The 432,329-nt window shown below is 49.8% G+C and overlaps 6 protein-coding genes and 1 pseudogene across 21 annotated transcripts; 4 read left to right on the top strand and 3 right to left on the bottom strand.

The window, feature by feature from the left end:
• The first annotated feature begins 12,565 nt into the window (after positions 1-12,565).
• On the top strand, positions 12,566-24,096 carry LOC140916834 (uncharacterized). The gene is made up of 10 exons (XM_073358720.1): positions 12,566-12,736; positions 12,874-14,001; positions 18,414-18,624; positions 18,801-18,932; positions 19,364-19,519; positions 19,883-19,987; positions 21,454-21,557; positions 22,734-22,806; positions 23,108-23,176; positions 23,837-24,096. The coding sequence occupies exons 1-10, from the start codon at positions 12,566-12,568 to the stop codon at positions 23,890-23,892; spliced, it is 2,205 nt and encodes a 734-aa protein (XP_073214821.1). The 3' UTR covers positions 23,893-24,096.
• Positions 24,097-31,338: 7,242 nt separating this feature from the next.
• Positions 31,339-49,180, top strand: SLC7A3 (solute carrier family 7 member 3). 3 transcript variants are annotated; one of them, XM_073358622.1, is made up of 12 exons: positions 31,339-31,413; positions 39,441-39,849; positions 40,470-40,628; positions 40,816-40,996; positions 41,432-41,544; positions 43,066-43,288; positions 44,799-44,938; positions 45,032-45,134; positions 46,097-46,308; positions 47,370-47,536; positions 47,868-47,976; positions 48,548-49,180. In XM_073358622.1, exons 2-12 carry the CDS (start codon positions 39,480-39,482, stop codon positions 48,679-48,681), a joined length of 1,911 nt encoding a protein of 636 aa, XP_073214723.1. In that variant the 5' UTR covers positions 31,339-31,413; positions 39,441-39,479; the 3' UTR covers positions 48,682-49,180. The 3 variants fall into 3 exon arrangements, with proteins under 3 accessions (XP_073214723.1, XP_073214725.1, XP_073214724.1); XM_073358624.1 differs by lacking the exon at positions 31,339-31,413 and adding an exon at positions 31,490-31,511; XM_073358623.1 differs by lacking the exon at positions 31,339-31,413 and adding an exon at positions 34,914-38,721.
• A 13,871-nt stretch (positions 49,181-63,051) lies between these two features.
• LOC140916833 (serine protease 23-like) lies at positions 63,052-63,875 on the top strand (annotated as a pseudogene).
• Positions 63,876-66,541: 2,666 nt separating this feature from the next.
• Positions 66,542-73,697, bottom strand: LOC140916783 (nuclear cap-binding protein subunit 2). The gene is made up of 4 exons (XM_073358620.1): positions 73,546-73,697; positions 70,617-70,798; positions 67,964-68,102; positions 66,542-67,272 (listed from the first exon to the last, which is right to left on the bottom strand). The coding sequence occupies exons 1-4, from the start codon at positions 73,630-73,632 to the stop codon at positions 67,174-67,176; spliced, it is 507 nt and encodes a 168-aa protein (XP_073214721.1). The 5' UTR covers positions 73,633-73,697; the 3' UTR covers positions 66,542-67,173.
• Positions 73,698-75,557: 1,860 nt separating this feature from the next.
• On the top strand, positions 75,558-223,424 carry TEX11 (testis expressed 11). Of its 3 annotated transcripts, XM_073358618.1 has the most exons (30): positions 75,558-75,793; positions 77,345-77,400; positions 79,165-79,286; positions 82,304-82,388; positions 93,491-93,570; positions 103,646-103,726; positions 103,825-103,944; positions 105,710-105,790; positions 109,358-109,443; positions 114,585-114,642; positions 115,484-115,579; positions 123,453-123,534; positions 132,954-133,032; positions 134,651-134,802; positions 150,850-150,935; positions 151,897-152,034; positions 157,548-157,650; positions 160,372-160,496; positions 166,387-166,472; positions 167,211-167,264; positions 168,077-168,117; positions 179,174-179,260; positions 181,579-181,649; positions 193,575-193,691; positions 195,039-195,111; positions 202,509-202,658; positions 203,761-203,869; positions 211,047-211,167; positions 217,354-217,518; positions 223,027-223,424. In XM_073358618.1, exons 2-30 carry the CDS (start codon positions 77,367-77,369, stop codon positions 223,102-223,104), a joined length of 2,760 nt encoding a protein of 919 aa, XP_073214719.1. In that variant the 5' UTR covers positions 75,558-75,793; positions 77,345-77,366; the 3' UTR covers positions 223,105-223,424. The 3 variants fall into 3 exon arrangements, with proteins under 3 accessions (XP_073214719.1, XP_073214718.1, XP_073214720.1); XM_073358617.1 differs by lacking the exon at positions 75,558-75,793 and having other exon boundaries at positions 76,453-77,400; XM_073358619.1 differs by lacking the exons at positions 75,558-75,793; positions 151,897-152,034 and having other exon boundaries at positions 76,453-77,400.
• Positions 223,425-229,246: 5,822 nt separating this feature from the next.
• Positions 229,247-409,241, bottom strand: DLG3 (discs large MAGUK scaffold protein 3). Of its 11 annotated transcripts, none has more exons than XM_073358605.1 (24): positions 408,852-409,241; positions 405,631-405,762; positions 386,489-386,637; positions 380,037-380,195; positions 330,381-330,434; positions 308,937-308,987; positions 302,302-302,426; positions 300,033-300,202; positions 299,442-299,578; positions 296,793-296,937; positions 296,331-296,490; positions 287,857-288,013; positions 284,136-284,238; positions 262,915-263,029; positions 250,509-250,685; positions 248,946-249,021; positions 248,091-248,190; positions 242,834-242,875; positions 241,263-241,313; positions 240,084-240,185; positions 239,698-239,870; positions 239,010-239,119; positions 234,182-234,273; positions 229,247-231,988 (listed from the first exon to the last, which is right to left on the bottom strand). In XM_073358605.1, the coding sequence occupies exons 1-24, from the start codon at positions 408,865-408,867 to the stop codon at positions 231,882-231,884; spliced, it is 2,703 nt and encodes a 900-aa protein (XP_073214706.1). In that variant the 5' UTR covers positions 408,868-409,241; the 3' UTR covers positions 229,247-231,881. The 11 variants fall into 11 exon arrangements, with proteins under 11 accessions (XP_073214706.1, XP_073214708.1, XP_073214707.1 ...); XM_073358607.1 differs by lacking the exon at positions 248,091-248,190 and adding an exon at positions 244,463-244,508; XM_073358606.1 differs by lacking the exon at positions 242,834-242,875.
• Positions 409,242-413,786: 4,545 nt separating this feature from the next.
• Positions 413,787-432,080, bottom strand: GDPD2 (glycerophosphodiester phosphodiesterase domain containing 2). Of its 2 annotated transcripts, none has more exons than XM_073358604.1 (16): positions 431,839-432,080; positions 428,873-429,027; positions 427,234-427,337; positions 426,963-427,056; positions 423,665-423,724; positions 422,186-422,284; positions 421,542-421,635; positions 420,556-420,701; positions 419,658-419,740; positions 418,821-418,971; positions 417,965-418,177; positions 416,842-416,993; positions 416,240-416,387; positions 416,000-416,082; positions 415,370-415,398; positions 413,787-414,888 (listed from the first exon to the last, which is right to left on the bottom strand). In XM_073358604.1, exons 2-16 carry the CDS (start codon positions 428,978-428,980, stop codon positions 414,836-414,838), a joined length of 1,617 nt encoding a protein of 538 aa, XP_073214705.1. In that variant the 5' UTR covers positions 428,981-429,027; positions 431,839-432,080; the 3' UTR covers positions 413,787-414,835. The 2 variants fall into 2 exon arrangements, with proteins under 2 accessions (XP_073214705.1, XP_073214704.1); XM_073358603.1 differs by having other exon boundaries at positions 417,965-418,180; positions 431,839-432,078.
• Positions 432,081-432,329: the final 249 nt, after the last annotated feature.

The following is a 432,329-nucleotide window of genomic DNA, read 5'->3' as shown; positions in this document are numbered from 1 at the left end:
ACGCGCTATCTCAGAGTGGACTGGAACAGTTTATTAACAAGTAAGCTTCATGTCCTGGGCTTGCCCTGTATTTGATATGCTGGTTAATGGCCCTGGGAACAGGGACGGGGAGGAGGGCTGTCCCAGTGTCAGTTCTGGAGTCTTGATCCACTTCCGCCCCCCCACGCACCCACCTACCTCAAGTCTCGCCCTTCAGCCGCCGTCGCTCCGACCCGGATGGTCAAGTGGCAGCTCTGAAGGGCAGCCCTTTGTAAAGGGAGCACTGATGGTGCAACACAGGGCTCCCTTTTGTTATACCAGTAAAATAAAAAACCAGCAGGGTCTTATTGAAGGGGAAAAGGCAAAATGCCACAGTTATTGTGAATACAGAAAGAATCATAGTAAGCAGATATAGCTATAACATTCCATTCAATTTCATATTCATTCACACACACACACGTTCTGCAAGGTTGTAATCATAGTTACCAGCCTTAGAGTTGCTCGTGCCAAGCCACTGGCCAGGTGGCCTGGACGTGAGGAGGGAGCAGGGCCTTGTCAGATGCTCCTGGAAGTTGGTTTGCAGAATGAGACCCCAAAGTTCTCACTTTCTAGAGCCTATTTTTACTTCCTATGCCAGTCTATGGGAATTGCTTCATCATGCTGTTGCTGAATCAATAAGCAGATGGCACATTCCTGACGGCTCTGTGCTGCCAGATGTTATCTTGTTCTTTGGTTTTCCCATTCTTGAGGCTGTTGGGTGGATTCCAGTCTGCCCTCCGGGGGTCCTCTGGTTGTTTCCACTTGACGCCTTCTTCAGCCCAATGGACACTGGATTCTTAGGCTGGCACCTCCCTGATCATTCAGTTATTATCCACACCAAGCATCCATCCACATACATCCTCTATCTGTATTTTAATCACAATTGTTAACAAAGCGAGATGAATACAACAAAAGGGCGGGGAGTCTCTGTGTGTTGTTTCTGTTGTTACAGAGTATTGCTTTTTGTCTCTGTGAGTAGTAGTTGTTACAAAGAATTGCTTTGAGAACAGACTCTCTTAGAATGTACTGACACAATTAGCAGCTTGCAAGTTTCACACAGAGGGAGAGAGACTGTACCAAAAACCAAGAGACCTCTTAATTAGTAATATCCTGGAATTTAAACTATGGGGAATCAAACTCATTTGTGATTTTTAATACAGAAGTTCTTTAATATGATCCAACATCTTCTCCTATGGGGGCTCAGGGCAATGCATCTGCAGCACTGTTGTCCTGAGGGAGAGATTGTTTAGATACTTTTCTGCACTTCAGTGTGGCACTGAAGTGTGTAAAATCCTGGGCCTGCCATCTTCCTCTTGTGCTAGTCTGGTATCATGAGGCTGCAGAGCTGACAATCATTGCTGTTGTCACGAGCAATTCTGTCCTCCTAGAGCTGATTGTCTGGCAGTGGATGTATTGGGAGTGGGGAGATGAGTTATGCACCTGCCCCTCTGTCCTTAGCAGAGCTGATTAGGTGCATTGTCCATGTGTATAGAATCTGACTCTGGCAACATGTGTAAGTGCTGCAGCTTCTCTCTTCCTCTGCCCCGAATGGGAGTGGAGTGGACCCTTCACTCTACGTGGCTCTGAGGTCCATAAAGGTGTTTTCCTTTATTCTCTTAAGATGGTGCTCCAGCTGGTGCATGTGTGCTAACCTCCGTTCCTCCCTGTTCCCTTGCAGAATCGCTGGACACCCGCTGGCACAGAACGAGCGCTGCTTACACATGTTCCTGCAAGAGGAAACTATAGATAGGAATTACGTCCCAGGGAAAGTCCGTCAGTAGGAGATCCTCATGCTCTGTCTTCCTCCATTCCACCCACACCTTCTGCAGAAATGACATTTATTTTTACACTAAATCGGTCTCTCCTGAACCAGCTTTTCCTCTCTGAACCTCCCCGTTTGTCCAGCATTTTTCTTTTTTGTATCTGGCAGCAGTGTTGCGTTCAGATGAGCTTTGATATCTGCCAAAGGGTGTGAAGATTTAAGCCATGAATCTGCTGTTGTGCACCCAGTGGCAGGAGTGAGTAGGTGTGAGGGTGGGGCACGAACTGTCTTGGGGCATTATTACAATGTGACTAGGCTGCCTCTTCCCTGTGGAAAAGGGGTATAAGATGTCCTTCCAGCCTCGTCCTTCACCCCCCGTCCATGCGGCCTCAAGCATTGTAAAGAACACCAGAGCAGAACAGTGATTGTCATATAGGTCAGTGACTGCAGCAAGTTTTAGGATGTTGGTAGGGTTTAACCAAAAACTGAGCAAGCAGGTGCCAGGTTAGGATGTCCAGTCTCTTCCTTATCCCCACAATAAATCCCCTTCTACCCTGCATGAAACCTTCATCCTGTGCTGTCTGCAAGTGCTGAGACCCAAGATTCCTCTCTGACCCTGCTCCAGATCTCCTGCATTACAGGCCTGCTCAGCATAGCCGTGTTTACCCCCTCTCCTCTCTAACATGCTGCTGGCAGCTTTGGGGGTGTTTGTACTGTCAGTGCGTTCTCTAGGTGCTCCAAGAGTGCAGCCTGGTGGTGGTGTGAGGGTGGGTGGAATTGGGCCTGGGCTGCCCAGGTAGCAGGGCACGGACAGCCTGATGAGTCCAGAAAATGCCACAGCTTGCTCTTGACTGGTACGGCGCAGAGGGTGTCAATAGAGTTGCACTGGCCTTGTCTCTCCAAAGACCTGGCTCCCATCCCTGGACCTAGAGGGAAAGGTCCTGCCCACCACTGAGAAGAGAGAATGGGAGCGGGGAATAGGGCACAGTTACTCCAGACTGTGTAGTGCTGAGTGGCTGCCATTTCGCTCCCGTGCAGAAGCATTCCAGTCACCTGAATCTGGAGGCAGGAGATTTGTGACCAGTAACCTGCACTGGAAGCGTGCCTTTAGAATGGCAGCACAAGTATCGGCCATCCTCAGCCCTTCCTTTTCATGCCTCCCTTGCCCCCCATGGTGGCCTTGCAGGCCAGGAATGCTTTTGTATGGGGGAGAAAAGACATGGGAACTAGTCAAGTAGCTGCTCTTTAAAAGCACTTTCCTTTGGTGAGAGGGTGCAATGGGCTGTGAACTGCTGATGCACCACAAATACACATTCCCTTGGAGTAACTGTAAAAGATGAAGTTGAGCTTTTTGCTCAGGGGTTCCCCAAAAGTCAGGCCCAGGATCACCATTTGCTTTGTAGTGTCACTAAGAACTTAGCAGAGGAGGTAAACTCTGGGGAGAGTGCGCTATGTCAAGAAGCACTGAGTGTCTTGGTTCTAGAGGGAGGCATTTCCTAAGTTCTCGGAGTTGTTTCTGTGCAGTGACCTGATCTCTTTCTGTCTTCACAAAGAAATGGGATGACTAGGTCCCCCACTGTATCCACAAAGATTCCTGCCAAACTTATCCACAAGGGCGTCCGCTATTCCTCGTGTTTGTGAATTTTTTTCTAGTGAGGAACTTGTCTCGGGGTGGAATGGGTAAAGCTGGAAAAACCCAAATGAAGAGTGAGTCACTGAAGCAGCCCGGAGAGAGCTGCTCCTAGGAGTGACACAAATTGAGGAGTGGCTGATGCAAAATGTACATGAAATATAATCCTGGCACTGGATTCAGAGCCAGCTTGAAAGGTGGATCTTTGACTTGTAATGCAAACAAGGAGAGGGTTCCAGAAGGAGATTGTGGAGTCTCTAGGTCTGCTCCTTTCCTCTCTGAACTCTGCAAAGAAGCACTCGGCACTGACCAGTTACTCTGCTTTTTGGATTGAAGTGGCATATAGGTCCTGCCTTGCTTACTTTTTGTTGTTTGAAGCAATCTGCTGCCTCTTTGATCTATATTAGTCACTTTTTAAAAACTCCCTTCATGCACAAGTGCTGAGCAATTGAAGGCTGTTTCTGCTGTGTATATATCTTGATGTGGGGCTTTAATTCACAAACTGTCTTCATTCTGCTGTCTGATAATGTAATGTCCAAGTTCTGTTCATATTAAACCACTGTGAAGCCAATACGTCTGCATGTTGTGACCCGTGGAAAAAATGGGGGGGTTCTTCTAAATCTGTTACGCGATGCTTGTGAAAATGGAAACTAATAGCACTAGTTGGAGCCCCAGTCATAGTTACGGCAGGCTCGGTGAGCTGTAGGTCCCCCAGGTGTCTAGCCAGCATGCCTCAGTCACAAGCTCCACTGTGCTCCAGTTGGGTGAATATCCGCTGTTATGCTGAACTGGACAGTATATTTGCAGTTGCTGCTAAGGAATTGGTTGGAAACTAGAAGTCCTCACGTGAAACTTCTGTCCATAACAATGAACTGAGCATAAGTCTCTAGAGGCAAAAAGATCTTGTACTAACCTGAGTCATCCTGTTTACTAATCGGTTTAATTTGATACTGATGTTGATTGTGCTTGTATTGGTCAATGACTTGTCTAGGTTGCATGCAGGATGAGGTAGACGTAGGTGTACTTACCAGATCACAAAGAAGGAACCCTAGGTTCCTATAGTTCTTTCTCAGCCTTCTGGAAGGATGACCATTTCTCCATAAGTGTATCCAGAAATGTGATGCTTCTGCAAATGGATATATTCTGGCCTTTGCAGGCAGACAAGCGACTGGTTCTTCCTAGTGCTAGACCCAAATGTTCAAAATCATGGCTTTTTTTTTTTTTTTAGGCTTGACTCATAAGGTTCTTTCCTTTTTGATTTTTAGGGTGCCCTTGGCACATATATTCAAGGTTTCCTCTGCAATTGTGAGGATGAGAACCCTCAATTTTTCTTTAAATGAAAGCTGAGTTGGCACACTGTGACTTATTCTAACTGTAAGTTTGTAGGGATATGATCAATTCAGACATGCCCTATTTTGTGTAAGAACCAGAGAAATAAAATTGCTTCCATAACTGAACAATGAAACAGCAGTTTAGAAATCCCTGTGTCATCACTGCAACTGAGGGTGAATCTACTTGTATGGATTTTAATTTTCAAAGACGAGAAGAAAAGTAAAGAGTATACATGGGGATAAACCAGATGCATTTTAAAATTTTCTCTTCTAATCTAACCTTACAATTGAGAAGGACACTTGAGTACTATATGAGTAAGAGTAGACCCCTGAGGACTTATCTACACTGGGAAACATGAGCGGGGGTTTAGCAAAGGGTGTATGTACTAACTTTGACCCAATTAGGACCGTTTCACTAGAAGGGTAGCATTGCGATTCCCTTTGCTGTAATGGAGCAGGTGGAAGTAAGCACTGGGGAAGCCTAGCAAACATTTTGTCCTGTTTGAGGGCAGGAAAGGATGTGTAATGTGCACTTGCAGGGAAAAGGTGGAGGATAGGTGGGGAGGAATAGCTAGTTTTCTAGCGTAGGTGAGCGTAAATGGTTAAACTCTAATCTCTTAATAAACTAAATTACAACAGCTTTAAAAATCAGCTCCCTGGGGCTCCCTTTCAGCGAGGAACACCTGTCAGGGGCCTCAGACAGACAAAAGGACAGCGAGTGAGCTGGTGGCACTATCTATAGCTAAGATTGCCCGACACTGAAGATCAGTTACAGCTTTGCCCAGCTTTTCCGTTCAACATGGAATTTTCTATGCTAGGTGGCTGCCTCAGGGCAAATTTTCTTTGGAAAGCTTCAGCAAAAATGATTCAGCCGTTTCTGAGAATGAGATGGGGGGAAATATACTGTTTTGCCCACTTTTTTTTAAACAGCCATTTACCTAAGAAACTCTGGTGCCTCTATGTTTTGTAGGAGGGTCTTGAAATTTGGCAGAAGGGGTGCCATGGTATGTGTGCCTTGTGCTGTTCCTGAGGAAAAACTACCCAAACTTGACCAAATTATCAGCACTGGTGGAGGGGGATCTGCTTTGCACGCAGAGACTTGTTATAAGTGTGTAAAGCTCTTTGTTTTTTGTTTTTACCAAAATATTCCTGGATTTTACAAAAGCTACTCTGTACTGATTTTTTAATATGAGAATTTCAGACCACTCAAGTATAAAAATAGTGATAGTTAGGAAAATCAGATAATTACATTCATTAATAAATGAGTCTGTCTTTTAAAGCAAGGGAATATAGTGGAAGATACACACACGCAAGCAAGCAAGCATGCATCTGTGTAGGTACTGATAATGTACAGTTCATGAAATAAACCACTGCCTTAAACTGCTTTTACTTCAGTACTCTTCCTTTTCTCTGTTGCTTTTTCTATCTTCTTATCCCCTGATATTTACCTAGAACACTGTGATGTTATTTTTGTGCACAGATTTTCACCTGTTTTTTGGTAACAAACACCAATAAGTTCCCAGGAAATGTTAAAATAAAAAAAACAGAATCTTAGGGATCAGATGAGGAGCTCATTGGAGAGGTCTGGGACTGGCTGGGCAAGAATATTGGAAGTGAATGAGGAGTCGGGGGCCAGGACAGGAGCTTGGGACTGGCTAGGCAAAGATATTGAGGTCTCTAGTAGATGGGAGGGGACTGAAATTGGATAAAGGCAGGGGGAAGATTGAACCAGGGAGACTAGGAAGAGAAGACTTGGGGAAAGATAGGGTGGAGGGGATGGGCGGAGGTCCTATTGGAAAACCCAGGAAGTGGGCGGGCACAAGTCCACCCACTGCTAAAGCCCTCTCCCCCAGCCTAATGGGACCAGGAACCAACTGATTATGGGGAACAACTAATGAAAAACAGGGATCAGAGTGAAGGTCAGAGGTTCAAAATAAGGATACCGGATGGGGACACTGAGCAGAGAATGCCAGCTGTGGGGACCAGGGCCAGAAGAGTCTGTAAACACTAGACCACATACTCTTCCAGAACCTTGAGCCTGAATATTTCTCTGCTGTCAGCAAATATCTGTGGAAACTCCATGGCAAAGTGTCTCATCCCCCTCCAGTGCTGGTCTACCAAGAGGATGACAACCTATACCTGCTGTCAGTTACTCTGTTAGCTCAAGTAGCAAACGTCTGTGTGGTGGATCTAAAGGTTCCAACCCTGCTGATCACCCTTCCATGTGATGGAATTTGGTTGTTTTAAACCGCAGAAATTACATTTAAGATAAAAGAGAAAACAGGTTAAGGTTTCGCTGTCAACCACTTGACAGGAAACACCAGGATTACGCTGGTTTATGATCACACTGCTTTTTCCACAAGACCCTGCTTCACTTAGTGCACAGGCTGGGCCTGCTCTGGGTCTGAATCAGTGTAGTGAAGGTAGGACCCTGCCTCATTAGTTGCAGAAATTTGAAGGTGTGTAGCGAATGAGGAAGAGAAAGGATAGTCTCATGGTTGAGGCAACTGAATGCTGCCTGGGATACCTGGACTTTAATCCTGCCTCTGCCATAGAATGCTTGTGCGTGATGCTGGGTAAATCACTTAACCAAATTGTCACAGGTGGTCACTAACTGGGAGTTCCTCAATTTCATGGTGCCCAGCCTGCTAGCTTGGGCCAGATTTGGTGACGTGCTAAGCACTTTCAGCTGCAAAGAAGCAAGTCACCTGCCTTTTGGCGGAGGACGGCACCCCTCTCATAGATCCGGAGGAGATGCGTGGAAGGGACAGAGCCTTCTACGCTGGCCTCTTCTCCCTGGATCCAATGGACGCCAATGCTTGCAGAGTGCTCTGGAATGAACTCCCAACGGTCAACGCGGGCAACCAGGACCAGCTGGAGCTGCCTCTCACTCTGGCTGAGTTCTCAGAAGCCCTCCATCTCATAGAATCATAGAATATCAGGGTTGGAAGGGACCTCAGGAGGTCATCTAGTCCAATCCCCTGCTCAAAGCAGGACCGATCCCCAATTAAATCATCCCAGCCAGGGCTTTGTCAAGCCTGATCGTAAAAACTTCTAAGGAAGGAGATTCCACCACCTCCCTAGGTAACGCATTCCAGTGCTTCACCACCCTCCTAGTGAAAAAGTTTTTCCTAATATCCAACCTAAATCTCCCCCACTGCAACTTGAGACCATTACTCCTTGTTCTGTCATCTGCTACCACTGAGAACAGTCTAAAGCCATCCTCTTTAGAACCCCCTTTCAGGTAGTTGAAAACAACTATCAAATCCCCCCTCGTTCTCCTCTTCCATAGACTAAACATCCGCAGTTCCCTCAGCCTCTCTTCATAACTCATGTGTTCCAGTCCCCTAATCATTTTTGTTGCCCTCCTCTGGACGTTTTCCAATTTTCCACATCCTTCTTGTAGTGTGGGGCCCAAAACTGGACACAGTACTCCAGATGAGGCCTCAACACAATGTCGAATAGAGGAGAACGATCACGTCCCTCGATCTGCTGGCAATGCCCCTACTTATACATCCCAAAATGCCATTGGCCTTCTTGGCAACAAGGGCACACTGTTGATGCATATCCAGCTTCTCGTCCACTGTAACCCCTAGGTCCTTTTCTGCAGAACTGCTGCCGAGCCATTCGGTCCCTAATCTGTAGCGGTGCACTGGATTCTTCCTTGCTAAGTGCAGGACTCTGCACTTGTCCTTGTTGAACCTCATCAGATTTCTTTTGGCCCAATCCTCCAATTTGTCTATGTCCCTCTGTATCCTATCCCTACCCTCCAGCGTATCTACCTCTCCTCCCTCCCAGTTTAGTGTCATCTGCAAACTTGCTGAGGGTGCAATCCACACCATCCTCCAGATCATTTATGAAGGTATTGAACAAAACCGGCCCCAGGACCGACCCTTGGGGCACTCCACTTGATACCGGCTGCCAACTAGACATGGAGCCATTGATCACTACCTGTTGAGCCCGACAATCTAGCCAGCTTTCTGTCCACCTTATAGTCCATTAATCCAGCCCATACTTCTTTAACTTGCTGGCAAGAATACTACTAATGCCTACTAATAAATCTCTAGGCATGGACGGGCTGACTGTGGAGTTCTACTGCATGTTCGGGGACATCCTCAGCCCGGATCTTGTCACTGTCTGGGCTGAGTCCTTGGGGAGCAGGGGCCTCCCTTTGTCATGTAGGCGGACGCTGTGCTTGCCTTGCTTCCGAAGAAGGGGGACCTCCGTGACCTTCATAGAATCATAGAATATCAGGGTTGGAAGGGACCTCATGAGGTCATCTAGTCCAACCCCCTGCTCAAAGCAGGACCAATCCCCAATTAAATCATCCCAGCCAGGGCTTTGTCAAGCCTGTCCTTAAAAATTTCTAAGGAAGGAGATTCTACCACCTCCCTAGGTAACGCATTCCAGTGTTTCACCACTCTCTTAGTGAAAAAGTTTTTCCTAATATCCAACCTAAACCTCCCCCACTGCAACTTGAGACCATTACTCCTTGTTCTGTCATCTGCTACCACTGAGAACAGTCTAAAGCCATCCTCTTTAGAACCCCCTTTCAGGTAGTTGAAAACAACTATCAAATCCCCCCTCGTTCTCCTCTTCCATAGACTAAACATCCGCAGTTCCCTCAGCCTCTCTTCATAACTCATGTGTTCCAGTCCCCTAATCATTTTTGTTGCCCTCCTCTGGACGTTTTCCAATTTTCCACATCCTTCTTGTAGTGTGGGGCCCAAAACTGGACACAGTACTCCAGATGAGGCCTCAACACAATGTCGAATAGAGGAGAATGATCACATCCCTCGATCTGCTGGCAATGCCCCTACTTATACATCCCAAAATGCCATTGGCCTTCTTGGCAACAAGGGCACACTGTTGATGCATATCCAGCTTCTCGTCCACTGTAACCCCTAGGTCCTTTTCTGCAGAACTGCTGCCGAGCCATTCGGTCCCTAATCTGTAGCGGTGCACTGGATTCTTCCTTGCTAAGTGCAGGACTCTGCACTTGTCCTTGTTGAACCTCATCAGATTTCTTTTGGCCCAATCCTCCAATTTGTCTATGTCCCTCTGTATCCTATCCCTACCCTCCAGCGTATCTACCTCTCCTCCCTCCCAGTTTAGTGTCATCTGCAAACTTGCTGAGGGTGCAATCCACACCATCCTCCAGATCATTTATGAAGATATTGAACAAAACCGGCCCCAGGACCAACCCCTGGGGCACTCCACTTGACACCGGCTGCCAACTAGACATGGAGCCATTGATCACTACCCGTTGAGCCCGACAATCTAGCCAGCTTTCTACCCACCTTATAGTGCATTCATCCAGCCCATACTTCTTTAACTTGCTGACAAGAATACTGTGGGAGACAGTGTCAAAAGCTTTGCTAAAGTCAAGGAACAATACATCCACTGCTTTTCCTTCATCCACAGAACCTGTAAACTCATCATAAAAGGCGATTAGATTAGTCAGGCATGACCTTCCCTTGGTGAATCCATGCTGACTGTTCCTGATCACTTTCCTCTCATGTAAGTGCTTCAGGATTGATTCTTTGAGGACCTGCTCTATGATTTTTCCGGGGACTGAGGTGAGGCTGACTGGCCTGTAGTTCCCAGGATCCTCCTTCTTCCCTTTTTTAAAGATTGGCACTACATTAGCATTTTTCCAGTCGTCCAGGACTTCCCCCGTTCGCCACGAGTTTTCAGAGATAATGGCCAGTGGCTCTGCAATCACAGCCACCAATTCCTTTAGCACTCTCGGATACAACTCGTCCGGCCCCATGGACTTGTGCATGTCCAGCTTTTCTAAATAGTCCCTAACCACCTCTTTCTCCACAGAGGGCTGGCCATCTACTCTCCATGCTGTGATGCCCAGCGCAGCAGTCTGGGAGCTGACCTTGTTCGTGAAGACAGAGGCAAAAAAAGCATTGAGTACATTAGCTTTTTCCACATCCTCTGTCACTAGGTTGCCTCCATCATTCATTAAGGGGCCCACACTTTCCTTGGCTTTCTTCTTGTTGCCAACATACCTGAAGAAACCATTCTTGTTACTCTTGACATCTCTCGCTAGCTGCAGCTCCAGGTGCGATTTGGCCCTCCTGATTTCATTCCTACATGCCCAAGCAATATTTTTATACTCTTCCCTTGTTATATGTCCAACCTTCCACTTCTTGTAAGCTTTTTTTTTATGTTTAAGATCCGCTAGGATTTCACCGTTAAGCCAAGCTGGTCGCCTGCCATATTTACTATTCTTTCAACACATCGGGCCTCCCCCTCCTTGTACCTTGAGCTGGCTGCATGCTATGCAGCCGGTTCGTTTCCGAACCGCGTCAAGAGACCATCTATGTGTGCCCATGCTGCACATGCCTCATTACCCCACCCTTGGGTTCTGCCCAGATACCAAGGGGCAGGACCTTTTACCAGCAGTGGAGGGTGGGGAACCCCAGTGGGCCAGTTTAAATTCCAGTTTAGTCCCGCGGCTTGCCGGGAATATCAGCTGGTGGCTCCTTCATGGAGCCGTGAGCACGGGCATGTACTTGGTGCGGTTCACCTCTGTCCCGAAAACCTGTCCCTTCCGTGGCGTGAGGGAGACCCTTGCACATGCCGTCCCTCAGTGTGCCAGCCCCCAGTCCCTCATCCAGCTCCTCCAGAGCCTTTTATTCAGGGTCTGCCTGCGTTTTTCCCTGCGCCTGTTTATCTACGCACACCCGAGCCTAGGCCCCACGAAGTCGCAGGACCACCTCGTCAACCTCCTCCTAGCCATGGCCAAGGTGGCCATTCGCAACACCAGGGAGAGGAGGTTGGCTGGGGGGGGCTTTGCGACCGTGGGGCCTGTTTTCGTTCGTTTATCCGTTCACGTATCCTCTGGGCAGCGTCTGGCGGCCCTCTCGACGCCTTCACAGAGCAGCGGGCGCTGTCCAGGGGTCTCTGCTGGGCATCCCCTTCTGGGTCCCTCACCTTGGCCCTTTGACCCTCACGCCCGTTCCCGTTATTGCCTTGGGGGTGTCCCGCCCAGGGATTCCAGTTTACCAGCTAGACTTTCCGATCATTAGTTTAATCACCAGCCCTTTCTGACCGTACTCACCCTGCCTCTGCTTGTAAAGAAAATGCTGACCCCTGCCCAGGGCCACTAACACCCCCCGCCGAGCTCCGCCTGGGAACACCCCGCCCCCGCCGAGCTCCGCCTGGGAACACCCCCCCACACCCCCACCCCCACCGCCGGGTTCCGCCTGGGAACACCCCCCCCACCCCCATCCCCACCCCCCCTCCCGCCGAGCTCCGCCTGGAAACACCCCCCCCCACCCCCATCCCCACCCCCCCCCGCCGCCGAGCTCCGCCTGGGAACACCCCCCCCACCCCCATCCCCACCCCCCCCCCGCCGCCGAGCTCCGCCTGGGAACACCCCCCCCACCCCCACCCCCCGCCGAGCTCCGCCTGGGAACACCCCCCCCACCCCCATCCCCACCCCCCCTCCCGCCGAGCTCCGCCTGGAAACACCCCCCCCCCATCCCCATCCCCATCCCCACCCCCCCCCCGCCGCCGAGCTCCGCCTGGAAACACCCCCATCCCCACCCCCCCCGCCGCCGCCGAGCTCCGCCTGCGAACACCCCCCCCCACCCCCATCCCCATCCCCCCCCCCCCACCCCCATCCCCATCCCCCCCCCCCCCGCCGCCGAGCTCCGCCTGGGAACAGCCCCCCCCCCAGCACCGCCTGGGAACACACCTCCGCCCCGCCAGGGGGAACTAGAGGCCCGGGCCACCCGTGACGGCGGCCACTCCCATTGGCCAAGGGCCTTCCCCTCGCGCAGCGATCCCCCTTCCCATTGGTGAGCAATGGGCACGTGCCCAGAGGCGCTGCGCGGCGACTGGCTGAGGGAAGGGAGGGCGCTGATTGGTGGCGAGGCGCCCAATAGCCGTGAGAAGCGGCGTATGAACGCGGGGCGGGCGGAGGCCCCCAGCTCCCCGGGGCGCCGCTCGCAGCTGGGCGCGTCGCGCGTGTCCGCGGCATGACGGAGCCGCCCCCCCCGCCCGGGGCCGCGCACGCGTGGGGGAGCCCCGCGGAGGGGCCCCCGGGGGGCGGGGGCGGGCGCGGGGCGGCGGCCGGGGCGGGGGGGCCGCGGCGCCTGAGCCCGCTGTGGGAGGCGGCGGCGGCGGCGGAGCTCGCCGGGCTCGCGGGGGCGGCGGGCGGCGGGCAGCGGGCGGCGGCTTCCCCCGAGACCCCGCTCTTCCGCAGCTTCTTCGCGGCCGAGTGCCTGGCCATCGCGCGGCAGCTGGCGCGGCCGGGCCCCGAGCTCTCCGGCATCGCGGCCGAGCCCCTGCCCCTGGAGGCGCCCTGGTCCCCGCTGGGGGAGCGGCGGGCGGGCCGCGAGCCCGGGGCGGCCGGCGGCCGGAGCCCGGGGGCGGCCCTGCCCGCCGGGCCCGGGAAGGGCGCGGGGGATGCGGGGCGGAGGGGGCTGCCCGGTCTGCGGGCTCTGAGCGCCGAGCTCCGGGGGCCGGCTCGGGCCGGCGCTCCCCTCGGGCAGGCGACCTTCGAGATCTCCGCGGCGCGCCCGCCTGGGTCGGCCGTGAGCTTGGCTGCGGAAAGGGAGCTACTGGCCGAGCTGTCCAGCCTCAAGGACTCGGCGGTCGATGATCTGGAGCGGAGCCGGGCTGCTTATAGAACCCACGAGCTGGACCTCGCCTCCAACGAAAGCGCGGTCTCTGTCGGCTCCGGCTCCTTTGCGACCTCCACGCCGCTGATGGGACCGGCAAAGTTTCACTTTGTGACAGGTAGTCCCCTAGGAGATGACTTGGAAGAGAGGGACCCAAACCCCTCTAGGCGTTCGATGCCCAGAGCGCTAGCCTGCCCAGGTCAGGCTGGCTGGAAATCTGCAGCACCCAAGGTGACCCGGAGCCCCATGCCCAAGTGCGGGAACCTACCTGAAGAGTCCTGTGGCAAGGTCACTCTCAAACCACCTCAGAGGAGTACTGCATTGCCTGTGTCTTCTAGAAGCTGTACCAGTGCTGAAGGCCAAGCTGCTGTCAAATCACTGCCCCTGGCCTTTACCACCCCAAGAACAAGCAGGAGTCGGGCCCTCGCTTCCTTTGAATCTCGGAGAGCTTCTCGAGAGCTGCTGAGAGCAGGCCTGCCTCCAAGGAGCAGAGGCATCTCCTTGGAGGGGAAAGCAACAAGACTGTCTCTAGGTAACTCCCGACCCAGCATGCAGAAAGCAGCTGCCACTGGAAAAACAAGCCAGGGGTCCAACGTGGAGACCCAGCCTGCTGCCCAAGTAAGTGTGTGTGGGGGGGTGTGCTCCAGCTTCCTGCTGCCTAGTAATGCCAAGTGCCTCTTCCAACTGCCCCTTACTTCAGTATCCCATAGGAGCAGCGTGAGGGAGGGCCCAGGAGCCATTTCAGATTTTTGGGGGGTCAACTTCAAACATGATTCCAAGGGTTACTTAGGCACCTGGGAACTCTAGGGTGTTTTTTTTTGTGCAGGTAATTTAGAAATTAGCTGATAGGAGCACTGTATCTAATTCCTATGTTTGTTTATATACTAGACCCACTCAGCTCCAATACTAACTTGTTCTCACATCTTCTGTCAAGTCACTTAAGGGACACTGGTTAGGTTTAACATTTTAATGTATGTTCTTTGTTACTAACTCTTAAATACAACCATTGCAGAAAAATCTAGATGACTTTCTATCACTTTTTTGCAGTTCATCAAGCTTGGAATAGATCATTTAACTTTGGAAACATCCTACTGGAGCAAAGCCCCCTGAATTTCTACTGCACCTGCCTAGGGCTGTTGGGGTGTTACCTCACTACAAATAATAGACTAGAAACTGACCTTAAACAGGAGGGAAAGTGACACTTTCAAGTCACTTTCACAGTGTTGCTAATCCCAAATGGTCAAAAGTCATGAATCAGGCTCACCAAAAATCACGAGATTGGCTTTAAAATCATGAGATTATGTAAAAATAACAGATTTGGGGTTCTTTTTATTTGCTTTATGCTTTTTGAGCCTTTAGGGTGCACTTGGAGTCACAATTATCATGAGACTCATGACAAAATCATGAGCCTTGGTAACACAGCTTTTATTTCTGTTTAAAGGCTCGTTACTTTCCAGAAGGCTCTGAAACACAGCACCACAGTGACTGAGTTGCAGTTCTCACAGGAGACTATTTAAATCCAAACACTAAGAAAATTCTATATTTTAAAGTTGAGGAAAAAAATTGAGACTTCTGAGGTCTATCAGGGCCACTGCAGGCAGGAAAGGGAAATAAACAGGCACAGGAGCTCTGGGCAGCTCTTCCTCTTGAAAGAACATTGGAGGGTCAAATCTTCTAGTCCGTAATCCAGTAAAACTTCTGTTTCCATCAGTGCCTCCATTCATAGATATAAACGTCACAGTGACCATGTGATAATATGTGCGATCAATAACTATACACTTCACACTTAAATATCTGAGCCATCTTATCCAGATTTCAGAGTAGCAGCCGTGTTAGTCTGTATTCGCAAAAAGAAAAGGAGTACTTATGGCACCTTAGAGACTAATAAATTTATTTGAGCATAAGCTTTCGTGAGCTACAGCTCACTTCATCGGATGCATCTGATGAAGAGAGCTGTAGCTCACGAAAGCTTATGCTCAAATAAATTTGTTAATCTTATCCAGAGTTACACAGCTTAGATGCTCAGGGACTGGATTTTCTGGCATATTTTGAACAGTGCTGAGCACACAGATGGTGTCCAGTGAATAATACAAATCATGACAATAATGGTCAACTTTATGAACTCTGTGGATGCAGTTTCTGTTCTTTGTTGTGGAATTGGCCTGGATACAGCTGAAACCCTAAGAATTTGACGATACTTTCTCATTCCTTCCTTTTCTGAAACTCAGAACAAAAAATGACAAAACAAAATGGTTTTCAGTTAAAATGTAAAATTGCACAGCAGCCATTGCTCTACAAGCCAGCATGGGACAGAACCTGCCCCCCCCCTCCCTTGGGAGTTAAATGAGCTCCTCTCATCTGACTCTTTCTCCAGCCTTCCTAACATCTGTGCTGATTTTCATGCTGTCAACCATGACCTCCATCCCAACCTCCTGAGACCATTTGCTGGAGTCTCAGAGAACTGGCCACCTTGGTTTTGCTCCCATCTATCAGAGTCCTCTTCTCTCCTCTTCCCCTCCCACCCCCAAAAGCATACAGAAGAGAAAGTAGCTGGTCTACTGGATAGGGAGCTAGCTCTGAAAAACTTGGGTTCTACTTACCCCATGGACTTCCTGTCTGACCCCAGGCCAGTGCTTTAAGGACAGAATTTCTAAGACTTTTAGGCACCCAAAGATGCTGCTAGGCATCTAGTGGGGTTACAAAGAACCAGAACTTCTAAGTGCATTTGAAAAATCTTGCTAGGTGCCTAAATACCTTTGAAAATCTGGCCTTTAGTTTGTGTGTGCCTTAGTGCCCCACCTGTACAATGGGGATAACAGCACTGCTCGACTTCACTGAGGGGCTGGGAGGAGAAATAGGTTAGACCTTGTGAGGCGCAGTCTTAAGGGCTTGTCTACACTTACATTTTATAGCACTCTAACTTGCTGGCTATGGGTGTGAAAAATCACCCCCCTGAGTGCAGCAAGTCTGAGCGCTTTAAAGCGCTAGTGTAGAGCGCTGGGAGCTTGGAGCCAATCACCTCGAGGTGGATCACCAGGAGAGGGTTCCCGTGGCAGAGCTTTGAAGTTTCCAGTGTAGACATTCCCTTAGATACTATGCTGATGAGGCCACATAAGTACCGCAGGAAGAGTGGGCACTCCTCTATACACTGCTAGCCCTGCCCTGGGTCTGACCCCTTCTTTTCACCTGCACCCCCAAACCTCCCCCTTTTCTGAATGTCACCTGGGCTCAGTGCTTTGCTGTATTTTTTCTGAATTCTCCCCCCACCCCTTGTTCTCTCTAAAACAACCTCTCCCCCTCCGTGGAGGGATTCCTCTTTTACATCTAAACATCCATACCCTTCATTTAATCACCAGCCCTTTCTGATCTTAATCACCCTGTCTCTGTTTGTAAACACAATAGTGACTCGCTGCCCCAGGGGCACCTCTCCTCTGCAGAACTCACATTTCACACCAAGGCTGTGTTTACACTGTCACTTTCAGCCCTAAAACTCATTCAGGGACAAAAGTTTTAGCGCTGAAAAGCGTCAGTATAGACCACGCTTTGTCCCAGTGATAAAGCGACCGCCCCTCGTTCGGGGTAGCTGTCGTTTATTGCCAGGAGAGCTCAGCTCGTGTCCTGTCCGTCTCTCCTCTTCTTCTTCTCCCCCCCCCCCCCATAAAGCGTGATTACGCTGCCCCCGTCACAGCGCAGCTGCAGCAGCATGGCTGTGCTGTAACATGGTCAGTGTAAACTACAGCACAGGATTCGGGTATGTCAAGAGCTCAGTCTGGGAGCTTGCAGATCCCCTGTATGAAACCCAGAGCGGGGGCTCCTGCCCCCCCAATTGACACCCTTGGGAGGAACATGCCCATGTTTCTGGGAGAATAACTGAACTGAGGATGAAGTGAGCTGTAGCTCATGAAAGCTCATGCTCAAATAAATTGGTTAGTCTCTAAGGTGCCACAAGTACTCCTTTTCTTTTTGAACTGAGGAAAGAGAGTTAAGTCAGGAGCTGGGGAGAAGACACTGAGTCAGGGAGGCTGTGCCTCTCTTGCTCCACCCACAGGTGGATCCACTGGGGGTAGGGAGAATGCGGGTTGCCCAACCAGTCCATGGAGGAGCTGGATGTCTACCATTGTGCTTCAGAGCATGTCTGCCTGGGGTGGGGAAGGAGCTACTCCATAATTCCTCACGAGGGGGGCTCACACTTTCTGAAGCACGTGGTACGGGATACTGTCAGATGGGATGCTAGATCTTGGTCTGTCTACACAGCAAAAGTTGTGCATGGCCAGCCTACCTGAGCTGGATTGAATCTAGGTAGCATGGGCAATGACAGGGTGACCTGGTTACCCAAGGGATGGGTGGCTGACCTTCTACTGTTGTGGGGGACACTTGAAGGCAAAGCAGCCCTGCCCTGGTGGCTCGGGGAGGATGAATGTGAAGTTAGAGGTGGGGGACTTTGGCTTATGTTGACCCTTAGAACACCCTGGTTTGGATCTGTGAACTGGAGTACCTTGTGGTGGAGCTAGGAGTTGGTGAGACAGTTGGTTTGAGGAAAGCCGGTACACGTGGGTGGATACTAAGACTGGGGCTATGGACCTCTCAAAAGCTGGCCTAGGCTTAAACCCAAGATATGTGGGGGGTGACTCCACTGTGGAAGCTCCCCATGCAGGGGGAGCCTTGGCAGTCGCACAAGGAGTAGCAGGGGGAGCAGAGGGCTTGGGACTGGCCATCCGCAGGTTCCTGGTGCTTCTCTGGAGACCTGGTTTATTGCTGTTATGATGCTATGAAATGCCATTTCAGAAGGGCTGCTCCTTTTCCAGCGGGGGGTGGGAGTGAGCCATGGACTCCAGGCCAGAGGGTGTTCAGGAGGCAGAAGAGTCCACCAGAGCAACCCCTGGGCTGGCTGCCTTTCCGGAGGTGGGATTGGACAGGCTCGGGGTCTGAGCCTGCATATGAATGGTAGCAGGGGAGGGGGAAGGAGAGGCCTGCCCTGCCTTCCTGCTTGCCACCAGGGTCTAATCCAAGGCTCATCTGTCTGGCTCTAGCTCCCTGCCAGCGGCACTGTGAAGCGGAGTGCTACAAAGCTACCTTGCAGTGACAAGTGCCCCTCATCCCTCCGGCCTCCTGCCAAACTCCCAGGACTCAGTAGTGGCAGCAGACCCTTGCTCATGGGATCCCGGGTTTCTCTGGTTCCAGGGATCCTCTGCATGAGCAAAGAGGCTGGAGCTCCTGGAACCAAACTCCCAACTCACCAAGGTGAGCAGACTCAATGAAAGGAGGCCAGTAGTGTTGGGGAGAGGCTGGGAAGGAGGCTCTGACCTGATGGCGAGGCCAGCTGCTGTCTGTGGCAGTGCCCTGGCTGGACTTTTCAGCTTCCCTGGCTGCCCTCTGGGGCTGTGAAATCCTTGTTCTCCTTTTCTTCTCATCTCCAGGTACCAGGATAAGACTAATGAAGCCCAGACCCAGCAGCGTGGAGCACACCAATGGGACCCTGCAGCCAGCATGCTCTCTTCCCACTGGGTATCCAGGAGCCAGATCCAGCCCCCAGGACAAAGAGACTGAAAGTAACTGCCTGTAATCCTGCTGGGTGCAGAGCAGGGAGCAGCGTTGTGGGGGAGATGGGGGAGCGCCCTCAATGCTCATCGGGAGAGCCGCATGGGCTGGGAACGGAAGGTGCCTGCTCACTTGTCTTGGGATTCCTGTGCTGGATCCTAGCTCCAGCTCTGTGGTGGTCTGTGAGCTGCCGTGGTCTTCCCGGCCTTGCTTTCTCTGCGCCTTGAGCTCACTGTGTAGTGAGAGTGCTGCGTTCTGGGCGGGGAGGCCGTGGGGTTCCTGAGGTGGGGTCGGAGGCTAGGGGGCAGAGGGTGAGGAGCATGGCTAAGCACTGAGGCTGCATACGCGCATGCTCCAGTCCCTGGCGTCGCTACTCTGGGGCCAGCCCCTCCGCAGCTGGGCTAGATCTCCTCCAGGCTAACACTCCTCACCTCCTCAGCAGGTGTCGCCAAACTTGGCTGCAACAAGCTGCCTGTTCGAAGGGCTGCCACTGCTGCGATTCCTGCCAGGGCTCCACACTCCCGGCTGAGACCAACAGGGAGGTCAACAGCCTCCCCCAAAAGGCTCCCTTCCCCCAAGCGAGCTCGCCTAGGTAAAGGTAGGTCTGGGCAGGGAAGGGACTCTCAGTCCTGGTGCCTCCCTGCTGCAGGCAGGGCTGGTAGACAGAGGGGGTCAGGGCAGCACCGAGAGCCGCAGGGGTAGGTCAGATTATCCATCTCCTCCCCTGTCTCCAGAGAATCGGGCTGATTCCCGGGGCGGGGGGTGGATGCTGGCTCCGCAAAGGGCTGCCCAGAGTGAAGCAGAAGTGCTCCTTTGAGCCTCCTTCCCCAGGGCCCTGCTGGGCTCTCCCAGCCTGGAGCTCCAGTCGAAGGCTTCATCATGGAGTGTCCTGGTTAGGACAGATCCCACTGTCTTGACGCTACCTGGGCAGAGGCTGACACCCTTCACCTTCGCTTTCTAGACACTAACTCAGCAGCAGCTGCACAAGCCCTGGAGCCCAGTGGAGGAGAAGGGCTCTCTGTAGACACTGAGGACAAACCTGTGGGGCAAAACTTACCCAGTGCAGGTGAGTGAGCAGTTCAGTGGTTTTGGGATGCTGTGAGACGTGGTTAGCAGTCCGGGGGCTGGGTTCTTGGCAAAGGGAGCAGGAACTCCTGTCTGAGTGGTTCCTTCACCAGGTCTGCTTCTGGCGCTAAGGCACACCTTATCCTTCCACTGGAATTAGGGAGCCTTTCAGGGATGGGGGGCCTGAAATGATTAGACAGTACACAAACCTGGCATCTATCATCCACCCCACCCCTTCAGCGCTGCTGCTCTGGGCCAGCCACTGGCTGCTTAAGGCTCCTACCCATGTTTGTGGCTCCTGAGATTCTCTGATTTGCTGGCCAGGGCTAAAGGGGAGCTGGCAAATGACAGTGTGTTTGGGGCCCATCTCCACATCCTCCGTGGGCTCCTGGCAGGAGAGTCCATGCTGAGCTCTGCTCCTGAAGGGGAGGAAAGACAGCAAATCTCTGCCAGTAAACAATGAGAAACTTAGTTCCCTGAAAAAAGAAAAGGAGGACTTGTGGCACCTTAGAGACTAACAAATTTATTTGAGGATAAGCTTTTGTGAGCTACAGCTCACTTCAGCTTTTTTCCACTGAATGCATCCGATGAAGTGAGCTGTAGCTCACGAAAGCTTATGCTCAAATAAATTGGTTAGTCTCTAAGGTGCCACAAGTCCTCCTTTTCTTTTTGCGGATACAGACTAACACGGCTGCTACTCTGAAACCTGTTAGTTCCCTGACTAAGCCAGCGGACTCTTCCACGCCTTTGGGGCCGGAGCCTGTATCGCCCTTTGTGCAGCTGAGATTGGCAGGGTTGGAACTGCCAGATCTTGTCTCCAGATTGCTCTGGGGCAGGAGGCAGGGCCTTCCCCAAAGGCTGCAGCTCTGGAGTGATCCCACCCTCCTATGCAATGCCCCATCCTCCAGGGGCCATGCTCTGGGTGGCAGGCCCTTTCCAACAGCCCTTCAGGATAATTCTCTGCTCTGCCAAAGAACTGCACTGATGCTTGGGGCATTGCTCTGCTGTTCCCATCCCTTGGTAGAATTGGACTAGCCTTGGTGAAGGCATTTGGGGCATCTGAACAGTAACCAGTATAAAGATTTTCAGAGTAACAGCCGTGTTAGTCTGTATTCGCAAAAAGAAAAGGAGGACTTGTGGCACCTTGGAGACTAACACATTTATTTGAGCATGAGCTTTCGTCCTCGGATGCCCATGGGCAATTTGAGGGGAAGTTTTAAGTGGTGCAGGTGCAACTTCTTTCCAGCGGAGGGCAGCAGCATCCCAAGAAAATGCCCCGTGCTGGAACAAAGACTTGTCCTGTGCGGTGAGTGGCAGTTGTTCACACTGCAGCACGGGTGGGCAGGGCGAGCCTGGGACCCGCCCCGATCCAGGTGCTTGGAGCAAGGCTTGTGCGGGTGGGGAGGGAGGACAGGAGAGCAGATGGGCGTGGTTAGTTCTGCACCATGTCTGAGTCTCTCTTTGCAGGTGGAATGGCCCAGCCTCAGGCAGGTGGGAATTCCCTAGCTCCTCTCAGTAGTTTCCTCCCTGACTCTGCCCTGGAGAGTGGAGGTGCAGCGCCCTCTATGCAGGTAACAACCAGCCGTCTTCTGGCGTTACTCAGCACAGCTCTCAGAAGGCGTCTGGGGTGTGGCGCAGCAGGGCCAGAGGAATGGTGGGATGAAGGAGGTGCTCTGTGGGACTGGGATGGGCCCTGGGATACCTGAGCCTTTAAAACACGGGCCCTTTAGGGCAGGGGCTCTTGTGACTTTCGGCCAGGCTGGGGCTGAATGCAGAGCAGCTCCCAAAGCTGCACCCAGGTACCAGTGAGGTGAGACTTGGAGAGGAAGGAAGAGCTTCAGAGCATTCTCCTCTCCTTGAACTCCCACCCTTAGTCGTCAGCAGCCTTGGAACCCCCAGATTCCTACCGCTGCTAGACGCCCAGATCCCACAATGGCAAAAACCACCCACATCTATGTGACTAGGCAGGACTCCATGTTCCGGCCAATGGACACAAACTGGCCACGGCGATGTGTGTGTCCTGGAGGCTCGACTGCTGCCACTCTGAAAATTGAGGGCTGAAGCCACTCACTAGCTGGTCCAAGGTGCACCAGGGGCCAGGCAGTTCTGATCTCCATGAACACATCGTCCCAGTGCTGCTCTCAGCAGTGGCTCCCTACTCCATAGAGCCCTGGAGCTGCACTCGTCCTGCTAACGAAAGCCCTGCCTGGGAGTCTCCCCAGTGGGAGATGCTGGTGGCCACAGGGGACAGAAATGTCATAGGAACTGGGCACAGGCCATGGAGCTCTGCTGCAAGGGGGAGGAGCCCTGACTCCGTGCAGGACCATTGCTTTGACTTGGCTCTGCCCAGACATGTTGCCCTGTTCACATGCCCCAGACAGACTACAAGCCAAGCAGATGGGAACAATGTTCTTCTAAACGCTTGGGAGGTGCCCGACGCTGTGGTGATGGGGCCATGTCCGCTCTCTGCCCTCTCCCCTCTCCCCTATGCAATGCCATGTCCACCTCTGGTGCTCAAAGCTCCCACTTCCCAAGGAATTACTTCCATTGGGCATGTGCCAGCTACAGACTGTCATGGTGCCATGGGCTGTTCTGGTCCCTTCCTGGGTGGGGCTGGACACCAGGGTCCCCCTATGAAACTCTGCTCCAGACCCCTGCAGCATCAAAGTGCACTAGGCAAGGGGCAGCAGAACGGCTTGTATCTCGCTGGCTTCCCTGGTTGGTGGTGAACAGCCTTTCTCTGTCAGCTTCCAGGTCAGCTGCTCTCCCAGGAGCTGCAGAGAGTAAGGAGTGAGCTGCAAAGAGTGAAGAATGAGCTTGGTACGTGGGGCGGAAACCCCTCCCCCTCCTAGACTGGGCCATGCTAACGTGTACATGGGAGCTGGAGTGCTGCTGCTGAAGCATGGCCCCTGTGTGGGGTGGGGGTGCCCCCCTCCAGTTCCTGGGAGCCCCGGGAACCATGCTGCAGTTGGGCACTGAGCCATTGTCTCTATCCCGTGCAGTGGAAACAACCACAAGAATCCTGCCCTCGGGCTCCCTTCCCCTCTGCCCACAAGCATCCCCATTGGGCGCTCTGCCAGGGGCTGGCTGGGCACATGCTGAACTCTCCCCTGTTCCTCAGCTGCAAGAGATGCCCAATGTGAAGCCTATCGAAGGACGATCTCCTCCCTGGAGGCTCAGCTGAGGGCAGGTAGGTGATCCCCTCCTCTGACAGTGGCCATGCCCCTGGAAATCCCTCTTGCCAACCTTCCCAAAGCCCCCTCCTTGCATGAGGAAAGGTGGCACTATGATCCCAGCACATGGGGAGAGTTAGTCCCGCAGCTTCACCCCTCGCCTAGCAGCTAGAGCACTGTGTGTGGGGTCACCCCACAAGCCCACTGTGGACCAGAGCCAGTGAGTGCACCCCCTGCCCTCGGGGCAGACAGACCATGCACTCCCTTACAGTGCCCAGGATGAGGTGCTGTCCTTAGCCCAATGCCTCCTGCCCCTGCAGAGAGTTGGCTCAGGAGCTGGGAGCATCTTGTCTTGTACCAGCCTCCCTGGGCTGGGGTCCTGTGCCTTTCCCTCACGGGTAGGCCAGGCTGTGCTGGAGTCTCCATACCCTTCCTGCTGTGCCCTTCCTGTAGGCAACGGGAGCGCCACTGTGCAGACTAGGCCAGGAGTTAAGGTTTTGTGCTACCGGGCAGCTGGCTTGCTTGTCTGGCACGGTGCCAGCAGTTCTCCATGCCCCCCGGCCCTGCTTGTGGCTACCTCAGACCCAGGCATGTGCTAAAGTGACTGGAGTGAGTAGCAGTGACTCACTCTGTCTCTCTTGTCTCATGATGCCCTTGTTTGTTCCCCCCTCCCCCAGGCTCCCTCTCAGAGGGCTGGGGAGAGAAACAGGCCTGTGCCTTGGAAGGCGAGTGACAGTGAAGCATGGAGGGTCTGTGTCTGCCTGTTACAAGAACCCGTCTAGCAGGCTCCTCGCAGGGGTGCGCTGCTCTGGAGAGCCTGAAGGAAAACCCTGCAGCCCAGTGCTGGGAGCGAGCGGTGACTGTTCTCACGGACACCTGTGGGGGGGATGGGGACTCTTAATTGTGGCTTTTGTTTTTTAAAAGTAAATAAAGTTCTCTTCCTTCCCCTTGGTGCTGCAGAGCCCTCCTGCTGCTCCCTGTGGCATGTTAACCCCCCTGGCCGGGGGGGCTGCAGCCTTGCAGGGCCTTGTGCTCCTGGCAGGACTGGCTGGAAAGAGCCCCCCAGGTTTGGTTGTAGCCAGTACCTAACACAGGAAGTACTGCTCTGGACGTGGCCCCATTGTAAACTGGGTCCTGTTGTCTTGTCCTGAGGCAGCCTGGGGTGTCTGTGGTACATGGGGTCCCATAGAGCACCTGCCCTGGGCACAGCTCCCTTGTCACAGCTTCCCTGCGAGGTCCTTACAGGTGTGGTGTGAGGTACTCTGCTGTGGGGCTGGTACCCACGGACCTTTGGGCTGCGGGTCCCTCTGTGGCCCTCACTCACGTCACAGCGTCTGTCAGCTGAGCAGGGAGTGAGGACAGACTGCCTCTAGCAGTGCTAGCTGCTTGGGCTTCAAGGAATTCTCCTCTGCACTCTTGAGGGTGCCTGTCTCTCCCAGCCCTGGGTCTGACCCATTCAGCTGGCACCCTGCGGGTGGGCAGGGGAGAGAGGCCATAGACCCCTCACTTCCTCCCTGTTAGAGGAAATGTCCCAGGGTGGTGGCCGGCATGGGGTCATCACAGCATCTTCTAAGCCTCCTGCAGCTGAACTGGGGGTGGGTGAAGCTTCTGCCCCTAGCTGGTTCCAGCCTTGAGCAAGGAGAAGTCAAAGTCCCGTCTGCTAGCACTGTGCCTGTGGAGGGAGAGGCAGCATGGGGGGGCAAGGGGAGATGTCTTCTCTGCCTGGGCTTCTTCTGGCGTCCCACTCGGAGACACGAGATAAAGGAGTGGGAGGCCTATGTGTTCCTCTCTGAACTCCCTCCTCCAGTGGGGCATGCCTAGGCCTCTTGGTAGAGGGATTACTAATCCCTTCCAAGGGGCAGGCAAACAGCCAGCATGTCTCATGCAGCATTAGCCTCCAGCCTAGGAAGGTCTCTGCAAGCTGTATAGCTGGGATCGCTGCCCTGGAGCAGAGGAGGTGCCTGGCCTGCAGCCCCAGTCACTGTTACCTTCCTTCAGAGCTTTGCTTAGATTTCTGTCCGTGCGGCTGCTGCCACTCGTGCCCAGTCCTGGTTGCTGGCAGAGGCTGGGCCTAGAAGGGAGCCAGCTAGTTCTGGTTAAAGCCAGAGAGGGCAGTGTGATGCTGCCTGGCAAAGAAAGCCTTCTGTGAAACTGGCCAGGAAGGTGAGAGCACTTCTGTCACTCATCCAGTGTCTCTGGGGGCTGGCTTGACTCCTCCCTGCACTAGATTTCCAGGAACATGTCCCCCCCAGTCAGCTCTTCGTGCTGTACTTGTGCCCTTTCCTGTGTGACCACAGCAGGGGACTGCTCACGGGGGGTGAGTGGAAAGGCCCTGGGGGGGCTGGGGCTCTGCTGCTCCCACCCCCCCCACCACCACCAGGTGGGCTCTGAGATCGTGGCACAGCAGCACTTTGTGCTAGTCGCCTTCCAGCCAGAACACGCACCCTGAGCCTCGCTCTGGGGCTTGAAGGGCTTCAGACCCGGCTGCCTCTGACCTGCTGTGCTCAGCTGCCCTGGGCGTGAGGCTGGAGGAAGCCAGGGCAGCTTCTCCTGTGTGGAAGGTTGTCCTGGTGAGCCTGGCCAGGGGTGGGCAGATCAGTCAGATGTGTGGCCTCAGCTAGGCCTCGTCTACAGGCTGGGGCACGGCCACTGCTCTATCCAGCCGGGCCCGGTTCTTAGCTCCCTAGGCTTGGGCAGTAGAGCACATCCAGCTGGCGCATGGCTGGGTGCTGCAGAAACACCAGAGGCTTGGACTGGCCGCCTCAGGCCTGCTGGGTGGCCCTGCTTCCCAGCCGTGTTGTCAAATCCTGCTGGTGCTTTCTCCTAGCTTCTCCTTCGTCCACCCACAGCGTTCCTCGGACGTGACTTCTCTCCAGGGCACTGCAGCTGGTCAGACTCGCCCACTGCTGCACTGAGTCCCTCTTCTCCCCCTGCGCTGGCTCCAAATGCCTCACTCCACAAGCCAGGACCTGTGCCTGCTCAGCGGGGCCATCTTCTGGGGCTGCCTCAGAACCTCCTGCCAGGCAGCCCTGAGCCTGTTCCCTGCCTGCCCTGTTCTCTGCTCTAGAGCTGGGAGAATGTCTGAGGAATGGGAAATTTGCACAAAGGGGCATTATGCAGGGCCCTGAGCTTATTCGGCAAATAGATTAGGACAAAATAAAGTGACTTTGGAACGACTGAAACAACCCGCCCCCATCTCAGGATTTGATTTTTCACTTCAGTGTCTATGGAACCCACACAGTCATCTTCAGTATGAAACAAGGCCAGGTATTTTTGTTCAGTAGGGGGCTGAACCGGTCACTTACTGACCAGCTCTTTGTTCCCTCCAGCTGCTGCATCAGTGCCCAGAACTCGCCCTCCTGGCGTGCAAGAGGGAACTGAAAGCAGCGGAGGTGCCTTTGCCCCTCCTGTGGCACCCTGCTCCAGCTGCCCGTAAGAGAAGCAGGCCCAGGGCCCAGACTCTTGTGAGTAAAGCCCCCAGGCGCAGGTCAGCTGGCTGAGAGCAGCCTGGACTGCGCCGAGTTGCTGCTGATGGCCGTCAGCTCCCATGCTCTGCTCTCTGCTGTGGAAACAAAAAAAGGAAGGGCCAGTTGCTGCCCCAAAGAGCACAAGCAGCCAGATGACAAGGGAATGAGCCGCTGGAGCCTGGCCATGCCTCCTAGATACCTGATGCTCCCACTGGCTCCTTGACCCACTTGTTGGCTAGCTGCCTTCTTGCAGGCCTCGGGAGGGTGTGAATGCCGAGGGTGCCTGCCAGGCTGGGCCCGTGTTGCGAGGGCGGCCTGGAAGCAAAGGCAGAGGTGCTCGTGGGAGCAGCGCCCGGCTAGAAGAGCGAGGCTGGGAACATAGGCAGGGCAGGGCATGCAGCCATGTGAGCAGGAGCTGCAGTTGTTGGGAAGGGAGGGCCTGGCAGGCTCCGGACTAACCCATTACCATATGTTCTGAATCTAGCACCTTGGGGCTGAACTTCTGCAGCTTCCGGTCAGCCCGCTGGGGAGGTCTGCTGCAGTCATTCTCAGTCTGCTGCTCCGCTACCATGAAGGCGTGGCAGGCGAGGGAGGGAGCTGGCTGGGCAGTTCTGTCACCTGAGCTAAGGGGGGTTGGAGGGGTTGCCCTGAGCCAAGGGAAAGGTGCTGAGGGCTGTACATGCTCCCATGGCTGCTCAGCATGCAGAATAAAGGAGTGGGAAGCTGGGTCGAAGGGGAAGTGGGTCCTTGCCCCTCGTGGGAGGTTAAAGTGGGGGAAGAGTCTGGGAATTACTGCCCACTGTTGTTAGAGGAGCAATGCCATAAGATGCTTTCCGTTTGCTGGCAGGTAAACCTGCCCCCCTCCAGCCCATGATCCCTGCCAGAGGTGCCCTGCTGAAGGACAAGGAACTTGTGCTCTGGCTACTGGCAGGGCCCTGCCTGAGGGGACCTGAGCACCAGCTCGCACCAAGGGGCGGAGACTGGAATGTTTCTCAGGCCTGGCATGGGCACGTTGCCCCAGATGTATTTCTGAGCTGAGCAGTGCTGCCTCGTCCCGCGGGCATTGCTTGAGAGAGTGCTTTTCGTTAGCTACAGTAATAAAGGGGCCTCCCTACCCGCCAGCCTCAGAGGACACAGGCTGCCAAGGGCGTTAGCATAGGTGCAGCAGGAGTGTTAGAGGCCCCCCTTGCTGAGATCCAGGCAGCTGAGGTGTTTCCGGGCTCTTGAGCATGTGAACACATGGTGCTGAGGCAGCGGGGCGGGGCTTGCAATAAGCTGTAGTTGTGGTTTTTCCCAGCCTGGGCAGGTTTCCTTCCTTCTGAGCAGCAGGGAGTGAGTCTGGGACACTTCCTTCTGAGCAGCAGGGAGTGACTCTGGGACAGCGTCTGCTTGTCCCTCTGTATCTCAGCCAATGCAGGAGGAAGTGGCTGTTTCTGTCCCTCTGGTGATGGAGCCCGGAGCCCAGCAGCAACCCACCTCCAGCTGTGTGGGAAGAGGTCTGCAGTTAAGGGTGGGTCACTTTTGCTTCCCTTCCCTGTGACTCAGCTCTGCCCTGGGATAGAGCAGAGGGTTCTCAGCAGGTTTTACTGTCTCTGCTTCCTGGAGCTGGCTCCTGAGCGATGGAAAGTGGCTGGGCCCCTGGCCAGAAGGGTGTGATTGGGGCTGGCCTGGAGGCCTATGTTGTGTGCACATGCTGTTCAAACAGCAGTTGAGTTGGGGTAGCAGTGGTGGGAACCCGAAAGCCTGTGTGTGCCTGCACTAGAAACACGGTAGTCTAGACACTTACACAGCAATGGAAGGGGTTCTTCCATCACTGTCGTGCAGTAGTTCTCAAACTTCAGTGCACTGCGACCTCCTTCTGACAACAAAAATTACTACAAGACCCTAGGAGTGGGAACCAAAGCCTGCCCTGTTGCCCAGGGTTGGGAGGGTGAGGGGCAAAGGCTAAGTCCACGGGCTTCAGCCCCAAGTTGGGGGCCTGTAATGTGAGCCCTGCCCCTCGGGGCTGAAATGAAAGCCTGAGCCCTGCCTCCCAAGGCATTAGGGCTCAGGCTTTGGCTTCAGCCCCAGGCTCCAGCAAGTCTTAGGCCAGCCCCATTAAAATGGGGTCACGACCCACACTTTGAGAACCGCTGCTTGTAGTGAATCCACTTCCCTGGAGCCAGGTGAGTGAGGAACTCTGGAGCAGGCTGACAGCAGCTTGACTCCAGCACATGGGATATCGCAGTCCTGGGCGAGATAGTTTGAGTGAGCCGACTGCGCGCCCAGCGAAAGGGCGGCTCACTGCCTCCTGCTGCACTTTACATCTGAGCTGCAGGAGTAGAAGGAGATGATGACACCAGGGGACAGCTTGCATCAGTGGCAACACACAGCATTTTGGGAGGTGTAGTTCTGAGCTGATCTATGCTGGTCTGACAGAACGAGGAGCCATGGTCTCAAGTTGCAGTGGGGGAGATTTAGGTTGGATATTAGGAAAAAAATTTTCACTAGGAGGGTGGTGAACCCTGGAATGGGCTCCCTAGGGAGGTGGTGGAATCTCCTTCCTTAGAGGTTTTTAAGGCCCGGCTTGACAAAGCCCTGGCTGGGATGATTTAGTTGGTGTTGGTCCTGCTTTGAGCAGGGGGTTGGACTAGATGACCTCTTGAGGTCCCTTCCAACCCTGATATTCTATGTCTCAAGGCTTTTGTTTAACAGGCAGCAGGTTTAAAACAAACCTTGGGAAGTACTTCTTCCCTCAAAGCACAGTCAGTCTCTGGAACTCATTGCCAGAGGACGTGGTGAAGGCTAAGACTGTAATGGGGTTCAGAAAAGAACTAGATAAGCTCATGGAGGACAGGTCCATTGAGGGCTAATAGCCAGGGGTCAGGGATGCAATCCCATGGTCTGTGTGTGCCTAGCCTCTGACTGCCAGAAGCTGGGTTTGGACGACATGGGATGGATCGTGTGATAACTGCCCTGTTCTGATCATTCCCTCTGAAGTGCCTGGCACTGGCCACTGTTGGATGAGAAGACACGGGGCTAGATGGACCATGGGTCTGACCCAGTCTGGGGGTAAAGATGTGCAGCTCTAGTGCTCTCGCTGCTCTAAGGGGCTCACAGGGCCAAACTGCACTGGAGGGGCAGAGGTGAGGCACGGGGGAGTCCTACAGTGCGCAGCCAGAGCCCCGGTGTGAGTGCAGGGGCAGTGTTGGTTGGAAGGTTACATCGAAACATTCGTATGCACTGTAAGAGCATAGATATGAGAAAATGCTTGTACTTGAAAAAGCATCCTAGGTTTCAGAGGAGCAGCCGTGTTAGTCTGGATCCGCAAAAAGAACAGGAGGACTTGTGGCACCTTAGAGACTAACCCATTTATCTGAGCATGAGCTTTCGTGAGCTCCAGCATCCGATGAAGTGAGCTGTCGCTCACGAAAGCTCATGCTCAAATAAATGGGTTAGTCTCTACGGTGCCACAAGTCCTCCTGTTCTTTTTTTCATCCTAGGTTTGAAAAGTGAATGAAGACTGGCTTCCTCACACCGCTCTTGGCTATGACAGTGTTGGCACATTCATTTCAGTGATGTTGGCTGACCTAATGATTTCAAATGATGATTTATAAATCATCACGGTCCCACGCTGATGTTTATTGGTGTTTAATATGTGGGCCGAGAGTTAGCGCCAAATCGCCTTGCCGATGAAAACGTACAGCCCACCTTTGCCCTCACGGTCTCACTCGTCAGCCCTGCGCCATGCCCTACCCCATCCTGCACGGGCCCCCCTTCCTGCGCCCTGCCCGGTCCGATCCCTGCGTGGCCCCCCTTCCTGTGCCCTGTCTAGTCCCTGCACGGGGCCCCGCTCCCTGCCCGGTCCAGTCCCTGCGCGGGGTCCTCCTTCCTGCGCCCTGCCCGGTCCGATCCCTGCGTGGCCCCCCTTCCTGTGCCCTGCCCTGCCCCATCCTGTGCAGGCCCCCCTTCCTGAGCCCTGTCCAGTCCCTGCGTGGGGCCCCTCTCCCTGTGCCCTGCCCGGTCCGGTCCCTGTGCGGCCCCCCTTCCTGCACCCTATCCAGTCCCTGCGCGGGGGCCCTGCTCCATGCGCCCTGCCCGGTCCGATCCCTGCGCGGGGCCCTGCACCCTGCCCGGTCCGGTCCCTGCGCAGGGTCCCCCTTCCTGCGCCCTGCCCGGTCCGATCCCTGCGTGGCCCCCCTTCCTGTGCCCTGTCTAGTCCCTGCACGGGGCCCCGCTCCCTGCCCGGTCCAGTCCCTGCGCGGGGTCCTCCTTCCTGCGCCCTGCCCGGTCCGATCCCTGCGTGGCCCCCCTTCCTGTGCCCTGCCCTGCCCCATCCTGTGCAGGCCCCCCTTCCTGAGCCCTGTCCAGTCCCTGCGTGGGGCCCCTCTCCCTGTGCCCTGCCCGGTCCGGTCCCTGTGCGGCCCCCCTTCCTGCACCCTATCCAGTCCCTGCGCGGGGGCCCTGCTCCATGCGCCCTGCCCGGTCCGATCCCTGCGCGGGGCCCTGCACCCTGCCCGGTCCGGTCCCTGCGCAGGGTCCCCCTTCCTGCGCCCTGCCCGGTCCGGTCCCTGCGCGGGGTCCCCCTTCCTGCGCCCTGCCCGGTCCGGTCCCTGCGCGGGGTCCCCCTTCCTGCGCCCTGCCCGGTCCCTGCGCTGCGCCGAGCCGAGCCGGGCGGGGCGAGGGCGGGGCCGACAAGGGGGCGGGGCTTTCTGGCCCCGCCCCCTTCCTGCCCCTGGTGAAAAGCGGCCGCTTCCCGCGCGCTCGCCGTTCATTAGCTGCGGAGCGGCCGGGGCGGGACGCGCCTGGTGAGTGGGGCCGGGCCGGCGTGGATCGCGCAAGCGGGGCTCGCGGTTACATCAGCCGGGCCGGGCCGGGCCGCGCCGCGCCGCACGCGGGGCACCGGGTGTGGGGCGAGCTTCGGAGAGAACGGGGGAGGCGGGGGGGCAACGGGGGGCGGCGAGGGGCGGGCGGGCGGGGGCAGCGGGGGGAGGCGAGGCGCGGGGGGCCGCGCGTCCGGTCCCCGCCCCGGTTCCGGAGCCGGGAGGTGCCGGGCTCGGGAGCTGGCGGGAGGCTCCGCGCCCCGGGGATCTGGGCCCTTCGCGCGGAAACTTCTTCGGGCGGGTCCGCGGGCGGCGCCCCGCCCCCCTGCCCGCGCTCGGCGTCTGGGCCGCCCCCCCTGCCCCCCCCCCCGGGCGGCCGCGCCCCCCCCGCCCCCCCCCCCGGGCGGCCGCGCCCCCCCCGCCCCCCCCCCCGGGCGGCCGCGCCCCCCCCGCCCCCCCCCCCGGGCGGCCGCGCCCCCCCCGCCCCCCCCCCCCCCGGGCGGCCGCGCCCCCCCTGCCCCCCGCCCCCCCCGCCCCCCCCCGGGCGGCCGCGCCCCCCCCGCCCCCGGGCCCTCGGGGAGCCGTGCGCGTCGCCCGGGGCCGCAGAGCTGCGGCGGCGGCGCCCCTGGAGGCCGGCCTCGGTTTGCAAGAGGCCGCTTAGGAAGCAGTCGCGGAGTCGCTGCGAGCTGACCTGTCTCGCCCGGCCCCGTCTGTCCTGCTGGGTGTCTTATTACACCCCGAAGTGTAGCCGCAAGGCTTCTGCCCCGCTTGGTTTAGGGTCTCGCCCTAGGGGAGGCTGAGAAAGGGCCCGTCTTCCAGTAGCAGCAGCACACACTTCCAGCACACAGCAGTAGCACACACTTCTGTGTGTGTGTCGGGTTTTGTGCCCCGGTGGTTCCTAAGTGAGGTGTAACTTGGGGTACGCGAGACCAAGCCCACTCCTGAAAGGGGCGCAGCAGCCTGGGAAGGCTGAGAGCCATGGTAGCTTCTCCCTCTTCATGGAAAAAAGAAACAGCCACGCTTCAAATCTCTTGCTCTGTCTTGACGCATTCTGAGGCATAAGAAATTCTAGCTTCATCTGACTCCTGCCGTGCTGGGGTCTCGCGCTGTTCCCCCAGTCACGCTCCAGCAGGGCTGGTGTTGCCAGACAGCATCACAATTCAGAAGGAGGCAGAACTGAGTCGTGGGCATTGGACTGGGGAGCTGTGCTCATTTATTATGTGATTTATTGCTGTGTTACCAGGGAAAAACTAGACCAGTATGAAAATCCCCGATAGCTACAAGCATATGAGGATAGTGGCTTGTGCGGGTCCTGCTGCAACTGGGGACAACGCAGTGAAACGGCTGGGTGTGAGTGAAACCTGGCCTCCTTCCTCACCCTCCAGTGTCGGCTGCCTGGCCTTGTTCCCTCTGTCCGATATGCCTCTGTACAGAGTAGCAGTCGTAGCCTGGGACACTGCTCCAGGCTGGCCATTCCTGCCTGACTGTTCGTCCGTGAATCACTCTGTGGAGTGCTTGTGGCACCTTAGAGACTAACCAATTTATTTGAGCGTAAGCTGTTGAGTGCGTCACTCACGCCCTAACCTCGGCTTTGGGTTGAGCTCACAGTGGTGGTTGCGTTCAGCAAGACTTCCACATAGGCAGTTCTGTCACGAGCGATGACAAGGTGGCACCCCAGGCAGTCGTGGGTGTCGAGCAAACACTGAAAACTTCCAGGGGGCCTTCGGAGTCAGTACAGTGTCTGCCATGTCCGTTTCCCTCGGCTGGCTTTCTGGCATTCCAGTACCAAACCTGCATGGCAATGAGGACCAGGAATGCTTCTCTGGAGGAGAGCGGCTGGCAACGGAGCACATGAGCATGGCTCTGGCTCCTGTCAGTTGCTGCTGGACGTGCTCGCTCGCTCCAGGCTGCCCCTTTCAGAATGCGACCTAGGCTAGGCTGAGTAGGACTTCAGAGGAGACCGTCCGCTCCTGATTGGTTTGGTTGTGGAACCTGAGGGCACTGAGGCAGTGGGAGGAGCAAACTGGGTTATCTTCTTTCCTCCCACCTCCCACAGAAAGGAAATGATTCGTTTTCTGTAGACAAGAAGGAGACTTGGAAGGATCAGCTGAAATATGCTGAAGTGATAGCACTTGATTTGTAGCCTTCTCAGATTGGCAACATTGCATGGGATGCTTTCAGTCTGTGCCACTAGCCCCTTTGCGGGGCGAGGGAGCTGGGTGCCCATGGGAATTGCCCCCACACACCACAGGTGTTGTGTAAATAACAGCTTTAGGAACAGCTCCATGCCAGGTGCTCTTTACAGTTGAGCGCTTTGGGGCCAGTAGCTTGAGTAAATCAAATTCTGTCTCTAAAATATGCTTCCGTTACTGCTGCACTTTCTCTGCATTCTGGTTTATCTGGAGGCTCGTGGTGAATGGCACAATTAACGGGAGCACCTCTCCCTTTTTCCCAGACTCTTGCCTGCCTTGATTCTCTCCCCTCCTTCTGTTTCAGTCTGGCTCTTCAGAGCCTGGAGATGGCGGCTCACACGTGCTGTGCAGCACTTACCACCAGGGAGTGCTCTCACTCCTCAGCGCAGTCGGTGTTCCCGTCTTGCACTCGGATTTAGCATTGACGCTGCTGACTTGCCTCTCAGAACACACCTAGGCATACCCAGGCTTCTGATGCTCTCCCAGCTGCTCTCTCCTACAAGTGCTGGCACCCTGAACACTGGTGCAGTGCTTCTCCACTGCCTAGCCCCGAGGAGAAAACTTGGGGTCCCAGTTGGCAGGCAGCTCTTTCTCCTGGGGGTTTAATAGCTCTTTAAAGCCCACCTGTCTTTATTCAGACAGATGTTGCCCAGCTTTGGCAGACTAGCTAGAAACATGTGTGCTGTGGCCAAGTGAGTTTTGCTAGAGGAAGGTTGTGTGTCCCTTGAAATGCTGCTGATTTACTGTGTTAGGCGGGAGTCTGCCTGGTGTGTTTTGTATATTCTTATAAAGCTTCCTGTTCTAACCCGCTAAGGTCTCCTAAGCACTTAGCCTTACTGTTGCGATGTTGTCGTTGCGTAGTTCCTGTAGGCAGCATGAGGGTGGAGAATGGTTTTCTGTGTGGTTTAATTCTACGTGGCCGTTGTCCCCCCCCAAACAGGTGGTACTGGGGTCCTGTGCAGTACCTGGCAGGTCTGTGCAGTCTTTAACCTGACTGCAGCTGGTAGGCGCCACCTGGTAACAGCCCATTTGTTTCTTGGGCAGTGAATTTTGGAAGGCTGGAGCTGAGGTTTGTTTCGTGTCTGACTCAGATGGCTGTTTGAGAAACGTGGATGGCAGCTCATGGATGCTGAAAATAGATAAACCCAGAATGACAGGTTTCAGAGTAACAGCTGTGTTAGTCTGTATTCACAAAAAGAAAAGGAGTACTTGTGGCACCTTAGAGACTAACCCATTTATTTGAACAAAGCTTCTCACGAAAGCTTATGCTCAAATAAATGGGTTAGTCTCTAAGGTGTCACAAGTACTCCTTTTTTTATAAACCCAGAAGTTTATGTAAAATAATACAAACCAAAGTACTGGGTATTTAAATAGGGCTAATGCGTCCTGGTTTGGTGGAGGCCAGGGCGACCACATGTCCCGATTTTATTGCAGCAGTCCTGATATTCACGGCTTTCTTATAAAGGTGCCTATTACCCCTCATCCCCGTCCTGATTTTTCACTCTTTCTGTCTGGTCCCCCCAGTGGCAGCTAACAGCTGGTGTGCCTGGGATTGCAGTCTGAACTGAACTTCGTTGTGATGGCCGAGGCCACCATCTTTTGTTCTTCCGTCCCATCTCCGCTTTACGCGTTCGTTATTGATCGCCGGTGTCATGCTCATAGCCTGGCTTGCTGGGATATGCTTCTGAATGGCTAAGGGCAAAGCTTTTCAACGGCCACGATGGAGTTGAGAATTCCTCCCTTGCAATGGCTCTGATTGCGGCGTTTTACTGTTATAGCTCATATCTGCGTTCACTGCTGTACTAGGACATGAAGTGTCCAGAGTTTTATCAATGGCCTATCCGTGTTTCTTTTGTTATGAGTGTAATACCTCCTGCTTCAGAGCTTCAGCCCATCTCTGTTAGGGATTGGGAGACCTTCACAGAGAACAGGTTATACTGCATTTCCCTACCGCAGGGTTTCTTACACCTTCCTTCCTCTGAAATATCTGGTATTGGTGACTGGAAACTGGCTACTAGAGTAGATGGACCTTGGGTCTGATCCACTCTGGCAGTTCCTATCTTTGCAGTTTTCAGACTTCACCGTCCAAGCTTGAGTTCCCTGAAGCATGTAACGAGCTGTGCTTGGAGGTGCAGGAGCTAGCTAGCCGCATGCAGTTGGACAAAAAGGGATGCATGTAGGCCAGGCCTGAGGTTTGAGTTCAGCTCGGTTTGTTAGCTCCTGTAAGGTGGGTGGTGGTCAGTTTAAAATCTAGAAAAGACTCTTCAGCTGGATGGCTCAGATGCTTGCAGTTGTTCGTCACTTTCACAGCAATAGAATCACCACTGGGTAGAGGCCAAACATGGACAGTTCAGTTCCAATAGCGATTGCTGCCAGAATTGGATCATGATAAAGCAGCTGGTTATAGTGGAAATGATTTTGTAATTATAATTCCGGTGGTCACTATCAGCAATACTGTAATTCCTCATCAGCATTACTTAAACTGACAGTCTGGAAATTGCTGGGGATCCTATCTGTGTGCCTGCATATTCCAGCGATACCGCCCAAGAAGCAAGTGATCCTACACTCCAAGGGCTGCAGTGCTCAGGTGGACGAACAAGCCTGGCTGTCCCCGAACCTTAGCAGGACAGCTCTCTTCATACTCTTGGAGTTCTGTGGAGAGGAATTGCTATGATTTGGTTTGTGCTCTTTTAGAGAGAGCAATCTGTCATCCTGTGTGACAGCTGAGTTAAAGGCAACTGGGTCTGTTCTCCAAGGCAGAATGGATCAAGAGTCATGGGAAGCTAGGTTTAAAAAACCAATGCAAGCTCTGAGTGTGCTGGTTCATTTAGGAATTAGGTGCAGCCGCACCTAAGGTGTGGTGACCGTCTTCCGGCAGATTGTTAGTCTCTGCTGTAACTCTGGCTACATCTACGCTCCAGGGCTGACCGTGTAAAGTAAGGACTTGTGGTGGAGATGCTCTAAGCCACTGGGCGAGAGCTCTCCCATCAGTTAAATAACTCCCGCCTCTGTGGGAAGCAGCGGCTAGGGTGGCAGGAGAAGCTCTCCCGCTGACAAAGCACTGTCTACACGGCTGCTTACATTGGTGTAATTTATGTCATGCAGGAGGTGGATTTTGTATACCCCTGAGCGATGTAAGTTATATCGAAGTAACCTGTAGCATAGACAAGATCTCCCTTTACCGGGCTGGCCTTGCAGGTTGTGGCGACATGGTTTGGAAAAGCAAGTCTCTCCTGCTCTGTTCATGTTTCTGTTAGAGAGAGTTGTACTGTCCTGGCTTGCTCTGCTGTCGCTAATGTCTGAATCCAGTGTAAATCCCTTGCTTTGGAGTTTTACTCTTCCATTAAGTATTTGCCTGGTACCTGGTGTTGAAACTTGGCATGTAAGAAAGAGCTCATGTTACCACATTCTGAAGATTAGTTTGGCCAGTTCTTGAATTGTGCAAGGGAAAAATCTGGCTCTACACTTCGTTGCATTTCAGATATCTCATTTTAAAACGGTGCCTTTGTCAGTGACTTGTGGAATGCTGCTGGGCTTTGGGGTTTGGGGAAAATGCTTTGGAGTTTGAACAGCCAAAATGTTAGCATTTGAAAACTGCTCTGCCTTGTTGAATTTCAGATGGTTAGTGAAGGTCCAGCAAATGGACTCTGTCGCAATGGGCTTGTTGTAAGGACTGAGAGGGGCACCATTCTGGTCTTTTGGGCACTGTGTGTACGACGTTCTTTCCAAAAGGAAATGAAATATGAAAACTCTGCTCCATAAAATTAATTTCCCAGTGGCTGAAGCAAGGCATTTCCAGACTTTCACATGTCAACTGTAAATGTGCCCGGCCAATGACATTAACTCCAGCATGATGTTAGAAATGCCATAAAGACCGTGCAGAGTATACCAAAAGTAAATTCAAAGTCCCTTTTTCCTGCTGGGTTCCGTCAACGCTGTGGCTCTCCTGCCCCGTGTAACCCATCTCCATCACTCTGGAGTCTCCTGGGGCTTGGGGCCAGCCACCAAGATGGGGCATCAGGTGAGCAGGGATTTCAGCGGATTGTGTGGATGTGCAGAGTTCTCCTGCCCTTCTGTGAGGCTGTGTGATTATGAAGCCCTTGGAGATCCTTGGATGAAGGGCATGTTCTTACTTGAGGGTCCAATATAAGGTCATGAGAAGTTTTCCAGACCTGCACCCTATACTGTAGGGCCTTTTCCCAACCCTGTCCCTATTCCCGGGCTCCTGCACCAGCTCCTCTGGTTGTTGGTATCATCAGCATAGTGCTTGCTGGGAATCTCTGCAGCGCTGACCTTGACTTGGTATGAGAGGCTGGTCTGGGGTGCAGGTGCTGTGCTGAGATGGGCTGAGAGTCTGGCCAGGCACCATGGAGAGGAGCTTAGTGTAAATGCCAAGGGGAAAGTTGCCTCAGCCCAGTTTACCCGATTACCTGTTTCACTGGCAGAACGTTCTGCTCTGTGCTGGCCTCTGCCATCCACACCCACAGACGGCGCCCTAAGAGTATTCGAACAGTCACAGTTGGGCCAGGGGATGTCTGAGCTGCCAAGCGGAGTGGGAGTACGCACCAGACAGCTAACAGGTCATGAGACCCTCCTTTAGATATTGATGGGTGTGGAGTGTTCAGTGCTTGCATGGGGAGTCTCCGGTTTCTACAAACAATTGCTGGGCCTGTCCTTTGTTTGTGCCTCCTACCATGGAAAAGCAAATAAGGCAGAAGTTGATTCAGCGGGGGCTGGGCTGCAGACAACGCTGGCAAACAATCCTTGGCCAGTGATGGTGAATAGGCACCAAGCAGGGTAACGGGTGATGGGCACCATGAAAGGAGGGCTGATGCTCATCAGTGTGGTAGACCAGGTCGCGCCCTGTGCTAGCGGGGTCAGTTGACAGGCGTTGGTGGGGCCTAGGACTGTTCCCTGGGGTTCTTTGAACCCAAAGCTCTTGGTAACTTTTGCTCTGTGCGAGGTGGCGTCAGGAAATAAATCAGGGGAGACACGGCCGGCCGACCGATAGATGGCGGCACAAACAGGACAACACAAGAGTGCTTTCACTTAAAGCTAAACTGTACTTAGTCTCAAGCACTTACACACACGTCCGCAAGAGGTTAGTAAAACACCCCCAACCCTCAATAATTACCGAAGCTGAGTGTGTCTCTCAAGTGGCACAGCGGCAGCCCGTCTGCCGCTGGGAAACACAAGTTGCATCCAGAGAGAGAGAGTCCAGTCCTGAAGAGTCCCCCTACCTCAAACTTTTCCCCCTTATTTATACATGAGTAATAGAATGACATGTCCCTTAAAGAAAACTTGTTAAGCAAGCAGTTCCAATGGGCAAGCAAGAGGCTCCTTCTGATTACCGATTAACCAGGTGTGGGTTTTTCCAGAGTTTGCAGCCTTGAGGCCCCAATAGACATTCCTGGGGCACATCCTGCTCTTCTAAGATGCATGCATCAGCAACTTCAACACAGTCCTTATCAGGAAGGATGCGGGGTCAAGCTGCCCTTTCTGTGGCACCCAAAAACCCCCCTCCCCTCCTGCCTTGGTTAAGCTAAGCCTGCTGACTTGACTGCTTTTAGCAATAAGCCATAGTGATTTCAGGCACTTTACTGGTTTGCCAAAGTCTCCCCGTACAGTTTGTCTTCACCAGGGATGCAGCAGTGAGGTCACTGCGAAATTCCAGCTAGCCTTGCCTCAGGGTTGCCGGAGCACTGCAGTAGGGACGGCTCCGGGTGGCTCCGGGCTCTTGAGATCTCTGCCGTCTAGTCTTGCTGACACTCTTGTTACCTTTAACGTTCCTTGTGGTAATGGAGTGACCTTTTCTTTCAGGGGTTTTGAGTAGTCAGACGCCTCCTGGGAGTGGCTACAATGTTTGAGGAAACAGTGACTAGCTTTGGCAAGAAGCTGATCCGCCGCCGAATCGTGGATCTCAGCGTGGAGGACTCCCGGCTGGCCCGCTGCCTCTCCACCCTGGACCTTATCGCCTTGGGGGTCGGCAGCACGCTGGGGGCAGGCGTGTACGTGCTAGCTGGGGAAGTCGCCAAGGAAAAAGCCGGCCCCTCAATTGTTGTCTGTTTCCTGGTTGCTGCACTCTCCTCTGTGCTGGCTGGGCTTTGCTATGCGGAGTTTGGGGCCCGGGTTCCCAAAACTGGCTCTGCCTATCTCTACAGCTACGTCACCGTGGGAGAGATCTGGGCCTTCACAACTGGTTGGAACCTGATCCTGTCCTACGTGATAGGTACGAAATGGTGGCCAAGCTGCTCAGGCTTGCTGAAGAGGAGGAACTTGGGGTGAACGGGGGCAGACTCTCCCTGAACACTCCAGCGGGTGGAGGGCAGGGGAGAACTTCCTGAGTTTGCTGATCACAGGGAGGTGTCACTGCTGGGATGGAGGGTCTGGCCAAGCCCTCCCGGGATGGGGGCTCTCTGAGGCCGTGCACATGGTGGCTGTGCTTATTGGACATCTGGAGCACGGGGGTCTTGGGACAGAGTTCAGGGTTCATCTGCCAGGCCAGACAGTGCTGGGAGCCCCTCTCTGGTGACCCCAGCCTAGGCCATGCTTGGTGTTGCCAAGGCCCAAAGAGCAGTGCAATGAGCCAAAGGCTTAGGGGTGGTGCGGTGAGGAATGGCAATCCCAGAGGAGGCCCCACGAGCTCTTACCTTCAGGCACAGCAGTGCTGGGGTGATGGTGCTCGAGGGCTCTCGTGACAAAGGCATGTATCCTCCCGGTGCTCGGTGGTAGAGCTGGGCTCCCTGTGCTGCGGGGTGGGGGGGTCTCCACAGCTCTGACATCCACTTGGAAGGAGGTGGGGGGCAGAGGCTTCTCTGGTTAACGTGCAACTTTGCTCTTGGTTGCTAGGGACGGCGAGTGTTGCCCGGGCCTGGAGTTCTTCCTTTGACAATATCATTGGCAACCACATCTCAGTCTTCTTTAGGAACAGCACCTCCCTGCACGTGCCGGGTGTGCTAGCCGAGTACCCAGATTTCTTCGCACTACTCCTGATCCTGCTGCTCACAGGTGAGAGGTGCCAGAGCTCTGTAAAGATACATGAGCTTTGTGGCATGGGCAGGCGAGTTTGGGAAGGCCATGGCTGGTGCTAGCCCCAGGGGAGTGTTTGAGGGGAGGGTGTGGCCCAGGGGCATTGATCGTGGGGAGAGTGTAGCTGGTGCTGCCCCTCCTATCCCCTCTTGTGTTCCTTCCCCAGGTTTGCTGGCATTTGGCGTGAGCGAATCTGCCTTAGTGAATAAAATCTTCACTGCGGTGAACCTGCTGGTTCTCTGCTTTGTCATCATCTCTGGTTTTGTGAAAGGAAGCGTCAAGAATTGGCAGCTGTCTGAAGAAGACTATTACAACCACTCAGCCATGGCCACCAGCCAGGACGTTAGGTAGGTGGAACATCCCACTCCCCAAATTCTGCCCTCTAGCGGGAGCCCAGCTTTTTGCCCACAGTTGGTACCTACCTAGGGAGCTGCGCTGTCCATGCCCGCTCTGGCTGCTGCTTGGTGTTCCCCTAGCTAGTCAGGTTCCAAAGGGCTGTGCCCTATCCTGGATTTGTCCTTGGCAGGGAGTGTGCCATGCAGCTTCCCCTGCAGTTGACAGTTGCACTGTCTGGTTTGTGCCTGTCGCAGGCTGTTAAGCTGCATATTGATGGTGACTGTAGACACCTGCTCCCATGGCTGGGATGCCTTACACAGGATGCAGTGTGAGAAACCTGCATGTAGCATTTGCTCAGGGCCTTTTCAGCTCTGTCTCCAGCAGGCAGAGGAGGTAGATGTCAACGGAGACTCCTCCAGAACAATGACCAGTCTTTCCTCTTTCAGCATTGGCTCCCTGGGATCAGGGGGTTTCGTTCCTTTTGGATTTCAAGGGATCCTCGCTGGAGCTGCAACATGCTTCTATGCCTTTGTGGGATTTGACTGTATCGCTACAACAGGTAAAGCAGCTACTTATGCATTATCTTCCGGGAGTTTGGGATGTGGTATTTCCCCACATTCTCCCCGTGAGTCACCATCTTTCGTGCAGTGATCTCTGGTTGCAGAATTTCCAATTTGTGGGTGTGGGCGGGCAGCTGCACTTGCCAAGCCAAAGGATCAGCTCTCTGAGATCCCTGCATGGCCCAGCGTGGAGTGTTGTAGGCCTTTGGGTGCTGCCAAGAGCAGAGACTTCACTTCCTGATCTGGGAAATGCTCAGATTTATGAGCCTTTCTGCAAACATGGGGACTTAGCCGTGGTAATTGGCACTGTGGGTACAATGAGATTTCACCAGCCTGCACCTAGAAAACTGGTTCTTGTAAACAATCTGCACCATTTAATGACAAGACACCCAGCAGGCAGATGGAGTCTTTTCCCTGAAGTGTCGTCTGCTTTCTGGTGCACAACCTGGAGTCTGCTCTCCCTGCCATGTGTGCGGGCTCCTGGGAATGCTACTAGGAGTGGCAGGCCCATGGAGGCGAGCGTATGGACTGTGGCTGGGATGTCTGGTGTTGATGGCCCAACCCACAGTAACTTACTCTAAATCCCCGAGTTCATTGAGAACGTGCCCTTTGCCGAGAGAGAGCCTCGGCTTCCTCCCGTCACGGCCAGGAAATGCTGTGAGCAGGCTTCCCAGTGAGATTCACTGCGTGGCCCCAGGCCCCAAGCCGGCAGGATCTCAATGCAGCCCTCGCCATGTCTGCACCCAACCGAACCGAGACCGCGGCAGTGTCAGGAGCAGGGTGTTCTCATGCCCCAGGAGTCCCTGTCCTACTGTGCCTGTTCACCCCTTTTTGAGCACTCTGCAGCGTTGTCTGGCCTGGCAGATGGGGCTTGGAAAACGTACCGGACGTCCCTCGTCAGAGCCCTAAACCTACTAGCTGTAGCGGAGGCTCCATGGTGACATCCCTGGGCAGTCGCCTTGTGATAATCCCTGCCCTGACTGGTTCTTCTGTGAGAAGGGGAGAGTGCTGGGATTTCTACTAGGGTGTTGTACCTTTGGCCTGCTTGGATGCTCCCTCTTCCATGTCGGCTTGTGGCTGGTGGTGCGTTTCATTTCAGGGTCCTGCCCCATGGAATAACCCCAATGCCTGCCTCTGCTGCTGCTTCGCACACTCGCAGCAGCTCTGTGAAATCAGCCTGATGACTGGCAGCGTTGGGGTTCTGCCCAGGTTCTGGAGCTGACCCAGCTTGCTGATTTCACTGTGTAGCCAAGCTCAGGGCAGCAGCCGCACTGGAGGCCCTGGAGCTATGGGCAGGCTCAGGCAGACAGCACCACGCTAGGGCACACTGGGAAGGCTCTCCAGCTTCCTGGGCTTTCAGAGCAAAGCGAAACTTCTTCTGAAGCTGACTTCATCTCCGCTCGTCTGCGGCAATGGGGTTTCTGAGGCCCATTTACCACATTCCAGTGGCACAGCACGTGTGGATGTGTAGGGGAGGGAAGATGTTTGTGTTCCAGGTCTCATCTCTGCTCCTCTTTCAGGGGAGGAGGCCAAGAATCCTCAGCGTTCTATCCCCATTGGCATCATTGTGTCTCTCCTGATCTGCTTTGTGGCATATTTTGGAGTTTCTGCTGCCCTGACCCTCATGGTGCCCTACTACCTGCTGAACAAGGAGAGTCCCCTACCCGAGGCCTTCAAAGGTGTGGGCTGGGAGCCTGCCCGTTACGTTGTAGCCGTTGGATCTCTCTGTGCACTCTCAACCAGGTAAGGAACTCGGGACTTCGTCCAGCACCCTGCTCCAGTAACAGCTTCCCCAAATCTTGTTCTGGCTCTGGAAATGATGAAGATGGTGTCTGGCTAACGGTGTTTAAGTGCGGGAGGCTAGATGGCCAGGGGAGAGGTTCATTTCCTTCCACAACGTGGCAGTAATTGTTTATGGCTTGTAGCTTTTAAACCAATTGTAGCTTTAAACCAGTATAAGCAGCAGTCACAAAATGTACTGGTATTCTAGTGTATATGGGTGAAAAGCAAAACCTTGCGCAGCCCCGGACAGGAACGTTCCCTCCCAGACAGCTCGCCCTTGTGGGCCCAGTACGCGCCTATGCCCTCATTGAGGAGCCAAGCACCCCAGGAACCGGTCACGAGTGACCTGGGAAGAAACCAGTGACAGGCACTTGATGCCGTTTGCACTGACTCCATGCAGCCAATGGCCAGAAGAATGAGAAACTCATGTGGTGGGAACTCACAGCAACAGAATTCAAGCGATGTAAAGCAGAGGCCTTTGTCTGACATCTGTGTACTTGCTCTGAGATAGCCCAAGCCCACCAGAAATGCATAATTTGTGCCTCTTCTACAGCTTCAGATCCTAGCAAATGAGAATCGCTGGGTCTGAGCCATTTGTTTATCTGAATAGTATGGAAGCCCCAAAACCTGTTGTCTGCCTGCTACCACAGCACGTGGATATAAACCAGGCGTCCATGCAATGCAGGCTGTTTCTCGGGGTGGGTGGTACTTGTCAGCCCATCTGCTCTTCAGGAAAAGCCCCAAGGAACTCCCTCCTGTGGCCAGTTCCTCACACACCCCTCTTCATTTGCGACATTGTTTTAAGTTGTCATGGTTCTGATGTGCTGAGAGCTGTGCTTAAAAGTTCCATTCACATGGCTCATGGTAAGAACTTGTTCTTATCAGTGCAACAAAATAAATTGAAACAAAAGCACTAAGTTCTGGCCATGGCTTCTGGGGCTGCTCCTGCTCCATGTCACATCTGTGTGGTTCTGGTTAACTGGCCTTGTCTACATGCCCGAACTGTACTGGCTGAGCTGGGTTGGCTTAGGAACAGATTTAGTTCAACTGTGCGACCCGTTGTGGGGAAGCGCTTGCTCTGCTTTGAGTGCCATGTGTCGATCTGGCCTCATTCAGTGAGGAATCTAGTGGGGAGCATGAGACCACAGAACCCTGCCCCACTGCTGACTGTCAAACATGGTCGTCCGTGTTCTCTTCTCCTCCTCCTCCTCCTCCCCCCCCCGTGTGTGTTTATCACCAGCCATCAGCAGGGCATCCGCTACGTTTCTCCACTGAATTTACGCCAACTCCAAGAGTCAGATCAGAATGTACCAGCTGTGATCTAAAGGGACCAGACAAGAGATGAAGAGTCCTTCTGGCTAATCTCACTACCCAGTGCTTTTGAAAAGGCCACAGTGACTGGCATGGTGGCAAGAGGTCTGGATCGAAGCGGCAAATACTGAATGTGTTGGTGTAATCTTTCTCCCTGCAGTTTGTTGGGCTCCATGTTCCCCATGCCCAGAGTGATCTATGCCATGGCAGAGGACGGACTGCTTTTCAAGTTCCTCTCCAGAGTGAACACACGGACAAAGACTCCCCTGGTGGCCACTGTTGTGTCTGGCATCGTTGCTGGTAAGCAGATGCTTGCTTGTGCTTGGCCGCTCGTGTGACCTGTTGGAGAGCGAGCCCAGGGCTTGTGCTCACACTGTCCCTGTTACGTTGCAGCTCTGATGGCGCTCATGTTTGAGCTGAAGGACCTGGTGGACCTCATGTCGATCGGCACTCTGCTGGCGTACTCTCTGGTTTCTGTTTGCGTGCTGATTCTCAGGTGGGTGTCTGCCTACAGCTGGCCCCTTGGAGCATGAGCTGCCTTCTGAACAGGGCCGCTTGGTTCACATGCTGGAGAGCGTGTGCTGCAGCCAGAGCTTCCTGCCCCCAAAGCCCCCTGCCCAGAAAAGCCATTTCTTGCCTCTTGGAGAGAAGCTGCCCCAGGGAGCCAGCAGCTATCCCCATGGGGATATATGGCAGGAGCTGGTTCTGAGACAGGCATAGGTCTGGCCCTAGCCAGGCTGTGGAGGTTGTCCTTCCTTCCCCCATTTGGATGCTCGGTGTGTGTTTGGGGGCGGGCCAGGAGGGGAGGGCTCCAGGCGTTTTGTGCTCTAGAAGCCCCACAAGGAGGGGCAGGGGAACCTTGGCTGACATCACAGGCCACTCATGCACCCTGAGCTTTGCGGCCTGTGAATATAGCTCTCCTGCACACTCGCCCTCTGACCTTCCCTGTTGACTCCTCACTCGGGACTCAATGGAGCAGAGCCTGAGCAGTCACCAGGCTGCCGGGGTGCTGGAACAGTGTGTGTTGTGGGGGTGCTGAGAGCCATTGACCCAAACTGTAAATCCTGGATATGATGGAAACCACTTCACGCCAGGGGATGTGCAGCCCCCCCAGCACCCCTAGTTCCAGCATCTGTGCCAGGCTGGCCAGGCTCCGAGCCTTGTGAAAGCTACCCCAGTTGGTGGTAATGGTAAATCACATCCAGAAGCATCTGAACGCTGTGGTATGTAGTCCCTGTGTGGGCCCGGACACCACAAGCCTGATGAAGGCGCCAGGCTGCATTGGGCCAGCTGGTCACTGTTGGCAGCGGACTTGGCTGCAGCCTGCACATTGACAGTCTTGGCCTGGATGCAGCTTTTCAGAATCTAGTGCCCTGGCAGGGAAGCACCAGAATCTGCTACGGCTCTGGAGGCAGCTTGACAGCTGTTGGGTCACCACTGACTTGGGGTTTGGTTCAGGTATCAGCTGGATCAGCTGAGCTCTCCAAAGGGACTGGAGATGGTGGAGCCGAATGGAAACGAGGAGGAGAAAGCGATCATGAACCCCTCCGCCAGTGACTCCCAGGCTGCACTGCAGGAGGGGTTCACCTGCAGGTGCCTCTTCAACCCCCGCAGCAAAACTCCAACCAGCTTGTCAGGGAAAATTGTCTACGTCAGCACTGCGGCCCTTGGTAAGTGCGCCAGGACGCGCCTGGCCTCGGCCGGGTAGGAGTACAGGAAGTGACAGCGATTGATTTAATTGGGTCTCAGACAAAATCCAGGCCTGCGATGTGTGCAAAGGCAGGAAATGAGCAGGGTTGTTGCCAAAGCCACACAGGAGCATCCTGTCATGCACGTGCTCTGGCTTTCCAGTGTGGCCCCGGAGCTCAGCACAGGATGAGCACACAACCACTGCACGTGTCTGCAGAACTCCCAGGGTGTCACTGCCATGACGGGCTGCTGGGTTGCTGTAGGGTCCCCAAGATGTGATGGGGGGCCTGCTGAGTCCATGGGTGGGGTAGAGTGACTGGGCCAGGGCGTGTGCCCCCTGCTGGGCTCGGGGGCAGCTAGCCTGGAGTGCTGATTGGAATGGTGGTGCCTGGGGAAAGCTCACAGGCAGACCTGCTCGACAGCCGTCAGCGTGGAGCTAGAGGTGTCTGTGTTAGGCTGGGACTGCTCAGGCATATCCTACGTGGAGCGCATGGGGGAAGGATTGGGGAGCTGAGAAACCCTGCAGGTCTCCCCCGACTGCCAGGAACTAATGGGACACACTAAAGGTTCAGTGCACCTGGGTGTGCTGCGTTACCCCCTTAATGAAGGCGTGTCACTAACTCTGTTGCTGGACTAGAGAAGCTGGCCCTCAGCGCTCCCGTCTAAGCAGGAGTCTCCTATAGGAGTAGCACAAATGCCGGACTCCACATCCCATCCACGAAATGGGGAGATGGGACAGTGACCGTCGCCCGGGGCGGAGGGCTAGTGTTTGCAGAGTGCTATGCAAGTGCTTATTGATTGCCCCGGGGCTTCTGGGTGCATTTATTTGGAAGGAAACTGTCTCCAGTCACGTGGAGCTGGGTAAGAGAAGAGGCCAGGCTCTTCAGCTGGTCTCTAGGGATCTGCAGGCAGCCTAGAGAATAAAACCTGGCCGGCAGCTATGACCACACTGGTGCCTGCTGGCTGTGGCTGGAATCAGAGCAGGGAGTGTGGCAGTAGCCATTTTGCTTGGACAGCACAACATCCCTCTCCTTTCTTGCAGCTCTGTGCATCACCATCCTGTGCCTGCTCCTGGCCCAGGGGATGGACGACCTTTTGGAGGGCAGTGTGGGCTGGATCCTAGGCTGCATGGTCCTTCTGGTGCTTATTCTGCTCTCCACCGTCATTGTCTGGAGGCAGCCGCAGAGCAACACCCGGCTGACTTTCAAAGTAAGAGTAACAGCCAGGAGCTAGATTCCCACCACTGCCGGTTCCATGGCAACCTCTGCTGGGGGCAGAGGGATTCGCTGCTGGCAGCTTGGCCGAGGGTGCAGCCAGGGCCATCTGGCCTGGAGACAGCCTGTCAGAGAGCTGCCTGGGGTCCTGGAGATTTTGCTGCCAGATAATTGGACAAAAGAATGAATGTTCCCAGCGTCTCAGTCCCCAGGTTGCGACAGACTCTGGGTGGCCCCCCTTGGCTGGAAGCACGGGGAGGGGAGGGCAGTCTGCCTGCTGTGCTCCTCTCCACAGCAGCAGTGTCTCAGCCTCTCTTGTCTCACAGGTGCCTTTCCTGCCGCTGCTTCCGCTCTTCAGCATCTTCGTTAACGTTTACCTCATGATGCAGCTGAGTGCCGGAACCTGGGCCCGGTTTGCTGTGTGGATGGTCATAGGTAAGCGAACACACCGCTCCGGGCATCGTGGCCTGGCCCAGAGGCAGGGACTCTCGCTCTTCACCTCCCCTCCTCATGAAAAGCCCCATAAGAGGGACCTTACAAGGGCTGGACTCCCCAGTATTCACCTGGTGATGGGCTTGGGCCTGGCAGAGGAGCTCCATCCCTGCCTGACGGGGGCCCAGTTGCCCTGTTCCACCCTGATTTTCACACCTTGCTGTGGAGATGTCTAGAAGCAGCAGGGTGCCGCAGTGTCCTACCACTGTGTGAGAGATGCTGAGAGCTGAGCCCTCTGGAGTCAACAGCTGGCAACGGGTGACGTTAATCTGCCTGCTGTGGCCACTCTTTGTCTAGAGCCCACCAGAAATGGGGTTTGGACCTTGCCTGCATCTCACTAGAGCACTAGGACAGGCCTGTTCCTCCTAGGGAGAGGGAGGCAGCGCTTGGGGGAGGAAGCGAGAGGCCCTTAGCCTGTCTGGGCTCTGGGGAAGGTGTGCCAGGGCTGGGTGGCAGGTTCCTGTGGCTCTTGGGCTGCCTGGGGACTGATTCCAATGCTGAAATTCCCTTGCAGGCTTTGCTATCTATTTCGGCTATGGAATTCGGAACAGCATAGGAGGGAAGAATGAAAATAAATCCCATTCCACAGCGGGCAAGTCTGTGCACTTCTCCAGGATAGGTCCCAGCCCTGAAGCTGCTACAGTCTGAGACTGAGGATGTTCAGAGCATTCTCATGTGCAACCTGGACTCCCTGAAGGCCCTTGTCCTCCTGGCCCCTCCTTTCTATGGAGCAGAATGGCAAACTGAGCAAGAATGCAAAGCCCTGGTCAGACGGATTCTGAAATGAGGTCATGTGGCAAAGCCCAGTTGGGTCCTCTGTTTACCCTAATGAACTGGATGTTAAAATCCCAAACCAACCTGAGGTTTGGGACGGGGCCAGTCGTCTGCCAACCTCCCTTCCCCTGGATGGTTGTTACATTTGACGCTGTTGTGTGTCAGGAATGCTGCTTTCTTTGGCTGACAGGAGGCCCCCGTGTAAATAGTGCAGCTATATTTATTCTGTCCGGCCATGTGGCTGGGGGCTGCCTTTCTCTCCTGTCTGTTTATGTAAATCGAGTGCAGTGTTCCATGGTTCCTAACTCGCTCCTTGTATAGAGTCGTTTTTAAATGTTGGCTTTTGTACTATTAAACTCCAGGGTTTTTTAAATATCCAGCTCCTTCGATCCTCCGGTGGCTTGTTTCGATGCTTGTTTTATTTCCCCGTCCACATGTGCCTGTGGCAGCTGGAAAGTGGCTGCTCCGAAGCAGTGCAGTGGAATGCCTGGGGAAGGTGCACGCAGCAAACTGGACAGGGCTCTTTCCCAGAAGAGGAAGAGGCTCTTTCTGGGGAGGGTTTGGTGTTAGGGGGAGACAGAGGCCTGGGTAATTACGCAGACACTAGAGGCTTTGTTACCAAGGCATGTGTCTCTGAGGAGCCCTGTTCCGTTATTTTAATTAAGTGCATCCAACAGTAGCATTTCCTCTGGCACTGTCTCAACCTCCTTTAATGGCGCTTTTACCTCTGCTGGTCTGCAGATCTCCCAGGGTTTAAGTGCTGCAGCCAGTGATGTTTTCCTGGCGCTCTTAGGCCTTGTCTATACTAGAAGAGGGGCTTAGCTATACTATACTTACCAGCAAACCCTCCCAGAGGGGAGACCGTAGTGATCCTGTCAGACCAGCAGCGGCACTGTTGCCAGTGACACTTAGACCAGTTCTGCAAGGGAAATAAGTGGGACAGAACCTCGCTTCTCTGTACAACTGCATCCACACCAGGGACTGTGCTACCTGTTCTGCGTGGGGGGGTTTCACATGGCTCACAGACCTAGCAATGATGACAGAACGTAAGTGGAGACCAGGGCTTTATGAAGAAGGATTTGGGTTACATAGCACTGGGGGGCCCCAGTCGTGGTCCAGGACCCCGTTGTGCTCTGCGCTTGCCAAGGTGGGCCTGGACTGACCTTCCGCTCACAGGGAGTTTCATGGAAGATCTGCCTTTCTCTGGCCATCCTTCACCTGCCCCAGAACTGCACCCAGAGCTCCGGGTGCAGTGTCTGTAGGAGGCAGTGGGACGGTGGCTGGCCACCGAGGAGTTGGTGGTGGCAGTGCCCAGTAGCTCCTCAGCAGCGGCTAGCCGCACTTAGGGCGGTTGTAGCATAATGAGCCAGCCTGTCTGGAAGTGCCCACAGCTCCCACTGCAGGGCAGATGAGGTAGAGAATCCTGGGCTCCCAAAGGTGCTCAGCACCTGGACAATTGTATATCCAGGCAGACCTCTTGGCTCTGGCTGGCTTGTTAATCCTTAGAATGGCATCCAGTTGCCAGGCATGTTATGCTGAGCACTTAGTCACTGCAGATCTCAAAGCTGAGGGAGATTAGGGCCTTGTGCTGGGAGCCATCTGATCTGGACTCCTAATCCCAGCTCTGCCACAGATGTGGGGCAAATCTCTTCCTGTGTTTGTGGCTGTTTCCCTGTCTGCAAGATGAAACTAATCCTGTCTGTGCGCGTGAGGCTCAGACACTGCAGTGCTGTGGGAGACCGAGAGCCCCGTAGATACGATGGGGAAGGAGCATTATTCTAACTTTACAGGTGGGGAAATTCAGGGGCCTGAAGCTAAGGCAGAGAGTCCAGCTGGCTCCAGGGGAGCAAGGCATTGCTTAGGTGCTGGCCTGGAGGGACCAATGCCAAATCTCTCATGTCAATGGCAGAGCTGGGAGTGGAGTCCAGGTTTCCAGACTCCCACTCCTGAGCCCTCTCTGCTGGGCCATGCTCCTTCCCAGCTGCAATGGAGGCTGGACCTTCGGTGGAGCAGGTATTGAGGAGCATGTCTCTGGGCTGTCCAGCCCACCCCGTTGCGAGCTGCAGGGGCTGGTCCTCGTCAGCTTGGGAGAATGCCCAGGCAGGTGGCAGTGTTTTGGGGCTAGGGGGTGCAGAGGGGAGCTGGCTGCTCTGAGAGGGCTGGTGCTGGCTCCAAAGTCCTTGTCAAGGGCAGTGGAGGCTAGATATTGTGTATTCAATGTCTCCCTTCCCTCCCATGGAGAGAAGCCAGCAGCCCAGACTCCTTCCTTCAGAGGGTGGGGGAATGTGTAGGAACCCGAGGGCCTGGCTCCTGAGGGGACTGGGACGGGCCATGCAGTGCCCTGGGGGCTCCCGCTGGCAGGTATAAGAGTGTCTGACAGGAACCAAGGTGGGGCCCTGCTGCTGCCGCCTGGGTTTTCAAACTGCTCCCATCTCTTGTGCAAGTCGTTCATTAAAATGAAGTGCAGCTGACGTCTGAAATGGCCTCTTCCCTTCTCCCCTGCTGGGCTCAGCAAGTCTGTCCCCAAAGCCTCCAGCTCCTGCTGCCTGGCATTTCCTCGTCTGCCTTCTGCTCTGGGTGGGCTGGGCCGGTGTGGAGAGCCCTGCCCTTGGGTCCCTCCGCGTCCCTGTGATGGGGCTTCAAGCCTCAGCCCCTCAGAGCCCTCTGTGCCGGGGAGCCCTGCCTGGCCCACGGCAGGTTCAGCTCCTCTGGACAGACCTAGCACTGGGCCTCTTCATCCCCGTCCCCAGCCTCCTCCCCTACAGGCCCAAACCCATCAGCGGGACTGGCTGACAGGGCACAGGTGGGGCTGGGCCCGAATCCTTCAAAGGGTCAGCTGCCCCTGACAGCAGGATTCCCACTTAAATCCCTGCATGCGGGGTTTCTTGCCCTGGGGTAGTGGTGGAGCTTCCCGTGTTCTGACAGCACAGGCTCTGAGCCTGCCCAGCCTTTGGTGACTGAGTCTTGGGCCTCCGGGCTCTGCATAGTCTGTGCCGTCACAACTCTGCCAGCGTGCCCCCGGCTGCCCCCGGTTTGAGTAGCTTGGCTTAGAATCACAGACTATCAGGGTTAGAAGGGACCTCAGGAGGTCATCCAGTCCCACCCCCTGCTCAAAGCAGGACCCATCCCCAATTAAATCATCCCAGCCAAGGCTTTGTCAAGCTGGACCTTAAAAACGTCTACGGAAGGAGATTCCACCACCTCCCTAGGTAACGCATTCCAGTGCTTCACCACCCTCCTAGTGAAAAAGTTTTTCCTAATATCCAACCTAAACCTCCCCCACTGCAACTTGAGACCATTACTCCTTGTTCTGTCATCTGCTACCATTGAGAACAGTCTAGAGCCATCCTCTTTGGAACCCCCTTTCAGGTAGTTGAAAGCAGCTATCAAATCCCCCCTCATTCTTCTCTTCTGCAGACTAAACAATCCCAGTTCCCTCAGCCTCTCCTCATAAGTCATGTGTTCCAGTCCCCTAATCATTTTTGTTGCCCTTCGCTGGACTCTCTCCAATTTATCCACATCCTTCTTGTAGTGTGGGGCCCAAAACTGGACACAGTACTCCAGATGAGGCCTCACCAATGTCGAATAGAGGGGGAAGATCACGTCCCTCGATCTGCTGGCAATGCCCCTACTTATACATCCCAAAATGCCATTGGCCTTCTTGGCAACAAGGGCACACTGATGACTCATATCCAGCTTCTCGTCCACTGTCACCCCTAGGTCCTTTTCTGCAGAACTGCTGCCTAGCCATTCGGTCCCTAGTCTGTAGCGGTGCATGGGATTCTTCCGTCCTAAGTGCAGGACCCTGCACTTATCCTTATTGAACCTCATCAGATTTCTTTTGGCCCAATCCTCCAATTTGTCTAAGTCCCTCTGTATCCTATCCCTGCCTTCCAGCGTATCTACCACTCCTCCTAGTTTAGTATCATCTGCAAATTTGCTGAGAGTGCAATCCACACCATCCTCCAGATCATTTATGAAGATATTGAACAAAACCGGCCCCAGGACCGACCCCTGGTCGGCCCAGCCTTGGCAGGGTCTCACTCCCTGTCTCTGGAGGGAGAGTTCTGGTAGCTTCAGTGCAACTCACTGGATGTGTTTGGGACTCTGCTCCACTCTAATCTGTAACGCGTTCACTATTAGCATGTACCCTGGCCAGGCCATATCCCCAGAGAGACCAGAGCGCCTTTTGGTCTGCGTGCGTAGGCAGTAAAGCTGAACTCTGGTCTGTAGGGGAATTGGTGTGGTTAGTATCTGCCATGGAGTGTGAACTGCGGGAAGTGCTCAGCTGAAGGTGACATAGGCTTGGTTAAGAAAGCAGTTATGTCTTTAGGCAGGTGCTTGTGACCCTCAAAACAGGTAAGGCGCAGTCAGACACGGGGGCTGGTCCTGTCCAACAAACAAAGTTTCTTATCCCAATGCAGAACAAACACACTTTATATTTGCCCAGCAACTCAGGATACTCAGTGGCAGGAACAGAGCTCGTTTGAGGGCTACCAGCTTCTAACTCAGCTCTTGCAAGGAGGCAAGTCTTGCATCTGTCCCCTTTTGGCCCCCAAAACATGGCAGTGTTCTGGCCTTGTAGCACAGTGCAGAGAATTCTGTTTTGCAGTTTTTCTGCTTCCTGTCCTGGTTGCAACCAGGAAGTGTAAATGTGAAAAATAACAGAATTATTGAGTGCCTAAAACTATTTCAGAGTTCTGTGCAAGGACAGGTTTGAGTTGGTGCTGGGGCCTCTCTCCAAACAGCCCCTGAGGTCAGAGCAGCAAGGGGGAGACTGGTTTAAAAAAAGTTTTCTTAGTGATTTTTGCTATCAGATGGAGAACTGATTGCTCACCTTTACAGCTCTGGAATCAGGCAGTTGCCACCTGCTGGATAACAGTGTCAATTCGAAGAACTGGAATTGACCATGCTTTACTCAGCTTGGTACAGAAGGGGCTGGAGGGAGTGGACAGGAATGTGCCTGGAATGTTCTGTTGGTGCCTTCCTTACAAGCACCTCTTTTCCCTGATCATCCCTGCTGGTGCTGTGCTAGACAACACTGGGCTGAAGACGCTGGTGGCAGTCAGCGACATGTCTGCATTCAAGCTCCCACTGTTGCTAAACCTATAGGAACTCTCAGGGACAGAAGCCTAGGTGCAGCTTGAACTCCCAGATTTCTCCTGTGGGTGGGAGTGAGGGGTGTCCCTCTGCTTCAGCCTTCCCCAGAAAGGAGAATGCCTAGTCCTGGGATGGTCTTGGAGCAGAGGCAGGTATAGTCCTGAGGCTGCCAGGGCAGGATGCGCAGGCGCTAGCTGTTTCCTAGAGTTTGCAGGTTCCCCTGGGGCAGTGTGGCAGGGATGAACGTTGATCCTTGACATGGCAGCAACCAGCCTGTTCTCCTGACCCAATGAATCATAGAGTCCTAGAATATCAGGCTTGGAAGGGACCTCAGGAGGTCATCTAGTCCAACCCCCTGCTCAAAGCAGGACCAATCCCCAACTAAATCATCCCAGCCAGGGCTTTGTCAAGCCTGACCTTAAAAACTTCTAAGGAAGGAGATTCCACCACCTCCCTAGGTAACGCATTCCAGTGTTTCACCACCCTCCTAGTGAAAAGTTTTTCCTAATATCCAACCTAAACCTCCCCCACTGCAACTTGAGACCATTACTCCTTGTTCTGTCATCAGCTACCACTGAGAACAGTCTAGATCCAGCCTTTTTGGAACCCCCTTTCAGATAGTTGAAAGCAGCTATCAAATCCCCCCTCATTCTTCTCTTCTGCAGACTAAACAATCCCTGTTCCCTCAGCCTCTCCTCATAAATCATGTGTTCCAGTCCCCTAATCATTTTTGTTGCCCTCCGCTGGACGCTTTCCAATTTTTCCACATCCTTCTTGTAGTGTGGGGCCCAAAACTGGACACAGTACTCCAGATGAGGCCTCGCCAATGTCGACCAGGGGGGAACGATCACATCCCTCGATCTGCTGGCAATGCCCCTACTTATACATCCCAAAATGCCATTGGCCTTCTTGGCAACAAGGGCACACTGCTGACTCATATCCAGCTTCTCGTCCACTGTCACCCCTAGGTCCTTTTCTGCAGAACTGCTGCCGAGCCATTCGGTCCCTGGTCTGTAGCTGTGCATTGGATTCTTCCATCCTAAGTGCAGGACTCTGCACTTGTCCTTGTTGAACCTCATCAGATTTCTTTTGGCCCAATCCTCTAATTTGTCTAGGGCCCTCTGTATCCTATCCCTACCCTCCAGCGTATTTACCTCTTCTCCCAGTTTAGTGTCATCTGCAAATTTGCTGAGGGTGCAATCCACACCATCCTCCAGATCGTGAATGAAGATATTGAACAAAACCAGTCTGAGGACCGACCCTTGGGGCACTCCACTTGATACCGACTGCCAACTAGACATGGAGCCATTGATCACTACCCACTGAGCCTGACAATCTAGCCAGTTTTCTACCCACCTTATGGTCCATTCATCCAGCCCATACTTCTTTAACTTCCTGGCAAGAATACTGTGGGAGACCGTGTCAAAAGCTTTGCTAAAGTCAAGGAACAACACATCCACTGCTTTCCCCTCATCCACAGAGCCAGTTATTTTGTCATAGAAGGCAATTAGATTAGTCAGGCATGACTTGCCCTTGGTGAATCCATGCTGACTGTTCCTGATCACTTTCCTTTCCTCGAAGTGCTTCAGAATTGATTACTTGAGGACCTGCTCCATGATTTTTCCACGGTTTGAGGTGAGGCTGATTGGCCTGTAGTTCCCAGGATCCTCCTTCTTCCCTTTTTTAAATATGGGCACTACATTAGCCTTTTTCCAGTCATCCGGGACCTCCCCCGATCGCCATGAGTTTTCAAAGATAATGGCCAATGGCTCTGCAATCCCATCCGTCAACTCCTTTAGCACTCTCGGATGCAACTCGTCCGGCCCCATGGGCTAGTGCTCGTCCAGCTTTTCTACATAGTCCCGAACCACTTCTTTCTCCATAGAGAGCTGGTCACCTCCTCCCCAGGCTGTGCTGCCCAGTGCAGTAGTCTGGGAGCTGACCTAGTTAGTGAAGACAGAGGCAAAAAAAGCATTGAGTACATTAGCTTTTTCCACATCCTCTGTCACTAGGTTGCCTCCCTCATTCAGTAAGGGACCCACACTTTCCTTGACTTCCTTCTTGTTGCTAACATACCTGAAGAAACCCTTCTTGTTACTCTTAACATCTCTTGCTAGCTGCAACTCCAGGTGTGATTTGGCCTTCCTGATTTCACTCCTGCATGCCCGAGCAATATTTTTATACTCTTCCCTGGTCATTTGTCCAATCTTCCACTTCTTGTAAGCTTCTTTTTTGTGTTGAAGATCAGCAAGGATTTCACTGTTAAGCCAAAGTTGGTCGCCTGCCATGTTTACTATTCTTTCGACACATCGGGATGATTTGTCCCTGTAACCCCAATAAGGATTCTTTAAAATACAGTCAGCTCTCCTGGACTCCTTTCCTCCTCATGTTATTCTCCCAGGGGATCCTGCCCATCAGTTCCTGGAGGGAGTCAGTCTGCTTTTCTGAAGTCCAAGGTCCATATTCTGCTGCTCTCCTCCTTTCTTCCCTGTGTCATGATCCTGAATTCGACCATCTCATGGTCACTGCCTCCCAGGATGAACTTCACCTGCTTCCTCTTCTCCACATTAAGGCAGAAGCAGCAGGGTGAGTCACAGCAGGAGCCTGGGGATTGAGGGAGCTGGGCAATCCCATCTCCCCAAGACATAGAAGCGAATGCTTTGTAACCATGGCAGATCATGATCTTCCTTACTGACAGGAGAGCAGCTGCTCTCTGTACTCTCCAGAGATAGGAGCAGACAGCAGGGCCGTGTTCAATGGGAAAGCAGCCTGGCCTGCGACTCTGCATTTAGTGCGAATCTCTAGCCCTGGAAAAGACACTGACAAAGCCATGCCAGCCCCTGCAGGGTGGGCAGGAGCCCTACCGGACACAACGGTGGCTGCCTGCTCCACCGGCAATGCAAGGTGATGGTTATGTAAGTAAAATGGCGGCCTGGGCCCAGGTACCTTCAGAGAACCGCCAGCCCCACTCGGGGGAGAGAGAGGGTATTGTGATTTGCTGGACGCTCCATAGCAGCAAGACTTAGTAAACCCCAGGACTGCTGGGCTTTTCGTTGAACAGCTGGATACTCATGCAAAAGACAGGCAGAAATCTAAGCAGTCATAGGAGTGGGCTGTGAGCTGTGGAGAGTGGTGATCACAGGCCTGTCTTGCCCAAGCTACTCTGACCCTATAGCTCAAGCAACTGTTAAGTGTCCTTTGTCCATTTCTATTAAATACCTTCATAAATTATTTGGATAATTGCCCAGAGCTGGCGTGGGCAAACTTTTTGGCCTGAGGGCCACATCTGGGAATAGAGATTGTCTAGTGGCCCATATGAAGAGAGATTAATAAAACTGGGACTTTTCAGCTTGGAAAAGAGACAGCTAAGGGGAGATAGGATTGAGGTCTATAAAATCATGACTGGTGTGGAGAAAGTAGATAAGGAAGTGTTTACTACTTTTCATAACACAAGAACTAGGGGTCACCAAATGAAATTAATGGGCAGCAGATTTAAAACAAAAGGAAATATTTCTTCACACAACTCAGTCAACCTGTGGAACTCCATCCCGGAGGATGTTGTGAAGGTCAAGACCATAACAGGGTTCAAAAATGAACTAGATAAATTCATGGAGAATAGGTCCATCAATGACTATTAGCCAGGATGGGCAGGGATGGTGTCCCTAGCCTCTGTTTTCCAGAAGCTGGGAATGGATCACTTGATGATGACCTGTTCCGTTCACTCCCTCTGGGGCACCAGGCACTGGCCACTGTTGGTAGACAGGACACGGGGCTGGATGGACCATGACCCAGTCTGGCCGTTCTTATGAATGCTCACAAAATTGGGGTTGGTGTGCAGGAGGGGGTGAGGGCTCTGGTTGGGGGTGCAGGCTCTGGAGTGGGGCTGGCAATGAGGAATTTGGGGTGCAGGCAGGTGCCCTGGACTGGGATCGAGGGGTTTGGAGAGCAGGAGGGGGATCAGGGCAGGGGGCTGGGGCGTGAGGAGAGGCTCAGGGGTGTAGGCTCCAAGCAGCGCTTACCTCAAGTGGCTCCCAGAATCAGTGGTATGTCCCTTCTCCAGCACCTACGTGAGGGCGCAGCCAGGCGGCTCTGCACACTGCCCCATCCCCAGGCACCGCCCCTGTAGCTCCCATTGGAGTGCGTAGGAGCTGGAGTGGGGCCATTCAGCTGCTTCCGGGAGCTGCGTGGTGCGGCCCTGACCCAGTGCCCCGACTGGAGCACTAGAGCGGGTGTGGTGGTGCAGTATCGGAGCAGGGCAAGTCCCAGACCCTGCTCCCCAGTAGGAGCTGGCTGGCCAGCTTAAAACGGCTCACGGGCCATAGTTTGCCCATCCCTGGCCCAGAGAGTACCTCTGTCAAGTTTGCTGATGATACCAAGCTGGGAAAGGTTGTAACTGCTTTGGAGGACAGGATTAGAATTCAAAATGGTTTTGACAAACTAGAGAAATTTCTGAATTAAATAAGATGAAATTTAATAAGGACAAATGCAAAGTACTGCACTTAGGAAGGAATAATCAATTGCCCAAATACAAAATGGGGATTCCCTGGGGAGGAGTATTGCAGAAAAGGCTATGGGTGTTTATAGTGGATCACAAAGTAAATGAGTCAACCCTATACTGTTGCATGAAAAGCAAATATCATTCTGGGATGTATTAGTAGGAATGTTGCAATCAAGACAAGCACTAAAGAAGTAATTCTTCCCACTCTGCTGCTGACTGGCTGTATGGCCTTTTGCTACAGTAACAGTCTTTGCTGAAAGAAAAGGAGTTCTTGTGGCACCTTAGAGACTAACAAATTTATTAGAGCATAAGCTTTCGTGAGCTACAGCTCACTTCATTGGATGCATTCGGTGGAAAATACAGTGGGGAGATTTATATACACAGAACATGAGACCCCTCCAATCCCTTCCCCTTCTCTTTGTCTCCATTAACCAGATGGGGATATAATGTTTACCTGGATAGCACCAAGAATGTGCAAGAGGCTTTCCAGACAAATCAACACACAGTTCCTGCCCTGAGGAGCTTATGCTGTAAAATACTCAGCACTGTGACTATCCAACAAACCCTTACCTCAGAGCATGCTGGGAGAATTGCTGTTATAACTGTAAGCCCCTTTAATTTACTGCCAAGTGTAGGTTAGAGACTAGAAGCTTGATCTGCTTTGAATTTTGCTTCTCAAATGATGGATCCAGATGGTGCCTTGTCTGTTTGGACAGAACCTCTCTTAGATTTTGGAGAAAGCTGATTATAACTTACATTCTGTGTTGTGGTTATTCTTGTACCAGTCTAAGAAGCATTAATTACTGCATGAGACTGATACTGTATGACAAATTACATGTACATTAATCTATTTTGGGGGATTTATCTTTCCAGCTAAAATGGGCTTCAGAACTTGATTTTGACTGTCTGTTTTATAGTGCTTTGCCTGTACCCTGAGATGGAAAGCACTAGATCTCAGAACCCTTCACAGTCCCCCGGTAGGCAAGTGTCATGATTCCCCTTCTGCAAGCTGGGAAGCGGCAGGGAGACAGAGTGGAAATTTCTTGCCTGAGGTCACCCAGTGAGTCTGTGTCAGGGGGAATTTTACCCCACATCTTCCGATTCTCAGTCCTGTGCTTTAGCCACTAGACAATACTTCCCTTCATGCTTCCTTAGTGGTAACACCTGACAGTTACATGTCTTCATCTTGACAGCTTTCTCCAGGTTTGAAACCTAAGAGGAAGTCCCATTGCTCTGCAGTTTGCTGTGCTGTGGAAGGGATGTGAAAGGCAGCCTGAACTCTGCTCTTTCTTATCCCCTTTTAGCTCTATTCTGGGCTTGAGGAGCTGTCAGGGATGACACCTGCCCCTTCTCAGCAGGCCCCTAGGGCAGTGTCTGTTCTTCACAAGGGCCATATTAACTTCAATGTGCAGCTCAAAACATCAAAAAGGGGAAATGAATAATGGAGTCATTATAAGGCGCCTTCCCCTTTCGTTCTGTTGCTTGCCTGAGCCCAAGCATGTTGCAGGCATGAGAGAGATGCTTTTGTTTCCTGGGTGTGCCCCTCTCATTCCTTTTTACTAGAGCCTTGCCAGGTTGCCTAAGGACCTGTGCATGCATGTGTGTGTGAGCTGGGTCTCCTGAGTTTGGAAGAGGCCTGACTTATGGGGGGAGGAAAGCGCCTGGGAGGGTTACCTGTTGCTGGGTAAGGAGAAGCATGGTTATCAGATTACTAGGGTAGGTGTGTGCGTCCCTCTTAAGTAAGATGGTGTGTGGTGGTGGCGGGAGCCGGATAAGAGGAAAGTGGCAAATGCAGCATTAAGGACTCCAACACAATGGGCAGTGAGAGAGTTTGAACAAAGCCCTTGAAGAGAAGTGTCTATGGCCAAGTACCAGCCCTGGAGAGCAGAGAGCCTTGTATGGAACGCTAGTGTGTCTAGCATGTACCATCAGAGGCCCCATCTCCCCAAGGGCTCTTCCTGTTCTGCCACCAGGTGGCAGTTTCAGCTTTCAGATAAATTGCTGAAAGGGAATCTGTTCCGTAAGTTTCAGAGTAGTAGCCATATTAGTCTGTATCTGCAAAAAGAAAAGGTGTACTTGTGGCACTTAGCGACTAACAAATAAGTGTGTTTGTGGTTTTCTCTCTAATCCCTCCCTCCAGCTATGATGCCAGTTGGGTAGGCTGGGGCAACAGGAGTGTGGCAGATGGAGCCTCTGGAATGCCCCTGGTGCATGGTCCCTCCAGAATTAAAGAAATTTTCCAATTTCTTTAACTTTCTTGATCACACAGAAGCTGCCAGTAAACACCAAGCCAAGTGAGGAAGGTTCACTCGTATCCTGGAGAGTCTCAAACAGGCTGCAGCCATGGAACATTTTGCTCACAACTTGAGCCTGGGTTTGTTCATAGCAGGGCCTTCTAGGGTAACAATAAATAAATAAAATGGACTTTTGACTGCCTTTCAACTACTTTTTTGCACAGCCCACAAAGTGGTTTGATATGGTTGGCAACCAGAAAATGTTCAGACCTAGAAGTACTGGCTGGCGGGTCAAGCTGAGATGCATTTGCACAGTGACAGGAACAGTAGGCTCAAGGCTGAGGTGCATTACTAGAGCTGTGTGTGTGTGGGAAACCCAAGGCTGGCATAGCTGTGGGGGCTGCAGGTCAGAATTGAAGCCCTTGGTGTGCAGAAAGCCTGCACAGTGCCTGCTGCTCTGCCTGGCTCCAGCCAGTGCTCTCCTCTAATTTTTATACAAAATTAACTTCCACATTTTTTTAACAGAAGGAAATATTCTGACAAGACCTGGCTGTGGGTACAGGGGCTTTCCAGGTGGCCCTGTTGGGGTTGGGTTTAAGCAGCTTCCTTAACACAGGAGCTGTTGGCTGAGGGACACTGCAGGTGTCTGTGGAGGGGATTCCCTTCTCTCTGTGTATATTTAGAGCAGGAAAGCTGTGAAACGCTGTGTGTATTTAGACTGCCTGTGCAAATTTGTTTTGAAGTTACAGAATCAGCCTCCTAGGGGAGACAATTGTATTGACTACTGCCCCTGCTGGTAGCCCCAGTGGCTTATTCCTGGGTAGAGCAGTTATATGGTTAATCCACTGAAAATACAGACTAACACGGCTGTTACTCTGAAACCTGAAAATAGGTGGGAGGAGTAAATTCCTTGTCCTCTGGGAAGGTGGCAGTTCCCTGTTGGAATGTGAGGAGTTGCTGTCAGCTGTCCTTGGAGGTGCAAATCCTGGAATGCAGAAAATCATCCAACAGGCAGCTAGAGCTATTGAAGTGAACGAGGAAACCTCATCTGCCTGTGGCCTATACACATCTGCAATGGTCTGTGCTGCAGGGCCTGCTGGCAGTGGAGAACTGGGAGCTCAGGCTGCTAAAGGCAAAGGCTTGATTGGGTTGATAGTCACTAAGCACCAGGCAGGTTCTGACCCGCCCCACATACTGTTCTTTGTTCAATATCTTCATAAATGATCTGGAGGATGGTGTGGATTGCACTCTCAGCAAATTTGCGGATGATACTAAACTGGGAGGAGTGGTAGATACGCTGGAGGGGAGGGATAGGATACGGAGGGACCTAGACAAATTGGAGGATTGGGCCAAAAGAAATCTGATGAGGTTCAATAAGGATAAGTGCAGGGTCCTGCACTTAGGACGGAAGAACCCAATGCACAGCTACAGACTAGGGACCGAATGGCTAGGCAGCAGTTCTGCGGAAAAGGACCTAGGGGTGACAGTGGACGAGAAGCTGGGTATGAGCCAGCAGTGTGCCCTTGTTGCCAAGAAGGCCAATGGCATTTTGGGATGTATAAGTAGGGGCATAGCGAGCAGATCGAGGGACGTGATTGTCCCCCTCTATTCGACATTGGTGAGGCCTCATCTGGAGTACTGTGTCCAGTTTTGGGCCCCACACTACAAGAAGGATGTGGATAAATTGGAGAGAGTCCAGCGAGGGGCAAGAAAAATGATTAGGGGTCTGGAACACATGACTTATGAGGAGAGGCTGAGGGAACTGGGATTGTTTAGTCTGCAGAAGAGAAGATTTGATAGCTGCTTTCAACTACCTGAGAGGTGGTTCCAGAGAGGATGGTTCTAGACTATTCTCAGTGGTGGAAGAGGACAGGACAAGGAGTAATGGTCTCAAGTTGCAGGGGGGGAGGTTTAGGTTGGATATTAGGAAAAACTTTTTCACTAGGAGGGTGGTGAAACACTGGAATGCATTGCCTAGGGAGGTGGTGGAATCTCCTTCCTTAGAAGTTTTTAAGGTCAGGCTTGACAAAGCCCTGGCTGGGATGATTTAATTGGGTATGGGTCCTGCTTTTGAGCAGGGGGTTGGACTAGATGACCTCCTGAGGTCTCTTCCAACCCTGATATTCTACGATTCTACTGCATGTATGTGGCAAGCTCCTGGCATTGGGGGCCAGCCCTTTGGGCCCCACTGGGAGGAGTCTGTCATATGGATTAATTTTCTCCTTGTCGTGCCTTTGCAGGTTCTGCACAATGATTTGCCTGCAGGTGGTTGCTGCCCTATTTTTCTTGCCAGCCCTTCTTCCCAGCACTGCCTCAGGTGACCCGATCCCTGCTCTCATTCCTTAGTCCACACTGCTGCTACCCAAGCCACAGTTCCGGTTCAGCCAGTCCTGGAACTGACAATGCACTGCGATGAGGCGTGTGGCCAGCGAGAGGCGAGCCTGGTCCCCCAGGATTTCCAGGACCACCTGTCCTCTGAGACTGTGTATGCCAGAGGTATCCTCACACTTACTACAGTGGAGCTGGGCCCATTTGTGGGCAGCACGGAGAGGCAGAGGCACAGATGGGTGATTTTCTCTCAGCGGGCACCGTTTTCTGCTGAACTTCCTCTTCTCTGCTGCAGTCAAAATCTCCACAGGGTGCACTGGTGTGTGGTGTCTGAGCACCACGTGCTCACCGCTGCCCACTGCAGCCATGATGGCAAAGACTATATCAAGGGCGCCACGAAAATCAAGATGGGCTTCTTAACACGGGCCCAGAACACTGGGAGTGAGACTGAGCTAGGGAAGCTGGTGAAGTGCACACAGGCGCCCAAGGGCTGGATCTGGGGCTCTGATTCCATCAACACAGGGATTATGCCCTGCTGGAGCTGTGCAGACCCCATCCGTGCCCCTACATGATGCTGATGGGGCAGTGGAGGACATGGCTGGGAAGAGGATCCATTTCTCTGGGTTTGACAGTGACTGGCCTGGCGAGCTGGTTTACCAGTTCTGTGGTGTGGAGGATGAGACAGCCCACCTCAACTACCAGCACTGTGATGCCAGGCCTGGTGCCTCTGGGGTCTACGGCAAGATGTGGGACCCCAAGCAGCACAAGTGGGAGAGGAAGGTCATTGGGATCTTCTCAGGTCACAAGTGGCTGGGGAGCAGCATGGCTGTAATGTGGCTGTTCGCTTCACAGCCCCCAAGTTTGCTTAGATTTGTTACTGGATCAAAGGAGATTATACCAACTGTTAGAACGAGTGAGCTGGGGCCTTACCCACCATCCACCCCAGAGACCATGTTTGCGGGCTTCCTGCCACTGAGCCTGCCCTGTCCTTGGGGTCTGCACAGGCGTGTGAAGAGGGTCAGGGACCCACTGCTGAATGGGGATGAGCCTGTGCTGTTTCCTAGCAAGGCAGCTACACTGCCAAGCCTCATCCTACTTGTGTCTCAGGAAGTCTGTAAGTCCCTTGGGATCAACTGGGGAAAGGCACCCCATGGCAGGATCACAGTCACAACTTTCCCCCTCTCCTCCAGCCCCAGGCAACATTCACTTAAGGGCAATTACAATCAAGCTTTTCCTTCCCATGCAGCTCAGCGTGGACAAAGGTGCACTTCTTTCTCTGCTTTCCCTGGGGCTGGTGGGTGTGAGGAGCCTGTGGCAATGTGCACACAAAGGCTGGGCTCTCTTTGTTCCCATGTCATTCAGTCCATGGTGCTTGGCCAGGTCCTAGTTCCACTGCATGAGCAGAGGAAGATGCACAGTCCCCGTTTCGAAAAGGGCTGGTGGGTAGTTTGAGACCCTGTGGCGGAAGTTAGTGTGATCTGTGTCCCCCAGCATCTTGGTTCTGCAAAAGCAGTCTGGCCCTTGGTCACTGAAAAGAGATCTCCTGCTTTCAATGTGTTACTTCTCAAGACTGGGAGGAGCAGTCTCTGTGTTTGCTTCTGAGCTGCATGGAATTTCTATTGGGTCCTAGTGAAAATTTCTGTTGGTGTGCTGCTGAAAGGGGCCTGAATGGCAGTCCTGGAGACTGACTCTTCTATGCACAGCAAGGAGCTCAGCTGGGGTGGGAATGAGGCCAGTCTCCATGGCTCATCCAGTCATTGCCCTCTGATGACACTATCAGTGAGGCCAGTTCTAATTGGTGTAGGATGGTGTGATGTAAACACCTGTTCACTAAGAACTGGACTGAGACCCACCTCCCCTCCACTCCCACCATCTTTTCCCCAGAGTAGAGCTCCCAAGTCTTTATCTACTGGTAGTGGCCCTTACTGTTAATGTAATGTTTGTGATGGATCCCTCTAGGCTAATATATATCTAAATAAGTGAGAGTACGGATTTCTCCTTTGCATCATGCATGAAATGGGAAGGGAACTCATCTGTCTGGACTAGCAACCTTCCAGAGGTGCTGTTCCTACAGAGCAGGAACCGTCAGAAACTTCACTGCACGGTATGGTGCTGCTTCCTGAGATTATGCCACCTGAGGAGTCTGTCCTGGATGTTCAGGGACTCTGCTAATGAAGGCGCAGGGCTGCTGTGCTATAGGGGGAGCCCTGAGACACTCCCTGTCCTGACAACAGTGGGGAAGGGGGCTTGGGCGTAGCACCACTCGTGTTTATGGCGCTTTACAGAGAAACAAAGACAGTGTCTGCTCCCAGTAGCTTATAATCGAGGAACACTGATGCTTCCAACACCTGCTCAGGCTGCTGTAGATTTCCAGCTGCTCTCTCCTATCACATAGAAGGGACCTCATGGGTCACAGCCACTCCTCCATGGGTGAGTGGCATCGGGTTAGAGAAGGGTTATTCCCTGTTGTACGTTTGATCCTGTGAAGTTCTACTCCTTGTCCTGGGAGACACTCCTACAGCCTGACAGCTGTGAGAGAGATTCTCCCTGACACTCTGCTTCTGTTTTCCTATAAGTGGCTGTGCCTCCCTAAACACTTCTTGGGTGATTATCCCTTAGTCATCAAGGCTGTTGGGTAACTCAGTGTAACCACAGCTTAGTTTGGATGCCTGGTCATGTCCTGCCACTGAATGGACAGAGGCAGCCCCTGCTTCCTCTGAAGCTCAGAGGCCATGAGCTGCTCTAAAAATATGTGATCTAATGCAAAAGAAGAATGCTCAAATAAATTGGTTAGTCTCTAAGGTGCCACAAGTACTCCTTTTCTTTTTGTGAATACAGACTAACACGGCTGTTACTCTGAAACCTGCAAAAGAAGAGACCATTGTGACACCTCATTATGCAGGGACAAGCAATTGGTGCTTACATGACCTCAAACCAACTCACAGTCAAGGCTTGACTTACGTAGAGTCACCGAGCAGAACTTGTTGTCGACAGCACTTACTGAGTTTCACCTTTGCGGTTCCTTGCTCCTGAGGGCTCCTCAGACCCCAGTCACAAGTTAGAGCAACCTTGGCCATGCTCCTTCACAGGTCTCAAACTTGAGGAGCTACGGGAACTCTTCACTAGGGTGATTCTCCTGTAGCCAGCTAAACTGGCTTTTAGCACAGCAGTAGGCTTGCAGCTCCTGCTTCTTGATCTGGCCTCAAGTGCACTCTGGGCATTCACGATGATTCATATACTCTGTTACAAGACTTGGCACTGACTGCGATGGTAGGAAATGGGGAGACTTCCCAGCATTCGCTGATGTGGGGAACTGTGGGCTGAGAGTTCATCTTATTACAAGCAGGTGACTAAGTTTACCAATGCTTTTCATCTGGTGACAAACCAGCTACTAGCACAGAGTGCAATGGGAAGACAAGTGAGGCCAGCATCAAAGGGAAGACCCAAACAACAGCATGCAAGACTCATCTCCCCCACTGTGGTCAGATGAGAGCAGCTCTGACCTGCCAACAGGAGGTGTCCACCAGAAACCCTGCCACATACCCAATGGCAATGAAGCACAAACTGCAGTAGGTACAGGACTCAACATTTATTTAAAAAACCCAAAGACACAAACAAAACCATGGTGTAATAGTGAGGCTCTGCAACAGCCAGGTAACACCACAGGTACAGCAAGGACTAAGACACTGCAGGACTGACTAAGCTAAGGGCCAGGAGTGCAGACAAGCACTCGCAAGTGACCAGTAAGATCTTGCTTTGCTTCTCTAACTTATACCAGCAACAATGCTTTAGAGCACCAGACAAGATTGTAAATTACATATTTTAAACTCCTGCCCCTACCGCAGAGCTGCACAGGCAGCCAGGAGGGCTTTGATGGCTGTTGTATTTCTCAGAAATCTGTGCTTTAAAGCAACCTCAGCTGTAATGACAACTGGAGGCAGAAGTCTGAGCGTGACATGCTGCACTTACTCTTAGTGAGAAATCCTGTAGAGTTGGCCGCTCTATTTTCTTGCTGCCCTGTATCAGGGCAGAACAGCCATTCCAGCCCAGAAGATATAAGGAATGAACAAATGTCAAACAGCCAGTCTAAGGGGGATTGCCTTTTGCTGAAACTTGGCTTCCACTCCACATCCCCATCCAAAGGGCCAGGACAGGACTAGCTGCGGAGAGACACAGCCCCTCTATGTGCTAGGACAGATTAGGCAATTAGTAGATTATAGTCTGGTGATTGGTTTTCTGCATCTGAATGATCTTGCCAAAGCCACCTCTTCCCACATCATAGTCTGTCCGGTACTCATCTCGCACCTGAGGCAAAGCAACAACACAGAAATTAGCATTCTGCACCTGCCTAGACACAGACATTCTAAGAATCAGCATCCTCTTCCCACTCCATTGGTGGTGGGTTACAAGCCCTTGCAACTCCCTGAAATATCTTGCCAAGGAACCATTATCAAGGTGACTAATGAGAAGATCTCACATTTCTAACGGTGGGATCATCTTTAGCCATAACAAAGCAACAGGGAAGGGCAAAACACTGCTTGATTTTGCTTTGCAGTTCACCTTTATGAATCACCAAGGCTTGAGCCCAAAGCTGGAAACCTGGGCAGAAATGTGGGAAGGAATCTTACCTTTTGATTGGTGGGTACTGTTTGATGATTAGACAAGCCTTACAACCATGCCATCCCCATTATTATCCTGTTTCTCACTCCCCACCTTGAGTCCTGCACCCTTTTGAGAAGACTAGGTTGAGGAGAGAGCAACGTTTCCTTTGGGCCATAGGAAGCTTGGGATCCAAACTTGCAAGTGACATTAAGCACCACGCGCCAACTCTAGTGCTACTATATAATCAGCTCTTCGAACGACTTTGGATTAACTTCAGTTCGTTACTGGGTCCGCCACGCACGTCCGCCTTCGTACTGGATCAGGCAAAGGTAGCAACCCCCAGCCCCAGCCCCAAGGAAGCCAGGCTCAGTGCTGATGCTAGTACTCCCTTTACCTGTCCTCCAGTCTTTCCTCTCCCAAATTGTCGTCCCTCCTTAAACCCTGCATCCCAGTCAGTCCTGATGATCCGGTCATCCAGCCGAGTGCCATTGATAAACCTCATTGCATGCTCAGCATCTGCTCTTGTGTAATATCTGGAATTTGTTATAAGGAAGACTCCAAGTGTTGTTAAGCTGGTGAACCCCAGCTGCTCATGAGCAAAGAGGAGGAGAATGGTATTCACAGCACGGTGGAGTCTGGCCTCCCAAGCCAATAGACACCAGTATTCTTGACAGAGCCAACGGCTCTATTTACAGCCATCTGATTCTAGCTCCCTCCTTGCACAGCAACATGCTGCACCTTTGTACGGTAGTACCAATGCAGAGAAGGAAGTAGCGGGGCATCTCTCACATCAGAAAGAGATGAAGCAAGCAGGACAAGCCTGCCATCAGGTTGCTAAGTGCATTTGTTTTGGGGTCAGGATCTTCTGAATGGTTTTGAGGATTCGAACCTGCACTGGTCCTGTTTCCAGCCTTGCTTATGTAACAGTTTAACAATCCTCTTTATTCTACACTAGAGTCTACAGGGTGAATGGAAAGGGGAGAGGCCTAACCCAAGAGGCTCTGCAAGGATAGCTGCCTGTTAGACTGGGCCAGGAAAGTAGCCTGTGCCTAAGGAGAGCCAGGATCATAAATTCTTCATTAAAGGGCGATTGCCAACAGCTTGTCTTGGCTGGCCCCTCTTTGACAATCTCTGCTGCGATTGCTGCTGCTGCTGCTGCTAAAGAAACTGGGGTTGTAAAACTGATAGTTTATACATCCATGTTTTATTGGTTAAAATCAAGGTAAAGTACAAAAAACCCACACGAGGCTACTGTACTAGCCCAAGGGTCGGCAACCAATGGCATGCGTGCCAAAGACAGCACACAAGCCTATTTTTAATGGCATGCTGCTGCCTGCTGGGTCCCAGCCGCCCGCCCCGCTCAGCCCGCTGCCAAACCCAGGCTGGGACCCTGGCAGGCAGCAGAGTGCCATTAAAAATCCTGCCCGCCCTGGCCCGCTCTTCTCCGCCCTCGCCCCCAGCAGGGGAAGGGTGAAGAAGCTTGGTCCTGCCGGCTGCTGCTGCAGGGCAGGCGAGCTCCCTACCTCTTCCCCCAGCATGCTGGGTTCCCGCCCCTCCTCCTCTCCCTGGATCAGCTGATGGCCCTTGCAAGGGAGGGGGAGAAGTGGAGCCGGGGAGGAGATGGAGAAGAGGTGGGGACGGGGTCTCGGAGAAGGGAGGTGGAATCAGGGCATATCCCCTCCAGCCCCCAGCAGTGAGCCGCTCTGGGCAGGGGGCTGGGAGCACCCCCACACTCACCCTCTGCCCTGACCCCTGCACCCCCCCCCATTCCCAGCCCTCTGCCCTGACCCCTGAACAACCCGAGCCCTGACTCTTGCACCCCCACATTCCCACCCTGAGCACCAAACGGGAGCTCCTGCACCCCTCACACCAAATGGGAGCTGCCCACGTAAGCACTCCACCCCCAAACCTCCTGCCCCAACCCTGAGCCCCCTCCCTCATTCTAGCTCCCGGCCAGATCCTGCACCCTAACCCCCAGCCTGCTCCTTCACCCCCAGCCCTGTGCTCAGTGCACTCCCACCCTTAGCTCAGTGCAGAGAGAGAGGAAGATAATGGGCTAGAACCAGGGAGAAGGCAGGTACCCACTCTATATGCACAGGGCTGGGATGCCAGACTGGTAGCAGGCTGAGAGTGGCTGGCAGCTGGGACCCTGGCTGGCAGGAGCCAGCGGATAGAACCCCAGACAGGCAGTGGGCTGAGTGGCAGCAGGCTGAGTCGCTCAGCCCACTGCCAGTCTGGGGTTCTGGCTGCTGGCTCCTTGCCAGCCGGGGTCCCGGCCGCAGGCCCTGCTCAGCCTGCTGCCAGCCTAGGTGAATGGAACCCCAGGCCGGCAGCGCAAGATCAGCATTTTAATTTAAAATGAAGCTTCTTAAACATTTTGAAAACCTTGTTTACTTTACATACAACAATAGTTTAGTTATATAATACACAGACTTACAGAGACCTTCTAGAAAACATTAAAATGTATCACTGGCACGCGAAACCTTACATTAAAGTGAATAAATGAAGACTCGGCACACCACTTCTGAAAGGTTGCTGACCCCTGTACTAGCCCATTCATCTATAGAAAGAATGGGCTGAGGAAGGTACAGCTAGATGGTCTTAACACCTGGTGAAATTCTCTGGCCTCTGCTATTCAGGAGATCGGATTAGATAAGCACAATGATCCCTTCTGGCCTTAAAATCCATTAAATCAATTTAAGAGATGGAAATAAAGGGACCAAATGGTGTGGAATCCCTGTGACACACACAAAAAATACAAGAGGCTGTCCCATTGTTTTAATTTTCATTGCAAGCACCACAGCAATGTCTATGACTGAGGCAGCGTGGGAGAGAGAAAGTAGACCCTGTAAAGGGAAGGAAACTGGTACTGTGATGTTGAGAGTTCACAACTTTCATGCTTGCCAAACATATCACGCTGCATACCCAGCTCCTCCAGAAAGGCCAGGAACACTCTGTAACATGTTCAAGAGAGATGATAGGATGACGTGATTCAATCAAAGAGCACTGGGAGAAAAACCATTGCAACAGTAAATGACAAAGGATACTCCACAAAGCAGAAGCCACAAGGGGTTTTCTTGACCTTGTCCAGCCCCATGACAATCCTCTTGACATCTCCGCATTTGGAGAAGAGCTCCTGGATCTGCTCCTCAGTGGTGTAAAAGGACAGGTTGCCCACATACAGTGTGGACGAGAACTTCAGGGCCTTCTCCTGTAGGTACCGGCTACCCTGAGAGCACAACAAAGAATAAGTGCAGCCTGAGTGACCTGCTCTTCAGTGGGTGCTTGACCCACAGAGGCTGTGTGACCATTACACGTGCCCATTTGGGGACCCCCACCTTCAACTCCAGCTACTCCTACTCAGAGTTCTGGAGTGCCTGGGTTCAAGATGGCAAAATTGGCAATCACTGAATCAGGCGCAGGAATGTCCGGGCTGCGCCCCACGCACAGCTCCCTGTCCCAGAGACCCCTGCCTCCCTGAAACACCTCCCGCCCCCCGTGCTGTACTTGCCCTGGGCTCCCCGCAGGCTCTGTCCCTGTCCCCCCGCGCTGTGCACCCCCCACCCCTCCCTCAGGCTCTGTCCCTGACCCCCCGCGCTGTGCACCCCCCGCCCCTCCCGCAGGCTCTGCCCCTGCCCCCCCCCCACGCTGTTCACACCCCGCCCCTCCCGGCGCTGTGCACCCCCCGCCCCTCCCGCAGGCTCTGCCCCTGTCCCCCCGCGCTGTGCACCCCCGCCCCTCCCTCAGGCTCTGTCCCTGACCCCCCGCGCTGTGCACCCCCCGCCCCTCCCGCAGGCTCTGCCCCTGCCCCCCCCCCACGCTGTTCACACCCCGCCCCTCCCGGCGCTGTGCACCCCCCGCCCCTCCCGCAGGCTCTGCCCCTGCCCCCCCCCCAGCGCTGTTCACACCCCGCCCCTCCCGGCGCTGTGCACCCCCGCCCCTCCCTCAGGCTCTGTCTCTGTCCCCCCCGCGCTGTGCACCCCCCACCCCTCCCGCAGGCTCTGCCCCTGCCCCCCCCCAGTGCTGTTCACACCCCGCCCCTCCCTCAGGCTCTGTCCCTGTCCCCCCGCGCTGTGCACCCCCGCCCCTCCCTCAGGCTCTGTCCCTGACCCCCCGCGCTGTGCACCCCCCGCCCCTCCCGCAGGCTCTGCCCCTGCCCCCCCCCACGCTGTTCACACCCCGCCCCTCCCGGCGCTGTGCACCCCCGCCCCTCCCTCAGGCTCTGTCCCTGTCCCCCCCGCGCTGTGCACCCCCACGCCTCCCTCAGGCTCTGTCCCTGACCCCCCCCCCCGGCGCTGTGCACCCCCGCCCCTCCCTCAGGCTCTGTCCCTGTCCCCCCCGCGCTGTGCACCCCCACGCCTCCCTCAGGCTCTGTCCCTGACCCCCCCCCCCGGCGCTGTGCACCCCCGCCCCTCCCTCAGGCTCTGTCCCTGTCCCCCCCGCGCTGTGCACCCCCACGCCTCCCTCAGGCTCTGTCCCTGACCCCCCCCCGGCGCTGTGCACCCCCGCCCCTCCCTCAGGCTCTGCCCCCCCCCCCGCGCTGTGCACCCCCCGCCCGTCCCTCAGGCTCTGCCCCCCCCCCGCGCTGTGCACCCCCCGCCCGTCCCTCAGGCTCTGTCCCTGACCCCCCCCGGCGCCGTGCACCCCCGCCCCTCCCTCAGGCTCTGTCCCTGCCCCCCCCCCGTGCTGTGCACCCCCCGCCCCTCCCTCAGGCTCTGCCCCCCCCCCCGGCGCTGTGCACCCCCCGCCCCTCCCTCAGGCTCTGTCCCTGACCCCCCCCGGCGCCGTGCACCCCCGCCCCTCCCTCAGGCTCTGTCCCTGCCCCCCCCCGTGCTGTGCACCCCCCGCCCCTCCCTCAGGCTCTGCCCCCCCCCCGGCGCTGTGCACCCCCCGCCCCTCCCTCAGGCTCTGCCCCCCCCGGCGCTGTGCACCCCCCGCCCCTCCCTCAGGCTCTGCCCCCCCCCGGCGCTGTGCACCCCCCGCCCCTCCCTCAGGCTCTGCCCCCCCCCGGCGCCGTGCACCCCCGCCCCTCCCTCAGGCTCTGTCCCTGCCCCCCCCCGTGCTGTGCACCCCCCGCCCCTCCCTCAGGCTCTGCCCCCCCCCGGCGCTGTGCACCCCCCGCCCCTCCCTCAGGCTCTGCCCCCCCCGGCGCTGTGCACCCCCCGCCCCTCCCTCAGGCTCTGCCCCCCCCGCGCTGTGCACCCCCCGCCCCTCCCTCAGGCTCTGCGCCCCCCCCCGGCGCTGTGCACCCCCCGCCCCTCCCTCAGGCTCTGCCCCCCCCCGGCGCTGTGCACCCCCCGCCCCTCCCTCAGGCTCTGCCCCCCCCCGGCGCTGTGCACCCCCCGCCCCTCCCTCAGGCTCTGCCCCCCCCGCGCTGTGCACCCCCCGCCCCTCCCTCAGGCTCTGCGCCCCCCCCCGGCGCTGTGCACCCCCCGCCCCTCCCTCAGGCTCTGCCCCCCCCCCCGGCGCTGTGCACCCCCCGCCCCTCCCTCAGGCTCTGTCCCTGACCCCCCCCGGCGCTGTGCACCCCCGCCCCTCCCGCAGGCTCTGCCCCCCCCGGCGCTGTGCACCCCCCGCCCCTCCCTCAGGCTCTGCCCCCCCCCGGCGCTGTGCACCCCCCGCCCCTCCCTCAGGCTCTGCCCCCCCCGGCGCTGTGCACCCCCCGCCCCTCCCTCAGGCTCTGCCCCCCCCGCGCTGTGCACCCCCCGCCCCTCCCTCAGGCTCTGCCCCCCCCCGGCGCTGTGCACCCCCCGCCCCTCCCTCAGGCTCTGCCCCCCCCGGCGCTGTGCACCCCCCGCCCCTCCCTCAGGCTCTGCCCCCCCCGGCGCTGTGCACCCCCCGCCCCTCCCTCAGGCTCTGCCCCCCCCGGCGCTGTGCACCCCCCCGCAGGCTCCCTCCCCGCGCCCCTCACTGGGCTCCCCAGTCCCTGTCCCGCCCTGAGGCCGGGCACCGATCGCCTCCGGCCGGCCGGCGCACCCGGAAGTGCTGGTCCCGGTACTGGCTGATCTCGCAGTAGGAGTCGCTGTTGAGGCCGCTCAGCGTGGCGCTCAGCACCCCCGACATCCCGGCCCCGGCTCCCCGGAACCTTCCAGAACCAGCGCGGCTCCGACTGCGGGAGGGGGAAGGGCCGAGAACCCCCATTGGCTTAGCGCCTGCCACTCATCGCGAGGAGGTCGGGCCGACAACCTCATTGGAGAGAGACACGGGGGCGGCCGTCCATCATGCCCTGCAAAGCCAATCAGAGCGCTCGGCTCGGCAGCTCCCGCCAATAAAGGAGAGGCGGGCCTAGCGCCCCGCCCCCGCTGGGAGCTGTAGTGTCCGGGGCCGGCCGCGCGCCAGGCGGGGAACTACAGCTCCCAGCATTCCGCACGCGGCCGGCCGGCCGGGCGGGAAACGGCGCCTGGCCGCGGCGGCGCGAGGCGAGTGTGGCCGCCTCGGCCTGCCCGCGAGGCGCCTGGGCCGCGAGCGGCGACGGAGCCCGGGGGAGGCGCTGCCGCGGGGGCCGCTGCGTTAGGCCCGCAGCGCGGGGCTCTGGGCTGCTCGCCGTCAGGGAGCGCTGCCCGTAGGGCCCGCCGCCGGGCTGGGTGCTGGGGGCAGTGGGGAGAAGCGCCGTGCCCCTGGGCGGGGGGGCACAGCGAGGGGCGGCCTCGAGCAGGGCCGTGCCCGTGGGCGGGGGTGGGGGGGGCAGAGCGAGGGGCGGCCACGAGCAGGGCCGTGCCCCTGGGCGGGGGGGCACAGCGAGGGGCGGCCTCGAGCAGGGCCGTGCCCATGGGCGGGGGTGGGGGGGGCAGAGCGAGGGGCGGCCACGAGCAGGGCCGTGGGCGGGGGTGGGGGGGGCAGAGCGGTGGGCGGGGGTGGGGGGGGCAGAGCGAGGGGCGGCCACGAGCAGGGCCGTGCCCGTGGGCGGGGGTGGGGGGGGCAGAGCGAGGGGCGGCCACGAGCAGGGCCGTGCCCGTGGGCGGGGGTGGGGGGGGCAGAGCGAGGGGCGGCCACGAGCAGGGCCGTGGGGGGGCAGAGCGAGGGGCGGCCACGAGCAGGGCCGTGGGCGGGGGTGGGGGGGGCAGAGCGAGGGGCGGCCACGAGCAGGGCCGTGGGCGGGGGTGGGGGGGGCAGAGCGAGGGGCGGCCACGAGCAGGGCCGTGGGGGGGGCAGAGCGAGGGGCGGCCACGAGCAGGGCCGTGCCCGTGGGCGGGGGTGGGGGTGGGGCAGAGCGAGGGGCGGCCTCGAGCAGGGCCGTGCCCGTGGGCTGGGGGGAGTGGGGCAGAGCGAGGGGCGGCCACGAGCAGGGCCGTGCCCCGGGGTGGGGGTGGGGCAGAGCGAGGGGTGGCCACGAGCAGGGCCGTGCCCCTGGGCTGGGGGGAGTGGGGCAGAGCGTGGGGTGGCCACGAGCAGGGCTGTGCCCCTGGCCGGGGGGGAGTGGGGCAGAGCGAGGGGCGGCCACGAGCAGGGCCGTGCCCCTGGGCTGGGGGGAGTGGGGCAGAGCGAGGGGCGGCCACGAGCAGGGCTGTGCCCTGGGGTGGGGGTGGGGCAGAGCGAGGGGCGGCCTCGAGCAGGGCCGTGCCCGTGGGCGGGGGTGGGGGGGGCAGAGCGAGGGGCGGCCACGAGCATGGCCGTGCCCCGGGGTGGGGGTGGGGCAGAGCGAGGGGCGGCCTCCAGCAGGGCCGTGGGCGGGGGTGGGGGGGGCAGAGCGAGGGGCGGCCACGAGCATGGCCGTGCCCCTGGCCGGGGGGGAGTGGGGCAGAGCGAGGGGCGGCCACGAGCAGGGCCGTGCCCCTGGGCGGGGGTGGGGGTGGGGCAGAGCGAGGGGCGGCCTCGAGCAGGGCCGTGCCCCGGGGTGGGGGTGGGGCAGAGCGAGGGGCGGCCTCGAGCAGGGCCGTGCCCGTGGGTGGTTGGGGCAGAGCAAGGGGCGGCCACGAGCAGGGCCGTGCCCCTGGCCGGGGGGGGAGCAGAGCGAGGGGCGGCCACAAGAAGCACCACACATCCAGGTACGGGGGGGACCACAACAGGAGATGCATCGTGCCCCTGGGCAGGGTGTCAAGGGACAGAGCTGAGTGGAGGGAGAGGCCAGGAGAAGCACCAGGGTGTGTTCCCAGGATGCTCTTTGTTTTCCCTTGGTGTTGTATGTCAGACATGCTGGCGGCAGGGGGGCAGTCTCGCTGTCCATGATCAGCCCAGCTGTGTGCCAGGACAGTCGCCTTCCCCCTGGGCTGGGACAAGCACTGTGGTACAATAAATGCATTAATGTGATCCCTACCACCCCATTGTTCCCTGGCCTGGCTGAAGAGCTGCTGGCTAGACCCATCTCCAGATTCCCTTTGGCTCTGTTTAAAGAAAGAGTGCACAATGGTCCATAAGCTACTTAAGTGTCCCTCTAAATGCAAGAACTAAGAATTACACAGAGCTTTGATTACTTGTGTAATATTTCATCTGTGGTCTGTGCATACCTGTCAACCTTGTGAGTCCCAGATGTTACTCCTGGGGGGAATTCTGTGCCAAACAACAACAGAAATTTTGTGAACACAATATTTTCAAATTCTGCATATTTTATTTGTTAAAATAACACAATGTAATCACATCAGTTTCAATTATTTTTGGTGATAAATTTCAAAGTACCTGTCAACAAGTATGTCTGTAACAATACAGACAACAAAAAAGATTCAGGAAATGTTTTTTGACAAATGGATTCTTTATTAGGCATATTAATACAGAACTCTGAGTAAATAAATCATTTAAACTACAATATAGAGCCATATTTCCCGCACCACTCAGCAGCAGTGCAAAGGTTTGGGGGAGTCAGGAGTAACAAAGGAGCTGAGAGAGAGAGAAGTAATTGCTGGGAAGGAGCCTGGGTGTGAACTTGTAGGGCTGTTGGGTATGGGTGGGAAAAGTATGGAAGATTTGGTGGCGGGGCTGGGAGGGATTGTTAGGGATCTTCCCCCATGCAGACCCTGGCTGACCCCTAGCCTCTCCCATTAAATCAGGCACATCTGTCCCTGCACCCCCATGTGTCCTTGCACCACCTGTCGATGTGTCCTTCCAGCCCCACTCAGACACCAATTCCCCCCATCCCCATGTGGCCCTGCACCTCCACTCCCACTCAGCCTCTCTCCCGGGCTGTCCTCCCCACTAGCCCTTATGAGACCCTGTTTATGACGCCCCCCACCCCTGGCAGGCCCATCCTGTTTGTCTCCCCATATTCCCCAGTATCTTGACCTGGCCTGACAGGCATTGTGAAGAAGGCAGGTTCTTTCTCTTCCCTAGCTGGTTGGGAGCTGCTGCTCTGTTCTGGTGCCATAGCACCCTCTGTTGGGCAAAAAGCAGAACTGCAGGAACTTTTCGGCAGAAGCTTTTTTCTGTGCAAAAAATTAAAAATATGGGTGGCTCATTTAATTATGCATGTACAGTGGCGTAGAATTCCCGCAAGAGTAAGATATGAGACAAGAATTAAAAATGGGAGAGTCAAAAATAGCCAATCAGAAATGTGGCAGAGCATTTAACATAAATCACAATTTCTGTAACTTTGTTCCTGAATTAGAATTTTTGCAGTAAATCACTTGTGGTAATGGAAGTGAGGAAATAGCAAGTAGATGTTTGGGTAATGGTAAAAATGTGTCTAAAGGGATGCTGCGTCTATTGAAGTCAATGGTAAAATACCCTTGACTTCAGTGGGAGTGAGATCAGGCTTATAATAAGGAATAGATGAGAGGTATAGGCCTGTGTAGTAGAAAAGTTGCATATATGGCTTTTAAAATAATTTTGTGTGTGTATGTTAAAGGACTTGATTCAACGCTTTAGAAATGAAGGGGGAATCTCACTTACTGGAAATTAAAGGTACAAATCAATAATCTTTGAAAAACTAAACTTTTAGTCCATAATTGTGTAAATAATTCAGTGCTACACATACATATTTTGTGTATCATGAGGGAAGCCATAGGGAATAAGAGCCTCATTCCCAGGTTTTTCTAATTATAGTCAGGAAAATCTGACTCTTCCTGGTGATAAGCTTTGTCTTGGAGCCTGAATGTCAGGGAAGGCTTGATTAGTAAGAGCTAGATGCACTGTGGAAGGACGGTTTTCTTAGGCAGCTAGGGAGAATAACATTTCTGGCCCTGAATAAATGCTTGAGATTAGTTTAGTGTGGGCTGTAAAGGTTTTGTCTAGCCCCATGCCCAGTAAAGTGAGCACACAAGTACAGAGGAGAAACAGGGAAGGAAATATCAAGCATGCTGTCCAATTTGCAGTCCATAATAGCCACTTGATGACTGTCTTCAGCCGAAGAAAAACAAATCACATTATATAACTTGCAAACAAAGAATGTGTGATTAGGCTTGATGTGCTAGAAGAACTGTTCACAGTCAAAGAAATTTTGGAGGCAGGCTGGAGTTTTATTAGAAAAAATATAATAAATATATATAGTCAGCTTTCTGTGAAACCCCACAAAATGGCCTTGCATGGTGCTGAAGAAGCCCTCCCCTTTCAGTTAGGACATTTCAACAAAACTTGTTTTGCTTTTTCCAGAAGTTGTTTTTGGTGACTTTATAGGTTAAATTTATTATCTATTATAATATATTTTTTATTTATTATTATTATTTATTAGTATTTAGTTGGGTAAAAACAAATATCTGTAGTGAATAAAAAATGTTCCTGCCCTGCATCTGACTGAAGGTTGTTCTCAGCAAGGCAGAGGTATCTTATTTTCCTTGTACTGTGCTTAGCTAATCAGTGCTCGAAAAGCAACTGGCTAGTGGGTAAAATAACACTTGAATAATTACAGAACTAGAGACAAGGGAGACATTGAGAGGTTTTTGTTTCTCAAACCTGTACATGGAGAAGTTTTTACATTATGATGAACACCACATATTGAAAAGGGAGTGAGGGCCTTCCATTGATTGGAAACCCAGTAAAGTGATCTAATTCTCTCTATATTCAGTGACTGGTTAATACAGCAGCTAATTGAGTTTGTCAGTTTTCCTTTTAAACCAGGGGAGGAATTTAGAGACCCAGAATAGCAGTTTTATTTGTTTTTTTTTTTAAATCATATGCTTCATAACAGATTATATGGGAGTTTCAGGATTCTAGGTTCAGTCTATCATAAGAATTGTGACATTCCTTTCAGCCTTCTTAATAAAAGCACTGGCTTTAACTCACTCACAGTAAAGTTACTGAATGCAGGTTTCGTGCAACATTGTACTGTTAGAGAGTGCCAAAGGGTAAAAGTCGTTTAGAATGGAAACAAAAGACATTGTCAGGAAAGAGATATTTTTTTAGCAAATTAAATGTTGGGCCAAAAGTTGCTCTCGTTGCCTGGATTCAACTCCATGTAAGTCAACAGATTTAATTGATGCAGCTCACCAGAATTTAGCCTCATTGCTTACGTAAAAACTTCCTTTAGGTTTCAGAATTATTTCTTATGAGCTGTTTTATTTATCTTCCCTCAGGCTCTGCCTTCGCTGTGTGTTTATTTAGTAGACAGAAGGATATGGAGAAAATGTAAACTGATGTTTTCTCTTGTTCAGACATTCACAAATGATGTGCTGCTCTTAATCTTTGTGTGAAGTTCACTGCATTGCTGTCTTTTGTTTGTCTTTCTTTCAGTGCTGATTCAAGAGCTGGTGAAAAAAGACACCTCATCAAATGTAACTGAGATCATTGACAAACTGTTCAGTGAGATAGAATGTGTGGATAACGAGGCTGGGAATGAGATTCATGAGGTTCAGGTAGAAGGCTGGAAATAATTGCTGAGAACACTGGGTGTTTAAAAACAATCTAATCTTGTGGCTGAGGTAAAGGTGAACAGCTCTGTGTTGGCAAAAAGAAAAGGAGGACTTGTGGCACCTTAGAGACTAACCAATTTATTAGAGCATAAGCTTTCGTGAGCTACAGCTCACTTCTTCAGATGCATATCGTGGCATCTGAAGAAGTGAGCTGTAGCTCACGAAAGCTTATGCTCTAATAAATTGGTTAGTCTCTAAGGTGCCACAAGTCCTCCTTTTCTTTTTGCGAATACAGACTAACACGGCTGTTACTCTGAGCTCTGTGTTGGCCATGTAACACAATTTGAATGCCTATTGGCCAGTGCAGATAATGAGTACAGCTGGTTCTGACACTTCCTTAGAATATGTTCTATTCACATTTTTATAAAAGTATGGAGCATACAGTATAACATTTCTTTTTTATATCTCCTTCAGCACATTTGAAGAAAGTCAAGATATTTCTGACACATTAATATAAAACATGAGGCATATTAAAGTAATAACTTCTTAAATAAAGGAGTACTTGTGGCACCTTAGAGACTAACTAATTTATTTGAGCATGAGCTTTCGTGAGCTACAGCTCACTTCTTAAATGTTCTGTAACAAAATATCCAGGGGCCATATTAGCAACTGGCAGGAGATGTTTATTATATAGTATGGTAGGGTTCCAGCAACTCCTCAGACCAGATTAATTTCCTTTCATTTGGAAAGAGAATGCCATATACTTAGTTCTAACATTACTGACATATAACATTCCTTCGTAAATTTTCTTTATACTGAGCGGGCTGCAAACTGCACTGAGCATTATATTTTTGTTCTTGGGCAAGCTTATGCTTTTTTGTGTGTATTAAATAATAGAGACAAATCCCTTACCAAACTGTATGAGAGTAGACACAATGGATTGTAATTGCTTTTTAAAGAGATGAGTCTATTGTGTTAATGAGTATTTCAAGAGTGTTTAAAGTATGGATTATGTAAATGTGTTTTGAGGACTTTAAAAATGTATTGACAGGGCCTACTACAATAGGGTATCATGTAAATATGTGAGTTTGGCCTAGCCCTCCCTGCCGATTTTCCCCCCTCTGCACCTTTTAGCCCGAGTGAACAGCAGAGAGCACAAATGTGTTTCCGACTGAGGGCAGAGTAAGGCTAGCTTCAGCAGATACTACTGAGCTTGTTCAGAATCATGCATGCTCAATATATGGTACCAGGTCCATTTAAAACAAGTGACTTTTTGCTTGTTTTGGGGCAGTTGGGTTGGCATTTTTATGCAGTCACGCCCCACAGGTTTTTCTGCTTGTCTTGTGACTGCTTCTGCTTTTTTTTCTTTTTTTTAACTATGCTCCCCCCCTCCGTGGATGTTTTTTGACACAAACTCTGCCCAGCATCATGGCATCCTGACACAAACCCTGCCCAGCATAATGACGCAACCCCCACCATCCACTTATATTTTTTGGCTTGTTTTTGGGTGGTATTCTGGCGAGTGCTTTGTGTATACAGGCATGGCTGTGCTTGTGTGCAGCTTACAAGGAACATTGTTGACGTGTGAATGAGATATTATGAAAGTCCTGAGCGCATAACAACTGGGGCCTGTTACAGTGGAAATCTTTTGGAGGTTCAGCACCTTAGATCAGTAGTATATACATAAGGGGACATGCAAGGGTCTTGACTGTTTCCAGCCTCAGCCCTGTTCCCCTTCTGAAAATGCTACTTTTGCCTTTTCAGTTTGGACTCACTCTTATGAGAGCTACCTATTGTTAATTAAACATTTACTTTAGAAATTTGATGTGAAACCAAATATTTCCTACTATTGATTTGTATTGATTCATAGATGAATAACTTTTAAGGCTAGAAGGAACCATTCTGACCATTTACTCTGACCTCCTGCACAACAAATTGCATCCTGTGATTTCTGTATCAAGCTCATAACTTCTGGCTGAGCTAGAGAGTATATCTTTTAGAAAGACATCACTCTTGATTTTAAAGACATCAAGTGATGGAAAATATACCATGTCCCTTGGTATGTTGTTCCAATGGCTAATTACCCTTACTTAAAAATATGTGCCATATTTCCAGTCTGAATTTGTATAGGTTCAACTTCCAGCTGTTGGATCTTTTGCTAGAGTAAAGAGCCCCTACTGTCAGAAGTCTTCTCCCTGTGTCAGAATTTATTCACCATAATCAAGTCACCTCTTAACTTTCTTTTTGATCAACTAAGTAGATTGAGCTACTTAGGTCTGTCACTGTGAGAAGATTTTTAGACCTGAAGCCATTCTTACAGCTTTTTTCTGAACCTGTTCCAATTTTTCAACATCTGTTGGGAACTTTGCATGTTTTGAATATCCTTATTAGACTTTGAAAGACATTAATAAGTCAGTTGTATCTTAATGGCAATGAATATGCTATTGCACAAGGTTTGTGTGTGTGAGATCATTTCATCCCAGATGGATGGAGTAAACCGAATCAAATGTTGACAAGTTCAGGAATGGGCTTGTTGTAAATGAGTGTAAGGATAATTGAGTAAAGTTATAGATGAAGTGGATCTGTTCAGGAAGATGCTTTAATGACACAAAACAAAGGATTTAAAATGTTTCTGAAATCTTGCATTTCACATACAGAATTCCCTACTGTGCACAATTTCAAATTATGGCTGAAGACACTGATGGCCAATGTGGGTATGTGTTGATGGGTGCTATTGTCATCAGTCTAATTAGATATTTTCAATTTTCAGAGTAGCATCCGTGTTAGTCTGTATCCACAAAAAGAAAAGGAGGACTTTTGGCACCTTAGAGACTAACAAATTTATTTGAGCATAAGCTTTCGTGAGCTACAGCTTTTCAATTGCAAGTCATGTCATTCTTTGATTTACACAGACATATAGATATTTACCTATATATGGTTCTGTTACATCAAGAAGTTCAAATATGATCCAAATCAAGACAAAAAGGCAAATTCTAATGAAATTTTTTCTATCCTCCTAGATTGAAGAAAGTGCAATAAGCCTATGGAATTGGGCTGTGACTAACCGAGTAGATTCAGTCATCAATGATGAGCAAAGAGCGAAATGTATGTATGTGTTTTGTGTCCTAGATTAAAGTTCTTTTATATTGTAAAAGAAAAGCTCTTATGGTACTATTATTTTATTTAACATTTGTGTGTAGTGCCATAGGGTTGTGTGTATCTTTGCAGATAAAATGAAGGCAGAGAGTACTTTGCAGCTGCTTTGTGTAACCAACTAAGGAAGGATCACTCGAGAGCAAGGATGATCCTCTGGTGACACAGTCAGTGTAGGAGCTGTGATTTTGCTCCCCTTTCCTGCTGCCTGTTGCAGTGAAAAGGGCTAAGACCGGAGGAAAGGAGCTATGTCTGGACTCATCTGCGCTTCACTAATCCTTGGCTATGTTTTCAGTCCATACATTTTTGGAAATAAACTGAACTGATATAAGTGTCTGGGCTGTGCGGGGCTGCACTGATAGAAGATGATATAGACCTCTTGAGCTCTGTGCAGCTCAAATGCTTGTATCTTTCACCAACAGAATTTGGTTTAATAAAAGATATTACCTCACCCATATTGTATCTCTAATAAACCAGTTTAGTTAAATTGGTACAAAACTGTGTGTAGACAAACCCTAAGGATTCTGCAGACCTAAGGTTGATCTAACCTGGTGCAAGGCAAGTGGCCCTGCACAATGGGAGCATCATGATTGGTGGAGTGCAAAAGTGAGCTTTAAAGCCACCTTTGTATCTGCACCTTGACCTGCTCTCTCTGCAAATCTGCAGGACCCCAGTATCTGGTCCATAGTTTTTGCTGTAAGGGGCTCACAGTCTAAGTTATGACAGGTTTCAGAGTAACAGCCGTGTTAGTCTGTATTCACAAAAAGAAAAGGAGTACTTGTGGCACCTTAGAGACTAACCAATTTATTAGAGCATAAGCTTTCGTGAGCTACAGCTCACTTCCTCAGATGCATATCGTGGAAACTGCAGCAGGCTTTATATATACACAGAGAATATGAAACAATACCTCCTCCCACCCCACTGTCCTGCTGGTAATAGCTTATCTAAAGTGATCATCAGGTGGGCCATTTCCAGCACAAATCCAGGTTTTCTCACCCTCCACCCCCCCACACAAATTCACTCTCCTGCTGGTGATAGCCCATCCAAAGAATCACCTGATCAACATCCTCTACAGCAAACAGGGAAAGATTAAGAATGAGCTCTCAAAAATGGATACTCTCATAAAAAAACAACCTTCCACACAAGCTTCCTCGTGGCTGGATTTTACTAAAACTAGACAAGCCATTTACAACGCACACTTTGCTTCTCTACAAAAGAAAAAGGACACTAAACTTTCTAAACTACTACATGCTACAAGGGGCCACAGCAATGGTTCCCTCAACCCACCTAGCAATATTGTTAACCTATCCAACTATACTCTCAGCCCAGCAGAAGCAGCTGTTCTATCTCGGGGCCTCTCCTTCTGCCCCTCCACCCCCACGAACATGATACAGTTCTGTGGTGACCTAGAATCCTATTTTTGACGTCTCCGACTCAAGGAATATTTCCAAAATACCTCTGAACAGCATACTAATCCACAGAGGTCTCCCTACCAACACTACAGAAAGAGGGATTCTAGATGGACTCCTCCTGAAGGTCGAAACAGCAGACTGGACTTCTACATAGAGTGCTTCCGCCGACGTGCACGGGCTGAAATTGTGGAAAAGCAGCATCACTTGCCCCATAACCTCAGCCATGCGGAACGCAATGCCATCCACAGCCTCAGAAACAACTCTGACATCATAATCAAAAAGGCTGACAAAGGAGGTGCTGTCGTCATCATGAATAGGTCGGAATATGAACAAGAGGCTGCTCGGCAGCTCTCCAATACGAGTTTCTACAAGCCATTATCCTTGCAACAAAGCCCGTTGCCAATTGTGCCCACATATCTATTCAGGGGACACCATCACAGGGCCTAATAACATCAGCCACACTATCAGAGGCTCGTTCACCTGCACATCCACCAATGTGATATATGCCATCATGTGCCAGCAATGCCCCTCTGCCATATACATTGGTCAAACTGGACAGTCTCTACGTAAAAGAATAAATGGACACAAATCAGATGTCAAGAATTATAACATTCATAAACCAGTCGGAGAACACTTCAATCTCTCTGGTCACGCAATCACAGACATGAAGGTCGCTATCTTAAAACAAAAAAACTTCAAATCCAGACTCCAGTGAGAAACTGCTGAATTGGAATTCATTTGCAAATTGGATACTATTAATTTAGGCTTAAATAGAGACTGGGAGTGGCTAAGTCATTATGCAAGGTAGCCTGTTTCCTCTTGTTTTTTCCTACCCCCCCCCCCCAGATGTTCTGGTTTAACTTGGATTTTAACTTGAAGAGTGGTCAGTTTGGATGAGCTATTACCAGCAGGAGAGTGAGTTTGTGTGTGTATGGGGGTGGGGGGGGATGTGAGAAAACCTGGATTTGTGCAGGAAATAGCCCAACTTGATTGTCATGCACATTGTGTAAAGAGTTGTCACTTTGGATGGGCTATCACCAGCAGGAGAGTGAATTTGTGTGGGGGGGTGGAGGGTGAGAAAACCTGGATTTGTGCTGGAAATGGCCCACCTGATGATCACTTTAGATAAGCTATTACCAGCAGGACAGTGGGGTGGGAGGAGGTATTGTTTCATATTCTCTGTGTATATATAAAGCCTGCTGCAGTTTCCACGATATGCATCTGAGGAAGTGAGCTGTAGCTCACGAAAGCTTATGCTCTAATAAATTGGTTAGTCTCTAAGTCTAAGTTATATACATAATGCAGGGAGAGATGATATTAGGCAAAGGGGAAGGAGGGAGGCTTACTAGTTCTAGGGCACAATCTCATCAGCTCTCATATCATAGTTAAAGGTGACCTGCAAAGGATATTTAAAAAAATTGGGGTTGTGTTCTTTTTTTACTTTCTGATGTATGAAGAAGAACTGGAAGATTTGTTCTGTTAGCTTTTAACTTTTGAAATATAAAGAACATCAATCTTGTCTCTCTTGGTTTTGCCAGAGGATATTTTGGTGTTCTTTGAATGATTGCACAAATGTATTCATTTTTGGTGTTTGTGCGCTCAGCACACAGCCTTCAGAAACTTTTTTGCTCAGCAATACCCATTGGGCAGCTCAAACTCAGTTCCTTCTTACTGCCCACAAAGGTCGTTGAAACTCTATTCTATATCAAAACAATTCTTCTCTTAGCCTTTTTGTACCATAGTGTCTGTGTATATATAGATAGTCTAGTTTTAAGTGTTGTTAGGATAGTTAGTAAATTTTAGTTCTGTTTGGGGGGGAAAATGACTTTTTTTTGGACTTGTTTCCCCATTTGTGGTTTTTCTATTTCTAGCATGGAGGTGCAGTATGCCCTGATTACTGGGTTTCCAGGTGTGTGCTTCTTCCTTCAGGCCTGTGCCAGTGAGCAACCCACACAATAGCTGCTTGAAGTGCTTGGGAGAGGCACACATAAACTACCGATTCCAGATTTGCAGAGAGTTCAAGCCTAGCATAAAGAGGCTAGGCTGAAATTCTTGCTGATGGGGTGGCGCTTAGGCCACTGTCAGAGTTGTGCTGGTCTGACTTGGTGCTGAGTGCTGCGGCTTTAGTAAGAAGCTCACTTCCAGCATTAGCAGAATCCTGGTATCATTCTCCCTCGCCTGTACTGAGGAAAAAGTACAAGGCTTCCAGACAGGCATCTGCCAAGAGAAGATCTCCACCAGCTTAGGCTGCTAAGAAATTTGAGAAGGAGTCGAGTAGAGTGCACCTGAGATCTAAGCACTCTTCCTCCAAATCTGCTTAAATCATCACAGTTGGCCTCAGTGCTGCAAGGGGCACTGTTGAGCCTGGTGTTGGAAGAGGCAACGTCAACTTCTTTGGCACTGCAACAAGAGATCAGTTCAGTGCTGACTACTTTGGAGGCGTCTGTGGTGGCAAGAAACCTGCCTTGTCTTTCACTGCTGGCATCTTCATCCTTGCAAGAGTCTGTCTTTCACTGCTGCTAGTGATTCCACCTTGGGTGCCATCCAAGGGAAAGCCTGCTGTGATGGCTTCACTCTGCCCATTGTCTGTCTCCTGGTACTGGTCCCAGGCACCAACTGGATCAGCTCCACCATAGTTAGAGGAAGGGAATCTTCCTTGCTGGACTCGAAGGTGGGGGTCATATGTATCTCAACCCTGAAGCAGGAACCAATGGTCTCCACACAGTTCCTCTCTTCCCATTTACCACTTTGACTCTTCAATGGCACCTCCCATGGGAATGTGGCCAGGTCAGTGGCCATTTTGGAACACTTGGGGTTTTCCCCGAAGTCCAGATCATCTCCACATCTTGCATACTCAGTGCCCATGTCTAGAAGGACTGACTCTATGCACCGAATGGCTCCATCCCCAGAGTCTGGTATCGGGGATCAAGAGGAGGTTTCAGAGCCAGAACAATAGCCAGAGGAGGAGATTCTACCTCCTCTCCAGATGATGAGGCCATACTGTCTGGCAAAACTTCACCTCCTTCTGATGATTTTAAAGTTTATCAGGAGTCGCTAAAGAGAGTGGATGCAGATTTTAGTTTACAGGTCAGAGGTCAGTGAATCTTCACATCACCTGGTTGATGCTTTATCATTGGTGGGTCCCTCCAGGATAGCTCTGTCTATTCATGAGGCAATACTAGAGATTATAAAGGCTCTATGGCAGATTCCATCTTCACTGCCTCCCACCGCAGAAAGGGCAGAAAGAAAATATTAAGTGCCCTTCCAAGGTTTTGAGTACCCTATACTGGGCTTATTAGTCCTGACAGCAGCTAATGAGAGAGAGCATTAAGGGAACTAGCCTGCCACCCCCAAATCTAAGAATGCTAAAAAGATGGACTTATTAAGCAAAAATATATATTCAGCGGGGTTTGCAGCTGCGTGTTGCTAACCAACAGGTGCTGCTGGGGCGGTACGATTTTTAATTTGTAGGTCTCCATGGAAAAGTTCAGAGAATTGCTTCTGGAGAACACTAGACAGGAGTTCTCTTCCCTAGTCAGTAGGGGCAGACTAGTCACGAGGACATCACTGTAGGCAGGACTAGATTCAGCATCTAGAACCATGGCTTTGGCAGTGGCCATGCATAGATCATCCTGGCTGCAGTCTTCTGGTCTTCCCCTGAAGTACAGAGCACTATCCAGGACTTGCCATTCAAGGACCTGATGGACAGCAAGCTCCATGGACATAAGGACTCTAGAGCCACCCTGAAGTCCATAGGTTTGTACATGTCTGCTCTGGCCAGGAAGCAGTATCGGCCACAGCAGCTGCACCTATTTTCTGCTCTTCCTCTTTGGGGAAACCTATCAAAAAAGAGATCAAGATGTTATGGGCATAGGCCTTTCCTTCCTGCTGCTTTAGCTCTGGCTCTGGGCAAGGAACTGCAAAACAGCCATTTTGATGGGCCAGTCAGGGTCAGCCTATCAGTCTCTGTGTCTTCAGTCCTGAACCTCCTCACCATTGCAAACTGTCTGTCCCTCTCCCACAGTGCTTGGTTTAGGATTACTTTGGATCAGACGGTCTGGAGCAGGTAGAAATGGGACATATTCTCCAGTTTGCTTGTACTCGTCTGTCCCACCACAACTCCCCTTCCCTCTTCCGGGACCATTCTCATGAGAAACTCCTTGTCCAGGAAGTTCAGTCACTCCTTTGGTAGCCATAGAGGAGGTTCCATGTGATCTCAGAAGGAATATTTCCTAATTCCAAGGGCATAGGGTTGGCAGGTGAGGTGGGGAGTCTATGACTAATTTAAGATGTGTGTCAACTAATCAAATTCTTTAAAAGTATAAATTTTTGCATTGACACCCTAGCTTCTGTTATCCCTTCCCAGGATGCTGCCCTTAACATAAAAGATGCCTACTTCCATGTGGCAATGAATTAAGCTTACAGGAAGTATCTCAGTTTTCTGATAAATCAAAATAATTACCAGTTTAATGTACTACGTTTTGGCCTGTCAGCAGCTTTCAGGGTCTTTACAAAGGTCACAACAGTAGTACCTGCATTCCTTTGAAGATCAGGAGTGCAGGTTTATCTCTTCCTAGATGACTGGCTTGTCAAGGGCTGGTCCAAACAGCAAAGGCAGAGCAGTGTTCCTCTAATCCAATCAACACTCAATGCTCTGGGAGACAGAAAAATCTCTTCTCTCCCTGGTCCACAGGATAGAGTTTATAGAGTCTGTACTGGACTCAACTCAAGCCAAGGCCTTTTTTCTGGACTGCAGGTTCCAGGCAGTTTGATCAATTGATCATAGGTTTGAAAGCTTACCCCATCACAACGGCACAAAACTGTTTGAGGCTTCTGACTCACTTGGCATCATGCATCTATGTGGTTCAATAGGTCAGACCGACTCAGAACTCTAAAGGACTGACTGGCATCAGTCTACTTGCCAAGCTGCCATCAACTGGACTCTGGGGTAAGAGTGCACTCCCATGTCTTCATGTCCCTAGGTTGGAGGACAGTTCCAGCCAATGTATGTGTAGGCATTCCATTTGCCCGCTCACAACCAACTTTCACACTAGTGACAGATGCTTCAGGCCTGGGATGGGAGCCCACCTCAGTTCTCTACGGATGCAGTGTCTGTGATCCTCAGAGGACTTAGCTTTATACATCAATATCAGGGAACTCAGTGCTGTCAGATTGGCTTGCCTGGTATTAGTCGCAGATCAGGAGAGTCAGCTTGTTAGTCCTGGAGAACACGGTGGCAGTGTTTTATCTCAACAAGCAGGAGGGAGCCCTCTCTTTTCCACTCTGTCAAGAAGCAACTCTACTCTGGAGGCTCTGTATTGCCAACTCAGTAGATCTAGAAGCATCTTACCTACTGGGCATGCAGAACAAACTAGCAGACTACCTGAGCAGATTTGCAAGTCACCATGAGTGGTTTCTTCACCCAGATGTGGCCAGACGCATCTTACCGCTGTGGGGTTTTCCATAAGTAGATCTATTTGCGACAAAGTCCAAGAGAACGTATCAGCAGTTCTGCTCCATATGTGGTCATAGCCTGGGTTCCATGACAGATGCTGTTTTGCTGACGTGGTCAGGCACGCTCCTCTATGCTTTTCTACCATTCACAGAGTATTGCTAAAGATCAGACAGGACCTGGCCAGAGTCAAACTTACTGCCCCAGCATGGGCCTGTCAGCACTAGTCTTCTGGTGTTGTCAGTGAAATGTCCAATTTCTCCTGCTCTAAGCTTGGACCTAATCTCCCAGGATCATGGTTGCCTTCTTTACTGAGCCTACAATCCCTTCGCTTAACTGCGTGGATGGTCCATGCTATACAGTAGAGAACACAGCACAGCATGAGGAGGAGCTGACCAGGCCTCTGTGAAGAAAAACGTGGTTCGGGACTATTTAGAAAAGCTGGATGAGCACAAGTCCATGGGGCTGGATGCGCTGCATCCGAGAGTGCTAAAGGAGTTGGCAGATGTGATTGCAGAGCCATTGGCCATTATCTTTGAAAACTCATGGTGATCGGGGGAGGTCCTGGACGACTGGAAAAAGGCTAATGTAGTGCCCATCTTTAAAAAAGGGAAGAAGGAGGATCCTGGGAACTACAGGCCAGTCAGCCTCACCTCAGTCCCTGGAAAAATCACGGAGCAGGTCCTCAAGGAATCAATTCTGAAGCACTTCGAGGAGAGGAAAGTGATCAGGAACAGTCAGCATGGATTCACCAAGGGCAAGTCATGCCTGATTAATCTAATTGCCTTCTATGACGAGATAACTGGCTCTGTGTATGAGGGGAAAGCAGTGGACGTGTTATTCCTTGACTTCAGCAAAGCTTTTGACACGGTCTCCCACAGTATTCTTGCCAGTAAGTTAAAGAAGTATGGGCTGGATGAATGGACTATAAGGTGGATAGAAAGCTGGCTAGATTGTCGGGCTCAACGGGTAGTGATCAATGGTTCCATGTCTAGTTGGCAGCTGGTATCAAGTGGAATGCCCCAAGGGTCGGACCTTTGTTCAATATCTTCATTAATGATCTGGAGGATGATGTGGATTGCACCCTCAGCAAGTTTGCAGATGACACTAAACTGGGAGGAGTGGTAGATACTTTGGAGGGTAGGGATAGGATACAGAGGGCCCTAGACAAATTAGAGGATTGGGCCAAAAGAAATCTGATGAAGTTCAACAAGGACAAGTGCAGAGTCCTGCACTTAGGACGGAAGAATCCCATGCACCGCTACAGACTAGGGACCGAATGGCTCGGCAGCAGTTCTGCAGAAAAGGACCTAGGGGTTACAGTGGACGAGAAGCTGGATATGCGTCAACAGTGTGCCCTTGTTGCCAAGAAGGCCAATGGCATTTTGGGATGTATAAGTAGGGGCATTGCCAGCAGATCGAGGGACGTGATCGTTCCCCCCTGGTTGACATTGGTGAGGCCTCATCTGGAGTACTGTGTCCAGTTTTGGGCCCCACACTACAGGAAGGATGTGGAAAAATTGGAAAGAGTCCAGCGGAGGGCAACAAAAATGATGAGGGGACTGGAACGCATGACTTATGAGGAGAGGCTGGGGGAACAGGGATTGTTTAGTCTGCGGAAGAGAAGAATGAGGGGGGATTTGAAAGCTGCTTTCAACTACCTGAAAGGGGGTTCCAAAGAGGCTGGATCTAGACTGTTCTCAGTGGTAGCAGATGATGGAACAAGGAGTAATGGTCTCAAGTTGCAATGGGGGAGGTTTAGGTTGGATATTAGGAACAACTTTTTCACTAGGAGGGTGGTGAAACACTGGAATGCGTTGCCTAGGGAGGTGGTGGAATCTCCTTCCTTAGAAGTTTTTAAGGTCAGGCTTGACAAAGCCCTGGCTGGGATGATTTAGCTGGGGATTGGTCCTGCTTTGAGCAGAGAGTTGGACTAGATGACCTCCTGAGGTCCCTTCCAACCCTGATATTCTATGATTCTGTGAGCAGGGTTGCTCAAAAGGTATTCAAGAGATCTTGCTAAATAGTAGAAAGCCTTCTACAAGAATGACTGATCTTTCTAAATGGAGGTGTTTCTCCATCTGGTCTCACCAATATGGGGTATCACTGTCTGGTTCTTCAGGTCAGCATATTCAGGACTACTTGTTATACCTGAAACACCAAGGTTTGGCAGTTAGTTCCATTAAGATACATCTGGCTGCTATTTCAGCATTCCATCCTCAGGTGGGCTATTGGTCTATTTTCTCCAATAACATGTCCGTATGATTTTTAAAGGGCTTAATCAAATTATACCCTCAAGTGCAAGACTCCATTTCACCATGGGAACTAAACCTAGTATTGTCAAGACTTATGATCCATCTCTTGAATCATTGGCTACTGCTCTCAGCTGTTTCTGTCAATGAAGGTGGCTTTTCTAGTGGCCATTACCTCAGCCTGAAGAGTAGTGGAACTGCGGGCATGAGTGTGACGGGATCTCCATATACAACACTTTTTAAGGACAAGGTTTGCCTGTGCCCTTATCTGAAGTTCCTCCCAAAGGTGGTTTCCTCTTTCCACATCAATTAGCCAATTTATTTGCCTGTTCTTTGACCAAAACAACACATGAGCAGGGAGGAAGAGTATTTGCATATCTTGGATGTCAGAAGGGTCTTGACATTTTACCCAGATAGAACCAGACATTTTTCAAAATTTTCTCAACTGTTCATATCAGTGGCTGACAGAGTAAGGGGTCAATCATTCTTCACCCAGAGAATTTCTTCCTGGATCACATCTTGCATATACATGTGCTGTTATTTGGCAAATGTCGCTCTACCTGTTAGTTACAGCTATGTGACAAGGTCAAAATCAACTTTGGTGGCCTTTCTGGCACAAGATCCAGTTGCAGATATTTGTAAACCAAAAACAGTAATCTGGTCCTCAGTCCACATGTTTGCCTCCCATTATGCTGTAGCTTAAGACTGCAGAGACGATGCTAGAGTGGGTTGAGTTGTTCTCTATCTTTATTGAAATATACTCTGATCCTGCCTCCTGTTCTATGGCTTGTGAGTCACCAAGAGTGGAATACACATATGCAATCAGTTTAAGAAAAAATGGTAACAAGTTCTATATCAGTTATTCTTTGAGATGTCCATTCCATGACCCGCCCTCCTATGCCTCTACATCAGAGTTACGGCAAAAAGGAACTGAGGGAGGCCATGGGTGGCTATGCCCTTTATACCTGCACGCAGTGGCATGTGTCAGCAGGGGATCTCGAGCCGCCCAACAGGCATTGCTGAGGGCAGATGTTTCTGACTGGGCACTCAGACTCCAAGAATGGAATGGACGTGTGCAACACATCTCAAAGAGCAACAGTTATGGAGCAGGTTAGTACTGTTTCTCAGGACACATGAGCACTCCCAGTGTAATAGAAATATTAGGGTATTGCATCTTTATCTAAGACTTCCTTCCAAATGTTCACTAGACATATTTGATAAATAGATATTAACAAAAGCAAGCAAAAAATGCAGTTTTAAACAATGGCTAAAATTCACTTCCTCTCTTGCCTGCTGCACCTTTTAATCTTCTGTCTCTTGTGATGTTGTATCATATATTCTCATGTCACCCTTGAGTCTTCCAGCATACATAAGATCTGAATTTCTACTGTAAAAAAACAAGCAGAAAACCTTTCAGGCTTTGGGTACAGGTTCAATTATATTTTTTGTAAATCACCTTTACGCATGGTCAGGTCTGGGAGCACCCATGGAGTCGGGGCCTATGGGAACATGGTTAAGTCCCACATGGTAGAAACATATACTACCCATCATACTTTACAGTGGAGTAAGGTTTCCAAGCTGGCTGCAGTCTCTTGGGCGCTTTCCCATTGGTGTGGTGCTTGGGTATGATGTGGAGCTCGAGCTTCTAGTCTGCAGCGGATCTGCTCTATGAGATTTGCAGTTATAAAAACATCAGTTGTAAGCTATTATGCTGAATTCCATTTTACTCTGGTTATACGGGACAGACAGCACACAACAGTGTTCTGGTTGTTAGGTTAATGGGAATTTACATTACCTAAAAAATGATTGTTTCTGATTGCATCAGTTGGTGAAGAAGTAGCTTCTCCATAGTCTGATTTTAGAGTTGGAGTTCATAAGGGCTTGAAAGAACAGGGGAAGTGGCCCATCCTTATGTATGCATGCATTGTTTTCTTGCAGTGCGCCATGTTTCTTGCAGGCTAGTGTGCCTGTGTGAAGGCAGCGATCCTCCAGAGGAGATGGTGCGAAGGCAGATTTTGGTAAGTCTAGCTAAATGGTGAGAATGCAAGTGCAGTATGGTGGGTTCCAAGGGAAATCTTGGAAAGGTACTTTCAAATGATAGAGTAATTCAGGAAAGTGAGTGAAATTATATTTCTGAGGGATGTATCTTCTAAAATTGGACCTGTGTTATCACAATGATACCTGGTTGAGCCATTATAGTTAGGGGTTTCTCAGCCATACCATTATGAGCCTTGACTTCCATTGACATCTGTTAGTCTTTATGGTGCAACTGGATTCCTTGTTGACTTCCATAGTAAACCAGCATAACACCCCTTAGTCCATGGTGAGAACATGAGTTGCTGAGGTCTCCCACGTGGAAATTAACGGCACTAGCTCTGCCTTACCCAGCCAATAAAATATTGTGAAAGAAGTAAATTACTGCTTCAGTACTTTATGCAAAAGAATACATCCTGTCGTGATAACTGGGCCTACAAATTTACCCTAATTATGAGCTCAACTGTAAAAAGTGAGTGCAAGTTCATAAAATGCCACAGTAACCTGTAACAACAACTGTTGATGGGAAAAGGTGCAAAAGCGAGACAGACTGAATTAGGCCAAGCAAAAATGCCTACTGATATAACTCAAGGAGTGTGTTAAGATCATGCTTGGTAAACAAGAAAAGTGTGGAACCGGAAATCAGTGAACAAAAATTGGTGTGTCAGACACTAGGCCTGGTTGGTGGACAAAACGATGAGAAAATGGGCTGCTCGTCCATTCACACTCCCCTTTTGGGGTCCTCAAAAGAGACTTTTTGGGGAAAAGAGGGCTACCATAATGCTGGCTGACGGAAAGACTAGAGAGAGGAAGGAGCAGTCTTCACAATGATGGCTGTTGCCCCCCACTGTCTCTTGGGACCCAGTACCTTCTTCATCCTAATCCTGATGGATGTCCTGATCAGGCCAGAGAGAGGGACCCAGATGATACTAACACCTCCACTGGCTCTAGCTAACTCTCAGATACCATCTGGGAGGTGAGACTGTCACATACACCCCTTGTGTGATCTTTTCCTTCCCCACCTTATTTCTTCTCTCACCTATTCCTCTCCTGTTTCCTTCTATCTAATAAGAGTCTGGCTTAGCCAGCCAAGACTGTATTTTGCAACACTGATGTAAGGCTGTGACCAAAAAGAAGAGGTAGCTAAATGGAATGCCCTAACCGCCTGGTTCTGGTGTACAAGTTTGCAAGGTCTTGGAGTGGCTGATAGGAATGGTGGTATGCCTGTGTTTTTCGAACAATGAGGTTGCAAGTGAAAGTCAACACCAAAGACATAAACTACATTTTTATCTTTGCTGTTCTCCCCTTTTGTGTGTTTGTCTTCTTTTATTTTCTTAGGAAACAGAATCAAACTTTAACATGGCCAATAACAACAGCTCCAGCCCATCTGAACGAACATCTTCTTTTCCCTGAAAACGACAGTTATTACCATCTTTATATCAGGGATCGGCAACCTTTGGCACGTAGCCCACCGGGGTAAGCCCCCTGGTGGGCTGGGCTGGTTTGTTTACCTGCTGCATCTGCAGGTTCAGCCTATTGCAGCTCCCAATGGCTGTGGTTCGCTGCTCCAGGCCAATGGGGGCTGTGGGAAGTGGTGCGGGCTGAGGGACATGCTGGCCGCCACTTCCTGCAGCCCCCATTGGCCTGGAGCTGCGAACTGCAGCCAGTGGGAGCTGCAATCGGCCAAACCTGTGGACGTGGCAGGTGCCAAAGGTTGCCGATCCCTGCTTTATATCCTCTAAGACAGTGGTTTTCAAACCATGGGTCACGACCCATAACTGGGTCATGGAATCAAAGGAACTGGGTCACAGCGACTCTGGTCAGCATTGCCGACTGGGCCATTAAAAGTCCTGTCGGCGGTGCTGCCCGGCTATGGCAGGCTAGTCTCTACCTGTTCTGACACCCCGGAAGTGGCCAGCAGCAGGTCTGGCTCCTAGGCGGCGGGGGGACATGGAACTCTGCCCTTGCCCTGAGCACCGGCCAATGGGAGCTGGGGGGGGGGGGGGGATAGGCAGTGCCTGTGGGCGAGAGCCACTTGCGTGCATCTGCCTAGGAGCTGGACCTGCTGCTGACTGCCTCCAGGGCACAGCGCAGTCTACGGTGCCAGGACAGGACTGAAGCCTGCCTCTGCACCCCCGTGCCCCAACCCCAGCCCCCTGCCATAGTCCTGAGACCCCCTCCTACACCTCAAACCCCTCATCCTGGCCCCAACCCAGAGCCTGCACCCCCAGCCCAGAGCCCTGACCCCCTCATTCCCAGCCCACCCCACAGCCCTCACCCCCACATCCAAAACCTCTGCCCCAGCCCTGAGCCCCCCCACACCTCCAAACCCCTCATCCCCAGCTCTGTTGGGTCTTGGGCATCAATAGTTTTCTTCAACTGGGTTGCCAGAAAAAAAGTTTGAAAATCACTTCTCTAAGAGACTGTCATATAAAGCATATAAAGGGGTTTTTCCTTCTAAGAAGTCTCTCCAGTTAAAGGGAAAAGGAACAAGCGTTGTTGAAGTTAAAGCCTTATTTAATACTTTACAATTTAAATGCTTTAGGTATTTTTCCTTCTTGTGGGTATAAAGGGTAAAAGGATTTTTAATGGTGTGTTTGCCATGGTACTAAGCAGGCTGAGGTATAGGGGTGCCATTTCATATTTTGTTAGGGAATGCAACTTTAACCGGGAATCCAGGGGCTACTTAGGCACCTGAAAACTCTAGGGTTTTTTGCAGATAATAATTTAGAAATTAGCTGTTAAGGCACTGTATCTAATTCCTATATAAAAAAAAGAGGATTAAATAAATATTAGGCCCACTCAGCTCTAATACTAAGATGTTCTCACATCTTTTAAGTCTGTTAAGTCACTTGAGGGACACTGGTTAGGTTTAAAATTGTAATGTATATTCTTTGTTACTAACTCTTGAATACAACAATTGAAACAACTGTAGAAAAATCTAGATTACTTTTTATCACTTTTTTGCAGTTCATCAGTCTTGGAATAGATCGTTTAACTTTGGAAACATCCAACTAGGGCAAAGCCCTCAGAATTTATACTGCACCTGCCTGGGGTTGTTGGGGTGTTACCTCACTACAAATAATAGACTAGAAACTGGAGGGAAACAGGAGGGAAAGTGACAATTTCAAGTCACTTTCATTTTCACAGTGTTGCCAATACCAAATGTTCAAAAATCATGAATCAGGATCACCAAAAATCACGAGATTGGCTTTAAACTCATGAGATTATGTAAAAATAACAGATTTGGTGTTCTTTCTATTTGCCTTCTGCTTTTTGAGCCTTTAGGGTGCACTGGGGTTACATTTTGAAGCTTTCTCCACAGCCACAAGGGCTAGAAACTTCATTTTTTTAAAAAAATTGTCAAAGTTTGACTCAGACTCACAATTTATCAGACCACTCTGTTTTATTAGCACAGCTGCTCTGCTAATACATTTAGAAGTGAGCCCCCCGAGTGGGGCTTGTGTCTTTTAATTTATACAGTTTTTTGGAGAACAAGTTACAGAGAAGTTACAGACAAAAGAAGAAAAAGATTTTAGTCACCACCCTTCGAGATCTCTGAGACCAGTCACGTATCTTCAATTACCTGCCACCCTTAACAATCTCCTTTAACAGCTTCCAGTTAACTTAACTAATTGCCCTTCACACCTTCCATTCTGATGCCTGCTTCTTAGACTTGCTGGCTCTATCTTAATTGCTTCTCCATTCAAAAGCTAACTGTCCCTACGTGTGCTCCCTCAGATACTTTGTAACATATTTTGGCATGCGCTCTCATATACAATGTATCCAGCATGTCCCCTTATACAATGTTATACTTCCACAGAACGAAGGCTGAAATCATCACATATCTCCTTGACTCCAGGAGCCGGAGCTTTAAGGAAAACAATTATCATGAGACTCATGACAAAAGCATGAGCCTTGGTAACACTGCTTTCCCTTCTGTTTAAAGGCTCGTTACTTTCCAGAAGGCTCTGAAACACAACACGACAGCGACTGAGTTGCAGTTCTCACAGGAGACTAAATCCAAACACTAAGAAAATTCTATATTTTAAAGTTGAGACAAAAATTGAGACTTCTGAGGTATATCAGGGCCACTGCAGGCAGGAAAGGGAAATAAACAGGCACAGGTGCTCTGAGCAGCTCTTCCTCTTGAATGAAAGTTGGAGGGTCAAATCTTCTAGTCCGTAATCCAGTAAAACTTCTGTTGCCTCCACTCATAGATATTAAAATGTGCTTAGAATCATAGAATAGAATCATAGAATATCAGGGTTAGAAGGGACCTCAGGAGGTCATCTAGTCCAACCCCCTGCTCAAAAGCAGGACCAATCCCCAATTAAATAATCCCAGCCAGGGCTTTGTCAAGTCTGGCCTTAAAAACTTCTAAGGAAGGAGATTCCACCACCTCCCTAGGCAACGCATTCCAGTGTTTCACCACCCTCCTAGTGAAAAAGTTTTTCCTAATATCCAACCTAAACCTCCCCCACTGCAACTTGAGACCATTACTCCTTGTCCTGTCCTCTTCCACCACTGAGAATAGTCTAGAACCATCCTCTCTGGAACCCCCTTTCAGGTAGTTGAAAGCAGCTATCAAATCCCCCCTCATTCTTCTCTTCTGCAGACTAAACAATCCCAGTTCCCTCAGCCTCTCCTCATAAGTCATGTGTTCCAGTCCCCTAATCATTTTTGTTGCCCTTCGCTGGACTCTCTCCAATTTATCCACATCCTTCTTGTAGTGTGGGGCCCAAAACTGGACACAGTACTCCAGATGAGGCCTCACCAATGTCGAATAGAGGGGGACGATCACGTCCCTCGATCTGCTCGCTATGCCCCTACTTATACATCCCAAAATGCCATTGGCCTTCTTGGCAACAAGGGCACACTGCTGACTCATATCCAGCTTCTCGTCCACTGTCACCCCTAGGTCCTTTTCCGCAGAACTGCTGCCTAGCCATTCGGTCCCTAGTCTGTAGCTGTGCATTGGGTTCTTCCGTCCTAAGTGCAGGACCCTGCACTTATCCTTATTGAACCTCATCAGATTTCTTTTGGCCCAATTCTCCAATTTGTCTAGGTCCCTCTGTATCTTATCCCTGCCCTCCAGCGTATCTACCACTCCTTCCAGTTTAGTATCATCCGCAAGTTTTCTGAGAGTGCAATCCACACCATCCTCCAGATCATTTATGAAGATATTGAACAAAACCGGCCCCAGGACTGACCCCTGGGGCACTCCACTTGACACCGGCTGCCAACTAGACATGGATCCATTGATCACTACCTGTTGAGCCCGACAATCTAGCCAACTTTCTACCCACCTTATAGTGCATTCATCCAGCCCATACTTCTTTAACTTGCTGACAAGAATACTGTGGGAGACCGTGTCAAAAGCTTTGCTAAAGTCAAGAAACAATACATCCACTGCTTTCCCTTCATCCACAGAACCAGTAATCTCATCATAGAAGGCGATTAGATTAGTCAGGCATGACCTTCCCTTGGTGAATCCATGCTGACTGTTCCTGATCACTTTCCTCTCCTCTAAGTGCTTCAGGATTGAATCTTTGAGGACCTGCTCCATGATTTTTCCGGGGACTGAAGTGAGGCTGACTGGCCTGTAGTTCCCAGGATCCTCCTTCTTCCCTTTTTTAAAGATTGCCACTAGATTAGCCTTTTTCCAGTCATCCGGGACTTCCCCCGTTCACCACGAGTTTTCAAAGATAATGGCCAATGGCTCTGCAATCACAGCCGCCAGTTCCTTTAGCACTCTCAGATGAACTCATCCGGCCCCATGGACTTGTGCACGTCCAGCTTTTCTAAATAGTCCCTAACCACCTCTTTCTCCACAGAGGGCTGGCCATCTGTTCCCCATGTTGTGCTGCCCAGTGCAGTAGTCTGGGAGCTGACCTAGTTAGTGAAGACAGAGGCAAAAAAAGCATTGAGTACATTAGCTTTTTCCATATCCTCTGTCACTAGGTTGCCTCCCTCATTCATTAAGGGGCGCACACTTTCCTTGGCTTTCTTCTTGTTGCCAATATGCCTGAAGAAACCCTTCTTGTTACTCTTAACATCTCTCGCTAGCTGCAGCTCCAGGTGCGATTTGTCCCTCCTGATTTCATTCCTACATGCCCGAGCAATATTTTTATACTCTTCCCTGGTCATATGTCCAACCTTCCACTTCTTGTAAGCTTCTTTTTTATGTTTAAGATCTGCTAGGATTTCACCGTTAAGCCAAGCTGGTCGCCTGCCATATTTACTATTCTTTCGACACATCGGGGTGGTTTGTCCCTGTAACCTCAACAGGGATTCCTTGAAATACAGCCAGCTCTCCTGGACTCTTTTCCCCTTCATGTTAGTCCCCCAGGGGATCCTACCCATCCGTTCCCTGAGGGAGTCGAAATCTGCTTTCCTGAAGTCCAGGGTCCATATCCTGCTGCTTACCTTTCTTCCCTGTGTCAGGGTCCTGAACTCAACCAACTCATGGTCACTGCCTCCCAGATTCCCATCCACTTTTGCTTCCCCTACTAATTCTTAATAACTATACACTTCATACTTAAATATCTGAGCCATCTTATCCAGGGCTACACATTTTATACACACTGGCTCTCAGGGACTATATTTTCTGGCATATTCTGAACAGTGCTGGGCACACAGATGGTGCCCAGTGAATAATACAAATCATGACAATAGTCATTGACTTTATGGACTCTGTGGGTGTAATTTCTGTTCTTTGTTCTGGAATTGGCCTGGATATAGCTGAAACCCTAAAAATTTGAGGCATAAACACATCTGATACTTATGACACTTTCTGATTCTTTCCGTTTCTCAAACCTAGATCAAAAAATGACAAAACAAAATGGTTTTCAGTTAAAATGTAAAATTGCATAGCAGCCATTGCTCTACAACCCAGCATGGGGCAGAACCTGCCACCCCTTTGGAGTTAAGCAGTTTCCTCTCATCTGATTCTCATTCTCCATCCTTTCTGACCTTTGTGCTGATTTTCATGCTGTCAACCATGACCTCCATCCCAATCTCCTGGGACCGTTTGCTGGAGTCTCAGAGAACTGGCCACCTTGGTTTTGCTCCCATCTATCAGGTTCCTCTCTTTTTGCAGCATGCAGCAGAGAGAGCAGCTGGTCTACTGGATAGGGAACTGGTCCTGAAAGACCTGAGTTCTACTCCTCCCCATGGACTTTCTGTATGACCTCAGGCCGGTGCCTTAGGGACAGAGTTTCAAAGGTTTTTAGGCACCCAAAGATGCTGCTAGGTATCTAGTGGAGTTTACAAAGCACGTAACTTTCTAGGTGCTTTTGAAAATCTCACTAGGTGCCTAAATACTTTTGAAAATCTGGCCTTTAGTTTGTGTGTGCCTCAGTGCCCCACCTGTAGAATGATGATAACAGCACTGCTCTACCTCACCGAGGGGCTGTGAGGAGAAATAGGTTAGACCTTGTGAGGCGCTCAGATACTATGGTGCTGGGGCCGCATAAGTACCCACAGGTAGAGTGGGAACTTCTCTGTACCACTTCTATCCCTTCCCTGGGTTTTTGCCCCTTCTTTTCACCTACACCTCCAAACCTCCCCCTTTTCTGAATGTAACCTTGGCTCAGAGGGCTTGGCTGTATTTTTTCTGAGTCCCCTGCTTTGGCTCTAAAACACGCACCCCCACCCTGGGATTCCTGTTTTACAGGCTAGATTTTCAGATCTTTAATCACCAGCCCTTTCTTGCCTTAATCACCCTGCCTCTGTTTGTAAAGAAAATACTGACTCCCTGCCCCAGGGACATCTCTCCTCTGCAGAACGTACATTTCACACTAATGTTGTGCTGTAGTTAAGAGCTCCACCTGGGAGCTCACACACCTCCTGTAGGAAACTCGGGATGGGGGGCTCTCCTCCTGCTCTCCCCTGCCCCCCAGTTGGCACCCCTGCTGAGGTATCTGTATACCTGTGATGGTTCTTGGGATACCCAGGACTGTGGGTCACCTTGTTACCCCCTGCCTCCAGCAACAGTGAGTCTTTCTTGTGTTAGCTGGGTGTGTCAGCTCCCTGACACTGCTAGGCTTTCAGTCACTTAAGTACTATCCTCCGGAGCCACATGTGGCTCTTCAGAAGTTAAAATGTGGCTTCTTGTCTAGGCACTGACTCCTGGGCTGGAGCTACAGGCGCCAACTTTCCAATGGGCTCGGGGGTGCTCACTGCTCAACCCCTGGCTCTGCCACAGGCCCTGCCCCAACTCCACCCCTTCCCACCCCCTCCCCTGAGCCTGCCATGCCTTGGCTCCTTCCCCTCCCCCCCCAGAGCCTCCTGCACGCCACGAAACAGCTGATCGGGAGGTGCAGGGAGGGAGGGAGGGAGGGGGAGGCACTGATTGGCAGGGCTGCTGGTGGGCGGGAGGTGCTGGGAGCGGGGTGGGGAGCTGATGTGGGTGGGGCTGCTGACATATTACTGCGGCTCTTTGGTAATGTACATTGGTAAATTCTGGCTCCTTCTCAGGCTCAGGTTGGCTACCACTGCTCTGGGCTATGCTAGCCCTAACTTCACCTTGCAGGTTAACAGTGAGTACACCCCAGTCCCTCTGACATTGCTACTCCCAAAAATTCCAGATCCTTGCCTCCAAGAAGTAGGTACTTCAGTTTGCCAGTTTTATCTTTAATCACTGCTTCTGTAACCGCACAGCACTTGTGAGCACTTACAATAAAACAAAATAAGATTTATTTAAGACAGTATAAGAATTTAACTAGGAACGAGAGTGTGGTAGAAAAGTAGATTTCCCTCCAAAATTCAGTCTGTGGCAGAGCTGGCTGGTTTCTCAAGAACGAGGATCCAAATGTTCATGAAAGCAGCCCTGCTCTATAAGGGGTTTTTCTCAGCGAATGGATACAGAGTCCTCTCCCTCCCATATGTTATACTGAAAACAGCCTTTTGTTTCTATTTATAGATTGAGCAACCCACAGTCTTGGTTAAAGTTTTATTTTTTTTTAACTCTTTAAGTGGTTTCAGTTGTTGTTTGTTACCTCTGATGGTTTCCCATTCACAGTCTTAGTACTGCACAAGGCTAAACAATTGAACCTTAAATTGCATCACTGGCCAAACAGGGAGTGGTGACAACTTCTCTTTGCTCGAATGGGCTATCACCAAGACACATTATCTCCTGGTGTTTGTACTCCAGGTCCATAAAGCAAACTTTCAAAATAAATACATTATTCCTTAAATATTACCCATATATGCATCTCACAATAATTATGAATCTTGACAAGTTACGAGCGTTCTGTAGATACCTTATATGTTACTATTTATGGATAAATATCTCTTAAGACATGTTTGGCATAGTGAGTTTGTCAGCTCTGAGATGAGAGATGTTTGCAAAGAACAGGGGACCCTTTTGAGACATTACCCAGGGTATGATCTGGACTGATGGATAGCTGTGTCCCCTCAATTCTGCAGCCTTTTACCCTGCTTCGCTGTGAAAATAACCAGTCCAAGTCTGCTCTCACGCAGCCTCCAGCATGTAAATCACTCCCTGCTATATTCCATGAGTACTATAGAATTACACTACAAGGCAACACCAGCAAACTTTCAGTTCCAGATTTCCTCCAGAAACGTGTGTCTTGTATTGCCCAGCACCCTCCTGGATGATAGGAGCTCATATCAGGTCTGTCATTTATTAATAGAAAATGATATGCACAGGTCTTGTTATCCCAAATGGAGTTTCCCAAACATTTCAATCTTATACTGGTTTAGATAAAATAACGACAACAAAAATTAACTATAGAAAGATAGATTTTAAGTGACTTCAAGTAATGAGGGATATAAGTCAGAATTGGTTACAAGGAAATAAAAGGTAAAATGCAACTAACACCTAATTTAACAAGCTAAGTGAATACAAAGCAAAGGTGAATCTCACCACATGTTCCAACAGTCTTACTGGCTGAAAGTCTTTCAGTCAGGATCTTTCCCCCAGTGCAATTCTGCTTCCTTTGTTCTTCAGAGGTTGACGATGCCGAGGATAAAGAACAAGTGAGAAATGATTTGGGTTGAATTTTCACAAAACATGTTCCTTTTCTGCTTCAGATGACCATGAAGACTGGAAAAGGGTGGGTGGATGTTGGAAAAGCCGCCCTTGGTGATGGATTTCTTGTGATTGCCATAAATGTAAGTTTCTGGCTAGGTACAGTCTCCTGCAGACACTCTTACTAGCAAGTGCTACAATTGAGTAACAGCTTTCTGGGTGCTTATGTTTTCTTTTCCAGAGTCTAGAAAAACTATATGCCCAATTAATGAAGAGGAGCAGTGGTGAGGCAGATATTCAGGTGCACAAAGCTGATGTAGAGAAGGACCTGTTCAAAGTACTGTCTTATCAGGCTGAATCAGTACGTGTCCTGGCCGGTTTCCCTTTGTAGGTCACTGGGGCATATGGAATGTATGAATGATCATACTGGAACTTTGACTCAGTTGTTAGAAGTGTGAGTTCCTGTCATTAAACTGGAAAGATAAGTTTCCTAGATCTGCTGTAAGGTCTCAGATTTGACCCCTCAGTGTTGCAGTAATTTAAGCATTCTTAATATACCTATTTTTTCGACATGTAACTCCACTAATTTATCATAATCCTGCAAAGTTGTTTAGTTCATTTCATGAAGACTTGGAGTATGTCTACACAGCAACTAGACACCTGCAGTTGGCCTGTGCCGGCTGACTTGGCGGGGGCTGTGGGGCTGTTTCATTGCTGTGTAGATGCCTGGCTTGAACTACAGCCTGGGTTCTACGACCCTGCGAGATGGGAGTGTCCTAGAACTCAGGCTCCAGCTCGAGCCCAGAAGTCTACACAGCAATAAAACAGCCCCCGCAGCGCAAGCACCACTAGCCTGAGTCGGCTGGTATAGGCCAGCCATGGTTTTGTTTTTTTTTTGCTGTGTAGACATACCTTTTGTGATTTAGCTCGCAGGAGTGTTTATAAAATGGACAGCTATCTTTTCGAGGCCTGAGTCACCTCCTACAAAGGTCTGTGCTTCACTGGCTGAAGAAGCAAGATATCTGATATTGGGGTTGAGCCAGGGTCTCCACATCCACAGCAGTGCAACATATATTTAGTGAGATACGTAAATTCAAAACCACACATCTCTGTACCAATATTCTGTCACTAAAGTAATCAAATAATACTTAAGTGCAACATTGCATCTAGATCACAAATAGCCAAGATCTAAGAGGTGTTAAAAAGCTGCACACAGGAAGCTACTTGCAGTGCATAATAACAACTTTATTGCATGTGCCACTAGATGGTAATCTTTAGCTATGCTAACTATGCACACACGCATATATAAACTATTTTTTATGTACAGTGTTTTTTATATATAAGTAGGGAGGTCATCGTTGCCAACTCATGATTTTAAGATGAGTCTCACGATATTTGGTGATTTTTCTTAAAGCTCCAACCTCTGCAAATCATGTGAATAGGCGAGAATCTCAGTTTTCTTAAAAATAATTTTAATAAAAGTAAATTTGTAGTCCTTAAGAAGAAAAGTTTGAAAATGACGCAAGTGTACCCTTCTAAAGCACCAAAAAGAAATAAAAAAGATAAAAAAACTCATGATTTGTAAGCCACCCATGATTTTTGAATAGTTGGGGTTGGCAAAACTAAAAAGTGGTACAGAAATTGGGGTACAAATAGGAGAAGGCCTCAATCCCAAAGTTGCACAGGGAGCCAGTGGAGGGGCCAATGTGTCTGGAGATCAGATTTGCTGAACTGTGTTCCCAAACTTTTTACTATGGTGACTCACCAACTGCATTTTATTGGAGTTTTTTTGTGTGTGACCCTCTCAGGGACTGTATTCATGGAAGAGGCCCAAAAATCATAAGCCAGCATCCTTCTCTTCATCGCCCCACTGAGGGGCATTGACTACATGCAGTAGGATCCTCTGCCTTGTATCTTCATGGCAATTTTAGCATTGGAAGGAAATGATCACATGATTCTACATGTTCACGCACTATAACCTCAGAATTTCACAGTGTGTCTTGCTGTTTTTGTTATCTCTCCACTTACAGTATAGTGAGTTGCACTGTATTGTGAGCCGAGAGGGTATTTAAAGACAAATTGTTTTTATTCTAACAATTTATTGGCATGTTCTGTTGCTTTCTTAGGCAGTTGTTCAAGGGTATTTTCAGAAAGCAGTGACATGTTTGCAACGCTGCAAAGATATGTTGACAAGGCTGCCAAAACAGGTCAGTGAAATCAGTTCTTTTGTGTCCTTCCAAAAGTTTAATATTAACAAGAAAGAAAGCAGCTTTTCAAGGAGCTACTGATGTCTCAGAAAATTCTGAAAAATACTTATTAAGACAATTCTCTGTACATCTATTCTGTGTCTTTCCTTTGCTTGTTCTTTTGTACTAAGGACATTTGTTTCTTCAAAGTTCACCTGCTCTTGCTGCTTCCTGCAGTTCCCGTTGGCCGGGAATGGTGAACTGAGGCCACTGGGAACTGCGGGTGGCTGTCCCTGCGGACGGTCAATGTAAACAAACTATCTCGCGGCCCGCCACCAGATTACCCTGACGGGCCGCATGCAGCCTGCGGGTCACAGGTTGCCCACCACTACTCTACAGTGTAAGTAATAAAATCTAAAGGGTTCAGAGTAACAGCCATGTTAGTCTGTATTCGCAAAAAGAAAAGGAGGACTTGTGGCACCTTAGAGACTAACCAATTTATTTGAGCATAAGCTTTCGTGAGCTACAGCTCACTTCATCGGATGTGTCCGATGAAGTGAGCTGTAGCTCACGAAAGCTTATGCTCAAATAAGTTGATTAGTCTCTAAAATCTAAAGGGATGGATGAAGGCTGAAATATGACTTTTGAAAGTGAAATGTGGTACTGTGCATGTTGTGGTTGAATGGGATTTAACTGGTTTCTGTGAAAATCTCTGCATATCCTTAAGAGTATCTGAGTGTAACTGATTTGAGGAGTTTTGCTTTCATTCTAGTTGCATGGACAAAGCTGCAATCATTGGATGAGTCATTAAAGTGACTCACTGGGGTATTTGTATTGCTCCTTTTCATTTCATTTTAAATGTTACATGAAACTCCTCCATTAAGTAATGTTAAACTTGATGGCTTAGGACAGCGGCTCTCAACCTTTCCTGGGAAGGTCTCTAGGTAATGTTTTAAGAGGGAGTTCGGTCAGAGGATGGGTCTTCACCGACTCTGATAATTGAATCTTGAATGTCACTGGATTGATCTGCTTGAGAATCTTGGATGGGCTTAGGTATTGGTGATCCAGCTTAGCTGATGCTCAGGTTGATTTGAGATTCTGAGTTGATAACCAGACCTTGCTGGTTGATAACCGGATCAGATGACCAATGCTAAAGTTAGGTGCAGCCTGGTGACCCCAATCAGCTTAATGCTTGTAGACCACATCTGCTTGCAGAAGTTCACGCTGTAAAGTGCGTGCTGACTGCTGGCTAGTTGGTTCTGTTAAGACAGGTGTGGGTCAAGAAGCCATCCTCTTTTCTTAGCAGCATTACAATAAGCTATTGGCAGTCTTGATGCCTAGCTAGATAAATGCATCCAGCCCAGTTGGGGATTCTGTCTGTGCCACTCCTCCTTGAGTCTATCCCAGCTGGAAGGGACAGCACTGAGCTGCCTTGTTCCAGTTTGTGTCTGTTACCAGGTGCTGAAAATCTGCAGCGTAGTGAGCAACCAGCTGGCATCCTTGCTTCAATACCTGGTGCATGGCTTCTGCTGTATGTTACCATTTGGGTTGTTGAAGGTCATTGAAGTGGCTTGGACAAATTCCTTGAACTGACTCAAGAGGGGACTAGATTTCTCAAGCAGTGGAGAATCCCAGGTCAATGCTTCCCCAGTCTGCAGACTAATGACGAGTCCCACTATGGTTTGGTAGGCAGGAAATGACTGTTGGCACAGCAGGAACAGGAACTGGCGCTGGTTTAAGAACCCACAGTATTTTCCACAGTCCCTATCAAGCTTGTCAGACAGTTGGGATCTTGGGTACTCAGGGAGCCTGAGTCACTGATGACGTGGCTTGTGCCTGAAGGGCATGGACCTGGCTTTAATAGATTCTTCAGGGTGCTCGCTAACTCTGCCAAAGAGGCATCAACTTTAGTGTGGTCCATTGTGCAGCTAAATTACATCTTGTCTTTTTGGGCTGCTCAAACTTTCACGGACCAGGGTGTGGGCAGTTATGCCTAGTGATTGGAGCAGTGGCGGTCAGACCTAGTGGTTGGAATCAGTGTCAGAGGCCAGGGGCATTGCTGAGGATCAGAGATGGAGCTAGGAACCAGGGGTCAGGGCCAGAGCTGGGAACTGAGCAGGGGTGGAGCAAGGCTGGGAAGAAGGCATATAGGATCACAGCTGCAGGCGTAAGTGTTGAGCCGCCAGCAACTTGTTGCTGCTGCTGAGCTTAAATGCAGACCTGTAGCGATCTTGAAGCCAGTTGGGTGGGCTGGGCTGGCCAGTCAGGTGATTCTGCTGCCAAACTGGCTAGCCCCAGGTAGAGCCCTGCAAATCTGCAGATATCCGCTTCATATCCACAGACCGTTTTTGCGGATAGTGGATCGGCTGCAGATACAACTGGGCAGGGTTCTAGTCATTGGTGGCGCCTGGCTCGCGGTGTCCAGCTCGGGCAGCCTGGGGGGCGCAGCATGCTCAGGACTGGCAGCCAGTGGCTGGGCAGCAGATCAGAGTTGGGGCTGTCCAGCACCCGCTCGTCGTGCTACTTCCTGTCCAGCAGCTTGGGCCCCTCAGGCAGTGCCAGCGTCCCCATCATGGCCTGGCGCGGCAACATTGGCCACGCTCCCAGTCCCAGGCCCGGCCCACCGGCTCCTCGGCAGCAGGGCCTGTCCCCGGCCCTGGGGATTGGAGTGGGCGGGGCCCTGGCGCCCCATCCCTCCAACGCACTGCGATGCAACACGCACTGATCTGCCATGTGCCATCGCTTGCGAGCCCCCTGGGAACAGCATGCGATGCAACGCTCCTTCCTCCCAGCAACCCCTTCTGCAGTGCCTCTTCTCCTCGAGACCCGCCCCCACCTTGCCCCTTACCCCCAGTCCCCATCCTCGTGCTGCCTCTTCCCTGTCAGACCCCGCTCCTCCACTCCCTCTTTCCCTCCTCCCCCTGTTGCTAGCCCTGTGAGATGGCTTGTTGCTATGGATGTGGGTGCGGCTGTGGATACAGGTAGAAGACGGCTAGTGGATTGGATTGTGGGTTGATCCTGGCAGATTCAGATTGGGTGTGGATCCACGTTTTTGTATCTGCGCAGGGCTCTAGTCCGAGGCTTAACTGAGGTAACTCAGGTTCCTAACACTTACTCACAGAGGAGCTGATGAAGCAGCAGTATTCTGAAATATCAAACATTGGAAGAACCTTTTCGCCCAAACTGTACAGTGCAATAGTTCCTGCTTTTGTGATGGGTTTTTATTCTCTCCCAAGTGTTTAGCTCTCTGGTGTTTCCTATTCTAATTTCTTGTGTTTTTTAGTTGTCCCTGTTCAAGTACTCTTGTTGTATTTATTGATGGAAGTGGGCTGCAACATGTACTCAATCAGTTCTACTGTTATGTGTGACCTTGAGGGATTTATTTATTAATGCTGCTTTAGTTTCCCATAGAACAACAATACAACAATTTTAGTCAGATTCCTTTTCCTCCTATAAAATCAGCTCTGATAGTGGTGGGTGTAGCTTTGATATAAAAAGTATTTTAAGTGTGCCTGAGACTCAACTGCCTTAGATTTCAGAAAGTCATTACAAGAACCTAACAGGAGAAGCACTTTTTTTTAATTGCAGACCTGTTATCTATCAATCCTCTGCTATAACTTTGGAGTGGAAACCTATGAACAGAAGGGGTATGAACAGAGCTCCTTCTGGCTCAGGTAATGTAAAAAGGAAAACAAAATGCAAAGTATTTTTTTCTGAGAAAATAGCAAATGCGGTTGAAGGAATAGGAAAAAGCAATTTTTAGTTTTTGGATTTCATTGAAAAAATGCAAAATTTTGTTTAAAAAAAAATTCTTTGTGGAACATTTTTTTTTGGAAAAAGCAGTTTCCTGATGGGGAAAAAGTTGTTTGAAAATTTTCATATAGCTCTAGTATTAAATGAATCAATCTGTAACCCTTTTGCCAGTCAGAGTTGGCAGGAACAAGGGCCGGGTTCAGTATCTAACGGTTCCTTTTCAATAATACAACACAAAACCGTCTTGAGTCCCCACCCAGTGACCTGCGACAATTACACACCACCCCATGGGCACCACTAAGAGGCCGTATTTCCCTTCTCACAAACACAGAGTCTGAGTTAGCAAAAAACAAAACAAAACTTTTTAGTAAAAGGAGGGAAGTAACTTAGCATTAATTTGGGAAAACACTGCAAACAAGGTTCATAAACATAAACTATGAGCGAAAGACCCACCCCGCAAGTAAGTTGGGCAGTGTCCTTTTCCCCTCGGGTTCTTAAGTGGAGCAACCCAAAAGTCTGTTTAACATGCCTGACCCTTCTCTGCACCCCACTCACAGTTGCTGTTCTTGGTCAGTGCAGCCCCAGAGTTCAGCGGTGCATCTGCAGAGATCACCTCCCACACTGGAGGGGTGGAGGGGGTGGTAAGGAGGCACATTACATGCGCCGCTGCTCGGGCACTCAGTCGCCACACCTCTCCCTGCCAGCCACCCCACTGGCCACTTGCCACGCCTCTCCACCAGCCACCCTGCTGGCCGCTCCTCTCCACCAGCCGCCTTGCTGGCTGCTCACTGTACCTCTCTGCCAGCCACCCTGCTGGACACTCACCAAGATGTCTCAGGGTCCACCACTTAACACAGCTCTCAGTGATTTCAGTTGTTAGTGGGGGAGCCCCACTGCTGGTGCACACTGGGCAGTCTCTTACATCAGAGACACTGTCCCAAAGCAGGTCTAATTCTTAGACCTAGGTATCATGATTTCAGCTCTGCAGCATATAACAAGACTGTCGGTTGAGTCTAAATTGGTGTTTTTATTACACAGTTGAGAGAGGAAGGGTCAAATGGTGTCTAGGAGCCTTAAGCAGGGCCCACACCACCAGGTGCAAGTACCTGTCCCCACCCCTTCTCAACTCACTGGGTTTTGGAACCCATGTTCCCTGCCTACCAAGTGCTGTTTCGTTGAAGGTGAGTCCCTCCAGCAGGGTATGCCAGGTACAGTTCTGCTGCCCTCGATTCACACAACAAGGGTAACAACCCTTTATTACTCCTGCCCCAATAACAAGGAGACTGGGGATCCAACACCAGCCAAAAGTGATCATTTGGGCAAGCAATCACATCATACTGAGCACTAGGCAGAGTAGGTGTGCCCATGCAAACGAGATCAGCTCCTGAAGTCCTCTTCCACAGCTCATCACAGATGTCAGGAGAGAGCTCATTCAGACTCTGCTTACAAATCTAAAGCTCTACTTGGCTGAGCAAAGCTAGGCCTACACTCAGCTCAGTGGCATTTCTCTGTTTACAGGCACATCCTTTCATGTCAACCTCAGTGTTATCTCAACATCAGGAATCCCTTTCACATGGATTTTCATGTTCTGACATGAGGTCCCTTCTTTGCATGTAGAAATATTCATGGCTCTCCTTAATTCTATCCATACCACTTATTCTCCCAAGGAGGCTGTGCTCTAGGGGGATTGTTCCCAGCTATTTCCCCTTTCATAATGCCATAGTGATGGTTGCACCTTAAGAGATGTGGAAAGTGTAGAAAAATGCAGAAAAATAATTCATGTCAGCATTACATGCGTTTGCTAAAAGTAGTCTTTGAATTGCTCATAAAAGAGTTACATACCAAAAGCCATAATTATACTGTTGATGAAAGTTTGTTTCATGTATTAGTTCTCCCTACTTTAGTGTTCTCAGCCACATTCATTGGGCTACAAGGGCTCAGGCAATTCCACAACTGGCTGGGTGCCTTTACTACTCATTCACTGTTACATGTGACCTTGACAGATTTATTAGGTTTCCAATGTTGACATCTTGGAGAGACTCCACAAAACAGCAACACAAATGATTAAGAAGCTGGAGAAATTGGATTATGAGGAAAGATAAAATGAATTGTCTGCCTATTTGGGCTAAATGACAGCATGCTAAGTATCTACATATAGGGTGTAAATTCCAATGTGGGAAAGGAATTGTAAGGGGTGGTAAGGTGGGGACCAAGAAAGCAGTGCAATAAAATTAAGAAAGGAACATTTAGGCTATCAGGAAAAATTATCTTGTGCCAGACTCAGAAAATTAGAATAGATTTTAAAAAAAATTATTCAGAAGAAATCAATTTGACAATGCCTCCTTTAATCTCAAACAATTAATGATCATAGATATTGAGTCAAGGAAGTCTTGAAGTAGTGTTTAGGGTTCATTAAAACTGATATTTTGGAGAACATCTCTTTATTTTGTTCTCTTTACTTAGAAGATGGAATACTAAGTGCTCACAAACACCAGTGAGAAAATCTTTGGAGTACAGAACTAACCATTGCAAAGCACAAACATTTGCCTGGATAGAATGTTATAGCACCATCTAGTGGGATTAATGTTATCTCATACTGAGAAAGTATCAGATCTGGGAATAAATTCCTGTAGACAGAGGCAGATTAAGGTTTTGTGGGGCCTTGGGCCAGAGCATGTGGGGGCCCTCCTCTGCACACTTTCTGCCTGTGGCCCTGCCCAGGGTCCCACACCATTCTGTCCCTTTCCCCCATTCCACCCACAGTCCTTCCCTATTCCACCCGCTCACTGCAGCCCCCCTTTGCTCCTTTCTCCCCCCCACCCCTGTGGCCCCAAGACCAGAGAAGCTCTGTCCCCCGTGGAGGGCGCTGGGGCCGCAGCGGGGAGTGAGAGCTCTCCCAGCCCTGAGGCCGCAGCAGGGAGCCAGACCTCCTCCAGTCCCAGGGCGGCAGCTGCCATCCGGGGTCTTGCCGCTGGGGCTTCCTGTGCCACTTGGGGCTTCAAACGGGGAGTGGGGCCGGGGCGCTGGGGTTTCCCCCGCCCCACCCCACCTCCCAGCACTGCTGCCAGGGAGCAGAGTGGGGTTAGGCGTGGGGGCTTCCCCTGTCTGCTCGGTGCTGCTGCCAGGGAGCAGAGCAGGGTCGGGGTGTGGGGGCTTGCCCTGCCCTGCCCGGTGCTCCTGCTGGGGAGAGGGGTCAGGGCTCGGAGACTCGGCCCTGCCCCGGTGCGTGTCCGCTGGGGGCAGGGCACCCTATTCTGAGGCCCCCCCAGTTGGCTGGGGCCCATTGGCTAATCCATCACTGCCCACAGATGTAATTTGTTTTTGCATCCCTAAAGTTTTTGCACTCATGTCCCATTTGTTACCTAGCTTCAGTTTTATGGAATTACCCACAGGCATTCACCTCAGAGGCCTTTTATACTGTGATTTAGTGTTTAGAACAAGGACTGGGAATCAAGACTCCTAGGTTCTGTTTCTGGATCTGCTACTGATTTGACATGACCTTGAAAGCAGGTCACTTACCTTCTATGTGGTTTAGGGCTTGTCTACACTTGAAACACTACAGTGGCACCGCGGCAGTGGTGCAACTGCACCGCTGTAAGCTCTTCAGTATAGACACTACCTGTGCTGTTGGGAGGGGTTCTCCCATCTTCATAGGCAATCCAACTCCCCAACAGGTGGTAGCTAAGTTGACAGAAGAATTCTTCCATTCGCCTAGCGCTGTCTACACTGGGTGTTAAGTCAGTTTAACTTAACTGCTCTGGGGTGTGGATTTTTCACACCCGTGAGTGATGTAGCTGGGTTGACTTAACTTTTTAGTGTAGACCAGGCCTAAATTTCCTCATCTGTATAGTGGGAATGACATTTCTGTTATTCTGAGAGGTATTGGTGACTGCTTGGGTCACACTCCTCTTTGAGCTTAGGGTGAGAATGCACCCTGTAGTTAACATGAGTATCAGAATGTGTTAAACAGAAGCACCTCACCTAAGACAAAATGGGGTTGTGAACCCATCCAGGAGTTTAGATTGAGTGGGCAGAGTGGTTTTGCTGAACAATGTGTGTGTATGAGAGGGAAGGCAGAGCACACACAAACTGAGAACACACAACACAGAGAGAGAGGCAGAGACAAAAAGCAAGAAAGCCAAGCAGCAGTCTGTGAGCACAGCATGACCTGAGAAAAGTCAGTGAGAGCTTTTCAGACTGTTGGCTAAAAAGACTTTGGGGTACAAGCTAAGAAATTGATTCTTTTGTTCTTGGTTTCTCCTGTGTTTGGAGAAGCAGGACTTTGTACATTCCTTGTAAATAAACAAGATTGCATCAAATAAAATATCGGACTCCATCAATTTCTACTTCCAACTGGAACATCTCCAGGGCCCAGAAATTTGACTAGCCACTCAGTTCAAAAAGGGGCAGCACTACGTATCTACCTCAAAGTGGGGTTATGAAGCTTAATTAACTTACTTGAAAACAGCAGAAAGAACTTAGTTTAATTCAGATTTGGGGATTTAGAAGGCAAATTAAATCCTGTCTGTTCTTAGATAATGGTGAAGATTATGTATGATTGTGTGCTCTGTCTTGTTGTTGTTGTCTTGTCCTATGATAATCATATCAGGCTGTGAAGTTCAAGAATGAATTCAGTTACTCTTACAGCGTCCTTTGTAAGGACACCTTGAGCCAAAGTGCTAAATCCGAAGAGTATCACTTTCTTTACCATATGACATTCAAAAGTGTTAGCAGGTGTTAGAGCCTGCTTCTGACACAGCTTGCACAGTTGACATATCTTGGTCCTATCTCTATTGATTTTTATTCCTGTGATGTGCCCTGTCTGCAGTCTCATGGATATTATTAAAGGATATTATTTTCTGATGCTTTTATATCAATCAGAGGATCTTTTATCTTGTGACCATTTATTTTAGCTAATATTTTCCTCTGTGCTCTATGTGGCCCTAATAATCAATGAAATGGAAAAGGTAAGTATGAGTTCACTGCGTAGTCCAGAAAGCTGACTGAGTTCTTCTTACATCTCTTAGCCCATACAATTCTTATCTTTTCTTTTAAACTGTAGCCAGAGCTATGATATTGGGAAAATGGATAAGAAGTATTCTCCTGGGGAAGAAATGCAGGTAAGAAATAAACATACAGAAACTTCTGAATTACACACAGTCTAATAGCAGGATGTCATTAGTGCCAGTCCTGCTCTGCAACCCCCAGTGCCTCTCTTTGCCAGTCTTGGACTTCCCCTCATAGCTCTGCCAGTGGTTATCCATCCTGATCTTTAGCACTTCCTGCTATTTTAGTCCCACAGAATGGTAGTGTAGTGTAAATAATTCTCCACTAGGTACTAGGCTGAGTCTGAGACCGAGTCATTGCTATGTGTGTCCTTAGTCATATTTGAACCTAGATTTTCATAAAGACGTAAAGCTTGTGCATTAATACTTTGCTCCAGCTAGTGTATTTGGAGAAGAATTACGTTATAACCCATAGGCTCTGTCTTGACTGGGGAAAGTGGTCAATTTAGGTTAGGTTTAGTGAATGTGGTGTTACTTGATCTTTTCCCTAGTTTAAATGAACTTTGAACTTGACCAGCTAAATTAAGCTAAAGATTATCCTGCATCTACAGAAGGGAAAAGGTCAAGTTTAGGTCAGGCTTAGCTAGCACGTTTACTAAAAGCCTGACCTAAACTTAACCAGTTTACCATGTCAAGACAAATCTTCAGAAGGGATAAGAATACAATTGTTATATGATGCTAGTGCCTAGCAGTCCCAATCAAGGAGCAACACATTGTGCTTGGCACTGTACCTCTAGTAACAGAGAAGACAGTCCCTGGCCCAGTGTGCTTCAGTGAATATTATCCACAGCTTATATTTCCATCTCCTTTATTTCCACTCTTTTGTGCAATATTTAAGTGTTGTTTTTGGTTATTTCATTTGAGTTTAATTATTCACTTTGTCTTTTCTTTCTAGGCTAAAGTGCTGCGGTTATTAGCCACTGTCTATTTGGAGTGGGATTGCGAACAGTATCAAGACAAGGCTCTCAGGGCTATAAGCCTGGCTAACGAGGTTGTAACTTATTGTGATGTCTAAGCAGGCTGGATTGATTTAATACACAAATTTTAATAATGATTTAAATTGGCAAGCAGGAAACCTTGATTTAAATAATTGATTTTAATCTTGTTTTGCATTTGTGTTTTTAGTTATTTTCCTAAAGAAAGGTTGGTTATCATTGGTTGGTAACCATTAAAACATATTGATTTGGAACTAAATATGGCATTTACACTAAATTTTGGTTCTTCTTTTTGCTACCATATATTTGTTTAAACAGTTATATAGCTTAATTTCCATTTATTCAGATTCTCAATTTTTTCATTTTTGTTTTGCACCATTTACTATTTTCTAACATTTCTTATTTACTAGGTTATTATTAATTTTTACTTATGATTTGTGTCAGGCTCTGTTTGGATGGACATTCAGATTACCTTAAATGTGCTGGACACATAGGAAAAAAAGTTTATCAAAACATATTTTGAGATTGAAACTGTTTTATTAAACTGTAGTTAGTGAAGTGAACGGATTGTTTCTAGTCACCATGTTCTTCAAGATTTTAGAATTAATAGATCTCATCCTCTCACACCCAGTGTTTATTCTTAGATTATAAGAGGAAAACAAGCTTTCCTGCTTTTTCAGCTCCCACTGGTTTCTTCAATTTAATGACTAGATCATTCAAAGTTAACTGGTTAAATAAACTCAAGTGAAGAAAATAGTCTCTCTGAACCCGCAGGAAAAGATACTGCTGTCAAAAAACGGTTTCGCAAACTCTGGCTCTAGGTGCTTACCAGTGACTTCCATCAGTTCAGTCGTTCGCCTTTCTTCAAAACTGATAGCAAATATATCCTGCTTAATAGTGTTTTTTATTTAAATTTAAATTATCTTAATAGATGTTAGTAAGTTTTGGTCTTAACATAGGTTGTCATAATTTAAAATTTACTTTTAAATAGGTTTATTTTTAAAAACACACTTGTATTTAATTTAATATTTTTTATTAAAATAAATTGATTTTTTTAAATATTTAAACAAAAACATTGATTTTTGTCTACCTCAGGTCTAAACCATCACCAAAGTCATTTCCAATACATTTGGCTTATACTCACAACACTGTGGGATAAATTCACCCATGGTGTCAAGTATCGGTGGTAGCCGTGTTAGCACTGTATCCACAAAAACAACAAGGAGTCCGGTGGCACCTTAAAGACTAACAGATTTATTTGGGCATAAACTTTCGTGGGTTAAAAATCCACTTCTTCAGATGCATGGAGTGAAAATTACAGATGCAGGCATTATTATACTGACACATGAAGAGAAGGGAGTTACCTCACAAGTGGAGAACCAGTGCTGACAGGGCCAATTCTATCAGAGTGGATGTAGTCCACTCCCAATCATTGATGAGGAGGTGTCAATTCCAGGAGAGGCAAAGCTGCTTTTGTAGTGAGCCAGCCACTCCCAGTCCCTATTCAAGACCAAATTAAAGGTGTTAAATTTGTAAATGAATTTTAATTTTGCAGTTTCTCTTTGAAATCTGTTTCTGAAGCTTTTTTGTTCAAGTATGGCTACTTTTAAATCTGAAGTCAATGGAGCGCCATCAGAGATAACTTTGGCTCGCTCTATACATTTTGTGTTTTTTCTGATTCATTTGCCATGTTCACAAACTGGTGTAGTGCTGGTAGCTTTCATTAAGAAGAAGCCCTGCTGAATGTGCAGATCATGCATCTGTCTTTCTGCTATGTATTTCCATCAGTAGTAGATGCCTGTTGATAATAATGGTCAGACCATTTTTTTGGCATGGACGCATAAAATCTGCACATACAGAATAGAGTTCAGTGGTGTCCAGCTGAGATGTAGAACACCTGGTTTTTCAAATGACAGACTGGAAGACTATTGCCCTTGGGTCACAGTGTGTGACCATGATAAAATAGTGCTCCTGTAGAATTCTCTTTCCCATATGAACATGCCAAATTAATTTCATTCCTCCTTCCCTTTGGGTTAGCCTGTGCAAATGACGTTTCAGTAGAATTAATCTTTGGCTGGACATCTTTACATTTCCATTTCTTTGGCTTAAAAATGAATTGTAAATTCAAAATTTTGATTAAGATTTTAATGATTTTAAGTAAAAGCTAAAATCCAACTTTACCTGCAGCAAATGCTGTCGAGGCTTTCAGTCAAGTGATATAGTGTGGCTTAGAGGCAATGGAGAATGTATCTTAGGATATCCCCCCATCACCGTAGTATCTGAAGGCCTTACAATCTGTGTGGTAGACAAGTACTATTTATCCTCATTTTACAGATGGGGAACTAGGGCACAAAGAGAGGCAAAATGGCTTGTCCCAAGTAACCTAGCAAGTCTGTAGAGGAGCAAGGACCTGAAACCAGGTCTCACAAGTCTAAGGGCATGGCTACACTTGCAAGTTAGAGCGCATTAAAGCAGCCCCGTGCACTCTAACTCACGACGTGTCCACACTGGCAAGGCACGTGGAGCGCTCTGACTCCGCGGCTAGAGTGCTCCTGGTACTGCACCTCGGCGAGTGGAATAACGTTTGATGCGCCCCCGCTGGAGCGCCAGTGTGGACGCCCCGGTCTGTTAATGCGCTCTGATCGGCCTCCAGAAGTGTCCTACAAAGAGCTGGACGCGGTACTTGGGGGTGACCCCACCTCCACTCTGAGTACTACGATGGACACTTCAGAGCCCAGTTCAATAAGGCAGGAGGAGGAGGAGGAAAGCAGGAGCGAGGGTGCTGAGGAGGAGGAAGACACCCTGGAATCCCTAGATGCATACAGCCAGGAGCTGTTCTCAAGCCAAGAGGAAGGTAGCCAGTTGTGCGGCTGGTGCTTGGGGAAGAACAAACACCAGAGGATGTGCCCGGTAAGTGGCTTTTATTTTGGGAAGGAAGTCATTTGGTGCGGGCTCTTGGGGCAAGGAGGGTTAGGGCTGCATGCATGCCTAGATGCTTAATAGGGCATTGATGTGCTCTCTCACATCATGGTAATCAGCCTCAGTGATCTCTTCAAAGGTCTCATCCACAACTTGGGCAATGTGCTTGTGCAGGTTTCTCGGGAGAGCCACTGTGGTTCTTGTCCCAGTCAGGCTAACATGTCCGTGCCACTGTGCCGTGAGAGGCGGGGGGACCATTTCTGCACACAGACAAGCTGCATATGGGTCAGGGCGGAAGCTGCATTGCAGTAGAAGACCCTCCCTTGCTTCCTAGGTCACCCTCAGCAGTGAGATATCTTCCAGGACGAACTCCTGTGGAAAATGTGGGGACAGTGTTCAGTATAGGGGCTCCCTGCAGCTTTTGGCTCTCCCCAAGGCACAGAAACCCAGAGGACAGTACAGCCGTGAAACAGTCAGTCACGCTTGTGCTTACTCACTATTTTGGGGCTCCCGTGGGTTATATGCGCTCGCTTTGGGACAGGCAAATTATGCTATTGTGTAGACTGTGCTTGCCCTTAAGTAGGGGGGAATCATTGCTCTGTCTGGTGTGAACAATGCTGCCTCTGTTAAATGTTACATTTTGCCTTTATAGATGCAACCTTGAGATCTCAGCCGTCCGAGTTATCACCGTCCGAAAGACTCCAAAAAATTAGGAAGAGGCCACATAGAAGCAAAGAGGACATACTGCATGAAGTAATGCAGCAGCCCCTTAACGAGAATCTAAAAGCGCAGGAGTGGAGGAAGAGTGAAAGGAGGATCCGCCAGCAGAATGAGGAGCGCTGGCACAAAAGCGCGGAGCTCTGGCAGCAAAGCACGGATCGGCTGATAAGCATCATGGAGCGCAAAGCGGACTCGATGCAGGTGCTCATAGCACTGCAGACAGAGCAGATCCGCGCCTGCCCCCCTGCTGTAGCCCTTGTCCCAAAACTCTTTCCCTTGTGCCCCCATGTCACCACCAACCTGCTTTCCCCAACATCTGGTTTCTTATTGCCACCAGCTGCTTCCAACACCTGTAGCTTCACCACCCAACCCTGCAAACTACAAACCTTACCCACTGCACTCAACCCCCATCACCATGCAGTATAGCCACCCTGAAGTGCAGCACTCATTGCACAGCACTCCAGACAGGAAGGCTGAGTATGATAACAGGACATACGCAAATGTGTGATTGTACTGTTCACCACCCCACCTCCTTGCCCTTTCTTTTTCCCAAGCCGTTGTGTTTCTTTTCAATAAATGAGTTTTCTTTTCAATAAATGGATTTTTTGGCTTTGAAAACATTCTTTATTATTGCATAAAGTAAATGATACCTTAGCCCAGGAAAGCAAAAGGCACTGCAAGTCAGTGTAGCAAACACAGATTTCTATTATCATTGGAACCACTGCACTTCACTCCTGTGCAAGGCACCGAACATTACCGGTGGCTTTCAGCCTCAGGTTGCTCCCTCATGGCATCCCTAATCCTTGCAGGCCTGCACTGGGCCCCTCTAATAACCCTGCTCTCTTGCTGTTCAAATTCAGCCTCCAGGTGTTGAACCTCTGAGTTCCATGCCTGAGTGAATCTTTCACCCTTCCCTTCACAAATGTTATGGAGAGTAAAGCACGTGGCTATAACTGTGGGGATGTTGTCATCGGCCAGGTCCAGCTTCCCATACAGAGAGTGCCAGCGGCCCTTTAAACGGCCAAAAGCACACTCCACAGTCATTCTGCACCAGCTCAGCCTGTTGTTGAACTGCTGCTGGCTGCTGTCAAGGTTCCCTGTGTAGGGTTTCATGAGCCATGGCATTAAAGGGTAAGCGGGGTCTCCAAGAATCACAATCAGCATTTCGACTTCCCCTACGATGATCTTCTGGTCTGGGAAAAACATCCCGGCTTGCAGCTTCCTGAACAGGCCAGTGTTCCGAAAGATGTGTGAGTCATGCACCTTTCCGGGCCAGCCTGTGTTAATGTCAGTGAAATGCCCACAGTGATCCACAAGCGCCTGGAGAACCATAGAGAAATACCCCTTCCGATTAATGTACTCAGAGGCTAGGTGGGCTGGTGCCGGAATTGGAATATGTGTGCCATCTATCGCCCCTCTGCAGTTAGGGAAACCCGTTTGTGCAAAGCCAGCCACAGTGTCATGCACGTTACCCAGAGTGACAGTTCTTCTGAGCAGGACGCGATTAATGGCCCTGCACATTGGGACAGGACCCAGGATGCCCTGCGCCCCCCGTTCCCACAAGCTACAGTGCCAGAATGGGAAGAGGTGCTCTGTGGGATAGCTGCCCATAATGCACTGCTCCCAGTGCCGCTGCAAGTGCTGCAAATGTGGCCACACCAGTGCACTTGCAGCTGTCAGTGTGGACAGACTGCAGCACTTTCCCTGCTGCCCTCTCTGAAGGCTGGTTTAACTCAAAGCGCTCTACGTCTGCAAGTGTAGCCATGCCCTTACACTATTGTCTAACCACTATATCATCCTTCCTCTCCTGAGAAGTACATGGAAGGTGTCGAAGACTAGGAGGGAAAGTTTGTACTAGATTCTGAAATGCACAGCAATCCAGCGAGGACTGGAGGGAACTGTTTCCACTTTTCCCATGTGTTATAATATTAAGGGAACTTATAATTCTTTTTGCTTTGTTATAAAAATCACACAGATAAACGCTGCAAATAGACATCATCACAAAATGTGCTCGGTTTAGTTTTATTGCATATACTTCACAGAATTTTGCACAATGTTGTATGAGTTAAACCACAAAAGTGGCTAAACAACAAAGTAAATGAAACAGTGAGAGGCAAAAAGGCATCCTTTAAAAAATGGAAGTTAAATTCTAGTGAGGAAAATAGAAAGGAGCATAAACACTGGCAAATGAAGTGTAAAAATACAATTAGGAAGGCCAAAAAAGAATTTGAGGGCCTTTTTTTCTGGACTCCAGGTTTCAGGCAGTTTGTTCAAGTGTCAAAGATTTGAAGGTTCACCCGATCATGGCATGAAACAGTTTAAGTCTTCTGGCTCACATGGCCTCTTGCACCTATGTGGTTCAATAGACCAGACTGTGACTCAGAACTCTGCAGGTCTGGCTGGCATCAGTTTACTTGCCAAGCCGCCCTCAATTGGACTTTGTGGTAAGAATGTCCTCTCATGTCATCACCTACCTAGGTTGGTGGACAGATCCAGACAGTGTATGTGTAGGCATTCCATTTGCCCATTCACAACCAATTCTAACCCTAACCCTAACCCTAGTGCATTCCATTTGCCCATTCACAACCAATTCTAACCCTAACCCTAATCCTAGTGACAGATGCTTCAGCCCTGGGATGGGGAGCCCATCTTGGATGTCAGAAGGGACTTGGCATTTTACCCAGATAGAACCAGACATGTTTGGAAATTTTCCCAGCTGTTCATAGCAGTGACTGACAGATTAAGAGGGCAGTCATTGACCCAGAGAATTTCTTCCTGGATTGTATCTTGTATACAAATGTTATGATTTGACTAATATTGCTCTGCCTGTCAGTCACAGCTCATTTAACAAGATCAAAATCAACCTTGGTAGTCTTTCTGGAACAAGTTCTAATTGCAGACATTTGTAAACCAAAAACAACCTGGTCCTCAGTCTACACGTTTGCCTCCCACTATGCTGTGGCTCAAGATGGCAGAGATAATGCTAGAGTGGGTTGAGTTGTTCTCCAACCTTTATTGAAATAGACTCTGAGTCCACCTCCTATTCTCTGTCTTGTGAGTCACTAAGAGTGGAATGCACATGTGCAATCAATCAAATAAGAAAAAATGGTTACTAACCTGTTCTGTGTTAGTTCTTTGAGATTTGTTGCATATATCCATTCTATGACATGCCTTCCTATGCTTCTCCATCGGAGTTACGGTAAGAAGGAAGAGAAAGAGGCTAGCGAGAACTCTGCTTTTCATACGTGCATGCAGTGGTGCGCACCAGTGGGGGAGCCCTAGCTGCCCAATGGGCACTGCTGAGGGAAAAAGTTTCCAGTGACAATGTGGTGGACGTGCAGACACCAAGAGTGGAATGGACACGTGAAACATGTCTTGAAGAACAATTACACAATAGGTTAGTTACGTTTTTCTCAGGTGCACTTTCTGTTGATAATCAAGTGTGGGAAAGAGGTCATGGCATGCAAACCCATAAGCATTTGAAGTATTAGTCTATTCAGGTTTTTATTTTCCTGCCACCACAGTAGTTTCTAAGCACTGAAGTGCACAGTCTCCTAAACTGCCTGGAATCCTACCTGTTATTAATTCTACATTAATCCAGTCAATTCAAGCCCTTGTAGGGGAGGAATGAATTCTGCCAGAATGTAAACATTCAGAACACTCTCAGCCTTTGTTCTGAAATGTCTATAGATGGATCCAGCAAGATCAGGTTACTGCATTTCACTCTTGAGACCTACTCAGAACCTCTTGGCAACATAAAAATTAAGAAAGAAAAATGAAAATTTAGACACTGAGTGTGTCAGAAATTTGCATCTCCTCCCAGAAGGAAAGATTGCCAGTTACGTAGCCATTGCTTGGGACATTTAAAACTAGATTGGAGAATACTGTGGAGACTATGGGCACGTCTTCACTGGCAACGTGCAGCGCTTTAACGTGGCTTATGGAGTCTCAGCACAACGACTACAGAAAGTCTAAGAAAACCACCTCCAGGAGGGGCGCAGCTCCCAGCGCTGGTGCACTGTCTACACTGGCACTTCACAGCGCTGAAACTTGCAGCGCTCGGGGGGGCTGAGTTCACACCCCTGAGCGAGAAAGTTGCAGCGCTGTAAAGTGCCAGTGTAGACAAGCCCTGTGTTGTTGGGGGAAAAGCCTGTCCTGGCTAGAATTTCCTGACATTCTTTCATGTTTGTGAATGTGCTGGACTCTTGATAGGATTCAGCTGAAATTGTTTCCTGAGTTTCAAAAAATAATCTGGCTGTTCATATAATGTCATTGTTTTTCAATATGCAGGAGAATATGCATCCAGCTGGGTTTTTCTTGAAAATTAAAATCCTTCTGAAAAGTGGAGCATCTGATGAAGACGTCAGGACAGGTATCACAGCTCCTTATGTAATGTGGTTCAGAATAATGTCATTGTATTCCAGGCCCAAGAAGTAAGAATGAATGATGTGGGAGAGAGTTGAAATTAATCTCTTATCTGTTGTAGAAGGGGACTTATTTGCTGAATGTCACAGCCTGGTTTTGGGATGTATGTGGTGTGGAAATCTGTCTAAAATTATTATAGCAATCTTTGGGAATACAAATGCTATTGAGGGCCTGGTGTAACTTTGAGTAAAAGGAAAAAGTTTCTTTTGCTGCTGAGTGAGTTACATTCATTTGCTGGGAGAGGACTTGTTAGTACTAAGGTAGTGAAAAGACAGCTGTGTAAAAATGTTGGTGGTTTTAGACTTTGGGCTGTATTCACTTAGGGTGAAATTAAATTCTGTGCAGAAGGCCAGCACAGTTACTCCTCTGCTTGTGGGGTAAGATACTACTTCACATGAGTAAGGATACAGAGTCTGGCTGAGTATAAGTAGAGTGGTCAAGATAGCGATTGGCCATGTGTTGATAAAATAAAGTTCTCCTTCGAGTAGTGTCCCTATGAGTACTCCACTGTAGCTGTGTCCCTGTGCTGCTGATTGGGTGAACTTCGGTAGCAGTGTCTGTTGGGCTCACACAGGTGGTACCTCTCCTCATGCTGTGCCGGGAGGCTAGTCAGTGCGCTTGGGCTAACTGTCCTCAGTTCTTTCTCTACCGCCCCAGCTAGAGATGGAGCCATTAACTGTCCATTAGCACGTTTCAGAGTAACAGCCGTGTTAGTCTGTATTCACAAAAAGAAAAGGAGTACTTGTGGCACCTTAGAGACTAACCAATTTATTTGAGCATGAGCTTTCGTGAGCTACAGCTCACTTTATCGGATGCATACCGTGGAAACTGCAGCAGACATTATATACACACAGAGATCATGAAACAATACCTCCTCCCACCCCACTGTCCTGCTGGTAATAGCTTATCTAAAGTGATCATCAAGTTGGGCCATTTCCAGCACAAATCCAGGTTTTCTCACCCTCCACCTCCCCCCCCCAAACTCACTCTCCTGCTGGTAATAGCCCATCCAAAGTGACAACTCTCTTCACAATGTGCATGATAATCAAGGTGGGCCATTTCCTGCACAAATCCAGGTTCTCTCATCCCCTCACCCCCCTCCAAAAACCACACACACAAACTCACTATCCTGCTGGTAATAGCTCATCCAAAGTGACCACTCTCCCTACAATGTGCATGATAATCAAGGTGGGCCATTTCCAGCACAAATCCAGTTTTTCTCACCCCTCCCCCCCCATACACACACAACCTCACTCTCCTGCTGGTAATAGCTCATCCAAAGTGACCACTCTCCCTACAATGTGCATGGTAATCAAGGTGGGCCATGTCCAGCACAAATCCAGGCTTTCTCACCCCCCCCTCTTTTCTTTTCCGGACACACACACACACACACAAACTCACTCTCCTGCTGGCGATAGCTCATCCAAACTGACCACTCTCCAAGTTTAAATCCAAGATTAACCAGAACGTCTGGAGGGGGTGGGGGGGTGGTAGGAAAAAACAAGGGGAAATAGGCTACCTTGCATAATGACTTAGCCACTCCCAGTCTCTATTTAAGCCTAAATTAATAGTATCCAATTTGCAAATGAATTCCAATTCAGCAGTTTCTCGCTGGAGTCCGGATTTGAAGTTTTTTTGTTTTAAGATAGTGACCTTCATGTCTGTGATTGCGTGACCAGAGAGATTGAAGTGTTCTCCGACTGGTTTATGAATGTTATAATTCTTGACATCTGATTTGTGTCCATTTATTCTTTTACGTAGAGACTGTCCAGTTTGACCAATGTACATGGCAGAGGGGCATTGCTGGCACATGATGGTATATATCACATTGGTGGATGTGCAGGTGAACGAGCCTCTGATAGTGTGGCTGATGTTATTAGGCCCTGTGATGGTGTCCCCTGAATAGATATGTGGGCACAGTTGGCAACGGTCTTTGTTGCAAGGATAAGTTCCTGGGTTAGTGGTTCTGTTGTGTGGTATGTGGTTGTTGGTGAGTATTTGCTTCAGGTTGCGGGGCTGTCTGTAGGCAAGGACTGGCCTGTCTCCCAAGATTTGTGAGAGTGTTGGGTCATCCTTTAGGATAGGTTGTAGATCCTTAATAATGCGTTGGAGGGGTTTTAGTTGGGGGCTGAAGGTGACGGCTAGTGGCGTTCTGTTATTTTCTTTGTTAGGCTTGTCCTGTAGTAGGTGACTTCTGGGAACTCTTCTGGCTCTATCAATCTGTTCCTTAACTCTTCTTTCAGTTGTTAATTTTTAGCTTCTAAAAGTTCTTTAGCCTTCCCTTATCTTTATTTTGGCCCTGCCAGAAGAAAAGAAGAAAAAAGAAAAGAAAAAGGACTTTGTTTTTCCAGCGTCCCTGGTGGGAATGGGGGACCCCGCTGGACAAGGTTATGCTTGGCTCTCGGGGCTTCAAGAAGTGTTATACTTGAGCAAGGTTGCAAGGTTTCAGAGTAACAGCCGTGTTAGTCTGTATTTGCAAAAAGAAAAGGAGTAGTTGTGGCACCTTAGAGACTAACCAACCTACTTGAGCTAAGCTTTTGTGAGGTGTCCGATGAGGTGAGCGTGGCTCATGAAAGCTTGTGCTCAAGAAGGTTGGTTAGTCTCTAAGGTGCCACAAGTCCTCCTTTTCTTTTTGCGAATACTCGAGCAAGGCAATCCCAGTCACGGACAAGCACTCTCAATACATTCGCTGCCTTGGCGGGGGCCACATTCAGCAAAAGTGTTCCCTCTGCCAACAACTTCGACTGAAATCCCGCAAAGACCAAGAGCTTCACCAGAAGATCATCTTCATGGAGGAGGATCTCCGACCACAGCCCCAAGTCAGGCGTGAGTCTTCCTCCCAGCCTTCGACTTCAAAGCATAGTGGGTCGAGAAAGTGGTCTGGGAACTCCTCTCAAAAGCTAAAAAAGAGAGTGAGAAGTCTCCTCAGCGAGCCATGGGATAACTGAAACTGATCACCATCTTGCTCAGTATCCTTGGCACTGCAGGCACTGAGGTCGTCAGGCACCCATACCTCATGGCGACCATTGGCACCCAGAGCCGCTGATAGGCCCACGTAAACTTTGGTCATGGGCACCGAATCTCTGGTATGGAAGGATAAGGGAAAATGCCCTAAACTGCTCCCAGAATGTGAACCGTCATTGGTACCACCGGTGGCACTGACCCAGCTGGCACCAGACAGATCGGCATGGGCAAGGTCTCCATCCCCTCTGGCACCGCCACCGATTCTGGGATGCTTGGTGCCAACAGAACTCCAGCAGACCGGGGACCTGGTTATATTGGAAGTTCAGAACTCGCCGCCCCTCGGTACTGAGATGATGGCACTGAGCCATGGTCACTCAAGAGGTATTTCCCTACAATCCTGGTACGCACCACCATGGTCAAGCAAAGGATCTGACAGTGAATCAGATGGACTTCTGAGTACTCCTCCGAGGCTCCATATGGGACCCAATACCAACAGAGTCCAGGAATGTACCACCAGATGGCACTGCTGACATCCTGGTATGGTCACCCATGGTCACCTCCACCACGCCCTATGCCACCACAGTGGCCCTACAGGGACCACTGGACAGCTCATCACCAGCCTTCCTCCAGGACACCACGTGTCATCAGAGAACCTCACAGACAGGCTCCCTCAGCTATAGAATCGTGAGCCTCAGTATCCTTAGAGGTTGTGGAGCTGGAGATGGATGCTGAGGAGGAGATCGCACCCAATGCCATATCCTCCTCTTCACTAGATAAGGCGGTCATGCCATCACAACCCCCCATAGCAGATGATTTTCACCTATTCCAGGAGCTGGCAAAGAGAGTAACCTCCTCCTTCATATACCATTGGAGGAGGTTAAGGATACGCACCACCAACTTATTGATATCCTCCACGTCTCATCCACCTCCAAAGTCATCCTCCCAATTATGAGGCCATCCTAGACCCTGCTAAGGCTCTGTGGGAACTCCAGGCCTCGATGGTCCTGACTTGCAAGCAAGTGGACAAAAAATACTGTGTCCTCACAAAGGAATCAGAGTTCCTATTTGCCCACCCACCCTTAGATGCTGTGAATTCTCGTGGTTGTCAGCACCACTTTAGAATGATGCCCTATGACAGAGGTTGGTCACATCTTGATCTCTTTGGTAGTAAAATGTACTCCTCAGCCACCTTTCGGTTCCGAATTGCAAACTACCAGGCACTTCTGGCAAATAATGATTACACAAATTACAGGACTTTATTGATAAAAGTGCCAGAGAGCTCCTAGGATTCCTTCAAGGCTATCATCCAGGAAGGCCAACTGGTGGCAAAAACAACTCAACAGTCGACTCTCAACGCTGCCGACATGGCTGCCAGGACTGTCTCCACTCCGGTGGTGATGAGGTGCGTGTCATGGCTTCACCTCTTGGGTTTCCTGAAGGAGGTGCAGACAATGGTGGAAGACCTCCCCTTTGAAGGGATGAAACTCTTTGCCAAGAAGACCGATGCCTCCCTCCACTCCCTGAAGGGTTCCAGGGCCACTCTCAGATCACTGGGAATTTATACACTGGGGCAAAAGAGACGATTCAGCTCACAATACCAACACAGACAGTATTCAGCAGTGTTCCCAGTGCAGCAGCATTCTGAGCTTTAGAGGAAGAAGAGGAGATTCTCGAAGTGGAAGCCCTCAGGCTCCCAGTCCTTGATCTAACTGCCTGCCCTTAAACTCCACTTTTGACGGGGAGGTTGGGGTGCCATGAGACCACTCCTCACCACTGTTCCCTCTAAGCTGTGCACGTGCGCACACAGATCCTAAACCCCGTGCACACAGTGAAACACCACATGCACCAAAATTTGCACAGAAGAAATTTTTTACGCACGTGGCCTGTCAAAAATTAGAGGGAATGTTGCCCTCACTATCACCTGTGACCACACACCTATTTGGCCACTGTTTGGCAGCATTCCACAGAGCCTGGGAGTGCATAACATTGGACAGATGAGTCCTAAAGATTGTCAGATCTGGATATTCCATCCATTTCACCTCCTATCTCCTCCACAACACTCTTCCCTGTCCCGCTTCAGGGACCCTTCCCACGGGAGTCTACCATGGCAGGAGATAGACTGCCTCCTGCAGTTAGGAGCCATAGAACCAGTACCTCAACATCTACGAGGCTAGGGGTTCTCCATTCTGTACTTCTTCAGCCTCCCTTACTTTTGGGTATTGAGACCCATCCTGGACCTAAGAACTCTCAATAAGTTTGTCAAAACTCAGATATTCAAGATGGTCACACCATTAACGATCATTCTGTCACTGGAACAGGGAGCCTGGTTTTCAGCCCTCAACTCACAAGATGCCTATTTTTACATCTCAGTACTACTGGCTCACAGACGTTCCCTCAGGTTCACTCTGGGAAACAACCATTACCAATACAGAGTCCTTCCCTTCCGACTTTCATTGCCCCCGAGAGTATTTTCCAAAGTTCTCCGTAGTGGTCACCCATTTAAGATCTCAAGGGATGATGATCTACCCTTACCTAGAGGATTGTCTCCTCAGTGTCTGGTTGCTTCAGAAGGCTCGTCGAGCCACTGAAGAGACAATAACCTTGTTCATGGAACTGGGAGTACAGATCAACTCGCAGAAGTCAACCCTTATGCCAGTGCAATGCCTGGAATTTAGAGGGGCCGACCTAGATGCACTACAAGCCAAAGCCTTCCTACCTCAGGACAGATTTCACTCCCTGGTATCTCTTATAGACACGACTCAATACAGCCCTCAAGTGCCAGCCAGAATCTTCCTCCAGCTTCTGGGGCATATGCGCTGCCAGCATGGCGGTTATTCCTCATGCCAGACTTCACATGTGATGCCTACAGCTGTGGTTCAGCTTGGTTTACAGACTGAACAGGCACAGTCTGGCCAAACTCTGTCACTACCCACCAGGGTCAAAAACTCCCTGGACTGGTGAAAAGACCCAACCAATGTATGCAAAGGGATCCTCTCCCTACAGGGGCCACCTTTGTCACTCCTTACCATGGACGCATCCCTCCTAGGATAAGGCGCACATTTAAACAGTCTCACAGCACAAGGCAGATGGTCGCTGGCAGAGATCTCCCTTCATATCAATCTCCTCGAACTTAGAACCGTCAGGAATGCCTGCACCAATTTCCTCCTGCTGATAGCAGGCTCACATATAAAGGTCCTGACGGACAACATAGCCTGCATGTATTACATCAACCTCCAAGGAGGAGCCCGATCACCCTCTCTATTCGCAGAGGCGATGAAACTATGGAATTGGGGCATCTCTCACAGTTTCACCTGGGCCACGGCTTACCTCCCAGGCATGATAGCATACAAAGTCAGTTGCACATTCCTGCATGACCACGAGTGGGAGATGCACCCATCAATACTTCAGGGCTTGTTCACACGGCGGGGAACACTGTCCACGGATCTGTTCGCCACTTACCAGAACAAGAAGTGTCCCTGATACTGTTCCAGGGTGGTGATTGGACAACGATCTCTAGGCAATGCTCTCCTCCTTCCATGGGACAAAGACCTTCTTTACACCTTCCCTCTGTTTCCTCTTCTGCTGAAGGTCCTGCTCAAGATAAAGAGGATGGGCCTCACGTGATTCTGATCACCCCTACCTGGATGAGACAGACCTGGTACCCTTACCAAATGCAGCTTGTGATGTGCCCGCCGATCTCCCTTCTGACCATCCTACACCTCCTCATACAGGACAAGGGGCACACCATGCATCCCAACTTGGGGATCCTCTGACTCAAAGCATGGCTTCTATGTGGTTCCAACTCCTAGAAAGCTCATGCTCAAAGGAAGCACAAGAGCTCCTACTACACAGTAGAAAGTTCTCCACACAATGCACTTACCTGCAGAAGTGGTCCAGGTTCCAGATTTGGTGCATGTCCCAGCAACTCTGTCTAGAGTTGGCAACTCTTCCACATATTCTGAAATATGCCCTGACCCTTAAAAAATCAGGACTATCCCTGAACTCTCTCAAAGTCCACCTCGCTGATTACAGTATTTCACCATTCCATAGAGGGGTACTCGGTAATTTTGCAACTAACCATAAAAAGGTTCCTGAAAGGAATAACAAACATCTTCCCTCAGCCTAGACTTCCCTTCCCCTCTTGGGATCTAAATCTAGTATAAAAGGGCTGACTAGGCCCCCATTTGAACCCATGGCCACCTGTTCGCTAACTCATCTGTCCATGAAAATGGTCTTTCTAGTCGCAATTACCTTGGCTAGAAGAATAGGGGAGATAGCAGCTTTAATGACACATCCTCTGTACATGGTATTCTTCCTGGAGGAGGTCACGCTTAGGCCACATCTGAAGTTCCTCCCTAAAGTGACCTCCTGTTTCCACATGAACCAGTCTATTCACCTTCCCACCTTCTGCTCCAAGCCTCACTGGGAAAATAGGGAGGCCATACTACATACCGTGGACATTAGGAGAGCCCTTGCATTCTACCTCGATAGAACAAAAGCCTTCAGGTAATCCCCTAGATTGTTTCTCTCTATGGCAGACAGGTCAGCGATATCAGCCCAATAACTTTCTAAGTGGGTCTCAAATTGTGTTACAGAGTGCAGATTCATTACATGACCCCTCTGGACTCGATCCATACACACTCCACAAGATCAGTCTCTTCATCTGTTCCTTCTTAAAGCATGTTTCCATCTTGGAGATCTGGAGAGTGGCGACTTGGGCTTTGGTCTGTACCTTCACAGAACGTTATGCGATCACTGAGGACTCTGCCTCTGATGCCATATTTGGCTCCACTGTTCTTTCTTCTGTGACCAATCCGACTCCGAAGTCTCAGCCCTCCACGGGAACACCCGTAGGGACACAACTCGAAGAAGTTACTCACCGTGTTCAGTAACGATGGTTCTTCAAGATGTTCTCCACTACCTTCCCTCCTCCCATCTACTTTGGAGTTCTCACTATGACTCTGCAGTAGAGAAGGAACTGAGGATGGTTAGCTCGCGTGCACTGGCTAGCCTCATGGCACAGCACAAGGAGAGACAGTGCGTGTGTGGGCTCAACAGACACTGCTACTGATGTTCTCCAATCAGCAGCTCAGGGATGCAGACACACCTGCAGTGGAACACCCATAGGGACACATATATTGAAGAACCATTGTTACCACACAGGGTGAATAACTTCTTGTGTTAACACAGGTTTGTTTGTTTCATATAGGATATATAAACTATTCTTACTTGCTCTTCAGACTTGTCAACACAGTATAAGTCAACTAGTTTCTCTGTTGGTATCACAGCAGAAGAGTGTCTTCAGGAGGGATTTGAATTCAGAGAACTTGGTGGCTCAGGAAGAACTTTCTGTTCATAGATGGTGAGCTGTTCAGGGCAGGCACCGTGCTGTCTTCTCTGGAAAGCACCAAGTACACAGTGGGCACTTCCAGAAATAAATTTTGGTCTCTAGGTAACTGGTTTGAATTCTGTCAGATTGAAATTCACCTTCAGATGGCTGTTGAGGAATTTCAGTCCAGTTTCTAGGGACAGGTGTCCAAAACCCACCATCATGCTAACTTGCTCTTTTGTTGCAGTCTTAACTGAGAGTCCACGGAGACTGAACTCCCCACAGTCATTGAAATGGTCCCTCCAGGCCAGGTGGGAGGCATATTGTGAAGGGACAGCTTGAGGAGGAAGCTTGTATTGTTGTTGTCCTTTCTGTTTGTGTTCTTATGAGAGACAGATGACTTGAGTCTCCAGAGCTGTCAACTTGGCACCTTTCACTAGCCTCAAATTCATTTTGAAAACATGAAAAGAAAATGAAAAAAAGAACATGTTTAACTGTTGCCTAGTTTTAGAACTATGATTTTTTTCCTAAGAAGACAAAAGACTTGACAGTGAGTGTGAAGGTATATACTTTATGGGACAGGCTGAGGCAGCCTGGAGTGTAATCAAGGAGGTCCTGCCTTGCACTAAGACTGGGCTATTTAAACAGGAACAGGAAGTTAAGCAGAGAAGAGGAGAGTAGAAGCTAGGCAGGCTGCAGCGGCTGGTGTTTTTTTAATCTAAGACTCTAGGAGACTGGTTAAGATAGACTCAAATACTTTGTTTTGTGGACTTAAGTATGGGAGCTCTGATCTGCGGTCATTAGATGAGGACCTTATGAACGGTTTATTGTAATTGTTGACCTGAAACCTTATGAAAAGGAGACATGCTTTTTTGTTCATGTATGCTGGCTTCTCCTTGCTCCAGGCTGTTAAAACAAACCTAATGCTGTCCCAATTGGGGGAAATTAAAGTGGAGCATACCCACAACACCATACCAGGCTGCAAGGGGGAGCATAGGGACAGCCCACATCTTTACAGTGAGCAGATACATTTCCTCAGTGACTCAGTAATCCCCACTGTTTCTTCTCTCTAGCTGCTGCTGAACTTCTGCATCATGAAGTGTCACTAGATTTCTGTTTGAACACTGCTAAGCTGCTTCTGGAACATGAGAGGTACAGAACTTCAGCATCCACTACTTGAGGGAGAACATACATTGCCTGGGCTTCCCAGTATTCTTACGAAGTGATACCCAACAACAGGAGAGCTAAGTTGTAGAAATAGTGTGTCAGGGGCATGATACAGTGTGAGTTGGGATGGAAGAGAGAGTTGCTACACCTTATCCTACATTAGCATAAGTAGGTCCCTAGGGTGACTAGATAGCAAGTGTGAAAAATCGGGACAGGGTGTGGGGGGTAATAGGTGCCTATATATGAAAAAGCCCCGAATATTGGGGCTGTCCCTATAAAATCGGGATATCTGGTCACCCTAGTTGTCCCTGTGCAGCCTTAATTTGTGCCTTGGCTTGGCAGCCCTGACTTGTGGAGCTGCTTCCTCCACTCTGTCCAAGCACAGCTCAGGGTGAATGTTGAATCAGGGGTGCTATATTTTTAGCTATACCCTTTTATCTGGAGAGATGCTGTAGTTCAAGGACTGTTTTAAATTTCCATTACAAATTCTGTTGTCAGGTCATCCGAGTTCAGGTAGCTTGGCAGTACTACGGTGCACTGAAGTGTGAGACGTTTGTTCAGAGCAACTTGTGCCAATTGTTTCTCTGGCATGTGAGTTCAGACACCGATGTGATGTGCTTGAGGCTCTGAGGAAGGAGATTATACTTTCTTGGGCCCCAGTTATGAAGTTGTGTTGGCATTTATTTGGCCTATCTTTCAACAATTAGATAAGAGAATGTGAGAAAAGGAGCAAAGGGAGATTTCTGGCAGCCAGCAGGAAAGCTATGATGGACCAACAAAAGCTATTTTGAGGGAATCTCCTCCAGGATTCTCCCATTTACTCCATAGACACTGTGACCACAGATATAGTTCTCTTGAGGGTGTTGCAAAGGGCTCCCTTCTGCAGGGTTTGAACATGTTATCCCATAGTGCTTCTATGACTTGCCAGCAAAGGATTGAGCATAGTGCCAAACTCTTGTCCCCTATGTGATAATACATTTCTAGACTGTCTTAATCAAGGACTTAAGCTCTTGAAATACTATTCTTGGGGCCTGCAGTTCTGGAAACAAACCCATAAAAAGGTTAGGTTATAAGCAATATGTCTGTGAGCAGGGAATTCCCATTTCCACACTGGTGTCCTCTGTTTCTCCCTCTGTGTTTATGCAGGATACATATCTTGGAATCACATAGGCTATCGAGGTTAGAATTTTAGCCTTAATGCTGGATTTATTTCCTTTTGGCAGGGTTAACCAGACTTTGAATGTTTCTTAAATGTAGATGTTTATGGACTGACATGTTACAGGGGTGTCCTGGAGCCAAATGAGCAATTACTGGTTAGGGCACTAGTTCCCAGTCTGCTTTGTTGACCACAAGGGATCCACAGAGCCTTTGAGAGTCAGGAATTGAGGGTGGCTCATAGAAGCGGTGGAGCATCTTTCTGCTATGACCTGGTCCTCAGAATGAAAAAGCTGGAGAATCACTGGGTTAAACCATCTAGATTCTTTTCTGTGAAAAGCAATCTAAGTGAAAAACATATTTTATGGGATGTATATATTGGGCCCCAGAATGGGAAGTCAACAGCTCCTTCTGCACAACTCCCTTAAAAATGCATCTCTGTGAATAGGGAATTCGTTGGTTTTGATTTTCTGAAGTCCATCTCTGGGCGGTTTGCGTCGTCACCTGACCTCGGAAAAATCATTTTACTCCACATCGAGTTTCTGTTACAGAGGATGAAGGAGCCTCTAGCCAAGCAAAAAATTGAAGACATCATTACAGGTCAGTGTCCAACTTCTGTTGTCGATTGCTGATGACAGGGCTTACTTGACTTAAGCAATTGATTTACCTCTTCTCTCTCCTTAACCCCTACTCTCCTCCTCCTTCCTTTATATCTTTTTCTTACTCTTTGCCATGTATTATATATGGTAAATTACATATTTATTACTAGCAGGTCATGCTGCTGTACCAGATTTGGACTGCTGGAGCTTCCTTCTCAGAGAGGTGCAGACTGATGTGTTCACTATAAGATCCTTTAATGTTATGCCAGGTATTCACTGAATGCATCCAATGAAGTGAGCTGTAGCTCACGAAAGCTTATGCTCAAATAAATTTGTTAGTCTCTAAGGTGCCACAAGTACTCCTTTTCTTTTTGTTAAATAAAGTATGGTTTCAGAGTAACAGCCATCTTAGTCTGTATCCACAAAAAGAAAAGGAGGACTTGTGGCACCTTAGCGACTAACAAATTTATTTGAGCATAAGCTTTCGTGAGCTACAGCTCACTTCATCGGATGCATTCAGTGGAAAATACAGTGGGGAGATTTATATACACAGAGAACATGAAACAATGGGTGTTACCATACACACTGTAAGGAGAGTGATCAGGTAAGGCGAGCTATTACCAGCAGGAGAGCAGGGGAGAAAAAGCCTTTTGTAGTGATAATCAAGGTGGGCCATTTCCAGCAGTCGACAAGAACATCTGAGGAACAGTGTGGGGGTGGGGGGGGGCGGGGGCGGGGGTGGGGGAATAAACATGGGGAAATAGTTTTACTTTGTGTAATGACACATCCACTCCCAGTCTTTATTCAAGCCTAAGTTAATTGTATCCAGTTTGAAAATTAATTCCAATTCAGCAGTCTCTCGTTGGAGTCTGTTTTGAAGTTTTTTTTGTTGAAGAATTGCCACTTTTAGGTCTGTAATCGAGTGACCAAAGAGATTGAAGTGTTCTCCGACTGGTTTTTAAATCTTATAATTCTTGACGTCTGATTTGTGTCCATTTATTCTTTTACGTAAAGACTGTCCAGTGTGGCCAATGTACATGGCAAAGGGGCATTGCTGGCACATGATGGCATATATCACATTGGTAGATGTGCAGGTGAACGAGCCTCTGATAGTGTGGCTGATGTGATTAGGCCCTATGATGGTGTCCCCTGAATACATATGTGGACACAGTTGGCAACGGGTTTTGTTGCAAGGATACGTTCCTGGGTTAGTGTTTCTGTTGTGTGGTTGCCGGTGAGTATTTGCTTCAGGTTGGGGGACTATCTGTAAGCAAGGACTGGCCTGTCTCCCAAGATCTGTGAGAGTGATGGGTCATCCTTCAGGATAGGCTGTAGATCCTTGATGATACATTGGAGAGGTTTTAGTTGGGGGCTGAAGGTGACGGCTAGTGGCGTTCTGTTATTTTCTTTGTTCGGCCTGTTCTGTAGTAGGTAACTTCTGGGTACTCTTCTGGCTCTGTCAATCTGTTTCTTCACTTCAGCAGGTGGGTATTGTAGTTGTAAGAATGCTTGATAGAGATCTTGTAGGTGTTTGTCTCTGTCTGAGGGGTTCGAGCAAATGAGTTGTATGATAGAGCTTGGCTGTAGACAATGGATCATGTGGTATGGTCTGGATGAAAGCTGGAGGCATGTAGGTAGGCACAACGGTCAGTATAGGGTATAGGGTGGTGTTTATGTGACCGTCGCTTATTAACACCGTAGTGTCCAGGAAGTGGATCTCTTGTGTGGACTGGTCCAGACTGAGGTTGATGGTGGGATGGAAATTGTTGAAATCATGGTGGAATTCCTCAAGGGCTTCTTTTCCATGGGTCCAGATGATGAAGACGTCATCAATGTAGCGCAAGTAGAGTAGGGGCTTTAGGGGATGAGAGCTGAGGAAGCGTTGTTCTAAGTCAGCCATAAAAATGTTGGCATCCTGTGGGGCCATGCGGGTACCCATAGCAGTGCCGCTGATTTGAAGGTATACATTGTCCCCAATGTGAAATAGTTATGGGTGAGGACAAAGTCACAAAGTTCAGCCACCAGGTTTGCTGTGACATTATCGGGGATAGTGTTCCTGACGGCTTGTAGTCCATCTTTGTGTGGAATGTTGGTGTAGAGGGCTTCTACATCCATAGTGGCTAGGATGGTGTTTTCAGGAAGATCACTGATGGATTGTAGTTTCCTCAGGAAGTCAGTGGTGTCTCGAAGGTAGCTGGGAGTGCTGGTAGCATAGGGCCTGAGGAGGGAGTCTACATAGCCAGACAATCCTGCTGTCAGGGTGCCAATGCCTGAGATGATGGGGCGTCCAGGATTTCCAGCTTTATGGATCTTGGGTAGCAGATATAATACCCCTGGTCAGGTTTCCAGGGGTGTGTCTGTGCGGATTTGTTTTTGTGCTTTTTCAGGGAGTTTCTTGAGCAAATGGTGTAGTTTCTTTTGGTAACCCTCAGTGGGATCAGAGGGTAATGGCTTGTAGAAAGTGGTTTTGGAGAGCTGCTGAGCAGCCTCTTGTTCATATTCCAACCTATTCATGATGACAACAGCACCTCCTTTGTCAGCCTTTTTTATTATGATGTCAGAGTTGTTTCTGAGGCTGTGGATGGCATTGTGTTCTGCACGGCTGAGGTTATGGGGCAAGTGATGCTGCTTTTCCACAATTTCAGTCTGTGCATGTCGGCGGAAGAACTCTATGTAGAAGTCCAGTCTGTTGTTTCGACCTTCAGGAGGAGTCCACCCAGAATCCCTCTTTTTGTAGTCTTGGTAGGAAGGTTTCTGTGGGTTAGTATGCTGTTCAGAGGTGTGTTGGAAAAATTCCTTGAGTTGGAGACGTCGAAAATAGGATTCTAGGTCACCACAGAACTGTATCATGTTCATGGGGGTGGAGGGGCAGAAGGAGAGGCCCTGAGAGAGGACAGATTCTTCTGCTGGGCTAAGAGTATAGTTGGATAGATTAACAATATTGCTAGGTGGGTTAAGAGAACCACTGTTGTGGCCCCTTGGGGCATGTAGTAGTTTAGATAGTTTAGGGTCCTTTTTCTTTTGTAGAGAAGCAAAGTCTTTGTTGTAAATGGCTTGTCTAGTTTTTGTAAAGTCCAGCTATGAGGAAGTTTGTGTGGAAGGTTGTTTTTTTATAAATAAAGTATGTTAAAGTATAAATAAAGTGCCACCTAGTGGCTGAACAGTATAATACAGGTTAGCATTCCATTACATATCTCCCTTTAAATTCTACATTCCTACCATTTACAAAATTTACACTATCACGGTGTCTTTGAAGTTCAGTATGGATCGGTCTGTTACATGTCTATGAATTATGCTAGTTTCTAGTTACAATATTTGAAAGCATAACAGCTTAGTCATCTGGCTGTCCATTAGGGGCAAAGACTGGCTGTGGTTGGTTTAGAATCCTCAAGTCATCTTCTTGTTCTTCATCTGTCAGCTCTGTTGGTTTTGCTTTCTGAGGAACAAACTGTAGATGTCGATGGTTTCTGTTGATCTCTCTACTCGTAGTCTTGATCACAATGATCTGGATGCTGAATTATCTTTTCTTGACAACAGCTGGAGTTGTCCATCCTTTTTCTCCATCCAATTTGAAATGAACACGGTCAGAACCATCCTTTGGGTACGGCGAATCGGGTGACTGCTCTGGTCCCCATGCTTTGGGGGGCCCCACGGGCCGGCGTGGTCAGTCCTGGACGTGATGGTTCGGTCCCAGAAGTGATGGCTGCGTCACTTCTGCCCCGGGGCCTACCCCCCCAGGGATGGCCCTGAAGACACTCAACATGTTCTAGACCCGGCAGTTCTCTAACTGACTGTTGTGTATTGAAAAAGTGATCATAAGTTCTTTTTGCCTTTTTATCTGATTTGGCTACTCTCTTTGTGGCTAGTCACTTTGGAGATATGATTATTTTCCAAAGTTGAAATAGTAGTTCTGAATTGTGTTCCTATCAGGAGTTGTGTAGGAGTATATCTAGTAACTGCTATTGGCGTTCCTCTGTAATTGAGAAGAGCAAGGAGTGGCTCTTCCTACTGTCGGATTTTCTTGGCTGTCTTTACAACTCTCTCAGCTTCTCCATTCGCTTTTGGTGATGTGGGCTGCTAGTAATGTGATCAAAATCATATTTTGTTTGGAATGACTTAAATTCTGCTGCAGTGAATTGTGCTCTGTTGTCCATCATTAGTTATTCTGAAATACCAAAGTAAGCAAAAGTGCACTTCAACTTCTTGATAATACTGTGAAATGTAAGTTCTTTCACGTTCATTTATTCTATGTACCTGGAAAAATAGTACACTACAATGTAATGATGTCCTCTGAATTTGGGTAATTTTTAAGCTAGTCTTTTCCAAGGTCTGTCTGGTAGAGGTGTTTGTACGTGGTATGGTTCAGCATTGTCTTTTAAGTTCAATTGTACTGGATCTCCTTTCAAAAGTCCAGTATAATCAAATCCTCCGTTGAGTTCTTCCAACTTTCTCATTAGGCCCATCATGGCTGCCATGCTGGAGCTGAGAAAGTTGTTGGTCTTTAATCCTTTCATCAAATGCACTCTGAATGCAAAGCTTTTGTCTTTGTAAGTTATTTCCGTGGTTAAATGACCCATGCAGTTCAGAGTACAGTAACTCCTCACTTAATGTTGTAGTTATGTTCCTGAAAAATGCTACTTTAAGTGAAACGATGTTAAGTGAATCCAATTTCTCTATAAGAATTAACATAAATGGGGGGGCTAGGTTCCAGGGAAATTTTTTTCGCCAGATGAAAGACTGTATTTTATATATTGTATATATATTGTGACAGACTCAGACCAGAAGGATATAAGAGAGTAGTAGAAGGCAGGTATATCAGCTTCAGAATGAGCAGGTCCCTGTTCCCTGGAGAGCCAAACAAAGGCTAATCCAGGCTAATCAAGACACCTGATGCCAATTAACCAGTTAAGGTCATTAGGTTAATGGGGACAGCTGGAACCAATCAAGGTCTCACTCATACTGCTTAAAAGTTTGCCTTTCCAGTTCCCGTGGGGGAAAGCCCAGGTGAAAGGAGCTGTAGGAGAGGAAGCATTGCTGAATCCTGAGGTAAGGGTGAAGCTAGGAAAAGGGGATCACAGGGAAGTGGCCCAGGGAATCAAAGCAGCGTCAGTGGTGAAGGGGAAACCGCCAACAGCTGCTACCATTAGGGTCCCTGGGCTGAAACCTGGAGTAGAGGGCAGGACCGGGTTCCCTCTTTCCCCCCATGCTTTACAGAGAGGGGAAACAGACTTTGGTCCCGGCAGGAGCCCAAACTACACCTACTGAGCTCTAAGGAGTAACATAACAGAGACTGTGGGTATTCCACCTTCCCACCTCCCATACTGGCCTGTGATGAAAGTAGCTCAATAAGCTGTGACCTTTGCCACTATACAAAGAAAGGGAGGTCATATTGAGGGCCCAAGTGAGCTTCTGAGGCCACCGATTCCGCCTGGAAGCACGGGACCCACCAATACAGGCTTGGAGCTTTGTCACAATATATATACACACACATATACACAGTATAAGTTTTAAACAATTTAATACTGTACACAGCAATGAAGATTGTGAAGCTTGGTTGATGTGGTGGAGTCAGAGGATGGATGGATGGATTCACCAAGGGAAGGTCATGCCTGACTAATCTAATCGCCTTTTATGATGAGATTACTGGTTCTGTGGATGAAGGGAAAGCAGTGGATGTATTGTTTCTTGACTTTAGCAAAGCTTTTGACACGGTCTCCCATAGTATTCTTGTCAGCAAGTTAAGGAAGTATGGGCTGGATGAATGCACTATAAGGTGGGTAGAAAGCTGGCTAAATTGTCGGGCTCAACGGGTAGTGATCAATGGCTCCATGTCTAGTTGGCAGCCGGTATCAAGTGGAGTGCCCCAAGGGTCGGTCCTGGGGCCGGTTTTATTTAATATCTTCATAAATGATCTGGAGGATGGTGTGGATTGCACTCTCAGCAAATTTGCGGATGATACTAAACTGGGAGGAGTGGTAGATACGCTGGAGGGGAGGGATAGGATACAGAAGGACCTAGACCAATTGGAAGATTGGGCCAAAAGGAATCTGATGAGGTTCAATAAGGATAAGTGCAGGGTCCTGCACTTAGGACGGAAGAACCCAATGCACAGCTACAGACTAGGGACCGAATGGCTAGGCAGCAGTTCTGTGGAAAAGGACCTAGGGGTGACAGTGGACGAGAAGCTGGATATGAGTCAGCAGTGTGCCCTTGTTGCCAAGAAGGCCAATGGCATTTTGGGATGTATAAGTAGGGGCATAGCGAGCAGATCGAGGGACGTGATCGTTCCCCTCTGTTCGACATTGGTGAGGCCTCATCTGGAGTACTGTGTGCAGTTTTGGGCCCCACACTTCAAGAAGGATGTGGATAAATTGGAGAGAGTCCAGCGAAGGGCAACAAAAATGATTAGGGGACTGGAACACATGAGTTATGAGGAGAGGCTGAGGGAGCTGGGATTGTTTAGCCTGCAGAAGAGAAGAATGAGGGGGGATTTGATAGCTGCTTTCAACTACCTGAAAGGGGGTTCCAAAGAGGATGGCTCTAGACTGTTCTCAATGGTAGCAGATGACAGAACGAGGAGTAATGGTCTCAAGTTGCAGTGGGGGAGGTTTAGGTTGGATATTAGGAAAAACTTTTTCACTAAGAGGGTGGTGAAACACTGGAATGCGTTACCTAGGGAGGTGGTAGAATCTCCTTCCTTAGAGGTTTTTAAGGTCAGGCTTGACAAAGCCCTGGCTGGGATGATTTAACTGGGAATTGGTCCTGCTTTGAGCAGGGGGTTGGACTAGATGACCTTCTGGGGTCCCTTCCAACCCTGATATTCTATGATTCTATGAGGGTGGGACATTTCCCAGGGAATGTCTTACTGCTAAATGATGAACTAGCACTCGGCTGAGCCCTCAAGGGTTAACACATTGTTGTCAGTGTAGCCTCACACTCTACAAGGCAGCACAAATGGAGGGAAGAGACACAGCATGACAGTGGCTGCAGACATTCCCTGTGAAAACTGAACGTGATGATGAACCCATGCTATCTCACTGGAGCGCACCACTCCCTCCACTCTCCAAAGTGCTGGGGTGTGTGTGCATGTGTGTGTGAGACAGAGACACACACACTGTCTCTGTGTGTGTGTGTGTGTGTGAGAGAGAGAGACAGAGACAGACACACACACTGTGTGTGTGTGTGTGTTAGAGAGAGAGAGGGAGAGACAGAGACACACATCCTGTGTGTGTGAGAGAGAGATGCGCATTGCCCCTTTAAGTATGTGGCCCGCACTCTAAGTACACTACCTTTTTAAGTAGATCAGCAAGTTGACAGCAGCTGCTGCCAGCAAGCTCCTTCCGTCCTGAACCCTGTTGTGTCCGTCCGTCCCCGCTCAGTGGAGATGGGATACAGGAGCGGGGAGCAGGGGGAGGGGGACACCCTGACATCAGCACTCCTCTTCCCCCCCACCCACCTGCACAGCAAGCAGGAGGCTCCCGGGAGCAGCTCCAAGGCAGAGGGCAGGAGCAGCACATGGCAGCTGGGGGAGGGACACTTGAACTGCCCAGCAATTGATAGCCTGCTAGGCGGCTGCCATATGGGGACCTGATAGGGGGGCTGCCGGTCCACCCTGGTTCCAAGCCCCAACCAGCTCCAACAGGCTGCTCTTTCTGCAAGCAGTGGACAAAGCAGGTGGCTGCCAAACAACGTTATAAGGGAGTGTTGCACAGCTTTAAACAAACATGTTCTCTGACTGATCAACAACATAACAACAAAACAACGTTAAGTGAGGAGTTCCTGTACCTCTAGGGCTAATCAGGACTGTGGCTGATGACTTTAGCTCTGGGAGGGGTTGAAGGTTATTGTAAGTTGTCAGTCCCTTCTGAGAAGACTCGGATGTCTGCCTGTGAGTCAGTTTTAAAGTCAAAAAGAAAAGGAGTACTTGTGGCACCTTAGAGACTAACCAATTTATTTGAGCATGGTTAGTCTCTAAGGTGCCACAAGTCCTCCTTTTCTTTTTGTGAATACAGACTAACACGGCTGTTACTCTGAAACCAGTTTTAAAGTCAATAGTCTTTCCATGAATATTCAGTTTCACTTTCCAGGGAGACTCTGTGTCATCACATGTGACAGATCCGAGAAACAATGGCTCTTGATTGTAATATCGGTCAACTCCCTGATTGCTTTGGTACAGCAAACAACTGCAAAATGTCCATATTTTGTGCATTATTACACTTTGCGCCTTTTGCTGAACATGCATCATCTCTTGGGATATGAATTTTTCCACATCTTTTGCATTTAGGCTGTAATGCTTTGGTGTTTCACTGCAATTTGTCCCTCTTAGCCTCGGAGTTATCTCTCCTTGCCTCAGGGGTCTTTATGGTAATGACTTGTAGCACTCATGCTGCATCTCTTAAGAGCATCTAAGGCCTGTGCTATGCTAGGAATTTACATCGGTACAGCCACGTCTCCCAGAGGTGTGAAAAACTGCACCCCTGAGAAACATAGCTATACTGACCTAATCCCAGGTGTAGACAGTGCTAGGTCAATGGAAGAATTCTGTCGATCTAGCTACTGCCTCTTGGGGAGGTGGATTACATATGCTGATTGGAGAATCCCTCCCATAGGTAGTGTCTACACTGAAGTGCTACAACGGCGCAGCTGTGCCACTGTAGCGTTTTAAGCATAGACAAGTCCAAAGAGAGTTTTTTGTTTTTTTCAAGTCTGGCAAGTTGCTCTTAGTTTTTGCTGTGTCACCAGCTCAGACTGCTTTGCTGTTTGAATACTCTTTCATAATCCACATTTCTCGGAGACATAAAGTTTGCATCAAACGTACCCAGAGCCTTTTCATAGTTATCTTTATGACTGTCTTCAGTAAAGTCAATGGATTTAAAGAAATGCTCTGCCTGTTTCCCCATATCATAAATTGAAGAGCATACCTGTATATCTTCAGTTTCTTTACGGAATTCTATAGCAATTCAAAATCTTGCAAAATACTGCTTCCAGTCTGTCCATTGTGAAGGTTTGTCAAAGCTGAAGTTCTCTGGGACATTAAAGAGCAGCAAGTTGATGAGATCCTGCATCTTTTGTGGCATCTTTCCTGTTATCTGCAACCTTAGTTGCTGTTTTCCTTCTGTTACTGTTCTCTGGCACTAGTTTACTTCTGAAACTATGTCACATATTTCTGGTACATGGTAAGTTTTAGGGCTGCTATTACGCAGGTCAGGCTTGTGTACCAGACATAGACTGGCCACAGAGCTTGCTGCTCAGAGAGAGAGAGAGAGACCAGATACGTTCACTGTAAGATCCTTTAATGTTCTTCCAGGTGTTGCTGGGGTTAGGTTAAATAAGGCATGTTACAGTACCACCTAGTGGCTGAACAGTATAATACAGTTTAGTATTCCATTACACTCTCCCTCTTGTAAGGAGAGTGATCACTTTAGATAAGCTATTACCAGCAGGAGAGTGGGGTGGGAGGAGGTATTTTTTCATGCTTTGTGTGTATATAAAAAGATCTTCTACACTTTCCACAGTATGCATCCGATGAAGTGAGCTGTAGCTCACGAAAGCTTATGCTCAAATAAATTGGTTAGTCTCTAAGGTGCCACAAGTACTCCTTTTCTTTTTTTGTCTCTGGGGTGGAACTCATACTATATGTTTACAACAGTATTGCTCATTCTCATTGTAAGCATGGGCCTGTCATTGACAGGTAATTAAAGATGCCTCTCACTGTGGTTGTTCTTCAAGTGCTTGTCCGTATATATATTCCAGTGTTGGTATGCATGTGCCCATTGCACACCAGAAGGATGATTTGGCCAGCAGTGTCTGTTGAAGTGACTCATTATTAGTATTTACTATTGTGCTAGGTGGTGTACAAACAAAACAAAAAGAGAGACTGTCACGAAAGCTTATGCTCAAATAAATTTGTTAGTCTCTAAGGTGCCACAAGTACTCCTTTTCTTTTTGCGAATACAGACTAACACAGCTGTTACTCTGAAACAAATAATTTACAATCTAAGAGTAAGACAAGAGACAACAGATGGAAACAGACAAACTGGGGGAATACCAGGAAACAATAAAACAGCATTGGTCAGCTTGATGGGCTGTGGTCTCAGCACACCAATAGCCTAACCATTGTCAAATTTTTTTATAGGCTTCATGAGAAAGGAGAATTTTAAGGAGGGATTTGAAAGTGATGTGAATATCCTTGTGCTTCCAACTGAGTGCATAAAGGGTGGGTCACCCCAACTTCCCTCAGAGTTTGCAGTGATTTCCTCTTTGCACACTGCATGGCCTCTTTCTTATGCAAATTTATGTAAATAGATAGGTACTTAGTTAAATTAGTTTAGTGATAGAGTTTCCTTTTTTCTTTGTAAGGAGACTGGTTTTTGTTTCTTTATGTGGGAGGTATTCTTGGTACTACTTCAGTCATCATGGCCGAATATAAATCCCCAGGTGTTAAAGACTACCCATTCGTCACAGGAGCAATGCCCTTGAACAATGAGCATTCTAGATATTTGACTTTTCTGGGTGTGGCACATATCACAGATTGATGTGCCACCTGCAGATTGTTCTCAGAGAACCCAGAGGGTGAGAGAGTCTCATCAACAATTGCTGTTAGATAGATTGATGCATCCAGCCTCTGACATTGGTCTGCTGGGGTGGAACCATATGATTAGTTGTCTTAAAAGAGTCTTTCAGCTGCTGCCGCTAGAGGACCTGCCATCTTGAGTGTACAAGGCCCACCATCTAACTCAGATAAATCCTCAAATGACAGAGGAAGAAAGGTGCACAAAATTCAGAGAGAGAAGAGACAGAGATCTTCTCTTCCGGGCCTTTCAGCCTGCAAGAGCCATAAATTCTCTGTTTTTTTAACCTAAGGGTACTTTGAGACCAAAATGGGTTCTTCTAGCTTCTGTTTAGGCAGTGGAATCCGTCCCTCAGGATTGGCTACTCTGTTAACTCAAAAAGAAAAGGAGTACTTGTGGCACCTTAGAGACTAACCAATTTATTAGAGCATAAGCTTTCGTGAGCTACAGCTCACTTCATCAGATGCATCAGCTGTAGCTCACGAAAGCTTATGCTCTAATAAATTGGTTAGTCTCTAAGGTGCCACAAGTACTCCTTTTCTTTTTGCGAATACAGACTAACACGGCTGTTACTCTGAAATCTGTTAACTCAGAGATCCTCCATTTTTGACCCTGCAATGTTAAAATTCCAATGTTGATGACTGTGGCATAGGTGACTACTGTTCCGATGGCCCCTGTACTGACTGTTTCAGGATTGTCTTGTCCAGTACTGACTTTAGCAACACCATTATTCTCAGAACTGACATCTGCATTGAGTGTATCACAGACATCGACCTCACCCAGTGCCAAGGGCCTACTTGGTATTTAAGGATCTCTTTATATCCTTGGTACTGGACTTACCTTCAGGGTCACTAATAGGGGAATCTGCACCGATGTCGGTATCAGCTCCAGTACCTAGTAGATCTTTGATAGTCCCAAGAACACAGTCAGGATGGTTGCCAAACACACCAACCGGTACTGCCCTGCCTCTGCATGAGGGGCATTCTTTCTCCAGTCCAGAGGATGAGAACAGCAGACAAGCTTCATCAGCCAGATCTCTTGGGTTGAAGTATTCATGGTCATCCATGCAAGGCAGGGATTCTTTTTTTTCACTATCAGGGACACAGGAACCTAGGAAGGATAATCCTTGATATCCTCCCCTTGGACACCAGCCTGATAGGTTTATCAGCTCCCTTGGCCTTATTGGGCCCCTTGAGGCATCCCTTGTGCTCAGAGAATTCCATCTTCTCAATTTGTTTCTTGACTTTAGCAAAGCTTTTGACACGATCTCCCATAGTATTCTTGTCAGCAAGTTAAGGAAGTATGGGCTGGATGAATGCACTATAAGGTGGGTAGAAAGCTGGCTAAATTGTCGGGCTCAACGGGTAGTGATCAATGGCTCCATGTCTAGTTGGCAGCCGGTATCAAGTGGAGTGCCCCAAGGGTCGGTCCTGGGGCCGGTTTTATTCAATATCTTCATAAATGATCTGGAGGATGGTGTGGATTGCACTCTCAGCAAATTTGCGGATGATACTAAACTGGGAGGAGTGGTAGATACGCTGGAGGGGAGGGATAGGATACAGAAGGACCTAGACCAATTGGAAGATTGGGCCAAAAGGAATCTGATGAGGTTCAATAAGGATAAGTGCAGGGTCCTGCACTTAGGACGGAAGAACCCAATGCACAGCTACAGACTAGGGACCAAATGGCTAGGCAGCAGTTCTGCGGAAAAGGACCTAGGGGTGACAGTGGACGAGAAGCTGGATATGAGTCAGCAGTGTGCCCTTGTTGCCAAGAAGGCCAATGGCATTTTGGGATGTATAAGTAGGGGCATAGCGAGCAGATCGAGGGACGTGATCGTTCCCCTCTGTTCGACATTGGTGAGGCCTCATCTGGAGTACTGTGTCCAGTTTTGGGCCCCACACTTCAAGAAGGATGTGGATAAATTGGAGAGAGTCCAGCGAAGGGCAACAAAAATGATTAGGGGACTGGAACACATGAGTTATGAGGAGAGGCTGAGGGAGCTGGGATTGTTTAGCCTGCAGAAGAGAAGAATGAGGGGGGATTTGATAGCTGCTTTCAACTACCTGAAAGGGGGTTCCAAAGAGGATGGCTCTAGACTGTTCTCAATGGTAGCAGATGACAGAACGAGGAGTAATGGTCTCAAGTTGCAGTGGGGGAGGTTTAGATTGGATATAAGGAAAAACTTTTTCACTAAGAGGGTGGTGAAACACTGGAATGCGTTACCTAGGGAGGTGGTAGAATCTCCTTCCTTAGAGGTTTTTAAGGTCAGGCTTGACAAAGCCCTGGCTGGGATGATTTAACTGGGAATTGGTCCTGCTTTGAGCAGGGGGTTGGACTAGATGACCTTCTGGGGTCTCTTCCAACCCTGATATTCTATGATTCTATGATTCTATGATCTGCATCTCAGTCTGGACCCAGTTTTCTCTCCTCAGCTTCCTGAGAAGGAATCATGTGCCTGATTACATCTCATGAGGAATTACAAACAGGGAAACATCCTACTTCTGCTCACATTTCTTTCAGAAGAAGTGGTAATGTCAGAATTATCTGTGTCCACTCAAGATAACTGTAACTCATTTCAGGCTGTGATGAGGAGAACTGCCTGTAGTGATTTCTGTAGAGGTAGTCGAAGACAAACCTCACAAACTCCCTTTTTGAGTTTGTCAACACCTCTGTCCCAGATTGTTTGTTTCTACCCATAAATGAGGGTCTGTTAGACCCTGCCATACTACTGTGGCAAACCCCTGCCTTGTTGGCCTCAACATCCATCAGGGTAGATTGCCAATATAAGGTTCCCTCAAAAGATTTTGGAGAGTTTTATACTAGGGCTGTCAAATAATTGCAGTTAACTCACATGATTAACTACAAAATTAATTGCAATTAAAAAAAAGTAATCATGATTAATTGCAGTTTTAATTGCACTGTTAAACAATAGAATATCAATTGAAATTTATTAAATATTTTGGATATTTTTCTACATTTTCAAATATATTGATTTCAGTTACAACACAGAATACAAAGTGTACAGTGCTCACTTTATATTATTTTTATTACACATATTTACTCTATACAAATGATAAACAAAAGAAATAGTATTTTTCAGTTCACCTCATACAAGTACTGTAGTGCAATCTCTTTATTGTGAAAGTGCAATTTACAAATGTACATTTTTTTTGTTTCATAACTGCACTTAAAAACAAAACAATATAAGACTTTAGAGTCTACAAGTCCACACAGTCCTACTTCTTGTTCAGTCAGTCACTAAGACAATCAGGTTTGTTTACATTTGTTTACATTTATGGGAGATTATTTACAATGTCATCTGAAAGTGAGACCAGGCGTTCGCATGGCACTTTAGTAGCCGGCATTGCAATATATTTACGTGCCAGACATGCTAAACATTCATATGCCCCTTCATGCTTCAGCCACCATTCCAGAGGACATGGTTCCATGCTGATGATGCTCGTTAAAAAAATAATATGTTAATTAAATTTTGACTGAATTCCTTGGGGGAGAATAGTATGTCTGCTACTCTGTTTTACCTGCATTCTGCCATATATTTCATCTTATAGCAGTCTTGGATGATGACCCAGCACATGTTGTTCGTTTTAAGAACACTTTCACTGCAGATTTGACAAAACAGAAAGAAGGTACCAATGTGAGATTTCTAAAGATAGCTACAGCACTCGACCCAAGGTTTAAGATTTTGAAGTGCCTTCCAAAATCTGAGGGACAAGGTGTGGAACATACTTTCAGATGTCTTAAAAGAGCAACAGTCCGATGCGGAAACTACAGAACCCAAACCACCAAAAAAGAAAATCAACCTTCTGCTGGTGGCATCTGACTCAGACGATGAAAGTGAACATGTGTTGGTCTGCGCTGCTTTGGATCATTATCAAGCAGAACCTGTCATCAGTAGGGATGTGTGTTCTCTGGAATGGTGGTTGAAGATGAAGAGACATATGAATCTTTAGCGCATTGGCACATAAATATCTTGTGATGCTGGCTGTGACCACAGCGGGGAAAGGAGCAGAACGTCAGCAGCTACTCTGGCGGTTGTACCGCCCCCTGCCCTGCCCCCCCAGCCCTGTCCTCCGGTGGAGCTGCTGCTGTACAGATGGAGCCCCCGGCTCCTCGAACCTGGCGTGGGGCCCCCGGCTCCTTCTGTGTCTTTCCAGTATGCCATACCGGCTATAAATATCTTGCTGGTACGGCATACTGGAGCCTACTGCTGTACATGCGCTGCTGATATATATATGTAACCCCTTGGGGTTTAGAGAGCATGGCCCCTTTAAATCTTTTCCCTAGTGGGGCAGGGGAGCAGTGAGAGAAAGGAGGGAAACTTGGGAGTGTGGTTCTGGAGCCCGAGGACAGAAGGGCTGAAGCTGGGAGGCCCTGGACAAAACGTGAAGGAGAGAGAACCTGCCTAAGTCCTGGGAAGGACAGAGCGGCCGATCGGGGACATCCCAGGACAGGAGCCAGGAGGAGCACTGTGCCAGGGAGGAATCGCCTGAGAAGGACAGGCCAGATCTGGACCCAGTATCACTGCCGCCCAGAGCTGCATGGGGCTGTGAGTACTGGGGCTGGTGACTCTGCACTGGGAATAAGGAGGGAGGCTGCTAGCTAGTTAAGTGGGAAGGTGGTTGCTCTGCGTGGCTTTGCAGAAAGCGGCAGAAGAGGGCACCGGAGGGGTTTGTTGGGGAAAGTTCACTGGTGCTGAAGACGACCAGGAGCACCCAAGACTCACCATTGAACTGGAACTTTGCTCAGGACTCCTGAACTCTATGTGCAGGTGCATTGCTCAGTGTCTGCCCTTTCAGACTGTGATACCACTGGGCCTGTGGGGCCTTGGTTTGGATGCAGCCCTGTTCTACTGCTCCCCCTATACTTCCCCTTGTTGTTTTTCTCCTCTCATCCCTCTGTAAATAAATATCTCTATTATATCCATTGTACTTTTCCTGTGGGTGTGTGTGTTCACTCTGGGGGGTTTGGAACACGTGCCCCTGGGGTGGAGGGAATTTTTCCTGCTGCATTTCTGCGCATGCCGTCTCTTGGCCAGAGCTGCCTGCAGAGCAGACTCCATCTTGGCCACGAGGGCACTAAAGTTACGTGTATATGTGTGTGTGTGTGTGTATGTATACACACACATACACGCGCACACCCGCTCCCCCCCAAGATCTGCCCCACCACATCCCTGTTACCAAAGAGTCTATTAACATCAAGTTTCTGTATGGCAAAGGAACAGAGGGGCAATTGGGGTGGCCTACTCTTTATGCCTTCAGTTCAGTATGTGAGGACGCTCAGGGTGCAGGCACTGCTGCAATGGACATTGTGGTCCAAGAATCTGTTTGGAGTGCACTGGGCTCATGCGCACCAATAGTGGAATTCATCTTGAAGAATGACAGTTATTGTACAGTAGGTAATAGTTTCTTCTTTATTTAAGACCTTGTTATTGCTTAATTTCAATCACTTCTCAGGTCACTATACTGGAAAACAGCTGTCACCTGAAATACTGAACCGGCTGCACATCATTCTGTGGGACAGAGCTGCCAAGAGCTATGAGGTTTGGAAACAAACATGGTCTTTGTTTTTTGCTTTAAAAAAACAATGAAGGATCACTGTTATAGGGTGATACTGGCCATTTAAGAGAGAGCAGGGCTAGTGCACCTGTGACTCATCAGCTACAGCAACTGGATTTTACAAGAGGGCACTTGTAAATGGAAGATACCTGGTGAGTCAAGGGGAACCTGAGAGACAGGAAAGGGGGCTGGTGAGAGCTGCCTGGGAGAGACAGTTATCAGAGACAACACCACATACCTAATATAGAACCTTAAGTCACTGTGCTGTTAACTTTTAGTCATGATGAATATTGACCATTTATTCATACCCTTTGTTTCTCATCTCCGAAGCAGTTTGTAATCCACGACAATACTTTGCCTCTCACCCCATGACAACTAAGTTTCTTTAAGGATCCTAGCCAAAGGCTTTTTGAAGCCCTAAATAAATTGTTAATTGGTTCTCCTTTATCTACTACTTTATTGACACGTTCAAAGAATTCTCACAGACAAGACATGATTTTCCTTTGCAGAAACCATGCTGGTTAGACCCTGTTATATTTAATGAAGTGAAAGTCTGTAACGCAATCCAATGGCTGGAAGTTGAAGCTAGACAAATCAAGACTAGCAATAAGGTGTAAATTTTTAACAGGCTGATAAACCACTTGGAACAGTTTACCAAGGGTCATGGTGGATTCTCCATCACGGGCAGTTTTTAAATCAAGATTGAATGTTTTTCTAAAAGATCTGCTCTAGGAATTATTTTGAGGATGTTTGATGGTCTGTGCCCTATGGGAAGTCAGACTAGATGAGGGGAGTGGTCCCTTATGGCCTTGGAATCTATGAATGTATGTGACTATTTCAACCTTTTGATTCTTATGAAGCCTGATTTATTTAGCTTAGGAAAACGTAGTCAATTTAAACTTCAGTGTGACTGTTTGTTTGTTTGTTTATTTATTTATTTTCTAGGCAAAAAACTACTCTGAAGCCCTTCAGTGGTATAACTATTCTCTCAGCTTCTATTCATCTGGGCAGATAGATCAGAACTTGGCTAAGTTGCAGAGGAATATGGCTTCCTGCTACTTTCATCTGAAACAACTTGAAAAAGTGTTTATTTTTTTTGTGGTATTGCAGTGTCAATGGGACTTGATTTCAAATTGTGAAAGGGTAAAAGGGAATGGAAGTTTGTTCTGTAGCTTTTCTGTGTTGAGTTACATGATTACACTTAGGACTTCAAGTTTTAAAAATGTACCCACTTAATTATTAATATCTTTGTTTTCATTAGGGTCCCCCCACTTCTAGGTGCTATACCAACATAATAGGGGGCATGATTTCTGCCACAAACAGCTTACAATCTAAAGAAATGATAGAGTAGAGAGAAGGGGTCCAACGGATAAATAAAATGGCAAAAGTGGAGATTTGTCATATTTTGATAATAAAATGTTTTTGATACTAATATGTTTTAAAATGGAAATATAAAACTATCCCCATTTGCTACCTGACATAGACATTATTAGTTGGGTCATTTATTGAGGGTATCATGGTAGAAGTTTTTTCTTCAGAGTGGGCAATGGTGTTGTGCACCAGCTCAGAGAGATGAAGCAGCATGACTGCATCACTGGTGGAACAGACAGATGGGGAGCAATGTAAAAAGACACAAAGGTGGAAAAGTTGGGAGAGCCTTGAAGGACAAGAAGTTTGAGCCTGATGTGGTGGGAAAGCTGCTGTACAGCAAGGCTGCCTTGGAGTTGCTGGTAAATGGACTGTCTTGTGTAAAGTTATATTCCAGCATGTCATCAGACCACTAACTTCAAGTGAGCTGAGTAACAAAATGATTGCAATGAAGTATGCATTACAGAGAGGGAGCTTTAACAGCTGTAAAGACCTAGAGAGATCTTAGCATAACAACTAGTGTCACCAGAGCAGACTCATAACTAGTATCATCTGTGTGTAAGTCTAAAAATCTTTCTACTCCTAAGATAGGACTTACAAAGTGAATTAATTTTGTCTAAATTAAAAAAGCATCTTGAGCACTTGCTTTAAGTGATCACTAGATGGAGGTCTAAGCTATGTTTGTACTTTACAAATGATGTACAAACTTGTCTGCTGATACTGCCTATGTGGTCTCTAATTCTGAATGGAGAGCAGAGACATGTCTTGAGGTGCAGCCAGAGTTGCCCCTTGAAGTTAGACTCACAGCAACTAGTGTGATATTCTCATTGAAGTTGAGGACTGTTCATTTTCCTGTGTACACACCAACCTGACACTGTGAGTCTCATGTCCTGTAGCACAGTGAGAGTCTTTTGGAAATTCACTATATTCTACGAATGTGTGTGACAGATGTTAGGGGAGCAGTGCTGCAGCCTCATGTGTCCCACCCAGTTAAATTTCTGTAACTGAAGACTTTATAGAAAAGGGGAGAGTTAAAAAAGCTGGGAAAATAGTGGACAATTTACTTGAGTCTGGTCTCTGGAAGGGCAGAGTTGCTTTTTGGAATTCTTCTAGACCGGTGTTTCTCAAATGTGGCCACCAGGGGCTTTTCTTGTGGCTACAACCTCCTGGGCTGTGATGGGGGAGGGTGGGAGCAGTGGCTCCTCCCCCACCCTGGTGCTCCTGGATGCCTTGGTGTTGGTTGCTGGGGTTTCCAGCAAGTATTGGGCCCTGCTTGCCTCCCTCTAGAGACACCTGGGGCACAATGCTGGAGGAGCAGGCAGCTGGTGAGTTCCGCACCTTCTCAGAGGTATGGGGCTCAGGATTTGGGCTTAAGCCCAGGGGTGGCAGGAATGTAGGTTCTGGCTGTGAGGCTTCAGGTTCCAGCCCCAGGCTCTGGCTGCACCCCATCGCCCCAACCCCTGATGTCTCCCCCGATCCCCATCCTGGGCTTAATTTGTACTCAGACTTGCCAGGACTGAATAAGTCTGCTGTGAAAAATGATACTTGCATGTTTGTTAATATCACTTTTCACAGCAGACTTACTAGCTAGCAATAAATAAATTACAATGATTTGGATATGTATATGTGCATATTTATTTGTTTTTCCTTAAGCTAATTAAGTATTTTAGGAAAAAGTGTGAGAGCGGCCACCAGGAAGAGTTGGTGGCCGTACTCTGAGGCCACCAAATAATTTGTCCTGAGAACCCTTGCTCTAGACACCATGCTAATAAACACCGTATTAGAACTGGTGCATAGTTGCAGATATTGTTAAAAATTGCCTAGGTGTTTACATTCTAGGCCTCTGTTTTGAGATCTCATAACTTTTAAAAACTTTAATCTTTTGGGCTGAAGTTTTCCAGATCTGGTACGTGCCTGAAGGTGAAACTTGGAGTAAAAAAAATTCAACTGTTTGTGAGTAGAAGGAGAAAGAAAAAAATCATTTTTCCCCACTAGAAAGAAATTCTTTCAATTTATTTTAGAGCTTTACAAGCAAAATGGCTGAGGGTATAACGTGTAAATGTAACTGGGAAACAGCCCTCACTGTGGAGAAGTGCCTTTATATATTCTTATGATAGAGGGTTTTGATTTGGCTAAATCAGAAGAATTTGAACATCACACTGCACATTCGTAGGACATTTTTAACAGTAGCTCTTTAAAACAATGTTTGATCAGAAACTAGGCTGTACTATACATGTGTGTCTTAAGGGGCCCTTTAATCTAACATACAAAGACATATAAGAAGTTCCAGAGTCTGGAAGTTGAAGTTAGAAAAATTCAAATTGGAAATAAGAAATTTTCACAGTCAAAAAGTTGCAATTAACCATTGAAACAGTACTATGTGATCATGTAATTAAAGCCTATGATAGTATGTAAACATGAGGGGACCAACTTAAGGTTGCACAATGAACCTTAATTATGGCATTGCCTAACTTGAGTGCTTGGCTCTGCAACCTTAATGTTATTTTAGTGTTGTTTTGTGATATAATTTCATATTTAAAAAAAGCAAAAACAAAATAATAATTATATCATTAGGAACTATACTGACCTCCAACTTGTGTCATCAGCAGGGTTTGTGACCATTAGATCCACAGCACTGACCTTTGCCACTTGAACTACTGGTAGCAGTAGGAAAGGAGTACTTGTGGCATCTTAGAGACTAGCAAATTTATTTGAGCATATGCTTTCGTGAGTACAGCTCACGAAAGCTTATGCTCAAATAAATTTGTTAGTCTCTAAGGTGCCACAAGTACTCCTTTTCTTTTTGCGAATACAGACTAACACAGCTGCTACTCTGAAACCTGGTAGCAGTAATCAGCTATTAACATCTCCATGGACCAGCCACTAGAGGGGGATGAAGACACACATTTTAGCAGTGGGTTTCACAGCTATTTACTGACAGCAGAAAAATGTAGAGACTCAGGACATCAGGGTTCAATTCTGGCTTCTGAAGGAGAGTTTTCTATAGTGGTTGTAGACCTGTCTGTCCCTGTGCTTCCAGCTGTCCCAGTCCCCTTTTTCTCATATATACCCTCTGCTCCTGTCCACCCCTCCACCCTTGCTTTTGCCCCCATCCTCCTCTACTCTTACCCTATTCCCCACTTCCACTCCAGCTCCTGCCTCCCTCTGTGCCGATCCACCTTCCTCCCGCCCCAACTTCTACTTCCCTCCCCCTGCATGGTTCCTGAAATCCCTTCTTCTTGCACACCATTCTTCATCCCTCTGAATTCAAGTCAGGTTTGGCTGCATCCTCTTTCACCATGCTCAGCCTGCTTGCTAGCATCAGGAGCATTGAGATAATAGAAGAGACAGTCTCCCTGCTCTCAGTTGCTGTGCCCAGTGCCACGTCAGCCCCAGGCTGCTAGAAGGAGCAATTTCAGCAAAAGACCTCCTCACCACCTCCAGGCTGGGCTGGAACATACTTAGTGCAGATGGAATCATCAGAAAATGTAGCTGACAAACTCTAAGAAGTCTCTACTGATTAGTTTCTATAGATTGAGATTTTTGAAAGGCTCCTAGCTTGGCAAATTTGGGTGAAATTTTCAAGGAACAGCAAAAGGTGAATCTCTGATACTAGGAGAACTGCCCTGACAAATTTAAAATTCTTTCTCCAAAGCATGAGGGCTCTAGAACTTCTTAATGAAATGGTTGTAATACTCTTTTAATTTGGGCCAAACAATATATTTTCCCTAATCTCATTCTCAGAAATGGCTGAACCATTTGACATGAAACTTTCTAAAAAAATTCAACCAGAGGCAGACACTCAGCATGGAAAATTCTAGCTTGAAGGGACAAAGTTTGGCAATGTTATAAGCAAATGGAAATAGTATTTTGAAGTGTCAGACAGTGTTAACTATTGATGGCACTACTAGCCTTCTTCACTTTGTTATGCTGTGCCACGAGGTGGGTCCTCGGCAGTACCATAGAACCCTGGCTCTCTGGATCTTAAAGCAGAAGCCTTGACTGCGTGAATTAAAAGGTTTCACTCTGTTAGCCAGCTCATCAATCTCTATATGTTTCCCACTAGAGAGGGACAGAGCATCTAGAGAGGGACAGAGCATCACACTATGTGGGTATGGGTTACATGTTCCACCTAGATGAGGAAGCTTGCCTGAGTTTTAGAAGTCCATCCAGGTCTAATCCCCGTACATGCCCTGACAGCAGAGGTTGAACCTGGGACTTCTACATCTAAATGCAAGAGCCTGAACTGCCAGAGCTGAGTGATCCACATCTGAGAATCAGGGATGCAGCAAGCTCATCAACCTTTGTGTCCCAGCCACCACTAGACAGGGACAAAGCACAACACTATTACACTATTATCTAACCTTGGATACATGTGGCAACTTCTGTTTCCGTGTACTGCTGTGTATGCCAAGTAGAGTCCAGGAGAGTCATTTCTAAACAAGATGCTCTGCAGACCCCTACCTCATTCAAGGTGAATTTCACCCCATCCAGAGGGTCAGCACAGTGAGACTGTAATAGAGCTTAGGCCTTGTGCTTAGGCCTTCTGCACTGGGTTGAATTTCACTCTTACTTAGCTCACAAGGTGAAACTTTCATGGTTGTGGAAAAAATGGTCTGATGTTATACTGTATCAGTTGACAGGTTTCACAGTGGTAGGTGTGTTAGTCTGTATCAACAAAAAGAACAAGGAGTACTTGTGGCACCTTAGAGACTAACCAATTTATTTGAGCATAAACTTTCGTGGGCTAAAACTCACTTCATCGGATGCATGCAGTACAGCATGCATCCGATAAAGTGGGTTTTAGCCCATGAAAGTTTATACTCAGATAAATTTTTTAGTCTCTAAGGTGCCACAAGTACTCCTGGTTCTTTTTGTAACAGTTGATAAATAGTGTGTGACCCTGGAATTAAAGACTGTATTTGTTAAGGGGTCAGAATTAAGGGTGTGTTTGCAACTGTAATTTTAGCATTTCTTGAGTTTTAAATGTTTAACTGCTCCACAGCTCAAAAGCTTATTTTTGTGACTTTTAGTTTGTTTTTCAACTCTGGATAACTTTTCTTTTGTCTGTAAAGCACCAACCTTTATATAGCTGTGGAGCTGTATAAACAACACGTATATAATCATTAATATGTTCTCTCTCAGTTTAGCGCACCCCTGCTACAATGTGTGTTACTGACTCCTCGTCATGACTGCGATAAAATCCTGTTAATCTTTTCTGTCAACAGGCAAAAGAGGCAGTGAAGGAGGCAGAGAGGTGTGATCCCAGCAGCATCTTCACTCAGTTCAGTGTGTATAAGGTTGCAGTCTTGGAGGGTAACACTGAAAAAGGTAGAAACAGTCAGAAGGGTAATATGTTGCTGTGTACATATGAACACATGATTATTTTGCAGTTTTATTGATTTGGTATTTTCCCAACAAAAAAACCACCTTTGACTTAGCCTGTTTTTCCACCTATGCCCCAAATTCCTTTCTCCCCTTCACCTTGAAACTAATTGAAAATGCTGTCTGCATCACTGCCTCAAGTTTGTCTTCCCCAGCTACATCCTAGAGCATCTCCAATCTAACTTCTGCCCTTTCCACTGAAACTGCTCTCACCAAAGTCGCTAATCACCTTCTCTTGGCCAAATGTCAGTGCATCAGTTGCATTGTTGATTTCCTTGGTCTCTGTTGCTTTTGACAATGTTGATCATCCTCTTCTTGATTTCTTATCTACCCTGGGCTTTTGTGATACTGTACTTTCCTAAGTCTCCTCTTATCTCTCTTACCATTCTGTCAGGTTTTTTGATGGGTGGTCCTCCTCTCTCCCACTTTCTGATGGGATCTCATAGGTCTCCATCTCCAACCCCCTCCTTTTCTTCCATATGTTGTATTCTGGGTCAGTGATTCTCAGCCGGTGGTCCACGGACTCTTGGGGGTCACAGACTATGTCTGCTCTTACTCTCAGACTTGACTCTTTTTTCTACCTTCCTTTCTGGGGGGTCATAATCTGAGTCTTTTTGATTACAAGTAGCTTGTTTGCTGACCAGGTATGTTCACTATCTGCAGCTCCTTTGTGCTGTCATTTATGGGCAGTTGTCGCTTTCCCCTATCAGCTAGGTAATTTGCATCGACACAGATGCTTTTTAGCTTGCTTTTGGATCCAAAGCCATCAGCAGAGCTCAGAGACTCTGTCTTAAAAGGGACACAGTGAACTTCCACCTGAGTTTTGATTACTTTCCACTTTTAACTCCTGCTTTTAAAACACAAAGCGATCTGAAAAAGAAAACACAACCTATTGTGGCTCCTTTTTGGAGCCCTAATAGGATTTTAATTAAGTAGCATGGTTTGCTTGCATTTTTTTCTTTTAACCCCTTCTACAATATACACTGCATATGTCAGGAAAATGCACATTTTTTCATAGTTTAACTTCTGCAACATTATATTAACCATATTATAAGCTGTAACTGTTTCTTTTATGCTCACAGTTTTCATGTACCCTTATCAAAGTGGCAGTCTGATTACTCAGAGCCAATTTCAGTGTTCCTAAGATTGCTTCTTTGTGCACCTCACTCCTGCTGTTGCTGCAGAGGGTACTGTCTTTTTCATTTCTTATTCTTTTACTGCAGCTTTTATCTGCTACTTCGTTTAAAAAAAAAATCCAGAATCTCTCCCTATTCTCCTGATTGGTCTTTAAAAAGATATTGAACTTTATAAAGCATTGAGGTACCTTAAGGGTTAAATATCAAAGCCAAACAACACTAATTACCTGTGTCTGGCAAAAAGCGTTTGTCAGTTTTGCATCTTTGAATAAAAGATTCAAATGGAATTTTAGTGGTATCATTTAAAAAAAAACAACTGCAAACCAAACCAATTAATCTTAAACCAACAAAACAAGAGTTTTACAAACCAGTAGTGTTGATTTAGGTCCTTAAAACCTCACATATTTACACAATATATTTGCACACACACACAGATACATACATACACATACATACATTCTCTTTTTCTTAACATCCCTTGCACTACTCTAATAATTTTTCCAGAGCTGTACATAGATTACATTCCCTTTTATACATTTGGGGGCAGTTAAGTTCCAATAGAAACCCCTTACGTTCTTTTAGCGAATTTGACTAAACTGTCCATAGTCAAATGATTTAAATCCGATTGTCTCTTTGCCTGGATTATTTACATTCCTTCGGAAAAGGGCCAGTTTTTCCTTTGAATGGCTGCAAAGAAACCAAGAATTCTCTTCCTATAACACTTTTTCTTTTTAACATTTTCACAACTTTCAACTGTTTAATTTCCTCCAGCCTCTGCAGATTTAACTTGTCACTCTTTTTCCTTAAATCACGTGTTTATCTCCCAGAATGACACTTTCATCAGCTCAGATTATCACCATTCCAGGTATTGTCCGAGGGATCTGAATTCCTCATGCTTGTACTTACTCCTTCCCTTATTCCTGCCACTAAGTCCCTCAGGGCTCCCAACCTGTTTTCCAGTCTCTTTATCTGTTGCCTGCCTTCTTGTCTGGGCCCAATCCTGCTTTCCTCACTAGAGCCTCCACATTTATTTGACAAATAAAATTTGCAGAATTTTGCAGAATTTTAAAATATTGTGCTCATAATTTTTTGACGCATAATTTTTAATTGTTTGGAGCAGAATGCCCTCAGGAGTAACTCTTGTTGGTATGAGCCAAAACATGGGTGAATGGAGCCCCACCCGGCCTATGGGTTATATATTAGAGGGAGTGTTCTGCTTTCTGCGACAACCTGACATTTGGACAAGATTGGGGTGCTAGACAAGGTTTCCATTGTTTGGCAACACTGTCTGCAGTAGCCAGAAAAAAACAGGTTAACACCTTTCTAGCCAGCACTGTGCTTAACTGTGGAGAAATGCTAACATATTTACCTAGTCAGAACAGGTTTCCCAGGGGAAACGTGTGAAAATTAGTTGAAGATGTCAGCCTTTCCACAAATCAGTATAATATTTATGTTGAAATATCAGAGTACAGCTACTTTCATGTGCTTCTATGAAAAATTCTGCTAACAGCTGGTTTCTTGTGTATTTCAGCTGTGGAGGCAGTTGTTGCAATGGGGAAGTTAGCAGCAAAACCAGCTCAGCATGAAGATAAGCTACTAGCAGATGGAAGTGCAGCCACCAGCCTTCTGAGTTTAGCTGCCCAGATTGCTTTAGAGGTAGGTAGAGCTGATAATATTTTCTTGGACTTCTGCTTCATTGTCAAATAAACATAGCAGTTGTAGCCTGTCCAACTTGTATTTTTTCTTGCTATGTTCTACACAAGAGAAGACTTGGCTATGTAAACTCAAGTGTGTTGAATAAAGTGAAGCAGAGGTTTATTTCAAACCAAAGAAATAAAGTTTTAAAAGAATTCTTAAGGAAAATTCCTGAGCTATAGACGTTAGTAGATGGACATTGCTTCAGATGCTTCCTTAGGTCTCTCTTCTGTCACAAGCAATGGAATTTCTGTTGTCTTCTATGGCTTGATTGCTGAAGATGCTCAATTCAGAAGGAAGAAAAGGAGTACTTGTGGCACCTTAGAGACTAACAAATTTATTTGAGCATAAGCTTTCGTGAGCTACAGCTCACTTCATCGGATGCATTCAGTGGAAAATACAGTGGGGAGATTTTATATACACAGATTTCAGAGTAACAGTCGTGTTAGTCTGTACTCGCAAAAAGAAAAGGAGTACTTGTGGCACCTTAGAGACTAACCAATTTATTTGAGCATAAGCTTTCGTGAGCTACAGCTCACTTCATCGGATGCATACCGTGGAAACAGCAGCAGACTTCATATATACACAGAGAATGTGAAACAATACCTCCTCCCACCCCACTGTCCTGCTGGTAATAGCTTATCTAAAGTGATCATCAGGTGGGCCATTTCCAGCACAAATCCAGGTTTTCTCACCCTCCACCCCCCCACACAAATTCACTCTCCTGCTGGTGATAGCCCATCCAAAGTGACAACTCTTTACACAATGTGCATGACAATCAAGTTGGGCTATTTCCTGCACAAATCCAGGTTTTCTCACATCCCCCCCCCACCCCCATACACACACAAACTCACTCTCCTGCTGGTAATAGCTCATCCAAACTGACCACTCTCCAAGTTTAAATCCAAGTTAAACCAGAACATCTTGGGGGGGGGGGTAGGAAAAAACAAGAGGACACAGGCTACCTTGCATAATGACTTAGCCACTCCCAGTCTCTATTTAAGCCTAAATTAATAGTATCCAATTTGCAAATGAATTCCAATTCAGCAGTTTCTCGCTGGAGTCTGGATTTGAAGTTTTTTTGTTTTAAGATAGCGACCTTCATGTCTGTGATTGCGTGACCAGAGAGATTGAAGTGTTCTCCGACTGGTTTATGAATGTTATAATTCTTGACATCTGATTTGTGTCCATTTATTCTTTTACGTAGAGACTGTCCAGTTTGACCAATGTACATGGCAGAGGGGCATTGCTGGCACATGATGGCATATATCACATTGGTGGATGTGCAGGTGAACGAGCCTCTGATAGTGTGGCTGATGTTATTAGGCCCTGTGATGGTGTCCCCTGAATACATATGTGGACACAGTTGGCAACGGGCTTTGTTGCAAGGATAAGTTCCTGGGTTAGTGGTTCTGTTGTGTGGTATGTGGTTGTTGGTGAGTATTTGCTTCAGGTTGCGGGGCTGTCTGTAGGCAAGGACTGGCCTGTCTCCCAAGATTTGTGAGAGTGCTGGGTCATCCTTTAGGATAGGTTGTAGATCCTTAATAATGCGTTGGAGGGGTTTTAGTTGGGGGCTGAAGGTGACGGCTAGTGGCGTTCTGTTATTTTCTTTGTTAGGCCTGTCCTGTAATAGGTAACTTCTGGGAACTCTTCTGGCTCTATCAATCTGTTTCTTTACTTCTGCAGGTGGGTATTGTAGTTGTAAGAAAGCTTGACAGAGATCTTGTAGGTGTTTGTCTCTGTCTGAGGGGTTCGAGCAAATGCGGTTGTATCGCAGAGCTTGGCTGTAGACGATGGATCGTGTGGTGTGGTCAGGGTGAAAGCTGGAGGCATGCAGGTAGGAATAGCGGTCAGTAGGTTTCCGGTATAGGGTGGTGTTTATGTGACCATTGTTTATTAGCACTGTAGTGTCCAGGAAGTGGATCTCTTGTGTGGACTGGACCAGGCTGAGGTTGGTGGTGGGATGGAAATTGTTGAAATCATGGTGGAATTCCTCAAGGGCTTCTTTTCCATGGGTCCAGATGATGAAGATGTCATCAATATAGCGCAAGTAGAGTAGGGGCTTTAGGGGACGAGAGCTGAGGAAGCGTTGTTCTAAATCAGCCATAAAAATGTTGGCATCCTGTGGGGCCATGCGGGTACCCATAGCAGTGCCGCTGATCTGAAGGTATACATTGTCCCCAAATGTGAAATAGTTATGGGTAAGGACAAAGTCACAAAGTTCAGCCACCAGGTTAGCCGTGACATTATCGGGGATAGTGTTCTTGACGGCGTGTAGTCCATCTTTGTGTGGAATGTTGGTGTAGAGGGCTTCTACATCCATAGTGGCCAGGATGGTGTTATCAGGAAGATCACCGATGGATTGAAGTTTCCTCAGGAAGTCAGTGGTGTCTCGAAGGTAGCTGGGAGTGCTGGTAGCGTAGGGCCTGAGGAGGGAGTCTACATAGCGAGACAATCCTGCTGTCAGGGTGCCAATGCCTGAGATGATGGGGCACCCAGGATTTCCAGGTTTATGGATCTTGGGTAGTAGATAGAATATCCCAGGTCGGGGTTCCAGGGGTGTGTCTGTGCGGATTTGATCTTGTGCTTTTTCAGGAAGTTTCTTGAGCAAATGCTGTAGTTGCTTTTGGTAACTCTCAGTGGGATCATAGGGTAATGGCTTGTAGAAACTCGTGTTGGAGAGCTGCCGAGCAGCCTCTTGTTCATATTCCGACCTATTCATGATGACGACAGCACCTCCTTTGTCAGCCTTTTTGATTATGATGTCAGAGTTGTTTCTGAGGCTGTGGATGGCATTGCGTTCCACATGGCTGAGGTTATGGGGCAAGTGATGCTGCTTTTCCACAATTTCAGCCCGTGCACGTCGGCGGAAGCACTCTATGTAGAAGTCCAGTCTGCTGTTTCGACCTTCAGGAGGAGTCCACCTAGAATCCCTCTTTCTGTAGTGTTGGTAGGGAGACCTCTGTGGATTAGTATGCTGTTCAGAGGTATTTTGGAAATATTCCTTGAGTCGGAGACGTCGAAAATAGGATTCTAGGTCACCACAGATTGTCATGCACATTGTGTAAAGAGTTGTCACTTTGGATGGGCTATCACCAGCAGGAGAGTGAATTTGTGTGTGTGTGTGTGGGGAATAAACATGGGGAAGTAGTTTTACTTTGTGTAATGACACATCCACTCCCAGTCTTTATTCAAGCCTAAATTAATTGTATCCAGTTTGCAAATTAATTCCAATTCAGCAGTCTCTCATTGGAGTCTGTTTGTGAAGTATTTTTGTTGAAGAATTGCCACTTTTAGGTCTGTAATCGAGTGACCAAAGAGATTAAAGTGTTCTCCGACTGGTTTTTGAATGTTATAATTTTTGACGTCTGATTTGTGTCCATTTATTCTTTTACGTAGAGACTGTCCAGTTTGGCCAGTGTACGTGGCAGAGGGGCATTCCTGGCACATGATGGCATATATCATGTAGAACCCCGAGTGGGGGTATTCTATCTGCTACCCAAGATCCATAAACCTGGAAATCCTGGACGCCGCATCATCTCAGGCATTGGCACCCTGACAGCAGGATTCTCTGGCTATGTAGACTCCCTCCTCAGGCCCTATGCTACCAGCACTCCCAGCTACCTTTGAGACACCATTGACTTCCTGAGGAAACTACAATCCATCAGTGATCTTCCTGAAAACACCATCCTAGCCACTATGGATGTAGAAGCCCTCTACACCAACATTCCACACAAAGATGGACTACAAGCCGTCAGGAACACTATCCCCGATAATGTCACGGCTAACCTGGTGGCTGAACTTTGTGACTTTGTCCTTACCCATAACTATTTTACATTTGGGGACAATGTATACCTTCAAATCAGCGGCACTGCTATGGGTACCCGCATGGCCCCACAGGATGCCAACATTTTTATGGCTGACTTAGAACAACGCTTCCTCAGCTCTCGTCCTCTAAAGCCCCTACTCTACTTGCGCTACATTGATGACGTCTTCATCATCTGGACCCATGGAAAAGAAGCCCTTGAGGAATTCCACCATGATTTCAACAATTTCCATCCCACCATCAACCTCAGTTTGGACCAGTCCACACAAGAGATCCACTTCCTGGACACTACGGTGTTAATAAGCGACGGTCACATAAACACCACCCTATACCCTATTCTGACCGCTATGCTTACCTACATGCCTCCAGCTTTCATCCAGACCATACCACATCATCCATTGTCTACAGCCAAGCTCTACCATACAACCGCATTTGCTCGAACCCCTCAGACAGAGACAAACACCTACAAGATCTGTATCAAGCGTTCTTACAACTACAGTACCCACCTGCTGAAGTGAAGAAACAGATTGACAGAGCCAGAAGAGTACCCAGAAGTTACCTACTACAGGACAGGCCCAACAAAGAAAATAACAGAACGCCACTAGCCATCACCTTCAGCCTCCAATTAAAACCTCTTCAATGCATCATTAAGGATCTACAACCTATCCTGAAGGATGACCCATCACTCTCACAGATCTTGGGAGACAGGCCAGTCCTTGCTTACAGATAGTCCCCCAACCTGAAGCAAATACTCACCAGCAACCACTCAACGGAAACACTAACCCAGGAACGTATCCTTGCAACAAAGCCCGTTGCCAACTGTGTCCACATATGTATTCAGGGGACACCATCATAGGGCCTAATCACATCAGCCACACTATCAGAGGCTCATTCACCTGTACATCCACCAATGTGATATATGCCATCATGTGCCAGCAATGCCCCTTTGCCATGTACATTGGCCAAACTGGACAGTCTTTACGTAAAAGAATAAATGGACACAAATCAGACGTCAAGAATTATAACTTTTAAAAACCAGTCAGAGAGCACTTCAATCTCTTTGGTCACTCGATTACAGACCTAAAAGTGGCAATTTTTCAACAAAAATACTTCACAAACAGACTCCAATGAGAGACTGCTGAATTGGAATTAATTTTCAAACTGGATAAAATTAATTTAGGCTTGAATAAAGACTGGGAATGGATGTGTCATTACACAAAGTAAAACTATTTCCCCATGTTTATTTCATCCTCCCTACTGTTCCTCACACATTCTTGTCAACTGCTGGAAATGGCCCACCTTGATTATCACTAGAAAAGCTCCCCCGCCCCACCTCTCCTGCTGGTAATATCTCACCTTACATGATTGCTCTCGTTACAGTGTGTATGGTAACACCCATTGTTTCATGTTCTCTGTGTATATAAAATCTCCCCACTGTATTTTCCACTGCATGCATCCGATGAAGTGAGCTGTAGCTCACGAAAGCTTATGCTCAAATAAATTTGTTAGTGTCTAAGGTGCCACAAGTACTCCTTTTCTTTTTGTGGATACAGACTAACATAGTTGCTACTCTGAATTCAGAAGGAGAAGCTGCTTATATGTTCTTAAGGAGCTCAGATTCTGGGGTTGGGAAATCCTGAAGGACTATGAAAAGTTACTTGTCCCTCTTGTTTGTCTGTGAGCAGTGACTGAATGGTGTGTGCACTGAATGAATGAATATTGGCATATATAGAGCAGCTCTTTTAGCTATCTCTTGGGCTTTGCTAATAATATCCCAGGTTCTAATGGCTTCCCCAAGCTGTATTGATCCTGTTCTGTCTATGGACTGATTATGCAAGGAATCACAGGATCTTTCCTTAAGATTTTTTCCCTTGCATCTGGCGATGTTTCTTATGCAGAATCCTCTTGCCTTTCCCCCACGAGAAGGGCATATAAACCCAGCAAACATTTTCCAGTTGTGGGTAGGATGGCGTTGTTTGAGGATTGGCACAGCTTTTAGAAAACGTGTTTGTTACTTGTTTTCAGACTGAACAACAGGCTGTGGCTATCAAAGCTTTGGAGTATTTATCTCAGCACTCACAAGATTGCCAACAAGTGTTCACAGCTTTAAAGTGAGTATTTGAGATACCCGTAAAGGAAGGGAATTTCTGCTGCTTTTCTTTCTTTTAATTTTTTACATCTGATGAATTTTTAGTTTTCATGAAGGTGAAGAACTGAGCAGGTGATGTGTATTATGCTAGCCAGCAGCTCCTATGCTGTTCAAATTCAGAGCATCCCATGACATTGCAAAACATACCTCAATCCTGAACTGCCACACCTTTAGCCAAGCCTGTCATAGGCCTCTCTTGAGCAGTGGATGCCAGTTGCTCTGAGTTTAATGTTGTTTTTGTGATGTGGACAAATGACCAGTAGTGACTAGAATGAAACTACAACAAATGCATTTGACTTGCTAGCGATGATCTCCAGAGGTGAAAAGACTGATTTGGTATCTAGCCCTAGAACTTGGGTTTGTTGATAACTAAGTAATTTTTTAAAATATCATGTTAAAATATTCTACCCTATTTTAAGAATAATAATTATAAGACAAACATATTTCTTCTATTGTTTACCCCAAGCCAGCCAGGCATTGATTTAGCAAAGTGGAGGACAAAATAAATGGTGAGGATGGGAAAAATCTTACAAAGTTCTTAATCCCAATCTGATACCCTGTATCTTTCAGTAGGTATATTGAATTAATGGCATGGAGAAGAGCTGGGAAAATGTTGTCTCTTGTTGGGGCTGAAAAGGCACAAAATACTGATGGAGATTTAATTTCTGAGTCTCATTTTCTGTGTTTCTCTTGCATGTAGGTGTTTGGTTCGCCTTGTGTTGTCAAAAGTCATGGCAGAACCCAAAGAGAATAGGTGAGGCCATTTGCTAAATACATTTCTGTACTATGACTGCCCACTTAAAAAGGTATATATGGTTTTTATTTTCTTAACGTGATTATGGGACCAGTCCCTATTCAAGTCAAACACCAATTGACATAACCGAATAAGAACTTCAGGGACTGGGCCTAGTGGCATCAAGTGCGAACATCTCTTCACCTTCTATAACTTTCCTCCAAGTACCTGCACTCCTCCCCCTCTCCTGTTAACTGGATGCGAGCATGATACTAAATCAGTCCTCAGTGGGGAATGTGGATCAGGCTCTCTGAGGTTGACATCTCCGGTTGACATTTGGAGGATGTGCCTGTCAAGAGCTCTGAGAACTGTGTGGTCTTCCCTGCCAGAGATCAAGCATTTTTCAACTCTGTGTTGAGTGCCCAAAAGCCCGGGAAAGGAATACTGTTGATGGTAGACAATGGGTCTCCTTGGACTGGGCTCTATCACTTTGCTATGACCCAAGTTGGAGTTAGTGCCATACAGCTTAGTTCTGATATTGCAAGGAAACAAGGCTATGAAAACGAAACTTGGAAGATGAGTCTGTGGCCTCCCTTCTGAAAATCTCCTACAACACTCATCCTTTGGACCTACAGATCTACAGGTCTATAATGCTCTTACTCTTACTACGGGCCTGCAATGCTGCTACTCCAGGTCTTACAACACTATGGGTTTTGAGTCTATATGCTTTTGACAAAAGCAGGAGTACTGTATCTGTAATTAAAGTTATTGTATTCTGTCATACCATATAAAATAATAAAGGTTTGTAAAACTGGATTTTTCTTCCACTCTAGGACTAAATATATGGACATGCTTGTGACTTACTTGACCTCAGGTGCGTAGTTTAATTTCCATTTTCTGTGGTTGTACATCTATGAACATGTTGATGGTACAGTTAATGCTGTGTGTTTCTGCTCTGGAAAGCCTGCAGACTAGAGCTGGAAGAGCTTCATTCCTAATAGGGCCAGTAACAGTGTTAGCTGCGTTCCTCAGACAAAAGGCTCCCCCGTCCTACACAGTTTCCCCTTGGGGAAAAGTTACTTATGATCACAAATGCAGTCAAAACAATCAGGTACCAGCCACACTAGCAGGCTTAGGAGCTTCAGTCTGGGATGGCCCGAAGTGACAGTTCTCTACTCTCTCTGCATGGTTAGGGCTCAAAACAGCATCTTTATTAGGCAAACAGGAGCTATGACAAAAGAAAAGGTTGTTCTGTTGTTATGAGTTTTCAGTGTGAATTTATAAATTTGGTAGTTAAAGGCCAAGTGCTGGGCTCTTCATTGTCCTAGCTATTTACAAGAAGAGGATTGTTTATATTAAAGTGACTTCTGTTCTTCCTCTGAAATGTAGAAACTGCAGAAAATAATATAAAGTTGGTAAGAGAAGTGAGGGGCTAATTACAATACTGACACTCACTTCAGTTTACCCCTCGCCTCCCTCCCAAAGAATCCCTCTTCTTCTTCGAGTAGTGTTCCTATGGGTGATCCAGTGTAGTTGTGTCTCATCCCTGCGCTGCTGATCAGAGAACTTTGGTAGCAATGTCTGTTGGGCCCACAAACGTGCTGTTTCTCCTTGTGCTGCACCACGAGGCAAACCAGTTTGTGCAGGCTAACTGTCCTCAGTTCGCAACCACCCCAACTAGAGATGGAGCCTTTAGCTGCTTGTTAGCGGATCATTAGCTCTCCTTTTCAGTTGTTAATCTTTAGATTTTAGAAACCCTTTAGCCTTCTTTTGACTTTTATTTGGCAGTGCCTTTAAAAAAAACCATCAACAAAAAGAAGAAAGAAAGACTTTATTCTTGTGTGGACCCCAAGTGTTGGGTGACCTCCCTGGATAAGGATATGCCTGGCTCTCTGGGCTTCAAGAATTGTCACACTTCCAGAGAAACAATCCCAGTTTTGGACAAGCACTCCTCTTGCATTCACTGTCTCGGAGTGGGCCACATCCAACAAAAGTGTTCCCTCTGCCAGTAGTTCCAACCGAGATCCCACAAGGACAGAGAGCTCTGCCAGAAAATCATCTTTATAGTAGCGGCTCTCTGACCCCAGCCCTCCAGTGGATGTGACTCTTTTCTTCAACCTTGATTTTGAAGGACAGTGAGTCAAAGAAATGGTCTGGGGACTCCTCTCACAAGTTGAAAAAGAGAGTGGGAAGACCCCGCAGCAAGCCCAGGGATACCTCAAAGCAATCACCACCTTGCTTGGTGTCCTCCGCGTCGCTGGCACCAAGATCACCCTGCACCCACGTCTCACGGCGCATGTCCAGTACCGTTGATAGGCCCATGGACCGTTTGGGGACAGACACCGAATCTTCGGTAGAGATACACAAGGGCAAATGCCCTAAGACGCTCCCGGTATGCGAGCTGTCAGTACTGCCAGCAGCATTGGTCCATGCAGCACTGGAGAGATTGGTATGGGTGAAGTTCCCATCTGCCCTGGCACCACCACCGATGCCAGGACACTTGGTACAGGTAGAATTCCATCAGGCTGGTGACCTGGCTTTGTTGACTTTCGGCACCTAGAGAGCTCATGCTGAAAAGAAGTACAAGAGGTTCTCCTGCACAGCAGAAAGTCCTCCATAGGACACTCTTACCTGCAGAAATGGTCCAAGTTTCAGATTTGGTGCACGTCCCACCAAACCTCTTCAGTGTCAGCAACTCTTCCGCATATTCTGGAATATACCCGACTGTTAAAAAATTGGGGTTATCCCTGAGCTCCCTGAATGTCCACCTAGCAGCTATTATAGCATTTCACCAACCCGTAGAAGAGTATTGTACTATCACACCCGACAACTAAGAGGTTCCACCTCTTCATAGGCAGGTATCCTAAGAACATGAGCCAGTCACTCAAGACAGTTAAGAAAAGGTCTTTGAGTCCCTGTAGCGAGCTCTGATCAAGCTGGACACAATCGCCAGCTCCATCGGGATCACTGGTACCAACGGCGCCGAAGACGCCTAAAGCTAGTATCCATGGAATGCCCGGTACCGAGCTGACAGAGCAAGTTGTTCTGCCCAAAGACCTGATGGGTATGGGCAAAGAAGTACCGGTACCATGAGGGCTTGAACGACATGGAATATCCGCCCTGGGGAAGGCTACGTGGGCATGGACATCAGCACTGGCACCAACCCCAGTGCATATGGCACTGACTGACCGTACAACCAGGTCCACATCTCCAGTGCCATCAGTACAGACCTCTTGGCACTGACAACCGCCACCAATACCGACGCCCTTTGCACCACCATATTTCCAATGCTCAGTGGATCTCTTGGTGTCTGATGCACTGGACTCACCCCTGCTCAGTACCAGGGTCCTCTCACCAAGTTCTCCCAAAGTATTGGATTTGATGACATCTCCCTGCTGGTTTCAGAGTAGCAGCCGTGTTAGTCTGTATTCGCAAAAAGAAAAGGAGTACTTGTGGCACCTTAGAGACTAACAAATTTATCTGAACATAAGCTTTCGTAAGCTACAGCTCACTTCATTGGATGCATTCCCTGCTGTGCACCACCTTTTTCATCATTCGAGTTGGAAAGTGAGTGAGCGGGCTTGGGTTCCCATTAGGACTGTCAATTAACTCAAGTGATTAATTCCTGAATCATAGAATCATAGAATATCAGGGTTGGAAGGGACCTCAGGAGGTCATCTAGTCGAACCCCCTGCTCAAAAGCAGGACCCATCCCCAATTAAATCATCCCAGCCAGGGCTTTGTCAAGCCTGACCTTAAAAACTTCTAAGGAAGGAGATTCCACCACCTCCCTAGGCAACGCATTCCAGTGTTTCACCACCCTCCTAGTGAAAAAGTTTTTCTTAATATCCAACCTAAACCTCCCCCACTGCAACTTGAGACCATTACTCCTTGTCCTGTCCTCTTCCACCACTGAGAATAGTCTAGAACCATCCTCTCTGGAACCACCTCTCAGGTAGTTGAAAGCAGCTATCAAATCCCCCCTCATTCTTCTCTTCCGCAGACTAAACAATCCCAGTTCCCTCAGCCTCTCCTCATAAGTCATGTGTTCCTGACCCCTAATCATTTTTGTTGCCCTTCGCTGGACTCTCTCCAATTTATCCACATCCTTCTTGTAGTGTGGGGCCCAAAACTGGACACAGTACTCCAGATGAGGCCTCACCAATGTCGAATAGAGGGGGACGATCACGTCCCTCGATCTGCTTGCTATGCCCCTACTTATACATCCCAAAATGCCATTGGCCTTCTTGGCAACAAGGGCACACTGCTGACTCATATCCAGCTTCTCGTCCACTGTAACCCATAGGTCCTTTTCCGCAGAACTGCTGCCTAGCCATTCGGTCCCTAGTCTGTAGCTGTGCATTGGGTTCTTCCGTCCTAAGTGCAGGACCCTGCATTTATCCTTATTGAACCTCATCAGATTTCTTTTGGCCCAATTCTCCAATTTGTCTAGGTCCCTCTGTATTCTATCCCTGCCCTCCAGCGTATCTACCACTCCTCCTAGTTTAGTATCATCCGCAAATTTGCTGAGTGCAATCCACACCATCCTCCAGATCATTTATGAAGATATTGAACAAAACCGGCCCCAGGACCGACCCCTGGGGCACTCCACTTGACACCGGCTGCCAACTAGAAATGGAGCCATTGATCACTACCCGTTGAGCCCAACAATCTAGCCAACTTTCTACCCACCTTATAGTGCATTCATCCAGCCCGTACTTCTTTAACTTGCTGGCAAGAATACTGTGGGAGACAGTGTCAAAAGCTTTGCTAAAGTCAAGAAACAATACATCCACTGCTTTCCCTTCATCCACAGAACCAGTAATCTCATCATAGAAGGCGATTAGATTAGTCAGGCATGACCTTCCCTTGGTGAATCCATGCTGACTGTTCCTGCTCACTTTCCTCTCATGTAAGTGCTTCAGGATTGATTCTTTGAGGACCTGCTCCATGATTTTTCCGGGGACTGAGGTGAGGCTGACTGGCCTGTAGTTCCCAGGATCCTCCTTCTTCCCTTTTTTAAAGATTGGCACTACATTAGCCTTTTTCCAGTCATCTGGGACTTCCCCCGTTCGCCATGAGTTTTCAAAGATAATGGCCAATGGCTCTGCAATCACAGCCGCCAGTTCCTTTAGCACTCTCGGATGCAACTCGTCCGGCCCCATGGACTTGTACACGTCCAGCTTTTCTATATAGTCCCTAACCACCTCTTTCTCCACAGAGGGCTGGCCATCTACTCCCCATGTTGTGATGCCCAGCGCAGCAGTCTGGGAGCTGACCTTGTTCGTGAAGACAGAGGCAAAAAAAGCATTAAGTACATTAGCTTTTTCCACATCCTCTGTCACTAGGTTGCCTCCATCATTCATTAAGGGGCCCACACTTTCCTTGGCTTTCTTCTTGTTGCCAACATACCTGAAGAAACCCTTCTTGTTACTCTTGACATCTCTCACTAGCTGCAGCTCCAGCTGCGATTTGGCCTTCCTGATTTCATTCCTACATGCCCGAGCAATATTTTTATACTCTTCCCTGGTCATATGTCCAACCTTCCACTTCTTGTAAGCTTCTTTTTTATGTTTAAGATTCGCTAGGATTTCACCGTTAAGCCAAGCTGGTCGCCTGCCATATTTACTATTCTTTTGACACATCGGGATGGTTTGTCCCTGTAACCTCAACAGGGTTCCTTGAAATACAGCCAGCTCTCCTGGACTCCTTTCCCCTTCATGTTAGTCCCCCAGGGGATCCTACCCATCCGTTCCCTGAGGGAGTCAGTCTGCTTTCTTGAAGTCCAGGGTCCGTATCCTGCTGCTTACCTTTCTTCCCTGAAGAACATTACTACACTGGAAGACTATACTAATTCAGTGTTCCAGGAACCATCTCACTTACAACCATCAGGTAGGATTGACCCGGAATGGACAGCTCCACCATTCCAACAGGAGCAATTTTCAGATTCGGACAAATCTGAAACCTCTGGTAATAGGTGGTCCCTACTTCATTCCCACAGAGAGAGTCAAGCCTGGACAGGCAATCCAGGACTTACAGTTGCTACTCTTATGGACATGACCTCCCTAGGAACTGATGGATCTCCATGCCTTGGGGTCCCCCTCAAACAGTTGGCCCCTCTTTTTGGCCTTAGATCCCAATACCACATGTATATGACCCACTCAGGAGTCTTTCCCCTCTTCTCCCATGCATCAACAACTGGTTCCACTGGAGTATGAGGAGGAGGAGGATGTTGAACCAGAACCGCAGGTACCGATGATTCCAGTGGGAATCCCATCCTGTTGCCTGGAGGAGGTGGTCTCTCCTTCTTCACCATCCCCACCAGCTGACCATAAGCAACAGCAGGACTTATTATGAAGAGTGACTAACAATCTCCAGATATCTCTGGAGGAAGTCCAAGACTTGGTAGCCAAATATGTCTTTAATAACTACTCTAGGTTGGCGGCCTTTCAGCAGAAACTTTCCTCTCAGGACAGAGCCCAGTTCCTCTCTCTTTTAAAGGAGGGCAGGTTGGTGATATAAATGGCCCTTCTGGCTGCAGTTGATGTAGCAGATACACCATCCAGAAACTTGGTCACGGATATTGTTATGAGGAGGAACTTGTGATTGCAATCCTCAGGTTTCCCCAGGGAGGTGCAAAATATCATCCAAGGTCTTCTCTTTGATGAGTCCAACCTTTTTAATGAGAAGACTGATGACGCTCTCAATAACCCTCTGCTTCCTGGGGATCTACACACCAGTCTTAAGGAGGAAGCACCAAAGGGAAATCTATAAACCAAGACCACCTCCTCCTCATACATTCTACTATCAGTGTTCTGCTGAGCCTCCCCGTAAGCAACAGAAGACACAGAGAACCTGCTTTTTGGCCCCCTCTATCACTGCGACCCAATCCCAGCCCACTACTAGGAGCCACTTTGATGTTTTAATTGAGATCTGCTTGTCGTCTCTGATGCCACCTGCCCCTTCTTCTGTCACCTATGGAGGCTGTCTCACTCTGTTCGCCCGCAAATGGGAGCTAATCATGACGGACAGTTGGGTCTTGGAAGATTGTCCATCAGGGATACTCCATAGAGTTCCTTTCCCTCCCTTCCTCCTTCACAAACCCCCTTCCCAGTCCCCCTTTGAGGACCATTCTCATTAGGTGATTCATCATCAAGAAACAGAATTCCTATTGCACCAAGGGTCAGTAGAGCTCATCCTGCCTCAGTATCAAGGAATTGGGTACTATTCTCTGTATTTCCTAATTCCCAGAAAAGAAGATGAGTGGAGACCCATTTTGGATCTTTGACAACTCAACATCTTCATTGGGAAGTTGAAAATCAGGGTGGTTACACTGGTATCAGTAATACCCTCTTGTTAAGAAAAGATGTGGTTCGTGGTTCTCGACACGAAGGAAGCATATTTTCATATAGACACCCCTCCCACAAGGTTCCTACATTTTATGGGGGTCCAGGAGCACTTCCAATTCTGAGTCCTCCCCTTCAGACTAGTGATGGCCCCCAGCATGCTTATGAATGTTTTCTTCATGGTGGCGACCCAGATGAGACATCAGGGCCACACAGTCTTTCTGTATCTCAACTATTGACTCCTGGTAGGTCACTCATGATGGAATGTCAGCTCAGCTATTCAATGCCTTATTCAAAGTCTTGCAGCTCTGGAGGTTGTGTGAACAGAGAAATGTCCCTTTTATCCCCCACAAAGACAATAAACTTTACAGGGGCAATGTTGGACTCTGTTTCTGAAAGTGTCAACATTGTAACATATGCATCCCTTCTAGAGTGGGATGTCCACCTGAACAGTCACATTGTGTAGGGCACATGGAACCTGCAGGAGGCCAGATTACATATCAACATCCTGGAACTGCAGGCAGTCTACCTTGCATGCAAGGCCTTCCTCCCACTCATTTGCTCCACATCCCAGTGATGTTGAGCAATATCACCGCTGTGGTCTATATACACAAACAAGGAGGAGCGAGATTTCTTTCACTTTGTCTGGAGGCAGTTGGGCTTTGGAATTGTTGCATGAGGCACATCATCACCATCCAGGTAGCATACCTCCTGGGAGTTCACAACTCCTTAGCAGACAATCTTAGCAGGCACTTCTTGGTGGACCACGAGTGGGGAAATCCAGGATTGTTCTGTCAGAAATATTCACGCAGTGGGGCTTAGCTCTATCGGACCTCTTTGTATTATAAACGAACAAAAAAAATTCCTCGTTATTGTTCTAGAGGATCCATAGGCTGTGACACCCAAGGTAATACTCTTGTTTATCATGGAAAAGTGGTTTCAGGTATGCCTTTCCTCCCACTCCCCTGATTCCCCAGGTGCTGAGAAAGATATGTTGCAAAGAGGCCATGTCATTCTTCTAGTACCCTACTGGCCCAGACAGTTTTGTTTCCCAGAGCTTCTGACAATGTCAGTCCACCCTCCAATTAAAATCCACCCCTTCCCAGAACTTCTGATGCAGGACAGGGGCAGGGTCAAACACCCCAACCGAGGCTCTCTTCACCTCATGGCCTTGATGTTTGGATCAGTGTTGGAAGTAGAGGGCTCTTGTTCGTTCCCTCTCCAAGCTATACTTACCCAGCGTAGCAATGAATCCTGAACCTGTTATTTGGCTAAATGGAAATGCTTCTCCACCTTGATGCAGCACAGTCAGTCTCACCCAGTCTTCCCAAGCATCCCTATTGTTTTAGATTACCTCCTGTTTCTAATAAACTCTGGTCTCTCAATCAGCTCGTTATGAGTACATGGAGCACCCATTAGTGCCTTCCTCCTTTCAGTAGAGGGTGGTCTGTCTTTACTCACCCAACAGGGGAATGAGAGACAGGGACTGGATCACTTGATGATTACCTGTTTTGTTCATTCCCTCTGGGACAGCTGGCATTGACCACTGTCAGATGACAGGATACGGGCTAGATGGACCGTTGGTCTGACCCAGTATGGCTGTTCTTATGTAACTACGACACAGTTCATGAAGGGACTTGTAAGGCCTCATGGCCAGTCATTAAACCCACACCACTATGAGATCTGAACCTTGTGCTGTCAAAACTTACTGGTCCTTTGAACTCTTAGCAACATGTTCCACGTCCCTCCTATCCATGAAGGTGGCGTTTTTAGTGGCCATCATTTTGGCCAGGAGGGTCAGGAAACTGGGAGCTCTCATGGTGGACCCCCTCCCCTTTATATTATTCCATAAGAACAAAGTATCCCTTCACCTTCACCCTAAATTTCTACCGAAGATCATCTATGCATTCCACCGTAACCAGTGTATTCACTTACATGTTCTTTTTCTGAAACTCTGCTTTCTGCTTTGTCTGAAGAGAAGAGACTTCACTCCTTCAACATCAGATGTGCATTGGCCTTTTACCTGCAAAAAAACGAGGCCATCAGGAAGTCTCCGAGACTCTCTGTCGCGATAGCAGAGAGATCCCGTGGTCAAGCTAAATCCTCTCAGAAGATTTCTAAGTGGGTTCTGTTTGTATTATTGAATGCTACAAACTGGCATGCATTCTGCCTCCCTGCGGTATAGTGGCCCACTCCATGAGAGAGCAGGCTGCCACGGCAACATCCCTGCAGCAGGTCCCGATACAGGACATATGCAGAGCAGCCACCTGGAGCTCCATACACACGTTTGCTAGGCATTATGTTCTAGCTGTGGATGCAGCAGTGGGATCTGTAGTACTGCACACATATTTGTTTCTGGCTTCCTTGCGCACATGTCCAATCTGAGAACTGCTTGTCAGTCACCCATGTGTGGAATATACATAGGGACCAGCACTTGAAGATAAAATGAAGGTTACTTACTGTAACTGAAAGTTCTTTGAGATGTGTGGTCTATATCTATTACCCTCCCTGCCCTCTGTTCCTTCTACTTCAGCTCTGGATTGGATTCGTGGTAAGAAGAGGAACTGTGGGGGCACTGACCCTCACTGCCTCATGTACCCTCGCTCAGGAGCACGAGGTGATCTTTTGTGCAGGTACAGGCCAATGGACAATGCTTGTTAAAATCTGTGAGCTCGGGCGCATGGTGTGCATCGTGGGCAGCGCATGAACGGCTGGCTGGAGAAGGCTAGCCCCTGGCCCTGCCCCTTCCACCTAAGGCCCTGCCCCTTCTGCGCCCCTGGAACACAGAGCCCCCCCACTGCAGCTGTCGGCCCCCGCCCCAGGCTGGCTAGTGCCCGCAGCCTCCCCAGCCCTGGAGCGCTGGGAGGCAGAGCATGCAGCAGCGCCACTGCAGCCTCCCCCGCCCCAGAGCATGGTGTTGCCGCAGCCCCCCCAGCCCTGGAGAGCCGGGAGGGAGAGCGCGTGGCACCGGGAGGGAGAGCGCGTGGCACGGCCACAGCCCCGGGAAGGTGGGCGGCATGACCCCAGCCACTGGAGCTCAGCGGCACCCTCAGAGCGGGACCCTCGGGGTGGAGTGTGGGCGGGGCCACGCCTGGCTGTTTGGGGAGGCACAGTCTCCCCTGCCCACCACTCATGGTGTGCATGCATATCCTATGTGTGAAATACAGGGACCACACATCTCAAAGAATTTCCAGTTACAGGAAGTAACCTCTCTTTTTACTAGACATTTTCTCTCCTCTCTGCCTGTCTTGGAAGCCCCTGAGAAAATATACATTTAGTCCTGTAGCTGCTGTAGTTACCATGACCATGTCAGGGAGAGTGAAGAGCTCATGTAATAGAATCATAGGGCTAGAAGGGATCTCGAGAGGTCATCTAGTCCAGTCCTCTGCATTCATGGCAGGACTAAGTATTATCTAGACCATCCCTGACAGGTGTCTGTCTAACCTGCTCTTAAAAATCTCCAATGACAGAGATTCCACAACCTTCCTAGGCAGTTTATTCCAGTGCTTAACCACCCTGACAGTTAGCAAGCTTTTCCTAACGTCCTTGCTGCAGCTTAAGCCCATTGCTTCTTGTCCTATCCTCAGAGGCTAAGGAGAATATTTTTTCTCCTTCCTCCTTGTAACAACCTTTTATGTACTGGAAAACTGTTATCATGTCCCCCCTCGGTCTTCTCTTTTCCAGACTAAACAAGCTCAGTTATTTGAATCTTCCCTCATAGGTCATGTTTTCTAGACCTTTAATAATTTTTGTTGCACTTCTCTGGACTTTCTCCAATTTGTCTACATCTTTCCTGAAATGTGGCACACAGAACTGGATACAATACTCCAGCTGAGGCCTAATCAGCGTGGAATAGAGCAGAAGAATTACTTCTTGTGTCTTGCTTACAACACTCCTGCTAATACATCCCAGAACGATGTTTGCTTTTTTTGCAACAGTATTACACTGTTGGCTCATATTTAGCTTGTGAGCCACTATGACTCCCAGATCCCTTTCTGCAGTACTCCTTCCTAGGCAGTCATGTCCTATTTTGTAGGTGTGCAACTGATTGTTCCTTCCTAAGTGGAGTACTTTGCCTTTGTCCACGTTGAATTTCATCCTGTTTTTTTCAGACCATTTCTCCAGTTTGTCCAGATCATTTTGAATTTTAATTCTATCCTCCACTGAAGAAGTTTCTTCCACTGGACTCAAGTGGGACCCTAAGAATAGTATTTCAGAGGGCTGAGGGGATTAATTTTCTTGCCCCAACCTCCTCCCATCAGATTAAGCCAAACCCCACAGACCCCAGTTGGGCCCCAATGTCAATGAATTTCTTGGTGAAGGGGCATGACTCATTTTGTTTGTATGTCCCTTGTGACAGTCCTGCCTATCTAGCTGGAAATGCTAGTTTGGGCACATTCTAATGTTTTTCTGTGAGCTCTCTCTAAATATATTAGATCAAACCTATGAGTGGTACCCCACATGCTGAAATACTCAGATTTCTGAAGCCCCAGAAATGTGTGTTATAGTTAATATTGGGCATAGGAAATGCAGTTGTTCTGCTCAGGAAATGTTTCATATCTGTCAAATGACATGTTTCTGCAGCACATCAGAGACTTGCTGAGTCTTTCACAGAAGGGAGTATGACACTGGACATGAGGACCCGTGAGGCTCACTGGTTTAGAAAAATAGGTGAGTAGCACTGCCAGCATGTAAACAGAGGGAGGAAAGGGCAAAGGGTTGGGAATAAAAACCAGTTTGTGAAGAACTAACACTTGGTGATCTCTGACTCTTCCTGCAGCAAAGTTTTGACTTACAGAATAAATTTCTTATGGAAACTTAGGGCTTGTCTACACTTAACAGGGGATTGACATGCGGCAATCGATGCATCGGCGGTCGATTTAGTGGCTCCATTGAAGACCCGCTAAATTGACCGCAGATCGCTCTCCCGTCGACTCCTGTACTCCACCTGAACAAGACACGCAAGGGGAGTTGACGGGAGAGCATCTCCCATCGACATTGCGTAGTGTGGACCCTGCGGCAAGTAGATCTAAGTACGTCGACTTCAGCTACGTTATTCACGTAGCTGAAGTTGCGTAACTTAGATCTATCTCCCCCCATAGTGCAGACAAGGCCTAAGATCTGATTTAGGGAAGGCATGACCCAAGGAAGAGGGTAACATGCAGGTCAGAATCTGCAAATCACTGTAGAATCTGAGCAGCTGATTGGGCCAGTTAGATACTCAGATTCTTCAGTGATGGGAATGACACAACTGTCAAGAGGGATAGATCACTGATGAATCTTTATGGGAGTGGTATGCTTAATTCTCTTCTGAATGTACTTGTCAGGATAGAAACTGTATGCAGAGCAGTCTGAAATGATTGCCTTTTATGGCTCTGGGGATGGTATTGGATACTTTCAGCTAGATTCTGTGTAAATCTGTAGTAAATCCATTAAAGTTAAAGGAATTATTCTAGTTTCATACTGGAGTAATTTAGATCAGAATCTGGCTTTTCTTTATTCAACTTGATGTGAATGGATTTAATGGCAGAATGATTAGTTGTTGAAATAACGGATTTGAAATAATGAATAATCTATATTAATAGCATCTACTGACAGTATTTCCTGCTGTTGTTAAATGAGCCCTATGACGGGTTCAATCACAGAGACCCCCTTGGGACTGTCACCTGACATGCTGAAGTTACCTCTGAGCCCGTTTTCCCTGCCAGCTTGGGACTCGAGAACCCTGCCTTGTTGACCCAGACACGCTAGCCTGCTGCAACACAGACCCAGGGCTGGTCCATGCCCCCAAAGCTGCAGACTTTAACCAAAAACTGCTCAGCGGTCACCTATCTCCAGCACCCAGATACCCAGCTCGCAATGGGATCCAAACCCCAAATAAATGTGTTTTACTCTGTATGAAGCTTATACGGGGTAAACTAATAAATTGTCCACCCTCTATAACACTGATAGAGAGATATGCACAGCTGTTTGCTCCCCCAGGTATTAATCACTTACTCTGAGTTCACTAATAAACAAAAGTGATTTTATTAAGTATAAAAAGTAGGATTTAAGTGGTTTCAAGTAGTAACAGACAGAACAAAGTAAGTCACCAAGCAAAATAGAGCAAAACCACGCAAGTCTAAGCTAATACATTAAGAATTTGTTTACAGGTAAAATCTCACCCTTAGAGATATTCTAATAAGCCTCTTTCACAGACTAGACTTCTTCCTAGTCTTTCCCAATCTTTCCCCTGGTACAGTCCTTGTTAGTTCCAGCTCAGGTGGTAATTAGGGGATTTCTCATGACTGGCAGCCCCCTTTGTTCTGTTCCACCCCCTTTTATAGCTTTAGCCCAAGGCAGGAATCTCTCTGGGTCCCCACCCCTCCTTCTAAATGGAAAAGCACCAGGTTTAAGATGGATTCCAGTATCATGTGACATAGTGACATGTCACTGTAAGATCTCATTCTTCATTACACAGGAAGGCTTGCAGGTAAATAAACCCATTCACAACCAAATGTCCGAGTCAATGGGATCCATCAAGATCCTAAACCACCATTAATGGCCCACACTTTGCATAATTACAATAGGGTCTCAGGGTAATTCTTTCATATTTCTAGGTTTCAGAGTAACAGCCGTGTTAGTCTGTATTCGCAAAAAGAAAAGGAGTACTTGTGGCACCTTAGAGTCTCTAAGGTGCCACAAGTACTCCTTTTCTTGTTTCATATTTCTAGTTTCAGATACAAGAATGATACATTCATACAAATAGGATGAATATATTCAGTAGGTTATAACATTTGTAATGATACCTTACAAGAGACCTTTTGCATAAAGCATAATCCAGTTACATCATATTCACATTCATAAAGCATGTGGAGTGCAATGTCACAAGCCCCATGTTTAAAATGTAATACTGGGCCCGAAATGCCTGTCACTGGAGATTTTATGGGCACAGATTATACCAGGCTGAAGGTTTTTATTCTAGTCTCCTGTCTTATTGATTTTATGAGCTTGGAACTTGGCTGTACAGTTCGAGAACTGCCCAGGAACAATGAGGGATTTCTTTGTACTGTCGTTCAAGGTATGTGCTCTGCCTAGTATTATCTGTGATGTGATAGATGATGTCGTGCAGGTGGCTTTGTTACAAGCTCCAAACAAATACATCAGATGTTTCCTTAGAGCAGTGCTACTCAAAGTGGGTCCGCGAGCCACCGGCTGCCAGTATGCGCACACATTGGAAAAAAAAATTGCCGGTCCCCCACATCAGATAGCTTGAGAAGCACTGTCTTAGAGAGCTTCAGTTGGGTACCCTGGGGGTTAGATGCTTTGGTCACCCAGAGGAAAATCATTGACAACTTCAGATTTTGGAATTATAGTCACACTTTACGTTATGTGGTTTAAAAACTGGAATTCAAAACATTTAAATTAAAAGGACAATTTCAAACACCAGGTGATCACTGAAGTTTGGCCACTGATGCAAATCTATTACACAGACAACTCTTCTCCATCTCCTCTGCATGCAGAACTCCCTTTTAACATTATGGTTTATATACATGTTAATAGAGAGGGGCCCCAAAGTTGTTAGACCTCTGATATTGTAAATAATCCTCTGGTTTAATTAATACGCATTGTCCAGTGTACTACACCTGATTAATTACTAAGAACCTAATTGTTAAGGTTCAACCATCATCCATTCAGTAGGCTATTCATGTACTTATCAATTACATACACATTATACCTCAGTAAATACACTTGTAATAATCAGTTCTTCAAGTAGTGTCCTGTTGGGTGCTCCACTTCAGGTATACTTCCACCCCTTGCACCTTTAATCGGAGGTTTTTGGTGGTGGTGCCTGTTCGGCCATGCACACACCCTATGGTTTCTTGTGCCCCGTGCTGAGGCTATACATGGTTGCACGGATAAGCTACCCTCAGTTTCTTCTCAACCATCTCTGCCTGAGATGGAGCACTAGTGTGCCTGACTTTCAAAGTCTCTTAGCCTAGTTGCCCTTCTTTAGCTTCTTGTTTTTTCTTTAGTTATTTCATTTACTTTTTATTTAGGAGTTTAGGGGGGACTTTCTCTTGATCCCTTTTCCCTTTTGGGAGGGAGACATTCCCCTTTTACATACTGTTGTCCTGGGATATGCTAGACTCTCCAGGTGTCAAGTGGTGCATTTCTTGCCAAGAGGCCATCCTTGTCAGTGACGGGCATTCCTGTTGTATCTGCTGCGTGGGAGAGTCTCAGATCCTCCAAAAGTAATCCATCTGCACTTCTTTTTACGGCAGGGCAAGAAAAAACCAGGACCTAAAAGTGAGACTCCTCATGATGGAGCATTCCCTCCAACCAGCCTCAGATCCAGGCTTGCCCCGCAGACATCAGTTGCTGAATTAAGATAGTGCCATGTTCATCTGGGTCTACCCGAGATAAATCCATGGAGAAGACCCACAGAAAATAGTCATTCTCCACAGAAAAAGTCAAACGCAAAAAAGACCTTGGTCCCTGCAGAGTAAGGGGACCTCATGTCCCACCCTGGATATGGCTGTGGCTCCAGACATTCTTGGTATGGATCCTGTGCCTGGGGTTCTGGGCTCAGCAGAGAAAAAGGGCAGCAAGCATGCCTCGGTAACTAAAACCTTTGGTGCCGCACAAGCAGGACACTGCCTTATCAAATCATTCCACCTCTAAGATAACGGAACCCACAACTCCTTCAGTACTATCTACATCTAAATTGACCACTGAGATACCGCAAAGACACCATGCCTCTCATATGATCTTGGCACCCCCCAAGGCATTCTCATTGGTATTGTCCACTTTGACTGGAGTGGACTTGCCAGAGCAGCATATATTCTCGGTACCGACAACAGAACAAGTTTGGATTCTTGCTGGATCTGTTTGTTTCGGAGGAGCTGGAGTTTCCCTTGTTAGTTGGTACTGAGAGATTATTGGTACCGAGACAAGCCCAGTCACCAATGTGGGACATTTCTCCAGTACCACTTGATTCTCACTTGCAGAGTATGCTGGAACTCCCCTTCTTGAAGAGGAGGAATTTTCCTCCAATTTGAATATTTTGATCTAGGATTCCTCTGACACTTCAGACAAGGGATTTCTATCCTGGCACTTTTGAGAAGATGGGGGAGTTGCACCAAAGACAGCCCCATGTTCCCCCGACCTGGTTCAAGCACCAGGTGATGCCATCACCAGTGCCTTTTGGACCTCTCCAGTGGCCATATTGGGATCACTGGGCGACATATCCTCAGCAATTATCCCATGCCCCTCGTCTCTCTCATGGGGAATACAGAGTGACATGCTCCCCTACTCAAGCTGTGCCTCCTCCATTACCTCAGGCACAAAAATCTTTTAGCAGGAGGCTAGGGTAGAGAAAGAGGGAACTCCCCAAACAAATATTTCTTCATCTTCCCCAATGAAGTGGCTATGCTTCCCCACTGACTGTGACTGATGACTTCACACATGTCCAATAGTTAATGAAGCATGTTGCGGAGTCCCTCCATATTCTCTTGGAAGAAGTCATGGAGTCACAACATAAGCTTCTGGACATCCCCCAGTGGACTGCCTCTACCCGAGTTGCCCTGCCTATTAATGAGGCTCTGATGGATCCTGCAAAATCCATCTGGCGGACTGCTGCAACAATTCTGCTGATCTGTAAATGGGCCAATAAGAAATAATATGTCCCAGCTAAAGACTCTGAATTTCTGTTCATCCGTCCAACTCTGAACTCCCTGCAGCAGTGAACAAATGTGCCAGACAACATTATGCAAAGGCCACACCATATGATAAGGACCAAAAATGCCTCCATCTATTTGGCAGAAAGACCTACTCATCCATGACTCTTCAATTTAGGATCATCAACTCTTAAGTTTTTATGGCTAAATACCATACACTCAAATTATGCCAAATTCATCACTTTTATTGAGCATTTGCCGGGTGATCAGCATGACCAGTTTCAGGCTATTATTGACTCGTGTCATCTGTTAGCTAGAACATTGCTACGTCTCGTTGGATACATTCGACGCTGCCGCTCAATCCATCTCTACTGCAGTAATCATGAAGAGGGCATCCTGGCTCCATATGTCTGGATTCTCAAGGGAGGTCCTAAACACTGTTGAGGACCTTCCCTTCAGTGGTCTCAAACTGTTTTCTGAGTTCTCTGATGATTTGCTGCATACTTTTAAGGATTCCAGAGCCATGCTGAGATCTCTCGGGATTTACAGATCTACAAACAAACGAAGGTTTAGTAGATCCCAGATGGCTCAAAGATCCCAGCATGCTTCATTCTCAGGATCCCAGAGACTGTATGAACTGCATAAGAAAAAATTGAGATTCCAGAGAAAGGAACCACTTGCTCCCTATATGCCTGCTGCTGAACCATCATCGTCACTTAAGCACTACTTTTAATGGCCTGGTCAAGGTCCTGAAACTATCCCACAACACTGAGATGCGTGTATACTATTTTACTCGTCTTTCACCTTTTGGAAACCATCTCTCCACTTTCTTTCTGCATAGGAGAGACTCACATTGGACAAATGGGTGCTGGAGGTTATAAGATTAGGTATGCTATCCATTTTACCTCCCTCCCCTATACCCAGTTCCCTTCCCTGTCCCTCTGCTGGGAGCCCTCTCATGAGCCCCTGTTAAAGCAAGAAGTTGACTCACTTCTACAAATGGGTGCTGTAGAACCAGTTCCTGTTCAGCACAGAGGGAAGGGGTTTTATTTTAACCACTTTCTAACCACTTCCTGAAAAAGAACAGAGGGGCAGAGAGTCATTTTAGATCTAAGGCAGGGGTCTCAAACATGCGGCCCGCGGGGCTATTTCCTGCTGCCCGCCAGCTCCCCGCAGTCCCCACCCCCCAATGTTTACCTAGAGAGGCTCCAGCCCGACACGCACCGGGGGCAGGGCAGGTTCCCTGCCTGCCTGTCCTGCCCCCACACCGCTCCAGGAAGTGGCTGGGACCTGGGGGAAGGGGGTGCCCGGGGTCTGTGTGTTGCTCTTGCTCCAGGCACCGCCCCCAGCAGCTCCCATTGGCCTATGGGAGCTGCTGGGGACGGTGCCTGGAAGCAACAGCAACGCATAGACCCCTGTGGCCCCCCCACAGGTTCTGGCTGCTTCCCGGAGTGGCATGGGAGCAGGCAGGGAACCTGCCCTGCCCCTGGTGCGCACCGGGCCAAAGCCCGCCCCCCGAACCCTTCTTGCAGCCGAACCCTCTGCCCTGAGCCCCCTGCTGCACCCCACACCCCTCCTGCAGCCCGACCCCCTGCCCTGAGCCCCCGCCGCACCCCTCCTGCACCCTGACCCCCTGCCCTGAGCCCCCTGCTGCACCCCACACCCCTCCTGCACCCTGACCCCCTGCCCTGAGCCCCCTGCTGCTCCCTGCACCCCAATCCTCTGCCCTGAGCTCCCTGCCACACCCTGCACCCTGACCCCCTGCTGCACCCCTCAACCCTCCTGCACCCCACACCCCAACTCCCTGCACTGAGCCCCCGCCACACCCCTCCTGCAGGTGGTGGAGGAGGGGGTGGAGTTGGGGTGGGGATTTCAGGGAAGGGGTTGGAATGGGGGCAGGGAAGGGGTGGGAAGAGGCGGGGCAGGGGTGGGGCCTCATGAAAGGGGTTGAGTGGGGGCAGGGCCGAGGGTGACGTGTGCGGAGATGTCAGTAATGCGGCCCTTGGGCCAATGTACTAGTCCTCATGTGGCCCTCGTGGTCATTTGAGTTTGAGACCCCTGATCTAAGGGCTTGTCTACACTGGCACTTTACAGCACTGCAACTTTCTCGCTCAGGGGTGTAAAAAAACACCCCCTGAGCGCAGCAAGTTTCAGTGCTGGAAAGCATCAGTGTGGACAGTGCACTAGCGCTGGGAGCCGCGCTCCCAGCGCTGGTAGCTACGCCCCTCGTGGAGCTGGGTTTTTTAGAGTGCTGGGAGACCTCTCTCCCAGCACTCTGCAGTGACTACACAAGCCACATTAAAACGCGGTCACAGCAGCGCTTTAGCATTGTGAGTGTAGAGTAGCCCTAAGAGTCCCCAACAATTTTGTTAGGTCTCAAAAATTCAGGATGGTATCCGGCACAGCTGTAATTCTGTCATTAGAACCAGGAAAATGGTTTATGACCCTCGATCATAATAGGATGCTTATTTTCATATTGCAATTCACCTGTCTCACAAATGATTCCTGTACTTTTCAGTAGGCCAGAATGACTTTTAGTATTGAGTACTCCCATTCGGCCTTTTGTCTGCCCCAAAAGCATTCTCAGCAGTGCTGGAGGTGGTCACAGCTTACCTCTGACATCGGGAAATTATAGTTTTTCCATACTTTGGCAACTGGCTACTCAAGAGCTAGTCTTACAATGAGGTCTTTGACACCATAAAGATGATGAGGCCCTATTCCATGAGCTAGGGTTGCAGCTCAACATTGAGAAATCCATTCTGAGCCCAGTAGAAAGAATAGAGTTCATGGGAGTCTCCTTGGGCACTATTTCAGACAGGGCTTATCTTCCCTCCAACAAATTCTTGACATTAGAAAATCTCATCTCAAAGATTCAAGTCAGTCTACAGACATCAATAAGAAGTTGTCTTTAATTACTCAGACCCATGGCAGCCTGCACCTTTGTGATTCCATATGCCAGCTTCCAGACGTGGTTCAGTACTGTTTATACTCTGAACAAACACAGTATGAGCAAATTAGTGTTGGTCCCTCATCAGGTACAAGGCTCTCTCAATTTTTGAAGGGACCCAGACAATGTCTGCATGGGGATTCTGTTAGTTTTACTTACTCCCTCTATCAGCGTAACAATGGATGCATCCCTGATGGGTTGGGGACACATTTGGGAACCCTCACCACCCAGGGCAAATGGTCTGCCCAAGAGACGTGACTACACGCCAACCTCCTTAAACTGAGGGCAGTCAGGAATGCCTATATCTGTTTCCTGCCTGTAATCAGGAACAAATCTATAAAGATTCTGACAGACAACATAGTTGGCATGTTCTATATCAACAGATATGGAGGAGCCAGGTCCCCTTCCCTTTGTGCCAAAGAGGTAAAGTTCTGCAAATGATGCATAGCCATTTCCATCCTTATTTTGGCAACTTACCTTCTGGGGATACAGACCAGCTTAGCAGATGACCTTGGTAGGCATTTCTCCCAGAACTACAAATGCGAGTTGAATCCTCAAATTCTCAGTCAAATTTTTCAGACTTGGGTTCCCCCCCCGAAATAGACCTCTTTGCCATGGTGATCAACAAGAAATGCAAAAAAATGTTTTCAAGGGGGAACTTGGGTACTCTCTCTTTGGGAGGTGCCTTCCTCCTTCCATGGACAAGAAACCTTCTATATGCTTTTCCCCCAGAACCATTTATTCTGAAAGTGATCAGCAAGATCAAACACAACAAAGCCAGAATTATATGCTTTGAGCAGGGGGTTGGACTAGATGACCTCCTGAGGTCCCTTCCAACCCTGATATTCTATGATTCTGTGATTCTATTTTAATAGTCCCAACATGTCCAAGACAGAGATGGTATCCTTACCTGATTCACCTAGGTGACTGTCAGGTGATCAGCCTCCCCTCCATTCCTCATCTTCTTTCCCACGGCACCGGCTGTACTTTTCATCCCAACCTGAAGATACTTCACCTCAAAGCTTGGCTCCTTGATGGTTCATGGGACTAGAATCAACTTGCTCCAAGAAGGTAAACAGGTATAATTGAACAGTGGGAAAGAGTCCACAAAGTACACTTATCTCCGCAAGTGGAAAAGATTCAGCCTGTGGTGTGTCCAGTGAGGTGTTCCTTCGGTTTATTCTTCTCTCTCAATCAGTCCTTGATTAGCGCCTACAGCTAAAAAGATGGAATTATCTATGAACTCTATCTGGGTCCACTTGACTATAACAGCTTTTCGTTTAGTAGCTGAGGGATTCTCATTCTTTACCCATCCTACAACTGTAAGGGTTCTTAGAGGATTGGGGAACATTTTTCACCTAGTTAAGAAACCCACACCTTTCTGGGATTTGAATTTAGTACTTAAATGCCATATGAGGCCTCCTTTTGAGCCAATGGCTACATCTTTCCTCATCAGTTTATCTTTTAGACAGCATTTTTGGTTGCTTTCACCTCAGCTTGTAGGGTGGGAGAAATAGGGTTTCTATGGCAGATTCTCCATTTTATAGTATTTTCCAAGGATAAAGTTTCATTATGCCCACACCCTACATTTTTACCCAACATGTCATATAAATTTCGCATCAACCAGGTTATCCACCTTCTGTTTTTTCCCCAAGCCTCATCAGATGAGAGAGGAGGCAGTTTTGCACACTTTGAATGTTAGGAGGGTGGTAGGCTTTTATGTAGACAAAACTAAATCACTCAGGAAATCACCCAGACTGTTTGTGGCTATTGCAGATAGATCCAAAGGTTTGGCGATTTCCACCCAGAGACTCTCTAGGTGGATCTCTGACTATATCATATTGTGCTATAAATCGTCAGATATATAGGTTCCTTCTAGAGTTTTGGCCTGTTCCACAAGATCTCTATCTACTTCTATGGTATTACACAAGAATGTCTCTATTCTGGACATTTTGTAAGGCTACTATTTGGTCTTACATACATACCTTCTTCAACCATTATTCAGTGGTTTAGTCTTCTAGATGCTGCTGTTGGAAATGCTGGGTTGTCTTGAGTCTTGACTTGGCTCTGAAGTTCCCCTCTCCAGCCTGGGGTACTGCTCAGTAATCACCTTGGTAAGCACCGTAGGGGCCCTCCTGAAAGAAGGAGAGGTTACTCACCCTGTGCAGTAACTGGAGATGTGTCCCTCTACGCGCGCTCCACTACCCATCCTCCTTATTCTCTGTTTTGGAGAATCCTCTGGGGGCATCATAGTAGAGAAGGAGCTGAGGGCGGTTCGCCCGGGCAGCCCTGTATAGCCTCAGAGTGGGGGATGAGGAAGCGTAGGGCACATGCACAGGCCGAATCGGCACTATCACCAAAACTCTCTGATTAAAGGCGCCTGGGGTGTGAGTACGCCCGAAGTGCTGCGTCCACAGGGACATGTCTCAAAGAAATCCACGTACTGTACAAGGTGAGTAACCTCTCTTTATTCATACTCCTGTAATTATCCAAATAAACTTACACTTCGTTATGTATAAAATATACCAGAAATATGTTGTATTACAATTACCTGAAGTCTGGTCTATAAACAACTCCTCTCTGTAGAACTGGGTTCTGTACAGGACAGGTTCATCCCAGCCAGCTACCTGAACACTTGTGACTTGAGGCTGAAGCTAAAAGCAGGGTTCTAGGAATACTGTTTAATCTTCAAAACTACACAACCATCTGTCAATCCTGATTTCAGAGCAAGTGCAACATTATCTGTTCTACCAGTAAAGGTGGGCAAACAAGGGCTTCTTTAGCTGGGAAAAGCTGTCAATGAGAAGAACACAGACATGTAGTTTAAGCCCCAAATCTATGAGGGGAAGGATATTTCTAGATATCTTAGACTTACTGAATAATTTAAGGTTTCAGAGTAGCAGCCGTGTTAGTCTGTATCCACAAAAAGAAAAGGAGGACTTGTGGCACCTTATAGACTAACAAATTTATTTGAGCATAAGCTTTCGTGAGCTACAGCTCACTTCATCGGAAGAGCTGCTATTTGGTGGAGGTTTGAAATAGTGTGAACTCCCGCAGTTACTGTAATGTCCAACCCCTTCTGGGATAAATGGACATGCAGTATCTGTGTACTTACCGCCCAAAATGTTGTGATAAATGTGTCCTTCTCCAGCACCTCCTAGTGCAGGCACAGCATGTGTGTGACAGTCAGAGTCCCATCGAAGATTAGTTTTCATTGCATCTTCAAAAGACTCTGATTTTCAGACTATTGTAGGGATGTCAGGCTGGGAGATTTCAAAATTCTCAGTGAATCACATATTTGAATTCTGTTCAGGTTGTAATATATCCCTCATCATAGTAGTAATTGAGCATCTTCCAGAAGTGTGGTAAGCGATGTGACTAGACCCTGTCATGTGTGGTTCATTCTTTCTGTATTCCTCTCCCCAGGGAGGAGAGTTTCTGTGTCTGGGGGTTATTTCTTTTCTTCAAAGTAATGTAATATATTAAATGTACACTGTGCTCTCTGTTTATATTAACAAGGCAGGTAGAATTGTACCTTGCACCAGGAGTGGAAGGATAGTGAGGGTTATGATGGTCTTTAGTGCCTGTGGGTGTATGTTCCACAGTTCGATATTGGCCCCTGAGAAAGTTCTGTCTCTTTCACAGATGAACCTTACCTATGCAATTTTATTGTATTGTAGTTTTGGCCCTCATCCCAGACTTTAGGCTCTAAGGCATTGTGGGAACAAAGGGTTGAGTGCCTTAAAAAGTGACTGAATTAATATCCATCAACATAAGAGAGAGAGAGAAAGTTTGGATTAAACTTATTTACACTAGTCTAAATCTGGCGTAATTTTATTGAAATCATTAGAGTTATTCCAGATTTTCACTGTTCTAACAGATCAGAATCTGGCCTAAAGACTTTAAAATCTGTCTTAAAATAAATTCAAAATCAGGGAGTTTCCCCTGGAAATAGTGAGACTTGCCAGATCCGCACATACAGCCCTTAGAGTCATAGATTCATAGATATTTAGGTCAGAAGGGACCATTATGATCATCTAGTCTGACCTCCTGCACAACGCAGGCCACAGAATTTCACCCACCACTCCTGCGAAAAACCTCTCACCTATGTCTGAGCTATTGAAGTCCTCAAATCGTGGTTTAAAGACTTCAAGGAGCAGAGAATCCTCCAGCAAGTGACCCGTACCCCAGGCTACAGAGGAAGGCGAAAAACCTCCAGGGCCTCTTCCAATCTGCCCTGGAGGAAAATTCCTTCCCGACCCCAGATATGGCGATCAGCTAAACCCTGAGCATATGGGCAAGATTCACCAGCCAAATACTACAGAAAAATTTTTCCTGGGTAACTCAGATCTCACCCCATCTAATATCCCATCACAGGCCATTGGGCCTATTTACCATAAATATTTAATTACCAAAAGCATGTTATCCCATCATACCATCTCCTCCATAAACTCCCTTCTTTGGGAGGTGGGAGCCTTTTGCGTAGTAGAGACACGTTTAAAATAAGTGTTGCCATTTTCAGAATGGGAAGGCATATTTGGAGGTTGTACAATGTTCCTGTAAACAAAAAATGTCTGTTAATTTCAGCTCTATACAGACCATGGGAAAAAACAATGTCTGTCCATCAGAAAAGGAGAAAGTGATTTTGAGAGCTAGCAATACAGGAAAAATATAAAAGAATGATTGAGAGTATCCATTTAATGTATGTGATGTTATAGCCTTGTTGGTTCCAGGATATTAGAGAGACAAGGTGGGTGAGGTAATATCTTTTATTGGACCAACTGCTGTTGGTGAGAGAGACAAGCTTTCGAGCCTAGAATTATAGAATCATAGAATATCAGGGTTGGAAGGGACCTCAGGAGGTCATCTAGTCCAACCCCGTGCTCAAAGCAGGACCAATCCTCAACTAAATTATCCCAGCCACGGCTTTGTCAAGCCTGACCTTCAAAACCTCAAAGGAAGGAGGTTCCACCACCTCCCTAGGTAACGCATTCCAGTGCTTCGCCACCTTCCTAGTGAAAATGTTTTTCCTAATATCCAACCTAAACCTCCCCCACTGAAACTTGAGACCATTACTCCTTGTTCTGTCATCTGCTACCACTGAGAACAGTCTAGATCCATCCTTTTCAGGTAGTTGAAAGCAGCTATCAAATCCCCCCTCATTCTTCTCTTCTGCAGACTAAATAATCCCAGTTCCCTCAGCCTCTCCTCATAAATCATGTGTTCCAGTCCCCTAATCATTTTTGTTGCCCTCCGCTGGACGCTTTCCAATTTTTCCACATCCTTCTTGTGGTGTGGGGCCCAAATCTGGACACAGTACTCCAGATGAGGCCTCACCAATGTTGAATAGAGGGGAACGATCACATCCCTCGATCTGCTGGCAGTGCCCCTACTTATACAGCCCAAAATGCCGTTAGCCTTCTTGGCAACAAGGGCACACTGTTGACTCATATCCAGCTTCTCGTCCACTGTAACCCGTAGGTCCTTTTCTGCAGAACTGCTGCCGAGCCATTCAGTCCCTAGTCTGTAGCAGTGCATGGGATTCTTCCATCCTAAGTGCAGGACTCTGCACTTGTCCTTGTTGAACCTCATCAGATTTCTTTTGGCCCAATCCTCCAATTTGTCTAGGTCCCTCTGTATCCTATCCCTACCCTCCAGCATATCTACCACTCCTCCCAGTTTAGTGTCATCTGCAAACTTGCTGAGGGTGAAATCCACACCATCCTCCAGATCATTAATGAAGATATTGAACAAAACCGGCCCCAGGACCGACCCTTGGGACACTCCGCTTGATACCGGCTGCCAACTAGACATGGGAGCATTGATCACTACCCGTTGAGCCCGATGATCTAGCCAGCTTTCTATCCACCTTATAGTCCATTCATCCAGCCCATACTACTTTAACTTGCTGGCAAGGATACTGTGGGAGACCATATCAGAAGCTTTGCTAAAGTGAACCTGAAGAAGAGCTCTGTGTAAGCTTGAAATTTTGTCTCTCTGACCAGCAGAGGTTGTTCCAATAGAAGATAATCCTCACCCGCCTAGTGTCCCTTTAAGTAAAATGTGTCCCCCAGTTGTGCTGTCAGCATTGCTGCTGCTGTTGTATAAACCCAGGACAAAACAGAAAGGCCCAGAAGGGTCAGCTTCAACGGAAGTGATGTAATCAGTGCTCTCCAGGTGGAAAAAGATGAGTGGGAAGGAAGGAAATGGTACTTGAGCCTCTGGAAAAGTGTCACAAACAGTGGGAGATAAAGGAAAAATGGAAATGATAAGTAAACTACTTTCTTTCTATCACTGCAGTAGAAAATGTTTCTTTCTTTGTTGATTGCTAGCCGTGACCTGGCAGTATCCTCGCTGACTATTCATGTTTCTGTTTTAGTTCTCCCAGTTTTGTCCATCTGATACAGCTGTTCTGATTGCCCAGAAGACATGCTTGCTGTTGGCTGCAGCAGTTGATCTGGAAATGGGGCGATGCAGTTTAACACTCACTGAACAGGTAGAGTGCTGGCCCTTTACATATGGGGCAGGTGAACATCTGGCTTTTAATGTACCCTAAACATAGCTTCTTTCGGTGTTTTATAATTCTCAGTTATTTCACGTAGGATGGGAGCTTGAAAATACAATCCTTTCACAATATAGAGTAAATTTTCATGTTGCTTTACAACCGATATAAGATATTGGACCAAATTCTCAGCTGCTGTAAATTGATTTTGTTGACTTCAATGGAGCTAAATGGATGTACACTATCAGAGGATCTGGGCCAGTGTCCCTGCCCCAAGGAGTTTACATTACAATCTACATTAAGATAACATGTATGAAGGGGTGATGACAAACCAGGGTGGAACAGGAAGATTAAGACTATAGCAGTAGGATTATGCAGTTGCTGAGGTGGTGATGTGAATATTATGAAGGTCACAGTTTTTATTTTCTGATGCATACACACATCCTGGAGGAGAATATTTAGATTAATAGGTTGTGGAAGAAGTACAGAAATCTGTTGAGTGGTGATAAGTGCAAAAGTTTGCTGAGCAGGGTTCAGTGCTTGGGCCTCTGTCTTTTCTGCAGAGAACACTGCACAGAAATAGGTTTCTTTTTTAAAAACACTCTGGGAGTGACTGTCCTATGAGTACTAGTCCTAATTGTGACACTACGCTCTTGCCTTTGCACCTCTTTGACAAGGAGTGAGAGCCCAGCCATGCAGAACAGACCAGTGCTGCTAGTTGCTCTCATTTTGTTTGCAACCTATGCATGGCCCTTCTTACAACTATGTATGGTGTCAGGTCATAATACCATTCTGGATTCCAGGGTTTGATTTCCGGTACAAATATAGGTGATAATGCCCTCTGTTACTCTGCCAAGGGGCCTGATGTTCAATTTCTCATTCCTGGTCAGATTATCGTGCCCTGTGCTACTGCTGTGCTGGGAACTTGGGTTCAGTGTCTGATACCGGTCTCTTACTCACTAGACAGGCTGCAATCATTGTACTGCATAGACAGGAATGTTCAACTTTTTTGAGAATGTCTTGCACTCAGTAGCAATGTTTTCTGGCTGATGGTTCATATAAGCCATGTCCCTTAGAGTCGTCTTAGTGCTATGTGCCTGGACCAATGGAGCCTCAAGTGTGATGGATCCTTGATGCTTTGAATGGGGTGTAGCGGTCTCTCCTAAAGAAGAAGAAAAAGAAAACTGGGTGCAGATGATGCATTAGAGTTAGCCTGGCTTTTCACTTATTATGTAGCCAGGTACTCTGGAGGCTTCTCTACTGTAGTTTGCTGTGAGATTTATATTCATGTTTCTTTTTAAAAACATAGTTTAAAAATAATGTATTAATTTTACAAAATAGATTGAGCTTCTGTCTCAGGCCCTTCATCACATCCAGGCATGCAGGGAAATCTGGAATGTTCTGAAGCTAACAGGTAAGTTAGAAATTCTGTTTGATTATGTAGTATAGCAGTACTTAGAGCCAATGACTAGAGCAGCCTGTACAAAAATTCCCAGGTTCTTTAAAACAAAAGTTTACTCTGCCAAACCTGTTTCCTTGCACTGTGCAGTTTAACAGGAGAAAAAATGCCTAGATTTCCCAATTTAACTGAAGTGGCACATTAGGATTCAAATTCATGGATTAGGTACTGTACCAAAAGTCAGAGAACTGTCTGATGCCTTTTCTTCTCTGGATCTCCAGCAGGAAGAGCATACAGGAAGGCTCTGGGGGGCGGGATAGCTTAGTGATTTGAGTATTGGCCTTCTAAACCCAGGGTTGTGAGTTTAATCCTTGAGGGGGCCATTTAGGGATCTGGGGCAAAAATTGGGGATTGGTCCTGCTTTGAGCAGTGCATTGAACTAGATGACCTCTTGAGGTCCCTTCCAACCCTGATATTCTATGATTCTAAAAGAAAAACTTGTGTGGGTTCATGTGTTGTTTTCTTGAAGATAATAGAATAAGGATAAGATGTTAGTGTAAACTTTCTCTTGCCATTGCAGGCTCATTATGGGGCACTAAAATGCTCAACATAGTTATAGTGCAGATGGGAAAAGTAACTTTATGAACAGGACAGGTATTTCAGTATGCAGCCCTCTCCGGACTGAGAATGAATCCCTCTTCTCTTCTCCCAGGCTCTAACTTGACCTGAACCTGAGCTCCTCTAAGTAGGAAGAGGCATATTTATATGGTTCAGCCCTGCCTCTTTTCATTACCACCAGCCAGTGACAGGGTTTGTTATATGTCTGCTTTCCATTAACCTGAGTAACTTGAGTCACTCTCAACTTTCTGTGTGTACCTACATGGCGGCAAGTATTCCTGGATTTTCATAAGTGATCTCTCTTCTGCCAGCCATCTCCACCCTCTGACAAACAGAGGCTAGGGACACCATTCCTTACCCATCCCAGCTAATAGCCATTAATAGACTTAGCCTCCATGAATTTATCCAGTTCTCTTTTAAACCCTGTTATAGTCCTAACCTTCACAACCTCCTCAGACAAGGAGTTCCACCGGTTGACTGTGCGCTGTGTGAAGAAGAACTTCCTTTTATTTGTTTTAAACCTGTTGCCCATTAATTTCATTTGCTGACCCCTTATTCTTATATTATAGGAACAAGTAAATCACTTTTCCTTTTTCACTTTCTCCACACCACTCATGATTTTATAGACCTCTATCATATCCCCCCTTAACCTCCTCTTTTCCAAGCTGAAAAGTCCTAGCCTCTTTAATCTCTCCTCATATGGGACCCGATCCAAACCCCTAATCATTTTAGTTACCCTTTTCTGAACCTTTTCTAATGCTAGTATATCTTTTTTGAGATGAGGAGACCACATCTGTATGCTGTATTCAAGATGTGGGCGTGCCATGGATTTATACAAGGGCAATAAGATATTCTCCGTCTTATTCTCTATCCCTTTTTAAATGATTCCTAACATCCTGCTTGCTTTTTTGACTGCCGCTGCACACTGCGTGGACGTCGTCAGAGAACTATCCATGATGACTCCAAGATCTTTCTCCTGATTAGCTGTAGCTAAATTAGCCCTCATTGTATTGTATGTATAGGTGGGATTATTTTTTCCACTGTGCATTACTTTACATTTATCCACATTAAATTTCATTTGCCATTTTGTTGCCCAATCACTTAGTTTTGTGAGAGCTTTCTGAAGTTCTTCACAGTCTGCTTTGGTCTTAACTATCTTGAGCAGTTTAGCATCATCTGCAAACTTTGCCACCTCGCTGTTTACGCTTTTGATAAGTCCCTTTTCTCTTTTGATGAGTCCCTTTGCACATGCAGTGTAAAATCTACAGGTACTGTTTTATATGCAGTTAATTAACCCCTTCAGTACCATTGGGATAGGGTGAAACACACAGGACAAAACAATACTCAGATAGGCATCATGATGTTTTCTTACGATGATTATCACACAATTGAACTGATTCAGCCTATATCTTGTGCAGCACTCGAAAAGTTAACAGCTCAGGGTGGCACATACATAGTTTTCAGCAGGAGATACATACTTGCCATACTGAGTGTGTGAAACTGGGGGTGGGCAACTTTTATTGAAGTGCTGGTGGGAACTGAAGTGAATCTGTTAGAGTGGGTCACATTTAGTGGAGTCACTGTGGTGATAAATTTGGCTCACTATGTTGACTGCCTGGTTTCCAAGGAAAAGTGAAATTACAAATCCAGATGACTGTAATGAGTTGTAATTATGTTGTAGTTAGTAGCACCAGCAAAGAGGACAGATGACTCTGGAATAATTTCTAAGATGACACCAAAGAAAAAACAATACATTTTACTAAATATGTTCTCTTTATTCTTAAAATGACTTTTTTTTTTCAAAAGCATCTAATTTTCACACTGTATCACATTGGCAAATATTCCTCTTAGCCCACAGGGACCTTTATGAATGGGAATTTATTTTTGCAATCTCCTGGTGGCAGTGGGGCATAATGTTTGCTCTTAAGTTTGTGCTGACTATTTTCTGGGTGTCCTGAGTGGGCCAATTTTCAGCTATAGTTTCAAATGTAATCTACTAACAGGAAAGATTTATTATAAAGAAATAAGAAGAGAGTTCTTAAATGGTAAATCAATCAGATACATACAGAGACTTCAAAGTCCATATATCAGGTTCTTAGCAGTATTGGTGAGTTTGCTGGCTTGAAAGTCCCTCTGGAACACATCCACAGCTTGGATGGATCATTCAGTCCTTTGTTCAATGCTTCAGCTTGTAGAAAAGTTATTCCAGAGGTAAAAAGCAGGAATGAAGACAAAATGGAGAAGATGCAGCTGCTTTTTATATTCTTTTGCCATGTGGCAGGTACTTCCTTTTTCCCAAACACAAGCTTCACAGCACATGGCATGGAAAAGCCTTAGAGTTCTGTGTCCACAGACATGCCCCTACATGTCTTGCTGACTCATAAGGTGTAGCCCCTGGCTTCTTTCTATAGGTTCATTATACCATTGATGACCCTTGGTGGGCCATCGAACAGGCTAGGCATTGCTGATGCCAATCTGTCTGGGGTAGGGTTGCCAACTTTCTACTTGCACAAAACCAAACACCCTTGCCCTGCCCCACCCCTTCTCCAAGGCCCCGCCCAGTCTCCCTCCATCCCCTCTCCCTCTGTCACTCACTCTCCCCACCCTCACTTGCTTATTTTCACTGGACTGACTCCAGCGGTTGGGGTGTGGGAGGGGGTGAGGGCTCCGGATGTGGGTATAGGCTCTTGGGTGCAGCCAGGGATGAGGGATTTGGGGTGTAGGAGGGGGCTCCGGGCTGGGGCTGAGGGGTTCAGAGTGCGGGAGGGGCTCCGGGCTGGGGCGCATCAGGGAGGTGAGGGTTCTGGCTGAGGGTGCTGGCTCTGGGGTGGAGCCAGGGATAAGGGATTTGGAGTGCAGGAGGTTGCTTGAGGCTGTGGGGTGGAACCGAGGAATTCAGCGTATGAGAGGAGACTGGGCTGAGGCAGGGGGTTGGGGTGTGGGAGGGGATACAGGTGCTGGGCTGGGGGTGCAGAAATGAGTGGTTCAGGGTGCGGGAGGGGGCTCCAGGCTGGGGCAGCGGGTTGGGATGGGGTTACAGGCTCTGGGCTAGGGATCCAGAAATGCGTGGTGCTGACCAGAGCCACCAGGATCCCTTTTCGATCAGGCATTCCGGTTGAAAACCAGACACCTGGCAACCCTAGTTTGGGAGTGTCATCCAGATACAGCACAAGTTTGGAAATACAGCTGTACCCTACATATCTATAACTCATCATACAAAGGTGATGCAAACATATAAATGAGATTATCATACTTGGCCAATTATAACATTTTCACAGATACCTTATACGGCATATCTGGTCAGATTCATTGCAATTCTATAATATTGGTATCAATAACATCACAGTGTTCTGCATATTCCATACAGCGTCACATATTCAAATGTCAATCTGATTGTTTTTCACTGGAGTGCCGTGTAATGAGTGCTGCACTTCAGGCTGGCTCAAATTCATGGTGATGGGGGTTGAGTGCAGTGGGTAAGGTTTGTAGTTTGCAGGGCTGGGTGGTGAAGCTACAGGTGTTGGAGGCAGCTGGTGGCAATAAGAAACCAGATGTTGGGGAAAGTGGGTTGGTGGTGACATGGGGGCACAAGGGATAGAGTTTTGGGACAAGGGCTGCAGTGGGGATTGGGGGGGCAGGCGTGGATCTGCTCTGTCTGCAGTGTTGTGAGCGCCTGCATCGAGTCCACTTGGAGGTCCATAATGCTTAGGAGCTGCTGCGTGGTTTGTTGCCAGTGATCCACATTCCCCTGGCGGAGCCTCCTTTTGGTCTCCCGCCACTCCTGTACTTTTTGACTTCATGCAGAAGGTCCTCCTTACTTCTTCCAGCTGCTTCCTGATTCTTTGCAGCCTTTCGGCCGTTGATAACAAGGACCGCTGGGATCTCAAGGTTGCATCTGTAAAGCCAAAATGCAACACTTAACAGAGGCAGCATTGTTCACATTAGACAGAGCAATGATTTGGCTGAACTTAAAGACAAGCACAGTGCACACAATCGCAGAAAATGCCCGTCCCAAAGATAGCGAGCGCACATAACCCACAGGGGCCCCAAAATGGTAAGTAACCACGGGGCAAGGGGGACTGATTATTTCAGGGCCACACTGTCCTCTAGGGTTCTTTGCCTTGGGGAGAGCCAGCAGCTGCAGAGGGCCCCAATACTAAAAACTGTCTCCACATTTTCCACAGGAGTTCGTCCTGGAAGCTATCTCGCTGCTGAGAGTAACCTGGGAAGCAAGGGAGGGTCTTCAACTACAATGGTGCTTCCGCCCTGGCCCTTATGCAGCTTGCCTGTGTGCAACAGTGGTCCCCCCAGCCCTGCATGGCACAGTGGTGCAGACATGTTAGCCTGACTGGGACAAGGAGTACAGTAGCTTTACCAAGGAACCTGTGCAAGTGGATTGCCCAGCTTCTGCATGAGACATTCAGTGAGATAACTGAGGCCGATTACCACGATGTGAGAGACCACATCAACGCCTTATTCCTCATCTAGGCATGCACGCAGCCCTACCCCTTCTTTTTGTAACACTCCTTGCCCCAACAGCCTGCACTGAACAACTTCCTACCCAAAATAAAAGCTGCTTACTGGGCACCTCCTCTGCTGTTTGTTCTTCCACAAGCACCGTCTGCTGCAACTGGCTACCTTCCTCCTGGCTTGAAAACAGCTCCTGGCTGCATGCATCTAGGGATGCCGGGCTGTCCTCTGGCTCTGGACCCACCTCCTCCTCAGCACCCTCACTCCCACTTTCCTCCTCCTGCCTTGTTGCCCTCTGGGCTGCCAGGGCCTCTGAAGTGTCCATGGTGCTCTTCGAATTGGAGGTGGGGTCGCCCCCAAGTATCTTGTCCAGCTCTTTGTAGAAACAGCAGGTCATGGGCGCAGCACCAGTGCGGCGGTTTGCCTCCCGCGCTTTGTGGTAGGCATTCCGCAGCTCCTTCACTTTAACCCTGCACTACACTGCGTCCCGGTCATGGCCCCTTTCTATCATGGCCCTTGATATCTGCCCGTAGGTATCATAATTCCTACGGCTAGAGTGTAGCTGGGACTGGACAGCTTCCTCCCCCAAACAGTGATGAGGTCCAGCACCTCACCATTGCTTCATATATTATACCAATAAAATAAAAACCAGCAGGATCTTATTAAAGGGGATAAGGCAAAATGCCACAGTTATTGTGAATACAGAAAGAATCATAGTCAGCAGTTAGTTATAGCTATAACATTCCATTCAATTTCATATTTATTCACACATTCATTCATACACACACACGGGTTCTGCAAGGTTGTTATCATAGTTACCAGCCTTAGAGTTGCTCGTGCCAAGCCACTGGCCAGGTGGCCTGGACATGAGGAGGGAGCAGGGCCTTGTCAGATGCGCATCTGATGCTCCTGGAAGTTGGTTTGCAGACCCCAAAGTTCTCAGTTTCTAGAGTCCATTTTTTAGGAATTTATTTCTATGCCAGTCTATGGGAATTGCTTCATCATGCTGTTGCTGAATCAATCAGCAGATGGCACATTCCTGACGGCTCCGTGCTGCTCGATGTTATCTTGTTCTTCGGTTCTCCCATCCTTGAGGCTGTTGGGTGGATTCTAGTCTGCCCTCCGGGGGTCCTCTGGTTGTTTCCAGTTGACGCCTTCTTCGGCCGATCGACACTGGATTCTTAGGCTGGTACCTCCCTGATCATTTATTATCCACACCAAGCATCCATCCACATACATCCTCTGTCTCTATTTTAATCACAATTGTTAACAAAGCGAGATGAATACAACAAAAGAGCGGGGGGGGGGGGTCTCTGTGTGTTGTTTCTGTTGTTACAAAGTATCGCTTTGAGTTGCTCTCTCTGGGTGAGTAGTTGTTACAAAGTATTGCTTTGAGAACAGACTCTGTCTTAGGATGTACTAACACAATTAGCAGCTTGCAAGTTTCACACAGAGAGGGAGAGAAACAGTAAAAACAAGAGACCAAAAACCAAGAGACCTCTTAATTAGTAATACCCTGGAATTTAAATTATGGGGAATCAAACTCATTTGTGATTTTAATACAGAACTTCTTTAATATGATCCAACATAACACATACTGGGGATCACCTGGCACCTGGAGGCATGGTCACCTGGAAAGATGTGCTGAGAGGACTGTACGCCTGGCTGAGCAAACAGGAAGGGGAATTTCAAAATTCCAAGAGAATTTAAAGGGCGAGTCTGACGGTTGGTCGCTTGAGGGCAGGGCAGTAGAGTTCAAAGTGATGACCAGAGTGGTTAGAACAGGCATTGTGGGACACTTCATGGAGGCTGATAAGAGCGCATTAATAGACCAGGGTGTCCACACTGGCACCGCGGCGCTGCAGCCGGGGCACAGCAAGCGTTATGCTTCTCGTGGAGGTGGATTACCAGGGGTGCTCCAGCCACAGAGTCCGGACGCTCTACGTGCCTTGCCAGTGTGGACACCTCAGGAGTGAGGGCACCCGAGGCTGATTTAATGCGTTCCAACTCACAAGTGTAGCCAAGGCCTAAGAAAGTTGCTTGCTTTTGAGGTAGTCCTCTCTATGTAGGTGTAATTTACTCAGGATTATTCACTCCAGATTAATGCCGGGAGAAAACTTCAGGAGTTTAATCTGTGCTGTATGTATTTATGCGGTTCAAACATGGTTGTTAAACCTCATAGTTTGTTCCTTACTTTTAAGTCTCAGTGCCTTGGTTTAAGGATTTTCCTGGTACTGAGGGCAAAGCTGCACCTTGCAGCTTCATTTCATAAACTGACTATAACAGATTGACTAATAACAGGCAATACTGTGTGTCCTCTGCAGGAGATTTCTCCAAAGACCCAACAGACACATTGCTGCTGGTTTATGAATTTGAAGCAAGAGCCAAACTCAATGATCCAGAACTGGACAGCCTGCTGGAATTGGTGTGGGAACTGCCACAAATAGAGACTAAGATTCTAGAAACCATTGCTTGTAAGGGCCCTATTTACATTTCCATAGTTGTTAAGGTCATGTAAAGAAACTTGGCCATGACTGCATCTTATGATATTCTTTCTCTTTCATTTGGAGTGAGTAGGATTATTACTCTGTAGCAGTGAAAATCTATGCAAAATCCAGGCATACTGTGTTGCCTGGAGGAGGTATTTGTGATCACTGTAGTACCCAGAGATCTCCATATTTTGAAGTATCAACCTGTTGGTGATACATATGGAATGTGAGTCAGAGCCTTACAGACTCCCTCCATCTCAAAAATCCAAAACCTTTTCATAGAGTTTAAGGCCAGAAGGAACCATTATGATTGTCTAGGCTGACCTCCTGCCTGACACAGGCCAGACAGTGTCCCCTAGTGGTTCCTGTATCCAGGCCAATAACTTCTGATTGAGCAAGAGCAGATCCTTCAGAAGATGTCCAGTCTTGACTTAAAATCCAAAGATAATGGAGAAGCTTGTACCTGGCATTTGCTGTACTGCTCTGTCTCCTCATCGCAAAGCTCTAGCGATGCCTTTTGGAACTTGAGCATTTAGAATGGGCTTTCAGGAAGGTGAGGGAGTATCTTAGAACCCAAATGACAAATTGTTTACATTTCACTTATTTTGAAACTATTAGCGTAGATCAGGGAATGACTCCTAGATTCTGCATTTCTCTCTCTTTTTTTTTTTTTTTTTTTAAAATCAGCCATGGTATTGCCAGGAAATGTAAAACAAAACCAAATAGCCATTGTTAATGTAGGACACCTCTGTTTTTGTGTTGCTGCAGCAGACATAGCCAGTCAACACAGAGACCTCTCATTAACTACAGAACCTATTTTCTTAAGCTCTGCAACTATCATTTATGATCTTGTGACAAGAAGGAAGTAAAGCCATGCTGGCTTGTGCTCTGCACCAGCAGTCACTAGTACTGAGCAGCTCCTCAGGACAAGAATACAATTGCTGCTTATGAAATAACATTTCTGTTATACAAATCTAGAGTCATTCATTTATCATAGGGGACCCTGAAACAGTGCAGTGACCAATGTGCGGGAGGTCTGACCTTGTTCATTTTAATTTTCCTTCTCCATGTTCTTTTGTTTTTCAAGCATTAGCGATGGAGTCTCCTGCTTATTATCCCTCTGTGTGTAAGAGGGCCCTCAAGAGCGCTCTGACCCTTCATAGGAAACAGGAAGCCATTGATGCTGTGAGAGTCAGGTTAGTGTTCACACCAATTACTGCTAGAAGGACTGAGGCCGGTAATGTGCACAGGCAGTCAGGTGGTCATGTATCCCATCAACTGGCCATTGTTTTTCCTTGATGTATGTCAAACTATTCCAGTGAGGGATTGGCAGGGAAGGAAGACAAATAAGGGAATCAGTTGTTGATTGCATGTTAGATCCCTTTCTCTGTGGTCTCTGATTTTTGCCTTGTGGGGCAGGAACCTGTCTGTATTATGACTGTGAGGCACACAGTAACATCTTAGTTACTTGATAGAAGTAGTAGTAATGAGCACAAGGGTTATGATGATAAACAGAAGGGGTCAAACTCTTTATGTCAATAGCCACACTGACTTCAGTGGATCTGCTTACTTGAATAAGGCTGCGTTTTCACTGCAGAGTTAACTTGGGTGATCAGCATGCAGGTTAGCCTAGTCCAGCTGTGAACAGCCAGTGACTGCTTAAAACATGATGCTCAAGAGATGAGCCCATGTTCATTGAATAAAATCCACTCTCACTTAGGCCTTGTCTACACTACAGAGTTTTGTCAATGCAAGTTATGCCGACGATCAAAAACCAGTATAATTACATCACTTTTGCATGTTCACACAACGCTCCTTCTGTGGCAGAGCGCGTCCGCAGTTGTTGCTCTAGCATCGACAGTGAGAGCAGTGCACTGTGGGTAGCTATCCCACTGGACTACTTGACACCTTCTGCAGCTAGAAGTTGTGGGAAGGTGGAGTGGATCACAGCGTATCATGGATGCGGGATCAACGTCCTATGATGCACTTTTTTTCTGTCCCACCATTCCAACTGCATTTCACAGCATTTTTCAATTTCCCCCATTTACTGTTTACCTGCCATATCTGAAAGCATGGACCCTACAATGTTCTCTACTGTTGTGGTCACTGTAGATGAACACATCACGACTGATTATGCAATATATCATGAGCATCCAATGTTAACAGGAATCCGAGGTGCCTGACCTGCTGTGTGCCATGGAAAGAAACAACACCAGATTACTTTTGACATTCATGGAGCAGCTGCACACGGTGGACCGTCGCTTTTGGGCTCGGGAAACAAGCACTGCGTGGTGGGATTGCATTGTTATGCAGGTGTGGGATGATGAGCAGTGACTGCAGAACTTTTGGACGCAGAAAGCTACCTTCCTGGAACTGTGCACAGAGCTTGGCCCAGCACTGTGGGGCAAGGACACCAAAATAAGAGCTGCCCTCTCTGTGGAGAAGAGCATGATGATCACTGTGTGGAAGCTGGCAACTACAGACTGCTACCAGTCAGTCGTGACTCAGTTTGGAGTTGGGAAGTCCACCATTGGGGCTGCGTGAATGCAAGTGTGCAGGGCAGGTAATCACATCCTGCTACAAAGGACTGTGACTGTTGGCAATGTGTGTGAAATAGTAGATGGCTTTGTAGCAGTGGGATTCCCTAACTGCGGCAAGGCGATAGATGGCATGCAGAGTCCAATTTTGGCCCCGGACCATGTTGTGACGTAGTACATCAGTACAAAGGGGTACCTCTCCATGGTATTGCAGGCGCTTGTTGATCACTGGACGTGTCACTGACATCAATGCGGCATGGTCCAGGAAGGTCCATGACACATGCATCTTCAGGAACACTGGCGTGTACATAAAGCTGTAAGCAGAGACTTTCTTTTCAGATCAGAAGTTTTCACTGGAGTCTTTTGAAATGCCCATGGTGATCCTGGAAGACCGAGCATACCCTTTACTCTCATGGCTCAGGAACTTTTACTCAGGAAACCTGGACAGCAGCAAGGAGCGCTTCAACAAGAGGCTGAGCAAGTGCAGAATGACCATGGAATGTGCCTTTGGCAGATTAAAAGCACACTGGTGCTGCCTTTATGGCATGTTAAACCCAAATGAAGAAAATATTCCCATGGTCATAGCAGCCTGCTGTGTGCTGAATAATATTTGTGAGGCTAAGGGTGAAAAGTTTCTCCTGGGGTGGAGTGTGGAGGCGAATTGCCTAGTGGCTGATTTTGAGCAGCCAGATACCAGAGCTATTAGAGGGGCACAATGGGGAGCTACCTGAATCAGAGAGGCTTTGAGGCACCATTTTGACAATGAACACCAGTAATGTGTCTTTCTATACAGCACTCCGCCATGCTGTGTTAATTTGCCGCCTTTCTTGAAATTTTGATGATTTCTGACCATGATTTGTAGTCAGCAAATGATCAGATTACAACTGTGTATTAATTCAAACACCGTATGTAGGAGACAAAGATTGGTTATCTTTCAGAGAGTATGTTTTTATTAAATACCAATTAACAACACACACAAAAGGATTGGTGGAAAGGGGGATAACAATGATGGGCAGTGTAGACCCTTATTGCTGTCTGTAAGTCCAGCTATCATTTTGGAAGCTGTCCGAAGGGGTGGAGCGAATAGGGTACTGAGTTGGGCGGAAAGTTGAAAGGAATGTGTGGGAGGAGTTTGGGGATGGCATGGAAAGCAGTTCTGTATCAGCTGTGGGGGGTTGGAGGGACGAGCACGCATTAATTCTGCAAGCAGCATGATTAGAGACTTTAACATCTCCATTTGCTCCTCCATCACTTTTATCATCCGCTCCTGGCCCATTAAAATTCACTCCTGGCTCTCCTTGCTGTCCTGTTTTATAATTTTCTTTTAAACTCTCTTTCCATGCCCTGCATTCTTGGTTTTTGGCCTCTGAGGATTGGAACATCTCTTGAAACATGTCCTCCTTGCTCGCTGCCTTATCTGGAAGACAATGAGGAGTCCGGTGGCACCTTAAAGACTAACAGATTTATTTGGGCATAAGCTTTTGTGGGTAAAAAAAACACTTCTTCAGATGCAGCTGAAGAAGTGGTTTTTTAACCCGTGAAAGCTTATGCCCAAATAAATCTGTTAGTCTTTAAGGTGCCACCGGACTCCTCATTTTTGTGTGGATACAGACTAACATGGCTACCCCTCTGATACTTATCTGGTAGAGGTGCTCTGCTGGTGTGTAGGGTGTTCCTCTGAAGGCCACATCTGTAGAAGCACAAGAAACAGTAAACAGAAGCATGATTGTTTAGTGCATGCAAAGCATCAAATCATTATAGTAAGATGCACCTCCTTTGAGATATGAATCAGTTTCTCGCTATCCGTTGCCAAGCACACATCTCAGCAAAAGCCCTAAACATGGTGAGTTCAGCCCCAGGGAGCACTTAGATGGGACAAAGGGTCTAGGAGGCAACTAGGGACAATATTGTAAATTCTGCCACTATTTTCCACAGGCGGGGGTCACTGAAGCTGATATTTCACTCCTAAGGGTATGCAAGCATGCATCTCCTACATGTGTACGGCTTCAGACGGAGTTCCCATGCTGCTTGTCTGTGTGCTGTGTTGGTCCATGAGTGATTGCCAACTGGTGTGGCAGAGTTTCCTAAAATGACAGGAGGAACAAAGCAGCTCTGCCAAGGAATCTTTGTCTGATGATGGGCGAGTACATCCAGGAAAGTTTCCTAGAGATCTCTCTAGAGGATTCCTATGAAATCTCGGTGTGCATTAACACACTGTTCTGCTGCATTGCTTAGTTGCACAGGGGAATGCGAATCACATGCAGACACAGCTAGTCTTGTACATTTCTATCCCTTCACCCACTTCTAGACTATAACAAAGCAAAGGACAGCTCTACCTCATATAACCAAGCAGCATCAACTCAAAAAGATCACTTACCAGAGCTCCCCTCTCCTGCTTCATGCACGCCAGAGATGGACTGCTGGGACAGGCTCGACCCCTCTGGAGTGGAAAAGAGGTCCTGCTGTGTGCTCCACATCATCCTCCAACTTGACCTCTTTGTCCATGACTTCATCCTCAGGGTTGAATCTCCAGCCCCGCCAGAGTAACCACATGGCTTGTGGCAGAGGAGTTGGGGTCACTGCCGAGGATGGCATCCAGCTCCTTATAGAAGCGGCAAGTCTTCGGGCAGCACCAGAGCAACAATTTGACTCCCTTGCCTTCTGGTGTGCTTGCCTCAGCTCCTTTAGCTTCACATGGCACTGATGCATGTCCCATTCATAGCCCTTATCCAACATGCCACAAGAAATCTGACCATAGATACTGAAGTTCCTACAGCTGGAGCGTAGCTGGGACTGCAAAGCCTCCTCCCCACAGTGCCAGCAGATCCAACACCTCGGGTGTACTCTGAGCAGGAGAGCATTTTGCTGTGGGGTGATGCCGTAGTCAGCTGGGAAGATGCAATGTGAGCTGTCCATACTGAGCAAACAGGAAATGGAATTTCAGAAATTCCCAGGTGCAGGGCAGCAGAGTTCAAACTGCTGACCAGAGCGGTCAGAATGGGCATTGTGGGACACCTCCTGGAGACCATTTACAGCGACATAACCAAGCACAGTGTCTACATTGACACTTTGTTGATATTTTGCTCCAAAAAGCTCTATGCCTCTCGTCAAGGTGGTTTTATTTTGTTGGCAAAGCAGGAGAGTTTTGTCAGCGGAAGGAGCATTATAGTGTGTATATCTCCACTGTTGTGTTGACGAAAGCTGACTTTTGTTGACAAAACTCTATAATATAGACAAGACCTTAATAGACACCCTTTTTCCAGACATACTGTGAGCTTCTGGGTACAGGGACTCTGTTTCCTCTCTGAGCTCTTCAAAGGTGAGCTCATTAGTGCTGATAATGGTAACGGAGTAGGTTTGTGTACTTGTGCTGCACACATACAGTATGTAAGGAGGAAATCTTCCGTTGGCTTTGTTTAACTAATGTTTTAATATGATGTTATACGTCACTTGACCACTAGTGCAGACAAAGGTAGTCATGTTTAAAAATGTGTTAGCTGGTTATAATTAACCCTAGAGCCTCCAAGAAGGAGACTGGCAAGGAGCTGGTTCCATCCAAACATGCCTGTGCTTCCTTTGTGTTGCAGAGCTTTGGAACAAAAAGAGAGTTCATGCCAAGGCCCCTCTTGCTAGATCATGCAGTCCAGGGCAAGCAGCTTTGGACTAAAGGTGTCCCAGATAAAAGACTCAGGCTTATGCAAGAACAGAGAGTGTGCTATGTAAATTAGTGCCAAGTAGGGAGCTGCTGCTTGGTGACAGGGCAGTAGTGGCTGAGGTTGCTGCAATTTTGGTTGTCTCTGCTCAAGATAAACAGGACTTGTGCCCATTTTGTAAGTTAGTAAATTACACAGACAATACCCTGACTCCATGTCACCAAATTCCCTTCAAGTGGGAGACTAACCTGCTGCAAGGCTCCAATAGCTGCTACTACAAATGGGCAACACTAGTCATGTTAGGATTACCCATGACTAAGGCTGCAAGTTTGTCATGGCGGTCATGGAAGTCATGGATTCTGAGACTTTCCAGGAACTCTGTGACTTCTGCAGCAGCTTGTGTGGCTGTCCCAAGAGCCACCTGAGCAGCTTGGGCAGTCCCTGGGCCAGCTGCACGGGCCACCACTGGGGCAGTTTTGGGCCACCCCCCGCCCAGCAGCACCAGGAGTTTGGGTGTGGAGGGGGCTCAGGGCTGGGGCACAAGAGGGTATGAGGGCTCTGGGTGGTGCTTACCTTGTGGGGCTTCCCCAGAAACGGCAACGTGTCTAACCCTCAGCTCCTAGCTCTGCACACTGCCACCGCCCACAGGCACCACTCTCACAGCTCCCATTGGCTGCGGTTCCAGGCCAATGGGAGCTGCGGAGCCGGTGCATGGGGGGGGGCAGTACAGGGAGCTAGGTGCTGAGGAAGGGACATGTTGCCGCTTGCGAGGAGCTGGGTAGGGAGCCTGCCAGCCCTGCCAACCCCCTCCCCCCCAGCACCAGTGGGGGTCCTGGCTGCTCCCCCCTTAGCACCTGCAGCACCCCCTCCTGAGCACCTACAGCACCCCCAGGCTGCCCCACCTCCCAAACACTTGTGGCGCCCCTGGGCTGCTCCCCCCACCTCAAGGTTTAGTCAGGGGTATATAGTACAAGTCATGGACAGGTCACAGGCCGTGAATTTTTGTTTACTGCCCCTGACCTGTCCATGATTTTTATTAAAAATTCCCATGACTAAAACATAGCCTTACCCCTGACTAGTCAACACTTTTTTCAACATGATTATCTTTGTTGCACTAGTGTTTAACAACAGAAAGCATGTTAAGTAAACAGATTTTAATTAACACTAACACAATTTATATTCACAGTGGTAACTAAGCCAATGAAGATGATTGGCTACAAATAGGTGCCAGTAAGCAGTTTTGGCTTTATACTGTGACATGCTCCATAGGGCATACTGCAGCTGGATGCGTGTGTTGTAGTCCTCTCAAAAGAAATTAAGTGAAGAGAACTGAGGGGAAAGCCACATGGGTTGGGAGGAGTTAGCTTTAAAGATAGGATGCCATATATATGGTATAGTGGTTCTGAGCAACCAGCTGCCCAGGGTACCTGCTGTAGATGGAATCTGAACTACCACCTGACGTCCTTTTGCCTCAGATTCCATTCCCTGTAATGGAATTCCCTCTTCTGCTCCCCCTGCACCTGAACTGCCACTGCAGTGCTCTGTGAATCACTCTGCTAAAGTCAGGTTTCAGAGTAACAGCCGTGTTAGTCTGTATTCACAAAAAGAAAAGGAGTACTTGTGGCACCTTAGAGACTAACCAATTTATTAGAGCATAAGCTTTCGTGAGCTACAGCTCACTTCATCAGATGCATATCGTGGAAACTGCAGCAGACTTTATAAAGTCCAGGCTGAGCTATCATGAAGGAGCTGCCTTTTCCCTTAATGAGCAGGAAGAACCATTTCAAGGTGCATGCGTTTGCTGTTGTTTTTCTTTATTTCAAAGGGAAGCAAGGCATGCAGGGCCCTGTAGTTAGCTCCCTCTTAGTGAGATTGGGATAGGAATAGCTGCTTTCCCCTTTCTTTCAGTTGGGCAACTCCTATAAAATACAATAGCTGCTCCCTCCCATCTATAGACTGCAGGAAGGAGCTCAGACCCAGGGCAAGGACGTCCTTCTGCTTTCAGAAAGGGGCAGGGTACAAAGCAGTGTCGTGCAGACAACATGGAGACACAAGCCACAGTGCTGCTGCTGTTAAAACTCAGCTCATTTGTTCCGTGGCTGGTTGCTTTGCTGAGTAATCAACGACGCCTATTCCACAGGGTATTTAACAAGTTTCCTCTTTGTTGCTGTTTTGATTCCCAGCAAATGTCTGCACAGCTTGGTTCACCTTTCTCTGCCAACTGGAGTGACAGACACAGATGCTTGTGTGCTGGAGGAGGTGTGGGGCTACTTTGAAGACGCTCTGAGCATTGTAGGCACCACAGTAAGTAGAACAGAAAAACAAAAGAGTGGAAATGATGCTGAGTAAGCTTTAAAAAGCCCTCACCGGAATGAGAGCAATCATCAAACAAACCTTAAAATATTTAGGTTTTCACATGCAGGGGCACCAAGTAAGGGGGTTGGGGGAAGTGGCTCTAGCCTCCGCTGAGTTTAGTACCGAGGTCTGCAGTCACAGCGCGTTCCCTAGCCCCAGAGGGAGCTCTTAACGGCGACACAGCTTGAGTGTGATATGTGATGAGTAATGTGCTGCTCCCAGCTTCCGCCCCTGGGTCAGGGAGTTTGCTTATAAACAGAGGCAGGGTGATTAAGATAACAAAAGACTTGTCCTTAATGAAATGTCCTAAATGATCCTGAAAGCATTGCTAGGCACTGAAATTAATAGGCAGCCGATTTAAAACAAACAAAAGGAAGTATTTCTTCACAGTCAACCTGTGGAACTCTTTGTTAGGGGATGTGGTGAAGGCCAAAATATAACAGGGTTCCAGTAAGAACTAGATAAGTTCATGGAGGACAGGTCCATCAATGGCTACTAGTCAGGGTGCACAGGGATCCAATACCATGTTCTGTGTATCCCTAGCCTCTGTTTGTCAAAAGCTGGGACTGGGCGACAGGGGATGAATCACTTGATGATTCCCTGTTCATCCCTCTGAAGCACTTGATATTGGCCACTATTGGAAGACAGGATACTGGGCAAGATGGACTAGAAGCTTACTCTCCACTCCATTATCCAAGCCACCAATGAAAATATTGAAAAGTGTCAGACCCAGGATGGACCCCAGTAGATATGCCCTCCCAGTTTGACAGCAAACCAGTCATAACTAGTCTTTGAGTACATTCTTTCAACCAGTTGTGCACCCACCTTATAATAATTTTATCTAGACCACATTTCCCTAGTTTGTTTAGATGAATATGTGGGACTGTGTCAAAAACCTTGTTAAAAATCAAGATAATAGAATCAGAAGGGACCACAATAGTCAGCTAATCTAACTCCCTGCCAACATGAAGGATTTGTTGCGTCTAAACCATCCAAGAAAGGGGATTATCCAGCTTCTTTTTGAAAACCTCCTGTGAAGCAGTCTGTTCCATTGTCCTACTGTTCTTACAGTTAGGAATTTTTTTCTGAAATTTAATCTAAATCTGCTATGCAGTAGTTTGAACCCATTGCCTATTACATGCCCTCTGTGGCAAAAAAGAGAACAACTTTTCTTCATTTTTTGTGGCAGCCTTTCAAATATCTGAAGATGGCTATCATAACCCCCCTTAATCTCCTCTCTTCCAAACTAAACATGCTCAGTTCCTTTGCTCATATGGCTTATCATAGAATATCAGGGTTGGAAGGGACCTCTGGAGGTCATCTAGTCCAACCCCCTGCTCAAAGCAGGACCAATCCCCAACTAAATCATCCCAGCCAGGGCTTTGTCAAGCCTGACCTTAAAAATATGTAAGGCAGGAGATTCCACCACCTCCCTAGGTAACGCATTCCAGTGTTTCACCACCCTCCTAGTGAAAAAGTTTTTCCTAATATCCAGCCTAAACCTCCCCCACTGCAACTTGAGACCATTACTCCTTGTTCTGTCATCAGCTACCACTGAGAACAGTCTAGACCCATCCTCTTTGGAACCCCCTTTCAGGTAGTTGAAAGCAGCTATCAAATCCCCTCTCATTCTTCTCTTCCGCAGACTAAACAATCCCAGTTCCCTCAGCCTCTCCTCATACGTCATGTGTTCCAGTCCCCTAATGATTTTTGTTGTCTTCCGCTGGACTCTTTCCAATTTTTCCACATCCTTTTTGTAATGTAGGGCCCAAAACTGGACACAGTACTCCAGATGAGGCCTCACCAATGTCAAATAGAGGGGAACCACCACGTCCCTCGATCTGCTGGCAGTGCCCCTACTTATACACCCCAAAATGCCATTGGCCTTCTTGGCAACAAGGGCACACTGCTGACTCCTATCCAGCTTCTCGTCCACTGTAACCCCTAGGTCCTTTTCTGCAGAACTGCTGCCGAGCCATTCGGTCCCTAGTCTGTAGCGGTGCATGGGGTTCTTCCATCCTAAGTGCAGGATTCTGCATTTGTCCTTGTTGAACCTCATCAGATTTATTTTGGCCCAATCCTCTAATTTGTCTAGGTCCCTCTGTATCCTATCCCTGCCCTCCAGCGTATCTACCTCTCCTCCCAGTTTAGTCTCATCTGCAAACTTGCTGAGGGTGCAATCCACACCATCCTCCAGATCATTTATGAAGATATTGAACAAAACCAGCCCGAGGACCGACCCTTGGGGCACTCCACTTGATACCGGCTGCCAACTAGACATGGAGCCATTGATCACTACCCGTTGAGCCCGACAATCTAGCCAACTTTCTATCCACCTTATAGTCCATTCATCCAGGCTTTAATTCGATCGTCTTTGTCACTTGCCTTGGGATCCTTTCCAGTTTCTCTACATCCTTTCTATACACTGGTGACCAAAATTTTGCACAGTGTGCAAACCAACACCTAACCAACGCTAAGTAGAGCGACACTATCACTTCCCATGACTTGCCTCTGTGAATGCAACATAAAATTGCATTTGCTTTTTTTGCAACAGCATCACATTGCTGACTCATGTTGAGGTTGTGATCCACCACAACTCCCAGATCCTTCTCAGCCATGCTGCTGCCAAGCCAGTTTTCCCCCATTCTGTATTTGGTTTTTCTTTCCTAATTGTAGCACCTTAGATTTGTCTTTGTTGAACTTCATCTTGGCTATAGCCCAGTTCTCCAATTTTTCAAGATCACTCTGAATTTTAACTCTATCCTCTAGAGTATTAGCAACCCGCTTAGTTTTGTGTCATGTGCAAACTTGATCAGTCTGCTCTCTATGCCTACATCTAGCTCAGTAATATTGATATTAAACATCACCAGACCCAGAACAGACCCCTGTGGAACCCCACTTGAGCCCACCCTCCAATCCAACATCAGTCCATTAATATAGTTACTCTGTTTGCAGTTGGTTAACCAATTATGTATCCACTTAATTGTAGTTCTGTCAAGCCTGCATTTCTCCATCTTATCAGAATGTCATGGGGGACTGTCAGAGGCCTTGCTGAAGTCCAGGTATATTATGTCTACTGCATTCCCCCATCCACCAAATCAGTTACCCTATCAAAGAAGGAAATCAAGGTGGTTTGGCATGCTTTGTTCTTGGTAAATCCATCTTGGCTGCTAGTGATTATCTCTTCATCTTCCAGATATTCGCAAATTAAATATTTTATACATTGTTCTAGTTGCTTCCCAGGTATTGAAGTCAGGCTGACTGATCTATCGTTCACTGACTCCTCCTTTTCCCCCCTTTTAAAGATTGGCACAATGTTAGCCCTTCTTCAATCTTCCGGGACCTCTGCTGTCATCCATGAATTTGTAAATATTGCCAGTGACTCCGAGATTTCTTCAGCTAATTCCTTCAGTACCCTTGGGTGAATAGCATTTGACCCTGCTGATATGAATTCATTCAAATTAGTCACAACATATATCACATCTACTGCATTCCCCTATCCACTAGGCCAGGTACTCCATAAAAGAAGGAAATTAGGTTGGCTTGGCATGATTTTTTCTTGACAAATCCATGCTAGGTTTTCCTTATAACCCTATTATCCTCTAGAGTGCTTACAAACAGATTGCTTAATAATTGTTCCATTATCCTTCCAGGTATCAAAGTCAGGCTGTCTAGTTTATACATTCCCTGGGTTTGCTTTTAAAGGAAGAGATACTATGTTTGCCCTTCTCCAGTCCTCAGTGTGAGGCTGGGTGAAATTTGGCTTGCAATACTGGCATTGATGAATCAACTGTTTATTAAATTTCCTTGTGGGTTTTTTAAATTCCTGTTTTTCAAATGACCTGGAAATGGTTTTCCCTGCTATCAGTACTTGCTATAATGCACTTACTTTTCAGGACCTTGTCTCCATGGGGACTGGAGAGTGAAATCTGCAGTCTGTTCAGGCCTTGTTAGTCCCCACTGGTTTTCTGTGCATTCTTGATAGGCCTGAAGTATAAACCAGACAGTGGAAATAGCTAGTACCAAGGAGACTGTCAGGGTTCCCTCCCCACTCTGAACTCTGGGGTACAGATGTGGGGACCCGCATGAAAGACCTCCTAAGCTTATTTCTACCAGCTTAGGTTAAAAGCTTCCTCAAGGCACAAATTCTTCCTAGTCCTTGGATGGTATGCTGCTACCACCAAGTGAGTTAGACAAAGATTCAGGAAAAGGACCACTTGGAGTTCCTGTTTCCCCAAAATATCCCCCCAAACCCCTTTACCCCCTTTCCTGGGGAGGCTTGAGAATAATATACCAACCAAATAGGTAAACAAGGTGAGCACAGACCAGACCCTTGAGTTTTTAGGACACTAAAAACCAATCAAGTTCTTAAAAACAGAACTTTATTATAAAGAAAAAAGTAAAAGAAGCACCTCTGTGAAATCAGGATGGAAGGTAATTTTACAGGGTAATAAAATTTAAAACACAGAGGATTCCCCTCTAGGCAAAACGTTAAAGTTACAAAAAACAGGAATAAACCTCCCTCTTAACATAGGGAAAATTCACAAGCTAAAACAAAAGATAAGCTAACGCATTTCCTTGCTATTACTTAAAATTTTTGTAATCTTGGATGCTTATTTCAGAGATGGTTTTTCCTGCCCTGGTCCCTCTCTGTCTGAGAGAGAACACAAAGAGAGCCCAAAACAAAACCTTCCCCCACAGATTTGAAAGGATCTTCTTCCCTTATTGGTCCTTTTGGTCAGGTGCCAGCCAGGTTATTTGAGCTTCTTAACCCCTTACAGGTAAGGGAGGGATTTTATGCTACCCTTAGCTGTATGTTTATGACAGAGCCAAAGCAAGATTTGGCCTTAGCTTATTTTCATCCATGAGATTCTAAGCAATATGCTTCTTATTCAGCATCAGTGAGGAGGCTCAGGAAGGAGGAGGAGGATTAATTTGTTGATTTTTCCCACATCATATTGGTTTCCCGCTAACTGGTAGCGATCTGGGTTTTCAAGCTTCCATATGGAGATTGTCACTAAGGGCAGCTCTCATCCTGGTGTAGTCCTGTGCTGCAAGACAGGGACTAGCTTGGCACACGATTCCAGGGATGTGATCTTCGACATCCTGAAATTCTGGAACTACTGCAGGTCATTCCAGGTCTGCATAACAATCAGTTCCCCTCATTCAGTGCATGTTGAAAATGTTACTGCTGCGATTTCAGCCACTCTACAAATAGATCACAAGAGTGCATGCGCCACTTTCAAATGCAAGTTCTCCGGCCACGTGCAGCCACCATGGGTCATCCCCAGTACCACAGGATTGCACGTTCTGTCCTAAGAATAGACAAGCATGCCACATTCCTCGCCCATGTTGGCAGTAAGCAGTTCGGAAGTGGTGCAGGTGAGTGGTGAATTATAGGAAAAACAATAGGGAATTCTGGCTTTTGCATGCCCAGGGTGAAGAACTTCCTTCTGTTTCTCTATTCTAGTAATATGACAGGTTTCAGAGTAACAGCCGTGTTAGTCTGTATTTGCAAAAAGAAAAGGAGTACTTGTGGCACCTTAGAGACTAACCAATTTATTTGAGCATGAGCTTTCGTGAGCTACAGCTCACTTCATCGGATGCATACCGTGGAAACTGTAGCAGACTTTATATACACACAGAGATCATGAAACAATACCTCCTCCCACCCCACTGTCCTGCTGGTAATAGCTTATCTAAAGTGATCATCAAGTTGGGCCATTTCACATTGTGTAGAGAGTTGTCACTTTGGATGGGCTATTACCAGCAGGAGAGTGAGTTTGTGTGTGGGGGGGTGGAGGGTGAGAAAACCTGGATTTGTGCTGGAAATGGCCCAACTTGATGATCACTTTAGATAAGCTATTACCAGCAGGACAGTGGGGTGGGAGGAGGTATTGTTTCATATTCTCTGTGTGTATATAAAGTCTGCTGCAGTTTCCACGGTATGCATCCGATGAAGTGAGCTGTAGCTCACGAAAGCTCATGCTCAAATAAATTGGTTAGTCTCTAAGGTGCCACAAGTACTCCTTTTCTTTATTCTAGTAATAAACTCAAATGCACCCTAGACCAGGCATCTTTAAGAGTGAGAAGCCTAATCTTTGCATTGTTGCTTTGCCTTGCTGGCTACTTTAGGATGATTACCCAGAGGTGGAGACCCTTTGGCTGATGACCAGAGCCTGGAATACAGGAATATTTCAGTACAGTGTTGGTAAATACAAGGAGGCTGAGCACTGGTGTGGGCTGGGTATGCGCTTTCTGAATCACCTGAGATCCCTGAAGAGCAGCTACGAAAGCCAGGTGAGTGTGAGCAGAAGGCAGGGGGGCGAAAAGCATAGAAGGAACTGCTCCAAAGGGAAATGGACAAGGTAGAAGAAGTCACTAGATGCTTAAGCAACACGAGCTATTGTGGGGCTAAGCCTGGAATTGTGTTCCAGAGCTGCAGCTTCAACTGTCTAAACCCAAGGGGAAGAGAGGACACAATGGATGCGGCCCACAGGCAGAAAGAGGAATTTATAGTCCTGATACTAGTGAGCTTGTGCAAGCAGCTGAGTGGAGGTATTTTTCAGCTCAGCTGTGAGCAAACCTTTGGCTCTATGCTGGCTTCTCCTTGTGCAGGGTGGCCAAATTGCAGCCCGCGCACTATATGCTGCCACAGCATTCTACAGTGGGACATATTTCACAGACATGTGGGAGGCATGAAAAGTTCAGATCCCAGCATGCAGTGAGGCTGGCTGCTCAGATAAAGATGGAGACACTAGTTATTGCTGCAGGTTGCACTCCTCTATCCATGATGAGGCCAGCTGCCCTCTGCTCCATTTTAGACACAGCTTTGGACAAGCTCCCAGAGTGACCCTCACTGAGGCAAAGCTTGTGTGCTGCCATGGTGGGGCGTTGCATTCAGTATGAGGGGCCATAGGAGTCTTAGGATCAGGGCAGAAACTGTTAGGGAAAAGAATAAATGTTTGAACGTGAGAGGTAGGGGAGAAAAACTTGGGTAAAGTTCTCTGACAGGTGTTGTACAGGAGCTCAGATTGGATGATCACAATGAATCATAGAATCATAGAATCATAGAATCTCAGGGTTGGAAGGGACCCCAGAAGGTCATCTAGTCCAACCCCCTGCTCAAAGCAGGACCAATTCCCAGTTAAATCATCCCAGCCAGGGCTTTGTCAAGCCTGACCTTAAAAACCTCTAAGGAAGGAGATTCTACCACCTCCCTAGGTAACGCATTCCAGTGTTTCACCACCCTCTTAGTGAAAAAGTTTTTCCTAATATCCAATCTAAACCTCCCCCACTGCAACTTGAGACCATTACTCCTCGTTCTGTCATCTGCTACCATTGAGAACAGTCTAGAGCCATCCTCTTTGGAACCCCCTTTCAGGTAGTTGAAAGCAGCTATCAAATCCCCCCTCATTCTTCTCTTCTGCAGGCTAAACAATCCCAGCTCCCTCAGCCTCTCCTCATAACTCATGTGTTCCAGTCCCCTAATCATTTTTGTTGCCCTTCGCTGGACTCTCTCCAATTTATCCACATCCTTCTTGAAGTGTGGGGCCCAAAACTGGACACAGTACTCCAGATGAGGCCTCACCAATGTCGAATAGAGGGGAACGATCACGTCCCTCGATCTGCTCGCTATGCCCCTACTTATACATCCCAAAATGCCATTGGCCTTCTTGGCAACAAGGGCACACTGCTGACTCATATCCAGCTTCTCGTCCACTGTCACCCCTAGGTCCTTTTCTGCAGAACTGCTGCCTAGCCATTCGGTCCCTAGTCTGTAGCTGTGCATTGGGTTCTTCCGTCCTAAGTGCAGGACCCTGCACTTATCCTTATTGAACCTCATCAGATTCCTTTTGGCCCAATCTTCCAATTGGTCTAGGTCCTTCTGTATCCTATCCCTCCCCTCCAGCGTATCTACCACTCCTCCCAGTTTAGTATCATCCGCAAATTTGCTGAGAGTGCAATCCACACCATCCTCCAGATCATTTATGAAGATATTGAATAAAACCGGCCCCAGGACCGACCCCTGGGGCACTCCACTTGATACCGGCTGCCAACTAGACATGGAGCCATTGATCACTACCCGTTGAGCCCGACAATTTAGCCAGCTTTCTACCCACCTTATGGTGCATTCATCCAGCCCATACTTCCTTAACTTGCTGACAAGAATACTATGGGAGACCGTGTCAAAAGCTTTGCTAAAGTCAAGAAACAATACATCCACTGCTTTCCCTTCATCCACAGAACCAGTAATCTCATCATAAAAGGCGATTAGATTAGTCAGGCATGACCTTCCCTTGGTGAATCCATGCTGGCTGTTCCTGATCACTTTCCTCTCATGCAAGTGCTTCAGGATTGATTCTTTGAGGACCTGCTCCATGATTTTTCCAGGGACTGAGGTGAGGCTGACTGGCCTGTAGTTCCCAGGATCTTCCTTCTTCCCTTTTTTAAAGATTGGCACTACATTAGCCTTTTTCCAGTCATCCGGGACTTCCCCGGTTCGCCACGAGTTTTCAAAGATAATGGCCAGTGGCTCTGCAATCACAGCCGCCAATTCCTTCAGCACTCTCGGATGCAACTCGTCCGGCCCCATGGACTTGTGCACGTCCAGCTTTTCTAAATAGTCCCTAACCGCCTCTATCTCCACAGAGGGCTGGCCATCTCTTCCGCATTTTGTGATGCCCAGCGCAGCAGTCTGGGAGCTGACCTTGTTAGTGAAAACAGAGGCAAAAAAAGCATTGAGTACATTAGCTTTTTCCACATCCTCTGTCACTAGGTTGCCTCCCTCATTCAGTAAGGGGCCCACACATTCCTTGGCTTTCTTCTTGTTGCCAACATACCTGAAGAAACCCTTCTTGTTACTCTTGACATCTCTGGCTAGCTGCAGCTCCAGGTGCGATTTGGCCCTCCTGATAACATTCCTACATGCCCGAGCAATATTTTTATACTCTTCCCTGGTCATATGTCCAACCTTCCACTTCTTGTAAGCTTCTTTTTTATGTTTAAGATCCGCTAGGATTTCACCATTAAGCCAAGTTGGTCGCCTGCCATATTTACTATTCTTTCGACTCATCGGGATGGTTTGTCCCTGTAACCTCAACAGGGATTCCTTGAAATACAGCCAGCTCTCCTGGACTCCTTTCCCCTTCAAGTTAGAAAAGACAATGGTCTTTTCCCCTTCAAGTTAGAAAAGACAATGGTCTTTTCTGCTCTCTTCCCCATTCACTGCATCCCCAAGCAGTTACCAATCTTTTTTAATAAGATTGCTGATCATTTAACTGAGCCTCTTATCACAGTACTGGGAAACGGTAATCTAACCCATCACACTCATGCAGCTACAAGCAATGAAACATTAGAAGCAGTACAGCTAAAAATGGAAGTAGACAGATGGAGAGGACATTCTGCAAAAAGGCAGGTGCTGTAACTAACTAAAAAGAAAACAAAAGGATTTTCTATACCCACATGTAGCACCAGTATCTCTAACAGTGGGATGGTGTGCTGGTTTAATCAAACCAGGGTGACTGTGTGTGTAGACGCTTACATTGTTGCTCTAAGCCAGGTTTAAGCTAAACTGAACTGCCATAAGCCTGGCACTAAGTGATGTAACTAACTTGCGGCAGCATCCCACCTTTAGTGAAATCAGTGCTACTTCTGGATGTAGACCAGGCATGGCTCTGCAGGGCAGGACACTTCAGTGAGCAGCCCTCTGTAGAAAGCTGTATAGCTTTTCTTAGCCCTTTACCAAGCAAGTTTCTTTCTGCTGCTCTGTTACTTTTGGGTCCATTGTCCTTAGGGCTGCCCATCCCTACTGCAGGAATTTAGAGACTGGATAATGTGTGCAGTCATCATGCATTATCCTACACACACTCCTACACTGGCTCCAGTTTAACACTGATCGGTTGTGGGCTGGTCAGTACTTTTTGTGCCCATTTAATTGTATCACTTTTTGAAACAGATACAGTCCCTAGTGTGGCTGCAGTTGTAAATAGGGCTGTCGATTAATCGCAGTTAAATCAGGTGATTAACTCAACAAAATTAATTGATTAAAAAAATCACAATTAATTGCAGTTTTAATTGCGCTGTTAAATGCGAATCCCAGTAGAATCCCAATTGATATTTATTAAATATTTTTGGATGTTTTTCTACATTTTCAAATATACTGACTGCAATTACTACACAAAGTGTACGGTGCTCACTTTATATTGTTATTTTTGATTACAAATATTTGCAATGTAAAAATGATAAAAAACAGTATTTTTTAATTCACCTCATACAAGTACTGTAGTGCAATCTCGTTATCGTGAAAGTGCAACTTACAAATGTAGTTTTTTTTGTTACATAACTACTCAAAACCAAAACAGTGTAGAACTTTATAGAGCCCCCAAGTCCACTCAGTCCTACTTCTTGTTCAGCCAACCGCTAAGACAAACAAATTTGTTTACATTTGCAGGCGATAATGCTGCCCACTTATTTACAATGTCACCTGAAAGTGAGAACAATTGTTCGCATGGCATTTTTGTAGCCAGCATTGCAAGGAATTTATATTCCAGATATGCTAAACGTTTGTATGCCCCTTCATGCTTCAGCCACCATTCCAGAGGACATGCTTCCATGCTGATGATGCTCGTTAAAAAGTGTTAATTAAATTTGTGACTGAACTCCTTGGGGGAGAATTGTATGCCTCCTGCTCCGTTTTACCTGCATTCTGCCATATATTTCACGTTATAGCAGTCTCAGATGATGACCCAGCACATGTTCATTTTAAGAACACTTTCACTGTAGATTTGACAAAATGCAAAGATGGCACTATTGTGAGATTTCTAAGGATTGATACAGCACCTGACCCAAGGTTTAAGACTCTGAAGTGCCTTCCAAACTCTGAGAGGGACGAAGTGTGGAGCACATGCTTTCAGATGTCTTAAAAGAGCAACCCTCTGACGTTAACCTGAAACACCAAAAATCAACCTTCTGCTGGTGGCATCTGACTCAGCCTTTTATATGCCTTGGTCTGCACTGCTTTGAGTCGTTATCGAGCAGAACCCGACATCAGTATGGATGCATGTCCTCATGAAGGGACATCTGAATCTTTTGTGCCTCTGGCATGTAAATATTTTGCGATGCCTGCTACAACAGTGCCATGCGAACACCTGTTCTCACTTTCAGGTGACACTGTAAACAAGAAGTGGGAGCATTATCTCCTGCAAATGTAAACATACTTTTTTATCTGAGCAATTGGTTGAACAAGAAGTAGGACTGAATGGACTTGTAGGATCTGAAGTTTTATACTGTTTTGTTTTTGAATGCAGTTATTTTTTGTACATAATTCTACATTTGTAAGTTCAACTTTCATGATAGAGAGACTGCATTATAGTACTTGTAATGGGGGAATTCAAAAATACTATTTTTTTTTTACAGTGCAAATATTTGTAATCAAAAATAAAGTGAGCAGTGCACATTTTGTATTCTGTGTTGTAATTGAGATCAGTATACTTAAAAATGTAGAAAACATCCAAAATATTTAAATAAATGGTATTCTGTTATTAACAGCACAATTTTTTTGTTAATCACTTGACAGCCCTCGTTGAAAGTTATACGACTATAAGCACCTTTCCACTGTATAAATGAGGGGTGGGCTGTACTGATTTCTAAACAGTTATAGTTACATTGGTTAAAAAACCAACTGTATATACACCAGTGTGTAGTTCAGGTCATAGGGACAAGCTCTGACCCCTTCCCCTCTAATTGAATGGCAGCACTTTGCTTTTCTTTATCCGCTCAGAGGACTGTTGTGATTCTATTCCCCAGATGACTGGTCTTTACAGTGAGGTGCTGGATAAGTTGGACAGAGCAAAAGGGTTCCTTCCAAATGAAGACCACCACTAGGTGCAGCAAGCCAGGAGGATGGCACCCCCGTAAACATTCAGCTGGATAGCAGAGGCTGCTAGCCGTTCAGCGATTGCTGGGACCAGCATCCAGGCCCTGCTCCCGTTGGCCATTTTAAAGATATGTACTTTTAAGGAAGTTTTTATGGGCGAGATGTAACTGTTTCCCGTCAGGGACTTGTATTCATGCTATAGAGCTATGTAACAGTAAGAAGCTGAGTCGTAACTTAATGAGATGGGGCTGCTGTTGTAGAGCCAGGCTAGTTTAAATGTTTAAAGGTTGGAAGTAGCAATGTGACCAATAAAAGGGTTCCAGCACCATGTGCATCTTGTGGCTGCCACAGCTGTCTTCCTACATAAATATTTACTGGGTTGTTTAGTTTTCAGTCCATTTCAGTATGGTCAGGCATTTAGAACTGCTGGCCAGGATTGCAACTATCAATCACTTTGTTATAATAAAGAGAATAGGTGGTTCGCACACACAAAATGCTAAAGCTCTGGCTAGCACTGCTGTTTATAAGCTGCTAAATATAACATACTGAGTTAGTCACCGTTCACCCTTAACCTCCCCAAAAGCAGTACACAGGCTGGATACTCTACCCACAGCCGAATGGATTGGGTGAGTAGACACCACCCCACCAGCTAAAATTTAATAGGACTAATACAGCCTTACCTAAAGAGCGTGGTGCAGCCTCTGTTTAACAGGCAGCAGTATCGCTCGGTAAAACTGGTGTACAGCCGCCATTTCAAAAAAGCAAATAGAATGTTGGAGGTGGTCACACACAGAACTGAAAACATTGGTTACATGCTCACTTAAAGCAGCTTGAGTTGTGATTACCTTCTAAGAGACAGCCGAGTGGGGAAGGAGAGAACCTTCGGGAGAACCTACAGTGTCAATATATTTCAGCCAGGGCAGCCCTCTAGTAAGCAGACATGAGAAACTATCAAGTAAGTGGGCATGTCATGGGGGGTGGCCCACAGAGTCGTAGCCTCATTCATCTGCATGCACCGCAACTGCTCTTCGTTACGTTAGGGACCACTGGGTTGAGAAGGGCAGGGGGTAGTCGCAGCACACTGCTGCGCCTCATGCTGAGCTAGGAGAGAGGCACTGGCAGTCAAGTCGTCTCAAGATTTGGACCACTCGCTCTACCCCTAATGACCATGAGGGACAGTGACTATTTCAAGGTAATCTGAGAAAACGTGTGGATTTTAGAGCACTTCACTATAGTATTGCTACTGCCACTTAGAAAAGATCACTCCGGCTTTACTGAAGGGGTCAGCTTTGCTGCTATTCGGAAGGAAAGCCGAGAATCAGCGTCACAGTGCAACACTGGCAGAGGACTTCGTTCAGCTGGACGTGCACAGGATCAGCAGCTGGTGCTTAACTCCCACACCAGTGCACAATTGGCAGACCACAAGGAAAATGGCCAAGTCCAGGCTACACTGCATCCACCCCTGCAATTAAGTGCTGTATGAAAGGGCTTTATTAGCAGAGCCCTGGCTCATGGTCAGAGATGCTTCTGAACGTAAAAGGAAGGCTGCAACGTTACTCTGTATAGTTAAAGTATTATTTCTATAGGCCTGACATAACAGGGTGCCTGTTCCCACTCAAGCATTCTTCTTCCCTCACTCCTCCCCCCCCCCCAACAAAAAAAAAATCATTTAAGCCAAACATTGGATTATTTGCCTTCTGGTTTCACACTTTTCTCTACAACAATCTGGGCAGAAGCAGGTATTCACATGACTCCAGGAACGGCTTTCATTTAAAACAACATAAACGCCAAGCCCTCCTGGCGGTATAGAGAAGCTTAGAAATGTGAAGCTTAAAGGCTCAACAACCAGAGGGCAAATAAAAACCCAACATTTAGTTTTAAAAATCATGGCCTAAAGTCAAGCTAATGGTTTTGGGGGCCTGATTAATGACCAGTCTGCAGCGTGACACCCCATCTCCACCCAGCCGCTGGAAGCCAACCCTTATCTAAGCCTCCTCCTGAGGTGTTCTACAGCTGAGCTCATTTCCTGAAGACTGACACAAGCTGATGCCATTGCAGCATTCACAGAAACCGACTTACATTATATACATTGCACTAGATGCTTTTCAGTATGGCTCAGGTCAGCAGTGAGAGGCTTTGTTTCAACGCTAGTTAGTCAGAATTGAATTTACGTAGTAGACTTAGAAGAATTACTTACCCTAAAGTAACTGTGATTCCATGATATGTTGTAGTCAGTATGGATCCACCTCTTGTATGTGAGACCTGTATTTCTTTGAATAGCAGTCGTTGTTGGGGGGGCTGCACCTGTGCCCTATGCTGTCTCATGCTCCCTATGAAGGCAGAAAGGGCAGAGTGACTGACCCCTCATCAGTTCCCTTGCAGTTCAAAGCCTGTAGTAGTTGTGAACTTGGAAAAATGACGATGGAGGGTGAGTTTTTGGATATGCACTGACATCTTGAAGAATCACAGTTACCTTAGAATAAGGAAAGGAGTACTTGTGGCACCTTAGAGACTAGCCAATTTATTAGAGCATAAGCTTTCGTGAGCTACAGCTCACAGCTCACGAAAGCTTATGCTCTAATAAATTGGTTAGTCTCTAAGGTGCCACAAGTACTCCTTTTCTTTTTGCGAATACAGACTAACACGGCTGTTACTCTGAAACCTGTCTTAGAATAAGGAACCATCCCTTTGAGTATGTGTCAGTGTGGAGCTGGGGAGCATGGATCAGTGTTCATGTCGTGCTCCCTGTCAGTACCTGGCTCAGGCCAGGGAAGCTAATGATCCAACCAGCAGACCAAATTCGGTGATGAATACTAGTCACATGCCACCTGAGGCACGTTGCGCATACACTAAGAAGGTGTGGAATTCACTGTTGGAGACTGGCAAATATTCCTCCCTGATGGTGAGAGAGTGGAGTTCTAGCCATATCAGTCAAACAACAATTGGAGTATTGCCCTGCCAAATAGGCATTTGCCCAGGTAGCCATGTCAAAGGCAATGTTCAACAAAATTCAGTGAGTTACTCCAAGCTGAAGCTTTACCGACCCGAGAGGTTGGACTGTTCCTGAAGCAAGTGGTCGACGTCCTCTGCCCTGCTGGAGAGCACCTTGATGTTTGGCGGGACAGGCTCAGTAGTCAGCTAATAGCAGATAGACATACGCTGTGAGATCAAGTTGGAGATTCTCTGTGAAAAGACTGCGTGACTGGAAATAGCCACAAAGAGGGAGGGAGAAAGCAAGAAAGGCTTCCAATCCAGGTATTATAGCAAAGCCCTGCTGACGTCCAGATTCTGCAGCTTCTTCTCGGTATCAAGAATGCATCATGAAGACTGACACGGTGAGTGACTGGTTCAGGTGAAAGTCAGACCATCTCAGGGATGACCTTGGGATGTGTCCTGACCACTACTGTGTCCCTATAGAAGGACATAACCTGTCTAACCTGAGGGCAAGAATGAGGGAGGACCTTAAGGCATTTCAATACTGTTTGATGAGAGACAGTTTCGTGACTGTACCAACGTGTGGCACACTGATATTGCTGCTAGGTTGACCTTGAGAGTGTTAAATGCCAATCCATCCTGTTTTAGTAGCAGCACATAATCAAGGATTGTCGGTGTATATTCCTGTACTAGGTCCATGTTCTTTTGGACCACCCGTGTGGAAAAATCTGTTCCATTTGGAGAGGTAAATCTTCTTGGCGGATGGACTTCCTGCTTTGGATGAGAATTTTCTGAATGTCTCTCTTTTAGTTGTGGTCAGTCAGCCAGCATCAAAGCAGTCAGATGCAGTGACTGCGGGTCTAGGTACAGGAGTTGACCTTAGTTCTGGGATATTACATCTAGATTGGCTGGGAGATAGCTTTGGCCATCAGCCCTGCTTCAGGTTGCCACATGGACAGCTATCTCGGCCAGTAAGGGACTATCAGGATGACTTTAGTTTTGTCGTGCCTGATCTTGTATACTATTTTAGAGATCTGGGCAATTGGTAGGAAGGGATATATGTATCCTTGAAACCACCGAAGGAGAAAATTATCTGGCAACAAGACTAGGCTCATGCTTCTGCTTGAGCAGAAGTTTAAAGGACAATTCCCCCCACCTCTGCTCTTCCATGATAGACCTTAGCTGCCTGACGGAGCCGTTCAGTAACCAGTTGTGAATGGTCACTGCATGTCTGCTTGAGAAATCTGCTCAGTCACTGCTGACCCCTGGTACATGTAGAGCCTGCAGGGTTAACCTGTGTTGGTGACACTGCTTCCAGAGCTTGATGGCTTCCTGACAAAGAGGGAATGGTTGAGTGCCTCTTTGTTTGTTTACATGGTGAAGTGCAGCCATGTCAATCAGAATTTGCATTGTGGAGTTTTGCAGAACAGGTGGAAATGCTAGCCAGGCTGGGCTGATGGCTCTCAACTCCAGACATTCATGTGTAGCTGTTACTTGTTTTGAGACAATTTCTTGTAGCTGCAGCTGGTTGAGGTGGGTACCCCAACCTGGCCCTGAAGCATCTGTGATAAGTGTCAGTTGGGGTGGGGGCAGAGAAAGGAACCACCTTTCCATTTATTTACTGGGTCTAGCCACCAAGCGAGCTCTTGTAGGACTTGAAGCAGGACCGTTACCCTTCTGTTCATGTTGTGTTCGGATGGGAAGACCTTTACACCATAGAGTAATTAAGCTATGGAGCTTGCTGCCATGCGGTATTATTAGGACGGAGCATTCAGTACAATTCAAGAAAGACTTCAACACTTGTATGGTATCTGCATTTACAGCAGGCTTGGATATGTTTGTAAGCTATGTGACTACCCATGCTTCAGGACATGAGCCAACCACTAACAGCCCGACTGAGGAAGGAACCTCTACCATGTCATGCTATTTTGTTACTTGTCTTTCCTGAGGCTTTTACGCCTGAAGGATCAGGTATACACACCACTGTCAGAGACCAGACTAGAGGGACTATTGATCTTTTCAGTCTGACAATCACTAATATGCTAACTAAACAAAAAATTAAGTATGTGGACAATAACCTGAGACTCGTCAGTAAACTACCTCGTGCTTTCTGCTACCAGTTCTTCAAAAGCCACTTTATTCCTGCATCTCCAGCTTCTGAAAGGAAAACTGCCAGGCAAGAGCTTTCAATCACTCCAACTAAATCAAAACTCAATTATTCAATTACACTGTATTAGAAATAACCGTACAAGAAGCCGCTTCTTTAAAAAATGTCTTATGAGCTAGTAGAATGGGGAAAGTTCAGCTCATCTACATGACCTGGAAATTAGCTCTCTCTAACTTTTTATAAGTTTCAATTTAACAAGTTAAACCAACCATTAAATTAGGTCAATGTTTTTTTTAAATTAAGTTTTACTTTGAAACCCTAATTTCCAGCCCTTTGATGTGGGAGCAGATTTTTTTTTTTTTTTGGATTCTGAGGCTGGGCCTGCGACCGGGATTGTAAATTGATGCACCATTAAAATAGTAGCCTCTCCCCATGAGAGCAGATAACCCATTCACGCACGGAACGAGCACGCTGGGAATTTCAAAAATAGGTTTTAACTACATTTAGTAAAGACAACTCCATCCCCAACATTTTACTTCAATGTAACTGTGTCACTATAACTTCTGCCCGTCAATATTGTACAAATAGCATGTTTGACTAAGTTAAATTTTAGTATGACCCTCCCCCTCAGCTTCATATTCCTATCAGTGAAAAACAAGCCACTTCCCCTCCCTCCTTTTCAGTATAGGCAGGACCAGATGCAGCAGGGATTTCATAAAGGCACATAATTTCCACTGATAAAAAGTGGTACAGCTAATCCCCCACATGGCATGAGAATCTGTGGCCTGCAAGCAATCAAGGGGCTTTGGTCCAGCTGTGTTGGCTGAATATATTATGCTGCAGTGGCATTGGTAAAGCTGCAGAGGGGGCCTTCTTGTTGCTATAGTCACTAATCTAAACCCAACAACTGCTCTTTTTCAGGATTGATCTTTAGGGGCCACCCCCTCCCACCTGGAACCCTAAACATTTTCAGGCTTTGGCATGTTGAGCGTAACCCTTCGGTTCACTGCAGGCCAGCTAGACTAAACTCAGGTGCCAGGATCAACCTCCAAATGGCAGGGATTCACTACACAATAAAAGGTTTTTACAAGAAGGTTTCTGAGTCAGAGTTCATTGCAACTCTCTGTTTATTAAAAATATATGTCTCCTTGGAAGAAACACTGGTAACCAACTAGTGTCATGACTGATTGGATACTTTCACCTATGCCATAGAGTACACTGGCCTTTTTCTCCATGTGACTAGAAGAGAGAGAGACAGACTCTTAGAAGAAAGTAAAGGAACTAGAACCTTGTGACTAGCATCTTAGGTACTTGCTCCTATTTCACCTATGCCACCTCTCCAGAGAATGGGGCTTGTGGCATCCAGAGCAGAACCAATAGAGCAGGCAGTAGCTATAAATACTAGACATCGGTCCATGGCCAGAATCTCCTCCCATTGAGAGACTCTAGCTCAGCAGCAGTCCTCCCTCCTTTAGCGCCACTTCTTAACAGCAGTCGTGCCATCAATGAGCTTTGCAGCATTGCTTTAGGCTCACAGGGCTGCCAAATCCCGTTTGGTCTCCAGCGATTGACAACCGTCACCGAAGGAATCACTTCTCACTTACCAGAATGTGTCTCTACAAACTTACAGCGGTCCTCACTCGTATTTAAAACTGAGGCCACTGCACAAAACACACAGACACAAACAGCTATCTATCACCTCAGGGAGAGGACAGCATTAGTACGGTGTTGTCTAGCTGGAAACAGCAGTGGTCTGATCCTATTAGGTTAGGTCAGCAACACCTTGGTTTCCTTCTGTAGCATCCAACTGTCACCACATGGAAAGGAGGAAGACATACCTGCTCACATTTTTATGGTGACCTCCGTTGCTCTGGTAGACAGGAATGTGGCATGGAGAATGTTTACATTTTTCCCTGCAGGGGAGAGGGCTCTTGCACTAGAATTAGGGATACTTGAAAAACAAAATCTAGATTGGAAAATCCACAAATCCTTTTGGAAGCTCTTTTCCTGAGGTGGAGCCATATTCGAATGCACACACCTGAGCTTCTCAAAAGCAGCAGCCTCTCAGTCCAAGGAAGACTACCTGTCTGTTGTCTTACACCACTCACCTGGTCACAAGATCTCTTGATAAAACAGCATGATGGTACAATTCTGTCTGTATTTCCATACCCAACAGACTGCAAAGCTCCTAAGACTTTCTGAAAGTGGATCCCAAACTTCAGAACAGGCTTTATGCAGACACTTGTCAGTAGTAGAAATATTAAACAGAAGAGGTGAACAAGCACTGTCTGCCAAGCTCTGAGTCCCAGGGACTCAGGAAGGGGCACTGCTGCATTGCATGCACAGCTGCTCCACAGCGAAGGTCCTCACCCCTTGCAGGGGAAATGGCAGTTTTCATGGTTACTAAAATTCTGAACTCTGTATTAAATTCCATTATTCATTTGGGAAGATGTGAGCTTCCATCCCAGGAACAGCTATGGTCTTCTTCCAGCAGCAGAGGGGAATTCCAGTGTGCTTCCATGAGGAAGACTGGAATTCCCTCACCATATAACATACCCAATTCAAATCCAGTCTAAGGGCCCCAGGGAGACCAGATGGATGGCATTTGCTGCATCCACATTGAAGTGTTCCGGCAGCAGCACAGATCAGCCAGCTTGCTCATTCCATATGGTCTGTAGATTATTTCCTAACTATGACACCCTGGGTCTGGATTCTATTTACAAGGTAACCATCTTAAAAAATAAGTTAAAAAAATGGATTTTATACCCACAGGTCATTATTAACGTGAGAAAATTCTAATAAAAAAGCTGACACAACACCACAATATGGTTTTGGTTTAACATCTGCTTAAAAAAATAGAACAAAAAGGAAACCTCTCATGCAAACACATTAGGTGGTGTGTAAAACAATGTGCAATTTAATAACGTCTTATCCGTTCTCTCTCGCTCTGCAACCTCCTGCTCAGCCTGGGTCTTCGTTTCACTCAGATCAGCGGCTACAGGTTATTCTGGACCCTTGGCCCCCTCTACACGCACACAGCATCCCAGTTCCTCTGATCTACCCCAAAGATCTGGGCTTTGGTTCTCAGAAACCTGACCAGATGTGAGAAGCATCCAAAGCATCCAGTACCGTTTCAATCTCTTCTTGACCAGAGTGGGACTTCCCGTGCCCAGTGACTGGGATACAATAATTCAAAAGATCCTTGCAATAATATAGTACCATTTTAGGAGGTCCCTCAGGTTTTCTAGTCCACATATATATAATATATATATAATATCTTTATGTATTATATATAAATTACATATACAGATAAATAAAATGCTTTCTGTTGTACTGTTCAGAGCTACAAGGCAGTGACACATGCTTGGAGAAATGCCGCCGGAAGCTCCAGTCCTAGCTTATTTTCAAAAAATCCATTGTTTCAGTCGTTCTTTACATAAGTCCTCAGCCGCCTCCTCCCATCTCGCTTCTTGGGTTAAGTTTTAATAATAATAAAAAACGACTTGAATGGGATCTCATCCGTCTCTAATGGAGCAGCGGGAAGGTCCATGCAGGAATGGTGGGGACAGTCACGTGGTAAGCGAGATTGATTCATCCCAACAAAAAGAAACAGGACTAGAAAACTCAATCTTGCGACGATCTAAAAAAGGGGGCGGGAGAAGTATTCATGTCCCCCCCCCTTGGGGCATAGGTGAGGGAGGGATTTCAGACATCTGCTCACAAGGAAGTTGATGGGGGAAGTCTTCAGAGTTTCTCAGAGGATGGGACCCAGATGTAGTGCCCAGACTGGTCCTCAATGATCTGTTTGATTTTGTTGTATATCTCTTCCAGAGAGTCTCCTTGTACAATGGCTAAAAGGGGAAAGAACAAGCCAGTCAGTCAACATCAGGCCGCACTGCACCACACCTGCATGGGCTGTGCTAAAGTCCATGCCCGGCTAGTGGAGCAAACCAGCCAGAGGGATGGGAGGGGACGGTGCGGCACAGCTGCCAGCAGACCTGAGCGAATCCTGTAAGTAGTTCTGGATTTGCACTAGGTGAACAACAGGCAAACAGGGACATGGAGATTTAAGGATACAGAGTACCTCCAAGCAGATTAATCCTAGGGAGAGCTCATGCTGATCTCAGGTTGGCATATTCTCATGTGAGCAAAGTACCAACTAGTGTCTCAACAATGGGCTGGGAATCAACTTTTCAGACAATTTCATTAAAACACACTAGGTACAGGGCCTTTGGGAGCTCAGTGTCCATTACTTCATCCACCTTTGAGCAGGAGCTGCAGGCACTTTCATAAAGAGGGACTCAGCACAGCTTCCAGCAGGTCCAGGGACCTAGTTTAGTTTCCAACTCCCAAGGGGAGAAGTTCTTGGGGCTTCCTGGGAGAGGATTCCCCAGCCAAGCACATCTCACTGCCCAAAAGTTCACAGCATGTGTTTTCCCTTTTGCAATCCCATTTTATTTCTCTGATATCACCCTAGGGGATCACAACCCCTCCCTGTTGTTGTTACCTTCACTTAACTGTAGGTGATTGGTTTTGCCGTTTTGAGTTGGGACTCAACGCTTAATGAAACCAGGCAGATTTGGCTTTTTCTCTCCTCAGAGCTCATTTGCTCCAGCCCCCAGATCATTTTGTTGCTTTTTGTTAGACTCCTCACAATTTGTCAATTTTTCTGGCTCCCACATCACACCAGAGCCCTACAGACAGGCAGCCTATCCCCCCTCCATGATCCATGACACGAGGCCTTTCTACATGCAGCCCAGAATCACAGTGGCTCTTTTGCAGCCATCTTACATTTCAAAATAATCTAATCTGCTCTCCCTTATTGCTGCAGGGCTCACTCTGCCATTCCCGCTCCCCAGGGTTCCCCTGCCCAGCAAAATCCCATTCCATTATTTCCTGCCCATGTTTCCAGCCTCCAGGAATGTCACCCGGGAATGTCACCCATGTGCTGCTCACCCTGTTTCCATGATCACTAAATAAGGTCTGCCTAACTCCAGCCTCTGCTGCTCCCAAAGAGGCACCTCTCTCTCCTTGAGATGCTCCCAGTTATCGGCACCCTATTTATGGGTTTTACCCAAGTTTTCAGCTCAATGAGCCAATTTGAACTTATTTTCTGCATGAAACTGTCTGTTGGTAGCAAATAAAGACACAGTGTGCCTTGCCTACATTTCCCCTAGCTGTTGGCATGAGCGTATCAAAAAGCAACCCCAAAAGCACTGGGAATTCCTTGGGCTTCTCCTGCTCGCCTTTGTGAAAGGATAATATTCTGGGGAGGGTTTTAACCTCCCAGTAACTGGCCCATTCTACCCTGAACTCCTCCTCTGCCAGGTGTTTTGGCTGAGAAAGTTCCTAGGGTAGCAGTCAGGCATACAAAATGGCAACTGGTGGGATCACTCCTTTCCTGTCAAGCTGGTAACACGTTTGCTCCCCTTCAACCTTGGTGCCTCCAAAGCTGCCCATTATTTTCCAGAAATAATGGTGTGGTACAGCACGTCCACTATTTTCCTTCACGCGCGAGAACACCTGCTGCGCTGGGCAGCTGATCTGTGGAGGCACAAGTTGCCAAGTACTCCCTTACTGGCCCTTCAGCAAATGCTCCTTCTCTTCCTGAGCAGCCAAGCTGCCATGCTTTTCTTGAAGACAGACTGTAAAAAGCAGTTCAGTCTTCACCCATCAAGTCCTAATTCCATCCTTCAACTCTTTTAAATGGTCCTTCTCTCTCTAGTGCTCCCTGCCCTCATGTGAAATCCATGGTCCCATGCAGCCCTTCAGCAGCATTCATTAAGTCTTGCTTGTTTAGTGGCCCCCTTTCTCCTTGCTGCCTTCAGCATTTCAGAGAATCCTGTATGGCTGCCTCCCTCTGCGTCTCCAGGGCAGGTTTGCCATTACCTCCAGATAGCTGAAGGACCCCTTCACGAAGCCACATTCACAGACTCGTATCCATTTCTTGCTTCTTTTGTTTTCGGAGGGGCGGGACAATTTCCCGTGACCCTAACAGCAAGGTGGTGCTGATGGGGTCATTCCTGGCCATCCAGGACTCTTACCTGTAAAATACTCTCCAAACTCCTGCTCCAGTTTCATGGCTTTGTCAAAGACCTTGTTGGCTTGTTCATACGTCTGTCTTCGGTTCATCTCCCTGCCAGGCATGGATGAGAACAGTCTGAATGTGTTTCTTTTTACTTAAAACAACAAGCCAAAAGCTACTGCCACCACCAGTGCCGGGAACCCTCCATGCATCGGTGAGCTAGGCCCTGTGCAGCCGCTACAGAGTTCTGTTGCAAGAGACTGGGTAACGTATCTAATTTCACATGCTCTCTTGCTGCCCTATGCAATACAACTCCAGCTCCAGCAATTCCTTCCAGCACCAACATCTTCACCCAAAAAACAGAGGTATGCCTGGAAGCCCAGGCAATCCCTAGCCTTCTGCTGCAGTCCACGTGACCCCAGAACCTTGTAGTGCAAACTAGCAGAGGGCACAGAGGAGTCACAGTTTTAGAGAGATTCCATGGGTTGGATATAATTCGCAAAAGGATGGTGTCTGAGGTCTCTGTAGAGAGCCAATAGCCCACTGGTCATCAATCACTGTGAAATGGATGGATGGATCATATTTAAGGATTTGTGTGTCTATACTGAAAATTATGTTTTTAAGAGACAGGTAACCAGGAGGTGACATGTTTCGGACAGGTTCCTTTCAGGCATGGGGTAACAGATGCTTATCTCCTTATCTCGCCATTGTGCGTTGCGTCTGCCAATTTAGGCCTATTTGCACACGGAGCCAGATGCTGATGAAGAGATTTCACAATCTACCAGAAAGGAGTGTACAGAGAAAAGACTGTCAGCAGGGGGTGTCCTGCTTAGAAATAAGGGCAGTGGATTGTTCTATCTGGAGGTGCAGACAGGCACCTGGGATCTTTCATTAAGGAGGCAAGCTGACAGTGTGACTTATTTAAAACCCTAGCCAAGCCTGAGTGTAAAACACTAGAAGAACTTTGAGTGACCATTGCTCTGTAAGAGAGAAAAGCAGCTAGTGCCGTAAGTGTAGGTTCTACAATGCACATTATGATCTATTTTTATAGATAACACTTGTTTCTAATACTTCTGCTGCGGTCACTGAGCGTCTCCCAAACAGCAGAGGCGTTAAGAACGCCCGTCACTGGTCAGGACAGCCTTGCAGTGAGAGAAGCGCCTTTTAAATCCCAGGGAGCCCGGCATCCCTGAGCAAAATAAGCAAAAATAGGCAAAGATTTTATATCTATAAAATACTTTTAAAAAATTGATAAAAGGGAACAACTGTTCTAAGAACTATAAAACACTACCAAAGAACTAACTATATACTAACTAACTGCTAAATTCACCATTAAAGAGAACATGCACCCAGTAGACATGGTCAGACTGAGGGCTGTTCGTCCATGCAGCCCTTTATACTTTCCGCACAGGGCACAAGGGTGTGGGGGCATTGCTAGCAAAAATCTCTGATGCAAGGCACAGGCGCCCCTGAAGCAGAGCACCCACAGGACACTAGTTGAAGGACAGATTTCATGATTTCAAGGAAAGGAAGGCGTGAGAGCAGCAGAATAAGCACAAAGGACAAATTCAGACAACTGGTAGATAAGGTCCCATGGGAAAAAAAATCTAAAGGGACAAAGGAGTTGAGGAGAGCTGGCAGCTTGTCAAGGAGACAATATTTAAGGCACAACAGCAGGCTATCCCAATGGGAAGGAAAGACAGAAAAAATAGGAGAAGGTCATGACGACTCCATCAGGAACTCTCTAATGACCTGAAAAGAGGTATCCTACAAAAACTGGAAACACGGATGAAGAGTACAAAAGAATAGCACAAACCTGTAGTGACAAAATCAGAAAGGCTAAAGCACAAAATGAGTTACACCTAACAAGGGACATAAAAGGCAGAAAGAAGAGGTTCTTTAAATACATTAGGAGCAAAGAAAGGTGAAGGAAAGTGTAAGTTCTCTACTTAATGGGTAAAGAGAGCTAACAAAGGATGTGAAGAAAGCAGAGGTATTAATTGCCTATTTTGATTCAGTCTTCACTAAAAAGGTAAACTACAACCAGATAATTAACACAATTAATATTAAAAACAATGGAGAAGGAACAAAACAAAATAGGAAAAGATCAGGTTAAAGAATATTTAGATAAGCTAGCTGTATTCAAGTCAGCAGGGCCTGATGAAATTCACCCAAGGGTACTTTAGGAACCAGCTAAAGCGAACTTGGAACCATTTGCAATTATCTTCTAGAACTCATGACGGACTTGTGAGATCCCAGACGATCGAAGAAGGGCAAACATAGTACCTGTCTTTAAAAGGGGGAACAAAGAGGACCCAGGGAAGTATAGAGTAGTCAATCACCTTATCTTCGATACCGGGGTATATACTATAACAAATCGATTTGTAAGCACCTAGACAATTATGGGGTTATATTATCAAGAACAAATCATGCTAAACCAACCTAATTTTCTTTGATGGGGTACCTGGCCTAGTGGATAGGGGAAAGCAGTACAAGTGATATATCCTGATTTTAGTAAGACACTTGGCACACTCTCTCAGATGACACTCTCAAAAGCAAACTAGGGAAATGTGGTATAAATGAAATTAAATATAAGATAGGTGTACAACTGGTTGAAACACCGCATTCAATGGTTCACTGTCGAACTGGGAGGAACATATGCAGTGGAGTCCTGCAAGGGTCAGCCCTGGGTCTGGTACTATTCAATATTTTCATGAATGACTTGGATAATGGAGAGTAAAATATGCTCATAAAAATCTGCAGATGACACCAAGCGTGGAGGAGCTGCAAGCACTTTGAAGGACAGGATTAGAATTCAAAAGGACTATTGCAAATTGGAGAACTAGTTTGAAATCAACAAGAAAAATTCAGTAAAGAAAAGTGTAAGGTATTACACTTCGGAAGGGAAAACCAAACGGACAGTATATGGTTATAACGGGGCAGGTGGTGTCACTGCTGAAAAGGATCTGGGGGCTGGATCACTAATTGAACACAAGTCAATGTGATGTGGTTGTGAAAAAAGCTAAGGTCATAAGAAAGACATGATAAGTAACTGGCCTGGATTACATGGCTCTGTGAGACCTTAACTGGAGTACTCTGCCCAGTTTTGGGCACAATACCTAAAAAAATGTGGACAAATTAGAGAGTGTCCAGAGTAGAGCAACAAAATGATAAAAGGGCTAGAAAACCTGATCTGTGAAGAAAGGTTGAACAAACTGGGCTTGTTTAGTCTTAAGGAAAGATGACTAATGGAGATCCTGGTAACAATATGTGAAGGGATATTACAAAGAGGATGGAGATCAATTGTTCTCCATGTCCATCGGTTAAGTAGCGATGGTCTTAAACTGCAGCAAGGAAAATTTCAGAAAAACTTTCAGAATGTACAAACATAAAGATGGCTGTACTTAGTCAGACCAATGGTCCATCTAGCCCAGTATCCTGTCTTCTGAGAGTAGCTGGTGCCAGATACTTCAGAGGGAATGAACAGAACAGGGCAATTTATTGAGTGGTCCATCCCATCATCCAGTCCCAACTTCTGGGAGTCAGAGACAAGGGACACCCAGAGCATGGGGTTGCATCCTTGACCATCTTGGGCTAATAGCCATTGATTGAGCTATCCTCCATGAATTTATCCAATTCTTTTGTGAATTATACTTTTATTGAATTATACAAGTTATAGTTTTGGCCTTCACATCCCCTGGCAAGGAGTTCCACAGGCTGACTGTGCTTTGAGTGAAGTACTTCCTTATGTTTGTTGTAAACTGTTGCCTATTGAATCCATTGATGACCCCTTGTTCATGTGTTATGAGGAGAAAATGACCCTTCCTGATTCACTGTCTCCACACCAGTCATGACTGTATAGACCTCCATCACACCCCTCTGAGCCATCTCATTTCTGAACTGCACAGCCCCAGGCTTTTAATCTCTCCTCATATGGAAGCTGTTCCATACCCCTCATCATTTTTGTTGCCCTTCTCTGCACCTTTTCCACATCTAATATATCTTTTTTGAGATGGGGCGCAGAGATCTACATGCAGTATTCAAGATGTGGGCGTACCATGGATTTATATAGAGGCAATATGACATTTTCGTTTTATTATCTATCCCCTTCCTATTGGTTCCTAACATTCTGTTCACTTTTTTGATTGCTGCTGCACATTGAACAGATGTTTTCAGAGAACCATCCACAAGGACTCCACGATCTCTTTCTTGAGTGGTAACTGCTAGTTTAGACCCCATCATTGTGTATGTATAATTGGGATTATGTTTTCCAGTGTGCATTACTTCACGTTTATCTACACTAAATTTCATCTGCCATTTTGTTGCCTAGTCACTCCGTCCTGTGAGATCCCTTTGTAACTCTTCGCAGTCAGCTTTGAACTTAACTATTTTGAGTAATTTTGTATTGTCTGCAAACTTTGCCACCTCACTGTTTACCCCTTTTTCCAGATCATTTATGAACACGCTGAATAGGACTGGTCCCAGGACTGGGGGACACCGCTATTTACCTCTCTCCACTGAGAAAACTTTCTAATTCAGAGGATAGTTAAGTTCTGGAATAGGATCCCACGGAAAGTCATGGAATCCCTTCATTGGAGATTTTTAACAACAGGTTGGACAAACACCTGTCAAGGATGCTCTTAAGTATCTCTGGTCCTGCCTCAGTGCAGGGGGCTGGACTAGATGACCTCTTGTGGTACCTTCCAGCCTGACATTTCTGTGATTCTATGACCGTGACAGTAGCAGCCTTTCCCGCACCCCTTTTCTGAATTAGAAGCAATAGGAGTGCAGGCTCCTGGTCCCTACAGCTAGCAGACCCAAGGGGTAGGTGGCAAATATGCACTTACATGAGAGCTTCAATGGATTTTGGCTTGATGAAAATGGCAATAGAGTAAAGTTGTGCTTGTTGCAACCTCTTGATGGCGTTGCCAGACACGTCCAGGATGCAGTGCTTCCCCTGGCAGGGCACAAGAGGGGACCAGCGTCATTCAGTCACACCTACCTCTGGCTTTCCCTCTCTGAAAGCAGCCTGGAGCAGGAGGACGAGGGATGGAACATGCCAAACCCCAGCGTGGGCCCCCAACTTGGGCAGGTGGCAGCACCCAGGAGAAGGGACGGGGGCTTCTTTTCAACATTCAGGACATTGTTTACAAACCAGCAATGGGCTCTGTCATGCTCTGAGCACAGAGCATTTCTGTTGTTCTACCCACTGCGAAGAACCCTTGCATCAGTGCTTGTGAAGATAAAGCAGGCTCTGGTGCTGCTAATGGTGGCCTTGGTAGCCCGGTGGCTTAGGAGGCCTGAGTTCTGCAGGACTCCTGCCTGGGGAGGGTGGGTGGGTTTAGCGGCAGAGCACTGGGCAGTCTGGGGTTCTGGAACAAGGCCACATGGCTTGGCAGGAATCCCTGTCCAATTGGCTCTTGCTGCACATACAGTTACATAGACAATGGATGCAGGCGCGAGAAGGTCAGAAATCATTTGGGTGAGCTGTGGGCTTCCCTGGAGCAGTGTCACTGCCTCCACATTTACACTCACTCTCTCTGCAACTGCCCGCACCGACTGGATACTGGTCCCATAGAGATTGTCATTGAACTGCCCAGCCTCTATGAACTTGTTGTCCTGAATATCTTTCTCCATCTGTTCTCGGGATACAACAAAGTGATAGTCCTGCCCATCCACCTCATTCTCACGCCGAGGCCTGGTAGTGTCTGAAAGAGAGGGGGGCTTCATGAGACAGAGCCCACCGCAACCAGGCACCTTCCCTCCTCCAAAGCTCAGCCCGCACCGACAGCAACCCTACCTTGCCTCTCTTCGCCACCACATGGCTCAGATGCAGCAGGCAGGAGAAACAGCGGCTGCCCAGAGCTGCACTGGATCACTAACTCACCACCCCAGAGACACACACAAACACCAACACTTACGTGGCACACAGGAGCCAAACTTGTGTGGAAACTCGGAGATGAGGTCATCGTTGACTCGGTCTTTCATTGGCCCCAGGATGATCACTGGCCTCGCATAGTGAACTGGAAACAAGAAAAGCCACGACGCTGAGGCTGAGTCTCTGATCCTAGTAGCTGCTCCCACACTCACTGAAGCCTGGAGTGGGCCATGTGGCTCCAGAATACTTGTGGTCAATACACCACGGCCATTCACACAGCACTCACGCTTGTGGTCTGTGGAAATACTGAAGGCTCTTTTCCTGCAGTGGGGACTAAGCTCAGCAAAGCTCCAAGTCTACCCAAGGACAGAACCCTTCTCATTCTAGAACAAGGACACCTTTCCCATGCACACGGAAACAGCTTCCAGGGACTTGTCTTTGGGCTCAGCCCATAGAGTGCATCAGCAACACGCACAAAGAGGCAAATGGTGCAGAACACAATAGTGCTTATTACCTCTTCTCCTATGTGCCTCCACGTGCACTTCCATGTTCGCTCCTCCGTTAGAGCACCCGAATTGTTGCCTCAACACACCCTTCTTCCCAAGCCCTTCCACCACAGCCGCTCAGACAAGCGCGGAAGGCTGACCCCAGCCGGGATCGTGGTGAACAGTGGCCCGCAAGCTGCAGGGGAGGAATGCACCTCTTCTCCACAGGCATGCTGCTGGCACTTACGCCCCTCGTGTCTGGAGATTATGACATGCTAATCTCTGGCTGGGGGACCAGCGAACTGCCGCTCACGGGTGAACAGCTGCCTCAAGTTGGTACAGATGAAGCACCAACAATGTGCTAGGTGTTTTAAAAAGAAATGGGCCCTCCCAGCCTCCGGCCCCAGGCACTCAACCTGACGCAGTCACGAGGGGCAGCATGGCTGGGGCATGGATCAGACAGAGTGTGTGGGTGGCCTGTGGTGAAGGCGGGCACTTGGTCCCAGGAGGACCCAAGGCTCTGGAACGGCAGAGCAGAGAGGGCTGGGCTGGCGCAGGGCGTTACATTTTTAGCAATGGCGGTTTCAGAGCCAGCGTTTCAAGCGTTTGCCATTTACCAAAGAGGCATGTCATGAGCAGTGTCCGCTAGCTGTGTGTAGACACTTCTCAACACCACCACACGCTGTAGAGCTGGGACTCAAGACCACCGCACACTCCAGACCTCATCCCATACTTACTTTCTTGCCGTGTCACTGGTTCATATGACAGGATAGTGTCCTCTTGTCCTTCTGGAATAGAGCCAGGGAGAAGCAGGTAAGTGTTTGCAGGGGCCTCTCCTGCCTCAACCCTTTGCCACCAGAAAGCAGCATGAAGGCAATAGCCAGCCAGGAGCCACCACACACAGAAGTGCCCCCAAGGCCTCTGGGTTGCCCGCCCCACCAGACAGCAAAGTGCACAGGAGAGTCCCAGCCTGGAGTGCTGCTCCTGATCAGGACTGCCTCAGGGCGGTGTTCCATTCCGACTGTCCCAGGAAGACCCAACAGTACGTGAGCGAGAGCCATTCCCATCACACTGCTCCTGCAGCCAACCCAAAGGCTAATCTGTGGCCAGCAGGTGGGGCTGCACTCTAAGCCCAGCTGGCCCATGACTTGGTCACACATTTGCTTCATGGCCGTTTGTCTGGAATACTTCTGCAAACACCAGAGGGCACTCTTTCTGCAGGCTGTGACCCAGCCTAAAGACCAAGAGTCCTCCCCTTTCCATGACTCCCTCCAGCCCAGAGGGGCAACCTGGCCGCTATCTGCTTTGAGGATCCTATTCCACAGCCTGACTGCTCTCTGGGTTACCGGGCTGAACGACACCTGGAATAGCCACTTTCTGGGCTCAGAGCCAAGCAGGACCAACTCAGCCATTCATCCTTTCTGGCTAGCTGTATGGAACCCATTCCTCTCCGTGTGCGGGGAGACCATAAGCCCCAGCTCCCATCTGCTCTGTGGGGACACTCCAGAGACCCTGGATCCCTGGCACCAATTTCCCTTCCTGCTGGGTGCTGGCTGTTTGAAGCCTTGTGGGAGGAAAGGTGCTGGGGACACTGCCCTCATTACACACACTGCTTCGGCTCTGTGCTCGGCCATTCTGAGCTGCCTGACCACCACCACCACCATGTTTGGTTCAGAGCATCCCGGCAGGGCAAACTGGGGACACGGTGGGGCAGCAGCAGTTCCTAGCTGGAAGCGTCAGATGTGCAGCTGCAGCTTTGTCACAGGAGGAGAGAGACGCCTCGGGCAGAATGCGCGTTATGGCTGCAGCAGAAGCTGTTAGTCCCCCTGCAGGGCTTGTGCTGTAGATGGGCTGCAGAGCGCTAGCAGCTGGTAGAGATCTTCCTCTCCGAGCACAAGCTTTCCAAGACCTATGGGGTGTTATCCCAGGGGTTGGAAGTCAGGACACAGGAGCCACGGGGCACCCCAAAGCCAGAGTGCTTGGGGGCAGAATCTTCTGCTGGGACAGCTCCAAGAGCGAACCTTAACACCTCATGGCACCCATGTCCCTGCATCCCATCGCTGACACTAGGGATACTGCTAACCGGCCCTGGTAAAAAGCTCCCAACCCCTCGAGGGAGCTGGCCACAACATCTCTAGGACCTTCAGTTCAAGTGGCCAAAGGAAGCATCGGCCTCCGAACAGGAAACATCATGGGGACAACAGAGGAGTGAAAATGCTTAGAACACGAACACACACACACACACACACACACACACACACACACAGAGACACAGAGGTGAGAGACAGCAGGAGAGAAAGACACTTACTGGAACTGCTCTCGCTGTCACTGGTGTTTGATGTCACGCCCTCTGCAAACCAACAAGAAAAAGACGCCAATTCAGAACACCTGCAGCCAGGAACTCACGAAGGGCACATGGGGTAGGAGACAGACAGTCACCGAATGCTAGTGGCCACAGGACACAGGTAGAGGGCATGGGCGAGCACAGCCTTGGGGCCCCCACAGCTGATGGCAGCCTGTGGACCCAGCGAGACTCCTCTCACAGATTCAGCCCCCATCCCTTACTCCTGCATTAGAACTGGCATTTCCAGATGTAGGGCATCACTGTAGGAGGTTCATTTCAGGGTCCTTCAGTCAGTAGCTTCAACAGGGAAATCCAGTTAACTATGTCTGGGGCACTTTCACGAGCGTGAAAGGGAGAAGATGTGAACGCCGGAGGCAGGGCTTTCTCCGCAGCCAGTAGGCACGAGCTCACAGCTAACTGGGTTCCCTTTCCCCAGGCAGAGTGCACAGGAAAGGAAAGCAACTCAGCGTGAACAGCTCTGCCCTGGCAGTAGTAATGGCCTCCCCAGGTAATGCACTAGGCCTCATCCTGCATCGTCTCCAAGAGCAGGGAACTGGCCCCCCTTGAGGATACAGCATAAACCCACACAGAGAGGGGTGGTGCATGGGGCAGGGCCCTGCCAGCTGTCCAGTCAAGTTTCAGTTTGAGAGTCCCCATTGGGCCAGGTGTCATGCAGGGAGGGGGAGTGGAGGAGGGAAGCTGCCGTAGCACATGGATACACCTGCACAAACCCTAAAGCAAAGTGCAAGTCTGACAAGGGCCAACCAGCCAGGGGGTGGGAGGGAGGAGAGAGACTCACAGAGACAAGACACTGACAAGACGGAACAGAGTTCGGGGCCTTGCTTGTTTAGGCCATTTCCAATGCTGCGGCCCCTCCGCAGAAGCTGGGTCACTCACTTGGCCTGCACCTCCCCCTGGCTGCATGCTCCCAGGTGCATGGGGCTGCGCTGGTCCCTAAGGTGTGGGCAGCCATGGGACTGCTTGCATAAAGCTGGCCTCTAACTGGAAGCTGCGAAGATTGTCTCCCCAAAGGGAGTCAGTGAGTCAGGAAGAGGAGCAGTTCCACAGCTCAGGGTACATGTGCAAGCACCTGGCACGGAGAGCAGGCAGGTAGCACTTCACAAAGCAGGTAGCTGCGTCTTGAAGTGCCTGCAGGCCAGGTCACTTGTCCCTGATTGCATGCCAGCAGCAGTCTCCAGGGCAGGCATGACACTAACTCATCTGGGCTGGCATTAAACCAGGGAGTCAGCCGGATCCAAGCTCCAGCTGTGACCATCAGTCTAACAAGAGGAAACAGAGCAGCTCACCCTGCAATCTGGAGGGACGGGGCACAGTCAGGGCAGGATTAGGGAATTCTAACTCTCCACGTGAGCAGGCACAAGGGGCAGTTCTCCCTCCCCCCAGAGCCCAGCCCCCTCCACCTCCACTGATGGGGACTGGAACCCACAGCCTCAGAACCAAGAGCAAAGCCTTCAGAGCGCGTAGTGCTGTACATCAAGAGCAGCACTCACTCCCAGTGCCTGGATCCCAGCCTCCCCCCAGGCACAGTGCCAGACATGGAGAGCGAACGATGTGCATTTAAATGAGACTTACTCAGGTTCTTTGCTCCATAATAATCGTCACTTAACCCAGGGAAGTCCTGATTTCATAGACCGCAGGAAGGGGCAGAGAGCCAGAGAGGGGAGTAAGAGACAGAGAGAAGAGAGGAAGAAGACAGAGCCAGGTGAGCATTAGTGACAGGAGTGCAGAACAGCTGAGAGCTGCAATTGCAAGTGAGGTTACAAAATTCAGAAGTGTCTTTGCTGGGGCAGGCAACACATCCAGCCTTTGCACTGCGGAGCTGAGCAGTGTTCTCTCGCCCAGCCAATGGCCATCTCAGGGCCTTCAACCAGCCCCCACAGGGCTAAGGGCAGCCATGCCAAAACCACGGCCCAGAGACCAATGGTACCAGTGTGCCAGACTCCTTCTCAGGCTACCTGCTCATTGAATGCACTCTGGAAGGTGCTCACTGAGGAACAGTTGGCCTCCTGGAGCAGGCTAACACATTCTCCACCCTCCTGAGTGAGCTGCTCCAATTCCAGAGGTGCTGTTGGCAAGTTGAGGGGAGGCCTTCCCAAGATTGTGGCTCACTCAGCTTTTTGATGGACTGGTGAAGGCCAGGTATGTTTCATCTCCCACTCCAGGTGTCTGAGGGATCGTCCGTGCTCCAGAGCCCTCTGCCCACACCCACTCTCTAGTACAGTCCCAGGTGGAGCCTTTCAGCTTCCCTGGAAGGGTTGAGGAGCACTTCAAACTCCTCTGCAGGTCTTTGCTTCAGCTCCCCATATCCCAACATTTCCACATGCGGAGCGCGCAGGGGAAGGACTCTGCTCCCTGACCAGCACTCCACAAGCAGATTTAGTCAAGTGCTGTGAAGCATTTCAAGGGAGGGAGACTGGCTGCAAGTTTCTACCTATAACAGGAACTAGACAGGGAGTGGGGTCCCATTTCAGCCTGTCCTCACCCCCACACCGTGAGCACATGCTAACCTGGAGCTGGCAGAGAATGGGCCCTCAAAAAAGACGTTAGAGAGCCCAGAGGCAGGTAGTGAATCCCCTTTAGTCATGAATTCAGTTATGTTCCACCCTCTACAAGCAAGCCACCACCCATCTCAACGACCCCAGACCACAAACCCTTCCAGGAGGGAAAGCAGCAAGCCAAGCCCCCTCCCCAGGGACTCTCCAACTCCCCCACCAATCCCTACAACCACTGGTCCCAGGCATGTTGGTGCACTGTCAGCTGTGTACCCTGAGCAGAGTGGGTGCTGGGACTTAACAAGTCGCTGGCAAAGTGGGGGAGCCGAGAGAGGGGCCCTCCCTCCCAAGGAGGGTTTGTATATTCATTCAGCCAGTGCAGTTTGGGTCTGGCTGACCTTAGTTCTGACACCTGCAACCACACATAGGCAGATGCATCTAGCAAGTGCACTGGGCAGCCAAATCACCAACCATCCTACCCCCGAGGCCTCGGGGTATGCAGGTGCACACACAGCTTTTATGGCTGAAGTCAGGCCCAGGAAGGAACAAGGGGCGTGCTGGACTTACCCAGAGCCAGATTTTCAGAAAAGCGCAGCAGGCTGGGTACTGAACTCATTTGACAATCTGGCTACTCTCTCCATAAACACACCAGAGGGAGATCTGTGCCAGTGAAGCGAGACACCATGCAGGCAGTGTGCGGACAGGCTCTTGGCCCTGGCCCCAACTGCACTGAGCCGCAGAGCAGAGACCATTCAGAGCAGTGCACCATGACATGGGAATACAGCATGGCAGGTGGATTTGCTCTGCTTGGCCCTGCCTCCTCTCCCACCCGTGAGGACCACAGCTGCCGACAAAGCACCCAATGTATTACTGACAGCAGATGATGTGTAGCAAGTGCAGAGGAAAGACAGCGCAAGTTAGGAATACCTCCCTCAGTGGCTCACTGGCCAGCAAGTCCTTCTGTAGGAGTACGTCGTAGGCGGTTTGCGTGTTAAACCCTTCAGCTCCTCAGAGGACCGTGGTCCACACGCATCTCTCTGATTCGAATAGACTGTGCTTTCCTAAGCCAGAGTGCATAGCCTTTTGCTCCCAGACACTGTGCAGTTTTCACCACACTGACTTTTTAACACATGCTCAGTTCAACTGTTGCTCTGTGGAGAACGTGCTGCGGGGGGCGGAGGGGGGAAGCCTCTGACCGTCCTGGTCTCTCTGCTCCATTTGCCCCACTCTGAACACCCTCCATTCAACACAGGGGATTTGCCAGGGGTGTCAGAGCAGAGGCCCTGGATCACAGCCATCCACCATCAGAGCATGGCCCCAGCCAGGGTTTGTCCTCACGTGGAGCTTCCTAGCGCCATGTGGGAAGCGGGATGGGCGAGACGCCATGAATAGATGTGACCTTCCAGCAGGGAGAGTGCAATGAGGCTGCCAGCCAGGGGTTCATGCCTTACCACCCTCTTGGGAAATGGAGCCGTCCCTCCAGGAGCCAGACACACTACGGAACGTGCAGCTGTCTCTGCAGGCAGCTGGAATTCCTCCAGAAAGGGAGCCAGGCACAGGACAGCTCTGCAGGCCACAGAGATTCGCCCACAGAGGTGCTTCTGGAGCAGATGGTCACATAACAAAAGGTGGCTGGATTCACTACTCCTAATGGGTTCGTGCAGATGAGCACTGCCAGGTTCTCACCATAGACAGCAAGGGTGTTTCCCAATTCCAGGAGCAGGACAAAGGGCTGCACCCTCTCACACCTGCCCATTTACAACATTAAACACGAGCCTTTGAGCACCATATTCCCTCACCTTGTTCTGAGGGCGGGGGAAGGCAGAGCCCCCCGAGAGCACATTAGGGGGAGAGTGGGGGAAGGCAGAGCCCCTGGCACATCAGGGAGAGCAGAGAAAGGCAGAGTAGAGGTTTGATCACGTCCTGAGAAGTTGTGAAAGGATGAAAACACCAAACAACTGAGAATGTGCCAGGTAGGTCTCCATCGCCCAGAGGCTGGACAGAAATCCTGGGCCATGGCCAGAGGCAGCTAGACTGGCAGCAGCTGGGAGAGGCAGTTTTGCTGACATAGCACCTATGGCTGGGAGTTGAGCACTAGGGAAGGGATGAGGCAGGTAGGAGAGACGTCCCCTTCTCTACAGGCAGACAGGCCGGGGTTGGCTTTGCCCAGGGACACGCATTGTTCTATGCTCTCTCTATAATGCCAGCCATGGCTGTGATGGCCAGAGCTCAGCCTGAGTGCCACTGTACCTGGAACAGCTTCGGAGGAGAGGGCAAGGCAGGATCTCCGCTTCCACCATTGCTATGCAGCGGGAGAAGAGGCAACACTCCATTTGAGTCTCCTGAGCTTGGGAAGCCATTGCAGGCTCTGGGTCTGTCTCTCAATATGGGTGGGAAGCCACTGGGATACTCTGGGAGGTACAGCCAGAGCTTGGTAAGCAGTTTCAGAGGGACCCATTGGTCCCACAGCAAGTCCCATCCTGCCTCTATCTGCTTGCTGAGCCAGTTCCAAATGAGAAGGCTCTCAGAACAGTCCTCAAAGGGCGGAGTCATGCTGTTTGGCCCAATACAAGGTGATTCCCAGCTATTTTGAATGGAGGCTCTTTGCCGAGGGAAATGCACTCAGCCCAGCTTGCCACACAGGGAGCAGGTGCTGGGGTTTGGGTGGGGATTGCACACTTTGCCCTCTCTGGCCAGCGGCTACTTACGTTCCTGTCCGCTGCTCTCTTGGGCCAGGTTCTCTTTGCTCTTGTAAAATGGAAACTTTCGGGAGAGGCGGAAACTCTTTTTACGTTTCGTTTTGATCGACTGTGAAGAACATGGAGATGGAAGGGAGGACAGAAAAAACAAATGGCGTTTAACGCATGCACGAAAAATTAAAATGAAGAGACAATGAGGATCTGTGGCAGGGCAATCACCCTCAAATGAAATCATGGAGATTACATGGAAACTATAATGCAGGAGAAAAATTAAGTGTAGAGAAAAATGTTGTAGGGATGTTGGAAGGTTGACTACCCAATCCGCTTTCCACAGGAGCAAGGCCATGTCCCTAAAAGCCCCCTTTCTTGCCTGAAGTGTTGTTTATTAAGCAGCAAGGCTCTGACCTCCAGCCACCCGTTGTAGGGAAGTCACAAGCGCCTGTGCAAGAAGGTCTGAAGTCAGCTCCACCCAGCTAGGGTATTTTGTGATACACTTTTTGTTCACAAGCAATCTAGGGCTTGACCACCAGCTTATGGGGTCACACACAGTGTCATAGGGAGGTTCTGCTACACACTCGAGTGTCTTTGTCCAAATGGCCTGGCCATCCCAGGCTGCCAGCTCTGTAGATTTGTAGCCAAAACCCATGCAGCCCAGGAGGGGATCTGCTGTGCAGTTTGAACAGAAGCCTAAGAGGCAGCCCAGCCACACACAACTTGAGTCCAACTGGTCTCAGCTGCTCTCTACTCAGGAATGCTCTGCCTATCTTCCCAAGTGAGAAGCATTACAACATTAGCCTCGGATGCTCCTTGGCCCCTCTAGCTACCGCCTCAGGCCATCCCGGGCACCGCTGCTCTGGCACTTACCCTGTTGGACTCAATCATCCCAGTCCGGGCATGGAACTTCACTGTTTTCAATCGTGCACGCTCCTTCTTTTCCACCCTGATTAAAGTCAAATGAGAGAAAGCCCTAGTTCATGTGTGTGCAGCTCGCTGCCCTGCCCTGGTCCTCTCCATACGGTGCCTGATGAGCTACATTGGTGGGCAGCAAAGGGCAGAGGGTCACCTCTGCACCCCAATGGTCACCGCCGCATCCAGGGACTAAAGCTCCCTCTGGCACCCAAACCACCTGACCATGCCACCTGTAAGGAGAGAACACTTGGAGGCAGCTCTGGGCAAATTGAGCAGCTTCTGCTGTTAGCAGCGATTTGATCAGGCAGCTTGTCATGAGTCTAACCAGCGCCAGGAATCTGGAGGGGAGAGGAGCCAGTGGGGAGCCCAGCCCTCAATAAGCTGAACAGCTGAAGAGTGTGCCCTATATAAAGAGCCCCTCAGGGGGAAGGAGAGGGTGTGGGCTGCCCCTTTCCAGGCACTCCCGAGGAAGGTCAGATGGATGAATTGATAGACAGACATGTCGCACAGAGGCACACAGCAGAACAGCTTGCCTCTACGAGGGATCAGGGTGAGGACACAGAAAGCCTCTCCCCTCCCCTCAGCTGGTCCCCCTGGAACTAGGAATGGGATTTATGCTAGGTCACCGCCCTCCCGTGTGCAGAGGCTGCCCGGGGAGCAAGCTCCACTAGAGAGGCTGAATTTTGCCCCAGGCCTTCATCCCGTCACACTGGAAAGCTGCCCAAAGGACATTCTCAGTCTCTGCAGACCAGAACCCTCCCCTCCCGCAGCAGGCAGATCCGGTTCTGCCAGCAAGAATTGGGCACTGCCCCTGCAGCAAGCAGAGCTCACCTGTACCCACCGGCACCTGCACGTTCCAACCCCTCTGCCCGGCGACAGAGGGGAGTGAAACCTTGCTCCTGTCTCACACACCCCAGCATCTCTTTCGACATTAAACCCACAGAAACCACAAGCAGAGCTGGTGGTTAGCTGGTTCCTCCTCTCTCTGGGCTCTGTGGTTTTACATTGGATGGGACCTGGCTCACAGACAGATCCTCAGTGGTACAAGGCACATGCTGCATGGCTCAGGCATCAGGGGTCTTGAGCTCCTCAGGGCTAGCAAGGCTGGGGACTCCTGAACCCCAGTTTTCAACCATGGCAGAGCCAGACTCTCATCTGGCTGAACAGGACCAACTGCTCTTCTCGTCTCCTCAGCTGCTCTTCAGGGAAGTCACAATCCAGGTCACTTCAGGAGAAAGGGTCTCACTGCAGACCTATCACCAACCCCTGCTTCATATTCGCCCCGACCTTGATGGTGCACAGCCCCACGGGGGACCAGTGAGAGCCGCCTCCTGGCAGCTGCCAGTGAGGGTGTCACACATACAATTGGGGGTGGGAGTCACTGGCATCACCACCACCGATGGCTCCTAGCAGCTGGAGCAGGTCCATGCAATGCCACATAGGTGCAGTCCCTGCGCTTGGCCAGATCCATTGTGGAGAATGGGGAGAGGGGAACAGGGCTGCTGCAACGACACTCACCTTTTTTTGCTGGGGATGACCCCAATCTGCTCACTTTCTCCGTGGGGGGTCACTAGTCTCGCTTGCCACCACTCATCATCTGAGGCATTGATAACATGCAGAATGTCCCCATAGGAGAAGCTGAGCCCCTGGCTCGGCAGGCAGCTGTCCCGGGTCCTGTCATAGTCAAACAGGGCTCTGCAAAGGAACAGAAGAAGTGAGACTCTCCCCTACTGACAGTGGTGCAGGCCACTCCAGCAGGCGAGTCTGCCATAGCCAGTGGCTACTGGACGGCAGGTGTGTCAGACCAGGGCAGACCAGGCAACATTCCATAACCTGCTGGGGCTGGGCACCCCAAGGGAACCTGGCCAGGGTGGAGTCACGCGTTTGGGACCCTCAGTAACCAGTTAATTCCTTATTCAGACCTGGCTCTGCTGTGAGTAACTCTCCCAGCTGGAGACATTGACCCAACAAACAGAAACTGCCTGCATAAGCCCAGCCACCCGCATGGTGAGCCGTTTCCTGGGCAAGTGATACCCCTGCTATGATAGAATTTGAGGCCCCTTTGTCCCCCTCCATTCCAGCAGGACCCTCTGACCAGTGCTGTGCTCCCCTGGCTCAGAGGGGAGGGAGGCCAGAGATGTGAACAGCACATTGAAAAGATAGATTTTAAAAACTCCTGCAGGCTTCCAGGATCTCTGGTTTCCTAGTAACATAGAGCAGGTGGGTTTATTTAACCTGCCAGGGTCTCTCTAACATCCCGTAACTTCTTCAAGCAGTTTCAGCCCTAACCAACGTTAACGATAAAACATCTGCATTGTCCATACACACCACACTCGGGCTTCCCTCTCCAAGGGATGATGGGAAAATTCACTGTAGACAGTCAGCCATAAGCTCCCCTTGCTGATGAAGTATTGTAACAGGTCAGACACCAGAGACTCCTACAACATGGTGAGGGGTTATTTTCAATCATTAGAGAAGCCCTCCCGATGTGCTTGTAGAAATGTAAACTGGCTGAAACATGAGAAGAAACTGGGGAAGTAATAACCAGCAGAGGCTGTTGGACCAAGGGGGCAGGAAAAGAGATTGGGGGAGGCCAAAAGTCAGATTTATCTAATTCCCTTCCATCAGATGAACCTGCCCTCCAGATGCACACAAAGGTGGACGGACAGAGCATGGAGATGCCACCCTTGTTCTCATTGTTTAACACCACCAGTATCCCTGGATGCAAGAGGAACCTTGGATTGCAGGAGGAGGGGGGAGGGGGTGAGAGACCTGAGGCTTTGGCGCTCAGAACACAGTTGCAGAGTATGTGCAGTCTGGGCTTCTTTTGTTTCTTGAAATACCTAAACCATGGACCAAAGATCCCAAATGCTGGCATCAGCCTCACTGAGTGTGCTCACCCTGCAGGGCTGGTCACCAGCCTGCCTTATTAGACAAGAGGGACACACGCGACTTTTGAAGACACTTCTTTCTTTGTCACTTTGTGAATTAATTTTCTTTGTTACAACACTGAGTCCTGCTCCCTGCTCCAGTGGTTTAAACAGCAGGAGGCTGTACTGAGCTTGTTCTGATGCAGCCCAGATTTCCTTGAGTAAGTTACGGATAAAAGAAAGCACATCATCTCTGATCTCTCTTCCAGAGAGACCCACTATCCTCAGGTTCCTTCTTCTTGCTCCATCCGCCAGGTCTGTCAATTCTTCCTTCAGCCAATCACTTGCATTTGTTTTTTACTGATTCAACATGAAACTAGAGATTCTCTGCCTTCAATACTCCCAATCCAGCAGAATTTCTTGAGAAAGTCACGCTCCAAATCAGCTCCACTTACATTCACTCTTTCATGCAGTGTCATTTGTTCAGAAAATACATGGGCCTTTTTGCATGTCTAAGAACATTTTTTGTATTGCAGCATCAGGGTTTCCATCCTCACTGCTTGGGGCCCAGAAAGGCTCGGAATGGCCCATTCCACATCAGAGCAGTCTCCCAACAACTGCTTTCCTGCTCTGGGTTTGGAAAAGTTGCTATTTAATATTTTGTATGGGATTAAATGAGTCCCAAGGGTGCCTTTCCACTCCTGATCAGCTGAGCTGAGAAGCTAGCAGCCTTCTTCCCCTGCCCCCTCCCCCAGGACCTCTCCTTGGGACGTTTTAGGCTGGCTACATACTGTATGCGAAGCAGTAAAAGCCAAATGGCTGTAACCTACATTGTGTGTGCAATTATTAACTGACAACAAACTTTATCAGACCAATAAAGCTGAAGCCTGTGCAAGCCAAGGAATGCCACAGTTAAAACACGAGAGAGAAATATTCAAATATCACAACACGCATTCTAAAAGCAACTCAGCTCTTGCGCTTGCCAGCTTCAATCTGCCGGTGTCCAATACCCACTCCTCCTGCATCATAAACCTTCCCAAAATAGGCGACCTCAGTCAGCTGCACTCCACACATAACCCACAGACTTCAGAGTAACAGCCGTGTTAGTCTGTATTCGCAAAAAGAAAAGGAGGACTTGTGGCACCTTAGAGACTAACACATTTATCTGAGCATGAGCTTTCGTGAGCTACGGCTCACTTCATCGGATGAAGTGACACATCCGATGAAGTGAGCTGTAGCTCACGAAAGCTCATGCTCAGATAAATGTGTTAGTCTCTAAGGTGCCACAAGTCCTCCTTTTCTTTTTGCGAACCCACAGACTGTCCTCTAGTTCCAAGCCCACTACCAGCCATGTACACCTACTCTCCATAGAGAGACCACACTCAACCCTCTCCTATCCAAACTACCCACTATGGTCAAAGAGACCCACTGTATTCTTCATGTGTATTTCAGAAACAGCTTCCTCCCACATGGAGCAGAAAACCCAATCTAGCAGTCAGGACAGGGAGGACAGCAGCAGCGTTCTCTCCTTATTTGCCCTTTGGATGTGAGTCAGACATTTCTACACCCAACAATCTGCACCCATATAAAGGCTGCAGAACTCATAGTAGACCTGTTCTCCAAGCCAGGCTGGTACACTGCTCATTTAGCAAGGAGGAGAGAAGGGAATTGACAGGCCTGCAGAATGCGTTAACCTGTCCTCTATAGGCAGGGACTGTGAGTGTTTCTAGAGTTGTGGTTAAATCCCTTGTAGATGGATAGGGACCACTACACAAACAGGTCAGGACATTTTACGAATTTACATTGACATTTTACATGCGCACATTTTATTTCAGAGACTGTGTGAACTATGAGTGTCTGAATATTTTTCTACCTTCCCTAAATAGTTCCCTTCCACACTTTTAAATGCTTCCCGCACTAACAGTTTATCTAACGTATTTCATTTACGATGCAGGAGTTCCATCGTTAATACTTCCTAGCAGTGACAAAATTACATCTAAAGTTTGATCTGATAATTTCCACTGAAGGGAAAGGAACAACATTACTTTTACTATGCAAGTTCTGAGGGGAGTGAATACCGAGCATATACTGGAACCCAAACCGCAGCCATATCCGTGGAGCTGCTCCTGCGTGGTTCCACACGGCAAGTTTTTAAATGACCTCAAATTTCCAAATCAGCGTGACCTGCTTCCTTCACACAGACACACTCATTCTGCCACAAATGCAGGACTACAAGTGAACTGTCACAACGCATGCCGCACATGGCTGCAGAATGAGACTGGAAGCCTGGCTTCACAGCCGTCTTCACTCAAGCTAGATGAAAGCTCTGTTAACTGTCATTGTAAGAGGACCCTTATGTTCACTCTAAGATGCAATTAGCTCCTAGCTTCCTGTGATCAAGTAGGATCTAACACAACACACACAAAATCCTCTCTCCCTGTACTTGTCTTTATTCTGTGGCTTTAAAGCAGAATTGGACTCCAGTAGTTCCCTGCACAGACCCTGGCCCCGGCTTACTCTCAAGATGGCTTAATCCCAGGCCTCTAATTCATCTCAGAGAGTCACTTGGCCTTCTCTCATGCAGAATTGGTCCTTGGTTGAGTTAGCAAAATAACTTTATGTCTACACAGAGCCCCATAGCCTGATGGTCTACACCGCACACTAATGACTGTCCTACTCTGCAGTAACTCTGCTCACTGAACAGCTGGGTTGAGTTTTACCTGGGCACTAGCTTCCCAGAATGATTAGCCAAGTAGTAATTTGGGCTAGACCTGTTAGACAACTAGTGTCAAGTCAGAGTAACAAAGCGGTTTGAGTGATTTTCTCCAAACTTGCAAGAAACCTTTTTTCTCCATTACCTTCTGAATTACTGGGGCGAGGCAGGGGCTAAAACTAGAGCTTCTAAGAGAACCTTTACAAGGACAGCAACAACTCGAGATCCAGTCTTTCTAGTTTTCACGTCCATCCCATGAGCCCCAGACAACATTTGTGCATTTACAATCACATTCCCCTATTTTTCATGTGTTCTTCTCTCCCCTGTTGCTGTGAAACACCTCCCCCAAGACAAGAGGGGAAGCAGTGACACTGGCTAGACACAGCATGCTGTCACACACAGGAAACACGCTGAGGCCAGAGAAACTCTTCTCTTTCTCTAATCACTTTCAGTTCCAGGAACATTAGGTGAGGCTTGTAACCGTGGAAGGTACATGTCTCAGTGTGATTTTTTAAATTGATTGCGTCCCTTTAACATAGATAGCAAAGCAACAGGCGTGCTGTGTATCTCATGCAGCCTTCTCCCAAACCGTGCCCTTAAAAACTGTTTTCCTCCTGTGTATAAAAGGAGCCTCTCCTCTCCCTTCCCTGAGCACTACCCTGGAGGGGGATCTATGGCTCACAGAGTTCTAAGTGGGATGCAGTAGTGTGGGGAACTCTGTGACCACAATGAGTCCGGCATGGCTGTGGTCAGGAGAGCAACTCCTGTCCCTTGGGCACACCCCTGCTGGTAACCGCTGACGTGATGATGAAGTCGTGCAGACCCTCTGAACCAGTGCAGTCACCACAGAGGAAGCCACATTCTCCTCTCTCTCACACCTTGTTCTCAGCTTCCCTGGCTATGTTCTTTCTGTGGGATCTTTATTCCCAATAAGCATGACAAGATCTCAGCAGGAAAGACCCAGGAAAAACTCGAGGCACTAGCAACAGACATGAATCTCTCTCAATAACCGCAATCCAACCCTGCCTCCACAGTGCCATTACACAGCCACTCTTCAGAGCAGACCTGGGAGTTCAGAGCAGACCTGGGAGTTCAGGGGCTGAGAGGGCCCTTTCAAAATTGAAGCCAGCACATTCAGATGCCAGCTCAGATTTGCAACCTCGAAAGGAAGCCTCATGCTGTGTTTGGAGAGAAATTCCTTGGGATCCACCCCAGCAACAACCTCTGCTCCAACCGCAAGTGCAGGGAAGCCAGGTATAGAAGCAGAAGTGAATCAGATGTCCATGGTCTGTACCTTCCACCTGTCCTATATTCACCCCTGCTCTAGCCAGCCTAGTGCAGTGGTGCTGCAGTCAGGAAAGCCCTTTGGGACACCTGGGATTCCGCACGGAACAGGTCACAATGCCTCTCAACATCCAGGGAGAGGAAAGAAGAGATTCCCATTTATAGCCCCTTCACACAGGGGTCACAGCAACTACTGCAGCACAGCCAGGCTGGGGAGAGCGAGTGATCCAAGTCAGCTAAATGGGCATTTCTGGAACTTCTGGACTACAGCAGAGCGAATAAGGCACTTCAACATCCCAGGCAATTCCTGGAAGCAAAAGCACTTGTCCTAGGACTCTGGTATCATGGGGTCTCTACTGCGGGCATTGCTTCACTCACAATGTTGAGCACACCTGCAGTGGACAGAAACCATCTATACTAAAACCAGGGAGCAACATTAGAGGGTGGGGGTTGGGGAACTTCACAGAAAACCCAGCAGAGCCTTAGCTTACTGACTTTGTCCAGTTTTGAGCATCCCAGATAATCCAGCCCCAATCTGTCTCCCAGGAGACCATTCCTAACTTGTTAGACAATAATGGACAAGCCACATCCGAAAACACGCTACTTTTTTGCTCAGCAGTAAACTCGAGACTAGGAACTCAAGTCAACAGGTCAGATGTAGCATCCCCTGCCCCAAGCCCAGGGTGAGGGAGCCAACAGCAGAACATGGCAGGGTCCTTTTAGGTAAGGGCACATAACCCACAGAGAGGTCGAACTTTTGAAGCCAATGAATTAAAGCTGTGTGTGTGTGGCTGGCACAGGCTGCTTGGGAGCAGAGTGATTAGGAACATAAAGAAATGTGAGAGCCCAGGAGAACAGGTCAGGCAGGTTCCAGAGTGTAAACAGGCCCTTTGAGCATTCCTTCAGTCTCCAAGCTGGGAACTTGCTGTGCACACAGCATGTACATGCAAAAAAACCCACAGTCTCTGCCTTTAAAACACACAGGGAGCTAGGGAGTTGGCTGCGTATATTACTACAGGGTAAAACCAGTGGCTCACAAAGGAATTAACTAAGCACAGTCCAGCCACCAGATGCTCAGCAGGACTAACATGGCCAAAGAACAAGAGGAGGGAGAATTATTTAACCATTCCTCTCCCGTGAGACTAACCCAGGGAGAATAAAAGCTAGTGAAGTTTACATAGCCAAGGCCGCTGAACCCTGGCTGCAAGGCTGCATCAGGTCAGAGAAAGGGTTTGCTGCATTTCTGGCCACACAGCTGCACATGCGCTGCTCTCAGAAGGTACGTCTACACTGCAGTCAGGCACCCAGGGCTATCCCGTGCCAGCTGACGGGCTAAGGGGCTCAGGCCCTTAGCTCCATGTAGACATTTGGGTTTGGGAGCTCTGGGACCCTCCCACACCTCACAGGGTGCTAGAGCCTGGGCTCCAGCTCAAGCCTGAAAGTCTACACCACAATTCAACAATCCCTTAGCCTGAGCCCAAGTCAGCTGGCGCGGGCCAGCAATGGGTTTTTAATTGCCGTGTAGACATACCCTGACGACACTGATGTTAGATCATCCAGTGCATGGTCAGCAGGGTGCGCCTTCGGGGAGCCAGGCAGTGTTCAGAAGAGCTGGCATGGCTTGAAGAGATGCTGTGTGCAAGCTGCTGCTTCTTATGCAACAGCTCTGCTACCCTCGTGTGTCAGGAGAAACTGCTGTTGCCCTGCAGAGCCAGCACAGATTTGGGAACAGGGAACTGGGCTCCAGGCTGGCTCAAAGATCAACCCAACTGTCCGATCTACCTACCTAGGACATTCCCAAGGGGTCCGTCACCTTGCTATCTCAAGGGTTAAGTAGTCTGAGCCTCCAGATGCAGCCACAGAGGCAGACCCAAAGAAGGCAAGGTACTAATGAGAATGCCTGCACTCTGACACCTAGCAATACAGCAATACGTGCTCTGTGGCTGAGGCAGGCATCACTTTGTGGAGGGTGTGAGGACAAAAGATCCATACAGGTTTCATTGAGAGTAGCATCTGACCTGCAGAATCTGCATTACCGTGACAACACAGGAGAAGGAAAGCTGCCCATGGGCCTCAGGAGGAGTTTAACACTGGCAGCTAGAAGGTGAGCGGCAAATCCTGCCTGGGATTAGCAATCTGATGCGGAACATGGAGCCGCGCTCGAAGGCCTCGCCTAGACTAGGTGTGCATTAGTGCCGATCATCGGCCAACAGAAGCATTCTCAGGTTCAAATCAAGACTGGATGTTGTTCTAACGCATACCTCGTGCGGGTAGAGGATGCCCTAATCACTGCAGTCAGGCACCTGGGGGCAGGGAGGAGAAACTGTGGTTCTATGAATCAGTGATACCAGGCTGCGCTGCACTGCACTGCCCTCGTCTTTGAGTGACTTTTTGGGGGAGCAGGGAAACATACCCAGCGCTGGAAGTGAGCTGCCTAATGTCTGGGATTAAAGCAAAAAGCAGACCCATGAAGAGTACAACAGGGCTCCACAAATGGGCACGACACACTTGACTAATTCCAGACCCCAGCGGGATTCAGCCAGGGCCCCAGACCATACACACAGCACGGCCGAAAGCTGCAAACCACCATTTCCAAAGTGGCTTAGGGATTCTAGGTGCCCTACCTGAGACACTGCAAGGCCCGATTCTTGGGGACAGTAGATGGGGTGCTCAGTGTTTCCTGACAATCAGCCCCCATTGGGAGCCAAGATAAAAGACTTGGCCTCAGAATGCACACAAGGCTGCCCTGCTCTGTGAGCGACAGCAATTGTCTGGGGTCTGTGGAAAGGCCAGATGACTTAGAAGGAAGCCACACTCTTCGGCTGCAACTGCCAGACTGGAGCAGAGCTATGGGCACCCAGCTCAGTACCCCACTCTTGACAGCAGCCAGTACCAGATGACACTGAGGTACCTAAGCTTTGGAGTGGGAACAGAAACTAGAGCATTCAACATAGCAAGAGGGCCAAGGCAGGGGCAGCACAGCTGGCTGGTCCCTGACCTCACTCCCAGTTACATGGGCATGAATATGTTTTACATCTATTTCCCAGCCCAGGTAAAGCCTTATCCAGGATCTTTGGAGCCAGTTCAGATGCACTTTGCCTCTTGGGGCCTCACAGGGCTGGCACTGGGGCGTGATGTCCCATGAGTCTATTCCTAATGACCTACATCTCACAGGGGGAGGGGGACGTCCAGTGTGCATTAAACTATGTCACAATCACATGATCTTATAGACAAGGTGAAGGGGTGACTTGACTGCAGTGTATAAGTACCTGCACTAGGAACAAATATTTAATAACGGGCTCTTCAATCTAGCAGAGAAAGGTCTAATGTGATCCAACATCTGGAAGCTGAAGTCAGACAAATTCAGACTGCAAATTTTTGACAGTGAGAGTAATTAACCATTGGAACAATTTACCAAGGTTCACAATGGATTCTCCATCACTGACAATTTTTAAATCAAGATGGGCTGTTTTCCTAAAAGCTCTGCTCTAGGAATGTTTTGGGGCAGGTCTCTGGCCTGTGCTATACAGGAGGTCAGACTAGATAATCACAATGGTCCTTTCTGGCTTTGGAATCTAACAATCTATAACCAACGGCAGGAGAGGTCTGGGGTATCCACAGCCAGGAAATGCAGGTGTGTTCATCTCAAGAATAGGGGGTTATTTCCTGCTTTGGAAGACAGTGTGGCAAACATTTCCCCTACTGATGTCATGCCATGCACTGTGGGATTGCCTTGGAGGACTGACTAAGGCAGTTTGGCAGCAAACCTAGTAATTACTGTCCTGTCCACAGCACGACAGCTCAACCAGTTTCATCTAAATCGTGCTCGAAACTACCCCACCCAGAAGGGTTGGGGCAGGGCTCCTCAAGACAGGTATAAAATGGCTTTGAGAAGTGTGGTCACAAACAACAGGAACCACTGACAGTCTATGGCCCAATACGGTTTAACCGGACTGCCATTAATGACAGCAGTTAGAGATGAGCCAGGGGATGGGCAGGCTGAGGTTAAAAATCATGCTTCAAAAGGGATGCTCATCAGTCACCCAGGCTCGTATGCATTTATGCATCCCAGCAGGAAGGAGTGGGGTGGTCATCTGAGCCATATCCCATGACCAGCCCTTTCCAGAAGGAAGGCAGATGTACACACCAGCTCCTGTTTGGCCCAAGGGGGACACTGCATGACCTCCCCACAGGGCCTGACACCTGGAAGACACAGAACAGTGCAGGCTGATGGGAGGCTGACAGATCCGCACTGGGACTCTCTCATGTACAGGTGTAGCTCCTCTCCTTGCCCGTTCCCCAGGTGCCCCAGGCAGTTTGGGTGAGCAGAGTGAGAGGGAAAGATCATTCTCTCCTAGGGCTAGTCACCATCACTAAGGGAGCCAACCTGCCTTCCCATTGGCTGAGCACTGCAGAGAACAGGGAACGGTCACACTGCCCACCAACCCCCATGCCCACAGGGAACGGTCACACTGCCCACCAACCTTCCACAGCTCAGCTCCCGGAACCAGACTCTGATATTGCACCCACCAGCCACCATCATCTTCAGTACCCAGCACTTGGGTGTGCCAGTGAGCACAGCAGCTCCTGGCGTTTACTAAGACATACCCCAGCCCCCATGTCACCACATGCAGCTTGGCTCGGCCTCCCAGGGCTGGACCTGAACTGAGAGGGTGACAGCATGAGCAGGGCCCGGGAATACCAAGGGGTGCCTCAAACCACAGCTTATTTAGTACGAGCCCTGCACCTTTTAATTACAAGCCCGTGAGGGAAAATGCTAGTCCTCAGGGAAGTGACTATCAGAGACAGATAACCTGCTGCTGGCCGAGCGCCTGGAGTTACAGAGAAGGGCCAGCGTCCCCTCCAGCAGAGGACCCAGGACTCTTCTCCTGGGAGCTCCACTGGCTTGGCTCTCCCCTGGCTGGAGTGCCACAAGACAGTGAAAGGCTCGCACAGAGAACCCCACGCAGGAACCTTTCCTGGGAGTTCTCACGGGGCTAGGGTACAGCAGAGACCGTGGACTAGAGCCGTCAGGAGAACTGGGCCCCTTGGCTCAGTGACAGCCCTAGGCCAGGACTCACCACAGAGAGGCTTCCTGTGCTACAGGACAGGAGGTAGGGCCCCAGAGCAGTAGAGCCCTACAGACTTGTCACTCTCTACACAGCTGAAGCAGCCTTTACTGCAGCTGGCAGATTCCCCTCTGGGAAGCCCGCTTGGAGCCAGAGGCCCTACTCCCTCCTGCGGCACAGACAGTGCTGGGTGGAGATGTGTAGGGTTATTTTAATTAGCAGTTTAAGAAAACACTTAGTCACTCACACAGCCCTGGGCTAAAGAGAAGGGGGCATGGCTGGATCCCTGTAAGGGGAAGCCCTCGGTGCTACAGCAGGGATCTTGGGGGGGATAAAGGGGCTATAGCAGCTGTCACTTAACCCGTCTCTTCCAAGCTTGGCTCTGACCTATAAGCATGTCCAGGGATCAAAGCAATAATCCAGCTAAGAGCTCCCCTCCCCTCCAGCCAGATCCTGCCTCAGGGATGTATTGGAGAGAAGAGGGGAGGAGAAGAGGGGAGGAGTTCCACAGAAAGCATCCTACACCCCGACCACAGCCCTTGGGGGTGCAGCAGAAGTGAAAGCCCTGGCCCAGTTCTCCAGTCCTCCCCACTCAGGGTATGAACCCACACCCCCAGCCGCAGCCAGCAGAAATTCCCTGTGCACTGCATGCCAAGATGAGCTCTGGGGGCTTTACATCTTCCACGGCATCCATTGCAGCCTCTGCCCGAGCGGGGCTCACTGCACCACGGGGCTGGCTTGCTAGGATGTGCGCCAAGTTCTGAGTGTCACCTGCTTGCCTTCCCTGCCCCAAGTGCCTCCTAAGGGAAAATGCAGGGCACCCCTGACCACGCAGAGAGGACAGATCTCGGACATCAGGATTCCAGGTTAGTGCTCACTCCAGCCCCTGGCAGACTCACTTGAATTTCTCCTCCTATTGCCTATTGGTCCTTTCAGTCCCAAATGGCCCACTCCCTGGAGAGTCAGAGATAACACTGCCCTGTGCCTGGATCTGCCACAGGCTCTGTGCAGAGAGACCAGCACTAGAAAGTAATGCATCTCAAAAAGGGGGAACTAGAGATTCAATGCAATGCAAGGGCTACATCAGTGCAACGTTAGGGCTTGGTATTATAGGCACCAAAGTCACGGCTCCCCATGCACTTGGCCACATGCCTCCAGCGTGATCTGTATCAAGGGCTGTAATGAGGCAAAGGTTGGACAGTACAGACTCTGCACAGGTAAACGGACCTAGTCAGGGCTGCTGTGGAAGCCAGAGCGGTGGGTTGAATCGTCAAGCTACAAGGTTGCACTTAGGTTCTATTTCCCCTCAGCAGGCATGGCCTGGGGGCCAGAGACATTTCTAGGAAGACAGGTTCAGCCAAGCTCCCTCCTCCCTGGGTTAAGAAGGGTGATGCAGCTCACAGCCTGCAGGGCCCTCAGTGGGCTCCAACAAAACTGCATTTGTCACCAGCTTCTGCTCAGGCCTGGCCAGAAGGGAGCCCCTTGAGGAGGGCACATATGCACCACGGCAGGGGACTGCCTCTCTGGACTGTGAAAAGCCACCTTGCCCTCTGGTGAAGAGAAAACTCTCCTGGGGTGCTGCACGCAAAGGGAAGAGATTCTGCACAGAGACTGGCCTAGTATAAACGCTCAGAGGTGGGGCCTGAACTGCAATGACCTCTGCCCAGCAGGAGCTAGTCACTGCAGAGGTCCCCCACAGTAGGTGACTCCAAAGGGCAGACAGAGCACCCGACACTTCACTGCAGCAGGGGTGGGGCATTGCACCAGGCAGTACGGCCTCACACTGCAGTTTACCAAGGGAAGGCTTGGGGTGAAATCCTGGCCCAATGAAGTCAATACGTGTTTTGCCTTTACTTCAGTTGGGCCAGGATTTCACCCATAGCATCTGAACTAGGCCACCCAAACCTCAGCAGCCCCAGGGGTGGGTGGTGGGTTCCCTGCAGCTCCCTCCTTGGGAGCCTGGGAAAGGGTGAGGAAGTGTACCTTACCGGACATAGAGAGATCTCTTCTCGCTTGTCCGGAGCGAGCCCGACCCAGAGCTCATGCTGCTGTTCATCATTTGTTCTCTTAAGTCGTGGATTTTGGATTCGAAGCGGCTGTACTCTACGGAGAGAGAGGGATGGTTAGTGAAGGGTTGGAGCTGGCCTGTCATACCCCCACCAAACCATCCCAGTCCCACGGAGCAGGGAGAGCCAGAAAGCATGTTCCTAGATTAAATAAGCTTCACAGAAAGGAGGCAGCTGCAGCCTAGTTGGAGGGGACACAACTTCTCTCTGACCCAGACACAGGACAGGGGAGGATAAAACTGCAGCATCTCACCAGATCCATCTCTCTGCTCAGATGTGTGAGCGTGAGGTGCTGGCATGAGGAACAAAGAGCAGGCACTGCCTCCTTGGCCCCAAATCTAGTCTATCTGCAAAACAACTAGTTCTCTGTGGTGGGGAGGGAGCCCACTGCTTGCCATCCTCGAGCACAGACCAAGGCTCTTGAGTGACGGATGAGAAGTCATCCCTGTTGTGTAGCACTTCTGCAGATCCAAGAGCTGAGCAGTGGATCATCTGCTGCTGCCCTGCTCAGAGAGCTGCCAGCAGGTGCACGGGCCCGGGTGCTCCCAAACGTGATCACCTTTCCAGTGAAGAGAGGGGTGTGCTGTACACAGCATTTCCTAGTGCAGGACCCTGTGCTGCAGAGAATGACCCTTTTGGAACCAGGCATCCTCGTGCTGGGCCAGCCAGCTAGTGGCAGGAGCAGTTGCACCCTCTGGGGACAGGGCAACAGCCCACTGCAAGGGTCTCCCATTGCTGCTCCCAGCCAGCTACTCCCCAGTAGCAGCATAGACTCTTTACCAAAGCATTTCAGAAGAAGGCGTGACCAACGTGTCACTTAACGCACCCTGGAAGGTGCCGGGATACTACAGCAAGGTAACAGCCTAGCTAGGAGAAAGTCCTGTGCAGCTCCGCGGGCACCAGCAGCCCTGGGCTCACAGCTCACACTGGAGCTGGGCTCACTCTCCAGTTCCAAAGGCCTCCCTAGTTTGGGGACCCCCTTGGAAGTAGGTCCCCAGCCTGTCTCTCACACCAGAGGGGTGTCAGTGTGCACACAGGCAGCTGGGATTGGGTGACTTGGGAAGAATCAAAGTCAAGCCTCAGCTCTGAGAAGGCAGGAGGACGAACACAACAAATTCACTGCATATCCCTCCCCGCAGGAACTGTAGAACAAGCTGAACAGTAACTCACTGGCTGGGGAGAGCTCCAGAGAAACTGGCAAGACCCTGCAGTGAGCTGCTTGCAACCTCGTTCCCAACACCTGAGGCTCCTCCCCGCTCCCTCATCAGACACCAGGCTGACCTTCAGCTGGGTGTAAAGGGCGGGGAAGGAAGGCAGAGGGTGGAGACAAAGGTTCTGCTCACCAGAAGCAGCTTAGAGAAAGATTGTTCCTGTGCTGCCACTCACTCACTAGGGGATTTCTGAGCATTTGTTCTGTAAACAGTGGGACTGAGACCACCTGTCCCAGACTCCAGGGCAGAAGGGCCACAGCACTCTCCTCTCACTAGCACCATCCCTCAAATTCTGATTTTAGGGGAGGAGGAAGCTCCTCAGGGGCAATAAAAAGAAAGGAAGCCACTGATCCAGCCATAGCACAGCGAACACACAAAGTCACTTCCTGCTGGAGATACTTAATAGCTAAGGTTAAGATTCTGTCACAGTTATTTTTAGTAAAAGTCATGGACAGGTTGTCCGGGGGGGGGGAGAGGGACTGACAGTCTGAGCCCCGGGGGGGGGGGGGGGAGAGACACACACACACACACGACATGGACGGATGGGACGGACCTCACAGCTCCTCCGGCCCGGCCGCGGGCAGCAGGGGCTGAAGCAGAAGAAGTCACATAGGCCATGGAATCCATGATAAAATTGTATGTTTTACCAACAGCCCACAAATCCCATGAGAAAGAGACACCCCCACACTCCTCCAGCATAGCAGGCACTCCTGGGGAAACATCTGCCCAGGCCATCTGTCACGCTCAGAAAAGCTGTGTCCTTACCATCGCATATACAGGCCCTTTCTGCCTCTTTCCAGTACGGAGGCACCATTCACATATGTTGATGACAAAATACAGCCACAGATTCCACCAAGAGATAGATCCAGAGGCCAAGAGCAAAACCAAGACTCATTCAGTGCCAAGCTGCCTTGGCTGGGTGGGGAGCATAGCAGACAGAGCATGCTCAGGTCACATGGGGTTAGGGGAACTCTATGTTTTAACCATTCTCTTGCTGATTCACAGAGCAGAGCAGCCTTCCTCAGTTGGGAGGATCAGTGCAAGACAAGATCCTGAGCAGGGCAAGGAGGTGAGAGAAACAGAATCAGGGAACCTGAGGGTTATAGGTGTGGAGCAGGGGAGACAACCCTACTCCCCAACCTGAGTGGTGCTCCGTGGCTTGAATTCTTCCTGCTTTGCAGCCCAGGGCTCCCAGAGTCCCCTCCTTGGAAACAGGCCTACCGCAGCTACTTAGCAAGTGATGGCCTTTTGTTTTTTTCCTAAAAAGTCTGGGCAGCTGCTGCTAGAGCTGAAGACACCCTTAGAAATGCACTTGGACCTGGAGTGCAGAGCAGAGCGGCTTCTCTGATCGCTTTAGGGTATACTGTTGTTTCTTGCACTGCAGTTTAGACTCAGCGTTTATCTCCCAGACACTCTCCCTCCTTTTAATGGTCATGTTGCTGTTGTGTTCTACCTTTTGCTGCACCAGTTTCCTTCTCACAAAGTATTAATCCAGCCAAAAAACTACAGCCGTATAATGGTAGGGTTGAATGGTTAAACACGCAAGAGTCAGAAAATGCCAAAGGAACGGAAGCAACTTGAATCTAGGATTCTGTTTAAAAAAACAGAACAAAACAAAAAAACCCACACGACTGAAAAGTCATTTCAGGTCCTGTGCAAGACCCCAGCCAACATGTGAGCTTTTCCAGACACACTTCCCTTCTCTAGGATGTTCTCCTCTCCCCTCTTGCTGAGAGATCTCCACACAGACAACAGGGGAAGCAGAGACACTGACCAGACACATTGTGCTGTCACACACAGGAAGCACATGGAGGACAGAGACCTATTGGTCCTCTTCTTTCAGTTTTCGTGTCCCCTGACGTTACCTTAACATGCTTTCGTTAAACAAATCAGGGGGAAATTTAAGTTACCATATGGTGTGTAAGCTGATGGTGTGTCTTTAGTTTTGTCCCCTGTGCAGGTGCATTGATAGTTTACATGGTCACGCACTCTCTCAAATACACCAGTATCAGAGTTTTTAGTAACCTTAGATACATGCCAACAGCATAAAAGGCTTTGCACCCTTGTAATTTCATGGGATTTCTGTCAGAATGGTTCAACCTTATCTTTACTGACAGACTTTCTAGACAAGCTCTCTTCACTATAAGGTAGCTACAGTAATTTTGTCAGCAATGTACTACTTGTTAAACCAGCAGCACATCCATCCTTGCATGCAATTCGGGGGCTGAGAGAGGTTGTTCGTTGCAGAGCGAAGTTCACAGCTGAGACTCATGGAATTCCACTGAGCTGCGTATGGGCAGACTGTGTCAGCACAGCCCCACTGAAGTCCATGGGGCTCTGCACAGGACCAGGGCCCACCTACACTACATAACTTTGACCAGGAGTATGTTGTAACTTCTGTCATATGCTGTACATAACAGCATTCACTGTGCTACTTCAGAAAGCTTTCATGGATTGATTACCTAGCATACACAACGACAAGATACTGCACATGTCTAGCAAAGCTGTACAAAAAGATACGTATTATGGCATTTGAATAACAGTATGTGACAATATCATTAAAGACTACCATATCAATACAAATGCACAAAGGGGGCGGGGTTAGGGTTATGCAACCTGAACTCTTGGCATTTCCTGACTTTCCACCACTTAACTGTGCAGCCGTAGCATTCTTGGAACAACCTTTTTATACTGAACTGCCAGAGTGAGGCTAAAAAACAAAGGGTCTGAGCTGGAGATGCACAGAACAGGCCTCTGAAGCTCTGCTAGCTTGCATGACACCCCAAAGCTACACTACACATGTCCACTGATGTTCACAAGAAGGTCATAAGGACTTTTATAAAGTCAAGAAAGTCTACCCTTCCCTGGTCCTCCATCCCACTCCCCAGGAACTAAACATATTTTGCCCAAAGTTAAAAAAAAAATTATGCACACAAAAGCCAAACAAAATGCCTCTTAAAATGTCATTTAGGTTGCAAAGTCAAGCACACTAAAGTTAGGAAATGCCAGTTTTACACCTGCCTATGCAGAATTAATTCTGCCCCCATGAGAGTCTCTTCTGGGCACTACAGGAAGCAGGAGTCCTGTGGAAAAAACAGGATGTGACCATGTAATCAAAGACAGCATCATAACACACATGCACAAAGGGACCAAATTAAAATTGTATAGGCAACCGTACATTTGGCATTACTTAACTTTTGAGTGTTTGTCTTTGCATCCTAAACAGTGTTCTTTTAACAGCTTTGGCATGCAATTTCCTGATGTGTTTTTTTTAAAAGAGTTAAATATTATGCACATCTGTAACAACCTCCCCACCACGCATCATCATCAGGGTTGAATGTGGAACCTTCAGCACTGAAGCACAGACTGCTACCACTTGAGCTACAGGATTCAGTGGCAGCAGAAGGCTGCTCTTCTGGAGAGGAGAAAGAGAGAATAAAGGAAAACGGGTTTCCATGGGGTGGTTAGGAGAAACCTGAGCTAGTTCTCTCTTTCTCTTCCCCTACCTGGGAGTCGCAGGAGCTCCTTTCCCATGTGGTGCCCCCAGAAAGGGAACTTAAGCTGCTGGGTCTGGCTCGTCCCCTCCCCGCCCCACACTTGCTACAGGTGGGCCAAAAGCTCCAAGGTATTGCCAGCATGGCATGTGTTGCTGCTACAGTAGCTGGAGCCCAGCATTACAATGTTCCTGTTCAGTTATTCCACAGTTTTCTTAAGGAACACAAAAGTGAAAAGGAAACTGGCAATTTTTAACAGCCTACCTCAGCAAAAGCTGAACGGAATGTCATGAGACAGAGAAAAGACTTCTCCAGCCACAGGACATCCCCTTTTCCAGAGAAGCGTTACTCACTAGGTTTCATTACAAGTGTATTAAATCAAAAGATAGAGCCTGGAAAGGCAGATCTCCACTACCCTGTACCATATGCTGACAAGAGGACAGCATAGTCATTTGCTGCAAGAACATTCAAACATCATCATCTGCTTTTTAATCAGGAAGTTGATTTTTTGCCAGTTTAATTTAAAATCAAAGAGCCACATACAGGCTGGCACCAAACAGCCCAGTACAACCCAGTTGGTTGTTTTGGTTACCCAAGTCTAAGGGGAAAGCTTTCTGTTTTTGCCCTCAGCAGGTGAAGCAGTTTGGAGCCCAGCAATTGCCTTTTTACACAAGTGGAACAAGTCACCACTGAGTTTCCCGGGACAGTAGGTGTCTGTCTGTCCCTTCGGGGAGAGGCTAACAAGCAACCTTGGCGTTCCAGCCAGCTGCAGCAGTGTTCCTAGTGAAATAACAGACCGAGACCCCGAGATCCAGACTTACTGCCTATGCCTATAAGAGGCTAGAACAGGGATCGGCAACCCTTGGCACGTGGCTCATCAGGGAAATCTGCTGGCGGGCCGGGCCAGTTTGTTTACCTGCCACGTCCGCAGGTTCGGCTGATCGCAGCTCCCACTGGCCGCAGTTTGCTGTTCCAGGCCAATGGGGGATGCAGGAAGCGGTGGCCAGCACATCCTCAGCACATGCTGCTTCCCTCAGTCCCCATTGGCCTGGAGCGGCGAACCACGGCCACTGGGAGCTGCGATCGGCCAAACCTGCGGACGCGGAAGGTAAACAAACTGGCCCAGCCCACCAGCGGATTTCTCTGATGGACTGTGTGCTAAAGGTTGCCGATCCCTGGGCTAGAACATTATTTGTGGGTCACACATGGCTTCCTACCCCAGGATCCCCACCAGATGCCCCCTCTGCTTAGCTCAGTCTGGCCACCATTTGGAGGAGCCAGATGAAATGTGGCATCCCCCATTTCAGAGAAGCAGCACCCTGCACATACCCAAGCACTCCACTGGGTCACAGCTGTCCTGTCTCCCACATCACAAGGGGGAGGAGTCCAGCTCCCTGCCTTTCCCACAGGTTGTCCTGAGTTGATCAAGAACCTCCCAGCCCTTGTTACACACAAACCCTTTCTGCCTGCTGACAGATGAACCTAATTCCTGCCAGAGAAAGCCAATGGCTTGGTTTAGGAGGAGACAAACAGCCAGAAAGGGCTGGGGGCAGGGAGCAGGTTTAATATTAACTAGCAGCAGGATCAGTGTGGAACAGCTCACTAGTAGGGATGGGAAAGGGGAGGGGACTGCTCCAGCTCCCAACTCCCTCTCTACTGCTGCCAGCCCGGTAACCATTAGCTACAGCAAAGGCCAAGGTGCTGAGCAGTGTCCCTGACACACTGTGCAGAGAGACACACCCTTGCACTAGAGCAGACTAGACCAGCGTTTGCTCAGGACACCAGGCAATGACCGGTTCTCCAGATGACTAGAGAGGCAGTAAAGATGTTGGTTCTGGAAAGAGCCCAGGCTACCAAGGTGCTCTGATCCTGCACCTCTAACCCGCCACTCAGAGCTTTCTTTCCTGCAAGGCCCTGCATTCCTGCTGCGTAAGCTCCCCCACTCCCATTCACAGTGCCATTGCCTAGCTTCCAAGCCCCGTTACAGGGTCAAAGAGCCCAAAGCTGAGTGGAGGCAAAACAGAGAGCCCAAGGCAGCTGGGGGCTGTTACTGGTTTGGGAGTGGGAGCCAGACAGACGAGCAAGGAGGGCCCTACAATACCTGCAGCCACCCCAGTTCAGCAACGCTGATTTTATTTTGAGCAGCTAGCTAAGAGTAGCGCATACTGAGCTGAGTGAAGGCTCCTGATTCCCAGGCTGCCCATCACAGCCTGGGCAGGAACAGCTGGGCAGGGCCTCGGTCTCCCACTCGCCTGACACACACACATACTTGGCAAGCAGTGCAGTAGCAAAGCCCTCTTCTCCATGCTCGGCACCCTCTCTGAGCGGATCTAAGTGACCAGGGTGGGGAACTGCACACTAGGCAGGGGCATAGGGAATGGGAAAAGAACAGAGGAGAAGAAAGGCCAGCCCAGGAAGGAATGGGTGGCTGGCTAGCAAGTCCAGGCCCTGGTTGGAGGAGTCAGAGCTGAGGTCCCATTATGAGGAGGGTGTATGGTTGGTGGGAAAGGCACAGGGTGCACTCACTCAAGTGTATTTGCTCTGGGACCCAGCTTCACTTGGTACTTTATTGGCAGAGGACCTCTTGGGACTGTCAAATCAATGTTTGCTCGGTGGCTAGGTAGCTGGGGAGAGTGACTGCTTATGGACTGGTTTCAGAGTAACAGCCGTGTTAGTTTGTATTCGCAAAAAGAAACGGAGTACTTGTGGCACCTTAGAGACTAACCAATTTATCTGAGCATAAGCTTTCGTGAGCTACAGCTCACTTCATCGGATGCATACTGTGGAAAGTGTAGAAGATCTTTTTATACACACAAAGCATGAAAAAATACCTCCCCCCACCCCACTCTCCTGCTGGTAATAGCTTATCTAAAGTGATCACTCTCCTTACAATGTGTTTGATAATCAAGGTGGGCCATTTCCAGCACAAATCCAGGGTTTAACAATAACGTCATGAGGGAGGGGGGATAGGAAAAAAAAGGGGGAAATAGGTTACCTTGCATAATGACTTCGCCACTCCCAGTCTCTATTCAAGCCTAAGTTAATTGTATCCAATTTGCAAATGAATTCCAATTCAGCAGTCTCTCACTGGAGTCTGGATTTGAAGTTTTTTTGTTGTAATATCGCAACTTCCATGTCTGTAATCGCGTGACCAGAGAGATTGAAGTGTTCTCCGACTGGTTTTTGAATGTTATAATTCTTGACATCTGATTTGTGTCCATTTATTCTTTTACGTAGAGACTGTCCAGTTTGACCAATGTACATGGCAGAGGGGCATTGCTGGCACATGATGGCATATATCACATTGGTGGATGTGCAGGTGAACGAGCCTCTGATAGTGTGGCTGATGTTATTAGGCCCTGGAATTCCTCAAGGGCTTCTTTTCCATGGGTCCAGATGATGAAGATGTCATCAATATAGCGCAAGTAGAGTAGGGGCGTTAGGGGATGAGAGCTGAGGAAGCGTTGTTCTAAGTCAGCCATAAAAACGTTGGCATACTGTGGGGCCATGCGGGTACCCATAGCAGTGCCGCTGATCTGAAGGTATACATTGTCCCCAAATGTAAAATAGTTATGGGTAAGGACAAAGTCACAAAGTTCAGCCACCAGGTTAGGCGTGACATTATTGCTATTACCAACAGGAGAGTGGGTTTGTGTGTGGGGGCAGGGGGGGGTGGGAGAGAAAACCTGGATTTGTGCTGGAAATGGCCCAACTTGATTATCATACACATTGTTAGGGGAGTGATCACTTTAGATAAGCTATTACCAGCAGGAGAGTGGGGTAGCGGGAGGTATTTTTTCATGCTTTGTGTGTATAAAAAGATCTTCTACACTTTCCACAGCATGCATCCAATGAAGTGAGCTGTAGCTCACGAAAGCTTATGCTCAAATAAATTGGTTAGTCTCTAAGGTGCCACAAGTACTCCTTTTCTTTTTGCTTATGGACTGGGAGCTGAGAGAGGCTATCAGCATGAACTGCTACACTGCAAGCTAGTCCCCAGCACAGCTGGGAGGAGCAGTAGGCTTACTCCCCGTCCAGCCCATGCTCTCATGCAGGCTGTTAAGAGAACACACAACTCATCTGACAAAATGGTAACAAATAACATTGCCTCTCCATTTAAGTGTCACTGCTGTATACAATGTCTCACTGGGGAGCTGAGCCAGGGAATTGGGGACACTAAGTCCTACATTAAGAGAGGAGGAGGATTTATTGTTTCTACTTCGCACCTTGGTGAAGAGCCTCTAGAGCCATTCCTCTCGCCAGGCAGGCTTACTGACCTGAACATATATGCCATGCTGCATGTTGTCGAGTCTCGTGAAGTAGAGATCTGTCTCTTGAGGCCACAGGGCAATGCTACCCCCACACCCACCCTGAAGAAATCTCTGTGCTCAGAATTCTTTCCACAGCAAGCCTGAAAGGACTGGAACTCCCCAAACCATGCTGCTCTAGGAATAGAAATCCATTGGGCTATTGTCTGCATCTCTCTCTGCCTCTCCACCCCCACAGTGGAATAATGAGCCTGGGTGTTAATGGCCTTCGTTACAATTCCATGTGGGCTCCTGTTTATTGTGAACCGAGCACTCCTTCTTCTTTGTTTCTATGGTAAACGCATTCAGTGAGCGAAGCCAAAACAGCGAAGCAGCTAGGCCTTAACCCAACAGCCCCAAGAAAAAGCAACCCCCCAGGACACAACTGCCACCCATCAGTGCCAGAGCTGTGGCTGAAGCAGGACTTGCCAGGAGTCCCATAAGTGTGCAAGAGCAGTATAGGACCTCGTGTACCACGTGGGCTGTGACGATTTAGTACAGATCAGTTAAGATCAGGGGCTGGGATTGCAGGCCTAACTTCTGGGATTAAGTTAGATCTTCATGACTGTTTGCATAGTTTCCTGCAGTTCAGCTGCAGGTTGCATAGAATTGTCGGTAAGCAGCTTCCTGTACTGAGCAGCAAAGCCCTGCACGTCAACCTGAGCAAGTGACTGGGCCCAGAATCTCCCTCCCACTAAATGTCACTTCATGAAGAACATTGCACTCTGCAGACTGTGGGTCTCTGGCCCAGTACAAAAGGGCTCTCTTAGATTTCACCTACTATGACACTGGACCCTTAGCTGGTGATACTAAGTGTCCCCTACAGATTACCAACCTAGGCTTCTCCACCAACCCCCAAAAGGAACTGGTCAACAGCATGTCACTGAACAGCTGCTTTCTAGGACACCAGAAAACAGTGAAACAGGAGGAAATGAAAGCCATCAAGGAGCCAGGTGAGAAAAGAGAAGGAGAGTCTCAGCAAAGCGACAGTAAAAGCTGGAAAGGAGCCGCTCCTGAGGATACAAGGAGCCCTGCCCGTGGGAGTTGTGCTCAGAGCCAACCAACATCCCATAAGATTGAAGATCCAGTGGGCAAGGAAGCGACTGTGAATTATACCTAGTGTAGCAAAACTCAACAGGACCCATAATGACTATTTCTAGCAGGAAGTGCTGCCCAGGACGGATGAACCTCAGCAGGGCACAGGCTGGCTGCATCCACCTGTAAAGCCAGGGAAGGGACACCACACTCTGAGGAGAGGTGGGAATGCTTGCGGAGTACGTTGCCACAGCCTCAGACTCCACGGAACAAGTCTCTATGGTCTGGGACCATCCATGGGCAGCCTCATTGCAGCGGGAAGACAGGGAGCAGTTCCTGTAACGGTCCATTGCTTTCACTTATGGAACCTGTGACTTGCCTTTGCTAAAGTTACAGTCAGTGACTTTTAAAGCAGAAAAGAATGACTTATTTATTGCCGTTACTGTCTCTCCCTTTGAACTTTGGGGTTAATTCATTCATCTCTCCTGACTGCGTCCAGCATGTACCTCTGGCAGTGACCGCTCTGTATGTTTGGAGGAGAGGGGTTGAGGCATGATGCTGAGAAATGCCATGTGACTTTCTAAAATCACTGTACCTGCTCCATGGTTTCCCGTTCCCTTCTGAAGTCAGCTGCAGGAAGAGTAACCACAGTAAAGTTCTTACATTTTAAAATGAAGGGAGCACCTGGCTTGGGTCACATGCCTGACAATAACTCCTTCCTGGATATTTATGGCATTGCCAAAACTTGGCCTTTGTGCCCATGTACAGCGAAGTTGACAGGAAAAGAGAGAAACATGAAAGGGCTCCTTTTATAATCACAACACAGAACAGCACTTGGAAGTGGCTTTTTCTTTTAGAAGACTTGAGGTAACCTCCAAAGGCTTTGCACCAAGCTAGCATCTCTATGCACAGGTGCTTAGAAGACAGAAGTAACTTCCCTCACCATGATTTTATCTTTGACTTGTTTGTTTGGGGTGAAGAGAAGCAGAATTCCTGGCATTAAGAAGATACACAAGTTGTTGGGATTTGGGCAAGTGACTAAGTGTCAGCAGTAACCCAGAATTTCCATGTGTGAGCTCTGGCACTCAGCAGCATGAAAAAGGGTGCATTCACTTACCACAGCCCCAGGCAAGCACCCCAAGCCACTCCTGCAATCAATCACATGGGGCTTGGAGGGGATAAGTTTGCAGATCCTGCATCCTGCCAGCTTCTGTGCCCAGTGCCCGTTTCTGCCAGCTCCTTCCTATGGGCCTGCATTGCCAGGCTCTGAACAGGGAAAGTTCATATCCACTGCTTTCTAAATGCCTGTGTCTTGTGTTCATGCCCATTGCAATCACGGGTTCTCATCATAAGCAGGGACCATTGCTGCTACCAGTGCCATTCTGACTGGATTCTCCTTCTCTAGGGTTGTTCTTAGGGTCCCAATTCTTTTGAGCTCTCAGTCTATCGTCTGTAATACTGACCCATGATTTCGTTGAACGTCTGGACATATTATTTTGCATTTCCTTATAATTTATTGCCATCCCTAGGAGGAGGTATTGGGATACTCACTACACCGACCTATCTAGATTAGCAGTTTACTACTCTTTGCTTTGATTTGTTGCCTTCTAACTGCTCTCAAAGGATGGCCTCCCCGCACCTCCCATGAGTTAAAGAGATCCTAACTGCCTCAGAAGGCCAGGCCTTCCACTTTTGGTTTTAGTTATAGGCAGAATCCCACACATCCAAATACTTACCATCCTTTCTGCCTAGGCTGGATTGAAAGCAGCAAAGCACAAGCAGATTCTGATCCGGAGGAAGCACATGGGTCATGTAGCCATTCAGCTGACTGACTTGCCTCAGCAGTCTAGAGCTCTGCTCACCTCTTCAATATCTAACATTTTTCTAGGGATTATATTGCTTTTCTCCATGCAGACAACAGATCATTCCATTGGTCTTTAATGCACGTGTGCGCCTGAGGCCATCATATTATGACACTTGACATGTAACATACAGTACACGAAGGTCATGGGCTACAAACCCCAACAACATATTAGCTGTGTAACCAGCTGCTTGTTTTAAAATCTCATTCTGCCTTTTCCTACATTTAAGAAATGCTCAGCCCACACCTGCTTGTTTCTTTGCCAAATCTCACTTTGCAAACTGAACCTGAAATACAGGAGCACAAAGTACTTCCTGAAACACCACCACATGCCATACTCCTTGGGCTGCACAAAGCGCTCTTCTCCAGGAAGAGCCTTAGCACCTCCCTTCACAGACAGGCTTTGTGACAGAAGAAGGGATCACATGAACACTTCCCCCAAAACACCTGCCTTGGAAATGATAGAAGAAACAGAAGAGGTCCAGGGAAAGGCAACAAAAATGATCAACGGCCTGGAAAGCCTTCCATATGAAGAGAAAAGGAATAAAGAGCCTAGAGAAGACAAAAACTAAGAGGGGATGTGATAGAAATGTATAGAAGAATGGTAAAGAGAAGGGATGTTCCTATTACACTCATAATACAAGAATAAGGGCACAAAGAAATCAAAGGGAACCATTTAAAACTGTCAAGAAAATCCATATTTTAAAGCCACAACACATAGTATATGGAACTAACTGCAGCAAAATATCATGGTGGCCAAAAGCTCAGTAGGATTCAACAAAGCATTAGCCATTTGTATGGCTAATGAAGCCATTCAGTTACAAGTTTCCTGTGTCTGTGGAGCCCAGACAGGATGGTCCATGGTTCTGACATAGTGTGGCTGTCCTTATTCCTTCCAGTGGGTCAGTAGATAACAAACAGCTGCCTTGCCCAGCGACATGCAAAGTAAGGTCTCCGAACCCAACTGTTCCCTTTTTTCAGGGACACTTCAGATTAGTTGCCTTGCCAAATGCTGCCACTCAGCCTGGCACAGGCAGCACCACTTGGCTGTTAACACCTTTGTGAGGGGATTAAAGGCAATTCTGTTAATTTTAAAAGCAATGTTTAATTAGCATCTTTTAAAGAGAGACTCTTACCACCTGCTCAAGCTTCACAGGGATCCAGCCCCTGAGCACAGACCTCCAGCCCCTTTTGGACTTTTCAGAACCAACTCCTTTCAAATTGAAAACTGATTAATACACTAAGAGCTATCTCCCCCATCCATCCTAGTCTCCCTGTGGCAGTAGTCTGGAGAGAAACAACCTAGCCCAGCATGCTCAGGGCCAGCTAATTTCAGTGGGCTACAGCAGCTACCAGGTTAGCACATTACTAAGTAGGGATCAATGCCACATACTTAGCAGGATCAGCTCTTCCGCTTCTGTGCTCAGTCTCCTGGGCAGTCGGCAAGCTTCGCCTCTTCACAGGATCTCATGTAAGTCCACTGCTGGCTTCTCCTCAGCATCACCATGGCACTAGATTTACTGTTCCCATCACAGAAACAAAACACCTACACTCCTGCTCAGACTCCCCGACAAACTCTGCTTCCAGTAGACAGAGAAAGAGCCAACAGGATTGACTCCTAAGCAGCACACAGGTTCCAGATTTCACCAAGCAGGGCCAGCTATGGGCATCAGAGAGTACCTCTTCATTGCTGACACAGCCACTCCAGCACCTGCTTCAGACACAGGAATAGCCCCAGTGCCCCCCAGAAATGGCAGCTCTGTGTACATCCAGGTGCCAGAAGAGCCCTCTAAGGAACTACAATGACTATTCAGCGTGTTTGTAAAGTCCATTACCTCCCCACCCTCTTTCAAAGCCATCTTGAGCATCACCAAGGGGCACCAGTATCAGCCTTCAGGGATCAGAAAAGCTCATGTCACTTAACCATCCCCTCACCCTGCACCCCCACACCCAGAAGAAAGACAGTAGGCTAAACCCCAAGAGCTCAGAAATTACCCTCTTGCAGGATACCAAAAGGTTTCTGCCAGGTCCCAAGACAAGCCCAACAGAGAGTGGGATACAGTGCTCACTTCAGGACACGCTGAAATCTACCTGTACCTTGTCTCCACTAGAATTTTACAGCAAGAGACCTATCACAAGTTAGGTGGCTTTTTTTTTTTTTTTTTTTTTTTTTATAAAACAGGGAAATCACTTTTTTTTGGCGGTGAAGATATAAACTGGAAGAGTTAAAGCCTAGTGCACTCCAGGCTCCAATACAACCAGCTAAAGCACCTTCAAATGGCTTGGTCTAAGCCAAAAACTTTTGCCAGTAATGTCACTTACTGGCATGATTTTTAAGGACATTTCTGTAACTGAACAATCATTCCAGACACAGTTATACAAACAACATATGCTTCTACTGGTATCTTATTTTTTTTGGGGAACCAGTAGAAACTATACTGGCAAAAGCACTCTTTTGCTGGTACAAACAGCATTTTATTAAGAGCCTCTATGCTCTGGTGATAGTTCATTTTTGTAGCAAATGCCAGACTTTAGGACTTGCCTACTCTTAAAGTTCATTCAGATTAAGGTTGGGTGAGTTTAAAGTGCAACAGTGATTCCTGAATTCCAGAACAAGTGTCCACATATGGAGTTGAGTGTGCGTTATTCCAGTTTGATTTAATTCAGTGGATTAAACTAATCTATCAGACAATGGCAGAAAAAGATCCAACGATGGGAAGAAGAAGCTAAACAAAATCAGAACAGAAATAAAATGTAAATTTTTAACACGGACGAAAACTAACTATTGGATCAATTTACTTTGGGACCGGGTGTATTCTCCCACAGTAGAAGTTTTTAATCAAACCTGGATGTCTTTCTAAAAGACACATCCAACTCAACCAGCAGTCGTGGGTCTGAGGCAGAAACCAGTGGGTGAAATGCTAAGGCCTGTGTTACCCAGGAAATCAGACTAGACCATCACCACGGCCCTTAAAGCCCACCCCTCCGTGCTGGCCCCTCAGAGTCCAGAAGGAATGCTTGTGGGACACCCAGACCAGCCAGCAAAGGGCCGCTAGCGACTGTCAGTGAACCGGCAACGAACTCCTTCCTGCAGACCCAGCCCAACCCGGCCAGACCCGCTGGGCTGGGCGGGGGGAAAAAGGGCCCAGCCCGCGGAGGAAGAGGGCGGCGACAGGTCACACAGGTGGGCTCTGAGGTGCAGCCCCCTAGGATGGGCGGGGGGGGGCTGAGCGCGACATGGGGCCACGGGCGGAGCCCCTCGGGGGTGGGGGAGAGCCCTTGGCCGAGCCCCCCGGGGACGAGGGAGGGTGAGCGGGGGGCAGGGCCCAGGCCGAACCCCCCGTGGGGAAGGGACCTGGGAGGGGCCGAAGTGAGGGGGGGCTGAGGGGGTGCGGGGGCTGAGGGGGTGCGGGGGCCAGGGACTGGAAGACTAAGGGGGGGAGGGACTGGGCCCGGCCCCCCCAAGGTGAGGGGGGAAGGGAGAGGAGAGTCCCGCGGGGGGGGAGGGCTGGCGGGGGGAGGGGAGAGCCGCGCGGGGGGGGAGGGGCCCGGGCCGGACACCCCCCCGGGGTGAGGGGGCTGGCGGGGGGAGGGGAGAGCCGCGCGGGGGGGGAGGGGCCCGGGCCGGACACCCCCCCCAGGAGGAGGGGGCTGGCGGGGGGAGGGGAGAGCCCCGCGGGGGGGGAGGGGCCCGGGCCGGACACCCCCCCCCCCAGGGTGAGGGGGCTGGCGGGGGGGGGGGGGAGAGCCCCGCGGGGGGGGAGGGGCCCGGGCCGGACACCCCCCCAGGGTGAGGGGGCTGGCGGGGGGAGGGGAGAGCCCCGCGGGGGGGGAGGGGCCCGGGCCGGACACCCCCCCAGGGTGAGGGGGCTGGCGGGGGGAGGGGAGAGCCCCGCGGGGGGGGAGGGGCCCGGGCCGGACACCCCCCCCCCAGGGTGAGGGGGCTGGCGGGGGGGAGGGGAGAGCCCCGCGGAGGGGGAGGGGCCCGGTCCGGACCCCCCCGGGGTGAGGGGGCTGGCGGGGGGAGGGGAGAGCCCCGCGGGGGGGGGACGGGCCCGGGCCGGCCCCAGCTCACCTAGCAGACCGGATCACAGGCGGCCCCGCGCCGGACCAGCCCGGCTCCCGGCTCCGGACACAAAGCCGCACGGGCGGGAGGCGGCGGCGGCGGCTCCGCCCCCCGACCAGCCTCCCGCCAATCAGCATCCGCTCACCTCCTGGGTCCCCATCCCCTCCCCAAGCCCCGCCCCCGCGCGCTCGGCCTATCACCGCCATCGTCCTGTACACACGGCGCCCCGCCCATACCGCGGGTGGCGCGAGGCGCCTCGCCGGCCCGGTCGCTCCCCTCCCCCGCGTCAGGCGGCGGTTGGCGCGGCGGTTGGAGCGGCCCGCGCGCGTGCCCGCCCCGCCGGAGCCGGAGCTGGGGCCGGGCCCCGCTCTCGGCACCGCCCGGCTCCTGAGGGGAAGCGGGTGCCCGCGGCGGGGTCAGAAGCTCTGCCGGAGGCCCCGCGTGTCTCCATCACCGGCCGGCTGCCCCCGGGGCGTCCGTTCCCCGGGAGCCCAGAGAGGGGCCTGCCCCCGGGTGAGGGAAAGTCTGGAGCAGGAAAGTCTGGTTCCAGCACGACAGGGACTTTCCGCCGGTGACAGCCCCAGCCCTGGCCCTGCCTGCACGACGCACCGTTTCCTTTTACGGAGCGGCAGCCGCTCTGGGCCAAACTCATCCCGAGTGTAATTCGGCTTCGGCCCAGTTACACCAAGGACGAAGGACTCAAAGCGCAGTCGTTGCTGATGGGGGGACAGAGCCGTTTTGGGAATAACGCTGCAAAGCCAAAGTGAGCAGCCTTGACAGTGGAGCTGCCTGCAGATGACCAGAAACCCCCCTGGGAGCAGGTGCAGGGAGCGAAAGTCACTTTTGGCGTTAGTTTTGCTCCAAGTCACTCCACAACTCTCTATTAAACTAAGTTATTAAATGAGAAATGACACAGGAATGTCCGTTTTGTGTAGAACCTCCCCCTCCACCCTGAAGAGGCGGCTGCCCCTGGAAGACGAGTCTGCAGCTGGGAATAAACTCCCACTCACGGAGCTTTGGCTAGACAGCGTGGACATTGCTGCTTGGCCTACAGCTTGCCTCTCAAGCCTAAGCAGTTGGATGGGTTTGGGAGGCCAAACTGAAACGTCCACACTATTCTCAGGCTCCAGCCCCAATATCCTGAGTCTGTCTACCCAGGCTGGGTGGCTTGCTCCCAGCTGCACCGTAGACATACTCAGAACGGCCTGCTGGGACTCTAGGATTTTAGATTGGCTGTAAATGAGAATAATTCAGAGTTTCTGCTCTGGCTCCAGTTTCAGCCCATGGCCCCTTGCTTCACCTGGCAGGGGCTGCTCCAATAGATTTTCTGAACACATGAAGTCCTGCTAATTTGCAGGGATCCTGGATTACCCAGGGCAGGATGAGGGCGCCCAGCTGTAGCAAGTTATTAAACACCAGTATTTCAGGCCAGTGAGCCATACTGACCTGGAGAGAAGACACTGCCAAGGGCTAATCTACTTGCTCTATTACACACCTGAATCTTACTCAAAGACACCTGACTACTTCCCCAGGAGTCCACTGTGTCAGATATAACAAGGGATGGTAAAGCAGATGAGTCTTTCCCATGTTCTACCTACATTCTTATCCCTTGCTTGTGGCCCTGGGGGCTGAGTGTGGGTGTCATTGAGGAATGGGATTTATTTAACCTGTCAGTAAAGCATGTCCAGATGCAGTTTCTATGAGAGATGTTTTCCAAAATAAAGTTTTGTTTTACATTGTATAATCTGTCACCCTGAGCAGCAGCCCCCCCAGCTAATCCAATCCTGGGTGTTCCTTTATGCAACTCTGCAGATGCACCTCACTCGTGGCCTCCAGCACTCCCTGCTACGCCAATCCTGGGAATCTCCTCCCCAGAACTCTGGTGAAGCATCCCAGTCCCCTGAATTGTGGGGCTTTCAGCCAGCTCTGCTCATGTGCCTTGGGTCTGACCTACAGTCCCCCAGCTAATCTAGTCTCAACCCAACCAAGTTTTGACCTGTGACCCCAATTCCCATTTGCCCCTGACATTTCTGGAAATGTATGTGCTTTCTTCTTGAACAATAGCTAAACATTAGTTGTTGTTCTCTTTGCATCTCCTCACCTGTTCTTAAATTTCAGAACAAGGGATAATGTAAAACGTACGAAGAGGAGCGCAGAGCTGTGGATTAGGATGGACAACCCATTCCGCTCCCTCCTGTACCAACAATAAGCAGAGCTCCTCCAAGGGCTCAGGGAAAGATGGTTTTCCCCTAGTTTTTTTATGCCATCTCTAAATACATAGACTCTTTGTCCCACGCACAGAAGGCTGCAGATCCCTGGATATGTACATGGGGACTGATATGCAGCAAGAACACATCCCCTTGTGGGCATGTCAGACCTGGTGTATTAGTCTTTTTCCCTGAAGGCTGGTCACGTTAATGACCCTGGCTGGCTGGCCTGGGATGGTTTGGAATTCAGACTATTCAGATCGCTGCAGTGTTTGCCCCTTCACCAGTAGGAGGCATGTGCACATTCCAGCAGCTGAGAACAGATGCACCTTTGCTCTTTTCCAAATGAGGAAATAACACTAGATCTGTCCCCACCTTTGTGAGGCAGGTGGGTGTGCAAATGGGAGCAGAATTGTTTTCAGCAGGATACCTCTTGAAAACAAGAATCCCTCTTTTCTCTAACGGCAGAAATCATAGAATCATAGAATATCAGTGTTGGAAGGGACCTCAGGAGGTCATGTAGTCCAACCCCCTGCTCAAAGCAGGACCAATCCCCAATTAAATCATCCCAGCCAGGGCTTTGTCAAGCCTGACCTTAAAAACTTCTAAGGAAGGAGATTCCACCACCTCCCTAGGTAACGCATTCCAGTGTTTCACCACCCTCCTAGTGAAAAAGTTTTTCCTAGTATTCCAACCTAAACCTCCCCCACTGCAACTTGAGACCATTACTCCTTGTCCTGTCCTCTTCTACCACTGAGAATAGTCTAGAACCATCCTCTCTGGAACCACCTCTCAGGTAGTTGAAAGCAGCTATCAAATCCCCCCTCATTCTTCTCTTCCGCAGACTAAACAATCGCAGTTCCCTCAGCCTCTCCTCATAAGTCATGTGTTCCAGACCCCTAATCATTTTTGTTGCCCTTTGCCCCTTTGGACTCTCTCCAATTTATCCACATCCTTCTTGTAGTGTGGGGCCCAAAACTGGACACAGTACTCCAGATGAGGCCTCACCAATGTCGAATAGAGGGGGATGATCACGTCCCTCGATCTGCTCGCTATGCCCCTACTTATACAGCCCAAAATGCCATTGGCCTTCTTGGCAACAAGGGCACACTGCTGACTCATATCCAGCTTCTCGTCCACTGTCACCCCTAGGTCCTTTTCCGCAGAACTGCTGCCTAGCCATTCGGTCCCTAGTCTGTAGCGGTGCATTGGTTTCTTCTGTCCTAAGTGCAGGACCCTGCACTTATCCTTATTGAACCTCATCAGATTTCTTTTGGCCCAATCCTCCAATTTGTCTAGGTCCCTCTGTATCCTATCCCTGCCCTCCAGCGTATCTACCACTCCTCCTAGTTTAGTATCATCCGCAAATTTGCTGAGAGTGCAATCCACACCATCCTCCAGATCATTTATGAAGATATTGAACAAAACCGGCCCCAGGACTGACCCCTGGGGCACTCCACTTGACACCGGCTGCCAACTAGACATGGAGCCATTGATCACTAATCTGTAACAGGTCCCCATTTAGTGGAGACTAGAGAGCTCCCAGAAAATCTGTGTCAGGTAACAGGAATATGAGTCAAGATGGCTGACTTACCAAGCATAAAAATGTAGCCTCAATCTTCTCTATAACGTCAAGCACCAGACCCACATTTTTTACCACCCAACTGAGCCAGTCTGCTGCTGCGGTCTCCTTCCCCACCCTTCTGGGATGACCTGCAAGGTGAGGCCTAAGCCCACGTGCCAACAGCTTCCTGTTGCGGGAGGTGAGAGCCTGTCCCTAGCAGCTTGTGGGGGTGAAATGTGACGAGGCCTGACTGTCCATTTGGATCAGGACCATTTTTTGGGATACTGACATTGTGGGAGCCTACATCACTGCTGCCCTTACTGCTGCAACATTTATTTGAGAAGACGACCAGACACCTTGGATGTTGCCCCCTTACCCAAGGGTTCCCCCTTTGGCTGGTCACCAACATTGGTCTAGCTGGTCACTGAAGGAATTTGGAAGTTCCCTGCATACTGTAGTCAGTCTGTAAACCTGCTACCAAGCTTAAGCTGAGGGAATCGGGAACGATACATGGAGGTGAGTGTCCTTATCTGGCTTGGGATCACGGGCATATCACTGTCCTTTCAGGATACCTTAAGTGACAACTTGGAGTGGATGGCACACCAAGAGGGGCAGGGATGGCGGGTGCAGGAATGGGGGGTGTGCCAAAGGGGGCGGGGGTGAGGGACATGCCAACAGGAGTGGGGGTGGCAGGCATGTCAAGAGGGGGGCAGGAGCTGGGAGTGCACCGAGAGAGGTGGGGGCGCCGACGGGGGCAGGAGCAATAAAAGCATCACTCTTGTCCACCAGGGGTGGACACTCTCCAGTTGTACTTGGGATGGAGACTCGTTCTCCACCTCTGACTAGAGGATGATAGGGGAGTGCAAACCCAAAGGACCGTGTGACCTCAGCTGAACCATAGCATCAGCCAGATGTGATGGCAAGAAAACCAGCATGTCAGGGGCATGGTGTGTCCTGGTCTCTGTGCATAGTCTAGGCCTGACCTCCAGAACATGGAGAAACAAACTTCACAGACTACTTTAGAGCCAGGAATGTCTGCAGAAGTCACCACTAGGCCTAGCTGCCAGTACTTCCAATTCCATATATGGACAAAAAAGAAGGGGCTGCTGGAATGTCAATGCAAGGGGGAACATATGCTTCCTGCTAGAGGTGGCCCAATGACACAACACTGAGCAGCATCCATCGAGTGGGGAGCAATTTCAGCTGAAGAGCCTTTAGATGTAGCACTCCAGCCCCATGTCTAATAGCCAGGGTGACATATCCACAGTGAAAAGTCAAAGACTAAGGATCACCTTGGAGGTGGGGCCCTTGATTTGATTGGCTGGGGCTAGTGTATAAGGGAGGGGACCCCGCAGCCGGGCCTTACAGTGCGTGTCAGCACTCTTGGCAATTTCCTACCTTCAGGTCTGTACTGAGCGATGATGGTCACTGTCTGCCCTGCCCGTTTCAGAGCTGCTGCCGCCTGCTCGTGAGTTGCATTCCGGAGATTTACACCATTTACCTGATCAAACACAAATGAGGGAATCCGATTAGTTATTGATAGGGTAGCTTAGAGCCACAATGCCTTGAACTGCCCTCAGCTCACCAGCTGAGACCCCCTTCTCAAGTCTGCTCTATACACTCTGCTCAGAAGCCCCTTTCCAAAAATAATCCCCTTAGCTAACGTCCCCTAAGATGCTAAGCTCTGCAACGCCACAAGAAACCCCCCATTTATATCTTGACCCCAGGCTTCAGTCCTAGCCGGTGATACACCTGCACGGCTTGCTCTCTCTCGCTGCAAGTTGCAGTTTGGCTACCACAGGTAGATTGCTGGTTGAGAATAGTGCAGAGAGAAGATGGCTTCGCTCACCCCCTATACAGCCAGGGGAAGGTACTGTGTCCACACACAGCAACCCTGAGCACACAGTGCTACTGCCTCTGTTTGCACCTTAGGACTCCTCACGCTCTGAGGCAGGGAGTCTTCCCGCGAATGCACCCATTTCCCCCTGGACTGCCTGCTGGTGAACTGAAGGAAACCTGTGAGGGAGCTGACAGCTCTGATGGTAAAGGTGACAGTTGTCAGGTTGACATGTCTCTGTCTGTGCCAGCAAGGTGTTCTGGACTGATTGAACCTGCAACGACTGAAACTCAGTTGGTGGTCACCTCTACAAAATCTGGGTTAACTTGCAGTGACTGCTACATGCCCAGCAACGGACTGAAATATTTGTGTGTGTGGATTCAAAATGCATTTCAGTCGTCTGAGAGGGAAGGACAATATCTACAAACTTAACAGTAACAAATTCACATGTATTAGAGAGAAAGGGGTTTTCCCATCACTAAGGCCTTATCTACAGGGAAAAGATTTCCTGGGTACACTGATCTCGTTATACAGTCCCCCTGTGTGGACACTTACTCCAATATAAGGGCTTGTCTACACTGGCACTTCACACCCCTGAGCGAGAAAGTTGCAGCGCTGTAAACTCAGCCCCCCCGAGCGCTGCAAGTTTCAGCGCTGTGAAGTGCCAGTGTAGACAGTGCACCAGCGCTGGGAGCTGCGCCCCTCCTGGAGGTGGTTTTCTTAGAGCTCTCCCAGCGCTGCGACCACACAAGCCCCATGAAAGCGCTGCCGCCAGTGAACACATGCCCTAAGGGTGGCTTTCTTAAACCCCTTCCCAAGCATCATAAGCTACGTGTAACACGTTTCTCTTATACCTGTATAATATGTCCCGATGGGGAGGGTGGGGTATACCAGTATAACTAGACCAGGCTGAATTCACACCTAAGCTCATACCGAAACACTGCCCTGTGTAGAGAAGGACTAGTACTCCAAACTACAGGCTGAGTAAGAGCAACAGCCGATAGAAACGATACACACCGATTTCAACAGCCAAACAGGAAACCATTACAAACAACACACACATTCTGAGCCCTCTCCAAAAAGGCTCTAGATACAATCACAGTCTCTCAGATCAAACTAGAGCAGGGGTGGCCAACCGGAGCCTGAGAAGGAGCCAGAATTTACCAATGTACATTGCCAAAGAGCCACAGTAATACGTCAGCAGCCCCGCATGAGCTCCCCGCTTCCAGCGCCTCCCACCCACCAGCAGCCCCACCGACCAGCACCCACACCTCCCGATCAGCTGTTTCGTGGCATGCAGGAGGCTCTGGGGGGGGGGGGGAGAGGGGGAGGAGCGAGGGCATGGCAGGCTCAGGGGAGGGGGCGGGAAAGGGTGGAGTGGGGGCAGGGCCCGTGGCAGAGCCAGGGGGTGAGCAGTGAGCACCCCCCGGCCCATTGGAAAGTTGGCGCCTGTAGCTCCAGCCCTGGAGTCAGTGCCTAGACAAGGAGCCGCGTATTAACTTCTGAAGAGCCGCATGTGGCTCCGGAGCCACAGATTGGCCACCCCGATCTAGAGTCCTTCTTCACCCAGATGATTGAGAGCCCCTGCCCTACCCCATGCGCTGTCCAGGAGGAGATACCAGGGCATTCCTCCCCAGACAGTGCCCTCCAACTAGCTTGCTCAGGGCCAAATGCTCAGCTGCATCTGGGGATCTTTTCAGCTCAAAGTCCAGCTCCCAACTGAACCCTATCTGTTACCCCACTAGAGTAAATGCCTCGGAATCTGGGATGCCTGGATTCCAGGTGACTGATGTCTTCCCTAGCAATACAGATCTCCAGCAGCCCTAGAGAACTCTTTAGAGCTAGGGCTAACGGAGGCAAGGGCTGTGCAAGCTTCCCTACTCACTGGTCTGCCAAGGTACCTCCGGCCAGTCCCGTCCTGGACTTCTAGCCACGCCTCCGCAGTCCCAACCTGCGATTTCAGCCCACACCAGTTACGCCAAGTACCGTTGTTTTATGATGTGAACAAAGGCATCTTGGAGATTTCATTCCAAACTCCCTTGAGACCCTCTCTGTGTTCGAACCAAGGTCTCTCGAAGCGTAGACGTGGTGCCATGGGCTAGCTGAGTACATACCTAAGTCCCCGGGGGCTTGGACTCCAGTTGCTGGCCCATGTCACTGCACCTGCACTCCTCTTGTTGCCTGCACTAGTTAGCTGGAAGCGAGCGTGGGTATGCCTCCCTGCTCTACAATCACACCTTCGCTTGTTGTGGAGACACACCCGGAGAGAATCATTCCCCTCCTAAGCATTGTCGCAATCTGCATTTCTGCCCCAGGGCTCAGCTGTAATTCCTAGCCTCTGCTTCTCCCTCCCTGGATTGGCAAAAGCTTGGACAGTGGTGCTAGGAACAACAGGGTCAGGCTGAGGAATCTGAACCTTGCTCTACAGTGGTCACTGCTGCTCAGTGTTGGGAGTCACATCTGTGGGTCAGTCCCTGTGAGGTAAGGGCATAAATTGGTGGGAATCTTCAAAACCCCAGGGAAAGGAGGAAAATCCGCCCCCCCCCCCAGATCTGCTTTGGCCTCATCTGCATGGAATCAATACACTCATCACAGTGGCAGGGGCCAAACTGAGAGATGGAATGGACCCTGACAGGCCAAGCTCAGAACCCCGCTAAAGAATCTCTCTGTTGTGTGGCTGAAAGGATGGTTTCTAGGCAGCATCCACACACAGAGCTACTGCCCCCGTCTGCACCTTGGGACTCCTCACTCTTTGAGGGAGGGAATCTGGGTTTTGTTGGCCAAACTGCTCAGTTTTCATACTACAAAGCTCCTCGTGCACACTCAGAGCTGAGGAATGAAAACACACGTGGAAGTGACCCTGCTGTGTCTGTGACTGGGAACTCCAGCAGGACTGCCTGCTGTGTCTGTGACTGGGAACTCCAGCAGGACTGTGTACATTGCTGTCCTGACTCAGCCGCTGGGGCTCTAATCGCGGGGCCTAGTATCCAGGCCTCGCTCTCCTAGCTTTGCCTGGGCAGCCTCATTTTGCTGTGGAAAGAGTCTGATGCATTTGTATCTGCACTGCTGAGAATGATAACTAGGAATGCAAAACACAAGGAGATCAAATGAACTGCTAGAGGCCAGGGGACAGGTGCTCTGTAAATGCCCGAGGTAGGGGAGACAGGCAGATTGAAGAGGCAGACTGCTAGACATCATGCAGCTATAACAGCGAGAGCAGTTCCTTGCACACAAGCCCTGCAGCTGGTCAAGGCCTCTCTCAACAGCAGTGACAGGACTCACTGATAAGATGCGGTCTCCTCTCCGCAGCTCCCCACTGAGGTCGGCGGGGCCGCCAGCCAAGATGAAGGAGACGAAGATCCCCTCTCCATCCTCTCCCCCGACGATGTTGAAGCCCAGTCCAGTGGAGCCTTTGTGCAGGATGATTTTCCGGGGCTCTCTATGTGAACAGACATCAGAGACATTTAGAGAAAGGAGGGCACAACTGCCAACAAAGTCAACTGCAGTGCCCTGGGATCTGGTGCTTGCAGCTGTGCAGAAAGAAGGAAAGCCACCGAACACAGCAGGGCGAGAGCTTCCTGACACACCTGGAATCCGGCAGGGATGAAGTCTCCCCGGCACCCAAGCTCAGCCTCTTGCAACTCATCAGTCAGAAATGAGGAGGCTGGCAAATCACAGAGCAGGTGCTGGGAGTTGCACCATCCAACAGGCTGGAGCCTAGGGCTCCCGTCAGTCACAGGATCTAGGCCAAGGGCTGGAAGCGTTTGGAGCTTAGCAGCTGGCTGAATAGGGCTCTGTACACAGAGGAAAGGAGCTGGGGAAGGGAAGGACTGACTCTGGGGACTACAATAGGGCTCCAGGAAAGCTGCAGCCCGGGCAACATGCCACCAGGCCAAAGCTATCGGGCAGTGAGCTGGGAGGCAGTTTTATGCCAGCCAGACTTTCACCCTGAGAATAACCAAAGAGCACTGACTGGCAAAACCCACTCTGTCAAAGGAATGGATTTTACAAAATCATTTGACAGCCTCCATCGCGATTCACTCTGGAATATCTTGAAGTGCTATTGAATACTAACACAAATAATTAACAGATTTCAGAGGGGTAGCTGTGTTAGTCTGTATCAGCAAAAACAATGAGGAGTCCTTGTGGCACCTTGGAGACTAACAAATTTATTTGGGCATAAGCTTTCGTGGGCTAAAACCCACTTCATCAGATGAAGTGGGTTATAGCCCACAAAAGCTTATGCCCAAATAAATTTGTTAGTCTCTCAGGTGCCACAAATAATTAACTTTATCAAGGCTTTATATCAAAGTGCAGGTCGCCCAGGTGAAATAAATGCAGATGTGAGTGAATGGTTTAACACAGACACTGGTGTCAAGCATGGATGTGTTCTGTCATCTCTCCTGTTTGGCATTGCCATTGATTTCCTTATGGACAAATCCAACACAGGTAACGCATGGTTCAGCAACAAGACACTAGAAGATCTAGATTTTGTTGATGACACAGTCCTTCTAAGTGATAGTTGAACTAACATATAAGCAAAGACTGAAAGACTGTCCAGCATCACAAAACAGGTGGGATTAATAGTTAATTATGAAAAAACAAATTGAACAAGAACCCCAGCAATTACCAACTGAAGTATTTCTTTGGAAGGCAAAGGAAGAAAGAAGTGAGTCAATTCACGTACCTTGGCATTAACATGCAAGCTAATGGGAATGTCCAGAAAGCAATAATGTCACAAATTGGCAAGGCAGCAGCTGCATTTATCACAAGGGTTCTCAAACTTTTTTTGTCGGGACCCCCTCTGAAAACATTTTAGGCTCCGACAACCACCTCCCTCCATACCATGCCACCATTACTTCTTTGCTGCTGCTGGCAACAGTGCTGCCTTCAGAGTTGGTCGCCTGGCCAATAGCTGCCACTCTCCGGCTGCCCAGCTCTGAAGGCAGCACAGAAGTAAGGGTGGCAATACTGTGACCCCCCTACAAAAGGCTTGTGACCCCCTTTTGGGTCAAGACTCCAGTTTGAGAAATGCTGATTTACTAGCTTAAACAAGATTTGGTCATTGAAAATCTAATTTATAGACCAAACTACAAATCTTGAACCCAAATGTTATTTCTCTCATAACATATGGATGTGAAAGCTGGAAATCCACCAAAGGTACAGGGAGACAGACATTTAAGTGCCTTAGAAGCAAATGGCTGAGGAAAATACTAAGCATTAAGTGGAACAAATTTATACCAAAATGCTGAGATTCGTCAGAGAGTTTAACACTTTGTCTCTAAAGTTACCCAGGAAGATGATGGAAATACCCAGGACATGTATTAATAATGAAGCCAGAGCGTCTGCTGTGGAGGAACATGTTAAAGTGGCAGCAATCGAGGGGAAGGGATGGGGGTCCCACGGCACTATGCTAGTAAATGTCCAATAGAGAACAACCCTGCCCTGGCCCCTAGGAGATGGACTGGATGGGACCTCTGGACCTGACTCCATAGGCTGCCCCCTCCTGCCCTGAAAGCTGCCATCTCTGTGGCTTACGGGCACCAGCCCTTAAACCACTGTGGCATTTCTGCAGAGACAGGATGCTGCAGGGAAGGGGGCCAGGCTGGCTCCCATGAGCTCTCAGCTGTCTTGTTCTCTGTGACCCTAGGAACTCTCAGACAGCAGGGAGAGCAGTTTGTCTGGCTGCGGCACCTAAACCACTGTGTCCAACCTGGAGCATTCAGTCTTCTGCTTACAGAATCTGGAGTCTGTAAGTCCCAGTGCCCTGCAGTCTTGCTGACAGACAGACCCCTCCGCCCCACTGCAGGGAGGGGTTGTTTGAAGGCTCATGTTCCCCCAGTACCAACCCCTAATTCCAGTTCTGTGTCTGGGTTACATCCAGCTGATGTTAACACATGCTCCTGTCTGCCTTCCAATACAAGCATTGTTAACTCCTAGGTTATACCAAGGCTTGGCACAAGCAGAAATGCCAGGCATTGAACAGCTAGGACTTTTCGGTCTGTTCCAGTATCACCCCAGCCAAGCACTGCACCCCGGACCCAGAAACCTCTCCCAGACGCTCCTCACTGTCTGGACAATGGTCCCACTCCCCTTCCCTACATCAGCTCAGACTAAGTGGTATTACAAAACAGTACCTTTGGTCCCATTTCTTCCTATGGCCTGGCTGCTGCCGGGAGGGAGAGAGAGATGGGGGTCCCCCATAGGACATGGATGATGAGACGTTAACAGTGAACATTGCTGTGCTGCGCGCTCTGCCTGCGGTTTCCCTGCCTGGTTCTTGCTCCCCAACTGGGACGCGTGCGAGGAACAGGAATGTTCTGAATGCTCTCAGCTGTCAACCCCCTGCTCTGTTTATCTCTGCCTTCTCTCTCCTGGGGCTGCTGCAGGACACGAGTCTTCTTCACCCGCACTCAGCTATTGAAAGGACACAGACTTCAGCACTTACTTCACTCTGCTTAGACCTTATAGACTTAACCCATTCTTGCCCTCGCAGGCAAAGCCAGTATCATCCAAGCCAAGGTGCGGAACAAAGGATAAGCTGTCAAGTTTACTTTGTATACTTGGAATATTCTCCAATAACAGACCCTGGCTCGTGTTAACCTCTCCCACCAGCACTGACACTAGGCCCCTCAGTAGCACCTTCCCCTAGAATACAGAAGTGCAATGGCATCAAAATGCTAATCAAACTCCATAGTGTTTCCTGGGTGTGATTCTTCAAAAATGCAGATGCAGTTGGGGCCAAATCAGCATGCAGTAACAGAGTGCAAGGGGGCAGATACACTGCTCACTGATACAGGCAAAAACACCTGATTCATGTCAACTAACAGCCTCTGACTGTTCACCTAGAGCACTGCTCACACAGTCAGCTGACGGGGCACTCTGATACTGATGGGAGGACTGGCTGCTGCCCATCCAGGCAGATCAGGAGAATAGACAACACAATTCTATCTGCTGCCCTACCACATAGCTGTGTGCACAAGAGGCTCAGTGTGCAGGGAGCCCCCACACCTCATCATCAATACAATAACCCTGCATTAGAAGAAAGCATCAGATTAAATGATTGTATTCAGACCCTACTACTCTCTGAACATCTGACAAAAGAGAACATTACCCTCATGTGGTTCTGCAGAAGAGCGGGGAACAGGGGACAGCTCTTCACACAGCCATGGCCTCTTCTACATGGAGTGACTCACCCACATGAGGCTGGAATGAGACAGCACCAAAATCATGGCCCCTTTTATTCAAATCAGGATTGGCCCCAAATATTGGGGTGGGGGGTGGGTGGTGACCAGTACCCTGCCTTGTGCTAGCCCTGCATGGCTGGACTCGTGTCCTTTGTGTTCAGCATCGCTCTCTGGACTGTCTAGATCAGGCTAGGACTCAAGGAAAGGAACCAGGTTTTAATTTGGTTTAGCACAGGTCCACCCAAAAAGGTTTCTAATGTGGTCTGGGCAGCCTGTGGTTAGCCACACCTCAGACTAGACAGGACTCAACTAGATGAGGCTAGCAGTGTTCTGACATGGTGTGGCCCCATCCCCACTGACTGGCCAGATCAGGGCAGCACCTTTAACCCTGCTTCCCTAGCTGTGTTTGAACCACTCTGTGGATGCAGGTCTGGGTGCATTTCCTCTCAGTTGCTCCCTTTCCCTCTTGGCTTTGGAAGCCACATCTGAAGTGTCTGCCTGGAGTAATGGATGGCAGCTGCCTAATGTAAACGCTTTGTCCCCGCAAAGGCACGGACACAGAATGATCTCAGCCAAATCCTATGGAAATGTCACGTGGCTGGCAGCACAGGGGCCTGGAGGGGTTAGTTTGTAAATAGGCGAATGACTTGGCCAAGAGCTCCAGGAGCAAATCCCCACCCCAAAAGGGGACATCACTCACTCATAGCTGTGGTGCATGGTAAAGCAGGCTGCAGGTGGCGTGATCTCACTTCAGCATACCTCCATGGCAGACAGGAGCTCACTGCCAGCCCCTGACACGCAGATTTCCCTTGCAGAGTGTGCTGAAGTCCTCCCCCTATGGCAGCTAGAAGCAGGCAGACAACTCTCCTGTTTCATCCCGATTTTGAATGAAAGAAAACAACGGCCCAGCCCCAGAGCAGCTGTGTGGTTCCTGGGCCCCTTCCTCCAGTCACACTCAGACCCGTGCTGAGTGCCTCTCCTCAGGCATGACAAACAGCCAGTTCTGCCCTGGGATCCACAGTCACGTTCCAGGGCAGAAGGAGGTGGCTATGCAGCCCACACAGACTCCTCACTCTCCCCAGTTGGTGTCCCACTCTAGGCAGCCCTTTCCTCTCCAGGATCGAATGCACTAGAAGAGCTATTCTCCATACTGGCGCACAGGGTGAGTCCCCTGCACCATAATAACCTGCAATTCACACGCACCATGCCTTAAGGGTGTCAGGACACAGTACTGCCTGGAGGCGCCATTGTTCCTCACAACAGACCATGGTCTTTCACAGCTGGAGTTTCCCCATGTGTCTCCTGTATTACAATGCAAGGAAGACCTTGGCTCGGACCCTCAAGCCAGACTTTAGCATTTTTGCAACAACAGCTACAAGAGAGGTTACCCGGTGATCTGAGGCAGGTTTGCTAAGGAGTTTGTGCTATGGCTTCTGCTGTTGTTGAAGGAAGCTGCAATGTCACTACAGTCTGATCTTGTTTCTTGTTCACCAACATCAGCAGGGAAACCCATCTAGGGTTATATCAGAGACCTGCTCTGCTTCCTTGGACCTTGGAAAGGCCTCTCTATACTCCTCCTTTGTGGTCCCCAGCGCTCTCACATCTACACACAGCTTGACCTCCTGGAATCACAACGGCCACTGCTACAGCAGGACAGCACTGATGGCCTGGAGCTTTGAGCCACGACTGAGCCCAACAGAGAGTTCTGTCCCCAGTGAAAAGCCCTTGGCTCTCTGGCTTTGCAAAGAGAACAGAAAGAGCACAGCGCTGGGTCTGAAAGCTGTGCCTATACAAAGGGGATCTCCTGGGCTTCGTACAGCTCTCCTTCTGTTGTCTCCAATGCGAAACAGAAGGAAAACACAAGAACATTCTGCATCAGCCCAGTGGTCCAATCAGTCCTGTATCCTGTCTCCACCAGTGACCAGCTCCAGACAATTCGGAGAAAGACAGAACAAGATCTCATCAAAGGGTGCACTACAAGAACCTGGGAAGAACAGGATAAAGCCCCAAAGAACTAAGCCTCTTATTCTACCCAACTGATCTCAGTGATGATTCACACCCTTCTCTTCTCTTACACTCAGTTGGAAGTCGGATGCAATTCGTGAGTAGGACATTGCAGCATTAACGCCCCGACCCTCATTTCAAACAAAGTGCAGTGGGCTCGTTAATGCTACCGAAAGGCCAGGACTTGGATGCTATGCCGCACCCCACCCACCAAAACCCCCAACTGCCTTCGGCAGTAGAGCACCCGCCAGCAGCATGGTGGGCACTGAGGTCTGCACTAACTGTAGGAGCAATGGCTCTTCCTGAATCAACCCTCCTCCTGCAGCGCAGCCCCAAGCAGGGAAAGGGGCTCAGTGCTGATTCAGCGGAACGGCTGGCTACCAGAGACCCCAGCTGCCCTCTGGGCTAGAGGTGACTGCTGGTCACGCAGCAGTAAAATGCACGTGGAGACTGCTCCGGCTCCTGCACAGGGCACGGAGTGCGTCAGGGTGTTTTGCTGCACGTGGTACAGGAGGATGAGGGAAACAGAGGAAACAAACAGAAAGGCATGAGGTCCTTTCCACTACTTGAGTTGCTGTTTGGTCTGTACCCAGATAGAACTTCTCCAGCAAGTGATCCCCCACCCCGGTCCCCTGGCCTAACGAGTGCATAGATTTCCATTACGGCTATCTTCCCTTCCGGCCCGAGTGAAGCTGGCCTAGCCGAGAACGGCAGAGCCCACCACACAACAAATCAGAGACTGGAGAATACAGCAGCAGCCAGCGCTGGCCTGTCATCCTGTTAGACACGGCTCCCCCCAGCCACCCTGGCCTCTCTGCCTTGATGGCTCCTGGGCAGCAGCATCCTCTAGCGGCCAGTCACTGGCACTGCATCACAAACAACAGCCCAGTCACTGCTTCTTCATGCCCAGTCCATGCTTAAGGGTCTAGAGGGGAGAGGATGGAGGGGAGGGGCTGCTTTAACCCTGACTGTCCACATGAATGTGCGTCTGACACAGAAAGGCCCAACAGTAATGGGCTGAATGTGCATGATACACTACACGCCTCCAGTCACAGCCCCCAGGGTTACGGCTGCCAGGGGCAGGGGAGCTAGGGCGGCAGGATACGGCAGACCTTGGTTACGGGGACAGAAGTGCACGTTCAGGGCAATGTGGAGGGACTTAACTACTTGACTGCACTTGAACTCCACACTGCCCTGGACACACAGGAGCTCCTGTTCAGGGAGAGAAAATAAAGCAGGGACAGAACCCAGCCCCCTCGACCCGAGTGACAGGGCCCAGCGACAGCACAGGGCCGCAAAGGGGGTCCCAGGCTGTCACCCCAACCCCCACCCTGAGCCGGCCCCAACCCTGCCGTCACCCCAACCCCCACCCTGAGCCGGCCCCAACCCTGCCGTCACCCCAACCCCCACCCTGAGCCGGTCCCAACCCTGCCGTCACCCCAACCCCCACCCTGAGCCGGTCCCAACCCTGCCGTCACCCCAACCCTAAAGCCAATTGTAGCCCTGCTGTTACCAAACGCTAAAAGTCAGCTCTAACTGTGAACCAACCCCAGCTGTCTGCTAAAGACGGAAAGTAGCAAATCACACTACCAGTGACTAAAGCCCTTTGTCTTTCTCTGCCCCAAAGAGCTTTGTGTCCTACTTCACACTCACCCAAGACCTATTTCTGCTCCCTGCTCCACCGAGAGAGAGGCAAGATCTGGCACCACTTAGGAACCAAATTGAATTGCTCTGTATACGATGGTAATGATGAGCGAGGAACCTCAGAGTGACATGCAGGAAGCGGGAGAACTCAGAGCATTGGCAGAATCCCTGCTGCATGAACAGTTTGAAATGAACAGATGGAAGAGGAGCCAGGACTCTCAAAGCAGAAACGCATGCATGGCCCAGGATGAAGAGATGTACTTGGGCTGCCAACGTTTTTTCACTGCTATCATCCTGAAGGACCTCAGCATCATCTCCAGAGGTTTTGGTGCATTGGTGGGGAGCATCCCTGGGCTCTGAGCAGGGGGAACGGCCTGAATTGCCTGTGTGGGATTCCACCATAAATGTGATTTGCCTTAACTGGATTTTTAATGAGCAAAGGAAATGAAAACCAAAGAATCTCAAAAGTAAGAGCACTTAAGTCTCAAAAGAGTTCAAAGAGGAGCAGAGGGGGCAAAGGGGCATGGGAGGGACATGGGGAATGGGGTCAGAGCCACTGAAATGATCTCTCTAGCTTGGTGCTTATCCCCATGGTATCTATGCATCAAAATCAAGAGGGAGACTCAGGATTTCCACAGGCCTGAGGGAGCAGAATCTGTCCCAGGGACTTTTAAAGAACACTAAACTCCCTAACAAATAGGGGTTTTGTGCTGGCACCTGCTGCAAGGAAGCTCAGCACCTGTGGCCCTAGGACTGGGGACGGATTCACTAGGTCAATAAATATTGCCACTCCACCTACAGATCCTTTGAAAAAGAAGGGGCGGGGGGGAGAGAGAGAGAGAGAGAGAAGGGATTTGAGAGGGAGGGGGATCTCCCAGAGCTTTTTCTCTGAGCTGTCTCTACCCTCAGGCCCTTGCTCACCTGGTGAAGTCCTCCTCCCCAATCATATGTCGAGGGATGGGCGAGTACCTAGATGGGGTCGCCTGTGGCGGGGCTGGGTAGGGGGGTTTGTTCTCAACACTGCCGAGGTAACCCAGACTGGTGTTATGGCTTATGTGGTTATCAGCCAAGGCTGAGAAGGCTGCAGAGAAGGAAAAGACAAAATCAGGAGCAGAAGTCCTGGGCCCGGCTGCTCTGGTCTACAACTAGGGAGCACGAGCCCTGTGTTCCCATTGCTAGCACGCATTTCCCTCCAGTGCCCCGCACCCTGTGGGGCTCCCCACCTCCCAAGACCCTCCCATCCCCTTTCACGCTCTCACATGCCCCTCTCCCTTTGGCCCTGCTGTTCACCCCCCACGTCCTTCCCCAAGGGTTCTTGTGGCACTGCGGCACAGCTGTGCTCTCCTGGGAGCCGGGCTGAGGCTGGCAGGCTGGCGTACGTACTGCTGGCATAGTCGGGGGGCGCGTACATGTCGTTGAGGTGGACGTTGCCAGGCTTGGCCACTTTCAGGTACACCATGTCGGAGGTGTTCTTCAGAGAGGCCACCGCCTCCTCGTGCCGCACGTCCTGCAGGTTCGTGTTATTCACCTGCGAGAGAGGGGCCAGGGGCAGTGAGGGAGACAGAGGAAACAAACAGAAAGGCATGGAGGACCTTTCCACTACTTGAGTTGCTGTTTGGTCTCTACCCAGATAGAACTTCTCCAGCAAATGATCCCCCACCCCGGTCTCCCTGGCCTAACGAGTGCATAGCTTTCCATTACTGCTGTCTTCCCTGGGATTCCAGGGATTGGTCCTGCTTTGAGCAGGGGGTTGGACTAGATGACCTCCTGAGGTCCCTTCTAACCCTGATATTCTATGATTCTATGAGAGGCAGAGGAGGGGTCAGGGAGGAGATAAAGGACTGGGTTCAAACGATCCCGGTTTTGTTTCATTGCTACATCCCGGTGAAGTGGGATGGGACGTGTCTCCAAGTGGCGTTTCAATAGCATGTGCTGGGTTGCATCTCAGCTGCAGAAACAGCTAGAGACTGATTCCCAGACCGCATGCAACAAGTGCAGCCATTCACCAGCCCTTTCAAACACGGCTGTTGGCAGCATTGTTGCAGCCGCGTTGGTCCCAGGTATCTCTTGTGGGACTAACTTCTTTTGGAGGGACAGCTTCGAGCTTCACAGAGCTTCACAGAGCTCTTCCTCAGGTCTGGAGAAGGCAACCAGCATGTCCAAGTTAAACATAAGACATGCTGTAGGAGACCACTTAAAGTGAAGTGGGCTATTAAGGGTTAGCGGGCAGAAGGGTGTGTTAAAATGGTTGTAATGAGCCATAAAACCAGTGTCTCTGTTAAGACCATGGTTTTTAGTGTCCAGCCGAGTTCTGAATGGAAGTTACCAACCTCGTCTCTAGAAAGCATTGTGCAGGCTTCCTATGAGGACCAGGACTGGGAGATCAGATACTGAGTGATCCCTTTGAGAAAAGTGTTCACCCATGGGTGACAGGGTGTTTTTGTCTTAAGACTGCCTAAACCTTTCTTTGGGGTATCATCAAATGATTACAACTCAGACTTGATGGGGACCGCATCCTTAAAAAAATATTTCCTGAATCCCCTTTTCTAGCCTTCAAACAACCCCCAGCCTCGCCTGGCTCATCATCAGAAGCAAGCTCCACACAGACCAGGAGACGCCAACTCAAAGCAAGCTCCAGACCCTGCCAGAACAACAGATGCAAAACCTGCAGACACAGCTCTGCTGATACAATGATCAACACCCCCACAACACACCTTTCAGGATCCATGGGTCTACACAAGCTTATCGCAACGTGTGGTGTACCTCATCCAATGCACTCAATACCCCAATGACACCAATGTGGGTGAAACCCGACAATCACTATGCTCTCGAATGAACTCATAAAGAAAAATAAGACAAAAACAGCCGGTCACCCATGGGTGAACACTTTTCTCAAAAGGATCACTCGGTATCCGACTTCCCAGTCCTGGTCCTCACAGGAAACCTGCACAATGCCTTCTAGAGATGAGGCCGGGAACTTCCATTCAGAACTCGGCTGGACACTAAAAACCATGGTCTTAACAGAGACACTGGTTTTATGGCTCATTACAACCATTTTAACACACCCTTCTGCCCACTAACCGTAACTGCCCACTTCACTTGCAGTGGTCTCCTACAGCATGCGTGAACCGCTTATGCTTAACAATCTGTCCCACCTTGTGTTTAGCTTGGACATACTGGTTGCCTTCTCCAGACCCGAGGAAGAGTCTGTGAAGCTTGACAGCTTGTCCCTTCCTCTAATGGAAGTCGGGCTACTTACCTTGTCCCTCTTTTACATACGGGGTATTTGTTTATCTTCATGACACAGAAACTCCTCCTTACAGTGCCAGTTATACCCTCTCCAGGTCTGCATGTCACTCATTTCACTGCACCACGCAGCCACTATCCCAGAATATAGGAACATGATCATCCTTTGTTTATTCAGTGTCCAAAGTGCGGTCCCTTCCCAGCCATGGGGAGCTGTGGGAATCCCTGACTTCAGTGCAGATCAAATCTCAGGCATGTCATTAATGTCATATTTGGGAATTCACTCAGGGCCCCCGGCCCCAGCCCTGCTGGGACATTCACCTTGTCAGCAAACAGTGATAGTAACAACCGGGAACAATCCTACATCCAGCAGGCCACATTCACCAGTTCACTCAGGCTGCTTTGTGTCACCCTGGTGATGCAAAGCAGCCACTACCCACTGGTCTGTTCTGGGACAAGCTCTCCCCTGTCCCTTCTCCATTGCCCTGATAGGAATCCAGCTGGTGGGACTTTGTCATTATGGCAATCTAATGATCAGGGAGTGCAAACTAGCAACTCCTGCTCATTGCCCACTGGGGCGCACTGATATAACCCTGGGTGCCCAGGCCTTGGGAAGGAGAGCTAGTGGGTAGAAAGGGCACTGGAGCAATGGAAAGCCTAGGCTGTATATGGAGCAAGAGCCAGTGCTGGGCAGAGAGAGCTTTAGAGCAGATACCTCACAGAGACCTGGCATCCCCACCTCCCTCTGTCGCTCTCTAGAGCCCAGAGGAAGGTGCGTGCGCTCACCGCCAGCAGCCGGTCCCCGATCTGCAGCCGGCCATCCTTCTGGGCAGCCCCTCCCTCAATGATCTTGGTGATGTAGATGCTGTTGTCTCCTGGGATGTGCTGGTTTCCGATTCCACCTGCGATGCTGAAGCCTAGTCCTGAGGGGAACACAAGAGGCAATGAGAGGAGACTGAAGAGCCACTAGATGGTGAGTGGAACACACCTGCCTGGGGACGCAGGGAATTTAGAACGCCAATGGGTCGCTCACCTTGCTCCTCCGCCCACGCTCTCATGCAGCTCCTCCTGTTGGTGGCCTGTTACTTGGGCTTCGCTAAGCACATGGAGCAGATGGAGAGGATGGTGGCCTCTGGTCCCTGAGCAATCAGGGACATATGGAGAGGCCAGTACGCTCTGACTACCAACTGTTGCTATAACCACACATCTGTTCAACTGGCGCAGGGAACCCTGTGCTGCCCAGATCCTGACCCATGATTTCCCAGGCCCCACACAGCTTGCTGCTCCCCTCAGTCCCGACCCACCGCCCCCCCAGGCCATTTATGTCCCAGTCACAGGGGCTGGGTTAGGCTACCGCAGTCATTTAAGAGATTTCACCTTTGGGTCCTTTCATCAGGTTAACTTCCATTATAGTCTCAGGTGGGGGCTGCCTCCGACGCACCACAAGTCGAACCACCGGGCCTGCTTCCTTCAGTGCCTCCACTGCCTTGCTGTGCACCACCTCAGAGACATCCACCTCGTTCACCCGCAGGACGCAGTCGTTCACCCTGCAAGCAGCAGACGCATCATTGGCTGGCCCCCTGGCTGCTCTCATTACGGTGTTTAGACAGCTCTTGCCTCAAGTCTCTGGAGAATCTCCTGGGAGTTCCCCTGAATTCACGGTCCTTCAGTCTCCTCTGACCCCGCCACACCTTGGCCTAGGCCACAAATCTCCATCCAGACCCCCGTGAACTTCACTGAGAACACAGTTCTCTCTCCTTCCATCCAACTGAGCCCCAGAGATGCTGAATCAGGACACTGAGCTTGTGGACAGGACTACAGTAAGGACATTCTCATGCCAGGCCCAGCCGCTTAACAGGAGTGGGTGGAGAGGGGCCTGTGATGGGGTGTTCACCCCACACTTGCTCCAAAGGGGTTAATGGAAGACAGGTGGGCCAATTAACCTATCAGGCTGAGAAGAAAGCCCTAATTAGGGGAAGCTCACCTGTGCGGGAGCAGGTACGGCTTCTAGAAAGCGAGGGAGTTGACAGCAGAGGGGCTGCAGGGAAGCAGTTTGCAGTCACTCCCTGGGGGGAGGGAGTTAGGGCTGGCACACCTGGTGTGGGGAGCCAGAAGGGGCAGGAAAGTCTCAGCGAAAAGGCAGCAAGGCTCAGGATGGTGCAGACCTTGGCTGCTGATCGGATGGTCCCTGAGCTGGAATCCGGGGAGAGGGCAGGCGCGGGTTCCACTGGGGAACTGGCACCATGGGGCAGTGAATGGGAAGACTGCCTAAACCTGCTGGTAAGGAAAGACTTTGATACCCTGGAAGGGGAAGACAGGCGTAGAGACCTGAGTCAGAGAGAGAGAGAGAGAGCGAGCGGCTGCAGGGTGTGCAGTGAGCAGCAGAAGGGGGCCTCAGACCTGGAAAGAGCTAATCCCCAGAGCGGCCATGAGGAGGCGCCACCTGCGGTGAGTGGGGGATCCTGTGGGAAGGGGATCCTTCAGCATGACTGAGGGGTGAGAGAGACCCCCTCAGCTGGGGGAGGGGGAAGCATTGCAGATCCCTGACACGCACAGAGGGGACAGGGGGTCTGATGACTCATTGGTGGTAAAGGGGGAGATAAAGAGAATAGGCAAAGAAACCAGTCCCCATATTCTCTTGTCCCAAATCACCCACAACATGGCCCATCACCCCATTCTCCCCACGAGGGATTCAGCCCCTCTTCTTGTCCTCCCAGCACCACCGCTGCTACTCAACAGCACCGCACACACAGACCTCTGGAGATGCCTCCCAGTTTCAACCTGCAGCTCCCGGCTTCCCCACAGCGCCCCAGAGCCCCCCAGTCCTGACACATAGGCTCCCTGCTGTTCCTGGCAGGAGTCTCCCCTGAGGAGATGTGAACAAATTCTCTGACGAACAGCCTTCCAAGGGAAGCAGTGGGGGGCAAAAGATCTATCTGGCTTCAAGATTAAGCTCAATAAGTGTATGGAGGAGATGGTATGATGGGATAACATGATTTGGCAATTAATTGATCTTTGACTATTAGTGGTAAATAGGCCCAATGGCCTGTGATGGGATGTTAGATGGGGTGGGATCTGAGTTACTACAGAGAATTCTTTCCTGGGTATCTGGCTGGTGAGTCTTGCCCACATGCTCAGGGTTCAGCTGATCGCCATATTTGGGGTCGGGAAGGAATTTTCCTCCAGGGCAGATTGGCAGAGGCCCTGGGGGTTTTTCACCTTCCCCTGCAGCTTGGGGCACGAGTCACTTGCTGGAGGATTCTCTGCACCTTGAAGTGTTTAAACCATGATTTGAGGACTTCAATAGCTCAGACAGAGGTGAGAGGTTTGTTACAGGAGTGGGTGGGTGAGATTCTGTGGCCTGCGTTGTGCAGGTCAGATTAGATGATCATAATGGTCCCTTCTGACCTTAAGGTCTATGAGACTCAGCTGAGACTCGCCAACTCACTGCATGGGGAAGCCAGTTCCGCATGGCTGGAAAGCCGTGCATACTAACCCTGTGCTTCAAGTCTGCCTATCTGCTGGGCTTGGTTGAAAGCGAGCGCCGGGAACACCGACCTGTGCAGCATTAAAGCCACATCGAGCTGCTGCCACGTGACCCTACTGCATCGTGCTCAGGCCAGGACAGCAGTTTTCGGGTACTCACCCTAGGCGGCCATCCATCGCTGCAGCTCCACCAGGGATGATTTTCGTGATAAAAATCCCTGGATCATCAGGAACATGGGGATTATCAATTCCCCCTGCAATGCTGAAGCCAAGGCCGGAGTTACCCTGGGGAAAAGCAAAACACAGGGAGCCTTTCTGAGGAGGGAACTTGCTCCCTTGGTGCTTGTACACGCCCCAGGCCAGAGGCTGAATTAGGGCACCGCCCTCCCCACTCTGATGGTGCCATGCCAGCGAACCCCTCCCAGACCAGCAACTCTCAGGATGGCACAGTCGCGCTTGCAGAATCTGGGTTCATCCAGGTCCCCCTGGCTCTCAGGCAGGCTGAGAGGACAGTGGTTTACAGAGGCTCATGCACGCGACCTGAGGTGCGCGGATACTCCAGCAAGGCGTGCTGAGAAGGTGGAGCAGCAGAATGGGAGACGCTCAGAGCCAGAGCTCTCCCTCCCAGGAGCCGTGTCTCTGCTGACAGCCTGAGCCGGGGTAAAGCTACCACCAGTGCCAGCTTCCAAGGAGTAGATCCCAGTACCTGCCAGGGGAGAGAACCACGGTTTGTGCTGGTACCAACATGTCTGATCCGATGACACGGGGAATCTCCTGTGCCTCCCAGGAGAGAACACCTGCACAGGGGCTCGGCCCAGAGCCAGTGCTAGGCGAGAGGGTTTTAGAGCAGAAACCTCACAGAGACCTCCCTGCCTCCCTCTGTTGCTCTCTCGAGCCCAGAGGAAAGTGTGTGCGCTCCCTGAAGAACTCCAGAAATGCGATTTTTGGACTTTGATTCTCTCAGATGCACCAGTTTACACTGAGGTAACTACTGACTTCGGCAAAGTTATTCCTGTGGCACACTGGTGCGAACAGGTGGAGAACAGGCCCCCGGTCTCTGTGTCGGAGTAGTAATTACAGAGAACGCTGGAATGGCCAGGTAAACACACAGATCTATTATGGGCCTGGGACAAGAGAGCGGTGGACAGTGCAGAATCACGTTATGTAGGGTCCTCTTTTCTGACACACTGAAACTAAGTGACTTGGGCATTGTCCTTTCTTGGTGAGAAACCATGCGGGCGATGCTGACCATCCAACTGGGGTTCTTACGCCGCACCCCTCCCTGCCATATCCTAGTGCCTAAGGCATCTGCTGCCCATACCCCATCCCTCTGTCAAAAGCCCAGCAGCATGGCTCTTGTTTGCAGCGGCCTTGTTTAGTGACAGGACTTCGGATTAAGTTTCTATTCTCCTACACAGGGTTGAAGTGGACAAGACCACCTTGTTTTGCTGTTCTGCCTTAGAAAAGTGTATTTTCTCCTTGTCTCCTCACACAGAAAGGCTGACATCTTGTCTCACCCTCTCAAGAATTTCTCACAAGGGAGACCTTGGACTCTGGGTCACCTCTGTGGCCCAGGACCCGAGAGAACTGAGGCTATTAATGCGGTGATTGTGTGCTTAGCTCCTCAGATGGATCCCATCAATGTCAGACAAGCACTGGCATTGTCTGCTAGAGGTCTCTCTTTAAACAGCTGGGCTTGAAGAATCACTTGTGAAGAGACCTGGTGAGATAGACAAGAACACTCAGAGGACTAGATAGATCCTTTTCTGGGGAATGCCAATAAGCCAAGAAACGTAAGGTGGAATAGGGCCCAGGGTTTTGAATACAACCCCGTAGCTGAGAGTTTGCAAACCGCTGCCTGGAGATTCCATGAGCTGTACCAGTTGCTCTTTAGTTTTCATGATGTGGTCCTCCGAGACTCTTCTTCTCCCCACTGTAAACAACTGGGTTCATCCAATGTATCAGCTCTTCAAACATGCAGTGAACATATGACATTACAACAAACTCATCATATGGCTTGTTTAGTCTGCAGAAGAGAAGAGTGAGGGGGCATTTGATAGCAACCTTCAACTACCTGAAGGAGGGTTCCAAAGAGGATGGAGCTCAACTATTCTCAGTGGTGACAGATGACAGAACAAGGAGTACTGGTCTCAAGTTGCAGTGGGGGAGGTTAGGTTGGATATTAGGAAACACTATTTCATTAGGGGGATGGTGAAGCACTGGAATGGGTTACCTAGGGAGGTGGTGGAATCTCCATCCTTAGAGGTTTTTAAGGCCTAGCTTGACAAAGCCCTGGCTGGGATGATTGAGCTGGGGTTGGTCCTGTTTTGAGCAGGGGGTTGGACTAAATGACCTCCTAAGTTCTCTTCCAACCCTAACCTTCTATGTTTCTTCTATGATTTAACATGTTCAAAGCACTATATAGACATGGTCTCAAAACAGCCCTGAGGTAAGTGTCCATACCATGACTACCCCATTTCCCAGATGAAGAAACTAAGACATCGAGAAACAAAGTGAATTGGCCAAGCTCACACGGTGAATCCGTTTGAAAACTACACAAGATGCTGGAGAAAAAACAAAAGCAATGACTGCTTCTGTGCAGCATGAATAGAAGGAATCCAACATGAGTTGGCTAGATTGAGGTATGCAACCTATGAATGACAGGTGATCTAGCAATCTTATGGATTATAAAATTGAGATTTTCCATAAAATTTGGCTTTTCTTAGCCCATCTGACTGAGGGAGATCAATCCAAAACTGAACAAACTCCTCTTGTTCATGTGGGTATCATCCTACACTGAGAATAGAAGCTGCAAAATCTGTTATCCTGGAAAAGGTTAATCTCTTCCATACATTGTAGATTTTCTAGACCAATTTAAAAGGCACTCTTTTTCCCCTTGGCTTGCAGAGAGATGTTGGGGGGAGAGCAGCTGAATTCTATATAATAACATTTGCATATGATCTCCAGTTATTTGTAGGATTTCAAGGTAGTGCAGGAGGTGTTGAAATGTTCCTCCCCACTGTGCTCTGAAAGGCTCCTGGTTGCTGTTCTGTGGGCTGGAAACTGGCTCTGACGAGCAGGCACATGACAGGTAACCTTTGGTTCCAGAAGAATAAAAGCTGCTTCTCCTGCTGTGGGGTTACCCTCCCTCCTTTTGGCTGACTTCCAGCAGCTTTATGGTCAGTCTTGGAAAAGCTGCAGAGTGCTTTACTAGCCCCTGGAGCCTCCTTCATTGCCGTCTTGAGTCCATTCCCCAGGGAAGCTGTGCTAGTAAAGGAGAAGGCTGCTCTAAGGTATAGGATCATTGTCCCAGGACTTGAACCATTAATTGTCTAACTATGGCGGGGCAACCCATGCTGTGAGCTGAGAACTTGGCTCCAATAAAATATCTTAGAGCCATTTCACTTCCCTTTGGAAGCCTACACAAGAGCAGGCGCAGAGAACTCTCCGAGGGGCTGCCCCCGGGAGCGCGCGAGGCGCGGCGGCTCTCCGAGGGGCTGCAGGCTTGCTGTTTAGAGAGAGATTTTTAACTTCACTAAACGAGCTCCTGTCCTCCCGTGGCTATTGCTGGAGTAGCGGTGCCCACCATGGGGCTCACGCCGCCGCGTGTCAGGGACTTCATGTGAACAGGACTGAGCAATACTCAGTAAATCCTGGGTAAGCCAGGGCAGGGTCTGCCCTTCGGTCTCTAGAACCTACGGAGAAACTCACCTCCTGCTGTGCTCTGACCTGGCTGCAGCTTCTGAAGCAGCCAGCCTAGTACAAGAATAGCTTAGAGTGACAGCGATCAGCACGCGAGGTCAGCAATAGGTGGTGCCCGGGGCTAGGTCCGAATCCGGCAGAACAGGGCAGTCTTCTCACTAGCTACGGGTGCCAAGGAGTGCTTGTCACACCCTGGGTTATCTGGGTTTCCAATTGCACTGCAGGTCCAGGAGGCCACCAGAGCTGTGGACTGTCTTCCTGGTGGGAGGGCGGATGGCTCACTGGAGGAAACTGTAGAGGCAGAGAGTTCTAGGTACCTCCCTCTCCCGACCAGCACCACCCATGCGTCTCCAGGACTAAGCTTTGGCCATTTGCTGATCTCGCCAGGCCCCTGGAGCGCTGGGGTTATTTGTCTGCTGTGAAGGGGATGTAAAGCTGCTGTCGCCTCCCTGTGGCTGGCACCTCAGTCCACACTGTTCATAATCTCCTCGAGTGGCTTCTCACAGCTGTTGGAAAGACAGAAGGATCTTTGTGGGGCTCCGTGGATGGGGGCTCGGGAAATGTAGGAGCAGGTGCCCTTCGTGACCCCCTGTGCAGCTGGAGAGGAACAAGCGACCTGATCTCAGTGTGATCCTGCTTGCCCCTGCCATGTCTCTGAGGTGAGACAGCAGCATTCCAGGGACAACTGTGTGGAATGCTATGGAGAGGCTCCACAATGCATGGGGGTCTGACCCCTCCTCTGAGCGTGGCCAAGAATGGGCAGTAGTCGGTCCAGGAAAAGGGGGGGTTTCTTGTGCTCCATACAGCTACATCCAGACTGACAATCTGACAAAAATGGCACTCAGAGCGATAACACCTGCTGATCTGCACGAGGGCTTGTATACCCCAGGGGCTGCTAAACTGTGCTGGGCTCTTAGGGGCCTGCAGAGTCTGTCGCTCCCCCCAGTGAGAAAGGTGCTTCCTAGATTTCTGCAATGGTGGAGGAGGGGGAAATCACCTCAGACCTGTCCTACTTACTGTACTGTGGCTCCGCTTTGGAGCCTAACTCCAGTGTAATCGGGAGTACCACTACCTACATCCACGCAGCTCGCTCCCGAGCCACAAAGCGCTGCGGAAGTGTGGGTGGATGGAGGCTCCGTCCCTGGATAACCCTGCACGATACAAAGCAGAGGAGAAGAGGGAGACGTCTGTAGGCCAAGAAAAGCAGAGTTACAAGGTTTGTCTTCCTCTGCTATGGACGCACGGGGGCGTAGCTCAGCAACGCAGGAAATTGGTCACTGCCGTAGGCAGCCCTGGAATAGCCTCTGGCCTTGCTGGATCTACCAGCTGAAGAGACCAGTACAAGTTCTCCAAGGTGATTATGTTTCCAGAGGACTCAAAATGGGATTTGCCTTGGCACTTGTGCGAATTAGTGTCACTCTGCTCGTGTTAGTGGGCCCCTGTGCGCATCCCTCATGAGAAGTGGTGGAGCAGGGAAGTCAAGGTCTCTACTAGAGAATAACCAGAGGGCATCCCTTTACCCTGGAGTCAGCTGGATACCCACCTGCAAGAAAATCTCACTGTCCTCTCACTATTGAGGTGTGAGCCCCAGCCAGGCCCGGACACACAGTTCCCTGGGACTGCCTGGGCCCATGGGCTGAAACCCACATGGCTGCTGTTGCCAGTAGGTGCCGTGCAAATGAAACAATGGCCATAAAGCTGTTGCTGTCCTGGCCAGCCTGAGCCTGGCATTCACCAGCTTTACCACAGAGCCAGGAGTGGCTTCCCAGTCTGTGTGGTGACGTTCTGATGCTATGTCCTATGCCTTCCTGACCCTACATGGTATCGGAATGCCAGTATGTCTTCTCAGGCCATGACATGCCATAAAAACTGAGCAAAACCCAGCTTTACCTGAACGAAGGGACCCCTGGGCAAACAGTGGTTGGAAGAAAGGGGGTTAGCTGGTACTCTGGAGTATCAGGACATTTTGTCATTGATCTGTGGTGTAGAGACCTGCACAGGCTGGCACCCTGGCCACCTTGGCTCCAAAAGCACCCATCAAAATAAGCCACTTGCTTTCTCACATGCAACATATCGTTCTGCCGGGGCGAGGCAGGGGCTCAGCCCTTATCCTCATGCTCCTGGAGTGAGCCCCTCATGGTGTAGGAAGGGGGCAGTTTACTACAACCATGCTATAGAGCTCAGCATTCTGGCCTCGGAGTGCAGATCCCATGGCCTTCAGCAGAGCTGCCTGTATGTCTGAGGGCAGATTCTGGCCCTTTGTTTGACACTCTAGGGAGCTGAGAAAACCGGTCTCCCGTGAGCCTGCCCAGTCCTGAGGGACAGCCTCTCTCCACTGTCATTACTCATCTGGGCGTTCCAGGGAAAGTCTGCTACCTGGCTTGCCACAGCACCGGCTCCAGGACGGAGTACTTGCCCTCCCACGCAGGGCCTGGAGCAATGCCTGACTCACCCGCGCAGAGGATGTAAGGAAGTAATGTGTGGCAGAGATACATGTTCTGCTGAAAGTCCCAGCTCACCCTAGCACAAGCTCCTGTGTGGGAGCTAATTTTAGCTCTCATCTGTACAGTGTATGCCATCAGCCCTGTGCCGCTGTAGCTCACAGAGAGACGAGGAGAAGGCCCAGGCAGAAATTCCCCCCATTCCAACCCAGTTTACTAGAAAACCTGTCTCTGCTGGTTAATATCACTGTGATTAATACCTTGAAGTGATACGCAACGAGCTGACAGGGCAGAAGAGGGTACAGCTGACTTCATGTGCCTGTTTGCAGATTTCTGACCCTAGCTACTCTTCATCGCGTGTGTGTGCGTGTGTGTGTGTGGGAGACAGAGATTCCACCTACTTGTGCATGAGCAGACGTGTGTGTGAGACTCCGTGCATCCTGTGTGCCTGCCTGCCTGTATCAGGCGGCCAGCTGGGTGAATGAGTGGGAGATTGCTGGGCGGACTGTGTAGTGCACAAGAAAATCCTGCGTTTCAACCTGTGTGTGGTCAGCCTGTGCTGGTGCTCTGCTGTCCTGCAGAAGCAAACCCACATGGTGACCCACAGCGCTCGGAGCGACACCGCTTCGGAAAGCCCCAACATCGCACTTACCCTTTCTAGGACAATCTCCTCATATTTAAACATGCCATCACTGCCGTTCACCTGGGGAAAGAGAGACAGTGTGTTACACCACCTGCCAGCTCACAGGGATTCATTGCTTGCTTTTGACAGGTGCCAGCATTCCCTTCAACATCTTAACAGGGCCGGATTTCCAACGAGGCACAGCAGGCATGTGCCTAGGGGCACCGGCATGCTAGGAGCACCTTACCTCTCTAAAACGGTGTGCAACACAAAGGTCAGCTGTAGCGGGTGGGGCTGAAGATGCTGTGCCTAGGGGCGCATAAGGTGTAAACCCAGCCCTGCATCTTAATATTGAGAATCAGGCCCCATATCCAGGGCTCTGAAGCTGAAAATCGCAAACATAATCCCCTCCTAAAATTAAGCCTAACACTTCTTTCTTTGGGCCCGATCCAAAGCCCAGAGTTCCTTTGTCGTCTTGGTTCTCTCTTGTGTGACTTTAATGGCAGCACATTTTAAACAATGAAAAAGACTTTTGTTTGTTCTGCAGCATATAACTAACCTCTAGAACTCACTGCTGCAGGATATTATTGAGGTAAATAAAGTGGATTAATCAATTTTAAAAAGATTTAAACATAACACTTAGCTTGCAGCTTACACCCTCCAAATGCTTTACTAACAAACTAGTTAATATGGTGGAGTAAATAATTCAGAAAGTAATTTATTTCAGTAATTTATCTGGTTAAAAGAGATGTTAGGAAGCATAAGGAATGGGATGGAGACTGGAGAAAGTATTATAATGCCATTACATAACTGAATGGTATTCCCTCACCGAGACAGCGTGTGCAGTGCTGGTCACCCCACTCAGAAGGATACAGCAGGGGGTGGGGGAGTTCAGAGAAGGATAGATTGAAAAGACTGCAATTGTTTAGCTAGCCAGGAGACTAATAAGAGGTGACACGATAGAAGCATATAAAATAATAAATGGTCTAGAGAAGGAAGATTGGGAGCTTTTTGTTCTCACTTTCTCCTAACAAAAGAACAAGGGGACATTCAATAAAGCCAAAAGGGGGTAAATTCAAAACTGATACAAGGAAATACCTTTTCACACAACGTGTAATTAGACAGTGGAACTCATGGCCACAGGACGTAATTGAGACCAATAACCTCGTAAGGTTCATAAAGCAACTGGACATTTATATGGATCACAAGAATATCCACAGTTGTCATTAATTATAACAAAAAGTGTGGAAGGGATATTAGACTTCAAGCTTCAGGGTTAAGCCAGTATCTTACTTACTATTAAAGACCAGAATGAGGCCTGTGGGGGGACCAGTTTACCCCACATCTGTTACTGTGGGGTTCCTATGCTTTTCCTCTTAAGCATGTGGTGCTGGTTGTTGTCAGAGATAAAACAGTGGACTAGATGGACCTTAGGACCAATTCAAGCTGGCAATTCCTATGTTCCTAGGCTCTTTTGTTGTTGCTGTTCAGAAATGGCCTGTGAGCAGTTTACAGGCTTTTTGTTTGTTTTTTATTAGCGATTAATTGACAGCCCATAGATTGTGTGCAAACAGCTTGCTGCAAATACTTCGGATCCAAAATCGGAGCGGTGCTGGTTATTTCTGACTGGATTCACAGGTCACGTTTTATTGATTCTGTTCCCTGATTGGGTGCACATGAACAGTTGCGTTCAAGGTTAAACATTCGTATCCTATGACTATTCTCTCAGGTTCCCTGTTTCTGTGACATTCCTGCCAATAAACTTGCTCAACACAAGATTCATGGAAAGCAAACTCAAAAGGGGTATGAATTCAGCCAAAGCAAAATTACTGAAAGATGCAACCAAATAGCCACAGCATTGTTCAGCAGTAGTTTCCCAGCTCTGCGATTTAATGAGAGTAAGAACAGCACGCATTTCTAGAGGGACACATTCACCAACATCCCAAATGCACCTTATTAGCTCAGTTTCAAGGTAATAAAATTACTAAAATCTGAAACCCTGAATCATGAGCGTTAAGAGGCCACAGTAAATGTTATTTACACGGGGAAGAAAACTTCAGGTCATTCCTATTTCCTTCTGGGTTCATTTTCTTATTTGCCTTGTTTCAGATCCCCATCACCACGTTCTGCCTAGTGTCTGGGCCTTGGCAAGTTGAGAAGCACGAGCCCACATGATGGTGGACAGGAGAATGGCTGTGATGGCAGAAGGGGAAGGAGAAGGGTCTGGCTGCTCTCACCACTCAATACCGCTCTAGCAGATAATGATTGTAATTGCCTGGTACCAGTCATGCTGGAGCAGAAAGGAAGCAGGGGGTTATTTACTCGCACAGCGCTGCAGATTCACAGAATCATTTCCATTCGCTTGGCATCCTCCTTTAATTCTCCTCTGTGGGGATGAGGCAGTAGCGTGGCCGTGCTCATGGCTCATTCCCTGTGGCCGGCTCCTCCTGCTCGTGGTGCGACAAGGGAGGGAGGGTAAAACCTCCCTTTCACACCTCTAGTTCCTTTTAACGTAAGGGCTTTTCAGACATGTCCCGGGCAGTGCCTGGAGGGCTCCATCTCTATTCCCCGACCCGCCATGTCTCACTCATTGGAAACAGGAATGGGTGCACGGATCCCATGAGGTTTTGATTTGTTGCTGCTGGTTCTTGCAGTCCTGTTGAGGGGTGGGAGTAAATGCGTTCACATGTTTCAGAAAGACACGCCAAGGCTCTCAGCGTGTGGAGCAGAGACACCAGCTCGCTCCAGAGAGGCTGCAGTGGCAGGATGAAGTTAGTGAAGTCAGGAAAGGTTATGTTACGTAGCACCTGCTGGAACACTCTGCACGTTCCCACTCTTGGGTCCAGCTGGGCTGGTGGGAACCTCTAGCAACAGCAGTGCCTGCTGCAGCACTGTTGTGGCTTTTACCTGTCCAGGAACAAGGCTATGAACGGGGGCACCATGCTCCAATCACCTCCGCTCCTTTCTCTGCATGCCTGGAGCCCAGCAGATGGTAACAGCACTCCGAGGTGTGGGGAGGCTGAGCAGGGAGCATGGATCTGTACAGGCTTCTTTAGAAGAAACTCAAATTACTGGTGAGTATCCTCCATTTCTTCTTCCAGTGGCCTCCGTACACAGCCACTTGTGGGAGCTTAGCAGGCAATCATCCTCCCCAGGATGGCAGGAGGAGGAGGACTAGTTGATGAGAGACGGTAGCACCACTCTGCCATACTGGGCATGTGATCTAGATACCATGTCTACTGAGCGGTGTCTGGTAACTGTGTGGATTGAGCTCCAAGAAGCACTCTACAGATCTATTGGGATAAGTCTCAAAAAAGCCAGAGTTTGCCTTATCCCTGGCTGAAAGGGTTTTGAGTCCCTTGGGTATAAGGGACTTTGGTGACAGTTCAGAGTCTAGTCCACTTGGATAGGCACTGAGATGTAATGCCCTGGCCCTTGTGACTGCCTCCATAAAACAGAGAAAATCTCGGTGACTTTCTACGTTATTTTGACCTATTTAAATAAAAGACTAATGCCCTCTTAGCATCCACCAGCCTCCAGTCTCTAGGGTGAGAGTAAAGTCTGGAAAAGATTACTGGCAGAGTCAAGGTTTGATTAGGTGAAAGTCAGTTCTCACCCTGGGCACGAACTCTGGATACAGAACGAATGACCCCTCTGCCCTGTTAAGGGAAGTCAGACACAAGGGCGTGCAGCTTACTAAGCCCCCTCGCTCCACCAGTAGCTAGAATAGAAGCTATGTTGACAGAAAGATGGAAAAGGGAGTGGCCCCCTGGGTTCAAAGGGAGGCTGTGTTTGTTGGCGGAGTGAGGACAAGATTGAGGTCCCAGGGGGGAGGAGGGTCTCTTACCAAAACATAATTTCGTTAGACCCTTCAGAAACCATTTTACCTCAACAGTAATACACCACCACCCAGCTCTTCTACAGCACCTTCCCCGCAGATCTCAAAGCGCTTCCCAAAGCAGGTCAGCATCACTGTCCACATCTTACGCACGAGAAGACAAGCACAGAGACGGGAAGTGACTTGCCCAGGGTCACCCAGCGGGCCAGTGGAAGAGCTAGGACTAGAGCCCAGCTCTCCCAAGGCCCAGGCCAGTGCTCCAGCTCCTAGGCCACACTCACACAGGATGGCTGAATACCGTTTTATGCTCTACTTGTACGTGAGAATCAGAGAAACCCAGGAGTGCTCTAAAGGAGGAGAGGAACAGACCCAGCAGTAAGAGGACAAGGAAATAGTCCATTATGGACTGAATAGAAGCCACAGATTAAACCATACTACTGAGAGCTGCCCAAAGGGAGAATTTATTTAACTTGCAGGTATAGTAGGAACAAGCTGATTGCTTTTTGAACTCAATTAGAGCTGCCAAGTGCAGGGGCAGTGTAAGTGGATATGGCCACCCTGTAGCACCCCCTGCTGGCCAAATGTTGCATTGCAGGCGCTCCCCAAAATGTGTCTCCTCAGCTCTCCACACACTAGGCACTTGTGGAGGTGTCTTCACCCTCCAGCCAAGGCACAACACAAGAAATCTCCAAAAAACCAAAGATTCTTTCAGCCCACTATTCCCAGCCCTTTCTGTGCTACCTTTGGGAGTCTCTGTCTTTCTCCCCTTGTTCCCCTGGTGTACCCTTTCTGCTCAGACCCTGGCTCAGGGCCTTCCAGAGGAACACATGAGCAAGCCAGCTTTTCCAACAGCCACGTTGCACTCCCCTCGCTCAGCCCTTTCTAAGGCCCAGCTGTCCATCAGGCTATCACCTGCCTCTCCTTGGGCCCACCCCCTCAGGCTGGGAAACAGCTAATTCATTATGGCACAGATGTGGCTGGCCCCATCTGCCCTTAAACGGGCAGTCCCACCGAGTCCTTCAATGACCATTTATGTTGGTCTGGCTGATTCCTGCTCAGCTGGCCTTTTGTCTGTTTTGGCCAGAACAAAGCAAATCAAGCAGGAACGGCGCTCACTCCTTAGAGACAGCAAAGTCCACAATGAGCAGCTCGACATGGAGGAGCTGAGAACAGCCTGAAAACCCTGACATGTGGAAAGGCAACTGGACATGATGCCATATCTAATGCACTATTATGTCACTTTGGGTTGAGAGCACAGAAGCGGCTGCTTGACTTCTTTATTTCCTGCCTGGGGACAATGGAGACACCCAGGCTGTGAAGACAGGCGAAAGCGGTTGCATTGCTCAGACCACATAAAGACCCTAACCCTGCAAAGAGTTACCACCCAAAAGCTTTACTCTGCTCGACCTATATGAGCAGACGATAATGGTAGAATGGATTCAATGGTGGAAGAGCAGCTGACAGTGACCAATCCAGTTTTTGCTCAGGCCGTTCATGCTGTGGCCAAGTTGTGAACCTAACTTAATACATCGAAGATAGCTTTGAAGCCCGTAACTTTACAGTGGTTGTGTTTGCTGATCCGTCTGCTGCTTATGACACTGTGAACCAATGTGCACTTCTACTGAAATGGGCAAGAATTTTGAGAAATAGCAAGATGGTCAGGTTATCTCCTCCCTGAGAATCGACATTTCTCTATCGAGATGGTCAGAAAAGTCTGTGGCGTATTCCACAGAATGGACTGCCCTATGATTCAGTGCTGTCATGCTTGCTGTTTCATGTCTTCACAAATGACATCCAGAATTCCCTGATGTGTGAAGATTCATTATGCAGTTGATCTTTGCATCGTTACCCAATAGGAAAGATTTGAGGACACTGAGCACATTCTAACTGGTTCCCTGAGTATATTTGGAAAATATTATTTCACATAGTTCCTGAATGCCAACCCTAGCAAGACCCAAGTATGTGCCTTCCACCTGAAACACGGTCAGGCAAAGCAAAAACTCTAGGTATCATGGGATGGTACAATTCTCAAGCACTAGGAATATCCAGTGTACCTAGGCGCCACATTAGACTGAACGCTGATGTTCAAGAGCCCATCAAGAAGCTGAAAAAGAAAGTGGGCTCTAGGAATTGTGTACGCCAGAAAGTGGCCAGTACAAAATGAGGAGCTGACCCCAAAACACTTGTGAAACTAGTCTCGTCATGTGTTATTCAATTGTTGAGTGCCCCAGGTATGGTCACTCAGCCTATGCACACAAAATTGATATTAAACTCAATCAGTCCTGTAGGATCATCACAGGGGACTTTGAAACCGACTCCCACGCAGTCGCTGCACTGTCTCAGAGGGATGGCACCACCATCCATGATGCCTTCAGTAAAAAGGACAGAGAAAAACAGGTGCATGATCCAAATCATCCACTGTGTGGAAACTAGGCTGATGTCTAGAAAGAGAAAATCCCTTACCCCAAACTACCACTGCGGAGGGCTGCAGAGTAACAAAATGGCACTAATTACTGATGATCCTGGGGAACCTGGCTGCTTCAGAACCACTCCCTCTGGGCCCTGACTTCGAACAAAAACGCGGTTTTCTAAATTGGGCGGGAGCTGGGCTGGCAAAGGCTGGTGACAGTAGGGCCATGTGGAAATCGAGGAATGATCCCAGATGTAAATGTGGAGATCAGAGGCAGGGACTTGAAGACTGCCTGATGCAGTGCCCCCGTGAGCATCTCCCGAGGAGCTACTGGCCTTAAGTGACATCACCAGGTCCTGGCTCTGGTTTCGAAACAGGAAGCTTTGATCATGGCACAGAATGGACCCCAGCAGATTCCTGTGCCCTTGGAGGCCTGTGTGCTTCTCTGTACTCTACTCAGTCTATGATCGATTTGGGCTGGAAACAGTAACTTCAGTTTCCATTGCTTGGAGCTCTGATCAAATCTGTACAGGGCTCCGGAAGTGGCATTTCCAGGCTTCGCAGATGCCATGTCTTTCAAGTCTAGTTTTGCAGCCTATTTACATAAGTCCCACTGTTCAGACTCATTAACCTTTCCAGCTCTTTCCAGGGCAATAGTCACACAGGAGCATCTGACACCCGTGGGTGGTCCCATCTTGTTCAGGTACTGCTGATAGCTTCCTGGATGTCATGCCTGTGTCACCAGTAGCAATTCTGGGCAGAGTCAAGGAAAATATGGTGGCAGTTTTACCAGCTTTTAAAACACATGCCCTGCCCTGGAATCAGACTACAAGGTGAGCTGTAATCATTGCAGATCAGCAGCACATCTCCCTTGGGATGTGTTGGAAAAACTCTCTCCTCTGAGCACAAGCGGCAGGTTCTGGCTCTCCCGCTCTGTCTCTATATGTCTGAGGAGATGCCTGTGCCATGCCTAGTCTATGCTGGCTCCTGCAACTCTACATTCTGTCACAAGCAAGCTGCTCTAAAAACCTATCTGGCTCCTTGATCTACCGCCAAGGTGGTCAGCCACAACATCAGGGCCTACTATCTCCTCTGCACAGCACAGCAGTCTTGGGTTCGGTCAGCACTTGGACTGGAGACTTCTAAGGACAAAATTAGACTTCTGCAGGAAGTAGTGGTGATAGACCCATGTGCCAGCTAAACTCTGGCTCAGGTCATTACATTCTTTGCAGCTACTCCAAATTCCCCGTGAACTTTCAGTTGAACAGAGGGTACGTATGGCTCCAAGCAGCTCTGCTGCATTGCTGTGCAGCTGTTAAACAACGGTTTCCTTCCACCCCAGTGGCGAATTGATTCCGGTGCACAGAGTAAAGCCCTTTGGTGGGGCTAAAGGCTCCATCTTAAGGGTCTCATCTCCCTTACTCTGGGCTCTCCCACCAACACAATTTACCCACCTCCTCCTCCCTCTCCCAACACACTGACCTATACAAAACTCAGAAAACTGGGTTAGCTCTTTGCTCTGCCTCTCCTTCACATGCCTTTCTCTCTCTGAAGCCCTTGGGTTCAGGAAACCTTTGGAGCTGGGCAGCCCCCTTCACTTGGCCCACAGTCTCATTTCAGTTTATCAAGTGTCCAGAGTTGCCGGTTGGGAATCTTATTTCCGACATACGGTGTTCTCTGTGCTGATCCCAAACACTCCTCTGGCATCATCCTGCATTAAATCCCAGCACCCCACAGACACAACTATGCCCAAACTCATGACCACAGAGAAACAACACACATACGCACGCACACCCAAAAAACACAAGTACACAGAAGTCCTTGCCAACCTCTCACCCTCATTGAGGGCCAATGTACATAGACCAAGCAAAGACCAATAGCCTCTCATTGTCATGGACAGAGGATGGCAAACGGCTACAGAGATCTCACTGCAAAATATCAATCTCAACCTGTCCAAGAATAAGCAAGGCATACTTACTATGACATGGACAACCTTGAAAACTAGAAATGGAACGAAATGTAATAGTACAAAATGCAGGGTCATGCACCTAGAGACTAACAACACGAATTTTTGCTATAGATTGGGGATGTATCAGCTGGAAGCAACAGAGGAGGAGAAAGACCTGGGTGCATTGGTAGATCACAGCATGAGTATGAGCTGCCCATGTGATGTGTCCATGAAAAAAGGGTAATTGAATCCTAGGGTGCATCAGGTGAGGTATTTGCAGTAGAGATAGAGAAGTGCTATTATCATTATATGAAGCACTGGTGAGACCTCATCTGGAATACTGTGTGCAACTCTGGTCTCCCATGTTTAAGAAAGAAGAATTTAAACTGGAACAGGTGCAGAAAAGGGCTGCTAGGATGATCAGAGGAATGGAAAACCTGTCTTATGAGAGAAGACTTAAGGAGCTTGGGTTGTTTCGCCTAACCAAACGAAGGCTAAGGGGAGATACGATTGTGCTCTATAAATACCAGGGAGGGAGAGAAGTTATGTAAGTTAAGGGCCAATGCTGGCACAGGAACAAATGGATATAAACTGGCCATCAAGTTTAGGCCTGAAATTAGATAAAGGTTTCTAACTATTAGAAAAGTTCTAGAACAGCCTTCCACGGGGAGCAGTGGAGGCCAAAAATCTAACTTGTTTCAAGACTGAGCTTGATAAGTTTATGGAGGGCATGGTACGGTGAGACTGCCTACAATGACCTATGGTCCTTCCACAACTGCTATTAGCAAATATCTTTGATGGTCGGAGAGGGACACTAGATGTGGAGGGCTCTGAGTTACAACAGAGAACGCATCCCCAGGTGTCTGGCTGCTGGGTCTCATGCACATGCTCAGGATCTAACTGACTGCCATATTTGCGGGTGAGAAGGAATTTTCCCTTGGGTCAGAAGGGCAGAGACCCTGGGGAGGGGTTGCACTTTCCACCCCAGCATGGGGCACAGATCACTTGCTGGTTTAAACTAGTGTAAATGGTGGATTCTCTGTAACTTAAAGTCTTTAATGATTTGAGGACATCAGTAACTCAGCCAGAGGTTAGGGGTTTGCTACAGGAGTGGGTGGGTGAGGTTCTGTGGCCTGCGATGTGCAGGAGGTCAGACTAGATGATTATGATGGTCCCTTCTGGCCTGAAAGTCTGTGAGTCTAAGAATAAGCAGGGCATACTTGCTATGCGACAGACTCACACGGCTAGGCCTTGGCCACCGTGACAGGGCACACAGCCCATCAGTGATCAGAGAGAGCCTGGAGCACTGGGCCTGGTATCAGACCTGAACCAAAGTCAGCAAGAAGCCAGGCTCTGAGCAAATGGCAGGCCCTGTCCTAAAGCAGACACTTGCTCACAAGTTTGCTGTCTGGCACACGAACTGGGCAGAGGCACAGCGAGCGTCACTGAGACACAGACACCCCTAAGTACTAGGTATCCATGTAAACACTTTCCTGGGGATTGTACAGGGACACACCGACCCCGGGCAAGACAAGGACGGGAGGACAGATTCATGGACAGAGATGTTTTGTTCGAACCCACAGGTACCAGGTGTAGGTTGGTAACTAACCACGACAGGAGCGCGGTACGTAAATTGTTTGTATCTGTGTAGAAGAGAGAAGCCACAGGAGGAGCACCTTTGTCTGGCCAAGAGGGCAGCAGAAAGTCCCGCTGCTGACGGGAGCCAGTCCGTCGTAAGGGGCGTCCGTGCGTTAGCGTACCCGTAACCATTGAGCTGGGCACTAGGACCGGACTTCGCCGACAATAAACCCGTCCGAGCCTCCGCCGCCCAGCTGAGGCTGTGCTCTTCCTGAGCGACACGATGAGCACTGAGCTGGCGCAGCAGGTGGCAAGAACACACACGCATACCCCCAGTGCTAGGCGCTAAGGTGCGTCTACATCGCAATAAAAGACCCGTGGCCCGGCTGCGGCTGGCCCGGATCAGCTGACTTGGGCTCACGCTGCGGGGCTATAAAATTGCAGTGCGGAGTCTGGGCTCGGACTGAGGCCCAGCCTTGGAGACCCTGTGAAGGGGGGAGGGTCTCAGAGCTCAGGCTCCAGCCCGAGCTCAAAGAACTGCACTGAAATTTGACAGCCCAAGGCCCAAGGCCCACTAGCCTGGGTCAGCTGACCCAGGCTCTGAAACTCAGGGTGGTGTGGGGAGCGGTTATCGCAATATAGAGCTACCATAGGGACAGGCGCCATGGTGAAGGCAGACCCTTAGAGACCGCTGGCTCACGCCTGATGCCTGGCAGAGGGGCTGGGAGCGCAGATACTCTTCTACCGTGGATCTCATTTTGTCAAAGCCTAGGAAGGTGTGACCAGGGCAATAACAAAGAACAAACGAAGCATGATACTGTGGTATCCTGGTAAAATGCAGGGGAGGTGATCAAATTAGAGGTGAGGCGGCCCATTATGTAAAGAAGGGGGCAGTCATCAGTGTCGGTATACAGCCCAGTAAAGAACACACTCTCTTCCCTGGGCCACTGGCAGAGCTGGGAGCAAGGGAGGCCTATATGGAACCGAAACCACTCGTCCCCTGATGGTTACAGGGAACTAGGCGGTGCCTCACCTGGGAATGGAAGGAGACCAAGACCTTCCCTCTTATTTTCCGGGTGCTTTGTTCACTCTAATATTAAACATCCCAAGCTGCAGGGCTCTCTTCCCTTCCCTGGGCCTCAGACATTTCACACGGACCCTGACTTTCAGCCCAATAGCTCCTGGTCTCAGTTCCATCCCATTCCTGCTCCTTGTTAGAAATGAGCAAACTGTGCCAACGTTTTCTTTTACTTCAAATATAAATTTCAACGTAGATGAGTCAAGGGCTCTTTTGCATTCCCCTTCCCCCATCTTGTAATGCTTGAGTGTCACACACCCCAATTCTGGCCCAACACACACTGGGAACATCCCCATCATGCCTGGAGATGTGGATAGTCACCAAAAATGAATTTCAAATTTCAGATTTGATTGCAATATCCAAACTTCATGCAAGAGTATGTTGGTTAGTTGCATTAGGCAGCCAGCTGGGGAACAGAAGAGATACCATGTAATTTAACAAACCAACAAAGCACATATTCCAAAGTCTGAATACTGAATATCCAGCTATTCAGAGGGGGTGAAACCCGTCCCTCCACACTATAAGACATTCCAACACCTTAAGTTTGCCTCTGACTGGCCCTCTGAACAGGGGTGGATTTCACCCAGAACAAATTATTTGCTCAGTTCTATATCCCCTAGCACCACATCACAGTATTCCTTTCCCTCCTTGGTTAGCATGCCGCTGACTCTGTTGTCTACATGATGCTGATTGAGGGCCAGATTCCGTCCTGGGGTCAGCAATATTGTTAGCCCTGTACCGTGATCAGTGGAACTGGAGTCAGAGGGCCATGTTCCCTGGAGGGCTGTTATGGAGGGGCCATCAGGAAAGCATGTGTGTGAGGAGCTAGGCTGGAAGCAAGGCAGCCACACGCACAGAGCAGTACACAGGGTTTAATAAAAAGTCTCCCTTATTCAGCTTAACTTGCATCCAGCTTCACTTTTCGCTAATGCAACCCCCGAGGGTGGAGGGCAGTGGGGATGCCATTCCTCTGGTCAGCGGTTGCTGGTTCCACCCCCCGAGCAGTGATTACAACACACAAGCACTGCGGTGCAAGAATGCCCCTGCCACTCCCTTCTCACCCTCACCTGCCCCAAATGCGCGCTACAGGGGGAAACCTGCATTCCCCAGAGGGGAATGTCTACACTGCAGCTGAGAGTGTGTCTGGCCACTGGCAGTGGCTCAGGCTCGCCACCCAAGCTTAGACCCAGAGGTCAGGCGGGCTTGGACTTGGGTGCCACAATGTCCACACTAGTGTTTTTAGCATGCTAGCTTGCATAGAGCTAGTGCAAGTCTGTCTACCCAAGCTGGGGGGCTCTCTCCGAGCTGCCGCCTAAATATACCTATAGGCCCCATAGCATGGCGATTCCATAAGAACCGCCAGACTGGGTCAGACCAAAGGTCCATCCAGCCCAGTATCCTGTCCGCTGACAGTGGCCAATGCCAGGTGCCCCAGAGGGAGTGAACAGAACAGGTCATCATCAAGGGATCCATCCCGTCGCCCATTCCCAGCTTCTGGCAAACAGAGGCTATGCACGCCATCCTTGCCCGTCCTCACTAATAGCCATCCCCTCATTAACGTCGCTCCCTAAATCAATCCCTCCCTCTAAGCAGCTGTTGCTCTCCTCTGTGGCCTTGTCTTCACGTAGGGTGCTGACATGGCGGTGACACTGGCAGACTTCAGGGACGACGGGAGCGGTGTGGTTAATCCCCCGTCGCCCCGAGAGGCGGAAGCTCTGGAGGGAAACAGCTCTCCCCGCAGCACAGTGCTGTCCACACGGGGGGTGTAACTACGTCGCACCCGGGGGCGGATTTTTCACACCACTGGGAGACGTCGTTATACAGATAAAAGTCTGGTCTGAGCTCATTTCAGTCTGTCAGTATCTTTCAGACACCACTCTCCAGGTGCAATCACACAACAGGCATGCAGGGAGGGACTACTCCATCTCCTGTCCCATGATGTAATGTATCTGCATATTCAAACCAAACATTTGCTGGCATGCTGAATTGCGATCTTATGTCTGATATGCTGTTTATTTTCACTCCTCAGTTTCTTTCCGCAGTACAGTTTCCCAGGAGACAGGCCTCCTGGGTTATTGGTTCTGCCACTGACTTGCTGTACAAGTGCAGGCATAGCTCACTGTGCTTCAGCTTCCCCATATGTAAGATGGGGATTCGCCGTTCCTGACAAGTCGTAAACCAAGGTCAGACGTTTTTCTAAAAGCTTTGCTCTAGGAATTCGTTTGGGGCAGCTCCATGGCTTGTGCTATAGAGGAGGTCAGACTGGGTGATCGCAGTGTCCCTTCTGGCCTTGGAATCTATGAAAATGCAGATAGCGATATTTACTTATGAAACAAGCATGTTGTAAGGCTTAGTCAACTGTTCCCCGTGGTCCACCCTGAGCAGCAGTCAAGGTGGAGGGGAAAAGGTAGTGGTACTTGCCCAAGGTCCTCCCACAAATGAAGCCCTGCCTCTCTGAGGAGCTCACGCGAGAGTGTGTAATTTTTCAGAATACGCTCCTCCCTCTCTTGCATGTTTTGATCAGCAGTGACATAGCTAACGATGGTGACATTTAAATTATAATCACAGTGAGATAAACGGGACAGCACAGTCCTTCTAGAGCCATTGCAGGCTGTCTGCACACTCTGGCAGGAGTGCACACTTAGTCAGTTACACGTGACTCACAACTGCAAGGTTTTCTCCGCAGCTACCAGAGCTGGAGGCTCAGTTTTGTAAAACAGATGTTCAGATTTAGGAGCAGATGCAGCCTCTTAAAAAAAGACAAGTACCAGCTCCCCAAGCGACAATGAGCCAGCCCATTTCAACCTCAGATCCTGATCGGCAGCACTTTGCTGCTCTTCCCGGCCTTGGTCTCTTCTGAGCAAGGGAGCGAAACTGTAAATTCTTATCCCAAATTGTGTAGTCATTTTTTGATGTGGGCAATTATCTAGATTGAAAAGATCAGCCTAATTTCAGAGTAGTCAGGTAACGATGCTTTCTACTGGGGGCTTGGCTACCTCTAAAACGCTGCAGGGACGCAGCCGAGCGGCTGCAGAGCGCCAGAGAAGATACTACCTATGCGGACAGCAGGGGTTCTCCTGTCGGCGTAGGTCATCTACCTCCTCGAGAGGGGGTAGTTGGATTGATGGGAGAATTCTCCTGTCAATCTCGCGCTGTCCACACCGGGAGTTAGGTCGGTTTTAACGGCATGGCCACGGGGGTGGATTTTTCACACCCTGGAGTGACACAGTTATTTTCGTAGCAGAGCAGGCCCAAGTCTGGAAGTCTGAATCCAGTGAAGCGTGTGGCCAGGCTGAATTTTTCTGTTTTGAGGCCAAAACTAGGATATTTAGAATGGCCACTAACCAGACACCTGCATGTCTCCGTAACTGGAGATGTGGTGAATGCCAGCACAGGAAAGCACTCACTGAGGAAATTAACATGCTATAAATACCGGTCCTTTTAGTATCACATAGGGCAACTTTGCAGCATTTTTACACAAAGCACAGGGAGTGGCTTTCTGGCAATGATGCCATGTACAGAGTCTAACCCGTGATCAGAAACAGCTTGCCTCTAACCCTGTTTCCAAACAGAATGTGAGCTGCTGTCTCCCTTCATTCCTTGTACCACACTGGGGGTTCTTAAACCAATCTCTAGGGCAGCCATGAACAGCCATGCCATGCCCTCGAGATCTGCCCTTCCTTATAATGCTGCTGAGAAGGGATACGATTTTCCAGGTGCAGGGTTTTTGCTTGTTTGGTTTGGTTTTTAAAATAATATTCTATTGTTTTATAAATTCCTGTGATCTTGAAAACATGCATTTGACCTGGGAGGGGAGAATCAAGAACCAGCACACTGCATACACATGCCTGGATGCTGAAGGATGCCTTATCCCCAATCCGTCTATTGTGGAAGAGGTAGGTTTGTGGCCTGGGCCATCCAGAATTTGCCATCTTAAACAGAGGGGTACAAAGATTGAAGGATTCAGAAAAGGGCCTTTAGGCACCCCAAGTGATCCTTCTCTGAACTGAGACCAGGAGGGGGGAATCCCTAGGACAAGATTATTTACAGTAACCCCAGAGTTGAGGAGGGGGCATATTGGGAGCTAGCAAGGGGACCCTTATGGTGTTAGCCTGCAGATGGCAGGGGGTCCCATAGACAACAGGTTGTCTGGTCTCTTCACCTGTTCTTTGACACTAGACTTCCTGCTGTGTTACCAAACCCTAGTGACTCATTTTCAGTCATGTCCATTTTTATGCTGCATGTTTTGCACACCAGGGTTGGCACTGTACACAGCGCAGATAAATAATACATGCTAGCCCTCTTTCACTGCTCCAGCAAGGGCCCGCTGTGCTCATTCAGCGTAGAGTGTCACAGGGCATTCATTACGGGCCAGTGTGTTTGCTCTTCCCTAGCTAGGACAACAGGAGAGTGTTTGAATCGCAGTCCTACTCCTCTTGTTATAAGTTTGAGACAAGTCACAGAGGCTGAGCTGCTGGGTGTACTCCTGGGGTTCGGCTACACAGCAAAGAAAAACCTGCAGCAAGCCTGCACCAGCTGATGCGGGCTCGCAGGGCTCGGGCTGTTTCAGTGCTGTGTAGACTTCTGGGCTTGGGCTCAAGCCTGAGCTCCGGGAGCCTCCCACCTCGCAGGGTTGCCTGAGCCTGGACGTCTACACAGCAATGAAACAGCCCCGCAGGCCAAGGTGGCTGGCATGGACCAGCCCTGGGTTTTCCTTTGCTGTGTAGACAGACCCTTGGCTGACTATTACGAGTTTGTGATTGTGACATGAAGGTGAGCATGGAATGGCTGTAGGAGTGTGGTAACTAGGGCTAGACACCATGATGGCTGTAGTGACCTGCAGCAAGGTTTGCCAGTAGACTCTCAGTAGGCAAAACGTGAGGGTATTACCCACTGGTACTAATGTGTCTGGCTAGCCAGGCTCACAACACAAGTTCAAAGAGGCCGTGACAAAGTCAGCAGTGCCCACGTGGCATACAGTGGTCTGCTATGTCTGCTCCTGGGTGACCATCTTCAGAGTTAGGAGTTCTCCAGCGTTTGCTAGTATAGACCAGACCTTAAGAAAGAGATGGTCTTGTAGCCACCTCTGCTCCAGTCACTCTCCAGTCGCGTCCTTGCGGCTACTACACGGCAGTTGGTTACATGGAATCGTACCACTGGGAAAGTATTTCAGGTATTTGTAGCTGTCTTTTAGTGTAAACAAGGAGCAGCAGCTAGCAGCATGTGACCCACCAGCTCTCTGCAGGGCGCCAGACAAGCGCTCCATGGGCCTTAGTCTGGGGCTGGCAACCACCAGAAGAAAATCGCAACGCTTTGGAGTTGCTTTCCATGCTGATCTCTTGGAATGGCCATCAAAGGTATTGCATCATCTGAAAGCAAAGGGAGGTTTCCTCGCTCAGTCCCTGGGGGCACCTCTGACACACTCAGCACTGTCTACAAGGTAGATATGCTTTTTATAACCCACACTCTGGGTTGGGTAAAAGCCCCCGCTATGTGCAAAATCTATTATGCTAATGCACAAAAAAAAATAAAAAATAAAAAAAAAATCAAGCCCCTGGAAGGGGAGTTCTAACCCTACAGGGTGTCTTAGCACAGACAGGAGAGTCAGCTACTCACACTGGCTACAGTACACGTTGAAGGATACTTCTGTTTGGAGACAGTTCTTCTAAAGGGGACTTGGGTTACAGTGGAAGGACATTGCTGTCTGTGTGGCGTTTGTCCCCAGTGGCTCTCTCTGAAAGGACTACAGCCAGGCTGGAGGGTGGGAAATGCCTGTGAGGACATCTGGAAGCCATGGATGGAGAATGTACAGAAAGTGGATTCGGATTCACAGGTAGGTATTTATTTGCTTACAGAACTGGCCCACGATGGGGATTATCCTCTGAGGGATTCTTTCATTTAGGTGCTCAGATTGTACAGTGATAAGCATGGGATAAACCCTTACACAGAACAGAATTTAACTTACTCGGGAATTGTAGCTGGAGTGCTGGGTGTTGTTGGATTAAATTCTGTGGTGGATGCACAGAGATCCCTGCCCCAAAATGCTGCCAGTCGAAGGCGAGAAGACAAAATGCACTAGGTCTCTAAACCCAGGGCCTCTCCTAGATTTACAGACAGACAGTAGAATCCACAGAATAACTCCCCAGCCACAGCCACTTGTGGCCCTTGGTTTTGGTGTCTGTAGCCCTGAGTGCAGCTGGTTCTCTGGACATAGTTATGGGTGCCTGAATCAGACCCCCAGGATCAGCCTCAGGAGATGACTGGGATAATTGGCCAGCTGTCTCCATAGTGATTAGTGTGCTCTAATAATCTAATCAAACCCACCAGAACAGGGCAGTAGGAACAGACCTCAAATCATAGACAGGAAAAACAGGGCTCCCAGCCAAGGAGCTGGGAATGGGGGAGGAGGACAGAGACAGTAAGCTACCAAGATGGAGAAAGAGGGGGTAGAAGGAAACAAGTAAAGGAAGAAAAAAAGTGAGGGGCTATCTTGAGCCTCTAAGGCCCAGCTTGTGTTTTAGGAGAACTGGGGCTCAGCCACAGGGAGGGTGGAGCCAGCCCTGAGGGTCTCTGTGGAGTTGGGGGGGCTAAGGGCCCCTGGAGGAGCCCAGTATTGGTTGCGATGTTAGTCTCACAGGTCCCTGTGATCCCTGCGTGCAAAGTTGTATGCAGGGCCATGGAGGGAGGGAGAACTGCCTGCACCCTCTGCCTTCATTGCCCATCTGCACGGGGCCAGGCACAGCTGAGCCAGGGGCTGGGGCTGGTGTGGGAGGAAGAACAAGATGATGGTGGCTAAAGTGGAAAGAGAGAACACGAAGTGGCAAGAGGGAGCGTCTCACCTGCCACCCTGGTGAGTTCCAGGCGACAGGCAGAGGAGACAAACCAGGCTTTTAATCCCAGACGGCCTGTTCAGGGCAAAGCCAGTTCTGCCCCCGCCCCCGCCTGCCCCAGGGGTCCTGTTCCCTTCTAGGAAAGTTTCCTCTTTCAGACTTACTGGTAAAATGGCATCAGCAAACGGGACCCAGATGGCCCCAGGTCCCAACCAGGCAAGACAGGCTCTTTCTGCGGTGCTGGGAGGAGCCTGGCTCACCTTGAGGTAGGATATGATCAGGAAGACTAGAAAGGGGGCACAAAGCCAGCCATTCAGACAGTGAGCTCAGCAGGGAAGGGACTGGCTCGGATTCTGGGTCTGCAGAGCTGCTCTCGATCAGCAGCACATGGTCTGATTTAAACCCTGCTCTCTGCTCAGAGTGGGTCGTAGGGAACCTGTCACCTCAGCCAGCAGCGTCCCAGACTGCAGACACGCGTTGGGTGATGCCCCTACATCAGGACTCTGCATCAACGCATACTGGTGCCAGCTGGGGCTAAGAGCAAGGCCTAGGCACCACCCGTAGCTGACCCTGCCAGATCTTGGCAGCTAAGCAGGGTCAGACACGGGAGCTAGCCATGCAGCCAGCAAGGAGAGAGAGGAGACTCACCCAAGTCCCCGCCAGATGCCAGGCGGGAGAGATGGTGTTGGAGGTAGCCCTGGGCTGAGATTTAAGACAAAGGTAAGTGGATGCATCAAGTAACGCAGTTTCCCTCTCTCCGACTCAGCCCTGACCCACCCCCCAGCATGGTGCTGGCATGCACTGGGCTGTGTGCGGAACTGGCGTTTGTGTCAGATCTAAAATGCTTTACTACAGAGGTGCCACCTGTGGACTACTGGCCCAGTGTGCAATACTCTGTCCTGATTTAGGGGACCAAGCAAAGCCCAGCACAAGGCATCAGGGACAAACCATCCCGATGAGTCGAAAGAATAGTAAATATGGCAGGCGACCAACTTGGCTTAATGGTGAAATCCTAGCGGATCTTAAACATAAAAAAGAAGCTTACAAGAAGTGGAAGGTTGGACATATGACCAGGGAAGAGTATAAAAATATTGCTCGGGCATGTAGGAATGTTATCAGGAGGGCCAAATCGCACCTGGAGCTGCAGCTAGCCAGAGATGTCAAGAGTAACAAGAAGGGTTTCTTCAGGTATGTTGGCAACAAGAAGAAAGCCAAGGAATGTGTGGGCCCCTTACTGAATGAGGGAGGCAACCTAGTGACAGAGGATGTGGAAAAAGCTAATGTACTCAATGCTTTTTTTGCCTCTGTTTTCACTAACAAGGTCAACTCCCAGACTGCTGCGCTGGGCATCACAAAATGCGGAAGAGATGGCCAGCCCTCTGTGGAGATAGAGGCGGTTAGGGACTATTTAGAAAAGCTGGACGTGCACAAGTCCATGGGGCCGGACGAGTTGCATCCGAGAATGCTGAAGGAATTGGCGGCTGTGATTGCAGAGCCACTGGCCATTATCTTTGAAAACTCGTGGCGAACCGGGGAAGTCCCGGATGACTGGAAAAAGGCTAATGTAGTGCCAATCTTTAAAAAAGGGAAGAAGGAAGATCCTGGGAACTACAGGCCAGTCAGCCTCACCTCAGTCCCTGGAAAAATCATGGAGCAGGTCCTCAAAGAATCAATCCTGAAGCACTTGCATGAGAGGAAAGTGATCAGGAACAGCCAGCATGGATTCACCAAGGGAAGGTCATGCCTGACTAATCTAATCGCCTTTTATGATGAGATTACTGGTTCTGTGGATGAAGGGAAAGCAGTGGATGTATTGTTTCTTGACTTTAGCAAAGCTTTTGACACGGTCTCCCACAGTATTCTTGTCAGCAAGTTAAGGAAGTATGGGCTGGATGAATGCACTATAAGGTGGGTAGAAAGCTGGCTAAATTGTCGGGCTCAACGGGTAGTGATCAATGGCTCCATGTCTAGTTGGCAGCCGGTATCAAGTGGAGTGCCCCAAGGGTCGGTCCTGGGGCCGGTTTTATTCAATATCTTCATAAATGATCTGGAGGATGGTGTGGATTGCACTCTCAGCAAATTTGCGGATGATACTAAACTGGGAGGAGTGGTAGATACGCTGGAGGGGAGGGATAGGATACAGAAGGACCTAGACCAATTGGAAGATTGGGCCAAAAGGAATCTGATGAGGTTCAATAAGGATAAGTGCAGGGTCCTGCACTTAGGACGGAAGAACCCAATGCACAGCTACAGACTAGGGACCGAATGGCTAGGCAGCAGTTCTGCGGAAAAGGACCTAGGGGTGACAGTGGACGAGAAGCTGGATATGAGTCAGCAGTGTGCCCTTGTTGCCAAGAAGGCCAATGGCATTTTGGGATGTATAAGTAGGGGCATAGCGAGCAGATCGAGGGACGTGATCGTTCCCCTCTGTTCGACATTGGTGAGGCCTCATCTGGAGTACTGTGTCCAGTTTTGGGCCCCACACTTCAAGAAGGATGTGGATAAATTGGAGAGAGTCCAGCGAAGGGCAACAAAAATGATTAGGGGACTGGAACACATGAGTTATGAGGAGAGGCTGAGGGAGCTGGGATTGTTTAGCCTGCAGAAGAGAAGAATGAGGGGGGATTTGATAGCTGCTTTCAACTACCTGAAAGGGGGTTCCAAAGAGGATGGCTCTAGACTGTTCTCAATGGTAGCAGATGACAGAACGAGGAGTAATGGTCTCAAGTTGCAGTGGGGGAGGTTTAGATTGGATATTAGGAAAAACTTTTTCACTAAGAGGGTGGTGAAACACTGGAATGCGTTACCTAGGGAAGTGGTAGAATCTCCTTCCTTAGAGGTTTTTAAGGTCAGGCTTGACAAAGCCCTGGCTGGGATGATTTAACTGGGAATTGGTCCTGCTTTGAGCAGGGGGTTGGACTAGATGACCTTCTGGGGTCCCTTCCAACCCTGATATTCTATGATTCTATCTGCAGAGCTGCCCCCCGTGTTAAAGAGGAGGGTGGCTGCCATTTGCGGCCTCCTAAGACAACTAGGTGCAGGTGGCAGACGCCTGGCACACTGTCAATGCGTCTCTCCGCAGGGTGAAGTTTGACTGCCCCAGGTCTATGCAGCCAGCACTGCAGGAGCCCCGTAGTCATCTCTCTGCCCTGTGCAGGGACATTGCTAAGTGTTCTGGCAAAACCCTTCCGCTGAACGGCGGGGGCAGGGCTGAAGTGGGTCAGTGAGGAAGTGGTCTCATGGGTCACCAGGTTAAACCCCCTGTCCAGTAAGATTCACCTTTCTGGTTCCCCACCACCAAGTATATTCCCTTCCCCAGAATCTGCCCTCAGGAGCTCATTCCCCACTCTTCCACCACCCCCAGACTCTCTTCCTGGCCCTGCCTTCCTGCTGCTAACACCTGCTGCACGGTCTCCACGGAGAGGACTTCCTTGATTTCCTCCTGCAGGCTGGTGCATTGGCCAATCACTCTGATCCGAGCTTTGCTTTCAGGTAATAGCTCCCCTAGTGATACTGAGAAAGGCCACAATGGGGTGGATGGACAGAAGCAGCACTAAAGTGACCTTCCCTCAGCAAAGGAGCTGGGAACAGCTGGTGTGAGGAGTGCACAGAGGAGCAGCTCTACAGAGGCCAGCTTCCCCCCACGATAATAGCCATGGCAGGATGAAGTGGTATCCCCTGGGCCCAGGTGCGTGGGGGATACCAGGGAGTGGTATCCCCAGGGCCCAGACAGGTAGCGTCATCATGTTAATTCTACAGAAAAAAAAATGAAAATCCAAGCAGGAGACTTACAGAGATCCCTGGTTCCAAGGAGTCCGTGTTCACGATAATGGGAGCAGGGTTAGCCTGTTAGAGAGACGGAGACAAAACCCAGAGTATCACACAGCTGAACTATGGGTCCCAGTGCTCCCAGCCACCCTCTCCAAGATTTGCCCACACAACCACATGGTACTTAACAGAAGATCAAGACATGAAAATAAGGCAGTGTTCTCTGGCACTCTCCCTCCACCACCTTATGTCTCTGTTTGGGCCCGGTCTGACTGGAGGGGGCCTGGCAAGATTCTCACAGGCTTTCCAGGTGCCGCATCCAGCCCAGTAGCGTTCCTGCCCTTGGGGAGCCCAGGTGCCGTGGCACGGGAAGGGAAGGAAACAGGCCCCACCCCTAACCTCTAGCCCAACTCCAGAACAGGCTGTTCCTGAATCCCCAACTAGTGGGAGCCTGGCAGCTGGGGAGAGGGAGAAACGTACTTTTGGCTGATGTGGCTAGGCACCAGTGGACTAAGCTTGGGGTAGGAGCTGGGAACAGCCAAGTTCCAGTCCCCATTCTACAGCAGATGCAGCCTGTGACCTTCCCCTCATCAGAGCATGGGGCGGGAGGGGGCTGTGAGAATTAACTCAGTAATGCATGCATAGCGCGCAGGAGCACACAGCCTGGCCAACATGCTCGGGGGGCGGCAACTGCAGAAACTCTAGCAGCAACATTCATTTCACAAATTGCAGTCCTGCCTGTTAAGGGCGTGTGGGCCTCTAATCCGGACCCACAGGTTCCCGTGCAGCCCTCACGCCCAGGCATCACTGGACAGCTCACCCACAACTACTGGAAGTGAGGGGCTAGCAGAACTCTGGCCCTCCCAGAGGCCCCAGCCACAAGGATCCTGACTGGCCCCACCATACCACGTTATATACAACATATATCTACGGCTACTCTCCACTTCCACGTTAGTCAGAAGGAGGCACAGGAAGTTGTCTGAGCAACGGAGAGACTTTCTGACCAGCCACTGCACTGCACCTGACACTTGTTTGAGCCTTGGATTCGGATTCTGGCTCTGACCCCTGCCTTGGCCTCTGGCTCTGACCATTAGGCCTGACCACTCCTGCTCCGATCCCTGGGCCAGCCTGTCCATGTCCCAGTCCTGACACTGCCTCCCTGGGTTTTCAGCTTCCTTTGAGCAGCCGACCAGCAGCTGAACTACCAATAATCAGCTGACCACTCTGTCCCAGCACCTGGAAGATGAACACCTTCGAGGGCCCTAGGATGGGCCATGGCATTTAAAGATTTGGAGACAATGGAGAGGAGTTTCCATTTCCTCAAACCACTTGAGCAGCCCATAACTCCTCCAGGGCACCAGGTTTACATCCCCCAAACCACCCCCAGCCCCGGCACTCGACAGCTATCCTCCCAAAGCACCACGCGGCCTCTCCCCCAGACAGCCCAGGAATGTCTCTCCTCCCCTCAGACCCAGCTGGTTCCCCCCTCCCCACAGTCTGGGCTGTTCCCGGTTAGTGTCGCTGATCTGTGACCTTGTGGCTGATACTTGGTGCCTTTCCAGGCTTTAGGGATCCTCTCTTCCCTAGAGAAAGCTTCTCCAATCGCTGCAGCTCCCCTCGCTGGGTCTCCTCTGCGTCTGGCACGGTGTTTGACGGAGGATATTCTATACGTGTGCTGGAGAAAGGAGGCGGAGCAGTCCCGAGAGCTCCTGAGGCCAGGTGAGAGGGAGGGTGATGATGAGAGGTAGCCACAGGTGCAGGAGTGTCTGTGTATCAATGACCTGGAGCATGGGCAGGTAGGGAAGCACATTTCCTGACACAAAGTCAGGCTGGGACGGCAATGACATTCAGAATGAGAATGGGGGCCGGGAAGGGACTGGTCCAGCCCCCAAGGATGGGAGGGGAATACAGACATCACCCAATGGCAGAAGGTAAGAGAGAGCCGGGAGATGAGCACTGGAGAGGTGGGGAAGAGCACGTGATAAAGCCGCAACGGCTTGGGTGGTTAGAGAGTGAGATCTGTACGGAGAGATTCAAACGTTCCATCAGGCGCTTTCCATCCCCTCGAGACACATCAGGCATGAGCTTTTCATCCCTTTTCTCTGCCGTGTGTATCAGGGAATCACCATCTTCCAGCCTTTGCTTGGCCTTGGAGTCTGGAATGAGCGCAGGTGACAGAGAGTGAAAACGGGACAAATCACACGACACAGCTACTGAGGTCTCCGCTGTAGGTCCACTCATGGGACCTGCTGCCCCGGCGCTGATTTTATGTTCAGCCCTGCCAGAGAGCTGTCCAGCAGGAGACCCTCCCGAAGGACAGCAGCAGCACCTGGCTGACGCCCAGCCTGTGAAAAGGAATTCTCCTCCTGCCCTTCCCACCCAGGCAGAACCTGCTACTGCTCTGGGCTCTTCCTCCCCGCAAACTGGTCTAGAGACATGCAAGAACGGAGAGCGGCAGGAGGCACCAAGCGTATCCTGGCCACTGCAGCTCTGGGAATACACAGGTACAATTGTCCCAAACACCTAATAAACAATGAGCACGGCTTCACCTGGGCCAAAACCATTATGCCCATTAATTGGCTGATGACATTGAAATCCTTCCCATAGCTGAGCTCAATTATATAGAGACGGACCATGCTCTATCACATGGGGGATCAAAGGTTGGCTCCTCAACTCACTGTTTCTCTCCACAGTGAGGGCTGATGTGGAGACAGCATGCTCCCCTACCCCTGAAATGATGCATCACTTGAATGGCCATTGCCGGCCATAACTATCAACCACAGGATTTTGTCCTTTGAAGCATCTGGCTAGATGGTCTCATTTGGTGAGGCAGTTCCTATGTTCTAGCCAGAAGCAGCGCCGATGTGTTCCCAAGAGAGCTGCATTCAGCCCTCCACCATCAGAAAGAAGCGGGCTTGATGAGGATTGCAAGGCAGTGAAGGGGAACATCTCACAAGATCACTCACCCTCCAAACACAAGACAGATATTGTACAGAAGTATGGAGTTTAGAAAGTTCCTCCACACATTTGTGCCCCACCTAGGCCCCCTCCCTTCCTGACACTCACCTCAAGCACAGAAGAACAAAGCTACTGTACCAGATTCCCCTCCCTCTGTCTCTTCCAACACAGCTCCTAGGTAACCTCCTCCTCCTCACTCCCCACAAACAGTGCTCTCAAGGATGCGCCTCCTTCCTCTCCACTTCCAAGCAGGTTCAGTAAGAACAGATGTTATCTTCCACCATAATTAATAAAAGTATTCAAAATAATGAATGGCCTAGAGAAGGATGATTGGGAGCCCATTTTCATATCATCTATGGAAGTGGTTTTCAACTGATTTATCACTGTGGGCCAGGTGGCAGGCCCAACCCTGGACCCCCACCATGTGGGACCAGCCAGTGACCCTGACCCTGGACTGTGGGAGGCTGGGCAACAGCCCCAGACCCCACAGGTCCGGCTGGCAACCCCGATCCCAGACCCCATAGGGCAGCTGGCAGCCCCAAACCATGCAGGGCTGGGTGGCACCTCCAGACCCCAGACTTCTGCTGGGGGGGGGGGGGGAGGGAGCTGGGCAGCAGCCCCGGACCCCTGCTGCACCAGGCAGCCAGGAACCCGGACCCCACCACGTGGCCCGGCGGCTGTTAGCACACAGCTGGGCTACTAATTGGGCTGCATGTGGCCCATGGGCCGCAGGTTGAGAACCGCTGATCTATAGTCTCCCTTTCTCATAAGGGACAGGCAAGTGCAAAGTACTGTATTTAGAAAGGAAAAATCAAATACACAGGTATCAAATGGGGAATAACTGGCTAGGCAGCCCCCAGCTAGCCCTGATATATCTGCAGCTAATGCCAGGCCGGGAGGGCAAGAAAAGGAGAGAGCTGGGCTCAGTTCAGGGCTGACTGGCACAGGGGATGGATCTAGCCACCTCTCTAAGTGAGGGGAAGGATCACTAACCTGCCCCCCCAGGCAGCCACCAAGGAGGAAGCCCTGTCCCCCCAGCTGTAGGAAAACTCTGGAGGAGACCTAGGAGCCTCCAGCTCTGAGTGCAACTGAGAGGGTGAAGCCCAGTGACATTGTGGAACTTGGCCTCACCACTGACTGAGCCTGGGACCATGATGAGGTGCCACTCCAGACCCATGGGAAGCAGCCTACAGGAACAGGCCATCCAACTAAGAGGACTAGAGGGGCTATTCCCCAAACCAAACAGACTGGTAGGAAGTAGTCCAGGGCAGCGAATTTAGACTCCCTGCTGAGAGGGCTAACAAACTTAGGAACCAGGGCGAGGACCCAGTGGAGAGGGAGGCCCCGGGTCTCCCTACCTCCCCACCAGCCTTAGAAACAAGCCCCACAACCAAGTAGGGAGTTGGGAGCCATGCACGCTAAGCACTAGGTTGTCCATCCCTCCAGGCTGGCTGTTAGAGCCGTACTGCAGAAAAGTATCTGGGGGGTTTACAGCAGATCAAAGTGAAAACGAGTCAACAATGTTATTCTGTTGCAGAAAAGGCAAATGAAATTATGGGATGTATTAACAGAAGTCTCATATGTAAAAGATGGGAGGTAATTGTTCCACTCTACGCAGCACCAGCGAGGCCGCAGCTGGAGTACTCTGGCCAGTTTTGGGCAACGTAGGTTAAGAAAGAAGGGGACAAGCTGGAGTGAGTCCAGAAAAGAGCCACAAAAATGATAAAATGTTTAGCAGCCCTGACCTGTGAGGAAAAGTTGAAATAATTCAACATGTATATTCTAAAGAGAAGAGAAGACTGCGGGGCAGGACATGATGATAGGAGTCTTCAAATATGTTAAGGGTTTTTACAAGGAGGGCAGCGATCAACTGGTCTCCATGTCCACTGCGGGTAGGACAAGAAGTAATCAGCTGAGTTTGCAGCAAGGGAGATTTAGGTTTGCATTAGGAAAAACTTTCTAACTTTAAGAATAGTTAAGTTATCTAGGCAGGTTGTGGAATCCCCGTTGCTGGAATTTTTAAGAAATGGGTAGGCAAGAACTTGTCAGGGATGGTCTAGGTATACTTAATCCTGCTTCGACGCAGGGGGTTGGACTAGATGGCTTCTTGAGGTCCCTTCCATCCCTACATTTCTGTGGCTCTATAACAGAACAAGAGGACACTCAATGACATTTGAAAAGTGGCAAACTAAGACAAGGAAATATTTTCTACACAGTGCACAATCAATCATATGGAACTCATTGCCACAAGGTAGCACTGAGGCCAAGAGTTCAGCAGAATTCCAAAAATGTTGCACGTTTGTATGGATAAAAAAAAAAAAAAAAAAGAGTTCTGGAAGGGATATAAACCCTTCTACTTTAGGTCATCAGAAAGCCTCTAAGTAGTGGAGAGTAGGAGAAAATTCAAATTTAAGAGCTCGATGCAAAAATTATTGGATGAGTTTCTCTGGCCTGTGTTATGCAGGAGGTCAGGCTAGATGATCCTACTAGACCTTTCCGGTGTTAAAACCTATTAATCTATAAAGCTTGCCCTGGTGACAGATTATCCCATTACTACTTACTGCTGGGTTTCTGGTACCTATCTCTGAAACCTCTGGTCCCAGCCACTGGTAGAGGACCACGAGTGTGATCCAGCTTGCCAATTTTGATTTTTTCATGTCTGACCTGTTTGAATTTCTGAATTTTTAACTCTCCCAGTTCCCCCACCTACAGTGCAAGGAATCAACAAGCTGGGGGTTCCGGTCTTACCCAGAAAGATTCTGATGGCAGAATGAAGCAGGAGATGGTTAATTTGATTAATTCACTGATGCATTCTCATCTCTCCTGCTGCCATAACTACAGGCTACAAAAGGATAGACTTTGATGAGGGCTAATTCTCCTTTAGATCAGGCAAACACAACCGCTTTCAAATGCTCCTGCTGAACTCCACCCACACATAAAGCAGTGTCACACTTAAGGTGCAACGTCTTGGGAACTAGGAGGCTTAGAAGCAAGAGCTGTGTCCCCACCTCAAAGCTCCCCTTTCTGGCACTATGGAGTGCTCATATCGGACCCTGATAAGTTGTGAGGTAGCATATCTTAAACCCAACACTGGGCTAGGTCTGAATATTGCATGCCCGTGGTCCCAGACCAGTACAATTTTGGGAGAAAATTCCAAATTTCTCAGTAAAAAGAAAACACTTTTATAGCTGGTGGTTAAAAAACAATGGTGGCTGTTTGAAATTGCTCAGAGGTTTGAAATGCTAGAGGCCATCTCGGAGATGGACTGGTGGCAGAGTGCAGAGGAACAGGTTAAAGGTAAATGCAATTTATCACATGGCACCCTGAAGTATTGTATGGCGATTACCACCACATCTGGTGCTTTGTGATCCTTCTGCAGGACAGGTGCTATCGGTGGTAAAGTCACAGAAGCTTTTAATACCAGCCAATGTCCCCTGGGATGCCCCATCACAGTCCCTTTGCTCCATTACTAATCCCACAAATCATGGCCTCCCTGAGCCTTGCTACACATTGTCTAGCCTGCTCACTGCGTTTCTGCTCTCCATGCAATGAGCATCCGTCCCAGTCATTCCACGCGATTGCTTTTTATATTTGAAAATACTGCTGGGAGCGCAATTTCCCACATGGGATCCAGGAGAACAGTAACGTAAGTGGCTGCTTAAAACAAAGCCACATCCTGGCAAAAGGAATTCAGACCAGGAAATCCCTGTTTGTCTCCTGTTGGGAGCGACTCCAGGAAGTGGAGTATTATGGGAGAGGTGTTTAGATAGGAGTCACTAGTGACTTTGCACTTGCAGGGATCCCTACGTTTGTATCTTGCCCATGTTTTTCGGAAAGTCTGACAAGTCCAAGAGAGGGTTTATAGATGAACTGATTGTCTTCCGCCTTCACAGACACTGGGCCCTCAAGAAGCAGCAGGAGGGGCAGGAATGTCATTGTTTGCTAGGCAGCAAGAAGATGCTGGTGAATTGACTTTTTCCTTGTCTGTGTGGAGTTTTAAGTAATTTCGGCCTTAGGGTGAATGGCATGGTCCCATGAAGAGAGGAGAGGGAAAGAGAGCAGTGCACTTAGATCACATTCAATGGGGCTGTCAGAACTCTTCCATCGAAAACACCCAATCACATTATTATTGTTTACTGAGCCCTGCCATCATGCTTGGGGCGGTACAAATGGAAGTGGCAGCCCTGGCCCTACAAAGCTCACCATCTTGGGCAGGCGCAAACCAAGCAGTGTAGACACATGGCTGAACACCCACAAATCCCACTGACATCCACGGGCGCTGAAGGTGCTCAGCACCCTTGAATATCAGGCCAAGAGCCTGGGTCCATTGCCAGTCTGAGTTTGAGGTGCTGCAGGAGTCTCACAGGGCTCACTGTGGGGCTTCATGGGAAATGGGAGGTAAGGAGGAAGGGAGAGGTCGCCTGACGTGAGAAGAGTCTGTCCCAAGCTAAAGGAAAGCCGGCACAAAGCCAATGTGGGCGAAGGCGGCAGAGGGAGAGGCTAGCAGAGGGGCTTGGACAGAGCAAAGGAAATGAGCAGGGATACCGACAGGGTGGAGTTGTGCAGGGTCTGGGCGGTGGGATGAAACCCATGCAGATCACATTCAAGGAAGGATTCAGGGGGGTGTGGATGTGGCCGGAGTGAAGGTGAGGAAAACGAGGCCTGGCGGGGAGCACGGGGAGGCCGGAAATTACAGCAGTCAAGGCGAGAAGGAGCCAAGGCAGGAACAAGCTTCGGGCAGTAGGGATGCAGAGGGAAGGCCAGACTTCCCTGGCACCGGAGCTCCAGCAGGAGTAGGCTGCCAGCAGCCCCGGCAGCCTGTGGTGCAGGGTGGGAAAGATCTCCACACTGTGCCGAGGCATCTGCAGTCCAGAGCGCCCAACACTGGCACTGACGGGAGCTAGCACCAGACCCAGCCCTCACGTAACAATGGAGGAAGCAGCCAGTGACTGCCCAACGCTCTGGACAGGTCTGGCGCCCTACTGATCTCCCTGGGATGCTGGTTAGGGCCCAGTTGCTGCTGGGATGAACTAAAGCAAGAACTTCTGCCGGCAGGGGAGACTGCAGGTTTGAGTGGAACAGGTGGGAAAATTTGTGTTCCTCCTTCTAATAGCTCTCAACTAATCCTCACAGTAACCCCAAACCTACCCCAGGCCATACAGACCTGCCAGGCTGCCATTTATTATTAGGTGTGAAGTCAGGAACCTGACCTTACGGGATAGAAATTATCACGTTTATTGACATTGTGGTTGTGCCTATTGGCCCCAGTCAGCACTAGGGGGGCTACACACAGAAGAGTTTCCAGGATAATCCCACGTCTTTTCCAGCTTTTTCCTTGGCTGGTTTTTACCATGCATTTCCTTTGGAGTCCTCACCACTCATTCCTACATTGGCAAGCTGATCGCCATTCGTCCCCATGGAGGCAAGCCCCTCCATGCTGATTCTGGACCCTTGTGAGACGCAACGCTTCTTTAGTTCTTCATCCTTCTCAAAATGTCTGTCAAACGCTGCTGTTGCTCTCTTCACACCAACAAGTTGTGAGGTACAACAGCACCGCTGGTTAGGAGCTCGTGGCAGCCAGACCCAAGGAGGGCAGGGGACTGAGTACACAGAGACCTGTTTGCCTTCCAAAATGCAGCCCAAGATCATGCCGGCTGGCCAGGTATAATAAGGGGCAGGAGTTTGTCCATTTCAGTTATATTGCAAGGAGGTGGCTGCTCCCTTTGGCACAAAGGCCTAGTACAAGTCACACTCTTTGGAAGTTTACACTACTACTCCTCCTCTGCTCCTGTGCTGTTGTGGTCAGTTCCTGAGCCAACATTCAGGATATGTAAAAACAGGCTTTTCCAAAGCCCTAGGCCCATAGAAGTGCTCCAGTGACAAGAAAATGGGAATCTGGGTTATTTTTAAAAATAACCCAATGACCTTTCCCTTCCAGTGTGGTTTGATGGCTGCAGTCTCTCAGACAGGCTCTTTAACAGACTCGCATGCCCTGTCGCTCAGGCACAGAGTGACATATGCACACACTGACCGAGGGCCACATCTGTAGCTTTGGGCTAGTGCATGAGAAACAAGAAGTTAAATGAAAATAGGCGAGTCATTTTGGTAGTTTCTGCATCTCCCTCCGTTTGAATGAACCACACACAGAGGGCAAGGCCAATCAGACTTTTCAATGTCTTTACTTTGTAATCTTCTCAGGGTTACTAGTAACAGACAAGTAAATGGTTTTTCAAATAGCTGATGAAGCTGTGTGTCCTTTCAAAGGATGATGCCTGGAATCTCAGAGTGGGGAGAGAAAGGCTCAGTGAGAATCCCATCCACAGTGAGGAATGGGCCACAAGCAATCCCTCTGGCGCCCACTGCCACAGGACAAGCTTCTACACAAATGTACAAATTTTTTAAAAACTGCCAGCTTGAAAGGCCCTAGATTGTCAGACACTGACTGGGAAATGGACAGGCAACTGCACTGGCGTGCAGTGCCACAGGGGTGCACAGAAAGCAGATTCATGGAAACCCTGTTCTGTTGGCAGGTCACCTCCACAGAAGCACAGTGTCCTGCCATAGGTGGGGAAGTGTCTCATGATTTAAATTCATTAATTTCCCAGGAGTCTCTGGAAAACAGCATAGCAAGCTGGCTTACCATTAGCAGGATTCACCCTAGTCTGGACTGAGTTCTCATCTGTTTCTCTCCAGCCTCTGCTGAAGCTTTTCATGGAGAATTCTTTTCCCACCACCCAATCTGCTTGCTGTGCTATGAACAAGTTCTGTAGGATGCCAAGAAGCATTCACTCTTATGCCTGAGATGAAGACATTCCTCCATGGTGAGCTGAGTGAGAGCCAGGAAGGTGCAACTTGCAGATCAGAAGGCAGAACAATCCTTCCAGCTCCTTCCTTTGGAGTGTAGATGTGTGCGCAGTTATTTTGGGAGTATATCTGAACTTTTGGGGCAGAGCTAACTCAGGTCCCGCTTCTCTTTACACTAGAGATACATTTACCTGGATCTGATCTAAGACTTGGCACCACTGGGAGGGCTTGTCTGGATCCATTAGTCCCCTTTCTAGGGGAAGTGCATTAGATAGGGGGTGATGCTGCTACCTTCAGAGCAGAGGCCTGGAGTTTGAATGCGGACGGTGCTACAGGATGCCTGTGTATAATGAAGCCCATGATAGTATAATGCTCAGTGTTCTAATTCAGTTTGCATTGATGTTCTCTCTGGGTCTCTGAATGTCACTCTACATATCAGAAGATATTCTGGTCTCTTCCTCCTGCACGGGGCTCTGTTTGAAGGGATTCCAAGCTGTCCTGGCTCAGCCTTTATGGAGCACTCCAAAGGCTGATCACCGTGCCTTACTGTCAAAGGTCTGGCAGGATTCTCACCCGCCATGTCCAATGTGACAGCAGATTTCCTTCCTCTTTCTAATCCCGGGAGATTGCAGAAGAAAAAGGAGAAATCTGTATTTCTCCAGTGGGGTAGAAAGGAACTCCTATCATATGCCTTTAGACTGCCCAGTGCTCACATCTGTCAGTCTAACCTTTGGGAGAATGCAGATTTATATACCATTTCTAAGCATTTGTCTGGCTGGTGACCTAGAAAAGCTGCTTTTATAAGTCTTCCATGAAGAGATGATGTATAGTTCCTCTTTCATGCTGAGATAGGCTCCCTACAGTCCCAGCTCACATTCTTGCCATTCACCGGGCTTCTTGTAAGTCTGCACTGCACTCTTGCTTCGGCACACTTTCTGCTCTTTCCACTCTCCACTCTGGTTGGGACCAGGCCATTTCTGGCAGCTCTCTGGAGCTGCCTTTTATTACCTGCATTGTCTCTTTATAGGACAGCTGGAGAGGACAGAGCAACTGTCTGCATTTGTCTGAGGTGTGCAAACTCCAAAGAGAGAGAGGGAGAGTTTAGGGAGCCCACGGAGCTGAACTAGGAGGAATGGCATGAAACTGAGCAAAGGAAAATCTAAGCTGAACATTGGGACATTTTCCAAGCAGTGAGTGGGCAATAAGGCTGTAGGACAGTCCTGCAGCAAAGTGTGGGAAGCCCCATCTCATGACTGGGCTCAACCAAAACTCCATTTGTTTTGTTTTTCCCCCCCTTGGGTTTGACAAAAAGTGATCCCAGGCCGAGGCCATTTAAAACACTTCCCGAAGATAAAGGGGTGACGCCTGCAGTGGTAAAGAAATGCCACCAGCTTGACTGCAAAACCACACACAACCCACCCCAACCCCAGTGAGTCGAAAGAGGAGCCAGCAGCCAAGCCCTATACCCATGGCGAGGCTGGAAATTGTAGGAGAAGCCATGGAAGGGAGGAGAAGAGATAGGCCATGAAGTTCCAACACAGGGTCTGGTCTTTGCAAACCCCGCTTGCTGCTGAGCAGCACTCCAGCTGCTCTCTGTAGGTGACCACAGGCGGAGCGCTGTTGCTGGACTGGGAGCACAGCCACCCACCCGCTTAGGGTGTGCCTACATGGCAGTCGGTGATCTGACTAAAAGCTAGCACACATATTCCTATGCCAGCTGCAATCCAGCTAGTGCCATGAAACCTCGCGGGGAAGACACAGTGGTGCAGACATCAACCTGCGCTGCCCAGCCTGCCTGAAAACTTACTTACAGGCCTAGCCCATGCCAGAGCCCACACCGCTAGACATACCCTTACTCAACCGGAGACTGTCTCCCTCTTCACCGTCCCTTGATACCTTCCCCGTGACACTGGACATGGACACCAAACTCACTGGAGCAAGGACTGCTTTTTGGTCTGTGTCTGTACAGTGCCTGTCACCATGGGGCTCCTAGGTCTTGCCGCAATACACACAACAACAACAGACACATCCAACCGCCCCAGCTTTCCTAATGGACAGCTTTCATGCCAGGAGTCTGAGATCTCACAACCTAGCAAACTCTGCACTATGGTCAGCCACTCTGAATCTGAACCGTAAGCCGGAGACACCTTTGCACTTAGGCTGCATACGCTCTGCTGCATAAATCATTGTGGACCTAGTTTTAAACATCCCCAGGTGTGTGCAAAACAGTGAAACATACAGGGCTTAAAACATCCCCAGTTGCAAGGATTCTTGGCTGGGATGCTGAGATATGCAGGGTTTAACATTCACTAGCAGTGACACAGAACTCCATGCTTTTCCATGTTCACTCTGGGGGCTTTTAGGGACCAGAAGAGACTCTTACCCAGCAGAATAGGGCAGACAGGAAGCTTTCCCAGGCAAAAGCAATCAGCTTCTGAAGCCTATAAGTTTTCATTTAAAAACAATTAAGGCAATTAGGTTTGAACATGAAAGTTAGGCGCGTTGCTCCATATTCAAGCCTCTAAACCCAATTTTTATAGGTACTATGTACTCCCAGATCTCGTGTCCTGACAGTTACCCCCTAAAATTGACTCTTTTCCCATAACAAGAACATTTAGTGCTACCTGAACCCTTGTGTGAGAGTGTTTCTCCCTTAAAAACAGACAGATACAGAAAGGGAATATGGGAGGTTGTTTAAAGGACGATTTGCCTGATCTTTGGAGTTTCAAATATTAATTTTTTTTTCTGTTTTGCTTTGTGTTGTGTATTGAATAGTTACTGAACATTAAGAAGCATTTCTTGGGTGCTGTAAAAGCAAACCACCTCCTTGGTAACAGAACCTCAAATCCAAATGATTGTTCACAGAAGGGTAAAACAAAGAAGTAACAAAAAGGGGAACTTTATGCTGATAGCATCTGAATAGCCCTGTTTAATCCTCACTTGAGGCAGCCTTGGCATTTTTCACCCTCACACACTCCTCGAGATAGTAGGTGTCAAGTAAACTTTTTGAGGTTTTAACTTTACATTTCAGATTGAGATGCTTGGGTTTGTTAACTGTTGTATTAAGGTTTTTTTACCCCTTAAATTACTGGTCTGTATTTATAACCATAGCACCAACTTCCCATCTATTTTTCTTAACCGTGGGTTTATACATAACAATCATTTGATTTTACACAGCACTTTCCACCTATGGCTCTCAGATCACTGTACAGTGAAGGTATGACCCCTGTAGTACAGATGGGGAAGCTGAGACACAAGGAAATGATGTGACTTGCACAAGACCACCTACCAGGTCACTGCAGAACTTGGAATAGAATCCAGGTTTCCTTCCTCCTAGTCCAATGCCTTATCCACTCAAACACACTGACTCCCTGCAAATCACTGCTTCCCTGAGGTGTGGCTAAACACATGTCCATATATTATCACACACGCCGTATATTTTACAAAAAAACCCACTTTCAGAGTCAAGGGTCTATTTTACTACACTTTTGGATGCTTCTCCTTTGCCATGTGGGAGCCATGATGGCCCTGGCCTATCTATGTGGCCCTCTGGGTGGTTCCTGTCTGCAGTGATTTGAGCAGCTTTTCTCTTTCTTGCTTAGTTGCCCTGGATTTAGCTGCCTGCCTGTTACAAGGGCTCTGTGCTGTATCAGTGTGCAGCTTCTGTAAGCCAAGTTGGGCAACCCTCCGAGCTTGTCAATCACATGTGCCAGCCAGCCACCCACCCACCCGTGTCTGGGAATCAGACCTTCCTCAGTCGGCAGGCTTTGTACCTTGGAATCCAGCTTGGATTTACACTCTTGAAAAAGACTTACACATGTGGGTTGATTTACTCTTTCTACAACTCTAGGACAGGACTTGGCTCAATATTTCCAATGGTGGTATACCCATCTGTCTCATGTGTCACATGTCAAAGGGCCAGTGGTTCTGTAGCAGGAGACTTGCTTTTGAATGGAGTTATCACTGAGGGCTGTAGGCACACGGAGAGGGAAAGGAACAGGCTTTTCAGGGAGCAGCAGCAGGATTTGGACACAGACTGCATGTGGAGGACATGGGAGAGGGAGGAGCTGCAGAGGGTTACTAGGGTATGGGCATGAGTGACAGGGAGGAGGAACTGTCCAAGGGGAAGTGGCGAAGGTCTGGGAAGGAAGATGAGCAGTTCAGTTTCTGGCCATGTTCAGCTAGTGGATGGCAAGACAGCCAGGAAGCACTGTTAAGACACACGCTCACATGTACAGTTGGATGGAAGGAGACGAGGCGAGAGCAGCTATGTGGATTCACACAGCAGCAGCGAAGAGGTGATAAATGAATGTAGGTGAACAGAAGAAATCATTCAGAGAGAGGTTGTCAAGTAAGAGAAAGGAAGGCCCTGGGCAGCAGCCCCAGGACTCCTACAACTGAGGGGTGAGGCTAACCCAGCGAAAGACCCATTGGGAATGGTCAGAGAGGTGACAGGAAAAAAAGGGAGAGGACAGCAATGGGGAGAGGAGGGGAACATACATCAGAATAGAATCCATGCATCCTCTTTTGCACTGTACCCAGCCCCTGAAACAGGAAGGGGAGAGGAGAGGCTAAGGGAGGATTTTGCTATTGTTTTATCTACATCTAAATAGCTAAAAATAGCTTTCACAGGGTTTGAAATCTTTAATTAAAACCAAGTCCTGATGTGCAGCAAATCCCTCCTGATGTGCAGCAGAGCTCGCTCCTTCCATGAAAAGGCCTGCTTGGCATGTTCCAGTATGGCCTGCCATGTGCAATTCCCCATTCCTTCTGGAATGGATCAGTCACACTGGAGACAGCTGACAGGCCCACTGTGCCTTGGAGACTCTGCTGCTACTGTGCCTTATTTCTGGTCTGTAAATTCTCATCTTCCTTCACTTTCTCCAGCCTGGACAGACCAGAATTTCACCCCTTATAGAATTACTTCTCCCCACACCAAGAATAGCACTTGGAAGGAAAATTTACCCCTTTCCTGCTTCAGCTTCTCTCTCTTCCTCTCTCCCCGAAACGCCGAGAACTCCCTCCTCCTCCATCTTCAAGTGCAAAGATTTAGCTAATTTCTTCCATGAATAGAATATAAGTAGCCATAGCAACATCAGCCTGCCAACCTTACCACCTCATATAGCTCCATGTCCCCATCACCTCTTTTCTTGTTCACCATCCCCTCCCACCTCTCCTGGAAACCAGCGAGGCATCATCTCTGGCTTCTAGCCTATTCCCTCTCAGTGTATGTCCTGCTTGCTAGTCCTGCCCTTTCCAGCACTCCAGTAATCGGCCATTCACCACTCACTAGCCCATTGTGTCTTCCCTCATATTCTGAAGGCCAATATCCACACTCATCTCAGAAATTCTCCCTATGTCTTCTCTTTTTCAGATTCTGACCCACATCCAACCTCCCCTTTCCCAGCAAAATCTCACAGAAGGTCACTCATCTAAGCAACCCCTCTCACAACAGCACCTGAGACCATCTCCAGATGGGCTTCTTTCCCCTTCACAATGCTATGAAGCCTGGCTTACTCCTCCTCTCCTTATCCTTCTGAGCCTCAGTGATCTCTGTGATGTTAAAAACCATTTCCTCCTTCCCAAATGTTGGGTACAGTTCTTTGGATTCTTGGTGCTCTGTCGTCCTGGTTTCATTTCTGTTCATCCAACCCCTTATCCCCTGGGGTCTTAGAACGCCAACATCCTAATCCTTGTCAAAAACAGCAGGTCGGCCCTTGTAGAGCAAGTGCTACCTCCAGACATGCCTGCCGCAACTGTGCCAAAAATACCACGTCAATTCTCCCAATTGAAGGGAGAAACTAAAGCAAATGCTACTTTCAGCGTTCAACTAACCTTTCCTTAGCAACTCCCCACAGAAACCAAACCAACCCACACCTTGCACATGGCTGCCTGACCCTTCTACTGCTTTTCCCTGCACAGGCACAAAACCCTGCCAAAGGGGACATTCCTACCTGCTGCTGGGATCCCCGAGATGCCCTCTCCAGGAAGTCTAGTCTTTTCTGAGGGAACCGAAGGACACCAGGCACCTCTTGCTCCTTTAGCTGGGCTATGGAGCCATAGGTACTCGGAGCCACCCTCATCACCTACCTCCTGGTTTGAGTCTATGGGTACCTCCTACACTCAGATACAGTCACGTTTGGCTGTTTATCGAACGTTCTTCTAATGCCACTCTGCCTACATGACCATATTTCTCCCCCATTTGCATAGTCACCCCCCCACACACCCCTAAAATGACATGGATGGTGTTCTTTCTAAACTTTGACAGTGCCACAGAACTCCAGAGAGGCCCATGGAAGGAGAGAGCAGGAGACCTCTGCTGCACTGGATACTTTATTCAGTAATGGGCATTTCAGATCAAGCAGGGACAGCAAAGCTGAGGCAGCCTCAAGAAATACAGGACATTTGCTAACAAATGGTTAGCAACCTCCAAGGCTCCAGCTTAAAGTATGGCTATGCCTCCCGGCCTCCCCACCCCTGAAGTTCTGCCCGTGTGGCAATTCTCCATCTGTGTCCCATGGACACATGTCACTGGAAATTCTTAGTGTCCCAGAACAACTCGCTGAAACCTTGGACACCTCAGTGTGTCTCATTCTAACTATTGGGGCTCCCCTTCAGAGTGACCAGAATCCCAGTGTGTTTTGGGCTTTCGTGGGTGGAGAGGAGACCCTTCGGTCGAGGTTGGTTCCAAAGGTTGTTCCGTTGGGGGGAGGGGGCGGAGGGAGTAAGGGTCTGGTTCCTGCCTGTTCTGCTGGTGATGATGCCAGGCCTGTGGCCTGTAAACACTGGCATCCACGTCCTAGCGCCTCGGTGCGGGAGACAAACCGAGCATAGGCTTCAGCACAACATGTCAGTGCAGCCTTAGATGGACGTACTGGGAATTTCTAAATGCCTCTCTCCCCTGGGAAGCCTGGAGCATCAATGTGAAGGGGAGGGGAGGGGCGGGGCTTCTGGCACTCAGTTCCTCTAGCCACTGCAGATCAGTGACACTGCCCAGCTGGCTAATGCTGCTCTCTGCCTTTCTTTCCCTTCTCTAGTAAAGGGTTAGCGCGGATTCCTCTGCTCACCCATGCCCGGCCCCACTTCCCATTTCCAGGGTGCTGGCAGACAGAGTGGGGAGGGGAGAGGGAGGAGGAAAAACAGAACAATTAAGGAACAAGAGAGACTTAAAGAAAAAGTGGAGGAGAAAAAAAGGCATGAATTAATAAGAGGAAAAAAAGATGACTGGGGGTAGGAGAGATGAGAAGGAAGAGAGCCAGAAAAGGAGGGGGAGTTGGGGATAAAAAGCCTATCTGAGCCCTTGTGCCCTTCCTGGAATCAGGCATAGGGGCTTCTCGATTGCCTGCATAAGCCAATTTGTGGGGGGAGGAGGGGAAAAAGCCAGGCCACGAGAGGTGGGAGGTGGTGTGTGTTAATGTTTCTGATTATACGGTGTGCTTTTGTGCAAGGCAGCGTGTGTGGGCACATAATGTATGCCTTTGTAGTGGTGCATACAATACATGTGTTTCTAGGAGGTAAAGGAACATGTACCAGACGGGAGTGAACACTGTGTGCACGAACCCCTCGTGTGTGTGTGTCACACTACATTGCATGCCTGCAAGCAGCTGAGCAGACCCTGTGTGCACACGTGCCTGTTTGCATGTGAGGGAGAGAGAACAGGTTGCAACGGAGGAGGAGAGAGGTGCAGAGCCCACAGTGAAGTGAGCGGGTCCCTCCTCTCACAGTGCAGTCCCCCAGCCCCCTCTTCCTCCTCCAGCTCTGTCTACACAATCCTTTTCATCTCAGGTTTTTGAAATGGTTCCAGGAACACAGATGCCATTTAAAGGGGCAGCCCTATATCAGAGCAGACTTGGCTTTATCTCTAGTGCGACACAGTGCTGTGATGTTTGAACAATTACCTTTAGCATTTGCACCCCCCCATCACACTCCCACTGGATCGCGAAAGCCCCTTCAGCCTCACAGAACCAATCTCCTTTACTGTTGTAGCGGCCGGGCACAGCTGTTTCTGCTTGCCCACCTTTTGTCCTCGGCCTGTCCATAACTGGACGGCGAAGAACACTGATGCTTCTGCTGTAAAGGTGCAAGATGTCTGAGCCTTAGGCATTTGCTGCACAGCTTTACTCAGTGCATACATTTGCTACACACCAGGGAGCAATTCTGCCTTCTCTGATATGGTCGGTGTTCATACCACACACACACACACACACACACACACACCCCCACCCACCCACCCCCATATGATACATGCGGAGCCTTGCTAGGCACATGTAACCCTGCACACAGGTAAGGCATCACTCCATCGATCCCTTGCACTGCTGGGAGATGGTTTTGCCTTTTAGCAATGGTAGAACCTAATAAAGCATTCTCCAATCTGCAGACATTCAAGCCAAACCAACCTCTAACATTCAGTGGTAGCATCACAAAGAGAAAAGGACTCCTGTTCTACCATTGCAAAACATGAAGGATTCCTGCATGTGAAAGCATGGCCCCTTCTGCCCACCCCAGCTCTGCTGATGGCACTGATCAAACGGACATTTCTCTCTGTCACCCTTTGCAATCATCTTAACAGGACCATCCCAGCACCCGCCACTGCCAGGGTTAAGGGGGAGGGGAGGAGAAATGAAGGAATAACAGGCACTGGCTGCTCTGACATCCCGGTGCCTATCTCGCCCTTCGCGCTCCATGCATTGGATGGAGCTACAGCACAGACAGGATGGAGCCAGCTTGCTGGGAGCCAGCAGGAAAGCTAGAGACAGATTTAGGTGAAGAGACAGACAGAAACCGTCCTCCTAGGAGGACGTTTGGTTTTGGGGCACTTTCTGTAAACACTCCTCTGGGAGTTTCATTTCAAAATCAGATTATTTCAGAGATGCGCAGGGATTCAGCCAGTAACCAAGAAGGACGTAGGGAGGAAAGAACAGGGTTTGGAGGTAGATGGTCTCTCAGCCTGGCCCCAGCCTCCATTTTACGGCTTTGCAAACAGGCTCCATCCATTTTCTAGGCTGGCTGATGGGTTCAAGAGAAGAATGGCCTCCCCATGTAGAAAAGATGAGAGAGACAGCCCGGCAATTGCTCGTTAAGGAGACCAGTAATAAGATGGGAAGAAGTAAAGGCAGTGAAATGGGGCAGAAAGCACACAACATGCCAGAGACCAGAAGAAGGTTATATAATTATCGATGGGGATGGAGAGCTTGGAACGACGAGTGGGGAACAGGCTTCCAAACCCAATAGAAGGTGGGAAACTAGTTTGGTGAGTGCTGGCAGTCGGTGCCAACAGCCTCAGAGACTGCCCTGAGGGCAGTATGCCTGGTGCCTTGCTCCCAAGGGCTGATGGGACACTTGGCATCACCGAGACTTCAGGCAGCTGCATTCTGAGCAATGAGAACCTGGGGTGGGGTGCCAATGATCACCGGTACTTGTGCCAAGCGGAATTCAGACAGGCCTTAGCAGCTAAGGCCTCAGGAGGCTGTTCCTAGCCCAGAGCAGAACGAGAGAAGAGAGTGCACAGCCTCGATGCTGGCCTGGGAAGTCCTGGCCCGTCCAGCCAACCCAAATAGCCAAGCAGTGCCGAAATGTGCTACAGGATGCCACCTTCTTGCTAACACATCTCTCTTTCCGAATGAACATTCTGCAGAATCCAGGGGTCCTTCCACCCACTTGCCCCATCCCTGGGGTACCTCAACCCCCCCGCCATTTACTCTAGACACACGGAGGCAGAACGAGTGCCTAGGATGCTTGGGGAGTGGTAACAAGCCCTGTAACAAAAGCTGCCCCTCCCCCCCCCCACCACCTTGGCTGCGGGGAGCCAACCTGTGTCCCATACCTGTTCATACCAGTCGCGGTTCGAACATGTGCATTCTGGCCACCAGTTTGTGCTGTTCCCGTTCATCTTGGGAGTGCTCTTCCCCTGCCCCTGCTTCAGGGGAGCAGGGACATTGTCCCGGGAGGTGGGGATGAGTTTGCTCTTATTCCGAGAGGTGGGGGTGGCTCCCCCCTGGGACGGCAGGGTCTGCGAGCTGTAGCCCCCGTAGCCGTACTGCTCATGCTGCCACTCGCCGTAGGACGGAGGCTCCATGCGACGCAGGGCCGCCATCCGCGTCACTTCGTAGCACTCTGGGCACTTACAACAGTGGTGGTGCTTGTGCATATTTGCTTTCATAATACACACACAACCAAGAACAAAAGGGAAAAGGGACCCCCCGCCCCGAGCAGAATATGCCTCCGCCTCCTCTCCCTCTACGCACCCCCTCCCCCTCTTGTAGAGAGATGGTCCAGAGTCTTCTGTACAAAAACCAGAATTATAAATCTATTATCTCCAAAGGACAGCCACACCATAAAAACGGTTTCTGTTGTTCTGCATTGCCAGCCATTCAGGTGCTAGCATGTCAGCTTGCCCCTCAGGCCCTGGAGAGCTGCTGGCATGGGGGGCTCGGTGCAATCAGCTCTCTGCCTTGCTTCATTTAGCTGCTTTGCTGCTTCCCCAGTGAGGGTCCGTGGCAGAGGAGTCCCTGGCCCTGGCAGCCGTGTGCGTAGTCAGGCTCCCTCAGTGGGTATGTGCAGGGGGTAGGAAGAAGATAGCTGGCTTCACCTGCAGGGCTTGGGCTGGAGGATTCTGCTGTTTCTGGTCCCTGGACGAGAAGGGAGAAGGCGAGAGCATCTATCTCCAGCCTCCCTGTTCTCCCGGCCCTCAGCCAATCACAGCACAGGGCAGCATCAGCAGCAGCGAGAATGTTAAACAGCAGGCCCTTAAAGACACAGCTGCCTCATTCCTACCCCTGGAGCCTGCTGCACCATTCAGCCCCCTCATGGAGCCAGCTGCCAATCACAGTGCTGGGAAAAAAGGGGCAAAAACCTGTCCTGGCTGAAATGACTCGGTCAGAAATCCCACAAAATCCATAGAAGTTACTGGTGGAAAAGGCCCAGGAGATCACTAAGAGAAGCAAGGGATACTCTTGTCATTCTACAGCCTACACAAACAATACCCTTTTGATCTCGCAGTTGGGTGACACCCAAATGCCATGTACAGTGGTCACTTTTCAGAGCTGTCGTTAAAATAACTACATATAAAAGTACCGTCACTATTTGCAATGCTCCCAATATACAGGACAGGGAACACAGAGGGAATATTGAATGCACTGAAGCAACAGTAATTATCTAAAGCAAAACTGGAAGGTGTATCAGGGTAACCACTGCACCGTAAATCCAGAATCTACATTAAAACAAACTCAGGAGGCCTCTTCCCTCATGACAGGGAATTCCAGGGAAGGCTGCCTGCTCATTTGCTTTCCAAACAGCCAGGGGCCTATCACTCTGTACCCCATGTGCTGCAACACCTGGGCACAATGGAGGGAAGCTAAGAATAGAGGGAAATCTGCTGCAGTATCCACGGTATGCATCCGATGAAGTGAGCTGTAGCTCACGAAAGCTCATGCTCAAATAAATTGGTTAGTCTCTAAGGTGCCACAAGTACTCCTTTTCTTTTTGCGAATACAGACTAACATGGCTGTTACTCTGAAACCAGGGAAATTGTTAAATCCTTATGTTCTTGCTTTGGGCCCTCTGTCATTAACTGGAAAGGAGAATGCTTGGTGTTTTCTCTTTTAGCACAAGCAGGGAGGAGAACACATTTTCAGTGGGTAGACTCAGTGCTGGGATCAAAGGGAGCACAGGCAGATGCTGGACCCACCTTCCACAACACAACTCTGCAAACGCATTTCATTCCTGACATGTAGCCACCCTTCCCAGTGCAGTCCTGTCCCCATCAGGACATGCAAACTTCCTGGTCACTTCCGCCTCGGAACCTACACAGCACTACCAGGAATCTTAGTCTTGCAGCTCCCACTGTTATTTCAGGGCTCCCCACAGGCACCACCCCTGACACCCTTCAGTCCCACCCTGCTGCTGCCCACCCCCCCAGCCATCCCAGCCCACGGTAACCCCCTCCTGTGCCCACCCCCCCAGCCCACGGTAACCCCCTCCTGTGCCCACCCCCACCCTGCTATTACAGACCTAGAGCAGAGATGGACAGCCCCGCTGATTTGTGTGGTTGTGTTGTGATATGCACAAATTGGGGTCAGGATGAGACTAAATTCAAGGTCACTTGTGACTCAAGCTAGATTGGGAACGCAGAGGTGAAAGGATAATGGATTCACCCAACAGCACCAGCCCCTCTCATCTGGGGGCATCAAAGCTCTACTTCCTGTGTTAGAGGTGTTCTACAGAGCTTCATTCCTGCACCTGGTTTTGTGCTTCCAGTCCCTTCCATTTCCATGTACGCTGATATCCCGGGGGGGGGGGGGGGGGGGGTGTGGATGTGTGCGTGCGCAAGGCCAGTCAAAAGGATGGATCCTCAAAGAGCCCAACCACCATGGGACGGTAAAAGAAGCTTGTTTTGGGGCTGTGGGCAGGCAGAGGGCAGTGCTCTGTGCACAGATTCCTCGGTTCCAAGGCCAGAAGCGCCCAGCGTGACCACCCAGTCTGACCTTCTGCATAACACAGGTGGTGGAACTGCCCCAAAAGAAATCAGAGAGCAGAGCTGTTAGGAAAACCTCCAATCTGGATTTAAACATTGCCCAGGATGGAGACTCCACTATGACCCTCCGTAAGCTGCTCCAGTGGTTAATTAAAAATTGACACCTTATTTCTAGTGTGAAATTGTCCAGCTTCACCTCAGCCAGGGGATCGTGTTGTAACTTTCTCTGCTACACTGAAGAGCCCATTATTAAGTATTTGTTCCCCACGTAGGTATTTACAGATGACCCCTGGAATACAGGTCACCTCTGTATTAGGAAGAAAGTGAAAAGTTGGAAGGAGTTCAGAGAAGAGTCACTGAAATGATTGGGGGCCAAGCTACAAGGGACAATCACAGAAATATGTTTAGTTAGGTTACACTCCTGCCAAGGGGGAAAACTGAAAAAAGCCTGTAAGTATCTGCATGGAGTAATCCACACCCAGGTGGGAGAGGAATGGTTTAGAGCAGTAGCACAAGTGTACGCTGTTAGGAGCGATGGGATGAAAACAGAGTAATAGCACGAGCCTAGAACCTAGATAACCAGATCAGATGCCAACGAACAGTGAAAACACCAAGACAAATGCCCTGACACTGAAGGATCTGTTAGTCTGCGGGACTGTCTCCAGCAGGAAGAAGGGAGGAACCACCAATCGGGATATTTAAAACTAGACTGGATAAGGCCCTGGAGACTGTTGAGGAGAACAGTCCTGCCCCAGCTCCCCAGGCCTGGACTAGTCAGAGCCTAGCTATGATCATTTCTGTGCTAGGATTCTATACAATGAAAGAGTTGCTGGGACTAGCTCAGTGTATCTCCAGGTACCAAAACCCAAGCGGAGATGGAGATACTAAGAGCACAAGAAATTCCCACTCGTATGCAGCTTCCCCTCGGAATGCTCAGTGTGTGAGAAAGGTGAACAACAAATACACCTTTCTTCCCTGGCCCAGAGCCCAGGGAGCTGCTGCCACCCATCAGACAAAGCTCGGAACCACTGCCAGTGGGTGTTAGGAGATGCTGAGAAATCCAAATGGCTCAATTTTTACCCACTTTAATCCCCACCTCCCCCGCTCCTTTGGGACACATAAGTGCTGCTCCTACAGCATGACAGCAGACAGAGCTGGTCCATGGAGCATCTCCTGGGGGTGTGCACAGTCCTGATGCTCACATTGTTGTGTCTTCTCTTGACTCCAGCTGCAAGCATTATGAGGCAGGGACTGTCTCTTGCTATGCATTTGTACATCCACTAGTACCAGGGGTCCTGATACCGACTGGGGTTTCAGGCTGGCTGTGCAACACAAATAAATAATATGGATGGCACTGGCTGCTCTGCCTGGTTTCCAGCCGTTAAACTGCAACAAAGAGCTAAAAATACAGAAATATTTTCCTAATGTCACTTCCCCCCGGAGCAATTGCTGGAGTCACTACAAGGATGTTGTGTGATCGCAGAAAGAGGGGAGATGGACAAAACACTCTTAAGATGTGGCACACATGGGGACCCTAAGGACTAACCCCAGGCCCCAGCTGAGATCATAGAATATCAGGGTTGGAAGGGACCTCAGGAGGTCATCTAGTCCAACCCCCTGCTCCAAAGCAGGACCGATCCCCAATTAAATCATCCCAGCCAGGGCTTTGTCAAGCCTGACCTTAATAACTTCCAAGGAAGGAGATTCCACCACCTCCCCAGGCAACGCATTCCAGTGTTTCACCACCCTCCTAGTGAAAAGTTTTTCCTAATATCCAACCTAAACCTTCCCCACTGCAACTTGAGACCACTACTCCTTGTCCTGTCCTCTTCCACCACTGAGAATAGTCTAGAACCATCCTCTCTGGAACCACCCCTCAGGTAGTTGAAAGCAGCTATCAAACCCCCCCTCATTCTTCTCTTCTGCAGACTAAACAATCCCAGTTCCCTCAGCCTCTCCTCATAAGTCATGTGTTCCAGACCCCTAATCCCTTCACTGGACTCTCTCCAATTTATCCACATCCTTCTTGTAGTGTGGGGCCCAAAACTGGACACAGTACTCCAGATGAGGCCTCACCAATGTCGAATAGAGGGGGACGATCACGTCCCTTGATCTGCTCGCTATGCCCCTACTTATACATCCCAAAATGCCATTGGCCTTCTTGGCAACAAGGGCACACTGCTGACTCATAACCAGCTTCTCGTCCACTGTCACCCCTAGGTCCTTTTCCGCAGAACTGCTGCCTAGCCATTCGGTCCCTAGTCTGTAGCTGTGCATTGGGTTCTTCCATCCTAAGTGCAGGACCCTGCACTTATCCTTATTGAACCTCATCAGATTTCTTTTGGCCCAATCCTCCAATTTGTCTAGGTCCCTCTGTATCCTATCCCTCCCCTCCAGCGTATCTACCACTCCTCCCAGTTTAGTATCATCTGCAAATCTGCTGAGAGTGCAATCCACACCATCCTCCAGATCATTTATGAAGATGTGTGAAGCCCCCACTGTATGTTGCTGACGTGGGGCTGAGCAGTAGATTGAAGTTTCCCCGTCATCTGTGGAGCTCCTCACTTGTTTAACCCCAAGGGGGCTGTGGCGCAGGTTCCTAGGGGGCTTGTGTGTGTTCAGGTTAAAATTACACACTACCAAGTTATGAACACTTGTCATGCCACCTCTACCCCCACAGGCTTTGAGAGAGCCCAGGCCCACCCCAAGTCAGCACACACAGAAGCCAAATACAATTCCAAGCCTAGGAAAACCCAAAGTTCTCTGCAAATCAGCACATAAGTCAGCTCTTCTGGTTTAATAATGGCTGTTGCGTCTGCCAGTCCCGCAAGGGGGCATCATAGACGTACCCTTAACCCTGTAGTGGGGTTCCTCATTCCGTACCAGGGTTCACTGAAAGAGCCAGTCTAAGCAGTTAGGCTAGTCGTGCGTTGAGTGAAAGGAAATCCTTTTACAGGCAACACATAATTAGATTGTGGAACATAGTGCCACAGGATGTTGAGGCCAAGAATTTAGTAAATCAAGAGGGATTGGATATGTATATGGATAATAAGAATATCCAGAGTTATAATAATTAGTGAAGAAAGATGGGGGCTAAGGTTTGGGATGGATATAAGACTTCAAGCTTCAGGGTATAAACCAATCCCTAATTTTTACAGATTAGGATGCAACCTTCCTGGGGGGCAGATTATCCCCCATCTGCCAGTTGCAGATTTTCTTGCATTGTTTTCTGAGACACCTGGTGCTGACCAGTTGGAGACAGGATACTGAACTAGATGGACCCCAGCTTTGATCCAGTCTGGCAATCGCTATGCAACGCTTTAGCAGCGGACGTTCCAGGGCCAGGAGTAGCAGACTAAAAGGAGATGGAAGGAGGCGGCTGCCTTGTGAGGAGGCTGGCAGGAACATTAAAGAAACTGGTCCTCTCCCTTCTGCTTGAGAGGATTCTCACACTTACAGCACCAAGCAGAGCAGCAAGTTGTGAGCCGGAGGGACAGCCAGCAGCAACTCCAGAGCTAAGTTGGAGTTCTCATCCAGCTAGTTACACCACCACATGGACTGGGTAAGCTTTCCTCAGATACACCTCAGTCACACATCACCAGGAGATTCTTCATGGATATTGTAAAATACTAACAATGAATTGTTGCTCCAAAACCAAAGGTCAGAAGCTGAAGTAAGTCCCCCCCAAACAGCAGGGTGATCATGCTGGGGTGGGAGATGAATGAGCCTGACTTGATGCTAGCAGGGTAATGAGGAGGCCCATTTCATTTACTAATCCATGAATATCTGAGAGCTCTTTCTCGGTGGTGGGGTGATATTGGACCTGGAGGTCCACCTCATGGAGGGACTGGACTAATCTTAAAAGGGAGAAACATTAAAATCATACTTGGGGGAAATCCATTGCTTTACATAAAGAGCTGCCTTCTCTCATTGGCTGGGGCTGCCCCAGCCACCTTCTCTGGCTACCACTACTTGTATTTTGGCAATAGTTTCCTCTTTCCTACTCCTCAGCCCTGCAGTGAAGTCAGACATGCATATGTGACATGACAGTCTAACTAGGAAGGACTGAAGGAAAGGGGGATGGGGGCAGAGGCAATGGCCAAGGAGGAGGAATTACAACAGAGGGAACTTTGGTAACAAGCGTGTGTATTAGGAACAATTAAGAGAAGCATTAGGATCTCTGTTTTCCATCAATAGATTTGAACATGGCCTCCTGCAGGAATGGCATTTCTCTTCACTAGCATCCAGGCTTCCATGCTGCCCGCTCCATCTCCGTTGAACTCCTCAGACACGATAGCCATGTGGCAGCCTTGGGTGGAATCCTCTCCATGCCTTGTCTCCAGTGTGGATACTGCTCCCCTTAACTCAACTTTCCTTCCCTCAAAGGCTAGAAAACTTGGAGGCATCCATGACCCAACCTCTGTTTCCCCCCCGCACATCTCCATGATCTGTAAACTACTTATCACCATTACTGAATGGCCAGAATACATCCTAACCTTGCATCCTCCTCTTCTGAAACTCTTACTGGTGCTTTTGTCACTCACTCCTTGTCTCATGTATCATTCTCCAAATCCCCGCACATCTGCTCTACAACTGCTGCACCTTTATCTCTGCACAAATTTGTTGCTTATTTCATACTTTTCTACAGTTAACCGCATTTGTCTCCTGCTGTTCTCATTGCTCTAAAGGTCCATATCCATTGCAAAGGACTTGCACTGCTCTTTACCAGTTGCCCTCATTTTTTCCAGTGGCAGCTAGTCTCATCCACACAGGTAAGCTATGCACAATAAAAGGGCTGCAAACATCTGTCTCAGCAACACTTTGCACAGAGTAGGAAATACTCCCCAATTCTTATAGAAAAGAGATCACATAATAATAGCTCTTAGCACACTTGGATCTCAAAGCACTTTGCAAACAGTCAATCTTCACAACACCTTCAGCAAAGTGATCCTAGTTTTCACCCAAAGAAACTTCAGCACAGAGAAGTGAGGTGACTTAGCCAAGGTTGCACAGCGGTCTGATGGCAGGGCAAGGACTGTAATGTTGGAGTCCTGATCCCCACATCTTTGACCCAGCCACATCCCCGTTCTCCATCAAAGGCTGGTGGAACGGTCTTGATTCGTTCACTCACACCGTGGAAAGAGGAAGCATTTTACTTTTCTTTTTTAAAAATAAAATTTGTTTAAAAAGCAGAATAATCCAAATAAAAAAGGTGACTGGATTCTTTAATAGGGAGCCACTGCTGAAAGCAGCACTGAGGCGACGTTGTTCATGGAGATCAGAATTGCCTGGCTGGGTGGGTGACTGGACTTTGGTTCAGCCAGTGAGTGGCTTCAGCCCTCAATTTTCTGAGGGGCAGCAGTTGAGCCTCCAAGACACGAATACGTGGATCTCCAGGGCCAGGTCTGCGTCCGACAGGTCAGGACTCCATGTTCTGGCCAGTCACAAGACAATTGTGGATGGCTTTTGCCATCCTGGCTATTTGGGCATCCAGCAGCAGTGCTGAGTCCAAGGACCTGATTTCACCAACACAAGCCCCGTTAGTGGAGCCAAGCACTAAAGCTCTGCTAATGGGGGATATTACACAGAAGGGAAGGGTTATTCTGACACTCTTCCTCCTTCCTGCCAAAATCATCTCATTCTTGCCTGGGTTCAGCTTTAGCCACCTGCTCTTTATCCAGGTGCTCTCTTCAGCCATGCACTGAGAGATGGTGCTATTCACGTCTGATGCGAAGGAGGTGTACATCTGGGTTTTGTCTGAATATTGCTGGCACTTTAGTCCATATGGTCTCCTGGTCTCTCTGAAAGGCTTTATATCGATGTAGAATAATATAGGGAAAGTACAGGGGATGGTGGGACTCCTGAAGAGAGGATTTGGAGGTAGAATACTTGCCCATAATAATAATGCTGTAGCCCCTTAGGGTATGTCTACACTGCAGCTGGCTGTAGGCCTGAGAGTCCGAGCTGCAATGTCCACACTGCTATTTTTACTGCACTCGCTCCAGCTCTGCTAGTGCGAGTCTGTTTCCCTGGGTTGGGAGGCTTGCTCCCAGCTGCTGTGTAGACATACCCTCAGCGGTGGGACAGGAGTGTGTGGGGAACAGCATCAAACACTGCAGAAAGACTAAGCAAGGGAAATGCGGATGGCTTCCCCTTGTCTCTGGGCCGGAGGAAGTCATCCACCAGAGCAACACATGCTGCTTCTCTCTGTACTGTGCCTGGGCCTGATGCCCAACTGAGAGGGATCCTGAACATTGACAGCTAACTCATGCCACTCGAGAGACTGGCTTTTGCAAGCTTCTTGATTAGCGGCCCCGAGAAACAGAGGTGACACTGGGCCGCAGGCCGCAATGTCTGTTGAATGTAGCAAAGACAATTTCTCTAGGACTGTTGGACTTTGGCTTGTTTTACAGTGTGCAGCTGATTCCCCTTCTCACAGGTGCTGACAGTCTCTGGTAGTTGGGCCCCCATGGCTTCTGTGCTCCTTTGCCACCCAGGAAAGGCAGGGATCAGAGTCCAATGAGGTGCCCTGATGGCTGTCAGTGCTTCTGTGGGAACGGGCTCAGTTCTTGGAAGGAGAGTCTTGTGTTTGTTGGTCCAGCTCTGGGCTCTTGTGATTTTTGGAGCCTACAAGGCCCTCCTGGAAATGGGCGATCTCTGTGAAAGAAGGTAACAATTGCATGCAGCGGGAAGTACTGTGTCTAGAACTGAGTGGGGACAATCTGGGTTTACTCTTCTGGGATAAACCTTTGGACAGTTTTACCTTGGGTGTCTCTCTCTGTTAGCCACAGCAATCTAGAGCAAAAGAACAATGAGCAGTCTGGTGGCACCTTAAAGACTAACAGATTTATTTGATAAATAAATACATATGTTAGTCTTTAAGGTGCCACCGGACTCCTTGTTGTTTTTGTGGATACAGACTAACATGGCTACCCCTCCGATGCTTGCAACCTAGAGTAGGTGCTGAAAGCGCAGCATTCTGAGGGCTAGGCACTCTGATATCTCCCACATCTCTGCAGCTGCAAAGTAGTAAGAAATCGGAGACAGTGGAGTCTGCAGCCATTAACCCAACAGATGGGAGCACCAAGGAGGCAATGTTTCTAGTGAGACTAGGTCGAAAGGGAGGGAGTGGGAGAGGAGGTAATGCAATGATCTGAATGCTGGGCTCCTCGTTCTGACTCCCTAGAATGACAGTCTCCCAACTCAGCAAGGTTGATTTGCAACTTACTGCATGTGGGTTGTTCAGCTGAGACCTTCACAACCAAGATGCTGTCTGCTCTGCAAGGACATTAAAGAGCCCAGGCTGTGGGAGAAGCAGACAAACGGGATCAAGGCTAGTATGACAAGAGCTGGAAAAGGCAAGAACAATAAATGTTAAATGCCGAGTCTGGGTTTCCCCACAACCACCAAGCAAGTACACCAAGGAGTAGTTCATGTGTGGCTAAGTACACGGAGGGACAATAATAACTGGACACCTCAGGTAACTGGTTGCATGCAGCACCCCAAGGTGCTTCTGCCAAACCGATTACTCCTCCCCAAGCCAAAAAACACCTTCATTATATGGGACAATTCCGGACGTGTTACCCACAGCCATTGGGCCAATTCCTACAGCTTTTACTCCCAGAATCAACAGGTGAGGCTCTGCACTAAGCACCCACAGTTCATTTTTGTGACCAAAAATAAGGCAAACCAAATGCACGCTGCAGTTGTGATGACGGTGGGAGTGGGATTGTTGCATTATTCTCTTTGCTGCGGGGCCCAGCTGCAGACTCCACAAACAGAGTCCAAGTCCCCCCTCTGTAACAGTCACTTGCTAGGGGCTCTATTTTTTGCTACAATATCATGAGACCCCCCAGGGCCCCATTCCCTAGGATCCCAGGACAGGGGCTCCTGCTACAATCCTTTATCTAAAACTTTTTTTTTTTTTAAGAAACCAACAACAAGAAAGGAAACCCTAGGAACTACCCTGCAGAGAAATTCCCTCTTCCAGCTATCTGGACCAGAGTCCTTCCCTGGGGCCAGTCTGATTCCCTAGGCTCTTTTCCACAGCAGGTCAGCAAGTTATGTGCTCCCTGAGGGGTTCATTGGTAGAGTAACTAGAGACCCCTGCCAAGTCAATCCAGTTGTTTAACCCCTGTGGATGCTGAATACCTCACTGCAACGGATACAGGGGTAGTAGGTTTTCTCTCCAGAAACCTGTTGGAGGCAGGCTGCTACCACCAGAGAAGGGATCTCTCACCCCACATGGCTACTAAACCTTGTCACATTGCACAGAAGCCATAAAAAACCCTCATGGCTGGTTACAGTTTGCCATGAGGGCAGGCTCTGTCCGCAGGTCTGGAGTGAGCTTGCAGGGCTAGGAGATTGCTGCCTATTCTGAGACCCCCTTCCTAAGGGGGAGTGTCATGGCAATACCTAACTGGAAGGTGGGGAGATAAAAACATGGCGTGGACCTTTCCTCAGAATTTCCTGGGGCTTGCATGGTTATTATTAGCTAAAGTAAAAAGAAAAGGAGGACTTGTGGCACCTTAGAGACTAACCAATTTATTTGAGCATGAGCTTTCGTGAGCTACAGCTCACTACATCGCTCACGAAAGCTTATGCTCAAATAAATTGGTTAGTCTCTAAGGTGCCACAAGTCCTCCTGTTCTTTTTGTGAATACAGACTAACATGGCTGTTACTCTGAAACCTATTAGATAAAGTGTCTTTCTACCCTGAACAAGGACTGCGAATGAAATCATGGGATTCTACACTTAGCATCTCACCTGGACACCCAATAAAATATGCTCAATTTACAAGTCAAATGACATTTTTTTCTGACTGCCAGCACCACAAGCACCCCCAGGGCTCTCAGAATCAGGCTGGATTTTTCCTTCCTCCTTCTCAGTAATAAAGGTTCTGCAGGACAAATGTTGCCTTCAATGACACCTGTGCGAACCTACTGGCTTCCAGTGAAGTTGCACAAGTGTAACCGATGAGAACTTAGTAAGAAGGAGAACTCTGTTACTTCAAAAGCTTCTCTCTGTCACAAATGGCATTTGGGCCAGTGAAAGATGTTACCTCACGCACCTTGTCTCAGAGCTTAGGAAGCAATTCTGTTGACAACAGAACTTGGCCCCCCTCCTGTACCGGCACTGGCTCTGTAGTGCCAACAGAAAGAAAAAGGGAATATTAATTTTTCTCACTAAAGCCAGCAGCATCTCTGCTACCAACATATGTGGGCATGAGAAAACAACTCTGCATTGATCTGGTACTAGTTAATATCTTCATTAATGACTGATAATGGAGTGGAGAGTATGCATATGCAATCTGCAGAGGACACCAGGCTGGGAGGAGTTGCAGGCAGTTTGGAGGACAGGATTGGAATTCAAAACAACCTGGACAATTTGGAGAAATGGTCTGAGTTCAACAAGATGAAATTCAGTAAACATGTAAAATACGTCACTTGATAAATCAAATGCACAACTACACAATGGGGGATAATTGGCCAAGTGGTAATACTGCTGAAAAGGGTCTGCGGGTGACAGTGGATCACAAATTGAATGAGTCAACAATGTGATGCAGCTGTGAAAAAAAGCTAATATCCTGTGTTGATTAACAGGAGTGTTGTTTGTAAGGGACAGGAGATAGCTGTCCTGCTCTGCTTGGCACTGGTGAGGCCTCAGCTGGAGTTCTGTGTCCAATTCTGGGCACTGCAGTCTAGGAAAGTGTGGACAAACTGAAGAAAGTCCAGAGAAGAACTACAAAAATGATAAAAAGTTAAAGAAAACCCAAGGAAAGGTTTAAAAACTGGGTAAGTTTAGTTTTGGGGTCCCTTCCAGCCCGACACTGCTATGGTTGTATGTGCCATGGGAGCAGCTTTGATAACTAAGGAGCCCATTTTTACATATTCACATTTCAGAACAGACCTGCACTTTAAGCACCAAGGACACCGTCAGTGTCATACAAGACACACGGATAAAACAAGCCCTTATTCCAAAAGGGTGACATTAACATGATATTATCACGAGACTCCTGATATTTGGTGTTTTTCTTAAAGGCCCAGTGCCTTGGGTCATAATTACATGAGAATCTCAATTTCATTAAAAAAAAAAAAAAAAAAAGGGAAGTTTTCAGGCCTCACTGCAGAGAAAAGCTTGAACACACGACCCAAGTGCAGCCTCAAGGCTCAAAAGCCAGAAAACAAAGAAAAAGATCTATTTTTAAGATCTTGTGATTTTGAAACAAATCTCAAGATTTTTTGGTCCTGACTGTTGATTTTTGAATTGGTGATGCTTCCCCATTTCCTTTCACCCATTCCTCTCTAGTCCCATGCAGGTATCAGACACGTTCACACATTCAGCCTTAGCAGGAGTTGCCAACAGAAGTAACAAGAGGGCTTTGAATACATAGAAAATATTGTGACAAACAGCTGCTAATTTTCAGACTTTAGAAACCGTCCAAGTTCCCCTCCCAAACTCGGAATGATTAAGTTACCAAAGTCCCTTATTTTATCTCCTCCTACCAGACCAGCCAGTTCTTTCAACCAAAGCAAGCAACTCCCTCTGGAACACATCAGTGCTATTCCCAAGTCAACAAGATCACCTAAGAGCCAGGTGCCTGACCCCAAACCCACTGAAATCAAGAGAAAGATTCACTGATCTCAGTGGGCTTTGTGCAGGCTCCGTGGGATTTGCCCCCTGGTCCCAGTGCCTGAGTTACACTGCCACTCAGGAGCATTCCCCAACCAGACCACGCTGGGCTCACAGGAACTGAGCTCTGCTGCAAAGCCACCCTAAAGGGAAAGAAATACCAAATGGGCAGAGTCCCCTTTAAGATCTTCCTGCCTACAGCAAAATCTCCCATTTCCAAGCAAGAGCTCCCACAGGTCAGTGTGAGAGCAGCTTCCAATTAGGATCCGTGTGGAGTTGCAATCCACAACTGGTTTCATGGGGTTTAACTATTGCTGCCTTAATTCCCATTGGCAGGTTCCTGGGCCTGGGCCTGCCGAGCGTGCTCAGCACGACCAAGCCTGAGACCTGTTTGCTTTCTGGACTGACAGGGCGTGGAAGCAGGCAGGCGCAGAGCATACCCAGCCTCTGAGGAGGGGGCAACTTCTGCCAGCTGCTCTAGAAGCCTGGATGACAAAGGAATCTCCTCTGACCCTCCTCCACAGAAGGGAGGTTGCAGCTTGTAGGGCCCTGAGGGAGGAGGGGAGCTGTCTGCAGATAAGAGAAAAACAGGTAAAGGCTCCCTGTACAGCACAAAAGGAGAACAGGATATGGAGGCTGCCAACTTGCACACCAAGGGACCCTCCTGTGATGTGCTGAGCGCCTTCACCTCCCACTCAAGCTATCGGGAATGGAAAGTGCTCAGCACACTGCAGCATAAGGCCCTACCTCCCACCCAAGGCGATTTGAAATAGTCATGACACAAAAAACTCAAGAGAATCTGGGTTTAAAACCAAAACACCAGCTGAGCCTTAATGATCACCGGGCAGGGCTTGTGTCATCATCACATCCCAGCCCAGAAAATATCCCTGCTGAGACAGGGAACAAGACCTCTGAACAGGCCAGACTGGAAAGGTGACTGGATAACCAGAAACCCTGGGTGCTGCTGGACTGATTGAAATACATTGCTCATTATTTGTTTGCCGCCACTTTTCCTGGCCCCTCAGCCTCGTGAAAGTCTGGTTATGTTTGTCCCTGCAGCAGGTAATAAACTGTCTGTATTCGCAAAAAGAAAAGGAGTACTTGTGGCACCTTAGAGACTAACCAATTTATTTGAGCATGAGCATCCGATGAAGTGAGCTATAGCTCACGAAAGCTCATGCTCAAATAAATTGGTTAGTCTCTAAGGTGCCACAAGTACTCCTTTTCTATCTGGAGTTCATTCACTAAGAATCTTCCAAGCGATTCTGTTTAATGGACTAAGTCTCCTTACTGGATCGGAACTACATAAAGTGCGGCCACTGGGAGCCTGGGGGACTCAGCAGGAGGTACCCGGATCCAGAGACACCCCAAGAGGAAGGGAGGGTCAGGAGTCTCATGTTTCACAGACTGGGGTGGAAAGTTAGGATGTTTCTTCAGCTACCCTCCCCTTTTCTGTCCCCTTTAAAGAAGGCAGTAATGCAGGAAATTTCTGAATGGCTGCCCCCTCCTTCAGCCTGCCTGCTAGTTTCTCAGCCAATCAAGTGGCATGCTGAAGCTGCAGCAGCCAGTTTACTTGCCTCTCTTAAAGGTACGCTGTTCTTATCAGCCATTTCAGTTCCTCTGTCCTCAAAAACAAGGACAGATGGGTTGTTTAGTGTAACAGAAAAACACAGAATTTATGTCCAGAGTTCTGATGTGATTCAAACACGTGCCCACCACTGAAATAAGTTTAAGGGTCCCCAGGCAGCCTGAGACTAAGCTATGGATTGCTTGTGTTTAGTGTCAGTAACCAAAGGTCTCTGGAAAATAGAGAGACCTTTTACAGTGTAAATCACATTTTCTTATTCTTCTGTGCACCACCCATGCCTTGAGAAGAAGCAGAGGGTTCCCAGTCTCAGCAACAGCAAACCTTTAAACCTTCGCAAGTGTAACCACCCTCCCCATAAATTATCAGCAAGGCTTAAAAACAGGACCTTGAGCACCAAAACACACAGGCTTCTACTACCTGAAGAATAACTTAATTAGCTGGTAACAATAGCAGGCTGTTATCCTCTGCGTGGAACAGCTACCAGAAGGGAACACAATACATCCCTCACATGTTACAGAAGCACAAGAGACAGCTGCACAAATTCTCACTGCCGAAAATATTAGATCCAACTTGGGAAAATTCACCTGACATGTGGAGAATGAATAAGAAACAAACATAACACCTGAGGGAGCAAGGAGGGGTGCAGGAAAGAGCCTGCACTACTTCTGGGAAACCATGTAGTACTGTGACAAGGAGCGTTACAAGTTGTCTGTGTAACTAAATGTACAGGAAATTAAATCTAAAAAGATAATTTCTTCCAAGAAGCTGCAGGCCAGGAACCCAGTGCTTTCTGCCAGACTGTCAACTAAAACCCCTCCAACGCATTATTAAGGATCTACAACCTATCCTAAAGGATGACCCAACACTCTCACAAATCTTGGGAGACAGGCCAGTCCTTGCCTACAGACAGCCCCCCAACCTGAAGCAAATACTCACCAACAACCACATACCACACAACAGAACCACTAACCCAGGAACTTATCCTTGCAACAAAGCCCGTTGCCAATTGTGCCCACATATCTATTCAGGGGACACCATCACAGGGCCTAATAACATCAGCCACACTATCAGAGGCTCGTTCACCTGCACATCCACCAATGTGATATATGCCATCATGTGCCAGCAATGCCCCTCTGCCATGTACATTGGTCAAACTGGACAGTCTCTACGTAAAAGAATAAATGGACACAAATCAGATGTCAAGAATTATAACATTCATAAACCAGTCGGAGAACACTTCAATCTCTCTGGTCACGCGATCACAGACATGAAGGTCGCTATCTTAAAACAAAAAAACTTCAAATCCAGACTCCAGCGAGAAACTGCTGAATTGGAATTCATTTGCAAATTGGATACTATTACTTTAGGCTTAAATAGAGACTTGGAGTGGCTAAGTCATTATGCAGGGTAGCCTGTTTCCTCTTGTTTTTTCCTACCCCCCCCCCCCCCCAGATGTTCTGGTTTAACTTGGATTTTAACTTGAAGAGTGGTCAGTTTGGATGAGCTATTACCAGCAGGAGAGTGAGTTTGTGTGTGTATGGGGGTGGGGGGGATGTGAGAACCTGGATTTGTGCAGGAAATAGCCCAGCTTGATTGTCATGCACATTGTGTAAAGAGTTGTCACTTTGGATGGGCTATCACCAGCAGGAGAGTGAATTTGTGGGGGGGGGGTGGAGGGTGAGAAAACCTGGATTTGTGCTGGAAATCACTTTAGATAAGCTATTACCAGCAGGACAGTGGGGTGGGAATAGGTATTGTTTCATATTCTCTGTGTATATATAAAGCCTGCTGCAGTTTCCACGATATGCATCTGAGGAAGTGAGCTGTAGCTCACGAAAGCTTATGCTCTAATAAATTGGTTAGTCTCTAAGGTGCCACAAGTCCTCCTTTTCTTTTTGCAATCAGTGGAATAGTTTTTTTAGGTGCAGTGCTCTTGCCTACATACTGTACCCTCACTAGCAAAACCAGAATATTACGTGGTGTCAAAAGCATTACAGTGACTGCGTGGCAGTTGGGGACAGCACAAAAGACCTAAATTTGCAAGGTGATTTGACATTGTCTATGCAAATACCTGGCCAGGAAAGCAACACAAATCCCTGGCTGGGATGATTTAGTCGGGGATTGGTCCTGCTTTGAGCAGGGAGTTGGACTAGATGACCTCTTGAGGTCCCTTCCAACCCTGATATTCTATGAACAGTCCCCTTCTAGGTAGCTCTTGTCCGACTTCAGCATTCAACTATGAAAATAGCAGCTTGACCTCAATATCACACCTGTGTTCAGCCCCAACTCAACTCTCTCCACTGGCTCTCAAACCAAATGCAAGCTCCTCATACTTGCCCTCAAAGTCATCCACTACCCTGCTCATTCCCTTTTTGCTCAGCTAACGTCTCACTATGTTTTATTCCCACCTCTTTCTTTATGAAGTACCCTACGCCTAGAACCCCCTTCCCGACCCATCTGCCATTCCTCATTCCCCTCCTCTAAGTCTTTTCCAAACTCACTCACACAAGGAAGCTTATAGTCTTCTCTATATTTCAATTAAAAACAATCTCAACCTACATAACCCCTCGATTCTCTCTCAAGTGACCTTGGCCTGCATCCTCTCCTGCACCCCTTCCCATGTCATCATCTCCCGTTTTCTTCCTCGCATAGGCTGTGAACTGTTTGGGATAGGGAATCCACAATTCATTTCACTAATTTGTAAAAAAAATTTTCAGCCAAGACCGGGGCCTCATTGTGCTAGGTACTGTACAAACAATAAGAGCCCCAGAGAGCTTAGACACTAAACAAGACAGACAAGGAATAGGAGGGGAAACTGAGGCACACAGCAGCAAAGCTACTTGCCTGAGTTTACACAGCAAGTCAGTGACAAAGCTGGGATTACAACTCCGGTGTCCCTCATTCTAGTCCTCTGCCCTCTTGACTGGGCTACACTGCCTCTGATAACCCTCTTGGCTCCTTTTTCGTTGCTTTACGAAGTGCCATTCACGTCTACGGTTCTGTGTAATTAATAACTGTTGGTGAGATTTTCAAAAATACCCAAGTGATTTAGAGGCATAGTCCAATTGTCCTTAATGGGACTCAGAGTAGCAGCTGTGTTAATCTGTATCCGCAAAAAGAAAAGGAGGACTTGCGGCACCTTAGAGACTAACAAATTTATTTGAGCATAAGCTTTCGTGAGCTACAGCTCACTTCATCAGATGCATTCAGTGGAAAAAAGCTGTAGCTCACGAAAGCTTATGCTCAAATAAATTTGTTAGTCTCTAAGGTGCCGCAAGTCCTCCTTTTCTTTTTTCCTTAATGGGACTGTGATTCTAAGTCACTTAGTGCAATTCTGGGCACCTGAAAACTGAAAAGATATTCACAAATTAACAAATCAAAGAAAATCCACAACAATAATCAGGAAGCTGGAGGGACTAGTTTTACGGAGAGGATTAAAAGAGCGAAATCTGTCTGTCTTAGACATGAAATGACTGCAGAGATGGGAACTTGGTAACATTCTGCATATATTTAAATGATGTATACACAGTCCTTCCTGTGGTATTTACCACACAAATGCCTCCTGCCATCCAATCCATCAAGAGGCTGTCCATGCCCCTCCCTGCCCTAAGCAGGCACAGATGAAAACAGAGGAGTTTATCTACACTGGGATTTTTGCACCAGTGCAGCACACTGATGTAGCTATTTGGGTACAAACACCAGTATAAACACACAATGTAGACGTGCTGGACCAGTGCAAGTCACTTTTTTCAGTGCAAATGCGTTGCACTGAAAGTCTGCATCAGTGCATCTACATCATTGCTAACAACCCCAGTGAAGACATGACCTAAGGAAAAAGTTTTAGGAAAGAAAAATGGCCTTTGAAAGACGAATCAAAGAGTCATTTGATTTTATGGGAGAGTCAAGGCCATTTCCAAACCTGCACTCACCCATCTCTCTCATTCGCCTTCAGGCAGGTTCCTCTAAGATACGCCTACAAAGCCAGGGATAAGGATCTCAGCACGGCTCAACACTGATCCTCCAAACCCTAGACTAAATGTCTTTGTAAGCAGTTATTCTAGCTGCTCCGTTTAGAATAGCACTGTTACTCCCTCTGCAGCTGGCATCCTGGTTTCAGTGCGGCCCAGCTCCATTACAGTGCAGAGAGGTCCCCGCCCGCTCCACCACCCCAGACACAAAGCAGCTGGGCTGCCAGGCTCTGCCTTCAGGGTTGGGTTGCTCTTTTGCAAATGGAGTTTGCTCTGCAGTGACACACCCAGGAGATTTGCCCTTCCACGCCCGAGATCTTAGGGAGATTGTAGACAGAAGCATGGAACCGCCCCTCCATTTGGGTAGGGGAGAGGATGCAGCTGCAAGCAGTTAGTTTTCTGCTCTGGACACTCTGGTAAAGGAATTTTGTTCCACAACATAAAGAACAACCACGTAACACCAAGTAATTGCCCACTTTGCACACAAGACCAGGTCTGGCTAGGCTGGGGAGCTCTGGACTGAGGGGTTTGGAGAGAGACCAGGACTGGAATAGGAAAGGGTTGTGGGGAGGGTTGCAGGACACAACAGAGGTGTTATCAGAGCTGTGAGGGAGAGCCCAGGTGTAGAACAGCAAAAGGACAGCAAGTCTGGGCAGAGGGACAGCAGAGCTGTCTGGTCAGTCCCAGGCCCTTCATTTTAACACCAACTGAAACGTACAGAATTTCCACAGCCTCCCGAACAATCCCTGGTTTCCTGCCCAGCTGCACCAGGCAAAGGCGGAACATGACTGCACCGTGACACTGTGTGGGAACAGCAGGGTGAGGGGCAGAGAGATGCACGATGCGCTGCTGTAGCTGAATGTGCAAACAAAGCACAGGCTGCAGTTGGTACAAAAATGGGGTTACCTGCCTCCTCCACAGCTTAGGCCACTGTGAAAACAACCAACCTGTCAGCCAGTCCCCGCCCTGGCCCTGAGTCCACCAGTGATGCCAGCTCAAGTCCTTGATCCTCACAAGAGATCCACTTCCTGGACACTACGGTGCTAATAAGCGATGGTCACATAAACACCAACCTATATCAGAAACCTACTGACAGCTATTCCTACCTACATGCCTCCAGCTGTCACCCAGACCACACCACCCGATCCATTGTCTACAGCCAAGCTCTACCATACAACCGCATTTGCTCCAACCCCTCAGACAGAGACAAACACCTACAAGGTCTCTATTAAGTTTCTTACAACTACAATACCCACCTGCTGAAGTGAAAAAAAAAAAAATAGATTGACAGAGCCAGAAGAGTACCCAGAAGTCACCTACTACAGGACAGGCCCGACAAAGAAAATAACAGAACGCCACTAGCCATCACCTTCAGCCCCCAACTAAAACCTCTCCAACACATCAAGGATCTACAACCTATCCTGAAGGACGACCCATCACTCACAGATCTTGGGAGACAGGCCAGTCCTTGCTTACAGACAGTCCCCCAACCTGAAGCAAATGCTCACCAGCAACCACACAACAAAAACACAAACCCAGGAACCTATCCTTGCACCAAAGCCCGTTGCCAACTGTGTCCACATATCTATTCAGGGGCCACCATCATAGGGCCTAATCACATCAGCCACACTATCAGAGGCTTGTTCACTTGCCTATCTACCAATGCCCCGCTGCCATGTATACTGGCCAAACTGGACAGTCTCTACATAAAAGAATAAATGGACACAAATCAGACGTCAAGAATTATAACATTCAAAAACTAGTCGGAGAACACTTCAGTCTCTTAGGTCTGTAATCGAGTGACCAGAAAGTGGCAATTCTTCAACAAAAAAACCTTCAAAAACAGACTCCAACAAGAGACTGCTGAATTGGAATTAATTTGCGAACTGGACACCATTACATTAGGCTTGAATAGAGACTGGGAGTGGATGGGTCATTACACAAAGTAAAACTATTTCCCCATGTTTATTCCCACCCCCACTGTTCCTCACACGTTCTTGTCAACTGCTGGAAATGGCCCACCTTGATTATCACTACAAAAGGTTCCCCCACACACACTCTCCTGCTGGTAATAACTCACCTTAAGTGATCACTCTCTTTACAGCGTGTATGGTAACACCCACTGTTTCATGTTCTCTATGTAAGTAAATCTCCCCACTGTATTTTCCACTGAATGCATCCGATGAAGTGAGCTGTAGCTCACAAAGGCTTATGCTCAAATAAATTGGTTAGTCTAAGGTGCCACAAGTCCTCCTTTTCTTTTTGCCAATACAGACTAACACGGCTGCTACTCTGAAATCTTCAGAGCAGTTACTGGATTAATTCCCAGATACATTAAGGGGTGAATGTGGACAGATGAGCCACCTGACAGCCATGTTGCTCCAGGACAGCGCACAACTCAGTGCCCAGCACGGAGCACTGCGGAGCTGGACGCAGCGTTCTGGACCCAAGGGAAGTGGCTTCAGAGAGACCCTCCAGAGGAGACGGGATGAATCCAGAGTCTGGCCGTCCTCAGGGACCGCTGAGAAACCTGCCACTTCGAATAAGCCTTTCCACCACTGGCATACCCCCCTTCCCCCAACACTGACACCCTCTCCTGCCCCTCTCCCTAACACCCCCTCTTGTCCCTCACTTCCCCTCCCTCCTAACCCTGACACACCTTTTCTACCTGTCTCCCCCACCACAAGATAAAATAAACCCCCAAACTAACAAATGAACTAACCAACCAACGAATAAATAACCCTTCCTCAGGCCGTGTTTTTATACTTGGCAATGGAGAAGTGCCAGAGAATCCAAGAAGTCCACTAGGGACTTCGCTATCACTATGGATTTACATGGATGGTGCTCAGATACTGTGGTGATGGGCAGCAGTGGGTGATTACATTAATCTACTGACTTTCTCCTCTACTGAAGCCGTTTACACGTCTCCCTTGCCTCCTTGTTCATCCCTGGGGTAGGAAGAGTGAGAGCCTCGAGTAAAACTGGAGCCAGTCAACCCCAAAACATCCAGGGAAGCAAGAGTTCACACAGACACATTCAGTGCTGAAATCCCCTCTAACAGCAGCATCCTCTGGACACAGGCAGATTAGACATCCAGACTGGTTTCAGTTGTTCTATGAAGCAGTTTGAATAATTCACTCAGACCAGAGCTTGCACCAAAGACAGAATATTTGCTTGAACCCCAACTGTTCTGGCTTCTGCACTTGTGCGCTCTACTGAAAAACACAAAATTGCTGAAGAGCTTCTAAATTCCAGCGACTGACACTGATCGACCCCAGCAAGAGCGGCTATCAACGCCCCTGGGCAGTGGGTCACAGCTTTCTCTTTCGTCCTCCTCAGTGATAGGCAATAGCTGCTCAGCATTTCTAAAAATAACCATGAGGGAACAGGGAGGACTTCACTCTCCCTCGGTGGTGCTCCGGGTGCCTCTCTGCTCACCTCTTTATCATTAGCAATTCCTAGGTACTTTGATGTCACAAGGCTGGTGCTGGCACTGATCAGCTGACAGCCTCCAAATAAGGCAGCAGGAAGTTCATTCTGCAATGACAGCTTCAGCATGGCCAAGGGCAAGAGCCATCCTTTGACAAGACTAGGCATCTCACTCAGAGGGGAAATGCACGAACAGCCGAGCACATGCCACACAGCCATGCAATGATGCATTGTGGGGTTTGTATTCTTTGCCAGCAGCCTGACTGGACTTTTACATGAATTGGGGCCATTTCTGTAGCAAAAGACTTTATTCATGGGTATTAAAATCTCAGAAGCAGGGACCCTGGGCCCTTGTTTGGTTAGCAAGCAGCTGCTTCATGTTCACTTGCTTATTCCTTCTTGGTTTTGTTCCAGGGGGCCAGAAAAATTGGGATTTCTATTCCCTCCCATCACCTCGCATGAGCTACGTATTCAAAGCTGCAGGATGGATGTTGGAGTTATACAACTGCCATTTCTGTAGAGCATGACAGGTCAGAACGCCTAACTGTTTGCAGGCCAGACCGGAGCCCCCCAGTAGTTTGATCTTGGGAGTACGTGTCTGACTCTTGAGACCCACGATGACAACAACAGCCCACAACCGTGTGGCTTGCACCCACTCCTGCCCCAGGAGCAAGCTTCCTGTAGGACCTTTAACTGTTTGAGCGCGGAGAAATCACAGTGTGGGGAAAATTGCTCAAATACAAGAGGCAATAAAGACAAGGAGTCACCAGCACTGCTACACAACTCAGCTTCTTTCTTTAAATTCCCTTTAAATGCCCCTCAGGTTCCCGTTTTCAGCTCTGAAACTGAGCCCTGTCGCTCTGAGCAGGGTGGGATGAGAGAGGCTGGCTGCACAGTGAGACGCTCCAGGCCCCTAGGGGTTAAGTTCACTGCCCCAGCAACACACATGGACTAGCCGGCCTGAGGATGGATGCGTGACATGGGACCAGTGAACTGAAGCTAAGAGGTTTGCCTGCTAATACAGAGTGACGCATGAATGCCCCCGCCCACACGCGCTGCTATTCCCCATGGCCTCTCACTACCAACGGAGCTGCACACCTGGCTTTGCTTTCTACTTAAAGACACCTCAGGAGGAACATTAGTGTATCTGTCCCCAGTACCAATCAGGGTACCTAAGTGCTGGCTCTAGGGAGGGGAAGAGACACATGGAGGCAAGTCCCCGACTAGGAGAAGGGGTTTTCTGTGATTTATGAGACCATCAGAGCATCTCCTGCCTCACTCTCACACAGCCATGTGCACTGGACTGAACACCATAATACACCACAGCCAGCGCCTGCTCCCAGGGGGCCGAGGCGATATGCAGTTACACACTCCGTGCCCGATTCTTAGCACACAGTTTGCTTTTACAGCAATTTCCCCACTGTTTTGCACCCGATAAAATACTAGCCAGTTCTGAAAGGGGGACAGTTTGCCCTCAGCTCTGCTGACACAGGGAAAACTGCTCCTGCCATTACCCCTCCTGGGCCCAGAGCAAGCTACTGCGTAACTCCCAGGTCTGTGCTGTACATTCAGCAATGCCCTTGCTCGCCCACATACTGTCAATAAGGCAGGATCTCCACACACGGATGTTTCCTATTTATAGGCTGCATATAGAAATCAGCAGATGTTACAGCCACCCAACCCAAACTGGGCAGGCTGACAAAACCCTGCAATTTCAGAGCACTCAGGAAATGTGCTCTCTGAAATAGTCTCTCTGTGTCCCTCTTGTTAAGACGGGCTGTTGCTCACACTAAGGACAGTCCTAGCGTGATAGCTGCACAGATCTAGGAAATCAAACTGTCTAGAAGGGCTGGAGCCAACACCTCACTGAAGGTATGCTCAGAGCAGAGGCCTGTGGGAGGGGATGGACCACACCAGCAGGCCCACAGAGAGGAGGTGCGAGTCGGATCAGAGTCACGTGGGAAACAGATGTGCAGTGGGGGGAGAGCACCGTTTGCCTGGTGGTGCCAAGCACCGGCTCATCAGCGTTATTGTTCCGGTTTAATTTGGTCTCCACAGCTGCCTGCATTCTGCTCCCTGGATGGGAGCGGGGAAAGAGCAGCATTTAGGAAGGGATGAAACATCAGTACAGGCCCAACTCAGAGCAAAAATGGTCTTGAGTAGGACTGAAGCCTGGGAGCCAATATGCTTGCAGCAGTACAGCCCCCCTGTGGATGTGGTTACACTGGGAGAACAGTGTTTATCCCGCCATCCCTTATTCCTGTCAAGCGAGGGGACTTAAGTGTGACAGGGTGCGACTCACCACTGCGGCGCCTCCTACTGGCTGTCCTGGGAATTAGCTCTGCACCCTCTTCTGGTGGCGTCTCACCCACCATCACCTCTGCTCCTGGACCCAAGTCACTCCCAGGACAGCAGCATCCTCTTCATGACACTGCCCTCTGGCTGTGCCACACTCCGTGATCTCCCCTTCTGGGAGACCTGCAATCTCCACCGAGCCACTTCCCTCAGTGGCAACTGCAGTCCGTTGTCCCGTGGCCGCTTGCCATGCAGCTCCAGCACCCTCCTCTGCCCTTACCTCAGGGCCTCAGCCTGCAGGCCCTAGCAGCCAGGAGCTCTGCCTAGGTCCCCAGTCCCTGCTTGCAGCATTGAATTGCCCCAGGTGCTAGGGCTTCTCCCCTCAAGTTCCAGACACTACTGACCTCTGCTCTGCCTACAGCCTTTCTTATATGGGCTTGCCAGGCCATGATTGGCTGCTCCTCTCAGCCCCTTTCTAATTGGCTGCCTCTGGTACAGCCTCCCTAGAGCTGCTTTTAACTCTTTTTCTGCCAGTGAGGAGCAGCTGCCCCCTCACACTAAGTGATACCCGTATAAGGCACCTTGCTGCTGGTATAACTGCATCCACATAAGGGGCTGTCCTGACATAACAACTTTGGTAAGAAGCCACACCTGTAACCAGTCAGGTCAGTCCCAAAAGCATATGTAGACTAGGCTTTTGCAAGGCGGACAGGGTAAGTTAGGTTTGCACATATCCAGCTGGCAGTTTGAGACAGCAGGAGTGTGCATGAATCTGTTGGTTCCCTGGATCCCAAACCCACCCACCCCTCCTAGGAACACGGGCCCCCGACATGGGGATATGGCTGGCAAAACGTCTAGGGCTGCTCCTGGCTGTGTCCCCTGGTCGGCAGCACTGTGCTCTCTGGCTACCACCACACTAGTCTCCTTTAGACAGCTCTGTCATTCTCCAGCAAGGCTCCAGCTTCTCCTTTCTAGGCACGGATGCCAGAGTCACACACAAGTCTGTCTCCATGGCCTTGCTCTGTGGATCAGCCTCAGCGCCAAAGGATCTGATCCAGCCCCATACAGAGCTGCAGCTCCTCAGTAACACCCACTTTTCTCCTGGTAACCTCAATGTATGGTTCACAAGATAAGACAGGATGTAGCTGAAGGCAGAAAACAGTACGTCCATTTCCTGCACAGCAGCCTGCCCTGCAGAGAAGCCCAATGCAAACTTTTTCTGTGTGGGGGGCAGAGACCTTGTGGGGTCCCGTCTCCTCATCCTGAGACAGTGGCAGCTCCTCATCAGCCCCTCCCCACACAGCCTGGGCAGGATGGGTCCCAGACGTTCTCGGGGGAATTATCGCTGGGGCTGGCACAAGATGAGGCTCTGGAAGTGAGTGGGGCAGAGGCAGCCGTCTCTCACATGGCAGGGCCCAGGGCTACGCCTCAGCCCTACACACCGGGTTCCCGTTATCAGTCCCCTGGGACCTGTCAATCTGCAGCTGCCCCTGCTGTGGTGAGAAGCATCCCCAGCAGCTCAGCCAGGTGAGAGCAGGGGCTGGCAGGGCAGCACAGGCCTCAGCCTGCATATGGGAGAAGACACTGTGTGGGGTGTGAGCAGCTGCCCCTCCGAAAGGATCGCCAAGGGCCTGTTGAATCGCTCTCGTGGGGCATTCTGCTCCCCTCGGGTGGATGCAGATATGAGCCCTCCTAGGCCCCAGCAACTCCCCCCTTCAGAAGCTGCAGTGGCTCTTTTAGTGGCCCCCCTCATTTTAGGACAGAGCAAACTAACCATCTAGCTCTCAGACTTCCTCCTCCGCACTCTCAGTGGGCTTCTCTGAAAGGCAGCAGGAGATCCTGAGCTCTGGGATCCCAGCAGGGTCCTCAGTTGCAGATGAGGCAGCTCTCAGCATATCCAGCTCCAGCAAGTCTGACAACCAGCTCTCTCCCCCAGGGTGAATTTCACTCCCTCGTCCTCCTGCTGCCCAGTCCCTCCACAGACTGAGATCCAGCTGGAGTGACTCATTACTCCTCTTCACTCTTACTAACAGGAGCAGTTTCCCTTGCTCCCTGTCCCTTCCACCTCTGCAGTGGAGGAGGCGGCAGCGTGGCTCAGGCACTGGGAATGCAAGAATCATCCAGAACGAGCCCAAAGCAGATGGGAGACTTTCACCTCTAAGTCCCTGCTTCACATTCAGCTACAGTCTGCAGTCACCAAAGGGTTGGTTTGTTGTTTACTACCCAGCAAGGGGCTCCTGCATCCAGTGAGCTGGTAGGTCTCTCGTTCCAGGTGGAACAAGATGTTCCACATCAGAGCTTGCCCCTTTATCGGTAGCCTCAGCAGAGCCCCAGGCAGACTGAATTCCACCTTTCCTAGAGGCAGCTCCTTTAGAGTAGGATTGAGGGATAGTGGTGAGGGGCTGGGCAAGTGGAAAGCCTGTACTGCCAGTGGCGAATGTCCTGGGGGAATAAATTCAGGGCTTCAGACTCCAGGACTGGCAATCGAAAACTGAAATGTAAATGTAAAGCAGATTCCTATATTACACACACCAGTCCTAATCCAACGCCCAGCATATGGTTCTTTTCTACTGAGAAGGGCCCACCGGTTAGCCTGGGAAGCGGTGACTCTGATCGGGGCTTGGGGCATAGTGGACAATGAACTTAACATGAGCCCCCATTGCAATGAGGTGGCTAAGAGAGCTACTGTGGCTAAGAGAGCCTCAGACGTGTAAGCAAGGAAATACTGAGTAACAGCGGGGAGGTGCTAATACCACTGCAGATGGCATTAGTGAGGCCATTAGTGCAGATTGTCCCCAGTTCTGGTGTCTACAGATCAAAATGATGCTGAAAAACTGGAAAGGTCAGAAAAAAATGACAAGAAAGAATTCTGGGCTGAAAAACCTCCCTTGGAGTGAGAGACTAAAGAAGCTCAGTCCATTTTGTTTAACAAAGAAAGAGCTAAGAAAGGGATTGATCATAGTCTATAAATATCAACATGGGGAGAAGATTTCTGATAGCTGAGGGCTCTTTAATTGCACGAACAAAGGCAGAACAAGATGTAATGGCTGGAGCACATTTTTAAAAGAGAGGTAATTAACCATTGGAACAACTTCCGGAGGGAGGGGTGGATTGAAGTGTTTAAATTAAGATGGACTGTCTTGTTTGAAAGATCTGCTCTAGCTCAGCCAGAAGTTACGGGCTTGAGGCAGGAATCACTTGGTGAAATTCTACGGCTTGCGCAATGCATGAGATCAGATGACTGGTCCCTTCTGACCTTGCGCACTATGAATCTCTAACGGATTCCTCGTCAGTCAGCAGGCTGGCAGGACTTTGCCTCCCCAAAGATTTCTTTGTCTAATTGATATTTGAAACTGATGGAAAACAAGAGTGAATTAGTCAATTGCCAGGAGACGATCCAGGGAGAGTTACTGCTCTCCTCTCTGCAGGCTCCTTCGCCAGCATCCTCGTCCATTGCCTGAGGGGTGCTATTAATGAGTCATCTGCAGGGATTACACTGGATCATTCGTAGCAGACAGACTCAGAGGGGGAAGTGACACAGAAGTGTTGGGGAGGGGACAAGAGGAACCAGAATAGGACAGTGGCTGACAGGATGGAAAATGGGGGATGCAAAAAAGAGGCTAACCAATTTATTTGAGCATAAGCTTTCGTGAGCTACAGCTCACTTCATCGGATGCATCCGATGAAGTGAGCTGTAGCTCACGAAAGCTTATGCTCAAATAAATTGGTTAGTCTCTAAGGTGCCACAAGTCCTCCTTTTCTTTTTGCGAATACAGACTAACACGGCTGCTACTCTGAAACCTGCAAAAAAGAGGGGATCAGAAAATCCAGGCTGCATGAGGAGTAGAAAACAACTCTACAGCATTGCCAGGACCTCCTCCGCTCCTCACACCGCAACTTCAGCCACAAACACTGACTGAGCTAGAACGGAGACTCTCCAAAGTTTCCAGCCGGAGAAATTCTGTTATTGCTTAGGCTCGAGAGGGCCTTGTGGTACTTTATAAATAGAAAGACCATGTTTCTGTCCTGCAGGGCTTCCAGCCTAGCACCAGTTCCCTTCCTCCTCCCCACATCCCGGTGTCCCCTGGCCAGCATTCTGCTCCAGTGCCCTGCAGGAATCATGCTATGCTAACCCCATGCCTCCACCGCTCAAGGGCATGTACGTTACCTCTCCTGCTGAAGTACCTATGAAAGACTTGGTATGGGCTCCCCCACAATAAAGTATAAACCAGACTAACACTTGGAAGCAAGGTCCATGTGAGAATCCCAGACGGCATGGTTTGCTGACAGATTATACACTAGTCACACACGGAAGACTCCTAGGACACACCAGCTGTTGACAAGAAGTGACAGACATAGTTCCCCTTATTCCCTCTCACTCCCCAGGGGTCTAGCTACTGTTTTGTAATAGATATTGGAGACAGTTTGGTGCTGCCCATGCTGGCACCCAAACAATTTTCAACCCCAGGGGAGAGAACATAATAATAGCCATTTTGGGTCTCACCTAGGGTCCATCTAGTCCAGTATCCTGTCTGACAGTTATACAAGATGATCTGACTCCCACAATACATCTCCTAATCCCTTACAATTAGAGACTGGTTTATACCCGGAACCATGAGGTTTAACAACTCTTCCAAAATGTGTTCGTATTAACTACAACAATTCTGGATATTCTGGAGAGCCATATAAATGTCCAATCCTTTCTGAATCTTGTTAAATTCTTGACCGCAATGACATCCTGTGACAATGAGTTCCACAGTTTAATTACATGTTGTGTGAAAAAATATTCCCTTTGATTTGTTTTGAATTTGCCACCTTAAAATTTCACTGAATGTTCCCTTGTTCTTTTGTTATGAGACAGGGAGATCAGAAGCTCCCAGTCTATCTTCTCCGGACCAGTCATTTCAGATACTTCGAGAGCTGGAGTCCATAGGGACCCTGGGATGGACTCAGGCTCAGCTGAATCGCATGAAAGAAACAGAAGTCTTAGTTTTCCCAGTAAAAATCTGGAGTCAGCATCGTTTTGTGGTGAGTCTGTAAACATCAATTCTACAGGAAAAGAAGACGTGGGGAGCCATGGGGTCCCAGCACCCTCTCATGCCCTTCCCCATTATGTCATTCTACCCCTTGTGCCCACAGGACTGCATACGAGAAACAGATGTGCTGGTCCAGTGAGAAGCATCGCAGCCAGGAGGGGAAGGCAAGCAGCACATAAGAACAGACAAACTATCCAGCAGGAAGAGAAGAACCAGAACTGGGTTTTTATGTCTGTTTGGAATGGGCTCTGGCTGCAGCCCTGGGAAGCAGAGAACTGGAACTGGATTTCTACACACTTCTGCATGGTGGCTCTGCTCTATCTGGTGCAGTCCTAAACCAGCTGAAAGGTGCTTTACCCTGTAGTCCAGGCTCCCCCTTTTCTTAGAGCTTGTCTACACTTTTTGTTTTGCTGCTTTAACTCTACCAGCCTGGTTAAACGCCTTGCGCCCACACGCAGTTCCACCAATGAAAAGTCCCTGTGCAACCTGGAGACTCACCTTGGGTAGGGTGCTGTGAGCATGAACCACCAGGCAGCAAACACTGGCTGGTGACTCCAGCCTGCTCTCAGTCACTCTCACCAGCTGTGGCTGCTGCCCCAGCATGCTGCTTCCCGTGGCCCCTTGCACCAGTCTCTGCTCACAATCCAGAGGAGTGTCCTGCAATTAAACACAGAGATGGGTGGGACAGAGCCAAGGAAAGCAAAGGAAAACACGGGAGAGGCCAAAAGGTGGCTGTAGAGGAGCCCAGATCCCACAGCGAGGGGTGCATCAGACAAGCCGAGAAGGATAAAAAGCATCTCTCTTAGCTGAGTGAGCTGGGCCAATGGAAGCGAGCCTCGCTCGTCAGCCGTCTTACCACAGCCAAAAAGTAGCTGGAGGAGAGGAACCAGGGTGGGGCTGCACTAATCCTACAGCCACGCTGAGGGTGAGGTTCCTAGAAGGGGCCACGTCCCCATCCCCCCCGCGGTTATGCCCGTGCTGCTGGTGAGAATTCACTGGTCCCTTGCAGGCCCGTAAGAGGATCCTTCCTAGGCTCTCTCCTGGTCCCAGTGCCAGGGTTGGCCGGCTTATGTCTGTGCACCATTGCCCCCTGCTGGACTGGTTGAGTAGTGCACCACAAACTAGGGTACCCCCTTGGCTGAGAGAAAAGGAGTTCTGAATGCATCCGATGAAGTGAGCTGTAGCTCACGAAAGCTCATGCTCACATAAATTGGTTAGTCTCTAAGGTGCCACAAGTACTCCTTTTCTTTTTGCGAATACAGACTAACACGGCTGCTACTCTGAAACCTTTGGTTGAGAGAATGCAATTCTATGCCGCTCATCAGAGTAGAAGCTTGTGGCTTTGGCACTGTTCAGTTTCAGACACTTCCTTCTGATGCCATTGTATTCCTACAGACCCATGCCCCCCCGCGACACTGACAGTCCAGTGCCAGCAGCCCAGTGCTAAGGGTTCTCAGTGAGAGATGCTACTCAGGGATCCCTGGGGTTCTGCGTCCCAGAGACATCCCCCGTGGGGCTCTGTCCTCTGCCAATACACAAATACCCAGGTTACTGCTGTCCTGAACTTGAGGAACTGGTGTTAGGCAGAGCCTCATTGTCATGGAAAGGGAGAAACTGCCCATCCAAGTGAGTGCGAGAGACTGTGCTATAGGCCCCTGAAACCTGCACAAAAGGGACTATTCTCCACTGAGTTCAGTGACACACTAGGATTGCTACAGACTCGCTCAGTATCTCTTCCACAGACCTCGCCAGTGAGACAAAACCCTCAGGTCTCCCTTAATAAGCTCAAGAGGCTATGGCTACTCCTTCTGCATTTGCTGTGCAGGCCATGGACTCACATACCTGCCTCTGCAAGCCAGAGAGAAGGCTGTATGCACAGAGATGGGGAACGGGAAGGCATGGAGTGGGGCCAGGAAGCACAGCTCACACGAGTACAGGCTGTTGCACTTGGGAAAAGAAGGACTGGAAACTGAGCCTGTCTCCACCAGCATGAGAGACCCAGGGTCCCTGGATGGAGGAGAGAGGACGCAGGAGCCTGCAGGCAGGAGTGAAGTGAAGGTGCCTACTATCAAGTGAGAAAAAGCAGCTCTGACTGGCTGCTCTACCATCCCACAAGCCTAGCCAGACTGGGGGGACAGGCAAGAGGCTGGTGCTCACACCTAGGGCTCCTGACTGGAAGAACAGAGCACAGCTCTTGGGGGAGGGATTACTGCTCTCTGTGATTTGTATTCTAGCCCCACTGTGACAGGTGCTGTATGCATATGCAGTAACTGTAGCCAAAAGGCCAGCCTTCCTCCTTCCCAAAGAGAATTACACGGGGAACTGGCTTCCTGCATGTTGTCCCAGCCTGGGGCCATATAACAGGGCAGGCTGACCGGCCTGGCACAGCCTGCTGGCATCACAGCGTCTCGCTTCCCAGGAAAACACCCTCTGGCTTGGGCGCAGGGCTGGAGAGGAAGGTGCCTTTTCTGCCCCCTGGTGGCCAAGTTTTGAATAGGTTAAAAATTAACTCTCAAGGACAGATGAGCTACCTCTCATGCATTTATAGACTCTTGGAAATGCCGGAAACGGTCCCTTGGAGGTCATATTCCACCCTGGTGAGATTCAGAGCGTAGCAAGGATTAACTCTTTCCTGTCTATCGGCGTCTTCAGTGCAGAACAGTGGACACAGGCTCCATAGGAAGGGGGGATTCCTCAGCAGCTACAGGAAGTCCCCCTATCCTCTTCTAGACTGGGCGGGAGCCACGGTTTGGTTCTGTTTGCCAGCTCTTAACTCTTTAATAGTAAGGCTACTTCAAACATAAAGCAAACATATGTTTGAGGAAACAAAGCACGAGCTGCAGGAGAGATTTTAAGCTTTTGGAAAATTTGAAGCAGAGCAGGATGGGAGAGAACGGAGGGCTGAGGAGGCGCAGACATAAGGGGACTTTAAAAGATCTCTGCTATCCCATTCTCCAGCCCTGCTACCCATACAACAAACAACTACTGAAAGAAAGTACATGCAGCTGTCCCCTCCCTTCGAACACTCAACCGAGAATGTTTACAATCCTGCCTATCTGAGGAAGTTCAACTCAGTGGGGCCCAAAGGCGTAACAGGCCTCGTGGTCTTAACACTCGAGCAAGCACTTGCTGCCAGCTAAGATGCTACTGTAAACACTCCTCCCACTCTACTGCTCCGGGCCTGGTTTAGCTTTCCCATTTGCTTCCACATGCCTTTGCTGATGATCAAAGCTTCTCAGAGCTAGGTGGATTGGCTTATTCCCAGCTGCTGTACCCCACACGGTCCAGCTGCTGACCAGGTGTAAGGCTGCTAAGATCTAAAGGGTCTCTGGAGCAGCGTTTCTCAATCACAGGGCCATGACTAGACCTGGGCAAAAAAATTTCAGTGAATGGCAAATCTGCTGAAAAATGCATTTTTCAGGGCACCAAAGTTAGTCGTGACTTCCGGTAGAATTCAGCAAATGGTTTCAGATTTAAAAAAAAAGCTGAAAATCGTTTTATTATTTCAAAATGAAATGTGCCCACTTTTTGTGGCAGACCCAGTGTTTCATTTTAAAAGTCAGTTAATTGAAAAAGCCAGATGGAAACGCACCTGAACAGGGTTTGCCCAGAATATTTTTGCGGCAGAGGGAGAGGCCTGTTTTGGTAGGAAAAAGCCCAACAAAAGCCAGTTTGGGTTTGAACCAATCACTTTTTTTTCAGATTTTTCAGCTCAGCCCTCAAAGCAAAAAGTCCACGACTTGCTGCTTGAGTCCAGGCCCCCACAGACGCCACCAAAGGCCGTTGGGGTGGCTATGTCTGAGGCATGGACTTTTTTTGCAAACCAAAGCAGGGCACATTTTGCACACCCTTCTGTTTCAGGATTCTAGTCTCTGTCAGTCCCTTGAAACACGCACACAAATACATGACTTAGGCTGAGCGTTGATACATGCTCTACTCTTACTCAAAAGGAAATGGGGGGCTATAGAAATGTTTGACTTGAAATAAGGGGTTGCCAATCTGAAAAGGTTGAGAAATGCTGCTCCAGAAAACACCTCACAGAGAGTTAAAGCATTCCTGTGTCCACTACAGGTTTCTTTGCATTGCTGTGTATCCTTCCTACCTCTCAAGTGTATTTCATTTAAAGGGACATCACTTCTTTCAGCCCTGAAGTTCTCTGTACTCCACACTGATATGGAGTTCCCTCACTGGCATAATTGAAAATTATGTAAATCTGAAATGCAGAATCATTAAGCTAAAAGATTTTAATCCTTAAATCATTAAAGTTGTAGAAAGAATTATTTAATTAAAGGGAGGATTCCTGCAGCATTTTATGTTTTCAGTATGATTAAATTTTTTGTGTCCCTAATTTTGTGTTTGTCACACATTGTGTCCCATATTTAGGCCATGGCAGTTTGAGAAGCATAATCCACAGTAATGAACTCTTGGGGGTGAATGGATGGGTGGCTGGGTTCTCTCGCTCAGAGTCCTGGACTCCAGAGTTTGAATCTGGAAAAGGGGGAGCAGATTTTACCTCTTTACATGGTATTGGTGAGACCACTACTGGAATACTGTGTACATTTCTGGTGTCCACACTTTCTTAGAGAGGGTGCAGAAAAGATCCACAAAAATGATTTGAGGGCTGGAGAAAATGCCCAACAATGAGATTTAACAAGCCCATCAAAAAGAAAACAGAGAGATGATTTGTTTACAGTGGGATGTGTGACTGGGTGTCCAAGGCATTTTGTCCCCCACCGGAGGCCCTAGTCTTGGCACACCCCAGCCTAAGAAGGTGTCCTTTTTGAGAACAAGAGCAGCAAGTTTAGACTTCAAAGAACTGCCTAGAGAGGCCACCCAGCTGCTGGAGCCGGCAGAAGCCAATCAGGGCCCAGCAGACAAAATCAAAGGTCTGGCTGCAGCTGGAAGGATTTCCGAGTCTTAACCCAAGAAACCCAAATTGATCAGGGGCCTAACTCTGGCTGCACCTTGTTGGCTGAACCTGTTTTATAATATGATGCAATTTAAAGCCCAGGTGGCCATCTTAAGTATGAATTTATTTCTATAAGATGAAGGTGAGCGCTCTTTGCAAGATGCCCTACTGGCTTAGGCAAGCTGTGATGGGGAGCAAATATGGGGTGCTAACGGGCTCTTTAATCTAGCAGAGAAAGAAAGAACAAGAACCAGTGTTAGGAAGCTGAAGCCAGACAAGTTCAAATTAGAAATACGGGACACATTTTTAACCGTGACGGTGATTAACCATTTGAACAAACTGTTAAGGGAGGTGATGCCTCAGATGTCTTCAGATAAATACTTGATACCTTTTGGGATGTTATGCTTTAGCCAGACAAGTTACTGGGCTCAACACAGGGGTTACTGGGTGAAATTTAACACCCTGTGATATACAGACTAGCAGGTTTAATGGTCCCATCTGGGCTTAAACTCTATGAATCTAGGTATTTATTCCCATTTGCAGCCTTCTGAATCCAAAGTTAGGCAGCTTTATAGGACATCTGCTCTGTCCATCTTTGTAGCCAACAGTGGAGTAAATACCAGTGGGTGGTGAGTGCAAGGGTTGGGTTTATGGCCGATGATTTTCATTTTTGTACCTGCATTTAGCTATTGCCTGCGAAGCAAGATGAATGGACAGACCAGAGGCTAGCTTGGGAACTAGGCTATATTGGCACTTGGTGTTGAAGTGATCAGTTCAGTATCCCTGCATGGGACCGGACTGCTGAGGGAGGGAGGGAGTCAAGCACCCATAACCCAGGGACCAGAAAAGCCTCCCATCTTTGCTCCGCCCTGAGCACTTGTTCTTGCCAAGACAGTAGCGTGAATTACCATCCAGTAATGTTAGGCTTTAGGGGATGAATGGAAGGGAAGGCCCTTGAAACTATCCTTCCATGTATCCTAGGAAAGAGATCCACTGCTGACAGCCAGACCCTGGAGACCCAACAGGGTAAGTTCTCTCTGATCCTAGTCAACACCTACATGGAGACGGCAGGTGAACTGGACTCAGGCGCCAGCCTATAAAGGTGAGACACACCTCTACCTGTCGTTCACCCCATATGACCACACTGCTACCCCCACAGGCTCTCTCAGCAGCATCTGTAAGTAATGCTTTCTGCCATCTGCAGCTGGCTAGGAGGTTCCATTCCATCTTGGTGAACATCCACCTGGCCTCTGTTAGACACATCTTGATCACCTCCAGGCTGGATTACAGCAATGCAATGTACTTGGGCACGAGGCCCTCAACCCTGGAGAAAGTCCGGCTAGTACAGCATGCCACAGCATGACTCCTCAGTGACATGGGCTACCCTGAGCCCATCACCCCGGTCCTCTGCTCCCTGTACTTGCTTCTCAATGAATACAGAGTTGAGTTCAAAGGTCCCGGTCCCCATCTTCAATGCACTCACTGGCCAGGGCCCAGAAGCATATCTAAAAGATTGCCTGATGCACCCGGATAAGGCCTGTGGTCCACAGCTGCACGCCCCTGGCACAAGGGAACTTTCTACCATCAGGATAAATGTTGTCCGTGCAGGAGACAGAGCTTCCTCGTGAGCTGACCCAAGACTATGAAATGAACTCCCACCATCCCAAACCTTCCATGTCATGTGCAAGGGGAAGAGAGGATGGGAGAGAGGACAAGCTACACACAGCAGATGCTACTCACATCGCTTGATGTGTTGCTGGAAGGTGCTCAGACACCACAGTGAGGATGGGCTAAGAATGTGTATTGAACAGAATAAAAGTGCCGGCATCCACTACCCCTATGCCTGTGCTGAAAATAGCTTACTGGCCTGTGTCGAGGGGACACATCCATGTGCTGCACCGTTACAGGGTTGTTAGTTTGCCCAGAGAATCTTCTTTTTCCCCTCACTTGACTGGTATCTATGTAACTGAGATGGGACAAAGTGGGGAGAATTGGGGTTTTCATGCAGCATAGCACAGAAAGCAGGAGTCACCCTTCTTACCTCCAGAGTACGTTGGGGATCTCCAGGGCTACCAGGAGAGCCCAGCTCTCCAGCATCATGCTCATTCTTAGATGTACTGGCGGCTGGATCTGGGATCTGATGCTGCGGGTGTGCAGAAAGTAAGCTCAGCTTATAGAACTCCTGAATATCTGCAAAACAGTATGAGAAACATCCATAGACGTGGGGACTCCAAACTGAACAATTGAGAGGGCCCTGCCCAGTGAAACACAGACACACCTCCACTCTCTCTGCATTCCCTCCATGTTTAATGGCTGTGAGACTTGGTGCAGATAAACTTCTGCCTTGATAACTGGTACGGGATTCCTCTGTCTCCCACAGAACAGCCATTCTATGCTATATACCACTCACTCCACTGCGGGCTCTCGCTGTGAATGCAGTGCTTCTGCAGGCTACCAGGCGTCTACAAGGAACTAACATGTACTATGAGCTCAGTGGCACATGCTGGACATGGTTTCCCCTCGCCCCCCACCCCAGGCTCTTCGGGTGCTAGCCCTCGGAGGGTCCTACAAACTCTTAAGCATCTCTAGTAAGTAACAGATGATTCATTACCTGGGACTGGCAGGAAATGAAAAGGTGTGACTGCCCCAGACACAATGACTGACAGTTCCAATGCAAACAGCACCAGTCGTTCTGAATTCAGCACCGAGGGGCACTGCAGTAGAACTGTGTCAGGGTAACCACCACGTCTCATTGGGGCCCACCCACACCAGCCTCCCACCACCCCCACGTCCTGCTTGCTGGCTGCCGCCCGGTATCCTCCTGCTTCTGCTACGGAGCCCCCAGCCAACGAGAGGCAACGCGTTGCTTCCAAGCCTGGCTCTCGGGCTGCCTGCTGCGTGGCCTTCCTTCCACAGCCCGTGTCCAGGCTACTCCAGCCTGCTGCTCCCGGTACGCAGGGCAGCTGGGGTCCTGGGCAAGGTGTGGGGGTGGCTCTGGGCCCCTGGAAGGGGCAGGGCCTCAGGCAGAAGGGGCGGGTCTGGGGCCAGACTCCCCCAGCCATCCCTTCAGCACTGCCTGGCCCATGCCGCCCGTGGCTCCAGTGACAATTGCCGGGCCCTGGGGCAGCTGCCCCTTTTGCACCCCCCCACCCTCAACAGCGGCCCTGCCAGTATGGTCGGCTGTGTCCCGGCTTTCTTACCGGTATGCCGGACCGGACCAGACCGGCTTACTTTCACCTCTGCCTTCAGGTTGTGAATCTGCGGACGGAGATATCTTATAGTCATGTCAGTGTGTTCAATAAAAGGGAATGAGTGGGAGAGGTGGCCAGCAAGGGATGGAACCATCCAGGGACTCACAGAAGCCATAGTGAGAGACAGATTGCGCAGGAGCCAAAAAAGAAACACCGACACAAGGCACCAGGAAAGAGGTGCTCTCTGTCCTTCCCAATCAATGACAGCTGGAGATATCAACCGAGGAGAAACAAAGCTCACTCCCATACTGCAGACCCATGTGGCAAGTCTCCCCCTCCCAGGGAAGAGGCATGAGGAATTACACAGATAGGGGTTTCCCCCAGGCTCTGCTCTGCAGCATCACACAGCCACACAGGGACATGCTTTCACGGTTGCCCCCATTCGGCCACCCTGCGTGGCTCTGGGAGCGGCTCATTAGGGAAGTTTTTAAGAAGCAGGAAAAAGCCCTTTTGTACTAGAGCAACAGAGTTCTCCCAGTGCAGGGCTGCTGAAGGCTGCCGTACTCCATTCTCCTGGGCATCCTTCAGGATCAGAGGATGTTGGGTGGGACATGCTGTGATCTCCTGCTCTGGTGGCAGCCCACTGGCCTGGGAAATGCCATGAATTCACGCAGCCTGCAGAGGGGCTGTAATGTATGCTGGGACCCATGCCAGCCCTCCGAACAGCCCAGCATCTAGAAGGTACAGAAGTGGCCTCTATGTAAGCTGCCTCTATATAAATCCATGGTACGCCCACATCTTGAATACTGCGTGCAGATGTGGTCGCCCCATCTCAAAAAAAGATATATTAGAATTGGAAAGGACAGAAAAGGGCAACGAAAATGATTAGGGGTATGGAACAGCTTCCGTATGAGGACAGATTAATAAGACTTGGACTTTTCACCTTGGAAAAGAGATGACTAAGGGGGGACATGATAGAGGTCTATAAAATCAGGACTGGTGTGGAGAAAGTAAATAAGGAAGTGTTATTTACTCCTTCTCATAACACAAGAACGAGGGGCCACCAAATGAAATTAATGGGCAGCAGGTTTAAAACAAACAAAAGGAAGTATTTCTTCACACAATGCACAGTCAACCTGTGGAACTCCTTGCCAGAGGATGCTGTGAAGGCCAAGACTATAACTTCAAAAAAGAACTAGATAAATTCATGGAGCATAGGCCCATCAATGGCTGTTAGTCAGGATGGGCAGGGATGGTGTCAGGATGTTTGCCAGAAGCTGGGAATGAGTGACAGGGGATGGATCACTTGATGATTACCTGTTCTGTTCATTCCTTTGGGGCCTTTGGTCTGACCCAGTATGGCTGTTCTCATGTTCTTAAACCCACCTTCCCTCCCCGGACCCCACTGCACCTTCCTGGGTCATGGCCTATGTGCGTTATCTCCTGAAAAGTGCAGTACAGAATCTGGCTGTAAGCATCCAGAAGAGAAAGGGGGGCAGCTAACAACACAGGGTGTAAGGGGAGCCTGGGACTCATCCTTCATGGACTCCAGCAGCTCCACCGGTATATATGCCACATACCCTAAAAGGGCCCAGAAAGCAGTCAGCCACCCAAGAAGCCCAGTTAGCTCAGACATGCGATCCTAGTAACCAGTCATTACTAAGCAACACAAACAGGACTTTTGTTTTAGTGAGAAAACATCTAGTCCTCTGTTATAACAATAATCATTATGTAACAGAGGAGCACTGGCTGCTCCCTGTTCAGTTATTCTCAGCAGCTGCCTGGAATGTGCTAAACTTTATGAAAATAGGATAAAAAAAAAATCCTTCTCCCCAGTGTGTCACCAAAAACCCAGTCTCTGGATCTAGGTCAGTGCAGCTGAGCTCTCCTGGCATACTAGTGGAACGGAGCCTGGGGGTCTGATTTTTCAGCACTCACAAGTCCGTGAGGCACTTCCCAGAGCAAATACGAAGGTTCCTGCCCCAGAGCAGTGGATCTGTGCAAGAGAACCCCTGAATCCATGTAGCCATTTGCAGGATCAGGGACTCACTTTAGACAGGATGCAGTAGATGGAAGTAAGAAACAGTAGGGAAGGGCAGGGCAGAGAAGAAGGCAGGTTACAGCAGCATCACAAGTGTCTCGGTTAGGGGATGTGCACAGCGTCGTGGTTTAATTCACTAATTTCTCATGGGCATCGGGAACTGCACACGTTTGTTTCTCCCATATGTTTGGTTACACAGAATTATTACACAAAAACAACCGTAAGAGAATGTTATAGCTGTACAAGACAGGAAATACCATGGTTCAGGTTGCATGTTCAACTTTAAGGGCCAAATTCTGTACCGTGACATTGGTGTAAATCCAGAGTAACTCCACTGAAGTTACTAAGAGTCACTAGGGATTTACGTGGGATAATAGAGATCAGAATTTGTCCCTAATCTTTCTCCCTGGGGTAGATAGGTCATGTGAATATTATTATTTAACAGTTATACTACGGTAGTGTCTAGAGGCCAAGAGGCTGAGCGCCCAGCATGCCAGATGCTGTACAAACATATAGAAAATGACAATCCATGCCCCAGAAAGCATCCAGTTTTTAATTACATGATGCGAGACTTGCTCAGAATAGACATCTTTCCCATCCCCTCAGATTACACAGGTGCAGCACTTTAAAACTGGGGATTCCTGCCTGCAGCACTGATGCTACGTTCATTATCATAGCAGGCCATTTTGGGAAGCTGTTACCCTCTGGCGTGTTCCACCCCAGCGGTGGCTGTGGTCAGAGAAGCATTCTTCCATGAGCCTGTGAAGGGCTTTGGAATCCTTGGATCAGCAGCATAAGGCCACCAGCCTGCTAAGAAAGTGACACTGTACAGCAGATGCTCTCATCCCTAGGGAAACGGACACTGATGCCCCAGCCCCAGGCTGGGGTGCACTATCCCCTCCCCCTGGCATGTGAACATTTGGGGGCGATACACAGATCCCTTTCAGCACGGCACGCCCATGCCCTGCTCCCCTTGGGGTACTACGGGGACTCTCAGTGGCAGGAAGTTTGCTGCATGAATTGGAAGGGGATGGGATAGGGGTCAAAAAGGAGTTAATTTTCTGGGTGGCAGCCTTCCCCGGAGGAGTGGCAGAGAGCTGGATCAGCTCCTGCTCTTAGCACAGGACCTTTGGCTGCCTCGCCACCCCAGCCAGTTTGCTGCCGTGACAGCTCATGGGTATTTCCAACAGGACTCCAGCCCCGGAGGGTGAAAGGGGAAGGCTTTGTCCATTATGTGACTGCCTGCTCGTCGGGGTGTTGCCTCGGGAATGCCTGCAGCAGCTCTGTCTCTGCTCCCCCCTGCTTAGATTTTCCAGCCTTCACAGAAGACACAACAGCTCCTTTCAGCCACAGGCCCGTTTTCAGGGAGTGAAATGTCCAGGGCACATTCTAACAGAGGATGTGGTTTCCTCTCAGCCCCACATCAGCCAAGCCTCCCAGGCTGGCCCTTCTCTGGCGCCTGATGCCCTAAGACCGAAGCTCCCTCCAGCTTCTTCCCTGGGTGTAGCACAAATGACTTGAGTTTGAAACCTATGAGCCAAGCCTCACCCCCCTTACTGGGCCCTTGCTAATCCCACTTGCTGGTCACTCGCCCCCTCTCCTTCCCCACCACAGACTGACTCACCCTCATTCATTCCATACCTGTATTCGCTATCGTATTCGCTCTGCCACTCTCTGCCCCTCACTCGCTTTCACTGCCCAGCCCACACTTCCTTGCCCTCACCTTCAGTCTGTGGGGCATCTGCACTGTGGATTAAGGTGTGTTGTCTCCACAGGTAGGTATATCTGCATGAGCTTTAGTCTGGCCGGCACAAGCCGCAGTGGTAGTGAGCTCATGGCAGTGCAGGTGTTGGTGCAAGCTAGCCACGCACGTACAAGCCCACTGAGGACTCTGTGAATGTATGTGGGTCACTGGACCATGCTACCACACCTTCCCGCCTATTGTTACCCGTGGTAGCTCGAATAAAGCTAGGTCAGCTAATCCTTTAACAGACTCCAAGAACTGGTAGGTAAGCTCTCATGAGAAGAAAACTTAAGGGAAAAGGAGTTCAGGAGAACTGGCAGTTTCTCAAGTAGACAATATTAAAGGCACAACTGCAAACCATCCCAATGCAAAGGAAAGATGGGAAGACTAGTAAGGCTCCATCAGGAGCTCTTTAATGATCTGAAAATCAAAAGGAATCCTACAAAAACTGGAAACATGGACAAATTGCTAGGGAGGAGTAAAAAAAAAATAGCACAAGCCTGCAGGGACAAAATCAGAAAGGCTAAAGCAAAAAATGAGTCACACCTAACAAGGGACATAAAAGCAATAAGAGTGCATTAAATGCATCAGAGCAAGAGAAAAATGAAGGAAAGTGTAGGTCCTCTATTTAGTGAGGAAGGATATCTGATGACATCAAGGAGGCTAAGGTGTTTAATCCTATTTTGATTCAGTCTTCATTAAAAAGGTTAATGGTGACCAGATACTCAACACAATTAATATTAACAACAAGGGGGAAGGAACGCAAGCCAAAGTAGGGAAAGAACAAGTTAAAGAATAGTTAGATAAATTGGATGTATTCAAGTGAGCAGGAGCTGATGAAATTCATCCTTGGGTACTTAAGGAATCATAGAATCATAGAATATCAGGGTTGGAAGGGACCTCAGGAGGTCTTCTAGTCCAACCCCCTGCTCAAAGCAGGACCGATCCCCAACTAAATCATCCCAGCCAGGGCTTTGTCAAGCCTGACCTTGAAACCCTCTAAGGAAGGAGATTCCACCACCTCCCTAGGTAACCCATTCCAGTGCTTCACCACCCTCCTAGTGAAAAAGTTTTTCCAAACATCCAACCTAAACCTCCACCACTGCAACTTGAGACCATTGCTCCTCGTTCTGTCACCTGCTACCACTGAGAACAGTCTAGAGCCATTCTCTTTGGAATCCCCTGCAGGTAGTTGAAAGCAGCTATCAAATCCCCCCCTCATTCTTCTCTTCTGCAGACTAAACAATCCCAGTTCCCTCAGCCTCTCCTCATAAGTCATGTGCTCCAGCCCCCAATCATTTTCGTTGCCCTCCGCTAGACTCTTTCCAATTTTTCCACATTCTTCTTGTAGTGTGGGGCCCAAAACTGGACACAGTACTCCAGATAAAGCCTCATCGATGTCGAATACAGGGGAACGATCATGTCCCTCGATCTGCTGGCAATGCCCCTACTTATACAGCCCAAAATGCCGTTAGCCTTCTTGGCAACAAGGGCACACTGTTGACTCATATCCCACTGTAACCCCTAGGCCCTTTTCTGCAGAACTGCTGCTGAGCCATTCAGTCCCTAGTCTGTAGCGGTGCATGGGATTCTTCCGTCCTAAGTGCAGGACTCTGCACTTGTCCTTGTTGAACCTCATCAGATTTCTTTTGGCCCAATCCTCTAATTTGTCTAGGGCCCTCTGTACCCTATCCCTACCCTCCAGCATATCTACCTCTCCTCCCAGTTTAGTGTCATCTGCAAACTTGCTAAGGGTGCAGTCCACGCCATTCTCCAGATCATTAATGAAGATATTGAACAGAACCAGCCCCAGGACCAACCCTTGGGGCACTCTACTTGATACCGGCTGCCAACTAGACATGGAGCCATTGATCGCTACCCATTGAGCCCAATGATCTAGCCAGCTTTCTATCCACCTTATAGTCCATTCATCCAGCCCATACTTCTTTAACTTGCTGGCAAGAATACTGTGGGAGACCGTATCAAAAGCTTTGCTAAAGTCAAGGAATAACACATCCACTGCTTTCCCCTCATCCACAGAGCCAGTTATCTTGTCATAGAAGGCAATTAGATTAGTCAGACATGACTTGCCCTTGGTGAATCCATGCTGACTGCTCCTGATCACGTTCTTCTCCTCTTAGTGCTTCAGAATTGATTCCTTGAGGACATGCTCCATGATTTTTCCAGGGACTGAGGTGAGGCTGATTGGCCTGTAGTTCCCCGGATCCTCCTTCTTCCCTTTTTTAAAGATGGGCACTACATTAGCCTTTTCCCAGTCTTCCGGGACCTCCCCCGATCACCATGAGTTTTCAAAGATAATGGCCAATGGCTCTGCAATCACATCCGCCAACTCCTTTAGCACTCTCGGATGCCGCACATCCGGCCCCAGGGACTTGTGCTCGTCCAGCTTTTCTAAATTGCTCTGAACCACTTCTTTCTCCACAGAGGGCTGGTCACCTCCTCCCCAGGCTGTGCTGCCCAGTGCAGCAGTCTGGGAGCTGACCTTGTTCATGAAGACAGAGGCAAAAAAAGCATTGAGTACATTAGCTTTTTCCACATCCTCTGTCACTAGGTTGCCTCCCTCATTCTGTAAGGGGCCCACACTTTCCTTGACTTTCTTCTTGTTGCTAACATACCTGAAGAAACCCTTCTTGTTACTCTTAACATCTTTTGCTAGCTGCAACTCCAAGTGTGATTTGGCTTTCCTGATTTCACTCCTGCACGCCTGAGCAATATTTTTACACTCCTCCCTGGTCATTTGTCCAATCTTCCACTTCTTGTAAGCTTCTTTTTTGTGTTTAAGATCAGCAAGGATTTCACTGTTAAACCAAGCTGGTCGCCTGCCATATTTACTATTCCTTCTACACATTGGGATGGTTTGTTCCTGCAACCTCAATAAGGATTCTTTAAAATACAGCCAGCTCTCCTGGACTCCTTTTCCCCTCATGTTATGCTCCCAGGGGATTCTGCCCATCAGTTCCCAGAGACAGTCAAAGCACTGGCCACTGTCGGAAGACAGGATACTGGGCTAGATGGACTTTGGTCTGACCCAGTGTGGCCGTTCTTATGTTCTTACGATTAGAATTCAAAATGAATTTAACAAATTGGAGAATTGGTCTGAATTCAACAAGATGAAATTCAATAAAGACAAGTCCAAAATACTTCACTTAGGAAGGAAATATCAAATGCACAGCTTCAAAATGGGGAATAGCCTGCTATGCGGTAGTGCAGCAGAAAAGGATCTGGGGGTTATAGTGGGTCACAAATAGAATAGGAGTCAACAGTGCGATGCAGTTACGAAAAAGGCTGATTATCATTCTGGGGTGTATTAACAGGAGTTTCGTATGGAAGACCTGGGAGGGAATTGTCCCACTCTACTCATCACTGGTGAGGCCTCAGCTGGAGTGCTGTGTCCAATTCCGAGCGTCACACTATAGGAAAGATGTGGACAAAATTGAGAGAGTCCAGAGTAAAGCAACAAAAATGATCAAAGGGGAGGAAAGGCTAATAAAACGGGGCATGATTCGTCTTGAGAGAAGCAGACTGGGAGGGACCCGATCACAGCCTTCCAGTATGTGAAGGGCGGTTAGAAAGAGGAGGGTGATCAACTGTTCTCCACATCCACTGAAGACAGGACAAGAAGTAATGGGCTTAATCTGCAGCAAGGGAAATTTAGGTTAGATGTTAGGAAAATCTTTCTAACTAGAAGGATAGTTAAGCTCGGGAACAGGCTTCCCAAGGAGGTCGTGGGATTCCCATCATTGGAGGTTTGTAAGACCAGGTTGGACACACACCTGTCCGGGCTAGTTCAGGTTTACATGGTCCTGCCTCAGCACAGGGGCTGGACTAGATGACTTCTCTAGGTCCCTTCCAGCCCGACACTTCTATGATCCTGCCCACACTTTGAATACACCTGGATTGATGGTGTGGACACATGTTGGATGTGCTCATGCAAGAGAGAAAAGTCAGGCAAAGGGAGGGGCAGGGGGGAAAGGAGCCTGGGTGACAATGGAAGCAGCCTGAGGAAGGAAGGGGGAGCCCAGGACCAGCCCCCCCAACACCTTTTGCCCTGTGACACCACAGGGCAGTGTCCCTCCAAGGCAGGTTTGTATCTGCGAACGGTGCCTAGCAGCAACGGACTGCAAGGAGGCCACCCAGTACTCCATAAGGATCACTGAAAAACTCCTGATCAGACTAGCTGGTTTTCAAGCAAGAATCCTGCAGAGGCTCAGATACTGAGACACACACAGAGACTTCTGTTCCATGAACACCACGCTCTGCGGGTGTGCCCTCTGGCGTACTCTTTGTACTGTGCCCGTTGCTGAGAGGTGGCTGTATCCAGCACACCCACCCACTACCCAAGCCAGACCGTCTCACAGCCCAGCAGAGGTCAGGTTATCCTGGGAGAGACTCATCCTCCCATTCATCAGCGCTTACAGCAGTAGCAGGAGCTGGTGTCAGTTTCCGAGGAGACAGGACACCAGCAAATCCACAGCAGTGGTCTTGCCGGAGAGGAAGACAAGGGCTTCATAAGGCACTAATCCTCAGCAGCATCTGCAGTGTTGCAGGGCAGCATGCGGTGGCTCTGGCTGGTTTCCGATGATTTCATAGGGACCACGTGCAGCACACGGGACGTACAAGGGGAGCAGAGGGCACCCAGCAGGAAGCAGGGTCAGTGCGCCAGGTGTGGAAGGGGAATCTGCAGATTGCCACCACTGGGGTAGGGCCTGCAGTAATGAAGTGATCAGGCTTCCAGGAAGCCCAGCAAGTCCTCCAGCACTAACTGCTCCACCGACACTGGAGTCTCAGTGACCACGTGTGTCCTGTGGGCCTTGCAGGCTGCAGCTCAGCAACCAGCCCACGAATGAGCTGTCGGGGCTGCTTCCTGCACAGCCTCTGCTGGGAACATCCGAGAGGCCAATTCCCAAGAGAGGCCTGGAATCAGGCTGCTCACGCAGCCACTGGCAGGAGGCTGAGTGGCCTCAGGATCACTAGCCCCAAACATTCAAACATCATGAGATGGGACCAAACAGAACGAGACTTTTAGTAGATGAGATTGGGCTTTTGGGGCTGTCTTCTAATTTTTGCACTCCCCTGTTCTCTGTGTGTGAAACAAGTACAGTGCTGCTGGCTCGGCCAGATGGAAGTGAGTAAGGCACTGTGGTCCCTGCTACAGAAGCTCTTGCCAGAGGCCCCAGCTGATATCAGGGCTCTGTTAGACGCTGCACAAACACACATCAGAGACCCTCCCTGCCCCCTGCAGCTTACAGTCGAATGCAAAGCCTGGTAGCCAGCTTGTGACATGGGAACTGGAACAGGGACCAAACTAATTCCCTCTCGGGTCCACCCACCAGTCATTGCCTGGGAACGACTTTTAATCTCTGCTGAGCCGGACAAAATTCAAACCTGTGATAAACAGGTGAAAGACACCCTAGCACATTCGCAATGCTCTGAGGCTGCCAGTCTCCCAGGAGCACCGATGCTGCACCTCCGGGAATGAAGCGGCTGTTTGGAAAGATGAGGTTATTCAATCAAGTTCTTACCTTCCTGGAGCTCAGACACACAGGCAATGTTTCCCACAGGCCCCCCCTGAGCCTCAAACATACCCAGCCTGCCACAGCCTGTTCCTAGAGGGACAGCTCTCCCTTAGCTACACACAGCTAATAGAAAGGCAACAAGCAAACAATTGGCACACCCAGTTTCACTTCTACATCCAACCCTGTGCAGAGTAAAATACTCCCACAGTATCTCTAGGGCCCCTATGCTAACTTTGGCACACAGAGGTATTTGTTTGCGGGGGGAGAGTACAGACCTTTTCTGCTTCACCAATAACTCTGCACTTACAATGCTGCCCCACGGCGAAGGCTGTTGAATTTCAGCGAAGACAGTGCCTACGCTGACAGGAGGGATTCTCTCTTTGTGTAGGCAGCCAGGTTGACAGGAGAATTCTTCTGTGGACTAGTGCTGTCTACACTGGGGCTCGGTCAGTTTAACTGTGGTGCTCAGGGGGCTGGATTTTTCATATCCCTGAGCGACACCCCTATACCAACCTAAGCTCCTAGTGTAGACCGGGCCTAAGAAACCGCTATCCTCTGTGCAAGTCAGTCCAAACAGGGAGCCGGCATGCACATGCCAGTGGGTTACACAAGTATTTGTGAGACAGCACTGTGAAACTGAGCACTAGCATTCTTGGTTCTTCTTCCTGGCTCTGGGAGCAAATTATGGACTAAGGTTACAAACATCACAGCCAAATGTGACCAAGCCTTTCTTTGGATTGTCTGCAGGGACTGAACCTGGGATCTCTGAACATAAAAGCATGAGCTTCTGCTGATGAGCTAAAGCAGCTCTCTAAGGGTACGTCTAGACTGCAATTAGATACCGGTGGCTGGCCCGTGCCATTGGACTCAGGCTCGCGAGGCTCAGGCTAAGGGGCTGTTTAACTGCAGTGTAGATGTTTGGGCTCAGGCTGGACCGCGGGCTCTAGGACCCTGCGAGCTCGGAGGGTCCCAGTGCTTGGGTTGCAAGCGTTAACAGAGTCATAAACCACAACAGTCTAGAGTGACACAGAGCCACTCTTGTAGCGTAGAGTACACAAGCACCTAATTTAGCACGATCCTTCTGTGAGGCTATATGGCAAGGTGGCACCAAGGATGTTAGAAACCTGATTTCTGTTCCCAGTTCTGCCTAAAGTGACCATGTGCAAGTACAACTACCTGCTTTGTAAAACTGGTGAATAATAGTTATCCCCCCAGGACTGAGACCCTGCCTCCTACTAAGGATTGTGAATGTTACAGCACTATGAACAGCAGCTAGGAGAAGAGCTAGGTCGGGAATGTATGGCCTCTGGGCTAGCAGTTTAGTACACCTCCCCCTATACTACATGGTACTGTGGGGCAGCCCCTTCCTCCCCACACAAAATCACATACAGGCTGCAGTTTTTGAATCATCATGAGACTCCTGAAGCAGGGGCCAAAATCTCATTATTTGTGGCTGTTCCCATGGTCCCCTAGGTCCCTGAGTGCCTGAACTTTCCCTGGGCAATTTCACTACAAATCACAAACTTGGCTCACCAGCAGGCAAAGGCCTCAAACACATTAAGAAAAAGGCCAGGAGGCAAGAGGCAGCAAATCCTGTTTTCCCTGCTCATGGCCAAGCCATTTCTTTTGTGCCTGAGCCCAGGGCTCATGCATTCCCGAGCAGCACTCTGTCCGGAAATAACCGCCCTCTCCCACAGTGACTCTCAGCCAAGCACAGGCTGTTCCTGGCACAGAGCCGGACACAACTCAGCCCCCACCAGTCACTCCCCAAAGCAAGCAACCCCGTCCTAGCTCGGTAGCGACCCACACAATCCCTGAGCAGAAGGCCTGTTCGCTGGGATGCACTAGCAGAGGAAGGCAGGTGCCACCCAGGTCCTGCAGGAGTGTGAGTGCCCCAGTTCTGAGGACAGACACATGCTTTTGGGTCCCCCACAGGGCACACACGAGGCCTAAAGAAAGCAGCCACCACATTCCTGAAAGCATGCAAAGTGACAGACCAACTCCTCAGCCCAGCACTGTCTGAGCCAGGGCAGGTGCCCTTCTGTGAGGCTGCGCAGAGCCCAGCCAAGTGGGGCTGCCAAGCTGCCTGGGCACTAACCAAACAAAGAATAATGCCACTCCTCCCTTGGGATAGCTCACTGCCAACCCCACGGATTTACGCACACGTTGGGTTCCAAGCTGGAGAAACACCACCCCAACGGGAAAGTGACCAGAGAGACGGAAAATCGACTGGGACTGAAACTGCCTCGTCTCTCCCAGAGTACACAGCCCCACTGGCTGCTGCCACCACCACGGCCAATAAAGCCGGATTCTACCCAGGCTGCTACAGCCTGAGCCCCATTTTCACAGGTTCATGTTATCACGAACCCTCGCCGAGTCACTTTGTATTTAGACTTTCTACTGTGCTAGCCCCTAGGTCCCCTGGCTGGGGCTCAGGACCCCAATTTTCAAGGCACTGTTCACACCTGTAGTAGGACGACAGTCCCAGACTGAAAGAGCCTATAATTTATGCATGTGATGAGACAATGGCTGGTGGATAAAACGAATACATGGAGTGGAGAAGAAGGTACACAGCGAAGCTGCCCTGGGCAACGTATTGAGTAGCAGCATCTCCACACATACACCTGCGTGTCATATGGTTTGTCTGTCGACTGTAGGAGCTCCACTCCTGCTCACAGGGACTCAGTGACCCATCACTGGATTTAGTTTTATTCCAAACCAGCTAGACCCTCAGAGAGGACTCTGGAAACCTGGCTCGTGAACAAACATTGTGGATTTCAAATGTATTTGATATGGAAATTCCAGCTAATTCGCCAGGGCCTCCCTGCTGGACTCTCAGCCTCTCCCCCTGTTTTGAGCCAGACTACACAGGAATATAGCTGAACGCCACTCCTGCGCGAACAAAACACCACCAACCAGTTTATCTTTACACCTCCTGCTGACACCACGGTGCCCCCTGACCTGCTGCAGCATGTTCTGCTCCCCTCCCTTTGCTGAGGAGGAGGAAGCCCCTGCATTCCTCTCCAAAGCCATGGAACAGCCCTGTCATTGTTCCCAGGACAATCATTCATAGCTCCTGTCTCCCAGGGAGGGAAGACAGAGCTCCTGGAACCTGGCAGAAAAGGAAAGAGGGGCAGAATGCAAGGAGTTAGTGGGGCAGGAGAGGAGAGACTAAGGAGAAGACCCTCTGTTGGATTGCTGTGTGGGAAACAGGTTCTGGGTGCAGCTATGTGTGACAAAGATGCGAACTGCCTAGGTAATATGGTGAGGTGAATCTCAGAAATGCCTGAAAGAGAACTGGTTGGCATTAATTACCATGACAGGTTTTTCTGAGAATGGATAGATGGATCCTCCAGGCTCTCACCACCTGGTCAGAGCTAACCGGATGCTTTTGAGCTCTCACTTGTACCACAGTTTACTCAGGTTTCAGAGTAACAGCCGTGTTAGTCTGTATTCGCAAAAAGAAAACAAGTACTCCTTTTCTTTTTACAGTTTACTCAGAAGATTTCATACAAGCCTGAGACACATCTCTGAGGTCTGGGGGAACAGCAGAGTAGGGGCATTTCTTCTCTTTTCAAGGGACTGGGGAATCAGACATCCCTTTAAGAGACCTCTAAAGACACTTTGGAATTGCTGCACATTTCCCTTGAGGTCTGGAGTCTCTAGGCATCTGGCAGGTGGAATCCAAGGGGAAGAGTTCAGATAGGGAGCTCCTGTGTCTCACTGAAGATTATTTCTGCTGTAAATAGTTCCCTGGTATTGTCTTTATATTTTTGTATCTTAAGAGCCAATCATAACTAGTTCCTGCCCAGAATTTATCCTGATCTGGTACGACACAAAGCAGAGCAGCCTCTGGGTTCAAGATGTCAAATTATTTCTGTTTTTTAAAAAAATCCTTTACCAAGGTGTTACATTTTTAAATGGCCTCATTTTTATGTAATCCACAAAATTATTATATATTTGTTGTTCCCACTGCTGGCTCCATACAGAACTAAAATTAATGGTAGCTTGGGTACAAGTGATCATAACTTGATCACATTTATAATGTGCAAGCAGAATAAAATTTAGACGAGTAAGATATACACTTGGCAGTTTAAAGGTCCAGTTTCACAAAGCTGAAAATAATTATGAGCCAAATTGGCCGTGAGGAAGAATTTGTTCAGAAAAATATGAAAGATAATTGGAAATAATTTAAGGACACCTTACTAGATGCCTCAAAAGCCACAATCAAGCAGAAGGCTGTACTGGTTCAAAAAAAGACCTGGTTTGGAGGGGAAGTGCATGCAGCTATAAAAAAAATACTAACAAATGAAAGAAGGGGGAAATTGATAGTTATGAATATAAATGACATGTGTTAGGAATGGAAGAAAATTGATAAGGAAAGCAAAAGGGACACAAGGAGAAATCTATGGGCAGCACAGTTAAGGACACTCAGAATTTTTAAAAATGTATTATGAACAAAAAGAATCTGACAATGGTGTTGGTCTATTTCTAGACAGAAATAGTAAAATTATCTGGAAGAAATAGACTGGAATAGACTGGAAGAAAGCGAATGTGGTGCCAGATGGGATGACCCAGGCAATTATAGGCCTACCAGCCTGACACCAATCCTGGGCAAGAGAATGGAGTGGCTGATATGGGACTTGCTGAATAAAGAATTAAAGGGGAGGGTAATGTAATTAATGCAAATTAGCATGGGTTTATGGAAAATAGATCCTGCCAAACTAACCTGGTATCTTTTTTTGATGAGATTACTAGTTTGGTTGATAAAGGTAATAGTGTTGATGTAATGTCCTTAGCCTTCTCTAAAGTGTTTGACTTGGTACCACACAACATAGAATCATAGAATATCAGGGTTGGAAGGGACCTCAGGAGGTCATCTAGTCCAACCCCCTCCTCAAAGCAGGACCAATCCCCAATTTTTGCTCCAGATCCCAAATGGCCCCCTCAAGGATTGAACTCACAACCCTGGGTTTAGCAGGCCAATGCTCAAACCACTGAGCTATCCCTCCCCCCAAAGAACATTTTGATTACCCAACTAGAACGATATAAAATTACCATATTGTTGTATGCAGTGTTGTACCTGTGTTGGTCCCAGGATATTAGGGGGACAAGGTGTGTGGACCAACTTCTGTTGGTGAGAGGGACAAGCTTTCGAGCTACACAAAGCTCTTCTTTAGGTCTGGGAAATGTACTCAGAGTGTCACAGCCAAATACAAGGTGGAACAGATTGTTTATCATAAGAAAATGTAAATGTATACAACTAGGAACAAAGGATGTGGACCCTACTCACAGGATGAGGGACTCCACCCTGGGAAGCAGTGACTCTGAAAAACAAGATGTCGGGGTCATGGTAGATAATCAGCTGAACATGTGACGCTGTGCCCAAAAGAGCTAATGCAATCCTGGGATGCATAAACAGGGGTAGAGAGGTTATTTTACCTCTGTATTTGGCATTGGTGCGACCACTGCTGGAATACTGTGTCCAGGTGTGGTGACCACAATTCAAAATGATGTTGATAAATCGGCCACAGTTCAGAGAAGAGCCATAAGGGTGAGTAAAGAATTAGAAAACATGCCTTATAGTGTAGTCTATACTCAAGGATCTCAATCTATTTAGCTTAACAAACAGAAGGTTAAGGGGTGACTTGATTACAGTCTATAAGTACCTACTTAGGAACAAATATTTAATAATGGGCTCTTCAATCTAGCAGAAAAAGATATAGTATGATCCAATGGCTGGAAGGTGAAGCTAGACAAATTCAGACTGGAAATCAGGTGCAAATTTTTAACAGTGAGAGTAATTAAATATTGGAACAATTTACCAAAGATCATGGTGGATTCTCCATCACTGACAATTTTTACCCCAAGATTGGATATTTTTCTCAAAGCTCTGCTCTAAGAATTATTACGGGACAGTTCTGTGACCTATGTTATGCAGTAGGTCAGACTAGATGATCACAATGGTCCCTTTTCGCCTTGGAATCTATGAGTCTATGAAAACAGAACACTCTTCTTAGATGGTTATACATGTGGTATCAAACAGCTAACTCTTCTTTTTAATGCCCAGAAAACTACCATGTGTCCCCACTGAGCAAGCCACAATAGTCTTAGCAGAGATCCCTGCCCAAGCAGAAAGCCTCTTGACGAGGATCAGTTTATCAGAGGAAAAGACAGCAGCAGGGAGCGATTTCCCTAGCCCCTTCTGAAGGAGGAGGTGAGAATCATCTATAGCAGTGGTTCTCAAACTGTGGGTCACGACCCTGTTTTAATGGGATTGCCAGGCCTGGTGTTAGCCTTGCTCAGGCCTGGAGCTGAGGACGAAGCTGAAGCCCAAGCCCCACTGCCCAGGGCTGAATCCTGAGGGCTTCAGGTTATAGGCCCCACATCTGGCTTTGGCCCCCCCATCCGGGGTGGAGGGGCTTGGGTGGGCTCAGGCTTCAGTCCCCGTCCAGGGGTCATGTAGTAATTTTTGTTGTCAGAAGGAGGTCACAGTCCACTGAAGTTTGAGAACCCCGGAAATATAGGCAGGTTGGATTTCAGTCTGGTGGGATACAGTTAGAGATGCCATCCAAACAAAGTGTACTCCTCAGGCCTGGAAATGGGAGGTGGAAAGACATTACTGGCCACTGTGTTCTCTCTCTGTTCAAAACACCTGTTCTTCTCTATAGCCTGAGCCAACATGACTCAGCAAATGGAGCCACATCCTCACCACACAGTAGCCCATGAGCCACCGCACCTGGGCGCTGACAAGCACCTGACTATGCTGTGCCTGCAGGGCCCAAGCAGTCACATGGAGTGGGAGCGAATGAGGCAGCAGTGTGTCCCTGGGCATGCCCAACAGAGGGTCCATCCATCTCCACGGAAAACAGCAGGAAAGGAGGTAGGAGACAGCGTCCTAGAAATACCCGTCCTGTCTCACCAGCTTCACATGCACCATCATTAACCATTCATAGTCATTCATTTAGGAAGACAGGAGGAAGGCCCCAGGAATTAGAGTGTTAGGCTGTGTCTCAAGAAACCCTAGTTCAATTCCCTGCTCTCCCGCAGACTTCATATATGACCTCGGCTTAGGCAGATCACTTAGCTTCTGTGTGCCTCCATTCTCCTCTGTACCATGGGGAGGCTAGCAGTTCCTGCCTCACCAGGTGTGTGAGGGGACATGCATTAAAGATCACGAGGAGCTCAGGTACTAGGGTGATAGGGGCCATACAAGTATCTTAGAGAGAGGCCAAGTTAATTTAAGTTAGATGCCCACAAACAGACGGTGGTTCTCACACACATATTTATTATTCTAGCTTATTAGCAAACGAATTCCTGCAGATACCTTTTGGTCTCTGGCTCATTGGAGCATTCAGAATTGGAGTTGTGTTAATGTTCATTGGACACATAAGTCACATGGTAGGGTTTGTGCACCCCAAGGGTTACTGTTAAAATCAGGTTTCTGCCAGTCATGAGCTCAGAATTTAGTTTGTGTGAATAGTCTGTAGTAATCATTTAAAATTTGCTTCAAAATTTGCAGGAACAGTCCTGGCCATTAATTTGTTTGCTAGAAAATTCATTGGAAGTGAACAGGAAAGGGGCATGAAAGTAAGAAGTCGGTGTGTGTAAAAATTCAACAGGATATCGGTGGGAGTTTCTCTCATTGTATTTGTCTAGTTTCTGATAAGACTCCAGCTGCACTGATGTAATGCCAGGGGGGTGCCGCGCTGAGATCCAAGGAAGGGGAAGGCATTCTGAGTCCTCTGACCTGCAAGATGGGGCTGCCTATTATAGCCATTTCTTGTGTATAGTTCTTTTCCCTCAACACATCGTATCGTTCCTTGCAAATACTCCAGGTTCGGAGTTCCTGAAAGTCAGGGCTGCATTGGGAGCTGCTTTCCCAACCCTGTGAAATATTATCTTCAATAGGAAGCAAGTGGAGAAAAACCTACTTCTCCCCAAGGGATGATAATAAGAATAGAGAGAAGCGATGCCAACACAAGCAGGCTTTGTGTGTCAGGGCTGGGAGGGAAAGGTGCATAAAACTCCATCACATGCTCCATAGGTGCTGGGCCATAAACACCATCATGTTTGAACACTGCAAGGAGTGCTTTATAAAACTTCAAGGCCCCTTAACACGCACTGCCCTGGGCATCCTGGGGTGAAAAAATCCACATTGCCCTACAAATCGGCAGTGAAAAAGAAAGACCGAGGCATCAATTAGAAGGTTAAGACCAGTCAGTGAAAGGAGCATTCTGGGAATCGTAGTCCACAGGACCTGTGCGTGACCTGCTTTGCCTTTCACTATTACCGTTACTGTCTCACAGGTTAAGCCACTTAACAGCTCCAGCTGTGCTGAAGCTTTGAGCTCTTTCACATGCTTGAATGGAATCGTTCTGTGCCACTGTACAGCCACATTAGGAGGGTACTGAGCTCAGGTCTCTGACTCCTGCAGACAAAGGGCGGTTCCAGGGCTCGCCGGCCCCAGACAGTGACACATGAGCTGCAGAAAGTTCCTTAGAACTCACTCCCCCGAGGAGTTGGGCTCCTGCCGCAGACACTAGGAGATCAGAGCCCGGGTCCCCAACATCCTCACCCTGAGAGGGGCAGGTTACGCATGTGTGTCAGCCACCGAGTGGCTGTTCAGTGCAAAGCCAGCAGTCAGCTCACTAGGTGGAAGGTGCTTACCCAGCAGGGCCTGAAAGAGGTCACTTCGGAAGATGTGCGAGACCTTTCCAATAGAGGCCTTCAACTGCTGCTCCTCTGGAGCCCTCAGAGTGGTTTGGTACCTGGTCAGAATCGCCACGGCTCGTTGAGTGTCTGGGGAGACAGCACAGGAGAGCCCTCAGACTTCATCAGACCATCATGTAACACATCGCATCACCCACAACAATACAGAATAGCACGTCACCACACATCACTGCTCCCTGGCCCTTCTCCGGACCCACACCAGGAAGGGGTCTGCCACCCTGCAGATTCAATCCCTGCCATCAGGGAGCCCTCAGGCACACCACTGACAGTGGACCAGACCCTGCACCGCTGATTTACCAGGCAGTGAAAGACGAAGGGTTGCTGCTGAAGCCAGGCACAAATTATGGAACCTGTGGTTCTGTGGGTCTGATTCCTTTGAGCCCGAAGGTAAGAGACTGGACAGACTGTACCCACCTAACCCAAACACACTGGAATTACACTGCAACCCCAACCCTCAGCATCTGGCCCTAAGGCCGACAGGGGCAATCCTGGGGGTGCCCCTAGCTGCACTGCATGCTGGGACCCCACGTCTCCACAGGAGTGTGGGGGGGGGTGAATGTGTCTGGCTGCATTGCATCCTGGGACTCACTCTCCATGTGAGGCCACTCACTGGCAGGGGAGAGCAGCCACAAGCTAGGGCAGTTATGCACAATGGGTGTTGCCTGCTGGCTCCCCCCAAGCCATGGCTGGCTCTCAGCGGGGCTGGGTTTGGACATCCCCCTGCTCCCCAAGCAGGTCTTTGGCAGACAGAGGCCGAGCCTGCTCTGAGCTGCCTGACGGGATTGAGGCACTTAGGCAGAGGTGGCCATGGGGGAGCCAAGGGCAGGGATAGCAGGGGCCTGATCCATTTCCATCTGGAGAGCTGAATGTTTCTCTGGACGAGTTCCTTGCGCCATCAGCCCAGCTTTATAGCCCGACGCAGGCCAGCTCCTGTAGTTCTGCAGCAGCCCCTTGTCCTAGCAGGGCAACGGATCTCACACAAACAAGAAGGTTTCTCACAGACCTTGGGCTGGTCCCATCCCTGTCAGCAAATGTTTCCCTTTGTTTGGAGGCAGCAGGAAAAACAAAGGACTTCTGTGTGGGGGAGGAGGTGAGGGGGGAGGTCCGGGCACATCTCTGGACCTAGGAACTCATGTAAAAGGGTTGATCTGCCTTGCTAGTCCTGAGGCATCCAGTGCTCACAGCAGGGGACAGAGCACAGAACAAGGGGATCTGTGTCCCTGAGAGCCTAGACTCGGGGCACCTGGGGTCCCTGCTCCCATTCTCTGGGCCTGGGGATTTCTGCAGGGATGCGATCCCGCGGGGAGACAGAAACACCCCCACCCCCATTCTCCTATTGGCGGGAAAAGGAAGGTGGTTTTGTCTGTGTCACCTTCCTACACTGGTGTATTGCAGGCCCCAGAAGGGAAAGAGGAAGCATTGAAGCATGAATAAGCCTTAATGCAAACAGAGTCCTTCCCCTCCCAGAGCCGGTGAGAGGCTGAGATCTCCTGGGATGCCAGCTGGATTTATTGGGTTTGCAAGGGATTCCAGGCTCCTGCCAGCCCTGGAACCTAAAACCCCTCCGCCTACAGAACCAGTTCAGCCTGGGCACACCACTCTGCCCAGCTCACCCTTCCCCGGCCAGAGGGTCAGTCTTTGTAGCCTGTTCACTCCCTGGCCTGGCTGCTGAGACTAACACCAGCGGAGCCAGCGAGGGCCAGTGTGACGAGGCTGTCTGCCCCCTGAGTGGACAGAGAACCAAAACTCACGCTGCTTTGGCTGTGGAAAGCGCATGAGCCCAGGGGACTCTGAGTCACATCCCTCCCCTGCGAGGCTACACGGAAAGGGGCTCCGGTACTGTCTGGGCGTGACAGATAGAGTGCACTGAACCCTGCACAGGCAAACGGGCACCACGTGGGTGCTGGTGGGGAGGGATGCATCCCACAAAACAGAACCTCTGCAACTGCCCCAGAATCGCCTTCTTCCGTGACAACTGGGTCCCACTTTGACCTCGCTCCCATGCGGTCACGTACAATCAAAAACGAACGCAGCCTAAATTGGTGGGGGGGGGGCTCTCACCACACCAGCCCAGGAGGAGGGGAGGGCCGTGTCCCCAGAGTGGAAGAGGAAGAGGGTGTTCCCCCTTAGACGGCAGACAAAACGACTCCAGGGAAACATTCACACGACAGCCCCATGAGGCCTGGTGGATGCAGTAGTGACCCGGAAGAGCTGAGCCCGGGGCCCTGGTGCCTCCCGCCCGCTATTGAAGGGCTAAAGGCCTGAGCTCCCGCCTGCAGCAGGGGCACAGCCCAGGGGGGTGAGCACACAGCTGACCCCCAGGCACAGCTGCCTGCTCAGGCCCTCAGCACCCTGAGACCAGCAGGACCCTGCCAGGGCCAGCGCCCGTGGCCCAGTCCGTGCCCAGGGTCTCTGGGCCTCGCTCGCGCGGAGGCTGTCCAAGCACGGTGGGCCACTGCAGCCTGCGCCTCGCCACGGCTGGCTGGCCGAGGTGTCCTGGCTGACACGCCTAGGGCGGCCTCTGGGCCTTTTCCGGCCAGGCGCGGCCTGGCAGCCCGGCGGGCCCCTGGGCGCTAGCCCCACGCAGGGGCTCGGGGCAGCCAGGGAGCTTTTGCGCCCGCGCTGGTGCTGGGGCGGAGCTAGGAACTGGGGGCCAGGAGGAGGGGGAGGGGGTCGCTCTTGCAAGTAGTGCAGGAGGAATTGCAGAGGCTCCCCAGGGCAGAGCACCCCAGGGCAGGGCTCAGCTACGCCAGCCCCAGTCAGGGCAGCTCCTCCGGTTTCCTACCTGCCAGTGACCCGAACTCGCCCACGCTCTGGGAGCCCAGTGGGGTTCGCTCCGGGCAAAGCCGCTCGGCAGCCAGAGCCCATCCTCACTCAGAGGTGTCGCTGGGCCCCCGCACGGCTCTTGGGTCCTGGGGACAAGGAGCCAGCTCTGCCCAGCCCGGGGCAGCTGGGAAACCGGCTTTACTTGCGCCTGGCTCTGAAGTCTCAAAGCCGCAGCCAGGTGTCTAATCAGAGCTCCTTCTCTCTGGGCCTGGGGTCTTGCCAAGGCAGCTCTGGGCCCTTGGCAGCTCTACGCCCCCCTCGCCACCCCCAGGGCCAGTGTCTCCTGCCCTCGCCCCAGTGGGCTGGCCAGGGCTCGGGCCTCCAGTCCTTACCTTGCCTACTGATCATCTCTCCTCTGGGCAGGGCTGCAGGTCCCTTTGCAGCGGTTTCCTCCAGTGCTTGTGGCCCCAGGAGCCTGCCCTCATGTCAGCCCCACGGGCCGGTCCCTGGAGGGGGCTAGCGGCTGGGACCCCCGGGCCTGGCCCTGCCACGGGAAAGCGATACCAGGACCTGGCTGCCTCCTTCCCCAGCTCCAGCCGCAAAGGCTCCTGCTGCCTGGGACCTGGCCCTCTCCCCCCGGCTGCCCCCCAGCCTGGCCAGTGCTGGGACCGTGCCCCGGGGCAGCCCCAGCTGAGCCCCTCGGGCCGGGCACAGGCCAACGCTGCCTGCCAGGGCAGTGGTGAGCCGAGGCTCCCTGCTGTCGCCCCGGGCTGTGTGTGGAGTGGAGTGGAGGGGGCTGGGCTGGGCTCAGGGGCGGGCCCAGCCATGGAGCGAGGGCTGGCCTGCCTGGCTGCCCGGGGGCCCTGGCCTGCAGGGAAGGGGGGCCTGCAGCCACTGCTGGGCGCTGCCCCCCAGGCCTGGCCCCGCACGGCCCAGCCTGGCCGGCCTCTCTCAGCCCTTCAGGGCTTGCCCTAAAGTGGGTGCTGGGCTGGGCCGGGCATTAACCCCGGCGCTGCCAGAGGAGAGGGAAGCCAGGCCCTGCAGTCAGTGGGGTGGGGCTCAGTCCAGCCAGGCGTGGGACTTAGGGAACCAGGCACCCCAATATTAGGGGCGTCGCATACGCAGGCACCTGTAACTCCCTCCCCCAGAAAAAAAGGGTCACAATTTTTCACACTTGCCCCCTGGTCACCCGCATGCTGTGGTCCCCAAACTTTTTACCTCGTGCCCCCCCATTACCCCTGTCCATGCCCCGCCCCCCAAGCCAGGGCTGGGAGTGGGGCTGCAGCTCTGCGAGGGGAGGGACACAGACAGGGGTAAGAGCTGGGGGCAAGGCCAGGAGCGGAGTGGGGTGGCACTCCCACCCCGTCCCCCTGTGGGGGCTTGCCCAGGCCCCAGCTGCTCCCCCCCTAACATTCCTCTGTGCCCTCCTGGGGAGTGCGCCCCACAGGTTGGGGGCCTCTGCCCTAACAGGACTTCACCAAAACCACGGCACATAATTGGACCTCACCCCAACTAGTGCAAGCTGGCCTGGGAATTAAGGGTAAGGGGGTGTGTGCGTGTTGGGGGCCGTTAGCAGAGCTAGGGGAAGCCCACGGCTGGGATAACAAGGGGTCATGAGTCAGGCCTGAGGGGCACTGGCAGAGCTCTGGGCAGAGGAGTCCAGGGCTGAGGGTCAGGATCAAGGGGTGAAGGGAGGGCAGAACTGGGGTGCTGGAACAATGTGTGCAGTGTGGGTGCTGAGAGCCATTGAACCAAACTGTAAACCCTGCACATGATGGAAACCACTTCAAGCCAGGGTATGTGGCCAACCCCCAGCGCCCCTAGTTCCAGCATCTATAGGCAGAACTGAGAGGGGAAGATGGACAGTGTGATGATCTCCCACATCCAGCCTGGTTAACACTCAGTTCAAGGGGATGGAGAGAACTCAAAAGGCAGCACAGCAGGAAGCCAGGGATGGAGACTCAAGGGTGCCATCAGCACAACTCTTAGCTGGAGGCCTGTGGCCCAGCATGAGGCACACAGGGAGAGCGGGCTGCCAAAGTGCAGGGCTGCAGTCTGGGACAATAAGACTCCATAAGCTAGGCTGCTGAGATACAGGACCCCACTGCTATGGGGAGGGCAGCAGTTGGACTGGAATGGATTCGAGAGCTGCAGCTTCGAGTACAGCAGAGCAAGGCCTGCCAGGGGTTCCTAAGCATGCTGGTTCTTAGAGCAGACCTGGGCAGTGGCCCTAGGGGTGCAGGAAGGAGAGCCCAGGATGGATCTAGGAAGGAGGTGTGTTCCCTCCCTCCCAACTATTGCCTCTGCTCACTGTCCCTCATAGCGTTCACCTCTCCTCTGTACCAAGCTGCAGCAACTGAGAACAAGATGGTTGCTCAACCTTCCTCCAGAGAGAGGGTGCTTAGACATTGAAAGGTGCAGTACATAGAAAACAGAAGGTATCAGAACTTCATACACTCAAGAAGAGATGGATGAGAGCCAGCTCCTAGGCCTGTGCACCCTCCCCAGTGCAGAGAGAGCATTTTACAGGGAGTACAGCACGAACCCAGACGAACTGGAAAGTTGCCTGCACAGGTTGGAAAGTGTTTTGGCGCCCAGCCCATTCACAACTTCAGCTTCTGAGGTGCACACTCAGTACCTCTGCACACTGCTAAATTCAGACCTATTTTCTCTGGAGCTGGGCTATTACTAGGTCACCCAGCTTCCCATGCCTGGAGCAAGGGGGCAGTTCGACAGGGGCCCTAGAAATTTTGCTATCAGGGGAATCCTCCTTTCCCTTCTTGTGCTCACACTTCCCAGAGGCCAGTTGATTCAGGCAGAGGCCCAAGGCCCAGCTCCAGCCCCAACTCCGCATGCTGATGTAAGCAGAGTCAGGATGAGCTCCACCACATCTGGCAAGTTGTGGAAAAGAACTTCAGGGGCTGATCTCATTTGCATAGGCACACCCATCCCACCTCGCATGAGGCCATAGCTGCCCAAATGGCCACTTTGGCTACTGTGGGATCCCCAGTGTCTCTGTTATTGGGGCAGGAAGAATAAATTGTTATTATCCTAATTATGTGAATCAAGGACAGTGGAACTGTACTCGGCCTTTTGTTATGATGGAGGGACTCGCCATCAACTAAGTAGCACTCGCTAGGCAAGGGACATGGGTTCCAAAACTCTGAATTGAGAGAGGCTGGGGATAGGTATTAATATTTGGTGATATGGGTCCCACATGCTAATTGCACTTCCTCCTCTCTCCACGGTGGAATGTCAGAGCTAATTTTGATTCTATTCGGAGTCTAGTTCCAGGCTGCTGAGCTGAATTCACTTTGGGCCAATGGTGCCCCAGCACTGAGGCTCCCCTACTACAAGCTGAAATCACCAAAGAGCTGAACTGACTAAGAGCTGAAATCACTGAGCGTCGTGTTCAGTAGTGGGGGAGCCTGAAGATCTATGGTGGAGCAGTTTGCAGGATGGCGAGCAGAGCGGCTGGTGGAGCAGAGCAGTTTGTTGGATGCCTAGAGCAGCCCATGGGGCGGCTGGCAGAGCGGAGCCCCATGGAGAGGTGGGGCCATCAGCTTTGGACCATGTAAGGTGCCCCTTAACCCCCCCACCCTCCAATCTCCACCCAGGTTGGGAGGTAAAGCTCTGCAGATAAACTTTTGAACTCCGGGGCTGCCCTGACCAGGGACAGAGACTTTTGGGTCGTTGGACTTTTGGGACTTTGGGTTGCTGGACTCAAGAACCAAAGGGAAAGGACATGCCCCAATTTGCTTGGGGGGGGGTTGCTCATGGGTTGTGTTATGAATCCTGTTGGTGGTGTTTCCCCAACATAATGTTTCTGTTATTAAAAGACTTTTGCTACACTCAGACTATGTGCTTGCGAGAGGGGAAGTATCGCCTCTTGGAGGCGCCCAGCGGGGGTGGTATATATTTGTCCCAGGTCACTGGGTGGGGGCTCAAGCCGGTTTTGCATTGTGTTATTGGAATGGATCCCCTAGATACTGAACCCGGCCCTTGTTGCTGCCAACTCTGACAGGCAGAAGGGTTACAGATTAAACCCTCTGCCATCAGAGCTTGTACTGGAAATAACTTTAAATAGGACACTTGTCACTACTGAGCCTGTTCCCACTCCATTCTCCCTCTCCTGAGCTTGGAGTGTTTTAACTATAATGGGGTGAGGGATTCTCTTTTATTGGACCTTTGTTGGTGAGAGACAAAACTTTGGAGCTACAGTGAGCTCTTGTCCAGGCCTGGGAAAGGAACTCAGTGTCCCAGCTCAGTACAAGAGTGAACAGATAACTACGTATGCTAAGCTAGCACATATTTTAAGGCACCAGTCAAGGTACAGGGGCCTGTTAACACCCCACAGTCACAGGACCAAGACGGGAGTTAGTAGGTTAAAGATAATTGTAATGAGCTATAACTCCAGCATCTCTGTTCAGTCCATGATTTGTAGGGTCTAGCCAAGTTACGAATTTAAGCTCCCAGGCTTGTCTGTTGAAGGTCATGCACAGGTTTCCTTCGAGGATGAGGACTGATAGGTCAGATACAGAGGGGTCTGCAAAGCTTGTCTCTCTCCCTAGCAGCAGTTGGTCCATTAACATTGCCTCACCCCCCTTGTCCCTCGGCTACAATACCGCAGTAACTAGAGGTGCCTGTTCCTTGTTTCGGCACTAGGTGGTGGGGACACAACACAAATAGCACAGCTCTCATGTTTGCTTTTCCCAGCCTTACCCACGGAAAGGTCCAGTTTTCCAGAAGTAGCTCCTAATGCTGATGCCCACCTCAGGCCTGATCCGCAGATGTGCCAAGTGCCTACAGATCCTGATGAGCCCTTGGGAATCAGGCCCCAGGTGGGTACCCAAAGTCAGGGCCAGTGCTCAGTGAGAACACATGGGGCTGTTGTGGGCCCTCTGGCCCCGCTGAGGGCACTGCTCAGGGCTGCCATTAATGCCCCTGCACATCCCAGCTGAGGTAGCACTTGACCAGCCACCATGAACTAATCCTTCCAACCTGCTGCAGCTTCTAGGTCTTACAGATGGGGAAAGCAGAGCACTGAGCAGGGCTGGGTGTAGCCCAGGCCCCAGCAGGCCTGGCGCAGAGCTGGGATCTCCCCTACTCACGCTCTCCGTGCGGTGAGGCACTGGCTCTGAGCTGTTGCTGGACCCTCTTACCTCACTAGTATAAGCAGGGATTCCTCATCTAATTGGTCCAACACCCCTGCTGGGCCAGGTGCTTTCCAGAGAGGAGAGAGGGACAGCCTGCCCCTGAAGAGCTGACGGATGCCAGCTCCTAGGTCCCTTTGGGGGAGTTGAGAATCAGCTCAGACATGCTAGTCGTTCGTTTTTTTATCCGGTTGGGTCAGTTTATTAACATACATAATTAAGAACAAGTAAAACAGACGCATGCTGCTGAGACCTCTGCAGCAAAGAGATCTTGGGGAGGCCACGCTGCTTCATGCCCCAGCACCCCCCACCCAGCAGAATAGCTCCACACCCAGTCCAGGGTGGTGCTTTTGGGGCCTTCACCCAGCACCTGTGTTCTCTCTGGAAAGACAGCCCCCCACACGATCCCCTCCATCCAAAGCTGAACCCCATCTCTGCCACTGGACAAGGAGGGTCGGGGTCTCCTGGGGCTGGGCCTACTGCTGCCTCCTGCACGCCTGTCTAGAGGCCAGTGCCAAAGCCTCACCCAGGATAATGGCTTCCTCTGCTCTGTGAGGGACCCTTCGTCTCCATCCTGCTGCACTAAGATCCCCATGCTGCAGCCCAGCTGCCTGGGCCTGTGATGCACTCCTGCCCCTTCACCTTTCCCCAGACTAGTCCTAGGCTCCCCAATGGCACAAGGCAAGGAGCTCTTTAAACCTGGCTCCCTGTAAACGAAACCCTCCAGGCTCCCCTCCCACCTCTAGCAGTCTCTTTGCAGCCATGCTTCAGGAGACAGGAAAAGTCAGTACACATCAGCAGCAGCTGCACCAGTCCCTGCCCAGCAGGGTATGACCAAGGAGAATCCCAGCTGGTCTAACAAGCAGCCTCCAGGACAGTATCTGTTCCCGCAGCCCCAGGAGGCTGCAAGGCCAAGGTCTTGGTGTCCACCCCCAGCTCTGCCCCCGTGGGCAGAACACATGCCTGCCTACTCCAGGACAGACCCATCACCGAGGGGGTTTCTGCACAGGCCCCTGACCTGCAGGGGAGATGTGCCCATGGGGGCAGGATAAACCCAGCCCCAGCAGAACAGGGCAGAGACTGAGGGTTTGTGGGGAGCCCACGGCCTGGAAAGGGCCCTGCAGAGGAAAGGGCATTCAAGGCTGGCAGAAGCAAGTCTGGGCGCTCCCTGCTAAACACCACCTGTGCCCAGCTCAAACCCCTCCACCACCAGGCACTGCCCGTCATTCCTGCATGAGGCTGTTAATCTTCGTTAGCAGTACGTCTGTCTTGGACCCTGGGGAACCAAACGGGAGAAAGGGTCATTCCAGGAGCCTCTGTCCTCCCCAGGGCTGCCCCAGCCCAGCAACAATCGTGGGGTGGGAGGCAGCTGCTGCTGCAGGAGGTGTTGCCTGGCCCCCCTGCACCCTCATCATCTCAAGGAGTAGCACTTGCTCGGGAAGCAGGCAGGATGGGAGCTCCCTTGGCTGGGGCTCCTTCCCCTTTTCCCCCACAGGGCTGAGGTGGGGTGCAGCTCCCTCTCACTCTGTCAGAGTTAGGCTCTGGGCCCAGGCTCTCCTGCTGGCAGAGCCCCCCAAAAGCTCAGTGTGGGGTGGGGAGAGCCCCTGGGAGCTAAGCTCTGGCAAGGGCCTGGCCCTGCAGGTGAGGAGAGCCAGTGATCTGAGAGGAAGAGGGAGGGGAAGACCACCAGCAGCAAGAGGGTGTGGTGAGGAGAGGGACCGAAGGAGGGAGCGGGGTGGAGAGTAGGGGCCCATTACCTGCCGGTTCTTTTCTCCTGGAGCATTTCCTGGAAAGCAAACAGCATTGAAATTCACTCAGGAGAGAGTGTGTCACCATTCAGGCCCTGCCACAGGGAGATCAGCCCACACCCAGGGCCAGGGCTGCTCCCCCAGGGCTCTGCCCCATCACTTGGCCACTGTGGTTTGAGCTCTGAGTTGGTAGTGGCCTTTCTGCCATGGCTGGAATGGGACGGGAGCTCCTGCCAACCATAATGAGCCATGGAGGGTCCCAGGGCAATGGAGTCACTCGAGTCCCCTTGGAGGGCTTCCATGCCAGGCCCACCTTGCTCAGCTTATAGGTGGAGCCAGTAAGCTGTGACCAAGTCCCACAGCAGTGGGATGGAGCAGCTCAGGGCCAGGCTCATGGCAGAGGCCAGGGAGGAAAGCTCCTTCTGAGCCCGCTGTGTCCCAGGTTAGCACTGTGCGAGGCGGGAGAAGTGGGCTCCCAGCGCTGCTGAGCAGCTCTCCCAGATCAAGAGGGTGGGTGAGTGACCGCAGCAGCCCCTGGCCGGGCAGCCCCTGCCCTACCTACAGCTCACCCAGAGGGCAGCAGACATGAGGCCTCCTATGCCATGGACAGCTATGGGACCCAGAAGAGGCTGAACTTACTGCAGCAGGAGGAAGGCAGAGAGGATCAGGAGGAAGGAGACGCAGTCTGTCACAATCCAGACCATCAGGTACGTGCTGCGGGGCTGCAAGGCAACAAGACAGGATGAGTAGTTCAATGGGGACCACAGCCCCGGCAGAACAGGCCCTGGCCCCCTCGCTGGGGAGTGGCACTGCAGACGGGCCAGGTGGGCTCAGGGCATGCAGGCCTCTGCCAGCGCCACCCAGGGTAGGTTCACTTACGAGCAGCCAGAGAGGGCGCTTCATCTCCTTGAGCACCTGGCAAGCGTTGGTGGTGACGGAGCCGACCCCTGCGCACCACAACACGGAGAAGAGCCAGGGCTCATTGACCACATACAGATTGACGGAGACGTTGTCCTGGCGATACCGGCTGCAGAGGGGATGGAGCCTCGTTAGTGTGGCACAGGTCAGCAGGAACTGGGAAAGCCTGGCTCTCACCCAGTGCTCCCCGTGCTCGGGGCTGAGACCTGTGTGTTTGGGGTTCAAGCTCTGCTGCCAGCCAGGGCGTCAGGATGCAAGGAGAAAAACTTTTTCACTAGGAGGTAGTGAAACACTGGAATGTGTTACCTAGGGAGGTGGTGGAATCTCCTTCCTTAGACGTTTTTAAGGTCAGGCTTGACAAAGCCCTGGCTGGGATGATTTAATTGGGGATCGGTCCTGCTTTGAGCAGGGGGTTGGACTTGATGACCTCCTGAGGTCCCTTCCAACCCTGATATTCTAGATTCTGTGATGCGTAGGTGGCCATAGGGGGAGCTAGACTTGCCTCTGCTGGGCTGAGCCGCTGAGGCGCCATTGCTCTGTGCTCCCCAACAAGGGGCTCTCACCCAATCTCCTCCGTGCTGACGTCCTGGTACGGCAGGTTCACACGCAGCGGAGACTCTGTTTCATTCCAGCTGCTCTTCAGACCGTAGATTTGCTGAAAGCCTGGTGCCTGCCGTCTGACCTGCTCCCTGAACCCGTCAGGCAGCCAGAGAACCTGGGGGAAAATCAGGCCTGGAGTGAGCTGGGAGACCAGGGGGCGCTCGCTGTGCTCTGGGACCCAGGCTGCAGGGCCAGCCGCACGGACATGCGCATCCCAGCCCCCTCTCTGGGACGAGAGGTGTGGGTGTGCAGCACCCTATGGCTTGAAGTGGTTTCCATTAAATACAAGGTTTCAGCTGGGTTCAATGGCTCGCAGCACCCCCACTGCACACATTGTTCCAGCGCCCCTGGTCATGGGCAGAGGGCACCCACTGGGCAGAGAGCCTGTAGGCACCTTACTCAAGGGCATGTTGTGTCTGCAAAGTAAACAGAGTGTCATGAATAATTCCTCCCTAAATGGGGAGCAGGAGCAGGAAGGGGCAGTGAACCCAGATGCCAGGCTGGTCTTGGCAGGGTCATGTATATCCAGCACCCAAGGGCTGGGGGCGGAGGGACTGGAAAGGTGGCCATAGCGTCAGGGAGCCATGGAGCTGCAGGGTGTGGTAGCAGCAGGGGGTACAAAGGTGGCAGCTTGTTGATTTTCCTGCTTCAGCACCAACTTGGCTCATGGCCACACCTGTTCTGAGTCACTGTTTACACATGGGGGGAGGAGGAGCAGGGAGTCCCCCGTAAGTTTACATCTCTCCCTGCACAGTTAGGGCATAAACCGTACTACAAAGCACCCCAGGCCCGAGGAACTGGCCCAGGGCAGCAGCTAGTCCGGCAGCCTACCTGCAATAGGGTGCTGTGGCACAGAGGGCCTATGCTGGGGACCTCAGGGTACCTGGGATCATGGTAAGGGCAGATCCTGAGCACGCTCAGGGAGTCTCTAGGGTGGGTCTGACCCACCCTATGGGGTGGGGAGCTCACTGCTGGTGAAGGGCAGGCTCAGGGAGCCCTGCGGGAGGATGTCTGGCCCGGACATTCAGCCATTCCCTCCTCCGGCTGCCCATCGGGCATCAGACTCCGGGGCAGAGCCAGGCTCACCAGCTGCGGCAGGATGCCCGATTGGAGGATGGTCTCCACGGTGACGTTAACAAAGCTCTGGTAGTCCGTGTGGTTCTCGGGCCGGAGGTCGAACATGATGGAGACGTTGTGCTGCTTGGCCTCCTGCAGCACCTGCTGCAGGGTCGGAATCTTCTGTGTCCTCGCCTGGCCTTTCTCCTCGCTGGAGAGGCCCTGCACCGAGCGGAACGGGTTCTTCTGGAAGGGACAGGCCAGAGTCAGCAGCTCCCCCGCATGGGCGGCACTGCTCCCAGCTGGCCCCAGGCCTCCCACACTGCCCCCTCAACACCAGCGCCCAAGGCACAGGGTGCTCCCCCTGCACCCACAGCACCCCCCAGTGCTCGCTAGCACGGCAGAGCAGCTGCTCAGACCCCAGGACGAGGGCACAGAGGGAGAACAGGTCGCCCTGCCACCTGCAGGAGACCAGAGCAGCGCTGCAGTTAGGTGCTAACCAAAGCATCACTGTGTAGGCGGGCACCGAGCCCAGCCAGGACACGGCTTACCCCATCCCTCTGCCCAAGAAGCCCGACCCCTCCCAGCCAGCCTTCCCCATGCCTCTGGAAGGTCAGAGCAACTCCCAGCTCAGGCAGTGGGGCTTGGAAGGTAGCCCCCCACCCCATGGAAGGGGGCACTAGAGTCTGCAGAAGCAGTACTCTCCAGGGCCTGGGAACCCCGGGAGGGCTCTGAGCGGCTGGTCCCAGTGCTCTGCCAAGAGCAGCCTGGATCAGTGCAGCAGGGCAGAGCCCTCTGCAGGGCACCGCAGGGCCAGGGCTTTCAGGTCACAGCAGCCGCAGGAATGTAGAAGCCCTGCCACGCCCCGGGGAGGTGGGGGCCTGACCTGCAGGAACCAGCTGCCGGCGTCGAGCTGCTGGAGATCAGTCCAGTTAAAGGCCGTGCCGTTCATGGTGGCCCATTCAGGGAACACCTCTCGCACGTTTGTGGTCCGGGTGAGCTTCTCGTCATGCATGAGGAAGGGGATCCCATCAGCACTGGCAAGGGGAAGGGGATGGGGTAGTTAGGACCTTGCCCAGTGCAGCATCATGAGTCGTTTGCACCCCTCCCCCCAACCTGACCGCCCTGGCACCTCTGACAGGGATCAACCTAGTAGCCCTTTGTACGCCGCCATGCTGTGTCCCAGGATGCTGGGGGAGTCCCCTCCCAAACGCCTGCCTTTGGATCAGGCCTTTGGGGACTGAAGCTTCGTGGGGCTGGGAGCCAGAGCCAGACATAGGAGGAGTCAGTGCTGGTTGCTACGGGAGGACACATGGTCCTGCAATGGCAGCAGCTGGTCACTTATCGGCCCTTCTCCACAGCAGGGGAGGAAACTTCCCCTCCCCACACCAGACCTGTCCCGGGTCCCACCCTCACCGCATTAACAGGCCAGTGAGGGGAGCCCTGTGTCTCTCCCTGAGAAATGGGGATCGAGCAGGGTGGGGTGCCAGGCCAGAGCACCAGACAGCTGGGCTGGGCTCAGCTTCCCTTGGGAGGGATGGGCAAGGGGTGAGGAGAGGAGGGACTCTCACAAAGCCCAGGCTGGTGCCTGGAGACGCCTCCCCTAGCGTGGAGCTGCCCCATTCACCCCAGAGGGGGCAGTGGGCAGAGGCCTGGGGCTCAGGGAGCTGGGGCAGGCAAGCCGAGCACACGTTCCCCTTGGAGACCCTGGGTGTCACTTTACCTCACCAGGACATCGGTCTCAAACACACGCACGTCACAGCCCACTGACTTCCGGAACGACATCAGGGTGTTCTCTGGAGCCAGCTAAACAAGGGAGAGAGGACACAGGCAAACCAAGCTGGGCAGGGGCAGGGGTGCAGCGCATTGGGTGCTTGCCCCACTGTGCTGAGTTCGAATCTTCTGGGCTCAGACATGCAGTGAGTTTGCTGGGCTTGATCTAAGGCAGTGGTGGGATTTCAGGAAGTAGCTGAATCCCCAGCTCTGCCTAGGAGAGACCCAGGGCTGGGATAGCAGGAGGCTGCAGGGCAGGATTGAGGGGCATAGGCAGGAGTGGGGGGGTCCCCAGTGCTGGCAAGCAGGGGGTCTGCGGGTTGGGATTGAGGGGTATTGGCGGTGGTCAGGGGAGCCCAGGGCTGGGGTTAAATTCTACCCAGAAGAAACACGTCCCAATTAGCTCCTGGCCCCATGTGTGAGAGCTCAACCCCAAGGGCTGCCTCAGCCCCTGCCAACCATGCCCCACACCCTCTCCAGCCTGGCTACCCACAGGGCAGGCTGCAAGGACTCCCCTCCCCAAGCTGGTCTCGGGAGACTGGAGGCAGCTCTCTGGGGGTTACCTGCTTGCCTGTGTCTGCGGTGTGAGCAGGGAATGCTGCTCTCTGGGACCCAGGGCAGGGCAGGGGCACAGGACACCTCCCCACCCGACACACACCCCCCCAGCCACCTGCACTGAGGGCTGTAACCTGCCTTTGCCTCCAAGCTGGCACGAGCCGCTCCAGGCTGCTCCCTGGCACAGCGCTTGCAGGCAGCTGGTGCCTCCCAAGCTAAGGAGGGAGGGCTCATGCCCACTGCAGGTGGGGGGGGCAGGGAAGGGCAGCTGCCCTTGGGCACAGGTTACTCACCATGGGGGCCCCGCGGTGCCCAGCCAGCGCTGGTTTGGGGGGCAGCTGGCTCTCCTCCATGAGGCAGGGGGAGGAGATCATCAGGGGAGCCAGGTACAGTGCAGCTGCAACACCAAAATACACCAGCAGAAGCAGTACCTTGGGGGCTGCAGACAGACACACGGACAAGGCAGAGCCCGGTCAGGGACAGCGTCACCGCAGGCACTCAGAGATGGGGAGGGATTAGCCAGGGCTGCTCCCCCTGCAGCGGGTGTGGGGCTCCCCACCCTGCCCAAGAATAGGGAGCGATGGGTCCCCCCTAAGCCCCCCAGCAGAGCAGCCCTTAGCCAGGGACTCGGATGCCCCTGGCCACCATGCACTGTGCCAGGTAGTGTCCTTCACAAGCCGCCTGCTTAGGTGCGTGGGTAGCTCCAGCCCAGACGGTCTCTGGGCACCAAGCAGCGCTGCATGGCTGGGCCTTCACAGCCCCTTCCTGCCAGGGTGCTGCCCGTACAGCCCCTGCCCAGAGGGTTGCTGGCGCTTGGGGCGCCCGGCTGTCATGCCAGCCGCTGCACAGACACAGCTGCCCCAGCCCTGCAGAGCTCCCAGTCTATGAACAGACTGAGCCATGGGTGGTGCTGGCTAGGACACGTGTGCATGTACTGCAGGGAAGGGGAACCCGCTGCCGCATGTCCTAGGCCCTGCATGGCTGAGAACAAAGGGAGAGCCACCTCCCAGCCTACGCTTTCAGGGCAAATACTGGGCACTAGCCCGGCCTCAGGTGACGCGGTGCAGGGAGAGCTCTGGGCTCCTGTTGAGACAGCGTCTATGGCCCATCTCTGGGTGCAGCTCAGCAGGGCTATGGCATCAGGGCAGCTGGCTGCCAGGGGCAGGATGCAGACAGGCCTTTGCTCCACACCAGAGGGGAGGCGTGGGAGGGCGGAGCCGACTAAAAGCCGCGTCCCCATGGCCCCACCCCTGCTCAGCGCCCTGGGGCCCAGGAGTACCTGCACAGCGAGTACGAGAGGAGCAGTCAGCCACAGGCCAGGCGAGCAGTGTCATGCCTGCCACGGCTCCGATGTGCAGGAAGGGGCCCGTCGCCTGTGGGGTGGACACACCAGCACCACTCAGTGCCCAGCTACGAACTCCGGCTCCGTGCTCCCATCAGCCCACCCTGCATGCCAGGCTCCCCTGCAGCTGCCAGGAACAGCCGGCCCCCCAGGGCTCCCCCTTGCTGGGCTGAGCCCAGCCTTCTGGGCTGCCCAGCAACTGGCATCGCTGGGTTTGAGGTGACCACGCCGCGTCCCCATGGCAGGAGGGACAGGTTCTGGGAGGGGGTTGAGCCAGGCGGCTTTGCCCCAGGGCTCTGGGAGTGGCTATTTATTCTCACTGGGGCCGTGCAGCACCTGGCACTCAGTGTGAGCCCCCCGAGGGCCCTAGCCTGGAACGACACAGGGTCCGTTGTGCGGGGGAGCTGCAGGAGTCAGACAGGCCTAGCGGGAGAATCAGCCAAACCTCACTGTGTCTGAGGCTGGGCCTAACCACAGGGTGGCGAGGCCAGTGGATCCCCTCCCCCATGCCCTGAGGCTGGTCTCCCCTTGCCATAGGGAGAGCCCTTGGGACACAGGAAGGGCTCTGCCTCCGCTCTCACCTGCAGAGAGATGCGTGCGCTCTGCCACTGCTCAGCCCACTTCACATCGAGCGCAACAAAGGCTGCGGCCACGACCAGGGTGGTGAGGATCAGCAGGCACTGGGGGGCCGGACACATGGCAGTTAGGACCAGGTGCATCTTAGACACCACAGAACAGCCGGGGACCCTGCCTGTGGCCTACCCTCCCCTAGGTGAGCCAACCCCTGCAGCTGGAGTCCCCGCTTCTACCCTCACCCTGCATATGCTGGGCCCCTCCCGCCTTGGGGCCCTGCTGCCCCGGGTTAAACACTGAGTTCGACTCCCTGTGGTGAAGGGGGAAATGGTCTGTAATATTACTGTGAATACCGTGTGTGCCTCAGTTTCCCCGATTTCATATTGTTACCCTGTATGAGAGGGGTCGGGGGCAGGAAGGTTTGCTCTCGGGGAGGCTAAGAGACATCAGGATGAACATCACCCGGCTGTCTGACCCAGGATGCCTCAGTGGAAAAAGACTGGCTGTGGCTGACCCCACATCAGTGAGGAGTCTAAGACGACGACAGCGAACCCCGTCAGCAGGACATGGATGTGTAGTGACCCAGAGGGAGAGGCTTTCCCCACCTCTCTGCGCCATCCCCCAGCTCAGGGGCAAAAGGCCTGGGGGGAGAGGAGATGGGGACTGGAAGGAGTCGGAGCTCTACAGCCAACTCACGCCAGCGGGGCTGGGCTAGTCAGGATGGGCTGAGCTTTTGCCCTCAGCTCTGCGCTGGCCTCGGGCCTGCCCGCGTGTTCCAGCTGGCCCCTGTGGACACTGGCTGAGTGCACTGATCCCCGCAGCAGGCCCCAGTCTCTCCCAGGAGTCTGTCTCAGTGGCACTGGCTGATCAGAGCTCAGTGTGAAGCAGGAGGGCTGGAGCCACAGGGGTTGGGTCTAAGGGGGAAGTGAAGCCTCATGGCTCACCCTGGAGGAAGAGTGAGACCCCTGGGGGGTAGGGGGGTCTGGCCCACTTCAGGGAGCCTCCCAGGACTGACAATGCCAGGTGCTATCCCCCAGAGCAGTTATCACCCCACAAGAGGATAAACAAACCCTGCCCCTGTCACAGAAGGCAGGGGCGGGGGGAGGGAAGCTGCCAGCTGGGTACCAGGGCCTTGCCAGGCAGCCCACTCTGCTTCTGCATGGCAGGGACAGCAGGCAGGGCATGGATTAGTGAGTGTGGCCAGCACTGGCCCTGCTACATGTGGGGCAAGGCACTGGCTCAGGGGGAGCCTCAACATGTGGCCCTGAGGGGTATGCAAGCCCCGCGGCTCCCCACACCATGGGCAACAGGAATGACCTGAACCGGATCCCTGGGCCTTTGGGCAGGAGGAACTGCAGGCGGCTGTGCCGCTGGAGGGCTGGGTGTGGCGGCGTCTGGGGCTGGGGCAGGGCTTGGATGCTAGGTTTGGGGAGGGGTGGGCTGTGCAGGGGCCCCTCCGTTGGCACTGGATGCCAGCTGGCCCTTACCTTGTGCACACAATGTAACTTCAAGGGCTGGCCACAGAGCTGCAGGCACAGAGCAAGAACCTGCAAGAGGAACAAGGAAGATGCTGGAGCTGGAATACATGTACATGGAGACCTGGGAGAAGAGCTGGAATTTGGGGGAGCACAGGCTGTTAGAGCAGGGATAAAGGAGAGACAAGACAGAACTGGGATGGGGGGGAATCAAATCGGTATTAGAGATGTCTGGATACTTATGTGAGAAGTATGGGGAATAAGCAGGAAGAACTCGAAATGCTAATAAACAAACAACTATGACACAGCTGGCATCACAGAGTTGGTGGGGAGAATACACGTGACTGGAATATTGGTACAGAAGGGTACAGCTTGCTCAGGAAGGGCAGGCAGGGAAAAAAGGGAGGAGGTGTTGCCTTGTATATTAAAATGTACACACTTGGACTGAGGTTGAGATAGAAATAAGATAGGTTTCAGAGTAACAGCCGTGGCTGTTACTCTGAAACCTGTCATTATGCAAGGCACTGCATTTAGCCGTATGGAGTGGAAATCTCAAATAAATTGGTTAGTCTCTAAGGTGCCACAAGTACTCCTTTTCTTTTTATAGAAATAAGAGACAGACTTGCTGAAAGTCTCTGGGTCAGGATAAAAGGGGTAAAAACAAGGGTGATGTCATAGTAGGGGTCCACTGCAGACCACCAGACCAGGGAGAAGAGGTGGATGAGGGTTTTTTTTAAAACAGCTAACAAAATGATCCAAAGCCCAGGACTTGGTGGTGACGAGGGACTTCAACTCCCAAGACATCTGTTGGGAAAACAACACAGCAGGGCACAGATTATCCAACCAGTTCTTGGAATGTATTGGAGACAATATAAGGCTGTTCTAGATTTGATTTTGACAAATAGGGAGGAACTGGTTGAGAATTTGAAAGTGGAAGGCAGCTTGGGTGAAAGTGATCATGAAATGACAGTTCATGATTCTAAGGAATGGCAGGAGGGAGAACAGCAAAAGACAATGGATTTCAGGAAGGCAGACAGACTTCAGCAAACTCAGGGAATTGGTAGGTGAGATCCTAGAGAAGCAAGTCAAACTATCTAGAGACATAAAGGGTAACAAGAAAACATTCTACAATACATTAGAAGCAAGAGGAAGACCAAGGACAGAGTAGGCCCGTTACTCAATGAGAGGACAGGGAGGGAAACAGAAAATGTGGAAGTGGCAGAGGTGCTTAATGACTTCTTTGTTCTGGTTTTCACCAAGCAGGTTTGTGGCGATTGGACGTCTAACATAGTGAATGTCAGTGAAAATGAGGTAGGATCAGAGGTTAAAACAGGAAAAACAAGTTTGATGTCTTCAAGTCACCAGGGCCTGATGAAACGCATCCTAGAATACTCAAGGAGCTGAGGCGGTATCTGAGCCATTAGCGATTATCTTTGAAAAGTTTCAGAGTAACAGCCTTGTTAGTCTGTATTTGCAAAAAGAAAAGGAGGACTTGTGGCACCTTAGAGACTAATCAATTTATTTGAGCATAAGCTTTCCGATGAAGTGAGCTGTAGCTCACGAAAGCTCATGCTCAAATAAATTGGTTAGTCTCTAAGGTGCCACAAGTACTCCTTTTATCTTTGAAAAGTCACGGAAGATGGGACAGATTCCAGAAGACTGGAAAAGGGCAAAGATAGTGCCCATCTATAAAAAGGGAAATAAAGGACAACCTGGGGAATTACAGACCAGTCAGCTTAACTTCTGTACCGGGAAAGATAATGGAGCAAATAATTAAGCAGTCAATTTGCAAACACCTAGAAGATAATAAGGTGATAAGTAACAGTCAGCAGTCATGAGTTTGTCAAGAACAAACCAACCTGATAGCTTTCCTTGATAGGGTAAGGAGTGGGGGGAGAGAAAGAAAGATAAATGTGGTATATCTTGAGTTTAGTAAGGCTCTTGATACTGTCTCGCATGACCTTCTCATACACAAACTAGGGAAATATAACCTAGATGGAGTTACTATAGGGTGGGTGCATAACTGGTTGGAAAATCATTCCCAGACAGTAATTATCAGTGGTTCACAGTCATGCTGGAAAGGCATAACGAGTGGGGTCCCGCAGGGATCGGTTCTGGGTCCGGTTCTTTTCAATATCTTCATCAGCGATTTAGATAATGGTACAGAGAGTACACTTATAAAGTTTGCGGAGGATACCAAGCTGGGAGGGGTTGCAAGTGCTTTGGAGGATAGGATTAAAATTCAGAATGATCTGGACAAACTGGAGAAATGGTCTGAAGCAAACAGGATGAAATTCAATAAGGACAAATGCAAAGTACTCTACTTGGGAAGGAACAATCAGTTACACACATACAAAATGGGAAATGACTGCCTAGGAAGGAGTACTGTGGAAAGGGACATTGGGGTCATAGTGGACCACAAGCTAAATATGAGTCAGTGTAACACGGTTGGAGAAAAAAAAAAAAGCAAACATCATTCTGGGATGTATTAGCAGGAGTGTTGTAAGCGAGACATGAGCAGTAATTCTTCCGCTCCACTCCACGCTGATTAGGCCTCAGCTGGAGTATGGTGTCCAGTTCTGGGTGCCACATTTCAAGAAAGATGTGGAGAAATTGGAGAAACTCCAGAGAAGAGCAACAAAAATGATTAAGGCCTAGAAAACATGACCTATGAGCGGAGATTGAGTTTGTTTAGTCTTGAGAAGAGAAGATTGAGAGGGGACATGATAACAGTTTTCAAGTACATAAAAGGTTGTTACAAGGAGGAGGGAGGTGAATTATTTTTCTTAATCTCTGAGAATAGGACAAGAAGCAATGGGCTTAAATTGCAGGGAGGGCCGTTTAGGTTGGACATTAGGAAAAACTTGCTAACTGTCAGGGTGGTTAAGCACTGGAATAACTTGTCTAGGGAGGTTGTGGAATCTCCATCATTGGAGATTTTTAAGCAGGTTGGACAAACACCTGTCAGGAATGGTCTAGATAATCCTTGGTCCTGCCACAAGTGCAGGAGACTGAGCTAGATGACCTCTTGAGGTCCCTTCCATTCCTATGATATCCTCCCTGGCTTCCTGCAAGGACAGCTCCTGAGCCGCGGCCCAGCAGCCCTCCTGGGACACCCCGATCTCAGAGAGCAGGGCCCCGCTCAGAAAGCCAGGGCCCCAGCCCCTGGGTCAGCCCACCCCCTTGGGCCAGTCGGGATCGTTCAGGAGCTTCCGAAGAGCAGAGGGCCTGAGTGAGCTCAGCACAAGAGACGTGGAGCAACGTCTCCAGCAGGCAGGATGCAGCGAGGGCCCCAGAGAGCAGGACCTACCAGCAGCAGGGCCGAATACGTGACCAGCAGCACCGTGACTCCGAGCAGGGGCATGGACCAGTCTACCCACCACTGCGTCTGTCTGAAGAGGAACCTGCCAAGCAGAGAGGAGAGTCAGATAAGGCTGGGTACACCAGGGGCAGGCACAGACTGTGGGGAAGGGAGGTGCTATGAGCTGGGGAGGCATATGATGGGGGGAGGGAGCACTGGGGATGGGGAAGAGAGCTGCCAGGCGCTGGGGGAAGTGGGGGACAGGGAGGGGCCTACTCACTCGTTGAGGTTGTGGAAGTCATTGAGGATGATGAGGGCATGGTACAGCCATACAAGCGTGAAGAGGCAGGCGCAGAAGAGGAAGAACAACCAGCCACAGTCCCACTGAAAACCAAAGGGGCCGCATAAGAGACTGCACGGCTCCTGCCAGCCACACCCTGGCCCCTTCAGGGCAGCTACCAGCTACCCGGACATGCCTGCAGGAGAGCCCAGGGCAGCCTGGGCCCAGCCTGTCCGCCAGAGGCCATCATGCCTGCTTCCCTGGCTCTGTGCTCTGCCTGCCCCTGCCCCCACGCTACAACAGGAAGAGGTGCTAGGACCTCCCCCAAGCCCTGAAAGAGGGAGGTGATCACCACCCAGGGGATGCCACGCTTTACCCATGTCAGGGACGGCTGGAGCAGGACTGGATGGAGCCACAGCCCCAAATGGGGCTGGCACAGACACAGGAGCCCAATAAGAACGAATGGGGGTTCAAACAGCTTAGGGTCAGAATAGTCCATACAGCAGGGGCCAGGACTCCTGGGTTCTATTCTCAGCCCCTCCCCTGACTCGCTCTGTGACCTTGGGCCAGTCTTTCCCCTCCCTGGGTGAGGATGGAGCTGCCATCCCCGTGGCCTCAGGGCCCTGTGCAATGGAAGAGGGGCTGGGGCTCAAGTAAGTTTTTTTACATTCATAACTGATGCCCCCGGTCCCCCCAGGGCTTGCTGCTCGGAACCGCCCTGGCCCCGTACAAATTAAGCCCTGCCTGTGCGGCTGCCAGGTACGTTACACCCTGGGTGGAAGCACAGAGCCTTCAGTGCTGTTACTAAGTACACGTGGGCGTGCTGGCAGCCCGGGGGCCCTATCCAAGCAGCTGAAGCAGGGACCGACCCGGACAGGCCAGCCCCACATGCCCCACGCCCAGGGAGCTGGAACAGAACTGCTGCTGCTGCCAAGTGGGGCACGTTTCTAATCAAGGTTTGCTCTCAAATTCCCAACAAGATGGGACAAGCTGCTACTCAGCCCCACCCATGGGAGCTGGAGGACTCAGAGGCTCCCAGGGCCGCGCACCCTGAGTCTGCAGAGCCCCAGGGATCCCTGCCCCCAGCCCCCCTGCAGTGCAGAGCCCCTGGGATCTGCCCCCGGCCCCCCACACAGACCCAGCCCCCCTGCGGTGCAGAGCCCCTGGGATCTCCCCGCCCCAGCACAGTGGGGCCTTGGGGACCCTGGCACACGCAGGAGGCTGTGGGCTGTCTGTGGTGCAGGGTGGGCGCAGGAGCCCAGCAGGGCTGGGAGCGCGTCTGACGTCACCGCTGCTCCCAGGGAATGCGGCCGTTCCAGAGGAGACTTTACCCCCCAACCCCACCGTGGCCATTCCCCTGGCCCAGCGTTTGTGACGCTCCCAGCCCCGGCAGGGCTCCCTGCCTCGAGCAGAGGGGAAAATCTGAGCGCCCCCCTCGGGGCAGCGCTGCCGTGACCCAGCACCTGCTGCCCCGTGCCCCACTGAGAGCTGCCCGTGGGTGCGAGGACAGCCGCCCCCCCCCCGCCGCACTGCAGGGGACAGGGAGACGCCCTCTGCCCCGGGCGGGGGGGGCCTCCGGGCCCTCGGCCTGCCCCTCCCGCTGTGCCGGTCGGGGAGAGCCGAGCTCAGCACCCCTCACCTTGGTGGTTCTCAGGCCTTTCCTCTGGTCCTTGGCCCAGCGGCAGCTGTACAGGCCGAGCAGGCCGATGGCACAGCCGGGGCAGCGGCAGCCGGGGCTCTTCGCCATGCGGCGGGTCTGCGTCCCCAGCACCGCACTGGGGGGGGTCAGGCCTCCTGCAGGGGAAGAGAGCACATGGGAGATCCCCCCCTCTCAGGAGAGTGGGACCGGGCAGCCTGGCGCTGGGGGGGCCTGGGCATTGCTGGGCGCTCAGTCACCAAGCTGCCCCAGGTGCCTGGCAGAGATGCAGAGGCCGGGCGCCAGGCCAAAGGCGAACAGGAACCTACCCGGTGCAGGCTGCCCCTCCGGCCCCTCCCGCCCGGGCAAGCCCAAGCCAGCTGCACAGCATGGAGCCGTGCCCACCCCGGGCCCGGGGGCAGCGGAGGGCGTCCTGCGTCAGCCACCATAGGGAGGATCTCACGGGGAGTGAGAGGAAGGCTGGGCCGGGCGGGGGGCCCTCACCAGGTCTGTCCTGGGCAGCTGCTCCGTTCGGAGCACCCCTGCCTGGGCCCAGGCCTGGCCTTCCTGGGGGCGAGTGTCACGGAGCAGGGCTGCTGAGCCACCCGCTGCAGGGCCCCGGCCAGCATGGCTTCGGGCTCAGTGCGCGCACAGGGCACATGCCCACGTGCACAAGTGCCCTGGCCCTCGGGCACGCCAAGGCCCTGCCGTTCCCCTCGGCTCTCCCACAACAGCCGTAGCTCCCTGCATGTCACCGGGGGGCTCACCAACCCGCCCTGCTCCCAAGGGGGACACTCACAACGGCCCCAGTGTCCCACTTCCCAGCCAGCGGCTGCCGTTCCCCGCTGCCCTGAGCGCCGGGGCAGAGCTGCCTGGGAGGGCCTGGCATTTCTGCCTTGGCGGTTGATTCTGTGCAAGGGAAGGTAGCTGGGATCCCCTCAGGTCCCAATGCCTGCTCCTCCTTCCCCAGCTCTGCAGGGCACTGGGAGCCAGCTGGATACAGCCACGTGCCCCCCAGCTGCCAGGGTGCCGCCTGGACCTGCCGGGCTCCCCGCAGCAGGAGGTGGGTGCTGCATGAGCCCGGGCTCAGCAAAGTTGTGGGGCTGTGCTGGGTCAAGCCCCTTCCACCCACCCCTTTGTTAATGCAGGACAGGAAGGGGGTAGGGAGGTGAGGGAGCCTGGGGGGCTGGCGAGCAGCTGGACCCACAGGGAGGAGGATCCCCAGAGGCAGCTGCCAGGCTGTGCCTGGCCAATAGGCCACGCCCCAGGGCAGGGGGGAATCGCTCTTGTCCTGCAACAGGAGGACTGCTCTGGCCAGAAGGCCGGGGAAGGGGAGGTTGCTGGTGGAAGCGCACAGCCTGTGCCATGGGGCACAGTGCTGGTCACAGAGCAGGCTACTGGTCTAAGGGAGGGAGGTCCTCCCCAGCCCATACCAGCGCTGGCGGTATTTGCAGGGACCTCTGCCATGCAGCTGGAGGAAGCAGTCAGGGAAATCCCTGCTGCTGGCTTGCTGCACAGAGCTAACCCACTCCTTCAGGCATTCCCGGATGGCCCCTCACAGCCCCTTCTGCAGGGCTACCCCTGTGTGCAGGAAGGAAACCGCGGCACAGAGGCTTCAAGTGGCTCTCCACTGGTCACAGAGGGACTTAGGGTCAGAGCTGGACTCCCATTCCTCCCCACTCTAACCTCTAGACCCCAGCTAGCGCAGAGATTAGAACCCAGGAGCCCTGACCCCAGGTGAGGCAGACCCACGACCTTCAGCACTGCCCCTGCCAGCAGGCTGCTCCATGGTCTTTGCAGCCCACACGAGTACCGAGCGCTGCTTCATGCCAGGACATCCTCGACACCGCCAGCGGCTCAGCCCTTCCCCACAGGGCAAAGGGCGCAGCTGGGCTGGAACGGAGCTGGCTGCAGGGACGACTGGCCTGCCTGGCTGCAGCGTGCTCACCGGGGGCAAGTGTCTGTGTCCCTGGGGCAGTGCCGAACCCACCGATACCAGGGAGAAGGGACAGCCCTGAGCTGCCACCCACTGCCCCTGCTCTGGGGATGCTCTGAGAGTTGTTAGCCAAGATGGTGCTTCTCTGTCCTCTGCGGCCCAGGCAGCAGCAGGAAAACTCTCAGCCCCCGGCCACTTCCATGGAGACCAGGGATCTCAGCCCTGCCCTCCGTGACCTTCCCAGCCAGCCCAAAGGGCGTGTGCCACAGCGGGACAGAGCACACTGGAGTCCCTGCCACAGCTCCACGGCTCAGGTGCACGCCACACACTGGGAGGGTCGGTCACAGCCCCGCCTGAACGCCCCAGACCCAGCTGGGATGCGTCACCCCTGCTGCGCAGAGGCACCAGAGTAAGTGCCCTAAATCCCAGCCCCAGCGGAGTCCCCCCAAGGCCCAGCAGCCAAGGGGCCTCTCGCACCTATCAGTGGGGATGGGGCTAGCATAGTCCCCGACAGGGCAACATCCTGCTCAAAGATGTGCTGGAGCTGGGCTGTCTCCCCACCAGAGCTGGCTGTACCGGGGCATGGTCCATGCTGGCTGGCAGGGGTCTGGGACTGGAGCCACACGCGGATGGAGGGTGTGAAGGTGGCTGAAGCTGCCCAGCGCCTGGCTCCTGCGAGTAGCCCCAGACAGGTCACAGGGCTGGGCAGTCACAGCCCCTGGCTGCCACACTCTTTGGAGAGGATGCCAGGGGCTTTGATGGGCTGGGGCTGATGCCAGGCACGGCCCGCAGGTCCCTGAGCTCCCTATCCAGGCTGGCACAGCACAGCTCTGGTGCTCACCCAGCGCCCTGCCCGCCCCACCTCCCCAAATCCAGCTGCTGCTCTCGCTCCCCAGCCCCGTCCGCCCCACTCGCTGGGAACCTACCCCCACCCCAGGGGCAGCCCCTTCTTATTGCTCATGCCCCTCCCCTCCCAGCAGGGCAGTGCTCCCCCTCCTCTCGCTGGGTGCAGCAAGCTGGCTTAGGGGAATACCTGCTCTGGCCTTCTCCTCTCCCCGCTGGCAGGTGGGGCACGCTGGGGCTCAGGCCTGTCCCTCGTTCTCCCCGCTCCGGAGCCCTGGGATCCCTTCCTCCCCTCGCCTGCACCAAGGTGTGCGGCTCTGCCAGCCAGGGCCTCCCACAGGGCTGCTCCCAGCTGACTCACAGGCAGGTAGGTATGGGAGCCCAGGCAGAGGCAAGCAGCCAGGCTGCCTGGGGGAGGAGGGGGAGGGGAAGCAGTAGTGCAGCTAGGGCTCAAGATTGAGGGGGCAGCAGAATGCCTTTGTCCTGTCCCCGGGCCTGTCACTCACTCCCAGGGCTGCCGGCCAAGGGGCCCAGGGGGAGCGTGACAAGCCCCAGCACTCTGGAGTTTGCAGGCAGCCCACGCTCCGGCCAGATTAAACGCTAGGGAGGGCTGGGGAAGGCTGTGCGGGGAGGCGGCAGAGGCAGCCTCAGACTCATGGCTCCAGGCTGAGCCCCCTTCAG

The sequence above is a fragment of the Lepidochelys kempii genome, chromosome 9 (assembly GCF_965140265.1).
Source record: "Lepidochelys kempii isolate rLepKem1 chromosome 9, rLepKem1.hap2, whole genome shotgun sequence".
Lineage (NCBI taxonomy): Eukaryota > Metazoa > Chordata > Testudines > Cheloniidae > Lepidochelys > Lepidochelys kempii.
The sequence above is the reverse complement of the archived record's forward strand: the minus strand, read 5'-3'. Positions and strand labels throughout refer to the sequence as shown.

Bases quoted from the DNA above. Each gene is read 5' to 3' on its own strand.
- LOC140916834 (XM_073358720.1), top strand. From the start codon at position 12,566: ATGGGCACGTGCCCAGAGGCGCTGCGCGGCGACTGGCTGAGGGAAGGG. The intron at 14,002-18,413 runs GTAAGTGTGTGT...GTCTGGCTCTAG, and splicing joins AGACCCAGCCTGCTGCCCAA to CTCCCTGCCAGCGGCACTGT. The intron at 21,558-22,733 runs GTAACAACCAGC...TTTCTCTGTCAG, and splicing joins GTGCAGCGCCCTCTATGCAG to CTTCCAGGTCAGCTGCTCTC.
- SLC7A3 (XM_073358622.1), top strand. From the start codon at position 39,480: ATGTTTGAGGAAACAGTGACTAGCTTTGGCAAGAAGCTGATCCGCCGC. The intron at 39,850-40,469 runs GTACGAAATGGT...CTTGGTTGCTAG, and splicing joins GATCCTGTCCTACGTGATAG to GGACGGCGAGTGTTGCCCGG. The intron at 40,997-41,431 runs GTAGGTGGAACA...TTCCTCTTTCAG, and splicing joins GCCACCAGCCAGGACGTTAG to CATTGGCTCCCTGGGATCAG.
- LOC140916783 (XM_073358620.1), bottom strand. From the start codon at position 73,632: ATGTCGGGGGTGCTGAGCGCCACGCTGAGCGGCCTCAACAGCGACTCC. The intron at 70,799-73,545 runs GTGCGCCGGCCG...TTGTGCTCTCAG, and splicing joins ACCGGGACCAGCACTTCCGG to GGTAGCCGGTACCTACAGGA. The intron at 68,103-70,616 runs GTATCCTTTGTC...AACAAATTCCAG, and splicing joins TGTGGCTTCTGCTTTGTGGA to ATATTACACAAGAGCAGATG.
- TEX11 (XM_073358618.1), top strand. From the start codon at position 77,367: ATGAAGGGGGAATCTCACTTACTGGAAATTAAAG. The intron at 109,444-114,584 runs GTAATGTAAAAA...TTTAAACTGTAG, and splicing joins CAGAGCTCCTTCTGGCTCAG to CCAGAGCTATGATATTGGGA. The intron at 202,659-203,760 runs GTAAGGGCCCTA...TTGTTTTTCAAG, and splicing joins GATTCTAGAAACCATTGCTT to CATTAGCGATGGAGTCTCCT.
- DLG3 (XM_073358605.1), bottom strand. The intron at 386,638-405,630 runs GTAAGCACCTTC...ACTGTTTTGCAG, and splicing joins CCTCTTTCAGGCCCTGCTGG to ATATTCAGGAGTTCTATAAG. The intron at 239,120-239,697 runs GTGAGTGTAAAT...GTGCCCTGCCAG, and splicing joins TGCGGGCAGTTGCAGAGAGA to GGGAAGCACTGCATCCTGGA.
- GDPD2 (XM_073358603.1), bottom strand. From the start codon at position 428,980: ATGGCGAAGAGCCCCGGCTGCCGCTGCCCCGGCTGTGCCATCGGCCTG. The intron at 427,057-427,233 runs GTGAGTAGGCCC...TCTGCTTGGCAG, and splicing joins GACTTCCACAACCTCAACGA to GTTCCTCTTCAGACAGACGC. The intron at 420,702-421,541 runs GTACTCCTGGGC...GTCTGTCTGCAG, and splicing joins CTCTCGTACTCGCTGTGCAG to CCCCCAAGGTACTGCTTCTG.